This window comes from Bactrocera neohumeralis, chromosome 5 (assembly GCF_024586455.1).
Source record: "Bactrocera neohumeralis isolate Rockhampton chromosome 5, APGP_CSIRO_Bneo_wtdbg2-racon-allhic-juicebox.fasta_v2, whole genome shotgun sequence".
Classification (NCBI taxonomy): domain Eukaryota; kingdom Metazoa; phylum Arthropoda; class Insecta; order Diptera; family Tephritidae; genus Bactrocera; species Bactrocera neohumeralis.
In genome coordinates this window covers 12,373,127-12,907,716 of record NC_065922.1, presented here as the reverse complement: position 1 = coordinate 12,907,716, position 534,590 = coordinate 12,373,127, and the positions used below count along the sequence as shown (strand labels likewise).

Sequence of the window (534,590 nt, the reverse complement as noted above, 5' to 3'; positions counted from 1 at the left end):
TATATAAAAGCTATATATTTACACATCAGAAAATATCTACTAAAAAACAACAACAATAACAACAAACAGCAAAAAAAAAAATTGAAAAGTGAAAAGTAAATAAATAAAAGCGTAAAAAAGTGGAGCAGCAGCCGTTTGGCAGCGGTGCGCGGGGGGCAGCCATTGGCGTTCGTACGCGCTCGCGTATGAGCAACTAATTCGCAAAGCCAAAGGCAAGTGGCTAATGATAGCGCAGCAGTGATTCGAATGCTCGTCTATTTTACTACAGATACTTCACATTAGTGTGCGTGTGTGTGTGTGAATATTTTATATATGTAAATTGCATATATGCTTGGTTGCCACGAAAGGACAGCGAGCTTTTGCTGCTCTTGAATGCTTTTGCGCTCAGCGCGGAGCATGCTTGTGAGCTTTCTGTAACTCGTCTCGTGGAAGAATGTCCTATATATGTATGTATATATAAGCACAACTATATATACACCATTAGTGTTGCTGCAATCTATATATAAATAGTTATGATAACAACAAGGCCAACAACAACAAAAGTAAGTTAGTAAGTGAAAAATGTGCAGAAGTAGCAAAGGCAGTCGACAGATACTCGGCAGCTTTAAGGCTTGTAATGTGTGCGTACGTTCGCCATAGCTCATTTCCACTATCCACACATACACACACACACACACGCAGCTATATATACATGCATGCATGTATGTGTAATGGCTGTAACGGCAGGAGCAGCAGCGAACGCACGAAGTGTAGCACGACTAACTGTAGAGTAGAGTAGGTTATGCATTCGTGTTAAAAATAGCACAAACCACTACAACACAAACAAAAACAACAGCAACAGCAACAATGTCTACAACAACAATTAACAACCATCCACTAATAAGTTGCTGTTCGCAGTTATCCTTTGACGCCGTCGAGACGTGCCGATGTTTATATGCTTGAGGTAGGATTGTGGGGCGTGAGCTGTAAAAATCCACACACAAGCTTACAAGCTCACACACTTGTATACAAACATACAAACTACATATTAAGTAATACATGTAAGGGCGGGGTAAGGGTAGCGGGTAGCTAAGCTGCAGCTGGTTCAGCAGCTGAAAGTCGAAGCATATGATAAGCAAAGCTGAGCAGCGGATTGAAGTGGGGTCAGAGGAGCAGTATTTGGTGAGAATATGCTGCTGCTTTTGTTATGCTTGCATGTAGTGCTTGCGTGGGTCTTTATTTCACTTTATTTTATCACACGAGTGTAGTGGTTAGCTGGCGGCAATGCGAGTTTCGTGGCATTGGAGGCGTATAAGCGACGCGACGCAATGGCTGTGGCATTGCTTTGCGCAAATGAGGTCTCGTGGGCTGTGGTGATTAGAAGGAAAGCCCCCACAAAAACTACTAAGTGACAAAAAAAAAAAAAAAAAAAAAAAAAAACGCATATTAATCTGAGGCAGTGGAGGTAAAATGTCCTTTTTAATTTTTGACAAGGGTTTTTGTGCATGGACTAATGTGTTAAGGTAAAAAGATGTGTGTGCGCACACTAAAGGTACTAAAGATGCTAAAAATAAAACTTAAAAACGTAAAATAAATAATTCAAATTATTTTCGCTAAGCGAAGTGCGAAAGGTTTGCCAAATAAATTATTTAGAATTAATTTTCTCACTCTAATTGGAATAAAAAACGTTAGCAGCATTCAACATGCTGCGGTGTCTTTTGAAACCCTTTTTAAGAAGAAACAAAATTTCTGTTAGCAGCAAGTATAACAGTAAACCTTAAGTTATGTAGTTCAGTGTTTGGTCTCATGCCGATAAGCACTCTGTGTACCAACGTCAGGTGTGCTTAACGTGGTTACCTGCTGACGATAGTCCTACCCCACGACGCGCCAAAACACAGCGGATAAAATCAATGCGTTGATCAGCGCCCTGAGAATGCTGAGCATTTTCAGTACCAATTGGCAGTGTGGAATGGACACACTAACCATCTTGGTCGGGTTCGAGGCCCATCTAAAACCACTGCCGTACTTTGAGTCCGACATCTGGTTTCAATGCAACTCCACATTCAACTGACAAAGACAGTTCTTCCCGCATTTGGGTTTTAACCACAACCACCACGATACTCCCCGAGGGGCCAGTCCGCATGAGCAGGTTGGAGTAAACTCCAAGGGATCCTGCTCTCTCTGGTACCAGAATTAAGTCTCCGGTCAGACCTCGTAGCCGAAACTACTACCAGTTGAGTTCTGGACTGGTGGCCAGGGGAATACTTTCAAAGCTGGAGTGTTTTCGTCCATTCGGCCGACATGCCCTAGCCAGCGTAGCGCCTGTCTTTTAATTCGCTGAACTATTATTCTGCGTTCGATTTCCAGGCTGACATTGTTGTTGGTGTTAATGCTGGTTCAAAGATAGACAAAATTATTTACCACTTCGAAGTTATGACTGTCAACAGTGACGTGGGAGCTAAGTCGCGAGTGCGACGACTGCTTGTTTGATGACAGGATATATTCCGTCTTGCCCTCGTTCACTACCATGCCAATTTGCGTCGCTTCTTTGGCCAAATTGGAGAAAGCAAAAATAACGGCTCGGGAGTAGATGGAAGAAGTCGCACTATAGGAAGTCGTCTTTCTTGAAATCTCGTTTGGTTTCGAGCGGCTCGGAGAGGTCTTTCCCGATCCGTATTAATTTTGCAGGGATACCAAATTCAGATAAAGCGACATAAAGACAGCTCCTTTATACTGCCAAATACAGCAGTGTCAATACGGGTCTTTTCCAAGATTTGGCGCATGGTAAATATCTGGTTAGTTGTTGATTTTCCAGACCTAAAGCCACACTGATAATATTCACTCAGTTTGTTGACGGTGGGCTTTAGACTTTCACACAATACGCTCGATAGAACCTTAAATGAGATGTTGAGGAGACTTATCCCATGGTAGTTGGCGCAGATTCTGGGCTTTTAGTTGACTGAGCACAGCACACTTAAATTCCAATAGTCGGGCATGCTTTCGTCCGACCATATTCTACAAAGAAGCTGATGTATGCTTTTTATCAGTTCTTCCCCGCCATATTTGAATAGTTCGGTCGGCTATCCATCGGCCCCCACCGCTTTGTTGTTTTTCAGACAGGTAATTGTTATTCGAACTTCTTCATGGTCGGGCAATGTAACGTCCGCACTATCGTCGTCGACTGGGGAATCGGGTTCACCACCTCCTGGTATTATGCTTTCACTGCCATTTAGTAGGCTGGAAAAGTGTTCCCTCCATTTCTTCTTTCATTGGTAGTGTTCTATACCTGGCGGATCCTAAACCCAGCGCACAACTATGGGAAGTGGATGCTTTGCATTCTCACTTTAGCTCGCCTTCAAACGGATATTTTTAGCTACCCAGAGGATACTGGGTATAAGACCGCAAGTCGTGAGATGCTTGCGCCATATGTCGTTTCTGGCCACCGCCAAGTGAATGGCTCTCAGAGAACTTTCCTCACGTCCGTGAACTTCCACATGCCCCCAACTATAAGAGGCTACTAACCAAAAAAAAGTTTTTATTTTTGGCTTGTTGGGTAATACCAATCATCAGCCTTAAAGCAAACACAAAGAGAGACATAAAAAGCCGAGCAATTTTTTGTATAGAAAATCTAGTGGTAATGAGCTGTTGCATTATTGACGAACCAATGTCGTTATAGCGAATAAGGAAGGACGAAGGGATGAAAAGTTAGGACGACAAACCCCAGTGATAATCATCAATTTATAATTTTATGTGCATATGCAAACCTTACGTAAGTAAACATGGTGGATAGTGCAGAGGAACGCAGTAGATTCGGTTGTAGATTTAGGTTGGCGACGGCTTAAGCGCCAAATTTTAAAGCTTGGTTATAACAAATTGCACACACACAAACATACAGACGTCTATATTTATTTTTCATATAGTCTTCCATTTTCTTTCCCACCATTTCCTACGATCCAACAGCTAGTGGGAATTTTAGTGCAATAACATGGCTTAACCCACATCCAAGCGCTGCGGAATTATGCTAATCTTTTGCGAAAAACACTTGACTACGCGATTACACCAGCTATGCTAGGCTAAGACTGATAGAACGTGGAAAGGCGCGCTGGAACAGCGAAAGGGTAAATGGTGTCGGCGGCGAGGCGGGTGGGTTGGCGGCAATTGCGTTAAAAGCAATTTACTGACATTGGCGCACAGTGATATAAATAAAAAATGGAAAATACCCTCTCACATATATGCACACCAATATAACGGTAAATACCTTTATTAGCTGCTAAGGCAGCAGACAGCTGGTCTCAGAGTGGGGGCTGGGGGGCTAATATGCATAAGTGCGCATTTATTCCAGTGCTTTTGCTGTTGTTGCTTTGTGGGGGCGCGTTGTGGGAGTTGTCTGCATTAAAGATTTAAGGTAAAACCGCACATGCTGATGGGCGTTGGGAATTAGAAATAAATAAATGCGGCGGCACACTAGAAGCATACTTGTTAATGAAATATGTACATATATATGTATATACTTATATGTAAGGAGAATCGAGTTCTCATTTTAGACGCATAAATGCGTTGAAAATTGGAAATTTTGTGGGTTGGTACAATACCTTAGACTGTTAGGCAAAGTTGTGTTGCTTAAAAAGGAAAAAAATGTTGTTTGACAATTCTGAAGACAGTTAGATGACTAGCACTTTAATAATAAAATTAAAAGCAATTATCGATTGGTCACTATTTTGAAGGCAACGACATTAATATAGATGAATGAGAATACTGTTTTTTTTTTCAAATAACGAAAATAATCAGTTTGCCACGAGGTTTGTAACACCCAGAAGGAAGATTTGGAGATTCTATAAAAATATATATAAATGATCAGTGTGATGAGTTGAATCGATTCGATCGATTAGAAGGACTGGATCGATTTAGATATGTCCGTCCGTATGGCCATATGTTAGTCTATATTTAGAAACTATTCACGTAGTTTTTGAGATATTGACCTGAAGTTTGACAGACGTTTTTTTCTATGTTTTTCTTGTTTGTTCGAACCGCCACAATAACAAATATCTGCCATAAAAAGTGAACTATAAAAATTAAGTTTTTATTTGTTAATTTATCTGCATGTATTATTATGCAAGGCAATGCTACAATATTTAAAGAAATTTTCCGGATTGGACTATTATATCATATAGCTGCGGTATTAAAAAATTACACTTTCGGATGGTAAAAAAGGGTTAAGAAGCTCACCCAAACTAAAATTAAAAGAATAAAAAAAATCATATTTCGATAGGTTATACCTCAAAGAAAAAGCTTACTAAAATTTCGAATCGTTATCTCGAATACTTAATCAAGGTGATGACTTAGAGCCTTCTAAAATGTAATCGATTAATCTAATTAGTACATTGTGACAAAAAAGTACACGGAAATTCTAATTAAAATACAAAATATTTAATTATACATCAGGATTTATTTTGTCGCCTTCAAAGTAATACACATGGCCTTCAGCTCCTCCAGCGAATTTTGTTTGATCTCTTCGATCGACTGAAAACGGGTTTCATGGAGCGGAAATTTTAGTTTGTTGAACAAGAAAAAATATCTCGAACCCAGATCTGGTGAATACGGTGGCTGATCGATGGTATTCATAGCGTTTTTGCTTTAAATTCGGTCACAGTCATGGCTAGAGGCGATGGTGCATTACCATCGTTTAAAATCCATGATTCTCACGCAAATGCCACAATACGGCCAAATAAAACTTCTCAACTAATTCATGATATTCTAAACCACAAATATTGGAAATAACAATGACAACAACTTGATTTTTGAGCGGCTTTGGCGTGGTTTCGGCTCGTTTTTCCCTCCATTCCGATGATAGTTGACTTGTTTGCATGTCAAACTCATAAGCCTTATAAGTCTCATCGGCAGTTATATTGCTCTCCATGAATGTGGGCCGAAATTTGCGCGATCATACTTTAAAGAGACTTGTTTACGGTACTTAATTTGAAAAAAATTCAGCTTTATCAGAACGAGTCGAGCAAGAACGCGTTTCATACTCAAAATATCCACCAAAACTATTCAAATGAACTCGCGAGAGGTGTCGAGCCCTCCTGTCATCTCTCTAACACTTGCCTGACGATTTTCAAGTACCGTATCTTTCACCTTTTTAATAATTTCATCAGTTGCAGAGGGCGAATGTTGTTCAGAACGAGGCATGTTTGCAACGATCTCTCGACCATCATCTTCTTCTTCTTAATTGACGTAGACACCGCTTTCGCGATTATAACCGAACAACATATATCTCCTTTTCGCTATTTATATTCCAAGCGTAAAGGTCCTTCTCCACTTGGTCCTTCCAACGGAGTGGAGGTCTTCCTCTTCCTCTGCTTCCCCCGGCGGGTACAGCGTCGAATACTTTCAGAGCTGGAGTGTTTTCGTCCATTCGGACAACATGACCTAGCCAGCGTAGCCGCTGTCTTTTAATTCACTGAACTATGTCAATGTCGTCAACGCGCAAAGGACCATTTTTCGCAGAACTTTTCTCTCGAAAACTCGAATCAGTTGTTTCCAAGAAATTTAGCTGGACAGGAATCTCGACCATCTTTGAAGGCTTTTAACCAACAAATATATCTCTTTATCATTTACCCTGAAAATTTAATTACAATTTTCGGGTGCTTTTTTGTCACAACGTATATCTGTAAAAGCGTTTTTTTCGAAAGAACATTTTTGAAATTTCTGCAGTGATCCGGTCAATATAACATTTTGTCTGCATGTCCACAAACCATTCAAACTTTGTGTAAACTTGTTTTTCAAACGTCATCTTCCGTATATTTATGCTTTTTTTCAATGGTAGATCATTGTACAAACAATATTTTCAAGCCAGAAATAGTGAGCTTTTAGGTTTCAATAACGGAAAGGAGCGGAATCACTGCAGCAAGGAATAGGTTTTTCTAGCGCCGGCGAAGATCGTATGGAATTAAAAAAAAAATAATTTTTTACTTCAAACTTTTTATTGTGTGCTCTTAAGATTTGAAAAAATATACCTTTAAATGTCTAAAACAATTCATGTAATACTTTTGTTTTTAATTGAATGCCCAAAAATCGACGTTTTTAGAGTGCCTCACTTGGTGTGCCGCTTTAGCTCCACAAAAATATGTGCTATTGAAGATAATTCCAATATTTCAAATTAACTAGAGTAATTAGGGCAGAAGGCATATGGATCTTTTTATCTTTTTCATAATTGCCTTTTTAAATTCTTAACTGTTCTTTGCAGTTGGCAGTTGGATAATTGCCCATTTCATCTGCTAATAGAAGGAACTATCACACAGTATACTAGTATATGGGCGGTTATTTTCAGCCTTATGTAGTTCAGCATAACAGTCATACTCTGAAATTGACTTATAGGGTTATACTTGTATATATAATAAAATGATTGGCTAATAACTAAGAAAAAGATTGGAACGAATTTCCACGACAAGTTAGTATAAATAATCAGAACTGACCCGGATTCTTATCCGGCCAAGGCTACTCCCCTTGGCTGCATTCCTCTAAATTATTTTAAAAATAGTTTCTTCTACTACAAAACCAATTAGTGGACTATGTGAGCCCAAAAATCGACTGATATGATATTTTGCTTTTTATTTATCATATACATATATACAATATTTTTCAAAAGTTATATTTTTTTATTCAAAGTAGTTTCCTTGTGCTTCGATACAGCGTTTAGCCCGGTCAATTAGCATTTCAAATGAGTGTTTAAGGTCATTTTTCGGAATGCTCTTGAGAATATCGGTCGTCGCCTTTTGGATAGCTGAAATGTCCTGAAACCAGTGTCTTTTCATGGGCAAATGAAGTTTTCCAAATAGGTAAAAATCACAGGGTGCCAGATCAGGTGAGCAGGGTGAGTGATTAATGGTTAATATGGAGTTTTTTGTCAAAAAATCAGTGACAAGCGTCGACCGATGACACGGCGCATTATCGTGCAACAGGTGCCAGGACCCTGCCTCACGGTATTGTGGTCGAGCACGACGAATGCGTGACAAAAGACGCTTCATAACACCAAGGTAAAACACACACACAGCATTAATCGTTTGACCAGGTGGAACGAGCTCTCGGTGTACAATACCCTCGGAATCGTAAAAACAAATCAGCACTGTCTTTATTTTTGACTTCTGAAGACGTCCGACTTCTGGTCGTCACAGAGGTCCTCACGACCTTCTTGGAACCGCTTAAACCACTCATGCACATTACTGCGGGATAGGCACTGATCACCATAAACTTTTTTCATCATTTGAAATGTTTCAGTAAACGTTTTCCCAAGTTTAAACAAAATTTAATATTTGCTCTTTGTTCAAAATGCATTTTACGACCGATGACCAAAAGCTGCTGTCACTTTCTGATCGATAACATCGATTGTAGTTATCCAATTGTCTTAAAATTTTTACGAAATATCAACAAGAGATCAAACTTTTTATTTCATATACCCACTAATAGGTGGCGCCACCAGAAACAGTTATATTTAAAAAGTTCTGTTTCTTTTGCGACCTTGTATATTATTTTTTCTTCCTTCCAACGATATTTTAGCCGATCTCCAGAAAACTTGGGTATATTTCAACAACACAGATCTAAGTTTTTGTATAATTCTAATCATTTTTGTATGTCAATATATGTCAATAAATGACGCTTTACTACATATAGAAATGTTAATGACTTTAAATTCCCAAATCAGCTCTTTCAGTTAAAAAAGTGTTATGCTTCCCTAGAGCACTATTAATTTATATAAAAAGTGAGAGATAAGAAAGTACTTTCGTTTGATCATGAAACTTTGCAGCCTAATATTAATCTATTCCGCTACACTCTTTCTAAATGTAATGTCATTTAAACCAAATTACGCCAAATTTCTTTTGTCTCGATTGGGTTGCCATTTGCCACAAATTAGCCGAGCAAATGGCCAGAATGCAAAAGTAATAAAAATATTCGTGAAAACAGCTTTATCACCAATTGTCTCATTCTCAGGCGGCTAAAAAGCTTTATTACCGTCCTAATGGCTACGCTTGGTTTGCACTTGTGTCGGTGTGTTTGCGGGTTTTATGAGTTGGGCCGACATGGCGTATGCGGCATATTTTCGCAATTGTTAATAAACCACAATAAAGCGGAATGTGCGCGTCGGGTAAAGACTTTTTACGAAAACTACGAACACACAAATGTACCGTTATACTGTGTGCATATGTGTTTATGCATTTCGGTAGTTTTCCTACATAAATTTGCTTGTTATGGCCTTGCCTTTGGAATTTCTGCCACATTGGCCATATTTACTAATGGTGCAATCGCGTCAGCAGAAACAACAACAATGCGCAATATGTGGCCGACAGCAAGTTGGCGTAATAAAAATGGCTATCCTTAACGGCTTTCCAAAAACACATTATTGTCACTGTGGAGAATTAAAGTTTTATGCTTCGGTCGAATTTGTAAGGCTTTAATTAAATTTGTGTTTTGGTGTATGGGTTGTAAGTATTGGAGGTTTGTTAAGCTTACGTATGGGGTATATCTAATCGCAAGATCAACGATTGGAATTTAAGTAAGGTGTGGTGTGTGGAAAATCAACAACTGACTAGATATTCACCATGCGCAAATCTAGGAAAAGAGCCGTGAAAGAGGTTCAACACACACCCCCTCTTCGTCGATTTCAAAGCTGCTTTCGACAGCATGAAAGGGAACTGCCTTTGTGCCACTATGTCTAAATTTGGTATACCCGAAAATTACGATACGGCTGTGTAAATTGACGTTGAGCAATACCAAACGGCGTTTCAGACAACGACTCCGTATCGTGCGACTTCTAGGACTATTGTCCCAACGGTCTTATATCAAGAGGGGGTGCATCTAACAAAAAAGCTGCAAATCATCCGTTGAGACGGTGCGGCATACAGGCAAACCGGCAAGTGTCATACAACGCTGTATTGAGAGGAGTTTTTGGGACCCCAAAACTGTAGTGGCTGCTTCCCACCATAAGTTGCATAGGCCACAAACAAGCCACGATATATGGTGCGAACATCACGTCGTCCGAGACCCCAAACACTCAGCAAAATGCGTCGTATTTTGCTTCATATTTGTCAAATGTGGAGTGAAACACAATTTTTCACTCATGGTCAGCTCTCACACCTAAACCACAAGTATTTACAATATATAAGTGATGTCCTCCCGCCCGCTCTAGCTCAGACTGCGAGCGACATTCGACCAAAAGAAGAAGGTCGTCCGCATTCGCGCAACACTTACATAGAGCCTCGAGCTGTCCAAGCAAAAAGTACATCATAAGGTTCAAATATATGGACCACAGGTGGAATCCTGTGGGCAGCCCCGAACCACTCCAATCTCCACAACCCCATTCATTTCGACTAGAGAGGCCTTTCTGTCCGCAAAGTAACTACACCAAAGAGTAATTTCCGGATAGCCAAGCTCCTCCAGTCGTTGCATCACACGAACCCAGCTTAGGTAGTCAAACTCCCCCTTGAAGTTAACAAATATGCAAAGGATATATTTTTGACATTCTCCCTAACGACATTCTAACCATGCATCCTCTACACTGTGTTCTTTCCTGAACCCATACTGCCTATCCATTAAAAGACAGCGCCTACGCTGGCTAGGTCATGTTGTCCGAATGGACGAAAACACTCCACCTCTGAAAGTATACGACGCAGTACCCGAAACGTTTCAATTGATGAAATAAGTTTATGGCGATGATTTCCTATCCGGTAGCAGAGTGCACGATTGGTTTCAACGTTTTCAAAGTGGTCGTGAAGACATAAATGACGATCAATGTGTGGGCCAATCAAAATCAGTGATCGCCGGAAATTCCGTCGAAACTGTGCGTGAATTAATCAAAAATCCGCCGAAATAATCATTGAAATTCATGGAAATGAAATTCAATATCTCCAAAACATCGATTTATTGCACTTTGACCTAACATTTAGGCTTACGATAGAGCAATATCGCGAAGATGAAAGTTGGCGTTTGTTGCACGATAATGCGCCGTCTCATCGATCGACGCTTGTGACCGATTATTTGACTAAAAATCACATTTAACGCTAAACCACTCCGCTATTCAGCTGACCGTGCGACTTCTTCCTTTTCGCATTTGCCCATGAAAGGAAAGCGTTATGCAGACGTAGAGGCCATTCAAAAGGCTTGCACCGGCATACTGGCGGCCATACCGGCCAACGAGCTAAAACACTCGTTCGACATACTTTTAAACCATGCAAAAAGCTGTATTGAAGCAGAAGGAAAATAAATTGATTTTGCCGAAAAAAACATTTGTTCCGTTTTTTAAAGTCCTGTTTACTTTAGAACGCCTTGTATATATATAACCTCGTCATCACACAAATTTCCTTATTCAAACATTTATGATTCAATTTATTGACGTATTGTCTTCATTTACTGACGGATCTACTCAACTATTTCACTTTTATAATTAATTTGTTTCAGGCTCATGAACCTAGGAAAAATTTTTAAATATTTTTGCTCGCAAATATTTCACTTCAATTGTTTTTGAAAGTACAAAAGTGTATGCAGTATGGCATGTGTTCATATACACAAAAATATTTAAATAGTTCAGTGGAAGAAAATAAAAATATGAGCAGCTACAATTTACTGTCATATTCTCTTGTATTTACTAGCAAGGGTAAAGCTTGTGTACACATACAAATACATATTTATATATATCTACACTTGACGCTGTTCTGCTTGCCAGTTCGCTTTTGTGTTCCAGTTCTCCCATTTATTTATACACAATTTTTCGGAAATCAATAAAACCACACCAGGGTACATAGTAAGGCCTTTACCTACAGGTGTTTGTCTGTGTGTGTATGGCACATGTAGCAGAGCGATATGTGGGTGAATGTTTAACCCAATTTTTAGTATGTAAATATATGTACATAGATAATATGTACGATAAAAATAAATAAGAGAGTTGGTTGGTTGGCTTAAAAGTACTTCTTCATGTTTGTGTGAATAAATGTAGTGTAATGATGGATAAGTTTTGATTTCAGAGCATGGAAATTTTCGACGAGATACATATATATATTTATACTATAATATCGTTAATGGAAAAAATATGTAGTTCTTGCTTTACAATAAATGAGATTATACCGAAATTAAATAATACGCTTTGATTTGTAGTTTTTTTTACCATTGTAAAAGTATACTTAGGTGGTTATGGTCGAGTTTACAACAGCGCGCCAGTCGTTCTTCCTTTTCGCTGCTTGGCGTCAAATTGAGATTCCAAGCGAAGCCAGGTGCTTCTCTACCTGGTCTTTCCAACGGAGTGGAGTTTCCTCTGCTTCCCCTTGCGGGTACTGCGTCGAATACTTTGAGAGCTGGAGTGTTTTCGACCATTCGAACGACATGACCTAGCCAGCGTAGACGCTGTCTCTTAATTTGCTGATGTCAATCTCGCCGTATATCTCGTACAGCATATTATTCCATCGAATGCGATATACGCCGTGGCCAATACACAAAGTACTATAAATCTACCGCAGAATTCTTCTCTCGAAAACTCGTAACGTCGACTCATCAGCTGTTGTCATCGTCCATGCCTTTGCGTCATAAAGACGGGAATAATGTGTGACTTATAGAGTTTATTGTGGTTAGTTTAGGTTAAAGGGGCGATACAAAAACGAATACCACTTTAATAGCTGACGGCAACAGTCCGTTCTGTTACAAATGTATTCTTAACTAATGATCGAATTGAATCTCAAACATCGACAAAGCGTTTTGATGATATGTTACAAATTTGTTGATATTAATTTCGACTACTTCGTCAACTTCGCCCAAGATATGACAGCCCAGTTATTGCAATTTTAGTTTTGCAAAAGCTGAACAATGGAGAAGAAAATGACTGTATCACTACTGGTGGGAACTCTTGTGATTGCGGCAAGATGAGCTCTATGTGAGGCCTAATAGTTCAGAAGATCTCCTGCGTTCCGAATTAAGCTAACTCAGATCTCGCAGACAACAGCTTATTGTTGAACAAAACCTGCTAAGTTCACGTGAAGTGCAGAGATCTAACGCAAGAACTTCAGAAGACAACGGAGATCCAACTTGTTGCCAATCCACTGTTAACGATATAAGGCTGCTGGGCGCTCATCGGATTTAAGGTCTCTAGCAATTCCGCTATGGCATGACAGCCCAATGATTTTGATAATGAAGTAAGTAGCTTGAGACTATTGATAGTAAAGACAAACACTCTTAGACCACTTTTTAGCACACAGAGAACGAGCTCAAGGCACCTTCTGGTATCGGAGTGAATGCGCTCTTTGAAAGAGGCTGCGTTTTGAAAGCAGTACATCCACTGATACTTTAATGACAGCCACCTCTGCTGGAAAAATGTTACAGCATTCCGGTAGCCCAAAACTATGCTTGATGGCGAGCTCTTTACCGAAAATTCCCGCTACAACTTTCCCTCTGAGCTTCAAAATATTCTTTAAAAAGTTTACTGCGTCTCCAGCTCTAACGACTGTGCCCCATCCACATATCCCTTGTGTGAAAAAGAGTTGATACTGCGATGCAGTAATCTGTTTGAAGCAGAATCACCTCTTAAGAGCATCAGGAGATCCTTCCTCAACTACGTCGACGACATAAGACAATGCGACGACCAGACTTTGGACGCAGACTTCGGACGCACAGTGGAGCCATAAACACCTTTACCGACTCCCTCTCAGTGAATGGCGTACTTGAAACCATCACCCATTGCAGACGAAGAGATAGAGTTGCCGCGAGAGTCGAGAGTGACCCTTGCGCAGCTTCGTTCGGGATACTGTAGCAGTTTAATCTACCCCGAAATATCAAACATACATACGATCAGCATAGAACGAGTCCCCGCACGACCCTTACCACCTCTTTGTATGCTCAGCTAACACTACACCTTTGACACCTCCTTCCCCATGGTCCGACTCCGTTGAAACGGCACATTTCTGTACCTACCGTTGGATGACCTCGATGATAACTTATCTGAACCTTACCACCCTAATGGGGACTAGACAACTGTTAAAAGAACAAAAAAAAAAAAGAAGTGATCTAAGTTTTCAGTGTTGCTGTCGAAGTGGGAGTGAATTTTAGAATGTGTTGAAAATATTATGGTCTACAACTGGTTCTAAGCAAACTGTAGATGAAATTACTACCATTTGCACCCTTTCGAGAAAATAATGGATGACCCGAGTTCGAGGTTTCCTACTTATTAAAAGAAAAAGCACAGAAGCTTCAAATTTAATGGAAAAGTTTATTGTCATTCGAAAGAGTATTCTTTGGCATTTATTTTTTGAAAAATATCTCTTTCAAATGTTGGCAGGCGGCTACGTCTCAAATGGTCCATCCGTTGAATCCAATTTTCGATGACTTGTTCGAGCATGTCGAGTAACTGGCGAATGACAAGCGTGATGTTTTGCTCCTAGGTCTGAATCGAAGCGGAATTGTCCGCAGAGTCTTAAGGTTTTACATATTCCCACAGGAAAAAGCCTAACGGTGTAATATCACACGTTTTTGTAGCCAATCGACCGACCTATAACATGAAATTATCTGCTCACCGAACTGTTTTCTTAATAAATCCATTGATTGATGTGATGTGTGGGAAGCGGATCCATCAGGTTGAAACCAAATGTCGCCGAGATCTCAAGCTTCAATTTCAGCCATCAAACAGTCGGTTCTCATGTTGCGATAACGGTCACTATTGACAGTTCGCTGGCATCATTTTTGAAAAAATATGGACCGATGATCTTACCGGCCTACAAATCACACAAACCGTTGATTTTTCTGGATGAAATGACAGCTTTTGAATCTCTTCACGTTACCTTCGTCCCAAATGCGGCAATTTCGCTTGTTTAGGTACCCATTGAGCCAGAAATGTGTTACCCGCTGACCGAAATTTGGCTTGAAAAGGTCCGGATCGAAGAAGCGATGTTGCTTGGAAAGGTCGAGCGGCTTTATTCTTGCACAAGCTGTATTTTTTGTACAGAAAAAATGCGCCAAGTTATTCCATACGTCAGTCTGAGTAGCTGCGAACAGCGCCAAATCAACTCTCCACAGTTTTCGTGTACACTCTCAGCTTCGGCTGCTATATTTTCTTCACTGCATGCTGGACCTGATTCGGTCGAATATTATCTAATAATGAATGCTGGGTCTCAAGATGTGTGATAGTGTAGCGAATAGTACGCTCAGTAGGTCGATTATGTTGATCATAAGTTGAGCAGAATGTGAATTTTCATAATAAAGTTGAACGATTTGTAAACGTTGTTCAGGCGGAAGTCCTTCCATGATGAAATGCCAAAAAAATTCTGAACAAAAATAACATGAGAGCTTGACAGGACTCCCGCATTATCCGTCAAAAGAAGGCTATTGAAAAAAGTGCATCTACTTGGATTACCCGTTATCTAATTTTTAGAAGGTTCTTATAAGGACCGTATTTAATGTCTATGCTTGAGGCTTAGGAATTAAGTCCAATGCTGCCATAAATGCTTTCATTGTACTCACCAGCAGCCATTGCTTCGACCTTTTAGAAACATCAATAAATATTTCTCACATACTTACAACTACAACTTATGGTATTCACATTTACATGCAGGGTATATATGGATGTATAGGAACATGAATATGCATGTTCAATTATCTCGCATAATAAGTCAAATAATATTCATAACATGCATGTACAGACGTAATTGGAAAACCGTGTGAGTGCGCAGATTATAACTACTTAAATAGCTTAAGTCGACTTAGTGATAGTTCCATTTTTATACTCTCACAACAAAGTTGCTAAGAAGAGTATTATAGTTTTGTTCACATAACGGTTGTTTGTAAGTCCTAAAACTAAAAGAGTCAGATATAGGGTTATATATACCAAAGTGATCAGGGTGACGAGTAGAGTTGAAATCCAGATGTCTGTCTGTCCGTCCGTCCGTCCGTGCAAGCTGTAACTTGAGTAAAAATTGAGATATCATGAAACTTGGTACACGTATTTCTTGGCTCCATAAGAAGGTTAAGTTCGAAGATGGGCAAAATCGGCCTACTGCCACGCCCACAAAATGGTGAAAAACGAAAACCTATAAAGTGTCATAACTAAGCCATAAATAAAGATGTTAAAGTGAAATTTGGCACAAAGGATCGCATTAGGGTGGGGCTTATTTCGAAGTAATTTTTTTGGAAAAGTGGGCGTGGCCCCGCTCTCTACTAAGTTTTTTGTACATATCTCGGAAACTACTATAGCTATGTCGACCAAACTCCACAGAGTCGTTTTCTTCAGGCATTTCCATATACAGTTCAAAAATGGAAGATATCGGATAATAACCGCGCCCACCTCCCATACAAAGGTTATGTTGAAAATCACTAAAAGTGCGTTAACCGACTAACAAAAAACGTCGGAAACGCTAAATTTTACGGAAGAAATGGCAGAAGGAAGCTGCACCCAGGCTTTTTTTAAAAATTGAAAATGGGCGTGGCGTCGCCCGCTTATGGACCAAAAACCATATCTCAGGAACTCTACCGATTTCAATGAAATTCGGTATATAATATTTTCTTAACACCCTGACAACATGTACGAAATATGGGTGAAATCGGTTCTCAACCACGCCTTCTTCCAATGTAACGCTATTTTGAATTCCATCTGATGCCTTCTCTGTATAATATATATACATTAGGAACCAATAATGATAGCGGAATAAAACTTTACAAAATACGGTATTTGAAAAATATGTAAATGACGTATAATGAAATCTCGATTATCACTTTATCATGCGAGAGTATAAAATGTTCGGTGACACCCGAACTTAGCCCTTCCTTACTTGTTAAAGTTATTTTACTGACAACTGAAGCTTTCACTTATAAAATCTTATTTTCGTCAAAACTTTGCAATGAGTCGCGAAAAAGTTGCTCAAAATACCGAAAAATATTCAAATTCACATAAGTCGACTTAAGCTATTCTACAATATTGTTACATATTTATGGTTAGTTATCCGTATATGTGTTTACTGCGAGGCGTTGTGTGAGCTGTGTGTGAGTTTATAAATATTCATTTGCCAAATTGGTGGTTGAAAAGGTTTCATCAAAAAGCTGTGGTCACACCTGACGCCGACAACAATGCAGCGCGCGGCTGCGTATCAAAGATGGATGATGTGCTGTTTTTAAAATATGCATGACTTTATATAACAGCGTAAATACACAAATAAATCTATGTGTGTGTGTGTATGTAAGTACTAAGCTGTACAAGGCTGTGCTTATCTTATCTTATTGAGGATGCCACTAAATCCGCACGCACACGGCTGAACCGTTATTACGCCACCACCTGCGGCCACGTGTTTTGCGTTATTTTAAGCATATACCCCCTACAGATGTAGACAATGCGAATAGCTATGGCTTGACAGCGTATACTTTGTTCCTCCCTCCCTTGCGGCACAAGCGCCGAGCACGTGAACAGGAAAACTCAATTTTAGCCTTTGGCGGCAGGTGTAATTAAGGCTCGCGAATGCGTCGAGCAGAAAACAACAATAATGATAATGCCGAATGTGGCAACAAGCAGCACATAAAATTAACAACACCGAAAAGGTAGCGTCAACCGCAAAATGCGCGACGGGCAGGGGGCTTGTTAATAATAGAAGCTAGCCAGAATAACTGCTGCTGGCAAGCTGTGAAAGGTTTCATTATACACACATGCATGGCTATATTTGTATGTGTGTTTGTGTGTCGTTAGTGTTTTCTATGAAACATGTCACTGTGATTGCTTGGTCCACCGTTATCTGCATGCAAAAGTCCTCACATAATTATCACCGAGCAAATGCTGCAATTAAAGCGCAAAATTATTACCCGTCACAGAATTATTATGCCAGCAATGTAAAAACACACACACACTTGCATACAAACACGTGCATGGCTACCACAAAAGTCACATAAACACGGCAGTAACTGTCGAGTGCTGAAAGGATCTGCCACGACGGTCGAACGATAAGCCAAACACAGCTCTGCGCTACAATAATTTATGTGTCCATTAGCACTAACAACAGCAGCATCATCGTGACATGCATGCTCGTTTTTACCGTTGCTGGGTAAAAATCTCCAGCTTTTCAATTGACGTATTCATCATTGAAATGAGAAAATGCAGCCGCCTTCGGCTGGTGCTAGCAGCTACAAGCGTTAAGAATGTCACCGAGTCATACGAGTGCCCTGGTAACCTTGAATGAAGGATATGCACATATCAAACATTTTACGTGTGTACTACGGATGTATGTATATGTGTTTGACTGTCTTTGTATTTACATATACATACATATGTACAAACACGCCTAACAGACGGAATTGCTCGGTGTGAAATATTAAAAAAAAAACTGTAAAATCTGGTTGCTAAGAAAAGCATTAATTTTTTTAAAAAATTCACTGCTGCAAATAAAGTTCTAATTAAAATTAATTTTCTCACAGCTTAAAAATTAAAAATGTGTTTTAAAATGTGTTTGTTTAAACATTTCTTGGACGTTACGACGTTTTTAGAATACTAAAGGGAGTATTTTAGACTAGAAATAAAAAGTCCACTTTTTAATTTTTCAAAGTTTAACTATTTAAGCAAAAAATAGTAAGACTTTTTTCATAATTTTAAAATTCTTAATTAATTCTTCAAAACCTATGTTGTTCTACTCAAAGTAGTCCTCCTTGGCCAAAATACTCTAGTGTTTTCCAATCCTCGAAACATTTGTTATAGTCAATTTCCGGAATTAAATTCAATGTCTTTATAACGGGTTTTTAATATGGACACCATATTTTATTTTGCAAAACGGTTTGCATTTCATCATGAAAAGATATGCGATCCAACAACGAGTCGAAATTATTAGAATTTACTACCGAAATTCGGAGTCAGTGGCCTCAACTTTAAGATCAGATCAACAATTGAGCGTCTAGTGGAAAAATTCGAATCAACAGGCTTCTCTCTTCTTAATTGGCGTAGACACCGCTTTCGCGATTATAGCCAAGTTAACAACAGCGCGCCAGTCGTTTCTTCTTTTCGCTACGTGGCGCCAATTGGATATTCCAAGCGTAGCCAGGTCCTTCTCCACTTGGTCCTTCCAACGGAGTGGAGGTCTTCCTCTACCTCTGCTTCACCCGGCGGGTACTGCGTCGAATACTTTCAGAGCTGGAGTGTTTTCGTCCGTCCGGACAACATGACCTAGCCACGTAGCCGCTGTCTTTTAATTCGCTGAACTATGTCAATGTCGTCGTATATCTCGTACAGCTCATCGTTCCATCAAATGCGATATTCGCCGTGGCCAATGCGGGAAGGACCATAAATCTTTCGCAGAACTTTTCTCTCGAAAACTCTCAACGTCGTTCTCAAGCGTTGGACATCACTGTGACGCCGTTCTGGCGAATTTTGCGAAAAGATCTTGGTCTGCATCCACTCAAGATCGAATTGACTCAAGAACTGAAGCCGCTTGACCGCCAGAATCGTTGTATGTTCGTGAATTGAGCTGAGCAACAACTTGAAAATTATTCGGATTTTCATCGAAAAAGCATGTTCAGCGATGAGGCTCATTTCTGGCTGAATGCGTTCGTCAAAAAGAAAAATATTCGTTATTGGTCAGGCAGCAATCCGCACGTGGTCCATGAGTCATCACAACATCCCAAAAAAATTACGGTTTAGTGCGGTTTATGGGCCGTTTATGGGCCGTATTTCTTCCGTGATGATTAAGACCGACTCGTCACTGTGAATGGGAATCGCTACCGCTCAATGATGGCCCGAATTGGATGATATGGACGTGGACAATATGTGGTTCCAACAGGCCGTCGCCACAAGCCACACCGCGAATATCACAATCAATTTATTCAAACCAAGTTTGGTGAACGTGTTATCTCACGAATTGGTCCAGTCAATTGGCCGCCTGGGTCGTGCTATTGGTCACTGTTAGATTATTTCCTGTGAGGTAGATTTGATGATCTATGGTCTATGGCAACAAGTCAGCGACGATTGATTAACTTCGTATGAATACTGAATGTGAAATTAAACGTTTCGGCATCCAAATTTTGATTCCGCACACAAAATTTAATGAAACTTCTTTCTTGAATAATTTCACTCATCGTAAAAATTGCCGAATGCGCTTTATGTATGTACATACTTCAGCAAAAGAAACGGTCTCTGACAGTCGTACCAACCTGGAATAGAAATACATATTTCGACAAATAAGTTTTCGTGCGAAATTTAAATTAAAAAGTCTTACTATATTTTGCCCACTGTAACATTTAAGCCGCTGAATGTTAATTTTCTAGCACCTGCTAAAAATTTAACGGAATTCTTATATACTACGGGCCTGCTTATTTGATATTTATTGGTGTCCATTCAAGAAGAGTAGAGATTCCATCACTGGACGACTTGTTGCAGCACCGAGCTGAAACCGTATAGCACTTCGGTGGTTAATTTTGAGTTGGGATACCAAAAAGTTCAGAATTTTCAGACTTTTTCAGTTAAAAAGTATAAACTAATAATACTTCGGAACTTAAACCTTTCCTGACAGTAACCTTGTCTGGATTAAGGTTTTCAGAATATTTTTCATAATAATATACCAAAATATAGTGATCGTTTATGCCAAAATAATGGATTACTTTGACAGCTATCCCCCTAGAAAATGCTGTGCCACCAAAAATTCAATGTAACAAAACTAAAATACTTCCGAGAAACAGAACTTAGCAACTATGCTACTTAGGAAGTGGGTTTCAGAAAGAAGAAGTATATCTATGGTAGTTCTGATGTAGTAATATGTGGGACCTGTTGATGTTAAAAGGCAAAGAAAAATACCACTACGCTCCTATTGTATTTATATTGTCTATGCGTATGCGTTTTTCATGTTTGCTTATTCGAAGTATACATTTGCCACAATTGAGGAATGTGACCAGCCTTTTCAACTGGAAGGATCTGAATCGCCGTCACTTCGTTCCTACGAAAGTCGGACCTACGTAACCCAAACGAACCCTGTTTTTGTTATGCGGCCAAGGTCTGTCAACTCGACAGAATTCTGCCGCTATAACAACAACAGACACCACTACGTCCCTGGAAGAAATAATGGTAAGTCCTTCCAAAGGACACAGGTATAAATTGTTCGCTATCCACTTTCAACTTTCTCTAAAACTATTCGAGTATTGGTTTATGCCACAAAAAACAACAACATAGAGTATTACTTCAGGGCTGCTGTTTTATTGTATCCTTTACTACATATATTAACATCTGATCAAATTTAAACCGGACTGGGAAAAAAAATCAGTTTCTTTCGCATTCTTTTGAGTCAATACAAGCATGTTACCGTTTAAATCAATTTTCCACACACCCGTTATTAGCGTCCTCTAGGATGACCTTCATTTCGGCTTAGACTTTTTGGAGCACCTTTCACTAGATTCGACGTCATATTCATTAATCCACTACTCATCACTAGTAATGATGCTTTTTATGAATTTATATTCTTCAGCTCAGTCCACTAACATATCTTTTGCGTCCTTTATTCGTCGTCGTTTTTGCAAATGCATTGGTGGATGGACGCATGCGGCTAGTTTTCAATGACTTCTCGACTTTCGCTGAATGTTTTGAGCCTCTCAAATACACTAACTAACACATTTTTATGGACTCGATTTTCTGTTTAGCTGCAGCAATCCGAGCCAAATTTGATCGTATGGTATATGTGTATTTAGATACTGGGTACACTGTAAGCCTCTACCATATTTTACATGTTTGTAATCTAAAATCCTAACAGTGACATTAAGTGTTTCCAAACTTCATTATGCCAAAGGGACTTGACTATTTGAAGTGTTTGAATTCAACTTTCTTTTCCTTTCCTTGACTAAAATAAACTTCCATTATTTTAGGGAAAATTCCGAATTCCCTTTGTGTTCATAGGCGTCGCCATTTTGTACTTAAAGCAATATTTACTCAACTAATTTACTTTCGGTTTTTCGCAAATTCCTTTTCATTACTTTCGTCTTAGTTCCACAACATAAACGTCTTATTGCATTGTCTTCGAATTCAATTACAGTTATATAATAAGAACGTGCATGACAAAACGACGTGGGCTTTAAGTTAAAGAGTTTCACAGCCACCCTCCCCCACCCCCAACTAACGCGAGCGACACTTTCACTTGCTTGCTTGCTTAATAGGGGCGTATTCGTCTTGCTTGAGCCGCCTGGCAGAGCGCGTACATTTTTAGCTCCGCACAGTTAGTTTTATTTATGTGGATACATAATGGGCGCAGCAAGGCGAAAACAAGGCAAAAACACGGCGAAAAGTTGGCGCTTTCAGCGCAGACAAGTTGGCGGCGCTGACAACAATGAAAATGACATTGCGTGGTATTTTAATTTCCCCTGCCGTCTTCGCAAGCAAAAAATTATCCTTCAGCCTGCGCACTTGGCTGCTTAGATTTTTATACCTTGTACAGGGTATACTCGTATTAAGTTTGTCGTCCCAAAGTTTGTAACGTCGGAGACTCTATAAAATACGTAAATATGTATGTAAATTATCAGAATGATAAGCAGTCGTTTTAGAAATGTTCGTCTGTCTGTCGGTCTGTGCTTCTACTTGACTGTGTAAGCGTCTCTTAATCCCTCAGTTTATGAGATATCGTACTGAAATTTTCTACACGCACTTGTCTCCCCAATAAGCTGCTCATATGTTGGCACCACCGATATCAGATCATTATAGCATATTGCTGTCTTACAAACTGAACGATCGGAATAAAGTGTTTGTATGGGAAACTTTTGTATTTGAAAAGATATCTTCATGAAATTTTGCACGAATAATTTCGTATGGCAACGGTAGAAATTGTTCAGATCGGACTACTATAGCATGTAGCTGCCATACAAACTGACCGATCAAAATCAAGTTCTTCTATGAAAAACTTTTTTATTGGACGAGATATCGTCACGAACTTTGGTATGGAGCATTTTCGAAGGCAACACTGCAGTCTTCGAAGAAATTATACAGTTCGGACCAATATAGCATATAGCTGCCATACAAACTGACCAATCAAAAACTTGTTCCTGAGTGGATAAGGGTATTATTCGTGAAGGGTATAACAGCTTCGGCGCAAACGAACTTAACGTTTTTACTGGTTTTTCTTTGATATTGTTTTTGTATTTAATATAGAAGGCATTAGCGTCCTAACCGACAAGCAAACAACTAAGCAATACAGCGACTGTATGTGTATGTGTGTGTGTGTGCATACGCTTTTTATATGTTCGACTTTCAGACACACATTTTTAGCGCTTCTATTATCCTTTCTATTTCGTGTTCCCTCGCCAGGCGCATTGGCAGGCCATTTTGCAGGTGTGTGAATAGCGAACCTCGCGAGCTTTAAATATATCTGCCGATATAATACAGTGCACACATTTGCATATACCATATATATATGTATTAATATAACGGTGCTGTCTTACCGCTGTGACAACAATATAATAACCGCTGAGTAACAACAACAACAACTCTATGTCGCTGGCTATAACAATAGTTGGCATTGGTCGAAGCGAGCGTAACATTGCCACGTAATGACGACAGGCACTGGCAAAACAAGCGCCAAGCTACGGCCAACAACAACAATGCACTTGTATTATGCAAATTATTTATATACATATCTACTCTTTCACTTTCTGCACACACACACACACACACACACTCGCGCATATATATTGTACATTTTCTAAATTGTTGTCGGCTTTCTTTTTCATTTACCTTCGCCAGCATCGTCGTTGGCATTCCGATTCATGTAAATTAACTGTTTTTCGTCCTTGTAGCCGTCATTTTAATGTATATTTCTCGGCTATTGCTTAAATTCTATTTGTTATTGTTGTGTTTGTTGTTGTTGCTTTTGCTTAAATTCCATTCGTTATTGTTGTTTCTTTTGGGTGTGTTGCCAGTTTGTATATGTGCCTGCAGTTGTTATTGTTCTTGCAATATTGTTATAGCAAATGACTTTAGGTTCGTTGTAATTTCTTTTTTCAAATAACGTCGGATATTTTAAGTGGAAGCTGTTATGCGCCTAAAATGCCGCTACTGTATGCTCAAAAATGTAATTGAAATGCTGGAAATCGCTGCGATATCTGTTTCACTTACAGATACAGTTCGATTGTTTTGTAGAAATAAATTGTTCCCAGTGAGTATATCAAATTCATCATGTTTTCAAGTAATATTCGTTTAACATTGATTTGGTAATTGGTATTGGTAGTGGTATTAATATTGGTATTGGTATTGATATTGGTAAAATTATTCTTGCTGATATGTTATTGGCATTGGCATTTGTAATTGAATTGGTATTGGTTTCGGTATTGGTACTGGTATTTGTAATTGTATTGGTATTGGTAATGGTAATGGTAATGGTACTGGTACTTGTACTGGTATTGGTATTTTTATTGATAATGTCATAAATATTGGTATTGGTATTGGAAGTGGTACTGGGAAAAGTCCTTAGTAATGGTATTGGTAATGGTATTGTTATTGAGATTTTGTTGGTATTGAGATTAGATATTGGTATAATTGTTGGTTTTGGTATTGTTACTGGTATTGATATTGGTATAGATATTGATATTGGTATGGGTACTTGATAATGGTATTGCCACTGGTATTTTTATTGCTATTTTATTAGTATTGGGATTAGATATTGGTTTTGGTATTGATACTCGTATTGATGTTGGTACTGAGATTGATATTTCTCTTATTTTTGTATTGACCTTGCCTAGTCTCGGTATTTCTAAAGGTATTGGTACTGGTGTTCGTAATGTTATAGATATACCTATTCAGATAGTTATTGATGTTTGTGTTTGTATTGGTATTGGTATTGATATTGGTACTGGCATTGGTATTGGTATTAGTATTGGTATTGGTATTGGTTATAGTATTGGTATTGGTATTATTATTAGTATTGGTACTGGCGTTGGTATTGGTATTGGTATTAGTATTGGTATTGGTTATGGTATTGGTATTGGTATTAGTTTTAGTATTGGCTATGGTACTGGTATTGATATTGGTAGAGATAATGGTACTTAGTAATGCTGATGTTGTTAATATTTCATTGGCATCGAATATTGGTATCTCGCAATGATAGCTAAAGTTATAGCGAGGTGTAAAATTAAGGCTTTTTTGAGCTAAATATTAACTAAAGGAATTTAAAGAAGAAAACTGAAGCCTTTCTCATCACATACTATATTTCCAAATTCTCTTTCAACTTCAAATGTTTGCTGGGACTTCACTGAATATTTATGCACTAAGCGAAATTGAATGGCGTATACGACAGAAAATGAAAGTGAGCTCAAATTATATACAGCGAGTGGCAGACAAAGCAATAAGCTCAACAAATTTAATTTAGCTAACAGACAGGCAGACAGACACAAAAACGAACAGCGATTCAAACAGCACGAAAGAACGCATTTTGTGCGCTTATCAGCAGCGGCAAAGCATTGCTGCCTCTAGGCAGTCAAATAATGTGCGCCACAGTAATTTTCTACGTGTTTGAGTTAACTGCAGTTTAAAACAGCTTAGCTGTTTTGTTGAAATATCGACAGACATTACAATTAAAGTTGAGATAATAAGCGAAACAATGCGCCCATAATGGTAATGTTACGTATACGCAACGGCAGACGAGTTTACAAAGCAAGCAGTTTATTTGAACGACGCGCCTATTTATAAATTTGGTTAGGACATGCCGGCAAACACACCCAAAAATGTTGACTGGTATCTGTGTGTGAGTGTATTTACGTGTGTATGCGTGTGCGGTAGTCTGTCTGCCTTCATCAGCTTTGCCTACCGAGGCTGAATAACTAGCATACAAGAGTACAGTGCATGCTTATAATCATATATTCAGAAGCACTTATACTGAATACTGTATATATACATATATATGATTATATAGAGGATTCTTGTGCGCTTTTATGACTCCCAGCAAGCGCGTCTGTCACTCTCCGTCTCCCGCTGCTTTTGCTTTGGTCACACTGTCTGCAAGAGATCTCCTCGCTATACCTTCCACCTCCCGCACATAATGCTCAATTGCGTCGCACTACGTGATAACAGTTTTGATAAGAATTATGCCCGATACTTAGAGGCGTCTACTCGGCCCTAAGGCAATTTAAATAAAATTCTCTGCACGTTTGTTGTTATCTGAAGTAGCAAAACATGCAGCGCCACATTATGTTGTATAATGCCGATATCATTGCAGCGCGTCTCACTACACCCTGTGGGTTTCGTGTTTGGGTGTATGTGTGTGTGTGCTTTGTAGTTATGTGCGAATTTATTGTCTGTTTTTCGGCAAAGTAACCCAACTAACTCGTTTAAATGCTTTGACGAAGCAGCATTTTTGCGCTGCAAAATGGGTTTATTATTGCTTTTGTTGTGTTTACGTGCCGAGATAAAGGATACATTTGGCTATAATAATTGTAGTTACTTGCTTAATAAACGCTTAGTAACGGCACTGTTTCTATTTCGGAATGTTGTTATAGTTTATTGCATTGTGAAATTAAAATCCAAGCAAAAGTAATGAAAACTTCTACAAATAAATTTATCGCTTTATTAATAAAAGCATTTTCGTAATAAAAACTCGTTATCTGTAAAGTAAATAGGCTTGTAATTAAAAATTGTGGCCTAAACAAAACAATTTATATATTATATAATATATAAAAATATTTACTTATACTTCAAAAGGTGCCCGTCAGACGCCTGCTCATTGTAATGTTGACTTATAACTGCAGCAGTGAGAAAAGCAAACGCTTGCAAGTGACACTTTCATTTTATTTATGCCAAAAATTGCTTCAGTCCTTGACCTGATTACAACCCTTCATATTTACCTTATTTGTGTATCCAAACGGATTTTGTATATGTTTAAGCCTGTATATATGTACGAGTATGTATATGCATAAGTGAGCACTTGTGAAATGTAAATAGAAACCAGTGTCAACCCTTTACTGAACTTGAATTACACAAACGCACATACATACTCATAGGTTCATACATATGTATTTATGTATATAAAAAATATTTCAAAAATCCCCAAATAACCTCTATCACAACTGCTCGCATGTATTTTTGGGTTGCCCTTATATTTTTTTTTTGCTATTAGCATTTTTGTATATAAATGGAATATAAATAAATAATGTTCAACAAAAAAAAACAATAACAATCGCATGAAATAAATATTTACTACTGTGCCCAAAAAATAAGGTGACAATTGAAATGAATTTAAACTGCGCGCGTCGATGGATTTGGAGAATTATTTTTTTTTTAGGTTGGTAGTACTGTCAGTCATATTTATGTCAAATTTCATGTCAAAATATTTATTAGTGTTTGAGATACGTGTCGTTTTGTGAGCTGCTAAAAGTGAGTTTTTCGTTTTTTGCGATGTCGAAATTTGTTGAGCAAAGAATTTGCATTAAATTTTGTTTACGGAATCAATTTACTGCTGCGGATACGTTGAGGATGGTGCAGAAAGCCTTTGGTGATGAGGCTATGTCTAAAAAAAATGTTTGCAAGTGGTACAGTGAGTTCCAAGCCGTCCGTGAACGTGTCGAAGGCGAAGAGCGTCCAGGGCGACCATCAACCTCAATCGACGAAGCTCACGTTCAACAAATCAAAGATTTGGTGTTGAAAAACCGTCGATTAACAATTAGAGACCTTGCTGATGGAGTTGGCATATCGAAAGGCTCAGCCAATACCATTTTGAAGAATGTTTTGGGCCTCAAGCGCGTCAAATCTCGACTGGTACCGAAAACATTGAATTTTTTGGAAAAAAGGCGTCGCGTTGAAGTGTGTGAAACGATGCTTTCCGACTACCAGAGTGTCATGAAACGCATTATAACTAGCGCTGAGATTTGGATCTTTGCTTACGACCCCGAAACAACCGATCAATCGAGCGAATATCGTGCCAAAAGAGAGCCGAGAGCAAAAAAATCGCGCCAAAGTCACTCAAAAGTCAAGGCTATGTTGACTGTTTTCTTCGATTATCGTGGTGTTGTGCATTATGAATTAATTTATCATTAATTTTGCGCCTGACTTTAAGCCCTTGTTTTTTCAACTCTCGGTGTACAGTTATGCGAGAAACTTGTTTTCGGTAGCTGCTCTCCAGTTCTTTTTGAATCTTAGCACCTGATTTTATTGCTCCCGAGGTCACCAAACGATTGATAGTTCATCTATCGTGGTTATTCACAACTGCTTGTCGACATGATTGATGTCTTGGTGCTGATATTTCATGACAGTTTGCAACATTCTTCAGTCACCCATACTAAATTTCAGCTAAATTTTCAACATGCCGATATGAGAGCCATTCATTCAACCATTGAACCTTTTTTAACATTGTCAATATAGTCAGCAATTTTCTTAATTTTTCTTAGAAGGAGCACGAAGTTAAACAGCTGCACAAAAAACAAATTTCGCATAGATTATTGTTCAAGCGAACGGTTCTGTCTCCGAATAAATTAAGCACATGAGACCCCTATAGCATAGATCTGCCATACAAACTGACCGATCAAAGTTATTATAAGGAATCTTTTGCATTCATCAAGGGTATCATAGCTTCGGTGCAGCCGAACTTAGCGTTATTTCTTATTTATGTTATTGTTAAAAAAATAGCACCCTTTTAACACTTGCATGCGAAATCAGAGAATTTTAATTTACATATTATTTATTCGCTTTTCATATTTTTAATGCAAATGCTTTGAACTAAATGCTTTGAACTCATGATAAGCATATTAAGGGGGAGCCTGCTTTAGAGGCTTCAAAAAATCGATTTTTTTGAGGATTTTTTTGGAAAGGAAAGAAATAAGTGATTAAAGCAAAATTTCTAGGGTTTATAGTTATATATTTAAACATCATTCACAAATTTTTTGGATACGAAATCTTTGATATTCTGCCTTTGGGAAGCATTTGCCCGATGCATCTCGCATGTGTATTTGTCGGACGGCGAGCAGGATGCAGGTCGCAATTTCTATTGGAAATAAAAAAATCAGAGAGATTCATGTTTTTTAATAATATATCTTCTTATCTAAAAAAATTCCGAAAAAGTGTAAAATTATAGAATTTTCTTAAAAATTGGGGAAAAAGTGGTTTTTGACCAAAAAAAATTTAATTTATGTTGTTTAAAAGTATGTTTAAACTGGTTTTTTCGTTTTTTTATTTTAAATAGAAGATAGTTTAATGCCAATATAATAAACTCTACCCCAATTCCATACGGCGTTTAGTATTCTCCTATCATGCCCGCCAATTAAGAAAAATCGTAAAAATGAAAAACCGAGAAATCGCGCGTCAAAGTTTTCGCTTTCTGTCCAAGCGCTTATATATCTGCTAGACGCTCGGTCACTATTTTCCTTCTAGCTTCGAAAATATTTCAAATTCCCATCTGAAACTTAGGGGACATATTCTTAGATTATTTTTAAAGAGATTTAAGCAACAAAAAAAATCGGTTTTTTGAAGCTTCTAAATCAGGCACCCCCCTTAATTCGTCGAATATTCCATGTTGCGTGAAATCTGGAAATAAAAGTAGATGTTCCCTAGTGTCTCAAACTATCTGTAGATATTTCAACAAACAGTAAGATTCATGTTTCGGTAAAATGAATCAAAATATTTACATTATAATTATCTTTTACTCACATTTTTCGTTCTTAACTACATTTTTAAAATACAAAAATAGAGTAGTTCAAATTTATATTTGCTTTCATAGTGTTGCCATAGACCCGATAACAGACACTTAGAAAAACATATTATTTGATGAGGATCGCCTAGAACAATATAGTCGGTATACTTATACCAAACAATTACATGTTTTTAGTCTGAAGAAAAGAGAATTTTAGCTAAAAGGTATCAATCAATATCAAACAATTTGTTTTTTGGAAAGCAAATAGTTTGATTCTTCAAAAAATATATATCTTTTGCACGAACAATAACATTTACTAAGAAATCAGGATTAAAGTTTTCGTTATTTTCCCAATAGCGGTGAAAAGCTCTAAAAAAACTTGTAGAAAAGCTTTTTATTCGTCAAGACATTTTAAACTCGGTGAAAAGCTCTAAAAAAGCTTTTAATTTATCATAACTTTTTAAACTTAATAACTTTTTTTTATAAAATCTACATAATTAAAACGTGAACATGGATTATTTTAGCACTTCACTAGACTAGATTAGAAAATGTCAATCTATCGCAAATTTGTTACTAAAATTTTTCATAATATTTTTGAGAGTCGCTTGGTTATTTGGTTATTATTTTTTATGTTAGAAAAAGTTCTCCACGTTGTTCTTATTTGAGCATAATAAATGATGCAATTGCTTTTTGGATTGCTAACGAGATTGCAGTTCTTGCCTGGTATAAAGCCGAGTGTCGTCTGGTTCATTAACTCCGACAGTCAAGTAAACGATCAATTTAGGTTCACATCTTTTCGGCAAAACTTTCCAAACCTGTATCCAATAATTGGCAAGAGCCTCTTGTTTTTTTATCGTCTTTAAAATATGGAACAACAATACTATTATTGCCAAAGATAGTGACATAGGAACCTTTCGATGGTTCTGTTTGAAATCAGTGCCTTTGAATTTCGCATCATCTGCTCTTATATATAGTATTCCCTTTACTTCTCATTGTGGTTGTTTTTCGTCGAAGTTATCAATCCAAATGTAGATATGCTCTTGAATCACTCTTGAATTTTTGTTATACTATATATTCTTTACATAGGCGGTAACCATTATTATATTCTTGATTATTATTATTTTCTTCTTCTTACTTTTCTTATTAAAACTAAAAACACTTCCTCGTATAGTAGACAGGCTGAGGCTGTACATTACAAAAAAGTTTTGTGAAGATACAAAACCATTTCGTCGTCGTCGCTTTTCATAAACGTCTAGAGCTAGAAGTCATGCACACATCAACAATACAAAAGTAATTAGCAGCTGACAAAGAGTAAACTGCTAATTTTGTTTAGTTCGCATAGTGAATACACGGAGGTTCGGATTTTTTTTTGCCTAAAATTTAAGTGAATTTTTTTTTTATACAAAATAGTATAAAATAATATGGTTTTCAATTTCAACTTGTAAATATGACCATTTCATATTTCCATGAAAAAATACAACAACTTTTGAGCCACCCGTTAGTGCACTTGTAATATTTGCTCTTATAAAGTGAGCAGTAGTGAGTGGTGGCGCCGATGATGAACTGTGTAAACATTCAATTCGAATGCCAATTATCGTCAGGAAAATGCCAAATAAACTTCTACCTGCTAACTTTTAAAGTGGGCCGCCCGAAGGGGTGGGCGTTAATCGAATTGTGTTATGTAAAATTGGCTTTCAAAATAAATTGTGCTGCTCGAACATCATGTTTACCCACTACAGGCGCAATCAACAACAAATACATATATACGTTATATCTACAAGTACATATATACATTCATATAAGAGTATATGTATGTACCTACACACTGCATTGAGTTCGCTTCCTTCAATTATTGATTATTGTGTTTCTGATTAGCATCTGGCTTGAAGTGAATAATCTAATTAAAAACAGTTTAGACATACATGTATAATATAGTATTCACGGTCAAGTATGGAGACTTCTACGATAATAAAAAAATAAAGCAATAAAACTGACAGAGACTGAAGCAGTATAAATGTATATTTTATTATGTCGTTGCATTAAATATATTTTTTTATATCCAAAATGACGACTGTATTAAAAATGCTTTAGAATTGGTTTATGAGCATATTATTTATCGGTCATATGAACTTCTTGTTTGCAAATATAGAAGTATATTAAAGAGACAATCGATTCGTATAGAAGGTTGCCACCTGTTTGAAATTTTTACAGCAAAATTGTTTACAAATATTTAAAGCATGAAAACTAATTAGCAGAAACACTGTGAATTAAAACAGTTTAAAAAGTGGACAATAGCAGGTTGCCACACATTTGAAAATTTTTTTTTTGAAAATTTCCAAGCAAAAATAGTTAGAAATTTTTAAGTCATACAAACAAATAAAAATTCCAATGCAAATTGAAAAATTTAAAAAAAACCGAAAGAAGAATGTTGCCACCTATTTGTAATCTGCAAAGGGAAAAATAGTTAAAAATTTTTAAGTCATAAAAAATAATAAAAAATCCACTACAAATTGAAAAATTTTAAAAAGTCGAAATCAGAATGTTGCCACCTTTTTCAAAATTTCAAAGCAAAAATAGTTAGAAATTTTTAAGTCATAAAAACTAATATAGAATTCAATGCAAGCTGAAAAATTTTAAAAAGTCGAAAATAGAATATTGCCACCTATTTGAAAATTTCAAAGCAAAAATAGTTAGACAGTTTTAAGTCATAAAAGTAGTAAAAAGTAATCTAAAATAATTTAAAAAGTAGAAAATAGAATAATGCGACCTATTTGAAAATTTTTAAGTCATAAAAAAAATAAATAATTCACTGCCAACTGAAAAAACTTTGAAAAGTAGAAAATATAATTTTGCCACCTTTTTGAAATTTGAAAGCTAAAATAGCTAGAGATTTTTAAATCATAAAAACTAATAAAAAATTCAATGGAAACTCAAAAATTTTAAAAAGTCGAAAATAAAATGTTGCCACCTATTCGAAAATTTCGAAGTAAAATTAGTTAGAAATTTAAAATCATAAAAACTATTAATCAAAAATCTGCCATATACAAAAATATTTTATAGAAATGAAAATATGAGGTTGCCACATTTTTTTAAATTTGTTGTAAGAAAAAAGTTAGGATGATGCACTCCTATTTGAAATGTGAAGACAATAAAAACTATCTAATACGGTCGATAGCTTATCGCTTAAACTATTTTTCAAAGGTTGCCACTTTTCAACTTTTTTACTTTAACTTTAAATTAACGATATAAACTATACATATGTATGTAAAAATATTGGAGTCAAACAAACGAATTTTAAGATTTCTTACAGTTGACACTATTTTTACAGCAGGGTTGCCACCTGTGTGAATTGGGATTTAATGAAACTACAAATATAAACAATATATAAATTACTTTTGAAAGGGGTATCAAGTGTTACATTTTAAATTATTAAATTCTAACTAAATTCAACACAACAACAGAAAATAATTCGCGAAATGTTACCATATGCTTAAATTTTGTATTTAATTAAATTTTATTATTTAAATTATATTAAATATGAAAAATATTTTTGATTGCGATTGCCAGCTTTTCATATATTGCTTTAAAGTAATATGAAAATTATATAAAAATATTTTTTGGGAAAGGTTGCCACATGATACAATTTTGTATTAAATTTCACTGAACATACTGTGAAATAAATTTTTGAGCAGGTTGCCATCAATTAATTTATTTTATTCAACTTAATGAAAAAGTAAAATATTGAAGTGAAAATACTTTACAGAAATGTTGCCACCTGTTTAAAATTTTTACAAAATGAAATTGAAATAAAACCAAATATTATGAAATGTGAAATATTTGATAAATATTTTCAAAAATGTTGCCACCTGTTAAAATTTTGTTTGAAAATTAAATTGAAGTTAATCAAATATTATGAAATGTGCTTCAAAAAGTTTTACAACCGTTTTCTGTAGAAGTAATTTTTTTGTATAAGATATTCGAAAAAAATGCATGATATAAAATTTTAAAAATTTTGTTGTAAATATGCTTTTCTAAAATAATCGCTTGCTATAACGCAATCTGCTGCGCGCAATTTAAAAAAATTTCAAATATTTACAAATAATCAAACTTGTGACTATGTTAATCCCACTTATGAGTACCATACACTTAACGACTAAGCAATAAAGATAAAATGCCACAATAAAAGTTTCAATGGACTTACCAAGTACCGTCGTCTATGGATTCATTTTCAATGGCAAATGACTGATAGCCAGATAAAAGGCGAAGTGTAATCGAAAAAAGTCTGCTAAATCACAACTCACGTGACACAATCACCGAAAGTGTGAAGTTTTATTGTGAAAAAAACAAAAACAAATATCATAGCAGCGCATTAAAAGTTTCCACGATTTTGGATAAAAAAAATTCATATGAGCGTAAACGAATACTAAATATTTATGATGAAGTGGTCTCTGTAGGGAATGTATAAAGTTTGTGTGATTTTTAGTTAGTTTGAATTTCAAATATGCAAAATTTTGGAAGATTTTGAAAAGCGGCTTTTCTTTAGTTATATAAATCATAACTAATTGTGATAATAAAAAACGCTCATGACGACGACCCCCAGTGTCAAATAAATAAAGTGTGTATTTATTGTTGTCAAACAAATCATTTGCCGACTTTGTATGGAAAAGTTTGAAATTCTAATAAATGTTTTTCATAAGCAAACAATATTTACTAGCGCATTATTAGCACCTAAGTGTTAGCGAACTACTAATTTACATTGGAATCACCCTTCGCACCAGTGTGGCCTTTAACGGTTATTGGCGGCGGCGTGTTGTGTAATTCGCGGCTACTTAGAAAATATTGAAATGACGAGTAGTCAATGGATAGTAAAGCTGAAAGTAAATAATAATAAAATTCGTTATAAATACATATGTACTTTTTACGCTAGGTTCATATGTACTTATCATGTTGTCATACATTCATAAAGCGGTTGAGAAGTGGGAAGATGTTTTTTATTTGTGTAAATTGATTGAAATATGCCAAGCTTAAGAAGAAGATTCGTGCTAATTTTTAAGATACGGTTTTGAAAAATAATGGAAACATATATCTCTATATATTCGATGAGATAAAAGACGAGTTTCTCCGGAAAAATATTGACATACATACATATGTATATTTTACCTGTCAGAAAAATTTCATTTGCTAAAAAAAACTAAACGCTGGATTTAAAACGGCACTTAGTAGTGTTTTTTCTTTTCGTTGTTGTAGCCTTGAAACTGTGTAACACCCAGTAAGAAACGATAGAGTCTCTATCCTTAAAGCATATATGTGTTCAAAAAGTATCGCGAATTTTGTGTTTTTTCAAAAATTATTTATTTATTCATGAATATCTATTTTGTCCCCTTCAAAGTAATCCCCATAAGATATTATACACTTGTGCCAACGGTTTTTCCAATCTTCGAAGCACTTCAAAAAATCATTTTTTTTATCTTCTTCACAAGAAAAAGTCACAGGGGGCCAGATCTGGAGAATACGGTGCCTGCGGCATCATTAGTGTGTTGTTTTTGGCCAAAAAGTCGCGCACAAGCAACGATGCTCACACATCGGGGCGTTATCGTGGTGTAAAAGCCAATTTTTGTTCTTCCACAAATCCGGGCGTTTCTGGCGGATTGCTTCGCGCAAATTGCGCATAACTTGCAGGTAATATTCCTTATTGACCGTTCTTCCCTGTGGCAAGAACTCATGATGCACCACGCCCCTGCAATCGAAGAAAACTGTCAGCAAACTGTCGTGATACTTTTTGAACACACCTCGTATGTGTCTGTATACCAGTCCCTTAGTGTTTGAGGTATTTTTTGTCTACGTCCTTTTCTCTCCAAGAAGCTACTCATTTGTTGGAAGCGCCGATATCGGTCTACTTAAGATATAGCTGCATAAGAAACCTATTAATCAAAATGTAGTTCTTGGCAAAATTTTTTATTTCACATGATATCTTCTCGATATTTGATATGGATTATAGTCTAAGGCAACACCTGAATCTACGAAAATATTTTTCATATCGAATCACTATAGCATATGGCTATCAAAATATGTCAGACAAAAATTGTCATTAAAAATCTGTATTGCTTATCAAGTAACTTTAGTTCGACTTGATAATTATTTTTATGAAACATTTTAAACATATGGTCAGAAAGAACTGGCAAATCGCTGTCCGTAGGCAATACTTTGCGTGATTAAAACTTGGTCTCGTAGGCTTAATCGATTTCATGAGAACTGACTGATTCTGATTCATTCGATCTTTTTCATGAAGGTTTTAGCTTGTTTAAAATTTATATTATTTTTTAAAGAAATCTGTTTGTTTCTAAGTGATTCCTTATTAATAAAGCCATAAATTCCGATAAGTCAAAATTATTCTAAGAAATCCAAATAAGATTTTAAATACTATTTCGACTCAACACATTTCATGTGACTTATGAAACCGTTCACTTTCAAAAATCCAAGTACGATGATGCTGCTCTTAAGACTGATGTTCTAAGAAATCCATAGAAGATTGTATAAAGAGACATATCACTTATAAAATGTCCGCTTATAAAATCAGTATGAAGTCTGGGCAATCTAATATATCAGCATTGCATCCAGCTAAGATGAAACTTCGATCAAAAAGTGTTTCCTCATTAGATATTTTGTATCAAAAATAGTTTATATTCTAAAACCGCTCGCACAGAGTGCCAATACATCTCATTGTTTAAGGTCAAGTGAAACCTGTGACGTAATCGCTTTTCCGATTGCTCCGAAAATGACCATCGAGAGAAGAAACCATAAAATATTAGTTTTGTTCGTCGAGAGGTCTTACCAAATATTTCATGTGCTTAGCCTTAGTTCACACGAGGACTCTCTTTGTCGCCCAAAGCGGTTTTAGCAAGCGAGAGAACGACTGGGAAAGATGAAAAGACCCTGTGGGTAATGCTTGGGTTTTGGGTTCTTATTCGTAACAACTCTTTGCTACGCTTTTCGGCATTTCTTTTCATTTTGAAACTCTTTTCATGGTTTTCTTAGTTTCAAAGGTAAATATTATTATTATGTTCAAAATTTTGGATTTTATGAACTATTTTTTGTTTAAATATACATAATATAATAGAAAACTTTTAGAAAACCCGCTAACCAAAACTACTTTTATACATCGCGTACAAGAATTTGAGAATGTGATATGAAAGGGAATGCAGAAAATTATCCGAAGCAGTTGTCGGAATCGTGTGAACGCAATCAGCGACATCAAACGAGAATAAGCCGAACTTAGCAAGAGCTATCACAATACTAATGACTAACTGAAATTTAAATACTTCTTACTCCTACCCAGCGGGAGGGTCACCCCTATTCTATACGAACATTTATTTTGATTCTTTGGACACCCAGAAATTTATATTTTAATTTTATCGGGATTTTGAGAGAAAAAATAATCTTTTGAAATCAGTTTTCTTTTCGCAGTTACTCTTGTAAGTGAGAGAAAATCTAAATCTTAAGGTTAAGTTGTCTGGTTTCAAGTTAGGCGGAATTGTTTTCGACTTCTAAGTATCTCTGTCAAAAGTACCGTAAACTAGAGACTATTTATTCAACTTCCAGACCGATTGTCTTTTCTAGCAAGTTTTAGCCACGATTTAGAGCCCGGTAAATAAGACTAATAGCCTTGATAGACCTTCTAAGTTCATAGTTACAATGATTTTAATTAATTTACAGACAGCGGGCTTCAATATTTGAAACAAATTGTTACAAATTCTCTAAGCGAATATCGAAAAATCTTAGCGAATCGAATTTCCTAGAACCAAAACTTGAAGCGTATTTACTTTGTAAATATTTTCTGCGTACAATCAGCTAATTTTCTCGATGTTTATTTATACACACATCTACATTATATATTTAGTATATGTTGGCATATGTAAATAAACTCGTGTAGACCTCGGATTAAGGAGTGAAGATGTGAAAAAAGGCATGCTCCGATAATGTGCATTTTTGCTAAAATTTATGATTATTGCCACGATTCATCTTCGCCGCTTGATATCCGCCTACTGTCTGCCTGCCTGCGGTATTTATTTATTTGCGTTTAAGAAAATAGCTTTCTTCTCTGCTGCGTCGGCTTAGATGCGCGCAAAGTCTTTCGCAGATGTGTATACATTTGTATGTGTCTATATGTATAATATGCATTTAATAAACGCAATTTTATAATTTTCGCAATTTTAATTTGAGCATTAAGGCTGCTTAACTTCGTATTAACATTTTTGAAAAATTTAATTTTCTATAATATAGACAGATTTCAAATTTTTGGGTAGCGCCTTAAAGTCTCGAATTTATGAAATATGAATGCCTGAAATTACACAGAAATTAATGGCTGTCACGCATTCCATATACAAAAGACTAGCAGGGTTGCTCTATGCTCAGTCAGTATAACATTTAGTCTTTCACACTTAGGGCATATAATAGTAAATGTATTAGGTACGCCACCTCTCTACTCGCTCTTCTTGAGCGCTGCTCTCCTGTTCACTATATTTCCAAATGCAGTCTATTTATTTTTATTATTAGAGAATGGAGCCATGTGTAGAAGTTCACGCAAGTCAGGAAAGTTCTCTCAGCGCCATTTACTTGAGAGTGGCCAGAAACGATTCTTTTACATATGGGTCAAGCAGCTGACGACTTACGGTCTTAAACTATAGTCTCTGGGTAGCCAAAAACATCCCTCTCCAGGGTTGTGCGCTAGCTTTGGAACTCTCCACGTAAAAAACACTACCAATGAAAAGAAGAAAACAGCTTTGGATGAGAGACCCCCTTTTGATGACCACCCCTGCAAACGTGTTAAGGATTACGATTTGAGGGCATGCACCTGGAATGTCCGGTCCCTCAATTGGGAAGGTGCCGCTGCCCAGCTGGTTGATGTCCTCGTGAAAATAAAGGCTGACGTCACCGCCATCCAAGAAATGCGATGGACGGGACAAAGACCGAGGCGAGTAGGTCCTTGTGGCATTTACTACAGTGGCCATATAAAGGAGCGCGAATTCGGAGTGGGATTCGTGGTGGTGTGGGAGACCCCACAATCTGCGCCAACTACCGTGTGACTGAGTAGGCAATTGAGAAGTAAAGTCCTCTCTCGACGAACAAAGACCAAATTCTTCAAGTCACTCATCGTCCCCGTCCTGCTATATGATGCAGAGGCATTGACGATGGCAACATGTGATGAGTTGGCGTTACGAGTTTTCGAGAGAAAGGTTTTGTGGAAGACTTATGGTCCTTTGTGCATAGGCAACGGCGAAGCTGTAAGAGATACATGTACAACGACATTCAGCGATTATGGTAGCTAAGTCTGGTAACTTGGGTTTAAAAACTCGAAAAAATTTTTTCCTTAATTTGAAAGTACAATGTCTTGAGAATATACTGTGAAAATTTCATACAGAAATTCGAAATATTTCGGGAGTTATAACGAGTTCGCTATAGCGCCTCGGAGTCCTCTCTCTCGGAGTTGTTGAACTTTAAACGCGTTTTTCTCATAACATTGTTTTTCTGGTCGGCCCGGGTCCTAACTTTTTTCTACTAAACCGATTGCTTTCAAATTTTAATAGGCTTATAGTTCTTGTCGGTATTAACGAGAACTTTTTTCACCCCTAACTTTTTATTTTACAACTCTTTCTTTGCTAAAATAAAAGGTCCTCCATTTTGTTATTTACCCTTGAAATTTAACTTCAGGGGCTATTCTGGTCTAGAAATTTAAAAAAATCGAAATTTTTTTTATATTTTCAAAGTTCAACTATTCAAGAATATGTGTACAAGAGGATTTTTCAAAATTCAAATTATTTTCGGAGATATAGGCATTTTTCTGACCCGGCATCCAAACTGGTTCGGCTGGAACTAATCGAACAAAAGACTTTACGCAAAAAGATGCGAAACTTTAAACGGGTTTTTCTCAAAACTGTCTTTTTCAAAACGATACTCACGATTTCTCAGGTTCCACTAGACCGATTTACTTGAAATTTTTACAGAGTCTTCTTCATAGGCTTGTCTATGGTTGGAACTAACCCCATCCCCAAGTTTTTATTTTTATTATTTTTAAAAAATTCGAAATAGTCAGAAAAAGTGATTAAAAAAAAAACTTTTTTTTTTCAGGCAGTCGCCATTTTGTGAAAAAATGTTTTTCCCACTTTTCCGTAGTTCCGGCCATTGCGACATTATTCTAGATTAATAATCTTTTTTTTGGTTTCAGATAACTAGGAGGGTTGAAATCATGGGTATGGTCACGTGGAAATTTTTAATGACCCCCCATTTCGTCAGATCATAATTTTCGAAATTTTTTACTTTTTCTAGTTTTTAATTTTTTTCTGTACTCTTCTAAAATTAACAAATAACTAATAAAAAATTGATGGTAAAAATATTAATTGCCTTTTTTTACGACACTTTAAAAATTACCTGAAATTCATGCTTCTAGACCAGAATACCCCCTTCAGTAGTTCCGACCAGTATGACATGTCTATAGGTTAAGAATAATCAGAATATTTGATTTCAGATAACATCAAAATCACCCGAACCACCCACGTGCATTTTTTCTGAGGTTCCAACTTCGAGTAACAATAATAATAGTAATAAAGTATTAAATTTTTTCAAATAATTTTTTTTTTATATTTTCAATATATAAATAAAAACACTCTAAATATTCAAGATAATTAATTTTTATTTTCCTATAAAAAATCACCCTCCAAAGAAGTCATAAAAATAGGCATAAGTAACCAGCCTACTACCTTTAAAGATAGCGGCTACGCTGCCCAGGTCGTGTCGTCCGAATGAATGAAAACTCTTTAACTCTGAAAGTATTCGACGTAGTAAGAAGAAGAAGAAACTTATTGCTAACTAGAGAGAGTTAGCTCCATACAAAGAGAAGCATGTCTTTTGAAAATAATACCTAAAAACTCAAGAATGGAATAATTTTTTCTAAGGTGAAAGTATTTTTTATTGAAAGTAATAATTTAGCTTAAATATAAACACTCAAAAATCAATTAAAAAATGATTAACAATATTTTTCAGTAACAATAACGGCCAACTGGCCATTCGCAATAGGCTTGCACGTGAGACTATACTCTCCCTGCGTATGCGTTCAGCTTCTTTTGCACTTCTAAATCTAGCTGCACGTGCCGCATCTGCTTCCTTCTGTTTTCGGCCGAGTTCGGCCCAATCCACCTGCACAAAAATGTACTCATTCAATGATCCTGCATTCGTTCTCGCAATTATTTCATCTTGTTGTTGATGATTCGATGTTGCTCCTTGTCGTTTCTTGTTCTTTTCTGAACATGCTTTAAGCTGTCGCTCTATATATTTATAAGCATCTTTTACATTTGGAAATTTTTTTCCAGCAATAAAAGCGTTCCCATTTCTCTTATTAATGTTAACTTTCACTTTGTAAACTTTTTCAATAATTTTGATGTGTGTGCCTTCGTGCCCTAAAATCATGCCGATGCAATCTAGTGGAATATTAATTTTCGCACTAAAGAGTGTAACTTGTGTGTTGGCTTTTCTGCTTTTTCTTTCAGCGGCTTTTACCTTCTTTTGGAATTCATCCCAGTTTTCCTTTACTAATAAGTGCGGCATTTTATTTCTTTTTTAATGTTTATAAAGCAAACTAAGGAGGATTTTAAGAATTTAATGTTGAAGTGACTACCTTAGCTCTACGATGAGTTATCCTGACTGAATTTTGAAGTTTGAAAACCTTCCTTATCTACAAAAATTATCAGGTAAAAACTTTACTTCTCCTAAGACGATTGATTTGTTTGGTGATTCAGTTTGAAGGCCAATGCTGCAACAATTATGCAATTCCCAGAAGCCCACATCAGGTACACAAATAGTTTTCGCCGAAATAATAGTTCGTGGGCCAAGGTCGTAGAATCGGCTAGCTTACGCAATTAACGAAAGGATTATTTCTTTTGTAATCATTCACTTCATTGTTGAACAGTAGATCCTTCTTTCATACCTGTATAATACATGTGTGTATATAAATTATGGGATTGACATGACCTCTTTCGGCAGGGAAATACGGAGATTAAACCTTAAAATTTTAAGTCGACTTATACTAGTACTAATCACTTACTCTTCCAGTTATGTACCTACGTGCTAAATACATTTGTATTATTAGTATTATTTAATATTTGTGTACTTCGCATGGGATTTAGAGGTGAGCAACTTGTTACATAATTGATTAAAAATTATTCGACCTCTAAGATGTACAGTTCTACCTGTTAATTTTTCGCAGTTAAACAACTGTTTCTTGTTCTAAAACTTAGCCATGATGAAAGGATAGAGAGGTAAAGCAGTTGCTTGAATAATAATTAAAAAAAAATTTCATTAAGTTTGCTTAATATTGTATAATGTCGTACAGGATAGAATTAAACTGAAATGATAAAACCGCAAGTACAGGCAAAGCTTCAGATATCAACGAAAGTCACCAGTATCATTATAAAACCGAAAAAAACTTTAACTAAATTAAAATTATAAAAAATTAATGTTAAATCTTGTGGAGAAATCTTGTCAAATAAAAAAGTGACTAAGTTGGCTGGTTTCTACCTGCCTTCGATACGAAAACTACTCTAGCCTCTCTTCATGAGAGTGGCACATAGCTAATCTTCTTGCATACCCTAAAAATCACCTTTAGCCATGGCACGGATGGACAAAGTGCATTCTGTAGCATCGTTGGAATGATTCCGTTCATACCGGGAGTGTTGTATGGGTCGAATGAGCGGATTGCCCATTCTATTTTATTCTCCGTAAAGTTATGTTCGGGAAAGTTTACCGCACTACTCTCTTAATAGCTAGGACTTACCGCGTTCTTACAGCCTGGAAAGTGCACACTTACTAGCTCCTCTAATGTGTCTTGACAGTTTACTGTCCATCGTCCGCTACTTTTGCGAATTAGACCGCGAGAGGCGGGGTTTTTGGATAATAGTTTCCTAAGTATCGGCACCTCGTGGGTCTTTTCAAAGCCACTACAAAAGTTCTTCCAAGATTCTCGCTTTTTCCTGCGCACCAACTTCTTGTAGTCCCTTAGAAAAGGGATTTTTATAAATTGTCAAATAAAAAAGTTTTCCGTTCAGGGATTTAAGTTAGATCGACCAGTTTGTATTTCATCTATATAATGAAGTAGTCCGTTACCGGTGGTTTCGACAAATGAGTAACTTCTTGAGTACGTTTGCTAAATTTCAGCTTGATATCACAAAAATTGAGGAACTAGTTTGAGTATCGCTGATCATTTATACATATTCTTTATACGGTCTCTGACGTTTCCTTCTGGGTGTTACAAAAATTTGGTGGTAAACTAATATAACCTGTTTAGGATAGAAAAACGATGTATACTATACTTTTTAAGGTTCAAAGCGTTTAAAAATAGATAGAATCGAACTATCGGTTAAGTCCTCAAGGTGTCATAGAACACAAGGGTAAGCAATTTTATTAGTATGTCTAAATTGTTTCTCTTTTTTCGCTTACACAAACAGTTGTTTGGATGAACGGATATCTCACTTGCCTGGTCAAGCTGTCACGTCACAAAATTTAAGTTTTTCCAGCCTAAATCCATTCAAAACCGAATAGATTTGTCTGACGTGCTGTAAAAATTTTCAATAGAAAGAAACTTTATAACCCTTTTATCGTTGCGAATGGCTTATGTTGATTCAGTTTTATCAAAAACACAAACCTAAGACTGGTACAAAGTCTTCAAAGACGATCGAGAGATCGTTGAAGACATGCCACGTTCTGGACAACCTTCGACCTCTTCAACTGATGAAAATATTAAAAAATTAAGGATATGGTGCTTGAAAATCGTCAGACAAGTGTTAGAGAGATGGCAAGAGAGCTCGACATCTCTCGTGATTTTAGTGGATATTTTGGGTATTAAACGCGTTCTTGCTGGACCCGTCCCGATAAAACTGAATTTTTTGAAAAAAAGTACGATTTTGACCGAATTTAAAACCAACAACGCAATAACTACCATTAATCAACCACCGTGTATCCAGATTAGCCTCCGTGCGATTTTTCTTTTTCCACAAACTGAAATTGTAGCTAAGACACAATTACTTGAAGGAGCTGAGGGCCATCCCAAACCATCCCTGTTGTAATTTCGTTGTAGCCTTTTTGTCAAACGATTTTGTACACAATTCTCTACACAGAAGCCGCTTGACTTGATGACAGATCTAAATAATTTCATATTATGCCATTACTAAGCTCTAAAAGTGAAATGAGTCTAAGATTGAAGTCATATTGAAGTAGTCGAAAGCCAGAAAGTTGAAAAAAAAATCAAAAAGCAATAACTAATTTAACTTTAACTTGTGCGTCAAAAATAAAAAGTTTCAAACTATACATATAGCATACACTTAATAGCATTTAACATTGTCTTTTTTAATTACGCCCTTAAATTACGAGACTCAGTAAGGGGCTTTACTTCGTAAACCATTTAAAAGTCACCTGTTCGCACGGCCAGAAATAAACTTCTATTAGCTCGACTAAGTGGCGACAACTCTATTTTCGACGGTCATAATTGAAAAGTACATTCATCTACATATGTACCTATATATGTACATATTTACTCATAGATTTATTGTGATAGACGGAGTAAATACATTCTGACGTAAGGTGACACGGAGTGGGCGTTTGACACGAGCGTCGCGTACCATTTCGTAAGCGCGTAGTATTATTTGTATAAACCGAAAGCGCTCATTCTCCGGCATGTGGTTCAGAACATATGTATATATTTTGTGGATTTTACTCGTCAAAATACTTATTTATTCTGGCATTTACTAGTTTCATTTATAAAAATTTGATGCGTAAGTAGATTTGTTGGGACGTCATATCGAGTCATCTGTTTGCATTCGCATAAAAGTTTAGCAGATAGCTCACAAGCATACATATTTACATATCATATAATATACAATATATATCTATACATATGTATGTACAAGTATATCCATAAAGATATATATTTGTATGGTTAGTTGGTATTTAAACGCTCATAGAAGGCAACAAGCGACAGTTTTGCACAATTTATGAGATTGCCGAACGATGTTTTTGGTATTTTCGTTGTGTTTGTTGGTATAGTGGTTAGAGAGTTGTGAAATTCGAAACTTATAATAATAGTATATATTTTTAGAAAATAAAAAATTGCATTTCGTTTGAAGTTTCTTCATGGTGAGCAACAGGCGGCGGACTAATTGACAATGCCGAGATGGCTGGTATGAGAATTGCTTGCTACTTTTTGGTATACAAACTCGAAAATGTATGGGAGAGGTTTTCAATATTTGCACTTTTGCATACATCCGACTATGTTTCAAATAACTTTGCGATAACTCCGGTAGTATCTTGACGACATTTTGCTATTACTGCCAGCTGTCCCAGTCCTGACCCGTTCAAAACCCTCTTCACGCATATATTTTTCTGACATACTGTAAAAATATTAAAAAAAAAACTTCATAATAACACACCCTTTATTCTCATTGATTAAAATTCAAATTTTTTGTGAATTTTGTGAAGATTTCATATTTTTATTTTAGACGCACGTGCCATTAGTCACACTAGTCATAGACTAAAAAATTCGTGAAAAGCTCTAAGAAACTAAATTTAACAGAAAAATTCATGTGACAACTAACAAACCACTACAACAATAAAGTAAAATAGAAGAAAATAAATAAGAAATGGGCATATAAATCTAAAACGCAAAAAGGAGAATATTTATTTCTTTAATTTTTCTCCCCACGCATGAGTTTTTACATATAAAACAGGGTGTTCATTTCATATATGTATGTATTTCGGATTTATTTCTAAAATATTTAATTTTTAAACCGAATTATGCTGCTGAGGGTTCTTTTGTATATACTTTAGAGATTGTTGTTGTAACGGGTATCTAAACCCCGTTAGGATGGTGAGAATTAGATAAATTGCCATCGACGTCACCCAACGGTAGGCCCAGGAAACGTTCAGTTTCGACGGGGTCGGATCAAAGGGAGAAGGGTGTCAGATGTGTAGGGTTAGCATGCACACACACAACAGCCAGTTCTCAATTTCCACAACACCCTGTTCTACGTTAACGAAAATGACCCGGATTTTATCCGGCCAAGCGCTCTTATTTCGTAGATCTTACACCGTTTAGATCGATAAGTTTTGGTAGTCCTTAGAGGTCTTTTAAGCCCTCTCGATATTAGTAATACATTGTGATAAAAAGGTACTCGGAAATTGTAAATAAAACGCAAAATATTTAATTCTTCATCAATATTTGTTTTGTCGCATTCAAACTAATCCCCAACAGATGTAATACACTAATGCCAAGGATTTTTCCAGTTATTTTCATAAGCACCTTTTGGGATGGCCTTCAGGGAATTTTGTTTCATCTCTTTGATCGACTCAGAACGGGTTTCACGGACCGGCAACTTCCGTTTGGGGATTAAGAAAAATCGCACGGAGCCAAATCTGATGAATAAGGTGGTCGATCGTGGTATTCATTACGTTTTGTCTTAAAATTCGGTCACAATCGTTGTTCGATGGGATGGTGCATTATCATCGTGTAAAATCCATATATATTCTTCCACAATTCGGCCGTTTTCGAAGGATGTTCTCAATTCTACTCATAAACCCCTGTCTGATCGGCAGTTATTATGCTCTCCATGAATGTGGGGTCGGAAGTCTCACGATCAAGTATCACCAATGGGATCTGTTGACCGTACTTTTTTTGAAAAACACTCAGCTTTATTGGGACAAGTCCAGCAAGAACGCATTTCATACCCAAAATATCCACAAAAATGATTCGAACGGACTCGGTAGAGATGTCAAGCTATCTTGCCATCTCTCCAACACTTGTCTTTCAAGCACCATATCCTTCACTTTTTTAATATTTTCATCAGTTAAACCGTTTTTGAAGACTTTGTACCACTCGTAGATACTCGTATTGTGTTTCTGATAAAATTGAATCACCGTAAAAATCTATGAAACCGCCGCTGTAGAGAAACATACATATATGCTTTTATGTATATACATACATACATATGTAAAAAGAAATATCGAAATTAAAAGTGAAACAGTTCAAGCTTTTTTTAATTTATTTTCATATTTGTTTGTGGCATATAATTCTTGTCAAACTGCCAAACACAACTATTCATTTTAATTTACGATAACTAGCAGTGGCGCTGTGAGACTGCGAGGGGTTTCTGCACCTATGCGATGCTCGTATAAATACACTGTAGAGAAAAAAATTTGAAGTGCATGTTACTGAAGTACTGATGGCTCACCAAGATCATAATGGACTGTAAAGACATCGTAAATAGTCGAAAAGATTTGCTGGTATTGCCGGACTTTTCTTTAGAATTTATTTAATATATAATTTTTGTACTTTATTTAAGGCGTACACCGAGTGTGAACTTTTGAAAATATTAATTTTTAGTTTTTTTTATATTTTACTAATCTAGTTTTTGAGGAGGATGGAGCCCTGTGTAGAAATTCACGTCTGTAAGGAAAGTTCTGTGAGCGCCATTCACTTGGGACTGGCCAGAAACGATTCTTTTACATATGGCTCAAGCACCTCACGACTTCCGCTCTTGGACCAAGTATTCTCTGGGTAGCCAAAGATCATCCGTTTGAAAGCGCGTTAGAGCGAGAATGCGAACCACTCCTCCCCAGGGTTATGCGCTGTGGTTGGGACCCGTCACGTAAAAAAACACCCCCAATGAAAGGGAAACAAAAGCCTCTGCGCTGTTTTAAACTCAGTTGTAACCACGTAAGCGGAGACAAAATGAACCGGTCACTGTTAAATTTTTCTTTATGAAAATTTTATTTGAAATTCAACTTCCTTTGTCAATTTTTGATTTTTTTTTTGCGTGTAGCTCAGTATTTAGAGAATATATTCGAGTTTAATTTTGGGTTTCATCTACGCAGAAGACCGGAAAGATTATCACCTGCAGAGCCACTCTTAAAAAAGAGATTGTGAAGTTCTGGGCCGCCAAATGTCAATTCAAAAACATATTTACAGTGTACACATATTTAAAATAGTTTGAATGTCTGAATGAGAAATTTGTTTCCATTTTCCTTACTTTCAGAGTAGATTTCAGAGGTAAGGTCTTTTTAAGAGCTCTACACTAGTCTAACCCCAATTTAGTTATAAATCTATGAATTCGAAAAATCTCAAATAACAATATAATGAACAGTGTTGACAGAATTTTAAAAACACATACCTGAGAGCTGCTAATTCTATTAATTTTTTAATTAAAAGCGAAGAAGCACGAATTACCTCTCCGATTTCTAAAGTTTGCTACCCCGAATTGATGGTAGAAACATTTTTTATATGCTATTTTTTACTACAACAGTGCATGTGTACCCCTACATGTACTTCCGCCGATATATTTATGTACTCGTAAATTATATACAATCATAAAAGTGCTCTAATCAATTCTGTCACAGTCATACATAACGGCATATTCATTAATTTATCACTTTTTGATGATGCGCGTAATGAATGCGATTCAAAATTCAATTTAACACATTAATTGTATGGCAATTAAGTTTGCACGCAAAACGCACTGCCATGCGGAGACGTAACGGTGCACGTGCCAATCAATAGTGACTTGTATTTTTTCCTGTGGCAGGAAATGTTGAGAATTTCAATTAAATATTTTTATAGTATACTTTAAAAGAAATATTGTGCAGCGAGATATGTCGAAGCGATTACAAAAATACGAAGAAAATACCTTGGCCTGAGTTAACGGATCCGGCACGGACCAGGCTTTTTGACAGGTCAAGAAATTTCAATACGGGTTCATTCTTCAAAGTATTAATTGGCCATCTAACAGTAATTGAAACATAGAAATTAAAAATTCAGAGGCATATAATACTTAATTCAAGTATGATTATATTTTTTTAAGAGGCACGCCTCGGTTCAATCCGCTCCCTATGATCAAAAATCGAATTTGGGGATCAAAAACTACCAAAATTTTGGTTAAAATTTAACTTAAAAAAACGCCGTAATATGTGTAATTTTGATTTTTTTCGAGCACACCATTGTCGATATATATTCTAGAGAGAAGTTTCCGAGACAGTTTCATCCACGGAGATTCACGATAGCAGTTGAGTACCTTTTTTTAGTAACGTAGGAGAGCGCATCTAATCGCCCTTCCGATTTTTTAAAGTGTTACAGTAAGTGTACCTCTAAGATTCTTTAACTAAGAAATTCAACCTAAAAGTCTTACAAAACCTTAGGGGGTACACCTGGTTTGAAAATCTCTGTCAAAAGAAAAAAATGTGATAGCGAAACATACCAAGCTGCTCATGGCAGCAGAGGGTTTTGGTAAAGGGAAGTTAATGTCGTCTCAACAAATGAAGGCCTTAGGGGAAGACACACCACTGGCTCTTCTTCCAAGAGACGGCGTTACGAAAAGGGTAAATTTTAGAAATTAGCTTAGAGTTACTCTCTGTGTTAAGGCGGAGTAGAATAATTCCACATTTGACCAACTACTGAGCGCCAGCACGATCCAATGGTACACTGACGGCTCGAAAACACCGAAAGGGATTGGAGAAGCCATTGCGGGACTACCAAACTATCCATACCAATGGGATGTTTTCTGAGCAACTTTCAAGAAGAAGTTTTTGCTATAAATCAGTGAGCAGAAATCAATCTCCGTTGCAACTACCGAAATCAGCATATCACTAAACTCAGTGATAATCACGAGGCACTAAAAGCGATCTCAGTTTATGAGGTCAAATCGTTATTAGTGGAGGAGTATGGAGGAAGGCTGAACAGCCAGCAGGTTGCAACTGCGTACAACTGATCTGGGTGTCGGAGAAAACAGCAGTAGCCGGCAATGAGCTGGCCGTCTGCGGCAGCTTCCAGAATGATGTAGCCAAAACCATGCATTGCGGTGGGGCGTCACACCATTATGGAGTTGCTTCGCACAAAGGAGAGAGTGGGGAGAGCGCGGCACTGACAGCAGGCAACGGGAATACGCAAAGCCAAGCTACTACTGACAAGGTTTAGAGATATGATCAACCTCCCATGAACAAATTCCGTCTTCTTGTCGCGCTCTATACAGGGAGCACACAGGAAACATTTCCCCAACAAGGGCATATTCTATTGCAGAAACTGCCTTTTTTTGCAAAATTGGAAACTCAACTTGATTCTAGATTGCCCAGAAATTTGCAGAAGCAGACTAAAGGCCTGAGGCCTTTTCAAGAATTATTTAGAGTGTTGAAACTTTGTGACCATATGTAATAATGGGTTGTCAAAAAAGTCTTGCGGTATTTTTATTGATTTTTTTTTTTTTTATTGAAATTGAAATGAATTTTTGATGATTCATGCCCAGCTCTTGACCGATGCTCCGGCTGCTACTATGCCGGTCTCTTTCGACCAATTCAGCGATTTTATCGCAATTTTCGACGACAGGCCTTCCGGAGCGTGGCGCATCTTCGACCACCTCTACACCAGAACGAAAACGTTGAAACCATCATTGTGCGGTGGAAATGGAAACTGTATCGGGTCCATAAACTGCACAAATTTTATTGGCGGCTTGAGATGCATTTTTGCCTTTATCGTAGTAGTACTGTAAAATATGCCGTATTTTCTCTTTATTTTGCTCCATGTTTGCGACGCTATAACTCACGAACGACTTAAAAGAAACGACAATCAATCAAACACGTGTTAGCGCGTGAAATGAGCTTTCCAAAAAGGTATAGCATGGCCCGATGCGACGAATAAAACTAGAACTACGCGCTTTCAGCGCCAACTAGCAAAAATACCGCAAGACTTTTTTGACAACCTATTATATGAGAGGACACAATAGACCATAGGTCGCAGTGCAAAACCTCAATTATTTTCTATCTATCTATCTACTGAAGCTTCTTGGCGTCTAAAATTTTAGTAATAATTTAATTTTATTGGAAAAAATCGGGTACTGCAGATCTAATTTCATGTATTAATCATATTTATTCATCAGTGCGGAGTAAGAACTAGGACCTTACATAATATAAACTCTCCCAGTTAGCCATCTAGAAACCATTTTTAATTCTCTTTTGCATAAATGACAATTTTTGTTAAATTTATTTATTTATTATTGATGTTTACATATTATATAGTACATTGATTACGTATGGAAAATATCTATGTATGTATTCATATGTTATTGTCACGTGTCTATAACACAATCTCTCAACTACTCACAGAGCAATGAATGTTTTACTGGTGCTCCCAACCTTGAAAAACATATTTACTTTCAGAGGCTAAATGAAAATATCACATCTCAACATTTTTGTAATTTGTTCACACATAAATTCTTCGTGTACTCGTATGTATGTACATATGTATTGCGTGTATTTAAGCACAAATCTTTTATTTGCTCTGCTTATTGCCTTAAATATTTTTAGTTTCACTGACGTTTGTCACCGAAATTCCTTACGGAAGACGCAAGTTTGTAGATATGATTTTTTTAAGCAGAAAATATTTTTTTTTATTTTCATTTGCACAAATGCTTTAACATAAGCATTCTTTAAGTCATTTATTAGTTGATATTTGCGACTTGCAAATTTTAAGTGTACACATATATGAAGATGTATATATGTATGTATACCAATGTAGGTATGTATTGCGCTTTGCTGCTGTTTGTTTCAAAATGCTTGCATTTACCATAAATTATTTTCTTTATAAAATGTTTAATTTTCTTCGCTTAGCATATACATATGCATATACTATATTTATAAATATTCGTGTGTGTTTTTATTGTTGTCAACAAATAACGGAAAATTTGTCAAAATGAGAGACAAAAGAATCTAATTTCGCAATAAATTATGAACAATCAAACAAGTATTCTGCCTTGTTTTGTCTTTTGAATAAAAGCAAGGAGTTGCATGGCTTTCCTCGGGTAAAAAACAGCCCTTTTTCAAACATTTTTTCTCATATAAAAAATTAAATATTTTATTAGAATTTTTTATTCTTACAAACGCACACTTTTAACAAAGAAATTCTGAAATTTTTGGAAAAAAATATTTTAAACTCGCCCATTGCGACACCATTTCCGGTGATCCGTCGGAAAAAAAGATGCATCCACGTTGGCAGGATAACTGCTCACAAAATCATCCAAAGTGAAAAAATACGTGTTTTAAATAAAACCTTAACTTAGAACTTGGACGTAGGAAAAAAACTTAAAATTTAATTTTTGGCAGACATTTTTTCAAAAAAAAAAGAATATTTCAGTGAAAATTTCGCGATTTTTTTTAAATAGTTGTTTGTTTTAGGAATTGTATCTCAAAGATCTATGTAAAATTTCATGAAGATCGGTCGTATCTCAAAAATCTTTCGAGAAAAATTTAAAGATGGCATGATGATCGGTCAAGTTCTCAAGGCTTTATCTCCGAAGCTACGTAGGTTGCTATATACATATATATCTGGCCTAATATTGTAAATAGGCTTATTTATCAACGAAAATGTTTTTTTTTGTTTTTCTTTTTATTTTTTTTTGTCGATTGCTGATTTGTTTCGGGCTCATACGCATAGATCCATGATTCGTCACCTGTGACGATCTTATAAACGTCTTTTGAAGCACCGCGATCGTATTTTTTCAGCATTTCTTTACACCAATCCACACGAGCCGTTTTTGAGCGATTGTCAAATTGTGCGGGATCCAACGAGAACAAACCTTTTTACGGCCAGGTGTTCATGCAATATCGAATGTATGCTGGTGGGAGAAATGCATAGGCATGCCTCTATCTGAAGGTATGTTACATGACGGTCTTGCATTATCAGTTCACGGACGGCATCGATGTTTTCGGGCACAACGGCTGTTTTTGGACGACCTTCACGGAATTCGTCTTTGAGCGAGCGTCGGCCACGATTGAATTCGTTGTACCAGTTTTTCACAGTGCTATAGGATGGTGCTTCATAGCCATACAAAGGTTTTGGTTCATCGATGCACTCTTGTCGTGATAATCCACGTCGAAAGTTGTGAAAAATGATCGCACGAAAATGCTCACGAGTTAATTCCATTTTTTGGCCGAGATAAATTTTTTAATTCCCTGTAAATAAAACAATTCACGATTAAATGACAAAACGTTCTGAGTGATGTTATGCTAAAAAATGTCAAACTTTCCAATGGAAATGTCAGATTGCAATATATATACATATATATGCAGCCCTCGTATTGCTCGGATTAACTTTAAAATTTTGAACAATATTCCAGACGTGTTGTAAAATTTAATAAGATAATGAAAAAATTCGATATTTATGTAAAAACCCATAAACCCATGTAACCCCTTCAAACAATAAAAAAACTTCAGTTTTTCTGTCAAGTTTAGGGTTCTGCACATCTTTTTCGCGCTTTCAAATATCACATGGTCTCCACTCTCAGACTTCTTATCGAAAACACGCGAAAAATTATGAGAAAGGTTTTATTAACTTAAAATTAAACGTGGATATATCTAGAATGAAGTCTATAAAATTTTCTGTTTTACAAAACGAAAATCCCTCATAAACTACTCTGCAACAGTGACGTCGCCAATTAGCTAGATATCGATACAGTCTGCCAAAATGAACGCTTTTATTTAATATGTCAACAAATTAAGAAAGATAGCACAAGATGTCTACACCAATAAAGAAGAAAAGTCCATATGTATTTTGTAGTTTAATGTTTCCAAGCTCTAATTAATTAAAAAAAAAGGGTGAACCTTATGTATTTGACCATTTAAGGACTTTAAATTCTAATCGATCTTCGAAGAAAGGGTGATTCTTCTATATTTTATAGCTTTAAAGTTTTAAATTAAAGTTTTTTTTTAAATACGTGGTGGTGTTAAGTATTTCTTAGCTTATTAAGTTTAAAGTGATGTGAATTTAATAAATTCAAACAAGTAGTTGGTATTTTTTTGCTCGCTTCCGTTCTGGAAATTTCGAAATTTTCGATTTACACTGATGGAATAATGTCTCTAGCGGAAAAATGGCAAAAAGTGGTCGACCAAAATGGTACATATTTATTTATTATTATAAATAAAATAAAAAAATAAGTTAAAATGTGATTAGAAATACGAAATGACTTTTTCGACTACCCAATATTATTCAATATAGTTATTTTTCAGGGCGATACACTGATTATAGAGATCAAAAACTTTTTTAATACCCTTTTAAAAAAGCACTTGCCTTAAACCTCAAAATAAGCCTCAGTTTCTGCGAGTGTCTGTCATTGTTGCAAAACTATGTATTGTACTCTGTAGCAACATGTTGCAAGCGTATAAAAAAGATTATTCTTCCAAGTTATGAATTTCGTCATAAAGTTGTATTTGCTACACTTATCGCGTAAGCACTGTGATTGTTGACACTAGAGATTGTGTTACGCAATTTCAAGTTCATTCAGCCGTAAAATTTGTTCTATATATTAGTAAAAAAATTATATGTGTATTCTATTTCAATAATTATTTGCATGTACTTACATTGGCTTATATAATTGCTAGTGTTTACATTCGCTAGTTTGTTATCAATATGTTCGCCTTAGGGCACATACAAATTATATATTTTATATATAAGTATGCACTTACATACACTCGTATGTGAATGATCGTCATTTTTACGGCGGCTTACGAACTTTTAAACACTGTTATTATATTTTCAACACTAGTTTGACGATAACAATGGGAATTGCGTGACAAATTCGCTAAAATATTGCTTTACCGTGGGTCAGATACAAACAAATTTCGGTGTTTAGTTTCAGTTTTGTGAAGAGCGACTTTCAGTTGAAAAAATTCAACAAATTTATTTTAAATTTTTTAAGTTTCTATAAGATAAGGTTGTAAGCCTTTTTTAATTTATTTAAATTTTTTTTTTATTTTTTTTTTTAATTCTTTCTAAAGTTTTTTTAATTTTTTTAAATTTTTTATATATTTTTTGATATGAATTTAGTGAGAGTTTTCTAAAACTATTTTTTAACAAAGAAATTAATATTTTAGTCCTCGAAAAACATTTAACATTATATATCATCAGCATTTGTATGGACCAAAAAAGTTTAACAAGTGCCTCCTTCTTCTTTTTCTTCATTCTTAAAGTTGTCACAAGTTTTCTATAAGTAAATATGTTCTATTATATTTCGTTAAAGTCTTAGGAGTTAAAATTTTACACAAATTCCATCCATCTTTGCTAGTAATCTTATTTTGAAAGCCAATAACTATTGGCTGTCGAAAAAGTCTTTTCGTATTTTTAATCAAACTGCAACTTATTTTTTTTATATTTATACTAATAAAAAAATAAACAAATATGTACCATTTTGGTGGACCACTTTTTGCCATTTTTCCGCTAGTGTAAATCGAAATTATTCCATCAGTGTAAATCGAAATTTCGAAATTCCCAGAACGAACTGAAATCGCATCGTCTCCGTAAACTTCACAAATTTCATTGGTGGCTTGCGCTACATTCTTCCATTTTTTATACAAAAATTTAAAAATATAGCGAGTTTCTTCATTTTTTTCACTCATTTTTGAACAGTCGTAACTTTGTCTCAACTTCTCCGAACTTACTTTTTTTTTGTTGGTTTAATGAAACTTAAAATTTCACCTTTTCAACACTATATGGTATGACGTAATGTGATTGGTCTGAAGATAGACGACTGCAACGGCATCTATTGACAAAATACGAAAAGAGTTATTCGACTACCCAATATATTATGTTGTCAAATATCTCCTTCCGCTTTTTTGCTCTTTATTCAATGCTTTATAAAAATTTAGTTCCGCTTCCATCGATAGACTGTTTTTATCTAGACGGCAACTTCATAATACCCCCCTCGTAGAAGCTACCCTCCTTATTTGCGAAGAACTCGGACAGTCACTTTTCAGAAGCCTGTTTTGAATTCAACTTTACACCAACAAGGGCGCTCACCATGGACAGGAGCAGGTGGCAATCACTTGGCGCTATGTCCGGGCTATATGGTGGATGCAAGCTTCTGACGACTCATCAACAAAGTGTGTGGTCTAGCGTTATCCTGGTGGAACACTACACCCTTCCTGTTGGCCAATTCTAGACGCTTCTGATCGATCGCCTGCTTCAAGCGGTTCAGTTGTTCGCAGTAGATGGTAGAATTAAGCGTCTGGCCATAGGGGAGCAGCTCATAGTGCATGATTCCTTTCCAATCTCACCAAACACACAGCAAAACCTTCCTGGCCGTCAATCCCGACTTGGCCACTGTTTGGGACGATTCACTGGCCTTCGACCACGACCGTTTTCGCTTGACATTGTCGTATGTGATCCATTTATCGTTGCCAGTCATCACCCGCTTCAAAAATGGGTCGAGTTCGTTCCAGCAGCATACCGCAGGCGTTGATTCGGTCCATAAGGTTTTTTTGCGTCAAATCATGCGGCACCCAAATATCAAGCTTTTTTGTGTATTCGGCCTTCTACAGATGGTTTAAAATGGTTTGGTGACTAACTCCCATCTTCTGTGCGATGGCACGAGATGCCACATGCCGGTCTAACTCGATGTTTTCCATGATTTGATCGGTATACGTCGTCACAGGCATTCCGCCGGCTGGCTTATCCATGGTGTCGAGTACCATCCCCCAAAACACCATAAACCTCACGGAACGTTTCTCTCGCGGATTTGCCTTTAACGAAGGAAAATTTTAAAATAGCGCGAATTTCGGCGTTAGTGAACTCCATATTTACACGTCTATAACTTTTGTACGCAATATCCAAACTAATCATGTATAGCGTCGTTTTGTAGGTTATGTCAAGAACTTTCAAAGCTGTAGAGTATTGCCGAATACGAGCTCTGTAGCGCTTTATACATAGCCGCGAAATTCAAAAGACAAAAAGGCGGAAGGGAATATTTGACAACTTAATATTAATATTTTAATATATATTAGAAATTTATGTATATAGAAATAAAACACGATTTAGAGATCTGTATATGATAGATTAAGTTCGAAACCTCCAAAAATTCAATGCAGAAAGAGTTCGATACGAATCAACCATGGATACCCGGATTTTGGACCGACTACGGTTTTTATTTTAAAGTTCAGCCGAATGCCACCAGCGCAGAAACGAGTTTGAAACGAAATAATATACTATTTTTCTGTATTTATTATATTCTATATAAATGAAAAAGTGGGGACTTTGAAATTTGGGGTTTTCCCATTTAAAATCTTAAAACAGCAGTTTACTAAAAAACTTAAAATTTTACTATTAAAAAGTTCCAGTCATACAGTTTTGGAAGATTCGAAAGTTTTCTTAAATGCGTTGTCAGTCATTTTAAAATTTACGAAAGGTAAGGAAGAGCTAAGTTCGGGTGCAACCGAACATGAAATTCACTTGCAACTTGAAAATAGTACCTTCAGGTACACAAAGCCTGTTTAGTGTGTGTTTCACCCGATTTTATGCAATCTAAGCACAAATATGCACCGTTATAAGATAAACACACTCGCAAGATTTTATTAAGATAACTCACATATTGGAACTTAAAAATATTTATAAAGCCATTAAACAGAAAAGGACCACCCTATCATTTCACAGCTATTTCTAAACGCTCTGCAAGTATGTGTATGTATGTACATTTCCATTTCACATTTCATTGAGGGATTTATTGGATGGTGTGCGGAAGTCGGGCAGCGCAATGTCACAGTTGCAGCACAATAGAATCGATAATTGGATAAAGTGGAATGCAAGTGTATGTCCGTCCAACCCTACATACACTTGTACAACACAAATAGCCTAATTGATCGCGTACGCGCCGACATGTGGTTGTACAGATGCAAATACGAGCGATTGTGTAGGCATTTTATGCTGATTAGCGGGCGGCGGCGGCGGCGGCGTGATGCGCGTGCAGCGCTGCACACTTAACAAACACAAAGCTCATTTAATTAGCGTTTTCGCGTGTGACTGCAGCCATTGCAGCCGCACTCGCCACACGCCAACGTTCGTAGCGCCCCTCTCCGCCGCCGCCAACAACGCACACAACAACGGCGACGCCACTGCCGCTCGCGTCGCAAGTTCTGTTGTTATGTCACACGCAGCGCGCCAGCAAATACAACTGGAATGGAAGACAAACAACAAAATTAGCAAATAAATGCCAATGACAGACAGTCAGTCAGTCAGTGAGACATACAAAAGGGCTGTTAGCCAGCGCGCGCTATCAGCGTATGTGAGCGGCTAAGGGCGGGTGGGTGGCTAATAAACCGCCGCCGCTCTAAATACCAAACGAACGCGCGCACATGCCAGCGCGCCAGCGAGTTGCAACGCAATGCAGTTGGCGCGTCAGACATATCAGGTGAACAATGCGCTGCGCAGCGTGTTTGGCATTGATCAAGCGCTTGAGAATAGCAGTAGCTAGGTGAACTGTTAAACCGCTTATCGTCAGCGCCCAGAAGACGTTCTAACCATAGACCACAAAGGCCAAAACGGTGATGTGTGGTGTGCTAACGGTTAACACCAGCGTCAGAGTAACTGTACTTAAACCACACATACATACATATGTACATAGTATATAAATTACATACATGCAGGTGGCAACATATGTTGGCCAAGTAACACTTAACACTTATCTACTCAAAATTTGACGCGGCCACCAATAACGCTCTACTCGGCGTCGGCGCTATCATCACGCCTTCGATCACAAGACACACATTCAAGTTTATAATGCACACAATAGACGTCATGCTCATATCGAAAATAGTAAATAAACAAACAAATGAACACGAACCCCGCAAATGCAAATAAAACGCGTGAAAAAGCGAAGACACTCATTTGCTAATTGTGGAAGCGGTTGGGGAAAAGAACTGGCAAACACCTTATCAACCAAGAATAAATGCAAATACACATATAAAGGGTATATACATACATTCATGCAGACAAGTTGGAGCGCATGGCGATAGCTTCGAAACTGTGTCACCTCTTTAAGTCGTTGTCAAGCACGCGCTTCGCTCCAATTTCCATGCCATAGCTATCAGTCAGTTTGCTTTGGGCCACAAGTTCTAACTGGTTATCAATGGGCTGTAGTTTTTTTTATGAAAAATAGTTAGTAGAAGAAATATGAGGTTTCGGAATATCTTTGCTGCTGGCAGAAAATCGTATAAAAAGTATTGGTTCAAGAAAAAATCATATAAAAAGACACTCATCAATCAGCGGGATGTTCGAAAATCCTGTTACTAGTTAAATGGAAACTAGGGCAAGAGTTCTTCCAATTTGATGTTCATCCAGAAAATCGACAAAGACCGCGCATTCATCTTGCAGCACTCTGAGAGATATCCCCCAAGAGGACGTATTGCGCGGGAAGTGACAATCAAGGAGCATCTGAAGGGTATCTTCACTTCCTTATGACAACCCGGAGAAACGAGGTTTTTTGCGAGAATGGCCTTCTTTGTCTTTCTTAACTCGGATTTGTATATTGGAAGTTACGTTTTATACAACGCCCAGTCGTCAGTTCACCCACTCCTACGGGCCTTGTTGAATAAACGTCTGCAGGACGTTCTGACTTTCGAGAGTTCCATAGTCCAAAAGAGAGGTTTCCCTCTACCCTTCAGGGTTTTCCTTGAACAGGACTCACACTGCTTGAGGACGAATCGCCCCCAGAACTCGCTACGTCCGACAGACACGGGCCATTTTCCATGGTAATTTGACCATCACCATCATCGCCTGTCGTATTCATCGCATCGGCAGTCATGAGCGCCATCAGCTTTGGCATCCGTCGGGAGTACTCTGAAGACTGTCCTTTGAACCCATAGCTTATGGCTCGCTTGGTTTTGCTGAGAGGACCGACGGACTCCGCATTTAGCAGAATCAGCACTTGCCGACATGGTTCCTTGGTTCTCTCCATCCTTATTAGCCTCCTGTCATGTAGGTAGTGAGGGTTTAGCTGAAAATAAATGTGTATACAACAACTAATCAATTATAGATTTAGGTATAGCGAAAAATGGTGAAAAAAAAAACAAATTCGCTAAAAGTTTTTACATTAAGCTTAGGATGCAGCTCTCAAAAAATGTGAAAACATCATATAAAAAAACGCTTAAGAAATGGTCAAGAAAATTTCCTGCGGTAAATTTTCTTGTGCTAGTATGGTTCGCAAAATAAACGGAGAGCGCGCTCTCTTTCGAATTTTAGAAGTTGTTCTTTATTTATTCTTCAAAATCTATGTCGTCCCCTTCAATTCTCGAAACAGTTGTTAAAGTAAATTTCCCAAAGTCAATGCGCGCAGGGATTCACGTTTAATCCCTTCAATCGACTCAAAGCATCTTTGAGTTTCTTGAATAGCCAGAAGCCACACGGAGCTAAGTAAATCAGGCAAATACGCTGTTTGCGGCAAGATATTGGTTGAAAATTAGGTGAAATTACCAAGAGTCAATGTAGTATGCGCACTGCACTGGGCATTATCGCGGTGCGAAAACCGAGAGTTGTCGGTCCATAATACCGGCCTCTTTTTACGAATAGCTTCTCACAAATGACGCATAAATCTCATATAGTATACCTTGGTGACAGTTAGGCCGGTCGGAAGGGATTCGGGTGAACCGCACCTCGATAATCGAAAGAAACTGTCAACATAACCCTGATTTTTGATCTGCTTTGACGTGGTTTTTACTGCTTCGGCTCACCTTTGCCACGATATAGCAATAATATATAATATATTATGTCCGATAATAAACCGAAAGCATTGTTTCACAGACGTTAAAGCGACGTTGGTTTTCGAAAATATTGAGTGATTTTGGAACCAATCGTGCTTTCACTTTTCTTAGACTCAAATGAACTTTCAAAATGGTTTTCAACGATGAAAGTAAGAGCTTTGATTATAAATGGCGGATTCTCAAGCACCAATTCCTTTATTTTATTGACTTGTTGATCATCAGTTGATGTTGATGGTCGTCCTGGTCGTGGTTTATCGTCAACGCGTTCTCGATCCTCTTTGAATAATTTGTACGACTCAAAAGCACTGACTCGCGAAAAACAATTATCTTCGAAAACCCTTTCCAACATTAAATGGAACTTGTTTGTTGAATAATTTCATCGTAAAAATCGCCGAAAGCGTATTTTAGAAAGACAATCGATGTGACTGGTTTGGCAATCATGCCAACCTAGTAGAAAATAATGGGTTTCCGCGCGAAATTTTAATAAAAAAGTCTTATTTTTTTTGCCCACAGTAGTTAATGAGTACTTATAAAGTATTCTTATAGTATATCTGGAGATATAATGTATATACTCAAATGTTTTCGACATTGTGCCCACAGTATTTTAATACATATTAGGTTGTCAAAAAAGTCTTGCGGTATTTTCGCTAGTTGGCGCTGAAAGCGCGTAGTTCTAGTTTTATTCGTCGCATCGTCAGGTCATGCTATACCTTTTTGGAAAGCTCATTTCACGCGCTAACACGTGTTTGATTGATTGTCGTTCGTGAGTTACAGCGTCGCAAACATGGAGCAAAATAAAGAGAAAATACGGCATATTTTACAGTACTACTACGATAAAGGCAAAAATGCATCTCAAGCCGCCAATAAAATTTGTGCAGTTTATGGACCCGATACAGTTTCCATTTCCACCGCACAACGATGGTTTCAACGTTTTCGTTCTGGTGTTGAGGTGATCGAAGATGCGCCACGCTCCGGAAGGCCTGTCGTCGAAAATTGCGATAAAATCGCTGAATTGGTCGAAAGAGACCGGCATAGTAGCAGCCGTAGCATCGGTCAAGAGCTGGGCATGAATCATCAAAAATTCATTTCAATTTCAATAAAAAAAAAATTCAATAAAAATACCGCAAGACTTTTTTGACAACCCATTATAATAACAATATCCGTTAAGTACTTAATTTTCATAATTTTTTTCAAATAACACTCATCATATTTATAAATATTTTTCATTTGAAAATTACTTCCTTAATATTTATAAATATAAAATTTATTTAAACAAATTCATTTGCGGCTTTGATTATACATACATTTTTAAAAATTTGTATACTTTATTTATTATTAGTAATTTTATTATCTGCTAATGAAGTGAAACAATTAGAATTTTTGAATTTGGTTCAATGAGAGGGCAAAAGTAAACATGCGCGAAAAATTCGCAGGTTCACCACAATATACTTAAAATATGTATGTATATGTATGTGTGGGCAGATAGTTTACAAAAATATTAATTTGTTGATTTTCGTCATTGCTATGTGATTAGTGAATGGAAATAGTGCAGTTCATTTAAAAAGCAACAAAAAGGCTAACAACATGCTAACAGCGCACTACACCAACACACGCATGCGTAATGGTATATGTGTGTATTAAGGAAGATAAATAAATAAACCAAATAGTTTACCTTTGCAATATTTAGTTTATTTATTAATTTTGTTATTTTTTCCCTTTTTTGTTTCGGCTAAGCTCGCTCATCGCTCGCATTTGTTATCGCATTTTACACGCTACTAAAATGACGCAGTTTCGCAAGTTAGAAAAGCGTCGAAAAATGTATGTGTATGCCTACGTATGTGTGTGTGGGTTTAGTTTTTCGCATAACTCAATATAATTTCACATTTCATAAAACACACCGCCCACCACCGCTTGGCCAACAAAAGCAACTCACGCACTTTTATTTCACTTGTTCATTTCAGTTGTACTCCGGGTATGTATTTGTGAGTTAGTGTGTAGATGTATGCATGTGTGTGTGTTAATACATACATATATGTTTGTATGTTCAAATTATAGTGTTGTGTGCACAAAATTTTTGCGGTTTATTTGTTTATTTTGCCCAATTGTAGCACCCCTTCTGTCTGCTCTCCGCTGAAATGTAGTCACTTCCTGCTTTTTCAAAACTATGCGCTTTTGTTGTTGTTGTCGTAAATAGTTAGTGTTTCAGGGTGCGTGACGTAGTTTTAATTATATCATAATCATCATTATCATCATTATTGTGGGAATTACTGTATTTGCAAATAATGCCGTGAGCGCATGATAGTTCAGTTGTCGAGGCGCGCACTGCGTGAGGCGAAACTTAAATCTTATCATTGAAATTGCCATATACATATGTATATAAGTATATAGTATATGTATATATGTATTTGTCTGTATTTATGTTTTATAATGCTTTGAAGTGTTGTTGTGAATTTCCAAGCGCCCAAGTATCTTATCATGGCGACTAGTCACCACTTTCGGCCTGGCGCTTATCTTATCAGATGGCAAGCGAATGGCGCTTAAATTTGTCGCTTTTTGCGCGTCAACGTTCTGACTACGCCAATGTTGACATTGATGAAATACACAGTTATACCATAAGCACAATTATATGGTACGTTGACGAAATTTGAGAGAATTTAGAAGCCTTCACGTGTGCGACCTCCAAATGCAAAAGAGCGTGCATGTACATAAGTGTGTGTGTGTCATAGACTAGTGTTGCCAATTTTGACTAAAATTAATATATTTTTTCTTCATTTATGCATAATGCTTGTGTAACTAATGCTTTTGACGTAAATTTAATTGAGTCAATTAACTATTTGTATAGTTGCTTTGTATCGGAACAATTGTTAATGGTGTCTCTTAAGGGTCAGTTCCGTTTTAAGAAATTTTAAGGTGTTGAAACCGCTGTGTTGCAGTTGGAAAGAATGTAACTTTCTATTTTCATCAGAAAAAGTTCGTGACAATACCCGAAAATTCTTCTAAAAAATTCTTGAGGGTTGGAAGATAAGCTGAGTAATTTGTTTTAAAATCAATACGACAGGAAAGAAAGAGGAATGGAAAGTTAAGCAACTTTTAATAAACCGAGTAGGCGTCTTTCTTTTTGAGCTCACCATGTAATTGTATTAAATTTCAAAATACCATTTGATCAAATTTGACTCGGACTGGTCCATATAAACTGCATACGCAAAGTGATTTGATAAAGCTACTAGACTTTTCCTAGTTTGCGAAAACCGTTTTTGTTCATGTAAAGTTCGTTCGTTGATTTCCCTTAATCAATAAGTGCGTACTTGGCAGCTCTTTGTTGACGGCGCAAAAAGTTTGTCTGGCAATTTTTACCACGGAAGAAAGTTGAACCACAAGTTTACTTGAAATTTTGTGCTTCCTATGAAATCACGGACACGGACTCATTCAGAAGGGATCTACAAAGTATACTTTTCCACGATAACGAGTATTTTAGTAAAAAAAAAAATTGTTCAGTGAATGCAGTGTAGTCATAAAAAAGTTAAAGAAACAATATTTGACAATCATCATGTTGGCATTAGAGAGATAGGCGAAGATCTCTACATCTCTTATGGATTGAACCAATACATTATGGTTTCGGATATGAAGTGTGTGTAAACTCGTACTAAAGGCCTGCATCTCGTCGAACCTATTATGGTTAAGGTTTCGGGTATGACGTTTGTCCATAATAAACTCGTAACAAAAGACCTGAATCTTCTGCAAAACCGACGTCAAATTGAGGTCGCAAATGAGATGCTGGAGAACGTAGCTGAAGAAAATACACTCATCAAACATATAAACGGTATTTTAGTGACAAAAATCTAGCTGAAGGCACCTCAAAAATAAACCGAAACCGAAAAAACCAAACACAGTGAATGAAAAAATGAAACAGTCTGGGTCAAATTTGATCAGCTAAAATGGTAGACATTTTTTATTAATTTTTTTAATTCCGAAAACATATTTGTGTATAATTTTAGATAGGATTTAAAATTTCCATAATGGCTTTGGGACCCATTAACCACCTTTCAATTGATAAAAATCATATTTAATATGTCTACAAAAATTCGCATATATATGCATATATTATTTAAATTTAGTAATGAAAGTTGGAAGTTATATAAACTTAGTAATGAAAGTTCATATATTTCCACAATTTTTATCCTATAATTAGCCATTTTTTCTTGATTGTCTCTTTTGAGCTATGAAGACAGCGAAGGAGGTTATATCCAGAGAATACAAAGGCTGCGGAGAAGATAGGGGTACTCACAACGTGTCCTAAAGCATCGTTAAATCATAAGTTTTTATAAATTATAAATTATATAATTATAATTTATAAAATTATAATTTTTATAATTTTTTTTTTTTAATTTGTTGTTGTATTGCATACTAAAATACGTTTACTCAAATACAACTCTGAACGCTACGTTTTCGGATCGTTATAACTTATAACTTTATGAGACTATGTGAAACCCTAAATTATAAGTCCAATGCTCACTCTTCATACCTAGTCTCAAGTCTAGTCTCAACTCTATTTCAAGTCTATTTTCAAGTCAATAGTGTTCTTTGCTAACATCTTAAAATATCTTTGTTAACTGAATGTTGCATTTTAGCATGCTTCATAGATTGCTGAAAAAGAGTTAGAGATTTACTACGATTGAACAGCCTTTAAAAATTCTTCAAACACAACTCAGCATATTTATATCCCTCAATATATGTATGTACATATATCTCCTTACGAAGGGCTCTCCTTACGAAGGGCTCTCTTCAGCGTAGTGGCTGGATAATACTCATAAAGGTCTTTGTTGCTTATCAGTATTTTGATGTTTTATTTTATTGTCTTTTTAAGGTAAATTCTAACTGCAAAACATTTTCATTAAATTTCATTCATTCTAGTGCAGATAGAATCCATCGACTCTTAATTTTATTCGAGGTGTTTCTCTAAAAGAGTTAGAGACATACATATACCATAAATGCTTATTCGTGTTTAAAAGTTGTAATACTTTCGCTTAAAGATCATTAAATTTAAATGTACCATTTTCTGCAGCAAATAGTGATAATCATGACTTGCATATTTAAACTTAATTTCCACGTAATTAACTTGGTCACGTACTATATAATGGAAGTTTAAAACCAATGTTTTATTATCACAAGATCATCGTCAATATTTCTTTTGAAACTAAAAATAACGCCAGCATTGCTAAATCACAATTTTGAAGTGACCAATTGGCGTTATCAAATAGTTTGATGGAGCGATAACCTCACCTAGTGCGCAATAGATCGAACGCATTGATAGCCCGAGAGCGATGACGCGTCATGCTGATTAGAAAACAAATCTAAAATTAAATGAATTTCTTCAAACAAAGCAAATATTTATAAAAGTTAGGTAAGTAGTTAGTGAGGAGCTGGAAAAGCGGTAGAAAACTAGTTAATGCACTCAGTTATAACTAGGTTCATATTTCATATTTATATATGTATATACATATGTACATACATGTTTTCATACATATGTACATATTATAATATACATGTACATACATACACATATATGTATGTATATATGTACATATATAACACATAAACTCAGCATGATTTGGCATTTAGTGGCTTCACTTACGATAGTTTCATCATTTTTACTACGTAATTTAGCATGTTTGCTCAGAGCAAATAATTAAATCACTTAACTGCAATATTTAAATGATAAACAGCAGTTAAACAAACTTCATAAATTACATTCAAGAGCAATTAAACAACACGCAAAGTCACACACATACACACAGAACTACTTATATAGAAATTAGTGAGTAAACACGAGCTGAGAATGAATCTTACGATCTTTGTGTGGTAAATGAAGCACAAAAATGAGGATCGTCGACAACAACAACTACAACAACGGAAATGCGCATAGACAAAGTGAGTTAGAAGATAACAAGTAAAAAAGTATATAAAGTGAATACATAAAACAATATTTTGTTGCGAGATAAAAGCAAATAAGTAGTTAAAATATGAATCTGAGAGAGATATCTGCTGAGAGTAGATAAAATATGAGACTTGCTACATTTCGTAAGCCCTTAAAAAGACAAGATAATTTGAAGTGGGGAAATCATATTTTTATATTTAAGTTCTGTGTATATTAATATATACAAATACATACATACATAATAAAAGTAAAATAGCGCCATTGAAGTGCTGATTAAGTGCTCTCTGTGCTTTAACTAACATTTTATAGTATAATATAGTACAGTTACACAATATTGCAAATTGTAATGAACAGCGCAGTTGCAAGGAAGAGTGAACGTGGAAGCGTATTATTTTATAGAAAACCCGAAATCAAGCAAAAGCTGTTAAGCGCTTAAGGGGGGGTAAGGTTTTAAAGGCAAAAAAAAGGATATTTATTTTTTTGCGGCGGCATGAGTAATACAATTTTATTAAATTTAATGACATATTATTGTAAAACTTTTGAAGTATATTAGAAAAAATGTTCAATGAAAAATATTAATAACACCGGTCAACACGATTTTTGGGTCTGACATCTACATGTTAAATTTTAGTTTCTCCTGTGACAAAAATAAGGAAAACATTTTTTCCGGTTAAAGTTTGCTTTCGTAGAAATTAGAGCAATTTTTCGCTGATTTTTATATTTTTTCTACAATTTCACTATAGATTATAATTAGAAAACTTTTTTTAGATACAAGAGTCGTTTTTATTCAAGATGTGTGATAAACAATAATATATAAATGAAAAATAACAAGAAATTACTGTCTAAAAGTGATTATTTTTTGTATTTCTTTTATGCTCATATCAGCTTTCTCGTATTAAACCCCAAATATACTTATGGATGTAGATCAGCCCAAGGCAAACTTAAAGAACTAAAGATTAATATTAAAGTGTTTTTCAATGTCTAGAATCAGAATTCAAGCATGAGAACAGAAACCCCAAAAAAAATATTTTTTTTTTGTTGACCGGTGTAATAAGCGTTTTAAAGGTGATGTATTTCTCGAGGTAATCAGAAAGAGTTTTTTTTCCAATTTTTGCAGCACTTGGAAGTAAAAAGCGCGATTTTAGCTCAAAAAATTTTTAAAACCTTACCCCCCCTTAATAGAAATTTTTTGTTAGTATTTACTCTACCACTAAAAAAAATTGGTGAAAATAATATTTATTTGTTTATAGAAAATTCAACTTAATTTTATTATGTCTAAAGTTATTTATGCTACAAGCTGAGGATTTTCTGAAAAATCATCAACTCAAAGCATTGTGAAGAGATTTCTATGCGAACTGTTGTCGTTGTAGCGGCAGAAGTTGACAGTCCTTGACCTGATAAAAAATCCGGGTCCGTTCCTGTTGTGGGAACGGGACTCTTTTACAATGCCTCATAAACTGTCACCAGTAACAATGGCAGCTATATGCTATAGTAGTCCGATGTGAACAATTTCGTTGGATATTGCATTATTGCCTTAGATAATAATTCATGCAAAATTTCTTGAAGATATCTCGTCAAATGACAAAGCTTTCCATACAAGCACTCACTTCCGATCGTGCAGTTTGTATGGGAGCTATAAGTTTTAAATATCTGATAACGGCGGTTCCGTCAAATGAGCAGCGTCTTGGTGAGAAAAGCACGTATGTATATATATACATATGTATATATATATATATATATATATATATATCTGACGTCACTGACGTTTCTTTTTGCGTGCTACAAACTTCGTGGCAAACTTAGTATACCGAGTTCATTGTATAATTATTACTGGATGACTTATTAATATTGTTATTTATGGAGAAACCACTCGTTACATATCGTTATACAGGGCGTATACGTGACTTTACACTTTGAGTTGGATAAAAAATGTATGCAATTTATTTTATTATTTATTTCTTTTAAATCCCATGGTTCCACAATAAAACTAGAAATAAAAAGCATCTCGTTTTATTTACACTCTATAGAAATTTTTCATCCGGATTTTTTTGTACGAAAAATATAAATTTCGTAGTAAACTTCATCGAAAGGACTTTGCATATTTTTCTGAATTTTTTAAATATTAAAAAAATATTTAAAATTAAAAAAAAAACAATATTTATAAAATTAAAAAAAAATTAAAAATTAATTTAAAATATTTATAAAGTTAAAAAACAAAATATTTCTAATATTACGAAAACATATTTATTAAAAAAAAATATATATTAAAAAAATATTTATGTTTATATATTTCTTAAAAATATTAAAAAATTAAATAATTTTTTTTAATTTTATAAATATTTTTTAATTTTTTTTAACATTTTTTAATATTTGTAATAAATATTTTTTTTTAATTTTATAAACACATATTTTTTTAATTTCAAATATTTCTTTTCATAATATTTTTAATAAAAATTTTTTTTTTTAATTTTATAACTATTTTTTTTTTAATTTATTTTAATGTTTATTTTTTAATATTTGTAATAAATATTTTTTTTTTTTTTAATTTTATAAATATATATTTTTTTAATTTCAAATATTTATTTTTTTAAATATTTTTCAAAAAAAATATTTTTTTTAATTGAAATACTTTTTTTAATTAACATTTTTTTCTTGAATATATTAAAAGTTCAGAAAAATATTCAAAGTACATGCTAGACCTCCTTTCGATGAAGTTTACCGAGAAATAGACCTCCTTTTGATGACGTTTACTGAGAAATTTATATTTGTTTAATCTTATGGCAAAAATTACAAAAATCCATCTAATATACTTATACTGCATATTTATCGTAAGCTCAACCAGAGGAAGGGAAAAAATGTTATTCAAAAAACTTAATACCAAAATCCATACCTGGAAACAGTTTCCACAAAGAATGACGTGTACTTTTTTTTGCAATTGTTTTTTTTAAATAATAAAAATTTAATTTCAAACAATTTTTTAACTTCTAATAATGTAAACAAAATATCAGAGAATTGTCTAAATACAAGTATGTATGTACATATGTACATATTAATTTATGTACAATTCAGCTATGTTTACATAAAAACACATCCACACATATAGATTTCCATAACCATTTATGGACCTGCTTCGTTTATTGCTACCTGCTAAATTATGTTTATTGACAAATACTTTACGATTTCACGCCCGATTTATTATGTTTTGCTATTTTCTTTTGGCGATGTTTACTATTCGGTATTTATTTATTTTTCTTTTTCGCAAAATTTCCGTTGACTTCTTTCAACTCTATATAATTTGGCAAGTGATTGTGCGTACATCGCAATTGCGCGTTTACCTCACAATATAGCAATCATATACTCGAATACACAAAATTTAGAATGCAGACGGTCACACATATTCGTAGATTAGTAAATAAGACAACCCAGTGGAGCAAACAATAAATTTCTTCAAAGAACTGGACTTATTTTATTTTGGGGTTTCTATAACTTGCTAAATAAAGTGAAGTTCAGTTGAGGTTGCAGTTGCTGGATTTCAGAATTTGTATGTTAAGAGGATATAATATAATAATATATGTAGATCCAAGTATTTTTGAGAAACCACCAAGGGTTATTTTTTAATTATTATTTTAATTAATATTTTCTTCCAACTTTTAGACATCATTTTTATTCCTTCAAAAGCTTCTCGAGTGATTTCTGGAAGTCTGAAAATAGTAGAAAGCCTCAGGAGTCAGATTCTAACAATACGAAAGCTATTCGAAACCTAAATCATATACTTTCACCATAGTGTTCTCAGAGCTACTGGCTCTCATCTGTATGACTGACTGGCAACTACGTCGTTACATTTTTGCGAAATTTTCATGGATTGTACAGAGGCAGATCTCTTGAAACACACCAAATTTCAAGCAAAGGATTTCTTTCTATCGAAATTTTTCAGATCAACCTTTTAAGTCATAAGAACTTATTATTTTTGGATCAACTCGGAAAGTATCTGCTATATACGGAGAAGAAGTAATGAAACGAACTATGAAATCATCTCAATAAAACTCAAACTATTTTCCAACAGGGTGACTAGACAGTTCACAAACATACCATACATACGTATGTAAGTATATGATTACTTATGTATATCAGTACTTGCGCTGATATTTACCATATATTCACTATACGTTATGTTATGTTTGTTGTTGTTATCGCTATTTACGCAAATGATAGCGCGTGATTCACCAAATGACTAGGCATTGCTTATCAGCTGATAACACCCGCAATTGAGTGTAGTTGTATATGCTTTATATATGGGTAAGTAACTACATACATATATATGTCTACCGGCGGTTAGTCAATGAGCTTTTATTATTTGCACTGGGTCAAGCAATCAAGTGTGAAATACGGCTGAATCATTTTAATGAGGAAACCCCACAAAAGTGCAGAAAAGCGCATTGTAACATGTGCTTGCAGTTTATAGGTCGCATGTGATTTTTAAATTGGCCTAATTAATCAATAAACTTGCATTATTCAGAAATATACATACATATGTATGTACTGTATATGATAATTTATTAGCTAAATTGGTTATATTGTAGTTACTAATTTCATCAGCAAATATACATACATACATACATACATACATATATACATATGTAAGTAAACGGACTATTCGAGCAACTAATTGATCAATCTACAGAACTCTCCTGGAAAAGCCAAAAATTCGAGTAGAATACTAAATAGTTCTTGCTGAATTTTTTGCTTCGAAGAGGGTGCAATTAAGTGTTTATCAAGGTTACTATTAAAGAATCCACCTCAAAATATGGTTACACAACCTGTTGGTCTGAAAAGGATCGCCACAAAAAGCTTTTGAATGGATAATATTCGAATTAAATTCGTTAACGTAGAATGGTATGTGATGGTATTCAAACTCCGCATGTAACTAACCACAACTTCCAGTGGTCATAAACAGTTAGAAGGCCGAAAAAAGCGAATTTTCCACAACTTTTTCTGAGAAAACTTTAAATTTATTATTCCAAAAATATCTCCACGTATTATGGTATCTTTTAACTGTATTTTTAGACTTAGTGATAGTAAAAATATTTATTTGGAAAAGAACTACAGCTGATCTCCGGGAGCTCTTCCCCCAAAAAAAGTTTTACGGTGACCACTGTATTGCTGAACTGGATCCTCTGAAATTAAAAATCGAAACAGACTCCGTTTAAGTAATGTTAAATCTAGGAATTTATCAACGAAATAAGCAAAATACAAATTTTTGACAATATATCCGCTGAATTTGACCGAAATTTCGACCTTAAATTTTTTGTAAAAGCAAATTTATCGAAGAGAAAAAATCTTCGCTTAGTTACTACAAAATGTATTTAAGAAATTCATGTAAAAATTTGAGACTAATCGTTTCAGCCGTTTTCAGTAGTAATATTGATCACCGACTTTGAAAACACTATTTTGAGAAAAACGCGTTTAAAGCCTTTTTGGAAGGCCGGGAAGACGTCGCTGATGAATGAACAAATCCAAAGCGAAAACGATGCTCATTGTCTTTTTTGACATTAAAAGCATCGTCCACCATGAATTTGTTTCTTCTGGACAAAGCGTCAACGCCAAGCTTTACGTCGAAGTCATCAAGAGACTCAAACGAAGGGTCAATCGGGTCCGACAAGACATCGCAGCCGACTGGAAGTTGCACCACTACAATGCCTCGGCTCACACCGGCTCTCTTGTGATATTGTGTGGATTAAATATTGTCAAAATATTTCAAGTTATCAAAAAATAACCGCAAACTAATAGCAACAAAAAAAAAAAATTCAAAATCATTGAGTCACATAAATGCTTTAAAAGAAGATCCAGATAAGTTATTAATGTACTCAGTTGATGGCGTAAAACCCCCAACGAGTAACATACCAATGCGGCCAAATGTGAATTTTAAGCTCTTGAAAAGCAAAAAAAAATTCTTAGATTTTTTCGTTGATTTTATGAAACCGATAAAAGCTTTAACTTAGTCGCATAAAAACGCTCTATCACAAATTTTTATTTATTACAGCTGAAATCAAAGTTAAATAATTCCAAATGATAAACGTAAAGTCATTAATAATTCAAATAATAAATGGATTTTGGTTCGCACCAAAATAAAAGTCAACAAAATTAATTTCATACAAAGTTTGATAAGTCGGAATATCGTTAGGAATTTAGGAATTAAGCGAATCATGAATGCAAAAATATTGCCACAACTTCACCCACATAACTCAATAAACACATGAATAAAAGTTGTAATGTTTGGCCAATGGCCACACAAAAAGTGCCCCACAGGTCGGCGATTTGTGGGCGCATAAATAATTCTCGGAAAAAAGACTGCGCAATTAAACAAATTGGCGCATATCATAAATGAAGAATGCCACGAACAAAAACAATGGGCCAACAACGTGGAGCGTTTAGTAAACAGGTTGGAGATTGAAGAACGAAGACTACAGATGGGAGCAGGTGTGTAAGTAAGCGCGAGTGCGGCTGTGGCGCTATCAAGCAGTACCAGCTGCTGCTTCTGCTTGTTGGCGAATACGCAATGGTCTGAATCATAACAACAGCACGTTCGCTCTGCTGATTGCCAAATAATTAATAATAACACTAAGCAAGAAAGAAAAATAAATAAAACAATAACAGAAGAAATACAGTTGAAGCTGATGCAGTGTTTTTTTCAACACGTGTATATTAACCCATAATTGTTTTGAGTTGGAATACATAAACATTTCAGTACTTTATACACCCTGAACAAGGACGGATACCCTATTAAACGTCATCATGAGCTGAGTCGATTTAACCCTGTCCATCTTTCTGCCCGTTTGTCGATATATACGCAAACTAGTCCCTCAATTTTTGAGATATCGATCTGAAATTTTCCACGAATGCCGATATCGGACCCTTATAGCTTCTGATCTCACAGAGACGGCTATCGCAATATACCTTCAATGTCAGATCATGATCAGATCATAGTCAGATCATATGATTTGCACTGAAGGCGAAAGTCACGGACCGACTGCCGATTCGTATCCCTAGAAATACGAACTGGAATGTAAAGTGAGACAGATAGTGCTTCCTTCACGGCTGGACTGAAGAGCAGACTGGCTGCAACGAACCAGTTCATGATGAATGCTTATCAGTACGCCTGTCCACTAAAGGTAAACCGAGAAACAAACCTGTAGTATAGTAAACTTTCAGTGTCTAGACAGTCAGTTCGCCGGCTTTTCAACAAAGCCAAATGCACTGGTAACTGTGAGGAATACAACCACAACCTAACAACCCATAACAAAGAAATTAGGTTCGCGAAGAACAACAGTTTCAGTAGATTCTGTGACAACGTCTCCTCGCCCTCAGAGCCAGCCAGACTACACAAGGCTTTGTCTAGAGGCAAGACGGAAACAGCATTATCCATTAAAAGACATGACTTTTACGATCAGCGCAGAGGATAGAGCATCGGCACTCTTGCTTGCGCACTTGTCGGAGACGGTTCGGGATGACCAAATCCCACCAATGTTCGCACAGAGCACAGATCGCTCGGATTGGAAATTATTCACTGCAGACTCAATCAACTGGGCACTGACCTCCTTCCCGAACAATAGCTCAAAAAGATCTTTTGCCACATCTTACTTCTTTTATGCTAAAAGGAATGGAAAATATTGTAAATAACTACCTAAGGTGCAATACGCTGAAAATCAGACCCCTACGCACCAGTCAGCACGCATACAGGTCAGGCAGATCCACTAACATTGCTCTTTACAAATAAACGGCTGAATTCCAGAATTCGTTGGAAAATGGCGAGGTTGCGATATGCGCCTTTCTTGACATCGAAGCTGCTTTTGACAATTCGTGCAACGAAAGAGTCATCTAGATAATGGAGAAAAGCAGTGTGGCGGCTCCAGTGTGCATACTTATGTACTAGGAACTGAAACCACTGTGATATCGAGCAAGATTCGTCTTGGTACTACAAGGTGCTGCCCACAGGAGTTCTATCCTCCTACTATGAAACCGAGTGGTGGATGAGCTCCTTAAATCGCTCTCAAACAATGGGATTCGGGGCCAGGGTTACTTCGATGACATATGATAATGGCACGAAGTAAATTTGAGAACACTCCAAGAGGCTTTTGTTAAACTAAGAGATGGTGAGATACAGCAAGGTATTTTATTCTTAAATCATCCGTAATGACTAAAATCTTTATTTAAGCTCACCGAATACATTTAAACACATTTATTGGAAAATTTTAAAATTTTAGCGAATTTAGTTTCCAGTATACAAATATCGCAGAATGAACAACTAAATATAGCGCTCACCTGTACACAAACAAAATCAATTCAAAACTCGTCAAAATACAATGTTTATTCCACACCAAAAATAACTTCGTCTGGGGAAAAATATTCATAACATTTCATTAATTTGCACATTCAAGTGAAATGCACGCGAAAAAATTGTGAATGAATACACAAATAAAACATTATATGTACTATATATCTACACAAGTAGTTCAAATAATGTGGCAGCGAGGTATTTAGTAAAACAATTCTCATTTATACTTAGTAAACAATTTTTTTTTAAGTACTAATATATGTACATACAAATTCCACTGTGGGCAAAAAGTAGTAAGACTTTTTAATTTAAATTTCGCACGAAAACCAATTCGTCGAATTATTATTTTTTCTATGTTGGTATGACTGTCAGTGACATCTGCGCCAAATGTCACATCAAAATAATAATTAGTGTTTAGTAAACAAGCATCTTTCTGCGGTACATAAAGTCCATTCGGCGATTGTGACGTTGAGTGAAATTATTCAGCAAAGAAGTCCTATTCAATTTTATTTGCGGAATCAAATTTCTGGTGCCGAAACGTTTAAAATGTTGGAAAGGCCTTCGGTGAAAATTGTTTGACACGAGCAAGTTTTTTTGATTGGTACAAATTATTTAAAGAGCTTGAGAACGGGTTGACAATGAACCACGTCTAGGAAGGTCATCAACATCAACTGATAATCAACACGTCAATAAAATAAAGGAATTGGTGCTCTACAATGGACGATTAACAGTCAGAGATCTTACTGACAACGTTAGATAATCGAAAGAATCAGTGAAACCAATTTTGAGAGATCTTTTGGTCAAAAGTGAAAGCACTATTGGTTCCAAAATCACTAATTTTTCTCGAGACAACATAGCATTAACGTCTGTGAAACAATGTTTTTCATGAAACATATTACTACTGGCGTTGAGTTTTGGATCTATACTAACGAACCGGAAATAGCCGACTAATCGGCCGAATATCGTGGCAAAGGTGAGCCGAAGCCGAAAAAACAACGTCAAAGCAGGTCAAAAACCAAGATTATGCTGACAATTTTCTTCGATTATCGAGATATGGTGCTCTCCGAATTCCTTCCGACTGGCGAAAGTGTGTACAAGGAATATTATTTGAGTACTATGCATAGATTCCGCAAAGCTATTCGTAAAAAGATGTCGGAATTATTATATGAGCCGACAGCTCTTGGTTTTTGCACCACAATAATGCACCGTCGTATACTGCATTGATTCTTCGTGAGTTTTTCGTCAAATTTTCAACCAATATCGTGCTGCAACCACCGTGTTCGCCTGATTTAGCTCCGTGTGATTTCTGGTTATTCAACAAACTTAAATGACCACTCTGGGGAAACCGTTTTGAGTCAAATAAAGACGTTAAACGTGAATAGTTACGCGCATTGAAGGCTATTCCGGAAATTGGCTTTAACAACTGTTTCGAGGATTGGAAAAAACGTTGCCACAAGTGTATTCGGACCAGGAGGGATTACTTCGAGGGTACAATATAGATTTTGAAGAATAAATTAAGAGTTTTGAAATTATGAGCAAAGTTTTACTATTTTTTGCCCATAGTAGGACATACTTATTTACCAATTGAAACATATTTTTATTTAATATGTATACACATACATACATATGATATATACATATGAATCTGTTATATTATGACATGCATGTATGCATGTGTGTGCACCGAAATGCGTGCTTTCAAAACGCCAAATGCGTTCGCTCAGCGAAATATTTGTCTGTTTGCATGTCAATGGCAGCGCAATACGCGCTGCCTACAGATGCCAACCGAAGAACAAACGAAAAGTTAATTGAAATATTGAGAACTGAAGCTAAATTAAGTCAAGTCTGTACATATGTGTGTGTATATACATTGCATGTAAATACATATTTGACAGCAGACGCTACCGTTCCCACGTACCAGAGTGATGTGTCTCGATGTTTCCACATGTTTTCGGTGTTGCAAATGAAATGTTTAGCAATGTGCCAACAAACAAATATTTATGTATGAATATGTAATTCAGTGTATATTTATGTTGTACTTGGGCAATTATGTTGAAGGAAATCTTTCCGCACTGCACTGACATTTAGCGCTTGAGCAAAGTGGAAATGAAGCGCTTTCCTTCATATTTTTTAGGTATGCACTGAAAAATAGTAGAAACAAGTCAGCAAAGGGGCCAAAAATGTTTAATGGAATTTGAGAAATACAGCACAAAAGAAAGAAGCTTGGTTTGAGAAACTTGGAAGTTATTGAGCAGCATTTTTTTTTTCTTTTTTATTATGATATAAGGAAACTAGCTAACCTCATTTCTTCTAAAAAGAAGTTCAACTTAGTATAATCCCCAAACAATGTCTTCCAAAATTTTAGACGAATTTTTTTCAAACTGATTTCAGATTTGGTAAGTAATATACATATATCCGATACGGTTCAACCGATCGATTTGAAAAATTCAAACGACCTTATTTATCAGTTAATGATAGAAGGATTAAGATTTTTGATAATACTTTCAAACATTTTCGAGCGGCGTGTTTCTGTGAGGGGTGCAAGCCGAAAATGTAGCGTTCGTTAGAGCAGAGACACGCGTTTAAATTCTGTGTGAAACTCGATAAATCTGCGACAGAGACGTTTGTTATGATCAAGCAGGCGTACCCAGATTTTGCTTTAGCAAGAAGTGTGTGTTTCGGTGGCATTAGGCCTTTTTGGTCTGCCGGGAAGAGGTCACTGATGAAGGTCGGAAGAATGAAACCCAAGTGAAAACAAGCTCATTGTCTTTTTTGACATCAAAGACGTCGTTCACACTGAATTTGGTCCTCCTGGACAAACCGTCAACGCTAAGTTTTACGTAGAAGTCCTCAAGAGACTCAAACGAAGGGTCAATCGGGTCCGACAAGACATCGCAGCCGAATGGAAGCTGCACCACGACAACCCCCCGGCTCACACCGGCTTTCTTGTGAACAGCTACCTTACCAAGGCCGACATCCCAGCGTTTCTGCAGCCGCCACACAGTCCAAATGTAGCCCTCCCGGACTTTTTTTGTTTCCCTGCATGAAAAGGCCGATGAAAGGCAAACATTTTGAGACGAAAGAGGGGATATAATTAGCATGCACCTCGGCTCTCAAGGCTATTCCGGAGAATGCCTTCCGTGACGCCTTCAATGCTTGGAAAGCGCGCAGGCAGCGCTGCATCGACGCAGAAGGAGCCTATTTTGAAAGTTTTTAAAGAATTGTAACGATTGGTTCAATAAATTTTTTTAAATCGATTCAGTCCTATTACTTTCCGGACAAACACTGTACGTATATAACTAATGCTTAGAAGTGTACTAGGTGCTCGAAAGAGTTTTTTCTCCATTTGTAGTGGATGCTTCTTGGGAAAATGTTCTATGGATTATTCTGAACAACTTTGTCTAAGAGATTAGAGGTCTAAAACCGGTTGCGATTTTTTAAATGAAATTTGAAAAATGTGAATAATGAGAATGGAGATATGTGATATAGTTTTCCGACCTGGCCGATTCCGACAAATGATCAATGGAACATCAAAGTGCACTTCAAACGGATTTCTCAAAAATTAAAAAAAAAATTTCGCGTTAAAACTCGCTGGCTCGAAACCGGTCTTAGACGCATTGCCTCTTAGTAAAAGTTATTCAGAAAGAATCGTAGAACATTTTCCACATACGCGATTTTTCCGGTATTTTGATACTCTGTAAATCAACCCATTCTAATGTATGGTACAAATAATACAGTTGCGCATAAAGTCAGTCATATATATTTCTTTTTAATGCGGGATATCTGCCCATCTTAATGTTCCAAACTGAAACTAGGCTAAAAAAGGTGGCGACCGACAATTATTCAAAAAAAACGAAAAATTTGGCTCCCAAAAGTTATGCAGAAAATTAAAAAAGTCTAGTAAGGTTTGTTATATAAATTTATTTTTACCAAACACATCACAAAAATAACCCAAAATTAATCATTAGTTCGCCACCCAAGAATTTTTTTTGATTACGCTGAACATTGTACTGATTAATGCAGTACAAGCCTAATTATTTCATCATTTGTGTCGGTTAAATAACACCTTCTGGAATACTGATAACATGATCCCAGCACTTTGTGTAAACAATTCATTTCAAATTTAATCCATTTAAGAATTTTCAAATTCATCGATCAAAACTTTTTAATACCATCACTTTGCATTTGAAAGCAATTAGATGCGGTGCATGAAAGTGGGAAATTTCAGACCCCTCAATGTCAACGGATGACGAACGAATTTCGCTTGCGGTAATTTTCGGCGCTCGAATGTCGCCGCTTTGGCTTTAATACCCTGTCAACCGCAATCAATCATAAATTCTGCTCGTACTCCCGCAAATATCCCCCAAATGGTTTGCTGTGTGCCCTTGCCTATTTGCACATCAACATTTCTTTGGTATTTTCCCCCACCACCCATAACGTGCTTTATGAAATATCTTTTAATCGTTTTTGGCGCCTTTATGTGTACTTAAACTCTTCCGGCAAGCGTAGAAAAAATAAAAAAAATAATCATGAAAACAAACTTTGGTGGCGTTTGACACGCGATTTTGGTATTAAAATTCTTAGACAAATTATTTTCATACATTAGAATTAAAATTCTAATTTTTGTCATCAAAATTTGTGTTGAGTTAATGAATTTCTTATGGAAATTCTTTTTTTAGACTTCTGGGGGTTATCTACTGTTTACGCTTCAAATACTTAATGGCAAGCATTCATTAATTAGCATTGTGACATTATAAATATTTTCAATAATTATAAGCTATATTTAGAATTTACTGAACTTTTTTAAAAAGCTGTTATTTCTTCTTCTTTAATGGCGGAGACACAGCTTAGGCGGTTATAGCCGACTTTACAACAACACCCCAGTCGTCCTTCCTTTTCGCTGTTTGGCGCCAATTGGAGATTCCAAGTGTAGCCAGGTGCTTCTCCTGGTCTTACCAACAAAGTCGAGGTTCTCCATCGAATCCACATTCGGACGACATGTCCTACCCAGGCCAAGCCGCTGTCTCTTAATTCGCTCAATCGTTTCACCGACGGCGGTATTCACTGCTGCAAATGCCCAAAGGACTATAAGTCTTCTGCATAACCTTTCTCTCGAAAACTCAAAACGCCGACTCTTCAGATGTTGTCATCGTTTATTTCTCTGTAACACATAGCAGGATAGGGATGACGAGTGACTCGTAGAATTTGGTCTTTGTTCGTCGAGAGAGGACTTTACTTCTCAATTGCCTACTTGGCACATGTTGGCAAGAGTTATATGCTTTGGATTTCGAAACTGACATTGTTGTTGGTGTTAATTCTGGTTACAAGATAGACGAAGTTATCTACGACTTCGAAGTGTTGACTGTCAACAGTGACGTGGCGACTGTTTGTTTGATGACTGAAGATATTTCGTCTTACCCTCGTTCACAACCAAACCTATTTGGTTCCCTTCCTTATCCAGTCTGGAGAAAGCAGAAATAACGGCCCAGTTGTTGAGGATAATGATATCAATATCACATTTAAATTCCAATCGTTGGGCATGTTTTCGGCCGACCATATTCAACAAAGAAGCTGATGTATGCTGATGACACCTCCTGATGTTATTCTTTCACTGCCTTTCAGCAGGCTGAAGAATTTTTCCATCTATAATTTTAGTATGCTTTGGGCTTCAGTCACTAGATCACTTCTGGGGTTCTGCAAGAGAATGCTCCGCTCTTGAAACTTTCTGTCAGTCAGCGCATTTTTTCGAAGAATTTTCGAGCATTACCCCTGTCGACCAGCTTGTCAAATTCTTTGTACTCACACATTTTTTTTGTCTGCAAATACTCTCGCTTCCCACTTCAACTCTCGGTATTTATTCCATCCCGTACGTGTTATAGTCGATTGTAACGTTGATAGATAGACAGTCTGTTTTCTATCAGCTGCTATGCCTACCAGTTGTTCTTTTGCCTTTTCCGAGTCTGGTTTGCAGCTGTACGAAAAGAGTTTGAAATGCCGTCCCACAATTCCCTTATGCTTGCAGCTTCTCGACGTCGAACCTTCCTTGTTGACGTGCGTTTTTTTTTTGCATAAGGGAGGGTGCCACAAGATAGTGGTCCGAGCCGATGTTAGGACCTGGGAGCATACGCACGTCTAAAACACACGGAGATGTGCTTCCTTCTATCACAACATGATCGCTCTGGTTGGTGGCTTTTTGATCCGGAGACAGCTAGCTAGCTTGCTCAAATTTCCAATGCTGTATAACCATTATTCGGGCCCCGGCGAAGTCGATCAGCCACAATCCATTTGGGTATGCATAACATTGTGGTAACTGTTATTTATGGTCGGATGTATGGCACTAGAGGTTGAGATTTCGAACCAAGTTTATTTGAGGTGTGATCTGATATTTGAGTCGTGTTCAGTCTTAGTCTTTTGGAGAAAGTTTAAAACCTAGAATTTGTTGAAGACCACAGTATGTGAAATAATATTGTCTATATTTTCATAAAAATATGTGAGCGGCACGACTATACATTCGACTATTTTATTTATATTTATTTATTTCATTTCAATGACTCCTTTCAATGTATTTCAATATATTTTCGAAGGCAACTCTCCTTTATTTACGTAACTTTCCTGCAACCTTGAGGCACTCCTGCGCTCAAATACATATATTCTTACTTTTGACGTCATTCTGATATAGGTAAACATATACTGTAGTATGCACATTAGGGTTGTTCCGTAGAAAAATCGTTCACCTGCCACGAAATCTGTTAGCGTTACCGAGCATTACCCAGGACACTGAGAGAAAACAGTTGAACCAATTTCAGTATTTTATGTACTTTGGTGTCATAATTCGCTGATTTAAAACGAATAGAGTTACATAAAAAGTTGCCACATGTTTGATAACTTTATGCTTTAAAAATTTATTAAAGTGATCATTTCTACAATGTGAGCATCAAGCAAAAGATATTTACGAAAACTGACAGCTAAAAATATTCTTAAAGAAAGGTTGCCACCTAATAAAACTAAAAGAAACATTTATTTTCAAAGCTTTGGTAGTTTGATTATTTTTATTTCCTATAATATATTTTAAAAACTTGGTCAAAAAGCTAAAGAATTTTAAAAAGTGATGGCTGAAAACATTCTTTAAGCAAGGTTGCCACCTATTTAATTTTTTATGCAATGCATTAGTTAATTTTAATAAAATACTAGATAATTTACTTTAAATTAAATGACATTGAGGGCAATGTCTATGACAGATATTTTAAAAATAGGTTGCCACCTTTTCAAAAATTTAACTCAAACTATTTGTGGGAATACTTTTTTTTAATTTTTTATAGTGGCTTTAAATGAAATATATATTTGACACTTATTAAACAAACATTAAAATAGTATGAATGGCGTTGCCACATATTTAATAGTGCTAGTTGAAAATTATCACACGATATACATGAAAAAAAGTTATAAAAAAGAAGTTACTTTCATAACAGGTTGTTCTTCCAGAATTGGTCCGAAATTTTTTCGACGAGAACTGTTCGAAAATCTAACTCTGCTTGGAACGGTAAGGGGAAAAGTGAAGAAAATATAACGAAGATTTAAATAATTTCAACGAAAATATTTTCCCCCTCTTTAAAAAAATTATGAATATATTTACTTAAAGAATTCAATATTAATACTTGACCCTCTCCAAAAAAAATTCCTTCAAAACTTACGGCCACCCTAATATAAAATAAATATATATATGAGTAACACCCCCATTTCAACTTTTGTTTTTCCGTTTTTATTTCACCAATTATAAGCCTCAAATTAATTACAACCCCACCCAGTTGCATGCATTTGGCATTCTAGTCTTCCGGGCGATTAAGTCCGAAAGCGGAAGTAAAAAATTATGTACTATACCCACATACATACATACGTATCTACGCCCTTCGATCAGCTTAACTCAGCCAAAAGTACCAAAAAAAAAAACAATGGTAGAAAAGGCAAACAAAAACGTGGAAGTAAAACACAGAGCCAAAATTACAAATTACAACAATGCTCGTATAACGAGTCCACCATCGCCATATGTTTGTACTCGCATACTCACACTTGCGGCCTTCGGGTGTGCTGATGTTCTGGTGTGTGGCCTCTGGAAAACGGTGGGGGCATGGTGGCAATTAAAGCACTTGATCCACTGACCTGTCATGTATCCGCCGATAAGTGTGTGTTTGTGTGTGCTTGCGTGTTGCCCTCGAACATATTCCGTTTAACGTCCAACGGCAAACCGACCGATTTTCCAATACACCCACAACATTGTTACGTGTAGATATCTCCCCTGCCACTACGTCGAAAATTCGTGGTCATCGGAGGAAACCATTCAACGTCGGTTTTAAATTTAATTTCACACATTGAACGTGTTCACAAACACCCTCGCATAGATGTGAAATCATGACCATTTCAACGAGGGTAGCGGTTGTGGTGTCGTTGTTGAGTGCTGAGCATTTACCATATACGAGTATGGTCTTCATGTCCCCCAACATTGACAACCTTATTAATGATTAAATAATTAACTGCAGCGGAAAGCGTAAATGCAAATTATGACATTTCGGTTTTTTTTCGGTTTGGGCATGTGCGGTTGATAGCTAATAACTGGCCGTTAGAAATGTCAATCAAATAGATTGCCAACGCATTAGGGACCTTACCCTCAAAAATTATTTTTTTTGTGAATCGGTGGTATTGTTTAGAAGCAACTTTTCCAACTCCTTCAGCGAATTTTTTTTATCTCTTCGATCGACTTAAAATGGGTTTCAAAGAGACCTGTTTTTGGTACTTTTTTTTTAAATAATTCAGCTTTATCTGGATGAGTCGAGCAAGAAAGCATGTCATATCCGAAATATCCACCAAAATCATTCGAACGAACTCGCGAGAGATGTCGAGCTCTCTTGCCATCTCTCCAACACTTGCCTGACAACTTTCAAGCACCATATCCATCACTTCTTTTATATTTTCATCAGTTGAAAAGATTAAAGGTCGTCCAGAACGAGACATGTCCTCACCGATCTCTAGACCGTGTTTGAAGGCTTTGTACCACTCGTAGGCTTGAATTTTAGACTCACCGTAAGCCTTTTTCAACATTCGCACCGATTTCGCACACGAAATTTGCCTCAACGCATGGGTGTCGATGGAACAGTAACCAGCTAGGAAGCTTATCATTATCGCGATATGAACCCTGCTAACAGATAACAGTGCAGTGGTCCTGGACAAGTGCTAGTTGCTTACCAACGATTGCTGGGCTCACGCGAATCCGTTACGTCAAGCGCCCGAATGCACGAAGACAGGGGAGCCTCACCTCGTTCCCATCCTTACTATCACTCTGCTGTTAGAGTGGATATATATCTCTCTAAAAGAAGCTGCATTTCGGAGAAATCCATCGGCAGCTACCTCGATGGCTGCCACTTCTGCTTGAAAGACACTAAATGGTCTGGCAGTTTGAAGCAAGAGTTGATTGAGAGCTCCCGGCAGAATACTCGGCCTGCGACCTTGAGCTTCGATCCATCTATGAAAAAGCTCACTGCGCCTCTAGGATTCTTAAAATTTAGATACTTTTTTGCATGGTGATCATCCCACATGAAAAAAGTTAAAATTGAAGGGGGCATTGGCGAAAAATTTCAATCCTCTTCTTATTTATTAGCTTAGCGATTACAGCTGAGTTTATAGAAGCTTTTCTTTTTCGCTGTTTTGCGTCAATTCTAAGTGTAGCCAGATAAAAAACAGCTTCCTCCTTATTCAATTCACACCTACTAGACTGCATGACTTAGCTGGTCCGATTCGTGCTTATCCTTCACATACTTACTTCTTTGCTGAATGTCTAGCGATTACTTATCAATCTCAGCGGATTATATTATAATGTATACAAGGTTTTTGCCGACCGAACATCAGCTATGGAACTTTGGTAAGGGCGTAGAGGACTTTGTGGATAAAGAGCTTGAGCTTTAAACCCGAGTTGATACTTGCATCATAGAATTCTACTCGACCACAGGTAGTTTTTATGAGTGTTGAATAAGACTAAGGGCTTCAAGTATAGTTATATTTGCATTTGCTTTTTGACTCGCATTTGTAGCCGTCGTTGAGAATCGGTATCAGTGGATGTTGGCTCATTACCTCTGTCACATATGCGTGACGAAGTTTTTAACAGACACTGGCTTAAGTTTCTCAACTATCGTAGAATGCAGAGATGCAAGGAAGTTAAAAATTATTGTCCAATTACTTTTGCAGTCTTGAAGCTGCTCAGTACTTGAGACGGGTTTCGCGTGAGCTCGTTGAACTCGGAGTGAATTGATAGAGGTCTGTTGAATTACTTGCACACAACAACATTCAACAACAAATGATTACAAATTTTACAAGATCCAAACAATTTGGATATCCTATCTTCCGTCATCTGGACAAATTTGGCTGAAAGTGGAAAGTTGTTAAGCTCAAAGCGCTTTGTCTATATGTAAATGCATTCAAGGCCGAAGTTACTGCCATATCGGCCAGAAGTGTCTGGAGAAGCAGGGCAGCAGTAGAAAGTGTTGGCAGAAGCAAACAACTTCACTTCTCCTGGGTGCCAGGTCACAAAGGCATCGAGGGCAATGAAATAGTGGACTAACACCCGGGAACGTGATCAAAATCCGATGAAACGTGCTACCTGGGTGCAAAACTGCAAAAGTCATGTGCAAAACAGTAGATCGAAAGCTAACAAAATTTCTATTGGCAATCGATAGAAGAAAGTGTAGGAACATGATCGGAACACTAACTGATCACTGTCTGATGGCGACACACGCCCGCAGAATGGACCACCTCTTGTGCACTTGCCCCGCATTGGCAATACTACACGGAAAGTATCTGGGGTCCCCATCATATGATACACTGAAAGAGCTATCGATAGTAAGACCACAGAGTCTGTTGTCAAAGAACTTCTCATGGACCTAACAGAACTCCATCTGGTATCACAAGGGACCAAAACTAGTATATTATTGGCCTATCAGACTAACCTAACCTAAATATATTTCTGTTATTACAAAGGAGCGGTGTTTCAACTATCCAAGTGAGATCTTAACTCTCGGATAAAACTCTATGTTAAACCTATCCTAATATGGTTAAAATCTTTTTATCTGAATTCAAACATCTTAACGTTGACAAGCTTAGCTTGCTTCAACTGTTATTTAACGTAATATTCTCTATATATTTTACAGATGCGCAACCTAGACACTGCCCCTGATCCACGTATGTAATTATGCGGTCCAATTAATGCCAGCAATATCAAAACCAAAGAGACAGTATGCTCACCAGCGGCAGGGTGATAAATGCAGGCAATTGGCAGGCCATCGAAGCCATTCAAATGCGTCTCTGCAACACGAGTGGCGACACATTTTAGACCCATTATTTTCCACATTCTCTGTGTTTTCTTTTTCTCCGCTATACAGCAACCCGCTAAGGGGACGAGAGGGGCATGCACCTCACTGCCACGAGGCGTTAAAATTATGCAAGCACAACAAATAACTTGCTAATGAGGCGCCGTTGGATTTTTGCAAGACCAGCGTCGAAAGGGTTCTACTCAAAAGCAACAACAATAGCAAGAAAAGCGATGTGCAACGAGCTCAAGGTGGCATGCGGGTCGCTGGTTGATGGAAAAGTAGGCGCACACGCGTGCACATTTCCAGCGGCTAACGCGACGGTCAAGTGAAGGCGGGTGGGCGCCGGAAGGAGGCGTAAACTCGTAAATTGGCATCGTAGAACGTCGTCATGCACGGCACAAATGATTGAATCAAGTGCAACGTAAAATGTGCACCTCTTCTATGGATGCACAACAGCAAAGTGTGTGGACTCGTACACAACCAAACAACAACAAGCGTCAAATACACAAACACACGCTCAGCATGCCAGTGTATGGCTTGTGTTGTTAAACACTTTAAATGCACGTTTTCTTTTCGTGATACTGAAAAAAGCATACTTTCTAGGTCAAAACTCTTCACTTGTCTTTTGTTTTCCTCACACACACACACTCGTATACATTTTGTTTTGCTATTTTTATTCCGCCTTATAGTATAGATTTTCGCCTTGAAATCGTAGTGGTATTTGAGTGTGATACTCAATGCATTTAGTTTTCAACTTTGAGCTGAAATTGGTTGTTGCAGGGCGTGGCTTACGATAGAGTTGTTGACACGTGTCGCTGCGATGGCTGTGACGAATTTTTTGTGAAAAAATGTGAATAAATAAAAATAAACCATTTGTGCTGCGGGCAAGTGTATGGAACCGCATAAATTGCTGCTTAGTGAAGGTGACACCATTAAACCTGCATATTTTATTCATAAATCCTTAACGATTCATGCAACGATGCCATACGACTTTTCTTCTCAAACAACCAAGTATGAGTTTTTGCTTTTTATGACCGTCTATTACTTCGTTTGTTGCAGCTTTTTCTCAACTACACCGAAATTCAAGCTCTTTTCTTGATCCTTAGAGACAAAAGTCCCGATGAAGGTCGAACCAATACCTTAAAGTAAAATCAATAATGATTTTTAGAGGCCTCAAGAAAACAAATATTTTCTTAAACGCCGCATTTTAGTAACGGTTGGACTGATACTGCCACACAAAACCATCGAAAAAGCATTCAATTATCTTTCACATAACTGTACTGCTTCTTCTAATGGACCTTTTTTTGTTGGTCCAGGGTTCCCCTTCGCTTTCAAAGAAACATTTGGCGCAACAAGTGGAACACTTTATATTTGATTGATTGATGTTTTGGTAAAGTTAAATAAGGAATAAATATTGCATTTATCACAAGGAAAGCTGTTTATACGGGGGATATATACATAGACGCTAAAATTGGTGACCCCGACTTGATCTCTGCGGATTGCGTCAACCTGACCCAAATTGCATCCACGTCTCACGACAATGACTCTTGATTGTTCACCCGTTCGCCATGAGCAAAATCAACGACATCAAAGGGTAGTGGAGATACAGCAACATCGGCGAGACGACCTGTTGCTGCATAATTCATCGTTACCCAGAGATGTTCAGCAAGTGCTTTTAAGCAACACAACAACTGGCCTCCCTGCCCCTGGTGCAAACATAATTTTCAATGCGGTACAAGGCAACTTCAACAATCACCATCTTTACCGCAATGTCCAGCCCAATAACGATGCACACAACATGGCAGTCACACAACTCAAACTTCCTGAATTCTGGACCAACGATACCGAGCTCAGGTTCATTCAGGTGGAGGCACAACTTGGATCGCGAAACATTAGGACTGACAAGCCATGTACCAGTTGTTGGTGCCTTGAAGCCTGAAATACTCAAGGAGGGCGCCGACATCATCAGGGCACCACCAGCAGAACATAAGTTTACCTATCTAAAAACTAACCTCATTAAACGTTTCACCGATTCAGTTCACCTCCAGCATAAACTATTCACAGAGCTTGAACTTGGGAATCGGAAGCCTAGCCAGCTTTTTAGGAAGATGAGAACCCTAGCTGACACCAGAGCATCAGAAGAACTTCTTCGCTGTAAATGGTTGGTGCTGCCAGCTGATACTGTGTGCAGAATCCTCAAGGCCGTCCAGAATAACAACACGCTTGACCAACTCGCCGAAGCTGTAGACAGTACCATAGAAACACACAACAACTCTCAAGTCATGTCAACCAGCATGCAGGATCTTCCAGCTAATGTCCAAGCCATCGCAAACAGTGGTCTTCATTCCCAAACACATCTCAGTCACGACACCAAGTACTCTGTCAAGCACAGGCTGAACAATCTGGAGAGGGCCATTGAGACTCTGATAGCCACACTCTCCGAGCTGACCAGCAAAGCCAGTAAAAGCAGCGACAGAAGGCCACGATTGCGATCTCGAACTCCGGGACCAACAGACTCCTGTTTTTAACGCAGCAGATTTGGTGGGAGCGCTTAACGATGCCTTCAGCCCTGCACCCACAAGCTCGCAGGAGACTAACGAGGCTGTGGTTATCAGTCAAGGTGGTTGGCGACAGCAGTCATCATGTTTCATGCAGCAAGGAGTATCGCCTGCATGTACATGACAGATATTGACACCAGAGATTCCTCGTTGACTCTGGCAGAGTGGTCTCTATAGTACCACGAGCTTTTGTCAAGCAAAAGCTGGAACTCTCAGAATTTAAAATCTACGCAGCAAACTCAACTAGCATCAACACATACGACCGTCAACCAGTTACACTCAACCTTGGTCTACGTCGAGCATTCGTATGAACCTTCATCATAGCTGATCTTCAGTCTGCGATCATTGCTGTTAACTTCATCGCACAATATGGTCTACTGATAGATCTCAAAAAGCATCGACACATCGACACGCTGACATCACTTACAACGACTGGAGAACTTGAATATTGAAATCAAAGTTTTATTTTTAAAATAACGATGTAGAAATAAAGCCCCACAGACAAAAAAAACGGATGAACTCTGACTGACAAACTCTAAGTACACCGGCGGATTAGGACTCATCGGATCCGAACAAAATTTATAAGGTTTTCAGGTTTCTTTTAAGATATGGAAAGTTAAGAAATACAGTTTTTATTTCACAGAATTATTGTTACATTTTATTGCTTATTAAAACGTAGAGGGAATATATTTTTTTCTTTGTTTCATACTAGTTTTACATAATACGGAGTAACACCGAAAATTGTCAATATTTTAGCTTTGATTTGCATTATTTTGAAAAGAAAATATTTAATTTTGTGTATGCATAAGCTTTTAATGTCCCAAAGCTATGTATAAGAACTGCCGAAGCACCTTATTATAGACTTGCTATATTTTAGAAAGTAAGCTTTTTAAAATCCTTACACGAAGTGACAAAATCTCCAAGCCAAAAACCAACAATGCCAAACCTAAGCCTATACCAAGCATTACAAAGACGACATAGACATCTCCCAAAACGATGACATCAACCTGATTTGGATCTTCATTTCTATAGTTCAACTCTACCTGATACCAGCCCTTCACCAAGCCCGCCGAGCGTATCCACCAAATCTCCTGCTCAAACTGATCAATCAAGAATGAATGCTTTGCCAAATACATGGTGCTTTGAAAATTCATGAAATCATTGCTCAAAATCACAAAATAATCCGTTTTGTTGTGCCGCTTCTTGTAGTAACGCAAGAAATCTTGAGTTTCAATCGCGACATAATTCCGTTTGGAGACGTGCCTTACATAATCGAAGACGCTCAGACCATCCAAACCCGTTGTCGTAATCGTTGGTAGTTTTCTCAAAAGCTCCACATCAGTTAGTAAACCACGATTGAAAAACGATATAACGGTTGTGAAATTGCGCGCAACAAGCTCATCCAAATTCGACGGCACAGGCGCGATTGTATCATGATGTGCGTAAGTGAAGAGTACTCCCTGGTAGACGGCACGTATCAGCAGGGTAAAGCATAACCAAATGATGAATAGTAGGCGTCCATAATGGCACATTGGCGTATGTGTTGTTGGCATGCCAAGTAGAATGGATAGGGTGTTCAAGAACGGCTGCACATTCTTCTCCAAACTTTGCTTATAACATTTGCTCAATACAGCGAACAACACCCAGCATAGGAGGTACGTGCTCCAAATGAGTGACCATGTAATCGCATCGAAGGGAAATATGAACAGCTCCAAGGAATTTAAACTATATGCCTCCTTGGAGACGCATAAAATCTGACGCGTCTGGTAATAGCTGGAGACGGCTGAAACAATATCCAGCAGTGCGGGCCTCTGACTAAAAGCACCCAAACCCATATCGGCTTCGCCGTGCTGTAGCTAAAGGAAGACAAACATGCATTATTTTGGAATCACGAAATTCCTCTAGTATTTACCATTCTAATAGCGCCAAACTGGAATACTATATTATCGGGTGGCACTTTAACTTCTATTGTGAAATTTAATATTTCGCTCAGCTGACGCAACAAATGGCCCTCGATGCCGCCCACTACATGGCTGACGCCCCGTTCATCAGTATGCAAGAACGTGAAAGGTGGTATGTGTCGAATAGCGGCGCGCAAGACACAGCCATGGAAGTTCTTTAACTTGCGTGGAAATAGTGTCGAGTTCAGGAAATGCGTGCCATTGAAACGACTTATAAGCGTCGGCTCCACGCTACCGCAAAAGTGGTCCGTAAAGGGAAAATACGAGTAGACCATTATTTCACCACGAGCATTTTGTGTCTGTACACTGCAGTTAATCATCGAGTTCGCCCAACAATATGCAAAGATCTGCTGTAGATTGGACTGCATCTCTGCATCGCGCACTTGCAGAAAGATATAGTAATACTCGTTGTAGTTGTTGTGACGCGAGTCGGACGCAATGTCGATCTCACTGGAATCGTTAGTGCATTATATTATATGTAAACTAAAATTCCATAGAGTTTCGACTCACCGAAATGCCTGAAATGAGTCCGTTAGTATGAGATTGAAACGCTTTGTGCCGTTTACGCGCCGCATGGAGTGCTTGTGGAACACCACAAACCGCACCATAGATATACCCCACATGTGGAACAGCTTTTCCATGAGGTTGTTGTAAAAATTACATGTGTGTCGATCACGACAGCACAAAATGAGCGTAAAGAATGTGCCCACCTGGAGAAGATGATTGTGTATGACTTGTATTGTAGCATGTGCGGCTACGAGATTCGCCTCGTCATGCTGTTCGCCCGATCTGCTGTAATAGCTCGAGTACAATTGCGTTATGTTCATTTTGAACAGAAATTAATCAGTTCCAGAGACCTATTCGACAATATAGTTGAAGTGCTACTAAAACCATAACCTTAAAGGATCCACTATTTATTAAGAACACTTCAGTATACCTTGTTTTTCTTAACAGTTTAAGCATAGATTTGCTTGCTTAAGTTAATGTGAAATTAATTACAGCATAAAGTTAAATTTATTTGGCAGAAAGTTAAACAAAAACTACTTAAATTCTGTTTATGAAAATATTTTCCACGAAACATCAATTTATTTTAGTTTGAGTAAGCAACCTGTCACAATTGTTTCGCTTCATGGAAAGCAATTGGTATATGTACTTACAACGACGTAATCCTTTCAAACAACCGACAACAACTTTTAAGTTATCCAATTGTACAAAACAGCTAGTCGAAGATATTAGTTGATTAATGATCACTAGGTAAACAGTAATCAAATTATGTCTGTAAGTTCATAAAACATTTTTTATAACAACTATTTTACTTGACACCGACTCGCTTTAGAAAACTAGTACCAGTTAAAGAAAAAACAAAACTTAATGAGCCCTTACAGGGGTCTTGGTTACAAAAATTAATTATAATCTTTATATATATAAATCTTCTGACCGTGTGTTTGTATGTGAACTGCTCCTAAACGGCTTGACCGATTTTGATGAAATTTTTTGTGTGTGTTCAACGAGATTCGAGGATGGTTTAGATTCACAATTTGGTACACTGGAAAATGTTTTTTAAAATTAATTTTTCATTTCATTTAATTTTCGAATGTTTTATCATTGGATCCGATAGAAAAGTTGCGCTACCATCGCAGTATCAATATTCAAACCTTAAATTGGCGTAAATGTGCAATAAAAAAAACGATGCCAAAGTAAAAGGCGACATCTGTAGACAAGTTTTCATAATGTGGACAGAGTTGTTCGTTCGTAAGTAATAAATTGGGTGATTCAATCCATCTATGGGTAGCTATAACATTTTTTTTCATAACTGCTAACTATTGGAGGGGGTATCTTGACAGGCAATTTAAAATTGCAAAAGATCTGACATAAAAAAATAGCGGCATAACTGAAGTGTTGATAAAAAGGTGTATTAAAATTTGAGATATACAGAAATCTTTTCGAGTCATTGCACAGAGCAATGCAATATTTAAACGGGAACGATGAAGTACATAATTATATGCGTACAATTTCAAACTGATCCTTTCTGAAAAATAATAAAATTGCTAAATATTGGGAATGGTGGAATAGAACTGCAATCAAATACACAGTGCAATGAATTAACACTGGCTCATTTATAATTCGATGAATAATATACCACGGGCATCCCAAAAGACTGATGCCAAAACCTTTGCAGCCAATTTTTTTGTCTTTCCACGCTTGAGAACCGTTTCTTAATATGCAGTCCACTAGGCTGACGATCGATTGGACTCGATTGATTTCAGTGATGCACAAGCCAAATTCAATAGTATTTTTACCTCAAACCCCAATTCTTTCTTAACGCACGAAATGCTTTTTGATTAATTTTTTTGTAAACTAACACAAGTTGCTTCACCAAAAATGCGATTATTCCTTAACTAATACTTATAATCTAACTAATAGAAATCATATAGATGGTATTAGTAGTACAACCTATGTATCAGCCATAGTAAAACGTGGGCGGGTCCTATAGTAAATAATAAAAGTGTTCAGCTCAATCCATCTTTATGAACTCGTTAGTATAATGTTTACAACAACTGTTATAATTTAGGCTATTAAAACGCGAATATTACGCTGGCTGGTTCAAGCCATCTAAAGCGAGAGTAGATCCTCATAAAAACATTAACGTTGGTATTGATCTGTTCAGGTGAAGAATATACTACGCTACAATTATCTTGATCTTTTTTATACCTCGACTCCTCCATTTCTGCTTCTTCCTTCTTTTCATTAAATACTCGTTAAAATTTTAAATGGGATACGTATAGCATTTTAAAATGGACAACGGATATAAGGACTTGATATGTCCGATTTTTTTACTATTTTCTCCCAGAAAGAAAAATAAAGTTAATACTTTATTTCACTTCTTAAACATAATTTTGTCATATACTAAGAATAGCGTTTGAATTTGTTTGATGATCAACTCGTTCAATAGTACTATGCTATGGTGATTTCATAGACTTCGTTTTGATCGTGCCATACAGTATCGCCAAAAGTAGAAGCTCGCTTGGGAGACCATAATGGCCAATCTAAAGAAACTCCTCTATTAGTGACTAGGAGTTTCTCTCGTCTCTTCGAAGAGAGCCAAAAAAGGCATCGACTTAAAAAAAACTCGAGAGTGTTCAACGGGCGGCGGTCATCAGCAAGTGTGGTGCACTAAGGTCCACTGCAACTATGGCACTTAACGCCATCTTGCACATATTTCCCGTAGACATCGTCGGAAGGTGTATGGCTGTGAAAGTTGCTATTAGACTCAGAGAATCTGGGTTCCTAAAGGTGCACGTGTCTGAACACTCGGAAATCCTCAAACACTTTGACTTCATACCGGATCACTTGGATGATGGAGTCACCAAACCGAACTCTGGAGGCTTCTTCTCTGCCCACAAACCGGCGAGAGACCTGTGGGCGGTAAAAAGCCGTTGGAAGAGAGGAAGAGTGAGCTTTTTTACGGATGAGTCAAAGCTGAGAGTAAGGTTGGTGGTTTACTATCAGAAGCTCTGTATCAACTCCCGCTTCAGCATTCCTGACTATGGCAGTGTTTTCCAAGCCGACGTTGCAGCCATTATGGTAGCATTAGATTTACTGCTCCGGAGTGCAGACTCCTTCAGAAAAGTGACCACCCACTTAGATAGCAGACCGGCGCTACTAGCATTGGACTCATTAATACTGCGTTCAGGGTTAATAAGGAGTGCCTAACCGCGCTATCAATAGCATCAAGTGTCCTTGTGATAAGACTGGTATGAGTGCCTGGCCATTGCGGCCACAGGCCATTGCCCTATTGGCGTCCACGATCTTACCATACGCCATCTGCAGAAGCTAACTCAACACTTCCTTCTTGACTGTCCCTCGTTTGAGAGGTCACAACTTAAGCAATTGACAGCCCATTCCTTCGGACATCCCACCGAACTGGCGGGAACGGAAATTAAACACCTGTGCAAATTTATATTGGCTACTAAACGTTTTGCTGATTTATAAGTTAGAACACAGGAGTTCTTCTTTTCAATGGCTTTACAAAGGACTACACATAGCAGTTCACGTGCGATCTCTTTAGATCAGCCATCTAACCTAACCTAACCTAACGAGGAGCTGAAATATGCGTTAGTACGTTGGAACTTTCATGCCTGGTGTGAAATTTTTAAAACATTATAATTATTTTTTAATTCCATACTAACAGGTCAATTGAGAGGCCCCCGGGCCTACCACAATAGAACACATCTTTTTGCCAAAAAACGGTTTTTTTATTCAACATAGTTCCTTTCAATGGTGGCACATCTTTGAATTATGATTTTCCCTTTAAAATAGGCTTTAGTTTCGGCGATTACCTCTTCAATCGACAATTTCTTCCCAAACATTCTTTTGAATATGAGAACATTCTTTTGAGGTATGAAATAATTCGAAGCCCAACTCATGCATTTTTGCCATCGTTTTCACTGACTTGTGACATGGTCATTGTCTTGTTGAAACAACACTTTCTTTTTCTTAAAATTTTTAAGATAGTCGATAAAAAATTATTCCATGCGCATCCCAAAATACAGATATTCCATATTCTTGCCTGCCGACGGTTGCAGTCCCTTTGTGCCGTTCAGTCGGATGACGGTCGATTGGGCTTCGAAGTGAAATGATGGAGCTCTCTCATACCCAAATATTCGTGATTGATATGATGTACACGTTCAGTTGGTATCTTTTGACTGCCAGCAACAGCTTCGTTTTACAGCCATCTAAAATTATTTTGTGGATTTTTTGATGTTTTCGTCGGTAACAACCGGTTTTGGACGTCCAGTGCGTTCACCATCTGCGGTGCTCTTTTCACCACATCTAAACTTATCATACCAATCCTTGATGGTTGAATTTCCTGTGGCAGTGTCCAGAAACTCGTCATCAAGCCAAGTTTTTGCTTCAACTGTATGGTTTCCCTTCAAACACATTATTTTTTCAACAAGCAAAATACCTTTTTCTGCATTTTTTCACAATATCAAAATTTGCTTCACCCAGAATTATACAAGTGTAGTCCGCAAACTTAAGGTCTGACAGCTGTCAAATTTATATATGCGCCTTTTGAAAGTTATGGCTAATTAAAGATAACATGGATTTAATGCTATTAGCGCCATTTAGCTGTCGGGCCAGGGACTTTTCAATTGATCTGTTATCGTAATGAAACAAAGTTGGTCCATTGGCATATGAATTCGAAATTCAGAAAGTAATGAATGTTAAATTCATATACAAACATTTTTATAATAAATTTGGCAGATTACTACAAATATCTTACACATTTAATTCTTGCAAATTGAGGCTGTACCAGACTCTCGTTACTAATTTATTTACATCCAACCCTGGCTAAACTTGAAATAGTTTATTAAAAATATATTTATATATAACCTTAAAATAAATGGAATATTTATAAAACATTTTCTCTGGCATAAATTTTTCAATTTTTCTCAATCGGCAATCATATATACATACATACTTAAGTATATGTAAAGTATACGTATGTATATCAGTTACAGGAACATTTTTTACAAAATTCTCCAGAATTCATAACAGTCGTAATGCATTTCTAAGAAATCTTGAACATTTCTATAAATTGAAGAATTTCTATGACTTTGTGTGTTTGCTTCTTTTTTATCAAGCTTTCATTGCTTTCAATTTTCTCGTGCAATTTCTTTGTAAAAAGCGAAACGGATGATTTGAATGAATGAATATATTGTGGAAGTGTGGAAATCTGCATTGCAAATTCAACATTCACTTTGAATGCAAAACTGATAGTACCGTTCGCAATACCACGGAAACGATGTTGTGGGTGAATAAGATGAATGGCGGCTTGTACGCATGTGTTATGAAGGGTGTTCTGAGAAATTTTTAAATTTTTCTGGTTCTTGACTGTATGGCATATGCTATAGATAAGTGAGATAGACAGAAATTGATAGAAATTTGTGACGTATTAAACAGAGTGGCATCTTTGGTTCTGGTTTGGCTTGAAAAGAAAATTTTAGTAAGAATTATATGGCGGTACCGTTTGTGCTCCGAGCATTGATAAATTGCTTATCTTTTTCACTTGATTTTTTTTATTGTTTCTACATAATTAGCATGTAGAGATAGGTTTCTGTGGAATTTGAAAAAGAAGAGACACTAAAAATTTGTTTGGCAGAATAAGTTTTTAAATTAGCCTCTACTAGGACAAGCTCTAGAGTTTCGAATGAAAATGGTTTTAAAAATAGTGAGAGCATTTTAAAACACAGACTTTTTAGCAGAAGCATTTACATGAGTTTCCTCGGGAAAAAACTGCCTTTGTTCAATAATTTTTTCGCATTTAAAAATGAAATATTTTATTAGAACTTTTTACTGTTACAAATATACGCTACTAACAAAGAATTTTGAAATTTTTGAAAAAAAAAAAAATATTTTAAACTCGGTCATTTCGACGCCATTTCCGTTGACCCCTCGGAAAAAAGATGAGCCCGCGTTAGCATGATAACTCCTTGCAGGATCATCTAAAGTGAAAAAATATGTGTTTTAGTTAAAACCTTAAGAAAAGAAAACAGAAAATTGAACTTTGGCAGACACTTTTACAAAAAAATTTAAATTTCCGTGAAAATTTTGCGATTTATTTTTCAAATAGTTGTAATCAAAAAAAATTCTTCGTCCAAGTCTTTAAGAATTGTATCTTATGTGACCTATGTAAAATTTCATGAAGATCTAGTCAGTAGTTCTCGAGAAATCTTGCCAATTGACTTCAAAAACACAGTTTCGAATTAAATGCGTTTAAAGACGGCGGACTTAGCCTAGCAAGCCTCGAGCGCACATTTTTTCAAGGCTGTATCGCCGAAACTATTACTCGAATCAACTTGAAAGCTTAGGACAATATTCTAGAGGTTTTTAGAATTTAATAAGATAATAAAAAAATCGAGTTTTTGAAACCCATACATAGGTTACCACTTTATGGATGTTGCGGGAATGAAAATCATATAGCTATAAGACTTCTGTTATACACCAACTAGCAATGTCTCGAATGGGAGTATTTTCTACACGGATTAGATACTATTTTTAGGTATAACGGAACAGATGACAAACTATAAATTTTTTGGAAAAAAGTTGGGGAAGCAAATCTAGAATGAAACATACAATACATACTTGTATGTCAAGCTCAGCACATGAATCGGCTTAGAGAAACGGACTATAAGCTCGTCTATGAAGCAAGCATACTTATAATACTTGTTTTCTGTGCGACGATTGCTATTCTAACTGCAGTTTAGACTGAACTTTGCTTTGTTTAATATTTTTCTTAAGACACTTCGGTACCTAAGTTGCAAACATCAAAAAAATATCTGCTGAAGTCATCGATGAGATATTGCAACCTTCAATTCTCTGCCTACTTAAGAGCCAATAATATGCTAACAAGCGCACAATAGATCACACACATATAAAAGCGTCGACTCTCTGACACACTTTCCACAATTTAAATGAGGCAAAATTCAATTTATTCACAAACTGCGAATGCCCATTCATAAAATTTCATTGCAGAAATTTAGAACACTTGCACTGGCGCTTGAATAGCGAAAACAACAACAACAACAGCGCAATGAAATGAAACGAAAGTGTAGCAAATGAAATTGTTCAATTGATGAGAGTGGCGAATCGCATTTGGCAAATAAGCAGACGTGTGAAGACGGACGAACAGACAGACAGACAGACAGACACAAAACTTATCTTGGCGCAAATTTGGTCATCAGAATGGCAATTGAAGCGATGATAGTGCTAGTGAAAATGTCATCAATGTTAATGAAAGTGTTGCCAATGAGCGACACACGCACACACATTCGCACGCGCACGCATACTCTCACACACACACTTTCGCTTACAACGCCGCATTCAACTAATGACCGAAATTCTCAAAAGAATTTTCACTTATCGGCGAATAAAAGCGAGCGCCAGAGCGAAGATGAATATGGCAATTGTAGCAATGAATTCGCTTAAAAAAGAAGAAAATAAAAAATAATATTAAAATGGAAAAAATAAAATTAAAAATAATAAAAAAATAATAATTAATAATAAAACAAAAAAATAATAAAATTAAAAAAAACAGTAAAAATAATAATATAAGGAAAAAATAATAATGAAATGAAAAAAGAATATAAACTGAAAAAGAAAATAATAAAATGAAAAAATAATACTAAAATGAAAAAAATAAATAAATATTATGGCCAAAATGCGTCAGCGAAATCACATCTAATAAATAGTTGGCTAAATAAATCTACGAATATACAGTTATGACTAGACAAAACACGTTCAAATTGACATTGATTTGAGTTCTTTCTTCTTCGACAAAAGAAAATTTCATTGCTAAGTGGCTAGCTAACGGTTTGCGCGATAATGTTTTCATAGAAAGTAAAAGGAAAAGAAGAATGAGTGCGCGTAATGAAATGTCAAAAGACTTAATTAAACTGCTTCATTTGTTGATGGAAGAATTAGACAAAGATAATTGACATGTGTGACTGGGCACTCATGTACGTATGTGTGTGTGCCTATTATTATAAGTAGTAAAATATTTAAGTGCTTGTCATGAATCAGTTGGTTTGACCAAGTAAGTAATGCGAATATTTAATGGAAACTACGAAGTTTTTAAAGAAAAATATTTTTGAAATCAGAACCGAAATTATAATACCCTTCACCCGTGTAGCATAAGAGGGTATAAAAAGATCTTCATTGTGATTTTGTTCGTTTAGCTTAAATGGCTTGATTTTGATAACCTACACCCAACTCAAGACCCCCCCACAGAACCACCAGAAAAGATATTACTTCATGGGAGAGACAAGACATTTTACGCCTCTTCTAGAGCACGAACGGACTGACGCCTATTCTGCTGTAGCTACCTTAGTATTGTCATGATGGAATTTGCCGCTTCGCGAACAGCTTTCCACTTCTCAGAGGACTGACACATAAGTGCAGTCAAACTTTCCACCGTTAAACTACCACCTAGTGCTGTTTCTAACTTTTCCCTTATGTTTAGAAACTGAGGACAATGGAAAAACATGTGTTCGGGGTCTTCTATTGACTCCGTACACATTGAACAATACGGACTGACGTCATTTTGAAATTTGTATAGATAGCCTCTGAAACACCCATACCCGCTTAATATTTGGTTTTGGTCCAGGTCCCTATGTTGTCTACTTATCCTCGTTATCTACAACTTCAAAGTTATGACTGTCAACAGTGACGCGACAAAAGACGACGCTAAACACACGTTCTTTGGTTGTGTGCGATGGTAACGAGAACGCACCACCGTGAAAGACCTGGTTGACCCAATAAACACGGTAAAATTAATCAGTGTAATACTGGAAAGTGACGCAATCGGGAGGATTATCCAGAAATTCGCAGCAATTTTGCTATGAAGGTGGTATATGCAAATCCCACAATGAGAAAAATGGAACGTCACCCTTAATTAATTCCATAAGAGAGGGCCTAACACTGAACAAATTCTTCGGAGATTGTAGTAATATATTGAATAATAATATCTGTCAAATTTCGTGACGATACATTGACAAGTAAAATAGTTTTCCATACAAGAACTTGATTTTGATAAGACAACTTGGTTAGCGATTTATAACAGACTCTAAGATTTCCGCAAAATCCAGCAGTTCACGCTCGAAAAACTGCAATTAGCCACTGGCAAGCTCAAGGCCAACAAATCACACGGACCAAGCAGAAATCGCGAAAATAATCGCTACAAAGTGACCGGCAATATTATTGAATATGTACTAAGTACAACGCCTGCCTCGAAGCCGGAATATTCCCTGAACCCTGGAAAAATCAACGGCTGGTGCTAATTAGTTAGGACAAACGAGATTCCAACTTGCCATCAACATACCGTCCACTATGTATGCTTGACACAGATAGAAAGCTCTATGAAAGACTACTTAAACCCAGACTCGAACCGGCTAACAACGAAGCTGGAGGACTCTCCCCAAGACAACACGGTTTTAGACCCGGCATATCAACACTTTTTCTTCCTAATTGGCGTAGACACCGCTTACGCTATTATAACAGAGTTAACAACAGCGCGTCAATCGTTTCTTCTTTTCGCTACGTGGCGCCAATTGGATATTCCAAGCGAAGCCAGGTCCTTCTCCACTTGGTCCTTCCAACGGAGTGGAGGTCTTCCTCTTCCTCTGCTTCCCCCGGCGGGTACGGCCAATACTCATCGGTTGCTGTCATCGCCCAAGCCTCTGCACCATATAGCAGGACGGGAATTATGAGCGACTTATAGAGTTTGGCTTTTGTTCGTCGAGAGAGGACTTTACTTTTCAATTGCCTACTCAGTCCAAAGTAGCACCTTTTGGCAAGAGCAATCCTGCGTTGGATTTCCAGGCTGTCATTGTTGGTGGTGTTTACGCTGATTCCTAAATAGACGAAGTTATCTACAACTTCAAAGTTATGACTGTCAACAGTGACGCGACAAAAGACGACGCTAAACACACGTTCTTTGGTTGTGTGCGATGGTAACGAGAACGCACCACCGTGAAAGACCTGGTTGACCCAATAAACACGGTAAAATTAATCAGTGTAATACTGGAAAGTGACGCAATCGGGAGGATTATCCAGAAATTCGCAGCAATTTTGCTATGCAGGTGGTATATGCAAATCCCTCAATGAGAAAAATGGAACGTCACCCTTAATTAATGCAAATGTGGTTCCAGGCTGGGCTCCAAGTGGCACATACTGCTGCTCTGACGACAGCACTGATGATGTGGATGGCATTTTCTAACCCCTTATATGCTATGCGGATCCAATCTGAACAATTGCTTCGGTGAATCGGCTTTTTTTGAAAAACGAGCAACGACGTGTGAAAAATTTCAAAAAAAAATTTTCTTTGGATATCTCAAAAACTTATCAAATCTATCACGCAAAAAGTGAGAGTCCGTCTATTTACAAACAGTCAAACGGCTAAATCAACTCAACTCGTCACACTGATCATTTACATATACCCGGTTCACCAAAAATAGTTTCAATCTCAGTCTAGCGAAAGCTTAACTGTCAAAGAGAAGATCTCGATATGTTTCCACATCGTCTTCTTCCAACTTTGCCTATTAGCGTCTTTAAAAAATTTTACTCGAGATATATTCAAATCTTGTTATAGCAAGGCATATACATTCATAAATTTGGCCAAACTTGCATACTTGACATTATGTTACATTCGATATAATATTGTACATCAAAAATTTTAGCATAAAATCTTGTATTATAAACTTTCTACTCTCGAAAGTGCTAATTGTATAAGCTAAAAAACTCAACCCCAGGCATATTGAGCTGAGTTGATTGATTTTATTCTATTGCGTATCTAAGATCAAAATCATGCTTTTTTGTAAAATGTTGACACTATAGAAAGCAAAAAAATACTTTGCGTCTTTTTGTTTTTACTCTTCTGCTCCGAACCCAACCCTCTCTTAATCAATCTGCCTTTGTTTCAAACAAAAACTCACAACTCATTTAAAAGCCTCCACTGTAGACAAATAAATCATTTTATATTTAAATAATTCCTGAAAGGATTAACAGCCAGGTAAAGAGATCTACTGAAATCAGCTGACTCACTTCTCCGCTGCGAAAGGAAAGCTGTGACAGCTGTCCATCAGCCAGCCAATTAAAGTTGAAGCAGGTAAATGGACGCATGGCTAAAAAAAGGATATCCAATTTCCAGCTCTCAGCTAATTATATATTTATATATACCGACTTATATACCGACTCACAAAAAATGTATGAAATTTGTGCGTAACTACAATCGAGTACAATTGTACATTCACACTTTAACGAACACAAATACATTCGTACGTATAACTAATAGGTGGGCTGGGGCATTAAGTCTGATACACCTGGCAACAAAGCGAATGCGTTGAGGCTGATTACGGGCCACAAAGCAGGGAGCGAAAGAATGAAATTTAATTAAATTAGCGAATGCGCCAAGAAAAACCGATGCAAATATGATGAAGCCAAATAATCAAGCGTGAAATCGCGCCATTCCACTGATGGCCTCGAAGAAAGCGAATATAAATTGTGCTTAGCTGGCAGGCAGGCTATTCAATTAAGTCGCTGGAGAATGCAAAAAACGCGGTGGCGAGCAAAGAGAAATGGATAGAATTAATGATAAAGCGTCTGACTCTGCGAATACCTGCCGTTCGAGATCTGGCATCATCACACATCAATAATTTCCTTGAAGAAAGGATGACTTATTTCATTAACACAGGTATTTGCGAAAAGCGAAAGCTCGTCTTAATGATTATTGTTGAAATTTTAATGCAAAAGGTGCCTATTCAATTCAGAGACAGTGCGAAATTAATAAACTGAAATGGACTTAATTCAAATTATAAGCTTTGAAGTTCAGAGAGACGATCAACTGGAGACAGTAGAGAGGGGGAGAGTTCAGCTTCATTGACCACTTCCACGATTGAAAAAGTCTCTAAAGGAAAGAAATTGTATCTTAGAACGGGAATCTGAATCCCAGCAGGCAAGATTTGACAAGAAAAAACAACTAAAATGAAGTAGAAGTGTCAGGAAGATAAACTTTGTACACCGGTAACTTCTAGGAAAAGGTATATTACACAGAAGTGATAATAGATAAAGTCTTCATAAAGGAAATGAGCGTGAACCTGGTCCCAGCAGGAACCTCATTTCATCTATGAATTTTGTTTTTAAGTCTAGAACATATAGCAGTTTCAACGGTACATGTGAAAACCAAAATGTTGGATGGTTGAATTCGCTTGTTTACACAGCAAAAGGAAAGAATAATGAAAAGAGTTAAAGGCAAAGAGTGGAGATAGAAAAATCAAACCATATGGTGACACAGAGAGATTACAAAACTAGCTGCAATACCCTTGAAACGGCACAAAACATTCATCAAAATTGAACCGATCTGCATAATACCTGTATTAAACAGGGAGAATTAAAATACTGGTTTCTTGGCGTAAAACTGCGACAAGTAATTTTCACAGGCTTCTCTTAAAGCCAACTCTACTCCATTAAGGGAGTTCTGCATTGAACGAAACAAATGGTAGTCTGATGGTGCAAGGTCAGGGCTATATGGTGGTTGCATCAAAACTTCCCAGCCAAGCTCCCCCAGTTTTTGCCGAGTCATCAAAGATGTGTGTGGTCTAGCGTTGTTATGATGGAAGACGAACCCTTTTCTGTTGATCAGTTCTGGTAGTTTTTTCTTTGATTGCTTGCTTCCAGCTCATCAGTTATTGGCAGTAAAATGTAGAATCAATCGTTTGACCAGGCTGCAGCAGTTCAAAGTGGATGATTCGTTTCCAATACAACCAAACACTCAGGATAACCTTTCGAGGCGTCAATCCTGGCTTTGCGACCATTTGTTGAGCTTCACCACGCTTGGACCATGATTTTTATTCGCACATTCTTGTCGTATTTGGTTCACTTTTCGTCTCCTGGTACCATTCGCTTCAGAAATGGTTCGATTTCATTTCGTTTCAGCAAGGAATCGAAGATGTTAATTCGGTCCATTAAATTTTTCACAAACAATTCATGTGGTACCCAAACATCGAGCTTCTTTTTTTAGCCAGCCTTTTTAAAATGGTTCAAAACCCTTTGATGATGAATGTTAAGTTCCTAAGCGATGTCATGGCTGCTTATGTGACGGTCCTGGTCAATGCTTAGGAACTTAACAAGAAAACTATGAACCCCGATTCATTTATTTTTCAAATTCGAAAGTCAAGGAGACAGTTCTGAAACCTGGGCGTTCTGATTAATGGGTAAAACTGATAGATCCATCGTCAACTTGTTATAGAACAACAAGAGATTAACGACTTACATTTGTCTTTAAATTTGTCGTAGAACATTTTCTTAATAATGCTTTGGGTCAACTTAAAATTTGAAGATACTCCTTTGCGTCGTAAAATATTATAGTGCAAAGCACAAACGAGTGAATCTTTAAATTTATCTCTCTATCAAATTGCTCAGAAACACATTTCAGTTTCAATAAATTATACGTATTGAGGTATGGATTATTTCTTTATTGGAAAAGAAACCGCCTACGCGGTTATAGCCGAGCTATGGATTCCTGTTTTATAATTTATTGCAACGAATTTGCATACAAATTCCCTTCGTTGAAACTTTTTACTGTTACTTGACTAAATTAAAGACAAAATCGAAGAGTTTTGCCCAAATTTCTAATACACTTTAGTCATTACTTCGAATTAAATGAAGTCGTCGTAGTGGAATGTTTAGGAACTCCGCAGTCACTTCTCTCACAGACACTTACTTAATGTTCTTCCATAAAATTAGAGCACTAGCATTATCTCGAAGATAAAGCGTTTTTGGTAGAGAATCGTCATTACATAAATTAACATAAGAAATGTGGAATGCAAATAAAATGAAAGTGAAAACGAAAATAAAAGGAAAATTGTTTTCACCAACAGTACTTTTGTGACATGTTGGAGAAAGAAGGTAACTTAAGATTTATGTAAGTATTCTAGTTAAGTATAAACTACTAAAGTGAACTTTCTGAATATATGATGGTTATTTTTGAGAAACGAAAATTAGTTGGTGAAATTTTAGTTTGAATGAAAAAAAGAAAATTCCTATGTAAAATGTATGGGAACCTAAAACAAAAATAGCGACACCTTAGAGTTAAGCTACAGCGCCTGGCTTGAGGGCGGATTTTTTGTTTGTCAATCACTAACATATGAGGGGGTAGAGTTGGAAAAAAAATTGAAAAATTTTTTTTGAAGCACCTTAATATCCACTATGGATTATATATTAATGATGAAATTGTAAATTATATTCAGTTTATCTTAGTTTTTAAATTTTCCTAGCAAAACTAAAATCTCTTGATGAAAACTAGTGGAAATAAATGTTCTACCGTATTTGAAATTATATATATTTACATTCGCTTAGAGCTTACACTATTGATAATAAAAGTCATGTGAAAGCTTGCTAACTAAGGAAGCTATATAAACATCAGAAATTCTTTGGATTTGGACTAGAGTTTTTACATCCATTTAGAGCTTTCGCTAATAATAATAAAATTCATGTGAAAGCTTAGCTAACATTTGCAGAGCTTTTACGTTTACTTGAGCTATGGAAGATATTTAATCATCAGAAATAATTTGGCTTCGGAATAAAGATCTTACATCCTTTTAGAGCTTTCACTAATGATAATGAAAGTTACGTGAAAGCTTAGCTAACTATTTGACTTAGATTTTACATACACTTAAGCTGTTAAAGTGATTTAGTCATCAAAAATATTTTGGTTGGGAATAAAGTTTTTACATCCATTTAGAGCTTTCACTAATAATATTCATGTGAAAGCTTAATTAACCGTTGCAGAGCTTTTACGTTTACTCGAGCTATGGAAGCTATTTAATCATCAGAAATAATTTGGCTTCGTAATAAAGCTTTCCTTTCCTTTAAAACTTTCACTAATGACAATAAAAATCTTGTGAAAGCTTAGCTAACTATTTGACTTAGCTTCTTCAGTTACTTGAAGTGGACTGTGGAAGCTATTTCATTACCAGAAATCTTTCGGATTCGGAATAAAGTTTTTACATCATTTTAGAGCTTTCACTAATGATAATAAAAATCATGTGAAAGCTTAGCTATTATTTGACTGAGCTTTGAAAGCTTCAAAAATAACTCAGATTCGGTAAAGAGTTTCTAAAAGTTTCGAAAATATAAAAGCTTTCTTGCAACTTTGTATTCATAATTGATTACCACATTCGAGCCAAAGCTTTGTTTAATGAAATCAAGAATATAACGGATAACATCATCAAAACATAATATTTTGTAAATTTTACTCTTAAAAATATTATTAATGGATTATGCGAATCCTTCGATCGCATTAATTGTATATACGAAACTTAGAATCAAACCTAAAAGCTTTTTACTGCTTCAAAACTGAAAACAACAATGAAAATTCGCCTATTTTCACTTATTAAGAATAATAAGCTCAAATTCAGAAATAATATTATTTTAGAAACTATATTATTTACACACGATAAATAAATTCAACACGAAAATTAGAAGAGAGGAAAAAGTAAAATCTATTCCTAAACTCGTTCCACTATACATATTTATGTGTTTACATTTTGAAACTGGTGCACTTAAGATGCCAGGCCCAACTTAGTAACACAGGCAAAATAAAACTTTATTAGCTTGCAGCAACTTTCCGGCTTTATTTTAATTTACATTTGCGTAATGCGCTCTCCGCACCGCCCTCGCCGAGTAATTCACACTTCAACTGCCATGCCAATTACCGTAACGTTGACAATAGATACAGCGCCCGCAGAAGCAAACAGCCTCGGCTGCACTAAGGAAAGAATGAGACGTGTGTTGTTGGCTTAGTCACACGTTTTGGTCACAACAACCGGCCAACAACAACAACAGCAGCAGCAGAAGCAACCGAAGTGCAAAGCTGAATTGAAGCGACCCTCAAGTTAAGGCCAAGGTTACTTGGTACGTTAGTATTTACGTGTACATTTCAATTCCTTTGCCACAAGCAAGGGCCAAATCACATTTTCCATTACCCCGCACACGTGCCATCCACCCCTCTGCGGCGTCTCCGCCTCTCCTGCGCCTGTGCGTTGCAAATTGTTTGTCGTGACTACTAATTATAACATTTTTATTTATCTTTTTTTCCCTTGTTTTTCGTCATCTTCATCAGTCTCACTCGACAGCGCGGGTCACGGGTTGGTGGTGGACCGGTGAGTCGGATTGGCAGCAGCAAAGATTTTACATACATTTGTATGCTTATGGTTGTCATGAGAAGAGCCGTAGCATGAAATTTAAAATTTTCCGCCGTTTGGCAGCGATTTCCAACTTAACTACCGTTTAGCGGAGTGCGTTACTCAGAGGTGTGCTCTCGTCGAAGCGGTTAGTTGCAAGTAAGAGTCTTATCGGCAACTTTTTGCTATAGAGATGAAGAATTTACTGTTGTTGTTGTTGCTTATATTTATTATTCTTTTATTTCTTTTATTTGAGTGCCAAGTACTGCGATTATTTACCCAGCTTGACTTGTGCTCTCTGCGTCTCTTTGCTCACACTTTTAATGACTTTCAATTTGTCCAATTTTAATGCAATGTCTCTAATTAGAATTGCTTTTTTACTTGAGATTGACCCAGTTTGCAAACTTTTTCGTTTTAATATCATCTTGCTGTAAGGAGTTTTTGTATGGAATGGAAAGATAATACGGACAAAGTTGCCATGTAAATTTGGAATTATAAAAAGGAAATATTCTTCTTCTTTGACGCTATAACCGAGGGTCGGTCTCGGCTGAGAACACGTAGCTTTGCCAGTTGCCTCTATGCTTTGCGAGTTCACGCCCAACATCCCAAGTGCAGATAGGTCACTATTTATTTGGTCCTTTTATTATATGCGTAGGTGCCTTTGCTTCCAAGGGGAACAAAAAGAAGGAAGGTGGTTCTGATATCAGTTGTTTTCCTGTCCCCGGACTTGAAACCACTTTTTTGCTACCTTAACTTCTGATAACATTTTCGAGCCGTCGCAAAGTCAATTAGCCGCTCTCCGCTGTCGGAGTTGTTGTCGTGAAATTTTCCAACCGTCTACTCAAAGATGCCTGTTTTGCCCACCTTGGCGATGAAGCGTGCTTGGCGACTTAAGCACATCCAAGCATTCATATAATCGCTCTTTGTTATCCTCGTCCTTTTCTTCTGTCGGGGCGTGTGCACAAATTAGGCTGATGTGTGACGAAGCCTAAGACAAACCATAAATCCTGCATCAAATTTGCTCATGGTCTCATGGCAGCTGCAGTAGTCGTCACGTGCTGCATAATTCGTAAAGCCAAGTCCCGTGCAACGCATTTCCTGGATTGCGGAGATGTAGACTTTGTATTTTTCAAGAACATTCACCAGCTGGATAGCGACACCTACAAAGGGCCCGGATATGCCAAGTGTATATCCGTAAATCGTGTTCCCTTTCTGAATCTGATGTAGTCGTCAATGTTCATGGAATTAAATATTCGAGCCTTTCGTGTTCCTTTCATTGGAATTACATTTTCTCGCGGCGGGTCCCAAGCCCGATAATCGTGGTTTGATGCATGATGAATTTGTTCCGGAAGGACACACTGTCAATAAGGAGTTCTAGTTGGCCGTGAACGTCGTGGATTCTACACGACGATAAAGCACCATCACAACGAGCCACGATTCTGACCGAATTTAAAGCCAAAAACACGTATTTATTGTGTTCGACCGACCACGGTATTCACCAGATTCGGCTCCGTGTGAATTTTTCTTGTTCGCCAAACTGAATTTGCCGTTCCGTGGAGCCTGTTTTCAGTCGATCGAAGAGACACAATAAAGTTCAGTGCAGGAGCTGAGTGTACTCGTATTACATATTTACATATGGTGGTAGTTACTTTGAAGGCGACAAAATAAATATTGAAGAATAATTAAAGATTTTGCATTTTATTTACGATTTCTGGGTACTTTTTGTCACAAGTTGATCTAATTTAGGAAATATTTTAATAAATCCAGCTGATGAAATTGAATAAATTTTTCATGACATCAGCGAAAAAAAAATCTGAACGTTCTTTGAAAATTGAATAATATTTACAAAATTTTTTTCTCCCGTAAACACCCTAATTTTTTATTACATATTTCTATAGCTCATTTTATGGCATCGCTTTGAGTTTAGGCTCATATTTCATATGCTCATATATTTCCAAACCTGAATTTTTCATGAAAATCGCCCTTTTTTTGTATATATCTCGTAAATGACAGGAGCTATAGAAAAAATTTAGACGACAAACTTGTAGGAAATTTTATTTGCTACAAAAAAGTCCGAAGGCAAAATTGCTATCATTAATACTTCTCGAGATATTCGGCTTTTTAAGTAAGGCTTTATGGGATTTTCATAGATAGTAGGTTATAAAAACAAGAATTTTTTTTTTCATGACAGGAGCGAAAAAATTGAATACTTAAAAAAAAAAACACCCTAATTTTATTACATATATACATATACATATATTTTTGGTAATATTTCTCAAATTTATTTTTCGGTATTCCCTCTGAAGCCATCTCTATTCTCGATTTCATAAATTATCAACTTCACGTTGCTGACTAATTGACAAATTGGCACAAACAACAAATAACTTTTCACTAAACTGTGAAATATCACACTAATTAGCGCAAAAGCAGATCGGTAGCAAAGTTGTAATGAAATAAACAAAAATAAAAACTTACACAGTTCATATTTACATATGTATGCTATATAACGTTCAAGCTGAGGCTCTGCAAGTATATTTTTAGGTGAGCTTTTACGTTATTTAGTATGAATTTTAATTATTTATTCTCAAAAAAATTAAAAAATAAGTTTTTGAACAAAAATGAAGAATAAATTAATTTTGATAAAATTTTAATATTTTTTTATAAAAATTGTATTCCGAATTCAATAAATTAACCAGAAAAATAGCACTAGTTTACAGTCATTTTGCGACTGCAATGTGGAGGCTGTTTCAAGCTAATTTTGAGTTGATAAAACCGAAAATGTTGGTCAAATCTCCTAACACAAAGTGCCCTTTTGTGGTGTAGTCAAGGTGTCTAGGGGTCAAACCATTACCATTTACTAAAATGGCACAAATAACTGTACGTGAAGAAAAATTTTTCAACTCAAATTCATTATCCGGACCCTCAAATAACCACAGACTTCTTAGCTCATCAGTCGCAAATTTTTCTTTCTGAGTTCTGTAGTATAATTGAGATTCGCCATATCCTTTTCCAACAGATTAGATTATTAAATTAAGCGATTTTCTTGAAATTTAATAATATGCTTTATCAAGCAAATATATTTTCATTATTTTACTAGAAACAACATTGGTAAGTTTTATAATGTTAATTAAGTAGAGCGTACCTAACCTCCACTATAATTTCTGAAAGATATTTTTAAGCCCATATTAACTAAAAACTATATATAACAAGTAAATATTTTTTTAAATAAAAAACTTTATGAACCGCCCACTTTTCAGCTCTGTATATACATATACGTAAGCATTTTCCATGACCATTTACATTCTTATTAAGTTCTATTTGTTTAATTTTACGTTCGTATTATTATTACCGTAATTAGCGTGACATTGTGAACAACATCAAGGCGACAGTCAATGTCTAAGCGGGCGGCACAATGGCGAAAACATTTGTGTATACATATCTACAGATATACATATAAGAAGCCTTAATAAGTACTCATTAACTACAGTGGGCAAAAAATAGTAAGACTTTTACATTTAAATTTCGCTCGATGAATTAGTTGTTGAAATGTTATTTCTAGGTTGTTACGACTGTCAGTGACTACCAGGATGCCTAACTCAACTTCTTTTGCATAGCTACCACGGGCATGCTTTCAGAAGTGCAGACGCTGAACCCAATTTTCGACGGTTTTCAATCACAAATCGGCCGATATTGCAGCAATTTTAAGTTCGATATTCGTACGAAGTTCATAAATCGTCGCTGGCTTTGACGTAGCCCCACAGGAAATAGTCTAATCGCACGGAACATTTCGTGAGATAACACGTTTACCAAACTTGGTTTCCTATTGGAACTACATACTGTCCAAGTTCATATCATCCAATTCGGTCCAAAAATATTCGGTTATCATTGAGCGGTAGCGATTCCCATTCACCGTAACGTGGCGGTCTTGATCATCACGCAAGAAGTACGGCACAATGACGCCGCCGGCCCAAAAGCCGCACTAAACCGTAATTTTTTCGGGATGCAGTGGTGACTCATGGAGTACGTGTGAATTACTTCCTGACCAATAATTCATATTTTGCTTATTGGCGAAGCCATTCAGCCAGAATAAGCTTCATCGCTGAGGATGATTTTTCGATGAAAATTCGGATCATTTTCAAGTTGTTGCTCAGCCCAATTCACGAACATACGACGATTCTGGCGGTCAAGCGGCTACAGTTCTTGCGTCAATTTGATCTTGTAAAGATGTAGGCCAAAATCTTTTCGCAAAATTCGCCACAACGACGTCACAGAGATGACCAACACTTGAGAACGACGTGCGAGAGACCGATTTGGGTCTTCCCCAATTAATGAGCCAGCAGCAACAATATCTCGACATTACGGGCACTTCTTTGTCTTTTTGGTACAGAAGCATTTTGTACTGTGTTTGTGGATTCAAATATTTCCACTAGACGCTCAATTGTTGACTTGACAGGACGATTATGACGAACATAAAGTTGAGGCCACTGATTTCGAATTTCGGTAGTAAATTTTCATAATTTCGACTCGTTGTTAGACCGCATATCTTTCCATGATTAAATGGTAAAACTTTTTGAAGAGAAATATCAAAAGAACGAGAAAAAATATGGCGTCATTTGCTGTCCCTATCGGTCTACTTTTGTAGCGTCCCTATGGAAAACCCCGTTTCAAAGATATTATTTAATTCGACTTTTATAAATATTTTTCCGATAATATTATTCTTTACTCTCACATTTAACTGTACAGTTCCTCAACTCGTGATTATTTTTAGCCAATAAAATAGTCCTCAATTCAGTCTGTCAAGTCAGCTGATCTAAAATCAAAAAAATGCGGCCGGTTAGTAGCAAAAATTTATTTGATTTAGAGCCGCTTAATGCCGGTTAACCCTCTCTTGATTACAAATATAATTTATATAAAAATTTACATGATAATAAAATTTACACACACAAACACAGAGTACATTTACTCCCCCACTTTAATTAGTGTCTTTCAATGAATTTGTTGCTTGCCATTGACTCATGCGTTACTCTTACGTCAGCTCTTTCGTCAGCTGGTCGCCAATCAACGTAGCATTTTAGCTAAACAAGCGAAAACACGGATGAAAGCGAAACAAAATCGCCAAAACAATAACAAAAAACAACTGTATCCGCTGGAAAGACGATCCCAACGCACAAACAACAAAAACATTTCGTGTAAACAAAACGTGAGAAGGCAAAAACATAAGCAGTAAAGGCCGGTAAGCGCCAGTAAGCCACATAAAAGTGCTTAAAAATATCTGTAAGTACATGTATCAAGCTCAATATACATGCATATATATATATATATATATATAAAGCTTGAAAAAATTATATACTCATTGTATACAAATTAAGCGATCATTTCAAGATCATAAAGATCACAATTATGATCCCATTAAGATTCGCTATATGACAGGCGCTTTTTGCCACCAGCTTTTTACTTTTTTTGCCACACACGCACACACACATACATCGTTAGGTGAACGCATGCGCACGCCGCAACAATGGATTTGCTACACTTTTTTGTCGGGAAACTTGTTTGAACGCCACATTTAAATCAATTAAACGCGCTCAGCACGCCACAAAATCGAAAAACGAAATAAAGAAAATGGCATAAAGTCAGTAGCAATGAGATATACATACAAATAAATTTAATGGAAATTAACGCATTTGCCTAATGGCCAACAGCAACAGTGCGTACTCGCCTAGTTAGCGGCCAAGACACAAGCTGGTGAGCGCGTGTTGTGCGCCAATAAGCCGGTGAGTGTTAGCCAAACCCATTACCAAACAAATACACAAACAAACACACAAGCAAGCGTGCAATTCTCAACGGTAAATGGTAAATGTGTGCGAACAATTAAATTGATTTAAATTGGCTTTGCGTTCGCGCCATTCAAGCATTGTGCGTTTCCAGATCACTTTTAGAGGTCGCCCAAGTGACTGATTGTCACCGTTGAGGTCAAGTTTGGCACTACACCTTTGTGGTTTTGCACGGTGCGGCGCATGCGCCCATGATCACTTTTCGCGTGGCGTGGCCATTTGTCAAATGGTGGCGTGGTTGACGCCTTCACTGCGTTTACTGCAAACAATGTTTGTGTGTATGTGTGTGTTGTTGTGTTTGAACCATGCACTCGTTTGCATGTCATGCAACATTTAATTAAGACACTGAAAATTCGGCTTCGGTCCGATTAATTATGGCAAGTCGAGCGTATAAAGTGACAATGTGTTGTAATTCAATGCACATGAATGTATTTATGTATATGATATACTATATACATATACATTAGGGTGATTCAAAAAAATTTTTTTTTTTTTTTTTTCGTTTGGTACTCTGAAAAATAGGTTCCTAGACACCTCTAAGAAAGCCTCTCCAAAAATCTATTCATAATAATTTTTTTTCATTGAGTTATAAAATTCATAAGAAATAAAAATTTTTTCCAAAAATAGTCAAATTTCAACCGTTAATATCTTTTAAACGGTTGGGTTTTCGAAAAAATCATAAGAGACCATATTTTAGAGCATTCAATTTCCTACAAAACCTAATTAACAAGATATTTTTTCAAGTAGTTGGAAGCGAGATATAAATTTTTCTATCTGATAATAAGAAAAAATAGAAAACCGTTAGGCGGAGGACCTTCCCGTTACAATTAAAAACTCATTTTGGAGAGGCTTTCTTAGAGGTGTCTAGGAACCTATTTTTGCGAATACCAATCGAAAAAAAAAATTTTTTTTGAATCACCCTAATATACATACCTATAGTATGTACTTACATTGTTAACCATGTGGATGATTACATTTGAGAAAGTTGTTGTAGTGTCGTTGAAGAAAAAATAGTTAAAGCTCTAAAAATCTCTATCAAAGAAATGTATATACTCTTCGCCCTAACTACGCAGTAAAAGTTCCAATATTAGAGGTTAGGTTAAGTTGGATGGAAGTTAGGTTAAGTTAGATGGCTGATCTAGAGAGATCGCACGTGGACTGCTATCTGTAGTCCTTTGTGAAGTCATAAAAATGAAGAACTAGGGAGAGGCTAACCTTAATTAAAGTAAAAGGCTTTTGCAACAGCGCATGGTGGCACAGCATTAACCAAGCTCCCGGGAAGAACAGTTAACTAGTAGTAGCACACAAGAGGATACAGGAGTACCGACCCGCTCCTTTTCTACTCATAACGATTCTAGAGTGCCTTTCCTTGATAGCTCTTCAGCTTTACAATTTGCTGAGATTCCTGGCCTGGCGCTGATACCTGCCTTATCACAAAGACAGTCGATGCTATTGATAGAGAGGTTAGGCACTCCTTGACCAACCTTGAACGCACTGTTAATGAGTTCAAGGCCAGTATCGCCGCCCTGCTTTCTGAGTGGATGCTCACTTCTCTGTAGGAGGCTGTACACCGGAGCATTAAATCTGCTGCTATCTCAATGGCTGCAACCTCGGCTTGGAAAACACTGCAATGGTCTGTAAGTCTGAAGCTGGAGCTCCAAACTTTAACCCATCCTTAAAGAAGCTTCTCTTCTCCAACGGCTTCTTCGCACACATAACTCCCTCGCCGGTATATGGACAGAATAGGAGTCACCAGAGTTCAGTTTAGCGACTCCATGAGCGAAGTGATCCAGAACGAAGTCAAAGTGTGTAAGGATTTCAAAGTGTTCAGATACTTGTGCTTTTAGAAACTCAGATTCTTCGAGTCTGATAGCAAATTTTGCAGCCATACACCTTCCGACGATGTCTACGGGCACTAAGTGTAAGATGGCGTTAAGTGCCATGGTTGGATTGGAACTTCGTGCACTTAGTGCTGATGAGCGCCGCCTATTGAACGCTCTCGAGCTCTCCACCACATAAAGACTCTATAGAACATAATGGGCTTGACTATGTTGTCGCAGAGCCAGGGGACCACTTTCAGTAAGAGACCCCACCATTTGCCAATGGCTCCCCTACAGCAGTATAAGGTAATCGAAGCTTTTGTGTTGGCCTAAACTCTTAAGAAGTGGATCACCAGATCCTCATTTATTTTTCATGAAGTTTAATCTAATAAGCTATTATGCTATCCATTAGTATTCTAATTCATACGTCATTTACGACTCACTGCTCCAAATGAGTAATTCCTCCGCCCATATAACATTACATATACTAGTTTTAGGCACATTTGTAACATTGTAAGTACTTAGATACTATCGCTCATATACATACATATATGTATGTATAGTATATATGCATGAATTGGATCATGATAAATGAAATGGGTAAATAACCCGCAATTAAATCACGGTATTTTGTTCAACTCTCAACCGTGAATAGTTGACCTTGACCGACTCACAAAATCGATGGCACTAATTTTCCATTTATATTCGTAATAAATGTACCCACCCACCTGAGGAGAAAAACCAAATGACGAAAACAAAAAAAGCGCAAAAACTGAAACGAGCGAAGACAGTCACATTGACGGCACAGAATGTCATTCGGTTGGACTTTTTTCAGCACTTTTTTCCACGCCACTGGGCAAGTCGTGCAACAGTGAACAGTGGCAAAATGTTGTAAATGGAAAGAAAAACAAAATGTGTATAAATGACTATGTGAGAGCTATTAATGTATTTATATTCATTTGTTTATGCAATTTATGTTAAAACTACTATCATTAGTTAATTTTTAAAACATTTACACAATAATTTCGAAATTAGTGACATTGACTAAACTCAGTGCCGTTATACAAATGTAGAGGACATAGGCAATGCATGAAAAATGTATTTCTTTTATATTTACATTTTCAAAAAATTTTCAATATTTTTTGAAAATTTGTTTTTTAAAAAACTAAAATTTATTTCAAAAAAATTAAAATTTGTTTTTTAAAAATTTAAAATTGAAAATTTTTGAATTTTTAAAAATTTAATTTTTTTTATATTTTCAATTTCGAAAAATTTTCAATATTTCAATTAAAAATTAATTAAAAAAAATTAAAATTAAAAAAAAATTGAAATTTTCTACAAAAAATTTTTAAAAAATTTCAATTCTTTCTTTCATGGATACATGTTTATTAAAAATTTGAAATTGAAAATTTTTGAATTTTTAAAAATTAAAAGATTTAATTTTTTGGAACAAAAGTTAAAAAAATTTCTATTTATGTATTTAAATATGTATATTTTAAAAAATTCTATTTTTTGTTTAAATTTGAAATTTTTTATTTCAAAATTTTTCAATTTTTTTTCGAAAATTTATTTCAAAAAATTTTCAATATTTCAACTAAAATTTAATTCAAAAAATTAAAATTTTCAAAAAAAAATTTAAATTTTCAAAAAAAAAAATTAAATTAAAAAAAAAATTGTTAAAAAATTTCAATTCCTTTTTTTTTTGATATATGTTTATTAAAAATTTAAAATTTATTAAGTTTTAAAAATTGAAAGATCTAATTTTTTGGAAAAAAAGTTAAAACAATTTCAAATTTTTTGTTTAATTAAAATTTTTGAATTTTTTCTTTCCAAATTTTTCAATTTTTTTTTTCAAAAATTTATGTTTCAAAAGTCTGCAATTTTTAGTTTTTTGAAAAAAAAAATTAAAAAATTTCGGAGTTTTTTTCCAAAAGTTTTTTACCCAACTTCGTTTTTTGTAATAAATATGATCATCAAAATTTAAAAATTCAAAATTCAATTTCAAAGACCTTGAGTCACAACTGCTTACAATTATTAAAAAAACAACTCAACTTTTGCTCCACTGTGCTTAACTTCATGCCAATTTTCCACATAACTGTTCATATTACAATCGTTCGCCATTAACTTAAACATGCTTTGTGAATTATTTGGTGAAGTTACACCGATTTTCCAGTGCTATGAATTTGTGTTTTGCTCACGCTTGTACCTGAAAAGAGGTTCCTGGTTTGATTTCGCGCTGAGCGCGTGGAAAATGTGCATGAAAATGCAAACACGAGCGGCAGTTAATGTGAAGGTAATCGCAAGTGCTCGTTCTTTTTAAATGCGCAAAGTGGTGAATTACAAATGCCCCGTAATTACCGGCTAATTATGCAGATAAATGTTTACAAATTCGTTTTGGCTGTTATGTAATAACATTTATTATTGTCTGCGCTTTCAGTGTCAATAACAGTTAAACGTGGAAATGTGTTCCAAGCGTAGAACTGTTATATTATTGGTTTTTTATCTACAGTCTGTTTACTTTGATCGTTTTTAATTGTTGAGTAATAATGCATTCATTATGTTAAAATGACTTAAGTCGACTTACGTCAATGATGGTAATTTAAGGTATTCTGGCCAACTTATTTAACACTCGCTTTTATATTTAACCATTAAGGTCGTCAAGTCATATAAGGGGCTTGAAATTCTTATAAAATAAAAAGCATTTTCGTGATTCCCTACTTTTTTAAAGAAAAAACTCAGAGACTTCAAATTAAATGAGAAATGTCTATTACCAACATTCTTTGGACCAACATTCTTTGGAATTTATTTTTTGATGATTATCTCTTTCAAATGTTGGCAGCGGTTACGTCTCAGATGGTCCATCCAATCCAATTTTTCGAATACTCGTTCGAGCATTTCGACTGGTAACTGGCGAATGACATGCGTAATATTTTGCTCCAAGGCCTGAATCGAAGCGGGTTTGTTCGCTTAGACTTACATATCCTCTCACGAAAAAGTCTAAGTGTATGATATCATATGATTTTGGTGGCCAATCGACCGGCCCAAAACGTGAAATTATATGCTCACCTAACTGTTCTCTCATTAAATCCATTGATTAATGCGATTTGTGGAAAGTGACGCTGTCTTGTTGAAACAAAATGTCGCCGAGATCACGAGCTTCAATTTCAGGCAACAAATAGTCTGTTATCATGTCGCGATAACGGTCGCCATTGACAGTTTCATTCTCACCGTCATTATTTTCGAAGAAATATGGACCGATGATTCCACCGGCTCCCAAAACTTGGCTCAAAAAAGTCGGATCTACTCGGAATTTTTCAGAAGCGCATAGAGCGAAGCGATGTGGCTTGGAAAGGTCGAGCGGCTTCAATTATTGCATAAGCTGTATTTTGTACGATCCCGACATAAATGAGGCCAAGTATATTTTGACAAAGCTGAAATACTATTACGGTAAAACCGTTGATTTTGTGATGCTATCGAAGAAGCAAGCCATTTTTCGTTACCTTCTTGTGAATGGAACTGCTTCGGAGCCAGACAATGTGCTATCGAACGGAACAAATAATAATCGGACGGTGCAGTATCTCTGGAATAAGGCGGATAGATTAAAACTTCTTATATAAATGTTTAAAGGTAGGTGTTAACGGATGAGGCAACGTTGAATGCAGCAGAATCACTTTTTCGTGCCTCACCTGGTATTGAGCTCATAAGGAACCCAAGTTCTTTACTTCTGGGAAATTCCCAGAGCACGTAGTTGCTCTGAAATGGTTTGGCGTGCGACTTACAATGCTGAAGCAATCAGTTCTTGCGTTTGACATGGATCCTCATCGAGCAACATCTTCAATTCACCGTCTTCAAAGGTTTTGGCCTTCCATCACGCGGACGGTCGTTGTCGCCGCCTTTGAACTGTCGTTAACCAATCACGGCACTTTGCTTAAGCACCACCGTAAGCTTCTTGGTGATGCAACAGCCTCCGATTTCTTTGATTCAAAGAAGGAAATCAACACTTCCCGCAAAGGACGATTAGTTGGCAAAAAATTGGACAGATTCACACAACGCAAAGGTATATGACACATAAACAAAGTCACTTTTTCTACTTTTTCAAATGTCTAGTTTAAGTTTATCACGCTTTGGATATATCAAAATCGATCATCACTAACTGCTGGAACTACATATCTATTGGCAAGCAGCGGGAACTTAGTTGTGCACCTAATATATGAAGTTTTCTCCGAAGCTTGTAATACCTCGTAGGAAACTTTGGAGACCCTATAAAATAGAAATATACATAACCGTTGTTTTTGCTGTTATTGTTAGAGTGGCAGAAGTCTACCGAGTTGACAGTCCTTAACCGGATAAAAATCCGGGTACATTCCGGTTAGGTAGACCCGCCTGTCGTGGAATGCATATCCGTCTGGGTGTCCGCCTTTCTGCATATACGCGAACTAGTAGTACAGTTTATTGGATATCGATCTGAAAATCTGCAAACATCCTCTTCTCCCAAAGAAGCTCTGAACCGCCGATATTGGACCACTAGCATATAGCTGCCATATAAACTGTTTGACCGGAATAAAGTTCTTGTATAGAATCTTTTGTATTTGTGAAAGTTATTTAGCTCCGGTGAAATCGAAATTAACGTTTTTTCTTGTTTTTAATAAAAATATTCTAAGGTAACCTATGAACGGCAAAATTTTCAAGGAACAACTTTTTTGTCTCTCTGACCATTTTTTGATGTGATCGCGATCTGGACCGCCATAGGTAATAAATAAGTTGCCGAAAGAAAGTCAGTTTTTTTAAGAAAAATTATTTTAAGACTTCGAAAAAATTTTTCTTTTGGTCGCCGCATTGTATTATAGTTTCTTTGCTTTGTACGAAATTTTCGTTTTTAATTCTTCGGTAACTAAATTTAGTCCTATAATATCTCGGGAACGGATAAAGTATGGTCTTAGTATTCTAGAGAAGCCAAGTAATTTTGTTGTCTATTAGCTAACATACAAACAAGAAAATGAAGCTCACGCCAGAATAAAACGACCTGTTACATTATTTATATCAATCGATCGGAGAATCCTGAAATACTATAATATACCTTGCCGGTTACCAATTATAACTTTTTATACCAAAAATAAACACACCTCCATTGAAGAAACTTTTTAATTTCTTTTGCTTTTTAATATTTAAATGCCATTTACAACATAACCTACAATTATTGTGACAACATTGACTTAGTGCGTCACGCTTCGTGCTTTCGTGTTGAAACAGCTGAATTGTTCACAGTTAATTTTGTGTCCAAAAAGTTCAAGGTTATTCATATAGCTAAGCAGCGACGTCATACTCATTTTATATACACAAAATAAACCTACAAATAAATTCAATTCTAATAAGAAAACACATTTAGTTGTCATATTTTTACCGACTCAAACTTTTCCTTAAACTATTTAGGTTACAAAAGCTAAGCTATCGCCCACCTCAGTCCCTTGAGTACACGCCATTCGCTGACTACCTGCATCCTGTTGCCACCACAAGCGCACACTTTCGCTTATTCTGCACTCTAATGACACCATTAAGGCTACTTATGTTGTAGAATTGCAATAAGTTTGAACTTGCTTGCCACAACGGTGCTCGCCGATACCCAGTAGACCACACTCAGAGCCCATATAGGCAGCCCTGAATGAGCTTACGGTAGACCATCTTTCCAACCTTTTGCTCCTTCGGTTCTTTTACTGCGTATGCGTTCTCCATGCCATCTTGTGTAGGGCGCATGTGTAGAGGTCCACTTCGTGACCGATGCCTTGCAGCGTTGTAATAAATTGTCAGCAATTTGGTGCAAATAAAAGTTGAATTGGTTGTTATACACACAAGTATGTGATTTGATAGCATTTACTTTTTGTTAGCAACACGATTTGAAATACATATGCTCCCTGGAAATATTGCTACTGTAAATACCTAACTTGTATTATTATTACGTTAATTTAAGTAGGTACTTCCAGTTGTAACATACAAACCATTTATATGGATTTAATAGTAGCAGGTGATTTTTAATGTTTTTAAGTTTCCGAGAGAGATAGCTGTTAAGCCATCTGTCAAAGTAAACTGAGGTGTTTGACACTTATGTATATTCTGTATTTTTTAACAAAGTGAAAAGATTTACACTGGACCAATGTAACAAGGTGAGATTAGATTAGGCTAGGGTACGTAGGTTGCTATATATATTTCTGGCCTAATAATGTAAATAGGCATATTTATCAATGAAAATGGTTTTTTTTTTTAATTTTTTTTTTTGTCGATTGCTGTTTTGTTTCGGGCTCATACGCATAGATCCATGATTCGTCACCTGTGACAATCTTATAAACGTCTTTTGAAGCACCGCGATCGTATTTTTTCAGCATTTCTTTACACCAATCCACACGAGCCTTTTTTTGAACGATTGTCAAATTGTGCGGGATCCAACGAGAACAAACCTTTTTTACGGCCAGGTGTTCATGCAATATCGAATGTATGCTGGTGGGAGAAATGCATAGGCATGCCTCTATCTGAAGGTATGTTACATGACGGTCTTGCATTATCAGTTTACGTACGGCATCGATGTTTTCTGGCACAACGGCTGTTTTTGGACGACCTTCACGGAATTCGTCTTTGAGCGAGCGTCGGCCACGATTGAATTCGTTGTACCAGTTTTTCACAGTGCTATAGGATGGTGCTTCATAGCCATACAAAGATTTTAGTTCATCGATGCACTCTTGTCGTGATAATCCACGTCGAAAGTTGTGAAAAATGATCGCACGAAAATGTTCACGAGTTAATACCATTTTTTGGCCGAGATGAATTTTGTAATTCCCTGTAAATAAAACAATTCACGATTAAATGACAAAACGTTCTGAGTGATGTTATGCTAAAAAATGTCAAACTTTCCAATGGAAATGTCAGATTGCACCTGGCAACACTTAGTGTTGCTCTAGGCCAGAATATATATAGCAGCCCTCGTAGTCTGGTAAGCCAATGAGCCACGCATAGACAAGTTTTGATCCTTTGCGGTCCGTGAGCAGTAGTCATCCTTTAGGATGCCTGCGCTTGACGCAAGTTTTAACATAACTCTTCCAGTGTATCATAGCATGGAGAATCCAGATGCTTACAGCGCAGTCTTTCCAATGCGAGTAAAGTGCACAAGATATGCTTCATTGTTTCCCGCGGCCTAGCTCTAGACATTTCCTACAGTCTTCCCGATCTGTCAGCCCCATTCTGCAGGCATGTGTCGCCACCCTACAGTGACCAGTTAGTATTCCGATCATGTTCCTACAGTCTTTTCTATCGACTGCCAATGGGAATGTTGCGTATTTCCGACCTACCGTTTTGTACGTGACTTTTGCAGTTTTACACACAGGTAGCTTGTTTCATTGAATTTTGATTTTCATTATCATTACTCCGCGGCTTTCGCAATAGCAAAGACCTCAGCTTCAAATATACTGCAGTAGTTCGGCAATTTAAAAGGCTACCTTATGCCTAATTCTTTGACAGTATATCCCTGCACCAGATTCATCCTCCATTTTTTCTATGTTTACTTTAAATCTTCTTTCCTAATTGAAAAGTGGGATCATGTAGTAGGTGTTTGCCATACCGCCATTAAGGTTCTATATGTAAACTCTCCTGCAGCCAGCATTAAGCCATTAAGGCCTTTCAAACACTGTATTTTCAAACGCATTTTCTCAAAACGACGGTTTTTAACTTGAAAATCGAAAGCGATTTACAATCTCATTTAATTTTAGATGATTTTCTAAGAAATCCTTCAAAATTTTCATAGTAAAGGGCAGTCGGTAAAAAGAAGTGTATTGTGCTTTTTCAATGATGAATCCAAGCTCAAGAGAATATTGGAGGCCTTCTTTCGGCAATAGCAACAAGTTACAATCATTCATATTAGTTCGTTTGGGTGTCTGATCACAGCGGAATTGCTGAAAATTGCAAGGCCGATGAGCCTGACAGGATATACTTACCCAAATCCTTTCAGCTTGGCAACGAGCCGATGTTTCTCTATCCTCTTGAGTTCTGACGCTAGATCTATGAACCTCGCGCGAGCTTGGCAGGCGTCCTTCTACAGAATGGAGTGTAAAAGTTCAATCGAATTATTCGCCGTAAGAATAGGAGTTCTAACTGGGCAGCGTACTATTGGAACATCTGCGGTGAGACTAACGATTTTTAAAGACGCAAGTTGACAAATTGCCTGTTGTGAAAACATATAAACACTTTCTCCTCGGCTGTACAGATATCACTAGACTAAAGTTAAAGCATCTCGGTTGTTATAACTTATACGAACCAGGTTTTAATTAATATTAGACTCGTCAACAAACTAGTCGATAAGCGACGGACTTTTCGATGCATTCTCGGCAGCAGCACAATGAACCTGCGTTTTTACCTTCGCAAGAATTAAACGGAACTCCATAAATATCAGCCTGCCTAACCTTCAGTTTAGTTTCCCACACCGAATTTGCGCTCTTTATAAGGCCACTGTAATAAATGGCAGAACGACCTATTTGTTTCAGTCCTTGTCTTATCAAGTGATGTCAGCTTTTACTTTTACGAGGCATCAACCAGCTGGACAAGTCCCAAACCCAGCGCACATCACTGGGGAGGGATATTTCGCCTTCTCACGTTAGCTCGCCTTCAAACGATGTTTTTGGCTACCCAGAGCATACTTGTTCTAAGACCGGAAGTCGTGAGCTGCTTGAGCCATATATAAAAGAATCATTTCTGGCCTCACCCAAGTGAAATGCGCTCAAAGAACTTTCCTTACTGGCATGAACTTCTAAAATTGGCTACATCCTCCAAGAAGAAGGTAAAAATGGCAAACTTTCTGTCTGGTACGTTAGCTGTCAAATTATCATAAAACATTAACCTCGTCAGGCAGCTTGAGCAGCTACCCACGTATCATGCCACATACAATAGAAATTATGAAATCTTTTGAAATATGCAAATTGTAAATAAATAGTAATGAAATTCTCGGGAATGCACTCAGGAACTGCGCTGCCATAATTGTTGCAAATGAATATTTCATTTAAATGCAAACATATTGAAAAATTTACTCCCTCCATTACGGCTCTGTGTGTATTTGCATAAATAACCAGTGAGCAGAGGGTGTCGGCATAAGTACTTATTATTCAGAATTCATAACCATTACTGAATGCAACAGTGCATTTAACGAATTTAAAATAATTAGGTCAACGGGCAGATAAACTGGCGCAGCGAATTTTGTTGGAATGTTGTTGTGAGTGTGGTGTATCTGCTTGTCAATGTGTCTGTATGGGTGGGTGCACATATGTAATCAGAAATGCACACAAAATTACAGGAATGAGTATATAAATGCATTGCATGAGTCAAGTGGCACGCTGGCAGCGAGTGGCAACACTGCAACACGATGCATTTTGTGCGGCTGGCCGTGCTGGGGTTGAATCGGTGGCTGGACCGACTGATGGATTGATGGCCAATGATGATAATGTTGTTAATAATGGATGTAATGATGACAATGATGGAAGCGATCCGCGTGCGTGGGTGACATTGCCGATGATGTTGCACAGGCATACACACACACATATACACGCGCATACTATCATGCCTTCATCATTTACAACGCCAGCGCGCTGCTGAGCAGTAATGCTGCCGATTACGCACATAAAAGCATGTCAGTATAAATAAGGTTTGTATGTATGCATGTGTGTGTAATTTTATGCTTTTACAACTACACACACACACATGCAAGTGCAAGGCATGCAACACAATACTAAGTGCGGTTTTCATGCACTTGCGCGCGGCAATGTGCCACATGCTGCATGTAAGGATTGCTGTAAATGTAATTTTGTGGTGTTGGTGAATGCTTTTGTAGCATGCCACCAATAAAGGATATGTGCATGGACATTGCAACCGCTGAATGAAAGCAATAATCATAATCATAAGTAGTTAATGTCGCATACGCGGCCATATTAACGAGCTACAGTCGTTTTACAAATTATTGTGCACGCGGCTGTGGTTGCAGCGTTGAAGGCAACAAATTGTGGCAATATATCACTGGGAGAAATGCAAGCGACGTTTTGTGAAAGGCAACAAACATTAATGAGGTCAGATATAAGTACCGAAGGGAAGAAGTTTTAATTTTTTAAAAGGGACTTGGACCACAAATGTTTGTTATATAATTGTAAACTTATATAAAAACTATAATATCATTTCAAACTAATATTATAGCACTTTTCTGACTAATGACCATGCTGACATTCGAGACAAGACCAGATAAATGTCATACACAGTGCATGTGGCTTTTAGTCGCCTCTTACGACAGGTATGCCTTGCCGCGGGCATATTCGGTTTCCCCCCTACCCAAAGGGGTCCCCCTACCCGCAGGGGGAACGTATTGTTGACAACTCTGATAGTGTTTAACGTGGGATCCTGCTGGCGACAGCTTAACTCCACGGTGCTCAAAAGCACAACGGATCAATACAATGCGTCGATCAGCGCCCTGAAAACTGGATAACGATTTCAGTACCAATCGGCAGTGTGGCATGGACACACTAACCACCTTGGTAGGGCTCGAGGCCCATCTAAAACCTCTGCCGTAATTTGGGTCCGGCACCCGGTTGCAATGCAACTCTACATTCCACTGACAAAGTCAGTTCTTCACGCGATTTGGGTTTTAACCACAGCCACCACGAATCTCTACAAAGGGCCAAACCCAATGAGCAGACTGGAGCGAACTCCAGGGGCTACTGCTCCCCGTGGTACCAGGTTAAAGTCTTTGGTATTGACCTTGTAGCCGAAGCTACGACCAGTTGAGCTTCCATACAGCCCTGGACTGGTGGCCAGGATCTTAGTCGCCTCTTACGACAGGCATGCCTTACCGCGGGTATATTCGGTTTCCCCTCGAACCCGGAGGGGTCCCCCCGTACCAGCAGGGGGAACGTATTGTTGACAGTCATAACTTGGAGGTTGTGGATAATTTCGTCTAAGAATCAGAACATCTGATGAGTCGACGTTATGAATTTTCGAAAGTAATGTTCTGCGGTAGATTTATGATCTTTTACGCATTGGCATCTTTGAATACCGCAGTCGATGGAACGATGAGCTGTACGAGATATACTATACGACGACATTAATATAGTTCAGGAAATTATTTAAGAGACAGCGCCTACGGCTAGGCCATGTCGTTCGAATGAATGACACTCCAGCTCTAAGAGTATTCGCACATTACCCGCCGGACGAAGCAGAGGAAGAGAAAGACCTTCACCCCGATGGAAAGATCAGGCGAAGAAGAACCTGGCTACACTAGAAAACTCCATTTATCAATTTTATTTCGCACAAAAGTTGTACAACGAAGTGGAGACGGGTTCTTAGGTACTTAATCCTTGCATTGGATGCATAGGCGCCCTCCCTTTCGTTATCGATTCTCGGGTCTGGAATAGAAGTAGTTTTTCGTCGCAGCATCGTCTTACATGCATACGACGTGGCTTTAGTAGTGCATTCACTTGAGTTTTTTATGTCCAGATCGCCACTGAGACCATGGAGTTCGTGGTCCATCCTCTTTGGTTGTTACCGGTCACGTGAAGGACTCCAAAAACCTTGCGGAGAACAAATCTTTTGTATGCTCATCTCGATTCGTCATCGTCCATGTTTCTGTGCAGCATAATAGGGCGGAATGATAAGAGGGATTTGCCACCCAATTGTCTACCGATCCCAAAGTTCGCATGATCTCCTGGCTTAGATTGTTGGTGGCATTCATGCTTTCCGAGACAAACAATTCTTCACTTTTTCAAATTTATAGCTGCCTACAGCGATGAAGTCTCTGGGTAATTTTGTACCTTTTTGAGTTTACTGTGGTCGTCAGAAAGGAGAATACCAATATACGAACCTTTCGTGTTCTTTTCATTGGAATTATATCGAAATAACGGCTGATGTTGTACGTATCCGGGATGAAATATTGGGCTGAAGAAATGTTTAACCGATCGGAACTATGAGACCACTTCACAGCAGTATTTGACGACTTTTAAAGACAATATGAGCCACCTGCTGTATTGTTTCATGACCGTCACCATAGCATAGATCCACTGGTACCTTTCAGGGACCAAGAAAATGGCGTAACAGTGGACTTCACTTGACAAAGATTGTCCTACCGGCCGGAAAGGTGACGAGGTGATGAAGAGAAGCTATCCACCGTATCCTCAAGGTACGACTTCTCTTTGTTTACAAATTTGGAAAAGTTATGGCCAGCACGGTGACCTACTTTTCAGACGTATTCTGGGCAGGTATTTGTCAGACCGGTAAAACAACTTGGCATCAAGTGTATCGAGCTAAACAAAGTATATCCGTAAATTTGACAAAATCTTGTGTTAATTTTGCAGGAACTCGAACTCGTGTATTAACACAAGCATAGCAAGAACTTGCATTTGTCTAGTTGAACTCTCGGTTTTTCTGAACATACACATACATACATATCTATACATATGTATCCAATCGCTCTATGCACATATGTATATCCGCTATGAGAATGCCTTTCTAATATAGCAAATAAAGTCCGCAAAGTCGAATAGTGCAAGTCCACCACGAAGCGGCGAGTCGGTCGAGTAGCGCTGCATGAACTGAAATGCGCAAACTTGAACTAGTTCCTTTGTTTTTGTTTTCCATTTTATAGAACTATATTAGAACTAACTTTCATATACATATATACATATATTCCTCTTATATGGTGCCTTGCTGGCACAGTTTAGAAGTGTTTAGTGCTCGAGTACTCGTCTGTGGCACATTTTACACTCTTCGCTAGTTGCTAGTTGCTAGTTTAATGTCTGGCGGGCAACTAAATTAGCTAGTAATTTATTTGTGCCAATGGAAGAGTCGGCCGGACGGACACGAGTTAAGTGCTAGTGCACGCTGTTATACAAGCAAACTTGCAACCAGAGTAAAAAGTGCATACATACATACATACATGAACAAACGGCTCAATATATATGTATATATATGTGGATGAGTGCATGACTGTGCCTATGTGAGTGCAAATGTTATATTGTATAACTCTAACCATCAACTATCGCTTAACAAGCAATTTACGAATGTGTGTGTATGTGGCAAGTGGCGTCCACGTAGTGGTTTAGAGTGTAAAGGTTGTGGTGGCAGACCTAAAAAAATATAGAAAGAGTAGAGAAAAATTGTTTGCGGTAATCGCATCTATCTATTCTATTTGACGCAACAATACAAACCGGCAGTTAATCGGAGATTATCTCCATTTGACCGTTTATCTTGCCTCGAATCGTACCGCTTTTTTGTTTGGTTATCCTTTAGTTGAGGTTATCTTTTTTCAATTCAACTTACATATTCTGTTATAAACTACCCGAACTTCCGGAGCAGCAGAGCAGTTGGCATCAGGGTTGCAAATAATGCATTAAAAATGCAATTTATTTGACATTTCAAGTATCATATTTTGTTTCTGTTTTTTGATAATCGTGAAAATCTTAAATAAAAATAAATTTCAAATTTATTCTAAATACAGGAATGGAAAAATGCAAATAAATTTTAATCTCAAAAACTGGATCAAAAAATAAAAATAAAAATTTTTTTATCTTAGTAAATACCGGACAGAAAAGTAAAAAAATTTAATAAAAAAAATTAATTTAATTTAAATAATTTAAAAAAAATTAATTATTTATATAATTACAATTTTTTTAATTTCGAACTAAATTTTAAATATAATTAAAAAAAAACTTTTTTTTAAAACTATATAATTTAAAAAAAAAATTTTCTTTAATTTAAATAATTTAAAAATTTGAAAAAAAAATAATTTTATTTATATAATTAAAAAAAAACTTTTATTTAATTTAAATAATTTAAAAAAAATTAATTTAATCAAAATAATTTTAAAAAATTTAATTTTATTTATATAATTACAATTTTTTTTTAATTTCGAACTACATATTTTGCACTTTATTACTTTTGTTCACCCTTTAAAAAAAAAACTTATTTTTTAAAGCTATGTTTTCAATTTTTAATTGCTGTCAAGAAGGATTGTAAATTTTCTTATTAAAAATTTTTGACTCCAAAAAATTAATTTAATTTAAATAATTTGAAAAAAAATTAATTTTATTTATATAATTTAAAAAATTTTATTAAATTTAAATAATTAAAAAAAAATTAATTTAATTAAAATAAAAAAATTAATTTAATTTATATAATTTACAATTTTTTTTAATTTCGAACTATTTTGCACTTGCTTGCTTTTGTTCACCCTTATAAAAAAAAGCTTATTTTTTAAAACTATGTTTCCAATTTTTAATTGCTGCCAAGAAGGATTGTAAATTTTCTTATTAAAAATTTTAGACTGAAAGATTAAATTTTAAAGTTTTAATAACGAAATTGACTTCACACAGAAAGCTTTACCGTGTTCTATAAATAATAATTATAAACACCGGGGTCTCGAATAAGAATGATATGATTTTTAAATCATGATCTATAATTTTTATACCCTGAACAGGGTATATTAAGTCTGTCACGAAGTTTGTAACACCCAGAAGGAAGCGTCGGAGACCCTATAAAGTATATATTTAAATGATCAGTATGTTGAGCTGAGTCGATTTAGCCATGTTCATCTGTCCGTCTGTCTGTATATATACGAACTAGTCCCTCAGTTTTTAAGATGTCGTTTTGAAATTTTGCAAACGTCATTTTCTCTTCAAGAAGCTGCGCATTTGTCGGAACGGCCGATATCGGACCACTATAACATATAGCTGCCATACAAACCGAACGATTGGAATCAAGGGCTTGTATGGAAAACTTTTGCATTTGAAGTGGTATCTTCACGAAATTTGACAAAGATTACTACTTAAGGTAATAATATAATCTCCAAAAAATTGTTCAAAACGGATTACTATAGCATATAGCTTCCATACAAACTGAACACATAGTCACTAAAAGAAATGCACCTGTGAAGGATATGTTAGCTTCGGTGCAGCCGAATTTAACGTTTTTTCTTGTTTTCATTGATATTCTGTAATGTTTACAATTTCATCATGGAAAGATATACGCAAAAACGCTCGAAGTAATGAAAATATTGCTGCCGTTCAGGCAAGTATTGCTGAAGACCACAATTTGTCGATTCCAAGCCATTCTCAAGAAACAACGATGCATACGCAGGGCTGTTATCATGGTGCAAAAGCCAATTTATGTTATTTCATTAGTCCGGGTGTTTCTGTAGGATTGCCTAGCGCAAATTACGCATAAATTGCAGATAATATTCTGGGTCGTCGCGGACTGAGCCCAACAATCCGGCGCAATGCAAACGCGACACTGTTTTTGTTCGAAAGTGCGCAGTTTTTGGCGGCGACCAATCGATGTGTTGAATTCCTCAGCATTTTATTTATGGGCGATCCGACGATCTTGAATTAATTCTGAATTAATATTCACAATAAAATTACCACTTTCATTTAATGATGTGGGTTAAAGAGCTCCGTTTGATATGAAAGCTAGCGTGATGAGTATTCCTTTTAAAAAATACCTACCAATTCATTGTTTATGGTATTGATTATAATACTCTTATATAGTTATATATAAACTTAATGAAATCTGTATATTTTTTTTTTGCCAAAACTATCAGTATTTCGTATCTATCCCCGACTAACTGTAGGTATTGTTACTTTTTTTTATTATTTTTTTCTTTATTCAATACTATTATTTTCTCCTTTCAAGAAGCGCACTTCGAAGTCATAGCGATTTACATATATGGAGAACTTTTATGAGCGCAAAATGATTTATAAATTTGAAATCATATCACATGCCAATGCCTCAAAAGCTTGCATGTTTTGTTACCCTATAGGAAATTTTAATGCTATAATAAAGCGTCGACATTGCTTTAAGTAATACTATATATAGAGAGTAATAGCCTTGACAGACGGCAGCGTTAATCCGGATTAACTGCGCACTTTATCAGATCCAAATTTGTAGGTGACAGACGGCAGCTATGCGAGTTTGAAACTCTCATAAACAGCTCACTGTCCTTTTTATAATATTTTTAATGAAAATTGATAGAAGATAAACATTACGGTTGTTAGCCGACCAATTTTTACCAAACCATTTTTTATTACAAAAGCATATCAACACATTATTTTTAAAACTGCATCATAACATAGAAGTTTTATTGATATTATATTGAAAATTTGATAAACAGCTGTCAAGGTTGCTTGTATTTCATTCACAATAGATGAAAATTGGCCATTTTTAACAATGTTGCCAACGAAAATCTCACAAACTCCCTAAAATTTTGAGAGTTATTTTTGGATTCAGCAACGGAGTTAAACTCCTGAATTAATCCCGAAAATGCAATTAATCTGGTTTAACTTCTGTCAATGCTATAAGTGAGTAAATAATTCATAATTACAACTTTGGCAGTGGTTGAGCTCCCATATATGGTATTACTTTTATCACTTTTTCAGCCTCTGACAGTTTCTATGAAGATATATTTTAGTTCGAAATACTATTAATAATATAAATTTATTTATAATTTCCGACTGTCATTAGAAAACACATTTTCTTTAATTTTAGGTAAGCACATGTTACCTTAAACGGGGCTTAAGCTCACAACTCGCCGCATGATAGTCACATGCTCAGTGCACTTGATTACAGTAACTGCAAAAATATCTTTGATTCCACAACAAACATAGCTTTAATATCAGAAATGCTCCACTAAGTAGTAAAAAATTGCTTGTGAACCATTATAATAAGCAACTGGCTCAAAAAATTTTAATTATCATAATAAATGTGCAGACTTGATTCAAAATAGCATAATTTGCAAAAAGTGTGCTCAAAGCACACACAATTATTTGCAAGTAAAATTTTTCCTATTGGGCCTCTAACGAAATGGAAAACGCCTGCATGCATTGCTTAGACGTCGTTTAGCATTTCGCTTAGCTTGTTTATTTTCCATTTCGCGCACTGACATGCAAATGTGTGGGCGGCAATTTGTCTGTAGCTCTTAATTTGCATAAGTCTAATGGTCACTTTATCATCGTTTCAATGTGTTATTAATTATTTTTATTGCCCACGTTAATTGAGTTGTTTCTGTTTTCATTTCCAATTATTTACGAATGCTTATTCGTGCTGTAATTTTTCTTTCATTACTTTTCATATTGATTCTATATTTTCAATACCTAATTCTCTCTTTGTTTTTGTTGATTTTCGATAATTATTTATGGTTGTAGATATGTATGGTATTCCCACATGTTTGAAATATAATGGAGGTTTGTTGTTTTGGATTAATAAGTTAATGATGAAATGCTTTCTATTTAAATTTTTATTAGTTGGCAGTAAAAATTTAGAAAACAATGACTATCGAGATGTCTAGGCAATCAGTATCATATGCATTTAATATTTGCTTCGAAACCAAGTTTTCCAATAAGTTTTAATTCGAAAGCTACAAAATTAATGGCAAGATCTTTTTAAATGAAAACAGTCATCGTTTTTGGTATTTTTTTCATTATATTGGTTAGTCGAAAAAGTTTTTTCGTATTTTGTCAATAGATGTCGTTGTAGTCGCATATCTCCAGTGCTACCATTCACATTGTGCCATATAGTGTTAGAAAGGTGAGATTTTAAGTTTCATTTAACCAAAAAAAAAAAAAATCGGGGAAGTAAAAAAAAAAGTTACAGCTATTCAAAAATAAGTGAAAATAATGAAGAAATTCGCTTCATTTTGAAATTTTTGTATAAAAAAGGGAAGAATGCCACACAAGCCACCAATGAAATTTGTGAAGACGAAGACGATGCTGTATCAGTTCGTGTAGGCAATAATGGTTCGCTCGCTTCCGTTCTGGAAATTTCGTTGTGAAAGATGCACTTCGCTCTGGTCGACATAACGTTGAAAAAGTCGATGAAGTTATAGAAAAGATTGATCAAGAGCGTCACATAAGCAACCATGACATCGCTAAGGAACTTCGCACTGTAGGACTGAATTTACATCTGCGATTCTTTGCTGAAACGAAATGAAATCGAACTATTTCTGAAGTGAATGGTAACTGGAGACGTAAATGGATCAAATACGACAATAATATGCGAAAAAGATCATGGTTCAAGCGTATTGAAGCTCAACAAATGATCGCAAAACCAGGATTGACGCCTGGAAAGGTTATGCTGGGTGTTTGGTGTGATTGGAAATGAATCATCCACTATGAGCTGCTCTAGTCTGGTCGAACGATTGATTTTACATTTTACTGCCAAAACTGGTGAGATTGAAGCAAGCAATCGAAAAAAACGGCCAGAACTGATCAACCGAAAGGGCTTTGTCTTCCATCAGGACAACGCTAGACCACACACATGATTCGGCAAAAACTGGGAGAGCTTGGCTGGAAAGTTTTGACACATCCACCATATAGCCCTGATCTTGCGCCATCGGAATACCATTTCTTTCGTTCAATGCAGAACTTCCTTAATGGAGTAAAGTTGGCTTCAAGAGAAGACTGTGAAAATTACTTATCGCAGCTTTTTGCCGAGAAATCAGAAAAGTTTTACACTGATGGAATAATGTCTCTTGTGGAAAAATGGCAAAAGTCGTTGACCAAGATGGCAAATATTTGGTTGATTAAAGTTCATTATAAATATATAAAAAAAATAAATTGAAGTTTTATTATAAATACGAAAAGAATTTTTCGACTACCCTATATTTTTATCAGTTGAAGAGGTCGAAGGGCGTTCAGAAAACAACATGTTTTCGAGGATCTCTCGATCGTATTTGAAGGCTTCTTCCTACTCATAGGCTTGTGTTTTTAATAAAACGTAAACCTTTTCCAACATTCGCAACGTTTCTGCGCACGAAATTTGGTTAGAAATACAAAATTTGAGATAAAAATCGCAACGCACTACTGAGGTGTACCGACTTAAGCAGCTGCTGTAAACAAACTGGTTGACAGATCACGCTCATATTTGGCATGGTAATTAAGGATATTACTACTAACTGAGAAAAATTCATCTTTTTGAAATATCATTTAACAGAGGAATTTTATTACAATTTCCGTGTCCTTTTGTCACAATGTGTATGCTTGAGTATATAAAAACTTTCTTAAGAAATACAAAATTAAGGATATTTTTGAGAACACCCCATATCTCATGGATCGCTTAACTGATTTTTATAAGTCATGAAGATAATCGCCAAGAGACTCAGACCAGTAAGAGGTATTTTTGGCAAAAATTGCATTGATTGATTAAGGGGGTATTCTGGTCTAGAAGCATGAATTTTTAAAGTGTCGTAATAAAAGGCAAATTAATATTTTTACCATCCATTTTTTTATTAGTTATTTGTTAATTTTAGAAGAGTACAGAAAAAAATTAAAAACTAAAAAAAGTAAAAAATTTCAAAAATTATGAGCTGACGAAGTGGGGGTCTCTAAAAATTTCCACGTGACCATACCCATGATTTCAACCCTTCTAGTTATCTGAAACCAAAAAAAAAAGATTGTTAATCTAGAATAATGTCCCAATGGCCGGAACTACGGAAAAGTGGGAAAAATTTTTTTTCAAAAAAAAGTTTTTTTGGATATCTTTTTCTGACTATTTCGAATTTTTTAAAAATAATAAAAATAAAAATTTGAGGATGGGGCTAGTTCCAACCAGAGACAAGCCTATAAAGAAGACTCTATAAAAATTTCAAATAAATCGGTGCAGCAGAACGTGAGAAATCATGGGTATCGTTTCGAAAAAGTCAGTTTTGAGATAAACCTGTTTAAAGTTTCGCGTAAAGTCTTTTGTTCGATTAGTTCCGGCCGAACCAGTTTGGATGCCGGGTCAGAAAAATGCCTATATCTCTGAAAATAATTTGAATTTTGAAAAATCCTCTTGTACACATATTCTTGAATAGATAAACTTTGAAAATATAAAAAAATTTCGATTTTTTTAAATTTCTAGACCAGAATACCCCCTTAAAATGGAAAAAGGCTCTTTATTCACCAGATTTTGTATCCCTAGGACTTTTTCACTCACGTCGAAAATCTAAAATTCATTTGCAGAAAAACACCAAGACTTAAGTGAAGCCATATAATACCGGGGTGGCGGCCAATGTCTTTTAAAATTTTATAAAATATTTAAGAAAAAGTGGCATGCTTGTGCCGACTTAAAGTGAGATTATTTCGCAGAAGACAATAAAGATTCGCATCAAAGCAATTTTACCTTTGAACAATTTGCAATTTAATTTGGTGGACTGGCAATAACGTGCCACAATAGTGTGTGTAGGAACTGAAGATCCCAAAGCGTGTGTATTTTGCAGATAATTGTTTACTCTTATACACAAATATCTACTGATATGTGTGTCCACTTATGAGCTCTGCCAAAGAAAACAATATAACCACAATCCCAACAGCAACTGAGAGTATTCGTGCAACTAAATCTGAGGTTATTTCGGCTACTAAATAAATTTCTAATTTGCCGACGGTCTCCAAGCATACATATTTACATGTTTACTTATGTGTAATCCCACTTAAGGTGCGCAACAACGCCCTAAAGTATACAACACAAATCTCTACAGCAAACTTATTGTTCTCTGTTTATGCAAAAATTGCCCCAAAACAAAATAACGGTACAACTTTTGCACATTACTCGTGTAATTAAGGGCACAAGAACAGAACCATGCAACGCAACAATAAAAATTGCAATAACAACATTACAATAAGATTTTTGAGGAGCCAAAGTGAAAAGTCTAAGATGCAAAATAAATGCGGCAAGTGAAAAAGGTCGCTTTCATGTTAATAAATTTCAATTTTCAACTGAAAGGTAACCGAATTTTGCCAACAACAACAAAGCAACAAAGAAAAGTAACCTTTTTCCCTGCACAAAAGATTGCGTTTCGGGAGCAAAAACAATACACAAGCAAAATATGAAACAAAGAATATCAAAGCGTTGCTCAGTTTTGCCATTTTGCGGCTCCACCGATGGCGAACACTTGTGAGTTGTTGCATGGCCAACAGTGCGCAGGACATGATAAATGCCATAAAACATATGCCGAAACAGACGCACGCACACACACACATGCAGTTATCTAAAGGCACTTTATGTGCGCAGAACGCAAACGAAAATTCACACACACATACACTCAAACACACACATGGTACATATAAGCGCTTGCTACCAAATGCACAGTTAAGTTTTTGCATTAGATAGTTTCACCATATACTGGTTTGAGTATGTATGTATGTTTACATGTATTTGCAAGTGTGTAAGTGTGTAAGCGCTCGTGTGTTTGAAAAAGTATCCGAAAACGCCATTTACTAGGTCAGACCCAGCATCTGCTATCTGTGTTGCACAGGTAGATGGCAGTTAAGCTGCTGCTGTTATTGCTGTTGTTGGCCTGCGAAGTAGGTGAAGTAATAGCAGCAAACGAAGCTGGCGCAGAGCGTGCAATAACAAAATCATTGCTAAGTGCATACATGAGTATATACAGCTGTTGACAGCTAATTAGCAACGACACCTACTTTGAATGTAATGATGTTATTTTCCAATAAATTACGTATATTTATTGCATTTTCACTTACTTTATTGTAACCAATGTTAAACTTAAACTTTAATAATTAAAATTTTGCTTAAGGAGGTATTCTACTCTGGAATTTTGAAAAATTCGATTTTTTTTGCATATATTTAAAGTTTAGACCCTTAAGAACGTATCCTTCAAAGGATTTTTAAAAATTAAAATTATTTTAAGAGCTACAGTTACTTTAGTGACGCAGTACCTAGCCCCGTTCGGCCGTATCGAATTTTTTAAACGCGTTTTTCTCGAAACTACTTTTTTCCACACGGTACCGGCATTATCTCAAGTTCTATTCAACCGATTTACTTGAAATTTTGTGTGAACCTTCTTTATATGTGACCTGGTCTACGAAAAGGAAAAGAGAGCAACGTGCGAAAACTAGTTTTCTGGGAAACAGCTGTTAGCATCTCATCTTCCATCCGAATCAACTAAAAAGTGAAAATTGATTTTTTGACACCTAAGCTCCCTTTTCGTAGACCAGGTCACATATAATACTTTATCGTTCCTATAAGCATCGTGTCAAAATTTTTGTTTTTAATATTTAAAAAAATTCAGGAATTTCCAAAAAAAGCGGAAAAAAATGTTTTTTATTTTCAGGCAGTCGCCATTTTTCAAAAAAATGTTTGTTCGTGTTCCCTGAGGTAGGGACTATAACAGCATCCTTACTGATTAAGAATTTCTTTTGATTTTTTTTTCAGACCACCAGGAGAGTCAGGATCAATGTCACCAGGATGCGCCATTTTTTTTTTACACCTGTCTCTCCCCCCCTCTAATTATTTTAATTTTTAATATTTTTTTGTAAAATTTTTTTCTGTATTCTTAAGATAACAATAAAAACACTATAAACAAGAAAAAACGTTAACTTCGGTTACACCGAAGCTAAATACCCTTCACAGGTGCATTTCTGTTAGTAACAACAGTTAGTGTGTTCAGTTTGTATGGCAGCTATATGCTATAGTAATCTGTTCTAAACAAGTTTTTTAGAGATTAAATTGTTGCCTTAGAAAATAACATATACCAAATTTCGTGAATATATCTTGTCAAATGTGAAAGTTTTCCATACAAGAATTTGATTCCGATCGTTCAGTTTGTATGGCAGCTATATGTTATAGTGGTCCGATATCGGCCGTTCCGACAAATGAGCAGTTTCTTGAAGAGAAAATGACGTTTACAAAATTTCGTATGCATACAGACAGACATACAGACAGACGGACAGACAGACAGACGGACATGGCTAAATCGACTCAGCTCGACATACTGATCATTTATATATATACTTTATAGGGTCTCCGACGATTCCTTCTGGGTGTTAGAAACTTCGTGACAAACTTAATATACAGGGTTCAGGGTATAAAAAAATGGATAGTAAAAATATTAATTGCCTTTTTTTACGACACTTTAAAAATTACCTGAAATTCATGCTTCTAGAGTAGAATACCCCCTTAAAACTCGTTTTTGTATTGGAGATTTTAACAAAAACATGTGGAATCAACGATTTGAGAGCGACAACTAATTAGAAACGTAAATATTTTATCAACAAAAATAATGATATTACAAAAACTTGCTTACTTTCAGTTAGTATTTTGTTGGTTATCTCTTTTACTTTAATATTGCTTCACATCGATTCCGATTTACGTTATAAGACTCCGGCAGCGCACCAATGGTGTAGCTTGCCATGCCGTTTTAATTTCATCACAAAGAACATCCATATTTGGGATATTTTTGGTGCATACGGCTCTTTTAACATCACCCAGAGATGTTCTATAGGGTTCAAGTCTGGGCTGGACGATACCCACTCCAAAGCATTGATAGAATTTTCTTCAAAAAAACTTTTGTGCCAACTTAGACGAATGCTTTGAATTGTTATCTTCCTTATAACAGGCAAATTCTCCTCAGCTCATGACCACATGACATTTTTTAGGATGTCGACGTATTTCTCCTTGTTTAAAATTCCATCAATCTTATGGAGTGGACCAATATCATTACAGGTAAAAAATCCCCACACCGTGATTGGTCCTCCACCATACTCAACTACGCGTGAAACATAACGAGGATCAAATTCTTCAATCATTGGATATGTTCGCCGTCCAATGATTCAAGAATTTTATTCGACCATCAGGACTTAAGCGATTAATTTTTGTTACATCATTCCAAACGTCATACCTGCGTTGATTTGTTGTCTTAGGCCAATAAGAGTTGGCAAAGTCTAGGCGTCGTTTCTACGAATTTGGGTCAGCAGTGGGTTCCCGCGCGCTTCCCTACCGTGAAGTCCAGATTCGACCAAACGCCGGGCAGTTGTTCTCTTGGATATTTGGACATTATATTCGCCTTGAATTTCATGTAGAATGTCAGTGGAACTCTTTTTTGGGTCTCTTCGCAGTATTTCGGGTTTTTTTTCTTTACGTGCAACATTGGAAATAGTTTCAAAATTTTGTATATGCTTAACACAAACAATGCAAGACTTTTAGGAATATAAATAACGGTATATCAAAAAAGGAAGCGTTTCTAATTAGCTGTCAACAGCTGTACGTACATACATGTGTGGGTGTGTTGGTGCTTGCAAGGAATTACTGCGTTAAAGTAGAGGATTGCGGTGAATATGCCAAAAAGTGCCGAAATTCTGGCAGATTTGCAAAAAAATATATATATTTAACTTCTTTAGTTGCCTTTGCGCAATGTTTCACAGAGCTAAACTTATTTTGGATTAGAAACTTTCTTGTAGTTGTCACACTTTTTAAAGCGAAAGAGTTTGGCTTATCCACACTGTCTAAGTTTTCAGGTAAGGGGTTAAGATAGATGGAATTATTTCCAAACTCAGAAATATTTTAGCGAAAGTATTTTCACATCTCTCTTAGTCAGTCGAGGTAATTAACAGTTGTTGGAATTAGTAATATTATGGAATTGTTGAAGACTGCAGGAATGCTATCCACTTTAAGGTCAGTAATAAGGCGTTAATTTGTAAATTTTTTTACTTGACGCTTTATTTAATACAATTTTATTAATTATTATAGAATTTAACGTACTTTCGGCGACGATTAATTTTGACACATTTTTGATTCCCTTTATTTTGTAACACCCAACTAAGGAAGCGTGAGGAAGATATATATAAATGATCAGTGTTAAAGGTCCGTCCGTACATGTCTGTATATATACGTTTAGTTTTTAAGATATCGAAATTTTGCAAACGTTTCAAAAAATCGATTTTTTTATTGTTTTGTCAAATTCTGCAACATCTAGAATATTGTCCTAAATTTTCTAGTAGATGCGAGTAAGAGTTTTGGAGATACAGAACTTGAGAACTTGTGCGCTCGAGGCTACTTAGGCTAAGTGCGCCGTCTTTAAACGCGTTTTTCTCGAAACTGTGTTTTTGTTCAGTTTTCTCCATATACAAAATCGGGGGACTTGAATAGTTGTAGTCCGATTTTATAAAATTTTTGGTCATGAGGTGAGAAATCTTAAACACCCGTTTCGTGAAAGTGAAAAAGTAAAATTTGGTTGAAGTTGGCCGAGTTAGTCCGGATATATGTGATTTCTCCTAAAGGTGCGCGGCGCCACGCCCATCGTTCATGTTTTACACCGACTCCTATGAAATCATCTCATACCAGTTCGAGTGTAAAACTTAATGTCCCTGACGCATTTATTTATTCATTTATCGTACATTTAATAGTCTTAAACAAACCGTTATTTGGGGGGCGGGGGAATTAGTTTCGATTTAATCTATTTTCACCTTAGTGGCTTGGAAGATATGCTTTACTATAAGAGCGAAGCTCTACGCCCACATTTTCAAAATGTTTACATGCAGTGGTCCGATTTGCCCCACCCGCAATACCAACCCCACCTTGGGTGCCAAAGAGCACATGCACTAAATTTCATCAGGATATCTCACTAATCGCTTGCACAGATGGACAGATGGCCAGTCAGTCTCGCGGATTTCAACTCATCTCGTCATCATGAGCATTTTTATAGAATATATAAACCTATATCTTACACATTTATTTTTAAGCGATACAAACAACCGATAGGTGAACGAAACTATTATACTCAGTAGCAACATGTTAGGCTTATGAAGCCCACGTTGTCATCCAGCACTCTCAAATTTTGGGGGTGGCCCAGGGTTTCCTCTGTCTTCAGATACCTGACCAGCATGCTTATCACTGTAGCGTTCCACGATGTTGGCCGCCAAGCGGCGGTCTGACTCCAGCTTTCTCGCTACTGCTGACTTGCTTCTGCTCTTCATAATTTAAGCAGAGGTTTCTTTGCTAGTGTTAGCGATTCAGCCACTTATGAAGGCTCTACCTACGTCGCTTCCCCTATCCTATAGAATAGCCAGACGAGGTAATATCTACTGGAGTCTCGGTCTTTTTGTTGCAGTTTGCCAGCGAGAATTTCGTTGCCACAGGAGCTCCGGGGCAGATCTGAGTGATCAGATCTGATATTCACTTCCCTTCTTCACCTTTCCGTCAACGTTTATGTTTCTGTTCATTATTTCCATGGGTCCCCACTCAGTGCCGCTATCTATCCCCCGTAAAAGTAGTCGCCTTTAGCGGTCCCAAGGTTGTCTCAGTAACGAGTCGCAGGCGAGGGTTGACTCACGCCCTTATGAGGCTATTCGTTTAGAGCCGACCAGCGCAAAAAAGGAGTCGTCTCAACTCACCTATCATGCCAACTTGACGACGACAGCAAGGAAGTACTCGGAGGCTTGTCAGAGTTTTAGCGTGACTGGGGCAATTGCGACATCAGCCCGTCAGCCATTTCTGATGAGTGTCACCCCATCATACTCAGGTGTCACAGTACCTTAAACACCGGCCCAGTGTTCTACGTATTTCTAAAGAGCTAATCCTACTCAACATCCAGTTTCAAAGCTAAAGTCGTACAGGAGTTGAAGGGCCGTGAGGACCGCAGGTCAATTAGAGTTAGCCAGAATTCACCAATTTGGAAACAACCCGCACTACATCCCAACTTTTTCTGCTAGATTTAAAATTATTTTTAGTGTTAATAAATGTGTGTTTAAAATTCTAACTCTCCCAAAAATAATCTGAGACCTTTTATACTGTCGAGGAATTTAGGAAAACTAATTTCTTTCCAAAAAAAAATTACTTATTGGGGCATATTGTTGAAAATTTATAATTTTGAAAATATATATGTGGCAACCTTGAGTCATATCCTTTGACGAAGAGAATTCCAATACATACATACATATGTATATGTAAATGGATACTTTACGTAAATTTTGACTATGTAATATTTCTATAAATTATGCCCGCGCATAAAAGTAGGCAACATTTCAAGTGAATTTTTCTATTTCAAAAAATTTTAAAATTTTTTTAATTAATATTTATTTTTTATATTTCTTAGAAATTTTTCTGTATGACTTTGTGTTCGCTTTGCTGAAAATTTTTGATTACGTATGTTATTGCTTTACAGGCAGACATCGTCTGAAGCCATTTTGAGCATTTTTTTCTATTTTACAAAAATTTTAATGCTTATTTCAAATATATTTTCTATTTTTATGGCAATTTTCTGGTATTAAATTTGATTTGAGACTATCTTTTCAAAATTTTTTATTATATTAATTATTGCTTTAAGAAAAGGATCAACAAAATTCAACACTTTATGGCAACTAAAATGCGAAGGTTTTAGGTGGAATTTATTAGTAACAATTGCATATAATAAACAATTATTAACTTACAGTTAGAGAAATATGTACTCAAAAGATTTTGGATTTACTGAATGAGAACGTTGCCTAGTCATAGGATGTGTCTTACTCAAAAATTGAAGGAAGAAAACACATTTACTATTATATTTTAAATGCTATTGGCCAAAAAAGCAATAAAAATGTATACTTTCCTTAACATAACATTAAAAATTAGTAGCAGGCACTTTATAAAAGAATAATTTTATAATTCAGTTTCAAAAATATTTCGAAATTTATAGAGACCTTGAGAAAGATCTTTAGTAAGAATATTAAAAAAATATTAAAAAATTCTATAAAATTTTCCAACTTAATTATTAACTGTATAAAAAATTATATTACTACCATATATACGCTCAACTGCACTCAACTTCCCATACATACCTACATTTACTTCGATTAATTGCAAGCACTTCAAGAAATAATCCAGACATGTGCTCTAAATAATTTATTAAAAAAAGCACACAACTGAAATTAATTATGACAAAGAAAAGCACGGTCTGGTGCAATACAGCCATCGCCCATTTCAAGCATTTGCGTTTATAGGGTGCTCGCTCAGACGTGCATGTCCACTAGTGCGTATACGCAACTTGGCGACACAATTATATTTTGACGGAAAATAGGGCACACACATACACTTAACTGTCAAAACATATATAAGAATGCATATAGTTGAAATGAAATATACAAATAACGCACACATATCACTATAAATATGCACATCTATCTGGATTAGCAGCAAATACCAATAGAAATGGCAACAAATGCACTAAGTGTATCCTTTTTGCCAGCATTAGAGTGCTTTAAGTAAATACATGCTTGCAATTGGCAACAACTATCTCATTTACTTTATTATATACTACATGCAAACAGTTATTGTGTACACGGCTACAACAAAAGCTACAAAGCGCGCACCACTGACACAGAAAATGCAAGTTGCAGCGATTTGAGCTCAAACACACCGTCGCACATAGCATAATGCCTTAATGTATATATACTTATACATATAGTGATATATACATATTGTCGAGCTCAGCCTACGCATTAATACGATTCAAGCATATACATGCCTGGAATGTTGTTGCAGTTTGCACACACACACACACACCTTTGCACGCTTGCAGGCACATAATGCAATTGTTGCCGGTAAACTACATAGTCTACTGAAGCTATAAGTGTATATATTATATATATATATTTGTATATAGATATGGTCTATCTACTTCATGCAATAACTCAAACTTTAGCTCCCCATTCACCACTCCACCCAGCGAGCTTTCTCTCGCTTTCACTCTTTGCGACTTCATTGCGCAGAGTTGCAATGGCTGCGAAGCTTTTGTGGCAGTCAAGCATGTCTTGTACATATGTGCATGCATACATAGTTGGCTGCTATATATTTAGTTGATATATAGCATGTTTCATTTAAAGTTTTCAGCACTTATTTTAATATCAATTTTAAAGTACTTTAAAAGCATAGCTTTTATGCGCTGTAAACTTGCAAACTACAAGGATTTAACTAGCTTCAGTTAATATTAAGACAATATACACATTGAGAAGAAGGTTGACAAAGTGTAGTATAGAAAACCGCAGGGGATATTTGTTGAGTATTTTTATGTTTCACTGTTTGACGCTGCTCTGAAGCAATGGCTTTCAAATAAAAGCAATTTTTCACAAAGCAAAGGACATATTTTCTAATTTTTCAACGAATTTTAAAGGTCTTCAAGTTGTGGTTAATCCTGACAAGAGATACCTTTATTTATTTACTTTTCTGATAAGGTTGGAAAATTACAAAAAAACAAATTCATTAAAAACCGCCAATAAATCGACAACAATATATCGTCATTTAAAATCAAAATACCGTAAAAACTTTTCATAAGTTTGCAGGCGAAGGAAAATCTATATAATGGACACCACTCAAAGTGAAACAAAATTTGAATTTTGGTTATTAAATGGTTATATATTGGTTATTATATTTGATAGCGATTTTTCGGTTATAAAGTGGTTATATATTGGTTATCATACACTCATATTAACTTAAGTTTTGGTTATAAAATGGTTATATATTGGTTATTATATTTGTCAGCGATTTTTCGGTTATAAAGTGGCTGCATATTGGTTATCATACACTCATATTAACTTAAGTTTTGGTTATAAAGTGTTTATATATTGGTTATCATACACTCATATTAACCTAAGTTTTGGTTATAAAATGGTTATATATTGGTTATTACATTTGACAATTATTTTCGATTTTTTTTTTTTTTGTTGATACGTTGTTTTGCATTTTAGGTGATGATATACATACTTGTACATAACACATGATCAAATTTGAACCGGATTGTTCCATTTAAACTGCGCGCATAAACCGATTTTTTTATGTTCATGTGAAATTTGATCTTCATATGTCAATAGTGTATATTTGGCATCTTTTTGTTTATAATGCGAAAAGCATCTGTTTTAAATTAAAATAAAAAAAAAAGTTGTTCATTAAAATTTTTATTTTTATGGAATTTGCTTGAAATTTTGTACTTCCAATGAAATAACTGCTGCGGAATCGTTGAATATATTGCAGAAATATTTTGAGGAGTCTTCTCTATCACAAACATAAGTACTTGCATTTTAAAAAACATTCAAAGGAGTTCGTGAACCCATCGAGGACATGTATCATGCGAGTTATCTATCCATCTTTGTTAATGCTTGTAACATCGAAAAAGTTTAAGAAAAAGATCTTGAAAATTGTGGTGTTGGAGATAGCAGAGGACCTTAAGATTTTTTATGAATCGACTCAACACATTTTGCTTAATATTTGGGGTTGAAAGGATGTCTCTTGCTACACTAAAATACCTGAAACTTTTGCAAAAGCGGCGTTGAGTAGAGGCGTCAAAATAGATAATTGCTGCTGACGAGATCTGGGCTTATGAACATGACGTCAAAACTGTTGAAATCTAACGAAAAACAATCCAATTATCATTGTGTTACATATCGTTTTCTTTGATTACCGTGTCGTGGTTAACTGTGAATTCATTCCGCAGAGTCAAACGGTCGTTAAGGTATACAACATGGCCGTTTGAGGCGCCTACGTGATACAATTTATGGTCAACGAGTGGATTTGTGGGCAGAAAATTAATAGATTTTTCATCCCAGTAATTACCGTCACTTTTTAACATGATGGTGACTGACTTTTAGACCTAACACATAACAGAGTCATCGCTCAGCAACCGTATACTACTTTGGGCAAAAAATAAGTAAGACTTTTTAATCTAAATTTCGCGCGAAAACCCAGGACGGCCATAAACATCAACTGATGATCCACACGTCAATAAAATAAAGGAATTGGTGCTTGAGAATCGACGTTCAACAGTCAGAGATCTTACTGGCAACGTTGGAATATCGGAAGGATCAGTGAAACCCATTTTGAAAGATTAGTCGGGCCTAAGAAAAGTGAAAGCACGATTGGTTCTAAAATCACTCAATTTTTTCGAACAATCAGGATCGCGTGAAACAATGCTTTCCGACTACCAGAACATGATGAAACATTTTACTACTGGCAACGAGTCTTGGATCTATGCTTACAAGGCGGAAACAGACTTTCGATCGTGGCAAAGGTGAGGCGAAGCCGAAAAACCACGTCAAAGCTGGTCAAAAATCAAGGTTAGGTCGACAGTTTTCTTCGATTATCGAGGTGTGGTGTACTCCAAATTCCTTCCGATCCGTCAAACTGTCAACAAGGAATACTCTTTGTGTATTATGCGTAGTTGGCGCGAAGTTATTTGTAAAAAGAGGCCGGAATTATGGGTCGACAACTCTTGGTTTTGCACCACGATAATGCAGCGTCGCATACTGCATTGATTCTTCGTGAGTTTTTCATCTAATTTTTAACCAGTACCGTGCCGCAACCATGGTATTCGCCTGATTTGGGTTCGTGTGACTTCTGGCTATTCAGCACACTCAAAGGACCGCTCCAAGGAAACCGTTTGAAGTCAATTGAAATTTTTACACTTGAATTGCCATTGACTTTAACAACTGTTTCAGGGATTGGAAAAAACGTTGGCACAAGTGTATTGAGGCCAATGGGGATTACTTTGAGGAAGACGACATAAATTTTGAAGAATAAACGAAAAATTTTTAAATTATGAACAAAGTCTTTCTAACTTTTTGCCCATAGTAGTGTGCCAGGTTTGACTCTCTGTGAGTAGTATCTTTTTTAGAAAATGAAAAATCTGCTTCGAGGAGGGCATCATAAGTCTATTGAAGCCATTGAAAGTCATGCGCTGAAGGCACTGAAGGCCCTGCCGAAATTTTTAACTAGTGTATGGAAAATTGAATTAAGCGTGAGCTCAGCAACCTTTTTTAAGGCGATAATTACTAATATTAAAGTTATATTAATTTCCGTGAAAATTCTCTTTTTTAGCAATCCGGTACGAATTTGACAAATTCTGTCCAATAACAGTACTAAAATGTGCCACAAACTAGAACTTCAGCAAGCTTAAGTCATTCAATTCCCTCATATGCCTTTTAGTTTCTAGTTTTTTCTTATGCTTAAACATATGTATGTTTGTGCATATTTTCCCAGCTTAATACATATGTATATCTGGCGCACACGTCTTCATAAGCTTGTTCATAAAATATTGAGTTTTATTTTCTAATATCCGGTTAGCAAGCTGATATTTCGTGTCATTAACCGTTTCTTTTGCAGCTACCCAGCGCTCCTACAGCAGTCAATCCATCTCCTTTACTTTAACGGTAAACTATTTGTTTATTTATGTATGTGCTTTGCATGTCATGCACCCATTTACCGTTTTATTGCTTTAATTATTTATTCCAGTCATATATAACGGTATAAAACTTAAGCAAGCAATTAAGATGACTTTACTCTATTGAGACCGCCAGCATATCAAATGTCAATAACAGATTTGCGAGAGTAGCTAAAGTAAAAGTTAGATAACAAAGCAAAAAAGAAGTAAAAATTATAATAAAAGCAAAGCAAATAGCAAAAAAAGCAAAGAGGGAGGCAAAAAAAAAAGCAAAAAGAGTCAACATAAAGCAGCGAAAACAGAAAACAATATTTCAGCTATGAAAAAATATGTGTACGTATATATATGTATGTACATACATAAATAGAAATAATATTTTTCTATGCTACACGCTTACAATGCCTTAAAGCTCATACCCTCACACATACCTAGATTTATATCTAAATATGCTTCGTGCTGCATGCTATTTTTGCTGGCTTGGCGATTGCCACGTTGAAATTGTATATGCTGTTTACAGCCTGAGGCCTCTAATAGTCTCATCCCTGCCACCGGTTTTTACATAATATTTATTTTGCCCTCAAGCGAAAAGCTTACCAAATCAAATTCCCTGCCTACACTCAATTTTATTTATGCAGCTTTAAGACACATGGCTGCCAGCCAGCCTGGCAGCCAGATTGCTCATCCTGCTGCTCTGCTGCCGATTTTTATTTGTTTTACCAAAGTTCTTTTTTCAACTTTTTCAAATTTGTATCATTTCTTTTTCATATTTCAGGCTTTCCTCCTTTCGTTTCCTTTCGTTGTGATCAAATCAGCGTAGCCCTAAAAGTATGCTTTGAATGTTGAAACTTGTTTAGACAGCTTGGCGTAGGGGGTATACATTTGTAGGATATGTGAACGCAGCTGATTTCGAAAGCCTGAACGAGTCAGCGCTTAATAAAAATATATATTGTTGAAAGAGTTGCCATTTGGAAAGAATTTTTATATATTTTTTTCAATATTTCGTGATAAATTTAGAAAATTTTTACTCCTAGGTTACCTTGGAGCCGATGGATTGCCGACCGAGCCATTCAAACACGGTGGCAAAGAACTGATAAGGAGCATAAATCAGCTTAAATCAGCTTTTTGTAGAATAAGGTCGGACGAAAGCATGCCCAATTTAAGTGTGCTATGCCCAATCCATATAAAAGGAGACCCCACAGCCTATGCCTATTACCGTGAGATAAGCCTCCTTAACATCACATATAAGGTTCCATCGAGCGTATTATGTGAAGAATGAAAGCTCACCGTCAACAAACTGATTTGACCTTATCAGTGCGGCTTCAGTACTAGAAAGTCAACAACTGACCAGATATTCACCATGCGCCAAATCTTGGAAAAAACCCGTGAAAAGTGAATCGACACACACAACCTCTTCGTCGATATCAAAACTGCTTTCGACAGCTCGAAAAGGAGCTGCCTTTATGCCGCGATGTTTGAAATTGGTATCCCCGCAACACTAATACGGCTGTTAAAACTGTCGTTGAACAACACCAAAAGCTCCATCAGGATCGGTAAAGGCCTCTCCGAGCCGCTCGATATTAAACAAAGATACAGACAAAGCGACTCCCTTTCGTGCGACCTTTTCAATCTACTCTTGGAGAAAATAATTCGACCTGCAGTTCTGATTAGAACAGGTACCACTTTTATAAGAGTGCACAGCTGCTGGCATACGTCGATGATATTGATTACATAGGCCTCAACATTTAATTGAACTCAACAACCCCGCCGTTAGTTCTGCATTCTCCAGAATAGATAAGGAAGCGAGACAAATGGGTCTGGTAGTGAACGAGGACAGGACAAATTATCTTCTGTCATCAAACAAACAGTCGTCGCACTCGCGACTTGGCTCCCACGTCATTGTTGACAGTCATAACTTCGAAGTCGTAGATAATTTCGTCTATCTCGGAACCAGCATTAACACCAACAACAACGTTAGCCTCGAAACCCTCCTCAGAATTACTCTTGCCATCAGATACTACTTCAGACTGAGTACTCAATTGAGAAGTAAAGTCCCCTCTCAACAAACAAAGACCAAACTCTAACCCCCGCCCTGTTTTACGACATGGAGGATGACAACAAATGATGAGTCGACGTTAAGAGTTTTTGAGAGAAAGGTTGTGCGAAAGATGTATGGTCCTTTGCGCATTGGCAATATCGCGTTCGATGGGACGATGAGTTCTTCAAGTTATACGATGACATTAACATAGTTCAGCGCATTAAGAGACAGCAGCTACGCTGGCTAGGCCATGTCGCCCGAACTAATGAAAACTATCCAGCTCTGAAAATATTTGACGCACTAAGCGCTTGGGAAAGCAGAGGATGAGGAAAACCTCCACTCCGTTGGAAATGACAGGTGGATATATTCTGGTTCCCCGAACCTCTTTGTTTTTTAATAAGATTGTATCACTTTATTCTTCTCAAACTATCCACAGTTTCCCACCTAAAGAAGATTTTCCGAAGTAATAAGCCTCACTACAACAACTGTGAACATTAACAACATCAAAGTATTTTTCACACAACAAAACCATGTCAGTATGAAACCTGATTGTAATGGAAATTTTAGCTAACAATATTTGTTTGCAGGTAACACTGTTTACTACCAATCAAATTCCTCTCATTCTCTCTAAAAAATTATATATACATATTTTTACTTCATCACTCTCCCAGTCTCTAAATAACGCACACTCTCTCTGGTTAACATTGACTCGTGCTACCACTACTCAGCACTACTCTCACACCAGTATACGCTCTCCGCTCTTTCTCTCAGTTATCCTTTGCGCTTGTTAGCGGAACTAAAGCTTTTACATAATCTGCGAAGCATGATGACGTCAAATAGCTCCAAAATATTTCATGCGCATCATCACGACACTCATTCCGCAATCTGTGTGGCCTTCCGCTACTGTTTGGTTTGGCTGCTTCGTGTTCATACCGTTGCCGTTATTGTTATTGTTGTTGCTCGGTAGAGTCCTTGTACGAAGGGTAACGAATGGTTTGTTTTTGTTGCCGCTGAATTTTCCTCAATGTTGTGACGTCAGACGAATTTAGATACGTCAAATGGCGCTGACTTACGTCGTTGTTGTTTGCCAACGTTGGGCAATATTCTACAGCAGCGCCTATGAGCAGCGCACTCGCACACGGCTATAAACATAGATATCGTATAAGGCTAAGCTTTATGTTTATTATTTTTCATTCCAGCCTATTCGCACTTCCGTCATCTGCGTCCGTTGCGTTGGCTATGTGCGAACGAATATTGAAATGTTACGCATCAACTAAATGACATTGAGGCCGCCGCGGCCCCTCATAGCAGAGAGACAATAAAATTGAGATTGTGTAGATTTAAGTGGAAATAAGTAGTCATACCACGATTTGCTATAAATGTTTTCTGGAAGAAAATCAAAAAATAGAATGAAATAAAATTATGCATATACAAAATAGAAATGAAATAGAATGGGAAAATGGAGGCACTTAAATGGGAAAATGAAAATTCCTCAGCACAGCAGGAAACGATAAAATTAACTCTAGAACGTTTAGGGGAATTCAATTTATAAAACTGCTTGCAGTGACCAAAGCAGCCTGAAACAAATTTGACAGCTGTTTAAGAACTAACGGTTGTTTAGCTCTCGAACGAGTTGTTTTACTGAATCTATTTTTAATTTTTGATAGCATTAAGATGGAAAATAAGCAATTTTTACAAGTAAATATCAAAACAGTAATTATTATTTTTAATATTGAAAAATTTCTATGGCAAAAAATCAAATCCATAACTCTCTCATGGTAAAGCTATTTAAGTGTGTTTAAGTCTTGACCTCCCAAGCGCGGGACAGTCAAGAAGGAAGTTTTGAGCTGTTTCCACCTCATCTTCTTTCATACAACTTCTTCAGATGACGTCTGTTAGAATTCCCGCGTTTACCGCATGGACGCTAATGGGACAATAGCCTGTAAAAAGCCTCACAACTAGGGAAAAGCCAGCCTTACTGAGGGCAAAGAGATCACTATGTCTCCTGCGATCGAAGCCCAGCTATCTAGAAGTAGAGCATAAGAGTAGTAAGAGAGAGTAGTATACGGGAGTACCTACTTGTCGCCATTCTACCGATAGTAGTTCTAAGGTGCCTTTTCTTGCCAGCTCATCAACTTTACAGTTTCCTGCAGTGGCCTGGCATCCATACCAGTCTTATCACAAAGACACTCGATGCTACTGACAGCGAGGTTAGGCACTCTTTGACCTGCCCTAAACGCACTTTTAATGAGTTCAAGTCTTGTATGGCCGCTCTGCTATCTGAGTGGAAGGTCACTTCTCTGAAGGAGGCTGCACTCCGGAGCAGTAAATCTACAGCTACGTTAATGGCTGCAACTTCGGCTTGAAAGACACTGCAATAGTCAGGAAGTCTGAAGCTGGAGTTGATAGAGAGTTCCTGACAGTAAACCCCTGCACCAATGTTCCCCCCAAGCTTTGACCCATCCGTAAAGAAGCTCACTGTCCCTCTCCTCCAACGGCTTCTCCCCACCCACAACTCACTCGGCGGTATATGGGTAGAGAAGGAGCTGCCAGAATTCGGTGTAGCGACTCCATGATCCAAATGATCCGGTATGAAGTCAAAGTGATTGATTATTTCAGAGTGTTCAGACACGTGTTCCTTTAGGTACCCAGACTCTCTGAGTCTGTTGGCGACTTTCGCAGCCATACACCTTACGACAATGTCTACGGATGGCGTTAAGTGCCATGGTTGGAGCGGACCTTAGACGACAAGCTAATGAGCGCCGCCCGTTAAACGCTCTCGAGTTCCTTTGCAAGTGTGGTCTTTTCTACAGCCCTCCACCACATAAAGACGCTATAGAGAGAGCCCACCTTTTCCAATGGCTTCTCTGCAGCAGTATAAGGCAATCGATGCCTTTTTTGTTCTTTCTTCGATATTCGGCTTCCATGAAAGCTTCTTATTTAGGATTAGCCTTAGATATTTCGCTGTTTCCGCTGATTGTTTACGGATGTCTCCCATTTATTCTAGTGAATAAACCCATCTCGGTTTTATTTGGGTTGATGGCGAGACCACTTCCGACTACCCAATTTGTTATGACGCTGAGATAACCCTGCGTCAAGTCGTACACCGTGCTTAGGAAGTTTCTCTTGATCATAAGTGCTCGTCTGCATAGGAAATCCCCGGCCTTCACGCCCTCAAAGTTTTTTAAGCAGGTCATTAGCAACCAAGATCCATAGAAAAGGACAGGGAACTTCACTTTATGGGGTTCCCCTACTCACATTCTGTTCCAATCACCCCGTCGCACATAAAACCGAAAATGAGGTGTTTGAGGTTTGTTTCAACCCCAAGAACGTCCAGTTCAGTTACGTCTGCTTCCGTTAGGACGTTATTGAAAGCTGCCACAGTATCAAGGAAGATCCCAACAGCGAATTAATTAAGCATATTGGCTTTCTCAAGCCATAACACGATAGTATGCAGGGCAGTATCCACTGACTTGCCTTTACAATCCTCTAAAATACCCTACACAGATGCTTTTCTTATAACATATCATGATATAATAAGATTTTAATATATACTTTTATGAGTTAGTTTAAATTCCAGCTATATGCTATAGTGGTACGATCTGAATAAGATTGTAGTGTTGCTTCATGAGCTACCTTGCCAAAATAACAGTTTTCCCATACAAGACATTTTGATAGATCAGTTTATATGACAGATTTATATATAACAGTAGTCCAATATGGGAGGTCCCAACAAATGAGCAACTTCTTGGGGTGAAAAGAATGTTTGCGAAATTTCAGGTTTATATCTCGATCATTTACATACATATGTATATTAGGGTGATTCAAAAAAAATTTTTTTTTTTTCGTTTTGTACTCGGAAAAATAGGTTCCTAGACACCTCTAACAAAGCCTCTCCAAGCATGAGTTCTTAATAGTAACGAGCAGGTCCTCATACATACAGTTTTCTATTTTTTCTTATTATCAGATAGAAAAGATTAGATTAGATTTTGTAGGAAATTGAATTCTCTAAAAAAAGGTCTCCACGATTTTTTCGTAAACCCAACCGTTTAAAAGATATTAACGGTTGAAGTTTGATTATTTTTGCAAAAAATCATTATGAATGATGAAACTCATAGGTTTTTAGAGAGGCTTTCTTAGAGGTGTCTAGGAACCTATTTTTCAGAGTACTAAACGAAAAAAAAAATTTTTTTTTTGATCCAACTTAATATGCATTGATGTTTGACGATGAATATCTCGTAAACGCATAACTTAATCGAAAAATCGTTTGAGACCATTTTTATAGAGCAGTAAATTTCCTACAAAATCTAAGGAAAAAAATATTTTTTCAAATAGTTGGAAGCGAGATATAAATTTTTCTATCTGATAATAAGAAAAAATAGAAAACTGTATGTAGGAGGACCTTCCCGTTACAATTAAGAACTCATGCTTGGAGAGGCTTTCTTAGAGGTGTCTAGGAACCTATTTTTCCGAGTACCAAACGAAAAAAAAATTTTTTTTTGAATCACCCTAACATTTATACATATTTGATAGGTTCTCCGGTCTTGTATAGCATTTTCTTATGGATGTTCCAAGCATCATGGTAAACTTAATATAGCCTGTTCAAGATATAATGAACAATTTTAGGCAAACAAGTTAACTTAACGTAATATAAAGATCATTTGAGGTAGGGAAAATAAAACTAAGTACAAAACATAAGAGAGTTCCATTAGAAATGAGGTGAACAAGTCTCAGTTAAAAGATCAAAACCTTGATAAACCAAACAGCTGCCAAGTTATTCCTACGAAATCAGTATAACTGAATAAATCCACAAAAGACACGAGGCGCTTAGCGGAAATCAGCAGCCTTACGAGTTTACCGTGTTATAAATTTTATGCAAAAGTAAAATTTAGCCTTTGCCGTCACAGTAACTAACGACGCCAGAAAATGAAAACCTCTTTCAAATGCGCTTAGATTTGCCAAGCCACACCATGAAATCTACCACAATAATGCATGTAAAATAACACTAAAATAACAACCACTATGAAGCAGACATATACATATGTACATACATATGTTTATTGTAGTTGCAATAAACTGTAAAATAAAATTGCCGAAGGCGCTGCCGCAAACCGGAATTGACGCAAAATTATGCGAAGCGAAAGGCGATATCGCAAACCCACCGACCGACCGACCGTTATAACGAACGCGCAAACAACAACGCGGCAACAATGGCTCGGAAACTGCGTCGCGGGTAAAGGGTGGAGGCGGGCAACAGACAAACCGTGCGCGTTGCAAGCAATGTGTTGCACATTCCCAGGGATGCATTTGATTGCGTGGGCGTCGAGCTGAAGAGCTGACAGCTGCATAGCTCGTCGGCTGGCGTGGCTGGGAAAATAGGTCAGGAGGCAATATGAGAAGCAAACGCACATACATATGTACATATATGTAGCACACAAATGAATGCAGCCGCAACCCACACGCTTTTTGCTTTTGCTTTCGTGTGTATATATGTATGTTTGTGTATATGTGTATATATGTATGTGTGTATATAATGAGCAATGTATGATGTACTACGCACTTATGTGCTGATACATCTTGAAAACGATACATTCATGCGTTTGTGTGTGTGTGCTTGCAGGCGCAAGGATACACATAAATCGTGTGTGTGTGTGTGTGTGTATGCCTTTGCATTTTCATCACTTTGTGGTGCTGAATAGCGCGGTTGTATTGCCGTTATAGCAGTTGTTAGCGCCGTGGCGTACCACCATTGCCATTGTGTTGGTGCAATGTTGCACGCACGCAGCAGCAACACTTGCAACTTGTTCATACATCGCAAGCACATTGAAGCAGTTGTGCATACATTGTGACAAAAAAGTACCCGGAAATTGTAAATAACGAATTTTCCAGTTCTCGAAACTCTTTTCATAAACACTTTTGACTTAAACACGATGACTTTCAGTTCCATCAGCGAATTTTGTTTTATCTTTCACGTAAACACCTCAATATGGCCAGACAGAAATCTTTATTGACATCTGTCCTTCCGGAACAAATTCATGATGTGTCAAACAAAGTTGTTTTTTGGTTTGGGTTCGTTTTTTCCTCGATGATTATTGACTTGCTTGCATGTCAAACGCATAAACCCATGTCTCATCGACAGTTATAATACTTTCCATGAATGTGGGATCGGAATTCGCACGATCAAGCATGTCCAAAGAGACCTGTTGCGGTATTCCTTTTGAAAAAATTCAGCTTTACGGGACGAGTCGAGCAAGAACGCGTTTCATACCCAAAATACAAGGTGTGTTTCAAAAACAGGCCCCTGATGGCGCCATCTATATGTCGATTGGTGCGTTAGAATCTGCTATCTTTATCGATTGTCCAGTGAGAATTTCATGACATTTATTGGAAGTGAAGTTATTGCATTTTAAGTGTCAGTATGTTTGTGTTATCGTTGCGAAAATGAGCTTCGAACAAAGAGCCAACATTAAATTTTGTTTTAAAATTGGTAAAACTTTTACCGAAACATTTCAATTGATGAAACAAGTTTATGGCGATTATTAACTATCCCGTAGCAGAGAGCACGAGTGGATTCAACGTTTTCAAAGTGGTCGTGAGGACATAAATGGTGATCAACATGTGGGCCAATCAAAATCCGTGATCACCGGAAATTCCATCGCAACTGTGCGTGAATTCAGCAAAAATCAGCCGAAATCATCATTGAAATTCATGGAAATGGAATTGAACATGTCCAAAACATCGATTTATCGCATTTTGACCGAACATTTGCGCTTACGAAAGGTGTGTGCACGGTTTGTTCCACACAAATTGACTGACGAACAGAAATTGCTCGGAATCCGACAACGCTTGTGACCGAATATTTGACCAAAAATCACATTTTAACCATTAACCACTCCCCGTATTCACCTGAAATGGCACCGTGCGACTTCTTCCTTTTCGGAAAAATGCATTTGCCCATGTAAGGAAAACGTTATGCAGACGTAGAGGCCATTCAAAAGGCTTGCACCGGCATTCTGGCGGCCATACCGGCCAACGCGTCAAAACACTCGTTAAAATAAATTGATTTTGCCGAAAAAACCATTTGTTCTGTTTTTTTTTTAAGTCCTGTTTACTTTGGAACGCACCGTGTATTCACCAAAATCATTCGTGAGAGATGTGGAGCTCTCTTTCCATCTCTCCAACACTTGCCTGACGATTATCAATCACCATATCTTTCACATTTTTAGTAGTTTCATCAGTTGAAGAGGTCCAAGGTCGTCCAGAACGAGGCATGTCTTCAAACGATCTCTCAACCGTCTTTGAAGGCGTTGTATCACTCGTATACTTATGTTTTTGATAAAACTGAATCACCGTAACCCTTTTCCAACATTCGCAACGATTCCGTGGACGAAATTTGGTTGGAAATACAAAATTTGAGACAAGCTCTTTGTTCGATATTTTTATCCATTGTAAAAATCGCAACGCACTGCTGAGGTGGACTGAGAGCTTAAGCAGCTGCTTTAAGCAAACTTGTTAAGAGATCGCGCTCATAGTTGGCATAGTAATTAAGGACAGTCCTATCAACTTAGCAAAATACTTTTTTTGAACTGTTATTTAACTGGAGAATTTAATTATTTTTCGGGCACTTATTTGTCATAACGTATATATGTACATCATTTGTAAGTCATGAAGTGTGGTTTTATGCAGATGTGACGAAAATTCAATTGGGTTCTCACACGCCTCTTTAACTTGCTAACCCTCTGTCACATTTGCCACTTTAACGGTATTTTTACAAGTGTTTATATTTTTTTTCGGTGTTGCTCATTGACGTTGTTGGTGCACGGTGGAAGAATTAAGCAAAAAGAGATGTAGAATATACAAGAATGTGGCAGTCCAGAGTCTTATAGTTTGAATAAGTCTAAACCTCGCGACTAAGAAAAATACATTTGCGAAAGCTTTCTTGTTTTTATTTCTAAAAGTTTCCTGTCTGTTCGAGCTGCGAAGAACTTAAACAATTGGTTAAAATTTGATATTAGAAATATATAACTTGACTCAGGTAATTTTCGAGGTTATTTTAATCTAAAAAATTTCTTTTCGAAACCGAAGCAACGCATGAAATTCCATTTGGAGCACTATACTGGAACTTTGTTTCAATTTGATTGCAAGCAGGTATATGATAACATTTTAAATCTCTCTGAGATACGTAAGAAAGAGAGCGACACTTTCTGAGAAAATGTAAAACTGTTTTTTTGACTGCGTTCAGACGTGGACTCTTTAGTCACACAATATCGGCCATTTCTTTTTGGTGTACCTCATTATGTTCAGGCAAGAGACATAAGTGCGACAACTCGAGTCGGACAATTTTCCGTTTTTTTTTTAAATTTCAAGGGATGAGCACTTTCAGAGAAAGTTTAAAAATGCTTCCTTTTCTCGGGGAGGTCAGAAAATCCACTTTGGATGTGCACTTTCAGCAAATATAAAAACTATTTCCTAATTCTGTACTTCCTCATAAGATTCTCCAAATTTATAGTTCTTCCCAATATTTTCAAAACATCTTGCTATCTTGTGTTGACAAATCTGAGTCAGATTTTCTTTGTTAGTAACCCAAGCTAAGGGCTAGCATTAGAAAATATTTGCTAAAAGTCCTCAGAAAAACTTGCTTAATTAATCAAAACATCAATAAATGAAACGAAAAATCACCCACTGTGTTTAATTATTTTTGTTATTTATTTCCCAACTGGTGTCAAAGTTCGTTTCACATTTATCATGTTTTACTTCCATTTGTGCCTCCCTTTTCTGCACCACATTGTGCGCCACGCAGGCGAGTGCCACCCATTGAGTGCATTTCACACGCATACAAGCCACTCGGCGCTACGAAGCGTGCCCCATTGCGGGTGAACTGCCGCGAAATAGCTGAAAATTTTCACCAAACTTATTTATGATATTATCACACGACAGCGACGCTTTCGAAAGTGTGTGGCAGCGGTGCTGCGCGATTGTCTGCGGAATAGAAAAATCCTTGACATGCTGAAATTCTATAACAAGCTATGATAAGTAAATAAACTGGTGTATCAAATTTACGGGTTTAACATTTCGTGCGACACTCCACGCGTAAGTAGGGCAGATGAGCAAATGCCAAATTCATTTATGTAAGCTACTTACAAATACTAACGACTAAATATACACCAAATGACATATTTAGGTGGATTCAAAAAGGAAAGAGTCCAATAATAAAATTCACCTTTTACTTATGTATATTCAAAAATCACAGTTTCAATACATCCCCAAATTTTATGAAAGCCAAATTTCGATTAAAATTTAACACCATTCACATCATGTACGAATGCTTATTTTCAAAATCTTCGGGAGAAAGGCTAAGTTTAAATAGAAGTACGAGTATGCCGACACTTTTAGTACTTCTCGACGGTCCAGCTTTCGCTAGATTGAGTTTAAAAATTTTAGATTTCATATTTTCGGGGAACCGGGCAATTTGACTGGAATCCATAGATTTTTAATAGGACCAAAAGACTTAAATGAGGGTCTTTTGATCCATCTTCTTTTTCTTTAGCGGCGTAGAAACCATTATCGGTTATAGCCGAGTTTGCAACAGCACACCAATCGTTTTTTCTTCCAGCTGTTTGGCGCCAATTGGAGATTCCAAGTATAGCCAGATCCTTCACCATTTGGTCTTTCCAACGAAGTAATTGTCTTCCTCTTTCTACTGCGTCGAATGCTTTCAGAGCTGGAGCGTTTTCATCCATTTAGACGGTATGACCTAGCCAACGTAGTTGCCGTCTCTTAATTCGCTGAACTATATCAATGTCATCGTATAACTCGTACAGCTAATCGTTCCATCGAATACTAAATTCACTGCCAAAGTGCAAAGGACCATTAATCTGCTAATCAGTCCGAAGTAGCACCTGTTGGCAAGAGCTATTTCGCGTTGGCTGACATTGTTGTTGGTATTAATACTGGTTCCAAGATAGGCAACTATTTGTTTGATGACAGGAGATATTTCATCTTCCCCTCGTTCACTACCAGATCCATTTAATCTTTCACACAATACGCTTGATAGAACCTTATATGCGATTTTGAAGAGGCTTTTCCCACGGTAGTTTGCACATATTTTGGGATTTCCCTTTTTGTGGATTGGACAGAGCACACTTAAATTTCAAACGTTGGGCATACTTTCGTCCGATCATATTCTACAAAAAAGTTGATGCATCCTCCTTATCAGTTCTTCGGCGCCGTGTTTGAAAAGCTCGGCCAGAAATCCATCTGCTTTTTCGTTCTTCCTACGGATAATTGCTATTCGAACTACTTCATGGTCAGGCAATGGAACGTCTGCTCTATCGTCCTCGATTAGAGCATCGGGTTCGCTGTCTCCTGGTGTTATGCTTTCGCTTTTAAGTGTTTCCTCCATAATTTTAGTGTGCCCTGTGCATCAGTCACCAGGTCACCCCTAGAGGTTCTAGAAAAGTATGCTCCGGTCTTGAAACCTTCTGTTAGTCACCGCATATTTTCGTAGAACTTTCGAGCATAACCCCTGTCGGCCAACTTTTTTTGTTTTCAAATGCGTCTCGTTTTTCTCTTCATCTCTCGGTATCTATCCCATCCTGCTCGTGTTGTGGTCAATTGTAACGTTGCGAGGTAGGCAGTCTGTTTTCTCTCCGCTGCAACACGGCACTCCTCATCTACCAGCTGTTCTTTTGCCTTTTCCGAAAACCAATGGTTTCGTTTTCAGCTGTACGTAAGGATCTTGAACTGTTGTACCACAGTTTCCTTATACCAAGTTGCTGATGAGTGCTCTCAGAGAGCAGGTGTGCAAGTCGAGTAGAAAATCGTTCGGCTGTCTATTGTGATTTCAGCTTCTGGACGTCGAACACTCTTTGTGTTTATCTTTTGGTCCATACCTAGGAGTTTTTAGCAACACAAAGGACAGGTGTGACAGGTACCAACGCGGAACCTAACCGAAGCCAGCTTTCTATGTATACTACATAGTTATTCTTTTCTATTTCTGTACAAGGTATACAAAAAATCTTTTATCTCAAACACACGAACTTTTTTCGAACTTCTTCTCGATTCCAATCAACTTTTATAGTTGAAAAATCAAAATAATCAAATTCATGCAATTATTTTATAACAAGGACTTTTGTTACAATACTTAAAAAAAATTATTTTAGCTGTTACGGCATTTAATAACATAATCTGCTTTAATATTTGGTTATATTTTCTTTTTTTTTGAAAATAAAATTTTGTGGTAAGCTTGCTGGATTTTGATTTTTTTTTTTGTTTTGGGTCATTACTCACAATCACACCAACCTTTGGTTTTTGACACACATACAACTTCATACAACTTACACAAATACGAACTCTAAAACAAATATCTACAACGCCCTCATGTGTACTCACTTTATGCCCTGCAAATTCCGTTACAAATAACCCCAAAAACAAACAGCTATTTACATAAAAAAACCACAAAAATTACTTGGCATTCAAAGCCAGAAAAGTGAACTTTCAAATAATATTTACCACAAATTGGTTTCTGTTACTGAATATTCAATTTGACCTGATTTTCCCCTCAATGTGTGAACATATGTATGTACATATATTTAATATGTTCTACTTATACATATGTAAACTTGTTAGTATGTTTGTTTGTTGTAAATTCACCCTGCAGCAAAACGTTTTAGAACTGAAACAGGTTAACTGTTTGGAATAGAGAATCATTACTTGCTAGTTGTTATTTCTTGTTCGTTTTCAGGCTCGTTTCCTTACTGACAATTGCATAATTTATTGATCTGATATCCCAACCCTAATGAGCTTTTTTTAGGCTTAACTTGGCGCTCTTCTATCTAGTTAGAACCCTCGAAATAAATAATTTTGTGGAAAATCTTTAACAATAGCGTCCTCGTAAGAGTCTATCAGCTAAACTACTGAGAAAATTTCTCCAAGGATTTTTTTTAGGATCAGTTACAAAGTACCAGGCAGTAAGAAAAATTCAGATCGTTTCTCTGAGAGAAGATTAAACCTTGAAAACACACGTGATATGCCTCATAGCTTACGAATAATTTGTTACTGAGATATAGTGTTACGAGTGATGGAAATTTTGGTATTTTGAAGATATTGCAACATGAGAATCTAAGGAAAAGTTTAGAAAACCCGTAATACCGTAGCTATACAGAAGAACTTACACTTACTATATTAGAACAAAGAACGGAAACGCCTCAATAGTAAGATATTCGAACTGAATAGAAAAATATTTATAAATGTTGATAGATCCTGATTTCGGGAATTTAAGCTAATGAGTCAAATTGAAGAAAGCTTAATCTTTACTTTGAAACCTTACGGTTATAGCCGAGTTTAGTTTTTCGCTGTTTGGAGATTCCAAGTGTACCCAAGTTCTTTTCCACCTGGTCTTTCCAACTCTGCACTCCGTCTTCCTCTTGCTCTGCTTCCCCCGGTGGGACCTGCGTCGAATACTTTCAGAGCTGGAGTGTTTTCATTCATTCGGACGATATGATCTAGCCAGCTTAGACGCTGTCTCCTAATTCGCTGAACTATATCAATGTCGTCGTATAACTCGCACAGCTCATAGGTCCATCGAATGCGATATTCTGCATTGCCAATACGCAAAAGGCCATAAATCCTTTCTCTCGAAAACCCTCAATGTCGACTCATCAGTTGTTGTCATCGCCCATGCCACTGCACCATATAGCAGGACTGGAATAATGAGTGACTTATAGAGTTTGATCTTTGTTCGTCGAGAGGGGACTTTACTTCTCAATTGTCTACTCAGTCCGAAGTATCACCTGTTGCCAAGAGATATTCTGCGTTGGGTTTCGAGGCTGACATCGTTTGTTGGTGTTAATGCTGGTTCCAGGATAGACGAAATTATCTACGACTTCGAAGTGTTGACTGTCAACAGTGTCGTGTGATCCAAGTTGCGAGTGCGACGACTATTTGTTTGATGACAGGAATTATTCTGTTTAGCTATCACTATCAGACCCCTTTGCTTCGTTTCCTTATCCAGTCTGGAGAAATCAGAACTAACGGCGTAGGTGTTGAAGCCAATGATATCAATATCGTTGGCTTACGCCAGCAGCTGTACGCTCTTATAAAAGATTATACCTGCTCGATTAAGTTCTGCAGCTCGAATTAATTTCGCCAGCTGTAGATTGAAGAAGTTGCACGATAGGAAGTCGTCTTGTCTGAAACCTCGTTTGGTATCGAACCGCTCGGAGAGGTCCTTCCCGTTCCTGTTGGGGCTTTTGGTATTGCTCAACGTCAGTTTACACAGCCGTATTAGTTTTCGGGAATACCAAATTCAGAGATCGCGGCAGAAAGGCAGCTCCTTTTCGTGCTGTCGAAAGCAGCTTTGAAATCCACGAAGAAGTGGTGTGTCGATCTTTTCTTAACGGGTCTTTTCCCAGATTTGGCGCATTGTGAATATCTGGTCAGTTATCTTGCTAGCATATCCAGCTTTGAAATGTAGATCTAAAAATTTTAAAATATATGAAGAAAATTTATACTGCTTCGAGTTGTTTGCAGTTCGTAATAAGGACACTGAAGTATTATTCGTAGGTTTTTCATTAAACCCAGAAATTTATTTTTTTGATTTTATTTAATTTGAATAATAAATTGGACTCTTCGATTCCTAACGTCAATTAGTGTATATTGATTCCTCTATACCACACTTTGAACTTAACTTAATATCATTTTATGGAATGTGAACACCATTAGCACCACCTAAATCGAATGGAAATCGATTAAGAAAATTACTATTCAATACTAGAAACACAGTCAGCACACAATGGAAATATTTGTAGTACATACATATAGAGTAACTATAGTATATGAAGCCTTAGGGTAATTTTTGGTATAATTATGCATAGAAATGCGTTTTCCAACCGATTTTCATGTGAGCACGCAATGATTGAACGGAAATTAAGGCGGACTGCACTGAATGCCTAAAACACAAATAAAAATCATAAATGGATAGAAAAAAGTTGGGCCAAAATGGAACTAAAATAACTGAGAAAAATAAGCATAAATATACACACATATACATATACAACTCTGTATATATTTGTGGACATTCCTTAGTTCGTAAGCTCAAAGCAGCACATACTTATGGACACATTAAGGAAAATTACTTGCTTTTGTTTTAACGTCGGTCGCTTTGTATAATTTCAACTTCCCATGAACATTAAGTTGCCGCTTAGAGACACCTTCTGCTGCAGGATATGCCGACGTGCTGCGTGACGACGGCGATGACGGCGACGACGACGCTTAATGTACCGTAACGAATGCACTCACTTAAACGGAACTAAAAGCAGCACTTTGTATGCGTTACGGTTCGTGTATGCACTATATAAACGTATATAAATATGTTTGTGTGTGTGCGGTGTAATGTAAACAGCAGAGAATTCGATACACTTGACACCCACAATTGGCCCACAACTGCGTTAGCATACATACTCGAAATATGTATGTAAGTATGTTTGTGTATATGTATGTATGTAGCTTGGTATTTACGTGTGTGTGCTGCTCTTTTCAACTCTCACAACCTTCAAGTGAATAAATCGTTTTTTAGCACGAGAAAATTGTGTCAAAACACCAAAGAAATTAACACCTTAAAGAATATGCTTTTATAGAACGCACACATAAGCACCTGCAATACACACGTATACATTTACACATATACATATGCGTAAATATAAACTTTCAATGTGGTATTTGTTCTTTTGACGTGGACGCTGTAATGTGCCTGGCTTGAAAAGCGCATTGAATTTCACACCTTGGCACACATACATTGTCACATTATGCAGATGACAGAAATTACCGCAGCTGGGGACGAAAATGTCGTCGTAAGTGGTTGTGCGGCATGTGATCTGTACCTTAGAGTGGCAGTAGAATTTAGTTGCTTATCTTACTTTGACTACTTCATCCTATTTACGGACTCGAGTGAAGTTAAGGACTCTGAGAGTAAGGAACTTTTTCGACATTTCCTGTGAGTAGAAAGCATAATTACTCTTAATCCACATAACATTCTAAAATGCTATTGAATTCCAGCTAAAATTTGCTAAAAAAACAAAAACCGCTTAGAGTTGGATAATACTATTCAGATTCATCTACCGAACAGACCATCTATAGGGTCAGACCCAGGCATTATTACACGTTTTTCATAGAAATAAATTCTCATAATTTCTCAATTTAAAAACCATTTTCTCTGGAGCAATTTCATTCCTGGAAACTTGGACCACTACGTCGCAGAAGCTGATGGCTGTTTCTCCACGCCAACCAACGAGCAATATTTGGACTTGGAGAAGTCCTTGAAGAAGAAGCGCAGTGGACTTTTTGCTGGATGGATCGTAGTTAGGAGAAAATATTGGTAGGGAAGTCTTCCTTAAGGAGCTCTCCAGCCTCTCCAGCTTAGCTTAATGCTACCGAACTTCTTCTTCTTTATTGGCGTAGACACTGCTTACGCAGTTATAGCTGAGGTTATAACAGCGCCCCATCGTTCATTCTTTTCGGTGTTTGGCGCCAATTGGAGATTCCAAGTCTTTCTGGTCTTTCCAACGGAGTGGAGATCTTCCTCTATCTCTTTTTCCCCGACGGGTTCTGCGTCGAACTATTAGAGCTGGAGTGTTTTCATCTATTTGGACGACATGACCTAGCCAGCGTAGCTGCTTTCTCTTAATTCGCTGACATATATAGCTGATACAGCTGATCTTTACATCGACAGCGCTAATATTCGTTACATTTTCCGCAAAATCTTTTTCTCGAAAACTCGTAACGCCAACTTATCAGATGTCATCTTACCAACCACTATAGTGTTTTTAGCTCCGAAGTGCAACTTCTTTCGCGGAGGGAGGCATTCACTATCACAGCAGAGTCATCCTAGCCTTGAACTCGCAAACTGTGCGCTCAAAGTGAGTCAAAGAGTGTCTATCCTCTCTAGATAAAGAAATAGCTACTTCATTATCACACTCATTAGCGAATCGCTGAAAAATGCAAAACCGAGAGCCGAGGTGGCTTGACCTTCACATCGAAGTGGGAACGAATGGATCTCCGTTGTCATCTTTCGCTATAGCACTGGGATAGCGGAGCTCCTATGGACCTCGCGTATGCTTAGCAGTCGTCGTCGGTTGACAACCCGCTTCTGCGCGACGGCGAAATCTTTCTGGCCAAGAGTAAAACGTAGAAAACCGATTGAACTACGTCCTCTTAGCAAAGTTTATACTGCCACAACTGTAGAAATTCTTACTGGATATTGTCCAATAGACATTCAAAAGTTAAAAATCCAGTCAGACGCAAATTGTCAAAATTTCTCCAGATTCGTTCCAGAAGGTCCATCCGTTGAGTACAAGTTTTGATGAACCGTTCGAGCTTTTCGACTGGTTCCTTGCGAATGACACGATTGAGGCTTTGCTCCAAGGTCTGAATCGAAGCGAGATTGTCCGCATAGACTTTAGACATTAGATATTTCCACAGGAAAAGTATAACGGTGTGATATCAGACGATCTTGGTGGCCAATGGTGACAAAACCCTCGTTTGTTTTGGATGAAATATTTTCAGGTTGCATTTCATCCCAAATACGGACGGTAACAGAAGACGAATTCTTATATTAGATAGACGAAAAGAAGATTTCTATTTTTATTGTTGCTGTGGCGAAATAGCGTCTGAACGAGAGTTCTGCTTGGCGTTCCCAAGTTACCAACAACAATAAGTTAGTTACAGAGCCAATCAAAGAGAATTAAAAACTGAGAAGCTCGATGATGGTCCGTCATCGCTGCGAATCCATGTAATTATGAAATTATTGTCGTTTGAAAACCACTCAATAGTAACAGCTCTATTTTAACAGCGATTAAATTTTCTCCCAACATGAACTCACGCCATGTAAACTATTGATTCCTGGCCTGGCAGTAGCCAACCAAGCGAACGAATAAGTTTTGTAGCATCTTTACTACTTAAAAAGTAGCACAGTAAATTTTACGACCAAGCAATAAGTACTTCAACTATGCATACAACAACAACAACAAAAACAGCAATGGTAAAATAAAAAGTTAGCCCCTGTGCCAATGGTATTGCTGCGCTAAGACGCGAATTTGCCACACTTCATTGAATAAATGAGAATGTATATAAGCAATATACACTCCACATACATACATATAGACAAACAGGCACATACATACAAACGCAAATGCATTAGAGTGTAAGTATAAGTAGCAGTCAAACAAAGTTGAATTGATGTCAAATGGGTTTGTGCCACATAATCGAAAATCGTGAAAAGGTCCGGCAAATAGCAATACCCTCGCATAAAAAACTGTTGTTAATAAAAGAAAGCAACAAAAAAAAATAACGAAACAAACGGCAATATGAAATGAAGTGGAATATATTTGGGGCGAATCAAAGCACTAAGGGTTCGCTGGAAAAATCAAAAACAGAAACAAAAACACAAAAAAAAATGTTGAAGGATAAAATAAAATAGCAGTGCTAACCATAAAAGTTTGAGAAGTTGTTGACAATAAGTAGGAAACAAAAATCGAGCATAATCTATGGCCACCAACAATGGTGGCTCGAAAAATTAAGTCGAAACGGAGAGCAGAAACGACACTCAGTTCAATGTGTTTTCTTTCATTTTACGAATTTTGTCGATGTTTTCATCTTTTGTGTTTTTTTATCCTTTTTATTTTTTTTAGTTATTATTTTATTTTCTTTTTTGTATTATTTTTGTTTTTTCTTCTATGCGTGCTCTGGCGACATAAGGAGCAGTAATAACTCAAATGAGTATTCATAGAAAAGTGCTTCAAAGCGTATGTGATAAATTGCTCCAGCAACAATATGCTCACATATGTATCTATGTGTGTATACAAATGTTGGTTATACATAAGCATTCAATCAGTGGTTGGTTGGGTGACATTAGTAAATATGCTGACAGGAAAATGAATTGGAAATGAAAGCACTTTATCTCTTTTCTATGTCAGCTTAGCTGCTTTGCTGCAAAATTATCACTTTTGCTTTGCTAACTTGCCTATACATACTTTTCTTAATACGAGAATACATATGAATAAGGTTTTGGCAAATAGATACCAGGCAGGGAAAACTGGAAATTTTTCACTAAAACTTAATTTTTTTATTGTGTTGAACGTTATGTTCACTGCATTTATTATAATAAAAAAATATTATATATAATATAGTTTAAAATACTGTTCAATGAACGGTTGGCAACCCTGTTCACGTATATTTTCGTCTCTTTTAATTATATACAAATTTATAGGGGCCCATATATGTAAGTATCAATATGGTTTGCTAGTAATAACATTATTATATTAACAAATGGCAACCCTTTTCTTGAATATTTTTAATTTTTAAAACGCAAGGAAAACTAGAAAATTTTCAATAAAAATTTTACTTAATTTTTTTTATTGCAATAAATATTATATTTTCACCGCATATATTAAAAAAAAATATTATATTTTAAGATACTGTTCAATAAACAGTTGGCAACCTTCGTTCACGTATATTTTCATCTCTTTTATTTATACAAAAATTTAAAAATTTATAGCGGTTCATCTAGGTATCAATATGGCTTGCAGGTATTAACATTATTATACTAATACATGGCAACCCTTTTTTTAAATATTTTTATTTTGTTCTTAGTAAAATCGTTTGCCTAGAAAAACTATTTTTAGCACTATAAAAACTCTACTCTATAGCATAACAGTTCATAAACTCTGGCATAAATTTTCATTATTAAGTAAAATATATAAAACTTTAACAAAATAAGCTTTAACAATTTGTTATAAATAAAACACCTCTCACGTGTAATATTTAAAGAAAAATACGCATTAAATAAAAATAAAAATAAATTTGTAAACAGTTGGCAACCCTACAATAATTTTTTTACAATAGTTCATAGAAGTTTACTTATGTTAAGAAACAAGCGTATTTTTATAACATATTCTTTGTTTATTTTTTTCGTCAAAATTATAATTGCTTCAGAATTTATATCAGAAAAACATGGTAACCCTATAATTTAACCAAAAATTTTTAAAGCAACTTTTTGGCATTATTTCAAATTTGGGTTAGCATAGGTCTAAACTTTAACGACAATTTGTAAATTTATCGGCAAAGTTTTTTTATACTTTTGCTTTTGAAAGAATGGTAGGTTTTTTTATTGTTAGATTTATAATTTACTTATTTTTTCATTGCATATATCGAAAATTTTTAGAGCCACGTGACCAAATTTACTTATAAAGATATGGAAAATTTTATGTCAAAAATAAAATAACTGACATTTCTGATGATCAAATGATGTATATCTCTAGTCTACATAGCCATAACGTGGCATTTATTCAAATTAAAATCTTAAGAAATCGCATTTTTTGCTTAATCGATTAGTCATACAATTTTTATTAACTATCGATTAAGAAAAGCAAATCGATTTTTATATAATTTATCGATTAATTTAAGAAATATATGTTTATATCATTTTAGATTTATTCAAAGCAAACATATTTTATATAATATTTCGATTAAAATTTTTATTGATTATTAAAAATGATTTTTTTCATAAATATCGATTATTAAAAGCAAAAATATTTTTATATAATTTTGTTGATTATTCAAAGAAAACATATTTTATACAATATTTTCCATTAATCACAAGAAAATTGTATAATTATCGATTGTTAAAATCTAAAATATTTTTGTATAGTTTTATCGATTGCTTACAACAAAATATTTTATATAATATTTTCCATTAATTAAATGAAACTTTTTTTTATAATTATCGTTTGTTCAAATCTAAAATATTTTTATACAATTTTATCGATTATTCAGAGAAAATATATCTCAAAATAAATTTTGATTACGCAAACTAATAAGCTTTTTTTACTACCGGTGCTATTTTTAATTATCGACTATTATAAGTATATATATTTTTATCGATTATTCAAAGCACACATATTATATATAATATGTCGATTAAAATTTTTATATATTAATAAAATTAATTCTTGTATATAAATATCGATTATTCAAAGAGAACATATTTTATACAATATTTTCTATAAATAAAAAAAAATGTTTTACAATTATCGATTGTTAAAATTTAATATATTTGTATATAATCTCATCGATTATTCAAAGAAAATATATTTGTATTTAATTTTATCGATTACACACAGCAAAATATTTTATATAATATTTTCCATTAATCAAAAGAAAATATTTTTTATAATAATCAATTATTAAAATCTAATATATTTTTATATAATTTTACCGATTACTCAAATTACAGTTAATATTTCTACTTTGCTAATGCAATTTACTGCTGGGTGATGATATAGTATCTCGTCATATGTACAATTATACGCTTGTTCGCATACGAGCATTGTATATAACTGTACTTTCATGCCGCTGGACAGGATATCCGCAATAGAAACAAATCATTCAGCTTAAGGCACAACCAAATGACAAATGGCTCCAACAAAACGCACATAAGTATTTTTCCGATTTATGTGCACATTGAAATGATACAGTGGCACTGGGCGTATGAGTGATATTTAATGAGTAATACACATGTTGGCCATATAAAATGACACTCATACGCACTGTACGACCCACACATATTGCAAAGGCGATAGAAAAGCAAAGTTAAATAGATATCAGTGAAATGGAAAACACATGAAAAGCATTGAAGAAATCATGAAAAGACCAAATGCTTATATGTAAGCAGAGAAAATTAATTTTTGGGGTTTACTATGAGGTATATAAATATGTATAGTATACTTACATTTTTGCAGCAATTTTTATACTTTTGATAGAACAAATAATTATTCAAAAGCTAAAAAATAATAAATACCAAAAATCACATATCTTGCATATTTCATAAAATTGAGGTTAGGTTTCAATTGAAAAAAAAATATTTTGTGTAATACCAAATCAGAAAATCCGCAAATAAATTTATTCATGAAATTTACATTTCATTTACCTAAGCACCACGCTTTGTTAATCAATCCATGATATATTGAAGTTTTTGTTTAAAATAAATCCTATTAAATGCGCCTCAACCGCAACCATAGCCAACAATTCACATTTACATTTCGGTGCTTGTTTTGTTGGTGCATCTGTTTAACTTCTAGCAAATAAATAGCAAAACTGTAAATTGAAAATTGGAAAATTGCAGCTGTGTCACCACAACCACAGCTATTATTGGGTAGTATTGGCGTTTTATTGACAAATGCTGTTGGCAATTTCAAATTTTTTGCTGTACGCGGTTAAATCATTGCTGCTAAAATTTCCAGGAATTATTACAACAACAACATTTATTGCAAATTCTACTGGCCGCAAAAATTGAATAGCTTTTCTAGCTCTCTCTCCCAAACCATACATACATATGTATACACATACATACATACATATACATATAAGCTCATACATACGTACAAGTGTAAGCACACACATATATAGCACAACAACACATTATACCTCGCTTGACAACGCATGCCGAGCCTCGCACGAGCGCCACAGATTGCGAAATCAATTTTTGCTGCACATAAATTCTCCGAAAAAATATTATTTGCCAAATTATTAATGAGTTTATGCGGAACACGTACGCTGCTGTCGTTGGCATAATTTGATACTACACTTCCCTCCCTCCTAGCCCCTAAACTCATTAGATGGATTTTAGATTTTTTCCGCCCTACTATTTTCTACCCGCTCATGACTCCTCTCCATTAAGTAATTTATTAATAAACAGTACGAAATTGTTATTGTATTCCGATGTGAGTTATTGTTTTCAGCTGCGTAAGGCTCATTTTGGTATGCGTCGCCTGCATTGTAATTTGTAGCGACATGTTTGTGCGCGCATTGTTTTGGTTTATTAGAATTTCAGCTTGCTTCATTGTATGCGGGAGGCACCTACATCAACACATTACGCTGCCTCGTCTTGTTAGCCTTTCAGGGTCAGGATAATTTAATTTTGACCTAAATGTGGCACGTGACATGTAACCACAATAAATCTGCGTCACGTAAATTTTATGTTTCCTCTCTGTCGTTGGAGCTTCTGCATATATTTGCATTTATGTAGGTTAGAGCGGGTTCATTTTCGTTTGCCATAAAATTGAGTTTGCGGGAAATGTTCTACGGATCATTCTGTACAACTTTGCCTAGGGCTGTGTGGGTCGAAAACCCGTTTCAAGCCAGCGATTCTTAAGGCGAACTTTAAAAATTTTGAATAATGGTTTGTATGGTAGATATGTGATATAGTTGCCGATGTTCCCGATTCTAGCAAATGACCAATATAATATTAAAGTGCACCTACATACCAACTTTCAGTGCGATATCTCAAAAACTGAAGAAAAAGTTTGTAAGAAAGCGCCTTAAAAATCGAAAGCCTTAAAATAGAAACCTTAAATAAACGCAACGAAAGCGAAACCAGTTGTAGACCCACATTCTCTTAGACAAAGTTGTTCAGAATGATCCGTAGAATATTTTCCGTTACGCCATTTTTACGTTTTTTTTTTTTTGGCTCCTTTTAAATCGACCCGCTCTAATGTATGTGCTGCATGAGTTTCTAAATATAAAAAAATTGGTATATAGGAATAATTTTAGTTTATAACAAAATGCTTGCACCTCATACTCAAAAGGCCGCATCCAGTTTAAACAGAGAAATATATGTGACAGAGTTTTATTTTTTTAAATTTTCACCTTCCATATTAGTTTCGTAAATTTTTTCTACAAAAATTACTGAAAACTCCCACCAAACTTTTTAGTATCATATCTAGTGTAATATTAGGTAGTCGAAAACGTTTTTCCGTATTTTGTCAATAGTTACAGTCGTATATCTCCAGTGCTATTTTAAGCTTCATTTAACAAAAAAAATAAATTCGGAGAAGTTACAGCTGTTCAAAAATAAGTGAAAATAATGAAGAAATTCGCTATATTTAATATTTGATTATACAAACTTCAGAAAAATATATATGTTTTGTAATGCTTACTCTATAACTGGTGTAGTCTTTCAGACTTCGACACACAAGCTGAAACCGTTTGAGTCAAGGTAGTACAGGATTTATACTTCATTTTGAGCGTCATTTGATTGACAAATATTACTAACGACTTGCGCTGGTGAGAGACTTACAAATTTTCAGCCTTTGACTCAACGCTTTGGACTTTTAAATTAACCAAAAGACATCTAGATATTTTATATTAGAATAGAAAGGCAGAAGTATTTCATATGCAAACTTTGACGTTCGCTAGAGATTCGATGATCTGTTTCGCGTCAAACAAGTAATTAATTAATAAAATATTTAAAAACTTAAAGTTTGTTTCCATTCGCTAGTTTATTTGACGATTAGTCAGGTTAAACCTATAATTTGAAACTTTAATGCCATGAAGTACCAAACCTAACAACAACCAGAAAAGTCACTTCTATATTGTTAATTATTTTTGACACATTATTGTCAAAATTTTTGTCATTTTAAAAACGATGACATTTGAAAATATTTGTTTCTAAATTTTCAATGATATTTGCATATTTTGGGACCATGTGGAATAATGTTCCAAATGAACTTAAAATAGTAACGTCTTTCATGTTCCAATGCAATAAAACCTTTGCACTTTTGCAAAGTTACAGATTTAAGTGCTGTTTTCGTAATGTCAAATTTAATGACAATGATTTTCTTGTCAAATCGGCAAACTAAAGCGAGAAGTGACAGCACTGTTTGCTTGTCAAGTTGGTTGTATGTAAGTATGAAAGAAAAATTAAATTGACAGCTTGTTATATTCCAAACATTTTTACTAAGATTAATTTAGTGTCATTTAGTTTGACATAATTTGACATTATGAAAGGCGGGCATTAGTTGGTATTTCTATCATCATAATATAGTAAATATTGATAAAATTCATGAACACCAATGAAATGACTGTACTTTAATGTATGTACTTTAAATACATTTTCCCGGCTTTTGACGGCCCAAAAAATATTGTATTTTATGTGATTAATTTGACATACATATATCAACCAAAGCGGATGGTTTATATAGTATACAAATATTTGAGCCTCATCGCCAGCTATCGAGTAGCTTATTTCATATGCGGAGCTGGTGATCCAAATGTGTTATGAACCGAATCGGCAGGTTTTAATGCTTTTAGAAAGTATTTCAAGCCCAACATCACTAACCGAACTCAACAAATATTGCATCTGTGAAACGGTGCTTTGATTTTTCGTTGTAATTTTTTTGATATTCACATAGAAAATTATATGTTATAAGGTTTGATCATTTTTTGTTGGTCATAAATCCGGCTCTATTCTGTTTCTTATCTAGAAAAAAGTAAAAGAAACTGATTTTCGAAATTTCACAAAATTTAATTAAGGAGTTACATGGGTTTACGGGTTTCAAAAAATCAAATTTTTTTAAGTTTTCAAGTTCATCCGAGTAATAGTGTCGGAGATACAGCCTTGAGAACTAATGCGCTCGAGGCTAGCTAGGCTCAGTGCGTCATTTTTAAACGCGTTTTTCTCGAAACTGTGTTTTGGAAGTCGGTTGGCAACATTTCTCGAGAACTACTGAACCGATCTTCATGAAATTTTACGCAGATACAATTCTTAAAGACTTAGATGAAGGATTTTCTTCGATTACAACTATTTGAAAAAAAAAAAATGTCGCGAAATTTTCACTGAAGTTTTCATTTTTTTTTTTTGTAAAAATGTCGGCCAAAAATTCAATTTTCAGTTTATTTTTTCCTTCGCCCAAGTTCTAAGTTGAGGTTTTAACTAAAACACGTATTTTTTCACTTCAGATGATGCTGTAAGGATTTATCCTAACAACGCAGGCGCTTCTTTTTCCCGAGGGTCACCGGAAATGGCGTCGCAATGGCCAAGTTTAAAATAGTTTTTTACAAATACTTCAGAATTTTTTTATGAATAGTGTATGCTTTTAACAATAAAAAAATTTTAATAAAATATTTAATTTTTTATATGAGGAAAAATTGTTGAAAAAAGGCTGTTTTTTAGCGCACTCACACATAAATATAAAATTATATATTAACTACTATCCACAGCAAAAGTCTTAGAAGCAAAATTTATTAACAATTCATTATTAAAATATTTGTTCATTATTAAAATATTTGTTCGTATAATCACCAAACTTTATGTATACATACGTATATTAGCACATTAGGTATATAAAATTGTCAATGTAAATGTACAAAGTCAAATATATACACACATACTATAACTATATATATATATATATATATATATATATACACATAGCTGTATGTATACGTAAAATATTTGCATACAGCAATAATGACGACAATGAGTAGAGCAATAACAGGGCTTTGCCGCACAGGAGGGTGCCTCGATGCTGACGTCGCTGTTGGCGTCACTGTCGACGAGCTGCAATTTTGCGCATGACCTTCAACTTTGATTGTGATTTTACGCTGAGATTTTAAAGAACAACAACAAAATATGCGATTTTATTGCAAGGGTGTACATTTTTATATAACAAACACGTAGAAATATAGACATGCAAACATCTATGTATGTATATATACATCTGCGTATGGCTATATATGTAATGCACTTAAACCGCCACCTTTATTGAGTGAATTGGAAGTTGTAGCATACACCTGGGCGCCGCTGGTTGACCATATCTGTTGAGCTCACTGCCCGGTGGTGACTCTACCGTTTGGTCAGTCAACTGGATGACACGCGAACGGATATGCAACAGGACGCGTTGGCGTCATCATCCCAAAGCGGTGCTACTAACGCAACTCTACCACCAGCAGACCACCCCCTCTCCGCTCTCGCCGTCACTCTGCCTTAGCTACGTGAACTCTGACATTTCTATGCTGGGAGCTTTGCCCGGGCTCGTCTACGCACAGTTGACGTTGTTGCTGCGCCACGTGCTGCTCTTGAAGCGCATCGTCTCCGTACACATTCCGCCCGCGCACAGCGATGCGCTCGTGTAATTGCAAAGCTGCATTGCAGCTCGTCGCGTCGTTTTAAATTTGGTTGCAATAGCAGATATGAAATTCTGTTGCCGTTTTTAGCTGCAATGTGGGACGAAACATTGCAGGAAGCGTTTAATACGCGTATGTATGTGTAAGTGTGTAAGTGCATGTGTGCCGTTGATACAACTGTGATTACGTAACAGCAATTGTGTGAAGGAAATTTCACAGGAGATGGTATGCAAATTCCTAAACGCCTACGCAGCAAGGCGCATATGCATGTATGTGTGCATGAGTGTGTGCATGTGTGTATATATGGATGTGTGTGTTGTGCCCCCTACAAAGTTGCATATGTAGCGTATATTCGGCAGTGCCTTGTTTCATATGAAATCATTGTTTTAGTATTGCGTAGTTTTATCGAGAGTATTAAAGTTGGCCTCCACTTTGTAGCAAGGAACTAGCACTCAGCTGTGCTTTCTTAGCTTATGATACCATTAAAGTAGATAAAGTTAAATTAAGTGAGGTTAGTTCAAGCTAGCAATAATTGCTGGAAAAGCATACAATGCGGAAGTTTACTTATGAAACAAGCGTATAAGCAGGAGAAAGGAATGGAACGTAGTGATGTGGGTGGGTTAGGTCTATAAAAACGTATATACAAGTTATGATTAGTATTGCAAGAAATGCAATGGTACTCTAAAAGCGCAGATTTTCATATTGTAGAAGCATTATTGGATGTTAGGATCCATCGACTTCATTTGCTTGCAACAATCGTTTTAAAAGTGAATCACTTTCTGTTTCAGATAAATTTTATCAAATGGAACGTGCTACGAATAGATCTTTACGGAACAACCTGTGACACAGCTTAGTTTTATCTGTTCTTCAAACGGGTAATTACTGTTCGAACTTCTTCATGCTCGGGCAATGGAACGTCCGCTCCAGCGTCATCGATTGGAAAATCGGGTTCACCATCTTCTGGTGTTAAGCTTTCACTGCCATTTACCAGGTTAGAGAAGTGTTGCCTTCATAATTTCAATATGCTCTGATCATCAGTACCTAGATCCCCTCTGGGGCTTATACAAGAGTATGCTCCGGTGTTAAAACCTTCTGCTAGTCGCCGCATCTTTTCGTAGAATATTCGAGCATTACCTCTGTCGCCCAGCGGCCTTCGTACCCACGGAGTACCCACCCATTTCGGAGCGCGTACGCACATCTAAAACACTGGAAACGTGTCATCCGTTTATCACAACATGAACGATGGCTTCATGATCGGGAGACAGCCAAGTAGCTTGATTAATTTTTCTATGCTGGAATCTAGTACTACAGACAACTATATTTCGATCCCCGGCAAAGTCGATCCGACTCAACCCATTTGAGGATGTTTCCTCGTGGAGACTGAATTTACCGACCGTTGTGCCAAAGATACCTTCCTTGCCTGCTCTGGCTTTTTTTTTGACATCGTGGCGGAGGCAGCACTAGAAGACATCTTTGATCACATCATCCTTCTTTTCCGTCGGGGCGTGGGCGCAAATCAGCGATACGTTAAAGAACTTACCTTTGATGCGGATTGTGGCTAGACGTTCATCTATCGGGGTGTACTCGGTGAGGGAATCTCTCTCCCACTACGAATCCCACACCGAATTTGTGCTCCTTTATATAGCCACTTTAGTAAATACCACAAAGACCTACTCGTCTCAGTCCTTGTACCGTCCATCGCACTTCTTGGATGGCGGTGATATCAGTCTTTACTCTTACAAGGATATCAACCAACTGGGTAGCACCACCTTCCCAATTAAGAGACCGAACTTTCAAGGTACATGCCCTTTTCCACGTGGCGGGTCCCGAACCCAGTGGACTCGTCTTCAAACGGATGTTCTTTGACTACCCGGAGGATACTTGGTCTAAGCCCGGATGAGTCATGAGCTGCTTGAGCCATTAGTAAAAGGATCGTTTCTGGTAATTCCCAAGTGAATGGCGCTAAAAGAACTATTTTCACTTTCGTGAACTTCTGCACATATCCTCCATAATTTATATCAACTCTCTTTTTTTTTAGTCTGTTGAATGCAAGCCAAGAGAGTTTGGGTATAGCTTATTCAAGTAGCATAAACGGTTGTGATCATAGCTCTATTCGATATATGCCAGTGGGTGATCGATTCGTCATTTCCGAAATGTTGACGAATCGTAGGAGATTTGGTACACTTGCAAAGATCTTCAAAAATGTTTCAAATGTTTTCAGAAGTTTTCATACGAAAATAAAATTAATTGTTACAGTTTTCATAAGAATAATTCTTCAAACTTTTAATTATTTAATGTTAGCACGACTATTGTTTATTACTCGCATTAAAAAATATTCGTTTTCGAATACCAAATAAATTATCTTACGCATATACAAGGCATAAAGTATATACTGATATCTGCGTGCATACAAAATTCCATCCGCTCTTGGGCGCGCGAAATTAATTGCATTTATTTTCGCCATAAAAAGTTTTGAATGCTATTTTCCGGGAGCTTGGTGCATGTATTGTACGCGTATGTGTGTTGTTATTGCTTTGCCTTGGCGTAGAAAAATAAATTTTCTTTCATCTTTCAACAAGTTTCGTTGTTTGGCTGCGCTTATTATACCCAAACACAACACGGTTCAAATGAGTATTAACAACTTTTTTGGTGCGAGCTGCCTGAAAACGAGATTTTCAGCGCATATTTTCTTGGACTTTTTTAAGGCTTTGGCCAGGAAGATGCAGGGAATTTTATGTTATGAAGTAAAGCGCAGAAAATAATGTTTGGAAATGGTGAGTTTAATTATTTAATTCGAACAGTTAAGCAGTATGTAAAATGAAGGTACGACAAATTGCAAACCAATTTAACACATTTTAACTTTTTTTTAAATTTTTTAAATAGATGGCAACTTTTTTCGAAAATATCTTGAGCTTCACTTTTATTATTTATATATATTTTAGAACTTGTTGCCATTATTATTCTCTTTAGCAACAATTTTTTTAATAAGATGGCAACTCTGGTTGAAATATTTTTCGTGTTTAAATATTACAGTACAGTTCAGGTACAGTTAGGCAAAATGAGTGATTAAATGAAAGTTCGACAAATTACAACCCAATTTACCACATTTTATTTTTTTAAATAAGTGGCAACTCTTACCAAAATATCTTTAACTTTAGTTTTGTCAGTTAAACATACTAAAGTACTTGATGTCATTATTGTATGCTTTAGCACTTAGTCTTTTTAATAATATGGCAACTCTGTCTGAAATATTTTTTGTTCTATATTTTAGGAATCTTTTCTATATACAAAATCATATCCATACCATACATACATACATATATTGTATAATATATAACATTTTTACCCAATTTACCTCATTTTATTTTTTTAAATAGATGGCAACCTCTTTCAAAAAAATATTTTGCTTTAGTTTTGTCAATTATACATATTATAGAACTTGATGCCATTATTTTATTTTTTAGCACTTAATTTTTTCTGCATAAGGTGGCAACTGCGGTTGATATATTTTTTGTTCTATATAATTATACATATTTTCTAAATTTGAAATATGAAATCCATACCTTAAATACATACATATGTATGTACAAAAAAAATATTATTCTTACAACTAGCATCCGCGCTTCAATGCAATATTTTATTAATTGCGAATATGTGGCAACTTTATTCCCAAATATCTTCAGCTTAAAGCTTCATCAATTGTACATATTATAGTACTTGACGCCAATATACAGATGTACATACATATATTTTATATATTGTATATATTTCAGTCCTTAAATATGTTCATTAGAAGGTGGCATCTCTGTTTGAAATATTTTTCCATGAAAAATATGTCTAAAATATTCCACTTGATATATGTACATATTTTTCTCTTTGGAATTGAATTTAATGTGTTTGAAAAAAGGTGGCATCTCTGGTTGAAATATTTTTTCATATAAAATTTGCTCTGAAATATTCCATTTAATATTATTTTCAATTTGGAATTGAATTGAAATTGTTTTAAAAGATATAGTGCATTATTAATTCCCATTTTTTAGCAGGTGGCAAGCTTGGCTGAACATTTTTTCAGCTATTTGTTGTTAAATATAGCTCTGCTATATATCTGCTTTATGCCCTGCACACAGTGATAAAATAAAAATTTTACTATTTTAAACAAGTGGCATCCTGCCTTAAAAAATATTTTTATTAAAGCGGATTTTTTAAGCTTAACCTCGTAAAATTATGGGAAATTAATTTCAAAAATTGTATATCTCTCAATCATTTCGTTTGCGCCCGAATCTGGCCCTACTTTATTTATTTATTTTTCTTTTTATTTCTGCTTCTTTGAACTTTAACTTTTTGTGCAATTTTAGATTTCAGCTGCAGCTTTTGTTTGTTGTTATTTTTTTGTTTTTGACATCGCCTCTATTTGAGCCACCAAACAATTTTAATTAATTTCACAAGTGAAAGTTTTCGGGTGTGCGTTGCCTTGGCTACCCAATTACAAGTAAATGCACATTAGGGCGGATCAAAATGCGACAAAGTGCTTAAAAGAAAAGCTGGTGGTAAGTGAAAGCTTAAAAATTCTTATATTTTTTTCGTTCAACACCTTCGTTAACAAAAAATCAATGCTAGCAACTCGTATAAAAAACCAAACTAAAAATAATTATTTCGTCGCAGTAAAAATTTTATTTCAACCGTATACTTTCGCTACAAGGACTTGCAGCGAGCAATCTAGCACTCGTGGATTTGCTTTTAGCAATCACTTCCTTCTATACAAAAGCATTGAAGTGCTTCGAGAGCTTTTTAAGGGGTTGCACTTAAGATTCATCGATTTTTGCCTTCGCTCAACGACAGCAAATGTTTTTGTCATTTTTCGTATATGTGAGATACATATGTATATACATATATATGTATGTATAAACATACGTACGTATAATAAAATGCATTAATATTGCTGTGGCACATACTTTTTCGTTTCACTGTTAATTTCAGCACTGACCTTGAATATTTTGCTGGCGCACAATAAGCAAGCAGAAGGGTTCACCAATTTCCAGCGCAAGTAAATCTTATTTATGTATGCAAGCGTAAAGTGCTGGACATATTTATGGGTACATACATAAATACATGTGAATAAATATTGTTTTTGTTGCGCATATGTGTTCGAGTATGTGTGCACTTCAACTGCTACGGAGGACAGCTTTTCTTGTTTATGTGTGTGTGTATAGACATCGGATTAAATATCCTGCAGTAAATGCAACTGGTTTCAGCCGGTGGAGTTTAAGCTTGGCGAATTATTTTTCAGAATTTTAAAGGAAATTATTCAATTTAGTGCAAAAATATCACACAAATTTTTTATAACAATTTTGATTTTTTATTATTTAATTTCTTGGATGAGTTATAGCATGAAACAGGTCAGTAAAACTCATTCAATAAATTTCATATTTCATAAAATTATTGTTTTCAGTGAAAATATTGTCACTTTGAAACTAGTTAAACCGACTGAAATAACTAATCTCATTTTTGCAGTTCATGAGTTGCTAGACAAGCAACTTACACACATCTTAAAAACTCTTGGTTCACATAGTAATAGCTATGTTTGTATGTATTTGTTGTTTCCTAGGTAAATATTTATGCATATGATGGCAGGTCAAGCTTTGAAGTGGTTACACGTGCAAATGGCAGCTGCTTCATTGTGTTCTCATCTTTTCGCTTCCTCTCTGACTCTCAGTTGCTAAATCGCCATCTTTGTATGCATACATACATATGTGCATACTATATGTATGTATATATGTACAAAAACATATGCATCAGTCTTGCTGGCTTAAATTATAATATTCACTTTGAAAAGGAAAAGATTATATTTCTATTTTCTAAGAATTTTTTATTCGAAATTGGAAAACGAGACTTTCAGAACCGAATATTAAAATTCTGAAATTATTTATGAAGAGGTATTTACTTAAAAAATGGTTAAACAAAATTTATTTTTGAAGCAAAATTTTTTTAAACTGCAACGTAATCGTGTTACGAAACGAAATTCCATCACGTTGGCAGGAGCCAAAGCGTCAAAATGAAAGGCTGAAATAGTTTCCATATATTTTTCGAAATGTTAGTTGTAATATCCGGATAAAGAATAGTGAAATAGTGTCAAGGTTGCCACCTGTTTGAAATTGTCGAGTTTTAAATGCTGCTGGGGAGAAAAAATAACTATGTGAAAATAACTAAGTAAGCTTCAGCTTAAAAATTAAAATTTTTTTATAAAGGGTTGCCACCTTTACGAATATTTGAGTAAAAAAAACCAAAAAAGTAATTAAGTTTAAAGTTTATAAATAAATGAATTAAAGTTAACAATTGTTTAAAAATATTTTTAAGAGTTGCCACTTATAACAAAATTTGAATTTACCACCTGTTTGAAATTGTTGAGTTTAAATACTTAAAGCTTATAATTGTTTTAAAATATTTTTAAGGGTTGCCACTTATAAAAAAATTTGAATTTACCACCTGTTTGAAATTGTTGAGTTTTAAATACTGCTGGGATGAAAAATATTACAAAGTGAAAATAACTAAGAAGGCTTCAGATCAAAAACTAAAATTTTTGTAAAGGGTTGCCACCTTTTCGTCTATTTTAATAACAAAAAAGTAAATAGGTTTAAAGCTTATAAATTAATGAATTAAATGGGTATCAAACTACGTAGTTCCCTAAGGTATTAAAGCTGAAAATAATTGTATGAAGGGTTGCCAATATTTTTAAAAATGGCTGAAATGATTTCAATATACTTTTTAGGAATTTTAGTTGTATTGTCTGTATAATTTGTAGGAAAATAGTGTCAATGTTGCCATCAATTTGAAAATGCTGAGTAATAAAAAATATTTGGATAAATATCTTACACACTGAAAAGTCGAAATAAGCTGTAGATGTAAATATTTAACTAATTTTATAGAGGCGTTGCCACCTGTTTGAAACTGCTGAGTTTTAAATGCTGCTGGGATGAAAAACATTACCATGTGAAAATAACTAAGAAAGCTGCAGATAAAAAATTTGAATTTTTTTTGTAAAGGGTTGCCACCTTTTCGAAAATTTGAGTAAAAAAAATTTAGTTTCAAAGCTTATAACTAAATGAATGAAAGCTTATAATTGTATAAAATTATTTTTAAGGGTTGCCACTTATTAAAAAATCTGACTTCAATGAAAAATTTTTTTTTTGAAATAATGATACAATTATTTGTTATTTAATATTTCTGTGTATCCATTGCATAATCGGTTTTATTTTCTTATCCAAAAGGGTTTTATGAGAACTTCTTTCTATTCCTGCCACGGGGAAACCATATTGACCGGCATGGTTTATAGCTGCACCATCAGCCAATTGCAAAATTAATGACTATGCTACTGCTATTGCCATAAAAACGACCGTCTCAGAGGTTTGCTTTCTTTTCGTTCCATTTAATTGGACACCTACACAATTTTCTGACAAAGTAAGATGGTAAGCTTACAGTGGGCTAGTTTTAAACTGGCGTTCCATGAATAAAAATGAATTTAGTGAGAATATCTGAAAAAAAAATCATGTGAATATTGTAAACTCTATAAATTTTGGGAAGAAATTTTTGGGATTTTTTTCCTTTTTTTCTCAAAATTTTCAATATTCACATGATTTTTTCAGATATTCTCATGTTCTAAAACCGTGAGTGAATGGATAGTATCTCACATATCACCTATGGATACATGATATACTCTTATACGATGTTTATGGTAGTCATCGTTTCTTAGTCGGAAAAATATGTCTCAATTTCATATATGTATGTATATTTTTTTTTATTTTTTCGTTCTCTCCCAAAAAGCGACGTTTATGATTTCGAGCCGAAGAAAAGTTGATGTTATCAGTTAGCGAATAATATCAAAATTCATCCCTTCTAATTTCATTTTATTGTTGGCACCTTATCTCAAGCACTTTCCTCGTACCAGTTTAGTCACCTTGACGTCAATACTAACAATAAAAACCATATAGTTGCTCGTTTATTTGATGTGCACATTCTTACTTTCTGCTCTCCTCCATTCAAGCATCCTACATTACTATCTTGCCACCTTTTTGTTAACGTTGTTGCCATTTTAGTTAATGATGATGAACACAAATTATTGTTACAAGCTTTTTGCTTTTCTCATTGTCTCAGCGTGGCACTTTTCTTTTATTCCTGTTATCTGTCAAATCAAATGACCATGAGAATTTGGACTTCCCCTGCTCCACAGTCTCCATAGACCACTTACACATATACATATATATAATATTCATAAGTACATAAATATTACATAGGTGGCATCATACATATTTACATTTGTCTTTCTCACTTCCAAGCGCAAAGTGTAATATTTGTATTTATTCGTTCATGTAACTTTTTTGCTCCTGCCAGCTGTTTTATTTACTTTTTATTGTATTTTTTTCTCGCTCCCTCCACCAATATTTGCCGCCTTCAACATCAGAGCTGTCAATTTTAGCATTTTTACTTGAAAAGTGTTTTAAATAAATGATGCTGTCAGGGCAACAATCATCAACATGGTGTTAAGCGGAAGCGAAAGGATACGGAAACGGCGACTGTTACCGGCGCGCTGCAACACTGATGCTGACATTGTTAGTTGTATTTTTTTCATCTGTCTCTTTAACAAACAGCTGCTGCTCTTATACTACAAGTACATATGTATAACTTAGTATCTGCATAAGTAAATATGTAGATAAATAAAAAAAATATTCCCTGAAGTACCCGAAAGGAAAATGCGCTGTTCGATGTAAGCAACAGATGAGTTTAAGGTTAGGATTTACTAGAACGTTTGCTAAACACCTCTTGTATACACTTACAATACTACACAAAACAATTACAATTTGGAAAGCATGAATTTAAGTCAAACTTCGGTTAGGTTAAGTTAATGGCAGATCCAGAGATCGTAATTGTACCACTGTATGCAGTCCTTTGTGAAGCCATAAAAATAGCACTCCTGTAATTTGAACTTATAAGTCAGCGCCTTGTAGGCATGAGCTCCCAAGTGTTTAAGTCTTAATCTCGCAAATGTGGGACAATCAAGAAGGAAGTGCCTAAGTATTTCCTCCTCGACTTCTACCATACAGCTTCTGCAGCTGGCGACCGATAAGATTATCTACCTAACTGCATGAACCTTACTGCCAATGATCAATCAGAACCGCCCAAAACTAGGGAGATACCAGCCTTACTGAAGGCAAAGAGCTCACTGGATCTCTTGGGATCCATCTTATGATAAAAATATGTTGCGACCGCATATGAACCTATGACAGCCAAGTTTTCGTGAAACGCAGCTATCCAGGAGTAGAACACATGAGGAGAAGCACTAACTCATTTTCATACAACTGATAGCGGGGTTAGGATACCCTTCATTACCAACTCATCAGCTTTACAGTTGACAGCGATTGAGCTGGGGCCTAGCATGCAGTCTTATCACAAAGTGACTCGATTTCATTGATAACGAGGTCAGGCTTTCCTTAACATGCCTGCCGCAAGGGTAGTAAGCACAAGGCATTGTCACTCTGCTATCAAAGTGGATAGTCACTTCTCTGAAGAAAGCTCCACTCCAGAGCATTAGATCTTCTACTTATAAATTCCTTCATTAAACTTTCCTTCAAGCTTTGGCTCATCCGTAAATAAACTCACTGCCCATCTCCTCCAATGACTTCTACCCCTCCACAACTCCTTCAAACAGAGAAATACCCGACAGAGTTTCTCTCCATGATCCAAAAGATGCGGAATTTGATCAAAAAATCAAAAAATGTGACGATTTCCGAAAATTCAGACATGTGTTCATTTAGAAACCCAGATTCACGGAGTCTAATAGCAACTTTTGCGGCCATACACCTTCCGACGATATCTATGGGCATTATATGCAAAATGGCTCAATTTCGTGCCACTGGGTTAAGTCCTACTCTATTAGAATCCCCCAAGGTGATCTAGTAACCGATTCCCAGAGCCTACTAAAATTATGGAGGGAAGACTTCTCCAGCCTGCTAAATGCCAGTGAAGGTATAACATCAGGAGATGGCGAACCTGATTCTCCAATCGATGACGATGGAGCAGTCGTTCCATTATACCGACCATTAAGAAGTCTGAATAGCAATTAGTCGTCTGAGAAACAACAAAGCGGCGAGGGCAGATGGATTGCCAGCCGAGCTATTCAAACACGGTGGCGAAGAAGGAGCATGCATCAGCTTCTTTGTAGAATATGGTCGGATGAAAGCACCCCCGACGATTGGAATTTAAGTGTGCTTTGCCAATCCATAAAAAGAGAGACCGCACAATCTGCGCCAACTACCTGACATAAGCCTCCTCATCATCGCGTACAGGGTTCTATCGAGCGTATTGTGTGAAAGATTAAGGGCCACCGGCTTTAGACCTGGAAAATCAACAGATATTCAAGTCTTGGAAAATACCCGTGGAAAGAGAATCGACACGCACCACCTCTTTGCCGATTTCAAAGCTGCTTTTGACAGCTCGAGCGAAAGGAGTTGCCTTTATGCCACGATGTCTGAATTTGGTATTCCTGCAAAACTAATAGGGCTGTGTAAACTGACACTGAACAACACCAAAAGCTCCTATGCGCTGTTGTTAACTCGGCTATAACTGCGTAAACGGTTTCTACGATAGTAAAGAAGAAGGTTAAGTCCTTAACGCTTGAAAATTCTTACGCTGTTCTCATTATTCTCTTTACTCTAAGGCCAGGATGGAGGAATTTCACGCAAGTGTTCACCAAATTCACTTGGGAGTGGCCAGAAGCGATTATTTTACATATGGCTCAAGCAGGTCACGACTTCAAGTCGTAGGTGAGCCAAAGTGGGAAGGCGAAACATCCCCTAATCAGGGTTGTGAGCTGGGTTTGGAACTTGCCACGCAAAAAGCCCTACCGATGAAAAGGAAACAAGAAGAAGAAGAAGGCCAGTATATTCGATTTGATTTGTTTTTTTTATCGGTTTCAGCACTCCATTTCCCTGCAGGGTATGCTCGAATAAGTTAACAAATAAGAGGTAAAAATAAAACAGCCCTGCGTGGGCGCGTACAACCAACGCACTTTGATGCCGTGAGGCAACAGGAGGCACCATGAAATATTGTGGCGCAACAGCGAAGATAAATGAGGCAGCAGTTCGGTTTCATTGCGTGCAAGAAATAAAAAAATAAGTATTAAATCGGAGTCGAATTGCTTCAGTAATTTCAGAGAGTGGGGGTAAAAGGTATTAAATTTTACGCATATAATTTATATAAAATAGATTAATGGTTAATTTTTTTTTTGGATCTTTAACATGTCAATCCACGGAATGAGCTCACGAACACAGTTTTCGATGAACCATTGATAGCTGTCAATGACTACTGTCATTTTTATTGAAGACTTTTGGTTTCTGCATAAAGCTGACGCTCGGAAAGGTGCCTTATTTAAGAAAAAACAACCGCCAATACAACTTAGAACATGTATAATATATATTTCTGTAAACAATTAAATGCAAATATATCTATTTTTGTAAAAATAACTCGAAAACCAAAGTATGTCAATAATATGCTGTGTCATTAAGTACGTTCCCTCTATCTGCCTGGACACCCTCCACTAAAATAATTAATCCAACGCGAGCACCACGCAACCAGACAACGGCCACGGCAACTCCGGCATATCCTTGAAGCTTCTGCGCGTTTTCATGCAAAACGTTTCCACCTTAGTCAGCGTGCACTTCTTGATGGTCGAGACGCCACCAACAATAACAATTCGGTCATTAAGTGTGGCAATATCATGGCCATGTCTAAAGTTAGGGAAATGCGGATATTAATGAATGAAGTGACTGTTGCATAATAAAAAAGAGTTAAGTACAAAAGTTAGTAAGTGTTTCGTACAAAACGCAAGTAACAACGAAGTAAAAGTCTGCTTTTATAACTAATTGTTTTTTAATGACCAACTTACGCTGCTCACAGGTTATAACCGCGTTTACTATGTAGGCAAAAGCCTATTAAAGCCGTTCATTAGTTATATTTCACGTACCTGGCCCATTTAATATCACCATAATGATGCCAATGACCTTCGCCAAAGTCGTAGTGGTCAACGGAGGATAACGATGTGAGTATATTATTGGAATCAAATCCTATGCCACCGACAAGGTAGAGTTCGTTGTCCGAAGGTCTGCAGAATTTTCCAAATAATCTAAAATAATTCGAATAATATTCAGAACGGAGTTATCAATAGACTATGGAGTCAAAAATATAAACTAGGGTCACTATCTAACTTGAAGTTAGACAACAATCTATTATACTAGAATATCAATTTTCAAAATGTCCATTCTAATTTCGAAAAATGTCATCGGGTTTTTATCTGCGGTCTTCTTTAGTTTCTTATCAATACATTGACGCTCATACCTTCTTTCTTTTTGGGGATGGAAAATATTTTCAAAAACATTTAGTTACTTGCGATATGGCCTCATCCTTTGACATGAATAAATTTATATTTTTTTCGAGGGAACCAAATGGTTCTGTCTATTCGCGACTGTATTGAGAAGAAGAGGTACATAACTTTGTTTCGGAAAAGTAAGCCGAAGTATTCAACTCTTCGACTTAGACTCCTTTTGAACAGGTTTTAGGTCGCTTTAAAAGATTTTAAAGTATTATTGGTGGTCGAAATATTCCATTCCTACACAAACTTCACAGCTTTCGGATAATTAGTTAGTTAGTTCTTGAGATAACAGCTGATCAAATTTGACCCGGACTGACAACATATTCACGTATTGAATACAAATCTTTATTATCGATGCAGGGAAGTTTGTTTTTTTTCATTTTTAGAGCCCCATTCGCTAGATTTTTAGACAGTTTTGACGTCATATTCATAAACTCACGTTACCATAACCAATAAAGGAAAAACAAGGAAGAATGAGTTAAGTTCCGGTATAACCGAACATTTCATAATCCTGCAACTTGCAAGGATTAAAGCCAGCGAAGTACTTTCTGGTACATACGGCTTGTTAGTTAAATGGAGTCTAGGGCGAGTTCTACCCGATTTTATTCTTTCTAACTACAAAGGGGTACCGTTATAATAAAAATCATGCTCTCTGAATATTATTAAGGTAACTTACATATTGGCCGATATATACGGTATAAAGTCACCCGGAAGTTCGAAAACCTTTATTTTAGGTATAAGGGGGCTAAGGGAAGTATTAAACCCATTTTTAACACACAGGCATATCCTGAGCAGGAAAGGGCTCTCTCCAAATTTCAATTATATACCTCGCACACTGACCGATTTTTTCGGCAACAAGTCAACTGTAACCACTGGGTTCACATATTCAATACCTAAGGGCTTGCACAGTAGTTTTGATCGATTTAGACAACTTTTAGTCATAAAGTGGCAAACCTCAAAGAAACTATTCGTGTCAAGTTTTATCGAGATATATTAATTGCTTCTCGATTTGTATACTGGAAAATGAAAGAATCAAATGGAATTTAAAATTGTGTTATATGGGAAGCAGGCGTGGTTATAACCCGATTTCACTCATCTTCACACTGTAACATAGGAATGTCAGAGGAATGCAATTTGCTGAATTTTGTTGAAATCTGTCGAGCAGATCTCGAAATATGTGATTTCTCCTGAAAGTTTACGGTGTCACGTTCATCGTCCAAGTTTGACCACGCCTCCTCTAGAGCCTTCTCATGGCTTGTACTAGTCGTAATTTCATAAGCCTCGAAGGCGATGAAAAAGTCCACGTTTTCGACATAATTGATAATGAACTGATAGTCTAAAGACACCCAGTGCAGTGTTGAGCATATCGTTCTTGAATATTTAGATGTGAGTTACATTTCTTGTGCTCAGATCTCAAAAGAATGATCGCTGGAAAAAACCGGATTTTTCAGAATATAATTTCCTTCTAGAACAGAAAATGTAGTCGAACCCTTTTTTTTGCTTCAACTATCCCACTCTGTATCATATATATAATTTCTTGTTGTCTTCATCAAACAATCTAATGTATAAGATGGATGTAATGCAAAGAAGACCCTCTCCAGAGATTTTTTAATATCGTCAAGATCTTTTTTAATCCACCACTCTCTTTCACTCTCGATATATCTTTTTACAAACCTACTCGCTCATCAGCCCAGCCCATCATAAATAAATCAACAATTCCCGGTCTGAACAAATGTCAGCATTGAATGCGTTCCGTTCTATGACTCCCACCAACCTCACATCAAAGTTAATCTAGCGCAAATGCCACTCAATATTCGCAGAAATCCACAAGAGTATTTTGTCGTAAAATCGAAATTTAAACCGCTTACCGGGGTATGCGCAAACGCTGCTTTGCTTTAATCCAACGTCCACTCTCAAAGCTTCTACCCATCCGTCCAATAGTGGGTTGAGCGCCAGCACCAGCAACAGCGACAGCATCACCATTCACATCATTGACTTTAGCCATTGGCACATCCGTAACGTATTCGTCGCTGTAAGCACACTTCAAACTGTAATACTCCATCGTATCGGTGATTACATCCACGACTGCACTTTTTGTTGCCTCGACAGCAAAACTGTCACCACTACCATTGTCATCTCTGGCCCCGCCATCTTCAGCGGCACCATCCATGGCAGCAGCCCTGCCACCTTGAGTATTACCATCGACGGTCGGCATTGAAGTAGCGACGAAGCCATCATAGTTGTCGGATGCTCTCGTTTTGGTTTCGATTATGCCGCCAGCTATCCAAATCTCGTTATTCACCATAGCAGCCATCAAGCCGTAGCGACCCACATGCAAAGGGGCTTTCTAAAATCCATAAATGACGGGCAATGTAGTTAAACAGTTATAAAGCAGTGTGCATATGTGTTTGTTTGTGTTCTGTGAGCGGAAGAGCGGGCCGGATATGAGCAAACACTCGTATATTTGTCGATATTTAGAGTCTATATGTATTATGGTTGTATTTTAATTAAATTATTGAGGTTATTTGTCATGGCAATTGATGGGTTCAGTAATTCAAAGTCATTCACCGAAAATAAAATGATTTTCTTAATATTTAGTTATTATTATTTTTTTAATTTCAGTATTATGAAGAATAATAGAGTTAAGATTGCGTCATGCCACAACATAGGCAGAACGAACTGTCAAACTTCCATAGCATAAGTAAATAGAGCTTTCACGTCGCTTATGACGTCACTAATTAACGTATTTTTCTGTAGAAGCGAAGCAAAATAGTAACAAGATCAACCTGTCGCAATGCATATTCTACATATTTCTACATATGATTCCATGATTATTAGTAGTTCTTCTCTTTTTCGACTAAAAAATGGACTTCGATAGTTTATTTACCTTCTTCCATGTTTTGCGCAGAACATTGTAGTACCACACTGTGCGCAAAGCCGTGCCATTCACTCCTTCGCCGCCAATCACGAAGAAACCGTTAACTGCTTTGACATTCCTTTGCTTGTGCTGTTCTCTTATGCCCTTACAATGTTCGCACGCCACCTCGCCACCACAATACTCATCAGACACAATCGCCGCAAAGTCGCGTCGCAACTCTGGTAAATTGCTCTCGAATGTCCACTTCAGAGTCAGCGGATCGAAGCTCCAGACTGATTTTTCGAAAATCTATAAAATTATAAAGGTTTTTAGGTTAATTCGTCAATGTCCACGTTTTTTCAGTGAGTCATAAGTTATGTATGAGTTATAAGTTTTTAAGGATTTTATCAGTTCCACCAGAGACTAATTTCTCACGTCACGGTTGTGGCTGCAAGCCAAGAATCACGTATGGGGCGGCGCCCTTGGCCTTAAAAACTTCACAGACTTCGTTAGGGCTCCAAATATCGAAACTGTATCGACTTGCATGTATCTGCATTTCGGGTGCATTTTGCACTTGTCCGACGGCAGCGAATGAAAGACTATACTATTGGCTCTTCTCCCAAGGGACAGCATTACTAAAAGGGTTAACTTCACCAAGAATTTCAAGGTTGCCCTTTGCAGCAAGGCTGAATGGAATGATTCCACTTTCGAGCTACTGCTTAGGGATAGTACGATCGAGTGGTACACTGACGGCTCGAAAACATCGGTGCAGGGGACCACGCACCAAACTCTCCATACCAATGTGAAGTTTTCCGACATTTTTCAGGCAGAAGCCTTTGCGATCAACCGTATAACCATACTTAGCTATAGTCAAGCGGCACTTAAAGCAGTCTCCTCCCATGATAGCATATCGCTACTAGTGGATTAGTGTAGAGAATAGCTGAATAGCCTAGCGGAACGTAACCATATGCACCTCATCTAGGTGCCTGAGAATAAACTGGCTGATGAGCTCGCAGCATCCACTACCATGGTAGCACTGAACCCTTCACGGAAGTGGGAAGGAAGAAGGAGTAGGCAGAGAGAGTCATGGGCCACAACTACACGGGATGCGGTATGCCAAGTTGGTAATGGGGGGTTTAAATATGCAATCAACCTCCATTGGGATAAACTCAGACTACTGGTCGCATTTTACGCTGACCACTGCAAGCTGAAAAAGCATTTACACAACATTGGCCTAGGTAAATGCCGGTTCTGCCAGGGAGTTGGACTAATCCATAGAAGCAGGTTAAAAGCCCTTTCTTCAAATAGCTAACACCCACCGGAGTATTGAACTTTATCAACAGAAAGTACTTTCGACCAACTTTTGATTTTAAATGGGTTCATAAAAAATCAAAATGTGGTATACTTCAAAGACGAAAGTTATCAGATTAGTCGAAATCGAGATCCGCCAACCGGATCCGCTGACGACACCACTTATTTAAAATGTTTACACGGAATTCTGATGTCTTGTACAACGAAATATGTGATTACTCTTTCATTAATCATAGAGTCCCACAGCATCTCAATAATTCCTTGAAAAACTACCATGCGATGAAAATTGTACAACCGGTGGTTATGTCTTCGTCTTTAAGGCACAATTTGGGGGTCGAAGGAAAAACATGTAGTAAGAAGACGAATTTAAATAACGGATAAGAATGAAACATGTTGCATTAGAAATTAAGGTCTCAGAATTTTTCCTTTCGAACTAAAAGCTTTCGTTGGCGCTACCAACCAACTCCTAATTGAAGATTTGGATTCGCAGATTCGGATTCAAAACATTAAAGTAAAAGATATATATAAATTGCTCTACCGGAATCCAACAAAGCTTCTTGGCTAATGTCAATAAGTCCAATTTTTTTTTGCGAGAGAATATTCAGGTACCATAAACATATATGTGCAACTCACCGACTTCTTAGTGCAACCTAGCGCCGTCTTGGTGCCACCTATAATATAGATGAGTCCATTACAAACAACAGCTGAGTGATGATGACGTGAACCAAAGGGCAGGTAACACAAATGTTTCCACTGCACAGCGCCAGCATCGTAGTACAGCACACGATCGCCAAAATTATCCAGCTGATTGATCTGCGGATTAAGACCGCCGCAAGCGCTACAACCGCCCATACCGTTATGGTAATGCAACGGATCCAAAATATCAGCATCGCTGCCACCCAACGACTGTATTCGCTTGCGTTGCTGTTGTTGCAGCGCCATAACTTTATCATGCTGGCAATGCTGACAGTACGGATCAATGCCACCAAATATGAGAAGCTTGCGACCCTTGATGCTTTAAAATAGTAAAATAAAATAGTTGTGTAAAACATCAATACTTCGGAACTTCATGGAACTCACGCTTTAAACTCCACTTCCTCGACTGTGGGCAAACCAAACTGTGGTGCTTGCAATATTTGTGTCATATGTTGCTGCCGCTCCTGCTGCCCCATAGGCGACTCGTTGCGACATTCCAGCCGTGGCAGAACTGTCGTCTTCGAGTCACCGCCATTGTTGCAAGGCTTTTGTGACCGCCTCGTATGCAAACGCGTCGGCTGTGCCATTGTCTTAGGGCCGTCGATAGTGCCATCGGCGATGGTACTGACGCCACGTTGCATGCAAACATCCTCAATACAATGATGCACTTCAATGTTTTGTTCGCAATCATCATTCAGTATGCGGTGGACGTCATATTTCATCTCATGCAACTCACTCGGAATTGCTTTGTCCTCGTTGGTGTTGTTGTTTGCATTGCTGCATTGATAACTGTACTTAAATGGCTGTGGATCTAGTTCTTGAAATTGTGCATAGCGTTGCGGATATCGATGGCGTTTGTGGTGCTGCTGTTCCTGTTGCAGTCTGTAGGGAAACTCATAGCAGCTAGACGCGGTGGAAGGCAACACTTGACTGGTGGTTATTTTGCTGAGGTTTTTCAGACTTGCCGAATTCACCATAGTGGTCATGTGGTCGCCAAAACAACGTTGATCTGAAAAGTACAGAACATATAGATGGATAGTAGGCCTTTACTGCATGCTTAGCTGAGTTTATTCTCATATTTGAGCAGTTGTTGTGCAATAAAGCGAGAGTCGTTCAAGTTCTTATGAGAGACTTTATCATATAAATAGGAGATTGGAACTCTGGCGAAGTGTGGCTGTGATTAGCGTAAGAAGCCTATAGTTTTTTTTCAGACATTGCTTAAGCCATCGATGGATCTTTGGGATTGACTTTAATAAGTCCCTCAAAATTTCAATACTGAACTAAATATTCTTAGTCAAATAGATCCATTTTCCTATTCAATCACAGCATAAACTAGATCATTGCAATAGTCTCGACCTTTTAAAACCATCAAAACTAGTTATCAAGTCGCTCTAAAGGTTTGCAAAAAGCGTTGACCTCGTGTATGTTGAATACTTTAACTCAAATTAGACTGTACCCCCATCTGGCATTACTAAGGACCAGTAAGCATATGCATGGCGTGACAGCCAGCTAACCTAAGTCAATAATATATATGTAAATGCGTTCTAAAAACGAACGACTTTGAGCTGTGACTTGGGAATTTTGTCTCCGAACCACCTTAAACCTTATTTTAGACAGAATCAGCTCCCTGTGCTTTGAAACCACTTCAGAGTAGTTTTGCTTTAAGAAAATTAAACTAGAATGGAGTATAACAACTTTGACAAAGTACTTTTTGAGACAAAGTGAGCGTTACGAGCATTTTGGATAAATGACAGGTGATCCAAGTAGAGGTACTCAACTTATGTTCAACATATTCGGCCTACTGAGTGTACTATTCGCAACACCATCACCCATATTAAGCCCACAAACTCATTATTGGATAATTTTCCACAGAATAGACCACGACCAGCACGCAAAGAAAATATAGCAACCGTAGCTGAGAGTGTACAGGAAGACCGTGGAGAGTCGGTTCGGCGCCGTTCGCAGCAACTCGGACTGACGTATGGAAGAACTTAGGGCATTTTACGACGAGATGTTCAATAGAAAGCGTATAAAATATGCAATAACTGAATCCGCTCGACCTTCTCAAGCGACATTGCTCGCTCTATGGGCGCTTGAAAAGTTTTAAGGAGATCCGAAGTTGTCGAACCAAATTTTTTTATGCGATAAGCACATTTCTGGCTCAATGTGTATGTAAACAAGTAAAATCAGCGCATTTGGGACGAAGATCAACCTCAAGAGATTTAAGAGCTGCCATTTCATCCAGAAAAAACAACTGTTTGATGACAAATGATGCCGGTGCGAACGTAACCGCCAATGGCAACCATTATCGCGCCAACATAACCGACTATTTGATACCTGAAATTGAAGTCCGTGATCTCGGCGACATTTGGTTTCAACAAGACGGCGCCGCTTATCACACATCGATTCAATCAATGGATTTTTTGAGAGAAAACTTCGGTGAACAGATAATTTCACGTTTTGGGCCGGTCGATTGGCTACCAAGATTATGTGATATCACACCGTTAGTCTTTTTCCTGTAAAGCCTAAAGTCTATGCAGACAATCCCGCTTCGATACAGACCTTGGAGCAAAACAGCACGCGTGTCATTCGCCAGTGACCTGTCGAAATGCTCGAACGAGCCATCGTAAATTAGACTCAATGGATGGATCATCTGAGACGTAGACGCGGCCAACGTTTGAAAGAGATAATCTTCAAAAAATAAATGCCAAAAAGTGTTTTTTCAAATGATAATAACCTTTCTTCATTAAATTCGAAGTTTCAGTGTTTTTTTTTAAGAAAAGTGGGGAACCTCGAAATGAATTATCCTTTACAACCGTTTCACTTGTTCAGTAAGATGAAGTAGAGTGAAGTGCGGAGTGCGATATGAATGGTATTTGTATCTGATAGGTACCTATTTTGTAGAGGCAAATTCGACAAGTTTAGAAGATTATGGATTAATACAAGTTTTATATAATTTTTACAATGAGCATAGCTAATTCCGCTTTACTAATTCCAAGACTTTCCATAAGCTCTGCCTGCACAATTATTCCTCAATACTTCCGTCAATAAGTTAAACTTATGTAGTTAAAGTACTATGGATATTTACCTCGAAGAACCGGCTTGCGTTGCCTTAAACTGGTCTCAACTTGTACGCCCTGATCGCGACATTGCATTGTGAAAACGGTGGCCTGGAATGCAGACAAAAGAAAAAGAAAAGCAAATGAAATCTCGGTCTCAATTTTAATCATCAGTAGTCTTTATTTAAATTTTTTCATCGATTTAATTATATATAAAGTGAGTCACAATAATTTTCGTATAAATGCCAAATCACAGATTTCAACAAAAATTTTCATAAATCAAATCTTCTAACAATATGTACTTGCAGTCTGTATATATTTAGTTCGTAAACGCGTAAGTAGTCTTCTAAAATAGGTGATTTGGTGTTGTTGGTAAGTGACTAGAAAATAGATTAACATACTAAATTTTGCTCGTTCAATTTGCGGCAATCGGAGCGCACGCAACACTGCATCGACTTCTCCACACCCTTAGCCATTTCCAGCGAGCGCCAATAATCCTTGCCAATCGTATGGATCATCTCCAGATACTCCAGAAACGATTTGTATGTCACATACTGCATATTCGGGCATTCGAGCCGATGATGGTAGCTGCATTCTTTGTCGAAAACCCACTGACGTTGAACCGGTGCAACGAGCTGGTAGCGTTCCAGGAAATGCAAGAACTCTTCACGATTTTCACCATAGTATAATTGAGTAGTCGTATAGCTGGAAAGGTTTGCAGAACATAAAAAAGTTGTGTGGAGTTTGTGAGTGCCAGTGGCGGCTGCACTTACGATATGCCGTCGTTGATCATGCGTTTCACCTCCGGATGACTGGCAATACGATCGATTTCTACGCAGTCAATATTTTTGTTGAGTGTCACCAGGAACCACGGTGGCATCAAGCTGAAACGTACGCACTTGACAACTTGCAACATATCCGCCTCGCGTTCATCCCAATTGTAGTTAAGCCAACGCACCACCGCCATGAAGATCTTGAGTAAAGGAAAATGGAGTTATTAGTGGTTTGGCTAAGATCACGGAACTAAACAACTGTTGTATCTAGTTATGATTAGCATGTTTTTCTGGGGCAAGTTATATAAGTTCAACTAATTTGGAGCCCTGATGAGCTTAACAAAAGCTGCAACAAATCCGTGGATCATTCGAAGCTTTATAGGATATATTCATAAGGCCCTGCAGTTACCAGTAATATTGTCTGGAACCTTAGTCAATCTATTATTTATTGTAAAAATAGTCCCATGGCATTATGATAATAGCAGAAAGTATGTTTGTTCCCAATAAAAGGTCTAGTACCTAGAAACCCCCATGCACCATGTACTTAATAGCTTAAATATGACCCGATTAAATAGAAGACTGTCGATAATAGTGTGGTTATTGTACTCAGTTCTGTACCTAATATTTACTAGACCTTCACATAAGGTAAATTGGTCTTTCTTGACTATCACTGGCGTAAAAATTCTTGCCTTAATTTGGATCTCAACTTGAAAGGCTTAAAAAGCACACGAATACCCTAGAAGAACTGTTCCAGCAAATTCATTAGACATGGGGTTATTTGGTCGCTTGAAATGTTTTACAAATTCCTAATCTAAAAATCTATATAAGACACATCTTCGGACTTACCTCAATTTCCGAATTCACGCCAATTGTATTGGAACTCAAAAGCGTGCAAATCTCCTTCGTCGCCAGCTCCAAGTACTCTTTAGAGGCGACAAGTGTCAGGAAAAATTTACAAATGCGTGTCAGCATTAGCTGCTCCAAACTCTCTAGACCATAATTGCGTGCCTCAAGGTAGAGTAAGAATGCAGTATCTTCACGAAAGCGCACATCATCGTCCAAGCAGAGCCAACATTGATTCACCAGATTTTTAATGCGCAGAAAATTGGCCGCATTAAATAATTCCAGTATGCCCTCACGCTGCACCAACGGCTCCTCAGCCAACATCCAATCGTAGACCATCATAAAAGCGCCGGGTGTTATCTTCTCTTCGGGCAATTGGATCAATACCTCATTGTTGCATTCCATGAAGAAGTCCGAGTAACACTGCAGCACCATCATGTGACAATTGAAGGTCACACCACCAATACGTATCTGCACATTCGGTTTGATGTGGTTGTCAATCATGTTACGTAGCAATTTGTAGAGATTCTCTTTGGGCGGCTGGACTATGTCTTCCCAGCCCTGTATCTCATTCGTTTTGAAACCCATTTCGAGTAGAGATTTTTCTTTGAGCGTGCAGACTATTTTCGGCTTTTGACTATCAAATTTGCCCGGTAATGGAATATTGGACGGCAGTATCTTGCTGGGTGGTGGTTTTGCGGCCTTAGACGCGGCACCATCGAAGGTTTCTGTAAAATACGAGAAGAATACAGCTAAAATGCAGAGTTGATTGGGAGAAAACTTACGTGGCAACTTTTGGAAATCAATGCCTTGGTCTTTGGCTTGACTTGAAGACTCGGAATTGTCGACGAAATTTAAGCTGTAAGAAGGGTGTTACGGAAATATTAAGCTCCCTTGAATTGGAATTAATTCGTTTCAGCAGTTACTCACTTCATGTACTTGACATTGTTCTCTAATGTGTCGGAAAACTGTGGTGAACCCGTGGTACCGGTGGTGGAAATGCTCGACTCATTGCTCTGTAATACGTAACTAGTTGTAGTCTAGTTGTCTTTTCGACGATGGGCAAATGCCTTTATATGATTTTACCTGAATTACCTTATTCAGGGGTTTATCCATTTGAAAAGGTTTCTACAGCTAAGAATTGAATTAAAAATAGCTCTAACTGGTAAAAATGTTGTTTAATTTGGACAGCAAAATCAATTAAAATATATTTTATTTAAATTAACTGAAAATGAAAAAATCGACGAAATTTCTTGGCAGCAAAGTTTCTTTTATAAAAATTTTCCCAATATGAAATGACGTACACGATTGAGTAACTAACGATAAGAAAAAAAGGTATATTTTCCTAAAACGATATTTCTATTATTTCTTTCCTGGGGTAAATCGAACTCGGCTAAACCGAAGATCCTATACTGATCCTAGAGGTTAATTGTAGTATTTATAAGAGTCTCTTTAAGACTACTATTACATACATACATATATAAGATCAGTGCAATTGATCATACTTTGGAACATATCAGTTGGACCTAGCTAAGATGCGACCTCCGTAGAGTGGACCTTGAACTCTGATATGGAACGAGATATGTATATTCTCGCCACTTTAAATCTCTCCAGAACTGAAAGATCAAACTTCAAATTTAGACGATCGAAGAGAATTACGACGTCACATCCAACCGCGGTTCCGCGGGTTCCGATACTAGGTGTACACCGTCCTAGCTCTTAGAGTTAGGGAGGCTTCGAGTTATGGAAGGAATTTTTTTTATGAAATTAGAGCAATATTGCCAATTCAAGTGTTCGAGTTATGGAGACCTTCGAGTCAACTCTAGATGTTTTATGAATTTTTTTCCCTAATGCCAAATCTATTCTTTCTTAATTTTTATAATTTTTAGCATAATTGTTGTAATGTCATTTACAACAATTACTTAATTTTCAATAAAGTTTATTTACAAAATTATATTTCTGGCATGTCTTTGAATTGTTCAAGTACAAAAAAGTACAAAAGCATAAACATCTACATATATATGGCAACGCTGTAATTGACTATTTACATTCAGGACGTAAACAATAAAATTGCATTTGGACCAGCTGGAAATGTTCGAGTTTGTAAAACATCTTTTTAAACTACAATTCCTACTAATAGTGATCGCTATATTTACCGGTGTTTATTACAATGAAATTATAAATTGGATGGTGAACAAATATGCGGATCCAGCAAGTGAAAGTATAGCGATTAAATTCGAAAATCCCGAAGAGGCCACGTTAAGTGAGCGGCTTTTCACGCGTGATGATTTGGCACAATTCAATGGCGAAAATGACGCACCACTATATTTGGCCATAATTGGCACGGTATTCGACGTGACTAAAGGTGCAAAGCATTATGGGCCAGGATGTGCATATAATTTTTTCGTGGGACGCGATGCTTCTGTGTCATTTATAAATGGTCAATTCGAAAAGTTTGACGAAGATGAGGCCGATGACGTCGTCTCGTTAAGACCCAGTGATCTTATCAGTCTAGAAAATTGGCAACAATTTTACAGGAGAGAATATGTATACAAAGGTAAACTAATAGGACGCTTTTATGATAAAAACGGTGAACCAACGGCATACAATCACAAGTACATGATGCTTTTGGAGCAAGCGAAAGCTGCCAAAGCGCAAGCCGAACAATTGCGCGAAGTGTATCCAGACTGCAATATTGAGTGGTCAGTAGAGCGGGGGTCACATGTTTGGTGCACTACAACTAGTGGTGGCAAACAGCGTGAATGGGTGGGCTATCCACGACAGTTGTTCGAAATTGGTGCTAACAACTTCCGCTGTGCTTGTGTGCAAGACAAGGACTTGGACACAACTGAGGTGATGCTCAAGGAGTATGAGAATTGCGCGCCACATGCACATGAGTGTTACTACAAGGTGGATTAGCAAAATTAAACGTACATGCGTGTGTGTGCTTCTAGAACTGTTTTAAAATGTTATACAAAGCAATTTATAGCAAAGTGTTTTTATAAATTTTAGTGAAAAATCCAAATTTTTATAAATTTAATGAAAAATTAACAAGTATTTAAACTGTTAAACTTTATACTAAAGCATTTTATGTACTTAATCATTTTACAAAACAAAAGTATTTGCACTTAACATATCCAACAATAAGATAGAGGCCTTAGTGTTCAATTTTTATACAAAATAATAAATAAAAAACATATTTACCCGAGATATTGCATATTTTATTTTCTTAAAGTTCTTTTATAGTCATAAAATCATAAATGAGCATAAATTATAATAAAATATGGTTGTTTGTATTAATTATTTATTTGCGTTGATGAAAATACTTTGGTTTATTTTTATTTGAAATCATAATAGTATACATAAATTATATTAGAAAATTTGACAGCAATTTGAAGTTTTCGGACCTACATAATTAAATAAGAAATCTTGATAAAATCATGATAAGAAAAATATTTTTTTTTTATGAAAATGCAAAATTTGTATTTTTTTTTCAGTTTACAGCACCACTTCATTCGAAATGGCGTTAAGGTCCATATGTTTGAATGACATTGGTCGGTGTCTGCGATTTTCCGCCCATTCCTTCGGATGCTTCCTCTTCCGATGGTGATGCATATTAGCATTCACTTTGAATGTGCGTGGGCAATGTGGACATTGATACAAGTCCTCGCCTGTATGCGTTGTCATATGTTCCTAAATGAGTGTCATATTAGTAATTATAAAAAATAATTGACATTTTTCGAGTACATACTTTTAACACTTTTGAGGCCTTAAACGCTTTATCGCACACCGTACATTTGTGTATACGCTCCCGTTGATGTACGTAGCGTTTATGTGACTTTAGTGCATCCTCGGTTAAAGCTACTTTTCCGCATTCGCCGCACACGTACACGGTGGAACCGTCATGATGGGTTATGCGTTTATGTCGTTTCAAACTAAATTTGGAATGTAATTTGGCATCACATTGATCGCAAGGCCAAAGTTGTTTTCCCGCACCGTCATGCTCTAGCAAATGATATTTCAGTGCATAGCGTCCACGGAAAGATTTACCACACTGGTCGCAAACACTGTGATAAGCTGTACTATGCACATTGCGTATGTGAATGTTAAGACGGCTCTCTAAAATAAAGCTGCAGAAAAGAGAATATTTCGAATAATAAATAAATACATAATGACTAATAATAAATATTTTTACCCCTTTCCACATTCCTTGCAAATGTGATCGGGATTGCCCTCCGCATGTGTCTCCATGTGAGTTTTCAGTATAGGTAATTTTGCGAATTTTTTATGGCAAACTTCACATTCGAAACGCCGTTCTAATGACTCAGGCTTGTGCATAGAATTCATATGCGCCACTAAACTTCTGCCATTAGCACTGCATTTGCCACATTCGGCGCACTGAAACTTTTGTGGATTCAAATGCACTTGCAAATGTTCAACAAAGTGAAACCGTTGGCTGTATTTGTGCTTGCAGCACAATACATAGCCTTTATTACTGTTATGCACTTCGCGGAAATGTGTGCGTAGTTCTGTAAAATCAGCAGATAGATGACCGCACAATTCACATGGTAACTTATCCTTGAAATGCTGAGCAATAAAGGCATCAAACTCCTTGGTTTTAGAGCTTTTCTCTTTAACTTTTTCAACACTATTAGCTTCATCCTTATCTTCATTATCATTATAGTCCAAATCAGTGTCTACATCGGAAGCTTTCTTGACAACTTTTTTCAATTTTTTCCGCCTTCCGGCCTTTTTCTTAGTTGGTGCCGATGTTTTGGTTTGCCTCAAATTCCTTCTTTTTAACAATGGCATATCGTCATAGAGACTGTCATTATCGTCATTTGCAACATTTTCTATGCCTTCATTGGGAGGCAATTTCTTTGGCGCCGTTGAGAGTTTGGCTTCACATATAGCTACAGGATCTTCAGTGTCTTCATTGAAATAGTCGTCGTTATCACATGTGTCATCAGCAAATGATTCTTCATATATATTTAAGTTGTTTACATCTATTTCCATTTCCAATTTAACACTCTCAACTAGTTCCCTTTGATATGGTTGCTGCAGTAATTTCAGGCGTTCATCTTTTAAGATTACTAATTCCTTTTGCCATTGATGAAAATCGTCTATGTGCCGCCAGCAGTTCGCGCAAATCACCTGTGACGTATGCTGTGTTGTTCCCTGGCTCTGTTCAGCATCTAATTCTGCTTTTACTTCGTCCATATTTTTTATCTAATGGATTTTATTTGCAAAAACATTTTAATACAAGTGGAAACTATTATTTTCAAGCACATACCTCGTTTTCAAAATACTTCGCAACAACATTGTAAATTGTTGTATTTTTTCCACCAGAATCAAATAATTCTAAAGAATTGTGATCACAATCACTAATGCACAATCGGCATAACATCTTTTTCGATTTATTGTTTATTACAATTTTGTAAAATTCTGTTGTTTAGCTTTCCAAGGAGAAGACATAAAATAACATTTGCGCAGGGTTGTATCAAAATGCACTGACTTTTATAGAAACCTATAGACGTATTCACACAGATGTAAATTATATGGTAGTTTTAGTAAGACATTTTAGGTACCTTTAAATACCGGTTACGAGATCATAAAGTAACCACAGTAAAAAAAAAACTTAAAATTATTACACTGCCTTATCGTTCATTTTCAAAACTCAAAAAATTTGCTATTGGAAACCCACTACTTTCTGTGTTTACTACCAAGTTCTAATTCAGAGAAACCCTAAACCCTGCAACAATAAAAAATTTCAAACAGAATTGTTTTAAAAATTTTATTTTTTAATTTATAAAACTACAATCATTGGATTTAGTTATCTGGCAATGAGCGGATGATGTCCGAATCTCCAGGATCGGTGATGGACATTGTGCACACACGGAAGTATTTACCGCAAGCGGTACCCAATTCGATGTTGGTGCCACTGTAATGTTGCACTTCGGTCTTGGCCAACATAGCGTAATATTCAATCTCAGATTTCCTAAAAGAAATAAATAATTTCACTTTGTAAAATATATAATATACAATTGATCTGAGCGTTAAGCATTAAGCCATCTCAGAAAGAGTCTCTAGTAGTAATAGTATATCAACACAATAGGTCTGATTCTAATACATTCATCATTTAAAAGCAATCAAAAGCTAATGAAACTAAAAAATTTCATTACCTGTTTTACCACGCTGGAACCATTTGGATGTCTGTGTTATTGCAAGCTTTAAACCGCAAATTTATATGCAACATTGGTCTGAGAGTATCCACTCCATAGCTTCCATTGCAAATAATTAAAAGAATGCAAACAAATATGGGAAACTTGTGTGGGAGCATACTTCTCAGTCTCGTAAGACTCCATATGGCTCCAGCAAGTAATTCTACTTTTACATTGCAAATGGATGCATGTGCGGCTCACCTCAACGCTGGTGTGTTGCTGGCAATCAACACCAATTTCGCTTTGCCTTGACGCAAGGTCTTCAAAGCTTGTTTGTAACCCAAGCAATATTTGCCCGATTTCATTACCAAAGCCAAACGGGCATTGGTGCTTTCCAAAGCCTTTTTCTGTAAACAGAAGAAAAATGCACTTTGTTAGGTTATGTTCAAAAAAGGCGTCGGGATAGATCACCACGTGTCAATAAGCAAATCAATTTATACCTGTTTCTTTACGGCAACCATGTTTGCTGATCTCTAGTTATGAATACAAAGTCAGATGGATGTCTGTAAAATATTTTAAAATAAATTTGATTAGATTTTTAGAATTATTTCGGAATAATTGAAAAATGCACCCACCTCCAAAGACGATTTGTAAGAAAAGAAGGAAAATTGAGTTGACAGCTGTCAGGAAAACTTCAACCGCAGAGTTGTATTTTGTTTGAATAATATAAATCCTATTGAAATACTTTTCGATGAAGTGATTATAATAATTATAATTTTTTTGTTAAATCAAACGGAAATAGAGTAATATAATATTTAAAAATAAATAAAATTTTTGTATAAAGTATGTCAATATGATAGACAAGGTAATAAGCATAGAGCATAAAATATGCCACTAAAATCGATAACTAAGCAATTTGTTCGAGTAGCACAAATAAATGACATTCTTTACAACATGTGTTGGGACATAACGAAACGTCAAAATAATTTGTTTTGATTTCCACAATATCCGTACAAGTCGTCTAATTTACTTCGAACAAGATTATCTTTTGATTTTATTAAAAATATAAGTATAAAGAGATGAGCAAAATAAAAAAGCCAAAATCTTTCCAAAAGCCTCCTCCATTAGTAGCGCCCCGCCGAGAGACACTTGAAAATGAAGCACAAATAGAATTGGAACTTTGTTGGTGTGTTCAACAGTTGGAGAATGCACTTAATTCAGGAAAGCTGTCCCAAAAAGTAGGTCAGTATTTATCTGCCTAGAACATATGAATATCAATATATTGTTGGATTACTATCACAGCCGATGACACGGTGAAGAATATAAGGGTGCTTAAAAGTTCAACAGCGCCGCTTGTTAAAAAGCGCCAGGTTATGAAGGCCGCATTGGGAGATTACCGTGCTAAAATGAAAGAAGAAGAAAAAAAGATGGCTCTTGGTATGCAAATATACATTTGATTTATGTTTCTGCACTTTATTTTATGTTTTTTTCTTATTTTAGCGGCCAACCAAATCAAATTTACACAAACCATTGAAGCAAATAATAAGTCAAGCTTTCTCAAAAAAGCTGCCATTATCCAAACGGGGAAGGAGTTCCGCTTTAATTTTTCAACTCCCAACGGTACTGATGTTTCTGAATTAGCTGAAAACGATACGAGTGCCAAAAACAATACGGATATAAAAGACGTAAACAGTTCAAACATACCAAAAGACTTAAATTTAACTGGCGGTGGTTTTAAATTTAACTTTGTTTTAGATGAAAATAATGATGATTTAAATTTAAGTGGACTGTCCATTAAAAGCTAAAATTAAAATCAGCTAGTACATAAATCTATATCCGTGTCTATATATACATATATAAAATTTATGGTATCAGACTAGTTGAATTTAAGATGTAAATGATTTGTCCATGAGTTTATTATAATAACACTTAATATACTGTTACTTTTTTTTATTATTATGTTTTCTAATCAAATAAAATAACAATTTTCCGTGTGATTTTTATGTATAAAAATATAATTTTATTGTTCAGAATTAACCCTTGTGGTTAAAGTCGTTTTCCTTGTTTTATATATTTTCTACGTAGTAATATGGCAGCACGAAAATAGCAGTCAAGCAGATATCGAACGAGACAACGAAACGAAAAACGAGAAAATTTTGCAAGATTTTATTTGATAGGAACCGAGAATCGGCGGAAAAATTGGAAAAGGATAAGTTTAAGAAATACTGATCGGTTTATATTAGCGGCAAATTTTTAATGAAAATATTATAATAAAGTGTGTCGAATATTTGCACTTTAAAATGTTTTAGAAAAGATTACCAAATTAGGAGAAAAGTGACATTTGGGGTAAGTTAATGTGTTGCGAGCGCGAGCCCACACGAAACGAGGTAGAAAGCCAATCAGAAAATAAAAGGTAAATGTGTATGGAGCCGCGAAAATTCCAAATTTGGGAAAACTCAAAATAGGCTTAGGAGGGTAAAACATCAAAAATTACAACAGAAAAAATAGTTGGAAATCAAAAAGTCCAACCAAAACTCGCATTAGGTTGAAAAAGGTCGATTGAGCAGAAATTCCTACATCCTTGGTAAAAAATTATTTGGCTACCTGTACGCCGTAATCGTTTCTAACTTAAAAAATGGCTGGAAGGCAAAGACCTGGTTTCAAATTCGTTATCCAGAAGGAACCCGAGCCGGAAATGTATGTTATATGTTTATTTATATTCATTTCATCTTGTTATGTTTGATTTTAATGTATGTATTCACTCGCAGTATGCCGCCAAGAAATTTAGACTCGAGTGCCACAATTAATATAGGTAATCAACAATTTGAAATCAATGCAGACAGCTTGGAAAAAATTGCCGATTTGGGGCGTGGAGCTTATGGTATTGTGGAAAAAATGAGGCATGAACAGACAGGCACGGTAATGGCTGTGAAACGCATAACAGCGACAGTAAACCGGAATGAACAGAAACGCTTACTTATGGACTTGGACATATCCATGCGTTCAAGCGACTGCCCGTACACAGTGCATTTTTATGGTGCACTTTTCCGGGAAGGTGACGTTTGGATTTGTATGGAAGTAATGGATACAAGCTTGGATAAATTTTACCCAAAGGTGTTTAGAAACAATCTAACCATGGAAGAAAGTGTGCTGGGAAAGGTATGTACTTAAATGCGTTTTTGTTAAAAAGATTTTCTTAAGTAAGTTTTCTTATAGATTGCCATGTCGGTGGTGAATGCGTTGCATTATCTGCATGCACAACTAAAAGTTATACATCGCGATGTAAAGCCATCAAACATTTTGATCAACCGAAGTGGTGAAGTAAAAATGTGTGATTTTGGTATCTCAGGTAAGCAGAAAAAATTAATGGAATTAATGCTCTTGCCCATAAGGGTCCGAAATATGTTTTACATTATTACAGCATGGTTGAAATAATTTTAACTATATGTTTATATCTTAAGGTTACTTGGTTGATTCTGTTGCAAAAACGATTGATGCTGGATGTAAACCATACATGGCACCCGAGCGCATCGATCCACAAGGCAATCCTGCTCAATATGATATACGCTCTGATGTCTGGTCGCTGGGTATCAGTATGATTGAAATGGCAACCGGCAGATTTCCATACAATCACTGGACTACACCATTTGAGCAATTGAAACAGGTATTTTTTTGTTTTTGTAAATAAATTTTATAAAATTGATAAAACATTACAGGTGGTTAATGAGAGTCCACCGCGTCTAGAACCTGGTAAATTTTCACCCCAATTCGAAGACTTTATAGTGAAGTGTTTACAGAAAAATTACAAAGCACGCCCCAATTACGAACAGCTGCTGAAACACGAATTCATTGAGGAACACATAGAACGCGACACGGATATTTCAGAATTTGTGTCCAGAATATTGGATTTGCCTGAGTAATGGGTTCGTACATTGGCTACTTCCTTACAGAACTGTAAAATATTAATTATTGAAGAAAAAATGCAAATAGTGGTTAAGTAAACGATTTATAATAAACAGTTAACTTTCCTATAAACGCTTTAAAGAAATTTAGCGCAGTGAGTTAAAAAATATAAAAGGCTTACATTACGAAATGAAAAAAACGATACTTACTAATAATGCCTTAGAAACAAGTGTATCAGTTGTTACATTATGTAAGACGTGAAGATATAATTGTTACATAGTATTTTGAAAACTGTTGTCTTATAAAGAGAAAAAACATACATGTTTTATAAAAACAAAATGCGTAATGATGAGAGATTTGTCATTCAAACACCAATAACATATTATTAATAAAATATAAAGATCTATGAATATTTTAAATTCAATCTTGGAGAATTAAGTGTGCCTATTTAGATTTTAATAAAAAATTGTTAATCATGCCGTAATAAAAACGCATAAAATACTACAAGTATATGCTGAAAATAAAAATAATATCGAAGCAAATAATCAAAAAAAAAATACCTACATATTTACGAAAGAAAGATGCAGCGTAGTAAAATAATACTAAGCGCATAAATTCATGAAAAACTGAAATAAAATGTGTGCTAATCGCCTCAAACTCTGTAGTTGTTCTATTTTTTAAGGGAGTAAAAAATGTTAAACATTCACGCAATTCAAATTTTTATTTGTAAAATATGCGTAAACAAAAAAATTTGCACCGGCGCATTGCATCTGCTGCAGCGTGTCCTGTCAATTATCTGTCACTTTATGCAACTGCATACATTTGCAGGAAATTTGTACCAACAAATTTACAAAATACGAAAACTATAAAAATCAACTTTAATTTTCACTTCATTTGTCTTGAAAGTAAGAAAATCAAATTGTCATTTGAGCTCCAATTGGAAATATGAATTTTGCCGGGCGTTTACAATTCCGGCGTCTCATGTGTTTGATAGTGCGACAAAATTTTGCCAGCGAATGCGAAAATGCTATTAACAAACAAATACATTTAGAATTAAAGTCAAGCTACGATTACATGGCTATGGTAAGCATAGTGTTTAATTTAATTTTTTTTTTTTTTAATGAAAATATAAATTTTTTACAGGCTTACCATTTCGACCGCAGCGATGTCGCTTTACCTGGACTTTATGGATTTTTCAAATCTGCTAGTTCGGAAGAGCGTGAGCACGCAGCTCAATTGATGACATACATGAACAAACGAGGCGGCACCATATGCTTGGAGGAGTTACCAGCGCCGCAGTTTAAGTTTACAACCGTCAAAGCGGCGCTAATTGAAGCTTTGGATATGGAAAAGACGGTTAACGAGGTGAGCTCCCATACTAATTGAACCTGTGCATATAGTATTTGTAATATAATATTTGATTTTTCTTCGTCAAGTCCTTGTTGGCGTTACATGCATTGGCAAATGAGCACAACGATCCACATTTAAGTGACTTTTTAGAAACAAATTTCCTTATTGAACAAGTGGATGCACAAAAACAGTTGGCCGATTATATAACTCAAATTGAAAGGTGTGAAAAAGAATTGGGTGTGCATATATTTGATAATGATATTAAGGGCAAGGATATGCATTAAAGTATTTAAAATACAAAATCAAAGTGCAAACAAATTAATATTTTTCGTAAAAGAACAACTAATATATTTGAATGTTAAGGTGAAAAAAGAATATACAGGCATAGTATTGCTTGAACACGCTACCTATGTTTACCTATATTAAAATTTTGTGATATGTACTGTGAAAATATATCTTTTAACAAATATTACGCAAATTTTATGTTTAAATTTGTGCTTGAATCGTTATTACATCTATTTGTATGTATGTCAATTATGCACTCTTATTTTGATGAGAAAAATATAAAGAAAAGCTGATGGTAAAAGTTATAGTAAGGTGTGCTATTGCAAAAACTATAAAAAATATATGTTAAAAGCAGAAATTAGTCAATAATAAAACGGAAATTAAAACGAATAGTAGATTTATCTATCATTTGCAGTTAACTTTTAAAAGAGATATAAGTTATTCTGTATATTTCTGTAAGCCAATGCTTTCAGGACGAAAATGCCAATGGCCTAAAAGAAAATTTTTAAAAATGACCTTCGGCAGCGTTCTGTTTTACAAAAAAAAAAAAAAAAAATACTATGATTAAAAAATATCGAAATATTAATACTTAAGTCCCGGCTTTAGTATAATATCCGATTTCAGGGTTAAAAATGGTATAGTTGTCCTTAAACCCAGTAATTAAAATTAAAGAAATTATTTTATTTGTAAATAATATAAAATTTGAACGAAATATTTTGTTTGTTGGAAAGATAATTTTTTCTAAAAAAAACAATGAAGAAACAACATTGATCAATGCATCGGTTACCGGGTGCTCAGACAATCGGTTTTTTCTCTTATCAGTTCAGATATGCAAACAGCTGATTTCACTCGTCAACCCTTAACAACTGCACTTGTTGTTAATTGTTGTTCTTGATCGTATAAACAAAATCGATAATAAGCCTTATCTTTAGAAGTATTTTTTTATTATTTCTCGTAAATTAGGTGTATAGTAAACTTGTCTGCACATAAATAACTTGTTTCGCGAACACCAGTACAAACAGCACAAAGCACTTGCTCTGCACGAAGTCTCAAATCGTAATTCCAAAATTTCGAAAGTTTGCTAGGAAAAATGTCACCGCGTTCGCTTTTCTTGCTCTCCTCTTCACGCGTACATGGTTATGAATTTTTGGAGCACGCAAAAGAACATTTAAAGGAATTTCTAACTAAGTAAGTACAAGTTGTCCATAACACGCTATACATTGTAACCGATAGACTTTTACATACTCTTTGTGTAGACGCAATGTGAAAACGGTGCTCTTTGTGCCTTACGCACAGAACGATTACAATAAATACACAGAACTTGTCGAAAATACACTTTCGCCATGGGGTTTTAAAGTTGAAGGTTTACACGTTAAACAGAATCCCATACAAGCAGTGCTGCAGGCGGAGGCGCTGTTCATCGGTGGTGGCAATACTTTTGTATTGCTTAAAGCGCTTTACGATGAAAATCTAATACCTATAATACGTGAACGTGTACTCCAAAAGGGTATACCGTATATTGGCTCCAGTGCCGGCACTAATGTGGCCACACTTTCCATACATACAACAAACGATATGCCTGTGGCGTTTCCACCCACATTTGACGCTTTACGTCTAGTGCCGTTCAACATCAATCCACATTATCTGGAACCCGACGCAGCGACACGTCATAAAGGTGAGACGCGTGACGAACGCATTAACGAATTTATTGAGTACCATAAAAAGCCGGTATTGGGCTTACGCGAGGGCACCGCTTTGTTGGTAGAAGGTGATAAGGCCGTTTTAGTAGGCGATCGCAATGCGAAATTGTTTATGGCGTAAGTAACGTACTATCTTTTTGCAGCTTTGTAAAGTTAAATAAATTAACTTTTTTACACTTTTCTTTTGCAGCAATAAGGAGCAAGTTGAATTTGCACCAAACACCGACCTGAGTTTTCTTTTAAATCAATCTTAAATTGTATTGGCGTAAGCAACATTATTTTTTTTTTAATTTAATTTAAACGTCAAACTGAAGTGTTTACATCTAATGCATTTGTTGTGTTTCGCACTGACATTGTACGTATGAATTGTTCTTGCATTTGTGCTGCTGCTATCAACTGTTATGTTTAACGTACAATATTGGACAAATAAAAGGCATTTACTCAACATGTTCGTTGTTGGTTTTTAATATTATTTTATTAGCTTGTATCGAAATTATAGCTGCGTTTTATGTACATACAAATGTATGCATGTATAACAAAGTTTATTTTAAAGGTATACACATGTAAAATAATTTAAACAGCTTATTATTTATTTAATTTTTTTTAAGTTGCTTATTCTAGTGTCCTGTGTACGTGTTTAGTTACGAAACATAAAATACCTTTATGAATTTGCAGATTCTTCTTCTTTATTGGCGTAGACATCGCATACGCGGTTAGAGCCAATTGGTATTATGAATAAGCGCTGCAATACACATGCAGATATTCGACAGCCGTGAAATTTAAATGTTGCAACTTTAGGCACTAATTAATGAATTTATTAAACTTCTATAAACCAATATACATTTATATATGATTTTATGAGTTATTGTGACTTCAGACGTTTAACATATAATTTCTTGCATAAAAATGAGTATAAATTATAATAAATAATTTTTTTTTTTATAAATCGTATAGATTATACTAAAAAATTTTAGCCACAACATTTTTAACTGCCACAACAAATATCGAATATCTTTTCGTAGGCATTAGGTGCGCGAAATATTGAAAAAAATCGCACACAAACATTTTGTGAAGTTACATATATTTTCTTTTATATATGAAATGAGTTTTAAATAAAAAAATTTATTTATATATAACTATTTTATGCCCGAAATCTTTGAGTTTTGTTTACTTTTGCTGCCCTGTTAATATAATTCGTCTATTACTAAATATAATACTTTATATTTCGTTGTTCATTTTCTTAAAACAAATTAGCGCATATCAAATTAATCGAAATTTAAAAGCTTTGGCACCTTTAATCATATAACATCTAAAATATTCAATTTTAAAACTAGACATACAACTATTTACAAATTTCTTTATTTTTTTTAGTTTTTTTTATATATTTTTTTTTTTTTTGTAGTTTCCTATGGAAAATGTGAAAGAGGTAGAAAGAAACGGAAATTCACTTAAATACACCGGAAACTGCAAATACATACATGAGTTTGTATGTATATATAGCACTCTCCATTTTACATAAGGAATGAAATTCATTTACGTACAATATTTAATTACAAACTGTTATACAAAAATATATTAACATACGTATGTGTGTATGTATGTATGTGCATACATTATATGTTTTAAAATTACACGTTTCATGCAAACTGAATACTTGGCAGTCATGGCGAGATGAATATACAATACTTAAGGCACTAAAATGATAGGATACATGCGAGAGGTTAACAAATAGGGTGCAATTTGGAAGTCGCATATTAGTAACTGAACACCAAACTACTCGAAAATGCTTGCTTACAAATTATCACGTATATGTATATGTATGCGTAGTTATGTAAATATATAAATATTTGCAATTGGAAAGGACAAGTTTGGGCATATTTCTACTTCGTTGACGTAGATAAAACACACTCAACAGCCATTATACAAACAAAATAACTACATACAAACAGTTCCTGCGCCACTTACAAAACTACATACTACATATTTACACTAGATTTTTGTATGCTAGCACTAATGTATTGGTAAATTACATAATTACATACAAAAAAAGTCATTTCGTTACATTCAATCGATAGGAATCAACTGTAGCTCAGCCGTTTAAATACGAAAAAGTAAAATAATAATTATAATAAATTAATTAAAACTAAAATACACACACAACTCACATGTTATATAATTTAAAAAAAATTGTGCAAGCATTTTGGCATAGTAGACTAAGATAAAAAAGTACTAACTTTTTTCCTTGCTTAATAAAATAAACATAAAATATGCTTAAACGAAAGCTTTGCAAGTATTAAACTAATATTTACATAATCATGCAAATGTTTGAGCATTAAAGAGTTAGCATGCATTTGACGCGCGCAGTTTGACTGCGCAGTAGCCAAGCTGGCATTAAAAATAAAGTTAAAATAAAATCAGACACACGCTCATTCACAATGAGTGCGTGCGCATTTTCTTTAACTCGCTAAAATTCCCGTTATTGCTTTGTGCAACTGTACATTTAACTATTTATGCAGAATACTACGATCCTCGAAACGTATGATCGCGTCGCCGATCTGTTTGCGCGACGCCAAATGTATGCATTTGCGACTGTCCAGGCCGTACGCATGCGCCGTGTCACGCTCAGCGCGCAACGCATCGTAACGTTGTGGTATTTCGTTGTATAACTCTTGTTGTTCCTTATTACGCGATACGGCGATATTCGCTTGTAGCGCCGGACATGTTGGCACCTCGCCACCTTTACTTATATGATTCCTGATCGCGTAGCCATAACGCAAATTGGGCTCGGTGCCGCGCAGTATATGCACCGACAGCTGCGACGCCACAAACATATCCAAAATGGTGTTGATATTGTGATCGCTGCGACTGAGCAGCAGCTCAATGTCATTGTCGGTGCGTGTGATGGGCAATGTTGACTCAATCAATTTGCGCGCTGAAATGGTTAGAAGCATTAGAGCAGGTAATAAGTGATTTTGAGTTATTGTATTTATATATGAAAAATACCTTGCACGTAATCACGACTGTAGAAGGCGATTAGATCATAATTCCACTTGTCGAAGTAGCCAGAGCTTTGGCTCACATCACAGCTCTCGCATTGTTTACAAAAGTGCGCCAGTCGGCAGGGATACATCATGAAGCCGATGGGTGAGTATATTTGGAAACCCTGTATGGTATTCATGCGCACCTGCGGGCAGTATGGAAATGTTAATGTAATGCATACTAATTACCGGTATGTAACTGTAAACCTACTCTGTTTAAGAAGTCCGCTTTGAAGCTAATATCTGTGGAGGCCATTAGTACCAGACTATCTAGGCCGATTTTTGGCAGCGCCAGATCAGCGACTGCCACGCTTAAAATATCATTGCGCCCATATATGGAGTTGAGCATAATATCCTCCGGTGGCGGTGGCTTATCACTAAGCATTGGCGGCAGCCGTATGGACACCCAAGCTATGCGCGAGCCATCGCTTTTGTACTTTGTTGATAGATCCAAGGCGAGTGTCTTGAGACTTTTGAAGGGATCTTGCTCACCTTTGCTTATGGAGTCGTAGCGATAAAGGAAAATCTGCAAAGCAAAAAACGGTAAATAATTATCAAAGTCAAGTACCGCTGAATGACGTCGATGACAACATATCAAATCCTTACCATCATAACGGGTATTATGTACTCGTTACAACAACAACAACAATCAAAGTCAATGCGTTCGCTTTACACTTACCATCAGCAGAAATGTGTTGTCTTGATTCTGCATGCAAATGCGTTCATATTCCGTTATGAAATTCACACCATCCGCCGCCTGGTGTTCGAAAGTCGGCACCATTATGGCGATGCGCGTGCTTTCGGTGACATATGGTGATGGTATCACCTCGACGCGTCCGAGCGGTTTGACAACTTGAAAGCTCTGCGTCACCAATTCGTCGGAGTAGCGTGTGGTGTCGCGCATATTTAAATGGAACTGATAGTCCATGCCACGCGTTGCATCGAATTTCCTGTAAACCGTATGCAAATCAACATATTGCAAATGTGGATGTTTCCGCTTGCCGTAGGCAATTGCAATTTCAAGCACTTTGTCGAAATCCAACTTGTCGGTGTGACTCAGCGGCTCGACGATATTTTCGGCGTTGGGTAGGAAGATGTGTGTGCTGTTGATGAGGTGCCATGTTATGATGTCATGTCGCGTTTCGGGCGCTGAGCCAAGCGGCACACCGAGTGGCCAGCGTATTTCGAGTATGTTATTCGATATTGAACCGTTAGCTATTTGATATGATTTGCGCTCCAAATCGAAGCTGCGCTGCTGCACCAGTTCTAAGTGATGCTGGAAAAAGTAAATAAATTATATCCGTTTTGTATACACATATGTACATATATTCGTTGTTGACATTGGTGCCGTTTTAAACACGTAAAGTAGAATGCTTACCCGCGAATAATAGGCATGCAGTCGATAGAAATCGTCCATCGATGTCACCGGGTATACAGCAGTCGCTTTTCGGAAGGCTTCGTCTCTGGCAAGAATATTTAAATCCTTGAAAAGTTTCATGTGTGGCTGCAAACCGTAAATGTCTTCATGTACACCCTGAAAAATTTAGGTGAAATTGTGGTTAAATTGCTCATTGCTGAAAAAATTGTATTAAAACTTTACTTAATACTAAAATATATGTTAAGCCCGAAAACAGTTAAGTTTACCCGGCGACTTAGGCTTTAGACTCGAATTTGGCGCGCAATAAAATCTTTAAAAGCTGGATTTTAAGAATTTCGGAAAATTTCAATTTTTTGTACAGTGAATTTTTCTGCACAGTGTAATTCGCAAAATTTAAATTATTTATTTCCTTTCTTCATTGTTGGAGAATAGGGACTTAAGTGATTTTCGAGAGGGACGCTACAAAAGTGGACCGATAGGGACAGCTAAAAACGTCACATTTTTTCCCGTTCTTTTGACACTTCTCTTCAATAAGATTTGCCATTTCATCATGGAAAGATATACGATCCAACGAGTCGAAATTTTTAAAATTTACTACCGAAATTCGGAGTCAGTGGCCTCAACTTTAGGAGCGCTACGTCCAATTTATGGTCGTCGTATTCGTCCTGTCAGATCCACAATTGAACGTCTAGTGGAAAAATTTTAACCCACTGGCACAGTACAAAATGTTCCCGTACCAGTAATAAGTGCCTGTAGTGTCGAGAATATTGCCGCCACTAGCGCATCAATTGAGGAAAACGTAAATCAGTCTCTCATATGTCGTTCTCAAGCGTTGGCCACACCCTTGACATCCTTGTGGCGAATTTGGTGACAAGATCACGGCCTACATCCTTAAAAGATCAAATTTACGCAAGAACTGAAACCGCTTGATCACCAGAATAGTCGTAAGTTCGTGAATTGAGCTAAGCAATAACTTGAAAATGATCCGGATTTTCATCGAAAAATCATCTTCAGCGATGATGCTCATTTCTGGCTGAATGACTTCGTCAATAAGCAAAATATGCGTTATTGGTCAGGCAGCCATCCACACGTACTCCATGAGTCACCATTGTATCCCGAAAAATTAAGGTTTGGTGCGGCTTATGAGCCGGCGGCGTCATTGGGTCGTACTTCTGCCGTGATGAACAAGACCGATACTGTGAGTGGGAATTGCTACCACTCAATGATAACCGAATATTTTTGGCCCGAATTGCATGATATGGACTTGGACAAAATGTGGTTCAAACGGGATGACGCCACAAGCCACAAAGCGAATGTCATAATCGATTTATTGAAAACCAAGTTTGGTGAACGTCTTATCTGACGAAATCTCCCAGTCAATTGACCGCCACGGTCATGCAATATGACACGTTAAACTATTTCCTGTGGTTCTACGTCAAATTTATGGTATATGCCAACAAGCCAGCGACGATTTATGAACTTCGTACGAATATCGAACTTGAAATTGCGCAGTATCTGCCGATTTATGCTTGAAACCCGTCGAAAATTGGCTTCAGCGTCTGGACTTCTACAAAAGGATTCGAGTTCCTTGCATAATGGCATGGAATATACTTTCATACGAATATCACAAAACGTTGTTGTTTTATTAAAAAAACTTTTGTAGCGCTCGTATTGAAAACCCCGAAGTTCAAACAGCGATTCGATGATGCTGAAACGTGTGGGTGTGAACGTTCTTTAGACGTACGTTTACGTAAACGGTTGTCTCCATATACATAGTTAAAACCAAGATCTACTTCTTTCTGATTGCGATCGCCCTACGAGATTGTCATAAATTCAGTAACCTTTCAAGGTAGCCGAAAATGTTGTAGGTCCCTCAATTTCTTAGACTCTACTACGTTTGATACTCTCGGAAAAGCGCTTAAAAAGGTATAGACACCAATTATAGGTATTTAGGTTTCTATAGAACATTAAATGTAATACTAAGTACGCTGATTCCGCGGTAGTTGACGCAAATTATGAGTTATCCGTCCCACACAACACGCTTAATTTCATTTGACTGTAGCAAATTGAAGCCATGGATCAACGTCTTGTCGCCTTTTTTCGAATAGCTTAGGCTGGTTATTGGACTAAACCAATATTTCGGGAGATTGAGTCTTAGGTAGAAAAAAATAATGCCGCCTTTTTCGAAGATAGCTTCCAAAATCGAAATATTTGCCTTTGAATTTCGAAATTTAGTTTATTGAACACGTTATTATAAAATACAGAAATTAATTTTCTAAAAAATTTTTACTTTTTTCGAAGATCCGACTTTAATGGTTATATATTCTAAACTAGCCTAGCATCAATGTTATAAGAACTCCTACCGACAGATGAAAATGGTTGAAATCGGAGTTAACCCCGCTCGCTACCCATATAACGGTGCTGTTACCAATGCCTAAATACGCCAGAAACATTAAATTTTACCTCCGAGATGGTATGAGAAGGCTTTATAGGAGGCGGTGTGAAAATTGGATGATAGGCGTGGCAGCGTTTATTTTTGGTGATCTCACATATCTCAGGAACCGATTTCAACTAAATTTAGTACGCGGCATTTTTCTCACATTCCTATATCACAGTGCGAAAATGGGCGAAATCGGACTACAACCACGCCTACATCCCACATAACACAATTTTAAATTCCACTTGATTCTTTGACTTTCCAGTGCACAAATCAAGAATTAATTAATATAACGGCATACAGTTTTGCACTAATAATTTCCAACCAAAACCGTTAAAGCCTCTCAGTACCGAATATGTGGACCCCAGTATCAATTGTTGACTTTTGACCGAAAATATCGATCAATGTACAAAATATACAATTGAAATTCAGAGAGAATCCTTTCCTGTCTATAGTATCTCAGTGTAACGCAAATGGGTTGAATCGGGTCAATACTTCCCTGAGCCCCCAAATACCTAATATAAAGATTTTCGAACTTCGAGGTGACTTTATACTGCATACATACATCGGCCAATATGTGACTTATTTCAATGAAAATTACAGTGTGTGTTTTACTCATAACAGTGTATCTTTGGGCCTAAAATAGATAACATTGGACTTGACCTATAACTAATATCAGGATTTTCGAACATCCGTCTGACTTTACTTCATGTGATTGGTAATTGTATGTGAGGTAACTTAATGGAATCATACATATGAACATTTTTAAGTATGTGACATGATAATAGTTAAAAGATAAAATCGGATCGATACTACCTCCTACTCCTATATAGGACATATAATTTCGTTTTTCTCACAAATCTTATGACGAATATGTCGGTCAGTGTATGAGTTATTTATACATATGTAGTAAAATTATACTTATGTAAAATTGCTAAGAGTATTTCCAAAAAGTATTTTTCTAGCCTTAATTCTTGCAAGTTACAAGAGTATAAAATGTTCGGTTGCACTCGAATTCAACCTTTACTTAAGACACAATTTCACAAAAAAAAAAAAAAAAATAGCTTGGTTCAATGCATAGAAAAAAGTCTATTTTGCTTAAGGGGTTAGGGGTAATCAGAATTTTCAAAAAATTATTTTTTTTTGCATTTTCGTTAAGTGTAATATCTTAAAAATATTCTCTGAAAATTTCACGTTGATCCGATAATTAGTTTTTGAGTTATTCGACAAATAACAAAGAGAGCTCGGGCACTTCAAAGTGCTAGTGTGAAACTTTAAACGCGTTTTTCTCAAAACTATGTTTTTTGAACTGGTGACAACTGTAACTCGAAAACCGCTCAGTAGATTTTAATGAAATTTATACAGCTTTTAGAATACATAATAAACTCGGGCTTGATCGAAGGATTTTTTTTTAATTTCGATTTTTAAGACAAATTAACTGTTGATTTTTTCACAAAAAATTTAGACAAAAATTTCCTTAGGCCGCCATTTTGTTAATTTTTGAAATAAAAAAATCCTTCGATCAGGCCCGAGTTTATCTATTTATAAAACTAAATTTTTTTGGCCGATTGATTTTAGATGAATCTCCAAGGACTTATGGTTGTCACCGCAAGTACCTTTTTTGGAATTATTATTTTTTTTTTTGAAATTTTCGTGACTTCAAGTCAACACATTCTACAATAATGCCAAATTACTACTTTTGTAAAATAACACGATTTAATAGCAAAAAAAAATACTGAAAATTCCTTTTAAATTTTTGAAAATTCCCTTTAAAGCTTATTCTGAGTTATGGTAATCCTTTCAAAATAATATGATCTGGTCACCATTTATCACATATACATACATACATATATAAATCATCTTGTCAATCTGCATACCATTTAATATAGTACCTAAATCATGATATGGGGGAAGAAATTACAATTTTTCCAGCTTCAATTCAGCAGCTATTTATTTGTTGACGTAACATGTAACCACTTTTTGTCAATGATCCGAGAAGTGAGCAATATTTACTATAGCGGATAGATTTAGCATTTTTAAACAAAACCGGAAGAACTTAAAAAAAAAAAAGTGAAGGGCAATAAGCTGATCTCGTTTACGCCTTTGGACCTAAGTAGTAATTATCAAAAAAAAAAAAAAATCAGTCCGATGCTATAATTATATTATTTAACAAATTTGTGGTACTTGTGAGCTAAGTATATATGTACATACATACATCTGCGTTGCATATGGTTTCAAAACAAATACACACACTCTCCATATACGAGTACAATTGTGCTTTATTAGTGGGTTGGTGAGATCTGCGCCAGCTCAGCCGCCTTTAAAGCAATGAATTGAAAACTTTTGCGAGTTTTGTGCTCGCTTTATGAGCATTTTATGTTAACCTTGAGTTAAATGCTGCCGCGACACTGGTCTTCTGTCTTTTTACTAGGCGACAGACCTTTAATGATTTCCAAGAATCCTCCTTTTTGTGTGGTTTCTTCTGCTGCTGCGCTTGACGATAGCGCTTTTTGGAGAATCTTCATGCGTTGTGTACGATTTGTGTGTGTGCCTTCAACTTCGCATTTCATCTTTCGCGCTATTTTATGCTTGCCATAAAGTAAATAGATGCGCGAAAGATCAAAATCAACAACAAAAGCAATCGCTTTCTGTTTACAAATGTTTATGCCTCAACTATGAAGTCAATATTCTAGGCACACACGTGGGGGCCTTGTTGTTGGTAGCTCCATATTACCATTTCGAATTTGTGTTTTAATAAATTTTCCGCAAGAGAAGTTCTATTGTTTAGACAGCCAAAGTAGAACGCTAGGTTATATGCTGGGAATCTAATAACTTAAGAAATATCTACTCATACATATGTACATGTACACACGGGTATGTATGTATGTATGTATGCAAGTGTGAGTGTGCGTGATCATTTTGGCAGAAGAATTGAATCATCAAATAACAGTGCTAGGGGTGTGCGGGGTAGTGGACATATCAAAAGGCGTAAACTTCAAATTTTAATAATGAGTCAGCAGGAAGCCTTTATGATTTTGCAAAAATACAAATAAAAATGCGTTTATGGTAAACATTATGCATCGTGTGTGTTTGCTTTTGAATATTTGTTTTCGATTGTGGCGTGCAGGCATTTTTACTGTTTGTTTTCCACTGAAAAAGTAGTGAGTCTAAGGCCACTAATTTTGAGTTTAACAAACCGGAGAACGAATGTTGAATTTATATTATGACTTGGCAACTCTGACCCATTTATTATGCTTTCAAGGATGTGTGTTAAGTGAGAAGCATAATAAAAATAACTTTTTTGCCCTAGATACCGTAAGGAATCCGTATTTATATGTGACTTCCAGAGCTTCCCGTTCCCACGACAGCCGGTTCTATGTTACCGGAATTGACACGGATTTTTTCCAGCCAAGGACTGTTTTTTCAGAGTTGCAACCCCTTTTGATCGGTAAGTTTTAGACTAAGTTTGCCATCACTGGAGTAACTCCTTGCAGCATGATTGCTCCGTATCCTCCTGACTCGTGCTGGCATTAAGTCCAACTCGACCCTGGAGAAATTTTTCAGCTGCGTATGCGATAAAAGGCTCCATCCATACTTCACCGCGGTTAGGTGTAATACATGCAATGGATGGAGCCATCTTAAGATCTGCTCAGGCCTTAAGACACACTGGGAGTGGACCACGATTTACATGGACCCATGCTGCGCCGCCACTCCCCCCGAGTGGCCAATAAAAGACCCCTACGGTCCATAGTAGCTCAATCAGCCAGCATGACTCTCATTCTGATTTCCTAGAAACCATTCCTGTAATCGCTTGCTAGAAGCGGAACCGCCTCCTAGGAGCATCGTTCCTAACTACGTCGACGACATAAGACAATACGCCGACCAGGCTTCGGGCGCAACTAACTTCGGACATGCCCTGACCGCCATTCGCAGTGGAGCCATAAACACTTTCACTGACTCTCTCTCAGTGTATGACGTATTTGAAGTCAAACCACCACCCTTTGCAGACGAAGAGCTCGAGTTGCCGCGAGAATCGAGAGTGATTTTTGCGCAGCTTCCTTCTGGATACTGTAGCAGATTAAAGTCTTATTTATCCAGAATGGACCCCGACATACAAAATATATGTTCCGCATGCAACGAGTCCCCGCATGTCTCTAACCACCTCTTTCATGCCCAGCTAACCCTACACATCTGACACCCCCTAACGAGGAGTTGATAACCGTTACAACAACAATGCCCACAATTTCTAGCTATGGATTAAACAGATCGTCGTATATCGACAAAGTGCCTAGAACTTACTCCCACCAATTCGTTGGGTTTATAGAAAGTATGGCGATCGAGACGCTTCAATTGTAGTCTGGCAAAAGCTGTACAGTGGAAGAGAAGGTGTCTAGATGTTTCCACCTCACCTTCGTCCCGACAGCTTTGACAAGTGTCGTCCTCCAAAATTTTTAGTTTTCGTTTAAGTTAGTAGTTCAATGTACCTTGTATTGAGCTAGTAGTTCCAATGGACCTTACATACTCGATTCCGGACCAAAAGGCTTCTGCAAAGTCCATATACATATTTAACAACCGAGTGCACGAAGCGAGGGGAATACCTGCTTGTTTCCATCCTGATGGGATTTGGGTAAGGGTGTTCTTTCCTACTAGCTCATCGGGAATACAGTTTCCGACAATTCCGCTGCAGCCAGGTAACCATGTAAGTTTAATATGGAAGTATCTTAAGGCTTGTGCGGTCATGCATTCCTTGACTAGCTTTAAGTTCACTGTCAGCGAGCTCAAGGCCTGTATAGGATCTCTGCTGTCTGAGTGGATGCAAACCTCCTTAAAAGAAGCCGCACTTCAGAGAAGTACAATGGCTGCCACTTCTGCTTGAAATACACTAAAGTGGTCTGGAAGTTCATTGACTTCACCTCCATCCTTCCCTTTAAGCGAAGCTCTCCATCCGGGGAAAAGCAACTTTTTTTTTTGCGTATTTGTTAACATTTTCAACCAACATAACGAGCCCTAACCGCAAAAAATTGTAACCTATTGTTAGAACAATGAGTTCTTCTACAAATAATGTGGTTTCTTATTTGAAAATAAATGAAGAATGCAGTTATTTCAAATTTGTCTGACCAATCTCTCGTTCGGCCTTACATGTGTAGGATAAATTCAGTAGAAATCGAGGCATCGTGACGATACCTCTCTTGGTAGCTTGACATTACGGAGGTAACGGGTGATCCAAGAAGATGTACTTTTTAATCGCATTTTTTTAGAGATCACAAGTCAGTTGTGTCAAGTTATCATGTTATTTTTGTTCAGTTTTATTTCGAATTGCATCATGGAAAGACTTACCCCTGAACAAATTGGTTTCGCGCGCTTCGCTCAACTAATGGCCCATATAATCGGCCTGCAGAGCGTATTATTCACAACACCATTACCCATCTTGATAACCAGCATTAATTTTCGTATAATATTCGACCGAATAGACGATGTCCAGCAAGTATTGAAGAAAATATAACAGAGAGTGTACACGAAGACCGTAGAGTCGATTCGGCGACAGTCTCAGTAACTCCGACCTCGTATGGAACGACTTGGCTTTATTGCTTCAAAAATGATGCCGGTGAGAACGCAACCGTCAATGTCATCGCGCCATGATAACCGACTATTTGATGCCTGCAATTAAAGCTCGTGTTCTCGGCGATATTTGGTTTCAACAAAATAGCGCCACTTCCCACACATCGCATCAATCAATGGATTTATTGTGAGAACACTTCGGTGAGCAGATAATTTCACGTTTTGGGCCGGTCGATACGCCACCAAGATCGTGTGAAATCACACCGTTGGACTTTTTCCTGTGAGGATAAGTGAAGTCCAAAGTCTATGGGGACAATCCCGCTTCGATACAGACCTTGGAGCAAAAAATCACGCGTGTCATTCGCCAGTTACCAGTCGAAATACTCGAAAGAGTCATCGAAAATTGAACTTAACGGATGCACCATCTGAGATGTAGCCGCAGCCAACATTTGAAAAAAATAATCTTCAAAAAATAAATGCCAAAGATCCGGAATTGGAACTAATATTAAAACTTTCTTTACCATGACTTTATAAGTTTTTTATATGCGAGACATACATATATACATATAGTATATGAATAAATTTTATTAAAAAGGTCAAAATCGTGTCGGTTAACTCTTTTCAGCGACCAGGGCAAGTAAAGAGTCAACGCTCGGTCATTACATTCGCCTTGCGCCGAATGGCGTTAAGTGCTCCAAGGCGATCCAAAGAAGTTTCGTACTTTGTTCGAGATGCACAAAACCACACGTTAATTGTAGAAGATTTAATAATACTTTATACACATACATATGCATATGTATACCTATAATCATTTCAACGATTAAATGCGCTCGTAAAAGTATAGAGCTATTCGGACAAACAATAATTTTGCGCCATTAAAATTTAACGATTCAAGAATTAAGTGCAATAATAAATTAAAATTCATTATCCGCTTATATCAAGTCCGATCTAAGCTTGCTTGTAGTAATACAATTAAGTTGAATTATTATGAATTTTAAACAAATTGTTTTGTAATCAATATTTACTGCCGCCGAGTATGCATTTCATTGACCTTTGCCGATGAACGCGCAGCCGTTGGCGCAGTTCAAGAGATCACAATCGTTGCAATAAAACTTGCAATCAGCAGCTTGCTTTTTAATTAAGCGCACCAGCTCGCCAGCTAACGGCTCATTGCAATTTCGCTTGAACAATTTGTAGAGTGCAAATACATTTGACGATAATTACATTAAGCATGTCAAATGCCAAAGCAAACACCATTAACTAATGCGCGAACGAGTGACAGACGATTGGCGATTGCGCTCCGAGCGCGAGTGACGCGCAAAAGAGCGCGGTATTGCTCCAGTCTATGCGCGCACTTGAGAGACACGCGGAAGATGCGCAGTCGTGCCTCCACAGCCGAGGATGTTGCCCCGCGCTTTTGACTCACCAGCACTGCAGCAGCAGTACACCAAACCGTTATCAACGCCGGCAATTCGAGCAATCAAAATTAATTGAAAATACAGAAATAACTGAAGAAAACGAATAATAATAAACGTCAGATGCAAATTAGTTAAGTACTCTAACATTTAATTGAACAGCCGAAGCCAAATGCCCAGTCGGCCTCGATTTAAGTATTCGTTGAGTAGAGCGGCTCCGGCCGCCGGCACTTGACTGAATCGTACATTATCAGTCTGTCCTCGCGTCTGTTAGTCGTTTATAGTACCTAACGATTTATGCCGTCTTTAAGAGCCGTTTGGAAATTCAGAGGAGAAAGACACAAAATTCTCTGCTATCAAATTCTAAATTTAATATACCGACAGTGTGGATGAGTAGGGAACTCTGTTGGGATACAATTTCAAGAAATTACTGTTATAAATACATTTGTACGTTTGCACGTACGAGGGCGGTGCGATAAGTACATGGTCTACAAAAAAAAAGGAAAATTTTGGAAAAATCGTGGTTTATGCCTAAGATGGTCTTCTTCTTTCAACTCGATAGACTTGACCCGGCGATGGTCTAAGTTTTCAAAATTAAGTTTAAAAAATGCTAGTTTTTAGATTTCTGACAACGACGGATGTATGATCCGTTGGTTTGTCAAGGTGAAAGATAATTTTTTCTTCTCCAAAACTGTGACCGTTTAGTCTTCCCCTTCGAAAAACAAGAATCGAATCACCGGCCAATATTGCTTTTCCTTCTTGTTCTTCTTAACTGACGTAGACACCGTTTACGCGATTATAGCCGCGTTAACAACAGGGCGCCGGTCGTTTCTTTTTTTCAAAACGTGGCGCCAATTGGAAATTCCAAGCGATGCCAGGTACTTCTCCGCCTAGTCTTTTCAACGGAGTGGAAGTCTTCCACTTCCTCTGCTTCCCCCGACGGTTATTGCGTCGAATACTTTCAGAACTGGAGTGTTTTCGTCCATATGTACGACATGACCTAGCTAGCGTCGTGTATCTCATACATCGAAAGCGATATTCGCCGTTGCCAATGCGCAAAGAACCATAAATCTTTTGCAGAACCTTTTTCTCGAAAACTCGTAACGTCGATTCATCAAATGTTGTAATCGTCCATCCTTCTGCACCATATAGCAGGACGGGGATGGGTGACGTTTAGAGTTTGGTCTTTGTTCATCGAGATCTCAATTGCTTACTCAGTCCGAATGAGCAACTGTTGGCAAGAGTTATTCTGCGTAGGATTTCGAGGCTGACATTATCCACGACTTTGAAGTTATGACTGTCAACAGTCGAGAGTGCGACGACAGTTTGTTTGATGTATCTCCTGCCGTCTTGCCCTCGTTCATTGCCAGACCCATATGCTTCGTTTCCTTATCCAATCATCGGCATACGTCATCGGCACTCTTATAGAAGATAGGCGGATCCTTTTCGTGCTGTCAAAAACAGCTTTGAAATCGACGAAGAGGTGGTGTATGTCGATTCTCTTTTCACGATTTTTTTCCAAGATTTGGCGCATGGAATTTTCTTGAATTCGTCTAAAATGTAAGGACCCGCCGTCAAAACAAAACCCCGAGTCCGATCCAGTGGACAGTACACAACTATGAGCAAACTCTTTCTGTGGAAATTTAGATAGCGGATCCTTTCCCGATAGTCAGTATCTCTTATGATAATTGCGCGGGTCGTGAATATAAGTACTTATTGGTCCACCCTCGTACCTATATATGTACTTACGTATATATATTTACTTGCAATATTTATTTTTGTAATGAAATGCTTGGTGGCGTTGCTTCTTGCTACATATTTTCAGGGTCAGCAATAAATCAATGAACTCGAATAAAAAATCACCAACGAATTCTCACCTCATATTTTTGGAACGGTATCGAATTGTCTTGTCTGTTAACAGTATATGCATAACTATAAGTACATACTATGCACACTACGGCATATATACGGATGTATGTACTAGTATTTACGTTAAACTGAGTGGTCGCAAAGTGGCATGACTTGATTTACGCGCCCGTCCATTGGCCTGTTCGCCTGACTGTTTGATTAGGCTTGTGTAATTTCACTGCTGGTTTGCGTGTGTATGCTTAGTCGGGAAGTCAACACATAATTTATAGAACAAATAAAATATAAAATTGAATTAAAGCGCAACTAAAACCGAAATATAGCTGATGATAAACGAAAAAACGCAAAAGCGTGGCACGAGCAACTTTTTAATGTACACCTAGCATATACACAGATTTACATAATCACATTTGCGTATGTATGTAAATGTGTAGATGTGCACAAGTCAAGAGCATGCGTCCAAAATTCTGCTGTCATCACACTTTCCAGTCGCTGGCGCACAGAAGATTGCCGATCGAGCTTTTTGATTAACGCCTTTCAATGGGCTGCGCGTATGACCATGCGGAGAACATGTCGGCAGTTTTTTCACCCATTCCGTTTATTTTCGATTAAAAGATAACAGAAAAATATTTGCTTAAAAATATTCAAACATTCTGAATGAAAAAATTTTAGTGGTAATATGGTTAACAGGTCATTGCCCAAATGAGGGGATAAATAAAACCGAAAATCTGCTGGTAAGGAAGTTGGCAGCAGAAATCGACGAAATCTGATGGCAATATGGTAAACTTAAAAAAAAAAATTAAAAAATTCTACAATTATGAGAGTTGTGTTTTTCTTGTTTTCACTTCATCTATACACAATGACTGGATTTATAGGTACATATGTATATTAAATTATATATGAAAATCTATAAATACCTGCAATTTTATACTTCCGTCGTACTAAAAATATGAATTACATTTTTTATGGCTACTTCACAGTTCCGTTATGACAGTATTGCAAACACTATAGAACGTTAAAAGTGTTCGCCAAAGTGATATTTCTTAATCAATGCTTCAAGGCCACCGCGTGACGATATTACAGTTCAAACGTCACACCACTCTTATCAGACCAACTCTTTGCTATTTTTAATATGACAGACAGTATTATTTATTATTAAGTTCAGTCTATATATTTTTTTTTTGTGATTTTGTATACTATCAATAAAAACGACATTACGTGGAACCAAAGGAAGAATATTTTAAGTTTGTAACACTTAGAAGAAAACGTCGGTGACCCTTTAAAATATATACTACTGTGATAAAATCGAAAGGTGAATTTTGTCCATTTCATCTCCTTCTAAGTAATCTCCTCCCGCTGCAATACACTTTCAAGTATGCCAACGAATTTTCCAGTCATCATAGCACTTGGAAAAATCCTTCGTCGTGATAGCCATCAGAGCATTCTTCAAATCAGTTTTTATATCCTCAATTGAATCAAAACAGTGTCCTGGGAGTGGCCATGTGAATTTGCTGAATAGCCAGAAGTTACACGAAGGTAAATCAGGCGAATGCGGTGGTTGCAGCACGATATTAGTTGAAAATGTGGCAAAATGATCGCGAATAACCAATGCAGTAAATTCAGAAACAGTAAAAATCGAAGAACTCACTTTTAGAGCCTTACAAAACGACGCTAATGAATATTTTGACGTGAAATTCAGCATAGATGTCACTAACCGTACCAACTTACAGAGAAAAACGATTCGAAAAACACGAGAAGTATAAATTAAAAATTTACCTTTCAATTTGATCACAGTAGTATGTTATATATCTATTAAACTATAGGCATTAGTGGGCCTAGCATACATTAAATATTGCACGGACATTTGACGTAAACAATTTTTTTACGTTGGATCCCATACAATTGGTCAGGAGAAATATTAAAAAATACAATAGCCACACTTCGAAACACGTTTATAAAATCATGAGAGATGATAAAACGTGGATTTACGCCCGAAAATAAAGATCTGTCGACTGCATAGGTGTTTCAAGATAAGCCGAATTCAACAAAAGTTGTTCGCGTATGAAGCACTTCGAAGCAAATGGTTGTCCTTTTGGTGCAACGGGATATATCACAACCATACCACTAGAACCACGCAGAACAACAACCTCTGAAAGAAACGCAATCATCTGTTTGCCAGTTGTCTTTAAAAAATCAGGAAAACCAACCGCCGAAGACGGATCACTCTTCACTCTCACACATCGACTGAAACAACTGCATTTTTGAGAGGCGGTTGATACGCTCAGAAGCATGTTTTGGAGATACCGCAATCAGAGTGCTAAAAGGGCTTCGCAAATTGGTTCAAACGCATGCAAAAGTATATGATGCAAGCAGAGGTACTTTTTTTCAATAGCCTTTCTTTGATCGAATGTGTTTCGCGGGCTTCGCTTAACTTATGGTCAACATAATCGTCCTACTGAGCGTACTATTCGCAACAACATTACCCATCTTCAGACCCAGCATTCATTATTGAATTATATTCGACCGAGTAGACTACGAACAGCAAGCAGTGAAGAAAATATAGCAGCCGTAGCCGTAGCTGAGTGTACACGAAGACCGCGCAGAGTCGATTCGGCGCGGTTCGCAGCAAATCGGCCTGACGTATGGAACGACTTGGCGTATTTAACGTACCACCATGGTACACACCGGCGCCACTTCTTACATATCGCATCAATAACTGGATTTATTGAAAGAACACTTCAGCGAGCAGATAATTTTACGTTTTGGCCCGGACGATGGGGCACCAAGATTGTGTGATAGCACACCGTCATGAAAGTCTTAAGTCTATGCGAACAATCCCGCTTCAACTCATGCTTTGTAGCAAAACATCACGCACGTCATTTGCCAGTTACCAGTCAAAATGCTCGAATCAGTCACCAAAAATCGGACTCAACGAATGGACCATCTGAGACGCAGCCGCGGTCAACATTTGAAAGAGATAATCTTCAAAAATAAATGCCAAAGAATGTTTTTTCGAATGATAATAAACATTCTCCATTAAATTTGAAGTTTCTGATTTTTTCTTTTATTTAAGTTATCACCCTTTATAAAAAGCAAGGTACATTTCCCGACTTTCTTGACGCTAAGTCGCCAAGTGTTGTGGGAATTTTGTTAAGGGTCAATATTATACCTTCACTTCAACGTGCGAGCCTTAAAAGTAAGTGTACGCTACTGTATTTACAATATCGGCCTAATTAGCGTTTAAAATCAAAAAAATAGAAAATTATTTACTTTTCTGCTATCTCTACGACATCAAATATGTAGTTCGACAACTTCTAGCGCCACTAAGTGATGTGAGGATTTTTGTTGATATTATGTTGATTGAGTTGAGTTGTTATCTTAATAATATAAAATGAAACAAGATGACATTGCAACTTATTATCTTTGAAATAAATTGCGTATCGATTATTTTGACAAGGAAATTAAAGTAATATGTACATGTATACTTATGACGTTTATTTCTATTTATATTTGCTATATATATTATCTCGCGCCTTTTTTGACTACCCATTATATAGCATAAGGCTCTGCGCTTCAACGCAGTCTGCATTTATAGTTAAATACTTATAATTCTCCGGCTGTCTAACTGACGCCTGTCTTCAGTACTTATGTATTTGCTGCAATCATCATTAACTCGTGTTAACATTCAATTATTCCTTGTAGTCAACTAAATTTGGCTTCACTGAGTTCTATGAAGGTTACTGCTTAGTACGACGTTTGCATGCTTGAATTACGTTTTGAAGTTTATGTCATCGCCGATTTTCGATTGCAATGCGCAGAAGATCAACATTAATATTTTTAGCGAAGTATTTCGCACATTTCGTATACTCGTAATTCTACCGATTTTGCTTAAATATTTTCAATATTTTCAATCACGAGCTAGTTGCCATAATGTTATACATACGATTATTACGGAAAAGGTAAACAGGCATGTATAATATATGTGAACTATATTTACAAATTCACTTAACTACTACTATTTAGTAGATCTATTGAAGTCAAGTATGCGCTCACCTGAAAGCTTGTCTGACATCCGGACAAATTACTTGAATACTTTACACAACGACCGATATTGACGCTATGCACATTGCTGACGCCATTACGCACACACCAATCCAGATTGTTGCGCATCTTGCGTATGACGCTGCTGCTGAGCAAAATGCCGGCATTTAAATCACAGTAATTACGATCACTTTGACTGCCGAGATCATCAACACCATTGGAATTCGAGATACGTCTGGACGCCGCAGCCGCAGCCGCCGCCGCACTGTCACCACCATCCACGATATTCTGCTCCAGTCTGGCACCCATATATAGATCGAAAGTGATGCTGATGTGATAGAGCAGCGCTTTCAGTTTACGTGCATCCACGTACACCGTATCTGGCATAATCAGAAAGTAATCGTAGTCATCGAGGTAATTATCCGCAATGTATTTTATCACATGGAATGGTCGCAGACTCTCGCGTGTGTCTGTGAAGCCGACAATATTCTTGAGTTTATAGTTCGTTTTCACATTGTCGGCGTTAATGAAAAACTTAATTTTATTCACCAAGTGCGCTGTGGTGCGATTTATCGCTGTCGCTAGAGTATTGATGTTGTCCTGTGACGTCATCACGCCAATGAAGATCTTCTCGCGTATACCCAGCTCGGAGGAGTAATAGCGCGGACGAATGACATTCGTGGCCTGTAAGTGGATTAATAATTATTTAATAAAGCATATGTGTAATGAAGTGTAAACATAATGGACATATATGAATATACCTATATCAAATTATATAAGAATAATGTACCTTCTTTGGAAAGTAAGAAAAAACCAAAAGTGCGCTATAATTTATTGCGCTCAAGCGGAGAATATAAAAAGTGCCAAAGCATCAAAAAATCCATACTTAATAATTCTGGTACGAATTCTGTAGTGCTTGCCCTTCTCATCTCTGTATAATCCGACTTGCACGGATCTTGTTTCAAGCAGATGATAATGAGATATACAATGATTTTTATGCCTTTTGTGGGGATAACCGGCAATGTCACAAAACAAACGTATAATATAAGTAGATTTGCAGCTTTTTATAAGAAGTGTTGAAGGTAGATAATTTTTTAATTGGTTTATATTTATTCCCGCCGCCACGTGTTACTCAGAGTATTTAAGCACATCGAAATTTTTGTGTTAGTTTGGTATGCTATGTATGGTATCAAGATCATTTTAAAGGTTTTTTGGACGATTGGGAAAAATCACGCTAATAACAGGCAGACCGATCACGCACCAACAAAGCAAGGACCACAATTTTTTTCGTGATGAAATATCTATGAAACCCTTCTTAAATATGTCTCTATAAAAATGTCCCTACCTTTGAACCTTTAAAAATTTTGATAGAGAATGATTGAACTGGAATGCCTACAAAATACCGATGCAATTAATATCCAAACCAAGATGAACAATTTAGTAAGATTTACTCATGCAGAAGTGACAATCAATATATGTACATAATCTCACTATTTATCTATAAATAATGTTATACCTCTGGTCGGTGTATTTTCTTTAACTCCAGTGACACCTTAGGGACTGGTTTGGATACTATAAAAAGATTTTACTTTGCGGGAGGCTACTGAAGCCAGTGAACTTGAGAACGAAGATAACAACGCTGAGTTTACATATTTGGGAAGCACTATTCAAAGTGAAATGAAACTCAAAAAAGTGTAAAAAAATGGCATTGTATTAATTTTCAAATAAAAGGTAATCCAAGTAGTTTTTCAACAGCCATTTTAGATAGATCACGCGTGAGTCGTGTCAAGCTGTAATGTTATTTTTATTCAGTATTGTTTGGCACTTCATCATGGAGAGACTTGGAGAGAGAGAACAACGCTTACAAATCGTTCAACTTTATTACGAAAATTCACGTTCTGAAAAGAATCTTTTTCGTGCGCTTCGCTCAACTAATGGTCAACATAATCGGCCTACTGAGCGTACTATTCGCAACACCATCACCCATCTTGAGACCCATCATTCATTAATGGTTAACATTCGACCGAATAGACCACATCCAGCAGCCGTAGTGAACCCGAAGTCGTGGAGAGTCAATTCGGCAGCATTCGCAGCAACTCGGACTGACTTGTAGAACGACTAGGTGACGTTCGCTTACTTGAGACAGTAGGCACTAGGAACTTTTTATCTCAATTGGAACTGCTATATTTTTCAAGAATATGAAAAGGATACACAAAAACCACACATTTTTTTGTCATTACTAATAAATTTTTCACTGGTATCAAGTTGGTGCCGCTTGATTTTTGTTGCCTTTTGCAAGCCAAACTTTATAGACTAGTAATGCTACTTATGACACTTGGAAGTGACAATTTCGAAAGCACCTTTGAGTGTTAAAATCCCGTTCTTTAATTGTAGAATATGACTTTGCATTACAATTAAACTGATTTTAATCACCTTAGAACGTGAAATATTTGATGGATCTTTACATTAACAAACAAGTCCTGACATCACCTACTAAGCAAGCTGTTTTTCATTTCAAAATAAATAAATTAATATAGGCCATAAAAACTACTTTGTTCTCTACTAAAGTTAGAAAAAATAAATTTGTTAAAGAAGTTTATATATTTAGTATTTTACTATTTAAATCGATAAGCTGTCTCCAACCGCAAAGGCTTAGGGAGTAGCGAATCGACCAACTAACTGGCGTAAATCATATTTTAAATAGAGACAAGTAATGAACATACCCTCTTGTATTGAAGTCACTGAATAACTTCACAACATAGCCAGCAGAGTAGCGGCAAATCGAACACCACTATATCCTTATTGTAAAATACATTTTGGATCCAGTGACCTAGTTGGATAAACAAGCATATTTCCTCTAAGTAATTTGGACTGCATGTTGTGAAGATTTAGTAAAATGCATGAACTGGGCTTTGAATTGCCCCAGTATAAACCGTGAACCCCAGCGACTTGTTCTTATATTTAAGTAAACGCCGAGACTGTAGACTTCTTTGTGAAACAAAAAATAACTTTGTAAAAAATATGAACAAAAAATTTATTTTAATTGGTTAGAATACTATGAAACCAGTTTTAATTCTCCATTTATAAATTTTATTTTTTTCCTATTTCAATTACTTTTTTACATATTTCAAAGTGATGGATAATTTTATCTTTTTTTAGAATAAGGAGCTATAAAAATTACAGCAAATTAAGAAAGATTTTATTTAATTATTTTTTTTTGTTTTTTGTTTATATCACAGCGCCCGCTATCATCGACATTGTGACAAAAAAGCATTCGGAAATTGTAATTAAATTCCCGGGTAAATGTTATTTCAAAAAATGTATTCTGCAAACTTGGTAGAACTGTCCTTAAAATGGGTGTGATCTGCCAACCAGTTTCTTTACAGCAGCTACTTAAGTGCGCAGTAGTGCGTTGCGATTTTCACAATGGATAAAAATATCGAACAAAGAATTTGTTTCAAATTTTATATTTCTAACCAAATTTCGTCTGCGGAATCTTTGCGAATGTTGGAAAAGGCTTACGGTGATTCAGTTCTATCAAAAACACAAGCTTACGACTGGTTCAAAGCCTTCAAATACTGTCGAGAGATCGTTGAAAACATGCCTCCGTCTAGACGACCTCCAACTGATGAAAAGGGAAGGATATGGTGCTTGAAAATCGTTAGTCAAGTGTTAAAGAGATGGCAAGAGAGCTCGACATCCGAGTCCGTCCGAATAATTTTGGGTATGAATCGCGTCGCTTTGGACATGCTTGATCATGGAGAGTATTATACCTGCCGATGAGACATGAGTTTATGAGTTTGACATGCAAATAAGTGAACAAACATCGGAATGGTGGGGAAAACAATCGAGCCCAAACCAAAAAAACTACGCCAAAGCCAAAGACTCATTATTCTTTTCGTTATTCGTCACTTGGTGTATCACGAATTTGTTCCGGACGGTCAAAAAGGAGTTCTATTTGGCCGTATTGGGACGTTGTTGTGAGAATATCCTGCGAAAACGATCGGAATTGAGGAATAACACTTCATGGATCTTACACGATTATAATGCACCATCGAACCAAAACCAAATGAATACCATCGATCCACCACCGTATACACCAGATTTGGCTCCGTGTGATTTTTTCTTGTTCCACAAACCGATCGATCAAAGAGATAAAACAAAATTCGCTGAAGGCGCTGAAGGTCATCTCAAAAAGTGCTTATGAAAAGTGTTTCGAGGACTGGAAAAATCGTTGGCATAAGTGTAGTACATCCGGTGGGAACTACTTTGAATACGACAAAATAAATATTGATGAATAATTAAATATTTTTCGTTTTATTTACAATTTCCGGGTACTTTTTTGTTACAATGTATACTTTTATTGGCGCAAAAATAAGTCAGAGCTCAATTCTCAAGTATACTCAGTAGCCTTACTAGTTAGTATGCAAATGTCAAGACTGTCATGATCCATCAATTTTAAAGCGGTAAACAACAAAAGCAAAATATTGTTAAAATAAAAAATAATAATTATTATAGAAAGGCGTCCAGTTAGTATAATATGCAAATTTTATTTTAAAAAAATATATAACTGAAAAAATTTTGAAAAATTGAACTCGCATAAATTTTCTGTAATACAAGTGATTGTATTCTAAATTCACAAATTGAAACAGAATATACATACATATGTACATTAATATATGATATGCACATAGTAAGTACATACATACATCTTTCAGCAATTGCTCCATTTTCTCACCTGAGCGCAAGTGATTCTTTCGTACACGCGCTACGAAAAGTAGGTCCAAAGCAAATATACATGAGCAAAGTCTCGTAATGTGGGTTTCGTGGAATTTCGCTGAGCAACATGCGAAATATCTATTATTTATAAATAAAGATAAGATAAAAAATTTGCAAATTGACCAACTATGTATGTATGTATGTATGTTCGGCGAATTTGTGCTTCTGGGCAAAATCTTCTTCAAGGATAAACAAAACTTAGCTGAAAATTTACAGACGTCTGTAAATATGTGTGTGTGTGTGTGTATGTATATATATGCAACATTATCTACATAATTAATCGCAGCATTATCGAAGAATAGAGATGTTTTTTAATTGCAAAACTCACATTGCCAAATCATAACTCAAGGCCGACGCATGAAATGTGATAAGTACACAAATACACAAGCGCGTGTAAGCCTTTGGGTTAAGAGCAGCGCCGCAGAGTATTAGTAATTTTTAGCAGCAATTGTACTTTTTCCACTTAATGACTGCATAAATAAACTAATTTGCGTAAGCTAATAAATCTAAGGCGAAAAAATGAGGTGAACTCATTTGATTAAAAGCAAATAAACATATTTATAGTATATACATACATCTTATATACATACACAATACAAAATACTACTGCGGAGAACAACAAATACTAGCCATTTATTATGTATTATTTATTTATTTATATTGAAAATCATGAGTTCGAAACATATAAACGCCGCATGCGTACACAACTGTTGAACATTTTTATGTACTATATAGTAAGTATATTTCCACAAATATATATATGTGTGCATGTATAGTAGTGCAAAAATTTTCAAAACTGAAACCAATTGAAAAATAAACATTTGAAATATTTCTCTCATAAATAAACTGGTGCGCATACAAATTAGTAACACAAAGTAACATCTGGCAACACTAAGAAAGAAAAAGTAAAAGGATAAAATAAAACTATGAAAAAAAATGAATTAAATTGAGCTAATTTTCAAGTGCTAATTGATCAGTTTATATAAAATGTATAGTTAATGTTATAAAAAAGATGATTAAAGTAAGAAATATACTCATGGTGTGCAATAAATAGCTAATTTTATGTTATTATATGATTATAATATGGTGAAAATTTGTAGAAGGCATTTTTAAATTATTTCTGGTTTATCTGGCTGGCTTATTAATCTAGAGTTGTGTTTATATTTATTTCTCTGATTGCCGCTCATTTGGGATTAGCCAGAAACGATTCTTTACATATGGCACACGCAGCTCACAACTTCCGATCTTACACCAAGTATACTTTGGGTAGCCAAAAAACATCCTCCACAGGGTTGTGCGCTGCGAAGTTCTTCAACATATTGCTGATTTGCGCCCACGCACCGTACAGAAGAGAACGACGATGTGACCAAAAATGTCTTCTAGAAGCGATTGCAGCGCATCTATGACAGCCGATAAGCCAATGATATTAATAACATTGGCCACAACAAGCGCACCGTGAGTTCTGCTTTTTCCAGACTGGATAAGGAGCGAAAACGAGTAACACGAAAAGCTCCGTCAGGATCGGGAAGGACCTCTCCGAGCCATTCGATACCAAACGAGGTTTCAGACAAGGCGATTCCCTATCGTGCGACTTTTTCAACCTGCTTTTGGAGAAAATAGTTCGAGCCGCAGAGCTAAATAGAGAAGGTACCATCTTCTATAAGAGTGTATAGCTGCTGGCGTATGCCGATGATATTGATATCATCGGTCTCAACACCCGCGCCGTTAGTTCTGCTTTCTCCAGGCTGGACAAGGAAGCAAAAGAAATGGGTCTGGCAGTGAACGAGGGCAAGACGAAATATCTCCTGTCATCAAGCAAACAGTCGTCGCACTCGCGACTTGGCTCTAACGTCACTGTTGACAGTCATAAATTTGAAGTTGTAGATAATTTCGTCTATCTTGGAACCAGCGTAAACACCACCAACAATGTCAGCCTAGAAATCCCACGCAGAATAACTCTTGCCAACAGGTGTTACTTCGGACTGAGTAGGCAATTGAGAAGCAAAGTCCTCTCTCGACAAACAAAAACCAAACTCTATAAATCACTCATAATTCCCGTCCTGCTATATGGTGCAGAGTCTTGGACGATGTCAACAACTGATGAGTCGACGTTGCGAGTTTTCGAGAGAAAAGTTCTGCGAAAGATTTATGGTCCTTTGCGCGTTAGCCACGGCGAATACCGCATTCGATGGAACGATGAGCTGTACGAGATATACGACGACATCGATATAGTTCAGCGAATTAAAAGACAGCGGCTACGCTGGCTAGGTCATGTTGTCCGGATGGACGAAAACACTCCAGCTCTGAAAGTATTTGACGCAGTACCCGCCGGGGGAAGCAGAGGAAGAGGAAGACCTCCACTCCGTTGGAAGGACCAAGTGGAGAAGGACCTGGCTTCGCTTGGAATATCCAATTGGCGCCACGTAGCGAAAAGAATAAACGACTGGCGCGCTGTTGTTTACTCGGCTATAATCGCGTAAGCGGTATCTACGCCAATTAAAAAAAAAAGAAGAAGAATAAGGAGCGAAGCAAAAGGATCTGGCAGTGAACGAGGGCAAGAGGAAATATCTCTTGTCGTCAAACAAACTGTAGTCGCACTCGCGACTTGGTTCCCACGTTACTGTTGACAGTCATAACTTCAAAGTCGTAGATGATTTCTTCCATCCTGGAAGCAGAATTATCACCAACAACAACGAAATCCACCGCAGAATAAGTCTTGCCAACAGGTGCTACTTCGGACTTCCGTCCTGCTAAGTATATGGTGCAGAGGCATGGACGATGACGAAAATTTATGGTTCCTTGTGCGTTGACAACGGTGAATACCGCAGTCGGTGGAACATTGAGCTGTACGAGATATACGACGACATTGGCATAGTACAGCGAATTAAGAGACAGCGGCTCCGCTGGCTAGGTCATGTCGTCCGAATGGATGAAAACACTCCAGCTCTGAAAGTATTCGACGCAGTACCCGCCGGGGGAAGCATAGGAAGAGGAAGTTGGAAAGATCAGGTGGCGAAGGATCTGGCTCCTCTTGAAATCTCTAATTGGCGCCAAACAGCAAAAAAGAAAAACGACTGGCGCGCTAGTATATGTATGTAAACTCAGCTATAACAGCGTAAGCGGTGTCTACGCTTATAAAGAAGAAGAAATTACATTTACCAGCCCAACTGGACCCCTTATAAGACCGTCTTCCTACCATCTATTTTTAGTGCCTTGATTGATCCTTCAAGCAACTTTGGTTTTTTTGGAAAAACACGATAACTTCGGGAAAATTCTAGCTCTCATGACCTAGACACACATATACTTTGTAATTATCGCTTTCCAGAACCAGAATTGAGGGATCACCGCCTAACATAATCATAACGTAAGAGGCAGGTTAAGTAGAGAACTATTAAAACCCTTTCCAATATGACAAAATACGATAACTATGCGGCCATCAAATTTGGAGACAAAATATAGTGGGCTTCCAAAATTATTTTCTAACAATCTGACGTCTTTATTTCAGCTTCTAAGAAAGAACAAAACGAAACCAAGATAATCTATTACAATTACTGCGTTTCAGACAATGATGATAACTCAAAGTAAAAAAATCAAAATAATCCACTGGAATCTCCATATTTATCCGCGAAAACTAGGAAGATCGGTCACCATTATAGATAGAACGTGAATAAATAGTAAAGTGATAGTGACATGCAGATTTCTATCGCCTAACCAATCTCGAAACCTACCCCACATTTAAATCCGGAATCTTCAGTAATTTAATTAAAAAAAAGAACATCTAATCAGATTAATGTTTCCTAAGGTATGCCTTATTTCAATTTTGTCCATTCATCGAATTAATACGACGTAGTTTACCACTTAACCTTAAATACATAAGAACATATGGTTATAAAGGTATATTCCCAAAAATTTGAAGTTTTTAACAAATTTCTTCGAAAACAATGTTTAAGAGTGCCCACTCAAGTGAAATTGAATCGTCTGACGCCAAAATTCCAGCTGAAACACTTCACCTCAATGACATGTGCACATAGGTATATATCCAATGAGTAAATACGAGTGTCTTCGTAGGCTCTTGCCGGCATGTCTGACGCCATAAATACACAAACACGCGGCTACAAGGCTACGAATAGGTATCACACTCGGAATCTAACTCAGCAAAAGGTGTGTCTTTGGCTTCAAGTACTTTAATACTAATCCATTAAGTATAAGAAAATGAGAATATTGACGTATGTCCACAGAGGTATGAGTGCACTCAAGTGTTTAAACATACAGTTATTGAATATAAAACCAAATGCCGCTATAATTGCTGAAAGAGCTTCTTAAGTCGCTGCATTGTGAATCAGATGATTACGAACACACACGAAAGCCTTAACGATTATTTAGAACTATCGAAGAAACAATATTGATTTTGAGAACAATGATAACAAATCTAATGCAACGGGGGCAGACAATTACGCTGATCGGGTAGAGGCTGAAGTGCGCTATTACGTATCTGCTGGCATGAGTATACCTATATTTGTAGACAAATATATATGTATTGCATGTGTGTACCATACTAGAAAATAGACAATGAATAGATTGCGAGGGGAATTCTCTTTAAATTGCACATTTTAGTTCTAAGAATACATATAATAAAAGTACTTTGCATTTCGATTTTATTTATAAAATATATGGAAACACATGTGTAAAAGAACTTTTTATTAAGAAAATTATTCATTTAATGAATAATAAATTTGCATAACAATTGTTGAGGGGAAAAACTAATCTTGTTTTCTGCCATTGAAAAGAACTTTTGTAACGGGTGATCCAAGTAGAGCTACTTTTTTCAATAGCCTTGTTTTGAGAGATTACGCGTGAGGCGTGTCAATCTATCATGTTATTTTTGTTCAGCATTGTTTGGCATCATGGGAAGACTTACGCCTGAACAACCTTTACAAATCGTTCAACTTTAATACGGAAATTCACTTTATGTAAAGAATGTGTTTCGCGTGCTGCGCCCAACTTACGGTCAATATAATCGGCCTACTGAGCCTACTATTCGCAACACCATCACCCATCTTGAGACCCAGCATTCATTATTGGATAATATTCGACCGAATAGAACACATTCAACACGCAATGAAGAAAATATAGCAGTCGTAGATGAGAGTGTACACGAAGACCATGGATAATCGATTTGTTCTCGCCGACGCCTCAACTTGGACTGACGTATGGAACAACTTGGCGCATTTTACGTCGAGATCTTAAATTGAAAGCTTACAAAATGCAGCGTGTGAAAGAACTGAAGCCGCTCGACCTTCCCCAGCGATATCGCTCTATGTGCTCTTGAAAAGTTGCAAAAAGATCCGACATTTTCGAGCCAAATTTTGTTCATGATGAGGCTTATTTCTGGCTCAATGGGTATGTAAACAAACAAAATGCAGCATTTGGGAAGAAAAGCAACTTGAAGAGATCCAAGAGCAGCCATTTCATTCAGAAAAAAAACAACAATTAGGTGTGGTTTGTGGGTCGGTGGAATCATCGGTCCATATTTCTGCAAAAATGATGCCAGTGAGAACGTAATCATCCAAGGCGACTGTTATCCTGCCATGAAACCGACTATTTGATGCCTGAAATTGAAGCTCGTGATCTCGGCGTCATTTAGTATCAACAAGGTGGCGCCACTTTTCACATATCGCATCAATCAATGGATTTATTGAGAGAACACTTCGGTGAGCAGATAACTTCACGTTTTGAGCCGGTCACCAAGATGGTGCGATATTACACCGTTAGACATTCTTCTGTGGGGATATGTAAAGTGTTTTGATTACTCACGAAAGTTCTAACTATTTCTATGTCAAAACAAATTTTCTAAAAACTTGAAATTTATGGACGTGTCTTTTGGAGATCTAAACACAAAACATTTGGAATCAACCTAGTGCCTTCCTCTCATCTGAATTTTTCAGCCTACTTGAAATATTGACTGTGGTCGCTTTGTCCATGTTAATATAGTTTTATGAGACAGCGAAATAACCCATTTTCTCAAAGAAAACATTTTGTATTAGTAATATCGTTACCCTGAAAAGATGAATCAACTTATATAAAATTTTGACTGATATCAAATATGTATATAAGTTAGCACTGTGTGTGTTTAATTAGTTAGGAGTGAGTATTTTTCAAACGATAACTTTAATTACAGTTCTATGATAGCTCGGTATAATAAGCCGGCATCACACACTACTGTTTTCTGATAAAAAGTGCTTCATAGATACACATATGGTCAAAATAATAAGTACATACGTCCGTGTAGCATTCAATGACTAATAAATTTTCTTATATAAATAATATCATATTTCATTTCATATATGACTAAAATAATAAAAATAAAGATATTTGTAATAATAGTTGAAATATAAACTTAAATTTCTAGCAAATAAAAAAAAGACTAAAAAAATGGCTGGACAAAATAATAAGTACATCGGGTATATGTGAATGAAAAAATGTATTAGTTTGAGTTTTCTGTCTTTTATTTGACTTTTATTTACTTCTTTCATCAGTATCTAGTATATCTGCCATTATTTTCAGTTCCTTTTGAGATTCGTTTTGGCATACTGGAGATAAGTTTGCGGTACGTATCAATTGTAATCTCATACCAGGTTTTTTCAACAAAATTCTCTGATTTGATCCTTATTTTGGAACGATTGCTTCCCAATCTGTTGCTTTAGCTCCCCCAAAAGGTTTTCAATTGGATTCAAGTCGGGAGATTGACATAGTCATATAAGAGAACTCACACCATTGTCCTGGAACCAATCTTTTACCAACGTCGAAGTATGATTAGGATCATTATCCTGCTGAAATTTCCATATTAGTGGCATACTTTCCTCAGTATATGGCAGCATCGTGTTTTCCAAGACATCTTTATATTGAAACCTATTCATGGTGCCCGAAATACGATGTATTGGTCCTACACCATACCACGAAAAGCAGCCCCAGACCATTATGTTGCCATCACCGTGTTTAACGGTCTTTTTTGTAGACTGTGAATGCAATTCTTTGCCTCTCGGACGACGAACATTCCCTCAGGCATCATTTCCGAACAAATTAATTTCTTGTTTCGTCGTTCCACAAGATATTGCGCCCACTTTTTCTAACCACTTGGGCCGGACCAATTTGCATGATTTTTCGCGAATTGTAATCTTATCTGTAATTTTTTTTTTGCAATAATGGTATTCTTCTGGCTATCCGGGTAGGTAAATTAGCTCGATATAGTATTCGTCGGGTCATTCGGGAAGATATTATGCTACCAATGTCGGCTGATATTATCCTTAAAGATACCAATGGGTCCTTTTTACCAAGAGTGACGATACGGTTGTCCTAAGTCTTTTTTGATCAACCGCGAGTTTCAACATTCTTTTTCATCCTTAAGGCATTCTGCGCGGTATTCCTAAGACTCTGGCCGTCTTTTATAAGGATTAAGACGATGTCCTTTTCCTCCGCCCTGCAATGCTTTTTTCTATCCATATATACATTTTTTTAGTTTTTAATGAGTCTTAAACATGGAGCTATACAACCTAAAGAGCAAATCATTAAAATAAATCACTCGATTTGATGAAAATATGAAAATAATTAACAGTGTACTTATTATTTTGACCACTTAGAAAACGAACATCAACAATCAATTGCCACGCCCACTACAAAGAGTGGATTCAGCATTTTCTTTTCAATATAAAAAGTACTACCATATCGAATTTAATAAAATCAACCCATAGTAGTATTCGTGTACTTCACCAAACATTCAAAATTCAGTCATGACTGCAGCCTAAAGGAATGTACTTATTATTTTGACCATATGTGTAAATGTACGAAATAGTAAACGCACGACTTATCGACAAAGTAGTACTAAGACAGCTGCAGTTAAAAAGAAAACCGCTTTATTTAGGAATTTCTACAAATGCGATATATGTATGTATGTATTTATGTACGTGTGTACTTACTAGTTCCATGCAGTATGAATGTGGGTAAAGAGCAAATTCCATAAATTTAGTTATCACACCTCTATGTGTACATATAAACAATGGACAAGGTTAAGGTGAATTCCACATATGTACTATGTACATACATACACACATATAAAATACATAAACACCACGGTATCAAGTCATTCATTTTTCTTTACTTAAAAATATAGTTCATAGTGAATTTTTTCTATTTTTACGGCCACACTTTGATGACTGCCGCATAAACGCGTGAATTTGCAACTAAAATAACCATATATTTATGCGGCATGCAACACGACGCTTAGCAACATTTTATTGTTGCATTTAGAACACGCGCCAGAAGTGATCTGCAGTCTACAAATCTTATGCAAATATCAATTAACCGCTGCATAGCAATTGCCTCGTTCGCACATCGCGGCCACTTAAATAAAAAAAAAACACACACACAGCGAAACAACAACAAATAAGTAAACAATGGCACAGAAATCCGTGCAGCCTGCAAAGCAATCAGTTGTAATCTACGTGAATTGTTTGTAATTGAAAAATTCGAATACCCATTCATAAAGCCAGTCAACGCTGCCGATTCCGTACAATTTGCGACTGTATTTCAATTTCCTTCTTCAACGGATCCCCAACGGATTTGTGTGTGAATGAGTATGTGTTTGAATGCAAGTGCACAGTGCCGGAGGCGACACGATCGACGGTTTGTACTTGCGATCGGTGTGCTTTTGCACGACACACACATATAAACATTTATGTGAAGTGCACAAAGCTCAATATTCTGGCATTCATGGATGCAATTGCGTAGTTTTGTATGCGTGTGTGTGTGCAAAAACACGAAATAATAACAAACAATAAAGCACAACAAACACTCATCTTGCTGCTAAAATAAATCTGAATCGGATTTGTTACTGTTTGTGGTTAGTAACTGATGAAGCAAATCGAGCATTTGAGCGCTTGACGTAATTTTTCAAAGACTCGCATATATGTATGTAAAAAAAAGTTTAGTTATCGATACAAAATTCCTACATATGTATGTATGTTAAAGTCCATAAGTTTTACAGAAGGTCCAGAAAATGATGTTTTATTTTGAAAAACTTCAATTTCAAAATTTCAGTTCTGATCGGAGAAGTTATGAAATATCCAAGTGCTTAAGTGTTTTGCAAGTTATCAAAGGCACAAAAAGAAAAGCTAATGAGTCCAAAAATATTGGAAAGAATTTCATCGAGAATGGATCATATGAGGCCATAGCAACATTCTGAAATCCCCAAAAACGTTTATGATTGTGTAAAATTTCATTGATGAACTTCAAAATTGCAAATCGAATTTGAAGTAGCCTAACCATCGGTAACCGGCAGTGCTGATCCCATCAATTCTATTATTCCAATAGTAATCACTGTTAAAAGCTTCGGCTGCTTTGGAAAAACAAAAATATATTATACAAGTATAAGTGCAATTTGGTTACATCAAAAATAAGATTACATACGACACGTTCTGAAAGGCCAATTGTTGAAAATATCTAGAGTCTGACCGACCTCTAATCACTTATTCGGCTGCTTTGGAATTAAAAATTGCATAAAAATCCATTTGGAACCATGTACATAACTAAGGCAGTATACTTACAAGTAGAAGAGCCATGTATGGGTTTCAAACGAGTTTATGCAAAAAAAAACGGGAGATGAATTGCAGAAAAATCGATCTACTTCTGAAGACGATAGTTTTTCTTCTTTACTGGCGTAGACACCGTTTACACGATTATAGCCGAGTTTTCAACAGCGCACCAAGTCCTTCTGCAAGTATATTCTTCAATCCGGACGACATGACCTAGCCAGCGCAGCCGCTGTCTCTTGATTCGCTGAATTATTTCAATGTCGCCATATATCCGTATCTTGTACAGCTCATCGTTCCGACGACTGCAGTATGGCCGTTGCCAAGGTGCAAAGGTCCATAAATCTTCCGCAAAATTTTTCTCTCGAACACTCATAAGGTCGACTAATCATATGATGTCATTGCCCATGCCATGCGAGGTTTTTCCAAGTGTTTGGTTGCATTGGCAGGGTATCATTTATTATAAGCTGCTCCTCTCATGTGTTTGTCGTATCAAAAATTGGACTGTCTGAAGAAGGCAATCGCCCAGAAGTGTGAAGCTTTGGTCAATAGAAGAGAAATGGTGCTCAATTCACACAATAGTAGGCCACACATATCGGTAGTGACTCACCAGGAGCTCGGTTGAGAAGTTTTATATGAATCTACCTTAAGCACAGGATCGAGCACAAAATGATAACTAACTGTTTCTGTCTATTGTGAATGAAAGAAAAGCTTGTTAAAATCAATTGTCCCAGTTTTTGCGAAGAGGGAAAGAGTTTTTATGAAAGTGACATTATGAAATTAACTTTAAAACGGTGCCCATTTCATCTAAATTGGATATAAATCTTCAATTAAATGCAAAAATAATGATATTTTTTATGACTCGTTTGAACATTTCGACTGGTAACTGGCGCATGACATGCGTAATGTTTTACTCCAAGTCCTGAATCGAAGCGGGGTTGTCTGCATAGACTTTAGACTTTATATATCCCCACACGAAAAAGGCAAACGGTGTGATATCACACGAACTTGGTGGTCCATCGATTGGCTCTAAACGTGAAACTATCCGCTCACCGAAGTGTTCTCTCAATAAATCCATTGACTGATAGGATGTGTAGAAAATGGCGCCGTTTTGTTGAAACCAAATGTTGCCGAGATCACGAGCTTAAATTATAAGCATCAATAAGCGTGTTATCATGGCACCGGCATAATAATTTTTAAAGAAATATGGACCAAAGATCACCGACCCACAAATCACACCAAACCGTGGTTTTTTCTGGATGGCCGGCAATTTTGTTTGTTTTCGTACCCATTGAGCCAGAAATAAGCCTCATCAAGAACAAAATTTGGCTCGAAAAAGTCGGACTTTCTTGGAACTTTTCAAGAGCCTATATACCGGAACGATGTCGCTTGGGAAGGTCGAGCGGCTTCAGTTCTTGCACATGCTGTATTTTGTACGGTTTCAATTTAAGATCCCGACGTAAAAAAATCCATACGTCAGTCCGACTTATAGCAGAAACAGCCAATTCCGCTCCTCCCTTCTTCGATTGTGTCAAAAGTTGAGCCCGCAGACATCAGACATCTTTTTTTAGTTTTCATTTCAACAATGTTACCATTGCTCAATACGCATATATAGTTTTGTACACATCTAAGTTTTTAATTACAATTTTTCATAATATAAAATATAAAAACTGAACTATTAAAAATATTTATATATTTATAAATAATTGCTTGTATTTTGAGTTAGTTTAAGAAAATTTCAAACATATTGAAGACAATTTTTATAATTACTATAGTATATCGAGATTGGCAACCCTGCGTTGTGAGAGAGCAATCAGCTGACACGTTTCTACGGTATTCTACGGTAAAGCGGGCGGTAGAAGCGGTGTTGGCTGATCATTTACATTGCGCTCTCATAAGATATGTCATATCAGCTGATTCGGGCTTCGTCTCTCCACGTCCTTCGTGTACATTCTCAGCTTGTCTATTCGGTTGAAAATTATTCAACAATGAATGCTGGGTCTCAAGATGGTTGATGGTGTTGCGAATAGTACGCTTAGTAGGCCGATTATGTTGACGATAAGATCTGTCTTGTTGAAAAAAATACCTACTTGGATCACCCTTTATAACCAGTTTAAATAATTGAAAAGTTAGTAAACACTATGATAAAAACTTCACATATTTTATATCTGAATATAGATTTTCCAATTAAATAAAATACATACATACATAAACATTTTTATTATTATTTTACATAATTGCAAAACTTGAATTGCTACTCCACATTTTCCCTTTTGTTAGAGGTAATGACATAAATGACTTATGGCCCTACCGGCTACATTGTTGTTATGTATTTTTGATGTTACTCCTCACTAAGTCAAGTACGCACATACATATGTACATATATATAATAGTAAATAGTGAAGTGTTTTCGCGATAGAGTTATGTGAATGGCGTCGAATGTATTTACAGAAATAACTTTGTCACACTATTTATATCTAGTCGTTAGTACGCCAGTTATACACCAAATTACTGCGTATAAATTATGATGGACTTTGACTCAAAAAGCGACAAGGAAGGAGATCGGTGACTAGGGTTGTTACTTGCCAGTAGCTGGCATACCGATTTGTAGACTGTGTATATACATACACACGTAGCTTAGTTGCTATAGTTATGGTAAATGAAGCAATCAGACGTACAACACTTAACATAATGAAATCTGAGCGATTTACTCGGCGTGAGTGCGTTTAGATGAAGAAATATTTAAGCTGGAATTTAGCTACATCTACAACTGTCTGTGATCGTATAAGATGAGCAGCAATGAGGGAAATCTCACAGTAATTCAACTGGGTGGCACAGACATACACACATTCATATGCTTAATATACTTAGTTTGACTGCTAATGTTATTTATAATTTAGACAATTTTACAAAAATAGGTCAAGTGGAGCCAGATACATTTTTACTAATAAATACCATAGTTCCGCTAAGTAAATCTGAGCTCTCTTCAATGTATTTAATGTCATTTTAGGCATAAGTCGAGGTATTGATAGTAACCTTAGAGTTATTATTGGCACAAGGGAACTAAAAATTATATACAATGGTGGTCTTATAATTAGAAACGAGTTAGCTAATTATATTTCTGCTATGTCTAAAATTTCATTCACCAAAATTAATAATAGATCTTAGATATACATAGTTGTATTAGGTTAAGTAGTTATAATATAAAAATCCGTAAAACTAGTGAAATATTGTAGAAAACTAACTGAACATAATATAATAGAAAACCGAAAACAGCTTGATCTCATAATTAGAAACGATGATATTTTGGTGTATAACCAATATTTCTCATAATATATGCCAGTCTTCTCGATACACTTTCAGTCTTATTATGGAATGATAACGCAAATATCCAGCCTTGTTGAAACGAGTCCTAATTCTTTTACGGAACTTTTCCTCTATGTCGGGATTGATAATTGGGCCTGTGTTTTCAATTGACTTGAAATCAGGACTTTGTGGAGGCCAGTTCAAAACATCATATGCAACATTTCTCTAATCTTAGTGTGTTTAGGCTCATATCATGCTTGAATTGTAAATTATCGGTATATTCTCGAAAGAACACGGTTACATTAAATTAAGCCTCGAATCGGATGGTTCGCTGAAGGCACATTCGGTTTTTTTCGGCTTCGGCTTAGTTTTGGAGTCTCAATCGCTAGATTATTGGACAATCTTGACGTCATATTAAAAAATCCACGTCTCGTCACCAGTAATGATGCTCTACTCGGCGACGTGTTTGCAAAAATTCAGAGTTTGCGATACGAGTTCAGCTTTGAAACGCTTCACATCCGAAGCATTAAGGGGTTACATGGGTTTATGGGTTTCAAAAAATCGATTTTTTTTAATGTCTTATTTCTTTATTCTACTACACCCCCAGAATATTGTCCTAAATCTTCAAGTTGATTCGAGTAATAGTTTCTCGGATACAGTCTTGAGAACTTGTGGGTTCGAGGCTAGCTAGGCTAACTGCCCCGTCTTTAAATGCGTTTTTCTCGAAACTGTGTTTTGAAGCCAATTTGCAAGATTTCTCGACAACTAATCAACCGATTTTCATGAAATTTTACACTGGTCTTTGAGATACAATGCCGCTAAATTTTCTCTGAAATTTAAATTTTTTTGTAAAACTGTCTGCCAAAAATCTAATTAAATCCGAATCGTCCAAGTTCAAAGTTAAGGTTTTAACTAAAAAACGTATTTTTTCACTTTAGATAATCCCGTAAGAAGTTATCTTTTTTCCGAGAAGTCACCGGGAATGGCGTCGCAATGGTCGAGTGTAAAAAATTATTTTCCAAAAATTTCAGAAATTTTAATAAAATATTTAATTTTTTATATGAGAAAAAAATTGTTGAAAAAAGGAATAAACCCATGTAACCCTTTAAGCAAAATGTGTGGATCCACAAGAAATGTTAACGTCCTATGCTACCTCTCGGATGCCAACAACACAATTTTCAAACAGTGTTTCTTTAACTTTTTCGAAGTTATTGCCATTAGCGGAGGTGGATGGATGACTCGCCTGAGGCAAGTTTTCTATGGCTTCATAACTTTCACTGGTGAATGCTTTGTGACACTCAAATATTGGTGTTGCTAATAACGTAGGCTCCCCAAAAAACTTCTGCAACATTTTCAGCGATAGCCGTGATTCCATTGGAAATCAAAATAGTAAAAATACATCAGACAAACTTTTCGCGTTCTAAACGAACAGGTGCCAAACAGACAGTAATTGCCATATGGAGATCAAACTTCACACGAACATAAAACAAGGTCCTAATCTAAGATTTTTTGATTTATTCCGAGTCAAATTTGTTCAAATGATATATTGAAATGGATCCATTATTGGTTGTATTCATACAATTGAAGGGACACACAGTGAGGATATTTCGATCCCGGCACATCGTTTCTAATTAAACAATCACCAATCTATATTTTGAGTTTAAACAATCACCACTGTATATTTTGAGTATGTATTTAAATAGCTGGCACAAAATATTGTCTGCTGGCAAATCTTTAATCTTACCAAGAAGCAATAATCTATATAATCTGCCATAATCACGACACTTGATTGGGTGGTGTGCTTGGGAAAACCTTACTAAACTATTTTTGCTTTGATTAAATGAAAAGAATGGATTTATACGAGTAATCTAACTAAAAAGCAATATAAAGTTATTTATTATAGCATTTAACTTAATAATAATAAAACACAAAGTATTAGTTTTAGCGATGTTTAAAATATGCCATATAATCTATGAACATACATATGTATGTATGATCATATATTAATCTACAGCAGAACTGTCAATGATAACAGCGATGAATGAATGCGCGGCGTTTTGACGTAACCATGTGCGAATATGTACATGTGTATGTATGTATGTATGGAATGTAGAATGTATGAATGTATAAAAGAAAAGTGCTTTAACTAGCCTATATACATAAATATGTATGTATGTACATATGTATATATATCGTGGTGATCGTTTTTAACGCAAAATTGTGTGGAAGCCGAAGAACAAATTAAAGGTGGCCCGCCTTTGCAATATAGATAACTACATGGCGTTTGGCCACACAACGAACAACGCGGTATTTATCTTTACCGCGCACAATATTGGCTATATATCCACACACACATACGCATTCATAGTTCATGTTCATAGTCACCTATTCCGCCAAAAAAAAAAAAAAACCTAAAAAAGCTAGCGAAGAGCTAAAATAAAAATATTAACGCGTTCAACAGGCGAATTGAATTGAAAAGGAAATTGGCACAGTGTAGCACAAACATACACACAGGCATACATACATACGTACATATGTACATGTGTAATTGCAATGAAGCGATGAAGGAAGACGGAGTGTGACGTGTTCAATAATAAGGCAGATAAGCGCAAGGTCAAAAAGCAAATAAAAAAAAAAATAAAAAAAAATAAAAAGCTAAAAAAAATTAAAATAAAAAGAGAATAGAACAAAAAATTAAAAAAAAAATTAAAATAAAAATATAAAAAAAATTAAAATAAAAAGAGAATAAAAAAATTAAAATAATAAAAATAAAATTCTAAATGATATTTTTATGTCTATACTTTTTTGTGAAACACATGTACACATTCGCGGCGTGAAACGTTTCAACTGAAAAGTAATGCGTCGATATTTGTGAACTTTGGTGCCGCATTGTATTTCTCAAGTAGTCCGAGTACGAGTAATGGATTGTTAACAAAACACGTGCTTTTCGCCTAATGAACTTCACACCCATACTTATGTACATACATATGTACATATGCAGGTGTATTACAGAGTTGTAAATAGCGGCGTCATTCTACTTATTTGCAATGCTCTTAACAACAAACCACACACAATGCTCATATTTATAACGGAAATGGTATTAACAAGGAGGATAATTGTTATTTGCATAAATAGGCACTTAAGCAAATTGAATAACTGCTATACGCTTACACGGCATATATTTATATTCTTAATTACTGATTATAAAAAAATTATAATTATTGCAATAAAAACAACAACCAGCATTAATATTATATTTTACTCGTACTTCGTCTACCAATGGGGCAGAACGCAGAGCAACCAAGTCGCTTGTCTTAAGATTTTAAGAAAGTAAACAAATAGACGAAGAACAAGTGGCATTTCGCCTTCATACATGCCTACATTCATACATAAGTATGTATGTCATGTACATAAGTACTGCACATATCTATTCGCATTTGTGTAGGCAGGCAGACTTCTGAATGGCACTAAAGCACAGAAAATCAAGTCAATTAGAAAAGTACACAAACGGCAAATTTAATAGCGTGAGTTAAGAAATTATATGTATTTATGTGCATAAATAACTATGTATGAATATTTTAAGTGGCTTTTGTTTATCAATTAATATTAAATCCATTAAAACAAAAGTAAAGTCGAAATAAAGAAGCACAAAAGCGAGTAAGGAGTTGTAAGACAATACAAGAAGTTATCTAAATCCACCACGAAATGTTATTAAAACATTTAATTATATATTTTATGTGTAAATATTTATAAAACTCAATTGAATTGGAAATAAATATGTTTGAGTGCTGAAGTAATTGCAATATCGACCCAAAAGTAGGGTTCTAAATAACGCGTTCACAAGATAATTGAATAAATATTAATTTTTTTTTTTATAATTCCGAAAAAAATTAATTAAAAATAATATTATAATTGCTAATTCCGAAAACCTGATCGAAAAAATTAAAAAAGTTTTAATCCATCGAAAAAGAAATTAAAAATTAATTTTTAAACGCAAAAATCGTTTAAAAAATTTCAAATGAAAAATTAAATCAAAATACCGGATTTAAAATTTCAATTCATAAATAAAGTTTTTTTTAATTTGAAATAATTTCCGGCTTGCCTACTTCGTGTTAAAATACTTATAGTCATTTTGGTAATTTTTGTAAAAGGCAAGTTTATTTTAATTAATTTCAACATAATGCATTCTTTGCATTATTTATTTTTAATTACTTTTAATTATAGTGTTTCAGTTAGAAATATGTATGTATGTAGGTATGTCAATCTTTCCTTTACCTCTTTTTATTCTATTGTTGAATTGAAATTTTTTTTTGTTACTCCAATTTTTTAATTAAAAATTATTTAATCATTTTTCACATACATACATATGTATGTACATATTTCCCCGTAGTTCCTAGGTGGACATAGGGCCTCATAATCATTTAACAATTTTTAATTCCGGAATTTTTAATTTTGGAAATTAAATGTTAAAAATTTAAGCTTTTAATTCCGTTCTTGGAATTCTTCAATTTTAACCAAATTTTCTTAATTTGAAAGCCTTCGCGCAACTGACTCAGATTCCTAGTAGTACGAGTAGTTAATTTGACGGTGTCATATTCATAAAAAAGCTCTGAACTTAAATATATACATATCTTACACATACGAACACATAATTTATGTAAATTCTAATTCCAATCTTCAACACTTACACTTACCGGTTTTTTGGCCGCCAAGGGTTTGCTAATTAAATTCAAATGTGGCTCGAATTCTTCGCCGAATTTTTCTATCAGACTATTCTCGGCGGCCTCTTGGGGGCATTCCTCTTTTTGTACCAGATCCCAAACATCCTCCGGCAAATAGAAACTCAACGCCAAACCCACGAGTATGCCGAATACGAAGTAGTGATTTCGGCTAAGCGCTGATCTACGCATGATCAATTTTGTAAAATTTTAAAATAATTAAATCCAATTGGCACGACAGTGTGCTGCAGTATAACAGCTGATTTGATGGTGATGCTATGGACAATAAGGAGGGCTGCCGGAAAGGAGCAACAGCAGCAATTTGAAAGCACAATATAGTTAGCTAACTGTAACTATGTTAGGTGTCAAACGTTGGGCGTAAACATCATCTTGACGAGAAACAATTAAAGGCTGCACTGTGGGTATGTATGAATGTAGAATTTTTTTTCTGCTGTTATTGGCGATGAACTGCTGTTGCTGCCAGCAAAGTGTGCGCTATCACTTTTGTATCTGCAGCGTGGTGAACGCCAGCGCAAGATGTTGATCTGGCAATGAAGCTTGCCACTTGCTCCACGCGTTGCAGCACACGTACGCACACATGCATATAATTATCACGCTGTAACACAAACACACGCGCAAATAGCGAACCACGCACGCAACAGGCGAAGAAGCATTCAAACCGGCAGACGCAAACCGATCGACAAATCAGCAGACAAAAACACGATACACATTAAACAGACAATTGGATGCGCCAGCAGAAGATATTTTGCCGATTCTTTTTCTGTCACGCCACTCTTTACACACTTTTTATTTTGCAAAATCGTAATTTATTTATTTCTTTTTTTTTGTCACTATTTACATGTGCTGCTTCTTATTTATTTGTTAATTTCTTTATCTCTAAATTTTTTTCTAATTTTTGGCACAAACACAAGCATAATACTCTGCACTGATCGGTGGTGCTCGATAAATCACGTTTTACCGGTGTTTTGCCGACATATTCCATTCATATTTCACAGCACGCTTTATTTCATTCAATGGCATATTTAATTAACAGCAAACAAGGCAACAACAACAAAAGCGCACGGCAAATAATAATCAAAAATTTAATGCTAAATTTTTTTCTAATTTTTGGCACAAACACAAGCATAATACTCTGCACTGATCGATGGTGCGCGATAAATCACGTTTTACCGGTGTTTTGCCGACATATTCCATTCATATTTCACAGCACGCTTTATTTCATTCAATGGCAAGCTTAGAGCAACTGATTAAATTAATTTAAAAATCAGCATTAATTAACAGCAAACAAGGCAACAACAACAAAAGCGCACGGCAAATAATAATCAAAAATTTAATGCCAAAGAAATCGCGACATGCCGCTCGGAAAACACAACCGCACTCCACAACAGAATTAACAAATCTATTCACCAGCGAGGTGAATAACACAACAAAGTTGTTGTTTTTTCTTGTTTTTTATTTGGTAGGTGCTTCAAGCATGTTCAAGCATGCAACGATGAGCGACATCCGTCGGTGGTCGGCAATGCTAGCGCTGGGAAATCGGAAAACGATCTTCATTCGATTCATTTACGAACAAAATACCTTTTAACTGTACAATACAAATGACAAAACATGCATATTTACTCGTAAAAATAGAAAGTTAAATTTGTTAGATAAACAATTAATATAATTTGCTTAATAAAAATATAAATATTTTTGCGTTTTCTTTTTAGGCAATTTTAAGAGGAAATATATGCTACACTCGCATATTCAAGACAACAACACCGTCAGTGGCGGCACCTGACATGCGCTACACGTAACACAAAGTGGGCGACATCTTGTGTGCCTTTTCGTTGTAAACTCAACTTGGCAGCACCGCGGAGAGCTAGTCATGTATTAGCAGAGAACGAAAAATATTAGTTTTTCTTTCACATCATTTTGTCGCGGACGGGGAAAATTTTTGGTCGCAGTGAAATTGATAGTTTTTTGTTTTGTGAAATTCTAATTGGAAATTAACAAGAACTAAATAAAATCAACTAACAGTGTTGAATGTGAGTACATTTAAGTTGGTCAAGTGTGTATTGGTGATTTGAATTTTGCAGGAAATGCAATGAAAATTTATCAGCAGGCTCCAGAAAAAATTAGCAGAAAGTTGAAGTTCGAAAAACGCAACGGTGAACGAGAAGAAGCACACAAAAGATACATTTTAGGACAGGAGATTGGATTTTCCTTTACTTAACTGTGGTGGTGTGAAGGGACATTTTCGAAAATTACAGCCCTTCGCCGCCCCCTTTTAGTAGGGTGGTTGACTGGTGTGTAGCACTGCGACTGAATATGCTAGCCAACGGTTGCTTGGTGGTTGCCGAATGAAATATGGGTTGCGTGGTGCCTCACATATACATATGTACAAACATACATAGTACATACACACATATGTACATAGCTGCAAGCAATCGTATGTTGTTTGTGTGTTTGCAAGTAGGAGAACACCCCGTAAGCTGCGCTAGGTGGGTCGTTAAAAGCAGAGTTAGTCAGTCAGGAATTTTTCAATGCTTCCCAATTTTGTGTGCGCATACCCAGTGAGCGCAAGGATTAAAATTTTACTCGCGCAATGCAGTGACCTGGATGTGGTTGTTAATATTGCGAGTGGGAGAAGAAGTACATATTGGTGTATGGCGATATGCGCACAAATTACCGTTGCCTTTATATTTGCTTTTCATATTCTTGTGTTGTTTTTATTTTTCTTTTTTATTTTACTTTTGCTACTTATTGCAGTGCTTGTTATTGTTTACGAGTACAAGCACGAACAACGTCTCATAGAAGAAAAATGAAACAAGAAGCAAAAAATGTCTGGGCTGACCGCATAGGTATGTACATAGTAGTAGCACCGATATTGACACGAAAGTAAGGCAATACAAGCAGGTAACAGGTAATAATGCTTTAAGGGGCTACAATGTGGCAACACACTGAAAAGCAGGACACTAGAGTTGGAAAAAATTGGCTGAAATGTGTGCGTTTCGGCTGCGCGTTGTCAAATACAATATTATTACTGCTGCACAAATGATTTTGCACGAACTTTTTCATATTCATATGTAAAAGCATATGTGTGTGGCTCATAAAATTTTAATTACAAATATTTCTGTTAAGCACCTAGATGCCTACATACGGATATGTACTCGTGCCTGCGTTATTGTGGCGTTGAAAAAGTGGCTGCCACCCAAATGTGCGAAAAATGTCGGTGAAGTAATACTTTTATGGCCCCAAAGTACATACTTTAATACAAAAAAATATGTAGATATACATTTAATGTGCACACACAAACGCACATACTCATTTTCGCTAAATGTATGGCACTACATATGCGGGTACGAGTAACTGTGCTGAGAATTTGGCATGAATACAAATGTGCTGCTTCTGCTGCTGCTGCTGTAGTAGGCATTGGCGAGCAGAAAGTAAGCAAAGCGTATCGTAAAATAATTGAAGAAATTAACAACAGCACTAAAAATAAAAAATAAAAATAAAATAAAGTAAAGTAAAATTAGAAAACTAAACTAAATACTTGTGAAAATTTCTCAAACAAAATACAAGAAAAAAAAAACACAACAAAAAACGAAAACAAATGAGCATTTTTTTCAACCTTACTGCGTTGTGGCCGACGCTGTTGCTGCTACAACACGCTAAAAATAGCAGGAACATTAGAAAATCAAACACGGTTTGGCTCAAATTAATGGCGCTACATAGTAATTTTGCGTTAGAAGAACAGGAGTAACGTGCTTTTTTTAAATTCAAATGCTTTATAACTTCACATTCCAACATACGCGCTGCTTCCAGGTAAAAAGTGTACATAGCTATAAATAGTATTGAAAGCAGCAACAGCTATGCAAATATCGCAGTTATTTGCTAAGGTCGGGCGTAAATATATATGTATGTGTGTGTGTATACAAAAGCTTATCGGCAGCTCTGAAGTCGCTTCGATATCCAATGAATATCCACACGAATTTTCAAAACTTGTGCACATACATACATACATGCGTACATATGTACATAGGCTATGTGTTTTGAATATTTTTACGCGTTCGAAAGCAACAAGTTTGATAATTATGCTGCGCACTGATAAACATTTATGAAACACTGAAACCAGTTTGTCAAATTAGCTTGGCATAGGCGCGTGTATTCCTACTCTACTCTGAAAACGTGTGGATTTCTGTTGTTTACTTAGTTTTTTTTTTGTTTTTTTAGTATTATTTATTAACGTTTTAGCGTTAATACGTTGATATTTTGTTAAAAAAATGTATGGGATGGTACACACGCATATAGTTACATACATATGTATAGTTTTTAATTTGAGATACGAAGAGTAAATTTTTATATTTTTTATACCCCTGAAAAGGGTATTTCAAGCTCGGAGACCCCATAAGATATATTAACTATAAATGATCAGCGTGACGAGTTGAGTATATTTAGCCATTTCCTTCTATCTGTCGGTCAGGTTTTGAGATATCAATCAGAAATTTCCCACATCTGTTTTTCTCCTCAAGAAACTGCCAATTTGTTAAAACCGCTGATATCGCATAACTATAGCATATAGCTGCCATACAAACTGTTCGACCAAAATCAAGTACTTGTATGGCAAACTTTTTTATTTGATAAGAAATCTTCAAGAAATTCCGCAACAACTATTGTCCAAGGCAATGCCATAATTTCCGAAGAAATTGTTCAAATCGGATAATTATAGCATATAGCTGTTTGTATGGCAGCCAAAATGAAGTCTTTATACCGAAAACTTTTTTATTTTACGAGATATCTTGGCGAAATTTGACATGAATTATTGTCTAAGGCAACGGTACTATCTTCGAGCAAATTGTTCAGATCGAACCACTATATCATGTAGCCGCCATACAAACCCACCGAACAAAATGAAGATAAAGCGCTTTCTATACACTTTTATGCTATAAGAAATGCACATGTAAAGGGTATTATAGCTTTGGTCGTTGCCCCAAATTTCTAATGTCACAACTAAATTCTTCAGCAGGTAAAATAAAAAAAAAATAAACAATAAAAAAAAATAAACAATAAATAAAAATTAAAAAATAAAAAAAGTCAACTCATTTAGTTAAATACAATTAGCTTAATTCGCTCAACAAATAGCGTTATCTAATATTTTTATCGCAACAATCTTCAAGTTAGTTCAAAAAATATATATGAAAATTAACGCTCAGCGAAGATGTAGCGCAAATAAAGCGTTTAGACACTTTTTTGTTGCTTTCTACTTTGATAAGTGTGTTTCGTATTGATTTTTGCACAAATAAGCAACAGGCAAATGAAAAAAGCGCAGAAATTTGATAAGCACGTTAAAAAAGCTTGAAATAATTAGCTAGCAAATAGCGAAATTCCAAACAATTTTGACAAACTTCTGCCATTTTGGCTCATACTTTCGAATAAAGCCACTCGATTAACAAAATAGCCAGCGGTAAAGCTGGCAAAATAGTTTTATTAGAGTGACCTTGTGTGTGTATGCGCAAATATGTACATATGTATGTATATGAATAGCTGTATGCATGTTTCATACTGAAAAAATAGTTTAGTTAAAACTTTTTATCTACAGCTGTTCTAATAAGCGAGTTTTTGTTTTAAACTAAAAAAATTTCGATTTTACAAAGCGGCTAGTGTGCCACTAATAAACGCTTACACGCTGCGCGTTGACGCTGTTGTCTCGTTTCGAATTGTCTTACAACGCGCCAACAGCTTTTGTTATTATTTTTTTAAAAATAAGTATAAAACAGTACGCGCGCACATAACAACAACCACCGTGACACCATATGCAAGTGAGCACACGCACACACATACATACGTATGTACATGTGTGCTGTATGTACCAGATATTTTGCCAGAGTGTCGGCGGCACACAGAACGTTGGCCACCCAACTTCCCACTAACGTGTCAGCGTTGGAATGAGCACAGCTAAACAAGTAGCTTACTATATTCGCACTAGTATAGGCACAAGGAATATAATATACTTTCTATGCATACAAATAGCAGCGGCGATGTACATACATACATACATACCAACAAATGAGTACACAATGAAGCATGTGAGAAACAAACATACATCCATATGTGTGTGTGTGTATGTGACTAGCTATGCAAGTGTTTGTATGTATGTGTGTGTGTGCTTTCATGTCATCATGCAACAGTAGAGCAACACTTTACTTCAAAAACGATAAAATTAGACAAAGTGTCTGCCTGCTAGCTAGCCTACCTATCTGCTGGCGACCAATCGCTAAGTCTGCCATGCGTACGCGTTTGTTTTTCCTGGCACAATGTTCGCCACCTTTTTGTTGCCACACCTGTCAACCCGCAAGTGTTTGCAAGTTTGCCGTTATTCGTGTTTTTTCACTTTTCCTTTATTTGCACACTGCAGCGCGCAGGCGAACAGCGACAGCGACAGCAGCAGCAACAGCAACAAGCCGAAACTGTGCAACTGTAAAAGTTTTTCGCTAAAACAAAACGGACTGTGAAGTAATTAGAGAGATGTGCTTTCGGTCACCTATGTATGTATGTACATATCCAAATTGTTGAATGATATGAAAATAGATTGCGGTAGTTGTTATTGTTTTTAGCCTTTCAAGACTCATTTTTAAAAAATACGAGAAACAATTAAGAGCAATTTTTATTTGAACAGTTCTTTTCTTTGTTTTGAACAAGATAAAATAAAAAAAAAACACAAAAATTTGCTTAATTGAGTTTTTAACAGAAATTTTTAGGTTACCTAACCTACAACATTGCAATATTACTAAATTCAATAGGCCTCGTAGTTTCGCCGAAAATCAAGATAAGCTATTCTAAATCCTTAAAAATTTTAAATTTTTTTATAATCTTCAAAGGTTTTTGCACTATTCTAAAAAGTTTTATAAAATTTCGAAAATTTTACTTCGTAAGAATAATTTCGAGTTCTTTAAAAAAAATTTAAACCGGCAAAAAGGTCCCAAGGAGTCGGGGAGTTCAAAAGGGCATTAATTGAGTCAAAAGGGAGTGATCTATTTCGAGGTTTCCTTCTCTTTTGAAGAAAAAACACAGGAAATTCAAATTTAATGGGGAATGTCATTATCATTCGAAAGAACATTCCTTGACATTTATTTTTTGAAGATTATCTCTTTCAAATGTTGGCCGCGGCTATGTCTCAGTTGGTCCATCCATTGAGTCCAATTTTGAATGACACGTTCGGACATTTCGAGTGGTAAATGGCGAATGACACGCGTGATGCTTTGCTACAAGGCCGGAATAGGAGAGCGATTGTTCACTTAGACTTTAGACTTTACATATCCCCACAGGAAAGAGTCTTGGATGCCAATCGACCGGCGCAAAACGCAAAATTAACTGCTCACCGAAATGTTCTCTTAATAAATCCATTGATTGATGTGATATTCTTTGGTTATTAATGATCCCACTTGAACGGTTCGCTGGGATCAAACGGCCGTCGCATATCGGTAAAGCGGCTTGAGCCCGTCACACATTTCTGGAGACGGCTAATATCAAGTTGCTTCAACCTTACTTTGCAGAAGATAATAACTGTAATATTCCAACTAACTTTCCTTTATATAGCTTTGATAATTCGCCAAAATCTTTAACCTCAGCTGTACATTAGGAGAGTGTCCAATAAGAATTCCTCTCATTGCGTTGAAATTAACCTTTCTAAAAGCAAGACTTCTTAGCTTACTCTTCGGACTAGAAAAGTCTCGCTTTCGCTCAGATGCTGCTTGCTAACTAATGCTTACTGAGCTCACAGTTCACAAATCCAGTGCTGGAATGCGCGAGCTCAGCGATGCACCGATCCAGTCTGATGAGATTGGGGTAGGTGTATTCTTTCTCAGCTCATCAGCTTTGTAGCTTTCAGCGTTTGCGATGTGGCCAGATAACCGAACCTGTATAATTTGTAGTAACTTGATGCTTTTGGTAGTGAGGTCAGACATTTATTGACTAACATTGAGCGCACTGCCAGTGAATGTTTACCCTTCTGAATGAAGCAGCACTTCGAAACAGTGCATCTACTGGTAATTTTATTGGCATCACTTTTACTTGAAAAATAGTACCGCGGTCTGTAAGCAACAGTTAAAGCTGAGCTCTCGCAAAAAAACAACTTTGTTAGTATGTATACAAAGAAGAATCCGTACGATAAAAGTTTTTCGAATTACTTTTATAGACCATGGTGGAAAACAAAAAAAAAAAACCATAGTGCGATGAAACCCTTTGAAAACAAAAGATAAGATAACAAGCATTAAGGGGTTATACATATGCAATTAGAAGACCGAATTTTCCAGAATTTTTTTCTGAGAAAACTTTTAAGTTCATTGATCCAAAAATTTGTACACTTAATATGGTATCTTTTAACTGTATTTTAAGTCCTAGTATTGGTAAAAATATTTATTTGGAAAGGAACTACCGCTGATCTCTCAGAGCTCCTATCAAAAAAGACGTTTTGCGGTGACCATTATATCTCTCAACTGGATCCTTTGAAATTAAAAAACCAAACAGAATTCGTTAAAGTAATGTAAAATCTAGTAATTAAACGAAAGAATAAGAAAAATAAAATTTTTTGACAAAATGGCGGTTTCTAAACAAAATTGATTTTTGACCAAAATTTCGGCCTTAAATTGTTTATAAAAAAAATATTTATCACTGAGAAAAAATATTCGATTATTTTGCTAAAAAGTCGATTACCAAGTAAATAGGCTGCCAAACAACCTTTGTCATCATTGTTATTTGACAACTTTATTTAATTTTAAAATGACAGGATTAGCTAATCTCAGTTGACGTTCGAACAAGCAGAAACATACACACATACGCATATAATGTGTTCAAAAGAAAATTTTGTATGGTTATGCGATCGTTCTAATAAACTCGCTGTATATATACGTACATACATACATACATACATACATATGTATACGATCAATCACAGATGGACGAAAGCGAAGGAAATGCCAAACTGCTGACCAATGCGCGGTGTACTCGCGAAAATAATAACAAAGCAACAATGAAAATAAAAGAAAATTGCAGGTGTTTGTACAAAAGCTAAACAATAAGTTGGCACACGCACCCACACACACACAAACACACGCACAGCGAGCACACATAAGCGGGCCGTATAACGGTGTCTTGCAGATAATTGTGTATTTCCTTACATGTGTTCGAGTAATTAAAGTGCATACAAATACATACATATGTATGTGTTGTATGTTTATATATTTGCGAATAAAAATAAATAGATATCTGAAGAATTTGTATTTTATAAACGCCTGAGCTTTTATGCGACATAAATTGCTTATGAGATGGTGCTGTGCGAAGAAGAGTATGCTCACACTTATATGTATGTATTTACATACAAACATATTTATACACTTGTGGAAGTTTGCATATGTTTGTGTGTGCGCAATTGAAGATCGTTTGCGTTGTAGTCGCGAAGGCGCAGTTTACTTGCGACCCCCCACATGTGCATGTGTATGTGTGTGCACAATGTAGGTGCAAATTAATTGTGCAAATACGCGCATATACATACATACATATGTATTTATAAACTTTATTTGCCTACTTTACACTCGTGCTCAGATAAAAGTGCTCAAATGCTGGAATGCACGCCGAAAAAAAAACTTTATTGCTAAAGCTTCTTCAGAGTTCGTTGCTGCTATTGCCACTTGTTATGTGCTATGTCTGAGCACACACCCTTTGTACACTTGTACAGTGGAACCTCAATATAATAAGGTGAGGTCAAAGAATCTGGTTTCCTTTGGAATCTCGCTCTCTTTCTGGTGAAGGGAACTAATATTTTTAAACGATCCCAAAATGTTGCTGCATTTTATACGACTCTTTTTATGAGACTTGTCATTTTTGGTCCAGACAATGGGTAAATATGAACGATAACATTGCCTATTTTTCACAGAACATAATTTTTTTTGTTATAAATCAACAAAAGATAGCGAAAGTCAACGAACAAATAGTGTAACTGACTTCTTTTCCAATATGTGTTAAAAAATGGTCGCAGTCGGTGCGAACTAGAAACTAGTACACGTGTATCAAATATGAGGATCCTCTTATTTCTGTTTAAATTTGTACTGAATATGACGGTTAAGGGGTTACATGGGTTTCCTCGGGTATAAGACAGCCTTTTTTGAATTTTTTTTTTTCATATAAATAATTAAATATTTTACCAGAATTATTATTGTTACAAACATACGCTATTAACAAATAAATTATGTAATTTGGAAATGTTTTTAGAAAAAATTATTTTAAACTCGGCCATTGCGACGCCATTTCCGGTGATCCCTCGTAAAAAAGATGCGCCCGCTTTGGAAGGATAACTCCTTACAGGATCGTCTAAAGTGAAAAAATACGCGGTTTGGTTAAAACCTTAACTGGGATGGAGGAAAAAAATGAAAATTGGATTTATAACAGACATTTTTACAAAAAAAAAAAAATCGCGAAATTTTTTCAAAAAGTTGTAAGCGTCAAAGTCTTTAAGAATTGTATCTTCGCGAATTTTTTTTTTTTTTCAAAAAGTTGTAAGCGTCAAAGTCTTTAAGAATTGTATCTCAAAGACCTGTGTCAAATTTCATGAAGATCGGTTGAGTAGTTCTCGAGAAATCTTGCTAATCGACTTCAAAAACACAGTTTCGAGAAAAACGCGTTTGAAGTTGGCGGTTTAGGCTAGCTAGCTTCGAGCGCACAAGTTCTCAAGGCTGTATCTTCGAAACTATTACACGGATCAACTTGAAAATTTAGGACAATATTATAGCGGTGTCGTAAAATTTAGTAAGACTATAAAAAAATTCGATTTTTGAAACCCATAAACCCATGTAACCCCTTAAAAATGTTCTATACTTCGCTTTGAACAAACTGAGTTGGTAACATAAAAGACTTGGGACTTTTGTCCAAGTATAATGGATAATACAATGCCTTTAAATTTCCTTTTCCTCATATATGGCTTATAATATATCTGAATAAAATTATCTGAATATATGAATATTATATTATGTAAATATTATAGTTGGTATATGGACATTTGGTGTCGAAAATGAACGGAAATGGTTCATATCACACATAGTACATATCGTCACCTAAAATGCAAAATAACGTATCATCAAAAAATTCGAAATTGAGTATCTCATTGATTACGATTCACTACTTGGTTACATACATAATAACATATGAACATTTTAAGGAATATATGAACCAGTTTTAACCAATATCACATTTTATTTCATTCACGCCACTGTAAATTTTCGAAAATGTTGTTACGTTATTTTGCATTTTAGGTGACGATATACAGTGTATGTGACTATAGACTTAACGAATAATCTGTCGAACCTACTCAAATTCTATTCAACGAGTTTTCACTGTCAAATCTTTCGTTGCCTTGTATTATTCATTTTGCGTTCGCTATTTTTATAAATCTGTGACTTTTCGGAGACATGAGTGTTCTGAAAGTTACTCATACCACACGGCGAACATGTGTCAGTTCAAAATATAATACCACCTGTCAAACATGTGGCAACTTGTTGAAATCATATTTCAATGGAAATGGTAAACAAAAACTTTATTTTATATGTATGAGTAGCATTATTTAAATTTAGTTCTTGTTTAGCTTTGGCATCTTAGTCTTTCGGAGCCAAATTATTTATATATACACATATATTTAGTTTCGCTGACTTTTTCGCTCGATCGAGCTAAAATCTACTGCTGCTTACCTATGTTTACAAGAGGGAAGTTTTATTTTGCTTTCGTTTATTTATTCTTGTTTCGCGGCAAATTAGTTTTATTCGACTACGCGAAATAAAAACAGCAATAAAATATTGTAGAATTTCAATAGTTTTAATTTGTTGAGAAGTAATTAAATCAATAACACATGTGAATGTATTAAAAAAGGCACATATGTATGTAAATGTATGTAAATGAAACATATGTACCGGTATACGTAAATTTTTATAATTTAAAACATTTACATTTACTCCGTCTCAAGTTAATGGTGCCGTTGATGTCAGTAATTCCTTGAAGCATTTAGATATATTAATTATTTACACTTCTCATTTTAAAATCTCTTTTTTATTGTGTGCTAATTGACATAAATATTGAATAAGTGTTCAATTAGCTGTCATTAAAAGTTCAACTGAAAGGCTGAAAGTCCGTATTGTTTCTCGGCGGGAGAGCCGTATCCACATGTTTTGTAATAAGACATTCAGAAGGCACAAGCATACTACTAGGAGAAAAAAATAGTAAGACTTTGTTCATAATTTTAAACTTCTTAATATATTCTTCAAAATCTTTGTCGTCCCCCTCAAAGTAATCTCCCTTGGCCGCAATACTCTTGTGCCAACGTTTTTTCCAACCGTCGAAACAGTTGTTAAAGTCAATTTCCAGAATAGCGATTCACTTTTAATGTCTTCAATTGACTTAAAATGGTTTCCCCGAAGCTGTCGTTAGAGTTTACTGAATAGTCACAAGTCACACGGTGCTAAATCAGGAAAAAACGGTGGTTGCGACATGATATTGGTTGAAAATTCGGCGAAAAACTCACGAAGAATCAATGCAGTATGCGACGGTGCATTATCGTGGTGCAAAAAAGAAGAGTTGTTGGCCCATAATTCCGGCCTCTTTTTATGAATAGCTTCACATAACACTCAAATAGTATTCTTTGTTCACAGTTGGGTGGGTCGAAAGGAATTTGGAGTGTATCACAGCTCGATAATCGAAGAAAACTGTCCATATAGCCTTGATTTTTTACCTAATTTAACGTATTTTTTCGGCTTCAGTTCACCTTCGCCACGATATTCGGCCGATTGGTCGTCTGTTTCCGAGTCGTAAGCATAGATCCAACATTCATGGCCAATATAATAATATGTTTCATGAAAACCTGGTAGTCGGAAAACATTCTTTATCAGACGTAAACGCGATGTTTTGTTTTTTTGAATTTGTTATTTTAGTGAATTTGATCTTTCAAAATAGTTTTCACTAATCTTTCCGTTATTCTAACGATCGGTTCCGATCTCTGACTGTTAATCGTCGATTCTCAAGCACCAATTTCTTTATTTTATTGACATGTTCTTCATCAACCCGTGTGGGTTTGGTGTTTAATAACACACTTTTTTTTATGAAAAAACTGATGCATTTTTTGAATATTGAATTCAATATCTTTTTAAAATTAACTTAAGCACACATCGTATAATTGCCAACTGGTCTTTTGACGCTAGAAATAACAGAGAATTACAGAGACAAAAACTTTTTTTAGTAAACTCCAATTCTACTGCAAAAACGGTATCGCAAATCGGTATTATAATCGTATAGTCTTCGATGACAACGATGATGAATAATTAAATCGAATTTCACACAATAATGTGGTTTTTTGTGAAACCAAACCAACCCTCCAGCCGGTCTGTTACATCCAAAAATAATCGAGTAGAGTAATTGTGAAACACAGCGTAAAAAGAGGGAACTGTCGACCGTTCATAGTAATTCTAAACAAAGACTTCCACTTCTTTAGTTTCAAAGTTTTTTCGTTTAAGTAAATTGAATAAAATCATTCTTGAAGACTAAGAAGGCACGCCTGATGGAACATTTAAGTTTAAGTTTTACAAAGCTGTAAGCATCTGGGGTCTCCACGGTAGGACACACTGGAGGAGGTACCGAGTGTGAGGCCGCAGAGTCTGTTAAAATTCGCGCAGGTATCCTAAAGGATGACTACATCTCTTGGACCTAGGAACTGAACTCCATCTGGTATTGCAAAGGACCAAAACTGATCTATGCGTAGCTTATCGGACTAATAGTTTAACCTAACCTAAACCACCAAAAATTTTCTCTTTTCATTATATGATACATACAATATATCAAATATGATCAGGTCAGAAACAAAAAGGACTACATTTTTTAGTATTTTAATACAAATCTTTATTGTTGGTTTCAGGCTTTTGAGCATGTCAAAATTAAATCAAAATTTTCAGAGACTTGTTATAAGCCTCGGCTGGGATCGCCATCAATGCCTTCAGCGAATTTCGGTTTCGGCGCATTTTTGGAATGCCATTCACTAGATTGTAGGATAGCTTCGACATCAAATTCATAAACCTACATCGTCATCAGTAAGGATAAGTTCGATGAATGTCGGGTTATCAAATACGTTGTCAAGCATCTCTTTAACGACCTCTACTCGACATCGCTCTTGCAAAACATTGTAGTCTATTGGCACGATTCTATTATTAACACGCTTCGTATCCAAAACATTAACCAAAGTGTATTGAATCAATTCATTAGAGATGTTGAAATCCTCTGCCATTTTTCTGAGGAGTCAATTTACTCTATAACAAGAGAAACATTTTTTCTGCACTCTTAACAATTGTACGATGAAAAGAGAAAACTTTTCATGCAAATTCAGGGATGAAAACATTCTTAGTAATGAAATGACAGTACTACAAGGAGCGTTCCAAAGTAAACAGGACTTTTTGCATCTAGCGCCCCCTGGTGGCGCCATCTATATGTCGACTGATGCGTTAGAATTTACTATCTTTATCGATTGTCCAGGAGAATTTCATGGATTGGAAGTGAAGTTATTGCGTTTTAAGTGTCGGTAGGTTTGTGTTATCGGTGCGAAAATGAGCTTCGAACAAAGAGCCAATATTAAATTTTGTTTTAAAATTGGTAAAACTTTTACCGAAACTATTAATTGATGAAATAAGTTCATGACGATGATTGTCTATCCCGTAGCAGAGGGCACGAGTGGTTTCAACGTTTTCAAAGTGGTCGTGAGGACATAAATGACGATCAACATGTGGGCCAATCAAAATCCGTGATCACCGGAAATTCCATCGAAACTGTGCGTGAATTCATCAAAAATCAGCCGAAAACATCATTGAAATTCATGGAAATGGAATTGAACATCTCCAAAACATCGATTTATCGCATTTTGACCGAACATTTGGGCTTACGAAAGGTGTGTTCACGGTTTGTTCCGCACAAATTGACTGAAGACCAAAAATTGCTCAGAATCCAACATTCGAAGGACATCATTAAACCGATTATTTGACCAAAACCACTCCCCGTATTCACCTGATATGACACCGTGCGACTTCTTCCTTTTCGGAAAAATGCATTTGCCTATGAAAGGAAAGCGTTATGCAGACGTAGAGGCCATTCAAAAGCCTTGCACCGGCATACTGGCAGCCATACCGGCCAACGAGCTAAAACAGTCGTTCGACATGCTTTTGGACCGTGCAAAGAGCTGTATTGAAGCAGAAGGAGACTATAAGGAATAAAATAAATTAATTTTGCCGAAAACACCATTTGTTTTTTTAAAGTCCTGTTTACTTTGGAACACACCTTGTATATGACTATAAACTAACTCTTTATTAGTTATATATACATATTTCTTATATTGAAATACCGAAAAGACAATTATAAATGCTGTTCCATCTTTTGCCTCGGAAACTTAATTATGCCCACAACTGTACATGAAGAATAAGTAAGCGCGTGCAAAAAATTAAAATCATCAAACTATTAAGATGATAAATGAATTGTTTAACTTCTGTTCAGATTTTATTGAAGTCACTTCACACATACGTAAATGCATTTGTGTTTGTGTATATGTTTGCATATATGTACAGACGTGTTTACACATAAATTAACAATCAATTCAAATTCATGACATTGCATTCTAATTGATTTCTTTAAGTCGCTTATTTCGAAGGCAAATACTAGAATTCCATGTTCAAGCACATTTTTGAAAGGAGTAAATTTGAGAAACTATTGTTAACTGAATCAATTTAAAATAATTGTAGACGAGAGATGTGAAGCTGATGCATACATATATGTATATGTATGTGGTACATAATAACATTATGATTGACGAAATTATAAAAAAATCATAAATATTTTTTTTTTATTTTCATTTTTGACAAACTATTTTGCACTTTATTGGGTTAGCGGTAGGAAATATAATGCCTGACATTTTGATTTGAGCGGAAGTTGAGATGAATGTATTAAATATCAATATTATATTAAAGAAAAGAAGAAAGAATTTTAAAATAAACTATAATACCCTTCACGTCATAAAATTGCATAAAAAGCTCTTTATCTTAATTTTGATCGGTTTTTCAGTTTTGTATGTATTTGTATTTTGTATGTATGAATAATAAATATTTTGACAAAAAAGCACCCGGAAATTGTAATTAAATTCCCGTCAACCAGTTTGTTTACAGCAGCTGCTTAAGGGGTTACATGGGTTTCTCCGAGTAAAAAACAGAATTTTTTCAAAATTTTTTTCTCATATAAAAAATTCAATATTTTATTAGAATCTTTATTATTGCAAAGAAATTCTGAAACTTTTGGAAAATTTTTTTAAACACAGCCATTACGACGCCATTCCCGTTGACCCCTCGGAAAAAATATGCGCCTGCGTTGGATTCTAGGCAAACATTTTTACAAAAATATGAAAGTTTCGCGACATTTTTTTTCAAATAGTTGTAATCGAAGAAGACTCTTTCGAAGAAATGTATCTCAAAGACCTGTGTCAAATTTCATGAAGATCAGTTGAGTAGTTCTCGAGAAATCTTGCCAATCGACTTCAAAAACACAGTTTCGAGAAAAACGTGCTTAAAGACGGCGCACTTAGCCTAGCTAGCCTCGGCGCACAAGTTCTCAAAGCTGTATCTGCGAAACTATTACTCGGATCAACTTAAAAATTTAGGACAAATATTCCAAAAGTGTTGTAAAATTTAATAAGACAGTAAAAATAATTCGATTTTTGAAACCCGTAAACCCACGTAACCCCTTAAGTCGGTACACCTCAGTAGTGCGTTGCGATTTTTATAATGGATAAAAATATCGATCAAAGAATTTGACTCAAATTTTGTATTTCTAACCAAATTTCGTGTGCGGAATCATTGCGAATGTTGGAAAAGGCTTCCGATGATTCAGTTTTTCAAAAACACAAGCTTACGAGTGGTATAAAGCCTTCAAAAACGGTGGTCGAGAGATAGTCAACGACTGTCAACCCCTTCAACTGATGAAAGTATAAAAAAGTGAAGGAGATGGTGCTTGAAAATCGTCAGGCAAGTGTTAGAGAGATGGTAAGAGAGCTCGACATTTGTCGCGACTCCGTTCGAATGATTTTGGTGGATATTTTAGGTATGAAACGTTCGACTTGTAAATATGAATTTTTTTCAATAAAAGTACCGTAAACAGGTCTCTTTGGACATGCTTGATAATTTTTTTTTCGATATTCGTGGTTTGGTGCATCATGAATTTGTTCTGGAGGTAAAGATGGATTTTTCTTAGTCCCCAAACTGAGATTGCCACTCCTTGTAACCCGTTTACAGTCGATCGAAGAGATAAAACAAAATTCGCTGAAGGAGCTGAAGTCCTTCCCAAAAAGTGCTTATGAAAAGTGTTTTAAGGACTGGAAAAATCGTTGGCATAAGTGTACATCTGGTGGGGATTACTTTGAAGGCGACAAAGTAAATATTGATGAATAATTAAATATTTTGCGTACAAGAACTTGAATTAGATAGATCAGCTGTATCAGCTATATTCTATAGTAGTCCAATAATCGCGGTTCCGACAACTGAGCAGACTTTTTGGGGAGAAAATGTGTAAAATTTCATATTGGCATTTCATAAACTGAGGAACTAGTATGAGCATAGACAGACAGACATACGGACATGGCTAAATCGACGCATCCCGACACGCTGATCACTTAAATACACACTTCCTAGGCTCTCCAATGCTTCCCTCTGGGTGTTACAAACTTCTTGTCAAATTTAATATACCCTGTTGAGGGTATAAAAACAATAAAAAATATATAGCAGCTGCCGAATAGTCCAAATATTGTGCAATAATGTTGTTGTCTTTTGTTTTACATTGAATAGAGTGAAAGTTAAACAATTTGTGCACTCTTGCACACGTCTTCATGGAGAAAAATATGCACATTTGTTTTGGTATACAAATAGGCTTGTAAATATGTGCGTCAAATCCATCTACATTGCATTTTTATTGTATATATGTATGTATATGCAGCTATATGGTTGCTTGCTTAAAATTTACATTGCATTCTGTGCCGGAGACAAATAAATTAGCAGCAAATATTTATCTTGCACCTTTTATGCGTCTCCACCGCAGTCTTACGCACCATAGATACATGCAGACAGACATACATGCGCATACATAGAAACAATTTATGAATTTACAGGCTTTTGGAGGTATGAAACACACTCATGTATGCATTAAGCGCCATAACCATGTGCGTGACAAGCAAACGTTGTGATTTGAGTTGAAAACCCAACGGCAGTAATATTAAAAATAAAAAAATATATATATCCGACACACCTGACCGGGCATAATCATACCGTAATGTGATCATAAAAATCTTGCTTGTCATACAGGGCCGACTTAACGAGTCATTTGTGGTGTAATTTCAACACGCGCGGAACGAATGTTGGCTGACCAGCTTGACCAAAGGCCTAGAAAAGTTAGAAAAGTATATATGAAAATGCAAGGTAATCATATGTAGTTTTGTATGTGCATTCGAAAGTCGTTGCCGCATCGTTTGTTAGGCTTTACGGCACACAGGTATGTCGCCGACGAAAACACACCACCAAAAACTAACAGTAAAATAAATTATTTTAAAATTATACGGTAAAAGTAAGAAAACCAAAAAAAATTAAAACAAAAAAAAACCAAAACACGAAGAACAAAGTCACAATTGTTTTGCGAGAATTTCAACAATGGAAGTTTCTACTCAGCTGCGGGCCACATGTCGTATAAGTAATATGCACACAAACACACACACTCACTCATATAGATTTCATATGTGCATAGATAGACACGCTAAATGCGGGTGCAAACGCTAACGGTGCCAAATACACATTTGTTTAAAAGAAACACATTTGCATACAAACATACATACGCACAGACACACAAGCAAATAAGCAGTAACACACACATGCGTACATAAGTCCATTAATATGTAGCAGTTTGTATACTTTGGTAGGCAGTGCATATTATTTGCCAACAAGTGTGCGCTCGCCTTCGTGCAACTGCATGCATGTGCTCATCTATACACATACATATGTATGTTTGTGTGTGTATGAGCGAAAGTGTGCTTTAGCAAATCGTTCTCTCATTACGTTCTAAATTAATTGAAATAATTTACTTGAGCTTGTGCAAATGAATATGCATTGCTGCATTTCACCTCACTCCACCACCCCCTTGCCCCCCACCGTTGCGCTGTTCGGTTGTGTGTGTGTGTGTGAATTTTAAAGAGGATTTGCGGGATTAAAATGCAATCGCCTATGACACCGCATTGCCATTGTAAATATGCCGAATGTCAGCGTCGCGCTGCATAAGCGACCGCTTAATGAGAAATATCGCAAATATGTTTGCTTAGCGACGCCAGTGCACACAGCGTCGCCTAATTGATGGTGCATTTATCAAACAAAGAAATATTTGCAATTGCTGTTTTTAAATGAATAATTAGAATTAATAAGGGATATGAGCCGCAAACAACTTTGGCAGGAAGGCACAAGGGCAGCGCCCCGCACCACTTATCTATCCTATTATTTGTTGTGCACGCCGTTGAGTTTTACTACAAATGGTGAACGGGCACTGGGACTGTCATTGCGACATCACTTTGCTGTATTGTTTTGAAACACCTGACACTTTTTAATTCATCTAAATATTAGGCAGTGTTGCCAATTTAATTAACTTATGTCAAGTGTATGCACAGTGTCATGTCTCAGAGAAGTGGTACATTAAAAATTGTCAAAAATTGAAAGGATACAAAGAATTCTAAACATTTCGACGGCTCTGCCAAATTAATAACAAAATAAGAAGAAACACTTCACATGTGCATTGATTGTATGACCACTAGAGGGTGAACCTAAAAGAGGTACGAGTACTTTTTAAGACTTTTTTGTCAGATCATGTGTGAGTCGTATCAAGCTGTCAAGTTATTTTTGTTCCGTATTGTTTACCGTAGCTGAAAACGTACACGAAGACCGTGGAGAGTCGATTCGGCGCCATTCGCAGCAATTCGGACTGACGTATGGAACGACTTGGCGCATTTTAAATCGAGATTTTAAATTGAAAGCACACAAAACACAGCTTGTGCAAGAACTGAAACTGCTCGACCATCTCAAGCAAAATCGCTTCGCTCAATGGGCTCTTAAAAAGTTACAAAAAGTTCTGACGTTTTCAAGCCAAATTTTGTTCACCGATGAAGCTTATTTCTGGTTCAATGGCTACGTAAACAAGCAAACTTACCACATTTGGGATGAAAAGATGAAAAGTAACCTGAAGCGATCCAAAGCTGCCATTTCGTCAAGAAAAAACAAAGTTTTGGTGTGATTTGTGGACCGGTAGTATCATCGGTCCATATTTCTTCAAAAATGATGCCAGTGAGAACGTAATCATCCATGGCGACCGTTATCCCGCCATAAAACCGACTATTTGATGCCTGAAATTGAAGCTCGTGTTCTCGGCGACATTTGGTTTCAACAAGATGGCGCCACTTCCCACACATCGCATCAATTCATGGATTTTATAAGAGAATACTTCGTTGTTCACCGAATAATTTCACATTTTGTGGCGGTGGATTGGCCACCAAGATCGTGTGATATCATACCGTTAGACTTTTTCCTGTGGGGATATGTAAAGTGTAAAGTCTAAGCGAATGGACAATCCCGCTTCGATTCAGGTCTTGGAGCAAAACATCACGTTTGTACTTCGCCAGTTACCAGTCGAAATTCTCGAACGAGTCATCGAAAATTGGACTCAACGGATGGACCATCTGAGACGTGTGGTAGCGGTTGACCACTGGTAGCTTAGATCACGTGAGGTTTAACCACCCAGTAGCAAATCAAATAAATCAAAGGAAGACATAGGAACCGCTGTGCATTTGCCGCAAGCTCATTAGCTTTAAAATTCCATGCCCGTGGAGGCCGGTACCGATTTTATCACGAATCCGCCGATTATAATAATTATGAGATACTTAATTTTGCAATTAGAAAGACAGAGCCCGGAAAATTATTGTTAGGCGAAATTATTAATATTAGGTCTACTAAAAAGTTGTTTGTTTTAGCGAATTTAGGTGAAATATGCACCGTTTTGTTCGATATTTCATAATGTCACTCGCATATAAAACTTTATCCCTATCTGCAAAAAATTGGGAAAGTTGATTTCCAAAAGCTTCCGTTAAGTCGAATTTTTCATCAGCAAAGTTATGCGCCGTAAAAAGAAACATATAGTAATCCTTTGATGAAAGCATAAGGTTATTCCTACCAAGTTCCCGGAGCTTTTGGCGAGTCCATATCGATGTGTGCGGCCAAGCGTTATACAGACGGAACACTCCTATAGGCCAAACCTGGCCACTTCTGGGCGATTACTTACTTTAAACGTTCCAATTGCTGACAAACCAGATCTAAATTAAGAGTTTGGCCATAGGGAGCAGCTCATGGTAGATGATTCCCTGCCAATCCCACTAAACACACACCTTCCTGACTATTAATCCTGGCTTATCGCCGTTTCCGGCGGCTTATCGCGACCATTTTAACTTCAGTGTCATAAGTGACCGACTTTTCATCGTCAGTAACCAATCGCTTCGGGAATGAATGGATTTTATAGTGATTAGCGCTCATGCAATCGAAACGTTGCTTATATATGACGGACGAACTTCACGATTTCTATTATTTTATCAACATTATCGACACCTCTGGAGACTACTAGGACTTCTAGAGCCTGCTGCATCTTTGCCATAAAATTCTTCCGAACGAAATCCCATTGGTTTTAGGTATACATACAAATCCAGCAATAACTTTCATCATTATATCGAGCTAAGTAGAATCGATAGTCCTATTCTTATCTATTTTTGGTACCGTCATTCGTTGCCCGCTATATGTACAAGGTCTGTCGCAAAAGAAACAGAACTTTTTAAATATAACTGTTTCGGGTGGCGCCACCTGTTGATGGGTATATGAAATAAAAAGTTTGATCTCTTGTTGACATTTCGTAGAAATTTTAAGACAATTGGATAACTACAATCGATGTTATCGATCAAAAAGTGATAGCAGCTTTTGGTCATCGGTCGTAAAATGCAAAGAGCAAATATGAAATTTTGTTTTAAACTTGGGAAAACGTTTACTGAAACATTTCAAATGATGAAAAAAGTTTATGGTGATCAGTACCTATTCCGTAGTAATGTGCATGAGTGGTTTAAGCGATTCCAAGAAGGTCGTGAAGACCTCTATGACGTTCAGAAGTCGGTCGTCTTCAGAAGTCAAAAATAAAGACAATGCTGATTTGTTTTAACGATTCCGATGGTATTGTACACCGAGAGTTCGTCCCACCTGGCCAAACGATTAATGCTGTGTTTTACCTTGGTGTTATGAAGCGCCTTTTGTCACGCATTCGTCGTGCTCGACCACAATACCGTGAGGCAGGGTCCTGGCGCCTGTTGCACGATAATGCGCCGTGTCATCGGTCGACGCTTGTCACTGATTTTTTGACAAAAAACTCCAAATTAACCATTAATCACTCACCCTACTCACCTGATCTTCTCACCCTGTGATTTTTACCTATTTGGAAAACTTCATTTGCCCATCAAAGGACACTGGTTTCAGGGCATTTCAGTTATCCAAAAGGCGACGACCGATATTCTCAAGAGCATTCCGAAAAATGACCTTAAACACTCATTTGAAATGCTAATTGACCGGGCTAAACGCTATATCGAAGCACAAGGAAACTACTTTGAATAAAAAGATATAACTTTTGAAAAATATTAATTTTTTGTTGTTTTTTTTAACAGTCCTGTTTCTTTTGCGACAGACCTTATATATTAGAAGGCAAATGTTAAATGTATTTATAGGGGCTATGACCTATTTTCTCTGCAAAATCAAATAAGCTGATGGATAACAAAATGTTTGAAATGTTTGTGGTGTATGAGATGAAGGTACATACTATGTTGCAGCTTAGACAATTTCGAACCTTACTTAAAAACCATATAAGAACATCAATTATATCAACCTCACACAAAACATATAATTAGCCTCAATGATCGATGACATTAATGAACATTTCTGAAAAATATATAAATATGTATATATTTTCTATCAGTTTCACAATTTTTCTGATAATAATTATTCAGCAAATTTTACAAAGAATCACTTAAATTATATACATATATTATTGATTCAAACTTAGTAAAAGCTTTTGCTTACTTGCCTGGCTCCCAAGCCAGCAACATCGCGACCACAAAAGCGATTCGTATACGAATGTAGCCTTTGTGATTGCAAAAGTTCATCTGTTTGCGATTTATTTATTAACCACAAATGCACTTAACTTTATCTGTAAATTGCTTTAAATCGAAATTGAATAAAAAATTAAAAAGAAAATATACATACTGCACATGCTTATTACTCATATGGTGAATGTTTAAATTACACGCTTAAGGTAGAAATTATGGGTCCCTCTGAAACAGAGCTTTTTGTTCATATATAATAAGCATATACTATACACAAAAGCAAAGGCACCACCGGGATTTTAGAAAGGGAAGCATAATATATAAAGTTCTGCAAACATAGATGTGCAAGCATTATATTCGAAGGTTAAATTTCTGAGTTTAAATAAAAAAAAATACTTTTTACTCATTTAGTTCAAATAAAAATAAAATGAGAGACTAAATGGCGACCAAAACCATCACCTCAATAAACTCAATGAGAGGCGTCCATACAGCATTTCAACAAAACCCCTTTGGCTGAGCCACTGCATACAATTATGATTCTATAATACAGTTATTTAATTTAATTTCTCTGAAGCGATTTAAGATAATATTTTTTTAAATTTTTATTTTTATTTTTAATTTTTTTTTTTTTAATATTAGTTTAGTGTGCAGGCATTTGCATAAGCATATCAACTAAAAATATGTAAATTTGTATACTTGCAGGCAGATTGTGCATTACCACTGCTAGCGACGGCCAAAAGTAGCCGCACCGCAGACAGTTTCTGGCAAATCGCTCACCAAGTCACAGCGTATAACCAAAGCGAATTTAAATAGAAGCAACAAACATGTCTTCGGCTACACAGCACACGGGCAATCAGCCGGTGGCGCAACAGAATGGTAAACAGCAGCCAAATGCAGCCAACGTAGGTGGCACAACCGCCACCAACAACAACATACACGACAAAGTGGCCGGCGGCAATGGGGCAGCGGGCAATGGCGCTGGTGGTGCGAACTCAGACACGCCATCACAACAAAGCCCCACCAAAAAGACAGGTCTCTCGACCAAAGAACGCGTGATTGACAGTGTGCCCTTTCCGCCGAGTCGCAAACTAACAGTGGCCGATGTATTTGATGCACGCACCGGTAAGCCACAACATGACGTACTTAAGCAACATTTCATACTCGAGGGACGCATCGAGGAGGCCGCCGCTTTGCGTATTATACAAGAGGGCGCCGCTTTGTTGCGCCAAGAGAAGACCATGATCGATATCGAGGCACCGGTAACAGTGTGTGGCGACATACATGGTCAGTTCTATGATTTAATGAAGTTGTTCGAAATCGGCGGTTCACCCGCCTCCACCAAGTATCTCTTCCTGGGCGATTATGTGGATCGAGGTTACTTCAGTATTGAGTGTGTTTTGTATTTGTGGTCATTGAAAATCACATACCCGAATACATTATTCTTACTGCGTGGCAATCACGAATGCCGACATTTAACAGAGTACTTCACTTTCAAACAAGAGTGTAAGATCAAATACTCGGAACGTGTTTATGATGCATGCATGGAGGCGTTCGATTGTTTACCGCTAGCGGCACTAATGAATCAACAATTTCTGTGTGTCCACGGTGGTTTGTCACCGGAAATCCACGAACTCGAGGATATACGTCGTTTGGATAGATTTAAGGAGCCACCAGCTTTCGGACCTATGTGCGATTTGTTGTGGTCAGATCCGTTGGAAGATTTTGGAAATGAGAAAAATTCCGACTTCTATACGCACAACTCTGTGCGCGGCTGTTCGTATTTCTACAGTTATGCAGCATGCTGTGACTTTTTGCAAAATAACAATCTTTTATCGATTATACGTGCACACGAGGCGCAGGACGCCGGCTATCGCATGTATCGCAAAAGTCAAACCACTGGGTTCCCATCGCTAATTACCATCTTCTCGGCACCGAATTATTTGGATGTGTACAACAACAAAGCGGCGGTGTTGAAATATGAAAATAATGTAATGAACATCAGACAGTTCAACTGTTCTCCACATCCTTACTGGCTTCCCAATTTCATGGACGTATTTACTTGGTCGTTGCCGTTCGTAGGCGAGAAAGTGACTGAGATGCTGGTGAATGTATTGAATATTTGCTCGGACGATGAACTCATGACCGAGGAGAGTGAAGAGCCGTTGTCCGATGACGAAGCGGCGTTACGCAAGGAAGTCATTCGAAATAAGATACGTGCCATTGGTAAAATGGCACGTGTCTTCTCAGTCTTACGTGAAGAATCTGAGTCGGTACTGCAATTGAAGGGACTCACACCAACCGGTGCACTGCCTTTGGGCGCACTATCCGGTGGCAAGCAGTCGTTGAAGAATGCGATGCAAGGCTTCTCGCCCAATCACAAGATCACTTCGTTTGCCGAAGCCAAGGGTTTGGATGCTGTGAACGAGCGCATGCCGCCGCGACGCGACTCGACGCCATCGCCCGCCGAGGAGGGACAAAAGTCGTTGTCGGCTGCCGCTGCAGCAGCGGCGAATGCCAATGCCAACGCCAATGCGAATGCAATCAATGGATAATTCTAAGTCCGTAGTGTTTTAGTAGCCATGTATGTCTGTATTTAGCCTAAGCGGCCGATTGCAACGTTACGTTTCATAATAACATTGTGTTTGTTGTACTACGGGTAATACATATATACGAGTAAACGAGCGGTCTAGCCACCCAGTCACGAGTGGTGCAAATATTTGAAGAAGCGATGAAATGAGCGTAACTCTTAAGTTAAGAAACAATTCAAAAGTTGAAAAGAATGAAATATCAAAATACAAATTGAATGAAGCGTGGAGTTGTGTCAAAAGTATAACAGAAGAAAAAGAAGAAGAGGAAAATATTAAACATAATTAAATTAAATATAAATGAAAACAAAAGCAGAAAAAAGGAAATGAAAGAAGTACATAGAAAATTTAATAAATATCTCGTCGTTGTTATTTCATCTCGTCCTACTTTCGATGCACGGTCGGTCGTACGCTAATTTCTTCAATGTAACTGAAACTGTGAACGCATGCGTCGGCGATGCACAATTGCATTGGTGATCCGTGCTATAATGGTAATATGTTGTATTTCCCGTTAGTATGTAATACGAGCAGTTCAAGTGCATACACGCCCGCCCGACACATAGCCATAAGCATGGATGTATTTGTTTCGGACAGGAGGGCGTGTGTGTGCAGGAGGGAGCTTCACGCATTGTTGGCGTCGGCGCCGTGCACACTCATCTGGTGATCGTTTTGTGGTCTTATACGTGCCATCTTCAGTATAGTCATACATACATACATACATACATATGTAATTGCTGCCTTTATTCGTTCTGTTCGCTCGGTCCTACATATAAATACATAAATATTTTATCTAAGTCATATGTGTATGCATTTTCCAAAAATGCCTAACAATTAGAAGAATAAACGTACTTGTAAAGCGATTTATTGATTGTAAAAAAATATATATATTTTAGTTAACATGTAGTTAAAGAAATAGTATGTGTACACCCCGTTAAACTGGCAGGGATGTTGTTGCTAAAATTGATTACATACATACATACGTAGTATATATGTAGTATCTATAAGATACATATATACAAATTTTCTACTTTCTAGCGATGCGGAGCGAAACAGTGCATACTCTCGTTATAAGAAGTTTGTCCAACGGCACTCACTACGCTCTATACATGTATAACTGCATATTGCCTAACTCTCACACACTATCTCTCTCTCTCTCTCTATCTCTCTCTCTCTCTGTATCTATCTAACTCTCAATTACTTAGACCGAGCCGAAAAAGAATCTCGAAATAATCATAAAGCTTAGCAATTTTTATTTTGGTATTTTTATAATGATTACATGTAATCTATATTGATCTACAAATTAATATTTACAAATACTATGCATAATATGAATATATGAATAAAGAATGATTGTTAACCAATTGTGTGCAGATCGCATTAAAAACTGTTTAGTTAATTGTTAATCAATGAATAGAGACTATCATTTTTGGTTTTGTATAATTTTCTTTCTATGTAAGCGAAATGTAACTATCTACTATAAGAATTTAATGAAATTTTTCTTAAATAATATTACATTTACTTATAACTGAAATGTGAATTTACAATTAAGATTAAAGCTAAATAAATAAATAAAATCAAATAAATAATAAATGAATAAGTTAAATACAACAAAAATACAAAAAAAAAAATATTTGCAAAACAAAGAGAATATGTTGAAACTATCAACGCAATCAGCAAAGCAAATGCTAAGTTAATAAAAACAAAATACATGCATACATACTTTTTCATTAATTCATAATTATTAAATATAAATATAAAACTTATAGCAATTTGAAGTACTTTACATTATAGAAATACGTACATATAACTTTAAATATCGCCCAAAGTACAGCAAAGATATAACAGTTTAAACCCATTGCACGAATACACAAAATTAACCAGAGACAAGCGCTGCAAAAAGTTTTTTTGAGTTTACAAAAAAAATCTAAGTGTCTGGTTTTTCGCAAAGTTTGTTTAATATTGTTAAATTTTTATTTTGTTATTGTCAAAAATCACGAGGTGTACGCAGGTAAAAGAATGCAGTTAGGTTATCGTTATCGACTTTAATATTTTTGTTTTGTTTACAATTCGTTAAGCAAATAGCAATGTATTTAATTAAAAATTTTTCAATTTGCTAATTTATGAGCTACTTAAATTAGTTTTGATTTATGAATATATTAATTGATGGCACTCACAAATCTTGATCGTAAGTTTGATAAAGCAATATGGCAAGAAATGTTGTTGCGATAACAGCTAAGTACGTATAAGGTTAGGTTGTGATCAGTGATGATTGGATACAAATTTTTTTGAATTTTGTTATTGATAATAGCTTTAGAGAGGGAAATTTAAATAAATTTTGTATTAACATTTTTTTTTCTAAATTGGCCCAATATATTTTCAAAGAAACAATTTATAAATTCAATTTGTGAACAGTGATGATTGACTAATAAATTTTCGCAAGTTTTGTCTGTCCAAATAGAATACATAATTACTTTAGCCAAAATAATTTTAATAGTTTTATTTATTTATTTTCTTTCTAAATTAACGTAATTTGTTTTTCAAAATATTTAAAAATTCTTTAGAAATTGGTTTTGTTTTTTTTTTTTGGATCACGAGTAGAAAAGTTAACGATGCATTTCATATTTAACTAATGAGCGAACAAACTGCAATGATCAATTTCAAATAAATTGATTTGCGAATCGAAAAAGTAATGGAAAAACTTATAGCCAGCAGTAAAAGAACAGAGCTAAAATTGTTTGAGACAAACTTTTTATTAATTTGTTCAAAAGTAGAAGTTTCGGGTTTGAAAACTTAACAATATTGTGACAGAGATACTACATTTCTTGGTACATTTATTATTATTTTTTTTAGATCGCGAGTAGAAAATTTAACGATGTACATATGTACATAAGATGATCGATGATCAATGTCAAATAAAAGTAAATTATAAAACTTATAAAAAGGAGTAAAAGAACAGAGCTAAAATTGGTTAAAACAAATATTTTTTTTTAATTTGTTAGAAAGTACAAATTTCGAGTTTTTAAACTTAACAATATTGTGATAAAGATGATAAATTTCCTTTTTTCAAGATATTATCTTTAAAAGTACCATGAAGGAGTTCTTACATTTCATTTCCAAGAAATCTAATCTCAATATTTTCGTTACGTAAATATAGTAATTTTGCATATTTAATGAAAATTTCCAAGGAAAAGTTTATATTTGTTTTCTGCTATACATTACTTACACATGATGGATCATTTGTTCACTACATATGAATAATAAAATAATATTTAACTTATTTAATGCCTCAAAATTTAACATTTGTATTAATTACGTTTCCAATTTAACGGAAAAACATATTTTCATTAATTTTCAAATATTTTTTCTTTTTTACCATTTTTATAGCAAAAAGCAGCTGTGAAAGTCTCTATAGTAAAGTAAAACAACAAGTAATTCAAACACATAATATCAAAATATAGCATACATACATACATACATATATATAACAAATATACATATTAGGAAATTATTATGAAAAAGTGTGTATTCGTCAGAGAATGTTGCGAAAAAAGAGTCGCTTAAGCATCAAGCGTAAAAACTTATACACAAAAAGGTAGTTTGAGTGAGGGAACCCATATATTGTGAGAAAAATAAAATCGAGAACGCCATAAATAAAAAAAAAACAAAAATTGCAAAGTAGCAGAGAGCACATCTTCATTTCTAGATAAATCTTAAAAATTTTTCAATTTTATTGTAAAAGTTACATATTAATTACGTATATCGTAAAAAAAATAAACAAAAATAACTTAATAACAATCCAAATCATATTGCAAAGCATTAAAAAGTCATGCAAAAAGGAATAAACAATTATTATAAAAACAACAAATAGCAAAACCAAAAGAAAACAAAAAAAACAAAAAAAATATTTGCGAGCAAGAAATTACCTTTTAACGGTATACAAATCTTAATGCAATCCCTTATAAAATTTTTAAAAATTTAAGTAACAAAACCAAATTATCAATGTTATTTAAATAAAAAGTATAATAAAAACAACCAAACGTTTACAGACTACAAAATTGAAAACAAAAAAATAATAACAATAAAAAAAGAAACAAAAAACAAAACAAAATATAAGTACCTATCCTCAAAATAAAATGCGCACATTTATTTATTTCCTTTCAAACGATTGTTTTATATCTAAAACTATTTTATGTTTTTTGCAATATCAGCTATTTAAAAAAAAAAATTAATCTAAAATTTGGGCGTTTACTTCTTCCGATGATTCTAAAATTCTTTTTATACAATCTTTAACAAAACTTGCTTTGCAATGTTCTCTAGCAATCATTACTCTCTAACGTTACTGCATTTCCGCTTTTACACCTCTAAGTTAAAATATTGTTACAATTTTCAATTTTCGAAAATTTCAAGTCGTATGTGTTTTTGTAAATTTCCCTTTGACAGCTGGTTGTTTTTCAGATAATAAAAGGTCAGTGACCGACTAGACAGTTAATAGTCGGAGCAACGTCTACAGTTAGAGGATTTTGGTGTAAAACACACTTGAGTGAATTAACAAGGGCACCCAAAAATCGTTTGAAACGTGTAAGTATAACAATAGTTTGGAGTTTATAGTGTTTGACTGTAGTACTGTCATTTCTTGAGGTTATCGACTAGTTGCTTTCGGAAAATATCGAGTCTCTGCAGTTTTGTACACCTTTCGAAAGGTTACGGGCTTTGTTAATCCAGGTATACATATGTATGTACATAATCGGGACTTTGAGTGATGATCGCCAATAAATAAAATGCAGCAACACTGAAATTCACCGCATTTGGATTCCGAAACTATGACTCACTGAGTGCTAGTTACAAAATTAACTTACTTCATCCAATACTTGGATATTAGAATTATTCAGTAGATATTCCATGGTCCTGAAATGATGATTAGAAACTTTTTATTTGACGAGATATCTTTAACTTGCCCTGGATTATTGCCAAAGACAATGCTACCATCTCCGCAGAAATTGTTCAGATCGGATCATTATGGCTGAACTTTCGTACAAACTGACCGATTTCTGGGTGTGTAATCGTAATCGCTCGTATATTTGTATAAAAGTGCCTATATTTGTTCATTTAATTTATTTCCCAATTCAAACGAGTAGAAAAAGGTAGAAATAAATAAATATTTGATTAAGTGATAAAAGTTCTTAGAGTATTCAGCGGTTAAAAGCTTTGTTTTTCGTTATTATTAGAGTCATGACGATTGCACATGAATAAATTCTAGATCAAACAAAACGTATTTTCATTATCGCCTTAGAAACAAAAAACCAATTGGATGCTGCGCCATAAAGCTAATTTATGATTCAATTGTAAATAAAATTTACCTTATAATTACTACGTTTATTAATTAGATTCGTAGGCACGTAATTTCCGGTGGAAAATTCAGATAACGTGAATTAATTTTACGATATTTGCCATAAGCTTTAACTTTCAAGGTTTCACGAAATTAGTAAATTTTGAAGGTCAATGAAAAACTTCGACAAGTAGCATTCAGGTGATCTATTAAATTATAACTAGAAACATCAGAGAAAATATACAAAAATAAAAATTTGAATTATTTAATAGGCAATATGCATAGATCAGCTGATTAAACACTCTTATAATTTGGATTTTCCTTATATGTTTGAAATGTCAGATAATTAAGAAACAATAAGAACCCCTTATGAATGAATGAATTAATTTTTATATCTTTTAATTGTTATTGTTCTTTTTGATATATACTTTTATATTGACGATTTTTATTGTAAAACCACCCTTACAACAAAAAGCTACCTTAACATGCGACCATGTAGTAAGAAAGCGAGTTAGGCAACACTGTAATATTGGATTGTCAAATAGAAAAGAGATGAAAATTTTTTCACCATTTAGGACTTGAGCAAATTAGCACAAAAGTTGATAAAAATCGTTGAGAAAATTATATAAAATAGTGAAGTTTAAACACAAACGATGCAAAGATGAATTTTTCATAAAAGCTAGAGAATCTAAGGTAGCCAGTGGAATAGATTTTTTTGCAGAACCTGGCAGTGGGCACAGTGCAAGAAAACGATAGGTAAAAAAAAATAAGGCAAAGAGCAATAGTAGTGCAGTGGCGAGCAGCAGTCAAAAAGGCAAAACAGGTACAAGGCAAGCAAGTAGTGAAAAAGGGAGACAGTGCAAGAAAACAGTGATTGAAAAGAGACCTAGAAAAGGAGTATACGTACAGAAACGGAAAGAGGAATATCAATAAAGCAGTGCGGAAAAAAATGAAACATCACTAAATACGGAAAAAATCAAAATTACGCAGACACAGTAAATTGTATCACAAACAAATTCGCGATTCAAAAAAATTTCAGAGGTAATACCTCTATATAGTGGTGTAGTGATCAAGATAAGTGCTCGAAATCTGAGCAATTTATTTTTAGGCTCATAAGTAAAAACAATTGTATAAGAAAAAAATGTCTTCGAATAATCAATCATCCGCCGCGCAGGGTGTAAACCCCAGTTCAAATACTGCAAATGCAGCTAGTGGGGCAACAAGTGCGGTTTCAGATCAACGCAATGCTCCAACGGACTCACCATCTGCTGCTGGCGGCAGCACCACTACAACGACTGCTGGTGGACCAGCAGATAGTCCAACTCGAGTTGCAAAAACACCTGCTGTTAATACAAAGGAACGTGTTATTGATAATGTTCCATTTCCACCCAGCCATAAGTTAACTATGGCCGAAGTGTTTGATCTGAGAACTGGCAAACCTAATCATGACATATTAAAACAGCATTTCATTCTTGAAGGTCGCATAGAGGAGGCACCTGCATTACGAATTATTCAAGAGGGGGCTGCTTTGTTGCGGCAAGAAAAAACTATGATAGACATCGAGGCGCCAGTGACCGTATGCGGAGATATACATGGACAGTTTTATGACCTCATGAAATTATTTGAAGTAGGAGGGTCACCAGCCTCTACTAAATACCTCTTCCTTGGCGATTATGTGGATCGAGGTTATTTTAGTATTGAGTGTGTTTTGTATTTGTGGTCATTGAAAATCACATACCCGAATACATTATTCTTATTGCGTGGCAATCACGAATGCCGGCATTTAACAGAGTACTTCACTTTCAAACAAGAATGTAAGATCAAATACTCGGAACGTGTTTATGATGCATGCATGGATGCTTTCGATTGTTTACCTCTAGCGGCTTTAATGAATCAACAATTTCTGTGTGTCCATGGTGGTTTGTCACCGGAAATCCACGAATTGGAAGATATACGTCGTTTGGATAGATTTAAGGAGCCACCAGCATTCGGACCTATGTGCGATTTGTTGTGGTCAGATCCCTTGGAAGATTTCGGTAACGAGAAAAATTCAGACTTTTACTCGCACAACTCAGTGCGTGGCTGTTCGTATTTCTACAGTTATGCAGCATGCTGTGACTTTTTGCAAAATAACAATCTTTTATCGATTATACGTGCACACGAGGCGCAGGACGCCGGCTATCGCATGTATCGCAAAAGTCAAACCACTGGGTTCCCATCGCTAATTACCATCTTCTCGGCACCGAATTATTTGGATGTGTACAACAACAAAGCGGCGGTGTTGAAATATGAAAATAATGTAATGAACATCAGACAGTTCAACTGTTCTCCACATCCTTACTGGCTTCCCAATTTCATGGATGTATTTACTTGGTCGTTGCCGTTCGTAGGCGAGAAAGTGACTGAGATGCTGGTGAATGTATTGAATATTTGCTCGGACGATGAACTCATGACCGAGGAGAGTGAAGAGCCGTTGTCCGATGACGAAGCGGCGTTACGCAAGGAAGTCATTCGAAATAAGATACGTGCCATCGGTAAAATGGCACGTGTATTCTCAGTGTTGCGTGAAGAATCTGAATCTGTACTGCAATTGAAGGGACTCACACCAACCGGTGCACTGCCTTTGGGCGCACTATCCGGTGGTAAGCAATCATTGAAGAATGCGATGCAAGGCTTCTCGCCCAATCACAAGATCACTTCATTTGCCGAAGCCAAGGGCTTGGATGCTGTGAACGAGCGCATGCCGCCGCGGAGAGATCAACCGCCAACACCCAGTGAAGAGCATATAAATAGTCAGGGAGGCACAACTACGCATAATGGGTAATTAGACTAAAGTGTGTAAGTTGTGAATATTTCATATACAATAGTAGATGATATATGTATGTAAGAGACATGTAGAGGGATGCATAAAACTTTGAAAGTGTAATACCTACATACGTTCAAAATGTGCAATGCAATTAAATTATGCAAAATGTTAAATACCATTTATTAATTCATTCAAGTTTAAAGTTAATGAAAGAAATTACATATAAAATAAACAATAACGCATTATTTAAGCCAAGCACCTATTGCAAGTTACAACTTTTGTTGTTCTAAAATATTGAAAAAACAAATTGCAAGAAAAATATGCCAGTCATTACTGTTTTTATAATACTATCTTTAGTTATGGACTACATTTTAATGTAAACATACATTAACTTTAATAAGCGACGTTAAAAATATATAAAAAAATTAAGGACCCTGTAAAAATTTCTTGAGTTTTATTTATTTAAAATGGCATTCCATTTTGGTACTCCATCTACATTTTTTGACTTGTTCAGAAAAAAATATTTTTTCACAAAATATAAAACCAGTGATGCTCCTTGAAACTTGCTGCTCCAACATTATCTTACCTACCATTCACTTGATATACTTTTGAATTTGGAAAGCCACCAAATATCTGATTTTGGCTCTTTTTGGTGTGAAACCCATACAAACATATGTATCTATATTTCAACTTTCTACAGTATGATTAGATCAGTCAAGCTGTTATGTTCTCTGGTGTCATCATTAACTACAAGATCATTTATAATGAATTCTATAAACGGTATGTTGGTACTAAAACATTTTTGCAATGCCCCATAGGAATGAAAGCAGGGTGCAAAGTTGGTGAAAGTTTTTGGAGAACTTTTTAAATACATATAAATTGCACACATGGGGAAAATTTGTTAACTTAGATAAAGACATAAAAAATTAAAATAGTTACAAATAGAAAATTATGATGAATATATAATGGAGCTTAGGTATTAAAAACAGTCGTATTGTATTGAGCAAGTACAAGTTCTTTAAGAGATATAAGTATGTTCTGTCAACTTTTGAATGAAAGGAACAGGGCATATTAAAAACCAGTGACATTTTTATCGTTTGTTCAATATTCACCAAGCCCATTCCGAACATTAAGGAAGTGAAGTTGCGTTTAGATTCGAACTGGAACGTTTTAATAAATTAAATATTTATTTATAATGTTTGCAAACCACTTGTAACATAAAAATATTTGCATATGTTTTATACAGAAAACAACAAAGAGGGCAAAGAAAAAGCTTAGTGTAAACTACAAAAATTATGTATTATGTTCAGTAAAACGACAAAACTGTGAGTGGCATAATTGAATGGCCGAAAAGTTGGCAAAGCAAACTGCTTATAGTTGGAATATTTATGGTGTTAAAACATAACGTTGCTGATGGCGAAACAAACCATGTCAGTTTTACAATCATATTTCCCCCACTTTTATAAGTTAGAAAGGGTCACATATTTTCAGAAAATGCTCGTAAAATTTTGCTTTCATAACTTCAAATTTGTATTTTTAAGTAAAACTTTGACAACTTGCGCTATCGGCAACAAATGTCACCTCTGTATGTATGAATATTTCAATGAAATGGTTACGGCGTACGGGCGAATGACAAATGCATAACATATGTTATAATCAATGTATAATGACAATGCAGACATATACATATACTCGCAAAAGAAAAACAACAAACACAAAAAAACCACACATAAATATTTAAATTATAGTTAAAAGGAGCTGTACGAAAGATCAAAGTAAACGGATTTACATTTAAGTGTGTTTCATGTCAAAAGGCTAATAACAAAAACTTCATATAATTACGATTAATATAAATTTGATGCCAAATCAAATTAAAAATTATACAATACATATAGTATAAGGTCCCAAGCTTGCTAAGCACTAATTAAGCAGCATAATTATTAAATAACACTAAGTCAAAAATGTTTATGAATGTAATACACACTGAATTTCTCCAAACTGCAAAGCAATTTAAATTCCACGTCGACAGTGTTACAACCAGTGCAAGTATCATGTAAAAAATGGAAGTCGTGAAAATGTTAAATAATAATTATAATGTAACACTTAAAATCAATTAAATTAAAAATGAAGCAACATACATATTTATATAAACGTGTGTTTAATAACGCTGCAAAATGCATTTTAAATATTTAAACTCACCATTGGTTTTATGTGTTTTTCCTTTGCAATATAACAAATAAACATTGCCTTCAATTTAATGGCAAATTATAGAAGTATTTTTACATTTCAAAATCAAATTAATTAAAATTATGTGAATGTATAGTTAATGTTTAAAGCAAATAGCATTTGAGCGCATTTAATTTGAAAACAAAATAAGAGCAACAAGTGAAATTAAATCAAAAATATAAATAAAGAATTTTAAACTACTAGGAATGGCATGGAAACAAAATCAACATAAATGTAATTAATGCTTACAAGATATATATGAAAAAATATATACTGCATTTCATGTATTGTAATATCTATTTAAGTGTAAGTAATGAAATTATTTTTTATGTTATTGTATATAAATAAATGCTGTACTCTGTGCTTAAACGAAACTTTTTTTTAACTACTGTTGTCATTATGTTATGCCATTTTAAAAGAATTTTTAAACATAGATAATTATATAATAATGAAATCGAATAATTGTAACTTATTTAATTTTTTACAATTTTAATAATTAAATTATTTGTTCGATAAATGAATTTACATGTACTTATTTAATAGGAAATATGAAATGCATAAACTAAATAAAAAAATAATAAACTAGCAATTATGAATAATATATCTCAAAAAGTGAAACATAATTTAGTAAAAAATTGAAGAGACAACAAGATAAAGTGTAAACACAGAGTTGAAGAATTGGATTTTCGAAGTTAAACTTGAATGAAATTGAAATTGAAATTGTTTTGGCGTGGTAGAACCTGCACTTCAAACAAACTTGTTCGCACACTCATTAAGAGCCGATAATTATGCGAATTGAATAGCTGAAATGGATGAAATTTAAAAACATCTTTAAAAAACCGAGAAACTGATTAGAACAAAAAGAAACACAGTGTGTCAAGTGTGCCACTTTTAATTAGCGATTATTTCTTACGCACTCTCAATGTGTGCAGCATTGAGTTTTAATATTTATAATATAATTTTCAAAATATGGAAAAGTAATAGAATCTTCTTTGACATGGCATACGGTTATGAAGAATTAAACATCAGTTAATCATCCTTTACCAAATATCGAATCACATTGAACCAAAAATATAATGGCATCTTCAGCGCAATGCAAATGTTTTCAAATGACATACATAGGTTTTTGAAAAATAGTTAAAGCTGAAAACAAATATACATAAATGCGGGTATAAATTAAAAAGAATAGTTGTTTGTAGGATTGCGTACAAAGCTAACAACTAGATAGTGGTTTTGAAATATATTTCCATTGTTCAATATTGAGTATTAAGCCGAAACTGCAAAAAATAATAATATATCAGATTGCAAGTGTGAAAGCAAACAAATAATACCAGGGAAGTAAAAAATTCGCTTAACGCTCAACTTTTAATCCGCGCCCAACATTTTTCCAACGCTGATATCGTTTATACACGTTTATATAGGTGTACACAATCAAAATTTTAAAAATTATAGATATGCAATGTAAAGTTTCCTTAAAAATCTAAATACACCATACGTTAAACAGTGACCATTGAAGCAGCATTATTCACCTTTCTAAACGCTCGTACAAGCACTACGAAATTGTAATGGAAATATAAATTAGAATGTGAAATGGAATATAAATAGAGTTGACACTTATTGTTGCCAGAGATTTGTTAAAAAATAATAAAAAAACTGCACTTTGTAACATTTAAAAAAAAATCTAGCGTAAGCAGCAATTAAATTCGCAACAGTTGAAAGGACGTTAAGATGTGATTAGCGTAAAGCCGCATATGAAATTATCCAAATATCAAAAAAAAATTATATTAACAAAACGAGATCATTGATTAGTACTAATGGTAATATTCGACATTTTAAAGATATAGCAAAAGCACATTTAATTCTAAAACTAACAGATATCGCAATCACAATACTATAAACACTTATAAATACTTACATATGTATAGTAAATATATGTATGTACGTAAATACATACAAAATTAATACACATTTTCTTAATTTTATAACATAACCTTCTAGCACAATTTCCTTTGACTATTATTAAGATTGTTAAAAAAATTGTTTATTATTCATGCATACTTTTGAATGTACCTATAACATATGTGGGCCCGAACCATCAGCAATTACCGAGTTTTCCGATATATTAGCAACGTAAAAAATTAGGTTGAATTTGTTTACAATTTGAAATTGAAATAAAATTTGCTATAACCTTAAAGTAATGATCAAACTAAGACACTACGAAAGTATTCCTCATACAAATTTCTTCCGCTGTTCTATGTGGAAATAACTTTACTGTTTAAATCTCTGAAGAAAGTTGTGTTCATATCTCAATCTATCACTGCAAATTACACTCTTTCTTGCTACGTCACAACTATTTGTAAACTATTATATCTTAAATAACCAGCTGCTTCGTGCCATATTTGTGTATACGAGTTTTGTATGTATTTTATTTAAAACTTCACTATACCAACACTTCAATCACCAGTGATTAAATAAGAAATGTACAGAAGCAAGTGTCAAAAAATAATCTTAATTTAATTTTTTTTTAATTCCATACTCTTTGTTAAGCAGTTCTTAATAAAAGTTATTATTTAATAACAGTTAATATATTTTTTTAAATTAATTTTATTTGTACATATTTCAAATTCTAATTTGAATTTAAATTTTAAACGATCCATAATTAACAATTTACCGTTGTATTTTAGTGTTACCACTTTGATTTTACAGAATGTTGACCTTTATATTATTATTTAAAAAAATAACTCCTAGATTACAAATAGCATTCGCCTACTAAAGCAATTCTAAAAGTTAATAAAAATATATATAAAATAATTAAATTATATATATACATACATATATAAATTGTAATTTATAAGCAAGATAATGTTAATTACATTTTAAGTGTCTATGGTATAAGATAATAAAAATGCAAACATATAAGAGTACACGCATGCATTGTATCATTGAACAACAACTACAACACCAATATCACGATTCCTTAGCTGGGCGATTTCCTCAAAAGAAAAACAAAAACTATTAAATAAAAGTTCACTACTGAAACCTATTAGCACTTTTACGTCACCTACATATTTATATATATCGAGCACTATGTATGGCAATTATGTAGCTACATAATATATGCATAACATGTATTGTACTACAAGTGTTTACATACATACATACTAATATAAATACATATGTAAAATTACTCCCATCACAAATAAATTCATAATTCAACATACTCTAAGGTCAATCATTAAAAATCTACAAACGCAAACTTCTCAAACTCTTTCCAATTTAGTAATAAAACCTTAAGGGCAAAGTTGCGTACGAACAAAAGTTATTAACCTAGCTAATACAAAACAAAGGAGGATTAAAAGAATATAGTTGCAAATGAAGTCAGTATAAAATATAGCATAAATATTCATTCCGTATTGGGGCTTTAATAAAATTAAAATACAATCTCTTCTAAGAGAAGTCATTAAAAAAAATTATAAGGTTACACATAAATAAAATAAAATAAATCATATGTATCATAAAAATATAACAACATGGTGAAGCTGAGAGGAATATTGATTTAATGAATAATGAACCTAGTTACATTTCTACTAAACTAACTTAACTAAACTATTGTAACTTAACTTACTAAACTATAGAAACAAAGGAATGAAGAAATACCAACTATGAAAACGCTATGTGGAATACATTTTTTTACTTATACATCTACTTATATTTTAAACTTAATATATTCAATTTTATGAATTTAAATTATATACAAATAAAATAATCAACAACAAAGCAAGATATTGATGAAATCCGAAATAAAGAAAAACCAAACGTCTTTTACTTACACAGCATCTAATTTTCGCAAATCTAAGTGCTTGATATTTGGATTTGAACAAGATACTTCCAATAGTTCAACGATAGCGAACTGGCATAAACTGTTCATTTCCCTGGTGAAGCAACGCGTATTGCAGATTTTCACTGTACACTAATTAAGCATATTAGTTAGGTAATGCTTTTATATATTGTATATTATTTAATTACTAACTTTCAAATATGTATGAATTAATAAGCTTATAAAAAAAACCGCGTTAAAAATTTATTTTTCACAAATGTCATTTATCACGGCCATGCCACGTTTTTAAATTTTTTTTTTAAATATTTTGCTTACATAACTCACCCAGGATCCGGAAACTAGCAGACTTTATAAATGAAGCACGTAAATTTTCAATGAATTTCAAAATTTACGAATAACTTAAACATAACAAAAGCAACTCTGTAACAACGTCGTAAATAAATAAAAGGCAATGGCAACTCTTATCAAAAACATTTAGCTGTCAATTTCGTCAACAGTTGTTTTAGCTAATTTTATGTGTGAAAAGTGTAAATTTATAATATTCCTGCAACAAAAAAAGTAAACAATATGCCGTGCTGGTATTGGGATAAAAAGGACCTGCGTGATACACCTTCCATTCTGGATGGAATATCATTTGAGACTGAACGCCGCTACCGAAAGGAAGGTGCACGCTTTATAATGAATTGTGGCACAGAAATGGGACTAGGTCATAACACTATGGCTACCGGTGTAGTGTATTTTCATCGCTTTTATATGTTCCATTCCTTTAAAAGTTTCCCAAGATATGTTACTGCTTGCTGTTGCCTCTTTCTTGCCGGTAAAGTTGAAGAAACACCGAAGAAGTGTCGTGACATAATAAAAATAGCAAGAACTTTGCTGTCCGATAACTATTTTTACTCCTTCGGAGAAGATCCCAAAGAAGTAAGTTCCGCAAATTATTTATATTTTGTTTAATGAATAACTGAAGTTTGTAACTGAAATTTGTTTGTAGGAGGTTATGACATTGGAGCGCATTTTGCTGCAAACTATAAAATTTGACTTGCAAGTGGAACACCCCTACACATTTCTTTTAAAATATGCGAAATGTTTCCGTGGCGATCAAGTGAAATTACAAAAAATGGTGCAAATGGCTTGGAATTTCGTAAATGACTCCCTTAGCACGGTTGTATGCTTGCAATGGGAACCCGAAATTATCGCAGTGGCACTTATACATCTTGCTAGTAAGCTGAGCAAATTTACCGTCGCCGACTGGGCTGGACGTCAGCCGAGTCATAACCGTTGGTGGGACATGTTTGTATCAGATGTAACAATGGAGATTCTTGAGGATATATGCCATCAAGTTTTAGACTTATATCAACCCAATCAAAAAGAGACACCTGAATCCAATAGTCCACCACAAAAACCACCTAGTCGCGCAGATAGTCCAACACCAACCAAACCTGTCATTACCACTGCTAACACGAGTTCACCCGCGGCAAAACTAAAGCCACCACAACCTAGTACTTTTAACTCCGTCACAAATGCGCAACCCGCGGTACCAGCTGCTAGTGAGCTTAGTAATATTCAGACCATAAGATCGCTGGCAAATTCTGGCCCGATTGCACCCACAGTTGGAGAGCCTGCCGCTATACCTACAGTCGGTATGGCCTCAACTTATCACAATATGTATCCGATACCTTCTTCAGTAACTTCACATCCAATACATTCGCTTTATAATTCAAAAGTTCCTGCTCCACCTCAACCGCCACCACATAATTACGCAGGTCCTGGTGGACCATCGAATGTCGTACCTCCACCACTTCCACCACCCATAGCACCATATAATATGCCACCAGCAGCGCCATGGGGCGGCCCAGCTTTGAACACAAATTCACATTATCCATCAAATGTACAACCGCCTATGCCACCTGGACCAAGTGGTGGGGGTTCACAGCACGGATACCAGGGAACTTCCCAATATTCTCGACGTAATTACATGTGATTTATATGCTCATTAAACGCGAATGACTATTCATGCAAAGCAGATTTAAAAGGATTAAGAGTTCTACTAAACCCGGTAATGAATATTTGATACATTTAAGGAAAATATATAATAAATACAACATATAAAAAAATTGTGTAAAATGCCTTTTTTCCGAAAACATGGGTCATTTGAAATTAGAGGTTTAAAACTCTCATATTTATATTTGTCTTAATACGAGTTCAGAAGTTTATTTATAAATGTGATTTGCGGCATCTGGCAGCTTTATGTGCATATGTCATCAAAAAGCACGTACAAATACAGACGTAATCAGTTTTCAATTATTAGTAAAGTGCTCATGGAGTGAATAATAATACTAAAAATCTATTTAGATAAAATAAATGATATTAATATAAAAGCGGTAAGACATTTAAATAAAACAGTTAAAACTGACAATTGTGCAGCTGTAATAAAACACGATTGCAATTTGTGTGTACTTCCAAGAGTCTAAACAGTGAGTGCTTCGTGGCTGCAGTTAGCACCGACTCGGTGATGAAAGGGATATAGCAAATTAGTAAAATTTTAACAGCAAATCCGCCTCTGATTTGTACAATAACCATTACTAATCCCTTCCGGTGAAGAAACAATGATAGGCGTTGTGAAATTACCATAAATACTGACATAGTACATAGTATTTATTACAAAAATTATTTTGTAACTTCTTTCATGCACTAAATTGCTGGAATTGCGGCTAGTTTGTCAGCATTTTAACTTTATATTTTTGACGCTATTTTTGTTATTTTTAATATGTGTGTCATTGAATAAATCATGTTGCAAAGGATTTTTATATTTGTAGTTGACGCATTTCATGCAAACATAAACAAACTTTTGACAGTTCACACAGTATGCAAAAAAATTATTTCATGCTATATTTTCAAATATCATGTTATACCTTCATATTTCGTAAACGTAATATACGATATATTTTAATTAAATAAATACATTTATAAACTTTAAAACTATATAAATTTAATATAAGATTGCATAATTATCAATTAAAAATATTATGTCGAACATATTTATTTTATAAAGTAAGCAACCGTCTAATATTCATTAAACATGATTGTGGATTTCCGTAATTCAAATATTAAGTATAGTTTGTACGTTATTATTTTGCTGCTCTTATGTTGTTGTATAAAAATTCTACAAACGTTTATATATATATTCTCGAAATTATATTTTAACATTTTGTAACAAATATCAGCAAACAAGTATTATAAGAATTACGGTGGAATAGTTTATTTAGAAATTTCTGCTTTGCAGGTAAATGCATACGTGCCATTTTATGGATCGATATTCGGAATAGAAGTGAAAGAACAAGAAGCTACCCTTATTTTCCCTGGATTTTTTCTCCAAAAGCAGCAGTCGGGCTAGACACTTTCGCAATTAAGAAGATAGTCAATAATTGAATTCTATTTGTGCAGTGTGTAATAGCAAAATGTCTTACGTAGGTTGAATAACAGTTTCATAAGTCAATTGCGGTGTTAAAATTAATTGCCATCTATTTTTACAGCGTTTGAAAGCAACAAAATGTCCCACAGACGAATTGTCGGTAACAAACAAGGCCATCGTGAATATTAACGATTTTCCAGAGGATGTTAAGTACGTATGGAAAAAAAATGTTTAAATAATATATAAACTGCATACAATCATTTTCAAAGTATGTAACAGTAATTTGGAACATTCTCAAGGTATGCCGACATATCGCCTGGTCCTGGACAACATTACATATTTGCACTATTGCATACCAACGAGGTGGCACGGGGTCATGTTGGATTTTCGCTAGTGCAACGAAAATGGGCCACACTATCCATCAATCAGGATATCGATGTGAGACCCTATCGTTTTGATGCCAATTCCGATGTGATAACACTTGTATCCTTCGAGACAGACTTTTTGCAGAAGAAAATGTAAAGTAGTTTTTATGCAATATTTCACATTATCGATTTATCCACTGTTCTCTTTCGTCAACAAGAACAAATAATTTTTTTTTTTTATTATTTTATCTGCAGTACCTCCCAGGAACCCTATGACTCTGATCAGATGGCTAAAGAGTTTTTAATGCAATTTGCTGGCATGCCATTAACTGTTGGTCAAACCTTGGTCTTCGACTTTCAGAGCAAAAAGCTGTTAGGACTTGCCGTCAAAACATTAGAAGGTAAGTTTGAAAGCAATATTTCAATATACAAAAGTTGTCGATATTTAAGATGAAATTCTTATTTACTAAACGAGTAGGACCAACTTATTTGGAATACATGTTTTCTTATGATAATTATAATAGTTAATTATTATAACGTTTCTTTTCACTTTACAGCTGTGGACCCCAAATCACTTGGCGAAGGTAAAGAAACGAGTACTAAAAATGTACGCTTTGGCCGCATACTGGGCAATACAATCGTACAATTTGAGAAAGCCGAGAACTCCTCGCTAAACTTGCAAGGCAAGTCCAAGGGTAAAATTGTACGTCAATCAATTATCAATCCCGATTGGGATTTCGGCAAGATGGGCATCGGTGGCTTGGATAAGGAATTCAATGCCATATTCCGACGTGCTTTCGCGTCCCGTGTCTTCCCACCGGAACTTGTGGAGCAGCTGGGCTGCAAACACGTTAAAGGCATACTCTTGTATGGCCCACCTGGTACCGGTAAAACGCTGATGGCACGTCAAATTGGCACTATGCTAAATGCGCGCGAGCCGAAAATTGTTAATGGTCCACAAATTTTGGACAAATACGTAGGCGAATCAGAGGCCAATATACGACGTCTTTTCGCCGAGGCTGAGGAAGAGGAAAAGCGGGTAAGTGAAAAAAAAACTTTGTAATAAAAAAAACCCATAGAATTCACTTTGCTTTCTCTTTGCTTGCAGCTTGGTCCCAACAGCGGTTTGCATATTATAATTTTCGATGAAATAGATGCGATCTGCAAAGCCCGTGGCTCGGTCGCTGGCAATAGTGGCGTACACGATACAGTGGTAAATCAATTGCTCGCTAAAATCGATGGTGTCGAACAACTGAACAACATTTTGGTGATCGGCATGACAAACAGGCGTGACATGATTGACGAAGCTTTGCTGCGACCCGGTCGCTTGGAGGTACAAATGGAGATTAGTTTGCCCAATGAAGAGGGTCGTGTGCAAATTTTGAATATACATACTAAGCGTATGCGGGAATTCAACAAGATTGCCGGTGATGTTGACTCGAAGGAAATCGCTACACTAACGAAGAACTTTAGTGGCGCTGAGTTGGAAGGTTTGGTGCGTGCAGCACAATCTACCGCTATGAATCGTCTGATTAAAGCCGACGCGAAAGTGCATGTTGATCCGCAAGCGATGGAGAAGCTTAAAGTTACACGCTCTGATTTCTTGCACGCGTTAGAGAATGACATTAAGCCAGTAAGTTGACAACTGATAGAAATAAAAGACTTTTTGCCAACTAATATTGTTTTGCATCCCACTAGGCCTTTGGCACAGCACAAGAGATATTAGATAACATGCTATCACGTGGCATAATCAACTGGGGACAGCCTGTGGCCAGTCTACTTGAAGACGGCATGCTGTATGTGCAACAAGCGAAGGCAACCGAAAGCTCTGGCTTGGTGTCCGTGCTAATTGAGGGCTCACCCAATTCTGGCAAAACCGCATTAGCTGCGAAGTTGGCAAAAATGTCCGATTTTCCATTCGTTAAAGTGTGCTCACCCGAAGATATGGTCGGCTATACCGAATCAGCCAAATGCTTACACATTCGAAAAGTAAATATAAAACAGCTGATCGCATGAAACAAATATTTTCTTAACATTTTACTCTACTGTTTTACCATAGATATTCGATGATGCTTACCGTTCCACTTTAAGCTGCATTGTTGTCGACAATGTCGAACGCTTGTTAGATTACGGTTCAATTGGTCCACGCTACTCTAATTTGACACTGCAAGCGTTGTTGGTTTTGTTAAAGAAGCAGCCGCCAAAAGGACGGAAACTGCTCATTTTGGTCACTTCAAGCAGACGGTAAGGCTACATCAATTGTTTATTTCTTAAGATATTTTTTGAAATAATTGTGTACTTTGCATATCCTGCATCTAGTGCGGTTTTGGAGGAAATGGAAATGTTGACGGCGTTCACTTCCATCTTGCATGTACCAAATCTGTCTAGTCCAGAACATGTATTAGCCGTGCTCGAACATGCCGAGATATTCAGCAAGGGCGAATTGCAAGCTATTGGCAAGAAGATGTCTGGCAAAAAGTGAGTAAAAAAACGAAAAATGTTTTTTTTTTCCTAATTCCCATTTGTGCTTTACTATTGCATAGGATATTCATTGGCATCAAAACATTGCTCGGTCTGATTGATATGGCGCGACAAACGGAACCACAGCATAGAGCCATCAAATTCCTCTCAAAAATGGAAGAAGAAAATTTCTTAGGATTGGCCAAGGATCAGTAACTAGTACGAAAGGAATTCAACATGTCGATAGTGGAGCTTAAGGATATTTTCTGAATATAAAGACAACATTGTGTTAAAAGTATGAACTAACAAAATGCATATATACATATATAAAAACGAAAAATTGCGTAACATTAAATTAACTTATTACACATTATATATTATGCTAAAGAGCTGCACATATGCATGCAAAACAATTTGAAAAATGGTGCGTAAATAGTATTGCAAAAGTGAAGCAATTGTTGACCAACGGTGGTGGGCGGTTATTGAGCGAGCCGTACATAAGAAAATAAAGCGTATAAACGAGTAAAGCTTAGCATGAACAAATTAGTATTGATTTCTAGGCTTTTTAACAAACATAGTTAAATTAACGGTGAAAGTATTAAATGCTAATATTTGGCACAAGGGACAGCGGTTTATATGTGATTGATTTATAGTTGATAAAATAAGCAATTGTAGAAGAAAAATTTAAATTAATTAAATAATTAATGAATTAGCACATTTAAGTCCCTTGTTTTGCAAAATTGCTCCACTAAACACACCAGCATACTTCATTTAACCCAAACCACAATTTTAAAAATCGTTAGCTTTGCATCGTTTAAACCGTCCTACTATCAATTGGCGCTAGCAAACATATTTCCTTAAAATATTATAATTAGTTATGTTTGCATTAATGTTAAAAAAAATACATATATATATATCAGAATTCCTACATTCCAAACTAAAATCTTTATATGCTAGCCTAAATGAGCCATGAAAAGTATTTAAATCACAGAATTTTGACATACACATGAATAACTGTATAGTGCAGTTGGATTTTGCTGCCAGCAAAGCAAAGCTAAACAAAGTGCATTAATATCGCATGAGTGTCAAAATGTCTGCACATAAGGCACACGTCATATTCACAATTTCGCGAAATTAATTTATTGGCAATAAAAATTAATTTTATGTAACGAAAGCTTACTTGTGTTAATTACAATTGGCTAAATTATAATAGCTTGCTTGCTTTGTCATAAAAACTGTTAATTATTATAAATGTCTAATTACGGTACAAGGGCCGCAGAAACTTAACCTCAATTAATAGCATTAAGGAAACCAACGACACTTTGTAGTAAAATTTCTCTTATAATATTATTAATAGTGTGTAAATATAATTTATATTGTTATACAACTCGCGTGCGAGCTGTTAGAAAAAAAAAAACTGGATGAATCGCTGGAAGTACAGGCATGATTATTTTATTTTGTTTGCACTCAAACACCAGAACTAAATATTTATGCATTCTAAAGGTCTAATCTAGTTTGTTTACACTCAAAACAATAGAACTAAAAATTTATGAGTTCTAAAGGTCTAAATATCGCACTGTTCACTTATATGCAGTAGATTTCTCAGAATAACATGAAGTCCAAAAATTAAGAATTATTATAAGACTATAGTTTGAGTGCGAGGTTTTTGGATGGTAAACCTTTAAATAACATTTTATTAGCTAATATTATTTAAGCTTTGAACAAAAAATGAAACATTTAACTTTTTATAGGTTAGGAAAAGAATTTTTTGAAATAGTATGGTGAAAGTGAAAAATTTAATTGTAATAATTTCTTTTGGTGACAGAAATACTAAAACGAATAATTTGTGCTTATATGCTCTAGCGATTTGTTATTTGGCTTTATATTTTACTTGAAAGCAAGCGTTATAATGCTCTAAAAGGTAGGGATGTTTTTATCCATGTATTGTTTTTAATAAGGTATTTATGAGAAAAGTGTTTGCATAAAAGTTAAAATGTATTAAATAGTTAATTAATGAAACTAAATGTAACAAAAATGTTATTATGCTGTTGACTTCCCTATAAACCATGTTAAAACATCAACTTATTTCAATATATGTATGTAATTAAAATTTACAACTAACGTAAATATCTATAATCAAATGCTACTGCATAACAAAATACAAAAATAAATAACAAAAACTCACGATTTTGGAAAATTACTTCGTTTAAACGCCAGGATATGCCTATAGTTCGCTGCAATCGTTATACATATTTTTTAAAATTCGGGCGCTTGCACTTGAAATGCATTAATAATTTTTGGTATTATAAACATCAAACCGTAGAAACATTATTATTGCCATGACGAAACTTAACAAAAGTCCTTGGTTACCGCGTGTAAGCAGTCAGAGCAGCATTTCTTCGCACCCTTTTTGTTATTTGTATAAAATATTTGAACACAACGAATTCTTAGACAAAAGTTTAACGGTAATTTTAATTTCTCTTCCATTACAACAAGTTCGTGCACTGCATTTTTTAATATTTTATTTACTAAATTTTAATTTCACTATATAAATATATTTTGAACAAATAAATGCAGTGTGGTTTGGCCTCTCCTTTTAAATAACGGTTTTACTATGGTTTAATGACAATTTTCCTGTGCGCACACGACGTTGTAAACGCTGCAAAAAAATAAACAAAATAAAAATATAACAATAAATGACAATTAATTAATTAACGGTAAACAAATCAAATAAAATCACCTGATTAAAGAGATCTCTAATTAGGCGATTGCCTTGTCGACGTCGCTCTTCACGTTTGCGCTCCCGCTGCTTCAAGACCTCTGGTAAATTCTCACAATGCCGCTGTGTCATTGCCTTCATCTCTTTGGTGGCGAAAATGCGCAAACGCTCTGAAAGTGAAATGTCAAATTAATTTAAAAAAAAAAAAGTTATATGCACATCTAGGACACCTACTAGTTGCGGGTGGCGGCAAATGTTGCAAACGCGTCTCCAACGAATTTTCACTGGCATTCTCAATAATGTCGCGCAATTCCTTACCGCGCTCCTGACGCAGCATTTGTATTTGATTGAGTATAGCCTTACGCTCCTTTGTGTGCGCAATGAATTGCGGTTTGGCACGTACTAAATAGTCCTGCAATGCGCACGCTTCGGCATCTTCACGTAGCAAATCGTTGGACTCGCTGCTGGGATGCGGTGTAAATTGGTTGCTGGCGATTGATGTGGCGCTGGTTGTTGTTGTGGTTGTTGTAGTTGTTGACGATGTAGTTTTCTTTTCGAATTGTATAACATATGCAATGGCTTTCGGCTTAACTTGCACGCAAATCGATTGGCCAGAGCAAACGGGTTGTGGATTATAAGCGAAATACTGTGGTACATTCATATGCGCCGAGTTGTATTGTATGCGTCTACCGAAAATCGGCTGTGAGCGACGTAAAGAATCACCAGTTTGTATAGCCACTCCTGGAGCAGCAGTAGTCACGGCAGCCACGTCGTCATACTGGTGTGTAGTTGTCGTGGTGGAACTGGTTGTGCTGCTGGATCCCATCGGTATGGAGACCTCGGATGAAATGCAAAATATTGACGAAGTCGATTGCTCGCTGTGAATTGTTTGTGTTTTATGGGAGTAATTGATGGCAGCGCCCTGCTGGGACTGCACACGCGGTGGACAGGGCGGTGGGCAGGGTGGTTGTGCCGGTTGCGAACACTTAATATTCGTTCGCGCTTGCGCCGTACACATGTTGTTGTGCTGTTGATGAAAATACGCTTGATGATACGCTGGATGCTGCGTTGAGGCACACTGACAATAGGCATTGGGGGGCATATTACGGGGCACCGAATAGTGTCCAGTTGTTGGCGCTGCTGTGGTATGCGTGATGGTGTTGCAACGCTGCTGCAACTCATGTATAATCTGCTGTTGTTGTTGGATTAACATTTGTTGTTGCTGGTGTAGCAATGACTCGTAATGACTGCGTTTTTTCATGCGATATTGCTCTAAAAACTCGCGCTTGCGTTGTTGTGCGAATGAGCCAACACTCTCACCGTCGTTACTATCACCGGAAGGCGTGTCAATTTTGGAGCGTTGCTGCTGACGTTGTTTGGCACTTGCCAATTGCTTCGGTGGAGCTGAAATCGCTGCGGATTCGGCCGTTAATTTAACAGCTGCTGGCAGTACTTGTTCTTCTTTAGTGGTCACCGTCTCCGTCATAGTGCGGAAAAGCGCTTTGCCCGGCACTAAGTTGTCATATGTGTTTATAGTTTCAACGGGCTTGTCGTAAATGATTTGTGTTTCCCGCTTGCGTTGTTTCGTAGATTTCGTTTTCTCATCTAATTTAACAACATCCTCGTTTGACTCCTCAATAATCACTTCGATTTCCTGCATCGCTTTGTCGTTTCCACTGCTATGTGCGCTGGTTGTCGTCGAGCTGGTCGTTGAAGCCAACTTTGTGTCCGTAAAAACCGTGTCGTATAATTTTTCCACATTTAGTGGAATCGATTCATGCATTTCCAAAAAATTTTCACGCTCTATATTCGGCTTTAGCAAGAGACAGCGTAGTGTTTCTAAACGTTCGATTTCCGATTGTATCCACTGCAGTTGTGATTTTCGTTCCGGCTCGATTTTTTCACTTGCAAAGCATTTGGCTAGTTTATTGCTCTTGACGGCCACCTTAGCCATTTCTAACTTCTTCTGTTCATATTCAATTTCAGATTGCGTCATAGGATTCAGCCACTCGCGCATTGTAGAATGCGCAGCGACGTCTACGTCTGTGTCAGAAGCGCCACCACTTTCAATATTTATCAAGGCCTTCTGTGTGGTGACATCTTTAGATGTAGAACTAGCTTTAGAGGCTGAAGAATCTTTGTCCGTGCCTTTATTTACATTTACTGGTTCATTCGGCAGTGATTTTTTCTGTGTTTCAGCACTTTCGGGAATCTCCTGCATATTACTGTATTTCGGTTGTGATACATCTGCCTCTTCCACTTGCGTGCCAGCACTTATACGCGTGTGCGGTATGTGTAACTTTTGTACATTCTCGGTATTTTCAGTGGCCAGTTGAGCCCTTGCCTTGGCAGATGTTGTAGGCAGCGATGATTTCTTTAAAACTTAAAAATAATGCGAATTAAAAATTAATTTGCTTAAATGTCAATTGCATTACCATCTACACGCATAAGACGTTCGTCATGTCCTTCGCTGCTTGTACTCGAAGGTAAATTACTCGCTATTTCGCTCATGTCCATCGTAGTTTTTCCAGTTCTTGCCACCGTAACCGCAGAACTTGTTTGGGGAGTTGCTTCCATATTTTCATTTTCATTCTTACGTGTTTCACATTTCTCCATTTGTGTCGTCAATGCATCGCTAATATGTGCGACAGCAATCTCAGCGGCATCATCTTCGTCGTCGGCATTGAGAGTTGATATGCGTTTTACGATATCTCGTACGAGTCTTTTCTTTTGCTTTTGACTTAAGCTTCGTGCATCTATTAGCGAACACAGCAGTTGGATGCCTAAATCAAGTTGTGGCGAGTTGACGATCGACGAAGTTGAAGAGGAGTTTTCTTTATTTTCACTCAGAGCTTTTTTCAAAGTATCGTGCACTTTTTGTAAGTCCGCTACTATACTCTCTTGTTTGGTACTGTGTTTTCTCGAGTCAGCTATTTTACAAGACGATAGCATTTCATTAATTTCAGCTACGAATGGGTGCACGGACTCCTCGCTTACTTTGGACTTCACAACATTTTGATGGACACTTTTCAAAGCGCTTTTTTGAACACGTTTTTCTTCGTCTGTGGTGGATCGTCCTGAACGCGATGAATAGTAATCGAAACTGCTCGGAGTTGCAGTGCCCGCTGCGGTCGAAGATGTAACAGAAGGTGTATTGGACAACGTCACTTGCACTTCCCGAGATATGTGCTGTGGGGGTACATATGTAGAAGTTTGCGCATATTGATCATATCTCTTTTGTAGTGACATTGATGTGCTTCTAGAGACCAATTTCGGTAGAGACTTGTTGCTCTTTCCTTTTTCCAATTGCATCATTGTGCTGGAAGCTAAAGGCGGTGTAGTACTTTCGGGTATATGTGGCTTTGAATTTTTCTCCTGTTTTTGTGTTTGAATTTGTTCATCGACAGGTTTTTTCGTTTTTTTCGAACACTCAACAGTATTGGTTTCCTTTTTCGAACTGCTGATAGATGAAATTTCTTGAAAATATTCTTTAAGCACAGAACGTTCTAAAATGCTGATATTGCTAGTTGATAATGACTTTTTATAACCGACATCGCCTAAAGAATCCCATTCGAGACGTCTGTGTGACTTTGCTATGGATTCAGGAGTTTGTGTTTGTTTAGTTTGACCTTTCCTATGATTACTGGGTGGCGGTGTATGCAAGTCAGGAGCAGATGATGTGCACTAAATATTAAAAACGTAATTGTCGAAAACTTATTGGTATTTTTCATGTTTGCCTCACCTCGTCCGCTTTCGACTTCTTTCCAATAGTGTTATTAGTCTGCATTTTTATTGGCACTATAAATTCTTTCGGCTCACAATCACTTTCTATGGTCGTATCCATTTCTTGATGAAACAATCGTCTCATACTGCGTCCTTCATCTTCACTACGGCAACTGCTATTTGTTGTTGTACTGCTACGACTTTTGCAATCACTACGACTTCCACATGGTGAATATAGACGCATATACTTTTCTAAATCGCGATCCTGTCCAAATTTTAAGTAATATTCGATTATTTTCTCATTAACTCGGGATGTGCGAGGAAGTTGCGCATTTTTACGCATTTTTATTTATGCTTCCTTTTGCGCCATTGAGCGCTTTTACAAAATTCGAATAGTTTTTTCTTCTTCTATGTTGAATTGCGTAAATAAATTCACAATGAGAATAAACTCAATAATATTGACACATATCTTTGAAATTGTGGTGGGAATTCAAAACGCAATAATATTAGCTGAAATGCAGTTTTTTGGTCAAGAAATGGGTAATTTTAATATATTCCTTATTGTGTAACTACCTTGTTCCTTGTTATGATTTTTACAATAAAAAAATATAAACTAAGAAATATATCTACAATTTTTTATTATATATTATCAATGACGTATTAGAATAAATTATTTATAATAATTACTTTTAACATAATTTATTTAAGTTTATATCATATAAACTAAAAAATGTATTTAACTGAGCAATAAACACATGTTAATGGAAATCTACCAGACATTAGTTCACCACCGAAAATAATTTTACAGTTCGAGCACTGTCTAGATTCTATAGGTGAAAATGTTGATTGAAATTAATTTCGGATTCAGCTGTGCATATTTACTTACAGAAATGGATATACAAGTGTATTGTTAAAACTAATCTTTTATATTGCTGCTATATAAGAATACAAAAAAATAGTTGTAGTTTTAGCCCCTTTGTTTACGTCGATTAATAAATAGTAATTTAGTGCATTCGGTTGTGTTTTTTACTCGTATATTGTTAATTTTAGTTTAATCCGCAGTGCGAAAATCGTAGGTAGCTTAAGCCGCTATTGCGACACGTCGACAGATTTTAATGTCGGCTGAAAGTGGAATTGTAGCATATCAAGTAACATAGTACTAAAGCAGTTGGAAGCTTTTATTTTACAATATAACTTTTGTTTGTAAAATGCGTGTAAGTAATATTCGTGGAGGTCGTTTATGTCGCATAGCGCTGTGCTGTTGCATTATATTGCCGCTAATATTTATACTGGTCACATGGGGTGACACAAAGCGTGGATCAAGCAGTTATCACGGCAAATTCGCCAGATTTAACCATCTACGATTGGAGGGAAGGCCGCGTGAGGTGCCAAAATTGGTGGAAGGTAAGATAATTTGTAAACATTTTAGTTTGTAAACTTGTTTTATTTACTATAACTTCGCCGGTAGAAAGTTCATTGACTAGCTGCGACCTTGTTTTATTTTTAATACAATGCTTGGGTATTATAATGAGTGAAGCGCATACAACAGTTTTTATAACCAAATGTAAATTTTCTGCTGCTGTAAATAATCTTTTCCCCATTAGGCGAATATTGTTGAATGCAACTTTTTATGGAAATACTTTATGAACAACCAGTTTTACTAAATACAAGTACAAGTTTGTGCCCGCGTATGAGCAATATTTGTTGCAAAGAATACAGCAATCTTAAATATACTAATTAATTTTTCGAACACCAAAACTATTTTAGCGCTCAAATGATAACAAATAATAAATCAATGAATTTTTGCAAATTTTCTTTTTTACGCGCTATCGAAACGTATGCATTAAATTAATTAAACACAAAGAAATTGAAAAGGTGTATTGTCTTAAAAAAAAAAAAAAACAATTTATACAATGTCAGGCGTTCTTGTTCGCTCGTCTGCTTGCTCTTATATTTATATTAGACCTTATTGTTTTTTCTTGTTTCCATATAATTTTAACTATCGTATTATTTTTAGGTCTTGGAAATTTTGAACCAAAAAATGTGGAAGAACGTGTCGGACCCGGCGAGAATGGTGATGCACATCAACTGTCTGCCGACAAAAAAAATCTCGCAGATGAATCTGAAATGGAGTATGGCATGAATATTGCATGTTCAGACGAAATATCAATGCATCGCTCGGTGCGGGATTCACGATTGGAGGAGTGCAAGCATTGGGACTATCCCTATGATTTACCTAAAACTAGTGTTATTATTGTTTTCCACAATGAGGGTTTCTCAGTTCTCATGCGCACAGTGCATTCGGTGATCGATCGCTCGCCTAAGCATATATTACATGAAATAGTGCTAGTGGATGATTTTTCGGATAAGCGGGACTTACGGGAAAAGTTGGATAACTATTTGCTACAATTCAATGGTTTAGTAAAACTTATACGCAATGACGAGCGAGAGGGTCTAATCCGTACGCGTTCGAGAGGCGCCCAAGAAGCGAGTGGTAAGCTAAATATTAAGCATGCTAACGTTTTAATTTTGAAAATACACATATTAACCAATTTACTTTTCGCTTTGCAGGCGAAGTTATTGTCTTCCTCGATGCACATTGCGAAGTGAACACGAACTGGCTGCCACCGTTGCTGGCGCCCATCTATCGTGATCGCACGGTGATGACTGTGCCCATTATTGATGGCATTGATCACAAAACCTTCGAGTATCGGCCGGTCTATGGCAGCGATGCGCATTTCCGTGGCATTTTCGAATGGGGTATGTTGTATAAGGAGAACGAAGTGCCGAAACGCGAACAACGCCGCCGCGCACACAACTCTGAACCGTACCGCAGTCCCACACATGCCGGCGGCCTATTTGCCATTAATCGTGAATATTTCCTGGAATTAGGAGCATACGATCCGGGCCTATTGGTTTGGGGTGGTGAAAACTTCGAATTGAGCTTTAAGATCTGGCAATGTGGTGGCAGCATTGAATGGGTGCCATGCTCGCGCGTTGGACACGTTTATCGCGGTTTCATGCCCTACAACTTCGGCAAATTGGCGCAAGCCAAGAAAGGACCACTAATAACAATCAATTACAAACGCGTCATCGAAACATGGTTTGACGATACACACAAGGAGTACTTCTATACACGTGAACCGCTGGCGCGCTATCTCGATATGGGCGACATTAGTGAACAATTGGCGCTGAAGAAGCGTCTCAATTGCAAATCCTTCCAGTGGTTTATGGATAATATAGCATACGATGTGTACGACAAATTCCCCGCACTGCCAGCCAATTTGCATTGGGGCGAATTGCGCTCCGTCGCCACAGATGGTTGTCTCGATTCGATGGGTCATCAGCCACCTGCCATCATGGCGCTTTCACACTGCCACGGCGGTGGTAATAATCAACTGATACGTCTAAATGCCGCCGGGCAACTGGGTGTGGGTGAGCGTTGCGTGGAAGCGGATCGTCAGGGCATTAAATTAGCTGTATGCCGTTTGGGCACAGTGGACGGTCCGTGGAATTATGATGAGAACACCAAGCATTTGCTGCATCGCACACACAAGAAATGCATGGCCGTGCATCCGACATCGCAGCAGCTATTCTTGGCACATTGCGACGTCAACGATGGCTATCAGCAGTGGTGGTTCAAAGCAATCAAGCCCAGGTGGTAAACGGCATGCCTCAACAGCAATGCAGCACGGGTTTCATTAGCAACGAGGAAATTATGAAATGTATTTGTTGAATTTGAACAGATTTTTAAGATTTTAAAGTGAGTAGAGACGCAAATTGCAGTGAAGTTTGTCTATAATGGGATTGATTGTATGTATTACATATGTACATACATATGTATGTATGCTTATATAAATGTACGGCCTCTTGTGTATGTTTATGCATGCTTGCTCGTAATTTTAGTTATGTAAGCGAATTTATAATGCAAAATTATAAAACCGAAGCTTGCGAAGGGGGCACACGAAGTATGATATTAATTCTTATGGCTAAAAGTGCTGACGAAACGAAAACAAAAATCAAGCAATAACTGTAACTATGTTATGAAACGATAGAAAAACAAAAACAATCATATTAATGCGTATGTATATGTGGAAGTCAATGCATCGATAACCGTTCCAAGCGTTTTAACGCGCTCAAGTTTATTAAGTTTTAACTAAGTACTGGTTTTTGACGTGGATGGATATGAAAATGGCCTTGAACATTTGAGATCACGCTGACTTTTCGGCGCTAAAGGCCTATGCTAACATTTTTTATATGTAGGTATTTTCTTTTTTATAGATACCTAATGAAATGCTTCAACATTGCCAACTATACATAGAGAATTTTAAGAAATTTTATCTTCCAATTGTTATAATTTATTACTGAGAGCATATGGGACGTTAGTTTCTGGAACAGTACTATAATTTAAGTAAATCATGTAATTGAATCTGTATCTTTGTAATTTATATCATATTTGTGTATATTTCGTGTGATATATAACGTTCTTTTCTTGAAACGAAAATATATATTTCATATAAATTATTATGTATGTATGTGTGTACCTCTTTACACACTTTTAACAATTTTATTTATTTCTTATTTATAAAGGAATTGCAAAAATAGAATATAAGTCTGAAAAAATATGCAATAAATGATTTTAACGTATGTTCTTTGTTTAATTGTTTTTGTTTTTGAGGTTGGGAAATTAATAATAATAGTTTAAAAGTTTAATATCACTAAAATATTAATTTAAATTTCATAAAAAATATTATTTAAAAATAATTTTATAAAAAAAATACCATAAAACAAAATATCCAAAACTTAAGTACTACCAATATATGTATGTAGATATATTCATGTTTGAGACGCCGAACGGAAGTTGTTCGTCATTCACAGACAACTCTAGCATGTACGGTTATCTATGCCACTTCATACAATGTCTGTCAGCTATGTCACAGTTCCTATGACATCAATTATCGCTGCCAGAAGCATTACAGTAGTCGGAAAGCCTGATTTTTAACACTTGATGAGCTGGAGTGGCAGGCATACATGTTTTAGACAGTGCAGAAGCCTTTGAAAATGATAAAAAAAAAGAAAAAGATTCATAGTACATTGAAACCCAACGGAAACTAAAAATAAAATAACAAATATTAAAGGAAAAACAAGAAAAAACGTTAACTTCGGTTGCATCGAAGCTAAATAGCCTTCACAGGTGCATTTCTTTTAGTAACTATGTGCCCAGTTTGTATGGAAGCTATATGCTATAGTAATCCGATCTAAACAATTTTTTCGGAGATTACATTGTTGCCTTAGAAAATAACATATATCCAGTTTCGCGAATATATCTTGTCAAATGTGAAAGTTGTCCATACAAGAACTTGATTCCCATCGTTCAGTTTGTATGGCAGCTATATGCTATAGTTAACCGATCTGAACAATTTCTTCAGAGATTACATTGTTGCCTTAGAAAATAACATATACCAAATTTCGTGAATATATCTTGTCAAATGTGAAAGTTTTCCATATAAGCATTTGATTCCGATCGTTCAGTTTGTATGGCAGCTATATGTTATAGTGGCCCGATATCGGCCGTTCCGACAAATGAGCAGCTTCTTGAAGAGAAAATGACGTTTGCAAAATTTCAAAACGATATCTTAAAAACTGAGAGACTAGTTCGTATATATACAGACAGACGGACATGGCTAAATCGACTCAGCTCGACATACTGATCATTTATATATATACTTTATAGGGTCTCCGACGATTCCTTCTGGGTGTTACAAACTTCATGACAAACTTAATATACCCTGTTCAGGGTATAATAATTTAAGAGCAGTCTGAGAAAGTCGGGAAAAGGAAAAATGGTGGTAAGTTATATGGAAATCTTGTAGGTAATGAAAAGGTCTGTATCGTTTTTATATATGGAGTTTTTCACATAACCTCAATTTTTTACATTCGATTTTTCGATTGAAAATTAGCAGTATTTGACACATAAGAAAGTAAGTTTCCACCAAATTTTGTGAAAAAAATGTGTTGTACTTAAAAAAACCCCAAAAAAATTTTTTTTTGCAGAAAATTTGAGGTTATGTGAAAAAAGTTTGTAAACAAAAGTTATATACCTTTCCATTAGTTACAACATTGCCTTATTATTTTTTTTTTATAGGACTCGTAGTTTTGCCAGAAATCGAGATAAATCATTCTTAAACTTCAACCCCGTGTTGTTGTTGTTGTTGTTGTTGTAGCGACAGAATTCTGCCGAGTTGACAGTCCTTGGCCGGATAAAAATCCGGGTCCGTTCCGGTTACGTAGACCCGACTGTCGTGGGAACGGAACCACGTCCCCTCCCTTATGGATCTTTTCATTACTTGCAACATTGTCTTAAAACTTTTTTCTAAGAGACTTGTAGCAGAAATCATGCCCCTCCTCTTCCTTTTCGGCCCACAGTTCGCCCATAAATTATTCTTCCCTTAATATTTGTGACTTTATCTTTCGTTTCCTAGGGGTTCCCTCAGACCGTGATTTTGTTTTTTGTTTTCAAAAATTATCTACCCTTGCTTATATAGTACATTTCATATAAAAAATATTGACAACTGTTAAATACATACTGATATACATATGTATGTACATATTTATGTGCAAATGTAAGCAAAACTATTGATAAGATCGTATTTGTATATACTAAATATATGTAGGTATGTACATACATATGTTTATAAATACTAAACTTTGTATATAATGAGTCAATTGATAAGCTAGATAATGTCTATAAATCAGTAACGGTAATCGAAAGTCATTCACTGTGATTAACGGTGGTTGAAGATTTCCTAGAATTGTAAATATGCGTCATCGTAGGAATGACATTTCAATAGATTTCTAAAAATAATCCGAGGCGAATTCTAGACCTTTCAAGTAAGATGAAGACACCCTTCCGGGCCAAACTATTACGCATCGAAGAGTTCTTGCTAATTGGAAATACTTAATTACTCCATACATTTATGCGTAAACAAATCAAACTAAGTTCAATGATAAACCAATATTACCTTTTAAGTGTACCATATTATTAATTGATATGAAAAATAAATTAACCTGTCATAAGAAGCTTCACACAGTGATCAAATGAGCCCTTTTATTGAAAAAAAAAGAAAAAAACATTGACTTCGGTTGTACCGAAGCATAATATCCTTCACAGGTGCATTTCTTATAGTATAGGGTACAAAGATCTTTATCATAATTTCCAACGGTCAGTTTGTATGGTAGCTAGATATATGCTATGGTTCGTGTCATCCGTACCAAACTTCGTTATACTAGGACTAGGATTGGCTAGTACATGCTATAGTAGTTTGATATCGATAATTCCGACAAATAATCAGCCTCTTTGGGAGAAAACAACGTGGGCAAAATTTCAAACCGAGTTACTTCGCGTATATGTATAAGGACAAACAGACGGATATACTCGATCGATTTTAGCTCGACGTGATGATCTTTTATGTATACATTTTATAGGATATCCGAGGCCTTCTTCTGAGGGACTGTTCTGATTACGCGGATGAGACTGTCATTAAGTAAATAAGTTAAGGAAATACACTCATTTTATATGAATATATAGTATGTAGCACAAATATCCGATCAAGTTCCGACTTGTTAATACCAATTTCTGATACATGTTAGATTAGGTCTTGCCCACTACTTTCTTTTTTACATACCAGTTGGGTTATACTTAGGGTTGTCAAACTCGAACATCTTAACAGTAAAAAAACTGGAGGGCTAGTTTCGGAATTTTCGGGGCTTGTAATATTTAGTCTGGCGATCAATAAAAAATCAATAAAAATTCCCATAAATCCCGAAATCGCACAGTCAGAAGACTTGACAACGCTATTGCCGGTGTTTTTTTTGTTTATCATTCGTTGTATTTGATAAGATTTCTGTCGCTTTAATTGTAGGCTCTTCATCGATGTGGTATAAATGGGCGAATTCCCCGCATTAACTTATCATTCAGTGATAGTAACTGTGAAAGTTTCAACAAGTTTTCTTTTTTATCGAAAATGCCACGTTTCTACGCTTTGACTGGCTTTATGGTCTGCGCCATTTTGGCTGTTAGTGTTGTGAGTGCCGGTATTGTCAGGGATGGCAGCATCGAAATAGCGCCGGAGAAAGTGCGTCAAATAACGGTGGTCAAGGATATCAATGAGTTCAAGAAAAATCATCCAGGCCTGTCCTTGGTCGCATTGAAGAAGGTGAGTGGCCAGGCGAGAAGCGGCTCCACAGTCGAGTATAAACTAGGCGGTCGTGTAGAAGGTAAGTTTACTGTGCAGGAAACCCTTTCCAACATTTTGATTAATTATGGTTCTTTCTCTCACATTTCAGGCGATACTTTAGTCGCTCAGATCGCCGATGCTTTCAACTATGAAGATGCGAAGGATGTGACGGTCCAATTGACCTACCCACAAGCTGGCACCGGCAGCATAGTCACCTATGTGTTAATCCGTTGCGAAGCGGACTCAACTGAGGGCAATGCTTACGTAGTTGCCGGCGGTATTGGCCAGCGTTTTATTTCCATTGTATTGGAGTCTACCTCAACGAAAACGTTCTTCTACAATGCGCAATTCTATGGCTCAAGTTAGACGAATTTCATATAAACTTTTTTTAAGCGGAAACTTTGTACAAATACATGAAAGTATTAAAAGAATCAAATTCTAAATGTCTTGTTTCAAATTATTCGTAAAGGCACTGAAGTGGTTATAACGGACTATACTGACTCTCGGATCCTCATATCAATCGGCTTTGGTACTCTTTCTGATGAATTAGGGTTATATTCTGTGTAGTATACTCTATTTCAAGGTCTTATTATTACAAGCGTTACAGTAAATTTTTACTTTGTTTAATTATCCAGTTGTCTTCATGAAGCCTGGCGAGGTTCCACCCTGTATTGCTGTTCATCATTTTACAAAGCCTGTCATTTTTGCAGCGTACTGCTTGAACAAGTTACGTTTGTTAAGCAGTTTGTAACATCTAGATTCTAGAAGGACACTTCGGGGACTATATAAGATGTATATTTAAATGGTTAGTGTGACATAATGAGCTGAGTCGATTTAGTCATGACCTTCTGTATGTACATCTGTATATACGGGAACTAGTCCCTCAGTCCTTTTCTCACCAAAAGGTTACACATTTGTCGGAGCCATCAACATCGGACCAATATAGGATATTCTTCTTCTTTACTGGCGTTGAAACGGCTTACGCGGTTATAGCCGAGTTAACAACAGCGCGCCAGTTGTTTCTTCTTTTGGCAATTTGGCGCCGATTCGAGATAGATAGTGTCCTTCTTCACCAGGTCTTTCTCCACCAGGTCCTTCTTTACCTGAACTCTCCAACAGTCTTCCTCTTCCCCTACTTCCCCCGTCGGTACTGTGTCGAATACTTTCAGAGTTGGAGTGTTTTCATCCATCCGGACAAAATGATCTAGCCAGCTCAGCCGCTGTCTCTTGATTCGCTGTACGATGTCAATGTCCCCGTATATCTCGTACAGCTCATCGTTCCATCGACTGCGGTACTCGTAGTTGCCAATGCGCAAATGACTATAAATCTTCCGCAGAACCTTTCTCTCGAAAACTTGTAACGTCGACTCATCAGATGTTGTTATCGTCCATGCCCCTTCACATAGCAGGACGGGAATAATAAGTGACTTATAGAGTTTTGTTCTTTGTTCGTCCAGAGGAGACTTTACTTCTCAATTGCTGATTCAGTCCGAAGTAGCATCTGTTGGCAAGAGTTATTCTGCGTTCGATTTCGTGGCTGACATTGTTGTAGGTGCTAAAACTGCTTCCAAGATAGACGAAATTATGTACGACTACGAAGTTATCACTGTCAATAGTGACGTGGAAGCCAAGTCGCGAGTGTTCTTCATTGGCGGGTCCCAAACCCAGCGCACAACCCTGGCGAGGAATGGCTTGCCTTCACACTTTAGCTTAATTTCAAACTGTTGTTCTTTGGCTACCCAGAGGATACTTGTCTAAGACCGGAAGCCGTGAGCCGCTTGAGCCATATGTAAAATAATCGTTTCTGGTCACTTCCAAGTGAATGGTGTTCAAAGAATTTTCCTCACTTACGTGACTACTACACAAGACTACATAGGATATATCTACTATAAAAACCACCACTTCGGTTAAAAATATTTTTATTTGACAAATACCTTCACGAAATTGGACACAGATTATTCTCTAAAGGGACGCTTTAATCTCCGAAAAAATTGTTCAGACCGGGTCATTATATCATATAAATAATAGTCCGAACAAAATCTAGCTAAATATCTTTTTATATCCTTTTACGTTATAAATGCACCTGTGAAGGGTATTATAAGTGAATAAAGTGTCCTTTTTTGTTGAAACGAAAATGAAAATCATATTTTTCGATTTACCGATCGTTTAACTTATGCGTAGTGGATCGGAATATTATAATAGGTTGTCAAAAAAGTCTTGCGGTACTTTTATTGATTTTTTTTTTATTGAAATTGAAATGAATTTTTGATGACTCATGCCCAGCTCTTGACCGATGCTACGGCTGCTACTGTGCCGGTCTCTTTCGACCAATTCAGCGATTTTATCGCAATTTGCGACGACAGGCCGTCCGGAGCGTGGCGCATCTTCGACCACCTCTACACCAGAACGAAAACGTTGAAACCATCGTTGTGCGGTGGAAATGGAAACTGTATCGGGTTCATAAACTGCACAAATTTTATTGGCGGCTTGAGATGCATTTCGGCCTTTATCGTAGTAGTACTGTAAAATATGCCGTATTTTCTCTTTATTTTGCTCCATGTTTGCGACACTATAACTCACGAACGACTTAAAAGAAACGACAATCAATCAAACACGTGTTAGCGCGTGACATGAGCTTTCCAAAAAGGTATAGCATGACCCGATGCGACGAATAAAACTAGAACTACGCGCTTTCAGCGCCAACTAGCGAAAATACCGCAAGACTTTTTTGACAACCAATATTTTAATCGTAGCTCTGATTTTTTCCGATCATATTCGGTATAAGTATTTATGAGAGGAGCTATCAACTCTTCTCTAGTTAATCCATTCCTTCCTGACGTCTTTCTTTGCAGTTTTAAAAGCATACCGGTCTTAAAATCTATGGGCAGTTATCCTTATGTCTGAGGTTGGTCCCTCAAGAAACATACAGGGTTAACTACCTCCAAACGTTTAGTAATTATACTAGTTCTATAACAATTATGAAGTATTTCTCCCGTCCTTTTATTCTACAAAAGGTATCAGATAGATTTTCAAGGTCGAACTTAAGGGGTTGATGATTTTGGGGTTTCTATGTTTTCAAATTCGTGGGAACATTTCTTACAATAAAAAATGTTATGTCACAAGTTTTATAAACCAAATCATATATGTATGTACATACTACGGTTTTTGGTTAGCAGATCGCCTAGTGGGAGGATTGTCTGCTTTAACAGAAGTTATCCCTCAGTTTGTTTCTTTCTTGCAAATTCTTGTGTATTGATAATGTGGTCGCCACTGTAGAGAGATTGACAAACGGATTCTTCAAACAATACATGCGCACACTCGTAAAAGTTGTTCTTAGCCTGAAAGTATGCTTTTATTGGTATATATCAAATTACTTGCAAAATATTTTATGTCGAGACAAGTTCTTTTGGATATTGGAAAGAATGGTGAAAGCACACACCCACACAAGTTACAAGTTGATTATAAGTTCTTGATTATCTTGCGACATTTTGATACCATTTTCAAGTGCAATATGATATTTGGTTCAAAGGAGATCGCATTTTCACCAATTATAGTATGTACCTATTTATTTTTTTCCAGTGAACATTTTCTTTAGGTCTGAGAACAGGTAAAAGTCGCTGGGGTCAGATCCTGAGAATGTAATGAATGTTTAGATTTTCGGAGACATATTTAGCAAAATTTTCCATCTCTTTCGTTGATTTGTGATGTGCTGAATCGGTTATGTTTCCTAGATGTCTATAGAGTATTAGCTATCTCGATCAATCTAACGGTTATGCAACATATTTTTTTGAAATTATTTGTTGATGTTTTCGTTTTTAATGATAATTTTCGGATATCCGTTGGTTTGGACGTCCAAATGAAATATTCCACAACTGTTAAAAGGCTTGACATTTCTGAGAAAACCTTGGTCATATCTTTAACCACTTCTTAAAATGGTTTCAAGTGAAAAAAATTCATTTAAAATAGTTTCAGTCACGGCTAGGTCCACATCAGGCTACAAACTATTCAGCTTGACGACAAAATTTAGTTAATTCATCCATAATATGACGAAAACGGAAGCGAAACTATATAATTAGCTGTAAGTTAGCGGCGATTAGCACGCTTTTATTGATAAGGCTACTTCCTACCAACCAGCGTTGATTGTGTTTCGAAGAAATTTCTATCAACTAAGCGGATTCTAATAATGAAATGTGACGCCAAACATAATGAATTAAACTCAGTAACATTCTAAGTTATTTGATTACGTACCTATTTGCTTATGTTATCTACACAAAACTGAGGTTAAGTACTTGTGCTTCTTTAACGTTATTTTTCCTCAACGTCTAAAAATACTAATTTCTTCAAGTGATACCATAAATATTCAAAATGTTCAGCTGATATACGATCTGTGGTTCTAAGTATTCTTTCATTTGTTTCACATGAATTAAATCTCAAAAAACACAATCTGGCTTGTAAATATTAAATAACTACTTCACCAGAAGCGAATTCGTCAGACCACGTGACAGGTATACACTTAGTATGCTTAGGTAATAGAAACATTATGCATTAAATTTGCTTATAAAGGGTGATCCATTCGAGGTTCACTACTTTTTTGAAGAAAAACCACACTCTATTTTCAAATTTAATGAAAGGAATGTTTATTACAATTCTTTGGCATTTACTTTTTGAATATTATTTCTTCCAAATGTTGGCCGCGGCAGATGGTCCATCCGTTAAGTTCAATTTTCGATGACTCGTTCGAGCATTTCGACTGGTAACTGACGAATGACACACGTGATGTTTTGTTCCAAGGCCTGAATCGAAGCGGGACTGTCCGCATAGACTTTAGACTTTACATATGCTCACAGGAAAAAGTCTCACACTGTAAGACTATCATCAAATAATTTGGTGCCAAACAACCGGCCTAAAACGTGAAATTATCTGGTCACCGAAGAAAATGCGGCAATCTTGCTTGTTTACATACTCCTTGAGCCAGAAATGGGCCTCGTCGCCGTACAAAATATGGCTCTTAAACGTTCAATCTTCTTCGAACTTTTCAAAGAGCCTATAGAGCGGTTCGATGTCGATTGAGAAGGTCGAGCGGCTTCAGTTCTTGCACAAGCTGTATTTCTATTTAAGATCTCAACTTAAAATGCGCCAAGTCATTCCATACGTTAGTCCGACTTGCTGCGACCGCGCCGAATCAACTCTCCGCGGTCTTCGTGCACACTCTCAGCTACAACATTTATTATTTGTATGCCTGTATATACTTATATGTATAAATTATGCGTCACTAAATCGTTTATAACTAGTTAATTTTGATTTATCTTTGATGCAAAACCGTTATATTGGCGCGGTGAAATCTGTTCTCACCAAATCAATATTTTCGATAAGGCAAATATAATGGCAAAATAAATAACAACAAGGTAGATAAAAGCTAACAAACTATAATAAAGTTTGGCGTTTCCATCGGTTAAACATGTTTCTGCGCTCATACAATGTGTCAAAAAAGCACCCCGAAATTAAAACTCTTGTTTAAATGATATTTCAAAAATGTATTCTGCTAAGTTGGTAGAACTGTTTTTAATTACTATGCCAAATATGAGCGCGATCTATCAACCAGTTTGTTTACAGCAGCTGCTTAAGTCGGCACATCTCAGTAGTTTCAGTTCAGTTTACAATGGATAAAATTGTTGAACAAAGAATTTGTCTCAGATTTTGTATTTCTAATCAAATTACGTGTGCGGAATCATTGGAAATGTTGGAAAAGTCTTACGGGGATTCAGTTTTATCAAAAACACAAGCCTAAGAGTGGTGCAAAGCCTTCAAAGAGGGCCGTGAGATAGTTGCAGACATGACTCGTTCTGGACGACCTTCAAACTCTTCAACTGATGAAAATATTAAAAAATGGTGCATGAAACTCAACGGGCAAGTGCTAGAGAAATGGCAAGAGAGCTTGACAAGTCTCGCGAGTCCGTTCGAAGGATTTTAGTGGGTATGAAACGCGTACTTGATTGACTCTTTCAGATAAAATTGAATTTTTTCAAAAATAGTACCGTAAACAGGTCTCTTTGAACATGCTTGATCATGGGAATTCCGATCCCACATTCATGGAGAGTATCATAACTGCCAATGAGACATGAGTTTATGAGTTTGACATGCAAACAAGTTAACAATCATCGGAATGGAGGGGAAAAACGAGCCGAATCCAAAAAAACCACGCAAAAGCCATTCAAAAATCAGGATGATGCTCATTGTTTTCTTCGATATTCATGGTTTGGTGCATCATGAATTTGTTCCGGAGGGACAGATGGTCAATAAGAAGCTCTATTTGCCCGTATTGAGACGTTTGCGTGAGAACCTCCGTTGAAAACGGCCGGTATTGTTCAAGTACCCTCGCATCGAACCATAATTGTCACTGAATTTAAAGCCAAAAACACAATGAATACCATCGATCAACCACCGTATTCACCAGATTTGGCTCCGTGGGATTTTTTCTTTTTCCACAAATTGATATTGCCGCTCCATGGAGCTCGTTTTCAGTCGATAGATGAGATAAAAAAAAATTCGCTGAAGTGCTTATGAAAAGTATTTCGAGGACTGGAAAAATCTTTAAATTTATTTTGAAGGCGACAAAATAAATATTGATTAATAATTAAATATTTTGCGTCTTATTTACAATTTCCGGGTACGTTTTTTCACAATGTACTATATATGTATTAAATACCTGTGAGGAGTAATCACTGTTGGGGTAACTGATTATGGCCGGCTGAACTGGTAATAACCATAATCATTGGTTTAACATTTTTTTGATAATAAAACACACTTTTAATGTAATATATCTCTGTGAGCATCAGAATGGCGAATATACCAACTGATCAAATTTGACTCGGACTTAAAAAATGTAGCGAAAGACGCACCATATGATGGATTAACGATTTTCATGCTTCTATTGGCTCAAATTGAGCTTATTTTAAAGGCGATAATAAAGTCTACTAAAATATGTGGAAATGTTGTTTTTTGTCAGGCTGAGTTATATTTGATCAGATCGACAGATATATTTCAATATTAGGTGGTTTGGTTTATGGTTTTTTGAATAGTTTAGTGTGAGCTCTAAAGTCTGACGCATTTTTTCCATCCTTCTGAGGTCTGATCAAGATAATACCTACGTATTGCAGCCAAAAACTCGTACTCGACTATTCGAAGGCAGTGAATGTTGGGGCCTTGATACCGACCAACTTGTCTGCCTTTCATAACCTTCCGTGCTTAGCATGTAGCTTCTTCTAGAGATTGAAGCGGACTTTTATAAAACTAATTTAAAATAATTTTCTAGGTTGAGATAATCTGTTTTATGTTCGGTCAAAGTTAGTTTCCCAAATGCCAAATATTGTGGGTTTGGCAGCTGTTTTTTTTACGGAGCGAAAAAATATAACAACGAACTTGTTTGGGGTTTTGTGTTTCCAAGGAATCACGACTACAAATAACCGAAAATGTTGCAAGAGTGCCTACCAAAAGCCCTGGATCTATTGCAAAAAACGACGTAGAGTGGAGACCGCAAAAGAGATGCTTGATAACGTAGCTGAGAAGCCTACATCCATCAAAATACATCATTATTGGTGACAAGATATGAGTTTATAAATATGACGTCAAAACTGTTCACCAATTTATCGAACGACGCTCTAAAACTGGCCCGCAATTGAAAAAAACCAAAATTCGCTGAAGATTCTGAAGGCCATCTTAGCCGAGATTTATAATGTTTATATATGTCTACGGAAAGTTGGATTATGCGTTCGCATGTTTGTATTGATTCAGCAGTATATCTTTTTTGTATTTCTTCTGCATTTTTTTCAGTCCGGATCAAATTTGATCATATGATATATTCTGGAAGGCCTCCTATTTTCCGTCACAAGTACATAAATTTGTATGGTTCTAGATTTAAATCAAGTGTTTTGGAAGTTAGATACAACATACCGCTCAAACTCAGAAAACTATCTTTTAAGGCTTTCGTAGAAGTGATCCCTCTCAAGCCGGTTCTTGCATTTGATCGCGGTTCGGAGAGTGGTATAAATTCGTATCAGAATACTGGAAATGCCGCGTTTTTGCGATTTTTAAACCCCAAATTCAAATACATGATATGATAATGTTCTGGAAATTCTACAAATAAAAATATATTATTTTACGAGTGTTATTGCATATTTATTTTGGGTGTGGAAATGCAAAGTCATCGAAATGTGCGGCCACTATCTTCTCTAACACTTGTGCTTTATCTTTTGCAGATTAAGATCTTCATGAGAAAGAACGACACACCTGCGTTCCTACGGCTGTAAATATTGCAAGTCAACATTCACAACCAAATTATTGGGTGCTGACTTTCAAGTTTCCTGATATTGAAGATTAAATAAATAATGAGTTTTGGCGTTTGTGGAGGGAAATACGACGATTTAATAGACCATTTGAGTACAAACTTTTTCTAGTGTGAATGGCATCTAGAACTTTTTTTGGACAATCCCAGCTTACCTCATATTATGCATATCATCGATGGTATCAGCCTCACCCTCGATAGATCAACTCTTCGATACCATTTTGTAGTACGATTGAACTTTTTCGAAAAAAATGACCTCAATATTGATGTGCTTTTTTCAATCTTTAGATAAAAAAAAGTTGTTGGGGATATACTTGGAGATTACGATGAATGTGAAATACTTCTAATGTATTCCGATCCGATTCGCAAATGGCTTGGTCACCTCCACAAATACTATACTTTCAAGATTGAGTACGTGCCTCTCAACAGAGAGTTTGTTGAAATTTCCGAAATTTCCTCTTCCAAAAGCGCAAGCCAATTCGATTAGGTGGAGTATGTGAGCCAAAACTGCAATATAATTTGTAGAGGGTACGCCGATATAGGTGATATTCTAAAAATAAATATTAGCGCTTTCTTAAAAACGTATTTATAGGTGCTCACTTCAGATTTGATAAGAAAAAATTCGGTAAAAATTCACGCCAAATTATTTTAATTATTATTTATAGCCAATTTCTAATTAAACTATTCGAATATTTCAAGTGCAGTCAATTTGGCAGGAATGATTGATTTATATACAGCCAAATGTCACGGTTTAAGATTCCAACTGATAATCAGCAGTCCATTGCATGCGTGAAATGATAAAAAATTATTACCACTCGTATCAGGTCTTGCACGCCTAAAATAATTAAGAGATGACAAATCGCTACTTTTGGATTGTAGAGCAGGAAATTGCTTATGTGCTTTGTCAGCGATAGAACTCAACCCAATTTGAAAGTGATTATACAATTTTAAAATATTTGAGTGTTATTCTGCAATCCCAAGTAGAAAAGGTAAGATATGGTTTGACATGATAAGAGGGTAGGGAAGATGTGGCTGCTTAAAAAAAAATCTAAAGTACTTAGCATAGGTTAGGTCGTAGGGCTGAACCTCGCACTAAAAGTAACGAAGGATCCCACTTAGACAGCAGTCCTCTGGACGGTTAATGACAATCCCAGCCACTTTGGTATTTTCGCAGAAGGCGTGTCTACTGAGATATTTAAACTTCAGTAAGGCAAAAGCTATACAGTTGAGAATAAACTGTCTGATTTCATCTTGTCTCCCTCCATACAGCTTTGAACAGAATCTGAAAATACATGTAACGGATGATCTATTTCCAGGTCCAATACTTTTTAAAGGAAAAAATACAGAAACTTCATGGATAATGTTTATTATTATTCGAAAGAACATTCTTTGGCATTTAATATTTGAAGATGATTTCTTTCAAATGGATATGGTTCATCCGTTGATTCCAATTTTCAATTACTCGTTCGGGCATTTGAATCGGAGCGGTATGGTCCGCATAGACTTTAGACTTTAAATGTCCCCACAGGAAAAAGTCAAACGGTGTGATCTCACACGATCTTGGTGACCAATCGACTCTTCCAAAGCGACCACGTTCGCCTTTGTTTTTTCTGGATGAAATGGCAGCTCTTGAATCTCTTTAGGTTGCTCCTCGTCCCAAATGCGGCAATTTTGCTTGTTTACTTACCCATTGAGCCAAAAAATGGCCTGATTGCTGAAAAAAAATGGATCGAGAACGTCGGATCTTCTTGGCACTTTTCATGAGCTCATAGAGCGAGGCGATGTCGCTTGGGAAAGTCATTCGGCTTCAGTTCTTGCAAAGTCATTCGGCTTCAGCCGTTTTCAATTTAAGATCTCGACATTAAATGCGTCAAGTCGTTCCATAAGTCAGTCCGAGTTGCTGCGAACGGTGTCGAATCGACTCTCCATGGTTTTCGTATAGGTACACTCTCAACTACAGCTTCTATATTTCTTTACCGCTGGACGCGGTCTATTCGGACGAATATTATCCAATCATGAATGCTGGGTCTCAAGATGGGTGATGGTGTTGCGAATAGTACGCTCAGTAGGTCGATTATGTGGACCAGAAGTTGAGCGAAGAGCGCGAAACACATTCTTTACAGAACGTGAATTTTCGTAATAAAGTTAAACAAGTAACCGGAACGGAACCGGATTTTTATCCGCCCAAGGACTGTCAAATCGGCACCATTCCTCGAAACTACTTCAGGAGTGTTTTATGCCGCTACAAGAACCGTTGTCGAGTCATGATTACCGACTGTTGGATGCTTGAAATTGAAGCTCGTGATCTCGGCGAGATTTGGTTTCAACAAGACGGCACCACTTTCCACTTATCGTATCAATCAATGGATTTATTGAGTGAACACTTAAGTGAGCAGATAATTTCACGTTTTGGGCCGGTCGTTTCGCCACCAAAGATTGTGTGATATCCTGTGGGTATATGTAAAGACTAAAGTCTACGTGGACAATCCTGCTTCGATGCAGTCCTCGGAGCAAAACATCACGCGTGCCATTCGCCAGTTACCAGTCGAAATGCTCGAACGAGTCATCGAAAATCGGACTCAATGCTGGACCATCTGGGACGTAGCCGCGGCCAACATTTGAAAGAGATAATCTTCAGTTAAAGAAAGTTAAAAAAAAGTTGCGCAAATAGAAAAGAGCAATGCTGCGCTTTCTTTAATTGATATTTCTGTAGAATGCTGTTATCTTTTAATTAGATCGTATAATATTCCACCACAAGATATGGACAGATTATAATAAGTCAAAAAATGTTTTGTCACGCTTTCACAGAAATCATTGCTCGTATTTAATCAATATTAGGGGTGTTCTTATTACTTATTAAAGCTATATTTCGAACTTGTATGAAAAATATAAAAAAGTCTGAGGAGGGAAAATGTAAGTCGAAGAAATACTCTCATATTAAAATGCTGAAACATGTTGATTTTGATATGCGTCTCTGCTATATGACAGGTAGGTTAAGTAGTCTTCGAGGTCTCTTGACTCGCTTAAAATTTAGAAAATTCATATATACCTCTTTTAGGAGTTCAGTGTTTCTTCTTTCGATTATGGCGTTGACCTTGTTTAACTTCCTTAATATCTGTGCTTTAAATAATGGGTTGTCACAATCAGTTATTTCAGTTATTTCATGAATTTTGGGATTTATGGGGAGCTTCTTAAAGGTTGGTTTGAGGCTTGGATGTTGTTATGGGAATTTACTGTCGCAAATGCGATACCTTCAGGCTTCTATAAGACCTGAAGAGTTGAAAAATCGCCTTCATTTTTCACTAAAGCATAAATTCGAGCCACAAAGCGCATCCGCTTTCGAGCACAGATGCGTACTATGATGAATGAACGACGCTTTCACCTGTGCTTGCGAGAGTTCTTCTATCATTTTCATTATCTTATCAGCAAACCAACACATACACAAGATGCGTGTATTTGTATTTAGTACCGAATTTGAGAAATTAGTGAGAGTCATAATTTTCACGTTGATAACACAATAATTTACCTGGAAGCTCCTGGTCGATGGCATGAAGATAACACTGAATGGAGAGTGGGAAATAAAGAGTAGAATGCTAAACGTGGTTTGATAATAGAAGAACGTGCGATGATATGGATACATATGTATATAGTACATACATACATGTAATTGTAAATGCATGAAGGTGTATTGAGCAAGGTCTACCTGTTCATAGAAGAGTTGATTTATTTGCAAAATTTGTGGTTGAGTCCCAGCAATTGCCTATCTACGTGAGCTTTTGCTATAAAAACTCACTAGAGCCACTCGGGGAGCAATTGATTTGGAAAGCGTTTAGTCGACAACGGACGCGATTGCCATACAGACCGTATATTGCTTTAGAAACCAAAAAAATAGAAATTTAAGTGCTGAAAGTGTTTTCGACTTCCCAAGCAGAAAACAAAAAACATTAAAAAGATGATTGACCTATCAAGGAAGTGCTTTATTGTCTTAATCTGTTTTACTTGTGCTTTAGCGGTCGATTTGCAGTACTCGGAAATAGTAACGGTTAACAATGAAACGCGTTATATTGTGCTCAATCCAGATGCCGCTTTGACTTTGTTCAATAAAAACCATTACGTCGGCGGACAATATGTTTTCACATCCGGCAAGAGAATCACAGGTGAGTGTCATTGGTAGTTGCGGTTGTTGTTACGCGCCGAAATTTTATGGCAACTCTAAAACAACTAAAGTGAACGAAATTGTATACAAGTGTTACAGATTTGAACTAAAAATTGTGTTGTGTTGTGTTGTTGATATATTTTCGAGTATTTTTGTGACAATGTGTTAAGTAGCTCAAGTCCACTTGAGTTAATGTATACATATTGTGTTTTTCTTAACAAATTTTTGGAGGCAAGACTTTCTGTTTTATCCCATAGAACACCCAAAATTGGTGGCTTTAAATTATGACAAATAGCGAAAAAGCATTCGAAGAAATTTTTTTGAGGATCAAATTCTTTTCTTTATATTTCTTAACTCCATTTTTGGGATAGCCTTTAGCCTTTTCAGCGATTTTACTCAATCTTGCTTATCATATCTGGCTGCCCACGAATTCCCAAACAAATTCTTTGACAAAGATCTTCGAAAATTTTACATTTTAAAACTTTCGTTATTTTCTGGACAAAAAAAGTAAGGTGAATCAATTTCATTTCTTTCAAAGTGATCTGTGACCGTTAAAACGCACTTTTGCCAAAGCTTTTCAAATCTTCAAAACAGTTGGAGCGGTCTTTTTCTGGTAAGGCCTTCAATGCCTCCCTCATTTCGGTTTTTATCTACTCGATCATGTCGAAATGGCCTTCCCGGTTTGCCCTTTTGGGTTTGTTGAATAGTCAGAAGACGTACGGAGTTAGATCAGGTAGACGACGGTGGTTGCCAATATTTGTTAGCTCACAATTTTGGCCATTTCAGACGAATTGATTGACACAAATGCCGCATAACGGTTAGGTAATATTCTTTAATGACAGTTTGGCCCGGCGAAAGAAACTCACAGTACACCACACTACGTTAATCACCTTTAATTTTTGATCAGAGTAGTATACCATATAAAGAGTGATCCATTTCGAGGCTCCCTACTTTCTTAAAGAAAAAACACAGAAAATTCAAATGTGGAATGTTTATTATCATTCGAAAGAACATTCTGTGGCATTTATTTTCGAGATTGTGTTTTTCAAGTGTTGGCCGTGTCTCAGATGGTCCATCTGTTGAGTCCAATTTTCGCTGGTTCGAGCATTTCGACTGTTAACTTTCGACTGACATGCGTGAGGTTTTGCTTCAAGGCCTGAAGCGAAGCGGGATTGTCTGTATAGACTTTAGACTTTATATATCGCCACATGAAAAAGGCTAACTGTGAGATTTCACCCCATCTTGGTGACCAATCAACCGGCCCAAAACGTGAAATTATCTGCTCACCGAAGTGTTCTCTCAATAAATCCATTGATTGATGCGATGTGTGTGTGTTATCATGGCGCGATAAGGGTCGGCATTAACGGTTACGTTCCCACCCTGATCATTTTCAAAAAAAAAAAAAAACGACTGATTATTCCCCATTGTTTTTTCTGGATGAAATGGCAGCTTTTGAATCTTTTTACATGCCAATTGCGCCAGAAATGGGCCTCATCGTTGAATAAAATTTGGCTCGAAAACATCGAAACTTCTTGGAACTTTTCTAGAGCCCATAGATTGAGGCGATTTCACTTGGGATGGTCAAGCGGCTTCAGTTGTTGCAGTTGTAGCTGTATTTTGTACGCTTTCAATTTAAGATCTCGACGTAAAATGCGCCAAGTCGTTCCATATGTCAGTCGGAGATACTCGAAATATATCATTCACACTCGATAAAGATACAATGAATTTTGAAAAATTGTTTAAAAATATATATCAGACAGTTCCTATACAAAAGGCATATGCCAAAGTATTTATTATTATAAAAAAAATAATATTATTAAATGAGATTCATAAACAACTTGATAAAACCTTATTATTGATAAATTATGGGTCGACTAATCGGTTAAGAACTTTAAGATCAAGTAACTTCCCGAGAATTCAATACGGATACAATAAAAAATGTCGAAAATCAAGTAGCTTACTTAGTGAACGATAGAACTATCAATACTACCAATAGCGCCGATAGATCGAGAGTAAGCTTTTATAATTATTTGCTCTAAAAATGCTTTCCCAAAATTTATGACTTTTGTAACTTTTGATTTCTACCATATTCGTTACAGGCGATCGCTTGATACTCAACTTCCAGGACTCAACGCAATTCACTAAAGGTGAAGATGTTGAAGCTCTACTACGTTATCCAGCCAAGGGTACCGATACAAATATCATAACTCAGGTGGACATCTACGCAGCAGTATCCTCAGAAGATGCTGACTCCTTCTTCGTCGATGGCGGCATAAACAAATCCTTTTGTGAGATACTTATCGCCGGCAATAAGACAAGTTATGTCGAGTTTGAGATGTTCATTTATGGTTATTAGCTGTACATAATGTGTGCCGTTACATTGAAAATGAATACATGAAATAATTTTTGTTGAGCAAAAATTTTTATCTCTGGTAAACTTAGAGAACAAAGATAACTTAATAAAACTGTGATTTTAAGTAAAATTGAAATAATGGAAATAAAAGATAGTGATGCTACGTTGAGCGTAGCAACAAGTTTGGAATATGGATTAAGTTCTTAGAGTTTTCCACAATATTTTCTAATAATAACAATATTTATAATATAAATAATAATGGGTTTGGCTTGGTATTTATTACAGAAAACTTTTTCCCTTTTTTGTTCGGCTTATGAAATTATAATCACGTTTGGTGATCACGAACGCATTTGAATAATGATAATCGGTTAGGAATTGATGTACTAAAATGCATACGTATAGAATCCAAGTAATGAAACCGAATTTTCAAAGTTGAGTTTTCGAAATCGAATTCTCGAAAATGAAATTTCGCCATTGAATCTTAAAGACGTAATTTTCAAATTCGACATTTCGAAAAAAAAATTCGACGTCGAATTTTCGAAGTCGATTTTTAAGTTCAACATTTCGAAATAAAAATTTCGACGTTTACTTTTCAAAATTAAATATTTGAAATTTTTCTTTTAAACTATTGCCGAATTTCGAATATAAAATTTTCGACATTGAATTTTTGAAACTAAATTTTCAAATTCGAAATTCGAAATAAACATTTTAACATCGATTTTCGTTTTTTTTTTTGTGATCACAGTCGCTTTCGAACAATGCCAATTAGTTAAACGTAGTTACACTAAAATTAATATAGCGATGTACATATGTATGTATGTATGTACATTGTACATACATATGTACATATGTAAGTAATGAAATAGAATTTTCAAAATCAAATTTTCGAAGCCGACTTTTCGAAAATGAAATTTCGACATTGAGTTTTTGAAACTAAATTTTCAAATTCGAGATTTCGAAATAAAAATTTCGATTTCGAAATCGAACTTTCAAAATTGAATTTTTGAAATTTTGTTTTTAAGCAATTCCATTTACGTGCTTTTTTTCCTCCACAACTCTCATAATTTATTGGTGGTAGAACATCAAATTTAAGAGTACATTGAACCAAAAAAAAGCAATACCTGAAATTTATGTTTCAGGAGTAAAAAAAGAAGGAGGAGAAAAAAACGAAGCTGGTATATATTATGAATAGAGATAAGTATATAAATATACGTAGATATTTATACCATATGTCCTTTTATCCCTCTCTGGTTTTTTATTATCATTATTCGTTTAGAAAATCATACATATGGGCTTGTCTAAAAGTCCAAGAATAATAGAGGCAAGATTGCGACGCACCACGCGAAAATCGAAACCATCTGACATAGTTTCATAGTAATTGTATACAAAGCTTTCTCTTTCTTTCTATCCTATGTTCTCTGTAAAACGCACTTCGAAAAACCCGCCAAAAAATTATCGCTCGCAATCTCTATTTCTATCAATTCTGGTAAAATTTATTGACTTTTGTTCATACGATGTTTGTGCTTAGAGAACTATCTATCTCTCTCTCCCGCTCTTTAATATTGATCCTAATGTTTTCCAATATACTATAGTTTGGTTTCATAAGCTTGTTCCATAAAATTAACGGACTGATTAAGCTGATCTATCAGTTTTGAAAAAGTCCATTGAACTTTGATCGTAAGATTATCTTTTTTAGTGAACGATCTTTATCTCTATCTCGGGCTCATTAGATTGTTCCGAAAATTATCATATAAAGCTGATTTTTCATAACACATTTCCTCAACAGAATTGCCAACTGCTCTGAAATTATACGCGGTGGTCGAGCTTTTTTGCCGAGGAAGGTATAATTGACAAATTTTGTTCGTTGTTTACTATTTTTCGCTATAATCTTATTATTTCTGACAGTAAACAATTGACGTATTCCAGAGATTACAGGCAGAATTTATAATTAAAAGAAGTTCTATGACCAAAAAAAATGGAAAATTTATTGAAGTCGGGCGTTTGTAGATATTTTCTAGACAACAAACTTGTACGCTAATTTCGCAATTGATTCTACTTATCTTTGGCAAATTTATAATTACTTTCTTATCAAACGGTAATAAGTTAATATTTGGTTTATATTGGCACGGACGTACGACTTTATTGGCAACGGCAGCGCTTACGGTAAGTACGCAAAAATACTCAATTCATTACAATTTGAATTCAGAAATTAATATATTTCTTTATCACAGCTGATAATCGCTTTTATGGCGTCGTGCCCGTACTCCATCTGTCTACATACATGCATAAGAACGCACAGACTTTTGGAGTTCCTCTTCTATATATAAATATGTAGGTATGTATATCTAGCAGCCGCTTCCTATATGGCAACACGAGTACTTTCGAGTAGTGCATACTTGAAATTACAATGTGCTTATTTGCTCAACTAAACTAGAGGGCAATTAGAGATAGTCCAGGCGTTAAAACTAGATAATTGTCTGAAGTCGATGGTATTATTAGCACTTGTCGAACAAAACAGTAATCATACTCAGATTATGATATAAATATATATAATTATTATTGGCGAGAACTTTCAAAACTTGCTATATATAGTATTATTCTACAAATGCAATCCTATTGTTGGTGAGTACTTGTGAGACTTGACAAGCTGATATGGTCTTCAACTTAAACACGTCACTTATATTGGAGATTATGGATTTCACCTGGCTAAAGTACGATTTTCGTATTTGTATAATGATTATAACTATACAGGGTGTCCCATCTTGTATGTCGGTATGTAAAAATTATATAACATCATAGAAAACCCATAACATTCACTGCTCATTTCGAGTAAATTTTAAGTTCGTCAACTGTTTTGCAACCTGTACAAATTATTATACTCTGAAGGAAACGTCAGAGGCGCTTTAAAATATATACTTATAAATAAAATATCAGGCATATTCCTCTGCCTATCCCTTTGTGCTATATACGCGAACAGTTTCTCAGATTTTGGGATATGGATCTGAAATTTTGCACATGTTCTCTCAAAGAAGCTGCTTATTTGCCGGAACCGCCGATATTGAACCACTATACGTGCTCTTCAACTGTTGCTTTCGGCTATTATAGATGCACAAGACTTAGAGAGTTTGCAATAATTCGTACGACGTTTCTAACAGCTCTCATCATTGAGCTTTGTGGGTGTCATTGACAATGAATCATATAATAATAGGTCAAATCAAAAGTCAGCGGCCTGATGATGAAAGATGGCACTACTAGAAATAAATCCATATGGTTTTTTGATAGCCCTAACCTAGAATAGGCGCTTGTATAAATTTCTGCTCATTAGTTTGTTATTGTGAAAAAAATGGAAAAAAAAGAAATTTCGTGAGTTGACAGTTGAAGACAAAACTTGGCTTGATGACGTGTTTCCGTACACTGCCCAGGGAAAGTCAACCACCAAAGATTGGGTTGCTAAGTTTAGACGTGGTGAAATGAGCACTGAAGACGATGAACGCTGTGGACTTCCGAAAGAAGTTGTTAGCGACGAAAACATCAAAAAAGTCAAAAAAATAACTTCGGATGACCGTAAAGTGAAGTTGTTCTAGACAGCAAGCACTCTAACGATATCAAATAAACGTGTTCATCATATCATTCACGAATATTTGGGTCTGAGGAAGCTCTGTGGAAAGTGGGTGCCGCGCGAGCTCACTTTTAACTAAAAACAAAAACAATTTGACGATTCGGTGCAGTGTTTGGAGATATTAAAATGTAATAAACCCGAGTTTTTGCGGCGATATTTGACAATGGTTGAAACATGGCTACATCATTTCACTCTGAAGTCCAATCGACAGTCAACCGAGTGTACTGCACACTATGAACCCCAACCAAAGCGTGGAAAAACGCAACAGTCGACTGTCATGGCGTCTGTATTTTGGGATGCTCATGAAATAATTTTTATTGACTATCTTGCAAAAGGAAGGACTATCAACAGCGACTATTACATAGCGTTATTAAATCGTTTAAAGCATGAAATCAACGAAAACGGCCGCATTTGAAGAAAAAGAAATGCTGTTTCACCAAGACTTGACATGAATTGGGCTTCGATTTGCTTCCGCATCCACGGTATTTTGCAGAACTGGCCTCCAGCAGCTGCTTCGCGTTCACAGCTCTCAAAAGAATGCTCGCTGGGAAGAAATTTTCACCGAAGGAAGAAGAGATCTCAAAAACTGCAGTCTATATTGAAGCAACACAAATGGTATCGAAAAGTTGGAAGGTCGCTATAATCAGTGTATCACTTTTAAAGGGAACTATCTTGAATAAAAAACAAACGAACTTGACCAAAAAAATGTGTTTTACTATGGTGTGGTCGTGAACTTTTCAATTGACTTGTTCATTATAACAAATAGTGGCCCACATATTTTTGGCAGAAACATTCTCTGAGTGAGCGGTTTAAAAACAATTCTTTTCATGCTCTCAGAAACGGTTAAAATACAAGATGGTATCTTTTGAGATGTATGTTGTCTTTACCAAACTTTTCTCATGGTCTGGTAATTGGTATAATCAGTGTTGAATCTGTCTTATGGTCCTCTTTATTTATTTTCCTTATGATTTTCTTTAGTATGCTGAAGAATCATTTTAGATAAACTTTTTTCCCGATAACAAAATCTTATGTACTTGTACACATTTCAGCCTTTATTTTCTTCGTTTGCCGAATAATTATCTTTCCCACCTACAGCGCTTCCGAAAGTTTTAATTCTTTAAACCTTGGGTCCGAAGTGAAAGTCGTGTAACCGTCTACTGAGAGTAGTGTACGAGGTCTCCCGCTCTTTTTGTGAGATTTTAAATAATACTAGCTGATTCTACTAATAACCTACGTAGTGCTAGAGAGACCTTCTCTACAACTTTAAGAATTCTAGTGGAAAAGGGTAATGTAATAAATAAATTGTTATAAGGAAGGTTTCATATAAAAATTATAGTAGCGTTTTATTTACATAAAAATATTTATGTATATATTTGTAAGTTCTGACGGTAAACTGTATATATAATTTAAAATAAAAAGTTTTATATAAAAGATTTTTGATGTTGATATATTCCTACATTTAAAGGGTTAATTACAATTTGAGTTTATAATTCCAGAATTTTTTGATAGTTGGCAACTCTCTTCCAGTCAGGATTAAAGTATGATTTATATTTAAAATATATACAACTTATATGCGCTTCGACAAATATTTTATGTAGAAAAGTTCCTTGAGAATGTCACAAATTCTTCCAGACGATATCCTCAATAAAGTCCAGATAAGACGCAACCCTAGTATACAGGCTGGGAGTGACGCTGGCGCAGCCATCACCGGCCGACACCACTCCAATCACATGCATCTTTCTATACGCTTCGTCAATGATGAGGTTAAGCGGGCCACCCGAATCACCCCAACAGGCGTCGCTGATGGAATTCGGATCGCTGGCGCAGATTTGTGTGGGTAAAATACCGCGACTTGGTAAGACGCCGCCGCGCACATAAGCCTTTCTGCAATTTTCTGCAGAAATAGCCTTGACGCTTGCCTTTAGTAGTACATTGGATTGTCGACGTGCTGATATGAGTGGAATATGGAATATGGCCCGAAAAGAAAGAAAAAAATTCATTATTTATTTAACGAAATTACTGTTTTCAATAATTACTTTTCAACTCCGTTACGCCCCAACCGGTTACGTTGAGCGTCGCTGTGGGCGGTGGATCAGCCAGTTCTGTGTGCAGGCAAACTGGAAATACTAGAGAAGAGTATTCAACATCATTTTTCAGCTCTATTATGGCAATATCATCATACTTTTCCAAATTCCGATAGTTCATGTGTGGGTAAAGAGCCTGAAATATGGAAAATCATAAAATTATTGTGACATACATTTTGGTAGAACATGAAAATATTACCTCGATGGGCACATCGACGGCGTTTTTCATTTGATCGGGATTATTGAAATCCGTTACACCCAAGCGCACAATAATCGGTTTGCTATCCGGTCGATTAACACAATGCGCCGCTGTGAGCACAAAACGTTTATCGATCAGAGCGCCGCCACAACGAAACTCATAAGGTGAGCTTTGTGGATTGATCGACGCATAGCCGATGGCCGCCATATGTGGATATTCGCCCGGGGCCACCGGCGATCCGCCCAATATATGTGGCACAGTGTAAGGCTCGGCGTATTCATCTAGTAAGCGGCAAGCTTTTTTCGCTTTTCGTTCCTGCGCACCGTCGAAGTCACCACGTGTCCGTTTGTCATCATTTGAATTTTTTTCACTTTCTAAGAAATCTTCTTTGGTGTCGAAAATTCCCAGCAAATTTCTTTCATTTGCCAGTGGACAACAGATGATCTCTTCATAAATCGTAAAACCACATCGTTTCACATCGGCTTTCGTAAGTCCAAGATTTTGCATTTGTTTTGCAATATCAGGACAATCCCGTGGTAATGCGCATCTGCCAAACACTCCTTGTTTGATTTCACATGGATTGCCCTCTGTAAGTGGAAAAATATATTTTTGTAGTTAGAAAATATTTCGAGGTTATGTGACATAGTTTAATATAAAGAATTATTTTTAATGTTTTATATTTTCTAAAATATTCTTTTTAATGTACAAAGGCACTTAATAAGTGTATCTATAAATAAAAATTGTAAGTAACAAATAATAATTGATTTTATAAAAATCGATAAAATCATAACAAGAACATGTCTAGAAGTACGGTTGTCCGCGGCACCATGAATACAGAAACATGTTCTCAGAGAAGTTATTTGAAATTATGCACATCATCGCAATAAATAGTAACGGGTTTTCAATAAAAACACTACAAAAGTTTAAACAAAACAATGCCGGTTTGGGATATCAATGAAATTCTTAATTCCTGTATGTATGGAACTCGATTTCTTTTGCTTGGCCACCACGTGCACGCTTGCCGAAGTCCAGACGCTGAACCCAATTTTCGACGGTTTTCAAGCATAAATCAGCCGATACTGCTGTAATTTCACTTTCGATATTCCTACGAAATTCATCAATGTTCATTAATGGCTTGTTGGCATAGACCATAGACTTGACGTAGCCCCACAGCAAACAGTCTAACGGAGTTAAATCACACGACTGAGGCGGCCACTTGATTGGGCTATTTCTTGAGTTAACACTTTCATTAAACTTGGTTTTCAATAAATTGATTGTGACATTCGCTGTGTGGCTTGTGGCGCCTTCCTGTTGTAACCACTTATTGTCCAAGTCCATATCATCCACTTCGGGCCAAAAATATTCGGTTATCATTGAGCGTTAGCGATTGCCATTCACAGTAACGTGCCGGTCTTGATCATCACGGTAGAAGTACGGCCCTATAATGCCGCCGGCCCATAAGCTGCATCAAACCGTAATTTTTTCGTGATGCAATGGTGACTCATGGAGTACGTGTGGATTGCTGCCTGATCAATAACGCATATTTTACCTATTGACGAAGCATTCAGCCAGAAATGAAGATGATTATTCGCTGAAAATGATTATTTGAAGAAAAGTTGTTGCTCCAGCCCAATTCACGAATAAACAACAATTTTGATGGTCAAGTGGCTTCAGTTCTTGCGTCAATTAGATCTTGTAGGGATGTAGGCCAAGATTTTTTCGCAAAATTCGCCACAACGACGTCACAGAGATGCCAACGCTTGAGAACGACATGTGAGAGACTGATTTGGGTCTTCCTCAATTGATGCGGCGGCGATATTTCTCGACAATTCTTTGTCTCACTGGCACGGGAACATTTTTTACTGTGCCTGTGGATTAAAATTTTTGCACTAGATGCTCAATTTTTGATCTGACAGGACGATTATGACGACTATAAATTGAACGTAGCCCTCTTAAAGTTGATGCCACTGTGTCCGAATTTCGGTAGTAAATTTTAATATTTTCGGCTCGTTGTTTGATCGTATATCTTTCCATGATGAAATGGCAACCCTTATTGAAGTGAAATGTAAAAAAGCGGCAAAAAATATGGCGTCGTTTGCTGTTCCTATTGGAGTCCTTTGTAGCGTTTCTATTGAAAAACTGTTACTGTTTCTGACAACACCAAGTTGCTCACATCAGCAGATGATGTCACATCATTATTATAAGTCACGTCATTCTAAGAATTTTGCATCACGTCACGTGTATGACATAGCATAGTTTTTAATAACCTCTTTTACTTAAAAAAATATCGCGTGATAGTCCCGTGACATCACAGCATACCATATAGATCACAAGTCACTTTCATATCACTAAAAAGTTAAATTCATTGTATCACATCATATCCTATCACTAAAACGTCATATTAATTATATCACATCATATCACTCAAACGTCAGATCCATCACATCGCTTACAAGTCGGTCAAACATCACATTATATCACATCGCTCACAAATCGGTTAATTACATCGCATCCCATGTCACAAAAAATAAAGATCTATCGCATCGCTTCATCTCATCACCAAGTCAAGGTAATTACAGCACATCAAGTTACGAACAAGCCATATCAAGTAGAACTAGTCAAATTAAGAACATCACATCATTAGTCAGATTAATTATATCACATTAGTTCATGTCACTAGCAAGTCAAATCAATCACAACAAATTCAGAAATTGGCAACACACACACTTCACACATAACATTTTTTCATCATAACAGAACAAGCTGTTGGCCATTTCTGCTTCACTTCAAAAAAATCACGTGAAATCATATCACATGAATAGAGAACACGTCATTACAATTAAAACTTAAGGAAATAAAAAAATTTCACAACGCATCATAATTGGTTCGTGATGTCGAAATAATATAATACAAGTATATACAAGTATATCTACATACATATATACTTATGGAATGCATATTAACACATCACGTCAATGCCGTTCATTAGTTAATTTGGCGGAGTTACGGAAACTGTTTAGTAGTATGAAGTGAATTTCATTAAATAGATTTTTATGCTTAAAAATAACTGCAAGAACAGCTCGGCAGCACATACACACTTATTTAGTCACTGCAAGTAGCACACCCATACAGATTTATTTAGGTAGAAGACACGTGTTTAAGTATATTTGAATTAATTCCGATAGTAGTACTTGGAGTGATTAAAGCAAAGGCTGTCAGGTCGATGTTGGAATGACGCTTTAAAATACTTTGGAAATGAAAACTGACAAAGAAAAGTCGATTAAAGATCGCTATCTAGAGCATGAAAGAGATTCCTTGACTAGAATGCGTAATTAAAGCAGATTTTGATTTTTTGATAATGTCGCACATTCCTCTGACTGAACATACTTACCAATTTCGGCAGCGGATGTCGGCGACAATGTTGTTAGAGCAATATGCGCGCAAAAACACAATCTCAACACCAAACAAAGCTTATGCATTGTAAACATTTTTTAAATGCACTAATTGATAGTAAGAAATTAAGTACAAAGCACGCGAGTAAGCCAAAAAGACAAGTCAAGAGTCAAGACAGTTTTGTTGTCACAACAGACTGCACACAATCTGATCTGCTCTGATCTGATCTTCAGACAAATTTTTTGTTCACTTTTATTTTTTACTCTATTTATGCTCAGTTCAATACAATACACCAGCGGCGATCGTACGGCGAGATACGCTGTCGGCAATGTCAGCGATCTGTCTGCTCGCCTACTCAGATTTTATGAATTAATTGAAGCTGGGAGAACATCGCTAATCAAAGTATATTCATTCGTATATATGTATATATATACCGTATATATATATTTTGCATTTGTTTATATATATATATATACATATATACTATATATATCGATCGCCAGTGTCTGACTTATAGACGTGAATGAGTGCTTCTTTAAGTTTGATGACTATTTTGTTTGTGCGTTTTCAAGGTCTTCAAACATTTGCAAATCTATATCTTCACGTTTTGGCACTAATATACAACAGCAAGCAACAAAGACACAAATTATTTGAGAAAACTCGCGAAAACGAGATCTAGTTGAAATTAACGACTCTCTCGTAGCAATGCACCGCAACGACTGAGTTACTCAGACAAACTGTCTGCTGATCGAAAGCCTAGATTTTCTATAAACAACACTGTGCTACACAAGAAAATAATTTTTGTTACTAAAATGTTTTTATATTTTTGTATTTATTTTCTCAAATTGCTTAGCTATGCCGCTTTGTTTTCCAAAAATTTGTGAATGTTCGCTTATTTATCCATAGGCTTCTAAATGCTAAAATAATTGTTTATACCTGCTTCTAAGAGTTGAACCATTACGACATTTATAATCCGATGGCCAGAGCCTTCAAATATTCTTAAGAAGTTCTGAACCAAAAATGACAGCAGTAATAATTTGCTTTTGCATTCACTGTAACCTTTATTAAGCAGCGACCAATCACGAGCTGCTAAAATATGGCGCTTGGATCTGTCATCGATTGACATTGGAGCTGTTTAATGTCAACCGTCTAACCTCGATATTGATATAAGGGGTCCCGGTGGTCTAGCATCCTCAAATTAAGGGTGTTTTCTGGATTTTTTTTAAGGCTTAAAAAAAGAGCAATCGATTTAAAATTTTTACAGTTTATTTATACACTTATGAAAGTACAAAAATATTTTTTTGTTAAATAAAAAAAAATTTTAACAATATTAAAAATGGCGTCCAAAAAAAACAATCTTAAAAAATGACTCCCGGTGCCGTTGTTGATTTTGACTCTTCAGAACATCTGAAACATAAAAGCCAAATAAATTATTAATCAGTAAGAGTGCAGCTATCGCTGGGACTACAACCAAAAAAAAAATATTGAAAATTAAAAAAATTTTGCGCTTTTGCAGTTCAGATTCTGAAAACAGCTATTTTTGGACTAGTTTTAGATCGAAAAAAGCGAAGTTCTTAAAATTAAAATTTGATCGTAGTCCCAGCGATAGATATTGATCTTATAAACACCAGATTAAAATTTCAAGTGATTCGGATGGATAGTTTTTTTTTTTTCATCAACAGCACGCCAAAAAAAGTAGTTTTGAGATAAATGACGTACACAGCATCCATTTATTGAGCTCCTCGACCGCGCGCTACCTGCTAAAACGGCTGTAGAAGCTAAAATAATGTGAATATCCTTCCAAAAATTTTACAGTATATTCTTAAAGGATTATACTTTCGAACTATAAAACAAAAAAAAATCGATTTTTTGAAAATTCTAGACCACCGGGACCCCACAAGAGAAAATAAAGATTAAATATTTATTTAAAACATAAATTTTAAAATTTTGGTTCAGTAGTAATTACGGTATGTGAAGAAATAAAATTTTCCGATTGTTAATGATATTTGAACTTGGGGCTGGAAAGCAGAAATTAGTACTAACTTTCTGGGATATTTATACTTATTCTTCTTTAATGGCGTAGACACCGCGTAAAGACGATTTTACAACATTGCGCCGGTCTTTTTGGGATATTCCAAGTGTAGTCAGCTCCTTCTCCACCTGGTCTTTCCGACGGAGTAGAGGTCTTCCTTTTATTCTGCTTCACCCGACGGTTACTGCGACGAATTATCTCAGAACTGGAGTGTTTTCATTCATTCGGAAGATATGGCTTAGCCAGCGTAGCTGATGTCTCTTAATTCGCTGAACTAGTGTCGTCGTATTGTCATAAAGCTCATAGTTCCATCGCCTGCGGTATTCGCCATTGCCAATGCGCAAAAGGACAGTAAATAAATAAGCAGAACCTTTCTCTCGAAAACTCCTAAGGCCGACTCATCAGATGTTGTCATCGTCTATGCCTCTGGAACATATAGCAGGATGGTGATATTGATTGACTTAAAGAGTTTGGTTTTTGTTCATCGAGAGAGGACTTTACTTCTCAATTGCTGACTCAGTCCGAGCTGATTTCGAGGCTGACGTTGTTGTTGGTGTTAATGTTGGTTTCAAGATAGACGAAATTGTCTACGATTTCGAAGTTATGACTGTCAACAGTGACGTGGGAGCCAAGTTGCGAATGCGACGACTGTTTGTTTACTGACAAGAGATATTTCGTCTTGCCCTCGTTCACTACCAGATCCTTTTGCTTCGCTTCTTGATCCAACCTGGAGAAAGCAGAACTAACGGCGCGGTTGTTGAGGCTAATGATATCAATAGGAAGTCACCTTGTCTGAAACCTCGTTTGGTATTGAACGGCTCGGAAAGGCCCTTCCTGATCTCGACGGAGCTTTTGGTATTGCTCAACGTCCGTTTTCACACCCGTATTAGTTTTGCGGCGATACCAAATTCAGACATGGCGGCGTAAATTCAGCTACTTTTCGTGCTGTCAAAAGCAGCTTTGAAATCGACGAAGAGGTGGTGTGTGTAGACCCTCTTTTCACGAGTGTTTTCCAAAACTTGAAGCATGGTCTATATCTGGTCAGTTGTTGATTTTCCAGGTCTAAAGCCACACTGATAAGGTCCAATCAGTTTGATGACGGTCTTGCAAGCAGTACGCTCGATAGAACCTGTTTTTGTAGATTGGGCAGAGCACATTTAAATTCCAATCGTCGATCATGCTTTCGTCCGACCATGTTCTACAATAATAACTACTACAGACTATTTTGCTGTAAGACTACTCCAGTTTAAGAGTTTTCATTTAAGCAGGATTATTATTATAAGAATTTGCTTTGAAAGCCCTGGGGTCTGGGGTTTGAAAGTATAATGTCCCTTTGCGAAAATGATTAGTCTTCAGATGGACTACCATATAAATATTGTGACATACATACGCTTAGCTAGTAGGTAGTAATTAGCTATCTAGTAATAAAACACAAGAGGATACGTGAGCACCAACTCGCTCCCATTCTCCCAATAGCGGTTCTAGGGTGCATTTTCTTGCTAACTAATCAGCTTTGCAATTTCCTGCGATTCCGCTTTGGCCTGGTACCCATACCAGTCTTATAACAAAGATCCTGGATGCTATTGTTAGCGAAATTACTCTGAAAGCACTGTTAATGAGTTCAAGGCTAGTATTGGAGGCAGCACTCCGGAGCAGTAGATCTACCGCTACCTTAATGGCTGCAACCTCGGCTTGGAAGACACTGAAATAGTCAGGAAGTCTGAAGATAGAGTTGATAGAGCGCTCCTGACAGAAAACCCCTCCACCAACCTTCCCCTCAAGCTTTAACCCATGCGTAAAGAAGCTCATTGCCGCTCTCCACCAAACGGCTTCTTCCCATGCACAACTCCATTGTCGGTATATGGACAGAGAAGGAGCTGCCATAGTTCGATTAAGCGACTTCATGATCCAAGTGATCCGGTATGAAGTCAAAGTGTGTGAGGATATCCGAGTGTTCTTTTATGAACCAATATAAGGTTTTTCTAATTAAATTTCAATAATCCTTTTCCTTAGCTTTATCTTAATTTTTTTAAAAGCAGATGATCAACATTTAACTCAACCAGCACTATCACCTTTTTATTAAATTTGTTTAAAAATAACTTCGTGTTTTATTAATATTTTAGCCTTTAATTTTTCCAGTTAAGCTTTCAAGCCATCAATAATCACAATATAGCGTAGTGTCTCCGTATTAGTGGCGACCAGCTGTACTGTAATACTTCGTTCACCTATGCCGCCCGCCGTCGTGTACGCTTGAGATGTAAAGCCTGCATCGCCCTCCACATACAAACTGACTTTCGTAATAAGTTGATCGCCAGCGTCCGTTGAATTGTTATCGGCACCGTCATCAGCTGATTTCGGATATTGTATATTAACGATTATTTCATTTTGGTCGATATTAGGTGTAACGGTCTCTTGAAATTGGTAAATCGGTACAGCACCTAATGGATGAGTAATGAAAAATAATTTTAATGGTAAACTCAAAACATCTTTACATTCATAAATTATACCGTCAACGGTGCTACCCAATATGAAATGTTCAACGGTCGTGGTATCCGATGAGCTCAACGGTTCGCGCTCCGAAGCACTTAAAGACGTTGCTGTAAGAGCCAATGTTGCGACGACAAAGAAGTTGAAAGTAACGCTCATCTTTGAAGAAGTGTGTTCCAATATTTCCGCAAATCGATATTGCACTAACTGTATATTCTATTTTACGATTTCTTATATACGAGCATCACTTGCACGAACATAACTGATTTCTTGTAAAACCGTGTCGTTGTTTACATTGTTTGTAACGGCCTTCCGCGGCACCGTTTGTAAATTTCATTTCTGATAAAACATACTTATCTACTTATTTCGAATAGAATAACAACAATTTGTCTCGACTAATTACGAGGGTCGATTTTTAGTATCTATATTAGACAAAAATATTTACCGTAAAAGTTAGTAACATTTTCTAGCATCAATCATTATAAAAATTAGATTAAAATATAGAAATTGGAGATTTTGTACTTGTAGAGCGTAGAGAGGATTGCCTAATCTTTTAATTGCGTCTGTGAAGTTAATAGCAGAAACAGTGGAGAACGTAGAATCGTGGCTCGTGTCAGCTGCCACGACCTATCTATATATTTCGTCATCAAAATACAAAACACTCACTTTGTATAATTTTAAAAATAATTTGCTCTTTCAGTAATATGACGCTGTTAATACTGCACTTAGAGAGTTATAATCTCTCATTTTAATCAGCATGACAAGTGACTAATGAAAAATATGAATATAGAGAAATGCAAGCTGTACCTTATACAAGTGTATTAAATGACGTACAACAGCGAATGAGAGACAGAGTTAAAGAGAGTGAGCGTACCTGTCGGTGAGTAGTGGGTTCGAGAAAGTAATAAATTATCGAAAAATATTATGAAAATAATTTTTCGAATAGTGCTCAGTGTTGAGAGTGTTTTAAGGAAGCTTTAACTTTCACCAATTAATAATAAGTGTTTTCCAGAAAGAAATAAAATTCATATAATTTACTATTATTGCCAAGAATTTAGCTTTATTATAATGTTAAGGATTTGCATTATGTTGATTGATGATTTCGGGCAAGTGATCGTCGTGGCTTGAATAAGTTCAAGCCCAGAGGTCCAATTTTCGACAACAATAACCCGCCGAATATTTTCTTCCAAGGCGCTAATTGTGTCAGTCTTCTCTGCCTAGGACATCGACGGCACCTAAGCTTACAAAAAATAGACCGGTGGTGCTAAATCTCACGATCTTGGAGAGACTACGCCAAAGACCCACGACAAGTGAAAAAGCGCTTATCGAAGATTTCTTTTAATAATATTGATTGGCTGAATGACATGCAGCGCCGTCTTGTTGGAAACAGGGGCGAACTCAGAGTAAAATTTTAGGGGGAAACTATATAATTTTGTACTTGATTTGAGAAATGTGTAACTGTAGACTATAATTTTATTTTTGATAAATATTTAAACATTTATTTTACAGCATAAAATCAATACGCTCTTTGTTGATTTTACTAAATCTACTATTATTTCTTCGGGTTCCACAGCAATATCGTAGTTTATGTTGAGGAGTGTTAAGCCGTTCAATCTTTTCTGAAGCATCGTTGCTCTGAACCAAGTCTTGCTTCGGCGCTAGGAAGAAAAGGATCGTTTAGAGCCAGCATTTGTGGCTGGCAAGGTGCAAAGTTCGTGAAGAGGAGTATGATTCGTCGGTTATATACTATATGTATCCTTGTCGCAAGTACTGAGGGTTTCGAAGGCAAAAAACACTTGCGTTCTCTTATACATTTTCATCTTCCATTACTGTTGTCAAAGCGCTACTTCTTCTATGAGTTTCGATATTTGCAGTCCTTTGTTTCCAGGCAAGATTTTCCCAAAACGTCTAACTAGGCATTCAATGAGTACAGTTATATCTTTTTCGTCTAAGTTTAGGTTAAATTATGGTAACATCTGACTCAAATTGAAACTTTCAAGAACTTCATCGGAAAACCCGCGTTTTTAAATCTTGCAAGACCGTGTCAGTGAGTGGAATTTATGCAGAAACCCTGTAGAAGTCTTCACAGTTTTGAGATGAGTGATTGTTTGGATGACTCTGACGACCACATGTTTTGGGTTTTTTCACTTCAACATCCAACTATGTAGCATTAAAAAAAAAATTAATCAAAGTGATGATCAGCATGCATTCTTCGTGGCGTTTAATTCCAAAGGTCGATTAATTCGTTTCCCGAGAAATACACTAAATGGCTGCGTCAGTGTCAAAACATCACTGATTCCAACAATAAACTCGAACTACAGTATGGTGACCAGATTCGAGGCTTTTACTGCAGTCGTTCTTTCTTCCATTCGCTTATTTTTGTCCGTACATTTCCAGAAAGGCGACTGTGAATTGAAGAATGGCTTCATGTCTTTGTGTCCACCTTTTCTCATAAAGCTACACAATTTTTTTGGCCAAGAATTGAGCTAAAACAGTGTTACGTTTCGGTCTTGAAACTTGGAAAAACGTTGTAACCTCTCTGAATATATCAAATATCTTTTTCATTAAAGCTAATTAAAAGGATTTCGAAATGCTGCTGCTCAATTTATGGAAAAAAACATCGTGTCATCTCAGCGTTTGTAGCTTTTTTTTTGTATTTTCCTCACGGCTCCATTTCATTGTTGGGAGGTGAGTTCCCCGGTGGAAATTTTACAAATGTTCGCTGTCGAACCTGCAACTTCTTAGTGTTTTATGTTCTCTGGCTCAGCGCTGTAGCTTCAACGCGGTGAGAGAGAGAAATAGAGAGATCTATCCACTATCTCTTTTCTTCCCCGCATCCGCGGAAATACGCATATTTTGAATTGAATCCTCATAGAGTAAATAAAACTTATTAGCAACTCACAGTCCTTTTCGTCGTGGAGTGTCATTTATGATGGAAAGCGGTAACTAATATATTGGGTAGTCGAAAAAGTCTTTTTGTATTTCTAATTAAACTTCAACGTATTTTTTTATATTTTTACTAATAAATAAATAAACAAATATGTACCATTTTGGTCGACCACTTTTTGCTGTTTTTCCGTTAGAGACATTATTCCATCAGTGTAAAACGTTCCTCAGTGTAAATCTAGATTTCGTAATTTCCAAAACGGAAGCGAGCGAACCATTGTAGTGCTATACGAACTGCTACAGCATCGTCTCGGTTTTCCTGTTATAGAACTCTTCCACAGTAGGGTAAACGTGCGAAATCGATCCATGAATCCACATTGTTCCGAAGTAAGTGTATTCATTATGAAATGACAAACCAAACTGAGTATAAATCAAGTAACTGTCAAAAACAACTGATGCTGAAAACAGTCTTGCATCATCGAAAACCACACGCCTAATAAAACACCCGTTATATTTTTAATTCATCGCCGCATTGAATTTTCAATAGAAATGAGCGGTCAGCCACACTAGATGGATGAAATAAAAATTATGCAACTTTCAGTTGAGAGTAATCTCTGGTTTGTGCTAGTAGCTATATTAATGACGTTTCTAAGCTGGAAAGTACGTAAGTAATTACGCTACGAGCTATGAAGCTTCTTGTTAGCACTTCAACGGATTGTTATGGCATCGGATGATGATATTTGACTGGCTCTCAGTGAAGAGGACTCAGTTGCTTTTATTTAGGCATATGCGCTTCCAACCTACAGAGGTTAAACCCCTTAAGGCCATTTCACACATTTTAATTTAATTTAAGATTTCAATTTATGGCATCCGCAATCATTGTACTTAAATTCAGACACAGAGCCTAAAAATTATTCAAACACCGAGTTAGGAGCCGTTGAAATTAAAGTCGGAAAATAAAAGTCACCTTAGCCATTGCCATTGTTCAAAAGCACCTTTAGACCAAAAAACCTTCCAAGAAAAAGCAGGACAAAGCAAAATAACTAAAAATAATTTTATTGGAAGCCGGAAGTCGCAGTTCTTGGAAACGCAATCGCGTGGCTGCATACGCAGAAGTGCTTGCATTTCAATATTGTGCGCCAAAATGTTGCACTGACTGAGAGATCTCATTATCAGCTCTTTCAATTTTTACACTTAAAAGCATGCTCAAGTTCAGATTACATGCATCATAGAGATCACTTACAACCATATAAACACTTATGTATATGTTTCAGGGAACAAAATAAATTGCAGTCTTGTTTATAAATAACTGTTTCGCGGAAATATTGTTCAACAGAAATATTCTTATCGCAATGTAATAAGGTGAGATGAGATGAGATAGAATTTGGTTTGAATATTCAGTTGTGCGAAACAGAAGCGGCCGTTTGGTTGGATCGGGCATTATACGGATCAAGTGTTCTTGCAAAAACTCACAGCGAAAAAGTATCGCATGAAATCTGTGACTTTTTTTCTAATAATAACTGAACCAAAAAAATAATATATAGAAGAATCAGCTAAAAATAAGAATATATGAGTGTAACGTGATTTTGTTTAATTTTGCCAATAACTTATAAATAGCGAAAAAAATATCCTTCATAAATAGAAAACAGAAAATTCAGTTTACATACATTTTTTAATACCGAATGCAACCGAGTTTCATTCACAATTAAAATGCTTGCGACGTCAAAGCGAATTAGCTTCGTGTTTATTGTTCTTTTTGCTTGTTCGAGGCTTGGCGCGGCAGATCAGGAAGGTAAGTTATATTTGTCGGAGATGTTAAACCTTATTTAACATAATTTAGACTACTTCGATCATGTCGACGACACTTAAATTTAGAGCCGAAATCTTACGTGAATGGATACGAGTTCTGATTAGAAGAGCAGTCGATTGTCTGGAAGTTACTATTTATAGTGACCATTTTAAGAATGTGTGTGTGATTTTAATTTAACTAGCTTTAGTCAGTTCATGATCACAATCACATCTATTCTTGGCATAGCTTCTTATTTAATGGCGTAGATATCGCTTACGTATTTATAGCCGAGTTTACAAAAGCGCGACAGCGACAGTCGTTCTTGCTTTTCGTTGTTTGGCGCAAATTGGAAATTCTAAGTATAGCCAGCTCTTCTCAACCTGGTCTTTCTAACGGGATAGAGGTTTCCCTCTGCCCTTTATTGACTCGGCGACTGCGTCGAATACTTTCAGAGCTAGAGATCCATTCGGTCGACATAACTTAGCCAGCGTAGGCGCTGTCTCTTAATAATAACTATGTCAATGTTGTCGTATATCGTGGACCATAAATCTTCCGCAGAACCTTTCCGTCGAAAATTCGTAACGCCGACTCATCAAATGTTGTCAGCGTCGATGCTTCTGCACCATCTGCACCCGGAACCCCGATGATGAGTGACTTGCAGATTTTGGTAGTTTTACTTTCTCAATTGCCTACCAGGCTGACGTTGTTGTTGGTGTTAATGCTGGTTCCAAGATAGACGAAATTCTCTACGACTTCGAAATTATGACCGTTTACTGTTTCCAAGACTTGGTGCATGGTTAAAATCTGGTCGATTGTACAGTTTGCAGGTCTAAAGCCACACTGATAAGCTCTAATCAGTTTGTTGACGGTGGGCTTTAGTCTTTCACACATAAGCTCGATCCCACAATAGTTGGCGTAGATTGTGCGATCTTCCTTTTTGTGGATTAGGCAGAGCACACTTAAATATCAATCCCCGGGCATGCTTTCGTCCGCCCATATTCTACAAAGGAGCTGATGCATGCTCCTTATCAGTTCTTCGTCGCCGTGTTTGATTAGCTCGGCCGGCAATCCAACGGCCGCCGCCGCTTTGTTATTCTTCAGACGGATAATTGTTATTTTGACTTCTTCTTGGTCGATAAAAATACGTTTCTTTATGCGTGCTCTACTTTCATTAAAGAAAATGATCCCTGTGAAACCGACGATTATAGAGGGGTATGCTACACAGCTGGAAATTGTCCACATTTAAAGGATGCAATGACAGCGATGGGCCTCAATAGCACTTTCGTGGGGACTTGTGGATTCACGGTTTTTGAAGAGATCATTTGTTGTCCGTAAGTAATTTTTCAGAAGAACTTTACTCAATTTTAGTTTATTGTACCGAACATGAGTCTCCTTATTTAATAGAAATGAAGTGAGTTTTAGAACAACAACTACTAAATCGACGGAATTCACCACGATATCATCAAAATCCATACGCGATTCGCTAAAGGGGCTTACGCCCGAGGAAAGTAAGCGGCGTATCAAAGAGTTGATGCGGGAAGCAATGGGTGGATTAGAACGACCGCCAATGAAGAGGTTTTTACAAATTAGAGCTAAGTTAGTGGTCATGTATAAATTATACTTTTTTGTTTTTTGCAGCAATGCCACAAGTTTGCGTTCATCGGAACGCCCAGCTGATCGTGGTGAGTATAACACACAAATACAACAAAATATTCATTACAGCAATTAAAAAACACTTTGCAAAACATTTCAGCATGCAAAGAAATCGAAAAACAGCTAATGCCCAGTCTGCAAGCGCATGTACTTAACGGAACCGCGACCAATTTCGGCGAGTATCCGCACATGGCGAGAATTATATTCGACTCAGATAGATTGCGGTGTGGTGGCGTCTTAATCGATAAGCGTTTCGTGCTCACAGCTGCGCATTGCGTGCGAAACAAACAGGGAAAACCAATCAAGGTTGTGTTGGGTGTAAGTGACTTTAATGATAAAACTCAGATCGACTATCGACAGGATATAGATATTAAAGTAAGTTTATAAAATTAACTCTACACTTTCGTGGTTGCTATTAATAGTTTTTGAAATTTGAAATTAGCAAACCCATTTACCGCAAAACTATAGTGAGTTTAGCTTTTACGATGATATTGCTTTGATTGAATTGGCCAGAGATGCCGAGTTTAGCCAAGGCGTATATCCAACCTGTCTACACACCGACCAAATGGAACTGCCTTATGATATTGATCTAATTGTCACCGGTTTTGGCATAACTGAAAATAAAAGTACGTTGACTTGTTGTTTTTATTACTTTCATTTACTTTATTTGTTACTTTTATATTTTTAGAGGCCTCCGATCGTTTATTGGCGGCCAATTTGACGTACATACCCGTTTTATTGTGCGATCAAGGTTACGCTGATGTCAAGGATATTCGTCTCAACCGCGGCATCGTTGACACACAGCTCTGTGCCTTTTCACCGGATAGCGATGCTTGCCAGGGTGACTCTGGCGGTCCGATACATATTGTCAAAGATAAACATTATAATAATTATCGTGTCGTTGGCGTAGTTTCATTCGGCTTTGAGTGTGGTTCGGAGTTGCCGGGTGTGTATACCAGAGTGTCGGAATATTTAGACTTTATCGAAGCCGTTGTATGGCCGGATGGCTGATTGCTGTGGCCATGTAACAAAACTGTATTATATAATAAGATACGTTTTTATGTTATTATTTTGTAAAAATGTAGGATTCTTCGGTAGTTATAAAAATTATTTGCTTAATTTATAGAAAAAATTTCCTAGAACAAATAAATATATTTATTATTAATCGAAAACGAAAGCTCAAAACTACCTTACTTATTCTGAATCTTTTCTCATTTTGCGTTGTTGTATTATTGCTTGGACTCTCTCTTAATTGGCGCATAATATTGGGTAGTCGAAAAAGTCTTTTCGTATTTTGTCATAGATGTCGTTGCAGTCGTATATCGCCAGTGCCACCAATCACATTGTGTCATACCATATATAGTGTTGGAAAGGTGAGATTTTAAGCTTCATTTAACAAAAAAAATTAAATTCGGGGAAGTTGCAAAACATAGCTGTTCGAAAATTATGAAGAAATTCGCTATATTTTGAAATTTTTGTATAAAAAAGGAAGGATGTCACACAAGCTACCAATAAAATTTGTGAAGTTTACGGCGTATCAGTTCGCGTAGCTCAACAATGGTTCGCTCGCTTCCGTTCTGCAAATTTCGATGTGAAAGATGCACCTCGCTCTGGTCGATCTATCCTTGAAAAAGTCGATGAAATTATGGAAAAGATTGACCAGGACCGTCACATAAGCAGCCTTGACATCGCTAAGGAGCTTAACATTCATCATCAAAAGGTTTTGAACCATTTAAAAAAGGCTGGCTACAAAAAGAAGCTCGATGTTTGGGTACCACATGAATTGTCTGTGAAAAATTTAATGGACCGAATTAACATCTGCGATACTTTGCTGAAACGAAATCGAACAATTACTGAAGCGAATGGAAACAGAAGGGAAAAGTGGATCAAATAAGACAATAATGTGCAAAAAAGATCATGGTCCAAGCGTGGTGAAGCTCAACAAATGGTCGCTCCAAAAGTTAAGCTGAGTGTTTGGTGGGATTGGAAAGGAATCATCCACTATGAGCTGCTCCAGCCTAATTGAACGATTGATTCTACATTTTACTGTCAACAACTGATGAGTTTGAAGCAAGCAATCGAACAAATTGGTCAGAACTGAAAGACGGAAAGGGCTTCGTCTTCCAACAGGATAACGCTAGACCACACACATCTTTGAAGACTTGGCCAAATCTGGGAGAGCTTGGCTGGGAAGTTTTGATGCCTCCACCATATAGCCCTGACCTTGCATCATCGGAATAACTTTTGTTTCGGTCAATGCAGAACTCCCTTAATGGAGTAAAGTTGGTTCCAAGAGAAGCCTTGCAGTTTTTCGCCGAGAAACCAGAAAAGTTTTACACTGATGGTATAATGTCTCTAGCGGAAAAATTTGGTTCATTAAAGCGGTTTTTGAGCGCTGCCTTCTGGTAAAAAAATTTACCTGAGAGAGCAATGTTCGCAATCTTTTTACGTGCGCCAGAAATACTTTGTCAAAAACTTGACCTGAGAGAGCAACTTAAAAATGTCATGAACCGTTTCAAATAAAGCTAATGTTATTTTTTTTAAAAATCATCAACTCTCTAAAAAGTTATATCTTTCGGTAAGACATAGTTCTCCATCAAAGAAAAAGGCTCATATGCTAGAGAGCAAACGAATGTTTCTTCGCAACCTGTCTGTAAATGAAATCAATATAATTCAGTCATTGTTTAATTAACAAAAAAAAAAAATAAAGATTGGCGAATTTGATACCCAAAGCCTCACTATACAAAGCTTATCACTTCAGTTTTTTTACGGAAGAGTAGGTGACAACATTTGTTGATTGCAAATCAGTTAAACTTTTTTTTTATTAAAATCATTTCAGTAAGTGTGTGCCAAAATTCTGTAGAAATTCATTTCATGATTGTGGAAGATTATATTGCATTGGGGTGAACAAGTAAGAAGTATGGTTCTGCGATAATTCGACTTCCTTTTATGATAATTTGTTGTAATGAATAAAATTGTATAAATTGTGATCAGTTAGAACAAGTCATTTAGTAATTTTTTCAATTGGACACATCGCAAACTTTCAGAGATTCCAAGTGTAGTCAGCTACTTCTCCGCCTCGCCTTCAGGTGGTCCAAGTTCGAATTTAGAGTTTGGTCGTGGGATAAGAGCTTCACTAGCACAAAGCAAAACCTTCCAGACCGTCAATACTGGCGGGGTCACGCCGGCTCTCTGCGATTTAACCATTACCGTTTTTCCTTGATGTTGTTGTAAGTTACTCACTTTTCATGCGCAGTAATCATCCGCTTTGGAAATGGATCGATTGTTTAGCGATCAGCGATTCGCAGATGGAAATTCGATCCATGAGGTTGTTTTCACGTTAACGCATGTGGTACCCATCAACGAGCTTCCTTTTTGTATCTATTCTTACTTAAATCTCTCTAGCTCTGGGGCAATCAATGACGGTCGCATAACTGGAAAGGAATTCGTTTTACTAGATCTTATCTTCGCGCGTACATATGTCTATAGATACACAATCATCTTTTTATGCTCTTTAGATTATTCCACTCAACTGATGATGGCCAAATTAATGTACACACCGCTTTCGCAATGTAACGCAATCTTTGCAATCTATAAGGATCGTCGTATCCCATATGGCATTTTGGACACTCAAGTGTGTGCCTTTGCGCCGGGCAGAGATATTTGTGGCGGTGACTCAGGTGGTGGATTGGTTATGATCGACAATGACAAATACAAAGTTGTTGGCGTAGTTGCGGCCAGTATTAATTGTGGCGCGACTTTGCCGAGCTTGCGCACCAGAGTTGCCAAATATTTCCATTTTATTGAAGGCATTATATAGATCATTTGCTATTTTCAATGAAACTAATAAAGTATTGTCGAATACATATATTTAATTAGAGTAAGCGCATTTTGTTTTCTTCCTTTTAAGGGGGTATTCTGGTTTAGAAATTCGAAATAATCGATTTTTTTTTATCCCATTAATGACGGTCGTCGGGGAAAGCAAGTCAAATCATTCAACTCGAAATCGGACCTTTGGAAAATGCCGTTAAATGAAAGAAAAGTGGTGTAAAACTTGAAGGTTTACAAGCTTTCACAAGAGAGAGAAACGACTCGGATTTTTGTTAACTTCAACGAATAGTGAGGAAAATGTAGCAGCCGTGGCTGAGAGTGTACAAGAAGACTGTGGAGAGTTGATTCGGCGCCGTTCGCAGTAACTCGGACTGACGTATAGAACGACTTGACGCATCTCACATCGAGATCTTAAATTGAAAGTATACAAAATTCAGCTTGTGCAAGAACTGAAACCGCTCGACCGCCATATGGGCTCCTGAAAAGTTTCAAGAAGATCCGAAGTTTTCGAACCAAATTTTGTTCAGCGATGAGGCCCATTTCTGGCTAAATGCGTATGTAAACAAGCAAAATTGCCACATTTGGGACGAGGAGCAACGTGAAGAGATTCAATAGCTGCCATTTCATCCATAAAAAACAACGGTTTGACGTGGTTTGTAGGTCAATCCATATTTCTTCAAAAATGATGCCGGTGGGAACGTAACCGTCAATGGCGACGGTTGTCGCGCCATGATAACCGACTATTTGATTCCTGAAATTGAAGCTAATGATCTCGGCAACATTTGGTTTCAACAACATGGCGCCACTTTCTCCACACATCGCATCAAGCAATAGATTTATTGAGAGAACACCTCGGTGAGTAGATAATTTCACGTTTTGGGCCGGTTGATTGGCCATCAAATCCGTGTGATATCACACCGTTAGACTTTTTCTTGTGGGTATATGTAAAGTCTAAAGTCTATGCGGACAACCCCGCTTCGATCCAGGCCTTGGAGCAAAACATCAAACGAGTCATCGAAAATTGGACTCAACGGATGGACCATCTAAGACATAACCATGGACAACATTTGAAAGCGATAATCTTCAAAAAATAAATGCCAAAGGAAGTTCTTTCTAATGATATTAAACATTCCCCACAAAATTTAAAGTTTCTGTGCTTTTTTCTTTAAAAAAAAATAGGGAACCTCGAAATGGATCACCTTTTATAATGAATTCCACAAATTCTTTTTTCTACAATATGCATGTAGATATATTGAGCTCCAATGAAGATATCCGAATATGATTTAACACAAATTATGTTTCTAGTGTATCGCATTAAATAATGGTTAAAATCGGTCTATATTTTCGGCATCATCTACCGAATATGAGAACTTGCTTTAGCTGAATTTATACCGAATATATCGGCCAATTCGTGAAGTACACATATGTATATATTAGTGAACTTAGCTGCGGTTTTTGTTCTCGTATGGTTTACTGGGAAGAGAGAAGGAATGAAAACGAAAACATCGACAGATTTATTTCGCAAGCGATTTCTGTGTAAGACTTCGGTGTTATTGAAAATAAGCGAGTGATAAGAATTACAGAGGCAGACTTTACTGTTTTGTTTTTTGAATATCTCGGCTTAGTATATGTACATATTCCGTTTTGCATCATTCGTTACAATGTTTGTCTCATAATTCATTTATTACTTTACATTTTTTTTATGAGCTCTACTTTATTACGAGGTTTATACAAAAAGTATCGCGAATTTTAAATTTCCGAGGGCTGTATGTTTTGTTCCGTTAGCCGAAGGTACTTACATATGAAATCCCTACTATGCTACAAGCTACGATTGAGGAGATAAAAGTTAATCGAAGGATCGGGGATCAGGAAAGATTACTTTTTTAAGTACTGTGAGGATTGGAAAAATGCCGGTAGAAGTTCATTATATCTGGGAATGATTACTTTGAAGGGAAAAAAAAGATATTCATAAATAAATAAATACTTTCTTAAGAAATATACAATTTGCTATACTTTTGGAGCAAACCTCGTATTTATTAATAGTTCAGTGCAGTTTATCATACCGGCCGAGAAAGTCCATATTTATATTTGCAAAACCAAATGAATCAGACTTAAGGGAAACTACGAACAGCCGGGTTGTGTATTTCTGTGAAAGCTTATCTGAGGCACTCCGTATGCGACCACAAACTTCTTGCATATGGCACATTGATCTTGGTGATTGTGTTTCTTAAGGGGTCAGTAGGGTAATCTTTTTCAAAAAAATTGTTTTTTTTTTTTTCTTCTCAATATATCCTTAGAATTAATGTAAAAATTCACTTTCCATTTATGAAGGTTTCAAAAAACCCAAACAAATAATTATTTCGACGTTCGGAGCGCTCGGAGTGTTCACCTCAAACTCTAAACGCTTTTTCTCACACAAACTGGCGGACATGATTCCGGTCGAACTACTCAACCGATTTGCTTAAGACACCTAGCTTTCGTCCCTACCATATTCATAATTTTTATAATTTATTGGCAATGTTATGACAAAATTTATGTAAAAAACATGGGAAAAAATTAAAAAAAAAGAACGTTAATTACTTTTTTATTTATCAACATTTTTTTTCTTGATTCTAGTAGGGACGGAGAAATCGTTTCCGCCAGTGAAAAAACGCATCCCATTCCCTCAGCCAATTTCTCCGACAGATGTCATCAACAAATTCCAAACAAATTTGTTTAAACAATCCACGATATACCTCATGATATGTGAAAAAAGTTCTATTGTAGAATAAAAATTTCTATGAAAAAAATGTCAAAAAAACAGGCCAGATTACCCTACTGACCCCTTAAAGAAGGGATTCTTAAAATATGCATATGCTATTATCAGAACGATATGTGTTCAAACCAATTTTTCTCGCAATAAAACTCAACAATTCGACGCTGAATATTTCAGTTGTTGAGTGGACGAAACGACGATCACACGTGCGAATCATAGCGGACTTGAAGGTTGTTTTTCAAGCGCTCAAACAGCAGACACGGAAAAGCTGGGTCTATATACTATAAATAGCGGTAGTGTTGAACGTTTGCACTCAAGATAGTCAAAGAGTAGTGAAAATAAGTGAAATAATACAACAAAACTCGGTAAATGTAAATATCAAAGAGTTCCACGCATTCAAGTTCTACATAAATAAGTGGAATCGAGGCAACGTAAAAAGTGCATACTAGACTGTGGCACCAACCACTTATATGATAAATTGCTTTGAAACTTTCTTATAGGCAAAATTTGATCTCCAAGCAAAATGCGAAGAATACCCACAAATAAGCTTAAAGAGAATACTCGGTTGTTTATCTTGCTCATACTAAGCGCTCTCAGCGCTGCGAAACAGTACAACGGTGAGTAAGAGCATAATTCGGTGAGTTATTCAAGGCATACTAAAGGGTGTTTTAATTTAGAGGGTGATTTCTGTGATTTTGCGGGTTACAACGGAACATGCTTAAGAGCCACAAAATGTTCTCACTTACCGGCCTTGGCGCATACCTTGGGTTTGAGACGAGAGCAAATTGGTCATTGTGGTTTTTCGATGATGGAAGAAATAATTTGTTGTCCGTAAGTAAAGTCGTTTCTCATGCCGGTAAAATACTTACCTATTTCACTTCGCTATGCAAGTTTACCAACACTGCAAAGTCCAGTTCCCAACATTTTAGAAGAATTTAAGCCGACCGAAACTCGTGCGTTACCTGAGGAGAGTAGTGAAAAACCTAGAGCAGGCATACAAATAGAGACCGGGCGTTCAAATGCTGTCAGGGCTGGAGACAATACAAACGAGGAAAGCAATATTCTTGATAGTATATTTAAAAAATATGTTAAACCGATTGTGGCTGTGAACGAAAACGAGCGAATAAAAATGCCAAACGGAAATGCAAATGAAAGACTAATCCAACTATTTAATGGAAACATACCGATTCATGGTAAAGCCGAGGGCAGCATAAAAGGTGGCAATGAAAACCGGGTGCCCGCTGGAAAGGTTGGACAACGAATGCAAGAGATTGACATTTCCGCGCCTATCTGGAACGTGAAAGGTAAGGACTCTGGCCGAGTCGGAGACCTCTGCGCATTTCTTCTCATACATCTGACATTTCAGCTGATACACCATGTGAGACGAGACACTATAATGGCACATGCAAGACAAAAATACAGTGCAGACATTTAGCCGCTAGCTTGGCGAACATGCGTTTAAATGATACGGATGTGGCTCATTGCGATCAAGAAGATATAATTTGTTGTCCGTAAGTATTTAAGCTTTTGTAAAGAAAGAGTCTTATGTCACTTCAATTTGTAATTGAGCCATTAATTGTATTCGCAGCAATATTGAGCGACCAGCTGTTCGTGGTGAGTATTGAAGAAAGGAGTTTGCTTGTGTTGTGCCTACCAATAATATTAATATTCTTTAGCCTGTCGAGACATTGAACGCAGTTTAGGGCCATATCAAGGGGAACATGTTATCGGTGGCCATAAAGTGTCCGCCACGGAATACCCTTTTATGGCTCATATTTTTTATGACCGCCCGGATTATATCTGTGGTGGCACATTGATTCACGAGCGTTTCGTGTTAACAGCAGCGCATTGTGTCGTAGTGAGGGGAGGCAAAGCTGTAAAAGTAACTTTGGGTGTTGCTAATATAAATGATCCTAAAGAAGCGCGCTATCGGCAAGATATAGATATTAAGGTGAGTAATATACATATGTACTATATATGCACATTTAAACTTTCGAAGTGGAACTTAATTGGACGAAATTATGTTAGGTTAGGTTAGGTCGATCCTAAGAAGTATCTCACTTGGACGGCTTAAAACGCCAGTCCGTTGTGGCACCTAAAACTCCTACAAACTGGACCATAAGACCCTTATAATTAAACATAAAAAGTGATCAATTTCGATGTACCTTACTTTTTTTTAAGAAAAAACACAGAAACTTCAAATCTAATGGGGAATCTTTATTATCAATCGAAAGAACATTATTTGGCATTTATTTCTTGAAGATTATCTCTTTTAAATGTTGGCCGCGCTACGTCTCAGCTGGTCCAATTTTCGATGGCTCGTTCAACATTTCGACTGTTAACTGGCGACTGAAACGTGTGAGGTTTTGCTTCAAGGCCTGAATCGAAGCGGAATTGTCCGCATAGACTTTAGACTTTACATATACCCACAGGAGAAAGTCTAACGGTGTGATATCACACGATCTTGGTGGACAATCGACCGGCCCAAAACGTGAAATTATCTGTTCACTGAGGTATTCTCTCAATAAATCTATTGATTGATGCGATGTGTAGGAAGTGGCTCCGTTTTGTTGAAACCAAATGTCGCCGATATCACGAGATTCAATTTCAGACATCAAATGGTCGGTTATCATGGCGCGATAACGGTCGCCATTGATGGTTACGTTCTCACCGACAACATTTTGGAAGAAATATTTACCGATAATTCTACCGGCTCACAAACCACACGAAACCGTTGTTCGTGTCCGCAGCTCTTGGATCTGTTTAGATTGATCTTCGTCAAAAAAAAATGCAAAAATGAAAGGTTATTGAAAAAAGCACATTTACTTGGATCCGTTTCCATATCCGTATGCCTGTATACACAGGGTTTGTCCGGAAAGTAATAAGACTGTGTCGTGTTAAACAAATTTATTGAACTAGTCGTTGCAACTCTTTAAAAATTAGGCGACCTCTGGACAAGCCTGCTTGACCAGATTAAACGTCTCTATCGCAGATTTACAGAGTTTCACATAGAATTTATTCGCGTACGTCTGCTCTAACGAACGCTGCATTTCGGCTTGCACCACTCACAGAAACACTTCACGCGAAAATATTTGTCCAGACTCTTCAGGTGCTCGGAGAAAACTGCCCATCCGCTCGTTCGTTAGCTAGAAACGCCCTCTACAGAATCCAGTCGGCTGCTCCTTTGTCGGAATCGCCGTTAGGAGACCATTATAGCTTACATACACTGAACTGATACTGAACGATCGAAACCTCGCATGGGAAACTTTTTTATTGACAATTTTTTTTCATTTGAATTTCCTCGACAGAGAACGATTGAGCATGAGCAATATTCAAGCTTTTCAAACTATTTCGACATAGCAGTGATTGAATTGGCTAAAGCGGTCGAATACAGTCTAACCGTTAATCCGACATGCCTGCATACCGATCAAGCAGAGTTACCTGATGGCATTGAACTAACTACGGCTGGATGGGGAAAGACCGAGAATGGAGGTATGTTATAAAGCCCGAACAAATGTGATTTCACTTTCAGTGACATTTTTAATATTTTTGCGTGTTTTATATATATATTTTTTTTTAATTTTTATTATATGGTTATAGGGACCTCAGAACATTTATTAGCGGTGCAGCTGAATAAATTATCGCTTGCACAATGTAATCAAAGTTATGCGTCTAGAATTGGACGTGCTATAAATCATGGCATTGAAGATACACAACTCTGTGCGCTTGCGCACGGAAAGGATTCGTGTGGCGGTGACTCCGGTGGCCCTTTACTTCTAAGTGAAAATGCGGCTTATAACAGCTACAGAGTCGTCGGGATCGTTTCCTTTGGTTCAGAAGTATGTGGCGGAACTATGCCGGGTGTATACACCAGGGTGTCAAAGTTTTTGGATTTCATTGAAGCCATTGTCTGGCCGGATGAACTGCACTAAAGTTAGTCCATATTTACACAGTATATATCATAAATTAATAGACATATGTATAACTAAGTAACTTAAAAATAAACTACAACTATTTTAAGTGTTTGTAAAGTAAAAAGAAAATCTATGAGAATTATAATAATAAAATACACGAAGCTAAGAAGTGATTAAAGAGTCGTGCTCAAGCTGATGTTTAAAGGAATGACGGTGAGGAATTGGGCAAATCAGGTGCTCTAGTCAGATCCGGCACTGAAGTCATTACAGTCCAAAGAGTTTTGGCCTAACTGTAGTAGCCAGGCGGCGACATTCGATCCGTGAAAGACTTCTTCGACTACTGTAATATGGTTTCCCTTGAATTTCTTTCTTAGGATCATCAATATTCCAGCCGGATTGGACCGTGATTTATTCTGAAAATATTCAATAGAATATTCACTAAGCAACGCAACCCATTTTGGTGAAAATATGTTGGTGATTTTTTGTAAATAAACCTATGTGGAAGAGTGGTAATTAAAAGATATCCAAGGCATTGTTTAGTCGATGGTTTCTAAAAACATTTTCAAAATTATGATCCCTTCTGCTTTCGTATAGGGTTAGGATCTTATTGTGCTATCCTAACCCTATATCATCGACATTTTTCAGTGGAAGTTTGAGTTCTTATAGATTTTTTCAGAGAGATAAAATATTATATCATATATTAAACCGTTTCGAAAGTGCTAACTCTTGATAGCATGTCATTCAGGTACTCGTACATACTCGGCAGCTGTGAATTATGCACGTGTGGGGTTGGATATAAAAAGAAAGTCAGTCGATTTTGCAGACGCATAAAGATTTTAACACCTTGAGAAACTGGTAGACATGGTTGATGGTTGAAATTTCTTTGAAAAGATGCGGCTACTTTCAGACCCGAACATACTCATTGAACAACCAACAAGGTGATCTAATCAACGATGCCCAGAGCGTACTGAATTTAAAAAAGGCAAACTTTTTCTGCTAAATGGCAGTGAAAATGCGACAGCCGGAGATGATAAACCCGAAATCAAAGTTGAAGTCGATAGATGGAATAGACATTATAATATTCGACTATGACGAAGTACGAATATCAAAGCGACAGGAGCCGATGACCTATCGACCGAGCTATACGAATATGGTGGCTAGGAACGTTTAAGGTGTATCAGATGCTTTGTAGAATATGGAATATAAGCATGACCGATGATTAGAAGCTAAGTGTGCTCTGTCCAATCCATATGGGGATGCTATTCTATCGCATATAAGGTTCTATCTAGCGTACTGCGTGAGTTTAAAACTTATTCCCAACGAACTGATTGGATCCTATCCGTGATCCGACCTATTAAACCTATTATTGACCAGATATGCAATATGAGCCTAGTCTTGGTATAAACCAAAGAACCGATGCGTATCACTTTTTCAGGTAATTTCTTGGCCAAAGAAGCTAAGTGTATGGTTTCAAACTCTACAAAGAATTACTTCCATCCAGCTACTTGTATATGGTGCAGAAGCGTGAACAATGTCGCCATCCGATGATTTATGGTCCTTTGATGATGTAGAACGCAGGCAATAGAACGATGAACTGTGCGCATTATACGACGACAATGATATAGTTTAGCGATTAAAAAGGCAGCGGCTACGCGTTTGGACGGAAGCACTCCAGGTATGAAGATGTTCGACGCAGTACACGCTGATGGAAGCAGAGGAAGCGGAAGATCTCCACTTCGTTGGAAAAATCAGTTGGAGAAGAACGCAGTTTCAATTGGTATTTCCAAACGGCGACAAACTGCGAGAAGTAGAAACGAACGGCGCGCCATTGTTGATTCGGTTACTATGCCAATGTAGTAGTATCAGTACTTTCATATATTTAAAAATCATTATAACAAAAAAAAAACCGTTCTCATATCAAATTTCCTGTAATTACGCATACATACATACATGTGTATGTGTTATCAGCTTAACGAAGCCCGTAGTACAATCGCTAAAAAATGCATACTTCACGAGAGGCACGCAGAAATGTTCGGGCAGTTATTGTGAAAACAAGTGCTTGACAATAAGTACTAAATAGTGCACGGAAGTTTTGATATTATTTTGAGGTAAGAGCTATTCAATTCAATCGACGGTTGTACCAGATAAGCGCGTTTGCAAAAGTGAGAAAACACCTTAAGTGAAGTGGACTAATATTAGATGAAAGACCAAATCTGTTCGTTTATCCGAAATAATGTCTTCTGCGAAAGGTCATACGAAGCGCATATAGAGCAATGGCGAATGCCTGATTGCTGGAAAAATGAATTTAGCATATCTAAGGTCAATTAAGTCAGTGTAATAAGCACTCGAGTTTGTGGAAAAACTTATTTCCAACGTTTTTGAGGGTTTTTTTCAACGAGTCTGTTTTGATCTAGATTAATCAATACATAAGTACTATATGTTAACAATTTCTATAATATATGGTACACATATAGATGGTATATTATATATACTTGTTCTTGGAACCCAAACAAGTAAACAATTTTCAACCGACAGCTTTGATAAGACTCATAACAATCCGAATTCTACTATATTTTGCCACACACTCAAATCTTTATTGTGTAGAAAAAGGGTTTTAATTTATGGTGAAATTAATTTTTCTTGAAATCTATAAACTTGAAAAGAGTTGCTCCGATCTGATTTTGAAAATTTGCTCATTGCAAATGCTTAACTTTTGCTCAAGAGATCTGAAAGGTAAGGGAAGGTAAGAGACATGTGGACTTCTAAGATTTTGGCAAGTATGTAGGTCCTGTAGGAAGATGATATTTCTATATACAATGTAGTGTGAAAATCAAACGATAATCATGAGGATATTTTTGCAGATATCTGGAATGAATTTAACCCTTCCTGATCAGCCTTTAAGTTTGCCATAACTTCGAATTGCTTCATTATAAATTTAGTATACTAAATAGGCGCTACGTTGGCGAACAAGATGCCTACGATTTATCAACTCAGCGCGGTCGTTCGGATACTTATTCTGCTCGCTCTCTGCGGTCTTAGTAATGCACAAATGCTTGACGGTAAATATACGGCAATATTTAGATATTATAACATTTTATTAGCAGAACTAAGTAATCATTACTGATAAAATTCTAGTTGACGACTTTTGTGATTTCGCTGGCTACGATGGCATATGTTTGGAAGCTAGCAAGTGTACTGACCTGCAGGCCAAAATGCAGGCACTGACTTTGGAAAGCCATCACGTGGGCCGCTGTGGCTTCGGCGTTAGAGAGGAGATTATATGTTGTCCGTAAGATTGATTTGGTATTTCTTCAACATTCTAATTTTATAAAAGTCTTTCACTTTAAAAAAAATATTTGCAGAAAGTGGCAAACACCGGTACAAACTCCACCCAAACTTCCCAACGCGTTTATAGATCTCTCCAAACAGCCTGAGTTTGAATACAAGCCGCCGCTAGATGGTGCGCTTAGTGATAGTTCTATTCTCAGCACTACAAGTACACCTATAAATTTTCAACAAAATGGCAACAATTTCCAAGAGCACGTACAAGATGAAGAGGACAGATTAAAATTGTTATTCAATGGCAACTTTGGTCAAGCTGGAAATGGGAATAATGTGCGGGAATGGAAAGGCGACTCTGCACCAGCTGTAAATGAAAATAATAACGGCTTCTTCATTGCAAATCCAGTACCGAATGTACAGGATAACCAAAATTTAAATGGCAACCCTGTTGTCGAAGAAAATGAAAGATTTAATGCCATATTCGGGAACGGAAATGATAATAGCCCAGATGAAAAGAAGGCCAATTCTTTTCCGGTTGTAAATGAAAATAATAACGGATTCTTCATTGCAAATCCAGTGGCGAATGTACAGGGTAACCAGTTAAATGGTTACCCTGTTATCGATGAAAATGATAGATTAAATGCCATATTCGGTGATAACTCTGCACAGAATGGAAATGAAAATAGTCAAGACGAAAAGAAGGTCAATTCATTTCCGGTTGTAAATGAAAATAGTAACGGCTTCTTCATTGCAAATCCAGTACCGAATGTACAGGATAACCAAAATTTAAATGGCAACCCTGCTGTCGATGAAAATGAAAGAATGAATGCTATATTCGGCAATAACCACGAGCAGATCGGAAATGATAATAGTCAAGATGAAAAGAAAGCCAATTCTTTTCCGGTTGTAAATGAAAATAACAACGGATTCTTCAGTGGAAATCCAGTGGCGAATGTACAGGATAACCAAAATTTTAATGGCAACCCTGTTGTCGATGAAAATGAAAGAATAAATGCCATATTCAGTGTTAACCCTGAACAGATCGGAAATGATAATAGTCAAGATGAAAAGAAGGTGAATTCTTTTCCGGTTGTAAATGAAAATAATAACGGATTTTTCATTGCAAATCCACTGCCAAACGTACAGGATAACCAGTTAAATGGTTACCCTGTTATCGATGAAAATGATAGATTAAATGCCATATTCGGTGATAACTCTGCACAGAATGGAAATGAAAATAGTCAAGATGAAAAGAAGGTCAATTCATTTCCGGTTGTGAATGAAAATAATAACAGATTCTTGATTGCAAATCCAGTGGCGAATCTACAGAACAACCAAAATTTAAATGGCAACCCTGCTGTCGATGAAAATGAAAGAATGAATGCTATATTCGGCAATAATCTTGAACATAACAGAAATGATGAAAGTAAAGAGGAAACTAAAACAAATCCTGTACCGTTCGTAAATGGAAATAATAACGGATTCTTCAGTGCAACTCCAGTGCCGAATGTACAAGGCAATGGAGAATTTATTGGTAACCCGGTGGTCGATGCAAATGAAAGTGTGAAAGCTGTATTCGATAATAACCCTGTACATGTAGGAAGTGATAATAGTAAGGACGAAGGGAAGGTAAACCCTCTTTTGTTAGTAAATGGAAATAATAACGGTATTTTCAATCAAAATCCAATACCGAATGTAGAGGGCAACCAAAAGTTAAATGGTAACCCTGTTATTGATGAAAATGAAAGATTTAATGCTTTATTCAACCCTCTGCCGATTGATGATGATAGGGTTAGGCCCAGCGGTGTAATTGATCAAGATTCTGCTGAAAATTTAAAAGCTAAAATTAATGCTATTTTCGGTGGTAATCGTGAACAGGTCGGTAATGCTAATGACAACGAGGAGAGCAAGGGAAATCCAGTTCCGGTTATAAATGGAAATAATAACGCGATTTTCAATCAAAATCCAATATCGAGTGTACAGAACAATCAAAAGTTAAACGGTAACCCTTTTTCGACGAGAATGAAAGATTTAAAGCGCTATTCAATGGCAACCCTGGTAAAAGTGGAAGTGTAAGTAGTATTGGGAAATGGAAAGGAAATATTGTTCCAGTTATTGCCGAAAACAATAATGGCTTATTCAATGAAAATCCAGTGTCGAATATACAGGCTAATCAAAAGGCAAATGGTAATCCTTTTTTCGATGAAAATGAAAGATTTAATGCTATATTTAATGGCAATCCCATCCCGAAGGAAAACCATATAGGTGGACTAAATGGTGTAATTAGTCAAAATCCTGCTATTTTCGGCGGTAAATCTGTACAGCTTGAAGATACAAACAACAGTGGGGAATTGCATGGAAAACCTCCGGGTGAATGAACTGATCCATAATAATGCAGCAATGGTTGGAAAAGGTATATTAGATGAAAAAGCATTAATAAATGCTATATTAAAAGGTCAATTAGAAAGCAGCGCTGAGCATTTTATATTTAATGATAAGCCATTACGGGGCAGACCTATAAATAGGAGAAGACACAGTACATTCATGGAAAACCGCAGTACTTTCAATAATGGACATTTTAACATGAGAAATCATAGACGGTTTGAAGAAGCAACACACCGAAGAAGCCAGGGAGTTTATAGAGGGTCCAATAGAAATACACGCATTCGATTCGCAAATAATTAAATGAAAATTATATTATTGAATTGGCGATATTCTAAATTACTTCTAAATATCATTTATATTATATTTACATATCATATATAAATACTAAATATTTAAATAATACAGTAAGCTTTTTCGATTTTAGTACTGGGCTTTAAAATTTGTGCATTTCAATATTTGTTTTTACTCACGCATTTAATTAGTTAATCAATTTGAGTGAAATTTATATGAATTTAAAACTTAAGTGATAAGAAGATTCCGGGAGCACAGGTTTCTTACCAAAAGCATTATATTACATAAGTAAATATTGGCCAAGAACGCAAAAAAATTCTCGAAATCCTCAGTATATGTTTGCCATATCGATATTTGTGCTGGTTTGCTTGAATTTTGGACCTGATATCCGCGGCGAAGGAAGCTATGAACTGTGTTTTGAAGCAGTTTTACAAAACTTTTGAAGTGATCCAGATTAATTTCAGTCAATTTATGCCATTGACCAAAGGTAAATCTACTTCAATTTGGCTAAAGTTGAACAGGTGAGGAGAAAGTTTTGGGACAATTATCTTTGATAATTTTAACTGAATAATCTCATTTGGTCCATCCTTCTTCGCAATCTTGCATGTGTTGTTCACTGTCTAGCGCCCATCGAGCTCATATGAAGCCCGTTGGGATAGTCGCAAGAGAACAACGGAGCTCCGATCACTTCCCAGCCCTTTTTTACAACTTCTTCGGCGTTATGGTTTCCAGTGAATCGACAGCAACCTCTGCTTGAGAGACTTGTAAAGTATCATGATACTACTGTTATTGGTGAGCTATAATCAGAACAGGGATGGAAAAACGTCTATTATGTCCCTTGTAATCCGGACCGAAATTCTCTACCCGTATTCTCTAATCCGGCTCACATGTTTATTATTCACTACATTCGCTTTTATGTTTTATTGTTTTAAGTTTTTTTTTGGAATATGTGTATTATTTGTTATAATAAACAAACAGATTTTATAAATATTTTTTCATAAACATAGTTCTGATATTTTTGTAATCCGATATCCTTATATTCCGAAGGGGCCGGTTTTTGATCATTACCTGGCCTCTACCGTTCATGTACTAATGTTTTGGTGAGCTCCCATCAAACATTATGGAAAACACACTTAGGTTCTTTTATACTTCGACCAAAAACATTAGGAATGAAATCTGCAAACATTTTTTATCATAAACTTTGACTATTTTTGTTGATTTTACTCCGAACATTTTCACATACGAGGGCTATTTGTGTTGTTTACAGTAACTTAAAATATTCTTCTCGACCAAAAATGGAATTAAATCGCAAACATTTCCACGCGACTATATTTTACAACTTCCGACGTGGATGAAGTCTTCAAGAGAGCATAGTTGAATTTAAATCAATTAAATCAATTGAGGTAGCAGATCACTCCAAGACGAAATTCTGGGAAGGTCGTCCAAAAACTATTGACGTTATGTGCAAACTAGTATTGCAAGATTATCATGTGACCTATCGTGTGATTGAGACAACTATAGGCATTATGGTACTGGCATACAAGTACATTAAATAATGCATAAACATTTGACTGTAAGAAAAATTTATTCACGTTGGATTCTACACAATTTGTCAATCGCTCACTAATCGCTCCGTGGCGGTTGGTCGAGAAAAATGTTAATAAAATGCAATAGCGATGAGCCCGAAAGTAAACAGCCGTCGATTTGAAGGGTGTAAACACCCAGATGAGCCGAATCCAACAAAAGTTGTTAGCACACTTCCAAGCAAATGGTTGCCTCTTTTTATGCGGGCTGTCTTTCCAGAAATCAGGAAAACCAACCACAGTAGACGGATCGCTCTTAACCACGATTATGCGAGCTCTCACACATCGATTGAGAGAATTGCATTTTTGAGCATTCAAAACAGCGATTTAATTAGTCATCGTCCATACCATCCTGACTTGGCCCCAATGTATAATTTCGGCATCTTTTTACGAATAGCTTCGCGCAGACGACGCATTATACTTAAATAATATGCCTTGAAGACAGTTTGGCCAGCCGGAAGGAATTCGGTGAACACTACACCTCGAAAATCGAAGAAAACTATCAACGTAACTTTGATTTTTAAACTGCTTTGACGTGGTTTTTTCGGCTACGATTCATTTTTGCCACGATATTCGGGATCGTCTGTTTCCAGGTCGCAAGCATAGATCCTAAACTCATCGTCAGTAATAATACGTTTTATAACATCCTGGTAGTCGGAAAGCATTGTTACACAGACGTTAATGCGGCGCTGTTTTACGAAAAGATTGATTGACCAATCGTGCTGATTAGTTCCACTTCACTTTTCTGAGGCTCCAATGATCGTTTAAAATGGTTTTCACTGATCCTTCCAATATTTCAACCATGCCAGTGAGACCTCTGACTGCTAACCGCCTATTCTCAAGCACCAATCAATTCTTTCATTTTGTTGACTTGTTGATCATCAGTTGATGTTGTGTTGATGGCCGTCGTGGACCTGGTTCGTTGTCAACGCGTTCGCAACTCTCTTTGAATAACTTGCAGCAATCAAAAACATTGCTCTCCACAAACAATAATGACTTAGGTAGGCTTTTCCAACATTCTAAACGTTTCAACAACCGAAAATTTTATTCCGAAAACAAAATTCTATGGAATTTCCTTATTGAATAATTTTCAGTCAACACTGATGATTATTTTGATGTGACATTTGGCGCAGATGTCACTGATATCCAACATAGAAAAAACATTTTTCGACGGATGGGTTTTAGCGCGAAATTTAAGTTAAAAAGTCCTACTATTTATTTACTTTTGTTTTCGATAATTAATAAATTGCGTGTAAAGACTCTCTACACTATATTTACAAATTAGAGTAAAATTTGTTTTTCGCACGTGTGGCAACTCTTTAAAAACATGCCAAATTTTACTGACTAAAAATTCTATATTTAAAAAATATTTATTTCAAAATATGTTTATATTTAAAAGTCGATGAAATCAGCAAACGATTTATATAATAACAAAAAAGTCTTTAAAATGTTTTGAATAACACTTTCTGGTGCTGAGAAGTTTATAGTTAAGCTTATATGTTTTTGGTATATGACAGCAAAACATATATAGCATCAAATCTGCTGTCAGCTGCTAAGCCGATTTTCATATATTTACGCTCACTATCCCCACTTTCTCTCTTTTCGCTTCTTTGGCTAAGTTGGCAATTAACCTAAGTCTACTTGAACTGCTAAGCTGAGCTTATCTGGTCGGAAAACATATGTACATACATAAGTATTTATTTTTGGCTGCCTTAAATACTCGGCATATATGTATGTACATATGTATAAGCATGTCTCTCAAAGTGACGTAAATTCAGAAGCTTGGCTCTCCAGCAACACAGCACACAATTGAGCTGGCCAGTGTTCACTAGCGCACCAATTGGAGTAGATTTGTGCCAATCTCTTCAACTACTTTTTACTAAATTTTACTCTACTCGGAAGCATAAGTTGGTGTAGGAGTTTCTCGGGATTTTTGGGGTTAAGATGGGCTTATATGTTAACAAAGAAGTTTTTGAAGTATGCAAAAAAAATATTTTTTTTAGTATAATACATTTTTTTATTATTTTGTTTTTTAATTTTTTTTTTTTAATTTTTTGTTTAATTTTTTTTATTTTTTTTTTTTATTTCTTTTATTAATTTTTTTATTAATTTTTTTTCATTAATTTATTTTATTAATTAATTATTTTTTTAATTTTTTTTAATTTTTTTTTATTTTTTTTTTTTTTTTTTTTTTTAATTTTTTTATTAATTTTTTTTAATTTTTTTTTAATTTTTTTTTTTTTTTTTATTTTTTTTTATTAATTTTTCTTTTAATAATTTTTTTATTATTTTTTTTATTTTTTTTATTAATTTTTTTTAAATTTTTATTTTATTTTTTTATTTTTTTATATTTTTTTTAATTTTTTTTAATTTTTTTATTATTTTTTTTTTAATAATTTTTTTTTATAAATTTTTTTTTAATTTTTTGATTAATTTTTTTAATTTTTTTTAGTTTTTTCTTGTAGTTTTTCGTTTTAATTTTTAAATAATTTTTGTTAATTTTTTATTAATTTTTTTATTTTATTTTTTAAATTTTTTTATTAATTTTTTTTAATTTTTTTATTAATTTTTTTTATTAATTTTTTTATTATTTTTTTACTAATTTTTTTAAATTAATTTTTTATTTATTAATTTTTTGATTAATTATTTTTTATTAATTTTTTTGTATTAATTATAAGTTTTTTAGTAGTATGCTCCACAAATTCTTTTTATACTACGCTTTTCTTTCGCCTTCTACTACGCTTTTCAAGCGGAGTGCGCTGAGAGCTCGAGATCTTGTTGCAGCTCAGCTCGCCAGACAGTGCTCGCTTAGCAGTGGCGTGTTGCTGAACACCGCATATTAAAAGTAGAACTAGAATGTTGTTTTGGAAAAAACTCCATTACTCTAATTATAACTAAAAAACTAATAAAAAAGAAGAAATATATTTTTCATCACGCGACCAAATCACTGCGGTTGAAAGGTTCGTTTAAATTTTGCATACTTTGTTTACAATTACATATTAACCGAAAATTAAAAACAAAAAACAAAAAAAAATTACAAACCGGATGAGCAACTGTTGAGTACGCGCGAAAAACGCAGCAAAAGTGTGTATAAAAACACAAACACACACACAGCACAAATCGCTTTCTTAAGCAATAAAAGTAAGGAAACAAAATAAAGCGCAAAAAACAATAACAACAAAACACAAGCAGTGTCATATAGTGTATCAACATATTTATTAATTGCCAATGGCAAAGTGATAAGACTGACAACAAGCGCAGCTTTCGACTATATACATACATACCTACAAACATACTTGTATATATGTAAATAGATGTGCTACTAATCTATCGATATACTATATATACAATACATATGTATGTAAAAAATACATTTGCGTGTATTGCAAAAACAATTTTTGTGACGGGGATAACTTCGCACAGGTCTTTATGAAAGGTAGAATCCCTACAGCGGGGTGATTTTTATATTTCGCAATATGATTATTGTTGATTTTTAATATATAGTATATGTGCTCTACTACAAATACATACAAAAAAAATGACGACCTAAATTGATAACAAAACTAACTGATTTTTTGTTTTGATAAGTTCAAATTCAACAAAAAACAAGACAAAACCTTAACGTTAATCTGAATCGGTGAGTTTGGCTCGCAGCTAGGAAGAATATATCTTGTCAAATAAAAGGATTTTCCATTTAAAACCTGGATCGATTAGTATGTATGGCAGATGTATGCTGTAGTGAGATATTTTTTCAACTATTTGCCGGATGAACTTCAAAAATTTTGGAGAATATTCTTAAATATGAGTATGTACAGTTTCAATCGATATACTTTGAGATAAAAGAGTACGTGGAAATTGTAATTTATAGTAAATTCTCCGGGTAAATGATATTTCAAAAATATGTATTTTGCAAAGTGCTAAGTAGGACTATCCTTAATTACTATGCCAAATATGAGCGCGATCTGTCAACCAGTTTATTTACAGCAGCTGTTTAAGTCGGTACACCTCAGTAGTGCGTTGCGATTTTTACAATGGATGAAAAAATATCGAACAAAGAATTTGTCTCAAATTTTGTATTTCTAACCATATTTCGTGTGCGCAATCGTTGCGAGTGTTGGAAAAGGCTAACGGTGATTCAGTTAATCAAAAATACAAACTTACAAGTGGTACAAAGCCTTCAAAGATGGTCGAGAGATCGTTCAAGAATGCCTCATTCTGGACGACCTTCGATCTCTTCAACTGATGAAACTATTAAAAAAGTTAAAGCATCAAAATCGTCAGGCAAGTACAAGATGCGTTCCAAAGTAAACAGGACTTTAAAAAAACAACAATAGAACAACTGGTTTTTTCGGCAAAATCAATTTATTTTATTCAAAATAGTCTCTTTCTGCTTCAATACAGCTTTTTGCACCCTCCAAAAGCATGTCGAATGAGTGTTTTAGCTCGTTGGCTGGTATGGCCGCCAGTGTGCCGGTGCAAGCCTTTGAATGGCCTCTACGTCTGCATAACGCATTCCTTTCATGGGCAAATGTATTTTTCCGAAAAGGAAGAAGTCGCACGGTGCCATATCAGGTGAATACGGGGAGTGGTTAATGGTTAAAATGTGATTTTTGGTCAAATAATCGTCTTTCGAATGTTGGATTCTGAACAATTTTTGGTCGTCAGTCAATTTGTGCGGAACAAATCGTGCACACACCTTTCGTAAGCCCAAATGTTCGGTCAAAATGCGATAAATCGATGTTTTGGAGATGTTCAATTCCATTTCCATGTATTCAATGATGATTTCGGCTGATTTTTGTTGAATTCACGCACAGTTTCGATGGAATTTCCGGTGATCACGGATTTTGATTGGCCCACATGTTGATCGTCATTTATGTCCTCACGACCAATTTGAAAACGTTGAAACCACTCGTGCACTCTGCTACGGGATAGGCAATCATCGCCATAAACTTGTTTCATCAATTGAAACGTTTCGGTGAAAGTTTTACCAATTTTAAAATAAAATGTTGGCTCTTTGTTCGAAGCTCATTTTCGCACCCGTATTGAGGCGTTTGAGTGAGAACATCCGTCGAAAACGGCCGGAATTGTTGAACAAATATTCATGGATTTTACACGATGATAATGCACCACCGCATCGAGCGTTAATTATGGCCGAAATAAGGTCGAAAACGCAATGAATACCATCGATCAACTACCGTATTCACCAGGTTTGGCTCCGTGTGATTTTTTCTTGTTCTTAAATCCGAAATTGCCTTTTTGTGAAACTCGTTTTCAGGCGATCGAAAAGATAAAACCAAATTCGCTGAAGGAGCTGAAGGCCATCTCAAAAAGTGCTTAAGAAAAGTGTTTCGAGTACTGGAAAATTCGTTAGCATAAGTATATTACATCTGGTGGTGTTTTCTTTAAAGGTGACAAAATAAATATTGAGAATTATTCATCAATGTTTTTTTGTCGCCTTTATTATTATTTATTTATTTTATTTACAATTTCTGAGTACTTTTTTGTCACAATGCAATTAATGAAAAAATGATTTTTTCAAATTCGCCAGTGTATATAACAACTTAAGGCTGAAAAAACATTTCATTAGTATTTATTTATGTTAATGAAAAACAATTATATTTTATTAGCAAAAATTACAATTAAATTTTACTACCAAAAAGTCTATTTAGCAATATTTTTGTAATTTACAAGTATTGTTAAAAACATTATATACGCTCATTTTTTTTTAAGAAACCTTTGTTCGTTTGCGAGCTAATTTAACTCGAACACTTTTAACTTTTGTAAAAAAGTATTAATTTTTGTAAAGTGAGAAATTTTATTACCTTTCGCATCAAAAATTACATAATACAATTTCATAAAAAAATATTATTTAATTAGTGTAATAATGAAAAGTGTGGAGAAATACTTTTTACGCTTTTCATTTAAAAGCTCGCAGGTAATAAAAACAATTTCTGATATGGTCTATTTGTCGATTGTGTCATACGAAAGTAGTTCGAAAAGTCGGCGAACTTGGATAAAGAAGTTTCCTTTGTCTAAACTACCGATATTTGACTATTATATGATATAACTGACCTACAAACTGATCGAACCAAATCAAGTTTTGTATGAACAACTTCTTTACTTTTCCAAATATATATTTTTTATTTGTAATATATTATTGTCCAATACAACGCTACAATTTCATAAAATATTTTTCGGAACGGACTACTATAACATATACTTGTAGCTAGAATGCAAACTGACCCATTAAAAACATGATAACGAACTTTTTTAAAATCGTTTATCCAACAAGAAATACATTTGTGAGGGGAATTATGTCCTCGATGTAGCCGAGGTTAAAGGAAATTGCTTGTTCTTAGCATTGACTTTTTAGAGGAAGTTCTTTGTACTTAAAAGCTTAGGGTTTTTGGAAATATTTTAGAATTTGGGCATATATAATTTCATTATATCACGTATTACGGTTCATTAAGCCAAAATATGCAAAACATATATTACCGGTTTCTACTCTAAAAGTAGCAGAGGAAAGTTCCAAATATCTCTCTTAATATAATGTGTGTTTTTTTACAAGTATGTTTTTCGGAGTTGGTCTCTTTGACAGCTGTTACTTCATTTATACCCGATTAGGTTAGCCATTTCATAGTTAACAAACTGTGGAACAAAGTTTAATGGTTTGGTTCGCATGACACATTGGCGCCTTGTTTTCAATCTTATGTCGAGATAATCGCTAAGTCGGTAACTCTAGCAATCTTTGATCGTTTTCACACCATGTTTACTGCAGGTGGTTAATGCGCATCCTCATAGAGGCTGTAGAATGCTACTGCTGCTGTGAAGCGGAGTATTGAAGAAGACCGAAATTAGTCCATCCGCCAAGGCGCGGAATAATTAGAGCTGTTCCCATACACTTTATGAAAGATTTTGTGGAAAGATTTTGGTTTTCCAACTCGTGCAGGAAATGAAGCCGACTGACCACCAAGCGCGTGGCTCGTTCGTTTAATGGCCGCAAAACGAGATGGCCACGGATTTCAGTTTTCACAAGAAAATTTCGTTAAGTGATGAAGCTCACTTTTGGTTGAAAGGGTACTTTAATAAACGAAATTATTGTATTTGGCGTGATGATAATCTACAAGCTATTGTTGAGACGGAGTTATATCGTCAAAATAATGTCACAGTTAATAGGGAACGCTATAGAGCCATGGTTAATGACTTCTTCGTCCCTCGATTGGAGGATGCTGTTGTGAATGACTTTTGATTCTAACAAGACGGCCATGCCGACAAAGACACAGTCAATTTATTGAAAGAAACTTTTGATGAGCGTATTTTGTTGCGTCAGTGGCCCTGTGGCGTGGCGATTTATCAACGTTGGAGTATACCTCATAGTACTGTGGAGTAACTTGTCTACGCAGATAAGCTCGAGACGATTGACGCCTTGGTGGAGTATATTCGGCGCGTTATTGTTGACATACGGCTTGTAGTTGAGAATCGGGCTAACCGGCTGGAACTTATTCGAGCCAGCCACGGCGGTCACTAAAATTCACGAGTTAATTTCAGGAGAGACAGAGAGTTGTTAAAAAAATAATAAAAAATCAAATAAAATGAAATAAAATAAAAAAAATAAAATAAAAAATAAATAAAATAAAAAAAAATAAAATAAAATAAAATAAAATAAAAAAATAAAATAAAAAAAATAAAATAAAAATAAATTAAAATTAAATTAAAAGCCTCACTTAAACTGCGGCTGCACCAATCGCGAAATATAGTTTGTCAATGTCAAGGTTTTCTTCCGCTACCTGCAGCAGTGCGCAAGGTCACACGTATAAAAGTTAATATTTATTTGCTTATAAAACCGGTGTCGAACACAGGTATATATGTACAAATATCTTTACATGCATGAACATTTAATTGCAGATTCGTTCACGGTTCAATGACTTAATACCAACTGTATTGCGTGCAGCTGCCATAACATACATATTGTACATACACACTTCCAGCCAGTTTAAGTGATAAAACTGCACCGCAACGCTTAGAGGCCGCTCAGTAAGAATATTGTGCAAACTGATTTAAATTGTTAATCATATAAAAATCGGAAATGTATTTCAAACACTCTAAATCACGACCAAGTGAACATTACAAGATGCTGCTGCTGCTGTGGAGCGTGTTTGCCGCTCTGCTTGGATTGACCACAGCTCAAATGGAGGGTAAGTAGTCGATATTAGATTTTGATATATATTTATAGGTGAGGTAAATATTAATATACCATGTGATCAAAAATAACCCGGACTGACAAAAAACTACATTTTCAGGTATTTACAATAATAAAATTATTTACTTTTGCTTTCAAAGTAGGCTCCTGACCAAATACAAACAAGCCAAAGCTTAAACCAAATTTCCGTAAACTTGTTATAAGCCTGGGCTGGAATGGTCCTCAGCGAATTTTTTCTTTAGCGAATTTTATATTTTCAGTTTCAGCTCATTTTTAGAACGCTATTTGCTAGATTGTTGTATAGTTTTGAGGTCGCATTCATAATCTGGCCATGTCACCAGTCATGATGCTTTTGACGAATCTTAAGTTCTCAGCAACGTTGTCCAGCATCTGTTTTGCGATCTCTAGTCGACATATTCTTTGCAAAATATTCAAGTATTTTAGTACGAGTCTAGCATTGGCAAGCTTCATACTCAGAAAATTAAACATAACGTGTTGATTCGATCCATTAGAGTTGTTGAGAACCTCTGTTATCTCTCTGATGCCAACCCGAGGATGTTCAAGCACTGTCTCCGAGGCTGATGTTTCGCCTTCTCACTTTAGCTCGCCTTCAAACGGATGTTTTTACCGCTACCCAGAGGATACTTGGTCTAAGACCGGAAGTCGTGAGCTGTTTGAGGCATATGTAAAAGAATCGTATCTGGCCGCTTCCAAGTGAATGGCGGTCAGAGAACTTTCCTCATTTGCGTGAACTTCTACGCATGGTTCCAGCCTACGGCTATGTAAACTGACGTTGAGCAATACCAAAAGCTCCTTCAGGATCGGGAAGGACTTCTCCGATCCGTTCGATAGCAAACGAGGTTTCAGACAAGGCTTCTCGCTAACGTTCGACTTCTTCAATCTACTGGTGGAGAAAATAATTCGACTGCAGAACTTAATCGAGCAGGTACAATATTCCATAAGAGTGTACGTTAGTTCTGCTTTCTCCATACTGGATAAGGAAGCAAAGCAAAGAGATCAGGTAGTGAACGAGGGAAAGTCGAACATATCCTGTCATCAAACAAACAGTCACCGCATTCGCGACTTGGCTCCCACGTTACGGTTGACAGTCATAACTTCGAAGTCGTAGATAATTTCGTCTATCTTGGAACCAATATTAATGGCAAAAACACAGTCAGCCTTGAAATCCAACGCAAAATAACTCTTGCCAACAGGTACTACTTCGGACTGAGTAGGCAATTGAGAAAGAAAGTCCTCTCTCAAAGAACAAAGACCAAACTTTACATGTCACTCATCATCCTTGTCCAGCTATATGGTGAAGAGGCATAGACGATGACAACTTCTGATGAGTTGACGTTACTGGTTTTCTATAGAAAGGTTCTGCGTAGAGGAAGACCTCCACACCGTTGAAAAAACCAGGTGGAAAAGGACCTGGCTGAACTTGAAAAAAAAAAAACAAAAACGATTGGCGCGCTGTTGTTATCTCGTCTAGAAAATTTAGCCATATCCGTCCGACCGTTTGATCTCGATCTGAAATTTTGCACACGTCTTTTTCTCCTTAAAAAGTTGCAAATTTGTCGTAATCGCCGATATCGGGTCACCATAGCATATAGATGTCATACAAACTGACCAATCGAATCTTTGCATGGAAAACATTTTTATTTGACAGAACGTGTTCATAAATTTGGTATGGACTAATCTGACAATATGCTTCAATCTCCGAGCGTATTATTCAGACCTTGTAAAAATATTTTGGTCCGACGAAATACTTGTGAGTTAATATAATACAGCTACCTAACACACATTTCTTTTTTTAATTTCGTTTCAGTAGGTGATCAATGTCAGAATAAAAATTATAGAGGTATTTGCACTGAGGCAAGCAGATGTGCGGATCTGCCGTATGCCATGGCTCAACTGAGCCTGAAAAGACGTGATATAAGCCGATGTGGATTCACAATATTCGAGGAAATTATCTGTTGTCCGTAAGTTGAACGCCTATGGTACTATATACTTGTATACTACATATATAAACGACATTTATAATCTTCAACTACTGCAGCTCCCTCTCCGTTCCCACAACAACCATAAAAACACGATCCGATGATCGTCCAGCTGTGAAAGGTGAGTTCAAAAACATATACCGATTGTATGGCATAAAAATCGATTCTAAACGCACTTTTTCCTACCTGGCAGCTTGCATTGAAATCGATGAACAATTACAGCCGCTGCTTACACCACACATTCTAGGCGGTACACCGGTAGAATTAGGTGAATATCCACATATGGTGGCCATTGGACTGACCGACACAGATGGTGCAGTGGAATATAATTGCGGTGGTACTTTGATTGGGAAGCGCTATGTTTTGACTGCGGCACATTGTTTAGTCACCCGACAAATACCGGTTATGGTGCGTATGGGTGTGGTGAATTTCACGGATACCGAACAAATGAAGGCAGCGGTTGAAATCAAAATTAAGGTAACGCATGTTCATGACCGAATTCAAATATCGTACTATATACCATACATCCTCTCGCAGAAAGTTCACATACATCCGGACTACACGAGCGCTAATGTTTATAACGATGTGGGCTTGCTGGAATTGGAGGACGAAGTTACATATAGCAACAATGTGTTCCCGACATGCCTTTACACCGATCCAGATGATCCGCCAGCCAAATCTGCGCTCTATGTCACCGGCTGGGGTGTCATCAATAGAAGCAGTAAGCAATACACACCATACAAAATTTATTGTCGACATTTTTTTGTTAAACTTTGGCTTTCTTCTTGCTCGTAGCGCGTGAAAAATCGGATGTTTTATTGAAAGCCCGTCAGACGATCGTTGACAACTCGAAATGTAATGAAAGTTACGTAGACAACGGCTTGACGCGTCGCAATAGAGATGGGATCATCGCTAGTCAGTTGTGCGCGCATGACCCGGGTCTAACAAAGGATGCCTGTCAGGGTGACTCAGGCGGTCCGTTGAATTTGGTGGTCGACGAGGCTTTGAATAAATACCGTGTAGTTGGTGTAATTTCAGCTGGCTTCAGTTGTGGCAGTTCCACTCCTGGTCTGTACAGTCGTGTGTCTTCCTTTTTGGACTGGATCGAGAGCATCGTTTGGCCCAGTGGATAGATTTGCTGTTATTTTAGGCTCTATCTTCTCGGAAGTGATAATTTTGAAACACGAAACCACCATATTGCCATACTTTCTCCAAAATAGTTTAGGGGAATATAATTAAATTAAGTAAAGCTTGAATTAATATTATACTATTTATCGGCCCAAAGTAATAATTAAAATAAAGAAACACAAAATTCAGTTATCTAAAACTAAGGGATTAAGAAGATTATTGGGTCAGCAAGACGAGAGAATTTGATTCCGATGAAATTGAAAAAAAGAATATGTATATAGACAGAGGTACGGTTAGGACCTTAGCCCAATCTTAAGAAAGTGTTAACCTGGAATATGGAACATAAAGCCCTCTATATGTATATATGTATGATTAAATATGAAAGAGATTGGTCCGAGTAAAGTGAGCGCGGAAGTCAAATCGATTAAAATTTTTTGTTCCTAGTATGAAAGAATTTCTTTTTATGCCGTGTGAAGTTTGATCTATAAATGTTAATTAGTGCGTTTTTGGCAGCTTAAAAGTTTGTTACGGAATCAATGAAATGTTGCAGAGTTTCTTTTAAGATTCTACTTTGACACGAACTCAAGTTTTTGGTCGCGATGTCATCGAAAACTTGTCTCATGCGAGTCGTTCATTCACCTCTTTTAATGAAGATAACGTGGAAAAAGGTAAGGCGCTTGAAAATTGTCGACTTGACATCGGAGAGATCGCGGAAGATCTCAACATCTCTTATAGTTGGACCCAAACGATTTGGTAAATGGTTTGTGTATGAAGCGTGTCAGTTATAGACTCGTTTAAAGTATCTGAAGCAATTGCGAAAACAACGTCGAGTAGAGGTTGCCGAATAGATCGTTGACAACGTAGCTGAGGACTCTACATTCGTCAAACACATCATTACTGGTGACGAGTCTTTGGACGCCTATATAAAGTCGAAACTGTTCAACAATCGAGTGAAAGACATTCCAAAAATTATCTCAGTCGAGATGGATTGGATTGACTTGGAAAGCTTTATTGAAACGGATAATAGTACTCGTATACGTATTAAAATATATGAAAATGTATATTTTTTGTCAGTCCGGGTCAAAGGATCATATGTACTATATATAGGCCAATATCTCAGGCAGCTTATGAAATGAAGAGAACATATTTTCTATATAAATTGGTTAGCAGTTTCCTCAAGACTGTATTATTGACGTGGAACATGTCGCTTGGCATTATAAGGTCGATTCTATAAATTGGTAATATCGGTTCCTACCTTTCCTCAGCACTAACCTGCTTAATAAAGAGGCTTCTGTTAATGAGAATAAATTTAATGTAAATATATTGCGCTGATTCTAACTGAACAGGTGACCTAGACTATGTGGTAGATGATCTGCGACTTAAACATAATTGTAATGAGTTAGAAATTCCGCTAAACAACGATTTTTGAATTCATAAGAAAATCTTTTTAGAACAACACTTTTAGATTTCTCGTTATATAGCACACCACTAGAAATCTAAGTTATAAGGAGAGCATAAAAAGCTGGGCTGTGTTTGAATCTTACCCTTCTCTATTTCTTTTTTCATTTATATACCCAGATTAACCCTTTCATACAAAAGATGTATGGAACTCAATGCGATGTACATACATATATTGTAACTGTTAAAAATTTTAAATGAGTAACCAAACTGATTTGTTAAGATCCGACAATATATCCTCGAGGAAGTGCGAAAGGCATTGAATGAGACCAAAGCGAGTATATATTAGTAGAGCTTAAAATTTCAACTGAGAATTGATGAGGCCATATACAGTCTGTGTTGCTAGAAAATTATAAAATATATATATATAAATTTATTTCTTTAGCGCTAACATTATAACCTGGAAGAAAATTGGCAACAGCGCCTTGAACTGCTTTAAATAAACAGTGAAAATCAAGGCATACAGCATATTCCTAGTGAGGGTTAATTTATGTCAGAAGTAATTTATATATGACATAAAAAAAAACTTTGTTATCAATTCTGCGAAAATTAATTAAAAACAAGGTTCGCGAAGTTCAAGATATAGTAAAGCAAAGCCGCAAAAGATTATACTATTTTTTTCTGTCATCTGTAAGTATAAGCATTGAGGTTCTTTATCACTATCACTTATTTGCTGTCAATTCTTTGAAATGAACGATAGTATTAAAATTTGGCTGGATTTCCCCGAGATTCATTCAACGTCCATCAGCTGCGAGCTAACGACTTGGGGATTTCATGTTGAATCATTATTAAGAGGAGAAAAGTATCTTAGCAGAAGCGTGAAATTCGTATTTGTTAGATTTGCAGCTCTTTTCTTCTCTTAGTTGGAATTGATAAATATTGCAATTAGGTGCTCGATGTTTGTGTTACATGTTTTGTCCCAACGCTGGGGCTTTGGTATATCTTGCTCTCAAAAGTAGCTGAGATAAAGATTACAATTAAATTGATAATTGATTTTGCTCAAAACAAGCACAACAAATGAGAGTTATGAATGAGCTGCCAAGGTGCCACAATTTATTTTATTTAATTCCATTTTTTTTGGGAGAAAAAGTGAGTTATTTTTGGTATCAAATATCTGCGTTCTTAAAGCTTAACTAAACTATTTCCTCAGCACTTTGTCCGGTCCGAAGGACCGAAACATGCTATTTGAATACTTCAAGCGTGTCTTATATTCTCGCAAATAGTTGACCATAGTTCTTTTTTTGATGTGTCCAAGTGAGTTATAAGAAAAGAAGTCATGGACTATCGGATCGGTATTCTAAGGCCGTGGATAAAGCAATTTAACATTTTGGTCTGGTCCAATGTATGAGAGCTCCCTTTATTTTGGTGAATTATGCGTCATTCGGTTTTATTAAGGTTGATACATTTCGAAGCATTTATTTTTTGAAGATTATCTTTTTAATATGTTTGTCCGCGAGTACATCTCAGATGGCCCATCCGTTGAGTCCAATTTTCGATGACTCGTTCGAGCATTTCGACTGTTAACTGGGCAATAACATGCTTGCTGTTTTGATCCAAGACCTGAATCGAAACGGGATTGTCTGTATGGACTTAAGACTTTACATATTCCCTGTCGGTGTAATATCACACGATCTTGTTGGCCTATTGACCGGCCCAAATTAAATTATCTGCTCACCGAAGTGTTCTCTCAATAAAACCATTGATTGATGCGATGTGTGGAAAGTGGCGCCGTCTTCTGCCGAGATCACGAGCTTCAATTTCAGGCATCAAATAATGCGCGATAACGGTCGCCATTGATGGCTACTTTCTCATCGGCATCATTTTTGAAGAAATATGAATCGACTAGTCGACCGACCCTCAAATCACACCAAGCCGTTGTTGTTTTGGAATGAAATGACAGCTCATGAATCTCTTCAACAACCTTACGTCCCAAGTGCGGCAATTTTACTTGTTCACATATCCATTGAGCCAGAAATAAGGCTCATCGCTGAACTAAATTTGACTCCAAAACGACGGATCTTCTTGGAACTTTTCAAGAGCCCATAGAGCGATGTCGCTTGGCAAGGTCGAGCGGCTTCAGTTCTTGCCAAGCTGTATTTTGTACGCTTTCAATTTAAGACTAAATAGTCGTGCCATACGTTAGTCAGAGTTGCTGCTCATATAAAATCGTCCGTTGGCATCTAGATTTGGATTCTTACATTAAGCCTTTTACAGGGTTTATATGGCTTACTTTGTAAACGTTTCTACTAACTTGAATTAAATTAAAAAAGCTCTAACAAGTAATGTAATTTTACCCACAAAACTGGCAACTCTATGGGGAATTCGCGTTAACGCTTAAGGCGAAAGAATACATAACAAAGAGCGCAGCTTGTCTGATTCTTAAAAACCGGTTTCAGATGAATACTCTTATCTACACATTAGCTTAGGTATAATTTTTGCTCCCACAACGTTCGGCGCCGCAGAAGCCAACAAGCTCTGTGCGCGAAGATTTGTTTCACTTGGCTCGCTACTGCCGTTAGCTGCGGTTCATTGTCCGTTTAAGACCGCAAAACATAACAGTTACAGTTAACTTACTACATTACAAATAAATAGCAACTTTTAACTAAAACTTTGTTATTAGTGCCAATATAAAATAACGGTAAACATGTCTAAAAATTATTGTCAACTGTCGGTCTTCTTACTCGTGTCCATTTTCTGCCTAACCCAAGCAAAGCCGCAAGAAGTGGTGTTATATGGTGAGTAGAAAGCGCAGTTGTGGTTGTATTGGTGAAAAGTGATAACAGAATCCAAGAATAGAAAGCACCTCCCTCTGTGTAAACATTTGTTAATGTTTTATTAAAAATATATATTTTTAAATATATGTGTATTTATTTCACCAGAGGGCGATGAGTGCGTTACAAACAGTTATGATGGCATCTGTTCGGTGGAGAAGCAATGCCCGCATTTAGAGGCTACGATGACTGGAAAAGGTCTGCTGGCCAGAGATGTCGGTCACTGCGGCTATACGGTCTACGAGGAAATCATTTGTTGTCCGTAAGTAATTTTGGGCTTCCATCCACCAGAACAAAATTAATGTGTTTGCACTTCTTCTTCCTTGTAGTTCAAACAAACCGGAACGCCCAATATACAATAAATATTTCGCACCCTTGATTATTCAACAATCGATAACATTAATTATCACCTCGACCCCGAATACGTTCATACAAACGGAGAAAATCGGCGATCAATTGCTATTCAGCCAGTTCAATACGACACTGCTCAATTAGTATTATAAGCACATCTTCCATATTATTAAGTGTAAGCCACGAGATATATAATATATACAAACACATACATTTGTACCTACATATTTACATATTAGCATGAATACATACGAGTATTCGTTTGTAATATCTCATAACAGACTGTAATAAATTCATTGTAATCCAAAACAAAAAATTCCCATGAAATTTAATCAGTGTTAAATATGCGCTTAGCACCTCGTTATGTACATTGCATGCACATACACGCACATATGTACCTATGCATAGTGGAAAAGAAATATGTATTTAGTAAAATTATAGCTTTCGCTCACTTTTCGCGTGATGCGAGTGAACTTTCATTTGTTTTCGCCACCAACTACTCAAGAAGTATAAACTGTTTATAATTTGGACTTAAATATATATATATATATATATATATATATATATATACATATATGGTTTGTCAAAAAAGTCTTGCGGTATTTTTATTGAATTTTTTTTTTTTTTTATTGAAATTGAAATGAATTTTTGATGACTCATGCCCAGCTCTTGACCGATGCTACGGCTGCTACTATGCCGGTCTCTTTCGACCAATTCAGCGATTTTATCGCAATTTTCGACGACAGGCCGTCCGGAGCGTGGCGCATCTTCGACCACCTCTACACCAGAACGAAAACGTTGAAACCATCGTTGTACGGTGGAAATGGAAACTGTATCGGGTCCATAAACTGCACAAATTTTATTGGCGGCTTGAGATGCATTTTTGCCTTTATCGTAGTACGAGTAGTACTGTAAAATATGCCGTATTTTCTCTTTATTTTGCTCCATGTTTGCGACGCTATAACTCACGAACGACTTAAAAGAAACGACAATCAATCAAACACGTGTTAGCGCGTGAAATGAGCTTTCCAAAAAGGTATAGCATGACCAGATGCGACGAATAAAACTAGAACTACGCGCTTTCAGCGCCAACTAGCGAAAATACCGCAAGACTTTTTTGACAAGATGCGACTATTATATACATATATATATAAATATGTATATGAATACATAGTATATATTGATATAAACATTTGTGTTCTTTTAATCAGCAATATAAAAAGTATAAGCATACATACATACTAAATATATACCTTAAATGTCTGCAGTCTAGATTTGTTCGAAGAGAACTCATTAATCAACAGCGCATCCCACTTAACTCATGTTTGACATATTTGAGATAACTAAAGGGTGATCTATTTCAAATGTTGGTCGCGCCGACGACTCAGTTGGTCCATCCGTTGAGTTCGATTTTTGATTACTCGTTCGAGCATTTCGACGGGTAACTGGCAAATGATACGCGTGATGTTTTGCTCCAAAGCCTGAATCGAAGCGGAATTGTACTCATAGAGTTTAGACTTTACATATTCCCAAAGGAAAAAGTTTAACGGTGTGATTAGTAGCCAGGCTGCGACATTTGATTCGTGAAAGACTTCTTCGACTGCTGTAATATGGTTTCCCTTATATTTCTTTCTAAGGATCATTAATATTCCAGCCAAATTGGACTGTCGTTTATCTCTAAATATTCAATAGAACTCAAAGTAATTTCACTGAGCCTTGTAACCCATTTTGGTGAAAATATGTTGGTGTTTTACTCTAAATGAGTCTATGTGAAAGAGTGTGGTAATTTAAAAATATTTAAGGCACCGTTTGGTTGATAGTTTCTAAATTCATTTTCAAAATTCTGGTCCCTTCTGCTTTCGTATCGGGTTAGGATCTTATTTTGTTACAGAACAAAATAGTTTTTAGCTCGCTAAGGTCTTAGCTTAAAGAGTAGTTCGACAGCTAAAGTTCTATAAACACATCCATTAACACCGACATTTTTCAGTTGAAAATACTCAACGAAGTTTTAGTTCCTATAGATTTTTTCTGAAAGTTAGGGTGTTATACTATATATTTAGTCGCTTCGAAAGTGCTATCTCTTGATAGCATGTCATTCAGGTAACGGTTCAGGCAGCTCTGAATTATGCACGTGTGGGGTGGGACATAAAAATAATATGAGACACTTTTATAGACGCAAAAAGAGTTGAACACCTTGAGAAGCTGGTAGAAATGATTAATAGTTGAAATTTCTTCAAAATGACGTTTCTATTTATAGAAGGTTTTAAGACCGGAACATATTCATTCAACAACCACCAAGGTGATCTAGTCAACGATGCCCAGAGCGTACAAGGAGGAAAAATTTTGAAATTTTTTTTGACAAACTTTAACCTTGTACATACTTGTAGATAGGTGATGTGGCTTATCTGGACACGTGGACTGCTATATGTAGTCCTTTGTGAAGACATAGAAAAGAAGAGCTTCTGTATTTGAACTTATAAATTAGCAAATCGCTTAGTGGTCTATACAAATTTGCACAGACGTCTAAGTTCCGTTCCCGCCAGTTCGGTGGGATGTATGAAGGTATGCGCTCCCAAGTGTTTAACTCTTAACCTCTCGAACGTGGGACAGTTAAAAAGGAAGTGTGGAGTTGTTTTCAACTCGTCTTCTTCCATACAGCTTCAGCAGTTGGCGTCTGGTAAAATTCCCAGCCTTTCAGCATGGACGCCAATAGGGCAATGGCCTTTTAATAGCCCCACAACTAGGGATAGGCTAGCCTTACTGAGGACAAAGAGAGTACTAGTTCACTTGCGATCGATATTGGACCAAAAAATTTTGCTACTGGTCAAGCGGTGTGCAAGCTTCCTAAGCCCAGCAAAACACAAGAAGATATGGGAGCACCGATTCGTTTCCATTCTACTGATAGCAGTTCTAGCGTGCCTTTTCTTGCTAGCTCATCAGCTTTAAAATTTCCTGCTATTCCGCTGTAGCCTGTCACCCATAACAGTCTTATCACAAAGAGACTCGATGCCATTGATAGCGAGGTTAGGCATTCATTGACCAACCCTGAACGCACTGTTCATGAGTTCAGTGCTGGTTTCGTCACCCTGGTATCTGAGTGGACTGGCACTTCTCTGAAGGAGACTGCACTCCTGAGCACTAAATCTACTGGTACCTTAATGGCTGCAACGGCTTAGAAAGCACTACAATAGTCAAAAAGTTTGAAGTTGGAATTGGCAGAGGTCTCTCCACCAATCATCCACCAACTTTGACCAATTATCTCCTCCAAGGGATTATCCCCACTCAACGCCCTCGCCGGTATGCGGGCAGAGAAGAAGTCGTCAAAGCTCGGTTTGGCGACTCTTTGAACCACGTGATCCGGTATGAAGTCAAAGTCTGTGAGGATTTCCGAGTGTTCAGACACGCGTTCTCTTATGATCCAGTTCGAAGTCAAAGTCCGTGTGGATTTCCGATTTTCAGACACGTGTTGTTTGAGGAACCCAGATTCTCTGAGTAATATTGCAACTTTCGCAGCCATGCACCTTCCGCCGATGTCTACGGGCACCATGTGCCAGATGGCGTTAAGTGCCAAGGTTGGGGTGGAGCTTACTGCATCACACATTCACAAATATTTCAGCTAAAAGTTTACAATTTAATACAAAAAAATTAAATAATATCAAATGTGCTCAACAAAAAAGCAGCCTTGATAAAGTTTCTAATTTCCAGCTGTATACCGCAGAGCACTTGTCACCGTTGCCTACCACAATGCCAACAAAGTTCAGACACTCGCCGACTGCGTGTTGAAGCAACATGTGTTTGTTACATTCACCCGACGTGGTTCGCCGTGCCATACCAAAATAGATAATAACGGTTGTTTTCTCGTATTTTATACGGCGCTTTGCTTGCTTTTCTTTTTGGTCAGCTGCTTTGCGCCAGCAATTCGTAAACAAAAACAATGAGTGCGCTCCAACGCCTTAACATATGCTCTGCATATTACGCTCAAATGCTGAGCTTTAAGCTCCGCTAAGGTGACCAGCTGTAGCATAAATATTCAAAGGCGGCTATTAAAAGCTCAGCGAAGTGATTTTTATATGTTGCATGCCACACCAGAAACTTCAGTTGATGTCGGGATGCGATAGTCGTTAGACGTGCGCTGGCTAAACAAAACCGAGCAAAGGAAACGGATATTGTGGATAACAGTTAATTTGAAAAAAAGAAAAACAAAGCAAAAATGTGTGGTGTGGAGTTTGCTTGTGTTTGCTGAATAATTGAAAATATTTGAAATTGGTAAATTGAAATAAATTTGTGGGTTGGCTTATGGAATTATTAAAGTAATGGGAAAGGATTAAGGAAAAATTAAATGAAAATTAAAAAAAAAATTAAAAAAAAAAAAATTAAAGTAATTGAAAAGAATTAAGGAAAAATTAAATGAAAATTAAAAAAAAAATTTAAAAAATTAAAAAAAAAATTAAAGTAATTGAAAAGAATTAAGGAAAAATTAAATGAAAATTAAAAAAATTTAATTAATTAAAAAAATTGAAAAATTTTAACGAAACAAAGAATAAAATTTTAACAAAAATTTGAAAAATTAAAAAAAAACTTGAAAAATTTCAAAAAAAAATTTGAAAAATCAAAAAAGAAAATTTGAAAAATTAAAAACAAAATTGAAATATTTTTACTAAATTTCAATAAAACAAACAAAAAAATTTAAACAAAAATATTGAAAAATGTAAACAAAAATTTTGAAAAATTTAAAATTAATTCAAAGTTAAATGAGTAAAAAATAAGCAAAAAAAATTCTGAAAACTAAAAAAAATTTAAAAATTTTTTTAAAATTTTAAAATGTTTTGAAAATTAAAAAAAAATATAAGAAAAATATGTATAAAAAAATATAACATAAATATATAAAAATTTTTAATTAAAAAAATTTCTTAAAACGAAAACCAGTTGGAACTTTTTGTAATAGTGTTTGCCAATACAACTCTGCAAATTAAATTTATGTAATTATATACTAAATACTACCGTAAGTGTAATTTAAATCACAGTGTTATATATACATATATAAATAGAAAAAATATATCTACTCAAAAGTTTTACTCTAAGCACGCCTACATACGCTGACGCCCTGCCGTGTGTTTAAAAAATTCCGCTCTACATCCAGTATTCGCCCACAAATCGACTGTATATACACACCTACTTAATTGCATGTGGCGAAACAACAAAAAAAATCAAAAAAAAAAGTAAAAAAAAAATTGTGTAGTTCAAACATTTGAAATTGCCTGCCCCTTGCATGTGACCTGACATTTGTGCTACTCGGCGTAGCCTACATTTAGGGGCCAAAAGTCAAATTGAAACTAGTGAGTACATAAACACTGCAGCGTTGTAACCATTTCGGACGTCAGTGTGTCATACCAACGGACAGCCGGTGGCAGACAATTTGTGACAGTCGGAACTGGTGCACCTGTTTCGCATATTAAATGTCAGTGTTGGAGCGTTGCGTTGGGCTTGCTGCAAGCTTCGCATGATTTTTAACACAATTAGTATTGCAGTTATCGGCCTGAAAGTGGGCCGCTAGGAATAACTACTGCATGCCGACAGCTAGTGCTGCAGGCTAACCTCGATTATTTGTTGCAACAACGGTGCGCTCTGGGGAGCACACGTGACCCTAGTAAAGCGAGCTGTGCCGTTACATATATGCTAACTGTAGTTACATTGTTGTTGGTGGTGGTGACGAAGTAAGTTGCACTTTGAAATACCAGCTTTGAGAATATATACATATATAAGTATACATGTATATATACGTGTGTGTTTGTGTGTGTGTGTGAGTTTATTGCAGCAAGTGCACTCAAAAGTGTACATAAATACTTAAAAACTCACATGCAAGTGCATAAGTGTGTGATGGTGGGGTGCAAACACTTTGTAATGTATACATTTAGGCGCATATGCCGGGCGTGTGCGTACTAAGCGCCACTGTTTGCACAATTTAATGGGAACGCGTGTGCTTTTTTGCTCACATTTTTAATTTGAGGCAATTATAACGGTAGTGGTAGTCCACTTCTTTTTGGCTCCCTACTCTATGCTAACTAAAACCACCGTTGATATGGCAAATCTTCCACGTCAAAAAAGTTGAAAAATATCGCAGCCATATTTAATTATATTTAATAACTCGCACGTGTGAAAATTTATGAGTGAAATTACTTAAATTAATTTATGGTCTAGCTTAGCATTAGTACATTGGCATTAGCGCCTAAAAATATGCTACCCTTGCTGGTCTCTGTGTTGGCATTCATCGGAATTGTAACACCTGTGCAAGTGATTGCTTTTTCCCAAAAGCTGATAAGTGTTTTCATTTATGACCAAATTAATTTATATATTTTCGCAATAACGACAATAACAATAACAATATTTACAACGTTTACCACCGCCGCGTGTATTGGAAAAAAAATATTTGCACTACTGCTGATAAGTTAGTCAAATAAAGGAGGCAAGCGCTCTTGCATGGTCACGTCACGTTGAAGCCACCGCGTGACCTTGTTGCAGGCATTATAGGTTATCGCTAAAAAATAGCAATAGCAAGGGTAGGGATGGTATGAGTTTGGGTGCTGTCCAGCTGGGTTCATTAGGCGCTGTTGCAATCAGTGCGATTTTTTTCATTTGAGCATGCTTGATTGCATCATATTATCTCACCAAAATATACCACCATATGTGCTGTAAAATTAATGAAAATAAAAACTGTTATTATCTTGGGTATATGCGGTCGATATTAACGTGTAAACAAGATATGAGCTGATGGCTATTATTTTTACAAGAGTTTTATCATATGTCCGAAGAGGAGCTGTTTGTGATAATTAAGATATCGAATCTCTATTGTTATCTATATGTCATTATATAAAAACAATGAAGTTTTGAGCACAGTTTTGTCCGTTTGCTCCTAAAAGCAGACACACCTTCGTAGTTTAATAGACTTAACATAAATTGCTCACAAATTTAAAAAAGTTTGAAGAACATACACCTCCATTTGAGCAACTATCTTGAATTTCTAAGGGCTTAACGTAACTGGATAAATCAAAAATAATTATTTTCTTGGAACACAATTCGTCGGTTATATGTTTTTTTTTTGGGAACACTGCTTTCTCTCAGCATACACACATAAGATATCCAAGAAAACTTATCACTCTTGTTATCTCGATCGCAGATATAATGTTAAATAGTCAGAGAGCAAAGAAACCAATTTTTTCGCCTAAACGTGATTTTTTATCAAAAGTTCCTCATGAATGATATGTGGAAAAATATCAAGACGTATGCTTCCAACAAGTTGAAAATATTATTGAAAGAATGCTAACATTATGATCCTATATCTATAGATTTGTTCTGGTAAGAAAACTTATCACTCTTGTTATCTCGACCGCATTTATAATGTTAAATAGTCAGAGAGCAGAGAAACCAATTTTTTTGCCTAAACATTATTTTTCATCAAAAGATCCTCATCAATGATATGTGGAATAATATCAAGACGTATGCTTCCAACAAGTTGAAGATATTATAGAAAGAGTGCTCTGTCAACGTGTATGTTCTTGACTTTTTACTCATGGTTTGGAAGTTAAAGTTTATTTCAGCAAGTTTGACGAAGTAAAAAATTAATTATCTGACCAAACCAAAAACTAAGCTGTGAAAAAACTACAAAGCTTGGAAATCTAGTTTTATGGATGTAAAATGCTTATTTTTTTAAGTCAGTTAAAAAATATGTCCAAACTATAAATTTTCGGGAATTTTTTGAAAAATAGTCAATAAAAATTATTTCATGAGTAACCCAAAATGCAGACGCTATAACCTTGCCCAGTCGGCTGTTGCGTTTTTTCACGATTTGAAGCGTGTTCAACGTGTGCAGTCCAGTCAGATGACTGTCGATTGGACTTTGGAGTGAAATGATGGAACCATGTTTCTTTCATTGTCACTTATTGATGCAATAAGTCGGGTTTATTGCACTTGAATATCTCAAGTCACTGTTTCAGACAGTTTCTTTCTATTGGTATCAATTTTGACTTCTTTGTGTTTGGAACTCAATAAAACTATTTTTTTTGTTGGGCTTAGTCTTATAAACTATAAGTGTACATTCATTTGTTGCATACAGTAATGTTGAGATGTTTACTAATAATTTTGAAGCTAAAGAAACACTAGTAAAACCCTCTAGATAAGGAAAGCCATTTACGACTTACTTCGTTTCAAAGTCAGAAGCCAACCAGAATTTTATTCCAAACTGGTCTAGTTTGTTTGGCATATACTGTGTAAATGCCTGGCTTTACTTAAAACAATTGTTCTTCTATTGTATTACGTAGGTTGCTATATATATGTCTGGCCTAATAATGTAAATAGGCATATTTATCAACGAAAATGTTTTTATTTATTTATTTATTTTTTTTTTATTTTTTTTTTTTTGTCAATTGCTGTTTTGTTTCGGGCTCATACGCATAGATCCATGATTCGTCACCTGTGACGATCTTATAAACGTCTTTTGAAGCACCGCGATCGTATTTTTTCAGCATTTCTTTACACCAATCCACACGAGCCTTTTTTTGAGCGATTGTCAAATTGTGCGGGATCCAACGAGAACAAACCTTTTTTACGGCCAGGTGTTCATGCAATATCGAATGTATGCTGGTGGGAGAAATGCATAGGCATGCCTCTATCTGAAGGTATTTTACATGACGGTCTTGCATTATCAGTTCACGTACGGCATCGATGTTTTCTGGCACAAGGGCTGTTTTTGGACGACCTTCACGGAATTCGTCTTTGAGCGAGCGTCGGCCACGATTGAATTCGTTGTATCAGTTTTTCACAGTGCTATATGATGGTGCCTCATAGCCATACTAAGATTTTAGTTCATCGACGCACTCTTGTCGTGATAACCCACATCGAAACCTTGTGAAAAATGATCGCACGAAAATGTTCACGAGTTAATTCCATTTTTTGGCCGAGATGAATTTTTTAATTCCCTGTAAATAAAACAATTCACGATTAAATGACAAAACGTTCTGAGTGATGTTATGCTAAAAAATGTCAAACTTTCCAATGGAAATTTCACATTTCATCTGGCAGCACGTAGTGTTGCCCTAGGCCAGAATATATATAGCAGCCCTCGTATTTGCACCTGGTTTGAATTTGTTCCAAACAGTTGACACTAACGCAAATTTATCAGTTTGCAAGCGTTGACTGTCTTTATTTCTTTTATCGAAATGAATTAATTGTATAATTTGTGTAAGGTCATGCTTACTCATAGTTTCAGAAAATAATTTAGAGCCCTATTTTGGTTCCATAATTACGACAGCTTCGTCTATGCTATGTGCATACAATATTCCAATAAACGCTTTCAGTTTATCCTGTGAAATTATCCATTTCTGCTCTAAAACCCCTGAGGCTTCTAATTCGATGCAATTTCTGATATGCTTTCATATATGATGGTCAATTTATACTAAAAAGGCCCTGCTTGGCTTCTTTTCCATAATATTTCTTTTAGCATATGCTGTATTCCCAGATAAGTCTTTGTATACGCAACGAGTTGGTAACCTTCCAACAACACCTCATCCTTTTATATTTTTCCAAATAGTTCCACTTGCAGAAACTTCAAATTGTGTATCATTCCAGCTTTCATTATCCTCTTTAGTAATGGAAGCAGATCGCATACACATTCGTTTCTGAATATTGTATAAAGAAACCTTGTCTTTTTCATCGCTCGATTTTTCTCCATAATTTTTATCAAGATTTTCATCGTCACTGCTCTCGATAACTTTTGTTACAATTATCGCTCGTATCGCTTTAGTTTCCCACAAATCCGCCTTCACTTTCATAAATTTCATCTTCAATGTCCGAAAATTCCGAAAGTATGTCTGGTATTTTTTGTTAATTCAAAGTATTTTGTTTTGTGCGATTTTCCATTTGCAGTTTCTAAGGTTAATGACAATAATTTTACCATAAAAATGATACTACCTACTACTAGGTTTTTAAGTATTACCCGAATGAATTGGGGAAGTCTTACTCGTTTATTGACTCTATGTGTATTATATTATTATAGATCACTGTATTTATAAAAGTGGTTTGTTCGGTTTGCCGCTCTTCACTGTTTAGCCTTAAGTGATTTGAATGCCTTCTTAGCTAAAAGAAATAAAAAGATAATTTTTTAAACATATCCGCCCACTTTCAGTAAAATAAATTAATATTTAACTTTCTCTTTTCTTTAGTACTTTAAAGCTAAATCCAAATTATAGATCGGTGCGAAATAGTAATAAAATAAGCCTTTTGGCTTAGACTCTGGACAAACTACTTAAAAATTCCAGTCGCGTCCTTGACGCTTTAATTTGGTCTGCTTACACGAAATTATACGAAATGTGTTCATTTTTACTATTTCTAAATACTCACTTGGCTATTTTGCTCCACAATATCGTATGTGCTAAGCCTTATTTAATAGACGTTTATATAATATAATTTACTTTAATAATCAGCGATACATTTTGAAAAATCTTGGATTCCCTTGAACCCTTAGCCGATCTCCGGAAGAACTAAAAGAAGCTGACTATCTCTGTTTAATACTATAAATGAACCCAAGTAATGATAGAGGGATTAGTTATTTTTTTTCACAAAATGTTAGCTTTCCAAAGCCGTTTTATGCGAAAAAACATGCACTATGGAGTGGCTATAGAAATCGAAATTATTATCAAACAGCTTATTCCTTTGGTCACGTATATCAAATATATCAAAAAATGTCATATAAAAATTTCAAGCCAATCGTTCCAGTAGTTCGATGAAATTTGCTCATCGGCTCTGAAAATATCGTTTCGGGAAAGACCTGTTTAAAATTTAAAAAAATTATATGAAAAAATTTGATTTTTTGAAACTGGATATAATGTCTTAAAGGGTTTATGGGTTAGTCGTTTAAAAAACAGCCTTTTTTCTACAATTTTTTCTCATATAAAAAATTGAAATATTTTATTAGAATTTTCTACTGTTACAAACATACACTATTAACAAAGAAATTCTGTAATTTTTGGAAAAAAATAATTTTTAAACTCGTCCATTGCGACGCCATTTCCGGTGACCGCTCGGCAAAAAGGTGCGCCCGCGTTGTCGGGATAACTCTTTACAGGATCATCTAAAGTGAAAAAATCGTGTTTTAGTTCAAATCTTCACTTAGAACTTGGACGAAGGAAAAAAGAACTGAAAATTGGATTTTTGGCAGACATTTTAACAAAAATATGAAAATTTCAATACAAATTTCGCGATTTTTTTTTCAAACAGTTGCAATCGAAAAAGAAATCCTTCTTCCAAGTCTTTAAGAAATGTAACTCAAACACCTGTGTAAAATTTTATGAAGATCAGTTGATTAGTTCTGGTGAAATCTTGCCAAACCGACTTCAAAAACACAGTGTTCAGAAAAATGAGTTTCAAGACGGCGCACTTATCCCAGCTAGCCTGGAGCGCACAAGTTTTCAAGGCTGTGTCTTCGGAACTATCGGGTGATTTTTAAGAGCATAACTTTTTAAAAAAAAAAACGCATAAAATTTGCAAAATCTCATCGGTTCTTTATTTGAAACGTTAGATTGGTTCATGACATTTACTTTTTGAAGATAATTTCATTTAAATGTTGACCGCGGCTGCGTCTTAGGTGGTCCATTCGGAAAGTACCATTTTGGGCAACTTTTTCGAGCATTTCGGCAATAGCCCGAATTTCTTCGGAAATGTTGTCTTCCAAAGCTGGAATAGTTGCTGGCTTATTTCTGTAGACTTTAGACTTGACGTAGCCCCACAAAAAATAGTCTAAAGGCGTTAAATCGCATGATCTTGGTGGCCAACTTACGGGTCCATTTCTTGAGATGAATTGTTCTCCGAAGTTTTCCCTTAAAATGGCCATAGAATCGCGAGCTGTGTGGCATGTAGCGCCATCTTGTTGAAACCACATGAGTCAACATTTAAATGAAATTATCTTCAAAAAGTAAATGTCATGAACCAATCTAACGTTTCAAATAAAGAACCGATGAGATTTTGCAAATTTTATGCGTTTTTTTTTAAAAAAAAGTTATCAAGCTGATATTACTCAGATCAACTTGAAAACAATTAGGGCAATATTCAAGAGGTGTTGTAGAACTTAATAAGACAATCAAAAAATTAACTGTTTTTTAATCCGTAAAGCCATGTAACCCCTTAAGCTATATAATAAATATTCCTAATAGTGCCGCGTCTTTTATTTTGCTAGCTAATAAATAATAGTGGTGTTTCTAGAAGCGTTTTGTAAGCAACAACTGTAAATTTGTTTTTTATTAATTACCGATTTAAATTATTATGCATTTTTTTCAGTGCCTTCTAACCTCAAAACATAACTTTTTAACCGGAAAATGTGTATTATAAAATTGCAGTGCATTAAGAAACGTTTAAACCACCGTTATGCGAGTGTGGAGCACCGTTATTTAATAATTACTACTAATAATTAATATTTATTATTATATTTATGCATGTATTCTAACACACACACACACACACACACACACACACACACACAATATCAATGACAATAATTAATGGTAGAATGACAGGCGAATATTTCCCGTTTACGCCAGCAATGAAACGAGAAATTTCACTTATATAATTAATATGTTAAGCATATTCAAACATATGAGCGTCTCATCAAAGCATGAAAAGCATTTTTCCTACATACATACGCACACGCACGCACATATAAACGCGCTCGCAAGAGATAGCGACACGTATGAGTAATTATGTGTGCGTGTGTGGAGAAGGTTGAAATGTTGGAGATATTAATTAGCGTGCCGCACCCATTTACGGTCTATAAATACGAGTACTTTATGCAAAAACAACAGCAAAGACACAGGCAAACACATTTACAAGTATGTAAATGTATGGGTGTAGTTATAGTATAGACAGTAATAGTATATACAATTATAGTTGCATAGTTCTAGTATAAACAGTTAGTTAGTTCATTGGGTAACACACAAGGCTATTGCGTTTCTGCGCTGACGAGCCTTTGTGCCACATGCCACATATAATATATTGCTTCTGCACATATTTCTAGTCTTGAAAAAGTGCTCGTTGAAATTCCGCTTAAATACACACTTACAAAAGGGTTATCCTGTTATCTTGCGTTAGTGTGTGTGTTATAAATACTACAATCGATTGTTGTGTTGTGTGTGTAACGGTATTGCGCGTTGCCCGAGCAACTTTGTAATCATAAACCGCGCATTTTTTATGCACTACCGTTATGTTTTTCCTACTAATAATTTTTTACTGTAATGAAATTTAAAGGGAAATCGGCTGTTATTATAGGAGAAACTGTCAGTCGCATTTCAATTAGCGTTTTATGCGGGCCTTTTTTTATATTAGTGTAAGCTTTTCACTCAGGTTTTAATTTAATTCAACTTTTTAGCTTCATAAACTTTAAATGACAGCATAATTTGATTTTGTGCGTGTTTTTCGAATAATCGAATTGTCGCATTACCTTTGTAATATTATTAAAATATTTGGGCTTTTACTGCCAATGGATTATAGTGGCTTCGTCCGGTTAGGTATTGTAATTCGACAAATTTTAAATAGCTTGCAGTAAAGTTAATAATTGAATATGTAAATTGTATACAATTTTTGATAATAAGTCTATATACGTGCATATATATATCCAGCCGTGAGCAGCTGGGTCGACTTAACCACGTCCATCCATCCACTTGTTCGTCCGTTTTATATTCGACAACTAGTTCTCAGTTTTCGGGATATTGATCTGAAATTTGACACACTTCCTTTTCCCCTCAAGCAGGTGCTTATTTGTAGTAACTATTTCAGATATCGGACTACTTACTAGAACATTTAGCTGCCATACAAACTATGCGAACAAAATCATGTTCTGCTATGGAAAACTTTTTTATTTGAGCAGATATCTTCACGAAATTTTTGCTTTACTTTTTGGTCAAGCAAACGGTACAATCTCAGAAGAAATTGTTTAGATTGGCTTATTCTAGCATGTTCTGTGTTTTTGCCTTAAAAACTAGGAGGTCAAAACCAATTTATTTATTTATTTATAAATTTTATTTGTGAAGGCTTTTCTAGAATTAGTTCAACCGAAGTTAAGGCTTTTTCTGGATTTCTGTTTTGTTTAATTTGTCTTTTTATGGTTACAATTAAATTATGCTATATTTAGCATACAGCATCAAAATATTATTGACCACATCGAAATTATCCATTTCATTGTGTTTTTTTCTTTTACTCTTCTCTTACAAAACTCTACTTCCAAATAGTTTCCAAAAAAGTGCACAAATTGTAAAAATAAATGTTTGAAGAAAATAAATGGTTCGAATGTCAATGATAACATATACTCCTATGAGCAAAATATGGTAAGACTTTCTTCATAATTTTAAAATTCTTAATTTATACTTCAAAACCTATGTCGTCCCCCCAAAAGTAATCCCTCCTGGCTTTAATACACCTTTTTTCCAATCCTTGAAACAGTTATTAAAGTCACTTACCGGAAGAGACTTCAGTGCCCTTGGCGATTCACGTTTAATGTGTTCAATTGACTCGTAAACAGTTTATCCGGAGTGGTCGTTTGAGTTTGTTGAATATTCAGAAGTCACACGGAGCTAAATCAGGCGAATACGTCGGTTGCAAAACGATATTGGTTGAAAATTTGGCAGAAAGCTCACGAAGAATCAATGCAGTATGCGATGGTGCGTTATCGTGGTGCAAAAACCAAGAGCTCTCAGCTCACAATTCCGGCCTCGTTTTACAAATAGCTTTGCGCTAACGACGCATTACACTCAAGTAGTATTCCTTGTTGACAGTTTGGCCGTTCGAAAGGAATTCAGGAGTGCACTACTCTAAGGAAACTGTCAACATAACTTTTATTTTTTGATCTGGCTTTTTTCGGCTTCGCCTCACCTTTGGAACGATATTCAGCCGATTGATCGTCTGTTTCCAGGTAGTTAGCATATATTCAAGACACATTGCCACTAATAATGTGTTTCATGACAACGTGGTAGTCGTAAACCATTCTTTCGCAGACGTTAATGCGACGCTGTTTCTTCGAAAATGTTGCGCGATTTTAGAACCAAACATGCTTCTACTTTTCTTAGGCCCAAATGTTCTTTGAAAATGGTTTTCACTTTCTACTTCTGACATTCCGATATTCCAAAGACGCCAGTAAGATCTCTAACTGTTAATCGTCGATTCTCAAGCACCAATTCCTTTATTTTATTGACGTGTTGATCTTCAGTTGATGTTGATGGCCGTCCTGGACGTGGCTCATCGTCAACGCGTTCTAGATATTCGTTCTTTGAATAACTTGTACCAATCAAAAACACTTGGCTATCACCGAAAACCTTTTCTACGATACTGTTTCGGTACCAGAAGTTTGATTCCGCAAACAAAGTTTAGTGGAATTTCTTTGAAGCATAATGTCACTCATCGCAAAAATCGCCGACAGCACTTTATGTACTTCAGAAAGACAAGTGTACACTAAACACTAATGATTATTTTGATGTGCCATTAGGCACAGCTGTTACTGACAGTCATGCCAACCTAGAAAAAATATATTTCGACGAATTTAAATTGAAAAGTCTTACTTTTTGCCCACAATAGCACAACATTTAGCTGCAATCCTAGACGCTAAGAATATATTCTATGGTGGATTTTGCTGTAGTTGGATATCTGGTAGCTATGGGCAAAATGGGATTAAGTGCTTAATTTTTATTTTCACTTTTTCACCGCATGTCTTTGCCGAGCTTTATCTGGCAAAAGCGGAACATTTGAGGAGAAAGCGTTGAGTTGATTCTATCTCATCTTTTTCTAAACAGCTGATGCTGGCGTTTGATAGATGTTCAATCTTACTACATAAATTATGATCAAACAGTTTGCAGTTAGAACTCCTACAACCATTAAAAGACTTTGCAACTGCACAGCTGCTGGTTGTTGACTAACGCTTGCTGAACTGGTATGAGGTCCAACAGTTCAGTAGTGAACCCTGAGAAGTCATCGAAGTTTTTACTTGTTTCCGTTACGCAGTTATTGAGCCTAAAGTAACCGTTCTAAAAATCTAAATCGAAAGCTCATCTGGCTTAAAGTTTGCTGCAATACTTCTGTGGAAGGCAATCAAACCAGTCTTATCAAAAAATAGCTGATATTAGCGATAAGGAGTCTAGACATTTCTTCACTAGGCTTGAGGCCACAGTCAGCGAACTCAAAGCTAAAATCGCTACCCTGAACAGGGTATATTAAGTTTCTCACGAAGTTTGTAACACCCAGAAGGAAACGTCGGAGACCCTATAAAGTATATATGTAAATGATCAGTATGTTGAGCTGAGTAGATTTAGCCATGTCCGTCTGTCTGCATATATACGAACTAGTCGCTCAGTTTTTAAGATATCGTTTTGAAATTTTGCAAACGTCATTTTCTCTTCAAGGAGCTGCTCATTTGTCGGAACGGCCGGTATCGGACCATTATAACATATAGCTGCCATACAAACTGAGCGATCGGAAAAAAGTTCTTGTATGGAAAACTTTCACATTTGACAAAGTATCTTCACAAAAGTTGGCACATGTTATTTTCGAGAGCAACAATGTAATCTCCGAAAAAATTGTTCAGATCGGCTTACTATAGCATATAGCTGCCATACAAACTGAGCGATCGGAAAAAGTTCTTGTAAGGAAAACTTTTGCATTTGACAAGATATATTCACGAAATTTGCAGCAAATTATTTTCTTAAGCAACAATGTAATCTCCGAAAAAATTGTTTAGATCGGTTAACTATAGCATATAGCTGCCATACAAACTGAACGATCGGAAAAAACGTTCTTGTATGGAAAACTTTTGCATTTGACAAGATACATTCACAAAATTTGGTATAAATAATTTTCTAAAGCAACAATGTAATCTTCGAAAAAATTGTTTAGATCGGCTTACTATAGCATATAGCTGCCATACAAACCGAACACATAGTTACTAAAAGAAATGCACCTATGAAGCGTGTATTAGCTTCGGTGCAGCCGAAGTTAACGTTTTTTCTTGTTTCATATGATTTTGTGTGTGTTTATCTACTACTTTTTTCAAACGCTTGTGAACACAAGTGCTACCATAAACATGATTTTATATTTCTTATTTGCTTGCAGCATTTCGTCTTTGGATAGCGCACAAGAATAACAAAGTTAAATCGCTCAACATGCCAGCGCAACATGTTTTGCACAAAAACGGCCATTCCGTCTACGAAATTTGCATGATTACCTTCGGCAATATTTCTTTCTTATTTCGCTGCTATTTTTTCTAGTACGCATACCTATACATCGAGCACTGGAATTGATGTTGCACAATAACTTTTCCCGCTCAGCTCCGGCTTCTTTAATACATATATATGTGTATATGTATGTGTGTGCGTGTGGAAAAGTTTTCCAATCAAATCACAATGATATATCCGCTATTAGGCTTCGTTGCGTTAAGCGCTCATTCATCACCGTCGCTACAAGTGGCTATGAACGGAAAATAATACACAAATACACACATACACACACACACATGTACATATGCGGCCACTTGTTTGAGGATGACTGGATGATGCTGCAAATCTAGCTTTATAAGAAAAGAATACGCTTTCAATATAATACACTGTGTATGTGTGTGTGCGTGTTGCACTGTTTGCGCCAAATCGTCTTTTTATCGCTTCCTCAGCTTCGGCATCACCTCGACTCATTACATCTGTGGATTACTCACTACTAAATTCCAATCACTTCTACAATTACATTTCATCATTTACCGGCATTCCGCTTCCGTCTCCGCCTCCACACTTGTTGTTTTTCCTTTTTTCTTCTTCGAGAAAGTTTGTCGATTATCATTCAAGTGGCTATAGGAATTGTGGGGACTTATGTTGCAGCTTTAACGAAGTTGTTGTAATGGAGTACTATTTATATTTTGTAATGAGAAGGAAGAAAAAGAGAGAAATGAATAAATGAGGCAGATAAAAAATCAATATAAAATGGCTTATTCTGAAAAAAAGAGATATTTATATGTAGCAACTTTGCAAAACATCTGCATCCCATATTATCCCCGTACATATGTACGTACATATGTTTTGAAGCAACTATCTGTGCTCACGTAGGTATATGCTCTGTTATGAAGTGCGATTACATGATTTAGTTGAGTGCTTGAAACACCTATACTGCCGGGCGAGTGGTGCTGCGTAGTCAAGTGGGCATTATCTCTAGCTGAAAGTGCCTCCCATATGCTGCTGAGTACTCCGTTAGTGTGCTCCAGTTATTTATAGAAATTGCTAGTAAGGGGTGTTAAGGAGCTTGTTATGGACAGTTGGTAAACTCAATATGAAGCAGTAAGCTACAATGGCTTAACTCGCTATTAAAAATAAAAAATATGACGCATCCATGAATGGTTTCTTTCAACGCTAAAATCAATCCGTTCATCCGTTGTTAAGCAGTGAGACATAAAAAGTTGAAAGGCGTGAATTTTTTGCCACAATTCCATTTACGCTAAAGTCAACTTAAGCGGATATAAATATTATATAAATGTGGCAGGTATTTGATAAGATTACATAGAAATAGTATTTGTGATTGAATGAAGCTTTTTCAATGGAAAACTGGAATTATCGAATACGGTAGTCGAAAAAGTCTTTTCGTATTTCTAATCAAACTTCAATTTATTTTGTTTTATATTTATACTAATACTAATACTAACTCTAATACTAATACTAATACTAATACTAACACTAATACTAATACTAACACTAATACTAATACTAATACTAATACTAATACTAATACTAATACTAACACTAATACTAATACTAATACTAATACTAATACTAATACTAATACTAATACTAATACTAATACTAATACTAATACTAATACTAATACTAATACTAATACTAATACTAATACTAATACTAATACTAATACTAATACTAATACTAATACTAATACTAATACTAACACTAATACTAACACTAATACTAACACCAATCACTTTTTGCCAATTTTCGGCTAGAGACATTATTCCATCAGTTTAAATCGAAATTTTGAAATTTCCAGAACAGTAGCGAGCGAACCATTATGCTAAACGAACTGATACAGCATCGTCTCCGTAAACTTGACAAATTTCATTGGTGGCTTGCGTGGCATTATTTCATTTTTTATACAAAAATTTCAAAATATATGGAATTTCTTCTTTATTTTCACTAATTTTTGAACAACTGTAACTTCTTTTTAATTAACCCGAATTTATTTTTTTTTAAATCTCACCTTTCCAACACTATATGCTATGAATTTGATTGGTAGCACTGCAGATCTACGACTGCAACGACATCTATTGACCAAATATGTGAAAAGACTTTTTCGACTACCCAATATATACTATATGTACATATGGAGCCGGGATGTCTTGATGAAACTTATTACGCAAGGTACAAAACTGTATAGCGAATTGAAATAAAGACAGGCTTGCTGCTACTGGAAGCTCAATTGTTTTAATGTATGTATGCACAAAGGACTGGACTGAAGTTATATGGGCCAAATTTCGTCAGAACGACTTTCTAATACATCCACACCTCCTCTTTACATTTCCCATATAACAGTTATGCTAACAGTTAGCTGATACTTAATAGTTTCAAAGGCAAATGTTAAAAAGTGGACAATCCGTGTAGCACCGCCCTCTTTAAGGTGAATTTCTTTTTCTCAGGAACCACTGCAAACAAATTTGATGACATTAAATGGGCTCGGAGCTGATTTCCTATATATTACAATCGCATATATAAATCATATACTAACGAAATATCGTAATAAAAATTTTTCATAAATAGTACCTTTAAGAACATTATCTTACGTCCAAAAATATTAAATTTTTGGTAATAATTTTTCAAGCACCCAGATACCGTACGTAGGTTGCTATATATATTTCTGGACCTAATAATGTAAATAGGCATATTTATCAACGAAATTGTCGATTGCTGTTTTGTTTCTCGGGTTCATACGCATAGATCCATGATTCGTCACCTGTGACGATCTTATAAACGTCTTTTGAAGCACCGCGATCGCATTTTTTCAGCATTTCTTTACACCAATACACACGAGCCTTTTTTTGAGCGATTGTCAAATTGTGCGGGATCCAACGAGGACAAACCTTTTTTACGGCCAGGTGTTCATGCAATATCGAATGTATGCTGGTGGGAGAAATGCATAGGCATGCCTCTATCTGAAGGTATGTTACATGACGGTCTTGCATTATCAGTTCACGTACGGCATCGATGTTTTCTGGCCCAACGGCTGTTTTTGGACGACCTTCACGGAATTCGTCTTTGAGCGAGCGTCGGCCACGATTGAATTCATTGTACCAGTTTTTCACAGTGCTATAGGATGGTGCTTCATAGCCATACAAAGATTTTAGTTCATCGATGCACTCTTGTCGTGATAATCCACGTCGAAAGTTGTGAAAAATGATCGCACGAAAATGTTCACGAGTTAATTCCATTTTTGGCCGAGATGAATTTTTTAATTCCTTATAAATAAAACAATTCACGATTAAATGACAAAACGTTCTGAGTGATGTTATGCTAAAAAATGTCAAACTTTCCAATGGAAATGTCAGATTGCACCTGGCAATACTTAGTGTTGCCCTAGGCCAGAATATATATAGCAGCCCTCGTATATATGAACCCCAGTGCATCTGCCTTCTTTTAAATCGGTCAGTATGTGAGTTATCTTAACGAAATTCAGGGAGAGTCTTTCTATGATAATTATATATTCTCTGTGTATAAAGTCTAATATATTGATTTCCGGCTTTCCAGCTTACCATTAAGTTTATTAAGGCTTAAATTAAGTGCTTTATTAACCCCTAACTTAATATGAACAAATTCAAAAATAAACCGTTTCGTCCTCTCCATTAACTTCTCTTTCATAACAGATCAATTGAAAAGTCCCCGGCTTACCATAGTAAAACACAAACTTTTGGCAAAACTCGTTTTTTATTCAACATAGTTTCCTTTAATGGTGATGCACTGCTTATCGCGACTCTCAGCCAGCGAATGTTGCATCTTTCTATGCGTTAGAGTGAGTTGATCGTGTGGAGTCCACTCGGTTGACTGTTGATTGAACTTCGGAGTGAAATGATGGGGCCATGCTTCATCCATCTCTGTCTTCGGTGCTCATTTCCCCACATCATGGGTTTCCTCAGATAAAAACAGCCTTTTTTCAAAATTTTATTTTTCTCATAAAAAACAATTAAATAATTTATTAGATTTTTTTTATTGTTACAAACATACACTATTAACAAAGAATTTTTTCTTTTTTGTAATATATATTTATTTGCAATCTATCAATTCACAATCAGAAATTTTTTAAATACATTAATAGTGACAGGATTGATTGTTCCCCAATGAAAAAAATAGAAAAGAAAAATGAAATTGCCAAATTTTTTGAAAAAAGCATTATAAACTCGGCCATTGTTGCGCCATACCCGACGACCCTTCGGAAAAAAGTCTTTAAGAATTTTACTTCAAAAACCTATGTAAAATTTCATGAAGATCGGTTGAGCAGTTCTCGTGAAATCTTGCCAACCAACTTTAAAAACACAATTACGAGAAAAGTTCTCAAGAGTGTATCTCCGAAACTATTACCCGGATCAACTTAAAAACTTAGGACAATACTCTAGAGGTGTTGTAGAACTTAATAAGACAATAAATAATTATCGATTTTTTGAAAACCGTAAACCCATGTAACCTCTTAGTGGTTAATTTGCCTGGTGCAGTGCCCGGAAATTCGTTTTTAAGCCAAGTTTTTGCTTCAACTATATTTTTTCCCCAAAACTCATTGGCTTATTAACGCATGAAATTCCTTTTTATCCATTTTTTTTCACAATAACAAGCGTTGCTTCACTCAAAATGATATAAATCCTTAACTAATGATCTGACAGTTGTTCAAATTATACAAGCACCTTCTGAAGGTTCGGGCTAACTAAAAGGAATATGCAGATGTAAGATTATATAGATTTAATTCTAGTAGCGCCATCTATGTGTCAGGACGTGGACTTTTCAGTTAACCTTTAGTATAAAGTTTTTTAAATTTCGAACCTTTGTTTGAGTTAAGTTGATATTTGAAAATTGAGATGGCATATATAAGATGTTCGGTTACATCCGATCTTTCTCCTCTTTCTTACTGATTATTTTTTAGTTGTTAGTCTAAAAAACTTCTAATAAATACTTGAATATACTGTTTGGAATATTTTATAAAACAAATGTTTCACAGAATTCAAATTATGTTAACTTAAGCTGTTTTGGGGCCTTGGTTTACTTGTATAATAATAAAATATGTGATTAGTAAAAAATAAATTATTACACTGTGGAACATTTTTGGGATTATTGTCTGGGGGTTAAGTCAGGGTGATGGTACTAAAAGTGTTGCCAGGTGAAATCTGACATTTGACATTTTTTAACGCAACATCACTCAGAACGTTTTGTCATTTAATCGTGAATTGTTTTATTTACAGGGAATTAAAAAATTCATCTCGGCCAAAAAATGGTATTAACTCGTGAACATTTTCGTGCGATTATTTTTCACAACTTTCGACGTGGATTATCACAACAAGAGTGTAGCGATGAACTAAAATCTTCGTATGGCTATGAAGCACCATCCTATAGCACTGTGAAAAACTGGTACAACGAATTCAATCGTGGCCGACGCTCGCTCAAAGACGAATTCCGTGAAGGTCGTCCAAAAACAGCCGTTGTGCCAGAAAACATCGATGCCGTACGTGAACTGAAAATGCAAGACCGTCATGTAACATACCTTCAGATAGAGGCATGCCTATGCATTTCTCCCACCAGCACAAATTCGATATTGCATGAACACCTGGCCGTAAAAAAGGTTTGTTCTCGTTGGACCCCGCACAATTTGACAATCGCTCAAAAAAAGGCTCGTTTGGATTGGTGTAAAGAAATGCTGAAAAAATACGATCGCGGTGCTTCAAAAGACGTTTATAAGATCGTCACCGGACGAAACAGCAATCGACTAAAAAAAAAAAAAACAGTTTCGTTGATAAATATGCCTATTTACATTGTTAGGTCAGAGATATATATAGCAACCTACAAACTATACTGACCTAGTACCATCACCCTGACTTGGAATTTCTCACCCCCCAGATTAGCTGTTGTATGTGCTGTGTTATTCGATAAAATGTTGATAATTTGAAGGTAATATTTGGTAGTCTAAAAAATCTTTTCGTTTTTCTAATCAAATTTTAACTAATTTTTTTTATATTTTTAATGTATGTACTTAGTGAACAAAATATGTACCATTTTGATCGACCACTTTTTGCCATTTTTCCGCTAGAGACATTTTCCATCGGTGTAAATAGAAATTTCGAAATTTTCAACCATTTCTGTGCTACACGAACTGACTGGTGGCTTGCGTGGCATTCTTTTTTTATACAAAAGATTCAAAATATAGCGAATTTCTTCATTATTTTCGCTCACTTTTGAACAGTTGTAACTTTTTTCAACTTCCTCGAATTTAATTTACGACTGCAACGACATCTATTGAAAAAATACGAAAATACCTTTTCGACCACCCAATTTAACTATGCCACTCTCATAGAAAACTTCGTCTCCATTGACACAAAACTGAGACAGTCGATTTTCACAAGGTTTCTTTTGGCGGTTTTTTTTTTTTCAGCAGCAAAACCATTTGCCAAAGAAATAAAAAGGGAATAATCATATGGTGCCAGATTCGGATTATAAGATGCAGCCTCCCAACCAACCTCCAATTGCTTCTGCCGAGTTAATATCGATGTGTAAGCCTGGCGTTGTGCTGATGAAACACAATTTCCTTTATATTGCCCATAGTTGGACGCTTTTGGCTGATACCTTCCTTCAGAAAGTTCAACAGGTCGAGTGTGACCGTAGAAAAGCAACTCATAGTAGATGATTCCCTGTAAATCGCACCAAACAAGTAACAAAACCTTCCTCATAGTCAATCCTAAACTAAAATATGAAATGTCCACGAAAGATAAACTGAAATTAACATAAAGATATCTCATATGAAAAAAGCTTTTATTAAAACTCGAATATTCATTTTCCTTTTTGCCGCTGCCTCTTCGAAGCCTAACCTCTCTTGCCACTAAGTAAAAATGAAACAAAAATATTTTTCGCAAAACAAAGCTGCTTCCAATTTAGGTTTACATTCGAGGCGGTCAATCGTAATTAGCAAAGACAAAACTTTTGCTCACCTTCGTTGACACAGCATAGATTTGAAAAGTTATGGCAACTACAAACAACACAACTAAATGTGCGTATGTGTGTGTGTGAGCTTTATGTTTTCAGTTGCGGTTTTATGCCAGATGTGTCTGTGTTTGAACAAAAGATTTAGTGATTTACAAGGCACACACCTAGAAACCACTGCAGGGCCGCACTCGAGCTATAACGAAGCAGAGATGCGAAGGTATGCTGACACACACGCGCATACATGCAACAGAATGTGGCAACGAGTCTGTAATGCCATCATCAACGTCAGCAGCAACATCAACAGCAACAACAACATCAAAAGACAACAACAACAACATCAAGAGACAATAACAACATCAAGTGACAATAACAACAACACCAAGCGACAATAACAACATTAAGAGACAACAACAACAAGAAGCGGCAACATCAACTGCTGTCAGCCGGCAAAGTGTGGAGATGAGCATTTGGTTTAATGACAAAATTCGTTAGTTCCATTCAACGCGCACCTTGCCACACGCGCACAGCAGCAAACACCGATTTATGCTTGTTTACATAGCATAGATATATGTAGATATATGTATGCGTGTGCGCTGTTGAACTTGTTGCCTTGATTGCATTGTCAGTGTTGTTGGGCTGCAGGCATTGTTTGTCACAGCGAATCCTTGAACTTTTTTGCCCTCACGACGACAGTGTGTGGAGCCAATTCACAGCGTTGCAAGTGCGGCGCGTGGCAAGCGGCACACCACACGCATTTTCGTTAGATGCACACACACATACACACCCACCAGACTGCATATTTGTTGTAATTTAGCATATGTTGCTAGGCGTAGTGTTTATTTGCATGCGCCTGTGTGTGTGTGTTGGTGCATGTGCGTGTGCGTGTGTTTGTCAACAGATGTGCTTGACTGAGCCTTGTGTGCAGCGCGCTGGGCCGCCTAAAAGTATGCCAAGTGGTTCAACTTTTCTATTATTCGCCTGCCTACTTAGTCGCCTGTTTGTTGTTGTTGTTTGTATAGTTTTATTTCAGCTTTTGCGGCGCTTTGTTTACTGTTATTTGGGTTCGTTCATCTGCGCAAACACATTTGTGGGCACTGCGGTGAAGATTTACCAAGCGCACACCAGCACACTCACATATATGTAAACACACATATACACACATACATACCTAATGCTTCATAATATACACAAGAGTATTTACATTGTTTGTGGTGAAGGTCTCAATGCAAAGGTTGTTAGAGAGCGATTTAATTGGAAAACATTGTTGGGAATTTGTGTGAATTGTGTGCTTCATTTGTGGCAGCTTTAAATAAGTATGATATGCTATGTTAGGTGATATTTGAAAGCAACGGTTCATAGCCCATGAGGCACGGTTTATATATAATTCAACAAATTTTTTGTGGTTTACCGATTTTTAAAACTTCTGCGGAATCTTTTTATTCGCCTTCAGCTCTTTCCACGAATTTTGTTTTATCTTTTCGATTAGCTGAAAATGGAAAATTTCTGTTTGGAAACAAGAAAAAATCACACAGAGCCAAATCTGATGAATACGGTCGTCGATCGATGGTATTCATTACGTTTTTGGCTTTAAAATCGGTCACAATCATGGCCTGCAGCGATGGCCTCCTCCGGAACAAATTCATGAACTACGAATATCATAAAAAGCTATGAACATCGCCTTTATATTTGAGTGGTTTTGTCGTGGTTTTTATACTTTCGCAACAAAGTTGCTAAGTAGAGTATTATAGTTTTATTCACATAACGGTTGTTTGTAAGTCCTAAAACTAAAAGAGTCAGATATAGGGTTATATATACCAAAGTGATAAGGGTGACGAGTAGAGTTGAAATCCGGATGTCTGTCTGTCCGTCCGTCCGTCCGTGCAAGCTGTAACTTGAGTAAAAATTGAGATATCATGATGAAACTTGGTACACGTATTTCTTGGCTCCATAAGAAAATTAAGTTCGAAGATGGGCAAAATCGGCATACTGCCACGCCCACAAAATGGCGGAAACCGAAAACCTATAAAGTGTCATAAAAATAAAGATATTAAAGTGAAATTCGGATCCATTAAATAAAGATATTAAAGTGAAAGTTTGGTACAAACTACTATAGCTATGAACCAAACTCGCATTAGGGAGAAATCGGATAATAACCACGCCCACCTATTTGGAAAATCACTAAAAGTGCGTTAACCGACTTTCAGAAACACTTTTTTAAGGAAGAAATGGCAGAGCGTGGCCGTGGCGCGCCCCTTACCATATCTCAGTTTCACCGATTTCTATGAAATTCATTGCATTTCAACCCCTGATTCTTCCAATATAACGCTAATTTTGAATTCCATCTGATGCCTTCTCTGTATAATATATAAATTAGGAACCAATGATGATAGCGGAATAAAACTTTACACAAATACGGTATTTGAAAAATATGTAAATGACGGATAATGAAATTTCGATTATCACTTTATCATGCGAGAGTATAAAATTTTCGGTGACACCCGAACTTAGCCCTTCCTTACTTGTTTTGGTTTAGGTTCGTTTTTCCACCATTGCGATGACTTTTGACTTGTTTGCATTTGCAAAGCAATCCGTTGATCAGCGCCAATAATAATACAAGCTTTTTGTAAGTATTCTTTGGTTCCAATCGGTCAGTTTCAAGGGACACATTTTCCATCTTGACCGGTTTCGAAACTGACCTAAAACCTCCACCATGCTGTGAGTTCAGCATCTGGCCGCAGTGCGGCTCCACAATGAACTGCTTTTTCTATTCAACCTGCTTTTAGGTTTAAACCATTCTCCCCAATAAACCAAACCCAATGAACAGATAGGAGCGATCTACAAGGGCTAAGTGCTTCCCGTGGCACCAGATTTAAGTTTCCGAACAGACCTTGTAGCTCTTGTTACCATCAGTTGAGCACCAATCAACCTCAATGACTGGTGGCATTTGTCGCTTGAACTTTAAATGTCTTTTCATTAAAAGGAATCTTATTCAATATCTATAATATCAGTTTAAGCTGAGTATTATGGTACTATTTCTGACAAGGCTATGCTGATATTTCGAGGCAAGCCAAATAACAGACATAGTGCATATAGGGTTTTAGTCGCCTCTTACGACAGGCATACCTTACTGCAGGCAAATTCTAACCGCTGTCCGTATAAATACACAGAAAGGCGGTCAGATGGCCAAAGGTAAATCAACTCAACTCGTCACGCTGATCACGCTGATTAGATATATTAAATGATAAACAAAGTGCGTTCCAAAGTAAACAGGACTTAAAAAAACAGAAGAGATGGGTTTTCGGCAAAATCAATTTATTTTATTCAAAATAGTATCTTTCTGCTTCAATACAACTTTTTGCACGGTCCAAAAGCATGTCGAACAAGTGTTTTAGCTCGTTGGTTGGAATGGCCACCAGTATGCCGGTGCAAGCCATTTGAATGGCATCTACGTCTGCAGAACATTTTCCTTACATGGGCAAATGCATTTTTCCGAAAAGGAAGAAAGCACACGGTGCCATATCAAGTGAATACAGGGAGTGGTTAATGGTTAAAATGTGATTTTTGGTCAAATAATCGGTCAAAAGCGTCCTTCGAGTGTTGGATTTTGAGCAATTTTTGTTCGTCAGTCAATAGGTGCGGAACAAACCCTGCACACACCTTTCGTAAGCGCAAATGTTCGGTCAAAATGCGATAAATCGCTGTTTTGGAGATGTTCAATTCCATTTCCATGAATTTCAATAATGGTTTCGGCTGATTTTTGATGAATTCACGCACAGTTTCGATGGAATTTCCGGTGCTCACGGATTTTGATTGGGCCACATGTTGATCGTCATTTATGTCCTCACGACCACTTTGAAAACGTTGAAACCACTCGTGCACTCTGCTGCGGGATAGAAAATCAGCGCCATAAACTTGTTTCATCAATTGAAACGTTTTGGTAAAAGTTTTAACAATTCTAAAACAAAATTTAATGTTGGCTTTTTGTTCGAAGCTCTTTCTCGCACCGATAACACAAACATACTGACACTTAAAACGCAATAACTTCACTTCCAATCAATGAAATGTCATGAAATTCACACTGGACAGTCAATAAAGATAGCAGATTCTAACGCACCAGTCGATATATAGTGGAGGCGCTAGATTCTGTTTACTTTGGAACGCATTTTGTATTTTATAGGGTCTCCGCCGTTTCCTTTTGGATGAATAAACTTCGTAGCAAACACAGTATACATTCTTCATAGTACAAGGAAGGTACCTCAAAAATCATATTAAAATCAAATTATTATCGAATATAATTAATATCTAAAATATCTCTCTCAAATACTTAAACTTATTTTCAACAATTTCAGTAGAATCGTTCTCGTGTTTATAAACAGCAAAAAAAGATTTCAAATAAATAAATTAATTAATAAATGTATGTGAATTGGCTGAGCTATTTTCATTTCATTAGCCAAAAATACCCAGATTCTTCAATTAAACCATCTGACAACCCGGCAAAAAGTAACAATAAAATTAAATTCATCCGCAACGGGCCGCAAAATAGAATTCACCGACAAATAATTACCCAAACAGCAGCAATTAATAAAATTTATACGAGCGAATATATTAACAGAAACATCGCTGCCAACTGCGAACAATTGAACATTGTATTAGCAAACAGCGTATAACCATTTGTTTAGGGTAGCAAATTAATTACTCATTAAACGCTCACAGCTCGCACATAAGCAACAAATTAGGAACAAAGCCGACGAATGTTTTGCGCGAAGTGATTAATCCGTTAGGCAAGGCGTCGCTGCCGTTAAAAAAAAAACCGCTGCTATCAACATGAATACCTATAAACACAGGCCACGATGGCTGGTCGCTTATTTGCACAGGCTACCCGGTACAAATATATATATGTATATGTATGTATATAAATACATATATGAGTGAGTTTAACACATTAATGAAGTCATTCTCGCTTAACGGTTGCTCAAATGGATGAGAGGATCCGTGTAGTACTTTGCGTTAGTTGTTGACCATAAGCGGGTATATAATTATATGCTTGTAAGTGTATGCATGTTTGTGCGTATATACAAGTATTTAGCTATGAGCTCGATATAGTGACAATATTAGTGGTTGAACATGAAAATTATTTTAGTTGATATAATTTGATATGTCAGTGACAAGTCAAGCGTGCAGTGAAATGCTGCCAATGAACTGGTCAATAATATCAATTTATTACCGTTTAAGTAATAAAAAAAAAACGTCAAAACTAAAAATATAAGTTTTTTTATTTAAATTAAGATAATTTCACTTTCTAAATTTCAGTTTTCCCAATAGTTGATAACTCCAATGCGAACTATAATAATTAAAAAAGATTTTTGAATACCTTTCGCATATTTTTCTGATTTTATTTTTGTGTTTGCTGCAAAATTTGAAATATTTTGACTTATTTATTTTTTTTAATGAAATACTTTCCGAGAGATTTTCCTAAACGGCATATGGAACTCCCAAATCTTTTAATGTTTCTAGTTTAATATTTTTGGTTAGGTGGCAACTCTACAAAAATACAAAACTTGTTTTATTTATATAGTTCGTTGTATTTACAAATTTACAAACCATATTTGAGTATACATAATATTTTGATTAATATAATTTTTTCAATAGGTGGCAACTCCACAGTAGAACAAACCTTTTAATTATATCAAGTTCGTTACACTTACGTATTATATTTTAATATGTTTAATAGTTTGACTAATTTAATTTTTTTGGAAAGATGGCAACTCTATTAAAAATTGTCAAAGTAATTTTTGGTAGATTTTTATAAATGACTTATGTACATATATGTACATACATACATACATAAATGGATTTGTATATTGTAATATTTCTGGTTTCACATTTTTCAATAGGTGGCAACTTTAGAAACATACAAAAAAATTTTAATTTATCAAGTACGATAAATTTACAAATCATAAATTTGTATGCGTATAATATTTTGATCAATATAATTTTTTTCAAAAGGTGGCAACTCCACAATGGAACAAACCTTTTATTTATACCAATTTTATATTTTGATATACATACCTAATATTTTGACTAATTTCTTTTTTCGACAGGTGGCAACTCTATAAAACTTTTTTTGGACAAAATAATTTTTGCAGATTTTCATAAATGACATAAATTCATTTGCCTATTGTAATATAATATTTGGACTAACTTTCGAAAGGTGGCAACTCTAAAAAAAATTTTCGAAATACTTTTTGGCAGATTTTCATAAATGACATAAATTGATTTGCATATTGTTATATATCTGGTTTCACATTTTTCAATAGGTGGCAACTCTACAACAAAACAGTTTGTACTTACCGACTTAGTTACATTTAAAAATCATATCGCTTCAATTTATTCTTTTACTTACTTTGGTTTGGAAATTGGTATTTAGTTGTGAGGAACCACATTTAGATCTATTTTGCGGAAAAGTAATGAGAAACCTTCCCATTGTTTACTTAGAGCTTTTCTTGTCTCTCACAACTTTGAAAACTAATAACTGAATAGTTTTGGATTTTATTTATTAACAGTATGCTGCTATATTCTCAATAATGCTCGGCCTCCATAAATTTTGATTTTTAGTATTGAAGAAGAGAGAGAGAGAGAGAGAGATAGAGAGAGAGGGGAGACTTTCTAATGATTATTTGTGACCTGGTCTACGGAAAGGAGGCTTAGGTGTCAAAAAATCAATTTTCACTTTTTAGTTGATTCGGATGGAAGATGAGATGCTTTTTCTGTTTCCCAGAAAACTAATTTTCGCACGTTAGCTCCCTTTTCGTAGACCAGGTCACATATGTATATAATGAAAGGCCAGAACCTTTTTGGTATTCCTCTTTGACTTCTGTCTCATTCCTGTTTGAGCTCAACTAAAATATTCAGTAAACGAGACTAGTATCTATAATTTTTGCTTTTGCGGGGAGTGTCTTCAAGTATTTTTCATAAAAAATACGTTAGATTAATATCATAATCCTCTACATAGACCTCATTTGTTGTTTCAGAGTCAGTACTGGAGCTTTTAATATATGATTGGTGCGGATAAAGTTCGTGCTCTTTATTAGACCTGAGTAATTTTTGAGTCTTATGAACATTATAAAGCTTTGCAAACAATGTTAGACCTTGCTGTGTACCCGCTTCGCTTACCAGCGTCGTATGTCGTTAAATAACGATTCCCTTATATGCATGTATATCTCAGAGCTTTTGTAAAAAACCTTACTTCGACGGAGTGTGCCCACTCAGTCTCCCATTTTCAACACCCTTGATTAGAAGGAAAAAGCTTTTAAATTTTCTCTCCCACCGTATGTTTACAACATTTTTTCAGTCAAGTGGCAATTTGTAGGAGTCAACAATTATTATAATGGTGGCAATTAAAAGGTCAACACAAACTTGTTGATGCATTTCACTAATTTCCAGCACCGCAATTAAATGGCACAGCACAAATGTCACAAGTGAAAAGTAAGGCATTAGGACTGACGTTAAAGGTAATAAACAGAAAATAATGGAAATATGAAAAATGTGTATGCAATTGTTTTGCAGACTATATTGTTGTATCATTTGCTTGCATGGCCCCGACCTGAATGGTCGCACTTTAGTTTACTATTGTAGCTGTCTAACTGACAGCTTATACTATATGTATATATAAGAATGTACATATGTGTTCATAAGAGCTAGATAGTACAAGTTGGGTGGCTAGTTAGTTAATGGCGGTTTTATAGAGCCCTAGGCTGTCTTTTTTTATTATTTTATACTATATCAAATATGTTTGGCGGGAGTTTTATATGAGAGAGCGAGGGTAAATAAGAGCTAAAGGCAAGATATATAATTAAGAAATAATAATGTAGAAACATGTATTTGTACAATAGATTTTCATTTATGTATGTAATACAAATTTTTCTCTTATATTTAATGGTTTTTTTCTAATTTTCATCTTACTTTCCCGACATTATATTCGAAGCTTTCATGTCATTAAAATTACATGAATTCCAAAGTTTTAAAAAATTAACAATTTTTTAATGGAATTTAACAACTAAAGTTCTGACTTAAACAAAATTTTTTTTGACAATAGTTATTTCAAATTATTTGAACAGTTTTGCTATAACTATAAATACATTAGCCCCTTTGATATTAATACTTTTATTGTGTTGTATGTACACTGGGCGTATGAGTAACTTTTTACTTCAAATATGTAGAGCAATTTGTTCCGTTTAGAGAATTATTATACTCCGAACAGGACATGTTAAGTTTGCCGCTAAGTTTATAACACTCAGTAGGAAGCATTGGAGACTTTACAGAAACTAGCAGAGTCGATTTAGCCATGTCCCTATGCAAAACTGTCTAGTGCCAACTAGTCCTTCAGTTTTTGTGATATCAATCTGAAATTTTGTATACCAGCTTTTCTGTCCAAGAAGCAACTCATTTGTCGGAATCACCGATATCGGACCACTATAGCTCATAGCTACCATACAAACTTAACGATCGGTATCGAGTCCTTATAAGGAAAACTTTTTTATTTAAGGAGATATCATCACAAAATTTGACATAGATTATAACCTAAAGCAGGGGTATGATCTCCCAAGAAATTGTTCACATCGGATCACTATAACATATAGCTGCCATACAAACTGACCGGTCAAAAGCGAGTTCTTGTATTGAAAACTTTTTTTTTGACAAGCTATCCTCACGAAATGCTGTACAGATAATGGTGGATTTATGGTAATCCTACAATCTCCGTATATATGGTTCAGATCGGACTACTATAGCATATAGCTGTCATACAAACTTACCCATTGAAAAAAAGTTGTTGTATAGAAAACTTTTTTATTTGATAAAATATCTTCACGAAATTTGATATGGATTATTGTGAAAGACAACCATATAATCTTCTCAAATATTGTTCATATCGGACCACTATAGCATATAGTTGCCATACAAGTCAAGCAATCTAAATCAAGTTATTGTATGGAAACCTTTTTTACTACTCGGTATAGCCAAAATTATAATTTCTTTCTTGTTTTTGTAATCAAATAAATTATGTCTAATGAAAACTTAGAAATTCTTTTAATATTTTCATGCACGAAATTTTATTAGCGCAGAAAAGTATACTACTAATGCATGTACTGTGAGCTATGTAGTCTAGGAATCTTATTGTGATTGGATGAAATTCTTTTTAAACGAATTCTCTAAAATTTTTTTTGTACTACCGGGGTACATACATAATATATATGGTGTGTACACATGTGCTCGCGTATAATAAGCACATAAAGTAGTATGTGTGGCATGTCAGCTTTCCTTGAAAAAAAAATCACTCATACGCACTGTGGCACCTTATTAAAATTGCTATATTGTTTTTGTTACTTCCACACTCGAAAGCGGCGTATATAAAAACATGTTGAAAAATATGCGCATATTAATATAAAGTGAATAATGTGCTGGCATGCTAGCAATTTATAATTCTGCAAGGCCTGCCTGTGTGTGTAAATCTATGCGAGCACGTAGATATGTATGATACACATATTTTTGCATGGTACTTATATAAAATACGTACAAGTGTGTTCCGTTTATATAAGCAAGCGTGATGCTAATTTTTTGTACAAAAATGTGTCGCATAACAAATCATAAAAACAGTCGCTTGAAGGACAGCGGCATAATATATGTACATATATGTGTGTGTGTGCAAAGTGTGAGCTTAAACTGATAAATGCGGATGATAGCTCGTCCCGAATAATATTTTTGTAAACAAAATACATGCATTCCATATTTGTTTACAGGTGCTGCGGGTTCTTGAACTCGAGAAATGCTAGAAAGAAGTGCTTGCCTAGAATATTTTCACAAATAGAGGCTGTCTAATGTATGCACATTTGCGCACGTGTGTAGACAATCGCACGCACACAGGCACGAAAATGTTCTCAAATTTATGCGAGATCAGCAATATGGCACTTAATTTATTATTTCGGTTTTATCGATGCTGAAATTTGAGTGCGCACTTTTCACAAAAAAAGCAGTGGGAAACAATCGAAGCAATTCTTTTGCGTGTTGCCACTTGAAAATATTTACATAATTGATTTGCATTTGTGCAGTTTATTGTGCGCTGATTAAGCAAATTTCATTTGTCAGTAATTTACTGAGTAAACAAACGTGTGTAAGTGTTCAGAAAAAAAAATTTATTTTTATTATTTTTTTGTTTTGCTTGCAAGTTGTTGGGTTTTATAGGTGGAAGTGCATATATAGGGGTATATATGTGTTCATGTATGGCAATGTATAGCAAAAGTTTGCTTTGATAAAAAGTTTATATTAATAATTTGCTGATTTGATTCAATTTGAAGTAAAAATCTCAGACGCGAAACATGTGAGAGAGAAAATACGACAAAAAACTTTTATATTTTTGAAAACTTTTTTGTTTTTAATTTTTAAATATCTATATTAAATTATTCAACATTTTTTTTTGTGCACAAACTTGAGCGCAGACTTTTTGTTACACCACTGTAAGCAAAGATTCGAATGTAAAAATTCTATTAACCGCTATAGGTAAGTACATCAGTGCCAAATTTTTGCTCACCGTTGTTAGAAATTATTTGAATACAAAAATTTTGCTCATCGCTGTAATAATATGTTTACCTGTGTACTAAAATTTTGCTCAGCATTGCAAACAATATATTTGAGTGCAACCAAACAATTATTTTAGTGTCCAAATTTTGCTCACCACTGTAAGAAAATCCATCAGTGCCAAAATAGCGCTCACTACTGTTAAAAACATTTGAATACAAACATTTTGCTCATTGCTATAATCATCTTTTTGTTATCTAAAATTTTGCTCACCACTGTAAGAACATCCATCAGTGCCAAAATAGCGCTCACTAATGTTAAAAACACTTGGATACCGAAATTTTGTTCACTAATGTATTCATATATTTTGCTCATCACTGTAAGCAATATAATTGAGTGCCAGAATTTTGTTCACCAGTGAAAGCAAAAACATAAGTGCAAAAACTGTTGTTATTATTTTGGTGTCAAAATTTTGTTCACCATTGTAAATATATCCATACGTATGTATATATCCATATGTACCTACATATATTTTTCTTAAAATTTTGCTTGCCCTCAAATAAGTTGAGGGCTAAAACTTTGCTCAGCACTATAAAAAATTGATATGCCAAAATTCTGCTCACGACTGCATATACACATGTATAATTATTTTTCCAAAATTATGCCTGGCACAAAAATCGGTGAATGCCAAAATTTTGCTCAGTATTATAAAAGAAGTTATGTACCAGAACTTTGCTCACCACTGTAAATATAGTATATACACATGTAAATACATATTTGTCTAAAAATTTTGCTTGACCCTCACGTAAATAAGTTGAGTTCCAAAACTTTGCTCAGCACTGTTAAACTATTTTTTTCTTGTGCCAAAATACTGCGCACGACTGTATGTGTATATGTATATATGTATACTTATATGTATGTTTTCCAAATATTAAACGTGATATTGTACAAATGTAGTTGAATGCCAAAATTTTACTCAGCACTATAAAAAAATGTTTGTACCAAAATTTTGCTCGCCACTGTATATAAATGTGTATGTATACAAACCACAGTGGTCATTGCCTCACCTATAAAGATGATTTACCTAAGTACTTACTTGCTTAAGGTAAGTTTATTTACCGCTCACTAAAATACAGGGTGTCACAAAATTAACAAAATATTTAAATTTGCTGTCATTTCCAGAACTCTTCACAGTTGAGGAAGTTAAACACTATTGGGATCATATTTGGTATGAAAATTTCGAAGTGTGGCCGTCAAACATTCATTATTGCAATATTGTTCAGTAATGAGGACGGGTTGTTCTATAGTGTAACGTTGCAAGTTTACTAAACTTAAATTGTGTGCTGTCGATTTGTTTTTGTTTTGTGTTTTAAGGTTTTCTACACTTTACTACATAAAAAGCGCGAAATCTAAACCTTGCGTCACTTTTGCGACACCCTGTATTCAATTCCAATCACTCGTTAATTTTGAGACACCCTATATAATAAAATAATTAGTGTGAAAAAGGTGTAATAAATAAGCCAACAACCGCTTACCTTGCTCCCAACTGCCAGCTATTTACATATCCACGAAACTATGTAAGTCAAGTTCACGTTCAGGTTCAGGTTCAGGTTTGTTGACATTCGTGCGCCACAAGGGAGTCGCTAAATTAGTTAATTAGTTTAGTGGCAGCGGAACGAAAAATAGTTTGAACAAAGAAAAGAAAAAAGCAAAATAATAAATAAGAAATAACAACAACAAGCTATGAAATGTAACAAAACGAAAGAAGAATGCAAATGTTGCGGTTAATTAAAGACCAAAACGGAACTACGGATGCTAGGTATTTTAGTATACTAAGTATAAGCTTTTAGTTCTTATATGAAGGTGTGGATATATGTGTACTAGGGTGTCATTTATTTTTACAAATTAATTTGTTGTTTGTAGTTGTCAACTGAAGTTACAATTTTTCCTTTAAATTAGCCAACGCAAAGAAGCTTTCAATTCATACTTTACTACCTACTTTTTCCAAGTGAGGCACGCATAGACCAGTTTTAGTACTTTGGGATACCAAATGGATTTCAGTTACTAGGCCCTTGAGGAGTAGTCATCCTTTAGAATGCCTGCGCTTGACGCGAATTTTAGCAGCCGCTGTGTCCTATCTCTCGATACCTCCTCCAGTGTATCATGCCGTGGGAACCCCAGATGCTTACAGCGTAAACTTGCCAATGCAAGAGATGTTGCATAGTTTCACTGGTGCCTTGCTCTAGCCATCTCCCGCAGTCTTCTCGATCTGTCAGCCCCATCCTGGCATCCTTTGCCGCCACCAGACAGTAATCAATTAATATTCCGATCATGTTCCTACAGTCGCTTCAATCTCGTGCCAATGGGATTTTTGTGTACTTCCGATCTGCCGTTTTACACATGAATTTTGCAGTTTAGCACCGAGGTAGCTCGTTCCATTGGCTTTCGATTTTCTTTTGCATGCTTTTACCCAAATTATCGCATTGGTTATGCGTGGTTTTCCCAATGTTGATCACATTTTCGGTTGTTAGCCGTACACCATTATTGGCAATCTCGTCCACTATTTCATTGCTCTCGATGACTTTGTGGCCTGGTATACAGTAGAAATGAAGTTGTTTGCTTCTGGCAACACTTTACACTGTTGCCCTGCTTGCAAAGACACTTCTGGCCGATAAGCGATACGAGGTTATTGCCTTGATTGCTGCTTTGCTGTCTACGTAGCTGTTGATACTGGAATTGTCTGTAGCTGCATTAGAGGTCAGCTCGGCGGCTTTCGCAAAAGCTCAGCTTGAAATATACTGCAATGGTCCTTCAACTTGAAAGCCTGACTTATGCCTAACTCTGCACAGTATATTCCTGCATCAACACCATCGTCCGTTTTCGTTTCCACCCGTATAAATGGTTAGATACATTTACCTCAACCATCATGTACTATGTTTATTTTGAACCTTCTTTCCCATGTGAAAAGTGGCATTATATAGGCGGTTTGCCAAACCGTCATTACCCAACGAGCTATGCCTGAAGGTTCTACAAGTATATATAAATTCTCCTGCAGCTAGTTTTTTTTGCTGCGCAGTTTTCAGCGATAAGGTCCTCTACGAAAAAAGTTTTATTAATTTTTTCTTCATAAAACTACTACTTTAATAGTTATAAGCAGTTAAAACTATGCAGCAAATATACTGTCTTCATATAGTGCACCATGTCGTATGAGCAACTCGTACCACTAGTGCGAGTATGAATGCTTGGTACGTTTGATGTGTGACTTTAACTGCGTATAACTTCTAAAATATTAGTTTTATGGAAAAATTTGTTCAGTTCATTTTTATAGTGGAGACAATTTTGTATTAGAATATGCTGTTTTCGAAGTTTTGTGCTTATTTGTTTCGGAGATAAAAAAATTATTGTAAAAGATAAAAAAATCCATGTGATATATGTATATGCTTGGGAAAAGACACTGTTTAAATTAAAAAAAAAAGAATAAAGAAAGCTTTTTGTGTTGGATAAAATTTTTGGCACAAAAACTGAAATTTCAGCGGGTCTGTGATAAAACAAAATCAACTTAGGAAATAAAGGGCTCTCTATTACTTGTATGGACAAGTAGATATAGTTAGAAAATTATGCGCTCAAATGATTGAATGGTTGCATAGCATACTAATTAAGCATACATATGTTTATATACCATAAAATGTAAATATCTATATGTTTATGACATACAAGTATGGCTAAGCTAACTTGTAATTAGTATAAAAAGAAAGCTCATATAACATAATATTACGAAAACTGTTAAAGCATACACACTGGCACATATGTTCGTAGACATACAAGTATGAAGCATGTGTTGCGACTTATCATATTTCATTACCGTTATGCCACTCCGCAGAACACGGATCACAACTAATCGCTAGCTGAAGATTAATGCTGAAACAGTCAATATTAATTAATTATCTGCAAGCAGCATAGCATTCAGTTTGCATAGGATTTATTTATGTGCGCAAGAAGTTTATAACCGCAAAGCAGCTGCACATACATTTCTACACAAATATGCACACATATTTATACTTTATTATATGATGCCGTAAAATATTCAAGGTTAACCAGCAGAATGGTCGCTGAAAGGAAGGTCGCTTGTTTGATGTCTGCCATTTTTGTTTATGTTCTGCAAGCGTACATATATGTATGATTAACCGCATCAAGGCACAGCCACTTGAGCTTAAGCGTGCGTGTGTGTTTGTAGGTGTGGCCTGCCTCAAGCAAACTTCATACTTGAAATGGGTCAACAGGTGGTGCAAAGGTTAAAAGTTTTTGTTTGTCTTCTTTGATAATTTAATGGCCGCATGGTGGGAATTTGTGAGTGTATATAACGACAGCAACAACTATAAAAGTGTTTTTTCAGCACTCAACTTTATTGCCGAACTGTTATAAAATTAACTGTAAATATGGTTGAAAAGTTTTTGTTAGTTTGCGGTTCTATCTTTTCACATTATCACCTTGAGAGTTGAGTCTTATTCTGCGTTTTTTAGTATATACCTTTTTCTAGAATGTGTCGCCTCGTAAAAGTTTGTAAGGCTTTGCATGTGTGACCGGCTGAATGGACATAAATGTTGTTTATATACTTGGTGTTGGGTATTTTAGCTTACTTAACCGCAAATTTAATAATTTTTGGTTGAATTTCTCAGCATAAATTTTTACCAATTTCCAACTTCTCTTACCAAATTTTAAAATACACAATTTTTAACCAAATTTTTGATAACTGTCTTTTTTCAAATCACATTGCAACATGAAGCAATTATATTGTCGCTGTGCTTAAGTAGCGTTAAGTTTTTACTTATAATAAATAAAAAAAAAACAAATTATTTTTGATAACAAATATTTTTGAAATAAGTGGCAACCTTGTGTTTGATTGTCGCTGTTCTTAGATAGCATTAAGCTTATACTTATAGTAAATTAAATTTTTTTTAATAAATATTTTTAAATTTTGAAATAAGTGGCAACCTTGTACATATTTTCAAGCATCAAAAGCCATCAAAATTTGTCACTCAATGATATTAATTATATGTTTTTTAAATATTTTAAATAATTTGATTTATTATCAGGTGGCAACTTCACAAAAAAACATTTTTAAAATAAAAATGATTAAAATTATTTTAATTATACATATACGTATAATTATTTTAAATTTGTATGTTATTTACACAATTATTACATAGCATACATCAAATTTTTGTAACCTGTTTTTTTTTTTGTTTTTCAAATCACATGGCAACATCAAGCAATTACATTTTCTCTGTTCGTAAATAGCATTAATATCATACCTTTACTAAATATTAAAAAAAAAAATTTTGATATTGAATATTTATAAATTTTGAAATAAGTGGCAACCTTGGTCATATTTATTCAAGTAACTGAACATTTTAAAATTTGCCACGCAAAGTTATCAAAAATTCTATGTTTTCATATGTATATATTTATGAATTAAATAATTTCATTTATAATCAGGTGGCAACTTCACAAAATAATATTTTTAACATAAAAAGGATTTAAATTACTTTCATTATATGCATTAACTATATTAAATTTGTATGTATTTGCATAATTATTACACAGCACAAATACGTACGTCTGGCAACATTTTTAATTATTTTTACAGGTTTCGACCAAATTCACAGCTTTCAGGTTTATCAAAACACAATAAACTGCTAACTATTATTTTATTATAATTACTGCAGCAAAAAAAAAAGACTGAAACTTAAAATATGCAAGTGAGTTTTATTTTCAAATTCAAATCATGTGGCAATATTACACAAATTTGCGTTCAATATTATATTTTTTTAAAAAACATTATTAAAATTAGATATAATTTATTAATATCAGTTAACATAATTTATGAAATTTGAATAAAAGTGGCAACTCCGTTTAAATTTGTATTTAAATTCGTTCCTTTTCTACACTTCATTCCAACATTTGAAGTATTATTACTACACTCTGTTTAAATTGAGTAAAAGTTACTTGTATTTTTTTGTACTTTGAAATAAAAATTAGGTGGCAACCACTTAAAATATTTTATTTGTGTTAAAAGTAGTTCGAATGTCGTTTAGTTAATATTTTGTTATTTTTGAAACACAAAAAATCGTTTTTAAATTCATATGTAAGTGATTTTTTAAGTCCAAGTGGCAACCACTAATGCTGTATTCGTTCTTTTGTGTACTTTTGAAGTGGTATTGCTACATTCTGTTAAAAATGTGTAAAAGTTATTTGAATTTTTTCTAGTTTCAGATAAAAAAAAATAGGTGGCAACCACTTAAAATTTTTTGTGCTAAAAGTAGTTCAAATTTCAGTTAGTTAACAACATTATTGTATTATATCGTGTTGAAACGTAAAAAAATCCATTTTAAATGCATCTGAATTTTTTTCCAAGTGGCAACCACTGAAAATAAAATTTGTCTCACAATTATTTATTTTAATATCTTTTTTGTTTTAAATTGTTTTGTATTTACTTAAATACGTCGTCAAATTTTTTTAATACAGATGGCAACTACTGAAAATAAAATTTGTCTCAAAATTATTTATTTAAATACTTTTATTACTTAAATTTTTTTCTTATTTACTGTTTGTAAATACACTTGCAATATAATTTTTTTTAGTCCAGGTGGCAACCACTGAAAATAAAATTTTCTCGTTTTTATTAATTTTAATACTTTTATTGCTTTATTTATTTTTTATTCTCTGAATCGTAATTAAATACATGTGGCAACCTACTGCTGTTTTTTATAAGTCTTAAGTGGTTTCTGAACTTAACAGCGAACTTAGATCTCTAATGATTAATAACCTTTTAATACCTTTATTGCTTACATTTTTTTTTTGATTTACTAGCGTTTGTACATGTTTCTGTAATTGAGTTTTTTTGAGTCCAGGTGGCAACTACTACTGAGAATAAATTTTTTTCCCAATATTATATATTTTAATTCCATTATTGTTTTATTATTTTTATTCTTATTTACTATCCTTACATTTATCTGCAATTGTTTTTTTGAGTTCCGGTGGCAACTACTGAAAATAAATTCTTTTCCAATCATTATATACTTTAATTTCTTTATTGTTATAAATTTTTATGCAAATTTTTTCTTTGAAAATCATAATTAAATATATCTGGCAATCTTTGGTTAGTTTTATATAAGCCTTAGCCGGTACCAAAACTATACAGCGAACCTGGATTTCTAATGGTTATGGCATCAAAAACTTTCTCGCTTATGAATATGCCTTAAGCAAACAAATATTTGTAATATTTTTTAAATCAGCAATTTTCTTATTATTAATCTGTACATATATATTATATACAAACAGCTTTAAATATGTAGAAAAAAATTCTAAAAACACACTGCTTCCTGCATTCCTTCCTGCCACATTTTTACACCACTCAGAGTGCATACGTGCACTGACGCCACGGAATGCAGCGCGAGCATTTTTCAACCCACCTCACGTGCCATTCAACCAAATGAAAATTTAAATATTTCACTTTCTACGTGCGCTTATTGCTTTAATTTCATGCGAGATAAGTTCTTTATGGCGTGCGGAATTGCAACTGCAAGTCAACTACTCAAATGCATTGCATGACAATTAACCGTGTTTATTACTCTAGATAATGCGGCAGATAATGTAGTCCACGCAAAAATACACACGCACAGCTACACATGCATATATACACATATACACAAGAGCGTGTTAACACACACTTAAGCGCCATGCTTACTTGCTATTTATAAGTTTAAGTGGAATTTTATTTTTAATGACCATTTATATAAATTGTTTGGTTTTCTTTGTGTGTATATGTGTGTGTGTGTGGTGGTAATTATTCGCCCGTGAAAATAAGCGAAAATGCTTAAATTACACGCAAATGAAATGGAATGCATGCTTTATCGCGTCTGCTGACGCTGCAAAAGCAGCAGGATGCAGGTCAAGTTGTGCAGGTGCTACGCTGCGTATAAGTAATGTGCGCGCATAAATACCCGCATAAAGAAAGCAAGCGTGAATGAAGCGCAATTTAGATAACAATTTTTGTTGATTTTTTATGAGGGTCCATAGTCAACACTTCAAATTTTCCCATCATTTTGTTAACCTAAGTAATTTTTGAATAATAATCGTTATTTAATATACTTGACTTAGCTGCTTTTAGCCTCACTAATCTTTTGAAACGATTTCTCTCATAATAAAAGTTAACTATTCAACCCAACTCGTCGCATTAATTTAAGCATTTGTGTTTTCATACCCATGCAAGCACCGAAATTAATTGCTTTTGACAATGAGCGCACGAAAATCATGCAAAGATTTTAATTACATGTCCACCAACATAACCGTTAGCTAACGCGATGACAGAGAGACGTGCAATTCTGTATAATAACTGCTAATGACATGTTAAGACACTATTGTTCAATAAATCATCAATCAAGGAACAAACAAAGCTGTTAGCAATGAACCGCCCTTTTTAGGTTTGGTTACCCAGAATAGAAATAATTTGCACCAAACAAAGCTTAAATATTCAAAAGTTTCTCATAAGATATTATGTAGGCCACAAATACTCGTATTTAAGAAGCTGTGCTGGATAAAACTGTTTCAGGATCTTATCTAGTTTTATATGTTCTTATCTTAATGACTTTTATAGTCACAAAGCCTCAAGAGGGGTTCCTCAGATGGTCCAGCCGTTGAGTTTAGTTTTCGATGACTCGTTTGAACACCTCTACTTGGATCACTTGTTCGTATGACTGCGCTCATTTTATCACTTCTTGATTGGTTGGTGGATGGACTATTCATGTTTTTTGGACTAAATACCAACTACCGTTATAAACCATAAATACTATTGTCTAAGTAAAGAACACTTTCAGCATTTTTAAAGGTCATGAGATCTAGAGAACTAACTAGTAATTAACTTATATATGCAACTCGAATAATATACATATGTCTCAGTTAACTACATAGTGTTTATTTACATAAAACTACACATTTGACTTGCCTCCATACAAGGTCCGAGTAATTTATTAACGCTCATTTGTCTACAAATTTGTTCTCACTGCCCATTTGTGGGTCATAAAAGTGTAAATAAATAAAATTATACAAGGTCTGTCGCAAAAGAAACAGAACTTTTTAGATACAAGTGTTTCTGGTGGCGCCACCTATTGGTGGGTATATGAAATAAAAAGTTTGATCTCTTGTTGACATGTCGTAGAAATTTTAAGACAATTGGATAACTACAATCGATGTTATCGATCAAAAAGTGACAGCAGCTTTTGGTCATCGGTCGTAAAATGCATTTTGAACAAAGAGAAAATATTAAATTTTGTTTTAAACTTGGGAAAATGCTTACTGAAACATTTCACATGATGAAAAAAGTTTATGGTGATCAGTACCTATTCCGTAGTAATGTGCATGAGTGGTTTAAGCAATTCGAAGAAGGTCGTGAGGACCTCTGTGACGATCAGAAGTCGGTCGTCTTCAGAAGTCAAAAATAAAGACAATGCTGATTTGTTTTTGCGATTCCGAGGGTATTGTACATCGAGAGTTCGCCCCACCTGGCCAAACGATTTACCTTGTTGTTATGAAGCGTCTTTTGTCACGCATTCGTCGTTCTCGACCACAATACCGTGAGACGGGGTCCTGGCGCCTGTTTCACGATAATGCGCCGTGCCATCGGTCGACGCTTGTCACTGATTTTTTGACAAAAAACTCCATATTAACCATTAATCACTCACCCTACTCACCTGATCTGGCACCCTGTGATTTTTACCTATTTGGAGAACTTCATTTGCCCATGAAAGGACACTGGTTTCAGGACATTTCAGCTATCCAAAAGGCGACGACCGATATTCTCAAGAGCATTCCGAAAAATTACCTTTAACACTCATTTGAAATGCTAATTGACCGGGCTAAATGCTGTATCGAAGCACAAGGAAACTACTTTGAATAAAAAAATATAACTTTTGAAAAATATTAATTTTTGTTGTTTTTTTTAACAGTCATGTTTCTTTTGCGACAGACCTTGTAAATACACGTGTGTACAGAATGAGAGACAAACAAACAACAAAAATATAAATAAAACAGTAAACAAAAGTACAGTTTAGGCTAAGCTTTGGGGCACTATTTGCTCGTTCCCAGTTGGTAATAAGAACTAATGTGACGACTATTAATATATTTTTTTCTTGCATATTTACCGTTGTTGTACACTGAAATTCAGGCGCATAGCTTAGTCTTATGGCAAGTTGCGGCAGATTGATGGCTGCGCTTTTATTTGTAATGTGAAAATATTAACCTAAATTTGTCTTTATACTTGTAGTTGTTGTAATAGTGTAAGAAAAATAATTTACTTTATCTTAGGCATGCATCTCAATGTCCTAATTCGCTTATTTGTGTAGCATTTTATTTTAAGACAGAGCTGCCAGAAATAGTTTGGAGGAATGCAGCGGATGAGGAAGAGGGATTAGGCTGCACATTTGTGTTTAGATTGTTTAAGTATAATGAAACTAGTGCTATTTATTTGTAGTGTGGTGTTTGTTCTTGAAATATGTTAGTTGCCGTATTTTCTCAGAATTACTCAGGTTTCTTTTCTCTTATCGTGTGTGGTAGACTTTTTATTTTGACATTAATGCTTAGCCAGAAACTCTGAGTGTATCCTGTACTAGTTTGGCTGTCTGGCTGGCTGGAGTGAATTTCGAAACCTAAGCTACGATTGAGACTTGCTTTGATGCGCTGAAATGTAATCTTGTTTTTCTTTCAGTTGTTAAAATTCAACATGAAAGTAATTCCGGAAACTGAAAATTCCCGAACTGACGCTCGAATTTTGGGAGAACAGAATGTTACAGAGGCAGTGAAAGTTACTCAATATTAGCAGTTTCTTCAACATAGTTTTAGTGTTTGTTTGTTTTTTAGTTTCTTTTACCAGTCGACCATCGTTGTTCAATAACGTTTCTCTAGTTCCAAGGCCCCAAGTTCTTCTGTTAAGATTGAATGTTTATGTAAAGAAAAGAGTAAACATATAGTTTTAAATTTCTCAAGGGGTAATTTTTGCGCGCTCATTCTCGAATATCTGCATTATTTCTCTTACGCTCCTTTCTATTGCAACGTTACTGACATAATCGATCATTTAGCCATAAGAAGGTATTTATTTTTCTTCTTTAACAACAAGACAGTTTTCTTCTTTTCACTACTTGGCGCCAATTGAAGATACTAAGTTCAGCCAGGTCTTTCTTCACTTGATATCTCCAACCGAAATTCCTCAGCTTCCACCGGCGGGTATTGAATATAGTACTTTCAATGCTGCAGTTTTCTCATTCATTCGGACAAATAACCTACCGAGTTTCACACAGAATTTAATCGCGTACCAATGCTCTAATGAATGCATTTCCGGCTTACACTACACACAGAAACACGTAGCGCGAAAATGTTTGTCCTGACTCTCCAGGTGCGCGGAGACAACTGATCAGACGCTCGTTCGTTAGCTAGGAACGCCCTCCACCGAATCCAGTCGGTGCGTGCACGCTCGGAAGTACAGTGGCGGCGGAAGAAAATCCGTCCTATTACTTTCCGGACAAACCCTGTAGCTTGGTTTGATCTACTATAACAATGTCGTCTTATATCTTGTAAGGCTCATCGTTCTTGAAAACTCCAAACGCCGTCTTTTCAGATGTTGTCATTGTCCCTTCCTCCGCATATACTAAGCAGGACGAGAATGATGCGAGTTTTTGAAGTATGGTCTTTGTTCCTCTAGAGAGGAATTTACTTATTAATTGCCTACTCAGTCCAAAGTTGGCATGAGCGATTCTGCGTTGGATTTCAAGTTTGATATTGTTGATGTTGTCAATGCTGGTTCCAAGATGTGCAGGAAAAAGCGGATGTGACAGCGCGGTTGTTGAGGCCAATAATATCAATGTCATCGGCGTTTGCTTGCAGCTGTACACTTTAGAGAAGCTTGTTCGTTCTCTACTATATTCGTCTCTGCAGTGCATTTTATATTCTTCAGCAATAGATCGGCGGTAGGAAGTCTTCCTGTCTGAAGAATGGTATGCGTTGGTCTGATTTACTGAAATATTATTTGAGAGGAATATATGTACATATATATTGAAGTTGACTTTAGTGAGCTAAAGCTTTAGCGTTTATCTTTGCTGATGGTTTGAACTGGAATAAACAATTGGAAAGTAAAATTCATGAAAAATATTTTGGAGTACCAAAAGTGTTTGAGTTCAAAGAACTGGAAGTAGATAATACTTGACGACCAACTTGAATTATCCTTTTCCACGACAGTCGTGACTTCGTAACCGGAAAGGACCCGGATTTTTTATCCGAACCAAAGGACTGTTAACTCGATAGAATTCTGGCGCTACAAAAACAAAATAGAAATTTCTTGTTACTTCGCTTTGTAGTATAAGGCCTCTACCAGGTTGCGGATTTTGATATCGATCTTCACGATGTTAATTTTGGTCGGCCATAACTTCTGCTTCCCAGCAAATTACACGCAAGCAACTTCTTAGTACTGCTGTATGGAAACCCCTTTCTCCATTTTCTGCAATTTATTTGCTTCAGTACAGCTCTCTTTCACTTCTTCCTAACGTTTGTTCGCTCATAATTTTAAACCAGAATATTCTGCAGATGATAGTTAAGCGCCTGTTGATGATTTCTTAAAGTCTCTGAGTGATGTAGTTCGAGACGAGCCATGATTCGCTTCTATATAATAGCATCAGATTGACGCATGCGGAGAATATTCTGAGTTTTGGGATTCTGGAGATGTACGCGTTCTTCGACACCGATTGTAGCAGTTCAAACGCCGCTCATGTCTCGATTTTTCAACAGTTAGCATCTGCTTATGATTTCCCGTTAGTTGTTTTAACATTTCCGAGGTAGTAGAAGGTGTCGCCGCATTGAGCTTCTGCTGGAGTCAGTGACGCTCATAGCCTTAGCTTTGGCGTTGTTTATCTCAGGGCCAACAGTTCGTGTCAGCTAGACTAGGTTAATGATCTCCTTTTGTATGTTACAGAGTTTGTGATGTAGTAGGTAAATGTCATCTGCAAAGTTCAAAAAGTTCAAAACATTTTTATTACGAAGTGGCATCAGTTTGGTGGAAAGATAATGGTACGTACCGTGTAGGTGGTTTATAATATTGATATTCAAATAAGAGTACTCAATAAATCTAAAAGAAAAATTGGCGACTGAAGTGCTAAGAGGTAAGTAGGGTATTTGAGTTATTCTGATGATGAATTTAAGTTCAAACATTTTCCATCACATACAGCATATATTCGCATTTTATTTAGTAAATGGTGGTGGCTTGACCCCTACATCCTTCGACTACAGCACAAAAATCCTGCTTGTTAGTACATTTGTACCATCATTTTCGGTTTTATCAACTCAAAATTAGCAAAAAATATCCTCTAACGTCACAGTCGCTAAAATGACTCTAAAACGGTGTGATCCTTTAGGTATTTTTATGATTGTATATTTTTAGGTATTTTACTTTAGTATGCAATACTACTCGTAATATGCTCAAACATTTTTTCTTAATTGTTCTTCATCAAGTTATATTATTCAGCGCTTAATTAAGCTTAATCTTTCAAAAAAAAAAAAATTCATTCATTTCACCGAAGCCTATCTTAAGGCGCAATTCAATGCCAGCAACTTCTAAAATAAGTTCCAATGCTTCAAAATCAATAAATTCGCATTACTCTTCTTATTATTCAATCACTGCCAACAGTAACTTTTTTTTGGAAATGTATGCACTTTCATATGATTTAAACAACAACCACATACAGTTTCTATTGTCTCAATTTCCATACTCAATTGGCAATGAGACCTTAACACAAGCGACTTTTACAACAAATCGTTAAGAAAAATTAAATCATATAATATTATTTTATATATTCGTAGCTATCATACAAGCTAAAACGATTTTATGTTCACTCATACGCTGATGCAGACCGCTAATGTCGCCATATCTTGACTTTACAACCGTTTTCACAAAAGAATATAATTTTTTTTTAGTATAATACCTTGGAATTTATACATGCACTTACACATATATATGTAGTTAAAATCGATATTACTTACTTGATATTTTCTGCACACAAATACATATTTATATATTGGAATATTTGCTATGCTCCGCTTTAAATTTCACTTGAGCAAACGCGATCGCGCATCCATATTCGTCATACGCAATTGACATTTGAAGCTGGAATGCGACCATCTAACTGTTTGTATTGTCATAAAAATATATATGTACGTACTTATGCTGCCACCAATACATTTTCACTTCTGCTAAACGAATTGCTAACCCTGGCAAGTGAGTGTCAAACTGAGAAGCGTCGCTAATGGCAATGCCAACAAGGATTTCCTTATTGTCGCGCCATTTTGTTTACGAGTGCAATTGACTAGCATAACTGTATGCACATGCTGACAGCTTTCAACACAGTTATATTATATATATATATTAGAGTGATTCATCATCAAACATCAATGCATATTAGGGAGGATCAAAAAAAAATTTTTTTTTTCGTTTGGTACTCTGAAAAATAGGTTCCTAGACACCTCTAAGAAAGCCTCCCCAAAAATCTATTCATAATAATTTTTTTTTCATTGAGTTATAAAATTCATAAGAAATAAAAAATTTTCCCAAAAATAATCAAACTTTAACTGCTAATATCTTTTAAACGTTTGGGTTTACGAAAAAATCATATAAGACCTTTTTTGTAGAGCATTCAATTTCCAACAAAATCTTAGGAACAAGAAATTTTTTCAAGTAATTGGAAGCGAGATATAAATTTTTTCTATCTGATAATAAGAAAAAATAGAAAACTGTATGTAGGAGGACCTTCCCGTTACAATTAAAAACTCATATTTGGAGAGGCTTTCTTAGAGGTGTCTAGGAACCTATTTTTCCGAGTACCAAACGAAAAAAAAAAAAAATTTTTTTTTTTTGAATCACTCTAATATATATAGATACATATATATTTATGTATATATTTTTGCGCTTTTTGAGCGCCTCAAATATCCCCAATTGTCGTGTATGTGGCAAGTGCGAATACAAGAATAATAAAATAAAAGAAAGGCATAAGTGTTGGCACAAATAGAACAAAACGTTGAAGAATAAATGCAATATAACATAAATGGATCTCAAGCTGCGTCAGGTAACAAAATCAAATTGAATTGTGTTGTATTGCCAACACGAGAATAGCTGAAGGCAATAAAGTGACAGAACAAGTGTTCTTCCATGGATGGCATTAGGGGTGTGGGTGTATGTGGTACTGCAAAATAAAACTCAAATATTCAACAACAAAACAAAGATCATATATTTAAAAACGTTTTTTGTTGTATGATTCCTATATGAGTGAGAGTAAAGGTGTTACAGAATTTTGAAGAATTTAATATGTGTTACAGATTGGCCAAAATGTTTGGATTGAGTATCACATAGGATTTTACAATAACACACGTATTAGCTTGGCTTGAATTTCATTAAAATAAGAACGCATTGCCTGGATATGCCTATTGCCTATTTAAGCAAGTGACACCTGAAAAATAATGACGAATTTATTACGTAATTTTTTGTGTTTTTATATTTTTTATTCAACACAAGTCCTGTGACTCGTGGCTGCCGGTTGATTGCCTATGTAGACGATGTAGCACTTGAGGTTAAAGAAAAGTTCCTGAGGTATATCTCAGCGTCATAACAAATTGAGTAGTCGAAAGTGGTCTCGCCATCAACTCAACTAAAACCGAGATGGTTTTATTTACTAGAAGATATAAGATCCCGGTGGCACCGCTGCCACAAATGGGAGACATCCATCTGCAACCGGCGGATACACTGAAATGTCTAGGGCTCGTCCTGATTAGGAAACTTTCATGAAAGCCGCATATCGAAAAAAGAGAAAAAAGGCATCGTTTGCCTTATACTGCACTGTAAAAGAGCCATTGCTAAAAGATGGGGTCTCTTACTGAGAGTGGTCCACTGGTTTTACGACACCATAGTCAAGTCCATTATGTTCTATGGAGTCTTTATGTGGTGGGCTTTAGAAATAACCACACTGCAAAGAAACTCGAGAGCGTTCAACGGCAGTCGCTCTTCCGCATGTGTGGTGCATTAAGGTCTACTCCAACTATGGGACTTAATGGTATCTTGCACATAGTGCTCATTGACATCGTCGGAAAGTTTATGGCTGAGAAAGTTGCTATCAGACTCAGAGAATCTGGGTACTTAAAAGAGCACGTATCTGAACACTCGGAAAGCCTCATACACTTTGACTTCGTATAGGATCACTTAGATCAAAACCAAACCGAACTCTGGCGCCTCCTTCTCTGCCCATATGCAGACGAGGATGTTTGGGTGGGAATAAGTCGTTGGAGGAGAGGGGCAATGAGTTTATTCACGGATGGGTCAAAGCTTGGAAGGAAGGTTGGTGGAGGAGCTTACTGTCGACAACTCTCTATCTACTCCAGCTTCAGACTTCCACCCATTAAGGTAGAAGCAGTTTTACTGTTCCGGAGTGCAACCTCCTTCAGAGACGTGACCATTCACTCCGATAGCAGAGCCTACTAGCTTTGAACTCATTAACTGCGTTCAGGGTTGATGGAGGAGTGCCTAACCTCGCTATCAATAGCATCGAGTGTCTTTGTGATAAGACTGGTATGGGTGCCAGGCCATAGCGGAATCGCAGGAAATTGCAAAACTGATGCGCTAGCAAGGAACCTTAGAACTGCTATTGGTAGAATGGGAGCGGGTCGGTATCTTCTTGTGTTCTACTACTAGATAGCTGAGCTTCGCGGAAGCTACGATCGATTGCAATAAAACTAGTGCTCTTTTGGTGCGCAGTAAGGCTAGCCTCTCTCTAGTTGTGGGGCTTTTAACAGGTCATTGACCTATTGGCGTCCATGCTGTATGGTTGGTATCTTACCGAACGCCATCTGCAGAAGCTGTATGGAAGAAGATGAGGTGGAAACAACTCAACACTTCTTTCTTGACTGCTCCGCGTTTGGGAGGTCAAGACTCCGAAACTTGGGAGCGTATACCTTCAAACATCCCTGTGAACTTTTTTGCTAATTTATAAGTTCGAATACAGGTGTTCTTCTTTTCTATAGCTTCACAAAGGACTACATATAACGATCGTTGATCAGCCAGCTAACCTAACGTAACCTGTGTCTTGAACCCGCAATCAGGAGCAGATGGATCAGATGTTAATAATAGGCTATTTGAGATATGCTTGTTTACTGTACTCTAGAGATTTTTCCGGAAAACGTTTTCCGACTGTTGTGCGTCTCGCTGTTAATTTGGAGAATGGCCAAAGAGTGTATTTCAACCCAAAGAATACAATACAGCCAGTGGAAACACTGCCAGCAACAAAATTAACATTTACGAGTTTTTTCTCAACTTTCGTCAGTGATCCGTTTGCGAGAACATTGCTCTATTCGGAAATATCCTGATATTATACCTGGAATGCATCGTCGAAGAAATAGTTGCGCGGAAAGCAAGGCCAACCAGTAGATGGACATCCAGTTGTGTTATCAACTGATGCATTAGGACGAATTTACTCAATTCACCCGAAAAACGACGATTGTTTCTACCTTCGGTTGCTATTGATTAATGTACGCAGTTCAACTTTATTTGTGTCATAGGGTGCTGTGAATGGTACGGTGTGTGCAAGTTTTGGAGAAGCAAGCCAGTAATTACAATTGCTGGTACATGATAATCACTGGAATCAAACAACAGACGATGCGATAGCTACTTCGAATGCAAATGAAGTTCGCACACTTTTCGCGATAATCACTTCGTCATATCAGCCTTCAAATCCGCGTCAATTATGGGATAAGAACAAAAATGACATTGCCGAAGACATTTTACATCCTCTTCGCTAAAAATTGGAAATGGGTCAATTCCGGTTGATACTTCCGCTGGTTTGACATCAATTCCATCTTCCCTTTAACTATTCACGAAAGATGAACTCATCACGAATGTTCGGACATTGGCCAAATTATCTTAACTACGATTCCTTAAGTGCACGCGCAATGTTAGCTGCCAAAAATACCGATGTTGTTGACTTAAACTGGAAGATTCAAAGCCAAATTCCAGGAGACTTGCGCTCATAGAAATCGATCGATCGTCTTGACAATGAAGACGATGCCGTGAATCATCCCGTGGAATTTCTAAATTCTTTGGACAGGCGTGGTATGCCACCGCATCATTTGCGTCTCAAAGTTGTATCTGTCGTTATTATGTTCCGTAATCTGCGCTATCGAATACAAGGGGGTAGAATGTTTCATTCTAAGAATTCCTTTGAGTTCTAACGATTTGCCATTTCAGTTCAAACGTATTCAGTTTCCAGGGAAAATTGCATTTGCGATGACAATCAACAGGACACAAGAATAGTCGCTAGAAGAGTGTGGCATAAATCTGGAAATGCTATGTTTGTCACACTGCCAGATATACGTGGCGTGTTCACGAGTTGGAAATCCATTTTCTCTGTACGTTTACGCATCAGAAAACCAAAAAATGTTGTTTATCAAACTGCGTGACATTGAAAAAATTTAGAAAAATCGAAAATAAATGATTTTTAATACAACGAAATTTCAACTTTCTTTTCATTTTAAAACACATAATTTCATGCAGGACAACGACTGCGGGGCCAGCTAGCTTTAATAAAAATCAACTTTTGCTTGAACTACGACCACTTTGTCAATTTAATTATTTTTCTCGTTAGTAAAACATTGTACCTACAATGCCTTTTTGTATGCAAATTTTTTCGAGTTTAATCCATGAAGTAGGACGGTATCATTGCAGCTGTGTAGGGCATGTATTTGTACCCTTCTCTGGCACTCGAAAAATATTAATTTTTTTTTATACAAAAATTTTATTGTTTTTTTTTTTAATATGTATAAACATACACTTAAAATTTTTAAAGCAATTGATATAGTATTTTTTTAATTCACAAAAATCGTCTTTTCTGTTTTACCTCTCAAACTATGTGCGCCACTTAATTCACAATAAACATTTTTCTCCATTTTTTCTATAATGCTTCCCTAAATATTGCACTTCCTTCCTTATTCTTTTATTATTTTTATTTGCTTTGTTAATGTGTGTTTACATGAGCGTCCCAATATTGTTACAATTTTCAAAAATAATTCACTTTTCGCTTACTTAACAATCAACGTGCTCGAGCTGTGTCTAAAATTAACCTGTTTCTGGAAAACCGTATATACCTATGTGAGAGTACGAGTATAAATGTCTGTGCAAATGTAGCTGTTGAATTTTATTTTTATCTCACAGCAATTACAAGCGTACACACTTGAACATGAGTGCTCTCCAAATGCATTTGATAATTTTAAAAACAAATATTATATAAAGAATTACATGCTTGCTGAGTGGCGAGTAATTTTAAAATAATTGCAAAAATAATAAACCGCATACTTCAGATAAAAAACAACACAATATAACTACATATGAGTAGGTAGTAGGTATACATATATGTAAGTAAGTAAGTAAGTAAATAAGTAAGCAAGTATTTAAAATAAGTATGTATAGTAAGTATGTATGTAGGAAGCACAACGTTAATTGCATGTTATGCCGTTAGAATGGTGAAAGTGTGGAGACAGCGGTTGACTACTCATACAATGTTGAAGGTGTGGCACAAAAAAAAGTTATTTATATATGCACACATATATAAAATATACATACAAAACTTATTGCTGTACAAAGCTAACTCTCAAATATATATACACATATATTTTTTATGCAAATTATGTAACTCTCATAGAGCGCAACACTTACATATGTTTCGACAAAAAATTCTTAAAAATTTGATGAATGAATTCTTTTACTAATTTTTTTAAGTAAAATATGCCTTTACATAAGCATTGTTTGTAATTTATGAGTGCTCTTGGCAATAATTGCGTTTACTTTATACATTAGACAACATAAAAAAATAATATTAAATGCATTCTATGAATAACGCATGATATATTTGGATATCAGCATGTGTAAAGCCAACAGAAGATCACCAGAAATATATACCAAAGGCGCGTGCTGCTAATGAAGTACCAGACACAGTTTTATGGAGAATCAAGTGTTAATTAAGCGATGAAATTTAAGCGATTTCTTGGAATTTATTTTCTTGCTCAAAGCTTTTGCTATAATAAATGTGTGAGATACACTGCACTTTAATTCTTATCCATAGATTTTTATATTTTTTAAAGAGAAAAAAAAAGAAAAAAATTGACTGCAACGCAAAGTAGTTACGCAACGAAATCGCATTACCACCGCACTTATATGTATATACAGTATATCACTAGGTATAATAAAGGCAGATTGACTTTACCTTAACAAGTTTTTGAGTTTTTTAATTTTAGTTTTTCTAATAATAGTATTTGAATGCTTGAAAGCAAAAAAGTCAAAATGTTGCCAGTTGTTTTAAAAATAATAAATTCATACATCTCATAGAATACAAAAATACTAAAATATAGCATTCAAACAAAAGCATTTTAAAAAATCTAATAGTCGAAAGTAATTTTTAATTAGAGTTGCCACCTTTTTTGGAGTCATAATTCAATAAAATTAATAAGAAAAAGTAGATATTACAATAAGGGTATCAAATTAAGTATGCTTATAGTTGATAATAGTTTTTATGAGTGTTGCCACCTGTTTAAAATTTACCACGTAAAAAAATTTTTATAAAACTATTTTTATTGAATTTAACAGAATTGGCAGATTTCTTGTATTATGTTATCTTAAAAATGGTCAGTAGAAAGTATTTCTGTCGCTTGAAACCCAAAAAACCCTGTTGATCTGTGACTGGCTGGATTGTACGCCCAGTTCGTTCTCTCGATTAAACAATAATAGTAATGATGGCACTAAAATTGAGCTTATATTTCATATGGTCTCTTCATAACATTCCAACCTTAATACTTTCAGTATACTTATGTATATACATTTTTGATAAAATATGCCGATGAAATTTCATTAAAAAACTTTGGTTATATTTCTCATTATTTTAGAACTGTAAATATTTCTTCTGTGCCATTGAAAATCCATGAGGAATATTCGCTTTTAACATGAGTGGATTACAGGATATTTCTGACAATTTGTCTCTGGTTTGGGGATTCCACCAAAACAACGATCTGACACACAAATCACGCTTCTTTAAGTCGTTACTTAAGTGGCACATCCAGGGCTTTAACCTAAAAATAATCGTAGGCGATTTGTGGGAATTAAAAAAACCTACTTTATCAATTGTTTTGAAAGTTGGAGACTATTTATGTATACAAATAAGGAATGCACAGTAAAGTTTTTGAAGAATCAAGTGGAAAAAACCAAACAATAATTGTATCCTAGAAGATGCTGTTCCAATAATCATTTACAGTCGAAAAAAATCAGTATTTTACAAAATTACCGCGTTTAAAGTTTTTTATATTTTTTAGCCAACTAGAAATTGAATTTTTGTTCTATGCAAAAACTGTCTTTGTTTCAAGAATTATGTACAGAACATGTAAAAAAGTTGATAGTAAGTGGATAATTTTTCTCCAAGTAATAGCTCAAGCAAATTTGAAAAATTCGGTTTTGAGATAAGCTCTTTTATGCATACATAGATAAACTGATTAAGCTGATGTAAGTAAGCGGTTAAATTTTAGTTGCCTGTAAATCAAAAAATATCCGAAATAAAAATCTTAAGTGATTATATTTTTTTACGAAATGTTTAGCAAAGTGAAAATGAAAGTTTCCAAAAACTGAAATATTTTTTATTTTCCTACAGACTTATCGAGAGCTTTCACATACTATCAAAATATGCAAAAAAAATTCCAAAATATTTCAGTTTTCAAAATTTTAGATTTTTTTAATTTTTTTAAATTTTTTAGTATTCAAAATTTTTTGATTTTCAAAATTAAATTTTTAAAATGTTCAATAATCAAAATTTTTCGGTTTTCAAAATTAAATTTTTAAAATGTTCGAAATTCAAAATTTTTCGGTTTTCAAAATTTAAATTTTAAAATGTTTAATATTCAAAATTTTTCGATTTTCAAAATTAAATTTTTAAAATGTTCAATATTCAAAATTTTTCGATTTTCAAAATTAAATTTTTACAATGTTCAATACATAAAGGCATATACTATTGAAATATGCAGAAAATAATAAAGTAAATAATAAAAAATTTTTCAGTTTCCAAAGTTTTTTATTTTTCAGAATTTTTAACATTTTTAATTTTTTCTTAATTTTGCATTTTTAAAAACTTATAATTTTAAAAAATTTTCCATTTATTAAAACTTTTAAATTTCTAAGTTTTAATGCAGTAAAATAATAAAATAAATTTTTAAAAATTTTGAACATTTTAAATTTTTAAAGAGATGGAATTTTCCAAAATGTATATTTATGTACATACTACCTAAATAAGCAAAGAGCAATTTTTCAATATTTTTCAGTTTTCAAATTTTTTTTGAACTTTCAACATTTTTATTTTTTCTAAATTTCGCATTTTTAAAAATTTTCCATATGTCAGAATTTTTAAAATTTTAAAATTTTGAAGCCATAAAATAAAAGAAATAATGTTTCAAAATTTTTAGCTCTTTTAATTTTTAAAGGCATATAATATCAAAATATGCAAAAATTTAAAAAATAAATTTTAAAAATAAAAAAATAAAGTAATTTTTAAATTTTTCAAAATATGTAAAATTTTCAAGTTTTAAGCGCATATACATATGTAAGTACAATCGAAACATGCAAACAAATTTTCAAATTTTTTCAGTTTTCAAAATTTTTCGTTTTCAAAGTTTTTAATTTTCCAAAATTTTTCATTCCAATTTTTTTTTTAATTTTTTGAATTGTTTTCTAATGCACAGAATACTACACTTGTACAAAATAAATTTTGGAAAATTACATCTAAAAGTCAAATAAGCTAAAAATAATTGTGTTTGGGAGATTTCCCTTCAATCTGTTAACTATAACAAAAAAAAGTTGAAATTCGTGTGGATTAATTACATCCGATTTCAGTGTAATTTTGTAGGCTTACAATATATACAGAGCAGCAAATTGACTGACTTGAGTTGATAAACATATTTCCTTCTTCTTCTTCTTATTATTAGTTTGAATTTCTAGAAAATTGTTCTTAGAGAAAGAATTTTTAATTAAAATATGGCAACTCTGATCATATTATAGAGATGTACTAACTTTTCCATTAAAATAAGTTTCTATGCGTCATAAATTCAAGCAACGTCCATTAAACAAGCGTCAACAAAACTCATTTCTGCTTTAAATAATCTGCATACATACACACACATATGTATATATGTATATATATATAAGGTACATAAAAAGCACGTGATGAAACTTAAGTAAAATATCGTTTTTGTTTTTCTTTTGCTTGAATTCGCTACTTTTACGAAAATGTGTGGAAGCAGCAAACTTTATGCAACAAAGTTGAATATAAGCATAAGTGCAGGCTTCAAGGCACCAACACACACACAAACACATGCGCATATTTATTAATATTAGTTTGGTGTTGCAAATCTGCACATTTCAAAGTTGCGAGCGAGTGATGAGTATAATGGAAAATAATTTCAAACTATTGAACGCCACTCAAGCGTGACGCACCGTATGTCAAACAAAGTTGCCACATCTGCTGCCAATGCTGCTGCTGCTGCTGTGACATGCGCTTTCGTCTTTCAGGCGACTAGTTTATTACCGGCTTCGCTGTAATGTTGCTCGGAATGCATGTAAACGATGGTGTATGCATGTGGCACGTTGCACGTTGCAAGTTGTTGCATGTGTCTCAGCTATTACAACATTACTGCTGGCGCTGCGCATTTGCCGTTATCGCTCGACTGCAGCTGCGCGTAAATTGCATTCGGCACACACATACATACATGCATTGAAACATTCATAAAAATCACTGCAAATAAATCATTTCCACTATAATAAACTGAAGTGATAGCAAAGCGTTGCATATGTTCCAGGCGCTTCGCTGGGCATGTAGGGAAAGAAATGCAACTTCACACACACAAACATGTGTATATGAAATGTATGTATGTGTGGCTGTTTTATGTAACTCTGCGCTTCGCCGGCATTCAGGCCAGCCGCTGCAGTGCATGCCGCAAAAAGAGAAGCGGAATTGGCTAACAAGCTACTCGAGTGCTTTATATGAATTTATGCTCCGAAACACTCCACACACACATACACACACAAATAAACATAAGTGCATGCATGTGTGTGTGCGATCTAAATGAGCGCACAAACGAGACTTATATGTGCCAGAGTGACGTGTGACGTTGACGTTGCATAGAAGTATTTTGCCACACAAAGCGCACTTCAAATGGGCGAAAAACCCACAGGATGTGTGCAGGAATTGCAATAAAAGAGGCACAACAACAAGAAAAATTGAAATATAGTAAGAATAAATAAGTGAACTTAAAAAATTGCAGAACATTGTTAGCAAGTACATGGGTAATTTGCGGTACAAAGAGTCTATGGTGAACTCAAATAACGGTTTCGGGGGATATAAAGGGTTATGCAGTAGGGTTGATGTTCGATTTGTTACTTGCGAGTGTTTATTGTATGTATTATAATTTTCAATGATTTTTTAATAAAGCTTTTGAAGCTTTCATGAAAGCTTTTAGGGCTTAGTTAAAGCTCGCGAAAGTTTAGTAAAAGTTTTAAAGGAAATGACCAGAGGTTACTAAGATTTTTATATTTTTAAAGTTTTTCCAAAGCTTTCTGCTGCAAAAAGCTTGAGAACTTTGATAATAGTAAATGTTTATTTATTCTAAATGTTCATAAGTTACTAAAATCTAAAATAAAATAAAAATTTTTATTTTTGTAAAGACTTTTCGGGAGATTTCGCTAGACTCTTTGCTGCAGAAAGCTTAAAAAACTTTAAAAAATAATTTTATTTCGAAATGGCCTGCGTTAATAAAACCCAAAATATATTTGAACTTTTAACGTTTTTTCGAAGCCTTTCTGCTACAAAAAGCTTATGAACCTTTATAAAAGTAAACTTGTATGACAAAATGTGCAAAAGTTAATAAAACCTTAAATATCTTTGAACTTATAAAGTTTTTCGGCAGCTTTCTGCTGCAAAAAGCGTAAACACGTTCATAAAACAAGTTTGTATGGTGAAATGACCATAAGTTAATAAAACCTGAAATATTTTTAGTTTTATAAAGATTTTTCGAGAGCTTTAGCCAAACTTTCTGCTGCAAAAAGCTTAAAAACTTTCATTAAAATGTATTTGTATCACGTAATGTCTATGAGTTCCTAAAACCTAAATTTATCTTTATTTTTAGAAAGACTTTTCGAAAGCTTTCGATATAGTTTCTGCTTATAAAAGTTTCAAAAAAGTAAATTTGCACGAAATGCTCTATTTATAAAGTTTCACGAAAGCTTCTGTAAAACTTGTTGCTGAAAAAGCTTAAAAATCTTCATAGGAATATATTTGTATAACGAAATGTCTATAAATTTCTGAAAACTAAAATATTTTTATGTTTTTATAAATACTTTGCGAGAGCTTTCGCTAAACTTTCGGCTGAAAAATGCTGAAAACCCTATATGCAAATAAATTTGTATTAGGAAATGCCAATAAATTTATAAAATTTAAAATATCTTTTATATATTTATAAAATTTTCAATAGCTTTCGCCGAAACAAGAACTTAAAAACCTATCTGAAAATAAATTTGTATTTTGAAATATCCAAACGCTAGTAAAATCTAAAATATGTTTAAGATTTTACGAAAGCTTTCCAAAGCTTACTGCTGAAAAAAGCTCAAAAGCTTTCACAAATATATATATGCACTACGAAATGTCCATAAGTTACAAAAAATACGATGTTTTGTATATTTAAAAAGATTTTTCGGGATAGCTTTCGCCAAGCTTACTGCTGAAAAAAGCTTTGAAAGCTTCTTGAAAACAATTCGTACTTGGAAATGTTCATAAGTTACTGAAACTTCAAAAAAAAAAGTATGTTTACAAAATTTTTCGAAAGCTTTCGCTAAACTTACTGCTGAGAAAAGCTTAAAAACTTTCATAAAAATATATTTGTGTCACGAATTCTTTTACACAAATCTACCTTCAATTGTTATAAATAACAAGCAACATTTTTTCACCCATTTTGCATTTCATATTCATATTTTGCATACCAAATTGTGACACCCTGTACCACCACCACCATGCCTACAAATAAGCGAGTAAGTGTTCCAGAACAACGACTGCCAAGAGGCACGTCACGTGCTCGACCAAATTCGCTGTGGCATGTGAGCTGGCAGGCGGCAAGCAACGTGCTCCTCCTCCACTACGCCCTGCACGCGCCCACACTCTCGCACTCGCCTTGTGGCAGTAATGGCTGCGGCATGGCAATGGCAAAAAAAGGCTGAAGAAAACTTGGCAGACCCATTTTTACTTGGAGTCAGCTCCATATGTCGTCGTAGTCAACGTACTTGTTTTTTTAGTTGTTGTTTTTTTACCCGGCTCTGTGCTAGAGCTGCCGTTGGCAAGCTGTGCGGTTTTGTGGCAACAATACACGCAGGTCGTTGCACTCGCCGCCGCTGACAGGTCACCGCCAACAAACACAACACCAGGCCTGCACACATATATGAAATGTTGCATGCAACATGCTGCACATGGCCGATAAAGAAACACGTACCGGAGCACAAATACATACATCAGCATTAATGCATGTATGTATGTATATGTGTGTGTGCACTTATGGGCAGCTGAAGGCAGCTAGTGGTACCCTCGGCAGACAGTCAATAACAGGCAACAAATTAAGGGCAATAAATTGAACGGAAGTTGCCGCTTTTTGCTGCAAAACGAAGGGTGCAACACACACATACACAGCCACATAGAGGGTTTGCAAGAAAAACCACCGCTATTCACTGGTTGAATAGCCGCGAAGCCAATACAAAAAATTGCTCCTTAGCGAGCATTTGTGTGTGGCAAGACGAACGGCAAAATGTGGAAAGATTGTTAGGAAAGAATCCACGTGCCACATTTGCCGTCATTGCCGCTGCCCACGCACCCACACACACACATACATATACTAGCAGTTGGGTATGTAAATGCTCTTCACTATAATTCCAGCAACAACAACAACAAGAAAGAACCTGCGTTGTTTGCGATTTTATTTGCCACGTTTTCTATTTGCGTCGCTCTCTTTGCTGCCTTCGCCGGCGCAAGCAGTTGGCAACCTTTTTGTGCTGCGCCGTGAAAATGCTCACTTCCGCTTGCCGTTTCTGCGAAAATAAAGAAATCAGCTGCCGGCGCGGACCCACGAACCACCTGGCAGCATAAACTTACAACTCAACTGAAAGGAAGCGGAAATGGCTGGGTTGCTGTTGCTGTTGCTGCTGCAGTAGCTGATTGCCGCTACCAGCGTTGCTTGTGTCTGCGGCAAGTGCGCGCGAAAATGCCGTTTCAACTAGCCACTTGAGAATTGCACTCGAAATTCTGGGAAAATTCTGTTCAGCTGCTCGCCGGCCGCTCCCCTGTGATTTTGCACCTAAATTGGCCATAAATTGAGTGAAGTGGCTATGCATAGAGTCGAGAGAGAAAAACAACCGTGCATTGTTGCTGCAATTCCAAGTTCTGTTGTTGCAGCAATTCTTTCTGCCAAAGTTGTTGAGCGTGGTTTCTTCTCTGGCAGCTATAAATATCGCCGTGCTTCGGCGTGTTTGTTGGGAGCAATTTAGTTTTTCAATAAAATGCAGTTTTTCTCTGTATCTCAAGAGATATTACAAGGTGCGAATGGCGTTCGCCGAAGTGCTATTCGAAATACCGCGTGTGTGTGTGTGTGTGAATTCTAAATGCACCTTAGGTTCTATATATTTTTTTATTTTCAGTTTGGTAGAAATATTTTAAAATTATGAACTTTGAAGACGCTGGTTTCGGTTAGAGGAAATTCATTGCGCTGGAAAATAGTTTCAAACAGCTTGCCGCTGACTTAAAAATATAACTTCAATTGAAGTGATATTTTCTTGAACTCTAATAGATCTTTCAGTCTTGTTGTTTTTATTGTTGTGCTCTGAACATATACCTTGTTTGTAACGAAGTTTATAACAACCAGCAGTAAACGTCGCCGAACTATCACTCCGGCACTCGAAGTGTAACCGACTTCAGACCGTGCGGGCAGCTGTCGCACTGCAATCAGCTGTTTATAAATTTGCTGAATGACAGTTCGGAGTATTATTCACAAGCGTACAAAAGCGTTTTGCCAGAAGTGAACGCAAATAAAAGTGATCAGCGATGGAATTCAAATAATAATAGTGTGATTGCTTTATATTTAGCTGGAAAATTACAGCCAGCAATTGTTCGTGAGCTCAAACACCTTAATGTGAATAAAGTTTTTGTTTATCGCACCATCACTCGTTACAATTATACTGGTAGCATCGCAAAACGCCATGCAGGTGGTCATCAAAAGACTGCAACATCACGTGAGATGGTTCGGAAAGTGAAGAAGCGACTTGAGCGAAATCCACGACTAAATGTCAATCAAATGGCTAAAGAACTGAAAATATTCGACCGCAGCATCCGACGTATATTGAAAAATGAGCTCAAGGTCAAGCCTTACAAGTTCCAAAAGGCCCATGATCTCACAGCAGCAACAAGTAAGACTTGAGAGAGCGAAGCAGTTGCTTCGCTTGGCCAAAAGCGGTCAAATTCCGAACATTGTGTTTTCTGACGAAAAAATTTTTCCAATTGAACAATTCGTAAACTCTCTAAACGATAGGGTTTACTTGACCGACCGTTCATACGAGAATCTGAGTCATCGGTTGGCCACCAGGAGGCAGCACCCGCCACAAATAATGGTTTGGGCCGCTGTCATCGCTGATTGGCGCTGTCCAATTGTTTTCATCGAGCCTGGCGTCAAAGTAAATGCGACATATTATCGGGAAAGTGTTTGGAAGCTGCTTTGACGTTGTGAGCAAACAAACATAAACATTTCAACAAGACTCAGCACCGTCTCACAAAGCGCGAGTGAACCAAGAATGGCTTAAAAACAACGTTCCGAACTTCATTACGACTACACCAGATGCGAATCCAATGGATTATTCTCTCTGGGCCATTTTGGAGAGCAAGGTCCGAAGTAAAAAATACACCAGTCTCGAGATGCTGAAGAAAGCCATTGTCCGTGAGTGGGCCAAAATACCGGCAGTCACATTCGGGCAGCTTGCGATTCGTTTTTTGACCGTCTCAAGGCTATAGTTAAGGCAAAAGGTGGTCATATCGAGCAAAAGTGAATTGGTCCTGAATTTATGATTACTTTCACACATTTTGTACTTTAAAATAAATAAAAATAATTTTCCAAACAGAATTTATGGTTTTTTGTAATTGGTTACACTTCGAGTGACGGACCCTGTACTGTGATAAAATTGAAAGGTGAATTTTGCCCATTTCATCTCCTTCAAAGTAAGCCCCTCCCGCTGCATTACATACACTTATGCCAACGAATTTTACAGTCATCATAGTTTCACTTGGAAAAATCCCCCTTCGTGATGGCCATTAAAGCCTTCTTAGATTCATTTTTTATATCCTCAATTGAATCAAAACGGTGTCCTGGGAGTGGTCATGTGAATTTGCTGAATAGCCAGAAGTTACACGAAGGTAAATCAGGCGAATGCGGTGGTTGTGGCACGGTATTAGTGGAAAATGTGGCGAAATGATCACCAATAACCAATGCATGATGAGATGGTGCATTATCGCACGCATATAAACATATTTACATTATTATAAAATATAAAATGTTGCTAATTCATTTCTTATATAAAATTTTTTCACATAAAAACTTCCAATCCACGCTGATCAAATCACTTGGTTTCTTCTTCCTTGCAGCTACATAAACAGATGTCTCGATGCCTCGTTGAAATCCATTAAAACTCTGCTGCGCACTTAGGCAGCCATCGGCAACCTTCAGCGGTGGCCACAATTGAACATTAAATCACTTAAGAAACCACAACAACAACAGTAGCAATAGAAATCAATAAAAATGCGTTCCTCACCCTACGCCTACCACATCGCCAACGACTTGAGCGAAGAAGAGTCCGACGGCAATGCACTGGACTATCACATGGCGGCGGCCATTAGCTCGAACCATCGCCAGCAGCAGCAACAACAAATGGAATCGAAATTGAAAGACATACCAGAGAAGTATTTCATGATGATTGCTCACTTCCTGGCGGGCGATTTCAATGACACCGAAGCGATGGACCGTGTCAACGGGCCCATACTGAAAGCGAGCATTAAGTCCGTCTATTGGCTGTTCCTCATCCAGTATGCGTTGCTGGCGCTGGCCGGCATCGCCATGAATGTGAGCATTATTGCGTATGCGATGTATAATCGCCTCTACAAGGATGTGACGCACGCTTTCATCGTTAATTTGGCGTTGTGCCATTTGGTGCAGTGTGCGCTGGTGTTGCCGATAACGTTGATGGTGATGCTCATACAGAATTGGATATTCGGACAATTTTTGTGCTTCTTTCTGCCAATGCTGCAGGTGAGTGTTTGAAGTGAGGGTGGGCTTGGAGGAGGGAGTGGTGGAGAAGGTGGTAGTGTTAAAGGGAAAATGTTTATGTTGAAGTGTTGGTGTAGTTATAAATGCTAGCTACTGGTTGACTACAGATGAAATGGAGTAGAATTGATTTTTTCACAAAAATCATTTTTTGTTTTTGTGAAGTTTTGTGATTATGAATAAGACTGAAATATTTTTTTATGTAACAAAAGTAGATTCTTATATCAGTTTCATGAAAAATTTTGCTCGAATTAAAAGCCTTAAATTATTTTTTCAAGCATCACTTTTTATTCTTTACTCTAATGATTAGCGAAATAAGAATTCTCGGTTTAACCTTTGTAGACTTATTGGCGGGAAAGTGTTGGAATTGGCTAAAGAACAGCTTCATGTAATGATTCTGAGAAAAAAACGAGAAAATCCAACGAAGTCTTGAAAGACCGTCTTTTTTTCTGAGGATTAGGACAAGCAGTTTCTATTCTTAAGGGTTTACCTGGGTTTCTCGGCTGATTTAGGACAATATTCTAAAAGTGTTGTAGAATTTAATAAAATCAAAAAGATTCGATTTTTTGAAACCCGTTTACCTATATAATCCCTTAAAATAATGAGTTTGTTAGACATACCATTCCTTGACTCTAACTTCATTTCGGACTGATTTAGCTTATAGTTTAGTTGAGCCATCCTCTTAAACATTATCAACGAACCGTTTGATACTAAACAAGTAAGGAAGAGTTAAGTTCGGGTGTCACCGAACATTTTATACTCTCGCATGATAAAGTGATATTCGAGATTTCATTATCCGTCATTTACATTTTTTTTTATTTTGCTGTAAAATTAATTAGATAAGTAGTTCCTGAGATATGGTTTTTCGTCCATAAGTGGGCGACGCCACGCCCATTTTCAATTTTAAAAAAAAGCCTGGGTGCAGCTTCCTTCTGCCATTTCTTCCGTGAAATTTAGTGTTTCTGACGTTTTTTGTTAGTCGGTTAACGCACTTTTAGTGATTTTCAACATAACCTTTGTATGGGAGATGGTTATTATCAGATTTTTTCCATTTTTGAACTGTAACGCCTGAAGGAAACGTTAAAGTTTGGCCATAGATATAGTAGTTTCCTAGATATGTACAAAAAACTTTGTATCTTCTCCATTTACTTTTCCAAAAAAATTATAGCTATATTATCTCAATTTTTACTCAAGTTACAGCTTGCACGGATGGACGGACAGATGGACGGGCGGACAGACAGACATCCGGATTTCAACTCTACCCGTCACCCTGATCACTTATAACCCTATATCTGACTCTTTTAGTTTTAGGACTTACAAACAACCGTTATGTGAACAAAACTATAATACTCTCCTTAGCAACTTTTTTTGCGGGAGTATAAAAAAGGAAGAATGAAGACGAATGTGTTCTGACGTCAAATAAAGCAATAGTCCACCGATATTTTATCTCACCCATCACTGTTGACCGTTAAGACATTGAAGTTGTAGAAAATGTACTCTAATTTCGAAGAAACATAAGCTACGAAATAAGATCAGCCTTGAAATCTCCAGAGGAATAACACTACATGAATAAACACAGCTTTGAAATGAACAATTAATTCAAGATCAAAGTCTTCACCAACCAAACTACCCTTTGCCATGCATTGTGCAGGTTTACTGACCTGGACCTGGACAAATATAGGCTGTAGTGGGCCTGAGATAAGGAAAAGGTAAAATATCTATGGACTTCCCCCTTTAATTATAATATTAAATTCTGAAGAAGTTTTTGAGCTCTGTCATTATTCGGTAGCAACATAGCGTTATGAATCAAAACTCATAATTGAAAGCTTTCATCATCATTAACATTCATCATCAAACGGTTTTGAACCATTTAAAAAAGACGGGCTACAAAAAGAAGCTCGCTGTTTGGGTACCACATAAATTATCTGTGATAAATTTAACGGACCGAATTACCGTCAGCGATTCTTTGCTGAAGCGAGTGGTATTATGAGACGAAAAATGGATAAAATAATACAATAATGTGCGAAAAAGATCATAGTTAAAGCGTGGTGAAGCTCAGCAAATGGTGGCAAAGCCAGGATTGACGCCCCGAAAGGTTATGCTCAGTGTTTGGTGTGATTGAAAAAGAATCATCCACTATGAGCTGTTCGAGCCTGGTTGAATGATTGATTTGACATTTTGCTATCAACAACTGATGAGATTGAAGCAAGCAATCGAAAAAAACAACCAGAACTGATCAACAGAAAGGGCTTCGTCTTCCATCAGGACAACGCTAGACCACGCACATCTTTGATGACTCGGCGAAAACTGGGTGAGCTAGGCTGGGAAATTTTGATGCATACACCATATTGCCCTAACCATGCATCATCGGACTAATATTAGTTTCGGTCAATGCAGAACTTCCTTAATGGAGTACAGTTGGCTTCAAGAGAAGCCTGTGAAAATTACTCTTGTCGCAGTTTTTCGCCGAGAAACCAGAACAGTTTTACACTGATGGAATAAAATCTCTAGCGGGAAAAATGGCAAAGGATGGTCGACTAAAATGGTACATATTTGGTTCATTAAACTTCATAATAAATATAAAAAAAAAGATTTGAAGTTTGATTAGAAATACGAAAAGACTTTTTCGACTACCCAATATATGGTAATTTACCACTTGGTTAATAATTGCTTAGTAATATTATTAAATTTTGCAAACATTTTTGCTTAAGGTATGGTTAAATTACTTATGTTTATATGACGACTTCCTTAAAGTTTTTTAAATGCTTTGCCATAATTTACCTTTATGGCACTATATATTCGTAGGCACTTTCGATTTCGAAAGCAAAAATATTTGTTAATATCAATACCTGCATACAACCGATTGTAATTGAACAAAATTCCTTCAAATCGAATTCAAATACAATATACTGCAATTACCTTTAACAAAACTATGCAACGTTTCACTAGAAAATTTTCACACAAAAGACTCAGTTAAGCCTTAATTTAATTTTTACTGAGAATGGTTAATCAAGTAAATTTAGACAAACAAACAATATATAAATTGTGCACAAATCGAATTCGATTTCGCAAATAACAACATTTATATATATTTTGCAAAACTTTGCAGCGAAAAAAATAATTTCAGTCGGCTAGTAAGGTGATAAATGTAATAAAAGTACGTTGCGTATACGCAGTGTAGCACGGCAATGGCCGCATGGCAGCGTGTGCCTGACAGCGACGAGTGTTTGCCTTTTGAGTGCGTGTGGGACACAACTCAACACTTGTGTTCTCTCACACAAATACATTCATACATATTTATGTACATATATATGTACATATATAGGAGACACAAGCACCATTGAGGTCGGTGCGGCTAAGTGGCCATTGGCCGTTGTCACTTGAAATTGCCGCTATATCTATAAAACTGCTGTGGAAATAAAATTTAATTCGCATTGTTATTTCATGCGAGCACTTCACTCAACAGCGGCATCACAACATGATGGACCGTCGGCCATTCGGTGGCACCGTCCGCAGTTTAACCACACTGACATCTCCACACATATATTATATATTGTTATGAAGGTGTCCTGCGAGACAATGCCAGTTAATACTGCTTCAGTGATGCGGCACATTTTAGTTGCCTTGTCATGCCTTCACCATTCAGAAAAGGCATTTGTGACACGTGCTCGGACGCACAAAAGCGTCGAAAGCGGAAACATAAAATTTATTAAGAAGTTTCGCTTTCACTGCCCGCAGCGTCTTCACTCTCACTCTAAATCACGTGTTTTCTTGCTCTCTCTTTCGCTCTCTCTCGCAACAGTGGTTGTCATGACGCGCTCGCGGGCATTTTCTGCACATTTATCGATAACATTCATTAGCGATAATTGCTTTCGTTTTCGACGCGTTTCGCGCAACAAAGTCAAAGTGCTGGAAATAGCAACGGCAGACAATAGAAAGCAACAACAACAAGGGAAAGACATAAATTAAATTAATTTGAACGCATTGTGTGTGTACGTGAGCAGCAGCTGTTATCTTTATACGCACACACACACATAAATACATATAAATACTTTCACACTGCTTCGTCGTTCATTACTCCCGATGCCAGTCACCTATTTATAATATAAGTTGCCATTTGCTTCGTTTTGTGTTAATTTCATCAGTTTAATGAAATGAAAATTCTTCTGCCATTCTCTTTAAATAATAAAATCCCCAAGTTATGGGTATTACTTTCAGTGCTTCGCGCTGTTGCTCCTCTTACCTCTTGCCATGCTCAATGTTCGGTTTCTTTGTTGTACGCGTTCATTTTGGCTTTCACTTGTTGGGTCAATGGCAGGAGGCGCGCTAAAATTTTGGCGCCTCTCAATTTCCTTAAACAGAACTTAATCACCGGATATTGACCTGAATACATAATTATTTGCAGTCATTGTCACGCAATATTGCTGTCATCTATTTGTCGTTAATGTGCATGGACGCAAGAGTATCGAATTTGCTTGAAGGCATTGTTGACATTGGCCCAAAAGGCATAATTTGAGATAGTGTGTGTGTCCTTCACGCTTCTATATCCACATTTTCAAGTATCTTTGCGCTCGCTTTCTAAGTATAGACAAGTTACTATGTTATGTTATATGTGCGCACACCTCATTAGGATGCCTAAAAGGTTTCAAATATTCTCGCATTTGTGCTATAAATATAAATTCTTCACTTTTAAGCGTGCAAAAACACAAAAGAAACAGGTTTAGGGATTCAGTTAGCTGCGATGAATATATATATATGTATATAGATATTTTATAAATGGATATTAAATTTTGCATTATTGCCATAGTTTTTAATTTTGCAAACGCCCGCTCCGCTTCCGCTTCAGCTTTATAAAATTATTCAACTCAAGCATTTGCAGATAAAAGAAGAAAAAGGCCGCAATGCGTGACTACGAAGAGCTTGACAAACAGGCCGACAGCGGTAAGGCTCGAAAATTCTACGAAAAGAAGCGGCGACTAACAGAAGGTTTCAAGACCGGAGCATACTCTTGTAGAACTCCCAAAGGTGTTTTAGTGACTGATCCCTAGATTATACATAAATTAAGGAGGGAACACCTCTCCAACCTGCTGAATGGTAGTGAAAGCATAACACTAGGATATGGTGAATCCGATTCCAGAATCGCTGACGATGGAAGAACAACAAAGCAGCGGGAGCCGGTCTAGTCAAATACTTCGACGAAGAACTGAATGAGAATGCATTAGCTTCTTTGTAGAATATGGTCGGACGAAAGCATGCCCGACGTTTGGAATTTAAGTGTGCTCTGCCCAATCCACAAAAAGGGAGACCCCACAATCTGCGCCAACTACCGTGGGATAAGCCTCCTCAACATCGCATATAGGGTTCTATTGAACATATTGTGTGAAAGATTAAAGCTCGCCGTCAACAAACTGAAAGTCAACAACTGACCAGATATTCATCATACGCCAAATTTTCGAAAGTAGCCGTCAAAAAAAAGGATCGACACACACCACAAGCTCCGTCAGGGTTGGGAAGAACATCCCCGAGCCGTTCGGTACCAAACGAGGTTTCAGAAAAGGCGACAGCCTTTCTTGCGAGTTCTTCAATCTGCTTCTAGAGAAAATCATTCGAGCTGCAGAACTTAATCGAGCAGGTAAATCTTTTATAAGAGTGTACAACTGCTGGCGTATGCTAATGATATTGATATCATCGGACTCAACACCCGCGCCGTTAGTTCTGCTTTCTCCAGACTAGATAAAGAAGCGAAGAAAATGGGTCTGATAGTGAACGAGGGCAAGACGAAATATCTCCTGTCATCAAACAAGCAGTTGTAGCACTCTCGACTTTGCTCTCACGTCACTGTTGACAACCTCCGGTGTGTTTAATGTGGGTACCAGCTGACGTCAGCCTTACCCCATGGCGCTCATAAGCACAGCGGATCAAATCAATGCGCGAACTTCAAGGGGTCTTGCTTCCAGATACCAGGTGCCAGAATTAAGTCTCCGGTCAGACCTCGTAGCCGAAGCTACTACCAGTTGAGCTTCCATACAGCTCTGGACTGGTGGCCAGAGGTCGGATCCCACACCTGCATCACGTACGTTAACTGTTCAGTATTCTGACTAATGGAGACCACACCACTTAAATCTAATCATCTATTAGTCCAACTAATCCCCATACCACCCAGATCCCTAATGTCCGAGTACATCGGGCATTCTGCCAATATATGCACCCAATCCTCTACCCCCGCCCCACAAAAACAACCTGAGCTATCAGATAGGTGCCTCTGATGCAAAATTGCATTCAGAGGCCCATGCCACGTGAGCAAAAAACCCAGGCTCAGACAAAATCTGAAGTCTGGGTTATCCTCAACGAACCCAGCGTCCCGAATGTACTCGTAGGTCAATTGGCCGTGAGCACTATTATACGAATGTTCTTGCCACCTACACCTAACCCTATCATCTAGAAGCCTTTTGCTCTCTAGATATGTACCTCCTTATCGTCGCCGGAAATCCAGTCATTCCGCAGCAATGACACACTCAAACCCCTTCTTAATCTGAATGTAACAGCACTCTGTATGACAATGAGGTCACCTAACAAAACCTGCATAGCATCCGTTGAGACAGTGCGACATACAGGCAAGCATCATTCAACGGAGTTCATTGAGAGGAGTTTTTGGCACCCCAAGACAGTCGTGGCTCTGTTGACAATCATAACTTCGAAGTCGTAGATATCTCGTTATTTATTTCGATATTTCGTTTATCTTGGGACCAGCATTAACGCCAAGATCAATGTCAGCCTCAAAATCCGACGCAGAATAACTCTTGCCAACAGGTACTCTTCGGACTAAGTAGGCAATTGAGAACTAAAGTCTTCTCTCGACGAACAAAAAAGTAACTCATTATTCTCGTCCTACAATATGGTGCAGAGCTTTCGAGAGAAAGGTTCTGCCGAAGATTTATGGTCCTTTGCGCATTGGCCACGGCGAATATCGCATTCGATGGAACGATGAGCTGTACGAGTTATACGACGATATTGACATAGTTCAGCGAATTAAAGGACAGCGGCTACGCTGGCTAGGTCATGTTGTCCGAATGAACGAAAACACTCCAGCTCTGAGAGTATTCGACGCAGTACCGTTGGGGGATGCAAAGGAAGAGGAAAACCGCCACTTCGTTGGATCTGACTTAGCTTGGAATCTCCAAACGAAATAAAAGAACGACTGGCACGCTATTGAAAACTCGGTTATAACCGCGTAAACGGTGACTATGCCAATAAAGAAGAAGAAGAAGAGCTATTTTTGCTTAAATAAACATATCTCCGAATTTTTGTTCCACTTATTACATATACAATTAAATAAAAAGTTTATATGAAAAGTTCTAAAGTATATTATATTAAACTTTAAAGGGTCTCAGAAGGTCATAAAATATACCTCGTAATAAAATATTGTGTCCATAATTCACTATAAAATCAAAACTAAATTTTGAAAATCGTTTTTCTTGCTTGAAATTTGAACACTTACATGAACCTAAGTGTCTCGTGGGACATCCAAGGGTTAATTAGCATAAAATTTGCGATGATAATTTAATGATTAGCAGCTAAAAGTATGCAAAAGTTATGAGTAAATATCCGCAACACTGCCTACAATATCCAACTTGGTTTACGGAAAAGGTTAACAGTGATTCCACCGCTATTACGAGTGCCATTAGCCTACACAGACACACATACAAATGTAACTAAATTTTTTGCGGCGCACAACTTTCGCCATTAAAACTACGCGAAAGTGTCATTTGCGGCAGATATGGAAAAGTTTGCGGCCTGAAGTCAATTGCCTGCTGAAAGCTGCACGAAGCGAAGTTCAACGACATCGGCTAATAAAGCGAGTGTTTTAATAGAGCAAAGGAGGCAGCATAAATAAAATAAAAATAAATATGAATTAATACAAATTTATATTTATAGTTAAAAGCAAACATTGCCTTATAAGCACTAACATCAGCTTGAAAGCTCTAATAAGCAAGCGGCAATATCAAACGAAGTTAATTATAAAGTTTGCAGAGTCAGTTTAAAAATACAGCGCTAGAAAGTCAAACCAACTCTCATTGAAGTTGCTTTTTTTAAAGTTGCCTTCACAAAAACAATTTTACTATATATTTTCCGAACAATTTATATAACTGTCTTTTTATAATGTTTGTATTTGTACGAGTATTTCGCTTTCAATTTTTCTTCTTTATGCTCGCCACAGGACATTCCGCTGCATGTTGCCATAATATCGCACATTCTCATCGCCTGGGATCGCATGCGCTGGCTGAGCGATCCACTGCAGGGCCGCTTGCCGGCCTTCGTCTGCTGCTGCGCGACCTGGCTTACTGGCATGGTGATTGCGCTGCCATATCCCATCTATACGATTTATGTGGAATTGGGGGTAAGTGAAATATGGACAGAGAATTATTTCATTTACAGATTTCATATATTTGCTTTTGTGTTCGTCATGATAAATGGAATAAATAGCGTAAGTTTAAACTTTAAACTTTTAAGGAGTGCGTTAATATTAAAAAGTTCAAAAAAGCCCCTGTCTAAATAAAGCGTGATGTTTTGTGATTCAGGAAAAGTTTACAGTTTCTAATACCATTTGCCATGGGTTACAATCGTCTAAAAACTAAAAAAAAAAACTCCACTTTTGGGCGAACGTATTAAAAATTGACTCACTTAATATCTCGTATACCAATAAGCTTTCGACCAAATCTTTTGTAGATCCCGTTACGATCGATTTTTTCACACCGCGAAAGTGGAAGACTCCTTCCCAAATATGTATCACGGTTGAAATATTGAAAAGCTCCCAAAAAGCTTTATAGATTTTTTACTAACCCGCTTTTGCCACGGTTGGAATGCTGAAAAGCTCTCAGAAAATTTTATAGATTTTTCACGAAGCCACTTTTGCCACGGTTTAAATGCCGAAAAGCTCCCAAAAAGCTTTATAGATATTTTACTAAGCCATTTTTGCCACGGTTGAAAAATTGAAAAGCTCTTAGAAAGCTTTATAGTTTGTTTACTGAGCCACTTTTGCGTCGGTTGAAGTGCTGAAAAGCTCGCGGAAAGCTTTATGGATTTTTACTAAGCCATTTTTTCTCAATTGAAATATTGAAAAGCTCTCAGAAAGCGTTATGGATTTTTACTAAGCCATTTTTGCACGGTTAAAATACAGAAAAGCTCTTACAAAGCTGTATGGATTTTTTACTAATCCACTTTTGCCACAGTTGAAATAGAAAGTTGAAAAGCTCTCAGAGAGCTTTATAGATTTCTTACTAAGCTACTTAGATGTTAAATTTTGCCTAGGTCGACTCATTCTGAACCCATTCCGTACACTCTGTAACCTTTTTGGAATTTCCTGAAACGTTTTAAATGGCTTTAAAGCGCGGTCCGATTCTGATATCGCATAATACAACCTACTCGTAACCTACTTGACTGAAATAAACTCGTACCTCATAAAACATAGATTTTATGACCTAAGTGGAGGAGCTTCAAGAAGATTTTTCTCAATAATCTTTCTACAAATTTTATTTTATTAGAATATAGCAATAAACGAAATACTACATACATGTCTTAAAAGCTTAAATTGAAATAAACGATTTTTTCTAAAATCTAAATTCTGAATGTAAAAGCCATTTCCACTGGCCTCGAGAATCTTGAACCACTTATTTTTTCAATGTAATGAGTAGTCAAAGAAAAGTCTGGGAGTCAAACGGCGACTGTGTGGCAGGGCGCTCATAAAAACAATATTTTCTTTGAAAATATAAGTTACAGCTAATGTATGAAAGCTCGCAGTACCGTTGCGAAAGAATTCGTTTTGTTCTTTAAACGAATTCGGGTACACATTATAGGCATAAAAATGTCTATTCCGTGCTTTACGCTTTACTTTGCTCTGATGATGTGTCTCCATATAACCAATATTACCAAAAAACAGGTCACTTCTACTTCAGCGAAAAAACTTTTTGGCGATAATGGTTTGGTTAAGGGATCTTAGGATGAGAGTTGAAAGCTTTAAATGTGTTTAAGGATCTTTAAATGGAAGTTGAAAGCTTTAAAAGTTAATTAAACTTTTGTTTTTAGCGTATTGTTTTATATGCATGATTCCAAGAGCTTTCATAGAGCTTTACCTGGCTTTAATGCTTTCACGAGAAATTGTAGTGTTTATAAGTTCTACAGCAGTGCTGATGCGCTATTTGTTTTGTTAAATATGTTGAGTTTTGTGGGCCTAACTAAAACCAAAACTCAACAAGTTACTTTTTCATCAAAAGTTCCACATAAAATTAGGTTAATTACTTGTACAACATTGGGTTGTAGGCTGAAGCAATATGAATATTGCATGTGGTTTTCATTGGAAAATATTACTGGTGCGCTTATAATCTAAAAATAAAATATTCCACAATTAAAGATTATTTAAAAACTAGCGAATCCTACATACACTTCACTTCGTCAGCAGATTTATACCAACTGTATAGTGAGCGCGTGACTGCCTGGAGCGTTAAGCGTGTGTGTCTGTATTTGTAAAGTTCCATCGGCAGCAATTTCATTTGTATTTGTATTTCCAACGAATTTCTGTTTGTTATTGTTGTGTTGTTAAAATCCAGGTGAAAATTTTTTGTAATGTTTACTGTTGTTATTGTTGCCTCTAGTTTAAAATAACAGCTTATTTGTTTGCTTGCAGTGTTGTGTTATTGTTATTTTCAATTACCGTTCATTGTTATTTCGAATTGTGTTCTCACACCTTCTCCGAAATCGGACATTTATTGCTGTCAATTTGGGCTTTACTTGACAGGGAATGACTGAACCTTCGCTAAGGCTCTCTCCATACCTTGTTTGTTGTTATATAACGGATATATATATAAATATTTAATAGTGTTTAATACATATATACATACATTTGAACATTCCTAGAAATAAAATATATTTTATTAGCTGGAATTGAATGTTTGAGGGTACGAATGAGTGTACTGAAAGTGTGAACCCCACGCCGAACAACAAAAACATTTGTGCGTGCGCTCGTGCACCTACTTGCCGATGGCTAGTATTGTTATGGTTATTGTGTAGGAAAATATTCGAGTTTTTTAGAGTTTTCCAATGAAAATTTTAACAAAGCACTTTTCATTTCGATTTTTAATTGCTGTTCTAACTAATTGAGCTTATCTTTGGAGCTTTTATAGAATACAATAGCGGTAAATTGCTGAAACAAAGCAACTATTTTTGCAATAAGAGCTGTTCAGTTATGAATAATTTCACTGAAATGAACTTCAAATATAATTTTCTTTCCGAAAACAATCAAAGCTTTGGTAGAACTTTCATCTTAAAAAGGATAAATAGGCTTTAAATCATTATTGTAATTAAAGCGAGCATACTTTTAGGGAAATGTTATCTGTATATATATATATTTGTAGCGCAATAAAGAATTAAAATGAAAACAAATTAAACCTTAACCCCTCAATACCCTTCACAAATAAAGACGTTTCCATACAAAACCATGATTTTGATCGTTCAGTTTGTATGACAGCTATATTATATAGTACTCCGATCTGCACAATTTCTTCAGATATTATAGCTTCACTTTAGAAAATAGTCTATGTCAAGTTTTGTGAAGATATCGTTCCAAATAAAAAAGTTTTCCATACAAGGACTTCAGTTTTATCGTTCAGTTTGTATGACAGCTACATGCTAAAGTTGTCCGATGTCGGGAATTCTGACAAGTAAGCAGGTTTTTGGGGAGAAAAGAACGTCTGCAAAATTTCAGAATTATATCTCGAAAACTGGGAGACTTATTCGGGTATATACAGGCGCACACGGGCAGCCCGGTGGACAAGTTTCGTCACGCTGATGTTTATACAAGTATATATATATTATAGTTTTTCCATTGTTTCCTTTTGGGGGTAAAATAGCTTGTTCTAGGTATAATAAATACTCACTATATAAATAATTTATAGAAGTATACATATAGGCGCATGAGAGAAATCTATTCAATACGATGCCTTCTTTAAGAAAACAATATATATTTTATTCTAATCTGATAGGCTTTACTAAAAATTCACCTTAGAAATTCAGAAAAAACAACATTACAGAATAACAGTTCTCTTCACTTAGAGTTCGAATATCAAACATTTCATAGAAATTCAACATCAAAAAGAGCTGACATTGACTGGTCACTTAGATCTCCTGATTTGTTGCCCTTTATTTCTTACTTTGGTATCGTAAATAATTGTGAGTTAATAATTTTATGATTTAACGCTAAGTACGAGAGGAGAATAACAACAAGTTTTGCTTATCAGAAAAAAAATTATAATATTTAAACATAATTCACCTTTAGTGGACTTTTAACTAAAGCTGTTTCATGCCGAACACTCATTGTAGCATATTTAGCAGTTGGCAGCTACTCTCTCCACCATATTTATGTGGGAATTCCTTTGAACGAGTGTTCTACATCCATAAAAACAGCTGCCTCTAAGCTTGAGTTATTTACTAACACCATTTCGTTGCATAGTTGCAGGCGTCGTTTTTCCTTATTGACCATATTTCTGCATTTTGTGCTCACTGCTTTCTTCTTTATTTGCTATTTTTGACATTTGATGGCCGTTAGCCATCAGCTTGTGTCAATGTGAATTTATGTCAGTGTGTTAATAAAGTGGCCACTACGTTTGGGTTTCATTTGCATAAATCAAGTTGTTATTTGATGAAGTCACTTAAGTCATAATTTATTGGGAGCGTATAAGCGCTATTAAGCGGCTTGCTGGTGTTACAAAAGTGGAGATATTTTTCATATAAATTGCGGAGTTTGGTTACTTCAAAGCAAGCGGTTGCAATATATAAAAGATGTACATATAATAATAAAAATAATAAATATTTTTTACAATCCTTGAATTGTTAAAGCTCTCGTATCTCAACATTTTCAACATTCTTATGCAATATGTCTATACATATTTATGTATCAACATATTAGAGCGGGCCAAAAAAGTCCCTTTTGTGTATTATAAATTATTTTGCTCGCTCTTATTCTGTGCTAAAATATAATAAAATATATTAAAATTTTTTATCCTTGAAAATTGCTAAGGAATTTCATTTAAATTTATTAATTAAAATATGGTTTTGTGTAATTTATATATATACTCAGTAGATAGTATGCATTACTTAACAAGAGTACACATTATTTTACTGGTATTAGTAATGATTACGATTAAATATTGCCTTCACCGCATAAAGGTTAAAAGCCTACAAAGCAAAAAGTACTTAAAGCCCAAATGCCAATGATATTTGTATTATATTTATATCAATGAATTGTCTTCCACTCGTGGTGAGCATCACAACAAAAAAGCCAATTATAATTTTCACGCTTGATGACCAGAGACAGCTGGCGCTGAGGAATTTTCCAAGACACTTTGATCAATTTGCCTCAATTAAGCACATGATTTGATTGAAGCCAAAGACGACGAAGAAGAAGTTAAGCGGCTTTAATGAAATTTTCGACTTCACACATACATATAGTATTATAATATACATATATATATAATATAAATATATATATATATAGATATGTACATATATAATATATTGAACAATAAAGCCGCGCACAGCTGGTAATTAGAAACAAAGGCGAAACGAAACAACGAAATATGAGGCATATGAGAGCAGATGAATGACACTTGAATCGAATTAATTTGAATGCATAAAAACAACAGTTACATGCGCGATCAGTTGTAAATAATCTGATTTATTGTGATGCCATGCATCAGTGGATACACGCGCAAACAAATATCAGCGTGCCACATACACAAAACACATATACATGTCTTTAGTTATATATGTGTGGATGCAGATGCATGGACTTATGGGGAGGCAGAGAGGGAAGGAGAGAGTTTGATACGAAAATAAATAAATGTATGTATGTATAGATATTGAGTGATTAAGTAATTTGAGATTTTTTATGTGAAATCAAGCAGAAGCTGCGTAGCACATAAGAATGCCTGTGTAACTATGAATGTGAGTATGTAACTATGTAAGGAAGCACATTTTGTGTACGTGAGCACCTTTGTAAATAAATTAATGTAAAAACAAGGAAAAATATTAACTTTGGCTGCTTCTAAGCTATAATACCCTTCACAGGTGCATTTCTTATGCCACAAAAATTTATAAAAAGAACTTTTTCTTGATTTTGTGCGGTCAGTTTATATGGCAGCTATATGCTATAGTGAGCCGATCCGAATATTTTTTCGGAGATTATAGCATTGTGTTCGGTAATAAGTCATAGCGAATTTTATTAAGATATCTTGTCAAATAAAAAATTTTTCCATACAAGGACTTGATTTTGACCGATCAGTTTGTATGACAGCTATATGCTATAGTCAGCCGATCTGAATATTTTTTTCGGAGAATATAGCATTGTGTTGGGAAATTATTCGTAGCGAATTTCATGAAAATATCTTGTCAAATTTAAAAGTTATCCATACTAGATCTTGATTTTGACCGACATGCTTGTATGGTAGCTATGTACTAAAGTGATCTGATCAGAATAATTTTTTCGATGATTGTAGCATTATCTTCGATAATTAGTCAAAGCGAATTTCATCAAGATATCTTGTCAAATAAAAAAATTTTTCCATACAAGGACTTTACTTTGACCGATCAGTTTGTATGGCAGCTATATCCTATATTAGTTCGATATAAACAAATTCTTGGCAAATTATAGCATTGTCTGGGGCAATAATATGAGGAAAGTTTCGTAAAGTTATCTAGCCAACTAAAAAAGTTTTTCATACGAAAACTTATTTTTGCTCGGTCAGTTTGTATAGCAGCTATATGCTACAGTGAACCGATTTGTTTAAAATATTTGGATAGTGTGGCATGGTCTTGAATAAATATTCATGCAGAATATTGTGCAGATATCTTGTCAAATAAAAAATTTTTCCATACAAACACGTGACTCTGATCGTGCCGTTTGTATGGCAGCAATATACTTTCGTGATCCGATATGGACGGTTCCGAGAAATGAGCAGCTTCTTGGGAAGAGAAGAACATTTGCAAAATATCAGATCGATATCTCAAAAGCTGGGGGCTTAACATGCCTGATTCGATTCAGCTCATCATACTGATCACTTAAATATATATTTTATAGGGTCTCCGACATTTCCTTATTAACTTATTATGTGCTTGTAGCTACCGTTTGTCTTATGTATTTATCTATCATAAACGGACAGCGATCCAGTCAAGCAGGCGCTTACCAGCCAAGCAGTCTCCATTCAATTCGTTTACCATTGCTGTTATTGTGGTTCTTGCTGTTATTGTTGTTTTCGCCAACGTTACGATTCATTCGGTTCCATTGAATGTGTCACTGAGGGTCTCAAAGTGGGAAAACAAGTGAATTATGACACAAATCGTGCGCATCAGAGAAGCGCCTGGGCTCACTTTATACGCTTTCATCTTCTCCAAACACACAAACAAACACACTACTTGTCACTACTATGAACAAGACACATACACACACACTTTTGTTCGAGTGTGTACGTGTCGCAATTCGAGCTTATTGGCTCAATGGATTTCTATGACTCCCACAAGTGGTTGTTATTTGCACTGTTGCTGTTGTTGTTTTTGTTAACTTATGTGTTTTCGTTTTGTTCGTCAATTGTTTTTGTTTATGAGCCTGTCCTCTCGAGAGCTCGCACACTGCACGGTGTGTGCTGTGTTTATTTGGCTCTTGAGCGCGCAACAGCTGTTCATTCAATCGCATAGTGTCAGGGGGCGCCCCTCTACCTCTCCGCTGCCTTGCCACTATTGCTAGGCAGTAATTCATTTACATATTGTACATGTATGGGTGTGTGTGTGTGGATAGTTGTTGGCGGCCTACGTCACATTGCATTTGGATTGAACGAGTTCATTGAAGTGGAATTATGGCAACTCAAGTTGACAGTTTGAACGACACAAATAATAATGAGTTAATGAATTACTCAGAAGGCATGATGAAAATGCGCGCGCTGACGCTGATGACGAAGACTTTGTATATTTTGATGAAGAAGCCACCCATGCAAGAGAAAGATCGCTGACATTAGAAAAGACATAAAAAGTGAAGTGAGTGTCCAAACCGTGTGTTAAGTCGTAGTGAGTGCCATCTCCGGAAGTCCGCAAGAAGTAAGTCCAAGCGGAACTGAAAATGAAAAAAATGAAGGTTGTCAAATATCTCCCTTCCGCTTTTTTGCTCTCTATTCAATGCTTTATAAAAAGTGTTACAGTGATCAGATTTAGTTGAAATATGTGCCGTTTCGTTCGATAATCTGTTTCCATCTAGACGGCAACTTCATAATACCAGCCTCGTAGAAGTCCCCCACCATATTTGCGAAGAACTCGGACAGCCACTTTTCACAAGCCCTCTTTTGAGTTCAACTTACACCAACAAGTGCGTTCGCCATGGACAGGAACAGGTAGCAATCGCTTGGCGCTATGCCCGGGCAATATGGTGGATGCGATAAAAGCTCCCATCCGAGCTCCCGTAGCTTCTGACGAGTCATCAGCGAAGTGTGTGGTCTGGCGTTGTCCTGGTGGAACACTACACCCTTCCTGTTGGCCAATTCTGGACGCTTCTGGTCGATCGCCTGCTTCAAGCGGTCCAGTTGTTCGCAGTAGATGGTAGAATTAAGCGTCTGGCCATATGGGAGCAGCTGATAGTGGATGATTCCCTTCCAATTCCACCACACTACAGCAAAGCCTTCCTGGCCGTCAATTTGTAGACATGGATTCAAGGTTTGGTGCTTGATGGATTCCAAGTGTTGTGTGTCGGATCTGTGATAGGGCTGGGCATTCACAGAGAAAGTGGAAAATTGTTTCCTTATTCCCTACTAGTTCACAGCGTCGGCAGATACCCATTTTGGACGCATGTTCTCCAAGTGGCCAAGCCCCTGTTATGGTAGCAGTTAGTCTGTAGATACCTTTCCTGGACCTATTTAATAAGTCGTTAGTTCTTTTCTTGTCATATATTGGCCATATCTGTTTTCGGTTATATTTGTATTTGGTTATATTTTCCATCTATTATTCGCTAATTATTGAAATTGTATATTGAGCTCTCTCCTGATCGATCATAGCGGACTTGGTATTAACTCTGGCTCGGATTCGTTTAGGAACCACCATTACCAATTCATCTGCTTTATCGTTGCCGAAAATGTTTCTGTGGCCGGGAACCCAGATCAAGTCTAGGTGGAGCTTGTCTTCTAGTGAGCTCAGTGACTTTTTGCAGTTAAGGACTATGCTGGAATTAGTCATGGGCGACGATAAGGCCAGAAGGCCTGGCTATCCGTGTATATTGTTGCTTTATGTATCCTCTCGTAGTTATTTAAAAGAGCTCCGCAGGTCTTTTGTATGCCCAGTACTTCTGCTTGGAAAATGCTACCCGAGTTCGGTAGACGGATCGAGAAATAAATGTCCGGATCATCGGTCGTCTTCACCGCCTAGCTTCAATCTGTCCAATTTTGCCCTCCTCGTCCCGAGTTGATATCCAGCATTGGGAGAATCACGTTTGTGAGTTGGTTTGGAATATCAATGTCCATGGTTATTTTGATTCAACCACCCAATCGGAATGCCGCTACTGGTTGATACCCGTTCTACTGTTGATATTGTGTCATTTCCACATGATTATACTGTCGGCCCCAATTCCTACTGTTCTCTTGTAAGTGTAGTATTTTCTTAGACTGAACGTTTTGTCATTTAATGGTGAATTGTATATCTCTCCAAAAATATTGGTCAACTTTCGACGTGGATTATCACGACAAGAGTGCATCGATGAACTAAAATCTTTATTCGAAAACCCATCCTACTGATTGTGAAAACTGAACAACGAATTCAATCGTGGCCGACGCTCGCTCAAAGACGAATTCCGGAAGGTCGTCCAAAAACAGCCGTTGTGCCAGAAAACATCGATGCTGAACTGATAATGCAAGACCGTATTAACATACCTTCAGATAAGTGTATTTCTTCCACCAGCATACAAATAGGCCCATTCAAAAAAGGCTATTCTACGATTTCTCACAGGTAATGTAAAATAAAAACATTTTCATCAATATGCTTACTTACATTATTCTCAAGGATTTTCATTTTTATTCCGGTTTCAACTTTTACATGGAAAATGTCTATAAAGTATGAAGAAACGCTTTTCAAATCTCTCAAAAAGTTTACGAAATAAGAAAATTGTCTTAATGCTTAAAATAAGGCAGTGTTATGTCCATTTTCTTAATGTTTATACGTATCAGTGGTCATAGAAATAGACGGATGAGGAGCTGAATACATTTATGATAAATAGACGAAGACTTGCTCCAATTTTTTTCAAAACTGAACGTAAAGCCATTTTTCATTTCAACATTCACAATTAAAAGCATAACAACAGGTTCTAACTTACTGGAATTGACCCGGATTTTACACGACCAAGCGTGTTTATTTCGATTCAACGCTGGATCGGGAAGTTGTGATAGAGCAGTGTTAACTTTACATACATTTTTTTTTTTCAAAATTGAAATCATATCTGCACACAGCTTCAATTCAAGCTTGCACCATGAGAAAAGTTATTTCTGCATTTAGAAGTCTGGCAACGGTAGATAATCGAACAATTCTAATAGACCCACACCACCTGCTTTATGGAACAGTTAAAGTGTAACAGCCCGAAAACCTTTTATGTGTTTATTTACACCCAATAAGCGAAATACTAATGCAAGAAAAATCACAAAGCGACTTCCTGTGCACGAAGACACTCAATTCGGCCGGAAACTAAAGGAAATGTGTTGTGTTAGGGACGTGACTGTCTGCACGGCATAAACAAGGCAACTCACTGAGTCTTTATTGCTTTATGCCTTTGACGCTGCGGCCATTTCCGCTTTACTCCCTGCATTTTACTTGCTCGGTGTGGGTTGGGGAGCGTTTATCTGCGACTTTCGTCAAACACCAACTGCGCAGCGCTGACCCTTACATAAGCGGCTGAGTATATTTGGTTCCACATAATACTTTTTCGTGAATATTTCGTGTATATAAACGTGTGGCATATTTAGCACACGGCGCTGACGCTTTTGGCGCTAAGCCGTCAGCTTTATTGCCAGCAACGCCATAACTTTTGACTGCGATGGCACAAAAATATTTTCCGAAGGGCTGCAAAAGCTGTGCTCAAGTGGTTTTTTTACGTATTTGTGTGCTTATTTTTTATTGTTGTTATGAACTCAGCTGCCGCGCTCTTCAAAGATAAACAGTTGAGCTGCTATTTCCGTTGCTACTTTTTCGCATAAACCAAATTTTGCGACGTCCAAAACCTGATTTAGTGTCGATTTTTATGACTTTTGAATTCAAGTTGAACGACCATAATGAAAGAAGATTTTATTTTCAGCGATTTTGTGTAAAATTTTTAAGTTGTTTTTTTTTTTTTTAATTATTTTTAGTAAATTTAGATTTCGAGTTACATTAAAGCATCATTTAATTTATCTAAAACCTTACCATTCGTATGGTGTTGGTACAAAATCGATTATAAGGTCGAATGGGAATCTTACTTAGATAGCATTGCTGGTCGATAGTGATAGATAAATACCCTTAATTATCGACCGAAAAGACTCTCGAAAATCGACAAATCGGTGACTAATACCAATCAGTCAATTTCGCTATCTTTGAACCTCTGCCTTGCAAAATCAAGACAATGGAGGAGAAAGTGCCTATCAATTGAAAAGTCACCGGCCTATCATAGTAAATCATATTTTTTTTATCAAAATTCGTTTTTTATTCCAACATAATTCCCTTTAAGGATGTTTTCGGATACAGTTTTTGTAGTACGATTTGTCCTTTGCTTTAATATAGACCCCAGTTTGCGCGTTCACCTCTTCATTCGACGAAGATTTCTTTCCATTGAGCATTCTGTTAATATCTGAGAACGGGAAATAGTTGCTGAGGCCAGTTCTGGAAAATAACGTTGATGCGGAAGCAATTCGAGGGCCAATTCATGGATTTCAGCCATTGTTTTCACTGACGTGTGGCGCGCTGGATTGTCCTTGGTGAAACAGCACTGTCTATTCTTCAAACGAGGCCGTTTTTTGGCGGAAACTCGTCATTAAGCCAAGTTTTTGCGGATGATCTGGCAGTTAGCAAATTATACACTCGGCTTTAGAAGGTTAAAGGTAATTAAAAATCATATGGATTTAAGCTACTAGTGCCATCTATGTGTCAGGGTGGGGACTTTATAATTGACCTGTTATATTTTTGTTTCACCCTCCTAGATATACACTGCCCAGCAAGAGCTTCTATGATTGCGACAATATGAATGTTGCTGAGTGCAAGGTTGATACCTCTAACATATCCGTTGCAGGGTGAGGCGAAATCGCTAGAGAGGAGATGCAGTAAATATTTTCACGGAGTGATCGTAGCTGAGCAGGAAGGTTGAAGTTTTCCAAGTGGAGCTCTAAATTCATTTTGGTTTCAGTCTACTAGATCACTGTAGTATCTTTCAAGCAAAAGTGGTACCCTTCAATTTAGCAGCAGATGTACTTCTCCGAAATGCGTCTTCTTTTAGGAAAGTATGAACCTACTTCGTTAATAAAGCTGCTATACAGGTCTTGAGCAGACTGGCAATCAGCTTAAAATTAGGTAAGAAGTGCTTGACATCAGCGACGGTAGCATTCTACTTCCATATTAAACTTGTCCGTTTGCCTGACCTCAGCGGAAATCGTTCAGCCGATAAGCTTACAAGAAAAGGCACTTTTAACCAACGCTCAAGCAGGAGCTCCTCTGTCGTCGTGCATTCGGGCGCTGGATCTATGAGCCTCGTACGAGCAAACATTGGTTAGCAACCAGCCCTTGTGGGATTGCGAAAGCGTGCTCCAGAGTAGTACATGGATTCATGGAATTGCTAGCTCATGGCAAGGTTCGCACTGCAGCCATGATAGGTCTCCTAACCGGCATAGACACTGTACCATTGACACCCTCTGAGGCTAAAGAATTTGGAGGATGCAACTGCTCAAAGTTGCAATAAGGAACATGAGGTCGAAACATCTAGACAGTTTCTCCGCCATCGTTCAGCTTTCGACGGAATAAGGTTAAAGCAACTCGGTTACCATACTTTTTACGCACCAGGCGAATTGATTGGAACTGAAATATGCATCGGACGATTTGATTCATATCGAGAAGCTTATCACCACGGACAGGCGTCTCTAGCTGCCCAAATGATATTACGAAAAATCAGCCTATTTATCTAACCTAAACGTTATTGAAGTAGAGATAAGCAAAATAAAACTGTCCACTTTGTCACGGTCTTCACTCTTCTGGTCATTGATAAACAAAAAAGGAATATCTTTGCAATCAGTTTTTGACTTCGCGACATTTTCAAACTAAAAAAGTTTCAAATATTGTTACTTCTCGCCTCTATAGAATGAATATGGAAAAGCTCTGAAGAATTAAAAAAAAAGGGTTCACTCTGCTTCGCTCTTCAAGTTCTGACTAAGCGGGTCGAGTTTACACGACACAATCTGATTTTTGAAAACACTTTTTGAGTAAATATTCCTGAATATTTAAACATAAAAAATATGAAAAAAATTCACGAACACTTAAAACCTTTTTGAAACAAATAATGGTTTACAAAACTGTTTCGCATACATACAAACTAATACTACAGTTATATTTGCACCTATACTTTCCTTTTTACATTCTTATCCCACATTTCATTGAAAAGAAATATGTTTCTAAACCAAAACTGCATCGAAATTATGTCAGCAACCACGCAACCAGCAGCCAAATCATTTTCAAAAGTCCAAATATTTCGACTCTGATACTTTCCAAGAAAATATTTTCTACATTTCTGACGAAATTTTCGACCAGCTCACTTGAATTTGCAACAAACTTCACCATTCATTGCCACTCCACACACAAACCAGTGAACTTCGTTGTACACTCCTCACACACATACACAAGTAATGCTTCTCCCAAATCCCCAGCATATCCTTTGCATATTAAAATGTTAATGCCAATCAACTGACATTGATACAAATGTCCGGTCTTCCAGTTGACCGCCGAATTTCGTGTAGTTCATTCGGAAATTGTATGACTGACAGTCATTCAAGTGTCAGAAACATTTTGCTTTTGTACACAGTGAAGGGTGCCGTGGCTGACAGTGTAGCTACTCTAAACCGATTTAAAATGCATTGGGCAATATTCATAATGACAGGCCATGAGTAAGGCATGGAATGTAAAACAGTTTGCTGTACAAATAAAGAATATATATTTATAGTATAACTGGGCACACTGAAGTGAAAAAGTGGATGTGAGGTGGAGAAGAGGTGTGAGATGAAACACAAAAGGGCTGCTCTCACAAGCAATTCCCTTTTAATTAATTCAAATGCTATCTAGATTAACAGAATATACTAAAAGTTATGAAATTCAAATAAGAATAAATATTTGCGCTTTCTATTGCCAGAGTCAAGAGGTGGAGAAAAAGGCTTAATCGAAAAAATTTGCATAAAATCAAAACAGCATCAAAAAATATTCATAAAAAATACTATTTTACACACACATAAATATTCTGAAAACTACCTTCCATTCAAAGCATATTACATTAAATTTGAGGTTAGCACCCGCCTACAAATAATTTAGGCTAAAAGTATTTGGGACGCATCAACAAAAAACTCACACAAAAACATTTAACTAAATCGTATTTACTTAAGCGTCTAAGCCTGTCATGTACCAGACGAACGAACAAATAAAAAACACGAAACCAAAAAGAAAAAAATCACAAAAATGTTCGAAAAATGTCCAAGAAATAAAAGGCGAAAAATTACAAGCATAATCATGCATGACCAAATCCGTATAAATCGCATTGTCCCAAAGTGTGGCAACACCATAATGTCTGCACAAATGAAATGTGTCCGAAGATTGACTGAACACCAACACTAATGTGACGTAACGCCAACACTCATGTGCGTGCGGCATATCGACGCACATCCAAGCTTTGTACGCACACATCACTCATACGCTCCGGTGCACACTTGTCATTCAACTAGCAGTATAATTGCATGCACACGGTTGTAGTGGTTGGTGGGTTGCTTTGGCAGCATGTTTGCGCACTGAAATGGACACGAGTGTACAGTGACATGCTTTGTACTTGTTATTGTACACATAATATTACATATAATGCACACATACATATGTATATATTGCCATTATATACTAGTGAATTGTGGACTGCACTAAAAAAAATTTGCGCGGAAACTTTTCAATTACGCTCGCCAAAAACTTTTGCGAGTTGTCAGCTGGCGGGCGAGTTTTATGTTTTTGCAGTGTAACTGTAAAAACGTTTTGCATGTAGTGGTGTATGCATATGTGTGCGTCTAACTCAATGAGTGTCAACGCATTTTCCACTAATTAGAAATGTTTTTAACTGATTTTCAGCTTATTCAACGCATATGCTCGTATACCGTTATCTGCTATCCAGGAGGCGTGTGCGTAAATCTGTAAACTGATTTGCTAATTTGCGGTTTTTAATTCACATCAAACGCAACTGCCGCAGCTGCTGCGGATGCGCTGAAAGCCTTGATTATCATGTCAAATAAGTTTTGGGAAAATTGCTTTGTTGTTTTGATGAAATAAAATGCGGGCTTGATTCTCTATTTTATTAATTTCTCTAAAAGCTCGGTGGGATATCTGAAAGTATGCGTTCCCAAGTGTATAAGTCTTGTCCTCCCACACCTGGGGTAGTGAAGAAAGAACTGTTTAGTTATTTCCACCTTATCTTCTTCCATACAGCTTCTGCAGATGGCTTCTGATAGGATTCCCAGCCTTACTGCGTGGACGCCATTTGGGCAATGGTTCTTTAAAAGTCCCAAAACTAGGGAGAGGCTGGCCTTATTAGGGCAAAAAGATCACTAGATCTCTTGATATCGATTTTGGGCCAAAAGTCTTTTGCGACAGCGCATGTACCGCGAAGCCCAGTTATCTAATAGTAGAACACAAGATGATATGGGATCACTGATCCGCTGGGTCTAGGGTGCCTTTTCTTACTAGCTCATCGGCTTTACAGTTTCCTGCGATTCCGCTGTGGCCTAGCAACCATACCAATCTTATCACAAAGACACTCGATGCTACTGATAACGAGGTTATACACTCCTTGACCAACACTGCACGTATTGTTAATGAAGGCTAGTATCGTCGTCCTGGTATCTGAGTGGACTGTCACTTCTCTGAAGGAGGCTTCACTCCAAAGTAGTAAATCCTTACTCTACCTTATCCTTACCTTAATGATGCAAACCCAACTTGGAAAAAACTGCAATTGTCTGGAAGTCTGTAGCTGGAGTTAATAAAAAGCTCCTGGCAGTAAACTCCTTCACTAAACGTTTTCCCAAGCTTTGACCCATCCTGAAAGAAGCTCCTGCCCCTCTCCTCCTATGGCTTCTTTCCAACCATAACTCCCTTGCCGGTATATGGGCAGAGAAAGAGCCGCCAGAGTTTGGTTTGGCGATTGCAAGTTCCAAGTGATCCGGTATGAAGTCAAAGTGTGTGAGGATTTCCGACTCTTCACACTCGTGCACTTTTAGGAACCCAGATTCTCTGAGTCTGATGGCAACTTTCTAAGCCATACACCTTCCGGCAATGTCCACGGGCAATATGTGTAAGATGGCGTTAAGTGCCATGATTGGGATGGACCTCAGTACACCACACATGCTGATGAGCGCCGCCCTTTAAACTCTTTCGATTTTCTTTGCAAGTGTGGTCTTTTTTTGAGCCTTCCACCGCATAGAAGCAAAAAAAAATTATGGGATTGACTTTACTTAGATCACCCCTTAACATAGTAAGAAAATACAAAATCCTTGCAAGAAATGAGTTGAAGATATGATTGTGAAATAAATTTCGTTAACTATATGTATTTTTAATAAATCGGACATGAGTTGCCGAACGATTTGTTGTTATTAGTAAGGAATTTTTAATATTATGAAGGTAAAATTTTATAATTATTGTCAAAAGCTTCTATTTTCAAAACTAGTAAATAAAGGAACAATGTCATCAACATCATTTCTTGTATATACCACTGGAAAGCCTTAAAATGGGAATAATTACTTGTACTAATTTGGTAGCTTTCGATAGTCTTGAAAACCTCGAATGAAAAAGATAAACAGAAAAATGATCGCCATTTGTGTAAGAATTCCTGAGCATATCTCGTAAGAGAATAGTTGCGGTTATTGACAAAAAAAGATGTGATAATGGGGATCCATTCATGATTTTGGACAAATAATCTGTAAATAGCAGGTATTCCAATAGGCGTGATGTGATTTCTAAGTGTTGTTTAGGTCAACGTTTACAACTTCATCATGAAAATATATACAGAAAAACACTCAAAGTAATGAAAATATTGCTACTATTCAGGCAAGTGGTGCGCAATTTGTCGATTCCAAGGCGCTCTCAAGAATTGGGACTGTCTCAAACCAAAACCTAGCTGATTGCAGTGAAAGTATTGTAAAATTGTTCGCACTCGAGAACTAAAGCCATTGGAGTAACGTCCTATACACGACGTAGCTCGTGAATTTGCAGTTTTTGCCTTTGAACAACTTGAAAACAAAAACGATATTTTTAAGAAAATCGTGTTCTCCGATGAGGTTCACTTTCATCTGAACGGTGCGGTAAATAAACAAAACTAGCGATTCTGGTGCGAAGAAACTCCACAAAATATTCATGAATAACCATTATATTCACCTAAATTGACAGTTTGGTGTGGTTTTTAGTCTGGTGGACTCATCGTTTCATACTTCTTTCGAAATGAAGCTGGTGACATCGTTACTGTCAATGAAGAACGTTGCAGATCGTTGATAACCAACTTTTTATAGCCGCAATTGGAAGAAATTGATTGCGCAATATGTGGTTCCAACAACACGGACTAACTGCCATACAGCACGTGCAACAACCGTATCATCGCGAGAATGGTTTGGAGATTCGATTATTTCAAGAACTTGTGACATTGATTGGGCTCAAAGAAGTTGTGATTAGAATACTTCTTGTGCGGTTATTTGAAGTCATTGGCCTTTAACAACGAACCAGATTCTCTTCAAGCTTTAGAAATCAATATTGAACATGTTATGCATGACATACGACTCGATTTAGTGGAAAAAGTACTTGAAAATTGTGTTCATCGAATTCGTTACTGCAAAAGAAGTCGTGGAAACCATTTGAATGAAATTATTTGCCCAAAAATAAGGTGACATTGTATTTATTTTGAAAATTCTTTATTTATTCTTCCAAATCAATTTCATCCCCTTCAAAGTAATCCCCTCTCGATGCAATGCACTTATGCCAACCGATTTTCCAATCTTCGAAAGACTGGTTGTAGTCACTTTCCGGGATGGCCTTCAGTTCCGTCTTCGCTGCGGCTTGAATCTCCTCTTTCGTATAAAAACGGTGTCCCCGGAGCGGTCTTTTGAGCTTGGTGAACAGCCAGAAGTCGCACGGCGCCAGATCAGGTGAATACGGTGGTTGAGGAGCGATATGGGTTGAGTTTTTGGCGAAAAGATCACGAATTACGAGGACAGTATGGGATGGTGCATTATCGTGGTGTAAAAACCAAGAATTGTCTTTCCACAATTCTGGCCTTTTTAGGCGGATAGCGTTACGCAAACGACGCATATCGTTTAAATAGTATTTCTTGTTGACTTTTTGACCGGTTGGAAGGAATTCATAATGCACAACACCACGATAATCGAAGAAAACAGTCAACATGACCTTGATTTTTGAGCGACTTTGGCGCAATTTTTTTGGTCTCGGCTCTCTTTTGGCACGATATTCGCTCGATTGATCGGTTGTTTCGGGGTTATAAGCATAGATCCAAGTCTCATCGCCAGTTATAATGCGTTTCATGACACCCTGGTAGTCGGAAAGTCAATGTTTTTGGTACCAGCCGAGATTTGACGCGCTTGAGGCCCAAAAAATTCTTCAAAATGGTATTGGCTGAGCCTTTCGATATGCCAACTTCATCAGGAAGGTCTCTAATTGTTAATCGACGGGTTTTCAACACTAAATCGCCCTGGACGCCTCATCACCAAAGGCTTTCTGCACCATCCTCAACGTATCCGCAGCAGAAAATTGATTCCGTAAACAATATTTAATGCAAATTCTTTGCTCAACAAATTTCGACTTCTCAAAAAACGAAAAACTCACTTTTAGCAGCTCACAAAACGACAAGTATCTCAAACACTAATGAATATTTTGACAAGAAATTTGACATAAATGTGACTGACAGTACTACCAACCTAAAAAAAATAATTCTCCAAATCCTTCGACGCGCGCAGTATATGTTCTTATTTTTGGGCACAGTAGTATATTCAGAACTCAATTATATCAGTTGTGTTTAACATTAAATAAAGAAACATTTCAATTTCCTTAACAATAAGTGTGTGTGTTTTTTAATCTTATTGAGAAACCCTGTATTTGATAACGTTCTCAGAAAATTTGAGGTTGATGCGGCAAATTGTTACGGAGATATAAGCGTATTTTTAACTCAACGTAATCGGCTCTTAAAACCTTAAACGCTTTTGTCTTTGGCACAATGTTTTCAGAATCGGTGATTGCTCGGCTTGAACTTTTCACATGACATTTTTTGATATATTTGATATATGTGATCATATTATTTAATATTTTTTAACATAATATATAAAGTTAATTGCAATTAGCAAACTGAAACATACAACTTAGGAATCTAACATTCTAATACAAATCCTTCATACAAATGGAGTTGAAAACAAACATTTGGCTTAGTAATAAACTTCCCTACTTTGTAAACTATCTTCATTGCATACTTTGAATCAAATGCGTGGCAACAACATATACATTTTGGATTACTTATTTAAAGCTTGCTTTGCCCCTCACTTTATCCACAAGTAATAGTATACATATGTTTATAGTGAGGATTGTTGCGTTTGAATAATAGTGCAACCAGTTGTAATATCCGGCCCATAGAACTTTATAATTAAATAGTTGGACAGCGCAATTAAACTGTTTGCGCTGCGATTCGTTCTGCTTCTTCTGGAATAGTAATTTATATATTATTCTAAGTTTCGGCAAAACTTTTATTGCTTGCTATTAAATTTCATATATATTGAGGCATTTTAAGCTCTTTACATGTTTGAGAACTCTGTGTTGCGCAAAGTTACAATGAGAGCGTGGAAAGGTTGAGATACTTATGTGTAATGACGGTGTAACAGTACTTTGAACTTGATTATGAATGTACTTCTAGGGAGCACATCTATCACTAGCAGCCATATTGTGGAACATTGAAATATACAAGCAAGAAATATTGTAGTTCTATGAAGCTTGCGAAATATTGAAAGTGCTCACAAACAACTCAAGAACTAATGTACTCACAAAACAAGAAGTTTTCTGAAAAAGGGTACCAAAAGTCAGATCGGTGGGTTAAACTACAAATTCATGGCAGCAATTTCATTACTCTAGACACACTAGGCGAGAGACCTCCATGGTAACTATCGGCAAGGCTATATAAAAAGTCAGCCAATCAGTTATGTTGTGTCCGGCACCGGTAAAGGCACGAGCGTTAAGCCATAAAATATTTGCCAAAATGGAGTTTACCATATTCAGACTAAGCGCTATTAGAGTAACGAGTGCAATTCGCACCTTAACGCATGAAGCTGTTGGCATTATATCAGGTATAACGGCATCAGATACAATGGCCCTTGAGCATAACAGAATATACGATACCAACAAAATTCTCAGCAGGACGTTAACTATGGCAGAAAAGAAGAAAGACAAAAGAGCCCAAGCGAGGCAAATACGTTGGGATGCAACAATCAAAGGGCGATGTACGCACTGGCATATTAAAAATGTCAAACGGTGGGTAAATAGAAATAGTGGGCATACGGATTTTTAAATTATGCAGTTTCTAACTAGCCATGGGTGCTTTAGAGAGTATCTATAAAAGTATAGACACGATAACGGAGCGACTTAATGAAAATTCTCTGCAAATTTTCTTCCAATACCGTAAGTTTACTATGTACGAGGGCAGCTATATATATTCTGGCCTAGGGCAACACTAAGTGTTGCCAGGTGCAATCTGACATTTCCATTGGAAAGTTTGACATTTTTCAGCATAACATCACTCAGAACGTTTTGTCATTTAATCGTGAATTGTTTTATTTACAGGGAATTAAAAAATTCATCTCGGCCAAAAAATGGAATTAACTCGTGAACATTTTCGTGCGATCATTTTTCACAACTTTCGACGTGGATTATCACGACAAGAGTGCATCAATAAACTAAAATCTGTGTGTGGCTATGAAGCACCATCCTATAGCACTGTGAAAAACTGGTACAACGAATTCAATCGTGGCCGACGCTCGCTCAAAGACGAATTCCGTGAAGGTCGTCCAAAACAGCCGTTGTGCCAGAAAACATCGATGCCGTACGTGAACTGATAATGCAAGACCGTCATGTAACATACCTTCAGATAGAGACATGCCTATATGCATTTCTTCCACCAAATACATTCGATATTGCATGAACTTGGCCGTAAAAAGGTTTGTTCTCGTTGGATCCCGCACAATTTGACAATCGCTCAAAAAAAGGCTCGTGTGGATTGGTGTAGAGAAATGCTGAAAAATACGATCGCGGTGCTTCAAAAGACGTTTATAAGATCGTCACAGGTGACGAATCTTGGATTTATGCGTATGAGCCCGAAAGAAAACAGCAATTGACAAAAAAAAAATAAATAAAAATAAATAAATAAAAACATTTTCGTTGATAAATATGCCTATTTACATTATTAGGCCAGAAATATATATAGCAACCTACGTAGTACTCTACTAGGACAGCAGATAACAGAGCGCCGTTAAATACTTAGTACTTTTGCCTAAAAACTTATAGATTCATCAATTTTTCGAATATCTAATATCCAAATACACAGCCGAAATGACGGGGAACAACTCATTTCGAGCTAACAGTGGAAAGACATACGATTATATGCATATATCATTTGATTTCTATTAAATATTATGTAAGATTAGAGTTAGCTAATCCAGAAACCACAAATATACCGCATCATATTAAAATTCAATGAACAAAATTGTAAAAACTCTAGTAAAGCTAAACAAAACCTCACAACGAACAATGACAGTGACTTTTTTCCCTTTTTTCTCATTTTTTTTTGCCGGTAAGACCTCTTATAGAAGACTACAAATAAGAGCACTCATATGAAAGATCTTATGTATGTATGTATGTTTGCAGCAGCAGCTTAAATCACACAGCACAGTATATCCGTTCTTTTCTTTCCATCGACAGAATATTTTATGGCACAACAATATTTATTTAATAAGTACCTCCATGAAAAGAGAAGAAATAATCGAAATCTGTAACAAGTCAGTAACAATATTTGGCAAAATAAGCTCCGTTTGTATGTCGGTGGGTGTGTGTGTGAGCAGGAGAAGTTATGGCAGAAAAGGATGATTTGGCATAACAAATGGTTGAGGGTGTGGCAGGTGTAGCGCTTTGCAGTGCATAAGGTAAGGTGATGTGATGTGTGATGGGCACACTCGAAAGCGTCTAAAGTAGGGTTTAAGTTGCCCGAATGCTGTTGTTGTTTCAGTTGTGTATATAACTATAAGTGTATTTAAGTGTATGTTCACCGGTCCGTAAGGCTTATATTAAGACCTTTGTGCTGGTTTGGCTGCTAGTTGTGGGTTTTGCTGCTATTTTAGATTTCAGCAATGACATAACATTTATAATGGTATTGCCTTTTACAACAATAAACGAGTGATGTGCAAATAATAGTTAGTAATATATAAAAGCTTCCACCAAGCTTACTTCTTCGCTTGTTTGAAATTAAAAAACTGATTTAAGCTTTCGCTGTAGAAAACCTAGTAGAAAAGGTAGCGTAGCAAAATGGAACGAAGTTAAAGTAAAACAGAAAAGATAAACACAAAAATCATTATGTAATTCTGATGTATACCCACAGCTTAAATTATAGCAAACATTTTTATTTTTCATAGGGGCTGAAATATCAAAAAAAAAATCATATAGAAAGAAAAGTCACTTATTTTTTGCCAAAGCATACTGTGTATTGTCTTCTAGAAACAGTTTTTTTTCTTTTTCTTCATAAAATGAATTCGATATAACATAATCTCGCCCTTCGAAAGTTCCAACAATTCTATCGGGTGATTTTTTAAGAGCTTGATAACTTTTTTTAAAAAAAACGCATAAAATTTGCAAATCTCATCGGTTCTTTATTTGAGTTAGATTGGTTCATGACATTTACTTTTTGAAGATAATTTCATTTAAATGTTGACCGCGGCTGCGTCTTAGTGAGTCCATTCGGAAAGTCTTTTGGGCAACTTTTTCGAGCATTTCGGCCGAAAGAAAATGTTGTCTTCCAAAGTGGAATATTATTTCTGTAGACTTTAGACTTGACGTAGCCCCACAAAAAATAGTCTAAAGGCGTTAAATCGCATGATCTTGAACTGCCCATTTTCTTCCCGAAAAATGCACTGTTTGGTGTGGTTTGTACGCTGGTGGAATCATTGGAATTTTTTGTCACGTTGGACGCAACGTTACGGTGAATGGCGATCGCTATCGTTCGATGCTAACAAACTTTTAAAAATAAAACTGAACTTGGTTGTGTGTTGATGGCGCTACATGCCACACAGCTCGTCGATTCTATGGCCATTTTGAAAAACTTCGGAGAACAATCATTCAAAATACCCGTAAGTTGGCCACCAAGATCATGCGATTTAACGCCTTTAGACTATTTTTTCATTATTGGCTACGTCAAGTCTAGACACCGCAGAAATAAGCCAAGTCATATTCCAGCTTTAAACAGGTCGGGAGTCATTCTTGCCTTTTCGTCGAATTTGGAGCCAATTTAAATGAAAAAGTAAATGTCATGAACCAATCTAACGTTTCCTCTTAAAAATCACCCGATATAAATAGTTGTTGTTGTAGCGGCAGAGTTCTTCCGTCTTGACAGTCCTTGGCCGGATGAAATTCTGGGTCCATTTCGGTTACGTAGACCAGACTGTCGGATCTATAAAAAGTCTTTATCGTTGATAGCTTGTCTCTTTTGAATAGAATCATTCAAAATATATTCTTCTTCGTCTTCTTTATTGGCGTAGACACCGCTTCCGAGGTCATAGCCGAGTTTACAAGTTTTTCTTCCTTCTCGCTGTTTGGAGCCAGTTGCAGATTCAAAGTGAAACCAGATCCTTCTCCACCTTGTCTTTATAACGGAGTGGAGGTCTTTCTCTTCCTATGCTTCCCCCGGCGGATGCTTCGTCGAATACCCTCAGAGCTGGAGTGTTTTCATGCATTCGGAGTTGTTGATGGTCGTTTATTGCTGCACTGAAGTGGATGAGAATTTTGGCTGCAACAAGACAGTGGTCCGAGTCCGTGTTAGGACCTCGGAGCGTGCACACGTCTAAACCACTAGGGACGTGTATTCGGTTTATCAAAACATGATCGATTTGGTTGGTGGTTTTTCGATCTGGAGATAGCCAGGTAGCCTGATGAATTTTCCTATACTAAGATCTTGTACTACAGATAAGCATATATCGGGCCTCGATGAAGTCGATCAGCCTCAACCTATTTGGGGATGCTTCATCATGGAGGCTGAATTTACCGACCGTTGTGCCAAATACACCTTCTTTGCTCACCCTGGCGTTAAAGTCGCCAAGCACAATTTTGACATCATGGCGGGGGTACCTCTTATAGCGCTCCAAGCGCTCATAGAAGACATTTTTGGTCACTTCATTCTTATCTTCCATCGCAGCGTGGGCGGAAATCAGCGAAATGCTGAAGAACTTCGCTTTGATGCGGAATGTGGCTCGACGTTTTTCCACCGGGTACTAGGACTCGGCGATGGGGTCTCTCTCCCACCATGAATCCCACAACGAATTTTCGCTCCTTTATATGACCACTGTAATAAATGTCACAAGGACCTACTCGTCTCAGTCATTGTTCCGACCATCGCACTTTTTGGACGACGGTGATGTTAGACTATATTTTCACTAGGACATTAACCAGCTGGGCAACGGCAGCTTCCCAATTAAGGAACCGGACCTTTCAGACCCGCCCTTAAATTGTAATCCTTAACACGTTTGCAGGAGTCATCATCAAAAGGGGGGTCTCTCATCCGATGCTGTTTTGTTCTTTTCTGCGGTGTTTTTTAGGTGGCGGATCAACCCTGGGGCGGAATGTTTCGCCATCTGACTTAAGCTCGCCTTCAAACGGATGTTTTAGGCTAACCAGAGGATACTTGGTCTAAGACTGGAAGTCGTGAGCTGCATATGGCTCAATGTAAAAGAATAGTTTCTGGCCACTCCCATGTGAATGGCAATGAGAGAACTTTCTTCACTTGCGCGAATTTCTACACATGACTCCATCCTCCATACTAAACCTTGCGCTTATAAAAATATTATATCACACGAAACAATTGTACGACAGCTCTTAGATTTGAAGCTTGGGTATAACTTCCAGGAATATTGACTCAGTTCCAGAGGCTTCTTTACATAGAAACTATCCGAATTTTTCTCCTTTTCACTTAAACTCAGAAAAATACCAGATAATCTCATTAAAGCCGCCTTAAAAAGACTGACTTAAATTCCCTTCATCATTAACACCACAGGAAAATTCGGATAATAAACCGATCTGCAACAACAAAATAAGCAGTAAAGAAAAAACCTGCCATAAAACACACTTTTCTACCATCAAATGAAAACGGAACAAATCTCGCCACAGGGTTGCACAGTGCACACATTGTTGCTACTTTATGTACTTAATTACAGTTTATAGTTCTGACGAGCTGCCCGACAGATTGCTGCCATCATTGCCTGTCATTTGTGTGTGTACTCGTATGTCACCGTTATTAGCCGAACAACTGTTTCAGTTTTATTGCTTAAACAAATGTCTGATTTCTGCATTTGAACTGCTCATCCGTCGGCAGTCTCCTTGTCGCTCACACTTTTCCGGCGCTTTTGTTTCAACAACGGTCCATCTGCCTGCCACGTGCTCTCTCCCGCCGTGGTGGGTCGAGTCATTTTATGGTTTTTCTTTTAATTACTCTGGTTAAGCTTTTAATTGCCCTTTATGTTGACTAGTGACAGAGAGAAACGCTGTCAGCGGCAGGTAGTGTTGAACAATGCGCTTTAGTGTTGTGGGTTGTCAGACGAGATTCGCATCTTTTTTTGGAATTTGTAGTAAAGGTTCCATATTCAGTTTGGCACTTGAAAGATTTTTCGGCAATTTTTAACCTTTCTGTTTTTAATTATTAGGGCAAATGTATTTTATTAAGGGATGTCTTATTGTTGTTAATTTATTTTGACATTTTCAGGTAGATAATGGTTAGTATAATACAAATTGGCCAGACAAAGCCATAGACACTCTAAGGGTTTCACCTGAAAATTTTCAAAAAGATTTTATTAAGATATTTTCTAGTTTTTTGAATGTTGAGAAAGATGAGATGTTTATGAAAAATTACCTTTTTCGTCAACCTTCTTAGGTTATATTAAAATGGCTGAGAAAGTCGACACACAATAGAAGTCAGATTTCTTTAAGAGTGAATGAAATTGATTTTTATTGCTTACGATTCACTATCATATTACATACATACATATATGTATGTAGCATAAAATTTTCAGGTTCTGCTCTCAGATATAACCAATTTATATCCATTTTATAACTAAAACTTGAATTTTGTTTCAATATGAGTGGTTTCTTTTATCTCGTTTTTTCTTAGCATGTAAACTTTATCGCTTTGTTTGACGTGTTTAACATACTATAAAAACTCATCTATTTTATAGAATTTAGTAATTTAAAATTTTTCAAGTTGGCAACCCTTCAGAAAAAATTGTAAACCTGTTTAATTTGAAGGAAATGTCCTTATGTATCATATTTATTTCCGAATTTCGATTTAAATTTTTAGCAGGTGGCAACTCTTTTCAATAAAATTTTTGGAATAAATCTTTCTTTAACCTGTTTAATTTACTCCAATAATTTTTCTAGGTCATCGAATATAGTAATTTAAAATTTTGGTTAGGTGGCAACCCTTCTAAAAAAATGTTCAACCTGTTTACCTTGACGAAAAAGTTATATCATAATTATTTGCGAATTTCGATTTAAATTTTTAACAGGTGGCAACTCTTTTCGATAAATTTTTCTGGAATAAATCTTTGTTTTACCTATTTAATATACTGTAATAATTTTTCTATATCATAGAATACAGTAATTATAAAATTTTTTTGAACAGGCGGCAACTCTTTTCAATACATTTTTTGAATCAATTCCTTGTTTCACCTGTTTAATTTTCTCTAATAATTCTTCTATGTCATAAAATTTAGTAATTTTAAATTTTGTCCAGGATATCATAATTATTTCTTAAATTTAATTTAAATTTTTTACAGGTGGCTCTTTCCAATAATTTTTTTTTAGCTTTGAGTTTTCTTCAACTGCCCACTATTTTGTATGTGCCATATTTTAATAAATTTAACTTTTTTAAATTTATTAAGTAAAAATGAATGAAAGGCTGGCAACTTTTCAAAATTATTTGCATTTTTAATACAATTTTGTTGCAATCAATCGACTAATCTAAAAAAATTTACTTCAAATATTAATCTACATAGTACTTGCGAAGTTTATCAAAAGGTATCTTTTGAAGATATTGAGGTTCGATGTTACATCTACTTCGTCCCCGTGAGAGTCTGGTGGTAGAACTTAACATGTTTTGGGCCACTGACATGACAATAAATTTTAGAATCAGGCACGATTTCCATCTCGTTCCACTCTTCTGCCGGGAGATACCTTATTTTTATACCCTGAACAGGGTATTTTAACTATTTTATTTTTGCTACGACACCCAGGACGTCGGGGGGCGTATAAAGCATATATGTATGTATATAAACGATCAATGTGCCAATCTGAGTATATGTAGACATTTTCGTCTGTATGTCCGTGTGTATATACTTGTCCGAACTAGTCCCTTAGATTTCGAGATATCGATCTGTAATTTTTCCCGTGAACTTTCTCTACAAGAAGCTGCTCATTTGTTGGAAACGACGAAATCCGTCGTCGGTAACAAGGTATCTTCTCGATAATTCGGTGCAGCCGAAGCTAACGTACTTTCTTGCTTAATAACAGTTTAAGAAGAGATTCGAGATATTTGTTTTATCAGTTAGTATACTTAAAGGAAGAGTTAGGTTTTCAGTTGATTGCGACACTGTTTGTTATGCTTTCTTGGACTCAAATGATCTGAAGTAGTATTAAAGAAGTACATTGGGCATCTAGATATAATGAACAAAAACCGTAGTAATCATGTCCATTTGACTTGATGGAAGAAACTCTTCATTAAAACAACATAGGCTATGAACTAGATATTTACCACAAACAAAAATATAATATTTTTCGGAAACATTTCTATGATCTTATGATGTTCTATATAGAAATTGACATTTTAGATCTGAAAAGTGTAAGAAAGTGCAGTTATTTAGGTTTTTTGTGTGAAGATCTTCGCCTTTGCCATCACTTACGACAAATATATTTAGGACATTTATTAAAAAGAGACAGAGGAATGGTAAGATGGTCACCTGATCACTGTGAACCAGACAAGGACAAGAATGCAATCCCTGTTTCGACACCCGCTAATAAAACTATATTTATCAAAATGTTTGCTCTCAGTCGCCGGCTTCGGAGTACATTTCTGCCAAGAAAATGCGTCTCAAAGCATTCAATAGTCATTTGGAGTGTTAATACAATTTTTGGCACCTCTTTCTGTCCAACAAAACCATGCCACACAACACATATGGGAGATGATACGTAGGTTGCTATATATATTTCTGGCCTAATAATGTAAATAGGCATATTTATCAACGAAAAAAGTTTTTTATTTTTTTTTTGGTCGATTGCTGTTTTGTTTCGGGCTCATACGCATAGATCCATGATTCGTTACCTGTGACGATCTTATAAACGTCTTTTGAAGCACCGCGATCGTATTTTTTCAGCATTTCTTTACACCAATCCACACGAGCCTTTTTTGAGCAAATTGTGCTGGATCCAACGAGAACAAACCTTTTTTACGGCCAGGTGTTCATGCAATATCGAATGTATGCTGGTGGGAGAAATGCATAGGCATGCCTCTATCTGAAGGTATGTTACATGACGGTCTAGCATTATCAGTTCACGTACGGCATCGATGTTTTCTGGCACAACGGCTGTTTTTGGACGACCTTCACGGAATTCGTCTGTGAGCGAGCGTCGGCCACGATTGAATTCGTTGTACCAGTTTTTCACAGTACTATAGGATGGTGCTTCATAGCCATACAAAGATTTTAGTTCATCGATGCACTCTTGTCGTGATAATCCACGTCGAAAGTTGTGAAAAATGATCGCACGAAAATGTTCACGAGTTAATTCCATTTTTTGGCCGAGATGAATTTTTTAATTCCCTGTCAATAAAACAATTCACGATTAAATGACAAAACGTTCTGAGTGATGTTATGCTAAAAAATGTCAAACTTTCCTATGGAAATGTCAGATTGCACACTTAGTGTTGCCCTAGGCCAGAATATATATAGCAGCCCTCGTAGCTCAATCAGACAGCTAGACTAGATATTAACGGCAGTCATATGTATATAGTATACACCTATGTATGTATAATTAAGAGAAAAATTAAACAGAATTAGAAAGAAACTTTCTTGGAAGCGGAAGCTTCCACACCTATATAAACAAAAGTTGTTAAAAAGCTTTGAAACTTCCATACAAAAACACATATGTGTGTTATTACTACCGATTGTTATTTTTAACTTTCCTTTCTTGAACATTTACCAGCAGCTGCTAAAAATAAATTAAATTTAATACGAAAATTAAACAAATTTCCTGCAGAACCATACCTAAGCCACTTGTGTCTCCTTTAGCTATGCAGACTGTTTATATTTCAAGAAAAGCGAACTCGTAAATATTTGCATTTCCACTTTGTGAGTGTGTTTGTGTTTGTGGGTGTGCGTCTGCCAGCTGCTTTGCAAACTCCGGGCTGTTTCCTTGTAAGACGAATCCCTTTATCAGCCACTTCCCCCATTGTTAAGCGACGCGTCTAATAATCACATGCAGTCTGCTTTGTTATGCCACTTCCTTGGTGCACCAACTCTCACACCAGCCAGTTAAGCTCTCTCACTGCAGTGCGTTAAATGTTGCTGTTTTTAATTTCTCCGGCACCGGAATTTGAAGCGCCTCTCCAAGGCATGCTCTTAAAATATTAAAGCGTTTTTATGGAGTAGAATTAAGACACCTCCTTCTAGGCATCTCCTTCGCATGTGCCTATTATGGCACTTAAACTGCCGCACACGCTCCAGCATGCTTTAATGCGAATTCTGGCTGCCGCTTCGCTTCGCTTTGGCGGCTATACGGTATATTAACAACCGGCTTAGGTCGCGAGTGCGTGTCGAAAATGTGTGTGTGTGTGTGTGTTTGAGAACAACCAACGCGAAATGTGTAAGCTGTTCGTCTCTAGTGAATAACTGTGAAACTAACACAATAACGGGAAATAACAACACAGCCGCCGGAAGGTCGGTTATACAAACTTACATGCGTACGTGTCTTCCGATTCGTCTAAGTCTGAAATATTCCACGGCGACGTGATGGTTATCGTGATTATCTCACGTCTCAGGGAGCACCATTCAAGTGAGTGGGTCTCGCAACATGTCTGCAGTTAACACTTTAACACGTCAAGAGACTTACTGATTGAAAATTGAGAAATTTTTGCAAATATTTTGTTTTTCATTTTGGTAGTAGAGTTCTACTTATACAATACCGTCCCTTTTATACTCGAGGCATTCATTCTGAACTTTTTCTTATAGTTATACCTCTTTCAAATAGTCAGTCTCCAAAAGGTTCTTCTTTGTTTCAAATATCATTTGACTGATAGTAGTAACCAGCTCTTAATCGAAGCGAGAGAAATAAACGAGCTTGAATAACTTTCTTTTCTGAAGCTTTGCCTTCTGAACGCCGAGTTTACAACAGCGCGCCAGTCGTTCTTCCTTTTCGCTGTTTGGCGCCAATTGGAGATTCCAAGCGAAGTCAGGTACTTCTTCACCTGGTCTTTCCAACAGAGTGAAGGTCTTCCTCTACTTATAATCGGGGATGCTGCGTCGAATACTCTCAGAGCTGGATTGTTTTCATCCATTCAGACGACATGATCTCCTCAGTGTAGTCGTTGTATCTTAACTCGCTGAACTATGTCAATGCCATCGCATATCTCGTACAGCTCATCGTTCCATCGACTGCGGTATTCGACAGTGTCAATGCGCAAAGGACTATAAATCTTCCGCAGAACCTTTCTCTCGAAAACTCATAATGTCGACTCATCAGATGTTGTCATCGTCCATGCACCATGCTCAATGTAGCAAGACGGAATTTGTGTGACTTGTAGAGTTAGGACTTTGTTCTTCGGTAGAAGACTTTGACTACCAGTGCCATAGTAATAAACTCGGCAAGAATTCGAAGCATAAAATGCTTTTGGTAAACATTCATACCTTGTGAAGAAATCTTTGAAACAACTAACGCTCCTAAGACCATTATAGCGAGTTCACTAGTTTAGTTTTTGACCGTGTTTAAAATTGTCAGTTTTTCTGTTCCGACACTTAATGAATAATACCAACTGTCGAGGCTTTGCTTTTATAACTTTATCAGATAAGGTTTTACCAACATCAGGTCAAACCCAGCTTAATTATAACTAGTAAACTCAGACATTATCAGACCTCTGACACATCTGCTCTCGGTTGTTTTTTTTTTATTGACGGCGAAGGTTTGGTTTCTAGATTCAAACTTTCGAAAACCGGTTTATTCGATATCGGTATCTAAACTGGCATCCCAGGGTTCCACAATATATTAGCAGAGAACTCCATTTCCATCAGATATATATTTGATGTTAAAATTTTTTAGTATCCAGATGACTTCTGGAATATAATGGTCTTAACCCTGAACGGGTGTTGTTAGTTAATTCGATTTTTTGCTAACAGGAGCAAAAATAACGAGACCCGTCTAGGGTTAATACATTTTTTGTTTGGATAATGGCTCATTCTACTAAAACAAACTAGTTCCTCTTCCTTTACAATCTTATTTATGTATATGTTTCCAATAGGTTTTCTAGTAAAAGGTAGTTTTTTTGAACAACCTTCTTTCAAAAGACACTAACCCTCATCTTAATCGAGTTTGTTAAAACTACTTCCGTATTATTTTGAAATAAAGCAACAGGGTCTTTTAAAAGATCTATCATACCGATGTCGTCAAAGTATAGCGCCATTTAAGAGGTTTACAAGTTAAAAAAGCTTCAACTCCAAAAAAAAATCAATTTATTGCTTCCTCTGCTGGGTTCACCCGAGCTCGTCCATCACATATACTCGGCGTGCCACGTGGTGGGCAAAAAACACGCTGGCTGTCTTTTGTGTTGTGTCAGCAGCTTTTTCGCGTCTGCTGCGCTTAATGTGAAGTAAAATGGTAATTTATGCGTTTTTTGCCTCTTTGCCGAGTCGGACATATTTCGGCGAAAGTTTTTATTTGCGCTGTCAAAATTATGCGAAAGCCTTCAAAAGGTCCAACGTGCTGGCATTGCTGAACCCTTTTTGGCGTTGCGGGTGAAAAAAAAAACGAGTGATTGAGTTATGCTTAGGCTAGAGGGCACATACTCATATATCAATCACGATAAATGCCGTTTTGGGGTTTTATTAATTGTGGGGTCAAGTTGTTGGGTTAAATGTAATAAATGTTAACATTTATTGAGGGTGTAAAGGTATTCTTCGTGAAATATTGCGAAACATTTGAAGCTCTTTCGTAAGGCTGCGACGTGACTTTTGGTTACTGTTTGGGAACATGTTAACAACGGATAACAGTGATATTTACACAACCAGGTTGGCCATGACCGAAGAAAATTAATATTTATTGGCTTGCAATTGCTGGTGCTGCTTCTAGATTAATCAATATAGTTTGGGTTAAATTAAGTTAGGTTGGGCTGAGTTAGGTTAGGCTAATTTATGTTAGGTTTCTTCAGTTATAGCTCTTTAAAGCCAAAATTTAATAAAACTCTGCAAGATACTTAAACTACATGTAAACCAAACATCACATGAGGCTATGAAGTTGAACTCCACGAGCCAAAATATGACTGAGATCTATGCTTATGCACAATCTTTGAAGAATTTATACTTAGAAGAGGACGTATATTCGACAAATAATTAGAGAGATCAGAAATTTTCTTTACTAGGGACTACAGTGAAGAATCAAAAGTTCTGATAATCCTTCTTCCTATTACAAAAGGTTCTGAAAGAGGTCTAACTTTGCTGAGCTGCTGATTGAATAAGGATCTGTTCAGAGCATGGAGTGATTGGCTACGTGAAAGTAGTTCCCATTTTTAACTAAAACAAGTTTCAAGTTTCGAAAAAGATACTAATCATTCGCCAAAGAGAATTAACCGAGTTTCGTCGAGGCTAACGGCTTGACTACCGTTGGCTATCAAAGTATATGGTTAAGTTTTTGGTTCCTTAGCGTCATCTAACACTTTTGAAATTTCCTGCAGTAATTAGGTGACTTAAAAAGTTCCTGAACTTAAATAAAACTTAGGCTTAAATTAAATTAAAATAACTGAATGAAAATGACCAAAAAACCAAAGATCGATAGACTATGATGATAGAAGACTCCGACTCTAGCCGTAGATTCTAGACGTTGTATTTCATTCGAAAATCTTTGAAGATCCATAAGAAAGTCATATTAAAAAATTACGTAATATTAAGAGATCAAGTCCAATCCACCGAAAAAAAAACATCTGAATGAAATCGACCAAAAAATCAAAGATCGAGAAACCTCGGCGATAACAGACTCCGATTCTAGCCGAAGATCCTACATGCAGAGTTTCAATCGAAGATCTTTAGATCTACAAAGGAATTAATCTTCAAAATTACGTAGTATGAAGAGATGATCTCCAATCCACCGAAAAAATTGTACGATCTTTTTGGAAATTTATTGGAAAAAGCTCTAGTTAAAGTATTTTATACAAATACGCGGTTAAGAGTATAAATATTTCTTTATCAAAGCAAAAGCTTACAATTTGTAAGCCAAACTTGCAACTGTCAAGCACTTAACCTAACTTCGATCCTCTGCAATTTACTCTCGCATGAAAAGAGCATGAGTGTCATAGCTATTTAGTAAGCAAGTGGGTATGTCTACCCGAAAATATAACCTAAATATGCAACCTTTATTTAAACGCGCATTCCTATCAACAGCAACATTCTCTCCACATTTCTTAACCACAAAGTAGTAAAGAGTCTTCAAGGCCAAAAGTATGACAGTAAAGCAGCAAGCTTCCGCCGCAATAATTTTATTACCCGCCGGGGCTCTAAACTCTTAAGAATTCCAAATTAAGCAGGTATGAGCACACAAACTGTTGCCTAAATACCTAAAACCTTAAATTCCTTAGCGAATCTCTGGCAATAAAAACTTTAAAGGGTTCTTATAAGCTTGACGGCACTTTTCGCGGAATGCAAAACTTTCACTTTTAATTACAAAACCGCACGAACACACAAACACAGCCACAACAATAAAATAGGTACAATGTTGAAGGGCAAAAGTCAGCGCTTGCGAGCTTTAAATGTGATATTTCGCGAATTATTGCACACATTTTGTTGCTTTGTAAAGCAACAACAAATGATTGCTGATTTTTGCTGAATTTCATGGCACATGTGCGAGCACGTGCTTGCGGGCAGCCACCGCCGTAGATCGTGGTGAGGAAATACATATTTGCCGCGTTTGCAGCTTCTTTCCAGCTTATCTGCCATCACCTCCACCGATTCGTATGAATTTTCTTATCCGACGGCAATATAACATTCATAAATTACAAAATTAAAATTCGTTTTCGCCGAAGTGCCAACAAAGTGCGTTTCCTTACACGCGCGATGGCGAAAAAAATTGCGGGAAAAAGCCTTAACCACACAGTCTCATTTGTTTTACTCGCGCCTACATATTCTCGGGAAGCCATCCTTTGAGTTTTTATACAGTTCGTTGGTTGCATAATATTTATTGAAGTTACGCAGAAAAACAGCAGTGTTCGTAGGAACTTTAGTTATTTTTTCCGTCTATAAGTTTTATGAGTTTTCGTAATCGTTGAAAGAACTGGTAAATTACAAGAAATGGTGCAGTGTAGACACAGTAGGCTCTTTTATTCTGGTGGTTGATTGAAATTCAATGTTGTATTTCATATTTCCGTTGAAAACAAGCCTTGTAAAAATCATTTTACATGTGAACTTTTGCTGAAGTACTGCAGCTTTCAGAGCTTTCACACTAACTCACTGGAAAAGTCAAACGTCGAACTTACCCTCATATAGTTTTTCTCCTTAACATTAAGTCTATTCTTTCTTAAAATGAAAAACGTCGAATGTAGTAATAAATTTAATCCAAGACCTGGCAACCTCCTTTATAATGGCAATCCTGCTTAAAACAAACTCGGACAGAAAGGTTTGTAAAACTTACCCATCCAAATCAGGATAGATCTCCGAAAGAACAGCCTTTGGCCAGATAAGATCCGAGGAAACTTCGATAACATAGAACCAGCTATCGTGGTTCTGGCTATTCGTTCTGAATACTGAAGCAGGTTAAACTCCTACTTATCCAGAATCGAGCCCGGCATATAAAATATATGTTCAGCATGCAACGAGTCCCCGCATGACATTAACCACCTCTCTGCATGTCCAGCTAACCCTACACAGCTGATACCCCTCTCCCTATGGTCCGACCCTATCTTAACAGCACGTTTCCTGGGACTACCGTTGAATGATATCGATGGCAATTGGTCTGAACTGTACCACCCTGACGGAGACTGGTTAACCGTTAAAGTAACACAGAATATTTTCTTTTACCTAGTTAATTTTATGATTACTTGGACATATTTAATTTTTTAATGTATTTTTTAAATATATTTTTTAAACATCTGGCAACCATTCTCAGAAATTTTCTTTCATTTGTAATCTTTTTTATACTTCTTTACTTTGATACTCATATTGGCTTTGCAATATTTTATTTATCATATAAATTTCAATCAGCAAAATTTTAATAATCTGGCAACATTTCTCAAAAATATTTGTAAATCTAATCTTCTGTAAATTTTTTTAATATACATGTTATTTTAGCTGCTTTATTGTATGAATATTATGGAATGAATATAATTGAACAGGTGGCAACTCGCTAAAAAAAAATATTTTTAACATCTTTCTAAAATATTTTAAATTTTTTTTTGTTTTACATAAACTTTCTTTCATAAACATGCTGTTAAAATAAACATTAATAAAATAAATACTAAGGTGGCAACCTTATAAAAAAATAAATAATTTTCAACTATCGGTCGCTAAAAAGTTGTATTTATACTGCATTTTTCCTGTATGTCATATTAGTATTTTGCATAATTTTTCAACAGGTGGCAACCCTAAAAATTATTTATTTGGGTACACAAATCTTCGAAAAATTTACATATAGACACATTGTTTATAAAAAAATTTAAAAAATGTATAGAATTGTGCTTAGCTTTTCAGTAGTGATATTCTGTGCCCAATGATTCCATAAATACATGTATGCTCTTAAAATAAATATTATAAAAAAAATATATAATAATAAATAAGCTCTCAAAATAAATATAATAACAAAAATAATTTTAAACTATGGGAAGCTAAAAAGTTGTATTTTATACTGTATTGTGCCTTTATATCATAAAAATATATTTCATAATTTTTTAACAGGTGGCAACACTAAAAATTTTTTGGGTGTGAAAAACTTCCAAAAATATATAGAATTGTTTTTAGTCTTTTTAGTAGTGTTGTACTGCGTCCAATGATTTCATAAACATGTTGTATAAATTAATATTATTTAACAGATGGCAACCTCACAAAAAATAATTTTCAACTATAGGTCGCTAAGAAGTTGTATTTCATACCATATTGTGCCTGCCTTTCAGAAATATATTTTTCATAGCATTTTTTTAACAGGTGGCAACCCCAATTTTTTTTTTTTTTTGGTCATAAAAACGTAAAAAAACTATATAGAATTGTGTTTAGTCTTTTCGATAGTGATGTTCTGTGCCCAATGATTTCATAAACATGATGTTAAAATAAATAATGCAAAAAAATAATTTTCTCATAAAAAAAAAATTTCTTTAAAAAAAATAATTTCAACTACCTGTCGCTAAATTTTATTTTATTACAGCACTGTTCCTGCATATCCCAAAAATATTATTTAAAAATTTTTTTAACAGGTGGCAACACTAAACAATTTTTTTTTTTTTGTTATAAAAAACTTCAAAAAATATGTAAAGTTGTTTTTAGTCTTTTCAGTAGTGATTTTATGTGGCCAATGAACGTGACGGCATTTTGTTGCGTTACACAATTTCGTTGCGAAAATCTTACAGTAGTGCAACTTACTTGACCTATGTATGTACATATGTACGTATTTTAAACAGTAGCAATAATTAAATTTAAAGTGAAATTATTTTGAGAATCTCAAGACCACACGTAGAGATCTCTACTTACGTAGTACTTATGTATTTGCAAACTCCTCGCTGATTTAATTAAAATACATTTCTCCATACTCTCTTCGTATACATATGTATTTGTACTGTAATGATTAATCATGCATAGGCACATATGTAAATATTAACATTATTTATTTAACGCAGCAGATGCCGGAATATTCCATATAATCTATTTATGGGCTTCGCATATTCACAGTAATCACATGCCAAACGCATTTAAGTTGAATAATTAAAGTGAAATGAACTTTTGTGGTCACCCACACCTTCTCCAAACATATATGTACTTTCACGTATTTTCACTATCTACAGTTATACATATACATATATAGTATGCAAATTGCCGAAATTCACGCAGGTGCAGTTTTCTTGAGAACTTAAGCAAATATTTTACAAATCGCTAATCAGTTTGCACATACCAGCAGTCATGCATACTGTGGGCATTCAAATTAAGAAATTGCGAATAAGCATATGCATTCCACATTTGATATAAAGGTATGGTCAAAATTAAAAGTATTCATTATGGCACTCACATATAATTATATATATGTACATATGTATGAATGTCTCCAATTTGTTTATAACTGCTCATGCCTCACACTTTTACCCACTTTCGCTTTGTCTTTGGCTAATAATCGATAAGTCAAATGACAGTTTTCGCTCGCCGCTCAAACCAAACAAACGGTTTCTTACCCTATTTACTATACTCATACTCGCTACCATCATGAACACGCAATTGACGGCAATGTACTTCAACACACTTTTAAGTCGAATTAGATAACGACTCTGTAGGAAAAATTAAACCAGACTTATATTGCAGGAAAAACAAGAAAATTTTTTTTAATAATTTTTCTGTTTCAAATATAAAATATACAAATATATGTTACTCAATAAATAAATCGAACAAAAATGGACATACATATTTTAACGAACACAACTGTACATTGTGTATAGTACAAATAAACCAAGTTGGTTGAGATAATTGATCGAAAAATAGTTGAACTGAATTAATAGCTTGAAGGAACGGGGTTTGGGATATCAATGAAATTATTTACTCCTGTGAAAGTACAATCGATGCCATTATGTTGGCACTCGATTTCTTTTGCATGGCCAACACGGGCACGTTTCCAGAAGTCCCGACGTTCAACCCAATTTTCGACGGTTTTCAAGCAAAAATCGGTCGATACTGCAGCAAGTTCGATTTTGGTACGAAATTCATCAATAGTCGCTGGCTTGTTGGCATTAACCATAGACTTGACGTTGCACCAGTAGAAATAGTCTAACGGCGTCAAATCGCACGACCGAGGCGGCCAATTGACTAGGCCATCTCGTGAGATAACACGTTCACCAAACGTAATTTTCAATAAATCGATTGTGACATTCGCTGTGTGGCTTGTGAAACCACATATTGTCCAAGTATATATCAACCAATTCGAGTCAAAAATATTCGGTTATGATTGAGCGGTAGCGATTCCCATTCAAAGTAAAGTGCCGGTCTTGATAATCACGGAAGAAGTACGACCAAATGACCCCCTCGGCCCATAACTCGCATCAAACCGTAATTTCTTCGGGAGGAATGGTGACTCATGTGGTCCGTGTGGAGTGCTGCTTGACCAATAACGCATATTTTGCTTATCGACCAAGTCATTCAGCCAGGAATGACACTCATTACTGAAGGTGATTTTTCGATGAAAATCCTGATCATTTTCAAGTTGTTGCTCAGCCCAATTCACGAACATACGACGATTCTGGTGGTGGTTAAGGATGTAGATTTTTTTCGAAAAAATCACCACAACGACTTCACAGAGATGCCCAACGCTTGAGAAAGATGTGTGAGAGACTGATTTTGGTTATCCTCAATTGATGCGCTAGCGGCAGCAATATTCTCGACACTACGGGCACTTCTTTGTCTCACTGGCACGGGAATATTTTGTACCGAGCCTGTAGATTCAAATTTTTCCACTAGTCGTTCAATTATTGATCTGACAGGCCGATTATGATGATCACAAATTGAGCGTAGCGCTCTTGAAGTTGAGGCCACTGACTCCGGATTTCGGTTTAATAATTTAATAATTTAGTTTTAATAAATTCGACTCATTTTTGGATCGTATATCTTTCGATGTTGAATTGGTAAACTTTACTGAAGAGAAATGTCAAAAGAGCGGAATAAAATATGGCGTCGTTTGTCACTTTTCTACCGTCTCGATTGAAAATCCCGTTAATTGGCTTATAATCTAAAAATTATCAGTAAAAATAATCTTACGAAGTTCAAATTAAAAATGAAATGAATATAACGAAACATTACTACCGGCTTCATTTTTGGATGTATGGACCATATCTGCCCATTAAGCACACCAAACATTGACTTTTTGAGGATGTAACAGCGCCTCAACAATGGCTTGTGGATGAGCAACACTCCAAGTGCGACAATTTTCTTTAATAACATATTTAATAATAATAGTTTAACCAAAAGTGAGCTTCATCGCTGAACAAAATTTTTTTTGTGAAAATCAGAATCGACGGCCCTCTCGTCTTGAGCTCATTCATCGTACATGCAGTGCGCTCGATGGTCGTTCGGCTTCAATTCTTGCCCAAGATGGATTTTGTAATCTTGCAAACCAAGATCCATCCGCAAAATCTTTCATAAAAGAGATGTATACATTCGGTTCTTCTTCGAAATTTTGTATCTTCGCTGCGCACTGTACGTCATCTCTGAGGATGCTCATTATCTACTAGAGAAAACGTGGTGTGAAACCGATCCATGGTTGCTCGAATTTTATAAATTTGCAACCGTTCTGTAGTAAGTTCCTTCATTATGAAATTATTATCATTATGACAAACTAAACTGAGTAAAAACCAACTGACAGCTATCTAAAAGACCAACTACGAAAAGTATTGCCTCATTAAAAATCATATTATGAGATGAAGATTGTTGATTCGAAAGGGTTAAAATCAATTGATGCTTGAGGTTGCCAAAACGGATGTACGCGGCTTTGAAATCTCAAAAAAAATTTTAAAAACTTAATAATTATGTATTTCTGGTAAAAACTTATATCTGTTTCAAATAAAATTTCAGCATATGTCATATTGATTTTAGCGTTTCCTTAATATACTTACTATGAAAATTAATTGAAAGGAAAATTAAGTCCAAAATCCTCTTGAATTATTTCTATAAGTTAAAAATATTTGGAAAATAAACGGTATTTCAATATTACGAAGAAATACCCAGAGCTGGTCCTCTTCAAAAGTTACGATTTTGTTACATTTCCTCCACAAGTTAATACTCTTTTTAGGTTATGCATTTCCTACCAGGTTATGAGTAATATGAAATCGCTCGCAAAAGTATTTACATATTTACATATTTACTCATTAGCCTATTGCAAGAGTTTTCACGCAGTCCAACCCATACATACATATATATGTACCCACGTATGCAGCCCTGTAACAACATACGCCTCTCTGCATAATAAATACACAGAGTTCCTACTGGGCACGTGTGCTACCAACATTAAAAATTCATTTTGCATTTTGTCTCTTCCCTTTAACATTGCGCTATGTTGTAATTTGTCGTTTGTTATTATACCGAATATGTCCGTTAAATGTCGTAGAAATGTAGGTCTCTTCAGGTCGTTGTTGTTCTCTGTGCGTTTATTTTGTTTTTGTGGATGTCGAATATAAACTAAAATCAATTGAATCGCATGTCAACATGAACAACGTCAATGGCTGCGCTGGCCATTCGCCTTTGCTTTGTGTGGCGAAGATTCTTTTCGGCGGAAATGTTAAGTGGCGGGCGTGGAAGCGAAGAAAGCCAGCGGTTATATGTAAGAAACATATCTTAGATAAACAAACAGACACTAATTTGGTATGCACGTTTTTATAAATTTGTTATGAGCTGTCATTAATACTAAATGGTATTTAATTTGACACTTAGACATGACACAGAAAATGATACGGCGTTCATTTTTGTTTGAATTACATAAGCCTTAGACTTAGCCCACTCAACAGTTGATTAGTAAAAAGCACTGACCTGGTTAACACAACAGAAATTAAAGACTATCAGTAATTTTCAAAGGCTAGCTTCAGGGTCTTTCGAAGTAGATGGTATGAAACCCTCATGCAAATCCCGCTGCAGCGGATGCTAAAAGTTGCTATTGCGATGATCTAAGCCATCTAAGAATATATTTTCATAGTCGTAACATTACATAACACTCCTTGGCCTAAAAGCAGATACTCGGAAAAATTTCGAATAAGTCAATAAGCTGCTTCACTCACTCTCTGCCGTTATTAATAACTTGGGAACCAAAATATCTACTTACTTAGGCGCTCCTCGACTGAAATGAGTTCGAGAAACCTGAGAAATAAAGTGTGATCCATTTCGAGGTTCAAAACTGTCTCTTTCAAATGTTGGCCGCGGATACCCGTCAGATGGTCCATCATTTGAGTCCAATTTTGGATGACTCGTTCGAGTATTTCGACTAGTAACTGACGAATGACAGGCGCGATGTTTTGCTCCAAAGCCTCAATCGAAACGGGATTGTACGCATAGCCTTTACAACTTTACATATGTATGTTTACAGTAGGAAGACTAACAGTGTGATATCACACGATCTTGGTGGTCAATCGACTGGCCCAAAACGTGAAATTATCTGCTCATCGAAGTGTTCTCTCAATAAAACCATTGATTGATGCAATGTGTGGGAAGCAGCAACGTCTTGTTGAAACCAAATGTCGCCGAGATCACGAGCTTTCATTTCAGGCATCAAATAGTCGGTTATCATGGTGCAATAGCAGTCGACTTTGACGGTTACGTTCTCATCAGCATCATTTTTGAAGAAAAATGGACCGTTGATACTACTGGCCCACAAACTACAGCAAACCGTTGCTCTTTTTCTGAATGCAGTAGCAGCTCTTGAATCTCTTCAGGTTGCTCTTTGTCCGAAATGCGGTAATTTTGCATGCTTACATACCCATTGAGCCAGAAATGGGTTTCATCGCTGAACAAAATTTGGCTCGAAAACGTCGGATCTTCTTGGAACTTTTAAAGAGTCCATAGAGCGAAGAGATGTCGCTTGGGAGGGTCGAGCGGCTGCAATTCTTGAATAAGCAGTATTTTGTACGCCTTCAATTAAGCTTTTGACGTAAAATGTAAGGTAAGAAAGTGTAACTGTTTCCATGACAATCGGATCTTCGTTATCGAGGCGGTCTCAAACTTGTAACAACAACAACGGAGAAACAAATTTAATAATATTTCTCTTTCCTCCACCAATAATCTCCTTATATTCTCATTCCTCTCCCAAACATAATATTAATATTTTGTATCTGGGTTATACTGATTGGTCCCAAAAAGCATGCATTACAGGCAAAAGTTCATGGGGTGAAAGTTTTCACAAAGCAAGCTTATTAAAAACTTCAATATTTGTCCAAAATAATTTAATATTTATTGTCCTTAGAAATTACCCACTAATCCCCCACAAATACTTATATACTCACCCTTATATGTAAGCATGTATCCAGGCGCAGCAATTTAATTGTATAATGTTTATTTGATTTCTTGTCCAACCTACTTATTGCCAACAATCTGCTTGTAGAAGTGTAATTCCCAAGTCAATTTACGGTTTTTCGATTTTTATATAAAATTGCTGGTAGCAATCAAAGTGACAAACAAGCAAATGTCGTACATATGTCTGAAGTGTTTAAGTATGCACTCGTGTCTAATCGTATATACTGTATATACCGACTTATGTATATATGTAGTAAAAGTCGTTTTTCCAAATGTTTGGCTCTTGCACTCGATGAGTAAGTGCTGAGCTTTTGTGGCACAGCAATTTCAAATGATTCACGCGATCCAACAATCAACCGAACGGGCGTAGCGCTGTCAAAGTTGGCGACCGAACTCGAACCGCGCGAGCACTTCCAGTGGCAATTCGGAGATGTCTGTGATGTATACCGTCACATACTGTATCCACTTGTAGATATGTAAACTTGGAGGGTGTGCGGGTGTGTCGGTTCCCTGCACCAACGACTCAACAGCTTGTCTACACATGTCTTTTTCGGTGTCAGCGGTTCAACTTTGATTCAATGCTCCACTTGCCGACCCCAAAACTCTTCGCTTTAAACTCGACTATCGCGGTTAAGTAAATTGGAACGAAATTACAGTGGGAGTAAATATTTGATTAGATTCTTTGGAAAATCGTTAAGCACGTACTTGTGTTGGTAATCGCGTTTATATTCGTAGTATGCCAGAACGAAAACAATATATACATAGATATGCCTGAATGTAGATAAACATATAAGTATATTTTAATGGGTGTTTATTACATAGTATTTCATCGCATCAATGAGGGTACTGCACTTTATCGTATGAATGAGCAGAGCGTAAGTCCGGTAGCTGGTGTTAGTAGTGTTGCCGCTCATCATATGTTAGATAACTGTTTCCTAATTAAATCTTGAATGAAAAATACTTGTACTCAGCTGCGAAGATCTCGTCTTTGATTTGTCTCACAGAGGTCATTACTAATAAAAGGTGCTACTCAAGTGTTCTTTTTTCAAACAAGAAGTAGTCTATACGCACTAGTTATTAAAATTTTCAATTTACCATTTTTATACCCTGAACAAGGTATATTAAGTTTGTCACGAAGTTGGTAACACCGCGAAGGAAGCGTCGGAGACCCTATAAAGTACTCTGTGCCCAAAAAATAAGATGACATTGTATTTATTTTGAAAATTCTTTATTGATTCTTCCAAATCAATTTCATCCCGTTCAAAGTAATTCCCTCTCGATGCAATGCACTTATGCCAACGGATTTTCCAATCTTCGAAACACTTGTTGTAGTCACTTTCCGGGATGGCCTTCAGTTCCGTCTTCGCTGCGGCTTGAATCTCCTCTATCGTTTAAAAACGGTATGGTGCATTATCGTGGTGTAAAAATCAAGAATTGTCTTTCCACAATTCCGGCCTTTTTAGGCGGATAGCGTTACGCAAACGACGCATAACGTTCAAATAATATTCCTTGTTGACTGTTTGACGGGTTGGAAGGAATTCATAATGCACAACACCACGATAATCGAAGAAAACAGTTAACATGACCTTGATTTTTGAGCGACTTTGGCGCGATTTTTTTGGTCTCGGCTCTCTTTTGGCACGATATTCGCTCGATTGATCGGTTGTTTCGGTGTCGTAAGCATAGATCCAAGTCTCATCGCCAGTTATAATGCGTTTCATGACACCCTGGTGGTCGGAAAGCATCGTTTCACACACTTCAACGCGACGCCTTTTTTCCAAAAAATTCAATGTTTTCGGTACCAGTCGAGATTTGACGCGCTTGAGGCCCAAAATATACTTCAAAATGGTATTGGCTGAGCCTTTCGATATGCCAACTTCATCAGCAAGGTCTCTAATTGTTAATCGATGATTTTTCAACACCAAACCTTTGATTTGTTGAACGTGAGCTTCGTCGGTTGAGGTTGATGGTCGCCCTAGACGCTCTTCGTCTTCGACACGTTCACGGCCGGCTTGGAACTCACTATACCACTTGCAAACATTTTTTTAGACATAGCCTCATCACCAAAGGCTCTCTGCACCATCCTCTACGTATCCGCAGCAGAAAATTGATTCCGTAAACAAAATTTAATGCAAATTCTTTGCTCAACAAATTTCGACATCGCAAAAAACGAAAAACTCACTTTTAGCAGCTCACAAAACGACACGTTTCTCAAACACTAATAAATATTTTGACATAAAATTAGACATACATGTGACTGACAGTACTGCTAACCTAAAAAAAAAAATAATTCTCCAAATCCTTCGACGCGCGCAGTTTAAATTCAAATGTCACCTTATTTTTTGGGCACAGTATATATACAAGTATAAATGATCAGTATGTTGAGCTGAGTCGATTTAGCCAAAGTTCTGCGAAAGATTTCTGGTTCTTTGCGCATAGGTAACGGCGCAGACCCTAGTCGATGGAACGATGAGCTGTACGAGTTTTAAGAGACAGCGGCTAAGTTTGGCTAGGTCACGTTGTCCGAATGGATGAAAACACTCCAGCTCTGAAAGCATTCGACGGAATTCCCGATGAGGAAACCAGAGAAAGAGGAAAACCTCAACTCCGTTGGAAAGACCAAATGGCGAAGGACCTGGCCTAAGCGGTATTTATGCCAACAAAGAAGCAGAAGAAGATATTGTGTTGTACTTCACGGTTGTTTAGTTTTTCTTTATTCAAAATTTAAGTCGGTTTGAAAAATATTATGCTTTTGGTGTTTTCTCCAGGTTTCTTTATCACCATTATGGCTTTAACGAGATTTACTAATTCATTGGGTATACCAAACTCATATAAGGCCTCACCCAGAAACGATCTATTTATATTATCGCCTTGATACCTATAAATAAACAAAATGTGTTAATATTAATTTATTGAGTTTTTTCAAGAATTTGTCTTAATATGAATATCTGTTCGTCAAATGTGTCTACCTTTTCCGGCCATTGCTGTGACATGCTTTCTAAGTTCATGTGTGACAATTTAAGCCGTCGATCGATAAGCATCGATTTCGGTAACGTAAAACCTATTGTGGGAATTCTATGACCCTGGAATCGATCACACTTACGCAATTTCACTCCGGATACTGACGGATAACTCTTACTTATTCAAAATCGGCCGAGACATATCATATATACTTATGTCCAGTATGCAACGAGCCTCGCATGACACTAGCCACCTTTTTAGCAAGCCCAGCTAACCCTACACATCTGACACCCTCCATCTACGGCCTACCTGGGCCTACCGTTGGCTGACCTCGATGGCAACTTGTCTTATAGCCTTGACAGACGGCAGTGTTAATCCGGATTAACTGCGCACGTAATCAGATCCAAATTTGTAGGTGACAGACGGCAGCTATGCGAGTTTGAAACTCTCATAAACAGCTCATTGTCCTTTTTATAATGTTTTCAATGAAAATTGATAGAAGATAAACATTACGGTTGTTAGCCGACCAATTTTTACCAAACCATTTTTTATTACAAAAGCATATCAACACATTATTTTTAAAACTGCATCATAACATAGAAGTTTTATTGATATTATATTGAGAATTTGATAAACAGCTGTCAGGGTTGCTTGTATTTCATTCACAATAGATGAAAATTGGCCATTTTTAACAATGTTGCCAACGAAAATCTCACAAACTCCCTAAAATTTTGAGAGTTATTTTTGGACTCAGCAACGGAGTTAGCTGTGGTAACTCCTGAATTAATCCCGAAAAATGCAATTAATCTGGTTTAACGCTGCCGTCTGTCAATGCTATTACCCTTACTACCCCAACGTAGACTAGCTAACCTTTACATCAACAATAGCTATGATGACTGCTTTGTAATGACCATTTAGTATATAGTCGTATATCTTTTTCCTTAAAATGTTTATCAGGTCGTTATACTTTCCACGTCAAAGTCGATTTTGTTCAGGTTTTCAGCTTTCACCCCTCTAAGGTACTCAGATGACCCTTTTGTTTCTTCCACTGGGGCTCAGTACGCAGATATACATTTTTTTTCAAATTTATCAACTCAAACAATTTTTCTTTTTCATTTCCAGGATTATGTGACAGATCTAAATGGCATCGGCCTTTGTGTGGTCAACCTAATGGATGATATGCACGAATATATGCGTGGGCTCTTTTTGCTAATGTAAGTAGTGATAACTTGGAAATTATTGCATTTAAAAAGTAAAATTTATAGACAAATGAGAGCTTTTCCTTAATATTTTTTAAGTAAGTAAAAAATGTATGCGCTTTGTTCTACCCGGTCAAAGTACTCAGTGCGCAATATATTAATGGTAAACCGGAAGTATAAATTCATCTTAAATAATCCTGCAAGAAAGAGAAGAGAAAAATATCCTTTGATATTAAATCTTTGTTTATGCCTTCATAAGTCCTTACTTCGGTAATACCTATCTACAAACACTCATAGCCATAAATCAAAAAAAAAAAAAAAAAAAATGTTCCGCCACATTTCCTGTTTATTAAGCTTAAGCACAAGCTTTGAGTCAATAAAAAATTTGTCAATATACAATATTATTGCTTAAAATGCAAATTGCGCGCACCACAATCACTAAAACCATTATTCTTACTTAACACAATAACAACAATAAAGCCTGCTGCATACAAAGCAAAGGCAGAAGCAGCGCTTGCCAGCTCAACGTTTGGCTTCCCTTGGCTTTTGGCCGTCTATCAAAGTGGTCTTAGCTTTTTAAATGGCAGCAGTCATTGCTGATCGCTTTATGTGCATTTAGACCAAGATTTATACTTGGATTTCGACATGAAAACGAAATGGTCACTATGATTTGTGGCGCCAGCAAGCCACTCAAGTTCACTATAAAACCGAAAGTGCGTGCTTTTAAGCGCCATTTTCTATTTACCACAATAATGCTTGCTTTTCCAATATGAACCATTGTTTGTTTTATACTTCTTCCTTTATTTTCTTTGGCTTGCTTTTCCTGTTTCTTTAATTTATCGCAATTTTTCAGGTACTGTGCGCCCTCCGTTCTGTTGGCTTATCTTTACATAAGGACTTCACAGGAGCTGCGACCACCTGATGGTCCATTTGCCGTTATGATGTTCGAGCATCGCGCGGATATGCGAAATCGCCAACGGTATGTACTGACTGATAAGAAATTCGAGTAATTGTACAAAAATGCCTATATAAGGTATTCTACTTTAAAGAGAGTGACAAAATTTGGTCAAGACAAACATGGAATTACATAATTTCCACGTAGAATTACTGAACTGACTTAACAACTCGGTTGTAAAAAAGGTACTCCATTTTGTTGTCTGTAGTTGATTCAAAATTTTTGTTGTGAATTTTTAGTCACCTCGGCACATCTCGATGAATTCAGCAAAAATAAACAAATTGTTGTTGAAGGAATTTATTGCTTAAACGAGTATTCTTTTGTCACACGCTTACAACAATATTCACTATTAGTGGATAAAAATACATATGGATATTTTATATTTTAAAAACTTCATTATCTTTAGACAAACTATTTCTGTACAGATCCACTGCCTACAATGCGAGGATATCCGCTATTCAATCTTCTTTATGAAAAATTTAAAAATTCTTTCTTTAAACAGAATTTTTAAAGTTCTACAAGTTCTCTATTTGTATCATGAAATGTAACAGCCTTTTGAAATATGATTCGAGAATCTTCAGAAAATCGACGAATCTCGTAAACATGGTCCTGGCACAGGTTAGAAAATTCCTTCTAAATATATCGTTACCAACAAGATAAAGTCGACTTCATCTCACTTTAGCAGAACCTAGAGGGTCATGTACTGGATGTACGCTAAGGGCGCGATATATTGCTTGTAAAATGAACTTACATCCTTTGCACTCTATTTCCGAAGTGTCTTCATTATTTTTAGACACTATACCCTCTTTACCATCTACTATATTCGGCGGGTACTGCGTCGTATACTCTCAAAGCTGGAGTGTTTACATCTATTCGGATGACATGACCTAGCCAGCGTAGTCGTTATTGTCGTAGCTTGTCCTCGTTCACAAACAGAGGTCCTTCCCGATCCTGACGGAGCTTTTGGTGTTGCTCAACGTCAGCTTACACAGCCGTATTAGCTTTGCTGGGATACCAAGTTCAGACTTAGCGGCATAGTTTCAGTTCTTTTTTGTGCTGTCGATGGCGGCTTTAGAATCGACGAAAAGGTGGTGTATCGATCTTCCTTTCACCGGGTCGATTGTAGATTTTCGAGTTCTAAAGCCACACTGATAAGGTCCAATCAGTTTGTTGACGGTGGCCTTCAGTCTTTCAAACAGTACGCTCTATAGAACCTTGTAGGAGATGTTGAGGAGGCTTATCCCACGGTAGTTGGCGCACATGGTGAGGTCTCTCTTTTTTTTATGGATTGGGCAGAGCACACTTAAATTCCAATCGTCGGGCATGCTTTCGTCGGACCATATTTTACAAAGAAGCTGATGCATGCTCATCAGTTCTTTGCCGCGGTATTTGAATAGCTCGACCGGTAATCCATCGGCCCCCGTCGCTTTATTGATCTTCGGACAGGTAAATGCTATTCGAATTTTCTCATGCTCTAGCAATGGAACGTGTGTTCCATGGTCATCGATTGTGGAATTGGGTTCACCACCTCCTAGTGTTATGCTTTCACTGCTATTCATTAGGCTGATGAAGTGTTCCCTCCATAATTTGAGTATGCTCTGGGCATCGGTTACTAGATCACTTCTGGTGTTCTACCTGAGTATGCTATCAACATTGTATCTTTTATATTCAGATTAAAACGTTGGGTCTTTAATCCAAGGCTGTTTTCTTTTTTTCATTGGGAGTGTTGTTTACGTGGCGGTGACCAACCCAAGCTCTTTAGCTCGCCTTCAAACGGATGTTTTTTGGCTACTCAGAGTATACTTAGTCTAAGACCAGAAGTCTGCTTGCTACTGGAGCCAGAACTGCTTCCGACCATTCTAAGTGTAACTAATTAAGAAAGCCATAAATTCGGTTTGGAATATTATTTTTATTTATTTTAAAATACAAAATGTGTGAAAATAATCATAAATTCAGGACCAATTCACTTTTGCTCGATATGACCACCTTTTGCCTTAACTATGGCCTTCAGACAGTCAAAAAACGAATCGCAAGGTGCCCGAATGTGACTTGCCGGTATTTTGGCCCCCTCACGAACAATGGCTTTCTTCAGCATCTCGAGACTGGTGTATTTTTTACTTCGGACCTTGCTCTCCAAAATGGCCCAGAGAGAATAATCCATTGGATTTGCATCTGGTGAATTCGAGAGCTATTGTGTGGTCGTAATGAAGTTCGGAACATTGTTTTTCAGCCATTCTTGGTTCACTCGCGTGCCGGACCCTGTAGTTATGAATGTACATCCAGATTTATTGTTGATATCGATGTTGATTTGTGTGGGTACCATCTTTTACTAGAAAGGGTCTAGTAAAATGCCCTTTAATGGGTTTTCTTCTACCCTAGTATGGCATGATTACTTATGCACTACTTGTCATGGAAATACTGAAAACTATTGTAATTATTCCTCCATTCGATTTCTTGAGAGGCGTGACCGCTATTATCTGTCCTTTTCGAAATATACGAATCGTGTTAAATAATATTTCTATCTAGTGCTAAAATCCTCTAGATTATTAAGAACGCATTCCGTTACTAAGGGCTATGGAATATCAAGAGTATTGTGGAAAAAAGTAACCCTCTTACCGAAGCTATGTAAGAAGAACTAAGTATTTCCGCTTGTGTTCGCTCTTATTTTCATCTCTAACTCTGAGCTCAAGATCTGTTCTAAGACTTAAGTCGAGAGATCGAATAAACAAAAACTCAATCTGTATAAGATTTTGTCGAAACATTTTCCCCATTTTACCTCTGTTTCTCATCATTAGCCTGATATCACGGATTTCTAAAGTATCTAATGTATATTTTTGAAGTTGTGTTGATTAATGGGCACACCAACGATATACATATGTATGTACTTTGAATCGTTAGAATCATACACCGAACAGCGACACCCATTAGTGACAGTCTTTAATAATTTATAAGCTCCAAGTTCATTAAAACCCTTCATTCGCGCCAACTTCCTGCAAAGTAAATCATATTTGAGTGGGCGTGACAAAAAGTAACTCACTTCCCTGTGAAAATATATAAATGTAATATCTATGACAAGTCGTTATAACGGTTGATGTTGCACCCCAGCGTTATGCAAACCGAGATAATCCGAGCAAAGCCAAAGGCTCAGGCTCGTGTGCGCTTTACTTTCTGATTCCGTAGACGCTTGTTTGCGCTTTTCTCTTCACTTCATGCGTTACAAATGCAGTTATAATAGAGAGTGAATTGCGTAATTACGTTTGCAGTTGTTTGTAATTGTTATTTTGTTGCCATTTCAAGTGGCTCGAATGAATGAGAGAGCTTTAAAAATAGCAAAAGTAATTGTATAATGAATGCAGAAGTGTGGAAGTAATCTTCTTACGGTAAAAGCCAACGAAGAAGTGCAATTGTAGCAGTGAAAGAATAATGTCAGTTGGCGCTTTGTGGCTTCGAATAAAGGTGAATAGCACAATTGAGTATAAATAGCAGTTTTTGAAAATAGACCTATGCGGAGGTGGATTACGACATCATAACCATGCTTGCTTTCTGGGGATTATGCGGTTTTCAGCGAAAAAATTTCCTTTCAGGGAAAAATCATTTCTATTTTGAAAGTTGTCTTGAAATTTGTGATAAAAATTCTTTTTTTAGGGTATAGCCAAGGAGAAAAAATCATTGGGCACAGTTATGGGTTATGAATTGGGTAGTTGATAACCAAAGCGAAAAAAATCATTGGGGATAGTATGGGTTATGAATTGGGTAGTTGATAACTAAAGCGAAAAAATCATTGGGGATAGTATGGGTTATGAATTGGGTAGTTCAAAGCAAAAGTGAAAAAAAATCATTGGGGATAGTATGGGTTATGAATTGGGTAGTTCAAAGCAAAAGAGAAATATCATTGTGGGGAGTTATGAATTGGGTAGTTAATAACAAAAGAGAAAAAATCATGGAGGATAGTTATGGGTTATGAATTGGGTAGTTAATAGCATTTTTACGTAGAGAATAATGCGAACCTTATTCAAGAAGTTGTTGGAGACCTGACATTTAGAACTGTATTTCTGAAACCATTGAATTTCGATTTGAATTTTGTAAGAAAAATAGACAGCTTTTGACTAAAAAAGTCATATAGTGACTACAATAGTGTTCTCTCTTGTAAGAGCATCTCTCGGCAGCAATAATAATTTAGAAATAATTGTTAAAATTATTTATAGAATAATACTGGATAGATTTAGCGAGGTTTTAAGCTTCGAATTGCTGCCAGTGTTATTTCGCGGCAAAATTCGTATGAAAAATGTGGGTCGAACTGGTCAAACTAATTAAAACTCCCCTAGAGTATTGAAGTACTGGAGCTCGATATTTATTTCCTGTATCAAGTTAATCTTGTATGAGCCCAAAGCCGTTCTCGATACAAATAAGATGTTACAAGGCTTCCAAGTAGAGAATCTATTTTGTTTGGGATACGAACATTTTAATGCTGCATGTTTTACCCCATGTTTTATGGGTCCTTCATTATTATAGTTTAGTCAGTTCTTGGCTGATTTGTTACTGAAACTATCTGGCACAGCCATTGAAATCACTCTCTTATTAATTAAATTGATGAAACGTCGTTACTGACGCGAACTTTAACAGACTCTGCGACTTCACTGCCGGTACCTCCTCAAGTGCATCATACTATGGGAATCCGAGTTGCTTACAGTGTAGTCTTGTCAATGCAGGGCAAGCGAACAGCAGATGCTTAATTGTTTCCTTGGTGTTCTGCTTTAGACATTTCCTGCAGTCTTCTCATTCTGTCAACCCCATCTTACGGGCGAATGTCGCCTCCAGATAGTGACCAGTTAGTATTCCCATCATGTTCTTAAAGTCTCTTCTATCGAGTGCCAATAGGAATTTTGTGTACTTCCGAACTACTATTTTGCACCCAGAGAGCTCGTTCCATCGGATTCCGATTTTCCTTACCATGCTTCTGTCCAAATCATCTTATAGACAATACATGGGTTTCCCATAAGTGGCAGGTTTAGTACCAGTTCAAGAGCCGCCTTTGGAGTTGTTCTTAAAGCTCCTGTTATGCACAGCGCAGCGAGCCTCTGAACCCTTTCCATGTTGAATTTCCGTATGCCTGAGAGGGAGAAAGCCTCCAGGTTGTGCCGAGCATCTGCTTACACGCATATAAAGTACGTCTTTCTTCGACGTTGCGCTTCCACAACAGTTTGCTGTTCAAGACTACCCCAAGATATTTGGTGGTAGTGAACACCAGCAGATCCGTTTTCTCCGGCTTCAACCCTAGACACGCTTGCGCTGCTCAGTTCTGGGCTGTATTGCGAGTGGTGGTCATAATACTGCTAATGGGCTGTAGACACCTTCCCGTTATTAAGATGTAAATGGCGTCCGCATATGCACTATCTTAAGGGCTTTGCCTTCAAAGTTCCTTAGCAGTTTATTGACCACAAATGACCAAAGAAGCGGAAATAGCACTTTGGGGAGTACCTCTACAGGCTTCCTTTGCTGAGTACCTCTACAGACTTCCTTGGCCATTTTACGTCTAGAGGTCAAAAGGCTACTGATTCAGCGTTGTATAGCTGTTTAGCATGTTTAGAATAGATTCCGTAGAGACGTTGTTGAATGCTCCAGAAATGTTCAGGAATGCTCCAAGAGCGTATTTCTTATATTCAAAAAAGAAGTTTTCCATGCCAGAGGTTGATTTTGATCGGTCAGTTTATATGACCGCTAAATGCTATAGTGGTTCGGCAAATCAGCAGCTTCTTGGAAGATAAGAACATGTAGGAAATCTCAAAAACTAAGGAAGTCAGCTCGTTGCTCTGATCATTTGTAGAGTATCCGAAGTTTCACCTCGGACCAGGACTATAACTTATTTGTCAACATAATATTCCCTGTTCAGGGTATAAAAATCAACTAACCTCCCCTATTTGTATAACCTCATTTCTTCTTGAAGCAAATAAGTAATGAATTATTTGATTACTTTTATAATGAGTAAAACTAAAAAGAAATTCATTAAATCCTCCTACATCACGCTAAAATTTTTTCCAAAAATAACCAAAAGAAGCATCATAAATAAAAAAATTCTTAAGTGTGTCGCAGGTGCTAAAAGTAATGAATTATCCACGTAATGTTTCCATTTTTCCAAAATTTTAATTAACGCTTTACGAATTACGTTTTCCAAGTCATAATTTTTCCAATCTACTGACTTAACTTCATCACCTGCTAAGCGCCCATACAAATATATTAAAGTTTCGTAAACTTTTCCTCATTAATGCCAACACTCAGGGCAGCATATGCGTCGGGCTTCGGTCCAAGACATTCTACGCCTCAACTAATCATCATTCATTATGCTCCTACATAACGGTAACTAAGCAAGACAACAACACATAATGACGGTATAAATATTTTACGCACCATTGGATATCATCAGGGCCCCCACACAAATTTGCCTGTCGACTCACCTGGACAACGCAACGGTAAATTAACAGGCGACTTCACTTACACAATTGCGTAACCAAAAGCCTCAAAGTGCTGCTGCCGTGTCCAGCAGCTATACTATATGCTTGTAACTGTGCCTGAAGTGCGTTGTTGCTTATGCAGAGGGCGCAACTAAATTTAATATCATTATTAGGGTTCGGACGTTAGGTGCGTAGCTAGGGACACAGAGCCAGCGTCACACACACACACACACATACACATCCTCAGACGACCGCACTTATACATATGCCATCTAACCAAGTACTCATCTTCTACTTTACCTCTCATTCGCAGCAACTCATCAGCCTCTTCGGTGGGCGGCAGCGTCGGCGCCACCAACACTTCCACCTCGGGCATCGGCTCAGCGCTCACCACACACACGAATGGCGGTGCCAGTGCCGGTAGTGGTATTGGTATGGGTCACAACACCTCATCTGCGCTGTCGACAACCGGGTCCGCTACAACGAAGACACGCTCGTACGACTTGTACAGCGCTGAGTTGGATGTTTATCGGGAGAAGCGAAAGCAACGCAACTTTGGCAGCATGGCTGCCGCTCAGATACTCTGTCTGTGTCCGCTAATGATTCTACGCTTCGCACGCCTTTCCATGGAGGAGACCTATGAGAATCAGAAGCATTTCGACTTCACCTATCTGATGTTTGTGTGGATCGCTTTTCTGCCCACCGTCATCTTTCCCTGCATTTATGCCTCGCAGATACTACCCAGGTAAGCATGGCCGCACAGGGGCGGTAGGACTTAACAGAAATATGTGTGCTTTTATGCTGGTATGTGTGGGCTTATAATATTTATGAGCTCACATGACAAGCTTACTACATCTACTTAGTGAAATTAATTAGTCAAATAGCTGCTTGGTTGGAGAGACCAATGGCTTTGATTTGATTGCTGACTATTCAACTTTATGTGATGTGTGTTACTCGACTTTGACTGTTTCGTAGGTGTGTGAGGAGATTTAAAACCCACTTTGTCTTTATTTATGGCAGCACTTCTGCTAATTTGAAACTATTTATTTATTTCTGAGAATGTAGGTCGTAAATAAGTTTAAAGTTTTGTGTTGCATGTTGTCTTAGAATTCTTTAGTAGAGGAACATAGTTTAGGAGAGGCATAGAAGTAAGCCGAACAGCTGAGAAAGGTGCTTGAAAGAAATTTGATGAGGTGTTCTTTTCAAAATTTTATTTATACTTCCTTATAGACGTAGATATCGCTTACGCGTTTATAACCGAGTTTGGTCTCTTATGCGAGTCTGTTTCCTAATTTTCCTGGGATAGTTTACTACGTGGCGGGTCCCAAAACCAGCGCACAACCCTGGGGAGGGGTTGTTTCGCCTTCTCACTTTAGCTCGCCTTCAAACGGATGTTTTATGGTTATCCAGAAGATACTTGGTCCAAAACTGGAATTCCTAAGCTACTTTAGCCATATGTAAAATAATCGTTTCTGGCCACTTCCAAGTGAATGGCGCTCAGGGTACTTTCCTCGCTTCTGCGAACTTTTGCACATGACTCCATCCTCCATTATTTACTATTATTTTGGTCTAAAATAGTCATCAAATATTTCGAAAACCGATACTCATATTTTTCTCATATGAAATCCAGTTAAGTCTCAGAGCAAAAGAGAGAGACTTATATTATCATCATGATCTGCTTTTGAGCACATCTTTTGTCTTAATTATGCCGCTTTCTGATTGTTTCAAGATGAAAAGATTTAGTTCTTCCTGGCTCCCTCTGTGCTTTCAACTATCCTTTTATCTAAATGAACTTCCTCTGACCAAAAGTTTTTTTTTTATGTCTTTAAAAATACAACCTTTCCAACTGCATTTCATTGACTTTCCTTTACCCTCTCCAGATTGTATGAATACACCTAACAACGACATCTTGTAAATGTCTCACATTTTCTCGAATAGTCGAGGTACTGACTCTAGCATCCTTGTTGACACTTTCTTACTCCTGCCTTCGGTTTCATTCGCTTCAAGACTATTATGCACTCTATCAACATGCGACTGAGAAGCTAAGAAACATTGAATAGATGATAGTTTTGGGCAATCTCTTGAATTCTTTTGCAGTATTTTCGTAAGTATCTCAATTTTTGAAGCTAAATATTTCAGAAGGTAGAACTTCGGTGATGTTTTTTAAAAGCTCTATTAGTATTGTTGAAGATTTTGGATTTGATTTTTTTGTAACAGTGTTCTCACTTTAATTCAACCTTTGTGCATCTTGTAAAGTCGTCCTTTGTAGTCTTCGAGGTTATTTAATCCAGCAAAGAGAGAGTTATGATATACCACGTCTTTAAAATTCCTTCATATTTCCATTGATTCATTGATATACGAAGAATGCCTTTAGGCCTTAGGTCTATTGTGCTCTCTCCTATATCACAAAGCCTAACCTGTCACGGCATATAATGTCCAATATACTGCTGGGCGCTAGCGAAGCGATGTGATTCCTTTGGGGAAACATAGATCTAAGGGACTTTAACCTACGTCTGCAGACTGCTATGCACTCAATTAGCAGGTGGTCTGATGTTTCAAGTTCCCTGTCGCAGATTTACGAAAGAAGCTAGGCCCATATTCTGTAAGAAGTGCTTTTTCAGCTTGAAGTGGCCAGTGTCGAATGAGACCAGTAGTCTGAATTTGTCTCAAGGGATTATATATTTAAACCTGCTGAGGCTGTAACCCCCCATTAGCCACTTGGCATGGCATGGCGCATGCCTTGTAGTTGTTGCCACCAATACTCCTTTTCCTACTCCTTCGATCTTGCGGAGCTGCTCCTGGGACCAGCCGCAATAAAGGGTTCAGGTTCTACCATGTTAGTGGATGCTGTGGAGCGGGCGAGCTTATCAGCCAGTTTTACATATTTCTATAGCAATTAGTGGGTCAAAAAATACCTGAAATTCTGTCAATGGTATGAAGAGAGAAAAACTTTGCTTTGCTAAAGTGCTCGAATATTTATTTTATCAGTCCGTTACTTAAACTTAAAATGGTTAATATATGTACATAATATGTAGGAGGACCTTCCCGTTACAATTAAAAACTCATGTTTGGAGAGGCTTTCCTAGAGGTGTCTAGGAACCTATTTTTCCGAGTACCAAACGAAAAAAAAATTTTTTTTTTTTGAATCACTCTAGTACATATATACTCGTATACATATATCCAAATCAAGCTTTACGGCTTCTATATTTAGATATTTTCTTTCTAAATTTGAAATCAACTCATAGGAAAAACATTTTCAAATTCACCCAAAAATTTCCCAAACGGAAATTGTATTCCCGTGAAATTCATACTTAAATTCCATCAATATTTCCAATTTTTAACAATTCTTTCTCTCTCTCTCGCTCTCGTTCAATTCTTATGCACACAATGCCGCCGTTATAATCACTCATTTTGTTTGTCTTTCCATTTCTACTGACTTTATGTACAAAAACACCGTTATTGTCGTTATTGTTGTGAGTGTTTGTTTTGTTTAAGCAACGGAGCGACGAAACAAAAACAATCGCTATAAGAAAGCGCGCAAAATCAACAATGAAACTCGACTCAGTGACTCGACTGAGAAAATATTGCCATAAAAAATATCAACCGAATTGAAGGCAATAGAAGAGAACGAAAATGAAGAATGAATAAAGGCAAACAACTTGTTCAACCTTTAATGCCACTTTAGCTAATTTAATTATATGCACAAATGTATATAAGTATATAGTATATAGAGTACATAAGCCAATATAACTAAGTCTTAAGCAAATTTGATGATATTGTAGTAAGAACATGGGTTTGCTATCCGCGGTGCTGGAAGTCATTATATTTCGAAGCTTGAAAAGGCTGCCTTACGGGGCTCCAATTGGAGATTCCAAATGTAGCCAGGTCCTTCTCCGCCCGGTTTTTCCAACGAAGTGGAGGTCTTCCTCTTCCTGCTATTCCACGGCGGGTACTGAATCGAAACCCTTCAAAGTTGGAGTGTTCGTCCATACCTCTGTACCATATAGCAGGATGGAGATGGTGAGTGACGTGTTGAATTTGGTTTTTGTTCATCGAGGGAGGACTTTACTTCTCAAGTACCTACTTAGTCCAAAGTAGCACCTGTTAGCAAGAGTTATTCTGAGTTAGATTTCGAGGCTGACATTGTTGTTGCTGTTAATACTGGTTCCAAGATAAACGAAATTATCTACGACTTCGTAGTTGACAGGAGATATTTCGTCTGATCCTCGAACACTACCAGACCCATTTGCTTCACTTCTTTGTCCAACCTGTAGAACGCATAACTAACGGGGCGATTGTTGAGGCGAATGAAGATTGTACCTTTTCTATTCAGACCCATTTACTTTCAGTTAAGTTTTCTTTGGAAAGGACGCATACCCAGATGCACCGACTCAAGCGAAGGACTTTGGGTTAAATTAGATTAAATTTTGATTATTAAGCCAGGGGAACATCATATAGAGTTTCCCTCTCTCTATCTCACTAAAACTGCTGGGAAGGTGTTTTTATAGCTTTTTGGTCCAAAGGTTAGTCAGGTTTGAAAAAAATTTCGAGTTGCGTCCAACACCACAAAATAATTTTTTTTTTGTTAGGTTACATCGGTATGAAGTTCAGCAATAAGGAATATAGAGCGACTTCACATTAAAAATAAGTCGAATTACTCTACTCTACTCTTCCGCATTCATACAATATTGCTTGGCTCCCTCGTTATATGTGTCAGTAGTTCCATTTGTTTGCGTTCGCTTTCAATTAATCTTGCGTAATCTCAGCGAAAACGTTTATTTCGCTCGCAGCGTCCTCATTTTGCATATCCGTCGTTAAAACAAGGACATTGAATTACTAATTACGACCTGCTTGACTGAAATCACACAATCAGCCATCAGCCATGAGGATTTCCACTGATCCAAGTTGAATGTTTATTTTAATTAAATCCCGTTTTTTTGCGCTCGTTGTGTGTTCGCTAGAAAAGGCAACAATGTAGCGCCATATCGGGACATACATATACACTGTATTTATTTACAACTCTTTGTTTTTTCTGCTTTCTTCTTCCCCCGCACATCGTCGATGAACAGAGATAAACAGGAGCGCATACGTGGCTATTTTCGTCTTTCGACGAAACGTTTCCATAAATCGCGCAGTTGTGGCGGCAGCGGCAGCGGCCACACGCCCAGCTCCCGCGAGGATTCCATTGAAAAGGACGACAACACAAACGCCACACAAGCCACATCGATACTCGTGAACGGCGAGGAGTTTTTGAATGGCGGCGGCAGCATTACCGGCACCGCGCTGGTGACACGTCACGAGCTCAATCGGGCTGCCAAGTTTCAACAACAGCAGCAACAGCATCACAACAATTGCCGACAGGCTGGCAAAGACAGCGCGAACGGCGGTGCTGCGGTAGGTCAGCATGCTTACGGCAGCAAGTCGACGCCGCTGGCGAAGGATGTGCGTGTGAAGAAGAATGATGTGAAGATTAAGATAATATCGGATGGCGGCAAAGGCAAGAAGTCAACGTTGGCAGGCATTGGCGGTGCTGGGCAATTGCAGGCACAGCATGCAGCGAAGAGCGCCAGCGTGAGCAGCGGCAGTCGACGCGAGAGTGTTGCCGGTGGCGGCGGTGGCGGTGGTAGTATTGGTGAGCGCAAATTGACGTTGGGCTCGTTGGATAACTCCTGCTCGAATATGACCTCGTCGACCTACTGCAATGGCGCTGGCAGTTTGCTGGAGGATGATGGTGGCGCAAGCAATTTCGGTGACGGTGAAGACTCCTCAATAGTGAGTGGCATGATTGTGCCACACAAGAAGTGGAGCCTCAGTGGTCAACCATTGTTACGCAACAAAGATTTATCATTTAGCGATTGCAGCAGTTTCTCGCATATGGAGACAGCCAGCACGTTGGAGCGTGACATGGAGATAATCGATATGTTGGAACGTGAACGCAGTATGGACATACAGGAAATGATAGAGCGTGAGAAGCATGGTGAGACGGTGCGCATGACGGTGGGTGAACGTCGCAAGCTGCCCGATATTGAGAAGATTTATCAGCGTTCGCCAAAAGCGAAACTCGATCCGTACAGTTATGATGTGTCTTCGCAGGTGACGCCGACACCGTCAACAGCAACCGCCAAGGATAGCATACCGAACTCTTTGCTCTGCAGTGATCCGTTGCAGTCAAGCGGTGGCATTAGTAGTAGTGGTAGCAGCACGAATGATGGCGGTTATAGCGTTGCGTCGACGTTTACCGGCGATGATGGTATGGCAGCGCATCGCCTGTCACGCAACGATGACGGTGAGAGTGGCATCGATGTCGACGAAGAAGTGCCGTCCGATTTCTTCGACAAGTACACGCCGGGCGCTGCCAATTCGGTGCCATATGCCAGCAGCGGCGGCGGCCCGGCAGTCAACACCCCCACTTCCGCCTACCAGTATCAGTACTCGCGTCGTCTGAGCCGCAAATCATCGCACCACAGTCAAGGCTCCAATTCACACCGCACTTCGAAGCGAGATAGCTTCAATTCCTTGAATGGCAGCGATCTCATTGCGGGCGCATTCGGTGAGCTCGATCCAACGCAACCACTGTCGAAGATGTCAGTGGTGGAGGGGCGTATGCGTCGCAGTAGTGGACGTACGTCCAGTTTCTCTTCCTCGGCGCGCAGTTCAATGAAGTCACGCGACTACAGTCATGGTTCATCGCCATTCGGCGCATCCAGAGTTGGATTTCAGGGAGAATATATTCGCCGAACTCTGAAGAGGTGAGTGTGGTAAGACTCGAGTTTAGGTGCCACGATCCAAATTGTGCATGCTTTATTTGAACGAGGTGCCTAATTGGATTAAATTAAGCAACGAAGGTATGTTTGAAGTAGAAAGCTAGCTTTTAATACGAACAAATACAGAAACCCTTAAATAGTGTGTATTGGTATGGAAGTCCTGACAGAGCAGTTTTATAACAGTAGTTAAGCGTAAGTTTTTATTAATGTAGACAGATCCTAGTATGTGGTAAGTAATGTTAAGTATAAATTTGAAATGTGATGCAAATAGGTATTGAATTGGCTTAAGCATTCTTGAACGAAGTATCAAATGGTGTTCAGTGAAAGACGAGGAAATACTTACACATAGTGTTGTTGGAATTGCGTTGCGTATAAGTTAGTTGATTTGTTATGTGGGAATTTAGATAATAAGGGTTGCTAACTGGAGCAATATACGAAGCTTACCTAACCTGGACCTACAGATGATTTGAAGGTTAGTTGACCTTTGAATGATGTTTGGTTAAGCAGATTTCTGGTCAACTGTTCCGAAGGATATCGTTGGAATTGATGTAGCTCTAGTATTTGGATTCCAAGGTTGATATATTCATGAGTTACGGGAATAGCAATAAAGTGGAATATTTGGCTCTAAAGAACTTAAATGGTTCGAGAAAGGACGGGTAAAACTCGGAGGATTATTAAGATGATAATTTGTATGGGACAATTGTATGCTTTGTTCCTGAAGAACATAACATATGAGTCCTTTTGAAGAAAAGTACGGGTACTTGAGTAAACGAAGGCTACTAGAATAACGCTATTATGAAAGAATCTGTCGTGAGAGAGTAAAGCGTGAAAAAGTCACGTTCTATTGTATTTTATATAAGCATTTGTTAGTTTGATAGTTAATTATGGTGCGTTAAAAATAATAAATCTTTTTTACAATACTTTTATATAAGTTTGTTTGAGGTGTAAGGCGATTTTCTTTGGAAAATATAAAGAATTTTAGTTAGTGTTAGCTTGCATTTGAAAGTCACTTAAAAGAGCTGCCTTCGATTCGCTGAACCGTGAACTTAGTGAATTAGTGAATCGAACAAACAGCTGGTATAAATATCATAAACTGGCATAATTCAATAGTTTTTGAAAGCCACCACTTCTACCTCTTTGATGTGGATGAGAGCTACTTCTCATAAATACAACTGGCCAGATTTTAATTTTTGTTCAATTTAGTGAATACGAAACATTTGTGAATGTTGTAGAGAGAAGTGCCGGATCGAACAAATAAGTGGTATACATCATAGAGGCAGACATAGAAAGCGAGCACTTTGGTGAGTTATAAACTAGCACTTTTGTATTGAACTGAATCAATTAAATTTTAGTGTATCTTTCCCTTTTTTGAACAAGAGAGAGCAGAGCTCAGATTTTGCAGGCACTACTATTAATTAGTATAAAAATATTGAATTCAGTTAAGTTTAGTGATCCATAGATTAGATTAGATAAATTAATGAGGATTGCACCGCGACCTAAGTGACCGCTTCTAAGTCGCAACGATCCTTATTTGGAAACATGGATCCAAGGGCCTTTATACTGCGCCTACAGACTGCTGTGCAGTCAATTATCAGGTGTTCTGTAGTTTTAGACTTCATGTCGCAGAACCGGCAGATCGCATATCAAAGTAGACTTTTGTTATATAAGTGCTTCTGGACTTACAATGGCCAGTGGAAAAGACGACAAGTCGCCTGAGTTTGTCCCTTGTTAGGTTGATAACATATTTAAACTTTTTAAGATTGTAACCACACGTGATCAACTTGGTATGTGCATGCCAAGGAGTTGTTGCCAATACACCTCCCTACCTACTCCTTCATCCTTGCGGAGCAGCTCTTTTATGGTATGGGGACCAACCGCAATGAACGGTTCCGGTCCTATCATGTTGGTGGATGCTGCGGAGCGGGCGAGCTCATCAGCCAGTTCACTCCAGGCTGTACATTTGCGACTCGGCACCCAGATAAGGTGCGTTTGGTTACGATCTGATGGACTGTTCAGCCGTTCTTTACACTCCTGCACCAACAGCGATTTGATCTCGTATGCAGAGATCGCTTTTAGTGCCGCTTGACTGTTGCTGAGTATAACTATACATATGTACATTGCGATAGTTGCGTTGGAGGTTTATAGCAAAGATCTCTGCTTGGAATATGCTCGGAAAGCTAGCCATAGGTATGAATAGTATGGCGCGTGGTCCTGCGACTCCTGTGCCGATTCTCTCCGACGTTTTCGAGCAGCTGGTGTACCATTATATTATACTATACCTAAGCAGTAGCTTGAGAGCGAAAGTTTACACTTTTGCTAATGCTATCCATTGGGAGAAGAGCCAGTGGTATTTCGCCACTTAAGTCTTTCAGCTACAAAGAGATAACCTTACCTCTACCAAACCTTTCTGCTGTCATTTGGAAAAGTCACTCAACTCACACCGCTCAATATGTGATAATCGGTCGCACGATCATGATATACAACCACCTGACAATGCTTGGCTTGCAGCCGCAGGTTTAACCAGCTAGCCGATTGCACACATAACTGCTTCAATAGCTTTGACCCTGGTCAGGTCAACATGCTGCTTCCAACGCATATTGGAAACTAGCGTGCGAACAAGTGGTCCTTTCACTTTTGACTTTTTCATGAGAGCGAGAGTTCAGACTAAGCGAGCGGAAAGGAGGCGAATCGAAGGCGGCAAAGTTAAAACATTTGAAAGCACTTTTGAAACAATATTGAATTGATTGAAAGTTTTTTTAAATTTTTTATTAGCGACAAAAAATGCTCTCAACTCTTGTGCATGTGTCAATATTATTGAAGTGACTTTTTACCAATTTTTCAAAATCAATAGCTTGGAGGCGGCATTTTTTACCTAACTTTTAATTGTGAGACAAACATAGCAAAACAGGAAATGTGAAATCAAATTAAATTTACTAATTAACTTAATTAAGCTGTTAATTAATAATAAATACAAATAATTGTTGCGTTTTTTGTCATTGTTAATGTGAAAGCACAAAGTAAACAGAAACAACAACAAGTAATATTTATATATGTACAACTACTGTGTTTAGCGTTAAAACAAAAAAATCAAATTATATTTAATAATAATAATCAATATTATTGAGATATTGTTTAACAAGCGTATTTATTGTATTTGTAAATGAAAATTTTGTATGTTGAAAAGTAAAAAAGAAAATTGTAATTTTAAAAAGTTAAATAAATTTTATAAACGGGATTAGCATTTAAAAAGAGTGCATACACAGACATGCATGCATGTGCACGTGTGTGTGCTGGTAGTGGGCGGGGCGTTTTGTACGAGCAGCAGCAAGTATGTGCCAAGCTTTTAGCAGCTACAATTTTCGATACTAAAATTAAAAAGAAATTTAAATAAATTTTTTCTAAAGCGCTGCAAGCAAACAAGTAAAATTATCAACACTGTAAAATAGTCTATGTTGATTTGTGTGAAACTATTTATAACAAATACAAATAAAACTATTATGGAATATTTATAAAATAAAACTTTAATGAAAACTACGAGTTATGAGCATATTTCGGTTTTTTGTAAATTATATTGTAAACATATTGTTGTGACTTAATATTTCACGAATATTTCTGAATGCATGTTAAATTTATATATACAGTTACACAAACAATTGCATAGAAACATTTTATAAATATGGACACCAAGAAGAAGCAGAGAAACTACTTAAGCTTACACGGTTGCTTCAAAAACCGGCTTAAAACTAAATAAGGGTAACTAACACATATAATAATAAATTTTAGAATCTTAGAACATGAAAAAAATATAATAATTGCCAATAAAATTTTTTAATTTTTCCTTTAAAAAGTTTTTTTATTAAGTACTACTTTAATTAAATTTTTTCGTAGATTTGCAGAATTAAAAAAAAATTAATTAAAATCCGTCTTCTACTTTCATAGCATTTTATTTTATTTCTGACTGTTCCTAAGTGTATGCACTAAGAAAACTTGCCTCACTTGCATTAAAGACTGGAAAAGTCTAACATAGAAACAATAAATTCTAATATTTAATTATTTCTTGATTTTCAATACTGACACAAAATGATTTTTAAGAGCATCGCATAATATTTTGGATCCAAAGTGTCATGGCACAACCGATGGCTTAGGGTTCTGAAACTTACAGTTCTGAAACCAATTGTTTTCACAAAAGTTATGTAAGGAAAGATGTATCTCATCTCTCGAAAATTCCCTTAGAAATTCCCAGACTTAGTTTGGCCTAATCCCCAAAATTTATGCAACAGACTAGTTGAAGTTCTAAGTATTAGCATTTACATATCGTGAACGACAAGCAATAGGCACTAAAAAGTGGAGTCCTGCAAACCGAAACGGCTTGTAAAAGCGAAGAAAGACAGGCTGTAAAACTAGCCCTACTGAGGTCACTAGATCTCTTGCGATCGATCTTGGACCAAAAGACTTGGTGGCCCAGCGCTGGCCAAGCTCCCGCGAAGCTCAGCTATCTAGTAGTAGAACACAAGAGAATACGAGAGCATCGACCCGCTGCCATTCTACCGATAGCGGTTGTAAGTGTCTTTCCTTGCTAGCCCATCAGCTTTGCAATTTCCTGCGATTCGACTGTGCCCTGGTACCCATACCAGTCTTATCAAAAAGAGACTCGTTGCTATTCATAGCGAGGTTAGGTACTCCTTGACCAACATTGAACGCAATGTTAATGAGTTCAAGGCTAGTATCACAGCCCTTCTATATGAGTAGGAGGAGTCGCTTCTCTGAAAGAGACTACACTCTGGAGCTGTAAAACTACTGTTATCTTAATGGCAGCAAACTCAGCTTGGGAAACACTGCAATAGTCAAGAAGTCTGAGCTGGATTTAATAGAGAGCTCCTGATAGTAAACGCCTTCTACCACTCCAAGCTTTGTCCCTTTCCTCCAACGTCTTCTTCCCACCCACAACTCCCTCGCCGGTATATGGGCGGAGAAGGAGCCGTCAGAGTTCGGTTTAGCGACTACATGATCTAAGTGATGAAGTCAAAGTATGTTAGAATTTCCGTTCCGTGTTCAAGTACATGTTCTTTTAGGAACCTAGCACCACACATGTTGATTAGCGCCACCCGTTGAACGCTCTCCAGCTTCTTTGCAAGTGTAGGCTTGATTATGGTGTCGTATAGCCAGAGGACCACTTTTGGTGAGAGACCTCATCTTTTGCCTATTGCTCCTCCACAGCAGTATAAGTGAATCGATGCCTTTTTTGCTCTCTCTTCGTTACTCTTCTTGCATGAAAGCTTCCTAGTAAATAAAACTGTAACGACACTGAGATACCTTTGCCTCAACTCGCACACGGTACTCAGAAACTTATCTTTGACCATAAGTGCTACAACGTATGATTAGGCACTCACCCCGCAGCCGCGATCTTAATTTTTTTTAAGCAGGTCGTTAACGACCAGGTTCCATAGAAGAATAGAGAAATCCACCTTGTGGGGTTCGCCTACTCACATTTCGTCGGGCACATGCGTTGCACCATTCCGTTTCAATCACTCTGTCGCACAGAATACTGAAAATGAAGTATTTGAGGTTTGATTCAACCATAAAACCGTCCAGATTAGTTACGACTGCACCGGTAGGACTTTGCGCTCCTAATAAATGGAAATTCGGCATGCGCCTCCTTATGTACCAGTCCATCAGTCTCTCCAGTGTTTTAAATAAGAAGGAGGAGAGACTGATGGGCCTGAAGTCCATGGCCGTAACCAGGTAGCCCCTACCAGTCTTTGGGATGAACCTAACTCTGACTCATCTCCAGGCCCGCGAGATGTAACCAAGTCTTTTACAGTTTGCATAGTTAGGTGCCAACCAGTTGCATGATACCTTAACAGCCTGCTGAAGCTGCGCTGGTATGATTCACTGCATAGGGGCCGACTTTCCATTTGCGGCCTTAAGATAACCAGAAGAGGCGGGGTTTTGATAGCATGAAATGAAACAAAAACAAATTAAATGAAACAACAGTTTTGACATTGTTCTTCGTGTTCGTGTGATGTTGCTATCGGATTCAACTTTTTAAAAATATTAAACAGTAAATATGAAAAAAAGACAACTAAAGCATCTAAATAAGCAGCAGTAATAAAGGTTTATTTTATTTGAAAAGTGTTGCCACCAATATCTATTAGAGTTGCCATCTTTTCGTTTTTATTTTAATTTTTTTCAAAAGTAGAGTTGCCATCAGTCCGCTTTAATTTGTTTTTTAATTCATTCCATGTTACAAATGATTAAAAAGTGCAGCTGCAATCTTTTTTCAAGTAGAGTTGCCATTTTTTTTTAATGTTTTTACAAAACAGATGAAAAGTGAAAACACTTCAACTTAACGGAATTTAGTAAGATTTCAGATGAAAATACCAAGTGGAGTTGCCATCTATTCGTTTTTAATTTTTTTTCTTCAATTCATTGCCATTTACAATTGATTAAAATTTGCTGTTCACACCATTTTTTCGGTAGAGTTGCCATATTTTTGAAAAATTTTCTTTGCAAAAAAAGTTTGAAAGTAAAAAATACTAAATTTTAACAATTTTTCGAGATTACAGTTATAAATTCATGTAGAGTGGAGTTGCCATATTTTCGGTTTTTTTATTTTCCAAAAGTAGAGTTTCCATTTTTTCGCTTTTATTTTTTTTAAGTAACTTTTATTTTTTTATTATTTTTATTTTAATTATTTTTTTTTTAATTTTATATAATTTTTTTTTATTATTTTTTTTTATTATTTTTTTTATTATTTTTTTTATGATTTTTTTTATTATTATTTTTTATTATTTTTTTTAAGTTTTTGGTTCAACTAATTTTCAAGTAACCGTTAACTTTTCACCTAAAATTACTTCAAAAATGCCACACTGATTGAAGACAGCCAATGTAGAGACTTTTTTTTTAATTTTTTGAAACAAATAAACATCTTTTGAACTTCAAAACTTAATTTCAAGTTTTAAGCAAGTCTTCTTAATAATCAAACTTTAAATATACAAAATAAATATCAAATTAATGCAGAGAATTCAAACGAAAATGCAAATATTTACTCACACTCAAATAAAGCAAATTTATTGTAACAACAACAACAAGTAACCGCTACTAAAATGAAGAACAAATAAAATCTAAATATAATTCACCACTTAAAACTTAATAGTTGAAATTTACTACACAAATACAACAACAACCACATATTTAAACATACTTTCATACAAACAACAAAGCAATGCTCAAATAAACGGCATACATACATACATACATACTTACATAACCACTTTATTGCATACGAATCAAAGTACATAACTACAACAACAATACAAACGAAACACACTAATATACTTATTACAACAATGTTACAGCAAGCAAATAGCTTGAAGCTCTCTAAGTACCATTGAAGCAAAATGCGAGACGAAAGAACAAAATCAAAAAAAAAAATAAAAAAACTAAAAAAAACTTGTTGAAGCCACAGCGCATAAAGCGTCAGCAGTCGACTGCACCGCTTACAAATAACCGTTACATAACTACATACATACATATATATATATGGTATACTGGTAACTGTAAGCCACACTTGAAACTACTTATACTTACATGCATACATGAGCGCATACTTATAATGAAATTTCCAATAAAAATACCTACAAACAGACATACATATGTACAATCGAGGATAAAAATGAATAAAAATAAATAAAAACATGCGAAAAGCATGAAAATTTACGTAAAATATGAAAACTGCGAGTTTTATTGCAGCAATTTGCCGGTGGCTAGGTTTGTGAGTGGCAACGGATTTGTAACGCGTAAGTATTCGTTCGAGTTTACTCAGAGTTGTAAAGGTAAATATAAATTATAATTTTGACGCGTGACGGCAACTCTGTTCCGAAAAAATTTTAAGCAAATTTTAATTATTTTTTACTGAGCGGTAGTAAAAGTGGCATATATTGTGACAAAAAGTACCCGAAAATTATAAATAAAACGCAATATACATATTTAATTATTCATCATTATTTATTTTGTTGCCTTCACAGTAATCCCCACCAGATGTGATACACTTATGCCAACGCTTTTTCCAGTTTTCGAAATACTTTCCATTATCACTTTTTGGCATGACTTTCAGCTCCTTCAGCGAATTTCGTTTTATCTCTTCGATCGACTGAAAACGAGTGCCAGAGAACGGAAATTTTAGTTTGGGGAACAAGAAAAAAACACACGGAGATTAAAAATTTGGCGAAGACTGTAGTTGATCTACAAGTATGTATGGTATCTATTGCATTTTTGGCTTTTTATACGGTCACAATCGTGGCTCGATGGTGCATTATCATCTTGTAAAATCCATGAATAGTTCTTTCATAATTCCGGCCGTTTTCGACGGAAGTTCTTACGCAAACCTCTCAATACAACCAAATAGCGCTCCTTATTGACCGTTTGTCCATCTAGAACAAATAGGTGATGCTTACAACCACGATTATCGAAAAAAACAATGAGCATCACCTTGATTTTAAAAAGGCTTCGGAGTGGTTTTTTTTTCGTTTCGCTCGTGTTTTCTCTCTATTCCGATGATTGTTGACTTGTTTTCATGTTAAACTCTTAAACCCATGTCCCATCGGCGGTTCTAATGCTCTCCATGAATTTGTGATTGGAATTCGCATGAGCAAGTATGTCCAAATAAACGGTTTTCGGAACTCTTTTTGAAAAACAAATTAGCTTTATCGGGACGAGTCGAGTAAGAACGTGTGTCATATCTAAATATGTACGAAGATCATTGGAACAGACTCTAAAGTGATGCCGAGCTCTTTTATCATCTCTCTAACACTTGAAGATTTTCAAACACCATATCCTGAAGAGGTTGGAAGTCGTCCAGAACAAGGCACGTCTTTAACGATCCCTCAACCGTCTTTGAAGGCTTCGTACCAGACCTAGGTTTGTGTTTTAGATAAAACTGAATCATCGGAAGTCTTTAACAACGTTCGCAACGATTCCGCACACGAAAGTTGGTTGTAAATACAAAATTTAAGACAAATTTGTTATTCGATATTAATTACAATTTCCGAGTTTTTGTATATTGCATATTCCTAAGTCTTTAAATAAATCGAAACTGATCTCTCGACATCCCACGATATTATTTTGATTTGACGGTGGCGAATCTGGATTGCTTAATAGCACTTCCAGCTCCAAATTTGTCAGCGCAGCTTTTATCCACTTCCATTAGGCTTTGGTTTGGTTTTCTTTGGTATCAGCCTCATCCAGCAAACCAATGAAAATGCGCTACAGCCGCAAATGATTTACGGGTATCGCACGCTTTGTCTTCGTTCTTTTGACTGAATATATCTTGGCTGTCCCATTTGATGATTGAATATTGAAATTGTGTAGAACCACTTTGACGCAATCAGTGGACTTGTAGAACTCTTAACTGGTAATAGTCGGACTCTTTTTTGGACGCATTACTATCAGCTACACGTTTGGCATCTCTTTTCCCTTCCTGCTTTGTAGCAGTACTTTGACTACAGAAGTTGATTCCGGCTGCCGCTAATATTGTTCCTTCCTTGCTGGAGCTAGGCTCAGCCACATAGTTAGTGCAAGCCTTTGTACTTAGACCAATCTCCTGTCTTTGTACTGGCTGCTTTCGAGCTCGTAACGAACGCTGCCCTCTTAGAGGAACAACTAGTCTCCAAAAACCAGTTTCTTTTAATATGTTGTAAAGTAAGATTCATTTTTTTCACACGCAAATAAGATCTTACTACGAAGGGTGCAAGATATTCGTAACCTCCGTTCGAATTGTGGCTATTTGAGAGCCTCTTAGACAGACCAAGCTTCTACACGAGTTGTATCAGACCTAAATCCAACCTTTTTGTGCCCCTAGCCACAGTAAGCTGTGCTTTTGAGAAGCACAGAACACCCCTATAAAGTCAGACCTTAACTAGATACCTCTCAACTGCAATAAGGATAAACTGTTACCAGCCGTCTCTTCCGTGATACTCGAGTATGTACTACCAGTCGGGGTCGAAGAGGTTTCAGCGGGAGTTTCATATACGCATTCGAATTCTTTAAATAACCTATAAAAAATATTTTAGGTGGGAACCCTAATTTAAAATATTCAATAAAAATATAATAAGTATTGAATGAATGAATGCTTAAACAACTCATGGCAACCCTGTTTGTAAATGCTCAAAATGTCAATCTTTGAATGAATGAATTCTGAAAAAAATTTAAGTGGCAACCCTAATTTAAAATATTTGAATTGTGAAAAAAAATTGCAAAAAAAAATAAATTTAGTTATATTGAAATCCTAGAGTTGCACAAGCATTTGCATATTATGTGAAAATTTTGGAAATTTAAAAATTAAAAAATTGGCAACTCTAAATTTATTTATACAAAAAATTAATTAAAACGTGGTTTCAATTATTTTTCATTGATATTAGCAAATAAATATTTAAAATTACCATTTTTAAGCAAAAAATCGCAAATATATACATAGTTGGCAACCCTGTCCGAAATTTCAGTCTGTTAAAAATTTGTACATAAATAAAAAAAAATTTTTGTTATGCATTAGAAATGTTTTAAATTTTTTGCTTATTAATTTTTATTTTTTTTTTTTATAAAGTTGGCAACCCTATTTGAAAGTTTAGTATAATACCAAATGTAAGCAGGTTGTTTTCACCATAAAAAGTAAAATTCTTTAATTATGCTAAATTTTAAATTTTAAATATAAAATTAAAACTCTTCATTTTTTTTAATTTTAAGTTTTAAAACTTAAATGTTAAAAATTAAACATTTTTAAAAATTAAAATTAAAAAGGTTTCAAAAGTTTTAAATTTTATACTTAAAATTTAAGAAATTTTAATTTTTATGGTGAAAAAAAGTTCTCAAAATTTATATTTTTTAAAAATTAAAATTAAAAAAGTTTTAAAAATTTTAATTAAAATTAAGAAAATGTTTTAAAATGATAATATTTATTAAATTTGATAAATATTAAAATTAATAAAAAAGTAAAATTTTTAAAACTTTTTTAATTTTAAGTTTTTAAAATAAAATTTAACTTTATTTTTAATTTACTTTTTTTTTTAATTAAATAAATGGTTTTTTTTTTTATTTACTGTAATTTATTTTCAAAAGTAAATAAAATGTTTTTTTTTTACACTAACCAAATTAACAAAGTTTCAAAAGTTTTAAATTTTAAACTTAAAATTTTACAAATTTTAATTTTTATGGTGAAAAGCAGTTCTCAAAATTTATTTTTTAAAACATTAAAAAAAAGTTTTAAAAATTTTAATTAAAATTAAGAAAATGTTTTAAAGTGATAATATTTATTAAATTTGAAAAAATTAAAATTAATAAAAAATTAATAAAAAAAAAGTTTTTAATTTTAAGTTTTTTAAAATTTAATTTCTAATTTAATTTTTTTTTTTCAAAATTAAATAAATTGTTATTTTTTTTTTATTTACACTAATTTATTTTCAAAAGTAGATAAATTGTTTTTTTTTTTTACACTAACCAAATCGTTGGCAACCATATTTATATTTATTTTTGCTGTGAAATAATACTGAATGCCATGAGACAAAAATCCACTTAAATCGACACCAGTCATAATTAGCCACACAATCATGAATCTCTTGCAACTTGTCGTCAATAAAAAGTGGTAAATCCCAAGGATTTACAATCCTCATACAATTTTAGAAGCCGTGGAAGTCTAGCGGAGTGGAAGATATACTGGTATCACACTTTGTGCTCTTAAATTTATCCATGCATCCCTACATGTGTATATATGTATATGTATGCATGAACACCTTTATTTATCGAACACACATAAAAACATTCTCCTGGAACACACACACACACACCGTTGCACTTGGCTGCTCGTGGAAATATTTACACGTGAAATTGTTATTATTATTGTTATTGTTGTTAGTGTTGTCGTTTCTGTTTGTGCTTTTATTTATGTATTTTCGCTTATAAAGTTCACAACAACAGCTCTGTGCGAATTTGTTTGCGCCAATTTGTTTGCACTTCTCGCGTTTTTTCCATGGAAATTTTGCTTCGTCGCTGCGTGTGTGTGTGTGTGTCTGAGCGTGTGTTGGCTTCAGCAGGTGTGAATTTCCACTTTTCACTCTTTTCGCACATAATAAAAGCCATAAAAATGATGGCGGCAAAGTAAACGAGCAAAGCGCAAAGTACCGTTACTCATACCATACATATACCTCATTGACGCAGCTGTGTAATCGGTGGGGATGATTTTTTTAGCGTTTGCGAAATGCTGGCAGTGAGCAAGTTTAATCAATCAACAGGTTGATTGGTTGCTCTACACAGTTCCAGCTGTTTTGGTGTAATATTGATTGATTTGATGTGGAATTATTGGTAATTGGGGTTTATTCCATTTTATTTTGGTGCTGCTTTTGTTGAAGAAAACCTTTCCTTTAAAGATTTTGAAATAAATAATTTCAATAAAAAAATCGTTTAAAATTTCGCATCGAGAAGATTTGCTTTTTTTGTCGATTTACTAATATGTTTAGGAATTGGTCTCCAAGATCAACTCTTTATTTCAGTTTCCCTATCTCTCCTTTTCTCCTCTCCTTTTATTTTTCCTTTTCTGCTCCTTAAAACTTATAATAGATCCTTAAATGACAAAATTTCGGGATTAGAGAACAAAAACAAATATTAATTTTAGAAAACCGCTTTATTGTTTTTCAAAATACGCTCTATTAAGATCTTTACATTTTTGCTTGGCTTTGAGTCAATTGTCGAAGCACGTAGCCATTGCGCTACGAGGTATCTTCAAAACGTGAGTTCTGAACGCATCAATCGCCTCTTCAAGTGTCGAAAAATGTTGACCTCTATTATTTATTTTTTACGTATGGTATAAAAAGAAGTCACTCGGTATCAAGTTCAGACTATTTGGTAGATGACCTAACAAACCCATGTTTTGAGCACTCAAAAATGTAGTTGTTCTCTCAGTTGATAGGCGAGAGCTCGCATTATCGTGGTGAAGAGCTCGCATAATCGTCTTCGGTGTTTAATGTTCCTGATTTCACACAATTTTGAATATATGCTGGTGCCTCTAATGCTTTCAGTTATCTCTATCTCACGATAGGTCACATGAAGATCTTGAAATATTACCTTAATAAGTCAGCATTAATGGATTCCGGAACAACAACTGATTTTTGAAGGTTTTCACGATATTCATCTTGGTGCGATCTACGACCGCGATTGAAATCACCATACCATCGATAAACACCGACCTTTGATGGGGCTTCATTGTCAAAAATTCGATTAGGTTCATGGATGCATTGTTGCTGAGTCAATCCACGTCTAAAGTTGTAACAAATAACCGCGCAAAATTGTTTGCAATTCAATTCTAGTTTTGCGGTGAGTTGAATTTTTTGAGTTACTGTAAGCAACACAAATACCGCTCATAGATCAAACAGTTCTGGGTATATATAAATCCAAAAATGTCAGCAATAAAATTGTAAGTTAACAAATTGCACTATTAAGGCTGCCAAATTTCGAAATATAAAATGCAAAATACGTATCAATTTTAAGAAAAAATTCGAAAAGAAAATTGAATATTTTTCGAGTTACACGCGATCTTCGACGACGCTAACAAAAAAGGTTTTCCACTGCTGCAGTTAATCCGGATTTCACCACCGATGAACTCTAAAAAAATCCTTCTTAGAATATCCTGAAGGGCCTAAAAGAGTTTTGAATACTTTATGTAAGGTAAGAAATATTGAGTTTCAGAAAATTTGTCATCGTGATGGTATTAATCACTAGGAAGAAGGAAAAAATCAAAAATTGACAAGCGGCGATTTTAAAAAGTTGAATTTTAACTAAAATTTTAGACGTTTTTGCTTTCCCACAAAAAAAATCATAATAATGGAAACACTCAAGCGAATTGGAAAACACTTAGTTTAAAAACAAAGCCTTTAAAGATAAACTGATGGAGTTGATTGCTCTGAGCGGCTAGAGTTTAGAAGTATGTAACTCAACCCCTATTTGTGACATCGATTTAAAATTTTAGTATAATATATATTTTTAAGAGTATAACCTATCAAATTTAAAAATCGAAAATTAAATAATTTTTTTCCTTAAGTTTCATTCTATATATGCTTCAAAGTATGTTGCGTGCAACTGAAGAGAGTAAAATGCTATAGATGAGCTGATTGTATTTAACAAATATGTGCCAATTCTTCCTCATATGTCTACCTGGTACTATTCATCTCTTTTTTTAATTTTGCTTTGAATAATATGAAAATATTATATTACGAAAATATTTTAAAAAGTTTTCGAATGGAATACCGATTTTAATTATTTTTTTACATTTCTTCATGATATGATTTATTCTTTCATAGTAATTCGGTTAGGTATGTGACTTGGCTAAAACTAAAAATATAAAATGTTGCCTACATTTAGGCTTCTAATGACACTTAACCAAGAAGAGAGCTATCGAAATAATTAAAAAAATATTTTAAACACAAATCATTACACACTTATTAATATTTATACAAAAATTCAACAAGCAAACTATTGAACACACTTTCGGTTGCATCACGACATAATTCAGACTTAATTTAACCTGATTATATGCCAATATTTATTATGTAAATGCAGTAAACATCAATGCACACGCATTCCCACGTATCTCTACCTTCATCTGGCGTTTACTCGCTACACAATTGCAATGTAAAATCATTTACCATGCACAACATTGTCACTTCAACAGTTTACTGTTTACATTTACCTTTCGAAAGCATTAAGCGGTACTTTCTCTTGCATGCAGTAATGAGCTATAAACGTGCTAATTAAGTTCGTTTACAGTTGTGTGCAAACAATTGCAATTTCAGTCATTGTGTGCTGTGCTTGTTTGCGTAAAATTGTAAAAAAAAAGTTGTTAAGAGCTCAACTTCGTGTACAACATGGCGTATGAGTGATCAATATGTGATTGGCGAAATATTTTTACTTGGAAATTCTTATTGCCAGTGAAATGCCAGTAGTTTGTTTGTTGCAAGGATTTCTATGAATTAGAAATGAAAATGCACATTTCGCAGTGAGGCAGACGGGCAAGCGTGGGCTTGAGCTTCTATCTACTGACAATGCAGCAAACTTCAGCTATTCGTGTTTCACAAAGGGCAGCAAAAGCTTGTTAAACGTATTATTCTTTAGAAAAAAATTGTTTAAATTCTTCAAAATCGGTTTTTTGAGCAACTAAATCGGCTACTATGGCCTTAAAGGTCTTTAAATTTAAGTCGGCTACAACAGAAAGACTGTTGACGTGGTAGCATACAACAGTTAAGTTCAACAATTTTTCTACGATTGCCATTTAAGTTTTCTTTTTGTGCAAGTAGCGCTTCAGTTATCATGACTTTCGTTTAACTTTTCGTTATTTAAATTTTATGTACTTGAACAAAATTTCATTTACGTTTAGAGTTTTTTTAACTTAATTTTTTCTTAAATAAGTAGTCAATTCTCATAAAAGTCAAGTAAAATAAGATGCTGAAGTTGCCTAAAGAAACGGCCATCTGTTATTTTACTTTTACCGTTGTAGTTAAATGTACTGCTACCGTTATAATAATATAATAAATTTATATTTAATGCACTGGTGTGTGACTTGGTTAACCTTCTTTTTAATATTTATTGTTGCCTACATTTAGGCAGATGCAAATATTTAAATAAGACCAAACATAAAAAAAAAAGAAGTCGGTGGATTTTAGGCAGAAAGTGTTCAAACATTTTTATGAATAATTTTATTATCTGCAATTCTCGTTCAAAGTACTTTTTGACACAACTTATCATTACTTTAAAAATCCCAAAAAAAAGGTTTTTTGACATTTGATCTCGAAAATTTTTTTCCACATATCGAAACGATAAGGAGTTTCAGTCTATTATTTTTGAACAAATTCACTAACTTGTAATTGTTTGTACATGTATGTAACCTTGAATGTCTACTTTGACTGGATTTTTAGTAAATTCTTAATTTACCGATGAACTAATTTTAGTTCACAGAAACAACTACTTGCTCAGATACTCAGAGGAAAATATTTTGGGAATTTTTAAAACTCTGTATTTTGATGTTGATATTTTACTTATTCATTTATTTCATCGGCACTGAAAAGCGTATACAAATATGTAAAAGGTGGCAACCCTACTCTATAAATATTTTGTAATTTTAGTTTTTAACCCGCTTTAATTGTAATCGATATTCCGAGAGTTCATTGATTTCATGCAGAAATTTTAAAATTTAATTTTATATATTTTTTATTTGAAACTGATGGCAGCTCTATCATAGTACTTACTCTTATTTGGGTAAAATTTCTTTATTTTATCTGTTTACAAAACTGAATAATAATTATTAAAGGTGGCAACCACCTAAAAAATTTTTTTATTTTTTATTAAAAGTTTTTGAACCGGTGGCAGCTCTAATCATAAACTATTTTCAAATAAAAACTTTCTTGAAATTTCTTTTTTTCTTTATTTTTTTTAATAATTTAGTTTATTAACAGGTAATTAAAATGTTCTACTTTAATTCAAATACATATTTTAATAAATCATTTTTTGTCTTAATATAAATTTTTATTAATTTTTAATTATTTTACAAATCTTTGAACTGGTGGCAGCTCTCATTATAAATGATTTTCAAATACAAGTTGTCTTAAAATTATTAGTATGTTCATAATAATATTTTTTATTTTATCTGAATTTAAAATTGCTTAAATGTATAAACAGGTGGCAACCTTCCTTACAAAAATCCCACGTTTAGCCTTTTAAAATGTTTTTTTTATGATTTCTTTTATATTATTAATTCTTTATAAAAATGTTTAACAGATGGCAACTCTCTTCAGAAGCCTTTACTCTTTATTTAAAATGTTTTTTTTTTTTTATTATTTCTCACATATTATTAATAACACTGGTCAACAAATTTGTAATTTGTTTTTTTTGCCACAAGAAAATTTATATCAAATTTTGAATATACTAGGGCCACCAAATAAATACTCAATGAAAAAAAATTCAAATCATGTTTTCATTTCATCAAAACATATATTTTCTTAAAAAGTTTTATATTAAATTACAGAATTTTTAATATCTAATCGATACTTATGATTTTCTTGAATATTTGGCATCCGGTAGGTCCCTTTTAAGTCTCCAACAAATAGTCTGCAAGCATTCCCGGACTCCATTTCACTTGATAACGCTTCTCCCTTAAGGAAATGTCTTGATGGAACCTCTCATCTTGTTTGTCACTCACAGCACCCAAATTTGCCGGAAAGAAATCCAGATGAGAGTCCAGCATATGTATTTTCAAGGACATATTACACCCCAAAGCTTTAAATGATATCATAAGTTCATTTATTAAATCTTTGTAATTTTCATTTATGGTTATCTAGAAAATTTTGAACAACATTCACAAAACATTTCCAGGCGAGTTTTTCCTGATCATTCAGTTTTTCTTCAAAGCTCTTATTCTTCATCAATTGCCGTATTTGTGGGCCTACAAATATTCCCTCTTTGATTTTCGCTTCGCTGAGTTTAGGGAATTTCTCTTTTAGATATAAAAATCCATCTCCATCTTTCGGACTAGAATTCTCACTTTTTGATCGATTTGGAGGCATCGGCCCAGGCAGTTCGGCACTATGTAGGATGGGTCTCTTGGTCGAAGACAAGTTTGGATACTGGATAGTGTGTTCGGATTAGGTAGTAATACCTTTTGTTTGAGTCAAACAAAAATCAAAAATAACAATCACTTACATGATCCTTTGGTTCTGTCCAAATCATTGGTATAGCAAATGACAAATGTCTAGGTTCTTGTTTAGCCCAACCTAAAAGGAGATATTACACAACATTTATGTGGAACGCAGGATGTTCTTGTTTTTCACAGGAAAAGCAAAATAGTCTAAATAGCACTTTTCAATTAGTGATGTGAAATTT

At 36.2% G+C, this 534,590-nt stretch overlaps 26 protein-coding genes and 2 long non-coding RNA genes across 43 annotated transcripts; 19 read left to right on the top strand and 9 right to left on the bottom strand.

The window, feature by feature from the left end:
- Positions 1–89,132: 89,132 nt before the first annotated feature.
- On the bottom strand, positions 89,133–91,166 carry LOC126759881 (uncharacterized). Its single transcript, XM_050475057.1, has 3 exons — positions 90,800–91,166; positions 90,241–90,739; positions 89,133–90,184 (listed from the first exon to the last, which is right to left on the bottom strand). Exons 1-3 carry the CDS (start codon positions 91,114–91,116, stop codon positions 89,195–89,197), a joined length of 1,806 nt encoding a protein of 601 aa, XP_050331014.1. The 5' UTR covers positions 91,117–91,166; the 3' UTR covers positions 89,133–89,194.
- A 57,156-nt stretch (positions 91,167–148,322) lies between these two features.
- Positions 148,323–150,077, top strand: LOC126759892 (uncharacterized). The gene is made up of 3 exons (XR_007667114.1): positions 148,323–149,028; positions 149,108–149,203; positions 149,259–150,077. It is a non-coding gene; the product is annotated as an uncharacterized LOC126759892 (long non-coding RNA).
- A 24,204-nt stretch (positions 150,078–174,281) lies between these two features.
- Positions 174,282–185,936, top strand: LOC126759891 (uncharacterized). Of its 7 annotated transcripts, none has more exons than XR_007667110.1 (5): positions 174,282–174,769; positions 175,416–175,618; positions 177,333–177,401; positions 181,893–185,276; positions 185,336–185,936. It is a non-coding gene; the product is annotated as an uncharacterized LOC126759891 (long non-coding RNA). The 7 variants fall into 7 exon arrangements; XR_007667111.1 differs by lacking the exon at positions 175,416–175,618 and having other exon boundaries at positions 174,282–174,852; positions 177,207–177,401; positions 181,893–182,090; positions 183,083–185,276; XR_007667108.1 differs by having other exon boundaries at positions 174,282–174,852.
- A 166-nt stretch (positions 185,937–186,102) lies between these two features.
- On the bottom strand, positions 186,103–195,064 carry LOC126759880 (uncharacterized). Its single transcript, XM_050475055.1, has 7 exons — positions 194,998–195,064; positions 192,294–192,918; positions 191,847–192,228; positions 189,933–190,211; positions 188,914–189,392; positions 186,641–186,799; positions 186,103–186,404 (listed from the first exon to the last, which is right to left on the bottom strand). Exons 1-7 carry the CDS (start codon positions 195,062–195,064, stop codon positions 186,224–186,226), a joined length of 2,172 nt encoding a protein of 723 aa, XP_050331012.1. The 3' UTR covers positions 186,103–186,223.
- Positions 195,065–195,199: 135 nt separating this feature from the next.
- Positions 195,200–197,900, bottom strand: LOC126759885 (uncharacterized). 2 transcript variants are annotated; one of them, XM_050475069.1, is made up of 6 exons: positions 197,680–197,900; positions 197,515–197,600; positions 197,370–197,443; positions 196,588–197,312; positions 195,742–195,941; positions 195,200–195,673 (listed from the first exon to the last, which is right to left on the bottom strand). In XM_050475069.1, the coding sequence occupies exons 1-6, from the start codon at positions 197,698–197,700 to the stop codon at positions 195,361–195,363; spliced, it is 1,419 nt and encodes a 472-aa protein (XP_050331026.1). In that variant the 5' UTR covers positions 197,701–197,900; the 3' UTR covers positions 195,200–195,360. The 2 variants fall into 2 exon arrangements, with proteins under 2 accessions (XP_050331026.1, XP_050331025.1); XM_050475068.1 differs by having other exon boundaries at positions 197,671–197,899.
- A 715-nt stretch (positions 197,901–198,615) lies between these two features.
- LOC126759887 (neuferricin homolog) lies at positions 198,616–199,792 on the top strand. Its single transcript, XM_050475072.1, has one exon. It carries the CDS (start codon positions 198,676–198,678, stop codon positions 199,501–199,503), a length of 828 nt encoding a protein of 275 aa, XP_050331029.1. The 5' UTR covers positions 198,616–198,675; the 3' UTR covers positions 199,504–199,792.
- A 78-nt stretch (positions 199,793–199,870) lies between these two features.
- Positions 199,871–202,073, bottom strand: LOC126759882 (transcription factor grauzone-like). Its single transcript, XM_050475058.1, has 4 exons — positions 201,878–202,073; positions 200,780–201,813; positions 200,336–200,714; positions 199,871–200,277 (listed from the first exon to the last, which is right to left on the bottom strand). Exons 1-4 carry the CDS (start codon positions 201,989–201,991, stop codon positions 200,083–200,085), a joined length of 1,722 nt encoding a protein of 573 aa, XP_050331015.1. The 5' UTR covers positions 201,992–202,073; the 3' UTR covers positions 199,871–200,082.
- A 291-nt stretch (positions 202,074–202,364) lies between these two features.
- On the bottom strand, positions 202,365–203,364 carry LOC126759890 (60S ribosomal protein L30). The gene is made up of 3 exons (XM_050475075.1): positions 203,246–203,364; positions 203,007–203,152; positions 202,365–202,582 (listed from the first exon to the last, which is right to left on the bottom strand). The coding sequence occupies exons 1-3, from the start codon at positions 203,264–203,266 to the stop codon at positions 202,414–202,416; spliced, it is 336 nt and encodes a 111-aa protein (XP_050331032.1). The 5' UTR covers positions 203,267–203,364; the 3' UTR covers positions 202,365–202,413.
- A 346-nt stretch (positions 203,365–203,710) lies between these two features.
- LOC126759888 (UPF0488 protein CG14286) lies at positions 203,711–204,578 on the top strand. The gene is made up of 3 exons (XM_050475073.1): positions 203,711–203,987; positions 204,048–204,182; positions 204,246–204,578. Exons 1-3 carry the CDS (start codon positions 203,825–203,827, stop codon positions 204,548–204,550), a joined length of 603 nt encoding a protein of 200 aa, XP_050331030.1. The 5' UTR covers positions 203,711–203,824; the 3' UTR covers positions 204,551–204,578.
- A 273-nt stretch (positions 204,579–204,851) lies between these two features.
- On the top strand, positions 204,852–207,305 carry LOC126759886 (dual specificity mitogen-activated protein kinase kinase 6). The gene is made up of 5 exons (XM_050475071.1): positions 204,852–205,442; positions 205,514–205,904; positions 205,962–206,094; positions 206,207–206,409; positions 206,462–207,305. Exons 1-5 carry the CDS (start codon positions 205,381–205,383, stop codon positions 206,663–206,665), a joined length of 993 nt encoding a protein of 330 aa, XP_050331028.1. The 5' UTR covers positions 204,852–205,380; the 3' UTR covers positions 206,666–207,305.
- Positions 207,306–207,434: 129 nt separating this feature from the next.
- On the top strand, positions 207,435–208,678 carry LOC126759889 (ferritin-2 heavy chain). Its single transcript, XM_050475074.1, has 3 exons — positions 207,435–207,731; positions 207,792–208,013; positions 208,085–208,678. The coding sequence occupies exons 1-3, from the start codon at positions 207,594–207,596 to the stop codon at positions 208,280–208,282; spliced, it is 558 nt and encodes a 185-aa protein (XP_050331031.1). The 5' UTR covers positions 207,435–207,593; the 3' UTR covers positions 208,283–208,678.
- Positions 208,679–209,129: 451 nt separating this feature from the next.
- LOC126760252 (probable alpha-aspartyl dipeptidase) lies at positions 209,130–210,428 on the top strand. Its single transcript, XM_050475738.1, has 3 exons — positions 209,130–209,471; positions 209,540–210,100; positions 210,174–210,428. The coding sequence occupies exons 1-3, from the start codon at positions 209,374–209,376 to the stop codon at positions 210,235–210,237; spliced, it is 723 nt and encodes a 240-aa protein (XP_050331695.1). The 5' UTR covers positions 209,130–209,373; the 3' UTR covers positions 210,238–210,428.
- Positions 210,429–210,432: 4 nt separating this feature from the next.
- LOC126760250 (chondroitin sulfate glucuronyltransferase) lies at positions 210,433–253,134 on the bottom strand. The gene is made up of 7 exons (XM_050475735.1): positions 252,081–253,134; positions 229,730–230,401; positions 214,400–214,555; positions 213,701–214,297; positions 213,233–213,547; positions 212,987–213,167; positions 210,433–212,915 (listed from the first exon to the last, which is right to left on the bottom strand). Exons 1-7 carry the CDS (start codon positions 252,294–252,296, stop codon positions 212,488–212,490), a joined length of 2,565 nt encoding a protein of 854 aa, XP_050331692.1. The 5' UTR covers positions 252,297–253,134; the 3' UTR covers positions 210,433–212,487.
- Positions 253,135–253,844: 710 nt separating this feature from the next.
- Positions 253,845–281,948, top strand: LOC126760251 (serine/threonine-protein phosphatase 2B catalytic subunit 3). Its single transcript, XM_050475737.1, has 2 exons — positions 253,845–254,152; positions 276,073–281,948. Exon 2 carries the CDS (start codon positions 276,195–276,197, stop codon positions 277,920–277,922), a length of 1,728 nt encoding a protein of 575 aa, XP_050331694.1. The 5' UTR covers positions 253,845–254,152; positions 276,073–276,194; the 3' UTR covers positions 277,923–281,948.
- A 1,870-nt stretch (positions 281,949–283,818) lies between these two features.
- On the top strand, positions 283,819–292,149 carry LOC126760786 (serine/threonine-protein phosphatase 2B catalytic subunit 2). Its single transcript, XM_050476687.1, has one exon. It carries the CDS (start codon positions 284,423–284,425, stop codon positions 286,103–286,105), a length of 1,683 nt encoding a protein of 560 aa, XP_050332644.1. The 5' UTR covers positions 283,819–284,422; the 3' UTR covers positions 286,106–292,149.
- A 471-nt stretch (positions 292,150–292,620) lies between these two features.
- Positions 292,621–294,279, top strand: LOC126760448 (cyclin-K). The gene is made up of 2 exons (XM_050476083.1): positions 292,621–293,072; positions 293,143–294,279. The coding sequence occupies exons 1-2, from the start codon at positions 292,719–292,721 to the stop codon at positions 294,130–294,132; spliced, it is 1,344 nt and encodes a 447-aa protein (XP_050332040.1). The 5' UTR covers positions 292,621–292,718; the 3' UTR covers positions 294,133–294,279.
- Positions 294,280–294,424: 145 nt separating this feature from the next.
- On the top strand, positions 294,425–300,573 carry LOC126760447 (vesicle-fusing ATPase 1). The gene is made up of 11 exons (XM_050476082.1): positions 294,425–294,532; positions 295,435–295,618; positions 295,685–295,773; positions 295,863–296,081; positions 296,184–296,329; positions 296,486–296,967; positions 297,037–297,561; positions 297,627–297,917; positions 297,988–298,172; positions 298,248–298,406; positions 298,472–300,573. The coding sequence occupies exons 2-11, from the start codon at positions 295,610–295,612 to the stop codon at positions 298,602–298,604; spliced, it is 2,238 nt and encodes a 745-aa protein (XP_050332039.1). The 5' UTR covers positions 294,425–294,532; positions 295,435–295,609; the 3' UTR covers positions 298,605–300,573.
- Positions 299,578–305,220, bottom strand: LOC126760445 (centrosome-associated protein Alms1a-like). The gene is made up of 5 exons (XM_050476081.1): positions 304,850–305,220; positions 303,543–304,791; positions 301,342–303,489; positions 301,129–301,277; positions 299,578–301,047 (listed from the first exon to the last, which is right to left on the bottom strand). Exons 1-5 carry the CDS (start codon positions 305,171–305,173, stop codon positions 300,985–300,987), a joined length of 3,933 nt encoding a protein of 1,310 aa, XP_050332038.1. The 5' UTR covers positions 305,174–305,220; the 3' UTR covers positions 299,578–300,984.
- A 454-nt stretch (positions 305,221–305,674) lies between these two features.
- On the top strand, positions 305,675–309,334 carry LOC126758605 (N-acetylgalactosaminyltransferase 7). The gene is made up of 3 exons (XM_050472942.1): positions 305,675–306,234; positions 306,848–307,324; positions 307,402–309,334. The coding sequence occupies exons 1-3, from the start codon at positions 306,039–306,041 to the stop codon at positions 308,493–308,495; spliced, it is 1,767 nt and encodes a 588-aa protein (XP_050328899.1). The 5' UTR covers positions 305,675–306,038; the 3' UTR covers positions 308,496–309,334.
- A 3,462-nt stretch (positions 309,335–312,796) lies between these two features.
- Positions 312,797–313,510, top strand: LOC126758326 (uncharacterized). The gene is made up of 2 exons (XM_050472561.1): positions 312,797–313,107; positions 313,177–313,510. Exons 1-2 carry the CDS (start codon positions 312,855–312,857, stop codon positions 313,431–313,433), a joined length of 510 nt encoding a protein of 169 aa, XP_050328518.1. The 5' UTR covers positions 312,797–312,854; the 3' UTR covers positions 313,434–313,510.
- Positions 313,511–325,241: 11,731 nt separating this feature from the next.
- On the top strand, positions 325,242–328,116 carry LOC126758514 (uncharacterized). The gene is made up of 2 exons (XM_050472802.1): positions 325,242–325,565; positions 327,664–328,116. The coding sequence occupies exons 1-2, from the start codon at positions 325,361–325,363 to the stop codon at positions 327,918–327,920; spliced, it is 462 nt and encodes a 153-aa protein (XP_050328759.1). The 5' UTR covers positions 325,242–325,360; the 3' UTR covers positions 327,921–328,116.
- Positions 328,117–332,853: 4,737 nt separating this feature from the next.
- On the bottom strand, positions 332,854–337,919 carry LOC126758706 (serine protease Hayan-like). 2 transcript variants are annotated; one of them, XM_050473067.1, is made up of 5 exons: positions 337,689–337,919; positions 337,211–337,605; positions 333,820–334,406; positions 333,573–333,756; positions 332,854–333,484 (listed from the first exon to the last, which is right to left on the bottom strand). In XM_050473067.1, the coding sequence occupies exons 2-5, from the start codon at positions 337,305–337,307 to the stop codon at positions 333,153–333,155; spliced, it is 1,200 nt and encodes a 399-aa protein (XP_050329024.1). In that variant the 5' UTR covers positions 337,308–337,605; positions 337,689–337,919; the 3' UTR covers positions 332,854–333,152. The 2 variants fall into 2 exon arrangements, with proteins under 2 accessions (XP_050329024.1, XP_050329023.1); XM_050473066.1 differs by having other exon boundaries at positions 337,211–337,919.
- A 3,374-nt stretch (positions 337,920–341,293) lies between these two features.
- On the bottom strand, positions 341,294–342,069 carry LOC126758180 (uncharacterized). Its single transcript, XM_050472291.1, has 2 exons — positions 341,752–342,069; positions 341,294–341,682 (listed from the first exon to the last, which is right to left on the bottom strand). Exons 1-2 carry the CDS (start codon positions 341,888–341,890, stop codon positions 341,384–341,386), a joined length of 438 nt encoding a protein of 145 aa, XP_050328248.1. The 5' UTR covers positions 341,891–342,069; the 3' UTR covers positions 341,294–341,383.
- A 3,810-nt stretch (positions 342,070–345,879) lies between these two features.
- Positions 345,880–358,735, top strand: LOC126758194 (uncharacterized). Its single transcript, XM_050472305.1, has 15 exons — positions 345,880–346,409; positions 347,584–347,737; positions 347,811–347,981; positions 348,045–348,088; positions 348,160–348,434; positions 348,502–348,685; positions 348,748–349,065; positions 355,155–355,262; positions 355,323–355,476; positions 355,537–355,949; positions 356,012–356,156; positions 356,234–356,259; positions 356,322–356,596; positions 357,954–358,137; positions 358,246–358,735. Exons 1-15 carry the CDS (start codon positions 346,328–346,330, stop codon positions 358,575–358,577), a joined length of 2,865 nt encoding a protein of 954 aa, XP_050328262.1. The 5' UTR covers positions 345,880–346,327; the 3' UTR covers positions 358,578–358,735.
- A 1,838-nt stretch (positions 358,736–360,573) lies between these two features.
- On the top strand, positions 360,574–364,201 carry LOC126760494 (GATA zinc finger domain-containing protein 14-like). Of its 4 annotated transcripts, XM_050476151.1 has the most exons (5): positions 360,574–360,667; positions 361,421–361,618; positions 361,695–361,848; positions 361,922–362,543; positions 362,916–364,201. In XM_050476151.1, the coding sequence occupies exons 2-5, from the start codon at positions 361,531–361,533 to the stop codon at positions 363,915–363,917; spliced, it is 1,866 nt and encodes a 621-aa protein (XP_050332108.1). In that variant the 5' UTR covers positions 360,574–360,667; positions 361,421–361,530; the 3' UTR covers positions 363,918–364,201. The 4 variants fall into 4 exon arrangements, with proteins under 4 accessions (XP_050332108.1, XP_050332107.1, XP_050332105.1 ...); XM_050476150.1 differs by having other exon boundaries at positions 360,575–360,667; positions 361,511–361,618; positions 361,922–364,201; XM_050476148.1 differs by having other exon boundaries at positions 360,575–360,667; positions 361,922–364,201.
- A 4,700-nt stretch (positions 364,202–368,901) lies between these two features.
- Positions 368,902–377,627, top strand: LOC126760496 (serine protease persephone-like). 5 transcript variants are annotated; one of them, XM_050476157.1, is made up of 8 exons: positions 368,902–369,241; positions 374,006–374,134; positions 374,214–374,295; positions 376,129–376,282; positions 376,360–376,421; positions 376,494–376,777; positions 376,838–377,021; positions 377,096–377,627. In XM_050476157.1, exons 3-8 carry the CDS (start codon positions 374,232–374,234, stop codon positions 377,431–377,433), a joined length of 1,086 nt encoding a protein of 361 aa, XP_050332114.1. In that variant the 5' UTR covers positions 368,902–369,241; positions 374,006–374,134; positions 374,214–374,231; the 3' UTR covers positions 377,434–377,627. The 5 variants fall into 5 exon arrangements, with proteins under 5 accessions (XP_050332114.1, XP_050332111.1, XP_050332113.1 ...); XM_050476154.1 differs by having other exon boundaries at positions 368,902–369,060; positions 374,006–374,295; XM_050476156.1 differs by having other exon boundaries at positions 374,006–374,295; positions 376,132–376,282.
- Positions 377,628–381,339: 3,712 nt separating this feature from the next.
- LOC126758924 (uncharacterized) lies at positions 381,340–382,481 on the top strand. Its single transcript, XM_050473375.1, has 3 exons — positions 381,340–381,621; positions 381,766–381,919; positions 381,987–382,481. The coding sequence occupies exons 1-3, from the start codon at positions 381,531–381,533 to the stop codon at positions 382,150–382,152; spliced, it is 411 nt and encodes a 136-aa protein (XP_050329332.1). The 5' UTR covers positions 381,340–381,530; the 3' UTR covers positions 382,153–382,481.
- Positions 382,482–386,939: 4,458 nt separating this feature from the next.
- Positions 386,940–517,817, top strand: LOC126758067 (uncharacterized). The gene is given in 8 exon segments (XM_050472071.1): positions 386,940–387,722; positions 446,642–447,302; positions 455,536–455,715; positions 502,433–502,524; positions 503,363–503,488; positions 510,227–510,658; positions 514,983–516,603; positions 516,605–517,817. Coding segments are annotated over 7 exon segments (3,012 nt in total). The 5' UTR covers positions 386,940–387,722; positions 446,642–446,795; the 3' UTR covers positions 516,659–517,817.
- The last annotated feature ends 16,773 nt before the right edge of the window (positions 517,818–534,590 follow it).

What these genes read in the sequence shown, in the direction of transcription:
- LOC126759881 (XM_050475057.1), bottom strand. Translation starts at nt 91,116, where the DNA reads ATGAACATAACGCAATTGTACTCGAGCTATTACAGCAGATCGGGCGAA. An exon ending in GACTCATTTCAGGCATTTCG is followed by an intron (nt 90,740 to 90,799) that starts GTGAGTCGAAAC and finishes TAACGATTCCAG; the next exon opens with TGAGATCGACATTGCGTCCG. An exon ending in AGTTTGGCGCTATTAGAATG is followed by an intron (nt 90,185 to 90,240) that starts GTAAATACTAGA and finishes GTCTTCCTTTAG; the next exon opens with CTACAGCACGGCGAAGCCGA.
- LOC126759880 (XM_050475055.1), bottom strand. Translation starts at nt 195,064, where the DNA reads ATGCAATGTCGCGATCAGGGCGTACAAGTTGAGACCAGTTTAAGGCAA. An exon ending in GAGGAAGTGGAGTTTAAAGC is followed by an intron (nt 192,229 to 192,293) that starts GTGAGTTCCATG and finishes ACTATTTTAAAG; the next exon opens with CATCAAGGGTCGCAAGCTTC. An exon ending in GGTGATATTAAATGGGCCAG is followed by an intron (nt 186,405 to 186,640) that starts GTACGTGAAATA and finishes CCCTAACTTTAG; the next exon opens with ACATGGCCATGATATTGCCA.
- LOC126759885 (XM_050475068.1), bottom strand. Translation starts at nt 197,700, where the DNA reads ATGGATAAACCCCTGAATAAGGTAATTCAG. An exon ending in CCCTGAATAAGGTAATTCAG is followed by an intron (nt 197,601 to 197,670) that starts GTAAAATCATAT and finishes TACGTATTACAG; the next exon opens with AGCAATGAGTCGAGCATTTC. An exon ending in TGATTTCCAAAAGTTGCCAC is followed by an intron (nt 197,313 to 197,369) that starts GTAAGTTTTCTC and finishes CGTATTTTACAG; the next exon opens with AAACCTTCGATGGTGCCGCG.
- LOC126759887 (XM_050475072.1), top strand. Translation starts at nt 198,676, where the DNA reads ATGTTCGAGTTTGTAAAACATCTTTTTAAACTACAATTCCTACTAATA.
- LOC126759882 (XM_050475058.1), bottom strand. Translation starts at nt 201,991, where the DNA reads ATGTTATGCCGATTGTGCATTAGTGATTGTGATCACAATTCTTTAGAA. An exon ending in TGCAAGGAATGTGGAAAGGG is followed by an intron (nt 200,715 to 200,779) that starts GTAAAAATATTT and finishes TCTTTTCTGCAG; the next exon opens with CTTTATTTTAGAGAGCCGTC. An exon ending in AGGCCTCAAAAGTGTTAAAA is followed by an intron (nt 200,278 to 200,335) that starts GTATGTACTCGA and finishes ACACTCATTTAG; the next exon opens with GAACATATGACAACGCATAC.
- LOC126759890 (XM_050475075.1), bottom strand. Translation starts at nt 203,266, where the DNA reads ATGGTTGCCGTAAAGAAACAG. An exon ending in TGGTTGCCGTAAAGAAACAG is followed by an intron (nt 203,153 to 203,245) that starts GTATAAATTGAT and finishes TTCTGTTTACAG; the next exon opens with AAAAAGGCTTTGGAAAGCAC. An exon ending in AGCAACACACCAGCGTTGAG is followed by an intron (nt 202,583 to 203,006) that starts GTGAGCCGCACA and finishes TATTTCTTTTAG; the next exon opens with GAAATCTGAGATTGAATATT.
- LOC126759888 (XM_050475073.1), top strand. Translation starts at nt 203,825, where the DNA reads ATGAGCAAAATAAAAAAGCCAAAATCTTTCCAAAAGCCTCCTCCATTA. An exon ending in AAAGCTGTCCCAAAAAGTAG is followed by an intron (nt 203,988 to 204,047) that starts GTCAGTATTTAT and finishes TTACTATCACAG; the next exon opens with CCGATGACACGGTGAAGAAT. An exon ending in AGAAAAAAAGATGGCTCTTG is followed by an intron (nt 204,183 to 204,245) that starts GTATGCAAATAT and finishes TTCTTATTTTAG; the next exon opens with CGGCCAACCAAATCAAATTT.
- LOC126759886 (XM_050475071.1), top strand. Translation starts at nt 205,381, where the DNA reads ATGGCTGGAAGGCAAAGACCTGGTTTCAAATTCGTTATCCAGAAGGAA. An exon ending in AAGGAACCCGAGCCGGAAAT is followed by an intron (nt 205,443 to 205,513) that starts GTATGTTATATG and finishes ATTCACTCGCAG; the next exon opens with TATGCCGCCAAGAAATTTAG. An exon ending in GTGTGATTTTGGTATCTCAG is followed by an intron (nt 206,095 to 206,206) that starts GTAAGCAGAAAA and finishes TTATATCTTAAG; the next exon opens with GTTACTTGGTTGATTCTGTT.
- LOC126759889 (XM_050475074.1), top strand. Translation starts at nt 207,594, where the DNA reads ATGAATTTTGCCGGGCGTTTACAATTCCGGCGTCTCATGTGTTTGATA. An exon ending in GCTACGATTACATGGCTATG is followed by an intron (nt 207,732 to 207,791) that starts GTAAGCATAGTG and finishes AATTTTTTACAG; the next exon opens with GCTTACCATTTCGACCGCAG. An exon ending in TGGAAAAGACGGTTAACGAG is followed by an intron (nt 208,014 to 208,084) that starts GTGAGCTCCCAT and finishes TTCTTCGTCAAG; the next exon opens with TCCTTGTTGGCGTTACATGC.
- LOC126760252 (XM_050475738.1), top strand. Translation starts at nt 209,374, where the DNA reads ATGTCACCGCGTTCGCTTTTCTTGCTCTCCTCTTCACGCGTACATGGT. An exon ending in TTAAAGGAATTTCTAACTAA is followed by an intron (nt 209,472 to 209,539) that starts GTAAGTACAAGT and finishes CTCTTTGTGTAG; the next exon opens with ACGCAATGTGAAAACGGTGC. An exon ending in AATGCGAAATTGTTTATGGC is followed by an intron (nt 210,101 to 210,173) that starts GTAAGTAACGTA and finishes TTTCTTTTGCAG; the next exon opens with CAATAAGGAGCAAGTTGAAT.
- LOC126760250 (XM_050475735.1), bottom strand. Translation starts at nt 252,296, where the DNA reads ATGCGTAGATCAGCGCTTAGCCGAAATCACTACTTCGTATTCGGCATA. An exon ending in GATGTCAGACAAGCTTTCAG is followed by an intron (nt 214,556 to 229,729) that starts GTGAGCGCATAC and finishes TAAATTTTTCAG; the next exon opens with GGTGTACATGAAGACATTTA. An exon ending in TGCATGCCTATTATTCGCGG is followed by an intron (nt 214,298 to 214,399) that starts GTAAGCATTCTA and finishes TACTTTTTCCAG; the next exon opens with CATCACTTAGAACTGGTGCA.
- LOC126760251 (XM_050475737.1), top strand. Translation starts at nt 276,195, where the DNA reads ATGTCTTCGGCTACACAGCACACGGGCAATCAGCCGGTGGCGCAACAG.
- LOC126760786 (XM_050476687.1), top strand. Translation starts at nt 284,423, where the DNA reads ATGTCTTCGAATAATCAATCATCCGCCGCGCAGGGTGTAAACCCCAGT.
- LOC126760448 (XM_050476083.1), top strand. Translation starts at nt 292,719, where the DNA reads ATGCCGTGCTGGTATTGGGATAAAAAGGACCTGCGTGATACACCTTCC. An exon ending in TCGGAGAAGATCCCAAAGAA is followed by an intron (nt 293,073 to 293,142) that starts GTAAGTTCCGCA and finishes ATTTGTTTGTAG; the next exon opens with GAGGTTATGACATTGGAGCG.
- LOC126760447 (XM_050476082.1), top strand. An exon ending in AATGCTTACACATTCGAAAA is followed by an intron (nt 297,918 to 297,987) that starts GTAAATATAAAA and finishes GTTTTACCATAG; the next exon opens with ATATTCGATGATGCTTACCG. An exon ending in AAGAAGATGTCTGGCAAAAA is followed by an intron (nt 298,407 to 298,471) that starts GTGAGTAAAAAA and finishes ACTATTGCATAG; the next exon opens with GATATTCATTGGCATCAAAA.
- LOC126760445 (XM_050476081.1), bottom strand. Translation starts at nt 305,173, where the DNA reads ATGCGTAAAAATGCGCAACTTCCTCGCACATCCCGAGTTAATGAGAAA. An exon ending in AGAAGTCGAAAGCGGACGAG is followed by an intron (nt 304,792 to 304,849) that starts GTGAGGCAAACA and finishes TTTAATATTTAG; the next exon opens with TGCACATCATCTGCTCCTGA. An exon ending in TTTGCCGCCACCCGCAACTA is followed by an intron (nt 301,278 to 301,341) that starts GTAGGTGTCCTA and finishes TTTCACTTTCAG; the next exon opens with AGCGTTTGCGCATTTTCGCC.
- LOC126758605 (XM_050472942.1), top strand. Translation starts at nt 306,039, where the DNA reads ATGCGTGTAAGTAATATTCGTGGAGGTCGTTTATGTCGCATAGCGCTG. An exon ending in GGTGCCAAAATTGGTGGAAG is followed by an intron (nt 306,235 to 306,847) that starts GTAAGATAATTT and finishes TATTATTTTTAG; the next exon opens with GTCTTGGAAATTTTGAACCA. An exon ending in AGGCGCCCAAGAAGCGAGTG is followed by an intron (nt 307,325 to 307,401) that starts GTAAGCTAAATA and finishes TTCGCTTTGCAG; the next exon opens with GCGAAGTTATTGTCTTCCTC.
- LOC126758326 (XM_050472561.1), top strand. Translation starts at nt 312,855, where the DNA reads ATGCCACGTTTCTACGCTTTGACTGGCTTTATGGTCTGCGCCATTTTG. An exon ending in ACTAGGCGGTCGTGTAGAAG is followed by an intron (nt 313,108 to 313,176) that starts GTAAGTTTACTG and finishes CTCACATTTCAG; the next exon opens with GCGATACTTTAGTCGCTCAG.
- LOC126758514 (XM_050472802.1), top strand. Translation starts at nt 325,361, where the DNA reads ATGATTGACCTATCAAGGAAGTGCTTTATTGTCTTAATCTGTTTTACT. An exon ending in ATCCGGCAAGAGAATCACAG is followed by an intron (nt 325,566 to 327,663) that starts GTGAGTGTCATT and finishes TATTCGTTACAG; the next exon opens with GCGATCGCTTGATACTCAAC.
- LOC126758706 (XM_050473066.1), bottom strand. Translation starts at nt 337,307, where the DNA reads ATGTTTACAATGCATAAGCTTTGTTTGGTGTTGAGATTGTGTTTTTGC. An exon ending in GACATCCGCTGCCGAAATTG is followed by an intron (nt 334,407 to 337,210) that starts GTAAGTATGTTC and finishes TTCCACTTACAG; the next exon opens with AGGGCAATCCATGTGAAATC. An exon ending in GGGCGTAACGGAGTTGAAAA is followed by an intron (nt 333,485 to 333,572) that starts GTAATTATTGAA and finishes CACTCATATCAG; the next exon opens with CACGTCGACAATCCAATGTA.
- LOC126758180 (XM_050472291.1), bottom strand. Translation starts at nt 341,890, where the DNA reads ATGAGCGTTACTTTCAACTTCTTTGTCGTCGCAACATTGGCTCTTACA. An exon ending in ATTGGGTAGCACCGTTGACG is followed by an intron (nt 341,683 to 341,751) that starts GTATAATTTATG and finishes CTCATCCATTAG; the next exon opens with GTGCTGTACCGATTTACCAA.
- LOC126758194 (XM_050472305.1), top strand. Translation starts at nt 346,328, where the DNA reads ATGCTTGCGACGTCAAAGCGAATTAGCTTCGTGTTTATTGTTCTTTTT. An exon ending in GAAGAAATAATTTGTTGTCC is followed by an intron (nt 355,477 to 355,536) that starts GTAAGTAAAGTC and finishes TCGCTATGCAAG; the next exon opens with TTTACCAACACTGCAAAGTC. An exon ending in GAAGATATAATTTGTTGTCC is followed by an intron (nt 356,157 to 356,233) that starts GTAAGTATTTAA and finishes TTGTATTCGCAG; the next exon opens with CAATATTGAGCGACCAGCTG.
- LOC126760494 (XM_050476150.1), top strand. Translation starts at nt 361,531, where the DNA reads ATGCCTACGATTTATCAACTCAGCGCGGTCGTTCGGATACTTATTCTG. An exon ending in TAATGCACAAATGCTTGACG is followed by an intron (nt 361,619 to 361,694) that starts GTAAATATACGG and finishes ATAAAATTCTAG; the next exon opens with TTGACGACTTTTGTGATTTC. An exon ending in GAGGAGATTATATGTTGTCC is followed by an intron (nt 361,849 to 361,921) that starts GTAAGATTGATT and finishes AAATATTTGCAG; the next exon opens with AAAGTGGCAAACACCGGTAC.
- LOC126760496 (XM_050476154.1), top strand. Translation starts at nt 374,187, where the DNA reads ATGTATTTCAAACACTCTAAATCACGACCAAGTGAACATTACAAGATG. An exon ending in TGATCGTCCAGCTGTGAAAG is followed by an intron (nt 376,422 to 376,493) that starts GTGAGTTCAAAA and finishes CCTACCTGGCAG; the next exon opens with CTTGCATTGAAATCGATGAA. An exon ending in CGGTTGAAATCAAAATTAAG is followed by an intron (nt 376,778 to 376,837) that starts GTAACGCATGTT and finishes ATCCTCTCGCAG; the next exon opens with AAAGTTCACATACATCCGGA.
- LOC126758924 (XM_050473375.1), top strand. Translation starts at nt 381,531, where the DNA reads ATGTCTAAAAATTATTGTCAACTGTCGGTCTTCTTACTCGTGTCCATT. An exon ending in GCAAGAAGTGGTGTTATATG is followed by an intron (nt 381,622 to 381,765) that starts GTGAGTAGAAAG and finishes TTATTTCACCAG; the next exon opens with AGGGCGATGAGTGCGTTACA. An exon ending in GAGGAAATCATTTGTTGTCC is followed by an intron (nt 381,920 to 381,986) that starts GTAAGTAATTTT and finishes TCTTCCTTGTAG; the next exon opens with TTCAAACAAACCGGAACGCC.